Consider the following 576,716-nt stretch of genomic DNA (forward strand, 5'->3'; position numbering starts at 1 on the left):
TCATTAAGAAGATCAAAGTCTCCACAAATGATCAGTGAGAAGGGTGCTACCACAGTAAATGAGATAAGCCTGTTTTCACACTGCATAGCTATCTCACTAGCTTCTCCAATCTGTGGTTGAAATTTCTATTAAAAGTTTCCAACAAAACAGAGACAGAATGCACACAAGCCTTTCCAAATGGACTCTCCTCAGGAAGGAGAAACACTCAAGTAGTTATAATTTTATTTTCGGGTATCAGTCAGGGTACCAGCCATAATTTATAGCCTTATATTTTAAGGCACTCAGCTGAGTTGTCCATAAAGCACTCCCATTCCCCTCCTGATGCCACTATGCCCTGCTTATGGCCCACAAAAATCAATACTTAAATTTGAATTTGAGATGCTGGAAATCCAAAAAAGCCACTGCAAAACACAAACAAAACAAAACCCCAAGGCAAGCTTCATGCCATGAATATGTATCCAAATTACTTTGATTGGTGCAAACTATTATTCTATTATTTGTTTCTATAATCCATCCAATATTTTAGGTACATAAACTTCAAGTGCAGAGCGTAAGTTTGACTTGGATGTAAAATATATTCTGCTTATCTTTGAATTCAAGATTGTATATGTTTATTGTAAAGCATTTTATATATACATATTCACATATCTTATACAACTCTATGGGCCAAACACTGGTCCCACCAACTTCATTGGGACCAAGAATCAGCCCCCATATGTGCGTATATATGCCATATGCATCATTCTGAAAGGAAGCACTAGATTGAGTGAAAATGCTGTGACTGCTATGCAGTGATGCCAAGAGACTTAACTGTATCTTTTTTAACATACTGCTGTAAGTATTCATCATGTCAAAGAATGACAACTAATAAAAAAAAAAAAAGAATGAAGTGTCCAAAGTTCTTTGGTACAGCCCGTTGATTGAAAGCATCTCCTTAGTTTGCAGAAGACATTCTGGTTTGACAAGGCAGCAAAAGTCCTGCTGCATCCATCCTCCCACTGCCTCTCCTTCCTAACAACAGAATAATCACTTTCCTAGTGCATTGTTTCTGAGAAGAACTTTTCTTTAAATTTACCCTTAGCCTTGCTGTAGAAATTCAAATGGAGTTACCAGCAATGAAAGTCTTTCCATATATTTCTCCTAAACATATAGTAGAAATATTTTCAAACCCTAGGGAAAATGTTTCCCTGTTTAAGTATTTAAAGAAGAGGGAGTTGTCTTTTACTATTGTTTCAGTTCCAGTAATTAGTTCTTCTCAACATCATTGGTCAGTTTTAATCTCTGTTTTCTCACTTCTCAGTTGCAGACCACGTTATATATGATATGTGCAACTTGATAGAGGCTTGTGAAGTTTAACTGAAAATATGGGAAGTATTGACATTCTACACTGATAAGTATTTCTAAGTGAGAAATACTTGTCATCACTGATGGATGTTTGTTACTGCAGGGACTCTTCTTGACTTTGATACATTTCTAAAGACAAAGTATATGTATACCTCAAAGTCTTCAGTAACAACATTCACATAGTTTGTGCACTGCAAATGCTACAGTTAACTGAATATAGGAGCTGGAAATATATTTGGTTTCAGTGTTACTTAGCCAACATTTTAAATTTACTTTCTTTAAAAAAAAAAAAAAAACCAACACACAAAACAACAAACCACCCTTCAGAATCAAAAAGTGTTTTCATGTGTCCCCCAGATGCAAGCTGAATTGCAGAATGGATTCTAGAATGAAGCCCCTTAGAGATCTATCCTATGTATGGATGAAATTGTGATGGTTTCTCTAGAAGAAGTTTTACATAGCATTGGAAAAACACAATTTTCCACAACAGATTTAGCAGTGTTATTTTCAAGTACAGCGAAGTCAATACATCTTTCTACCCTCCACAGGTACTGTCTGTATGGATACTGATGTTTAATGGTTCAAAATAAATAATGTAGACTAGCAAGTTGAAATGAATCACTGAACTGAACAGCAAAAGAAAAATTAATACAGTGGCAATGTTTTTGTCCTGGCCAAATATATTGTACTAGATTAGGAAGGGGACCTGGGTGTCATAAGAAGTTGTAACTAAAACAGAGTACTAGAATTCATACAAACAGGGATAAAGAGGAGTTGTATTAGTTCCACCTCTTCTATCACCCAGAGATAAATTCTATGCCATCATTTTCATACTAATCACCTCTCTCTAGAAAGTGCAAGTACAAGAGTGGGAAGTGCAGAGAAGGGTGGCCAAAAACAATCTGAATCACAAAAAAACCTCCAGAAAGGAGAGACGGGGGTGGGGGCGGGGACGACGACTGTAGCTTCATTAGTACCACCTATTAAAAAAAAAAAAAAAGAAAAGAACATTTGCGCAGATTGAGAGCTTCTGTTTTCCCCGAATCAAAACACAGGTAAAACAAAGTAAAGAAATACATGTGGAAGTTGCTGCCACAAGAATACATTAACCACATACCAAAACTTAAAAGAAGATTAAACATTTATATGAACAAAAAGAAAATTCATGGTTACATATAAATACTACTAAAATCATAATATTGGAGAAAACATACTTTAAGACTTAATTTTGTTTAGAATGACACTTTAATGACCTACTCATGCAGGTCAGCAGGTGTTTATTCCAAATCCAGAGTTCTCATTCGTATGTGCAGAGGATTCCTATGAGCTTAGCTCATACATAAGCATATTTATGAAAGAAATATAGTTACCAAAAAGAAAAATCGAGAGCTACGCCTATACATGTATTTGATGTCCAGCCTCATTTCTATAACAGGACCTACTAACATCTGGAGACAAACTCGGGGCTAGTCACTTCAGGCAATCAAACTCCAAAGAAAATAGGAAGTACTGAAACATATGGTAGATTCAGAGACAGATTCAACAAGGAAGATAAAATATTGTCCCAAAGATCAGTCTTTTGTAACTTTCATGTTTTGTAGTGGATAAATATATTTCAATTCAATCTTTAGACGGAGGAGAAAAAAAGAAAAAAATATATATTTTAGTATCATCAACTGAGAGACCAAAACACAAGTGGAATTACTTTGTTTAAAATGTACTGTTTTGCTGGGATGAGGTTCCATGTGCGTGACAAGTAATTTGAGACACTGGCACTGCTCTCTATGGTATCTGTGCACAACACATTTCCCCTCAATGTAGCAAAAAAGTCAACACCACCAGTTCTACCATTACTGCAAGAAACACTGAGGAGTGGCCATTTGCACCATGTGCTTTGAAGTACCTTTTATCAGCACTAAGGCCTAATTAAGATGCACATATGTCTGTATGCTAAGTGCCCGACTCTTTCATTAAAGGCAAACCTTCCTCAACAATGCTGCTACCTGAAGACTGCCTATGTAAAGACAGACATTAAACAAACTAAGAAACATAAATAAGTCAGTGGTGACGTTGGATGGGTACTTCAGCTACTCAAAACAGCTAAGTGACATTGGCACACTGCATGCTTTAGGTGCATAAAGGTGTATCCAAAAGTTTTAGCATAGCAATACACTTCCTACATTTATATTCATTGTAGCTACAAAGATAATACACACAAATTCTATTACCTGAAGGTATTAGTGAACTAAAGTGAAGAAACCTGTATAAGCTGTGTAGTCGACTTCCTTCTGCGCTCGACCCTCAGAGTTCTTCTGTGCTCGCTCTATCAGAAGTCCTGTCTGGAGTTGACTAAAACTGATTATCAAGCCCCCATTTTTACCTTCTTAGATCTCTTGTCCCCCATGCACACCTAATTACAGTCACCTTCTTGAAGATACCAACTAGTTGCAAGCAAGACAAAAAAAAATTTTGCTTTGGGAAAGTATGGTATTTATTACGTTCCCAATCATATGTTATGTTCTTTTAAAGAGTGGAGTGACTTCCCCCTCACCACCAAAAGAGAGAGGGAATTCTTCCTTCTCTGAGATGCTCTGGATTGGGCTGGAAGAGAGAAAGGTCAGACTGCAGGGTATTTCATGTAAGAAAGCCATAGCAAGAAGCTCACAGCTCACTTGGAGAACGCAGGAAGTAAATAAAATTCTTGCGAGTCTTTGCTGTCACCTAGACATGAGAGGGGCCTAAGAGACTTCACTGCAACTCAGGAAAATACTGAGTTAAGGGGAAGCAAGGACTCGCATGCAAGGGCACAATAAGCAGAGGAAGAGTTACTTCCAACCACCTTTTTATTTTCTGTCTTCCTTGGTCATTTCCGAGTTCTCCCTACTTAAAATTGTGGAAATTTTAATGTAATAAAACCTGCCTTTTTGATTTTGAGAGAAACATTTTCCTGAGGATCAGGTCAGCTTCAATTCCTGTCACACTTCTTATTAAGCACATTTTACAACAGTATGAAACCTGATTTTTTTTTAGACATTATTGTATACATTTCAGTTTCCCAGTTTTAAGGATGCATAGTTAAAAATATTATTATTAATGTTTGCTTAGGAAGCAGTGTAGGAAAAGTGTCTGGACTTCAGCTGTCTTTTGCCAAATCCTCCATCTGCCCAAGACCTAAACATATCACAATATAACCTTGCATTACCAACAGCCTGCATTTTCTTCTGAACAGTTCCACTACTTAGGCCTACGTGGTTGCAGGCTTTGAAATATAAACCGCTAACAAAATGATCTGGCATTTTGACTATTACAGCTCAACAGTCACATTGTATGTGAAATGCTAGATAAAGGTGGAATTTATTTATTTGCACTGTGGTTACACTTTGGAGTGCTCTAGTTATAGATCAGGACCCCACAAGGGACACCAACACTGCTCCTACCACAAGTCTTCATAACAGAAATAATTTAATAACAGATTCATGTTACTTCAAAGCTCAAGAAAACCACCACCACAGATCCCGTAAGAGAGCTAGATGTGAAAGGACAGCAGTGACTTTAATGATTAAGTAGCTAAACTTCTATGGTTTTGTGGAAAAAGTGAATTGATCACCTCTAAGTACCTTAAAAAAACCTGTACATTTTGCTGGGGTTTTTGATGAAGGAGTTTACTCCTTCACCAATACAACCGCAGTTCGTTCTTTCTGGTACCTCAGTGTCATTAATTTAAAGGGAGAGCTTACATCATCACTCTTGAGTTACTTGACAGCTTCAAGTTTTGCCTGTGGGTGTTATACTGCTCCCAGGGACATCTTATATAATAATGCAGATGTCATTTTTCAGCTGGCACAGCACATCTACTAACTTAAATTTCAGAGATCCATGACAGTACAGAGTCTTCTTAAAGCTCTGAATATCAGCAAGGAGTTTGCATCTTCAAGAGTAGCACAGGCTCCTCCCTCTGTGAAACTAAAAATACTTTTGAAATGTAAAACAAATACCTTCAGTAAGAGCTGATCTCTTTGTAAGACAACCTATGATGAATAAGTTAGAAAATAAACATACTTCAAAACTTTTCTGCAGAAATTAGTGTAAGGGGGAAAGAAAGAAGGCACCATTGTCAAAAGGCGACTCAGCCAAGAAAAATGTCTTGGAAAGCTCACCTGATTCATGTATCTGAGACCTGAGCTTTTACATCTAATAAGCCTTGATAACCTAGATATCAGAAGCCATAGGGGGTTTTTGTTGGTTTTGTTTGTTTGTTTCACTCCGTAGTTGGCTCACTGTAGAACTAGCTTTGGGTTCTACTAGAGAGAATAAATAAGGAAGAGTCACCACTTCCCACTCTGGATGTCATGCTCATTATTGAAACGCACTCTTATTTAAATTATTATAGTTTTCACTTCCTGCTACTTAGTATTATGTTTCTCTCTGTCAGAGAAAGAGGCTTTTAGTACCTTTTTTTGTCCTCTTCATGCATTCACAGACAAATCAGGTCACTGCAAACAGATTTTCTGTTTCTGAACAAATACAGTAGCAAAACCTATACATTTGAACAAAACTCCTTTATAGTTTTCCAACTGACTTTACTAGAACATACACTCTTTCTGAAGACCTAACCTACTATGGCATGGTAATTATGGCTTTGTGCCATCATTCCCATCTTCATTATTTCTCTCAATGTAATTTCTGTTTTTAATTATCCACAAATTTTATCACTTATTTCATTACTAAAAATATGAAAACTGCATTAACCTAGAACCATTCTCTATAGCCCTAGAAGAAATACTTCCTTTCAGTGATTACTGTTATCTGCTAATTAATCAGTTCTACATCCATTTAACATCCACTTTGTGGATAATATGATTGCTATATTTTAATTTACACTATTACATCTATTTTTGTCAAAAATGATTTAAAAGACCTATTTTCCAATAGTCACATGAGATCACTCCTGTTATCTAAGTATTTCCAAATCTGCAATAGGATCCCATCATACAGATTTTTTACCTAGAACTGATAAATGCTAATTGAGCTAGTCACCTAGTTTACCCCACTTTTCTTAAAAAGAAAACGTAGAAACCACCATTTCTGAATTTCTGTATTACTCCAAGGTTTATTCAAAGTGAACATAAAAGGCCAGATATGTCCTTCAGCCAGCTTCTTTAGAATCTGCAGATTCAAATTGCTTAACCATCCTAGGCTTTTTTCCTAGCAAGCAGAGTTTAACTTATTCCTCCATTAGAGAATTATTATAGTAGTAATTAGTGATCCTGCTTTTTTTGAAGTAAATACTTTTCACTTTTCCTAAAATCTATGCAATTCATGAAACTTTGATTCTTGTTCAAGCAACAGGACAGCAACAACTTCCCAATGAAAGTGCCAGTGACCATTACCAGGTGTGATGTTCATGATCCTCAACCTGTATCAGGTCAACTATTCACAATTATTGTGCTCCGTCAAGGTCTGGCCACATGCCATTTTCTTCAAAGCTACTGGGTCTTTACTTGTAAGGGAGACCTGTATGCTGGAGAATGAGAAAGAACTTAGTCCTATGATCAAGATGCAACAACTTTTCTCCATGGCTTTTATTATGCTAGAGAGGAGGAAAAGGGGAGCACAGGGAAGAAAAAGATTGTCTGTGATTTTGTACAGATGTGTAGAAATAGCACAAGTTTCTGTGGGTTCCCCAGGCAACTGCTAGCTTAGAGAACTGTTAACATGCTCTTCTCCTAGCAACAGCATCAAGAGCTTAACAAAGCATGAAGCAGGATCTCCTGAATTCTGTTTATTTTGCTTACCTTATGTTAATATTTCTTTCATTTGTGACCTCAAAATGCTAACTCAACATCAAAAATCATGATATCGGTGCCAAACTAGGTTATATAGAGCAGATTATTTGGTAGAGATCAGTCTCACTAGCAGCCTTATTGTTCTAACATGCTAAATACAAAGTATACTCTTCAAATCTTAAAGAAAAGACTATGCCACTACTGAGAAATAATAAAGGCCTGAAGATTTGCTAGAAGTTTTGAAAAAAAAGACCCTGCAGAAACATAACAAGTAAAACCTTAATATAATTCATATACATGTAGAGAGTGCCTATGAGAGGAATAGAAGACATAAGAAGCAAACATAACCAGATGAAAAACATTTGAGTGGTCAAATGGGCAGATAAGGAAGAAGAGTTGTTGATAAAGTGCACATTTCAGCTGAGTGAAATCAAAGTACAACTTCAAACTAGCTATTTTTATGATCAAAAAATACTGACTTTCAGATTACTTTCCCACTGTACATGCTGGTAAGGCAGCTCCTAACTTAACAAAATTAAACACAAGAACATTGAGCTTGACCTCTATTCAGAAACACTTCCTCACAAGCAAGGAAAGAGCATAACAAAAACAGCCTGGCTTATCAAGCCTGCCCCAGTAGATGACAGTCAAACGTGGTATATAAGTCAAGCAATACACAATACACCTACTAGAAAAAGGTAATGGAAAAAGATGACTAAATACCAGCCAGACAAAATTAAGTAAGAAACAACAGAATACACATACAAAAAAGCAGTATTCTAAAGGAAAAATAACCTCACTTCAGTAGTAGGACACACAACCAGCCTCACTGATCCATAGTGCTATTTCAGAACTTTTAACGCAGATTCCTACAGCTCTCACTATCAAAAACCAAGACAAATACTCACAGGCTGTAAACTATAAGGTGACAATGCATCAAACAACTGTAAGGCAACAATAACATGTGAAGAAACTAAAACTAAGCTTACTTTGAATTTCTTCCTACTCCTTCTTTATACCAGCAGCTGTTGCTCAGTGGCAACTGCCTCCCAGCAAATACAGCTGCTGTGTTACAGCATAAGAACTAAAAAGTAAAACAGAGAAGTGGGAACAATCAATCTAGTTTAACTTTTTCCATGAAGTAAAATGCAGAGTACTAAAGAGGAAGCACAGATGGCAGGAAAAGAGGTCTTAAACATACAAGTTCTCCACAGTTCAAAGTGATATGATGGGTAAGATACTCCTTATTTTAAAATAGGTAGCTAAATACTGCCTTTAGTTCCACGCTAGCAACTCTAATGAAGTCGGTAGCGATGCAGAAGCATTACTGAAGGTTGAACTTTGCCGAACCCTGCAAACATACACTTACTTAGCTTTATGAATGCACCTAAACTCCTTCAAATCATTGTTTACATGTGACAAGCAAAGAACGTGTATGCTTACAGGAGCAGAGTACAGTCTTTCATCTGAAAGAAAAATGTGAATTTTTATGCCAGATGGTCACTTTGACTTTTAAACAGTAAGCAGCAGCATATTTTCACTTGTATAACCTAAAAGTTATTTACACAAATCCCTGCAATTCTGTGGCAATGCTCATTATGTGTGTACTGCACCACAAACAGAAATTTTCTCCAATAGCCATTTTACATGGGATATGAGAGGATATTTCTTCAGGAGAAGACTACTGCCAGATGAAGCTCTTCTCTAACTCACCACATAAAATCTTCTGTCTGTTCTCCTAGAAAAGGAAGTAGCAGATTTATTTTGTGAGTAAGAGAATAAACTAGCCTGATGGTGACTTGTTGCTTTAAATACAGTTCACCATAACACTACTAAGTTAGAAGCATGTACAATTTACTAAATACCACTAAAAAGATAAAAATATAAAGGGATTAAAATTTTGCTGTTAGACCTATTACTGAATAGATATTAGGGAACAGAATTCCTTTTAAATTTAAGACTTGCAACATAGATCTGGTATAACACTGCTCTCTTGTGGTTAAATACATGCAGTTCATCTGCAGAATATCAACTATTTACATCAATTATTTTCAAAATTTTCAAATATATTTTATTCTAAGACTTCTTTGCTCTTTAGGGGTTTATCACAACCAGTGCCAACTCCACCCCTGCACACTGTGCTGCTACCTCTGTTACTTAAACAGGGAATTTAGGCTCCTGCTTTTGGTTCTCTGACCCATTGAATTTAAATGCCTAAATTAGCCTGAAACAAAAGGTATGAATACTTCCATCCCAATAATAATCAAAATGAAAGTCTGAACAGTCCTGCTCACATACAGAAATAATCTGCTTTTAAAGCCTCCTTCAGCCTTCCAGACAAATAGCCTGAATGAAAATGTAAGCAGAAATTAAAAGGTAAAGAGGACTAGAAACATAGCTGGAGCAAAAGCACCACATTGTTTTCCTTTCAACATGAAAAAAAAATATCAAATTCCTATTGCAGAAGGAGATATCCTGCTGACAGGATTATTGGGGAAAATAATGAATATCAAAAGAAAGGCCTTTTGATTATTATAATCAGTTATTAGAACTAATTCTCTAAATAAGGAATACCGTGGAAACTAATGTCTAGCACAATCAAAAATGCCTCTCAGCTAAATAGCTAAATTATAGCTAGATAAAACACAGTAAAATTATGATATTGCAAATGAAACTACTATTTCAATCTCCTAGTACAAAACATGACATTTGAATTTAGAGATTCCTTTAGCAACACAGAAGGTTTTAGAATCTTCATTTTTTGCTAGGATGGCAAGTTCAAATACCTTTTGTAGGTGCTTCCATATACATCTGAATGAATTAGGATTCATACTCACAATGAAGTGATTTTCAGTCTTTTCTTTCTAGTTCTGTTAAACACAGGCCAAGATCATTTATTTGTAACTTAATTTTGAGATGTCCTAATATAAATTAAATAACAGATATTTGGGTTAATATCAGTTATCTTATAGAAGATAGCAATTTTATTAACACACACCCACAGATTGACAGGCAAAACATTTCTTTGCCAAAAAATTAGAGATACAAAAAGTACATTGAAAACTGATGATAAATACAATTATTTCTGTCAGTGACTGGTATTAAAAAGAGAGAAAATATTTCTGAAGCACAAGAATTTGTAAGTAATCTGGGTAAATAATACTGAAGTGGACAAAGTATTTCCCAAGTTGAAGGACAGCTGTCTTCTTTAGCCTTTACCCACAATATAATTTTAGATTTTGTTAAAACTATCACAGCAGTTAGACACTGGGCTCCTAAACAAAATGTTTCAAGGTATAACTACGGAGCATGACATGCATTGTTATAAACCACTGAAACATTTACAAACAGCAAGAGAGGAAAAAGCTTGTCAAAGACGTTTCCAGATTGTGCCTTTCACATTTGTCAAACTGCAAGAAACAAAAGCAGATTTATACAGATACAAGCATTAATCCACGTCTTTTTTCTTTTTACATAACTCAGGTTATTCTTTCTCACAACACATGCATTGTTTTTGATGGCTTTATAAGATTCGTTTCTTACAAAATCCCTTCTATACTTGCTATCCAATACCTGTCCCTTTTTTGCTATACTGTTTATAGTACCTTCAGCTTCATACTTCAACAAAGTATTTTGAAAAGTAATGAAAAAATTCCCTCTTTATACCTTGGTGATTTACAACAGGTATCCTATTCCTTCTAGGTAAGCTACATGCTTCCCATCCAAATCTTTGAAATTAAATTGGATAATTTAAAGTACACTGAGTTTCTCTGAGGGAAGCTCCCATACATACCATTACGGAATTTACCTACTTCCAATTTCTCAGAGGCAGAACTACATTTGTTAAGGCCGGCACACTTGCTGATGAACCAGATGGTTCAAATGTGCTTTCTTGTAACAACTTCTCTCCTTTTTAACCTATTTCTTTTATCCCCTGAGGATTAATATTCTTTCTTAATAATCCTTATACCTTGAAAAGTGAAAATCTTGAAGGGCATAGTGACCAAGAGAGTCTGACTATGCCAATACAGGAAGAAGTATTGAGACAAGAGAAGTTGGTGAAATAATTGAATGGAATAGAACTGTTATATATATAGTACAAAATATATGATGCTGCATACAAGCAGTAAGGCAAGAAAGGAAAAAAAATCAGTACATTTATTGAAGAAACACTACAATAGCTTCACTATTAAGTTATACTAAATTATATAAATACTGCAAAGATATAACAAAATAAATAGGACATATCCACCTTTTGTAGATTTTATCCACGAACAAAGATTTTCAAAACAGTTTTGCAAGGAAAAAGAAAAAAGTATAAGCTGTAAAATGAAACTGAGAAAGGACAGTATGTCTTTCAAAACACCTCCAGAAACAGAAATCAGTTCAGCATTTTAAAACCTCAAACAAAATCACAAAAGCAAGCATTTTAGCAGGAGTTAGTGCCCTAATAGTTATTAATTGCATTATTAATCTTTTAACTACCATTTAGACTCTACAAAGTCAATTACGGAAGTTTACTTCACAGGCACTTTGAAAGAATTTGGTAATTAATCCTAGACTTACACTTCAAAGAAGTTTCAAGAATCATTTTCCGTATCTAGCAATAATTCTCCCAAACAAGATAAAAGCTAAATGAATGGCCTGTGGGCTGACACGTGAGCAGAATTTTGTAAGATGGCAAGCACTAGCACTGAAAAACAAAGAATATAAAGAAAATAAAATAAATACATATATATAAAAACCTGCTTGGGTCTACAGTTTTGGTCACCATCAGTTTTCAAATTCTAGAGGTTTGTCATTAAAACTTCAAGAGAAGCAGCGAGCCTTTAAAGCCGCATCAAATTTCTAAAGGAACTACTGCTGCTTACATCAGTTCTCTTCAAAAAACGTAGCACAAACACCAAGACATTCCACCTGAAGCTAGCTGCCTCTGTATATTGGGTAACTTATTCTAATTGTGATTTTAAAAATAAGTTATTAACAAATGTATGCTTTTCTTCAACATAATGTATTTATATTTATAAAAGAAATGAGATTACATAATCTCAATGTCTAAACGAACAAATAAAAGAATTATCAAGTTATTCTTCACAAATGCCAGTGAAACTATACATAAGATGGACCTTTTACATAGCAGTACATTCTCAATGCCAAACGTGTTAAGTATGATGAATATACATGCCTGAGAAAGAAAAAAATATTCATACTGATATTGAGGACAATGCTGTTCAGAAAAAAGCTGCATTTTCTCACTTAGACTTGTAATAATAAGGACTTGTATCTCAAAATAAGTGAAAGTTATTAAATCAAATCATGCCATTGACTGAGGGCAATATGAATGTCAAATTTTCAACTGTTTCTCTCGTTACAGTGGGCTGATACTGCCCATTTTGACCATGGGAAAACTTCAGGAAGCCTTCATTTTTTCTATGTGTCTTTCAGCCAAGTCACAGCAGTATGTTAAACATTGGAATAGAATCTGCAAACTATTCAAATTTCACACAGACATGCAACAACAATGCTCTAAAGTATCATACACAATTAATTCATAGATTATTCAGATAAACTTGGAAGGTAATACAGATGTAGCCGAAGTCAGTGTCAGTATGAAAAACATATTGCTAGACCACATGGGGATCTTTTCTGAGAACCTGGTACAGGAATCAGGATCACAATTGTCTCCCAGATACCTACAATCACTGGCAAACAGATTTCAGATAAAGCAGAAGTGAAATCTGCCTGCAGACCTTACCAACATGGGGACACCAGTTGCTTCAGTAGTCTTGCCTGCAGGACTTTCTTTTCCCAAGGCTTCTGATCAGTAACTCAAGGCTAACTTGTTTAGCAGGATCCCTTTGTCAGTTAGGCTTTTGCAAGAGCCCCATATATGATTTTACTATTTAGGTAGGACTAAAGAACAATGTAATTAATTCCTGAAAAGAGGAATAGACTGAGGGCAGAGAATACTTTTACATATTCTCTGCTGTGCCCTTCCCCAAAACCTGTACCTTCACATACAGAGAGATGGCAAATTATATATTAATTGTCCCTCACAAGCAGCGAGTATTTGGACAGGTCTGGTATATTATAGGAGTTTGTCAGCAAACAGTGATATTCTGACAGTTCAAGTAATTGTATTTATTAGTCTCCTTGTAATGGGAATCTTACTGATAGAGAACTCAAATTACTTTGGATCTCCTAGGGAAAAAATCCTGAAGAGTGCTTTTAAGCAACCACGTTGTACTTCTCCTTCTAGCCCTATTTATTCAAAATATTTGAAACATTTATTCTTGCTTCGATTTTATCAGTTGAAAAACTGGATATACTGTACACATTTCTTAGTCTTTCTAGTGGAAAAAGAAAAGCAGCTTTCATTCCAGAGACCTCCCCAGCAACTCCTGAAGGAAGACATCCTGCCCAAAAATTCATCAGGTGGTAGGAGAACAGATTTTCCAGAATTCTTCAGTGACAAGAATAAGGCAGCACAACATTTCACAAGATTGTTCCAGCAGACCAATAGAGTGCCCATGTTCCCGAGTCTCTTCCTCCTCCCCCACATTACTACTACATCTCTAAGAGTTGCATTGTCACTGAGCAATTCAGTCAGGGACCTTATGTAAACAAGATTTGTAGGTACAGAGCATGGATTCTAGGTAGGCGCAGATAACCTCAGGTTGCTTCCAAATTGTTGATATAGATGTCTTAGTCGAAGAAAATAAGATGACAAAGCCACGTTTCCTTTAGTTCTGAAAGGGAGAAAAATCTCTGCAAAGGGTGCTAATCTTTTCATTACTAAACATCACTGTCTGAGTTTTGCAACTTCTTAGTACTGAAAACTGTCAGATGTTACCAGATGCCACCCACAGACTTCTCAAGGTATACCAGGGCTCAATGCCTAATCTAATTTACATCTAGAACTACATAAAACAAAGAATCTGTTCTTGTAACACGTGTAGGTGGTACATAGTTGAAAAAAGTCACATGGCCCATAACTTACTCTTCCCTAAGGAAGCCAATCAGCTATACAAACTGCGTTACTGCACAATTCACATCAGATCGACACAAAAATCAGAGATAGTGCTGTATTGGGTTTGCGTGGCAAGGTTTTGGTAGTGGGGGCATTACAGTGGTGGCTTCTGTGAGAAGCTGCTGGAAGGTTCCCCCATGTCCAACAGAGCCAATGCCAGCCGGCTCCAAGACAGACCTGCCGCTGGCCGAGGCTGAGCCCATCAGCGACGGCAGTTGCGCCTCTGGGATAGCGTATTTAAGAAGGAAAAAAAGTTGCAGGGGGCACAGGAACGGCAGCTGGAAAGAGGAGTGAGAACATGTGAGAGAAACAACTCTGCAGACCCCCAGGTCAGTAAAGAAGGAGGGGGAGGAGGTGCTCCAGGTGCCAGAGCAGGGATTCCCCCACAGCCCATGGGGAAGACCATGGTGAGGCAGGCTGTCCCCCTGCAGCCCACTGAGGTCCATGGTGGAGCAGATATCCACCTGCAGCCCAGGGAGGACCCCACACTGGAGCAGGGGGATGCCTGAAGTAGGCTGTGACCCTGTGGGAAGCCTGTGCTGGAGCAGGCTCCTCGCAGGACCTGTGGCCCCATGGGGGACCCACACTGGAGCAGTTTGTGCCTGAAGGACTGCAGCCCATGGAAGTGATCCACGCTGGAGCAGTTCATGAAGGACTGCAGCCTGTGGGAACGACCCACATTGGAGAATTTCATGGAGAACTGTCTCCCACGGGAGGGACCCCACACTAGAGCAGGGGATGAGTGAGGAATCCTCCCTTTGAGGAGGAAGGAACGGCAGAAACAACGTGTGATGAACTGACCGCAACCCCCATTCCCCATCCCCCTGCACTGCTGGGGTAGAAGGAGGGAGAGAATCCGGGAGGTGAAGTTGTGCCCGGGAAGAGCGGGAGGTTGGGGGAAGGTGTTTTGAGATTTGGTTTTATTTCTCATTACCCTACTCTGGTTGACTGGCAATAAATTGAGTTAGTTTTCCCCAAGTTGAGTCTGTTTTGCCCGTGACAGTAATTGGTTGAGTGATTCTCCCTGTCCTTATCTTGACCCACGAGCCTTTTGTTATATTTTCTCTCTCCTGTCCAGCTGCACGGGGGGGGGGGGGGGTGATAGAATGGCTTTGGTGGGCACCTGGCATCCAGCCAGGGTCAACCCACCACAAGTGCCCAAGAACCGGAAGGGACACACAGCTCACTAACATTTGCAGATGCTTCTGAAGTCTGACACTAGATCCTTGGTTTAAGAGGTACTAAGAAATTTCTGAGAGAGTTCCCTTCCAAAATGAAAAGACACTTTCAAATTCAAAATTCCCACAGCAAAATGCTCCTGTAGGCCAAACTTGTAGTTAAATGATGAACTTGGGAGAGAACAGAAAAAACATACAAAAGGAGTCCAAAACAATAGTTCTGAAGAGAAGAAACTGCTGGTCGCATAAAGCAATTGAAGTAGGAGAGAGAGACTACTGTATTCAGGGCTTTGCAGATTGGTTCAGTCTCTCACAGCAAGAATTCCACCTTCACGTTTGTCAGTCACAACAGAATGGCCGCAAACCCTAACCCCCCTGGATCTATGAATGCTCAGATAACACAGGAGATAACTTGCTCCACCTCATCACACTGCAGATACTGAGCAAAAGGGAGCTGATTCATAGGCTGTATGCTCACCAAGACTCAACTCCCTTCATATCCTCTTCTGCAGGCACTGCATGGACTTCCCTCACCATTGCTCCCTGCTGCCCCTATAAATACCAGAGACCACAGCAGCAGACAAAAAACAATGGGGAGCTTTGATAGAAGAGGGCAAGACAGCTAAGCACAAGGCCAAGCTGGCTATTCTGTATGGATTTCATAGCAGTTGTCAAGTTTAGATAGAGAATGAGGCAAATGTGTTATTTTGAAAGTGGAGCAAAAGAGAAGGTCAGACTGTTATGGACCAAGGGAGGAATGGGAGAATGTGATAAAGTTCAGTAATCACTAAATTCAGAAAAAAACATCTAGAAGACATAACTTTAGAAGCATAAAATCGCAAGCCACTTAAGCTCCAGTTTTAGACAAAAGACAACTTTTAAAACAGAAGTATGGGATTTGCACAGTAATTTCTTACAATTGTGCAAATAAGACTCAGCAGTAAGAGGGAATCCATCTGCCAGTCTACTCTTGTAAGTGAGCAGGGAAATATGGGGGACACAGGACATACAAGGGACATATTCAACAGTCTAATTGATAGGATTTTCGTTTTATACATCAGGATCATTAGACAAAAGATGAAGTGAAGGCAGCTATTGTAAGCAGGGGATCATAATAAATTTGCAAAGAAGGGACTCTTAAGTACCCTGGCAGGAAAAATGTAAGCTCTATTTTAATTCATTTCATATCATACAATTTATTTAAGAAGTTGTCTAATATGGTCAGTTCTTAACAAAAAAGTTAGTCTGCAACACAAAATGCCACTACCACAGACATCTATGATATAACAGAAATTTTATTTTATAAACTCTTGTGAGCAAAACAGACTTCATATGGAGAAGCTAAGGAGGGATTTAATGTTTAACATATGGAATTTTAGATTATGTGCTAGCAGATCTCTCTACAAGGTCTTTTTTATCTCAGAACACAACTCCCCCATATTACGGGCTTTAACAGACAGCCTATAGTTTACTTACAGCACAACAAGGTTTCACAAACATAAAAGTTCATCTACTGACCCAAAATAAATTAGAATACTGTTTGCACATGGAATACAGAGTTGCATCAGCAAACTGCAAGGAAAACTGAGGCAACTATACTATTCTAATAAAACAGTATTAGCTACCATTATATACAGTCAGTTATATATAAACACACTTTCAAGAAGTTTACCCTTCCTCATTATTTACACTGGAGTGCAAACAGACCACACACCTCAGCTGCCACACCAATAATTATTTTTCTTTCACACACACTTCTTTCCTGCATTGCCCAGGTTTCAAACACACTGCTCCATAGCAATAAAAGCCTTCTTTTGGTTCTGTGCTTCTCATAAAAGCATTACATCCACAAGTTTGGCTGCTGGGAAACTAGGGAGAAGGAAGAGGCAATTTTACAAAGCCTGCAACACCTGAACTTCAATAGCATAGGAGAGACATGTTCTAGAACACATTACAGCACCTTACAGCAGTTTCAAAGTAGACCTGCCACTTGTACACACTATGAAGTTTCCTCAGAAGTCTCCATCAGTTAAATAAGAGCTCTCACTTTCCACGTTGGTACCTGTTTAACTTCATCAGTTCTTATAAGGCTAGATTTTGCATTTGGCTTCAGACTGCAACGTCCAACCTGGGAAGCAGGGACACAGTTAAAACAAAATTATACCCAAGACAATTGAATGAGAAGACATTTACAATAAAGACAGTTTGGAAAAGTTCTTGCACTTCTCTTAATATAGGAAGAATAAAATGGTAAGCCTGTGCAATTGCTTTAAGTACATTTATTCTTCAAAACACTCAAGGGTAAACTAGAGGCTTGACTACAAGCTCTTAAGATTATTCTGCTTTAACCAGAAAAAAACCATCTTTCTGTATCTACTTCTGAATATGCTGGCCCTAAGCAGTCTCTCTTCCAGCACTTTATAATGCAGCTGTTAGATCCTGGAACGAAAGCTCTTCTATAGACAAGCTGTTTCAGGATCTGACTTTGATCTTTGTGTCTAGAATCAGGTATGTCAGCTATGCAATGCAATGGTCTGCAGCATTCAAAATACAAGCCTGGCTGTTTTTAACAAGTTCCTTATTTTTCCTTTGGGAAAAAAAAAAGTCAACAGGGAAATTTATTAAGACTGCAACAGAGCTGTTGACTCATTATGGTCTGTAAAATATATGCTACATTTCACTTGCAGAATCATTGTGGCAACTGAAATTAAAAAAAATTTAAAAATCATTATAGCTGGAAATAGAAACACACACCTTGGCTTTCCTTATGTTTTCAGCCAAGCAGCTAGCCACGCATATAAGCGGCTGACTTCAAAGAATGTCTGGATTGCCATTATATGTTTTGCATTATTATTTCCCTCCATTAGGCTAACAAATACCACAGTCCAAATCTTTATCTCACTCTTAAGATACAAAGACAGAATTGCTAAGCAGAGACACAGTTTAAATTACTGCCACCTATTTCTATCCATCTTATCTAAGCAGTTCTGAGGTTTGCGGAGGTCTTTAACAAATAACCAACAGTACTACTGGACTGTTGAAGTAGCTTGCACAGGCTGCTCTACAGAAACCAGCGCTCAGAACTACCTTAGTCTGATTGTTCTGTCTACCACGCTTTTCTTGTTCATAGCAAAACCTGTATTTTTCATGGGCTTTGCAACAGCATTCAGAATCACAACTCATTCTGGTTAAAAATGCAAACTGTGTGAAAATGATGCTACCTCAAAGAAAACTATTACAGCCAGTGCTTTCATTTTCATTTCTGAACACATAGCACGTGTTAGTCAGACTTCTCTGTACCTTCCCAGCATCTTTATTTGTAAAATTAGTCAATAAGTAGTTAGTATTACCAACTAGAAACACAGTTTCTAGTCATGGATACTTGCCAGTTACCATCAAGCAGATGTCCATAGTTCAATCAACTATGAGCTGAATTTTTAAAGTCTGTCTTCTAAGTTTTTCCTCTTGGCACATCTAGAAGTGTATTTACCAGTCTAAATCCACCCAAAATAATTAATCTTTGAGATTCTCTGCCTTGATTATACTTGAAAAAAGAAACTGCCTAGGCTGATGGCTTAAAAACATTGTAGAGAAGTTGTAGACTCATGAAAACCCTGCAACTATCCACGAAAACAGCAGTCACTTCAAGAACATAAAACCAAATTCTTATATAAAAACATACCAGTGGGATCTCTGGACTAGAAAATGGGGAGCTATCAAAAGATCGGTTTTCTTTGTCCACGGAATCATCTTCTTCACCATTTTTATATGCAAATTTCTGCTTTAGTGCATGAGTTAGTAGAGCAACTGGATCCCAATCTGAACTTTGCCTCTTTTGGGGTCTAGAAAGAGGAGTACCCCCAGGTGACCTACAAAAAAAAAAGAAAATTATTGTCTCCTGCCCCTAATCCTGTACTGAGTGATCCACAATCTAGAGACACAACTTCTGTATACACCCTATAAATCCCTGATTACACAAATAATGCTGCTAATGTTATTTGACAGCAATTCACCAGATCAGACTAATACAAGTACACCCAACAACTTGTCAGACAGATTCTTAACTTGAAGCTGTTCAATAAAGAAAAATGGCAGTAAATCAACACAAAGTATTAAAGCATTGCAAATAAATAATGAGCTAAAAAAAGACAAAATGTGCAGTTTTCATAGCAGGTCTCATTTATAAGTTATATTAAGGTGTGTTAGTGGGAGATTCCCATTAACATATTTCATAACCATTGTGAACATAATTGGATTTAAACTTCATTAATTTTAAGTTCAGAACAGCATGCCTTTCTATGGTCTCAAGAGAAAGAACAAACTTAAAAAATTCCTCAGAGCAATTATATTCAAAGAAAACAGCCACTTTGTTCAAGTCAAATATGCAGCCAGGTGACCATAAAGCACCATTTATAAACCACACTTAAGTTTCATTATAAAAAAAAAAAATTATCATCAGATTGGGCACAAAGGCTTCAAAGACAGTTTTTCCCTCCAAGTGAGCACCTGAGCATCCAAATATGAAAATTTCATAGGTAAAAATTACAAAGCAGAGTTTGTATTTTAATTTAGAAAAACTGTTATCAAATTAAAAATCAAAAGATAGCAAAGAGATGTAAGATCAAAACAGCACCTGCACCCCAAAACCTAACATAAATGTGGAAGTTAGTAACTAGCCCAAGAAAAGAAATCATAAGAAAGACTTCCTAACCATCAAGATATTGGGGAAAAAAAAAATTCTAGAGGTATTCCAACTTCTGTTAGTAAAGTGCTATCTCCAGGCCAATGAATTGTACCTATTAATGCACACTGACAGCACTGAGTTCAAAGTCTGGCAGTTACAGTTGATGTCATTTAACACGAAACCTGAAAGGACTGAGTTCACCCTTCCTATAAAAGCAAGCTGTTAGAGCACTTCCCCTACGTGCAAGCTAGTGTTTGGGTGGTAGAAACTGGGATCTTCAGGCTCTCAACTTCTGAGAACAGAGGTCTTCCCTTTACAGTGCACACATTAACCACTGTCAGACTGCTGCCTGAAAGATTATAGCAATTTTGATCATTACTACCTCCAACAATATAAATTCATTATTCACTTAAGTTCTACCTTCAGAAGACAAGTAGATGCCTAAATCCAGAAAGGCATTTCGGATGCACGGCTACCACTTCCTACTAATTATGCCTCTGCTCAACATGATGGTTGCTAAAACTGTCAACCCGAACATTTCACTGTCTTCACTCGCTGTACATGGAATTATATGGAAGAAAACATATATAAGGAAACACACAGGTTTATCTAAGTGCACTTTATATTTGCTTTATTTACTGTGAAAATGTCATCAAAAGTGTAAAGATATGCTTTAGAGTTGCATATAGATAATTTGCCCAACACTTGTGCTAGTTATTTTCAGGGATAAAGCTCACAGTTAAGAAAATGCTGAAATAAGAATGCATTAAGTTTTGGTAAGTGACATTCTTCCCACATCGAGAACTCCAAATATTCATTACAGACTCAGTTGTTCTTATATACTTTTTCAACTCAAGAAGTTCAGAAAAGACATCTGACAACCTCTATTACACCTAGCGTAGCAAAGCAACACTGACCTGAAGAGGTATTGCAGTCTTTAGTAATGCATTTTTGTAACATGTCAACTGTGCTTACCATCAAACCAGTATACCATTAAAAATACTTATAATCCAACTGCAATATTGAATCAAATTTATGAAACATTTTCAATAAAAGATACAGCATGTATTTTCTTTAACGCTACAAAGCCAGGACCAGGATACCTTGGGTATGCTAACAGTAGTTTTCCAATGTTTCCCCAAGGATTTGTCTTTTCACAGTGAATCCAAAAACTTAATTTGTTCAGATCAGTCTTCTGTGACTGTGTAGGCAACTTTGTAAGAAATCTCCAAATAGCAATACAGACACCAACCTGAGATTTGTATACTAAAGCAAGAGACTAGTTTTAAATGCTGTGATACTCAGCATGTTTTAAATGCATCCAAAAGCCATGTCACAAGTATCTTACATTCCAAGCTGTGAACTTAGAAGTTGCCAGCTTAAGTTTGTCAGCAGCTGTTCATTCAATGATGTTTCACATTGGTGTTCTTTGGTGCTACTTAAGTGCTGTGATGCTTATGTAGTCTTGGCTTACTCAGATACACATTCAATTCAACCTACCTCTCAACAGCTCGCAACTGAACTTTGTTTAGGTCTTTCAAAACATCCATCATACTAGGAATGTTCTTTGTGCTCTGGTGATCAGCACTATCAGCTGCAGTTGAACCACTGTTTCTTGCTGCACGACGTTGTTTTATAAGTTCAATTGCTGAATTACTAGCATCAACACCAGATGGTAGACCAGAAGGAAGTGGAGGAGGCGAGGGAATTACAAAGTGATTGTGAGAGACGGACAATGGCGTAGAAGTCATGGCTGGCACTGGGTAAAACCCATCCGGAGTGCTGAATGTTTTAAAGGCTTCTGGATCCAGTTATAAAAGAAAAATAGTGATTTTATTTTTAGTCAGTATACTTTCAATTAATATTAAGCAACATATAGGATGACTCAGCTTTAAGTCAAGAAAACACAGCCCTCTTAAAGCACTTTCTTACATACCTCATGCATTATACCACAGAAGAATTATATTTAAAACAAAGAACATTTTTTTATTTCAAAGCCACAGATTCAGAACTCATGGAATAATGAATCTGAGGTGTCTTATGCTGCTCTGATTTTCCCCATTTGTGTCTTCAATCTAAGCACTAGATAAATCAGCAAAGCAGCACTCCAACAGCAAAGCAGCATGCTACTACATACAGTTCATTCTCAATGGTCTGAAGGTTAGAATAACCCACATGAAGCAAAAGCAAAGGTAACCACAAAACACGTAAAATGCACTACAATACAGAGCACAATGGAGAAGAGACAAAAGAAGAGCCAACAGAACAGCTAACTGTATCACAGAGGTGCCTCACAATAGCACACAAAGGTAACTACCTCGCACCAGCCCAAGTATTTCAACAACCACAGTGGAGTTAGTCTGCAAGTAAGATAATCAAGACCTCAAAACTTTTAAAGGGGAAGAAAAAGTCACAAGATAGTTGGTCTCCAATATGAACTTCTACCTTTGATACTCTAGTGACACACCTATTTGCTGCATTTGTTTTTGTTAAAGCCTGAATCTGACTGACTTAGAATACTTTTTCTATCCATTATTTTGATAACTTGTCAGAAACAGCACAAAACCCCAACAGGATAATTAATAGTCTATAACTTTTTTAAACAGTAACTGGTAGCCTATAGATAGTGTTGTTAGTAAGCTCCTTCACAAACATGGAAACAAGTATAAAGATCACTTAGAATCAACTGCATTCGAAATTGGTAAACAGGCCACAAAATAGAACGGGGGGGCGGGGGCAGGGAGAGGAGAGGTGCCAAATACTAAAAAGAGAAACAAAATACTATATTCTATACGTTTAGTGGGTGCAACTTCAGTTAGAGAAGTTCTCTATTAATATCAGACATGGCAAGCCGTGAACAGGAACTCTACAGCAAAAAAAGGAAAACTGGTTTGCTTCAAACCAGAAGGGCTTACGTGATGGTATGCTTCCCAATGTCTGCGCTGAAACAATTGCAGCAATCTGAGCACGAAGAAAGGTTAGCTCATCTTCAAGCGCAGAAATTTTCTGGAGTGCTGCTTGATCAAAATGACTGTCTTTTTGTGTACTGTGTTTTGGAACACCTTGCATTGAATCTGTAGATGGATGTAGGTCACGATAAGCTGTACTTTTTTCTTTTATCCATAATTCAGTCCTAGAAAGCAACAAAACATAGTTTCAAAAGGCTGAGCCAACATTGGAAATCTCAAAACTTACTCACTCTCTGCTCAAGCAAGTTATCATCATTTAGCAAGACATAAATTTGCAAACTATTTAAAAAAACTTTAAACTTTTAACTACTCATAACGTTAAAAATATTTTAAGTCTCCCTTTGCTCAAGTACAATGCAGATCCTTAAAAAGGCATCATAAAAAATAGTCAGATAATTTACTCCAGGACAGATTATACATCATAAGGTCATAATGTAGGATTGAGCTGTTATTATTCAAAAAATATTAGACTGACACCATAAAGGTGTATCTCCCTCCTCCCTACGTGAAACAGTAGATATGAAAGGCAGGGAGTCAAATAATAGTGATCTCCTAATTAGGCTTCACACATTTTAGTCATTTATCAAACTCTACAAGATAAATGCTGCAAGCAGCAAAGAAATTACAATCTTTCAGAACATATATTGGAGAATAATCATAAATTTTAATAGACACTTAGAGTAAGAACTTCATCTTCTGTAAGCTACATATGAACACAGACTGCATTAGAAAATTGTGCTACAAGTCTCAGGTTTTAATTTTAAAAATTGTTTCAAGTCTGTGCCTGCAGAAATAACCTTAAAATATAAAATAAGTACAAACAAATTATTAAACAAAGAAAGAGATTAAATTTACTTTCTTTATTTATTCAAGATGTACTAAGTTTTGACTGAAACAAACCCAAACCTTTTCCCTTATATTAATCATCCTTTTACTTCAAATCAGACCTGCAGCATTGCTTTCTGATTTGCCAAAAACCCTTGCTCTTCACACTGGCTCAGAAGAAAAAGATACTAATTAAAATACTTGTTCTTGAAAAACATCCCACAGAGCCAGGAGAGAAGGAGGAGGTAGAAGAAAGAATGAAAACAACAAAAGAATGAACTTTTATGGCTCTGTGAGTCAGACTGACTGAAGAACAGTACAAGCAAAACAAAACAGGCCACAGTTCCTTTTAACAATATTCTTACTCTTCCAGTATTTTACAGCTGCTGCAAAAAAACGTTCCATAATTCAGCAGTAACAACTCAGGAATCACAAGATGAAGCACAGCTTTATCAAAACTTCTCTAATAAAAAGTGTGTTATTTCACCAGATTCTTGCAGTTTTGTTACCAGCAAACAGCACAAAGATCACAGACAAACAGGTGCTAATATGAAGTAGAATTACATTGTCTGATACAGATGTAGCGCAAGACAATATGAGTGTCCAAATTTTAATCTTGGTTCTGGCTGAGTCATGCTCTGATATTGAACAGATCCTTTAGAGAAACAGTAAGCCAACTTTCTATTTCTTCTCTAGTCGGGGGCAGAAAAGACTTGTATACTATTTGTGTCTGCAAATTCCTGGATAATTTGTCATTTCACAGTACTACTTTATAATTGTAAAAATATTTTCCTTTAGCACTCTATAAAAGCTAGAAAGAATTATAAAAACTATATTCAAGGTAACTTTTTTTAAATAAAGAAATTATATTTTTCTTTCCATCAAAGCAACCATCAAGGTTTACACACATAGCACTGCAGTAATCAATGTCAAAAAGAGACATTTAAGTTTTTTTTCTTGTTCTCACCTTTATAACATTTAACAAAATGCTTGTAAACTAAAATGATAAGAATAATCTTATTGTATGTTGCAATACGCAAGTTCTCCTTAAACTCCCTCTCTCACAAAGTACTTTGTGAATGAAAACAAACTACCAGTAATGCATCTGATACACTATTACGTGGAAAAACGAGGGTACTTGATTTCAGAAATCTTTCAGCTAAGAATACTATACGTAGTAAGAATTCCCAGGTAAGCAGGAACTGCTTCCCTAAAAAAACCAAAATGTTTCCAGGGTTGGTTTAGCTGGAACCCTGAAAGGGCTAGGAAAACAAAAAAAAACCCAAACACAAAACCACACAACACAAAGAAGAGAAGACATAAGTTACTTTTATTACTCCTTTTTATGCATATATTCTACTTTTACGTACCGAAGCCTAGTAAATGCTTGTCCCTCATCATTTGCCACCCACAGGACATCAGCAAGTGATGGAGCTACAGGCATTGGAGTGGTGCTTTGCTCATTATTACCCAACAGACCTGGGTCTTGAACAAGCTAAAAACAAACAAACAAACAAAAAGTATGAAGAGAAAGCAGATTCAGCACATACTAAAGGTTCTGCCTTGGCAAAAGGAACTTTTAAACAGTGCTGTAAGCAAGTTGAAAACAGTGAGCATAAGGGATGCAACACAAGAGTTACACAAGCTAAGAAGAACAGGAAAGGTATTACAACATTAAGAAACTAGAAAACTTAAATAGTTGAAGCATACGTATAACAATATATCACTTACTTTAAAATAAGGTCTGGGGTAGGGCTCTAAGGAAAGAATTGTCCCAAGTCTACGGACAACACTTCGAGTAGATCCATATTCCTTTTTTTGGCAAACAGATACGACCTAAAAATCAGAATACCTTTTAATCTGAGAAGTAAAATCAAAGCCCTCTGTTCTTACAATCAAAGTTATTAAATAATTTAAAGTTATATGTTATTAAATATAACGCAGTTAGGTTAACCTAATTTTACAATGCTCTTCTCAAGCTGAAAGTCCAAAGAGGCCTGCACTGTTTTAACAGACTGTTTCCAAAACACTGCCAAGGTACAGCCTGTACCCAGTATATTTTAGAGCAGCACAAAGGCCAACAAGGAATGTAGCAGCTACATCATGTAGCTAGCAATATTCTAGAGATACTGACAAAAGAAAAAGCACGTATTTGAGTAAACATCTGCATCTATATAAGTCTTGGGGAAAAAATCAGTAAAGAATTGAAATAAGTTTAATGTACCTTGACCTGATACTTCCTTATGACTGCATATAACTGCTGGAAACGCCTTCTCGATGAGACTGCTGAAGGAAGACACGTTCTGATTGTATGACTGATACTGCTGCCAAATACACGAGTTTCCAAAAATATGGCCTGTCAAAAAAAAAAAAACCACAAACAAACAAACCCACGAAACCAGGAACTTCCTTCAGTGAAACCAGAAAATAACCAGGATAACTCAAACTACTACTCCTAGAGATAATTTAGCAGTTTCACATAAACAAACCAAGAACTTCCTCAGAACTAAAGCTGCAGCAGTACCTTGCTATTGACACCCATCACTGAAGAGCTGCCCAGAAACTCACACTCTAGCACCGGATCCTGACACTGCACTAGTTAACCTTTTCAGTTTCCCATACAACACCTTTCCCAGGTCTCTGAAAACACAGGATTAACTGCAACTTGGGAATCGTTATCTAGCCTTTCATTTAAAACAGCAAAACAGCTGAAGTTGCTGATTTTTTTTTTTTCCCCCCTGTTCAGAGAAAAAAGAACCACTTGAATGGCTGTATCAGAACAGTGACCCCACCAAATCCCATATGCGGGCAGCGTGTCTCATTATACCAATCGAGCTTTCCCATACCGACAAACCCAACCGTACCCAAGGAGCAAAGCCCGTCCTACCGCAAGCGTGCGGCGGCTCCGCGGTGACGACCCTTCCTCCCCTTCACCGCAACGGCTGCAGACAGGACGCCCCGCACTAGCAGGTCTCCAGGCGCCGCCCGGCAGGAGACAGCCCCCGCCCCGGCCCCGGGTCTCACCTGGTCGGGCGGCCAGCCAAAGTACTCCAGCACTCGCCTGAGGAGAGCCAGCACCAGCGCCATGGCTGCCGCGCCCGCTGCAGGGCGGAACGGAGAGGTCGCCGCCCCCCGCGCAGGCAGGGACACCGCGCCGAGCGACGGCCGGCCTCCCCGGCGCTCCCCCCTCACCGGCAGGCAGCCAGCCGGTGCCCCCTCTCTTCCTCGGGAGCCCGCACAGCTCCTCTTATCCGCCGCCGGCGCCCCGAGCCCCCGGCCTCAGACAGCGGCCGACGGGCGCACAAGCCGCCCCGAAGCCCGGCTAGGCCGCCCGGGCTGGCAGCACCAATCAGGAGTAGGGGCGTGACAGAAAGGCTACCGCGCCAATAGGAAGTAGCCAGTGCTTAGCGCGGAGCCAGTAAGGGAGGGAGGGCGGAGCGCGCTGGCGGGGGCTGTCGGGAGGGGGGCACGTTCGAATGCTGCCGTCCGGCCAGCCGGGCGCTGTGCGGTGCTCGCCGCCCGCCAGAGCGCCGCCGGGCCGGGCCGCTGCCTGCTGGTGGTCCCAGCCCGCCCCCTCCTCCGTGGCAGACTGACGAGCGTCGTCGGGCTGTGCTGCGTGGGGAGAGGGCAGCTTCACATGCCAGAATGATGCGAGTTATCCTGCTCGTAAGAAAACGTAACTTCAGGGTGTGCGACAGCAGAAGAGGGTACACATCAACGGACGAGACGCACTAGGGCAGCAAGGCGTAACTGAATTGACGTTGAGGAGCTAAACGGAAATGAGGTGGTTTAGGTCCTCTCTGCAGTAAATGTCTAACTAGTTCGTTCGGAGAACTCAAAAACAAGATAGTAGCAGCGTTTCAATACACAGAGTATCCTCAAAACACCAACTACTTGATACCATCTGACCAAACTGAGCTCACTTCAAAATAAGAAATCTGGCTTTGGAGACTGTACTTGCTCTTCTATCTTGCTTGTCAAGATTTCTGCTGTTTTGCTTAAGAAACTTTGAAAACTTCAAGAAAGCCTGTAGTGTAACAAAGTAAGACAGTGCTTCTACTCAGAGGAGAAATTCCTCCAGCTATGCAGTTAGTGTTACCTCCTCCTAAGTACAAATTCGTTCAATCACCTAATTGTACTGTTCCCAGTAACACTGATTTCACCAAAGCTCTCAAGAAATTAAGATAAATTGGATTATTAGACATTTTCTTTATTCACATTTACAGGTGTGTCCCAGCAGCAGTTCCTAAACAAACAAAATCCTAGAACTGCAACACTTAGTTGCAATGCAAGTGTTACTGCCTTTTCTTATAGTTACTGGTATCCATAACTTGTCATGTGGATTGATTCTCTAAGACCAAACACGAAGAATAGTACTAGCAACACAAGCTGTAGTAACAGCATAAAGCTGGTTTAGGGGCCTAGGAGGGTTTAAGCTTGAGGAGAGGAAGGGTAGGACTTCTTAATGGGTATTTTTAAACACTGTACTACAGTACTTGCCTTAACAAAATGTACTTCTCACTCAACACCTTCGGGAAACGTCAGCAGGATCAGATGGGAACAACTGCATGCAGTTCTACCACAAAGCTAGGAAGAGGCAGAGTCTCAAAAGCAACAGCAAAACTGAAGCAATTTAGTCTGACTGCACCACCAACAACAACAACCTGCTTCAGAACTGGAGGCGCCTGTTGGGAACTCATACAGAAATGCTTCAAGTCAGCAAGTACAACTCTGAGCAATACAGATGGGACCTGCAGGACCTCCTTAAACAAAAGGATTTCCTGAAAGGCCAGCTTAAGAAACAAGGATAAGTGACATGGGGCTTAAGACTAAATGCTGCAGCCTTTACCTCCGGAGGTAAATCAAAGCTAGGTAACAGCTCTTCTTCTGAAGCACCAGCACAGCAAAACTAATGCAGGAAAGCTTTAATCCCATGTGGCTGCCCACTGTTACAGTAATGCTACTGATTGTTCCTGGGAAGTAAAAGGATGCGAGATTTAATTCCAAACCAAGAAACTGAATGAGTGCAGAGTCTAGACTAACACTGTAGCTATTGGATTCTGGGTTTTGGTTTGGGGTATTTTTTGTCTAGTAAAATGAATGTCCAGTTTTCTCTGAACTGCAGTGATAACTTCAAACTTCATAAGCACACTACACAGAGATGAAGCGGATTTCAAAACTGCTTCATTGCTGGAGAGCGATGAGTCAGAAGGAATTACTGAACTCAAAATGTAGTTAATTCTACACCAGTAGAATGCTTGGATTTTTTTCCCCTGCAGATCCATCAGTGATGGTCTTTACCTTCTAAGAAAGAAATGCAAAATGCACTGAACTTCCATTCACAACAGTCATAAAACTACTTCAGTAGTACCAAATGAAAACCTCAAAACATTTTTTCTTATCCCGACAGTGAAAATTCACTATTCATGTTGAATGACTAGTAAGAGCTGAAACATTAGTTTTGGATTAAAAAAAGAAAAAAAAAATTTCAATTCCCACTTTGTTTCTTATAGATCTCTGATAGACTGCAACTTGCACCTTCAGCTAGATTATCTTAATTCAAGCACGTTTTTTAAATAAATAAATTTATGGCTGTCACCTTGTGTTCTATAATCAACAAATGACATTTTTAATAAACTGCACTGAAATTAAGGATAGCAAAAAAAGGATTTTTATGATCTAACCTACAGACAGGTCTGTACGATCAAATGCCATTATCAAATCAATCTCTACCATATTTCCTTGGACATTCAACTGAAGCAGAAAACTTAAATCTGCCTCATCATGCAGGAACTATTTTGCCTTAGGACACACAAGACCACAACAATCCACTTTCAACTTGACCTAGATGATACAGGTTATCTGTTCTAAGGTTATGACAGTTCAAGTATATCTTGGTCCTATTCATTAGTTTCAGACTGATGTTAAATTTCACTTCATTAGGACAGACTTTGACACTGCTGCCAAGTTTGTTTTGTTTCTTTTCTTGCTTATTCTGATTAAGTATACACAAAGTCTGTGTGAGCTTTGCTAAAAGTCCAAGGAATAATCAGTTTTACATTTCAAACAGCTATTAAAAGATGCACTGTGCATGTAAAAGCAGATCTTGCAACAACAGTATAGTTTACCTGAACTTCCTAAAACTTAAGGCAGGAATGACCCTTTAGTAGCTACTACTGGAAGGCAAGTATTATTCCTATTCCCCTTTCTACACAGACGCTGGCAAACAGTACAATCTGAAATACAGTTTCCTCAACTACAGTTAGGATTAGTGACAGTACTACGTTTTTCTGCCTTCTACTGTTTAATGTGGATAGGGCAGATGGTTAACTACTCCCTAACAGTAAAGCCAGTAAGAGAGCATAACATCATATATGTATTTAATACAAACACCTCTACCAAAGCATCTTCCCCCCCCCCTATTTTTTTAAAGGCAGTATGCCGTTCCAAGGGGCAAACTAAGAACAACTACACTTTTAACTCCATATAACATTAAGATTTACTGTATCTATAGCTGGCTGAGAAAGAAAACCTAAGTAGTCTTGTTGTATCAGAATGTCCTTGTTCTGTTAATTCAAGTATATTACCGTCATCCTTAACGTTCTGTAGGTTAAAAGCCTACCTACCACTAAACTAAGTTTGTGGGTTTGTTGGTTTTGTTTAAATAAAACCCCAAACAATTGTAGACCAACTTCTGCACTTTGGCTAGAAGAATACTAGAAGCACAACTATTTAGAAATCGGTGGCAAAGAAAGTAAGACTCATTTCTCACACCTTTTGCTAACTTAATTTTTACCATTGAGTTCTAACCTCAAATTTACACATTCTATAAAGTGGAATACTAAAGAAAGGTGCTTCCAGGGCACTGCAATGGAATTCAGATTTTATAGAAACATTTAGTATATCTGAAGTATCTTTACTGATTCAGGTTTTAACATATCTTGCTTTACTTTTTCAGGGATTTTTGTCATGGTTTTGTTGGGTGTCGTGTGTGTGTGTCCCCCATTTCACTTAAGGCTGCAAATGTGATAGAAGATGCAAAGACTCTTGTCAGATTACACACCTGGAGGGGGAAGTCCACATAAAGAAATTAAAGAGGCAGTTTTAACAAACTGGAATAAAAATTGATAAAGAAGCAGCTAGATTTATACTGCCACCAATTTCTTAACTGAAGTCTTCCGTTGATGGTTAAGCTATCAACAGAAATCTGAAACTATAATCGCTAGTGGCCCTGAAAATGCCACTTGTACTTCAATACTTTATGGACAGCACACTTTTCCTGCAATGAGTTTAAACCCTAGGTTTATAAAAACTTAAAAATTACACTAAGTTACCCTTGACAAAAGAAGCATCTTTTAATAACAAAGCAAATCACTAGGTATCCATAATACATGACTGGTCTGTTCTAGACACAAGCTACAGGAATTAAGCTAGTTGTAGGTAGTTCTGCCCTAACTACAGAGACGGGGGAGGGAACTCCAGTTTTCAGATCTGTTTAAAAGTTTCTAGCAGCAGTGACTTGAAATAGGTTTCTAAAACTCACATTCCAGAAGGGAAATAATACACTTCAAACTCAGCTTAGTATTTATATACATATGTATTTCTTAGGCTACTAAAAAAGAGTGACAGTTTCACTCTCAAAGATAAAATTCTTGCAGCACTCTCTAGCAGGGTGGAGTAAGAATCCAGGTTTATCACTGACACACTATGTTAATGTGATTCTTGTGAACTAATGTATAATCAGCATTTTGCACAACTCATTTGTACTTACACTATGACTGGATAACTATCCTTAAATACAATTCTTATAAAAAGGCAACACAGAAATAATCAGTTTATAAAAAATGCTGCTCGAAGATTTCAGGTGTGCAGAGCTGTAAGTTTACTTCAGAATAAAACACAGACATAGGGGAGAATCAAAACTTTTAGAGTTGTACTTGACCATATATTTGGACAAAGCAGAATTACACTGCATATAACAAACAGTAAAATTTCTTAAAAGTTGTTACAAATATTTTACTTTCTACCTGTACGATCATTAACATAGTTTACTATATCAAGATTTTTTTCTAAAGGCTTAAAACAAAAACAATCCCTCTAAACTACTTTCCAACAGTAAAATTTAAGTAAAATGCTTACATTCATTTGACAACAAAAAAAACATATTAAAAATGTTGTGTGGGTGGTGCAAGAGCTGCTCTTTCAGCTACAACTTTCTTCCAGGGTTATTCCTGTGGAAAGAAAGAAAAGTCTTCTTGTAAACTGTTAATAACCAAACTTCAAAATCTTTTAAAGTGATCCACCCACACACCCACACAATTACTTGAGATACTGCAAGATGAACTGTCTAATCTGCGATTCACTAAACTGCTTACCTTTTCCTCTTTGCGTCTGTCCTTGTCTTCATTATTCTCAATCGTTTCTTCTTCATCTTCCACAATCCCATCCCCTTGGTATTTGTCATGTGTCCACTTTGGACTGCTACCTGACTTTTTGAAGTTAAAACGCCCTCTGCCACGCTGGAAAGTACCACGGCCTCTTCCTCTTTTGGCCCAATAATCCACACCATCGTCTCTGTCATCATGCTACAATAATACCAGACAAAGAATAAGGTTAGGACACCTCTTAAATATACCCATTAAATGTCAGTACTCTATATCAAATTTATACTATACATAGGAAAAAAAAAAAATTAAGATAACTTTTTAACAGTTCAGATCATAATTTATAGAATGCATTATGAAATATATCCTTACAATTCATGATGCTATAAAACCACAACAATAAAATTGTTTTAAGAGCCCCCATTAGCTGTGGGTCTACTCAAATGTTTGTGAGTAGCAAATCTGTTATCTGTCACTTATCTTCAGTCAGAAGAAAGAATTACTCACTAGTTTTGAGAAAAAAAAAAAATCTGTGATTTTAAAGGAGGAAGCTCTAGGAATGTGCTAGGATTTTTTTTTTTTACTTTTTACTTTAATGCAGAGATAAAGTTATTAAGGAAAGGTAATTGAAGGCAGTTTTCAGACACCTTGCTTTACCTGTGCAACGCAGGGCAAATGAAGTTTAAACTGTTTAAATCTGACATTAACAGCAGCTGAGTTTCTCTGGTTAATAAGCTTAAAATTTGCTATCTTGCTACAAAATATAGCCTAACATAGTTTGGTAAGTCTTCTGACAACCATTCTGTGCACTGCATGAACACTACAGACAATTATTTAATATAAAAAAGTTTATCTTTAGAAGAGTGAGGTACACTTGCTTCAATATCTGCTTTTTTTACTTGTGATTTGGAAAGAAATCTGAACTATTAAACACATACCACATGTATATAAAGCAGTTTATTAACAATTATATATTATAAGAACAGTTAAAGGGTGGCTTTTTTTTTAAATTAAAAAATGGGGTTTTTAGAGATGAAAAAAAGTTTAATAGCTACAATTATTTGTTCTAGCGATCATAGCATTTCTTAATGAATAGATTATCACATATCTTTCTATGTTTATTGATCAGAAAAGTTTATATATGTGTGGGGAGATGGAGGAGAGCTCCTTGTACAAACATCCAAATCGCGGCTGCATTATTTCTCGGATTACCTGTTAGCATATTTGTGACAAACTATAATGCTATAGAAGAAGCTCTAATCTTCACTACTTAACATTTTTCAGTGGTGAAACAATATCCTTAGAAGTTAGCATTGTTAAGGAAATCAACTGGAACAGAGGCTATGTATTCAGTAGACTACACTACTTACTGGGTGGTTACATCAACAGTCCTCCTTTCATAATCCAGATGGGAAAAAGGCATCAAAACTAATGTGATTTTCTTATGACTATCACACTATTGAACTAAGAACAGAAGGACTGCTAATAACAGAGTCAGCCCACATAGATCCACAAATACTGTCAACTTTTCCTGATCTTCCACTTTTGCAGACTTCCAGACAAATCTAAGACAAAGCTCAAATGCCAGACAGACATAAATTCAGGAAAACACAGCACAAGTCTTTTTGGTTTAAAATTTGTTTTTAATAATTTTAGTCTGAGTCTGCCTTCTTCCCCATGCACTGATGCAAGTTTTGGAGATTAATTCCCCGTCAGGCCGCAGTTATTGCCAGCCTGTTGCGGACAGACGCAAGAGAAGCAGAACCGGGCACTAAATCCACCCTGGTATTCTCACAGTTACGTAACTGAAGTCCCTGTCTGTACATGCATGCTACTTCTACGCTTGTAGAAAGTTTGAAAAAACAAAAGCATGCATAAGATATCGAGTTCTCCACACCCACCAAGAAGTATTTCTTGCTTTTTGGGGTATATTCAGGATCCCACTCCTCTTCCTTCGGTCTCTTCTGAAAAGTAGTATTTGAGTTGCTGGGACCAGTATTTGTTCCAGCAAAGACTCCTCTGGCTCTTCCTCTGCCCCTAATTCGAAACTGATTAACCAAGATGTCATTTAATCCATTTACATAAAACCACAAAGAAGAGTTCAAGTTCTCTATTACTGAAAACGCTGTTTCTGTGCTTAATTACAGTATCTGCAAGTGTAAAACCATTTTCTCATTCACATATTACCTTAAGTAATATAGTCAAGCATTCACTTTGAAATAATGATAAACTTAATTCAAACACATTTGAGTTCTTGGCATAAATTCACCCAGAACCACCAAAGAAATTTCCTTTGCTGGTAAACCAGTGTGTTGCGACAAAAGGTCAGCAGAAGCTTCTGAAGCTGTTCATAGACAAAAAACAAACAGAAAAACTAGATTGAAAGAAGAAAACTATCGGGGGGGAAAGAAAGGTCATTTATGGTGTCAGTCCTATCAGTTACAAGAAACTGATTCTAGAATACATACAAACAATGCAGTTTTCAAATAAGTATGTCCACTTTGTGTTACTCAGTTTCAACTGCAATTCAGAAATGTACTTTAGGCCAAATTAAATTTCAAATGAGTAAACTCTTTACTCTGAAAAATGAACAATATATATTGTACAGAGTAACAATGCTTGAAGTAAAAAGTAGCGTCTTAAATATTCTTTATAATGAATTAACAGGATTTTAAAATGTTAGGCTAAAAAGTCTCACATCAATAAAGAAAATACTTAACCTAGAATAGAATACGCTAAGTAGTAATACATACAGTTCCCTCAGCATCTAAATTTTTAGCTTGTAGAAGACGTTAAACAGGAGTTCATACCCTCCATTCAAGCAGAGAAGAAAGGTTAGGTTGGGAAGATAGACTGCTAAAACCTGCAGTTACTACAGAACACCATTTCCATAAACATCCTAGTTAAAAATACAGAACTGGGTCTTCAGAGTATCTGTACAAAAACGTGACTGAAAATTAATTCCCTTTGTTAAAAATAAGTATGTTCCATAAACATAGACCAAAAAAAGATATAATTAACTAACTTCAAAGAGGAGTATTATGCACACTTAGTTCCACAAAGCTCTAACACTGCTAATGCAGAATTTATGCTGGACAGTTTTAAAACTACTCTGAAATCAAACATACTGAAAAACAGTCTGTAAAAGGCTCATAAGGCCTGTCCAATACACTGTAGGCAAATGAAAAAAAAAAATGCTTAGAGAATCACTTGGGAAGTGACAGACTATCACCTGAAAAAAACTGTACGAGAGAGGAAATACTACATGCTTTATTTCCAATAGCTTTGAAACCTTTACAAATTTAGGGCACAAAAAGCAGTATCACAGTGAGGGGGCCAAAAGGATATAGAGACAAAATTATGACAGGATTAAAAAAAGAGAGATCAGCATTTCCTGATATTAGGTCCTATGATCAGATTCCCTTTAAGAAAAATATCTCGAGCTTTCCTTGGCACTGTATTAACACTACCCCACCACCACATCATCTTTCAGGCAAAGAAATACAGCAGATGAAATCCACTATGGTATTATCTTTATGGGCTTGCTTACTGCAAAGACCATCACAAAAAAGACAAGAGTACACTTTCTATAGAAAGAGAAAACTGCTTTTAAACAGAACTGTTACACACAGAATTCTTTAGGAGCTGGATACTAATGACAGTGTCATTAAAACATTCTATTTATCCTTATTTCTGTGCTCCTACTTCAAAACTATTCATGATGTTCATGTACAAGAAGCCTAGAACTAAGTACTATAGTCTATCAGCAAGTGTTAGTGAAGAATCATTGTTGATTTAACATGTAAGCCAAGCTGTCAATTTCATTAAAGTCTCCCTTATCCTATCCCCTATTCCTGCTTTGGGGAGCATTCACAACCAAAACATTTTATTACTCCAAAAGCAGAGCAGTATTTACTGGAATGCAGCCACTATTAGCCTGAATTACACAGACGTTCCTACACTAGCCAGCCTGTATGTTTCAATACTATCCAAGCTGTATCCCTGAAGAGATTTGAGTCAACAGGTTGGTCTATTTAAATTCTCCTGTTCAGACACAGTTTGTTCAGTAAGCCTTTGTGTGACCGTGTATGTCATGAGGGAACGTTAACCAGCTATTATTGCACGGTCACCAGTAGTTAGATTAGTAGAAGTCTATTACATTTCCAATTCACATCTACTTAAATTTCATCTAAAGTAGCACCTCTTTCATGACATGTACAATCTGGTTTTATAAAGCAGTAAGGCTTCCATCAATTATGAGTTTTCTTCAACTGATTCTCTTTGAGATGAGAGGGTGTTTTAAGCTCTACTTTTGTTAAACTCAGTGCCACTACCTTATACAGCTAGAAATTGTGCTGATATTGTCATATTTGATGCCTACACCATCCAAGGATTTATACATTTATGCCACATGAGTGTTCCTTAGTATAATTACATAAAAAAAAGCAACAAGAAAGGAGGAAATGATGCATTTTTAGTGTTAGAAGTTTTGAACTTTGAATTTTCTAAGTAGCTACAGTTTTTCAGATGGAAGATTCAAACGTTAACTCGAGTACTGCACACCCTACATACATTTCAGGCACCCTTGTGTCTAGTTCCAAACTTTTTACACTACTACAAAACAATTTAATGTGCATTTATACCAAACAATGCCTTTTAGTGTTATTTAGTCTTAATTACAGGCTACATAAAGGAATTATTGTGGAAGTATGAAATTACTCCTACCCATTATGTAAGTCTATCTGACAGTTTTTCCCCACCAAAACACAGAACTTGCTTTTTTGTGTGTTTTGTTTGGGGTTTTTTTGTTGTGGTTTGCTTGGGGGGGGGGAGTTGTTTGTTTGTTTAAAGTGTTCCTTCTCTTTTCAAGGCCTCCTTTATTGATTCCTAGTCTTTCCTAATGGTTCTACATTTCCCATTTAAGTATCAGTAATTACATTAACATGGAATTTTTAACTTTAAAATTTTTCTGAAGGCTATAGTGGTCAATGTGTCACTTTCCAAATCACAATGCTGAAACATATTCCAGAGCTAAATTAATGAGCTTTCATGCTCACTGTGGCTAGTCCAGGCCAAAGAAACACTGAAAAACAACAAGTATACCATCTCCTCTCCTCAATAGAGCTGTTTCAAGGTTGAGGTATATTTTTTAGTTATGCGCCATTCTCTATTTAACAAGTTGCAGGCATCACAAAGGAGGGCAAAACCAAACTGAAAATGACAGGGAAAAACAGAAACTGCAAGGAGTTGAGAGGTAACAGATCACAAGATTTAATCTCTATAGAAAGGTAAATTTTCAGATCCTGTTAGTAAACAACATAATTATAAAAGAGCAAGGAATAAGCAAGAAATCATTTTTCCTACCCTTCCACTAGGGTCTTTAGTGGTATGCTAATGCATTTTTACACACCAATTAGCTGCTATTGGGCAGTGCTGGGGAAAAAACCCAACTTTTCAGGTTTGGTACATCACATAAAAGAATTCAAGAATCACTGCTATGAAAGAAGTCTAGCCTAACATTAATCACTGCAACACTTCCTCATTTTATTTGTTATACTATTACTATTGGTGAAGTGTTCATAATTTGGGGGAAGAGTAAGAGAGCAACTTACAAAGGTGCCTCTTGGCCTGTTGACTCCTGCAAAACCAGAGTATTCTTTCTGTTCATGGTGGGTTTTGAACTCTTCATCTCTTTCTTTCTTGCAATCCTTTTCTTCTCGAGAACTGGATGAGGAAGAAGATGGGGAGGAAGATGGGGAGGACCGAGCACGGTCTTGATCTCTTTTTTGTTTACTGAAAAATAAAAACATACACTGTGTGCTATTTTAAAAGTACTAGATAGTCTGTAACATGCTATACTAAAAGGGGTCTCTTTATATTTTGTGAAAAACTATCCCCCTTCTGATGATAAAGTCACATACATGTTACATATTTCAGACGTTAAGGTGAAGTATAGTTCCACTTTCCAGCCTCCTCTTACACATTTAAATGCACTAAATGTATATTATTGCTAGTGAGTTGGAAAGCAGCAGTCTGCAAACTGCAAATACAGTTTTTCTAGGTTTTGATGCCATGAAGAGATCTTACTTTTAAGATCTGCCTTTCTTCCGAGGCAGAAAAACAGAAATTTAAGGGAAGAATACCCTCAAGGCAAAGTTTTACAGTAACTTTACATAGATCAGTTTGCACACTGTTGAGAAGATACCGTGTGGGCTTCCCTATGCAGATGGCTGTATGGAATTAGCCAGTGGAAGATAATGTGGATACCAAAGTCAGAAAGTAAATGGGAAACAGGAAGCGTAAGTAAAAATTCATTGTATATCCAGTACAAAGCAGGGAAAAAAAACTGCTACAGCAAGACTTTTAGTAACCCCATAGTGGTACTAATTTGGCCCGATTTACAAGATTTTAATATTCTATTCAAAGGAAGGTCATACCTGAAGTAACTCTTACCACTGCTACACAGTATCCACTGAGATATGCTAATTTTTTTTTCTTAAAAACAGCCCACTGGCTTTAGACAAAAATAAAAATTCCCCTTCTCACCCATGTTAAAACCTAAGTATCAGTAAGGTTCTCATAATCTGGGTGTTATGAGTTGAAAAAGTGCGGAATCAAGCATAACGAACCAAAGTTCTTACACAAACTGTTTATAGAAATGTACTGCATTGAAGTCCAACCTCCTGATGTAGCCTGGATAATAGGACAGATTAATTTGTCATTTTTTTTTTCAGTGTTAGCTTGCTATTCCAAAGTTTTTGTCCTCATCCACCATAAGCCGTGTAAAAGACAGATAATACATATTTGCTGTAAAACAAATAATTTTAATTGTTTAAATTTAAATGTTCCATTATACATTGAAGATTGAAAGCAATTAAGCTTACAATTACAAAAGGCTAATTAGAAGCTAAAAACCTACATAGGGACTTCAAATATTTACCTGTCATCTTTGTAAGATTTGTAATCCTTGTAATCTTTTGGAGTTTTCTCATGCTTTCTTGACCCACTGGATTCCCTGGAACCCTTTGAGTCTCCTCGTTCTTTACTTCGCTCTTTTCTACGTCGGTCAATGTCATGCCGAAGATCAGCAGAATCGCACCTTAATTTTTTATCTCCCTGTAAACAAATATATATTTTGGAACAAAATTTTGAAATAAAACATCCAGAAGAGAATCTGAATGAAAAGGTAAGCTGTGCATCAATTTTCAAAAAAGCAAGACAGAATTTACCTATTTTTTCAACACTCTTCAGCACACAAATTGACATTAAGTGAACGCCCTTTACATGCAGTGGCTAGATCTAAAAAAAGAACAGCTAAGAATTTCAGTTTCAAACAAGCATTCCCATCAAGCCAATGGGATATCTACTTTTTGATACAGACAGACCATAATACATGGTTTGGGAGGATGTTTACATACTCATTTCTTCTGGCAAATTGTTTTTAACAGAGCACAAGCACCTTTGCAATTCAACCATACTACTCACTGACCACCTCGGTATTTCCCCCCCCCACCTTCTAATCTTTGTATTCTTTGTCCTTGGGCAGCTTAGTGCCACAAAATTGGTCAAGAAATGTCCAAGAAGAAAGGAAGGGTGGGAGAAGACTTGACCTTATATGCCACGTTATCAATACAGCAAAATCATGCAACATAAACTGGCTTCTTGTTAACATGTTTTACTCAGAAAAAAAAAAATTCTAAATGCAAGTACTCCAGATACAATAAATACAATTTTTTTTTTTTTTATTTTCATACACAAACACAAAGTTGAAGTTCAGATTTAAAGGGAAACACATTAAATTAAGTTCGGAAATACAGATAGGATATTTACTTAGAACCTACTTTTTGACTTTCTTCTTTAAAGACTCTCTCTTCACCTGCTAAACGGGTATGCTTCCTCAGGGTACTTGGAGAGATGTCAATCCTCCTAAATGTAAAATAAAAGCAGTGTCTTGCCATACATGTATGTGACTGTTAATGGCCTCAGACATTTCTTTTCAACAGAAAACTGAGAAACAAGGCATTTTCACAGTAGAACAAAATTTTTTACATATAAAGCCCCACCAGAATACAAAAGCAGACTGAAAATTAAAAACCTTGGTTCTGTTTTGTGTGAAGTATGCTAGAAACACAAATATAGAAAATAGGCAGTTTGGTTTTTCACATTTTAAGTACAGCTTTGAAGATGCAAAATATGTCTAATGAGTTATTTCAAAAGATCAGTATATGTAGCCAGCTGAAAATCCACCCCCCAAAGAAATCATCAACACCGTGATAGTTTGCTGTAAAGTCAAAAATACTGAACAGTTAAGAAAACTTGTAAGTTGGATACTGAATATGGAGATAATATATCCTCACATGCAACACAAATATAGTACACTGCATCATAAATAGCACATGATCAGAAACTACATCTGCATGCCTACCTTCTTACCTTTCAGGCTCTCAGATTTTTCAAAAAAAAGACTGCTGTAAATTAACACACACAAAAACTAAAGTAGTATGAGATGGAGCATTTCATACTGAAGAATAAAGATGCATGTACAGGGCTTCTTTTCATCTTCAAGACATATGCCCCTCAATATTTGAGCACTGCATGTGAGAAAAGTAAATATATCCCAAATGAGATACAGAGGTAGAGAAGACATCTGCTACAACACCACAGATGAAGGCAGACTTGGCTCAGATGAGTTTTTACAGAAGGGGGTTTTGGTGGGGGTTTTGGGTGTTTTGTAATTTACAAAGAAATTGACAAATTGCTCCATACAGATTAGGAAAAATATTTTTGGTTCTCAAAAGAAATAGTAGCAGACATTATTTGAAACACAAAGCATCTACATATGCAGTTAACATGTACCTATGTATTTCTGGGCTCTTTTGCCGGGTGCAGTGTTCTTCAGTAGCTTTTTGATATGCAGTGAACCTCTCATTTAGGGTCATTCCAGCTGACTTGAAGTATTGCTCTGTTGGTTACAATAGAAAAAACACTGTTTCATTAGTTTAATTCAACTGATAGGTATTTTACTCCTGACAGAAAGGCAAGTAGCAAGCAAAAAACATAGTATTTTCAATAAATCTATCAGGACAAGCAAATGTGGTGTTTTCCCTATTTTTACACATTCTGTAACCCAAACAAAGTAACAGTGCACAGCATCACTGCAAGTCTACTTATAACTATGCCATGACTGTATTACATCTAATTCAAGCATCATTTACTGATTGAACTTGCTCATTTCAATGACCTTTTCCTCTAATGAAAGAGAAGGGAGCAATTTCTTAACAGTTATTTTATACTTTGCCCGTAAGAGAAAATGAAGTTACTTTGAGTCATGAATACTTGCAATAAGTACATTTTACTATTCATCTCATCTTTAACTTAAAGTAAGAGTTAATTCAGTGAAAACACTTAAGTGTATGCTTCAATAACTACACGAATGACCTAACAAGTCATTTCTTAAAGGAGTACAATTTCTTGATTTGAGGTTGTGATGATAAACGATCCAAGACAATTAACACACCTATATGTAAATAAATTCATTTAAGCATCTGGCATCTTGGCAAACTTGACAACTTCTCTGACAAATTTTCTCTTTCCTTTAGAGACAGTTAAATTAGCAACAGCAAAACTCAGTTTTTAAACCAGCTCAACAAATGTGTTTAAATGTAATATAGAAATACATAAAGTCATGAGCTATGAAATGTTACATATGAAGCAAGCTATCTGCTTAACAGGTCAACATACATCTGTATCAACTTACCGCCCGGCATCCAGTATTTGTCTCATAACCAACCATTAAAACTTGAAACGGCCACTACAAGGGTAGTGCCTCAATCATAATTCCATCAAACACAGGAATTTGAGCTAGCAACTCTGTTTTTATGCCATTTTTGCCAGGAAGACAGAAGGTTCAACTTTGCCTGTTTGGCATCTGTATCTTTCAACAGCTATTTTACTTTTGTAACATGGATTTTGCCATTTCAAAACACATTCCAGGACCTAGTTACAATGAAAAAGAAAACATCACTGGGCATTTTCAGCTCTACATTAATAAAGAGCTGTTCAGACTGGTCGCATCACACCAATAATGAACATAACTGCAATTTGTCAAGAGAGTTACTAAAATCGGATTACAGACTACAGTAGATTTCAAACTTAAAGAGAGGTTCTGCTTTCAAAAACAACCATAACTGTACATATTCTAATAACTTGACCAGATAGGCTGTTAAGCTGTTACATTTAACAGTTATTTGTTTAACATACAAAGTTTACAGAAAAACAGTCTATTCTGTGATCAACATGTGAGAGTTTCAGGAATATTATTTCACCTACAGCCTACATATGTACCACATAAGCAAAAACTTACAGAAGCTCTCACTGGACTGAGCCTTAAATCTCTTTACATATCAATAAAATAGATACTTTCACAACAAATCATTATACTCTATACAGCTGTCCCAATAAGAATTTTTTAAAATCTAATACATTATCATAATCTATTATTGCTGACCATTAGTTCCTCCTTTATAAGTAATTCAAAATGCAGGGAATCATTTCGCCTTAGTAATCTGAATTTTGCCAACAAAATGAGACTTTTAACAGAACCTTAGCACGTATTTCTAACACACAAATCTTTGCAATTCTAGAAGCTAAAGCATCTTAAAAAACAATGCTTACAGGTAGATATGCTGAAACTGGTCACCTAATTAAGCATTTCCCCCTTTGTATGACGATACGTCAAAATTATTTTCACCAGCAAATTCTTCCATACTATCTCAGTACATTAAACACAAGAACAAGACAACAGCCCAGTGAAATAAAGTAAATGCTATGGAAGTAAAGCATTTAAAGAATTCTCCAGATATCCTCACTGGATTTTAAGGAATTACCTATTTTTCCATCACAAAACTTTGACAGGATATGTGACCTAAATGAAACACCATCTACTTTGATGGTCTGGGTTTGGGTTTTGGTAGGTTTTTTGGTGGGTTTTTTTGTTGTTCTTGTTTGGTTGGGGTTTTTTTGCATGTTTATAGTAAGCAACAGCTACTACTGTTAAATCAGAAAATAACTGGTGTATAATTCCTTTGATGGAGGTTTATTTAGCCACTGCCAAGTTCCTATAAGTGAAATTCCTGGCTCCAGTACTGCAATACTGTCAAATAGGAATAAAATGAAATATCACAGTTTATTTTAGTATCATCTAGAGCACAATTTTTCTTAAATCTTATTATTTTGAGACAAAAACGCCTTCTAGTAAGGACCTGGAAATGAGCTCTAGGGTGCTCCAAAAGGAATGCCATTTTATTTATTTACAGTGCAAAAGACACCTGTCAACCCACATTGCACCACTTAATATAAAATTCTACGTTAGAGCCATTAAAAGAAAACTAAGTAAGAAAAGATTGACCAATGTAGTATGTTTAAAACTACACTGCAAAAATTCAAACTTTATATGCTACTGATGCTCAAGAATTTATCCAGAAACATAGTATAACTGCTATTATGCTCTACACTGCTTGGGTTTTTTTATACTAGCTTCTGTAGCTATTATCTTTCTAATTATTTTTATATGTACCTCAAAAGGAAGAAAGTCTGACTAAATCAACATTGAAAGAGGGCTGAAACCTTCCTCTACTAGAGACAGCAAACAGGCTGAAATGAAATTGTCAGACATATATTCAGTATGATAAACTGAATACATACCTTTGACATGATGAACCAACGACACAATGTGCTGAATAAATGACTCTGACGTGCTTTTGCTGGCCTGTGGCAACTTAATGTGGTCAAAGATGGATCGGAACTCTTGCTCCTTCTTGACGGAATGGACAAGTGTGCTAGCAAGCAGCCTGTCTTTAGTCAAGGAAGCAGGTCTAAAAAGCATCAAAAACAAAAGAGACACACAAAAAGAAACCACTAGTTTAAATAAAGAGGAATGACACTGCAGGCAGGTGGAGAACCACACTGTAAAGTGGAATAATTTACCTATTGGAATCATCAAGAGGTACCGGTGCCATTTTGAGTTTAACTTCAGGACGATGGGAGTCACTGGCTATCATTTTGATCCTAAGTGGGCTCTCCTCTCTGAAGGTGGATTTTTCTCTCGCATCCAGATTCTTGTGTAGAGGGGGACTGTAATCAAAGAGTTCTTTGAGCTTTTCAGACTTTACCTGCTCAGGTGACTGAGTTTCTTTCTTCATCATTAGTCTCTCAGAACTCTTGTCTTCTTCCTTGTGCTTATCTTTTGTTGCACTAGGCCTTTCCACTACATAGCCAGTCTCTTTAAGCTTATAACTTTTCTCATCTCTAAATCCATCGCTCTCTCTATTGCCCTTGACTGATATTTTAGATTTGTATTTGGCTCCTTCCTCCTCAGCATTCCGGTGAGATGCAGTAGGAAAATTTTTACCCTGATCTGCCAGGACAGACTTTCTGAACTGTCTGTAATCCTCTGTCTCCTCTGTGTCCTCCCCTTCAGAGTCATTAAACTTTTCTTTCCCAGTCTCTTTATCAACGAAAAAATCTAAAGTTTCCTGTTCCTCCCATTCCCTTTCTCCCTCTGTCCTCCCTTTTTCTGATCCTCTCTCCTTCTGGGCCTCCTTCTCCCTGGTATTACCCCTATCAAGCAGGTATACTCTAGACTCTTCATCTGTGTACCTGTGGATAGCAAAGAAGAGACTGGTAACTCTGGAGTGCATTCATTCCAGTTCACTTGCATTCCTCTTTTGTGTCAATCCCACACCAAAAAGAAAATACATTCCTCTGAGCAATTTAACTTCAGCATGCAACACTTCACACACCATTAACACTGTACCCACTGTCATTTATGTACTACTGGAGGCATCTGAAGAATATAATGCCTTTCTGTAGAACACCTAGAAACTCTCTGCTTGAGTTTATAAAAAAGCTAGTGGTTTGTTTTCTTTCTTAATCAGTACCCAGTTTCACATTCTCTTACACCAGTTATTTTTTCCATCAAATTCACATGAAATTTGATAATTCAGACTGCAATTCATTTTTGTACTTCTTTTAGTGAAAAATTTAAAGGAGTACCATAGGAAAAAAGTGAATGATATTCAAGATTCTGCACATTTCTAAGAATTCCAAAATCCGACACAGGCTTAATGCATTCACTATGTTGTGTACAAGCAGGGAACCTTTAGAAGGCAGCTCTCCTAAACACAGAAACACACTTACCAATTAATTATTTCAGCCACTGCCTTATCTATGCACTATTTTCACATAGGTTGTAACACGTTCACCAACTCCAATACATCTACCACAGGGGAAGTTGTATTTTTGATCTTCTAAGCAGTGTATGTTTACATAATAAATCACTGACTGGACAAATTCATTTAAAAGCCTTCAATCAAGCCTACATAGCATAGTCACAGCTTTCCTCTACAATTCATTTTGTAAGAAATCCACTGAAGTACAAGTCACTTTAGAAAGGAACAGTCTAATGTCAGATTTTTACAACCTTTAAAAATTACTACTATATCAAACATTTTAAGAGCACATCAAAGAATTTTATGTTAATTGGAAAATATACATTGAACTTTAAATATGTCATCCTTCACATCACTAGAATTATGTTCCAAGAATACCAAGACCTACCCTCTTTCCTAAGTAATGAAAGTCAAGGCATCAGTTGTGATACTACACCACACAATTAGCAATCGATGCTGTTCATGTTAACAAAGAAATCATTGTGCAACATCTGCATTTTTAGACTTCCAAAAGATTTGCGTTTCAAACTACATGAAGCATTAAAATTTTAAAATACTTGAACAGAATTCCCTATCAAACAAGCAAGTCTGATGCACTATTCCAGTTAAGATTTTTCTTAACAGTAAACGGAGTATAAGAAAATACACTGTAAAGGAAAAGCACAAACCAATTTTTCCTCAACAATACATGTCCCTATCTCCACTAGCCAACAGCCAAGAACTTGAAGCATCTTAGGAGGAAAAGGCATATGTTTCAAGCTCAACTCCAACCAGACTAAAATTAGTAATATTTATTCCACATTGTGTTTTCCAAGGCAGAGTGATGATCTTGTCAAAACTCTATAACAGACAGCATTTTAAGAGGCAACATTAGGTTTGTAATTTAATTCTTACCTTTTCATAAACTTTCCAGCTTTCGCAGTTTCCTGTTCACCACCCTCAGGATAAAATGACCGCACTCGAGCCTCCTCACGGGGAGCACTCTGTGATGGGATTGTCTTTGCAGGGCTTCTCCTCGAAGGGATATGATGCAATGGGCTATTCTGAGAAGGACTATAACGGCTAGAACCATTTCCAAGAGAACCAGAGCCAGACCTCTCAGGACTATGCTGAATGGAATGGGAATGTTGAGGTGTGTCCTTTGCTGAGTGGGCTGTGCTAAGCAAAGGGGCATCAGAGCAAGATGAACTCTGACTAGGTGGGGTGGCAATAGAAGGACTATGGGGTGACCTTGGACTGTTATCATATGCTGAAAGGCCAGGCCAAATGTCGCCAGAAGCTGCTGATGATTTGTTAAAATCGTCAAGAGACTCTGATGGGTCGTGTTCAAATGTATCTTTCTGTTCATCTTGTGATTTATTTTTCAAGGGGCTATCTTGCAGAGGAGCCCCTTCAGTTTTCTTTGCCTGCTTTTCCAGAGACGCACGTCTTTTGGAAGAGACAGGTGATTTGCTGTATGGGGATGAAGAACGAGATGAAGAGGACCTTGGGGACCTGGAAGATCTGTAAGATCGACGAGATCTGCTCCGGGACCTCTGGGAAGACACAGACCTTCGTTTTGGACTTCTGGAACGTGACCGACCACGCCTAGGGCTTCGGGAGTGTCTTCGGTTCCAGACAGGCCTATAACCTCCACGATGGTATCTACCACCTCCTCCTTGATAATACCCTCTACCTCTTCCTCTGTAACCATAGGGACGTCTCATTCCTCTATTATTTCTGTAATCTCTGCGATAATCTCTAGAATAAACACGATCCCTGCTGCGAGATCGTGAGTATGTCCTTGACCGAGACCTAGAACTAAAATTAAAAAGCAAACATTAACATTTGACAAATGGAGAACAAAAACAAAAAAAAAAGTGCCTTGCCACTAAATGCTAGATTTCTCAAATGCAATCAGAATGGTAAAGGAAGCAGACTAACAGTCTTAAAGTAACTTCTACAATCTATCTATTATTTCTGTCTCAAAAGATTGTAATAAACATGCCTACACTCCTAAGGACTGTGAAACTTAGACTTCAGCATCACATGATTAAGACATTACCAGCCTCAGTGGCCTGCCCTGCCATTAGAGATTATCACCATTCTGGAGCATGGCATTCAGTTCCTCAGCCACCATGCTTCACAGCCTCGAACATGAAGTTACATGACCCCCAGTTTAATATGCCAGCCTGTGGACAGCAGCTGATGAGGCAGTAAACATTCAATTCGGCCATTTCTTTTATGGGAGATGGTAATGTCCACTAGTAAGAAAGATGAGGCAAAGGCTGGAGGCAACTGAGAAGACAAGATACAGCAAAGCTTATCTGCTGAAGCCTTAAGTTACTCCAGATCTGAAAAGCTGCATGAGAAATACAGAACAAATCACAGGGAAAGAGACTGGACAAAGAAAACATTATGTGAAGGGGGAGGGGAGAATCAAACAAGCCACAAATCATGAAGAACCATTAGCATTCTGAAATTATCTTGAGATACAGGAAAAGAGAAAAAACAGCCAAGTATTAGACAATTGAAGTAACAGAAATTACATTCAAAGCAGAATTTACCTACAGCCTAAAATGAAGTAAGACCCCAGGCTCACTTTTGCCACAGCATCATGCAAGTGAAAAATAACTTCCAGACAAAAAAACTCATATACTAAACCAACTTTTCATGCAGTAAGACATCAATTTACCTGTATCTCTTTTTTCTAGAATGTGATCTGGATCTTGACCTAGAGCTGGACTGAGATCTGGACTTTGATCTTGAAGAATGTGATCTAGAGTTAGATCGACCCATTTTTCCCAGTAGATATACTCCTTCCCAAAAGGAAAAGCAGTGAAGGGAGGGGAGGAAAAAAAAAAAAAAAAAAAGGAAGCAACTATTTAGAGACCATGTAAATCATATAGATGAACAAAATTTTTATATGCTAAAATAAGAATATTAGAAAGAGGTATAGTATTTCCTAAACCAAAGAACTTTGAAGACAATATGAGTACATTTATTAGTAAATTAAAAGCTCAACCACATTTTAAAGAATTTAACGTAGCTACAGCGCACGCAGTTTGTCTGAAAAGATAAAGTATAACAGTAAAAGGTTTTCCAGGTTTAATTGCAAACTGATCCTGTAGAAGGAGAGAGGAAGCAACAACAACAACAACAAAGTTTCTGCAAATTAAGGCAAGAAATAACGTTAAGACTAGACAATTACAAATTTTAATATATTTGAAACAAAATTCTTGCTATTTGTGTGGTTTATAGTTTCCTTGCATTTCCAATGCACTAATCTTTCCCTGGAAGGACTTTACAGTCCCCTACAATGTACCTTTTACATAAGCAAAGAAAAAGCCCTCAAGTACTCTGTCCAGCAGTTGCTGGTTTGAGCCAGGGGTATTATTTCTCTTAACCACATGTACTAAAGCTAATCACTCTGATCCGATTTTCCACCGGTCAATATGCCCACCCTGCACCTTTTTAAGTTAACTTTGCTTTTTAAACTACATGTAAAACACATGGCCAACTTAACTAGTTAAATAATATGGCTTGTAACAGAATTCAACATTTTTCAGCTCAAACTAAGATATGAAAATTACAATTTATTATAAAGTAATACGTCCTAAAAGAAAATAAATTCATAATAAACCAGCATTTCTTCTTATGTACAGTCATAATAAATATTGAGAATTAATTAGTGCTAGCCATAAAAAAAAAATACACACCTTTTCTTTTCAGATCAGTGGCTAAAAATCCCCAATTTAATTAATAAAAAACTTTGACCCATTACCATTTTCTTTTGAAATTGCCCAGCTTAAAAAAAAAAAAAGTCACATTAGACAACCTGAATATAAACTGTGAACAAGTAACTACACATTTTCAGGCCTTTGTATGCTCAATACCTATGATCCTCACTGTTTAATAGCAATTAAAACAAAAATAGAAAACCCAAACATTTAGCTTTTGTATTGCAAACATGCAACGAAAGCCTAGAATTATTGTATTGAAAATACAAGCTCAACACAACAAGCACTTTCTGTCACAAGGTACTTTATATAATCTTTCTTGTTACCTGGGTGATATTTCAATTATGTAAAGACAAATAAACAGCGTTAGAGCTTAATGTAAAGTTAACAGAATTTCAGAGATTTGACACATATAAGAGAACCCAAAAGAAAGAAGCAGCCCAACCTTTCCCCTATCAACTGGTCCCTCCTGCCCCATATGACTTTCCCCACCACAGTAGCACAAGACTTTGCATGGCCCCAAAGAAATGTAACCTCATCTGAAACTAACCCAGCAAAAAATTAATTTTAACCTAAACTAGCTTTCCATTTAACTAAGAAAAAATTATTTACCTTGGAGAAGAATAATGTTGAATGCTGTCTTTTAGTGGCTCCTTCCATTAAAAAGCAAATTTGCATAACCTATACTCAGATGATGGCTTCTAATTCATTGTGTTCAATTAAACTCACAGAAAATGGCTTATAAACTCTTATGCTCATTTACTCACAGGCAACATAAATTTAGAGGTTTTAAACTGTTGTAAGAGATGAAGCATACCCATTTTCCAAGAGTGATAGAAAAAAAAAAAACCCAGAGGTTTTTTGCTATTACAAGTAGTTTTCAGACCAACTTCAGATGCACATAAATTTATAATACAACCCAATCTCAGCTTTAAAGGAAATTTGATTTTCCCTGTATTCAACAATAACATTTATACATTTGCATTCTATGTACAAGTACGTATATACTGTATGATAGTTGACCTTTACAAGAGATAGACTAATTTCAGAAAGTTCTATATATTGTAGTGTCTTATTGCAAGCATAAATTTTAGGAAAACAAAATCAATTCTCCTCTTAAATGGTTGGGTTCAATCAGAACATTTAAAAATAGAATTAAGTTAATCTTACCTCAAACTGTTAGTTGGTGCCAATGAAGCAATTATTTCAAAACCCTCTATTTGTGCTTTCAGCAATACTGATCCCTATATAGAACAGAAAAAGAGACTGTCAAAAGACATCAACTTTTACTAAAGTGCAGGTAATACCTTTTGCTTAAATGGGTTCAAACATTAATCTGTTTATCATGAAAAGACAACACATAAGAAATGGCAAATTTACTCTTGGACTCAGTGAAGCAGCATGTTAAGACTGGAGCAGCTCAAGAGCTAGCCACTGTCGAGGGGCAAATCCTATTCCCCTTTCATACACGATCACTCCTCCTTCAGCCTTGCTTACAGGGCTGTGTAACACATTATCCTCACCTTCCCAACAGCCCTAACACCTTTTGGGTCCTTCAGTGAGCAGGCTCTTGATACCTAGAAATCATTTTCTTATGGCTAGGTTATCAAACTGGCTTAATGAAGGGCCAAACAAGTGCCAGAGCTGGATTATGGGGGAAAGAACAGCATGCAGGCAGGAGAAGGGGGCAAAAAGGACAGTGGCAAATTGTTAGCCCAGTTCGAACTCTAACATACAGCGTTGCACTTAACTGGAGCTATCTTTTAAAAAAAAAAAAAAAAAAATTTGGGATGAGGACTTCGAACAACAGTAAAAGCTTTACATTTAGGTTTCTTTTGCAACATTTATACAAGCATTACTCTGTTATACCTTATTGTTTAAAATGCATACGTATATGAGTTTACCTAAATAACCATCATCTTCAAAAATAAGCTTTTTTACAGGTATGCAGAAACAAAGCATAACTGCAATAATGAAACCATTCTCAAATGTACAAACTTTTCACTGGCCTCAGCTTTTAATTACCTCAAAGCCTTACAACTATGTATACATTCATAGTCTGATTCAACATTAAGCAAACTTTCCAATTCCACTCAAGTAACTCAGAATTTTGTCCCAATTCAATACAGACGGCATGGATCTCCCAGAAATTCTGCATCTCAACCATTTATTCATTAAAGCCAAAGCCATAAGACACCCACTGCTCCTCAATGACACTTTCACACTTGTTCACGGATGTTTTCAATGTTTTCTTCATCTAAAAGAAGAAATGTAGCACTTGTGTCCATAAACACTGCTTTCAAAAGTCCACTTACCATTCACTAGTAGTGACCAAGATATTTCCAATTTCTACAAAATATATGCTTTAATAAGATTAACTTTTTACTTCTCATCATCAGCAAGCATGAGTCTCTGAAGGAGCACAGTAGTGTATCGGACCATTTCAGATCTTGTCTAGACAAAAGGCGAGATGGTATTAGCTAGCAAAGGTTAATTAAGGCATTCAGAAGTCTAGTACAGAAAAAGTAATACAAACTGCAGCTAAATGGTTGAAGTTCAGTCCGAGATTTTAAATTAATATTTAAATCACCTCTACTTCTGACTTTTAAGAACAGTCTGTTGGTGTTAGCTGAAATCCAAAATCCTAATTTAGACAAGTCTTTGAATCCCAGGAATATAGAACAAGATAGTTACTTCACCTTTAAAACCTCTAGGCAGAAGGTAGGATCTTAAATTACTATAGCTCAAACTCTGGCAGTTATTTCCATACAGTTCTAGGAATCTTTTCTAACAACTGGCAAAGGTGAGAAGTAGCCACAATTTTTTTTTTTTTTTTTTAAACAGCCATTGGAAATACCACGCCCAACCCTGGCAGATAAAATATATTTGCTACCCTTCTCCCTAATTTTTTTTTTTTTTAAGAAGGATACGGATATAACATTTTAAAAGAAAAAGAGTTTTGAATAGAAAACCTTAAATATTGAATAAAAAAACCCTCAACTATTCGCAGCTTTTGTTTCCATTTCATTATAATAGGTAAAAGCTTGACACGTAAACCCCGTTTTCCAAACAATGTTCATACTTGGGAACAAAAGTGAAAAGACTACATAGCTGTTTTTTTGAATAAAGGTTTGTCTGTGTAAATATTCTCACAATATACAAAAAACTAAAATGTTATTAACCTCTATTAAAGCTAATTTAGAAAATAATAGTGGTAGATATAGAAATATATAGGAAAACAGCTCCTTTATAACAGTAAGCTTCTACAAGCTTCACACTTTCACAGAAAAAGTACACATTCCTCTGAAAGCATCACAACTACAAAATATTGTTTCACAGTATCAAATAAAATCACTGACAGCCTCCTCCTGCAGACTCTCATGCTCATTGTCAGTCTGTAGTAGCTACACCATGTCAAGTACGGGCACAAGTGGTAAAGGGCAATGAAAAAGAGGTGCTAAGCATCATATGTTGCTACACAACATCATCAATCACTAAATCAAAAGACTAGTTGCCCCTCTCACTTCAGTGCACGAAGCTTATCTCTGGACTAGTCTCAGAACAGACTCAGAGTCTGCCAAAGGCACGTATTAAGATGTGACACAAGATGTCATCACTAACGCGGAGCATTTTTAAGAGAGGGCCGTGACTGCTAGGAACATGGTCTATGCCTGAAACAACAGGGCTGTAATGCACATGCTTTTTGCAACTCAAGCTTCTTTTTCCCTTGCTTTCCACCCTAAATATGCGAAAGGAGATGCCTGGCTCTCAACCATTTCACTCCTGTGTTAGAAAATCTGGATATTACAAAGGAAGTTGCTGTAGCTCCACAGTACTTTAAACCAGAATAAGATGGCACTGCTAGTTTAAAGAAACAGTCCCATCTCTCCTATCCTTTGTTTCCTCACATTCCTGATGATCTTCTCCCTTATGCTAGCACAAGTATTTCTGCAACCACACAGTGAGTTAGATCAGAAAAACGTATGGACCACCAGGATCAGTTTCAATACAAATTATTTTCCTATATGGTTCATGACACAGCCCCACAAACATTTGGGCCAAAACAGGGAAGCTGCAGTAGTAGCAGCCAGACAGGACTGCTTCTTTTGGCAGCACTGCAATCTTAAAGCTTCCCTGAAACCAGCTTGGCAAAGCCATCAGCAGCAACAAACTTCAAATTTAAGGTTTTTAACAGAACTTGCAAGCAGCTTTAAAAAAAAATAAAATAAAATTTAAAAAAAAAAACACACACACCCCAACAAAAAAAACCCAATCCATCCCCAAACAACCAAACCTTAACACAGAAACCTAGACGTTTTTAAAAAACGGTTAGTCCACTACCTGTCAGATACTGTATCATATTCACAACCGAAGAGGGAGTCAAGAAAAGTTTCTTAACAACATAACAGCAGGATCTTTGGGTGTCTTAAATCAGCCTTGGCCAGCAAGTGTGACCATCAAGCAAAACCAAGATACACAACAGAATCAGGCTCATCCCAATACAAGCAACACAATAACGAGGAAGTAAATGTCACTGTTAGCATTTGCTGTGTTTAAAATAAAAATGAAGGACAAAGAAAACTGTTTCCAGTTCCTGGTAAACATTATTTTTAAGAGTCTTTTCTATACCACTGATGTTAAAGTTTTCTCAGGGTACACAGGCTGCAGATGCAACTTTATCTGTTAAGCCATTTCAAAAGTTTTACACCATGTGGAAATTTTTGAAGACATTTTAGGACAGTTATACCCACTTACACTAGCAAAACACTGCTTCCTCTTAGCTTCATTATTTTAGCTATCCTTCAGTTATAGTTATTTAGTAGTCTACATTTCTCTTGCTTAAGCATTACTTTAAAGCTGTCAGGAAGATTTAAGTCAAAATCTTGTTAAAGTCGTTCACAAGCTGTTGTCAAAATCCATTTTCATTCAGAGATTCAGGCTTCAAAAGAAATCAGGATTATACAATCAGACAAAACAAAAGGGGATAGGACAGTCTTCAAGAAATCCCACAGAATTTGTAATATTCTCTCATAATACACATACCGAAAGTCAGTCTTATTGAGACAGCAGTGCATCTATTCAGTGCTTGTACATCTGTCCTGCTTTCTTATCCACCCTTTACCTTCCACTCCCTCTTTTTTAAATGCCCACAAACTTAACAGCAGCACATCACAAATAAGAATAGAATGCATTTCATTAGTGACTGTCAACCCATACTACTCAGATCATCAATGACTAGAATCCTCCAAATACTAAAATGCCATAGCAAATTTGCCCAAGCAATCCTGGACTGTAAAATTAAGAGCTGGGAAGCATATTTTCCCCCTATTTTATATTCTTGCTGTATAACATCATCTTCATAATATCCACACAATTACAAAACCAAAACAGACCCATGTAAGAATTACAACATGAAAAGTCAGCTGCAACAGTAAAACATACAAAGGCCTTTTTTCCTAATTCATTCATTTCTATAAAGACAACAATATAAAATATTTGCAAATTAAGTCAAAAACCAGCATCCTAGTAACAGTAAAATCAGCTCTGCAAAACCATCATATGATTGGTAGCAGTTCTTTTATGTAAAACTATTGGCAAACAAAACAATGTTTCTCCTCTAACTAAAAACACAGACATCAAAGTGACTCGTTCTAAGAATTTTGTCAATACACAAAATGGAATTAGCATGTTTTTGGATAAACATTGTTTTGGATAGCCGTTCTTGTTATTTTTTTTGTGTTTTAAACACTGTGTTTTCATATGCCCTTACACAGCGGCTTCCACAATCTCTTTGCAATAAACTATAAACAGGCTGCCGCAGAAAAGGCTATCTTCCCTCTCTCATTTGTTCCAAGACCAATATTCATATAAGTGCTTGGTGAGCTGGAGCAGTGAACTGATCCAGAAGAAAACTACTCTGGACAAAAAGACAAAGCTGACTTTTCAGCCGCATCACCTCCCAGATCCCATTTACTACAAGGCTGCATGGAGGCCAGTGCCAGCACAATGAACAAGACAGCGATGCACTTTTTCAGAATACCTTTGGGAGAAACTCTCACACAGATAAACTGAATACAGTTGTAACTCAAAGGCTTACTTTCTTCAGTAGTTTCCTTCACCCATCTCCACTATTTGTGAACAAACCCCAAATATTCTCTGGCATTCCTCAAATCCCTACACCACAATCTCTCCTTGACAACCAGCCCGAATCTAATCCATCCAAATACCTGCAGCCTAGTTCCAAACAACAGCTCCCTGCTGACCCTTTCTAAATTCCTACCACCACTCCAAGTTTTCTGCATCCCCAATGGCAACAGACCCTTCCCCATGGCACATGCTCACCCCTACTTCCCCCTTCCCCTCAAGAAAGATTCCCTCAGCCACAACCTTCACCTGGGGAATTGCTCCACACAGCCAGGCCCACTAAAGCCTTTCTCAAGCCATGGAGCCAGTGCTCAGGAGAGAGGCAGTCACACCCCAAGTACCGATCTATGTAACACATTAAACCTCTTCCTGCCATTCAGCACAGCCTGTCACTCAACATCAAAAGGGACAAGTGGGAGGAAGCAATTCCTACCCTACCTCCCACAAGAAGCTGCATGTTTGGAGTGCACCTTGGAGCCAGAGCCTTTACCCCTTCTTATTTTACCCACTTTTGTCTAAAGCGATGAGGTTATCAGAGAGGAGAAAGAAGAGGAAAGAGAAAGACACCAGCTAGACAGCATTTTCCTGGAACCCCACGCTCTTTAATCAATCCTTCCCACACTGAGAACAACTATTCTAAGGGATGCTTTTATTTATTTATAATAAACCAACCATTACTCAAGCAGTGACTGCTTGCAGTGTCAAGAACTCCTTTGTTTTGCATGTCCCCGGGTCTTTCTGTAGTAAAATTTAACTGCTACTGTTAAGGTAAAACTTTGATCTCAGAGATAAACAAGTGACAAGCTGTACTGACTCGGTAAAAGATCACCATGACACACAAAACAAGAATCTGATTTACATATGAAAATTAAAGGCAAAAAGTAGGGGGTTTACAAAGCAAATGAGAAATAAAGGACAAAATCCCGCAAAGGTTGTATTCATTATGATCAACACCAGGAATGTAACAGCTCCTTTCAGCAAGGCGCATAAAACCCACCCCAGTCCCTCGCCGGCTTTTGCAGGCATTTCTAAACAGAGCAGTTAAGGCGCAGGGAGGCAAGCAGGAGCATAGCATTTAAGGCACAAGCACTGGAACCGCAGTCATGCCCGAGGGGAAGTTCCTGCAACGAGCGTAAAGGCTGATCCAATACCGGGAAGCATCCTTTCACCCCAGCACCGTTTCCCTCCTTAAGAGTCACACCCGCGAGGATAACGGGGAGATTTTATATTCCTGTAACCAGTGCTGCACGGCCAACTCCGCGGGCCTATCTCCCACAGGGATGGCGGAAAGGCTGCAAACCCAGGTCGGCCGGGGTGGAGGCCCAACGGGGCAGGCCGCCCATTCCGCACCCCCCCTGCCCCGCGGCGGGCTTCCCGAAGCCGCGCACCAGCTCAAGGCGGCTCGGCGGCCGCCTCCCGCCGTCGCTTCCCTCCCTACCTTCGCTCCCAGGGGCGCCGTCCAGGCCCAGGGAGGAGCGACCCCGGCTCGACTCGACTCCCGCAGGAAGCGGCGGCAGCAGCCCGCGGCAGGGTGGTGACGACGGCGGCCGCCCGGCCCCTCCCCGGGGGAGCGGTTGGGCCCGTGGCCCCGGGGGCTGGCGCGGCTGGCGCGGGGAGGGGGGGCGCGCGGAGGATAATGGCTGCGGAGCGCCGAGGTCACGCGGCGGGGAGGGGCGGGACGGCGCGGCGCGCGGGCACCGCGCGGCGGCGGGGGGGGGGAAGGCGGGAGATGCGGCCGCGCGCGGGGGGCGCGAGCGGCGCGGGGGGGGGGGGGGGCGAGCTGCTCCCCCTCAGGCTCCCCCCGCCATCTCCCCCCGCTCCCCGGGGCCGGCTCGGCCGCGGCTACGCACGCCACCGTCCCGCAAAGCCTCCCCGCGGCCCCTTCCCCTCCGCCCCTTCCTCACCTGGCGGGCGGAACTCCCGGCGGCCCCGCTCCCTTATGGCAGCTCGGCGGCCATTTCCCGTCTCGCCGGAGGAAGAGACGCGGGGCCCAAAGGGAAAAAGAAAAAACCACCATAGAGAGCGGGGGGCGGCGGCCGCCGCCGCGGGTGCGTCACTTCCGCCCTGGGCGGGGAAACACCGGCACCGCTCACTGCCCGGGCGCCATCTTGGTTTTGGGTAGCCGTCCGCAAGGAAGATGGCGGCCCGCGGCGCTGGTGGGCGACCGCAGGCCGCCCCCGGGCCTGTGCCCCGGCAGAGCGGCGTGGCCCTGCCCTACACCCCCCCCCACACACACACACACACACACACTCTGTCCCACGGCCGGGGGCACCACGCCCCGCCGGCTGCAGCTCCTCCTTACTCCTCCCGCACCGCCGCGACTAAAAGCTGTCGCCTTTTACCCTCTCCTTCCCCAAAGAGCGACCCGAGGGATCGGGGCCCCCCGGCCGCAGCCTGGTTACCTGTTGGACGGGGCGCGCATCCATCCACAAGAGTTGCTGGGAAGGGCTTGTCTGTAAAGCGGAGCCCGGGCAGCGGATCACCGACAAGCGGCATTTGCACCCGATGCTGCCCTGCACCAGGAAGGAGATCGCGTAGCAGCGGTGCTTTACTGCAGCAGCTTTTGCAGCAGATGTGTGCCTATCGCTTGGTTGCAATAACAGCAGCGCAGCGTTTGGTTAAAGTGTGCCCGACGAAACTGCCCGCAGGGTTTCTGTACCACCAAAAAAGTGCAGCGAAGGGCCGTGGGTGGACGGTATTGACTGATGCACAAAGATGTGCGTCGGCTGAGTAAGTCCTAAAACTTACGCTACTCAAATATTACACAGACGATTTATATTTTTAAAAGGCTAATGCATATTATTTCTAAGGCGAGGAAAAAAACTATAAATAAAAAAGAGCAGGAAAGGATGTGTATGCACAATTTTAACTGAGTTTTTAAATTCGGGGGAGGGTGACTGGGAGGCAGCCAAAACCAACTGATGGAGGAAAAGGGCACGGAAGATGGGAAGCAGACGTAATCCCCAAATGCTGGTTTGCTGTTTCCTGCCTAGGGAAAGTAATGCACTGCTTAGATCTATTTCTTTTGGCCACTAAGTTCTTTAAGCATGGCTTTCTATGGAGACTGCAACTAATGAGAGGCTGGTGCTGAAGCAAACACAGTGAAAGTTTTTAGTTCTGAGCAGTTGTGGTTAACTGATGAAGAGCCTGGCCTAGAGAGACACACAATTCCCTTTCTCCTTTTAAGCTTTTTCCTTTATGTAGGGGTAGGGGTAACTAACTTGTACCTCAAGTGTAGTGCATGTGCTACAGCTTTCGTTGTAACCAACAATAAGGCACTGTTAATGTGGAGGCTGCTTGATAATGGACTTGTGGGAGGAAGCCAGTTTGCTAAGGCAAAGTTTCCAGAACTGTTGTCGGGTTGGCTGCACACAGCCTCCACACACATAGTTCTCAATGGTTCTGAAGACCTGTGGGATGCTCATGTCATTTCCCTTCAGTGACAGAGAGCCCTCCTCTGTTTTCTGAGATATGCAGGCTATATCTTATTGGGACAAAAAGGGTAGTCACTTCCACTCTTTCAGTTCTCCATTTTATCTAAGACAACATACTATGGGCCCAGAAGAAAAAGCAAAACAAAACAAACTGTAATGTGTAACTTTTTGAAAATACATTTTAATTATTTCAAATACATTTGCCTAATGACAAATAGCGCAAGTTGTTTCAAGTTTTGTTCATTCCTTGTTTTATCAAAAATTTGACATTTGAGCTATGGGCTGTATGATTCTTCAGTGCAGCCCCTTGTGAGCAAAAACATCAGGATGTGCACCTGTGTTTTGAAACACATCAAGACAAGTGGTTTTCTAAGGGTAATGATATGAAACACAACTTGACAGGTCTTCCTTCACCTCTGTCCTGCACGCTGATATACTTCTTCACATACTTGATGCCCTGCCTTTGGGTGGTAATTTACTTTGTAAAATTTAAGATTTTTTTTTTTTATACAGTTTGTTCAAACTTCTAAGGTATGTACGCACCCCTGACCTACCTTTGATGTTTTAGAGGCTCTATCTTATGCTACAAAGCAAAAAAATTCTCCAAAAATTTTTTAATTTATGTGTTTATTATCATAGGAGATAGTAGCTCTGGCCATGACACAAAGTGCCACTTTATTTGAATACAGCAACAGTCCAGAAAATTTCCAATAAAGTACAAAGTTCAAGGCAACGGGAAGATACATGAAGACAAAGCAGCACGATAATACTGTGTCGTCACTGGCCCAAGCGAAACTCTCACTGACTGTTAGCGGATGTCCTCACTATTCAGTGAGTCTGCTGAGTACTTGCACGTCTTCTGAGCACTAACGTAAAAAGGGGAAATGAGTAAGAAAGTCCATGGTTAATAGTCAGCAGTGAAATCAGATTGTCCCATCAGGGAATGCTGCTTTTAAGTGTTACAAAATGATAATGTAACGTTATTTCCAAAGATTTACTAAGAATGAAGAAACCCAGAGTGAGATTGTTTTTAATCCCTTAATAAAACTGGAGCATAGGCTTGCACAAGTCAGTGGTGTTACTTACCATCTTGGCCTGGTCCTTTACATGCAGCTGTTAGTTTACAACAGAGATTCCCACCTAAAGCAGCTTCTTTTCCTGTTAAACCTTGTACAGTTTTACAACCCTCTTGGGTAGACTTTGTCAATCCATGAGTGGGACGAGGCTCAAGGGAGCTGTGTAGAGGGGATGCTTCAGTAGATGGCACTCTCCCTCTGAGTGAAGATGAGCAAATACCTCAGCCAAGGAATTTGATGCAGTGAGAGCAACTTCCTATACTCTACAGAAATTGCAATGAATGCAAACAAAGCTCTGCCTAGCTATACAATGAAGTAACCCCTGGCAGTTTTTCACAAATCTGGATCTATCAAGTCCTCACATCTGGCTTCCTCCCTGCTTAAATGACTATAGTCTGTTTCTGTTCAGCCTGAATACCTTCTGAAATCTTAATGGTGAATACATGCATACATACATAAACACACACATATATATTTTAAAATATATATTTATTTTATATATGTATGATATATATGTATATTTAAAAGAGCTCAGTGGTAATGTAAGTTACACACATCAGACTCCAGGTTTAGAACTGTTCTGCTTCCTCAACTATTTTTTTCTAATTCATTATTTTATTTTACTGTTCTGTCAATGGTAGATCCAGTTTAAGAACTTAAGACCTTTGGTTTGTTTATTGTTTTTTGTTGTTCTTTTGAAGCCACAAAATTTCATACATTCAATGTAAAGAGCAGTTGCACTGAATTAGTACAAGTGAGGAGGCCTTAATTAGAGGTATAGGGACAATAAATACCTCCTAGGCATTAGGAGAGCTATCACCTTTTAAATCTAATCTGTGACTAACCAAGCAGTAACGTACAGCCATCATCTTACAGCTTTCTAAACCGCACAGTGTTTTCCTCACCCCTGAACAGAAGGGTGAGAGAAGAGAGTGAAAGAAACGTGTATAAGACAAAGGTTGCAATAAAAAAATTGCATGGGACAAATTAGTAACATGCAAATTTAATTAGTTCATTTTTTTTAAGTTTTGGATTCTTGAGTAATTACGTTCTTTCAATTACTTTAAGTATCTCTTTTCTTATTTGACTGGCACACAAGTCAAATAAGACTCCATATGTTCTCAATCCCTGCCTCTCTCCTATACTCCCCAAAAATCCTTTTCCACTGATTAAAATCACAGTGATAACACTATTTCTAAAATCCAGAACCTGGAGCGATCATTTTCTTCCTTTAAGAGGGAAGCATTTGCTACCATAGCCCAAATAAAGCTGTTGACCCATTTTTTCCAATATTCATGTCAAACCCTGAGGGTTTTTTGGGCCTGTTAGAATGAAAAGGCCCTAGGTAACGTATGAAAGAGGAATATAAAGAGTATTTGTGCCCATCTCTCCAGGGCCAGTCAATTTTTGAGCAATCAAAAGTTATGCACTATTGCGAACTAGATAAAGGAATTTCTATTACAAGAAGTGGTTCAAGCAGTGGCATGCTGCATGAGTGAAATGGCAGATTTAGTGGTGAATAAATACATTTTTAGATTTTCTGTTCTTAATTAAAAAAAAAACAAACCTACTGTGAGTGTTGGATGCTTAACAGACTGTGCCCAAAAGCAGTATTTTCTGTCCTTTGCAGAGAAGCTACACAGCAGATAAAATGCTGGACCAGTGGAAGCTCTCTGTTGAAAGTGCCATTTAGCTACAGCATTCATCTATTATTTAGCTAGTAGATTTAAACTTCCAAATACATTTTGTACAGAATTCCAAGTAGTCTTCATACAGTAAGGTTACTACTCAAAAGTCTCTTTTGCACACAACTGAATGGAAATGGTTTGGAGAGGCTTTTTTAACACTTTACAAAGGAACTGATTTTTTTTCCTTTGAAAGAAATCAGGATGTGGGGTGTAAGGCTCTATGATTTGGAACATGTTCTTTAGACGAATAAAAGCAAAATGGTTTAACACTATTACAGTACTACTAATTTCTTCCCCTTCTATTTCTGCAGTCCTGAGCTGACATTTTGTTCAATCACATAAGAAAACATATCTAGGTCATGAAACTAATCAAAAACATTAGACTTATGGTTGTAACCTTTACCTTTACAGAAGCTATTGTGAATTTAGAGGACATTTGAAGATCCACAAACCAGCCTTCTACACTGGTGTTCAAGTAGTGGTTTCAAATCAAAGAAAAACAATTTCCTGACTGAATCGTCAAACTAGGTATTGGGACACCTGAGTTTTATGCCTTCAGGCAAATTACAGCCTAATTTTCAGGTGTGGTGCATTTCTTTAACTCCCATTTATTTCAAATGGAGTTACAAGAGCTCAGCACCTCTGAAACTTGTTTTTAAACCATTTTGGGAATACCTTCCTTACAGACACATTGGAAAGCTGTTTTAATGTTTGTAATGCATTTTGAAATGCTTAGTAAGAATACGTTGCAGAAATGCAGTCATTACTAACAAGTGTCTCATTGAAACAGTCCTGTTTTTTTCTCATCTCAGTGCAGTACAGTTCAAATTACCTTAAAAAAAAATCTCACAACAATTAAACCTTACAGTTCTGTAGACAGGACAGAGCAAGAGACAGAAGGTGCATGCAATGGGTTCCCAGGGATCTGCCACCTCACTGCTTTTAGGATGGAAGCTGAAGGGTGGAAGATCATGAGCAAAAGGTGAAGAGCAAGCAGTGGCAGGTCCTGCTTCAGACCTGACAATCACATGGGTTCCCTATACTTTAGAAGATTCCTACTGAAAGGATCCAGAAGATATGGTGAGAGAATATTAGCCTCACTTTTGATAATATTAAGAAGCCAGACAGAGATCAGAACTCAGTGGGCTTGCAGAGCTGGTCAAGGAAGTAGCCAGAAAAATCAAACTCTTGATTCTTTGTAAGGGATTGCATTGTGTAATAGAGGTCTCATACCTTTTGTTTTACCGGTGTGGGTGGGTTTATTTGTGCCGCATGGTATTTGTGTTCAGGAAAATTACATCGAGTAAGTAAGAGAAGAAATAGCAGTAGCTGGATGGACCAGAGAGAGTTGGGTGCCCCTGTTCATCAGTGTTTGGAGATGGGTGCAGAACAAAGGGTTGATTTTCAAACATGATTTGTTTAGAAACTTAAGATCTATTAAAGGACAATGAGGCTAAAACTAACCAATAAATGTATCAAATGCAATAGTTAGAATGAATCCATCAAATCCATGGATAAAGAGAAGTTAATAGAAGTGATCAACACTCAGCAGACCAGTACCTACTGGTTCCCTAATGAAGCTGATCTTGAATCAAACCAGATTTTACTGGAAATCTCAAGAATATTACAAATGTCACTTCATGCGACGTTAATTAGACCAAGGTCATCTGTAAAACTGTTCAACCAAGGGTGGGCACGTGCACCAGACTGGTGAGTTAAGCAAAAGGACAGGGCAAAAGAAGAAATGCTCTTTTTCCTTTTGCTACCTTTTTCTGCGTGAAAACTGCAGATGATTTTTGCATCCTCCCATTGCTAGCTTATCCAGCCCACTCTGCAGGATTTGCTTGACAGGAGAAAAACATAGTTCTAAATTCATTTGGCCACTGTATTTTTTTTCAGTTCTATTCTTGCTGATTTGCAAAGTCTCAGTTGACTGGGTTATAAGCTGTTTGCCCAACAGGGCCTTTGTTCTGGTCTGTGCTTCAGCAAAAACTGGAAAAACCTGTTCGTGTGCTCCTTTTTTTTTTTTTTGATCTTCCTCTCCCATTGGCAGCTGCAGCTTGTACACATGCAGACAAGGTGGTGCCTACCTTTCATGTGGAAAGCTGCCTTACAAAAACTGAGGTTGCTTTTTCCATTATCCCAGAGCTTTTCTAGCCTCATGAAGGCTTTGGTGGATGCTCCAGGAGTTAAAGTCTGTTTGTTCTTCACGAAATGTGTTTAGGTCATCATTTTATTTTTCTTCAAGCAAAGGGAGGGTGTTTGAGTGTGGCTCCCGTCCAGCCTTTTAAATAATATTTTGTAGACTAGGAGATCTGCAGAAACCAGCCTTGTTGTGCAATGTAGCTTTTTGGATGCAGAAACTTGTGTGCTTTACAGCAGCTGCACAGGGTGCAGTGTTAACATCTGCAAGACAGGGCAAACACTGAGGCAGCAAGTTAGTGCGAAAAGTGGACAAGCTGAGAAGAAACTTTGTTTTCTATCTACCTCCTTCCTTTTCCTCTTGCTTTGTGCTGCTTTTGGAACAAGAATGGGTCAACTTTGTGGACGGTGCATACAGCTGCTGCGGGACTTCATGGCCTTTGTTCAGAGGATGTCCTCCAACTTGGTGCAAGGCATCAAGGAATGCTTAACTCTGATAAGCAAATGCTCCTGCTTAAAACAAAACAGCTCGAAAGCCAGACAGCTGTACAAGCCCATCCTGCAGCCTCATGAGAGAGTGACAGCACAGGAGTTTCTGCAGCATATTGAAACAGGTAAGAGGGCTTGTTTCTTTCTAAAGGTTGTGAAAGAACAAGGAGATTCATTTTGTGGGTTGAAAACAGATTGCTGGCTGAACTGCTCTGGCATGGCATGAAGCAGCTTGGTGATGATGTAGGAAATGCCAGAGCTACAGAGCATTTTCTTTGTGTATGGGACACCAAGGGCTCAAGTGGCTTAACAGTTTTATCTAGGTAGAAATGGTCAGGCACTTTCTTGCTCTGCCACCACTGTTAATACATAACCCTTGTAAATATGTTTCATAGAAGTGAGTCCTAGAAATTGAAGTCAATTTTTTAAAGTCAGTCACTGAAGTCACAAAGCCAGTAACAGGCAGTACTAACACTGGATGCTACGTGGGTGCTGAGCTGTGAGCAGGCAAATCACAGTGTGGTCCTGGCTGAGTTGTGCACACGCATGTTGGCTGGCTGCAGAACACCTGGACTTGCACAGGGGGTGTCTGTGCTATAGATGGGGAAGGTCAAAGTCACCCTGGGACAAGCGCCATTGGGCTCCCAGGATTCCAAGCAACTGGTCTGCCTAAGTGCTTTTGTGCAAACATTTTAGACACAAGGCTTGAACACAATCATGGGATTCTGCTTCAATCAAACTAGATCCATAACTCTTCATGTATCTCCTCTGCTTTACAGGCTACCTGCCTAATTCCCCTGTATATATCTACTTGTGATGTCTTCTCTATCCTGTCCTAGGATACAACAATATCAATAGGAAAACTTTTTTATTTCACTCCTGCAGTCACAGAATATCATCTTAGATGAGTGTATTTTGTCAGTTGTCCAACCTAAAAACATTCCTTGTCTCAAGCTTAGGCAGGGGCCATCGCTTGTTTGGTTTTGCTTTGTCCCAAAGCTAATTGGGTATATTGGTTTAACTTTAACAACCTCGGGCTAAAGCTACTACACAAAATTGCATAGCCTTCTACTTTCATTTGTGTGAAGGGTGTGGAACACAAACTACTATTTCTTTACTTGCCTTTTGGGGGACATAAAACCATCTTGTGAGGGGGAGCAGGAGAGACATTTTTCCTTGATGTGACACAGTTAACGCTGTTTGAAATGATCTGTCATGGAACAACCTTTGGAATAATTGCTGTGACGCTGGTTGTTTGGAACATGTGTGAATTAGCCTCAGCTGGTATTAGCTGGTGTCATTATCCTATGAATGTGGGGGGTCCTGTGCTGCTGATACAGTTCACTAACTGTTGCACAGTGGGAATCTTCCAGGGCTGAACGTTTTCTTCCAAAGGCTAGCGTGCTCCTGACTGTATAAGAGACTGTCTTGGCAGTATCCCAGCTCAGTTGATGGATCAGGTGCAATGAAGGGGTGGTCTGGAAAAAATGGTGAGGCTGGGGCGGCCCTTTGCAGCACCCACTGGTGCTTCTTGAAAAGACTAAGTGTAGGTTTTCTTGAGAAGTCCTTTCCACTCTGAGATGGGTCTTCAAAAGGCTGGTCTGTCTTGGATCCTCAGGAACTGGGGTACAGCAGCAGAGAACTTAGAGCTTCTGTGACAGCAGTACACGCATGGCAATATGTGCTCTCAGGGAGGTCCCAATGTCCATGATAGGACATATGCAGCACCCAGGAAGAAGAACCAGGGTTAATTCTCTGAGTGGCCAAATCCTGCTGCCAAGACAGATGGAGGCAGGGAAGCCTCACAAAGAGAACCAAGACACATCCCTCTTGCTTTAGCACTCGCCTGTGTATTTTATTCCAAGGTGGAGCAAGCCCATCCTCAGTTCTGGACAAATTATAATAAGCAGGGAGCCAACACTTGGACAATTTGGGTGCAAGGAGAGACTTCATGGTTGATTATCATACTCAGCTATTAGCTAGGGCAGCAAATGCTTGATACTATAACCAGGTGAAGATTTTTAGCCCCTTCTGCTTTATCACTGCCCCAAACAAAAATGCACAGATACGTGGGAGATTCAGATAGTCAGTGTGTAAGGAACAAAATCAAACCACATGAAGAGATTTTGGGTGTTTGTTTAAAACCTTGCACACAGTGGCTAGTCCTTCCCTTTGTGTGTATTGTTAATGATTAAACAAAATTGATCTTTATATGAAGCTGTTCTGTGAAGCCCACTTACCTAATCCTGAAGGTAGGAGGCTGCTGCTCTTGACATGTCAGCAGCTTCTAATGGCTTATTAGCTGAGTTTTGCACTGAGGCATGAAAGCTTATACCCCTCACATCCCTCACGTCTCTTTATCCCATGGGAGGTAAAGTAGCTAGATCTTGTTCATAGAGATATTTCAATCTTTAATGCACTGCTTTAATCCATTGTCTGAAAATATATCTCATAATTGTGTGCTCCACCAGTCAATTTATACTATATTACCTTTTCAACGGTTTATACTATTGAGCAGTGGTTCAATCGCCCCTTTTTTTTTTTCCTCTCTGCTGCTCCATTCCACACATTATAAGTACATTATACAGTGACTTACAGAAGTCATGCATGACTGCTATTGCTTGTTGGCTCTTGCTGAACATCTGGTTTATTCATAGGGGAACTATCATACTTGAGAACAGGTAGACTCATGCTAGAAATTTGAGCCTGAGGCAAGCCCATTTGCAATCCATGTTGCTGTTCCCTGAAATCCTGTATTGTAATACCCAGGACAGGAAACACAGCGAACCTAAAATGTAGTAAATTAAAAATATATACTCTTTCTATAACTCCTAATAAGAATACCACGTTCAGTAGATATATTTTAACAAAGATCTTCTATGATTCAGGAAAAAAAAAGATTTTTATGGAGAACAAGAACACCTGCATTTATATTGGATAGCATAAAAGTGTCTAAAGGTTATAATTTATCTTGCTTCCAATCACTAGCTTTGTGAGCTTCACAAGAGGCATTGCCAAGGACAGGTTATTCCAGATTCGTTTATTGCTTCTGCTCATGGAAATATGAATAAGGATAGATGGGCTCTATGGGTTTGTGGCAGTACAAAAATCCTTATGTGTTTGGTTGGCTGTAAATTTTAATTTCTTTTTGTAAACTAATGCTTTTCAGGTAGAATTGAGTCTGTGCTGTCATTGTACATCTTCAGGTTTTGAAATGTCACCACTTGGAAAGGACCCTCTGGAAGCCTTGAGGACCTTAGCCTTTTCAGAAAACCCAGGTTTACAGCAGTCTGCTGCCCTCTATTACTTGCATATGAGTCAGCACAGTAAGTTATCTCAATGCATTAGAAAATTTTCACATAATTATAAATAAAAAGTTTTTTTCCAACTATGAAACTCCCTTTCATTCATTAATCAAAGTTGGGTTTTTTTTTTTTCTTTCATGCCATGTTGTTTGCTAAGAAAAATGGAAATGCTGTCATTGCCATGTGGGCAGAGTTATTCTGGGTTTTGCTATGAGGAGATATCTGTCATGAGACTGTCATTTATGTAATTGTAATACTTCTGGAAAAACTCAGCAGAACTCAAAGTAGTTAGAGTCAATGTATACTGAATCTCCTGAGAGCAACACAGTCAAAACTATGGTGGCAGGAAATGGACATAGTGATGGTTTCAGGTTTTATATTATGTAATTTTTGGAAGAGGAAAAAGCCCTAGAGGCCAGATTGTAGTGGCAACTTATGCAGGAAGCATTCTTCTTTGCCCCAGCTATTCTGTGGGAGCACAAGGCTCTTGGGGTAATTTGTAAATGGTTAGAAGTCAGCCTAGATATGCCAAATAAGATTCCAGCAAGAGTGTGGGTCCTACAAAAAGGTAGAAATACCAGCAAGAAGCAGGCTGTGATTTATTTATTTCTTTTAAATTTACTTCAAGGAGAATATTCTGCCACTTGGCTTGATAGCTTTATCCCATGTATTTTTTCTCGCTAAAAAGGGCAGACAGCCACAACTTGAGGACCTGCTATGAGGTGGAATGACTTGTTTGGTAGCAAGGCATATTGCGTACCTTCCCATGATGTTTTTGAAGTACTTGATTATTCAAAACCTTTTCAGGCAACTTGCCCTGTTTTGCTAGTACCAGTGGAATTTAAATGAAGGGGAATACCACTCAGCCTATGTATGATAGCACTTGAGGCCCAAGACCAACAAGAGAAAAATGTGAGCAACTGCCATGAATAATGAGACTCCTGAATGTTTCGTCTCATTCCTGCAGTAAATGTGCCCCTACCTGTGGAGCATCTGGAACCCTTCTATGCCTTACTGCGATCTGCTGACCTGGAGGTGCAACAGATGTCTTCCTTGTCCCTTGTCAACTTCTTGCTGGAAGGAAATAGTGAGTAATTAACAACACATCTCTCTTCGGTCGAAAAAGTATCTCTTCAGCCAGACAGTACAGAAGGAGGGCACATCTACATAGCCAGGGCTACACAAATCCAAATTCCATTTTTTGTGTTCCAGATAGGACAGGGTCTGTCTCTGTCGGCAAGCCACATAGATTCTGATGTCACCAGGGTCTATCAGATCCCTCCAACTACATTATATCATGTGGTAAGAGATCTGCAGGAACAGCTGTACCATTCTCATTCTTGGATTGAGAGCCTGCCACTTACCGTTTCAGGCAACAGATAACAGCTCTCAGAAACAAACTCTGCCTATGAGACACTGCTCATTTTCCTGTTATTTATTAACTGGACCTTGGTCTTAAATTTCTTGCAGATTGAAAAAAAAAAAAAAGATGTTTAAAAGAATTCACTTTCTTCTATAGCTAATAGGGCAAATTTAATTGAGATAGGGAGCTGCAGGTGACAGTTTATGTAGATAGACATGAACACCCCAAACCTCCACAATGGAGTACTTGTTGCATCTGCTACTGCACTCCCTGGCACCTGGGCCACAACAGGTATTCTGTCACGCTATCCCATAACAGCAGAAGACGGGATCAGTCTTCAGTGAAGCTATCCATTTTATTTTCTTTTTTTAAGGATCTTGCTGCAAATACTATCTTGTAACTATTTATAAGTAAAAAATAATCTTTAAAAGGTAGACTTCAGAATAAAAAGGTGGGGGGCTGAGTAAATTGTGAACCCGTTGGAAAGTTGCAGTTGCAGTTTCCAAAATGAACCTCATGTTTAAAAACAGAATTGCTAGCAGAAATATTTGGGAGCTTCTGAACTAGAACCTCTGAACATCTCTTACACTCTATCATGAATCTGAAGAGGAATCAAGCAAACCAAGCACTCACTCATCAAGTGAGTGCCTTTCAGGCTGTTTACATCTTGGGTCTATTTTGCATAATCATAATACAGACCCCAAAGCAGTCAAAGGACAATATATTCTTTTCACAAAGGCATTAACTGTTTATTTTTCTGTTTGTCCTTTTTTTTTTTTTTGTATTTATGAATAGTTGACAAGGAATTAGTTGTCCAAATGGGTTTACTTGAGCCAATTCTGGATCTGCTCGAGTCGGAGGATCCCACTGTCCAGTGTAATTCTTGTGCCTGCACCATGATTTTGGCTGTTTCAGGTGAGTGCGTTGTTCTTTCCCATTATCCTCTGCAGTGAATTCATTCAACTCTTACCTTATATTTCAAGGTGAAACAACCTATTTGCACTTAGTTTAAGAGTCATAAGATGCAGCAACAAGTTTTGGTATTCCCACATCATAAATTCAACCTCTTGAGATTCCAGTTAAAATCTTTTTCTCAGTGTTTCTGACCTTCATTCTCTTGTGATTACAAACCTTCTTCTGATTTCCAACCTAAATATATTCATGACCAGCTTATCTTAGTTAGTGTCTACATTGGCTTTTGCTTCAGTAGTTCTGCCTCTCTGATGTCTATGCTGATGAGGCTCCTTCATTTTACTAGACTGAAAAAGCCAAGCTCATTTAAGACTCCTCTTGTAAGTGAGGCTCTCCATTAATCTTCATAGCCCTTCTGGGTGTAAATGATATGTTCCAGACATGGAACATAGCAATTGCATCTGCTGTTTTGTGATACCACAGACCTCAGACATTGTTACGGTCCCAAGATGTACATAAATGCTGCAAGAATTCCATTTTGAATTAATCTCTTCTGAAAGAGACGTCACCAGAAATGTGCAGTATTTCAGCCGGAGTCTCACCTGTGTCTTTTATTGTGGCATCCAGGGAAATATGTTTTGTGGTACATCTCATGATAACACTTGGGTTTTTTGTGATTGTATCATGGTGATGTTGTCATCCTGCAGCTTTAATCACTTAGTCTTTCTCCTCTGCTGCTATTTCCAGCAGACACCAATTAATTAAGGGTCTGCAACAAATGTTTCCAAGTGCATGGCCCTGCATTTTGTAGTATAAGGTTTCCTTCTGTTTCTGTTGCTTCAGTCTTCTAAACTGTCCGTTATTTGTAAAATATTCCAGTCCTCCACCACATTGACAGTGCTGCACTTGCACCTTTGTATTAACTTTCTGGTTCAAAACCAACTACAGACCAGTCCATGTGGAATTCCACTTGTAGCCTCCTTCCAGGTGGTCATTCCCATTCAGCAAAACTTGCTGCTAGCTTACTTTAAGTCAGTTCCTTATCCAACTGTACTACTTGCATTTGTCACCAACTTCTGTTGCTTAACTATGCATATTTCATATCATGATATAGATATTTTCCCGGCATCCAGACATAACCTTTCTTTTGGTAACTGTGGTTGAGCTTATCAGGTTAGTCAGGCTTATTCTGCCTTTTGCAAACTGTGTAATTCTACTGTATAAATTGTGTAAAGGCCTGTATAAAAGCCATGAGTAACATTTATTTCCTCTCCTGTAGTGTTTATTCCATCAGCTTCCCTCTCTAGCGTGGGAAGTTGCAATCAGATCTCCCAGAAGGCTGACAGAAGCATGGTGAAAGTGTTACTTTCTCATTTAAGTATTTATGTTGCAGAGGGAGAGTGGATAAGCAGGATCCAACTACATGAAAGTGCATTTTATCCCATCTTTTTTTTTTTTTTTTTATTTGCAGGTTTTTAAACACTTTTCCCCTTGAAACTTATTTTTAAGTGTTGCATATTATTATGGTCAAGTTAAGAACTCTGTATACTGCATTACTTTGTGTGGAATGCAAATTGCCCCATTTAAATGTCTAAATCAGGCAAGGCATTGCTAGAATTTTAGGTACCTGGCACTAGAAGGACTTACTTTATGTATGCTCAGTGAAGTTATGCCCCTGAAGATCTACAGAGATATCTCCCTTCACCTGTTTTAAGCAGCCCACAGAGAAAGCGACTTGTCTGGGGACCTAAGGATGTTCCTTGGTCCTGAAGGCACTCTGGCCCTTCTAGATGGCTCTGTCTTTAACCCAGAGTATAGGGAACCCTCAGCCACTCCAGATCCAATCCACCTTCATTCTCTGTTGAGGGTGGTCACCTAATACCTTTGCACACTCCCTTAAATGACAGTCTACTTCTGAGCACAAGTAGTTCAAATTAAGCACTCAAGGAGCTTTCAAACTACATAGGAAGGCATCTGCTGAACACGGAGGTAGGCAGTGCTGCAAGTGCATAGGCTGGGCTGCTGCCTGGGATTTGATCAGTGTTGAGGATCTCTGTCCCAGTTTAACTAGGATTTGGATGGTCTGGATCCATTTATTTCTTTTTCAGACTATATTTAGCTATTACAGCAATGAAACTAAAGCAAGAGGCAATTCTCTTGAGTTTATTTTGATTTTAACTCACAGACTCTGATGATATCTTAAAGGATCTGCTTGAGAAAAGAATTCTGTTCAGTCATGTCCTTCAAGTAAGCCATTCATGCTTCAGAGTGGTTTAAAAAAAGATAAATATGGAAGCACAACCAAATTAGGAAGATCCTTAGATAGCTTTAAGGTGACTAAAATTCTAAATCCAAGAATGGTAATGTGTCTTAATTCTGCTGCAGTGAGCATGACAGACTGTGTACAGAGTGAAGCTGTTTAGCAATGTGACTGCAAGTTATATGTGAACTGGGTTGCCTGGTACTTACCTGCTGCAATAGGTAGCCAAAAATAAAAACAGCAAACAAACCCATTCAGATGAAAATGAGTTGAAGGTCAGTTTGTTCCAACACCAGCATTTGTCCACCTAGCAAAAGGACACATGCACATTTGCAGTAATGTGCAGCTTCTCAATCTGTGGGTGAAAGTAATCAGTTTTGGGATAAGAACTCTTCTCAGAGTACATAAGAACAGAACTAAACATTCACAGCAAGGGTTTAGGGAGGCCTGAACATCTGCATTAAGCTAAACAAGGAGGATACACTGACTATAGAGCACATTCAGAGTTGTACTGACAGGAGAATTTTCAAGCACACAATAGCAGAGAATGGAAGGAAAGAATTTATAAATGCAGGTTTCAAGGTGAGTTATTCAAACCCAGCTTGAGTAGATGTTATTGATTTCCCCACCTTAGAGTAGCATCTAAACCACCAGTAGCATCTAACCACCAGCATATGTGGTTCCCTTCTAAAAGCACTCTTAAGGTTGCATCAGTGGAGGGACTGCATTACTTAGATAAACAGGTGGTCCAGGAGAGAAACATAGTCTAGCCTGCCACATCTCTTATGGAGATGATAGTACAGTTACACATCTTGGGGAGATAGATATCTCCATTCATTCTGTCATAAGTTGACAAAACAGATAGTGTTCAGCCACACTATCTACCCAAACTAGAATGAGAATGGAGAAGAGAATAAGGGAAAATGACATATGTAAAAATAAATCCAGCAAACTCACAATAATGGGCACTAACAAAGACTGCAGAGAACTTGTCAGCTAGTGAATGACCCAAGGGAAAAGAAAGAAAAAAAATATTTTTTTTTATTTTGGTCACAGAGGTTTCCATCATGTGGGTACCTGTTGTGGTCTCTCCACTCGCCCATGATGAATGCGGGTGCTCCAGTCCTTCCCAGGCCGGAGTGGGGTGCCAGCATTTCCACGTGCCACCTCCCTCCAAAGCAGGCTGTAAAACCTCATCCTGCCACTGTAGGCTTCCAGTGTTGACCACCACCTCTGAGCCCTCAGGCAGAAAAATTGTTTGAGCTGTCATGGATGTGAAGCCTTTCCAAATCATGCCAGTTATGTTTCTTTAAGGAAGAAAAACCTTTGAAGCACCCAATGGGTCATTTTCTGTCACAGCCAGTGCTTCATTCCAAAGATCTTCAGACAGGAAACACACGCCTGAGAAGCTCTCTCTCGAGAGGATATAGGATTCCCCTTCCCTGCCCTAGAAGGGAAAGTGGAAGAAAGAATTTGCCCAAGTTTTGTCCAAATGTTTGTAATCCCTTTGCCCAAATGTGAGGTTCTCTTCCACATTCAGAAACATTCATGGAGTGTATTGTGTGGAAGAATGAAGGAAGCAGCAATATCTGAATTCTCAATCTTTTTACCTCTCTTTTTTACTAAACTAATCAGAGTTTACATCACACCAGAATGGTTTCCATCAGTTGGAGCCACACAAAAGAATTTCTGCTTCCGCTGAGGGAAACAAAAGAACAATATGCAGGCAAACTAGATTGGAGAAAGGCTTGTCTACAGAATTGTCCAGAATATTTAACCAGAATAATATCTTCCCACATGGAAAAGCTATTTTTAAATACATGACTCTTCCCTGAACAATTATTTTGCTCAAAAATTAAAGTATTTTTTTCCAAAATAAAAGGTATTTCCTTGAGTATAAAATATTCATATTAAGGCAGAAAAGGACTTGTTCTGGAATACTAAACTGATACTGGCTGAACTATACTTGAATAAATATCCTGGATTATCTGTGTATGTCAGTTCCCCACTATAGATAAGCTCCAGCTATAGAAATAATGGCTTTGTTCTCTTAACTCTCTAAGTTAGTTGGCACCTGAATAGTTGATCTCCTCCAAATACCTTCATATTTCTTGCTTTCTTCTGCTTCATATTTTTCTCTGCAAACTTCCAGAGACAGGCCATTGTTTAAACTGTCTAGAAATGCACATAAATGAAGCAATACTCAGCTAAAACTCCTGTGGCCTTCAGTGGTAGTTTGGCTCATATAAACAGTGGAAGATGTAGACTATGGACTTTGCTTTTTCCTTTTATAAAATAATCTGCAGAATACTATGATATTAAAAGAATTGTTCATTGGTCTAATTCCCATTTAAATTTCATCAACTTCAAAGAACACCACTGCCAACACCTTATTTTTTCAAAATTATGCCACTAGAATACTTATAAGATACAAATACAGATAACGTATAGATATAAATAAGACAGTAAAAGGGAGAGGGCCATAGCTGTCTCAGTGTGGCAGCAGGTTATTTGTTGCAAATGTTTTGATGGCCTCATGGTAGAGGGGTGGGGAAGAGCATAATGGAAGGATTCTCTTCTGTACAGCGCAGCTGAGATTACCTTCAGTAAGTCCAAACCAAAAAGAGTAGAACTAAAAACAGATATTTTTTTTCTAAATTGTATTATATTTCATAGCATAGTATAACTTTAGCATATGTAGTATACTTACATACACAGTCTATAAATATGTTGTATAGTATTTTATAGTATATAGTTAATTTTATAGAATTATTTAAGTATTATAGTTTTTTTTCCCTAGTTTTTCATCCAAGAGTCTCAAGGGACTCTGCAGATCTTTCTTGAATTCTCCTTGTACTCCAGGATGTTGAATACAACTGTACAACTTAATACACTGCCATGCAGGAAGCATAACCACTTCAGAGAAGAAGCATCTTTTCAAATTCCAGTGGTTAAGTCAAATCCTGTCTTTAGAAACCTTCTGTGTTGTTTGTAGCTGTCAAAGGAGTGACGCAGGCACATTCAAAGAGAGAAATCGGCCCTGAATATACCCTGCTAAATTAATTCAGTCTTACCTGCAATTAATTATGTAGTTTTTGGTTGGCACACTGTGAATAGTTTGATCAGACATACCAGGGGTACAAGGCAAGTATGACACCTTGCTAACCTGTTTAAGGGGACTTACAGTCTTTTTATTTTAATCATCCCAGTCACAAAACAAAAGCATTGAACCAGCTGTGATCTGTGGCTAATCCAGAAGTCATGAGTTAGTTCTTTCCCATTGAGCTCTTGGAATTGTTAAGTTTCCTTTGAGCATGCAGAGAAATTTTGATATATATATCAAAGAATCAGAGAAGCGAACGCCAAAGAAGTCTAGTCCTGCTAGTTGTCCTGCTCGTGGCTCACAGTAAGATGGCAATGTCTTCTTTCTTTCTTTTTCTGATTCTTTTCTCCAGAGTCCAACCGAGAGGCGATTGGCGCTGCTCGAGGAGTTACACCCCTACTGTCTCTTGCCAATTCCTACGATCCTAGAGTCCAACAAAATGCAGTTGGTGCTATTCTCAACCTCACACAATCAGGTACTTTCTGACTAATGGTTTATCTAAAATTGCTGAAATAAAATTTCTCACTGATAGAAAAATAATACAAAAGGGTTAAGGCAAGAATAAAAGCATATCTGAGCAACAAATTATTTTCTTTGCATATGGCATTCAAGTCGATAACATAGGCTGATGATTTAAGTTTGGCCTCTCTTTAGTTAATACAGACCCTTTTTTGCCTAGTACTGAAATAGAAAGTCTTGATTTTCAACCCCAAGTGGCTAATGTACAAGCACTTAAATCATCAATCAAAGAAATAGAAAAAAAATAATCATTTGCTGAAGAAATCACTTGGTCTAAAAAGTTAGCAGCACATTTGGTGGTACTTTGAAGCAATCTCAGAAGCTTATCCAACAAGGTCAAGCTCTAGGAACATTTGACTTGTATCCCTAACTTGATACTGAAAGACACAAAATATAACTATTATGGGCCAGACATTAAAGGCTCCTGGGATATCTGCCAACAGCTTTAGCAAAAGCAGTATTTGGTCCTCTGTAATAATATCTGCACTCCCATACATTAACTCTGAAACAAACTAGCATTAAATCTCATCTAACTGGATGATACCTTTATCCCACACAGCTAAATTACACAGTCACGAGTAACATCTCTTATCTCTACATGGTGGAAGGGAATGGTTGGCAGGAACTTCTACAGTTGGCTATTACACTTATGTTATTATTCAAAATTTTTAAGAGAACTTGTTTTTTAAACACAGAAATCATGGTGAATATTACACCTGAGGTTTTTCAGCTTCTCCAGCAATTCAGATTCTCAGAACAGTCTTTAGCATAAAACCAGCAAAGGCTTAGTCAATCAAACAGCTAGTCATTTTGCTAAAATGTCTGCATACTGCTATATTGCACAAGGTCTAAATTATATTCTCTCCAGTCACACTGATTGGCATATATTTGCACAACATCACCACTCTCTAGAATCCAATGATTGTGCATATCCCTTTTGAATGGTGCCTCCAAATGAGAGGGAGGGAAGGGGAAAGACACACCAACAGCTTTTTTTTTTTTTTTTTTTCCAAATGGCAGAGAAAATCCAACATGTCCTATGCAAGGAAGGAGCCCTACCAGTTCTTACCTTGCTGCTGGAATCTCCTGACTCAGAAGTGCAGGTATGGCTCAAACAGGTCAGATTTTTCAAACAGTCACAGTGTGACTGTAAGGAGAGCATGAACCACAGTGTGTGGAAATGAAAAGGTGGAGAGGAGGGAAAGTCTCTCTAGAGAAGTGGGGAAACATGTGAGAACATCTCGGTGAAACCCAGCTCAGTCAAATAATGTATATTCAAAACACTCAATTTGTCTAGCTCCACGGGAGGAAGTTTATGACACAGAAGTGCATCTGCCAGCACACGCTAACGCATGCACACAGTTGTTACGCGGTTACCTTCTGTGTCTTTCAGAGCATCAGACAAGTTGCAGATAGGCCTCTTCCTCTGTTGGTTTTTTTTTGCATCCTAACTTTAATCTTCCACTCTAAGCAATCTTACTAAGTGTTCTGAGAAGGCATAACTTGCAAATATTTTTTTCTTCTTATTGTAAATGTCTGGGAAATCTTCCTATTTTATGCCTACCACAGACACTTCTTTGTGATTCTGCACACTTAACAGAGAGCTGGTCTTGGTTCAAAAGTATGCTGATGAAAAACCATGAATCAGCATTGTAAACCTTAAAATCCGCTAGTTCATTCATTCAGTCCTCTGAGTAGTACAAGATTGTTTCCTCCATCAGTTTTTTTTATCTCTGTTCAGATTTCTTTTAAATGTCTGAAGGGATGGAGCCTCTGGAATTGCTTTTTGCAAACTGTTTCAGCATTATCATCTTTCTCTGAGATTCATCTCAAAATTTCCTTCTCTGCAGTTCAACCTGTTTCTTCTAATTATACCTCCCTAGTAATACATACTCTTACATGTATGATCCTCTGTAGCGTTTATGTTTAAATCCTTTGAAAATGATCTCTTGGCATGCTAGGGCAATGACTACATCCAGCTTGAGTAACTCAATGTAAACATGTAATACAGTAGATGCAGATGACCTAACTTAGGTGCCAGCAGCAGTATCGTTGCAGCAGCACAGCACATTCCCAAATACCCAGGGTCCTAATGGGTTTGTACAACATGCAGTGCCACAGCATGATTGCCGTTGTAGCTATAGCAGATTGCATCGCTTTTCCTGGAGGAAGCCCACTTAGGCTGTTATCACGTCAACCCAATAAAACACCCTTAAGATGAAAAAGGACTTTATTTTCATCAGCTCTAAATCTGAGCATATATCCGATTTATTTTTATTCTCTTCAACATGTCACCACTGTGGCCTCCTCTGTCTACTTTTTTCTCGGTTCTCTGCAGTATTACAGCTGTGCTACCTTAAGCAACGTGGCAGCCAACGTTCAGCACCACGAAGCCATGCTGAGACCGGGCAACAGATTCCTGCTGCGGACACTCATATCTCTCCTATCCTCTTCTGTGGACAAGGTGAAGTTGTAACTTTCTCTTTGTGTAAAAACTTAGCATCAGAGTAGAGCTATAAACTTAGGCTTCCAGTTTCAGTCTTGCACAATTACGCCCATCTACTGTACAGGGGCCTATGCAGCATCTTTCCCATGAGAAAAGACGCATATATTAGAAGATACGTAGGTTCTACAAGGTTAATGTATGGAGAGAGAGAGAAGGGAAATCATTAAAGTTGTTCCACAGCCCTGGACGCTTCCTTTAGACTAGGATGGCCTGTATTCTTTAAACTTAAAACTATATGTGTGAAGTGCTCTGTCCAGGCTCTCAACTACCTTTGATCATTGTGTCTGGGACAGAAGGTAGCTGGAGCATCTATTATGCTACTTTTTTTTTTCTTTTTGGTATCCGTATCTTTGACTGTATGGCGTCAGAGAATAACATCTTGAAAATTTTGCTTTGTTGGGAGCCACACCAAAGAAACTTCAATAAGCCACAGTTCAGGATTTAAAGGGTGAACCTTAAATTCTGTGTAGGAGGGAGGCAAAAAAAAGGCAAAGCAAATGAGACAAATTTCACTCCTTTTTCCTATAACTTATCTGACATTCTAAAATAAACCAACATCTGAACTCATTGGCTCTTCCTCATCAACAACAGGATGACTGATACTAGAGGAGGATGAAAAAAAACTCATCAAAAGTTTGGGAAAAAAAAAAATTTTCCCAAAATTTATTCTCTGAAGATAATGTAATAGCTTGTTAGTGTTGTCACATTTATTTTGCATACAATAGGCAAGAACATGCATTACTGAAACCGCTCTTTTTTCCCCTCTCTCTTTCTATTTTTTTTTTCCCTCTTTGGCACAAGCAGGTTTCAAGCCAGGCATGTGTTTGCCTAAGAAATTTGGCTACCAGTGGTAAGCAAAATCTTGGAGATAAACAAACCACACTATTTCTTTTTCTTTCTCTCTCTGCCTTTCAGATTGAGTAGAGTGGGCTGGGAATCTTTCATATTAAAAGCACAGAGATACCCTCTCTTCTACATTTTAATTGAATGTTAAGGGAAGAGGGAGGTGCAGTGCATACACTAACTAAATCTGTCTCGGAGCTCCCAGGTAGCAAGGGGAAGTATCTGGACAAAGTGAGAGAGACAGCAGGGGTCTTCTTATGCACAGAGCCTTTGCAACTTACTAAGCTTTTCTCCCTTCTCTGTTTCCTAAGCGTTAAACCCGATTAGGACAGAATGTCTCCTGAAATTGCTGCTTGAGTGGGGACCTGCCTTCTCCCAAGGCATGAATCTGTCTATCATTAAATATCATTTTCTCCCAAGCATTTGTCATCCTCTTAAAAAAATCCTGTGCTATTAAATGCCCAAGATCCGTTTCTATGGCACACTTGGGAGATGAAAGCAGAGGACTGGCACGCTCAATGCTAGAGCCCTAGGGTCCAGGGTAGAGTTGTTCATCTAGAAAATGTAAAGGTGCTTAATTTTCAAGTACTCACAATTATAGTGGAGCTGGGAGTGAAGGAACTGCTGCGCTGCTCCTTGGCGTGGTTGAAAACCCCTGGTCTGCTTGGCCTTTTAGGACTGCCGCTCCATCTGCTGGCTGCTTTGGCATTGCCTTTTAGTGCCCAAAAGCACTCGCTGGGGTTGCAGGGACAAGTGAGATGTAAGGATTCAGCCAGGATGGCTGATCTCTCCCCTGGCTAACCATAACTGTGAGATAGGTGGTGCTTGGAGAGGTCTTTCTGTCTGTGCAGCAGAATCTGCCACCTTCTTACCGGGCCTTATGCCAATGAAGGACTCTGGAAATTCCCCTCATTTCTTCTTGCTGAGGTTCAGACACAAACTGAAGGGTGCCCAAACCTCTCAAGCCTGTATTAATCCTTTGGCAAAAGGAGCCGGAACAAATGAGGGTTTATTTTTATAACTAAACATCCAGCATTGTCCCATCCCACAGAGATGGGGAGGTCGCCTCTAATTTCATCACTGAGGCACAGTCAAATGTTTGAGTTGGGGCCCAAATACCTCCTCATGGTGCTCTGAAGCTCCTTGACCTCAGTCATTTTCCCAAACCAGCGGACATCCAGGCTGAGATGGTTGCTGAGGACGTCCTGCCCAAGCTGTGCTCTCTCCTGGCATCTGGCAGCGAGGACGTGCGTCATGCCTCCATTGCTCTGCTCTGGATACTGTCCCAGCACCCGCACAACCAGGTAGGGGAGGTCATTTTCCAAGACCAGAGGGGAAAGATTAGTTCTGGCCACCACCTGGGGTAATGCCCTGTTATGGCAAAATTACATACAAAATGCATTTTGAGAATGACCAATAGGCTCTGTGTGACTTCCCAACCCTTCTCTCTCCCACCCAGAATAACAAGGTTTTGTCTGCACTGTCACTAACTACCCGAGGAGCCTCTTTGTTGTGGTGAGGTGGGATCCAAAGGATCCTGCAGTTAATCAGATTGCCTGCAAGGTGACCAAGGGGAGGGTAGAGGGGGTGATGGATGTCAGATTCTTGGATGTGTGGACACTGCCCTGCACACCCTGCAACTCCCTATGGTCCCCTCAGTCCCTAGACTGTAGGTGTCCAGATGGGTGTACAAGGTAGGGGACATGCATAGCACCATGAGAGACTACAACCGTGGGTGCAGCTGAGGAAGCTATTACTTGGTTACAGAGCTTCCACACACACTGAAAAGCAGAGAAACTAATTTAGAGCGTGCATTTAAAGTGCATCAGTGCAAAAATACATTATTTCCCTATATGGACAGTTATTCAAAAGTACATTTGCATAAATTTAACATCTTTTGAATTAGGATCAAGACAGCAAGGGGGACTAATACAGTTTGAAATCCTATCTATCTTTAGCTAATTCACTAGGACTTTTCCTGTGTATCCTCAAGTCCTTAGTTACAGAACGGTTCTTTTGCCCACGTTCAGGGTAAACACCACCATTAACAGTGCAACACTATGCAAATACATGAAGAAGTCTGAAATAGAAATAAACTACAGCAAATAAACAAAACAGACACTCCTGCTGCACTTTCATCCTCCACATAAAACAGCAAAACCAGTAAGTAGCAACTGACAAATCATTATTATGATTAAATGTGCTTTTCCATTACAGTAATTAAAGATATCCTTAGGAACATGGATATGAAAGGTTTTTGATAGGTGTCTTAAGCTAACAATAACCTTTTAAGAGAGTCAGAGTTTGGGTAGATAAAGCAAAAAAATGTGAAAACCTTTTCTGCCACATTACTTTAAGCAGTAGTGACAGTCTGAGTAACCACAGCTAGGCTTAGATGCTTCTTGTGGCTGAAATACACGCAGTCTGATTTGAAATTTGCTCTGGGTATTGGAAGCCTGGTGCCTTATACCTCAGTTGCACATACACAGCACAATACAAACCAAATTGCACCTCCTCTTAACTGTGGGACATGATGGAAAAAATGGGTAAGCTCAATGCCTGGGAAGCAGCAACTAGAGCACAGAGCTTTTCAAAGGCACTGTGGCTTCAGAGGTTTTGTGCTGGCTGCATTAGCACCGAACGTCCTCATTGCTTGTCAAACTGCCTCATGCAATCAAAACACAATTTGCTCTCAACAAGCTTACAACTGAAATGCATTAAGTTAGTCGGAGGCTATTTGCACAGTAAAAATGTTACTCAGTATGAGACATTATGGTGGAACATTGTCCTCACTCGCATTTGCTTTTCTTGCCCCCAAACACCATTTGCGCTTTTTGTTCTCCCAGCAAAGAGAACCCGCAACTCTTTTCCTCCCTGATCCTGAAACGTGTCTTTAGCAGTGCTTCAAACCCGCAGCTACAAAGGGCACGCGCAGTGTCAGCGGGAACAAAGGCACAGGGAGCTGAGCCTTGTTACACCAGCAGTGAAACAGCCTGTCCTTCACGGGGGAAAAGGGTCAGCAGCAGGAGGCTGGAAAGCAAAGCATCACCCTTGAGGGTTTATTCTCCAGTGAGAAGTATCTACGTCTCAGAATTTGTTTTAGTGAGCAAACATGGCTGTCCCTGACTACTCAAAGTTGCTGCTTTGTGTGAGTGAGCCCTGGGCACTCTGAGAAGAGACTGACCTCTCCTTACTCATATCCTGCCTCCCCACCTCCATGCCTTTTCTGGCCTGTTTTTCACATCTTTTCAAGGTTTCTTTAACTCAGGCTGAATTCTCCATGAGTGAAAGAGGGAATTCTCCATGGGAACAGCTGTTGCAAAACAAACCACCAAACAAAGCTAACCTTTACAACCAAGTCAAGTGATGCTTGAATTATTACAAATACTACCCAGGATACAATAGGGCAGAATTCATCTGCCCTTTCGTTACCATGAAGCAAACCCCCAGGAATGCTTCACAGGAGCTCCTCTCCCTGCTTAAACCCCTTTTTTGCGATCCCCTGGCCAGGCTGTTGACAGCGATTCCCAGCAAGCGCTGGAAAACTTCCTTCTTGCAGGGCGAATTTCATTCAGTTCTCCCAAGGACAGTCCAACCCTGAAACACTAAAGAAAGAGTAAGGCTTTGTGAAAAAACAGCCTTTTAAATCATATTCCTTTGAGCAAAGACATGGAAGTCAGGGTGGGAGGAGTCTGTCTACTCCAGATGATGCCACTGACTTTCCACTCCAGGTACAAAATAACTTTGCCTTCCCATCTTGCTACCTAGTAAACAGGGGATAATATTTGTCTTGGCAAGAAATCCCTGGCTAAAGGGTACGAGTTGTGACTGTAAGCACAGTTGCTGCTGGAATGATTTTCCTTGCCTTTTTTTTTTTTTTTTTTTTTTTTTTTATCTTGGGAGAAGTTAGATCAGCATCCACCTGAACCACCCAATCCATTTTCACTCAGAGTTTTCTCATGTTTCTCTTGTGCTGTGCAGGATTGAGCCAAAAACCAAAATCTGGATCCCAGCCATATGCCAGCCAAAAAAGAGGTTCAGCAAAATTTAAAGTACTGTCACTTGCTAATGTAGATCCTAAACAAACAGCAGAGCTTGGCAGGGAAGTCATTGTATATTAGAAAGTTCATTTACAGTCCATAAAAAATTTCGTCCTCCCAGGCTGTAGCAAATCAAATAAGGGCACTGTAGTTGATGGGATTACAGAGAAAAGAGGACACTTGGTCCAAAAGCACAGAAAACAGTCATTAATGGTAATTTAATTAGATTATCTAAAATTATATTATTTCTGCCTTAGAAGAGAAGGAAAAATAAAACCAGTGAAAATTTACAGCCATATCTGCATATAGGATTTTTTTAATGCCCTGAGTTTAGGCATAGCACTGCCCTCTCCATCTATTTTCATGTTTTATTTTAGGATTGCTGGCTGTGACAGTGCTTAAAATGAACATAAGTGAAGATGTCAGCTGATATTAAATAAGATACACTTTTGCAATTTAACCTAAGTAAAAGAAAGATGTAAGTTAAACTATTTTTAAAAGACATCTGCCTTTCAACACTGCTTCAGTGATCCTGCCATTTTACAGGTTTCAGAATTATGCAATTTTTCTCAACTTGATGTAGGACCAATGATTTTTTTTATATTGAACACTCTTGCTAATGTGTCTCAATTTCTAAGTAGCACAAATAATATAGTTCATTGCAAAGAAACATAAGAACTGCATAAAGAACTCAAATTCATAAGGGAAAGAGACTGAAAGAAAAAATGCTCCCAAGAGAAAATCTCTTGCTTTTAACTGGAGACCTAACCCAAAGCCTGCTGAGATCAGGTTTCTCTTATAAACAGCAGTGCCCCCTTAATCCATACTGTTATTGAAGAAATTACCTGGGCAGTAATCCAAACTCAGAAGATCTGATTCAATTAATATTAGTGGTAATTGGAGGAAGACTACATTCAGAGAGAGATGTATTCAGTAAAGTCCCTCTAAAATATCCATCAGGCAGCAGAGAAACGTACGTATAAACTCAGAAGATGCTGTTCAGAGCATGTTACTAAAGTGGTGCCTGATCACGAACTGATCTAAACATACAGTCCATTATTGTAGGCGAGGTAAATTGCTGAGGTACTGCAGGACACACTGCTGTTGCTACTTCACCATGTACTTTTGCCTTTCACACCTACCCTGACCACTTCTCCTTCCAGTCAGGATCACGTGTCCTTCCCCTGACTACCGACAACCTCTGGGAAGCATTTGATGCAAACAAAAATAACCTACCAGACCTTAAAGACTCCAGCTTTCCATAGCAAGTGTTCTGTAGATCAGTGCCAGTCAGTAAATCATATTTTGAGAGAAAAAAAACACTGGACCCAGTCACTACACCATTGGTTTAAATGAGCTAAGTAATGCTCTTCTTTCAGAGCTAAGATCTATCTATCTATAGTTTGCTGCAAAGTTGCATTGTGTTGTCCATACTGGATGTAATTGAGATACCGGTTGCTATTCTCAGGACACTCTGGCATGTGTCAAGCTGCTACAGAGCCTGGGAATGCTACTGTCAGCGCATAAAACAGACCCTGTGATGGTTGGCCATACTGCTTGTATCATCAAAAACCTGAGCCTTTCCAAAAACAGACAGGTAGGTACCCAATATTTTTCACTGAACTATACCCTGGGAGGTTGCAGTTTTATTTACATCAAATCAGCATTACCCACAGAAAGATTTTTTTTTTTAAATGAAACACATGCCAAGGATACTCTGCACAAAATGTGTATGAATAAAAGGACCTGATGTGCCATAATGAAAGGGGGTTTTATTCATATTTTTCCAATACAATACAAAAATGCTAATGAAAATAAGAAATGTCTAATTTTTGCTACGTGTGATGTGGTTACCTAATTTGAATTACTGCATCATAGGTATAAAGTACTTCTAGCAAAGACATTTCATACTAATTAAAGGAACCATCCAGGAAAATCTGAAGTTTGTTAGAAACTGAATCCTTATTTCCTAACTCTCACTCTTTGGCTGTCCTTAGTTATCCACTTATGATGTTCAACACTGCTCTATTTTCACTCCCAGTTTGTTAAATATAACCCCAGCTATTGATGTACATTTTGCCTGTTTGGCAAGGTACTAGTTGTGCCAAGATGCTATAAAGATCTCTGTTGCTGACTTTGCTTCTAATGAGATCCATATCCACAGGTGCACTTCCTTTCTCCTTGCCTTTTAAGAGTACCTTGTTCAAACAGTGCCACTAGTAACAATCAATATTGGGGAAAAAAACCCACCTAAATCCTTGTCGCTGCTTTGCCCCACTTTCTAGCACACACTTTTTGAGACTCAGTTCCTTTTTTTTTTCCCTGTGTTCATGATCCAATTACCACTAGTTCTAGAGGTTTAAACTAGCCGAAAGGAAAACCTTTTCCAATTTTTTTTTCACTTGTACTAAGATAAGAATTTCTGATAGTTGTGAAATCAATTTTTGCAGGGAAATAGATTCCCTCAAACTCAAAGCCCACAGTAAGAGTAAAAATGGACCATCCTTTCAAAGTTTGCTTTAAAAAGATTACCATGTTTTTTGCTTAAATTCTGTGACTTTATTCCGTTATCAGCAGGGAGCTGGTTCACCTTCCTAAAGCTTTATATCGTATAGAGTATTTAGCACTCACTGCACAAGTGAATCCATAGACATGAGTGGGAGTGCCAGGTTTCCAGGGTCAGTTCTAAGGAACTGTCCCTAAAAGACATAAGAGTCCTTGGCACAAGAGGAAAAAAAGTGTTGGTTTTGTGCCAGCAGGACATGAACAGAGTGTGGGAGCTTGAAAGGCAGCAGTCTTGAATCCAGCTTCAACCTCTAAGCAGCAAGTTAAAAACCTGCAACATAAAAGGAGCACACAAAAAAAGATAACTCCCTTTTGTTGATAGACACCTGAGCTCCCTTATGGAGGTGTGAGCAGCTTCCATTACTAGGACCTCCCAGAGAGCTGATGACTTTGTGATTCAACTTCACTAGTAACCAGTCACCTTCAGGTGACTCATTCAGGACTCATGCCTTGGTCTCATGTGCTATTAATCCAGGTCAGCACAGGCTGAGTCTCCTATCTGTTTTCAACTCGGTCTGTAAAATATATATCCCAGCACAGAGACATGCTGTCCAACACTACTTTTGGCATAGCAGATTCAACCTAGAAGGTAAGGGATGCACAGAAAAGCTTAATTCATAACATTTCTCTCCAGAAACAGAACTCACCTTTGCTAGTGAGAGGTCATCTCATATTTCTGCAGATTAGAGCATTTCAACACCAGAAAGTTTTCAAAGCCCTGGCAGCAAAGAAGAGAAACTGAAAACCTTGCACATTTCCCAGTGCTTTGCCCTGTAGCACTCAGCTTAATCACCTCTGCAGCAAGACTTGAGCAAATGACAGCTTAATACTAACATACAGCCTGGTACAGCAGCAATAGGTCAGGAAATTCTTTGAGCTCAGAGTGATCTGTGATCATAAGAACATCCCACAAACAGAGCAATCCCTAGGAAATGCCTAAAATCAGATGATCTCTGAACAATCCAAGGTGTTTGTCACCTGGTTGTGCTAAATCTGGGAGAAGACATTTCCATTATTGATGTTTTAGCCCTCAGTATTGCTGAGAGTTATTCAGTACTTCTCAAGTCCTCACACAACACTAAAACATAACGAAAATGCTAAACATGAATCTCTCTCTTGTTGCAGAGAATCATTGAGAGCCCATGTGTTGAAGGTCTCCTCCAGACCCTGCTTTCTACCGACACTCAAGAAGACTCTCTTCATTATGTGACATCTTGCCTTGCTGAACTAGCAAAGCAAGGTAGGGAAGCAACCCCACCATAAATGGCTTAATCTGAGAACTGTACCTATCCTTTATTAATCCTAATAGGAGATGAAGCGCAGGTGGACATACAGCCCAGGTCTTTCCCTTTAAATTCACTGGGAGTTTTGCTGTAAGCTTCAAGAAGAGCAAGATCCAACTTGCTGGCAGGACACATGGGCTCCATTGTTTGCACTTTTTTCTGTTGAACTGCTTAGAATTTTTATTGAAAATTCTTTGTCCTGAATTTTACTGCCATACAGGGCCTGTCTACTTTTCTTTGTAACGTCGCCCAGTTTCTCTGGCTAAATTAATTTCACAATAGCAGAAACTAATATAAGAAGAGAAAAAGGCTAAAATACAAAGTGGCTCTTTCTCTTTAAAATTTTTGCACATAGATTTTATAAGAGATCCCAAATTAGCACCAGTGGAAGGTACAGCACTCCTCATGGCAGAAAGGATCAGTGTAAATTTTCCCAGCCTGCCCCAGCATTGGCTATTGTCTGTCAAACATTTCATCTTATGTATCTGGTGTAACTGCCATGCAACTGGTGACATGTCACATTTAATTTTGCAAGAGGTGCCCAGCAGCTGCTGGACAGACTGAGCCCACTAGGCAATAGCAGATCTCATACATAAAGTGATTCATTCTTTCAGAACACAAACCCAACAAAATAAAAATCCACCAGCCTTTCTGTGAATCAAATCCATGGCCCTACCTTACTGAGAGCATAACCTCAGAACGTGGTCCTTTTTTACAACCTAAACATACTTATTGCACAAGTTCAGCACGCACTTAGCTTCTCCAGATGCATGAAGGATTTCCTATTTAGGCAGTATTGTTTCTGCTAGACCTCTCACCTTTATTTCTTCAACACCGGAGTTTCTGTTTACAGACTACTCTCTTGTCTTTCTGTCTTCCAGAAGGAGCCACGTTATGCATGGTCCAACGGATGGATGAACCCTTGACAAAGTGCTTGGTGAGACTGGCTAGCCAAGTGGAACATACTGAGCCATCCTTTCAAGCTGCCTCCATCATCCAGCACTTGATAGGTCATGGTAACTGTCACACAGCATTAACTGTGCTTTCAAAGAGATTTATGGCTGTCTGGAATGAAATGAGCCTTTTCCCAAAGGAGTGAACTGTCAGGCACCGAACAACCTTTAACATTCCTATAGCATCCTCCATCTGGTCTCTACAAATTTATTAGCCTAAAAGCACCTACAGTCACCCTTGAAATACACATAAAACAGTGCTTGAGTGCACGAGAAAGCCCAGGGATGAAAACGGACCATAAAGATCTGATTCAGGTGTTTGTTGCCTGCTTCAAGCACTACCATTCTGCAGGGCTAGTCTGCAGCCAGTGCTGTGGTCCTTAAAAAACAACTTAAGCAGGGAGGTGGGAGACCATAAAGTACTCCTTACCAAGGGAAAGATGAGAACGTGTTTCAGACGAGTCATTGTTGAATCTTTCTGTTTGAGTCTCCTTCTCAGCATATACAATGTGATGGCATTCCCCACAGATAGGAGCAGAGGTTGGTAGAGACAATTTCAATGGGGTGGTTGTGTTCCAGAATTTTAGATCACCTCTGCTCCCTGACAAGCAAGAGGAAAGCATCTTGCTGAACCAAACGCTGCTGTTGTAATTCTAGACTAGATTAGCAGGAGTGGTGAAGCAAAGTGACTTTTAAGAATGTAGCCTATATTTTTTTAAATTTCAGTGAGAAAGAATTAGAAGAGCATTATTTTTACCTGCAGAAAACAAACAGCTTTATGCTTAATATATTTGTCCCATGCAGCTGAGAACCTTTAAGACTCACAAGGAAAAAGGTGTTCAGATGATTCTTGCCACATTCTCTAGAAAAGCATGGTTAGATTTTAATCCTTAGATGTGAGAGAAACTGAAGTCGATCATGAGTCTCCAATAAGGAAAAATGCAAACCTGTTTCAATTCTACCATCAAGGATTTGCAACAGAGCAGACTCTTAAGTAGTGAATAGAGTCCAACAGCATAATCGCTTCATGGATCGGTTAGCATGACCAGCTGATCAGTCCGTAAATCAGCATGCACCTTGCACAAGGACCAGCTCCCTAGCACAGCAGCCCACTCAGCATTTTATTTACCTCAAGATTCAGCGATACCGTCAGAGGCTGTAGTACATGGAAGTCCTTTGCCATTCTTTGCAGTAGCGTTGCTTGTAGGTGAAGTCGGACGAGTCATTAATGACCTTAAATGTTGTTACAAGAATCAGTTTTCAAAGTGTTTTAAAGGCTCCTATTGATCTCCAGTGGTTCTCCCATTTATGCAGAAAAAATGATGCTTTTGTTGAAGAGTCACACCAGAGAAATTCAGGCCTACCTCAAGAATTTTCTTACTCACCAAGAGATTCGCTTTCAGCAGCTGGGCATCTCTACGTTCTGCAGACTGCGAGAAGGTATGTCCTTCCTGCTGGGCTGAGGCCCCGGGGTGCTGCCAGACACTGCCTGCTCCTATCAGCAGCGAACAGGCACTGCTCTGTCAGAGAAATGACAATGCCAGGCAACTTCCTCTGGGGACTAGCTCCGCTCACTTAAAAGGAATGGAATAATCTCAAGGGTAGCTGTTACCTCACGTGTTTTTAAATAATTAAGGATATTTTATGATAAAGGCAGGGGGTTTCTTTGTTTGTTTGCTTGTTTTAAAACTAAAGGCTTTCTGACCAGCGGGGAAACAGGACTTCAGGTACAGATGGTTTTATCTAATATAAGAATGTTTGGCACTAGATGCAGCCTAAAGGCTTTTCAAATATGATTTTAGTTTATTTTGATAGAGCAAGCAAACAAGCAAATCGCATGATGAGCTAGTATTAAAGCTGGGAAGTCTCATGTCTTTTTAATATTTTAAATTCTGTTGATTTTTTTCTATTTTTGATAAGGGTTTTTTTGTTTTAGGTAGAAGTTGAGTACAGATGAGAGTTATAATATGGTAATAAATGTATATAGTGTGTATCTTCACATATATAGAGCCAGAGCCAAGACCCTGCTACATCCTGATATGCACCTATTGCAGAAGGCTGAATATGGCAACTGAGCTTTAGACACCTGGATCAGGAGAATTTAGCAGCAGACAATATTGTATGGTCATAGGGATGAAAACTGAATTAGTATCTGCTTTGCATGGTAGTAGAATATTGTTCTAACTTCTCTATACTTTACACTGTAGTAAGAACCATCAACAGTATCTAACCTGAAATAGAAGCTTTCTAAGCATCTACATTAAAATACAGGGAAAAAACAGCAGGTTGCCTAACACTTGTTTTTCCTCTTCAGATCCAGAATTTTCATTAGCATTCAGAAAAAGCCAAATGGCCAAACTCCTTGAACAAGTTCGTCAACAAACAGAAGAAACTCAAGAGCTCCTTAGGGCAGCTATTTGCCACGAAGACAGTTAATATTTAAGCTGCATGGTTTATGAAAACTTACCAGATCCAAGAGCCTGAACTTTCAGAGAAGCCAATTCTTTTCATTGGTTCCTGTAGTTAAAGTTTTCCTGCTAGTTACAGTTTCATCATACAAAAGAGATGTTCCGATAACAAGAATCGGAGCAGGTCAAAAAACAATCCCTTGAACACTTTGGCTGGCTGCTTAAGTGTACTGGAGGACTACAGCTACCTTCCTCCCAACTGTTTGGAAAACATCTGTTATGCTTGGGTAATCTTTCATGGTTTGTTTTTAGTTTCCTCACCTCCCCCTCCAAAAAACTAGGGCTGTATTCATAAGGTTTTATTCACATAACAGGCTGATTCTACTGAAGAGGCATCTCTCAAGAACACAGGTTCCTCTGCATTCATCTTTATTTTATTTCTCTTCCATGTCCCTTATTTCAGAGCACACTCCAGGAACTTGACTTTAGAAAATAACTGAATTAACACATACTGTAAAGGTAGCAAACTACTAACAGGTTACTACAGGAAGTAACTGCTGAGGGACAACTCAGAGAAAATGCAAGAAATTTGTAAGAAACAAGAGTAGGGCAAGCCTTAAGGCTGATCCTTGCATACACTGTAGGCACTACTCACCAGCAGAAAAGCAAAGACACACTGAGGCAGGTAAATGTTGGATAGAGCGTGTTCAGAATATAGCAGCTACCATGAAAGATTTGGGTGAGATGTGTTTGAATACAGAAATCTGTGTTCTGCAAAGGGTAAATTATTTCCAAAGGTACTTGCAACAGGGGGAAAGTGAACAAAGCTGGCAAAATTAGGAATTGATTTTAAATTTTGATATTGATATTTCATTTTAAAAGGACTTAAAGAACAAAAAAAAGTAGTTGTATGTTTAAATTCAACTAATTTTCTTGCATGTATACATGATACCGAACAACCTCCCCTCCCCTCCAGAGGCAGAGTCTGTCTCACAGACCTTTTAGCAAATCAAAACAGTATTTTTCAGGAAAAAATTGTAGCACAGAGCCTTGAAAGTATGGGGCACTAGTTTTTTAATGTAGGTTTTAATTTGTAAGAGAATAGTAATCTAATAATAATAATCATCATCATCATCTATTATAATCCAATTCCACCTTTGATCGATACACTTGTTTTTAAATACAAGAATCTGGCTGGAGCTTCATGTTGAACTGGCTGGAATACTGAAATTTTGGAACCACTCTTCTGGGAAACATCTGCTCCCAGGTAGCAGAGTTTCTTATAAAAACATGTCAGAAGAGTTTCCTGTGTTTTGAGGTACTTCTGACCATGGTATAACTCGTACATGCATGTAGAGCTTTAGAGAAATTAAAAAAAAAAAAAATTATTCTGTTATAACTAAGAGTTCAACATTGCATTTTACTGTGGCCCAAATCTCTAAGGTTAGTTTTGGTGCTTGGGAGCGGCATTTCTGCTAATGATTCCTTTTAATAACTGCAAGTTCTCTCCAATAGTACTGTTTAAAAAAAGTCCAACTAAAAACACACTCAAAAGCCTCTCTGCAGTGCAGTAAAAAGGCCTGTTAAAGAACAGGGCAGACAGAGATTTCAGATAAAGCAGTTCTAAAGCATTTTCAATATTCATGTGTGACAGAAATTTTCTTTTGAAATCTCATGTGAAAGACCCATGTGCTTAGCTGTGGGCAGTTGGGCTTATTAAAACAGAGGACTACAAAGAGCTGAATGACACAGCTAGGAACAAAACCAGAAAATCTCAAACTTCAGGCCACCTCCTTGGGTGACTTTAGATCGTTTCCCAAAAAGAAAATCAGTGCAATATTAAGCAATGGCATTAGAATCTGTCTGTTTTTCTTAGGTATTTAATTGCAAACAATACTTTAAGGTCCTAGCAAGAAGGAAAACAACAAAGCGTTCTTCATCAGGAATGAGGAGATGAGACAAGCAAAGCTAATGGTGAACAGCCCAGTAGTTGTGAATGTACTGAACTAAACTCACTGAACGTCATCCCTGTAAGCATTTATGTTGTGCTGTTAAGACATAAGCAAGGAGCTGAGTCTTTCCAAAGCACACTCTAGCTGCTGCGAAAGGTTACTACTCCTTAACTTCAGAGTAGCCATCTGTGGCTTCTACAGTTGCTAGCTCTACCTCACCAAGTAGTTAAGTGTTGCCTCTGACAGGACAAACAAAAACCATTGCAATAGCAGGCAAAGGAGCTGGCCTTCACTCGATACCGTATTTTATTATCAAGAACATTCAACAGAAAAACTATTTTTCCATGCATTTAAAGTTGCTTAACCCAAAACTTAAAATTTCAATTCATTTTTTTTAGTGGAGGTTTTTTTTTTGATTCATACACCTAATTCTACTGCCAGTTCCTCAGCTTTTAGTTTGTATGTGGGGCCCTTGAAATGGAGGAAAATTTCTCTCTCATTTGAAGCAAACCTGTAATGAATACAGTTATAAATTTTTACTGCAGTCTGGTTAGGAAAAAAAAAAAAAAAAAACCAAACCACCACACATGAGAAATGAAGCAGGCTCTTTATCTCTGTGCTGCAAACAGTGAAACAAGTGTTCTGAAGTCTCACAAAACCTGATCAGCATAATTTAAACCTGAGCCTAAATGAATCCTCAAACTTAAAACTGAAGCTAAATCTTACTGGCTATTTCTTTGCTCTGTTTCTAGCTGTAAGTGACCCTGTACTGATTTTCTAGTAAAGAGATTAAAGGAAACCTGAAGAAAAGTTTTAAGCAGACCAGCAGTAGCAAGAAGAGTTTTCCATCACAGATTGACTCCTGTTTCAAGTATGCAAGAAAAATGAAAATATAAATAGAAGTAAATATTTCAAACAAGTTTTATTTGGTACTTACATGCTATATATAGGTTTAAAGAAAAACTACATATTTTGGACACTATTGTGGCTGTGTACATGGAAAACTAAAGAAAGCAAGAAAAGGAACCCAATTTATTTTACTGTGTCGCAAGCTGCTATTGAAAACATTCTCACTGAATGGCTGTTTTTTCCCTTCCATATACATTCTGGCAGATGAAGTCTCTTTTCCATTGCATTTCCATTGCTTTTATCCCATCTCCTGTACAAGATGAACACTTGGCAGCAGCAGAAAGTCACTTCTTCAAAAACGCTTCAGCTTTTGTCTCAGAGGATTTCTTCTGCTAGCAGACTTTCTGCACAGCTTCCTAGAGGCCTAGCTCAGCGCTCACTAAAGGCAAGTGCAGGAATCTTAATGGTACATTCTCTGGTAGCATGAAGTGAAACCCCATAAGCCTCCATTTCCACTAGCCAAGGATCTCCTTACCGACTTCAGTGAGCAATGCATCAAGCCCTGGTTGGTGCTTCAAACTCAAATACCTAGAGTGAGCCCTGCCTGTAACAGCATTGTTTATCAAAGCACAAAAAGGTGCAAGATTTTACAGTTCTGTCCAATAGCAACCAAAAGTGAGGGATGGAACAATGACAGTAGAAATCAGCATCAAACTAAAGAGAAAGCAGCCTGCATTGCTCCTCTTATCACTCAAACTGCACTGCTTTATAAAAACCACACACTACATAAAAAAGACAATGACCGTTTTCCATTTGCTCTGAAACGAGCAAAACCAAGAAATCCCTAGACCTGCTTCATCATCCAAAAATCAAATATCTCAGGTTTCACACAGTCTTCAATAGTCTGATAAGGCAAAGTCTTCCATCACTGGGAAAAGCAGCAATTTACAGGACTCAGAACAAGGTACTTCCTTGCGTGTGTGCGCACGTGTGTGTGCGCATATGCGTACACATCTTTTATAGTATTGTGAACATGGATGTAACTAAAAAAAAAATCAAGTTTGCAGTATCATTTTACCACATTTTTCTAATTTATTCAATTAAACGATTAATTTCTGTACTGAACAAAATTCATAAATACATCATCTAGGAGAACATTAGGTTTTCCTCTTGTCCATGAAAAAATAATGCTTTCAAATTTTCACATTTTAAAACCTGCCTTATTTTGTGTTTTTAGAGAAAATGCAAGATCATAGTGACATCTCAATTTACAGAATGTCCCTGTAGGAATTACATTTACAAGAACCTGATACAGAAGCCTATACTTTGCCCCCATAATTAGAGTTCTCTGCAATAATATTTAAACCAACAGGTTTAAATAAAACACCCCATTAACTCTACTTGTAGAGCAATGAGGTATTTATTTTTCAAGTATTAGAACCGCAAAGTGTAGAAGATTCTTTGCCAATTTTACAATTATGCCTTTTAAACCAACACCCACCTTTTCAGAAAAAGAATCAGTCCCACCACCCATATCAGCCCATTGCTTTCAGATTCCAGTGTCTTGTGTCTTAAGGAATGCAGAAATATCCATTTACTAACAGAAAAAGCTTGTTGGAAAAAGCCATATTAAGTAATGCATGTGAAGCATGATTTTTCTAGTGATGAAAGCTATTAGAAAGGTGATCCAAGTCTATTCCCATCATTTCTTCTGCTGGTTTTACTAAAGTCCTTCCAAAAAAGATATTCAATAAATCTTTAAAAAACTGGAGAGAAAAAATAAAACACTCCTTCATAGCATGGAAGAAACTCCACTGACTGCAGAGATGCTCATATCACCTTTGGTTCTTCAGAAGAAACAATCAGATCACTTCTACAACAGAAGGCATCAAAAATGACAGGTCAGCAAAGAGTGACAATGCTTACTTCAAAATGCTATGTATTTATGCAATTATTTTATTGTAAGATTATTTTCCTTACATTTTCTAGCCACAGAAAAAGAAAATGGTAGTCCAATTTAATTTGCTAAATTAGTATTTGTTTACCTACCATCCTTTAAAAGTTGTGATGCAATTCAGAAAGATCTAGTGTGCTGCAAACCACTTGATGAGGGAAAGACATCCAGAATTTTACAGAAAAGGTAGGTACCAGCTCCCCTTCTGCATGTGCGTATCAGATATTGCACTTGCAGAACTGGAACGTGGTTGCTGATCATAAGCTAGGAACAGCAGTTGTCACTTATCATTTCTGTTTGAAAGCACAGGGCAAACATTTTCAAGCAACTTCAAATGGCAGAAAGTGCAGTGTAACTGAGAAGCCCCCCCTCAAAGAAAAGATAAGGCCTCACCATAATTTGCACAGCATCTGTATGTACTTGGCATGCATAGCTTTACAAAGTGGAGATATGCTCCTTTCCCCAAATAATATGGGGTTTAAAAATGCTTAAATTAATCAACTTATAGCAATTAAAAGCTCTAGGTCCTCTGTCAATTACAACACATTACAAATGTCAATGAACCAAGGTGAACCTACCTGCTGTTTGATGTGTTTGAACACTATCTACCTGAGGCAAGAGGGTCCCCTTATCTTCAAAGGCTAGAATTGGATTCAAAGGAATTTCAGGACTATTGCTTCCATCATTGTTCATGGCATCCAGCCGGGATGGCTTAGAACCAATAGGCAGGTTTATGATCTCTTCAAAGTTATCATTCTGCATAGATGTTCCATTTTCGTTTGCATTTTTCTCTGGATTGAGATTGCTGAAAGAGAAACATAAGTATTTCCTCATATGCCTCACCTAGAACAGAAATTTAGTCCTCCTCAAAGCAGTATTACAAATGGAAGAAGAGTCTGCATTAATTCTGAGCATTCTTTTAGCCAGTAAAAACAGAACTATGCTTCTACCACAGTAGAAAACCTGTTTTTGCAGCCAAGTACTAGACATGCCTTCCCTCAATCACATGGGATAGTTGTTACGTGTGGCTACACAACACGCAGAACTATAGAGAGCTTTATGGACACTGCAGTTCTGAGAAGCGACTGCAATGGGAAGCAGAAAGAAACCCCCTGCAGCAGCACCACTGCTATCTTGAGCCACCCACCTAATGCAATTTGCAGCCTCTTAACATTTTTTTCACCTCTCATAACCTTTGCCATACCCTTCCTCTTATTGCAAATCAATGTAATTGCCCTTAGGTAAGATCACTGGCATTTTTGTTATTTCTTGGATCACCTCCTGCCTCCAGTTTTGGAGCAGCCTCTTCTACCTGCCACCGATCCAGAGAAAAAACTCCCTTACTAAAGCAGTTCTCCTTTCAGTCCCTCCTCCCCTACAAGTTCTTAGGGCTTATTCCCAAGGCACAACCCAGCTCTGCACCCCTCCCATTGATCATGCCCAAGCCAAAGGGAACCCCTCCCAGCATCCCTCATGGCAAGGAGCTCATTCTTCTTCCATCTCCCACTTGACAGAGATGCCTTATGAGCAAGCTCCTGTACTTCTCCCCCAGTGAGAAGCAGTACAAGGACAGACACTCTCCAGTTACACATACTCTCCTGAGAAGACACATGATCATGTCTCAGAGTCCTGCCCCTCCCCTCCCAACCCTTTTATTAGGCACCCTATCATCAAATCCTGCTGTCTTTGCAGACAGCATGCACTATCTTGCCAGAGGGGAGAAACTAAGGTGCTACTTAAGTGAACAGGATGACAGTAATGGGACCATAAGCTTCTCAAGAAAGAGCAAGTACTCAACTGACACTCAAAAATCATGTGAACTTTCACAGGTGCTTTTTAAGGCCCTCAACAGTTAGATCCTGGCTATCTTGGGTACCTACTCCCTATTCAGACCACATCACGACTGTTCAAGCTTGTTTGGAAATGCTTCAGCCACAAAGGCTCAGATGCAATTTTCCTAGACTGAAACTAGGCTATCAATTTCCTCAGGCCATTTCTGAGCAGGTGGCTTGGTTTCACAGGCTAATTTTCTCCTGACAGGACATTTACTAGTCTTAAAAAAACTGCTTGTAATTGGCATATGGTTTCATTCGCTGGCTTCTATGGTTGTCCAACTCTTCACAAACAATTACAGAATTGTTTTACAGTACTTCCCAAGAGAAAGAAAATAATTATTGCTCTTTTGAAAGTGGCAATGTTTTATCCAAAGCCCAGATTTCCTGTGAGAACGATGTGCTGGTTTCCATATCAAGTCTTTCCCAGTTTTTCAGACCATCACCAGTTCTTTTTCAGAAAGGCACCCCCCTTTTTTCATCTGTGGATATGCTGAGCAAATTTCAGAGTGAAAAATACGTTTTGCTGCACTAAGTTTGAGAGCAGACACAGAAACCCTGCTGGCTGCCTGGGAGAGGTCACAAGTCACATCACCCTTTCGTGCTAGAGGTCCGCATCTGTAAGATGAGGAGCAGAATCTGTGAGATGCTTTGGGACTAATAAAACCTGCTTTGTAATGTACAGTTATTAGGTTATTATTCACTATAATATCCTATTACTTATTTCATCCCCATCTACTGCCAATAACCTTACCAGAGCTAGGATAACATGGCAAGTTTGATGGATGGGGTAAGAAACAGGCAGGAAGAGAGCAACTGCCTATTCATATAAATTAAAACAGCATAGTACGTCAAGTGTTCATACAATGAAGAAGCCTCCTGCTTCTGCAAACATATTAATTTTTCTATCCAATTGATCAGGTGACTTCAAAGATAAAGAGGTCTTCATATTTATTTGTCATTGCACTGTCAGTATTACACACCGAGTGTGATGGGTTAACCCTGGCTGGACGCCAGGTGCCCACCAAAGCCGTTCTATCACTCCCCCTCCTTCTCAGCTGGACAGGGGAGAGAAAATATAACAAAGAGCTTGTGGGTTGAGATAAGGACAGGAGAGATCACTCACCAATTACCGTCACGGGCAAAACAGACTCAGTTTGGGGAAAAATTAACTCGATTTATTACAAATCAACCGGAGTAGGGTAATGAGAAATAAAACCAAATCTCAGAACACCTTCCCTCCACCCCTCCCTTCTTCCCGGGCACAACTTCACTCCCGGATTCTCTACCACCCCCCCAGCGGCAGAGGGGGACGGGGATGGGGTTTACGGTCAGTTCATCACACGTTATTTTCTGCCGCTTCATCCTCCTCAGGGGGAGGACTCATCACACTCTTCCCCTGCTCCAGCGTGGGGTCCCACCCATGGGAGACAGTCCTCCACAAACTTCTCCAACGTGGGTCCTTCCCACGGGCTGCAGTTCTTCACGAACTGCTCCAGCATGGGTCCTTTCCACAGTGTGCAGTCCTTCAGGCACAGACTGCTCCAGCGTGGGTCCCCCACGGGGTCACAAGTCCTGCCAGAAAACCTGCTCCGTGGGCTCCTCTCTCCACAGATCCACAGGTCCTGCCAGGAGCCTGCTCCAGTGCAGGGTTCCCACGGGGTCACAGCCTCCTTCGGGCACCCACCTGCTCCGGCGTGGGGTCCTCCCTGGGCTGCAGGTGGATATCTGCTATACTGTGGACCTCCATGGACTGCAGGGGGACAGCCTGCCTCACCATGGTCTTCACCACGGGCTGCAGGGGAATCTCTGCTCCGGCACCTGGAGCATCTCCTCCCCCTCCTTCTTCACTGACCTTGGTGTCTGCAGGGTTGTTTCTCTCACATGTTCTCACTCCTCTCTCCGGCTGCCGTTTTTCCTCCGTCCCAACTTTTTTCCTTCTTAAAAATGTTATCACAGAGGCGTTACCACTATCGCTGATTGGCTCGGCCTTGGCCGGCGGCGGGTCCATCTTAGAGCCGGCTGGTATGGGCTCTCTCGAACACAGGGGAAGCTTCCAGCAGCTTCTTACAGAAGCCACCCCTGTAACCCCCCCCCCGCTACCAAAACCTTGCCACACAAAGCCAATACACTGAGTTAGACCAGGATTCACAGACTTGAACAATGTCTTCTGAGACACAGGAGTCTATACAATCACAAAGGGGGTACAGAAGAGGAAACCACAACTATGAATCTTCTAAATTTTATGCTATAAAATCTTCTCTATTTCCTGCTATTTGCTCCACCAAATTACTAGGGGAGCAAATTTAGAAGAAACAAAGGGAAAAATGGAACTGTGGAATTAATTTCCACTGGACATCTTGGAGGCCATAAGCTCAAAAGGAGATTAGACAAATTCCTAGGAGATTGGTATACCCTCCAGCTTCTGGTAATTAGCAGCTTAGGGACTACTTGAGCTTGTGGTTGCATTTGGACCACAATGCTTAGTAACCCTTCATTGACCAGAGGATTTCCTGGTACTTACCTTTTTTCCTTTGCACTCTCTCCCCAGGTGACTGCTACAGGCCATTAAAGCAAAGAACACACAAAAGTAATGGATTTTTGACCTGCTACAGCTGCTCTTACTGTCTTATGTTACATTCTTAGCGATGTCTCAGTGTCCAATGCAACACCGGAGATAGCCTTTTCAGACATACTATATTGCAGAAAGAACTGGATAATTTTGGCATTCTAAGATATGCTTAAGTGTGCTTGTAGCAAGACACCTACGTAATAAATAAAAAAAAAAAAGAAAAAAAGTTGCCCGAGTTGTTCAGAGTGCATTTCCAAATGTAACAGTCTTGCAAGCATCTGAAGGACAGCTTCATGGCAGCTAAAAAGCATCTGTGCAGCTTCACATTTTGATCTGGACACATCAATATTGACAAGACAGACTGGAGGAAGTTGAGAGAAGAGCAGCTAATTTAATTAAAGGAACTGGAACATCCAAAAAGTGAAAAACTACTGAAAATTACATCTGATTTAGATAATTTTAGTCAAAGCTCTGCGTAAACATAATCTATATTTAAAGAGAGTAAAGAAGAAAGAAAGAAGGCCAGAACTTAGTATGTCTGTTTCTGATCATCCATGGGAAATCAACACCAAATAAGAAAAAAATAAAATAAAATACTGATCTGTACACCTTTGGAAAGTGCCAAAATATTTCCACAGCTGCTATTCCTGATCTGAAGGACAATGTCAGTTGCCTCATTTATTTACATGATTTTAGCAGAGGTGTCACAGGGAGACATTAACAGCAAAACAGACCCCAGACTTCTGGATGATTTAAATAAAGCAGTGTTTATTTTTAATCTGCTGAGACAGCAGCACTGAAGTCAGCCAGCAATGAGGAGCTGGAGGCCTACAGATGAAGAGCTGGAGGCCTAAAAATGAGGAGCTGGAGGTCTAAAAAAGGAAAGGTAGTGCTGTCCTGGTTTCAGCTGGGACAGTTAATTGTCTTCCTAGTAGCTGGTACAGTGCAATGTTTTGAGTTCGGTATAAGAAGAATGTTGATAACACACTGATGTTTTCAGTTGTTGCTAAGTAATGTTTAGTCTAAAGTCAAGGATTTTTCAGCTTCTCATGCCCAGCCAGGAAGAAGGCTGGAGGGGCACAAGAAGTTGGCACAGGACACAGCCAGGGCACCTGACCCAAACTGGCCAACGGGCTATTCCATACCATGGGACGTCCCATCTAGTATAGGAACTGGGGAGCGGGGCGGGGGGGAATTGCCGCTGGGGGACTAACTGGCCCGTGGTGAGCAATTGCATTGTGCATCATTTGTATATTCCAGTCCTTTTATTATTACTGTTGTCATTAGTGTTATCATTATCATTAGTAGTTTCTTCTTTTCTGTTCTATTAAAGCGTTCTTATGTCAACCCACGAGTTTTACTTCTTTTCCCGATTTTCTCCCCCATCCCACTGGGTGGGGGGGAGTGAGTGAGCGGCTGCGTGGTGTTTAGTTGCTGGCTGGGGTTAAACCACGACATGCTACAGCAAATTTCAAGTGGGCTATCCCACAGACTGAGCAATGAACACTGCGTAAGAATTTGAACCCAGTAACATTCTTTTCCAGGACAAGATATTGAGGCAGCACCGCATCTGTGTATTTCTAAAGACTGGTTATTTAATCTACCCAGACCCAGGTCCCTTTATACAGGACAGAGACACACAGATGAGGTGAACTGCTCCCACTGAGGCCCATTGCAAGCATTTATAGAAAGCAGCACAGAAAAAAAATGGAATTACAGGATAAGTATCATAAGGAAAATACTTACAACATAAACCACTGCACTGAAATAACTTTCTGAGAGGTAGCAGACAGGATCTAATTTAGGCAAAGAATTAGAAAGTGGAAAACAAACAAAAATCTGCAAGTGGGAGATGGATTAGGCAGCTGTACTGGTTATCCACCTCCAACTTCTATCATTGTGCCTCTTCCAGGACTCTACTGCTCAGTAAAGGAAGAAAAAATTAGAATCTTGAAAAAAACATGTTGGAATCTTTTATAATTTACAAAAAATTTGAAAATACTTCAACATTATATCTTATTTTCACATGACTGTTTAAAATTCATTTTTCCATTTATTGGAAAAAAAAAAAACCAAACCAAACCCCAGAATCTAGCCAGAAGTTAAAATGCCATTAATAATATTGTAGTATCTGTGAACTACCAGTTTTCTTGGTAATTCTAGATACTTTACTATCTAACTGGAAAAATTTCCATGGTATGCTCCATTTAAAAAAAATATTTAGTGTTGTCCTTTCTATTGTACTACACCTGGATGAGAAATGTCTTCATTTAAGTTCAATTGTGAGTCTTCTCACCACAGACTTACAGGTCAGATAAGGTCATTCCCTGCCCCACCCCCCAATAATAATTCACTGTTCTTTATTAACATTCGAGCATTAAGTTGCTTAACCAAATTTACTTGTGGAAAAGACACTCGGGGCAAGCATAGGTGGCAAAATAGAACCGTTGCAGCACCACTTAAAACTACATACCACAAAAATCATGTTCATGTTCAGACACGTCATTTTAACTCGGACAACTATGTAAAAAGAAATTGTTTCTATGAACTGAGAATTCACGTAAGATCTGTTTGAAAAAACTTGAGTGCTGACATGGTAAACCAGCTCAATTCCCAAGCAAATATATCTGGGTTTTTTTTTCATGATGCAAAGTGAAGAAGCTTTAAGCCTAAGGAAAATTGATTAACGTTCATTTGCTTAAACACACAGGAGTAAGCATACCAATAAAAATTTTGAGAAACTATTAGGTGGGGTAGGTGATGGCACCAATCTATCACCTGCAATAAACGTTTATTAATAAAACTAAGAATTGTTGACAATAGATATACAGCAAACAATGCAGCAGATCACAGCATTTTCATTAGGGTTTATGAAGATCAATTGTCTTGAAAAGCTAATGAAGTTCCAGTACAAGATCTGCACTGCTGATCAAAAGCAGCAACAGAGAATGGTGAAGTATTGAAATCAATTGCCTTCACTCTGCCAGAATTCTTTTAATTTTTCTCAGTTGCGCTATACTCACGACCATGGAAGCAAGCATGCTATTTCCAACTGAATCCCAGCCACAGAGCTGACACAGGGTGGACGACATGATGGGGAGGAATAGGGATGAAGGTTCAGCACAGTAAGCAGTCAGGCAACTTCCTATTATGCCTCAGAGTAGAACACCTTATCTTCACACAAACCTGTAGTAGCTTTCCAAGTCAGCCTCCTTCAACACTACTGGTGCAAGGGACAGAGCACCTGCATTGTCTGGGGAGTGACCTCAGCTACAGGTATTCTGACCCCAAATACAGCCATTCTGGGTTTGGTCACTGAACACTGACCGCCAGTTCTGTTCAAAGACACGCACACATTCAGGCTAGACCCCAGTGCTGTACAAAATAGACCCACCAACACTTAAACTTCTGTCCTAGACCCAGTGAAACTTCCCACACTTCCTACACTGTAGTAGGAGAATGAGACTGACTTTTGCTCTAGGCCTGAAGAAGACTTCTCTCTTTCACTCTCTTCTCTTGCCCATACAAGAACATGCCACAAGTCTGCCAGGCAAAGTCTTTTTAAGTTCTGGTCAGAAATCTGAGCTATCTTGCCCTTAAAACACGCTCAAGCCTTTTCCAGACAAAAGCCAAATCTTTCTTGGGGCTGGAGTGAGGTGCTCACACAAGAGACCATCTCCACCCTGTTACCCTGTTGCTGTTGTGTGTGCTATACTATCAGGTGTACCCAGATGCCAGACAACCACAGCACATGAGATGCAGTAGCAGTGGTGTTGGCACCTGTGGTTCTACCACGTGATAAAAATCTGTGCTGCTATCTATTCCTTACAACAGTTTTTCAGGCTGCCTGGGCTAAGCTTACACCAGGATGCTACCAAGAGCTTCAGCCTTTGCCCTCCCAGTGAGTGTGGATGTACCTCTGAAGTAGAGGGTCCCTCCACATCCCAACCTGGCATACCAGTTTCCCCTTCCACAGCCTTATACACACTTCCTACTTTTGTTGCTATTCTTCAGTCTCATTTATTCATTCTTCACCTCAGCCGTTCGGAGGTTCCTTCCACATAATGCTACAGGACAGCATTCATTAGCATGGCACATTTTATATTACAAACATCAAGGTGCATATAAGGCTGGGAGTGATTAACATTTAATAGCTGCCCGAGACAATTATGAGGCAGCTCTGTGCAGCTCATCCAATGCAGTTCAGTGCTCAGTGTCACTGACAGAACTTCTCTCAGCAGGAGCATCCTTGTCAGCATGACAGCAGGCTAAGATCCCCCAGGCATATGGAAGGACCAAGTGAGGGCAAATTCCCCCTTCAATTAGTGCCAATCACTCCCTGAAGCATACCGCCCATTACAGGCTGCGTGATGGCTTCCCACATCCAAGTTTTCCATGCATATTCTGGCACTAACTGCATAAAATATGAAAGGACTAAGGGATTATTTGGCTTTCTGCATTACTAAAATTGAAATAACTGACAGCTCATGCTTATGTAACAGATTTCACTTGGCTCAACACTGAGGTTTCAAGCATTTCAGTGATTTCTCAAAGTCTGAGTGAGACTTGCTTCATGGCTACAGAGTGCTCCCAATGTTAAATATCTGCCTCCCCAAATTCTCCTTACAGATGACAGAGGGTTTTTGTTAAAATGCAAAGCCAAATGAGTAGTTTTGTATTTCACATTAGGGACTTTTGCTTAGTAAGCAAAACTTGCTAATACTTCAAGCAGTTCAGAAATCAAAACATCTAGGCTGAAAGCACTGTGTTCATTATTCCAATCACAAAACTAGCACTGCATATCCAGAGTGGTTTTTATGAAGCTTAATTTATGAAAAGGAACAGAAAAAATTGGCCCTTTCCACTAAGTTTCAATTTATGTAATAATTGCTAGCAAACAACACGTTCCAAACACTGCAAAGAATGTGCTGTATTTTTACAAAATTGGTCCCTATCAGTTGGCAAAAATGGGCTACTGCTAAGTGAAAGATGATAATGTTATTTTCTGAACACAGGAAAATATAAACAGAACACAAGGCGGATTGAACAGCTGTCTCTTATTTAGTTTATGAACACATGGATCTGAAAATAATTTATTACTCTAGTAACCCTCATCCTCTAAACACCCTCCAATACTTAGCAGTGTTGTTACCTGTCCATATTTACTGGGGGTTGATGTGAAACAATCACGCGCGAGCAGGTGACGGGTTTCCCGTTGTGCGGAGATTGCATTGCATGCTGAAGCTGAGGTCCTCCTGCAGGTTCCAAGGGAGATGCAGGACTGGTTATGACTAGAGAGAGAAAACAGGTTTTCATAAAACCAAACAACATCATCTACCTGCAGATTAGGATGAAACGTTTCCTACAAAAGACAGCACAGCCAAGGCAAGCTACAGTTTTAAAAAATGGAGTTCCCAACACCCCTCCTTTCCCCACCCCACCTCCTTTGTCAAGTTTTTGGGCACACAAGCCTTGTTTCAGGTCCAAAGTAAATGCCAGAGATTTCAAAGCTATAGCTTTACGGACAAGAATAAACGTTTTACAATGATATACACAATTCCAACACATAAGCCAGTGGTCAAAATAGGCTGATATCTGACAGAATATTATGCTGGCACTTTTCAAGCAGCAATAGAAAATGGAATAGGAGAGCACTGGGATATCATCAGTTCCATACACTGCTATTTCTTGGTTCCTGTTTTGATTTCTGACTGTAACCCAAAAGGAAATCAAGAGGAAAAAATCTCCATGGGAAGGATACTTCTTTCAACAAGTACCAAATCCTACTATAAAATGCTGTAGAGAGCAACATAAAATTAGAATATCCTTGTGTCTCATCCAAAAACAATATGATAGATGTTACTGGCCTGCTTCAGGATGTTCTTTTAAAGTACAACTACAGCCTTCTGCATTGTGTTTGCAGTCACACTAATTCACATAGAGCTCAGTAAAAGGAAGCAATTGTACCCCACCCATACTAGCATCTGTTATGATAATCACAAGGACAATTTAGTATTTGTTTCTTTTCACTGTATAAATAATTAAACTTGGTAAGCAACTCCCTCTCATTAAACACCAATGTGACTAAGTTGCTAAACCAGCTAACTCATTTAGTAATGGCTAGCTAACTACCTATATGGAAACACTAAATAATGTTTGCTAAGACTTCAGTTATACTCCTCTCATAGTTTTCTTTACTGCAATTAGTGTACCAAGTTTCAGAATTTTATCTCATTGTGCTTAGCAGGCATTTATTCACCTGTTTTGCTCAGGGCACAGTTAAACACAATACCTGCTTCTCCAGTAATATCTGCCTTTGATATATGTCCATTTTGCTGGTCATTGGGTTTCTACAAAGGAAGCACAGTTTTGTAAATTAAAAATGTCACTGAAGAAATGAAGCATGCCCAATATTTACATATTAAGTAGCAGCACTGACCTTATCTACCGCTTCTACACGCCTAGTTCTCTTCATGATCTCCTCAAGCCTCTACAATGAAATGTAAAGGGGTTAAATAATGTTTGCTGGCATTAATTTAAAAATATCTCTCCCAAACCACAACTGCTTGTCATTTATCAGTTGCATCTGTTTATTGTAAAAAGATGAATTATTTATTACTGTTGGCAATAGTCCTTTCACTTTCACGTCAGGCTACACAGATGAGGACCACAGCTTTTCTGAGGGCATATTTATATCATAGATAACTTTCTACAGCTGAGGTGGAAGCAAAGTGCTAAGGCAAAACAAATTACGGTTTCTCTGCATGTACTGAGTTACCTTCTTCCTTTCCAAGCGCTCTTGCTCTTCTCTTTGGAAATGCTTTTCACGTTCTAATCGAATCCGCTCTGCCTCTTCCCGCAGGCGAGCTTCCTCTTCTTTCTGCATTGATGGTAAAAGAAAAAGAAGTGAGAAATAATTTACTGTTTAAGGACAGATTTACACCGATATCTGCTTAACTATGCATATCTACAACACCCTGAAAAGACACTTTTGGGGTTTACAAGTCACCAACAATATTTTCAGACCGAATTGCACATTTCTTGATTAATCTCCATGTTTTGCATAGCATTAAGAGATGCGTAACTAAACAATAGACATCATATTTGGTTCTGTGCCTCTTCTGGGGCATGTGCATGAAAGCACACCAGATGACAAATAAGAAATACATTTCCTAACCTTCAGCATTAAAACAGCAGCCAGGAAAGTATTAAAGAGATTCACGTTTTGAGTGGTGGATGTTTTTGAGAGTCAAACAAAAGCAGTAGAACGTTTTATTTGGCCAACAGAGTCATCACTTAATGAGACCAAGGACAAACAGCCACAGGTACATTTGTACAAGCTTTCCATTCCTGCTCTTTTAATTAAATATAAGATTTGTTTGGAATATACTGTAGAGAGGCCTTGCTCCCCAACAGAGACAGTGCTGTATGACGGAACTGCTACAACAGTTCATTCGTTACACCTGTAACATCAAAAAAAAAAACTTGGCCATGTGCTATCTCTGAGTGCTAAACTGGGGATGTACCTCAGTTTAGCATTTCAAAGAAAGCAGCGTACATCTTCTGAAAAAGAAAATTGCAATTTCTAAGCTGTATTCACTAATACAATTCTTGAAACATTTATTTCGGAAGCATACATTTAATTATATACCAGAAGAAAAAAACCTAACATCTATAAGGCAGATTGAAGTGCTGAATTTTGGGGGCAAGAAAGCGCATGCAAAAAGTAAAAGCACATGTGAGAAGAGAAGAATCCTATCCAGAATGCTTACCACAGCCTCTCCTGAAGTTGGTAAACCAACATTATGCCCATCAAAAATGACAGCACTTGAAAAATTGTATTTTGATTTATTTACTGTTATGTCTTTTGAGTAGCTGCTCTGATTTCAGGAGGACTGCACCAGGTGAAGGTTCTCCTTGGCTTGATTAAAGTGATCAAAACATACCCCTTCCCACTAGCCCCACAAAAAAGTAATATTGGTCATAGGATTAGAACTCAGCAGTGCTGTCTCCAACACTCTAAATAGTTATTTTGGCATCTAGACTTTCTATAACTGTGACGACAAAGAGCTCTCTGGTATAATACCATTCATTAAAACCCCCCAATACAACTCTTATTGATTTTTTCATCTTGATTTATCAGGAACAGGAAAAGATTTGTTCTAAATAAATAAATTCTACAGGGAAAAAACCAGAACAAAACTCAACTCCCTCCCACATGTTTTTGTCAAGAAGATATATCCTTACTCTTTGAACCACTCTATGGTATGAACTCTGCCCCAACCATATTCACTTTATATATAGCACTTAAATTTTAGATATCCCTCTAATCTAGGTGCTGCATAAGAGTGTTGCTTCATCCACTTCATTGCCAACTCAACTGGCACAGAAATTCCAGGAGGGGAGCATACTTGTTTCTGAACGCGCTCCAGCTCTTCTTTCTCTTTCTGTTCTCTCTCTTCTGCCTGTCGGCGCAGCCGTTCTTCCTTTTCCTGCTCCTCCTCTGCTTCCTTTCGTTTTTTTTCTGCTTCCTGTCTGCGAGCTTCTTCCTCTTCTCGGCGAGCTCTTTCTTCAGCTATCCTCTGTGACAGCTCCTCCTTCTTTTGCCTGCAATCATGAAACAAGCATAAGAAAAATAAGAAAAAAAAAAAGGAGGGGAAAAACCCAAATCACCAGATTCCTGACCCAAAACACCAGCACTGCAGAACAGCTGGATAATGGTTGCACTGCTGTCTCATTCAGAAGTTGCCTGTTCTGCTTCCAGCAGGGGCCAAAGGTGAAGCTCTATGGAACATAAAAATCTTTGCAAGGTAATACCAGTAATTCTCCAGCATATGCCTGGCTTTCACTGATCTATGACTCGTGTACTTTCTGAATCAGAAACAGTATCATTGACTTTAATACATCTTGCAAAACACTTCTTTCTGTAATTTCATTTAATCATACTTTGAAATAGTATACATTTTTGGCACCCATCGTATCTTGTGGCAATGACTCCTGAATTTAAAAAAAGTATCTAATTCTGCTGATCTTTGAACGTTATCTCCTAACCTCACTTAATGCCCCCTCATCCTTGTATTATGGGAGTGAATAACTTTCCCCCTTCACCTTTGATGTTACCCAAATTATTCAGGACTTTGTAGCTTATCATATCCCCACTCAGAAGTAGAGGGCAGATGGTCTTCCCAGCTGAAGAATCCTCACCTGTTTAGTAGATTTTCATATGGGAGCTGTTCTATACTTGTGATCATCCTTGATGTCTGTCTGCACTTATTTTCCTAGTTTTACTGATTTTACTGTCTCAAAAATGTAAAACTCAACATTCAAGACATGGATTCACCTTGGATAGTTCAGAATGACATTTTCATTTTGTTCTCCTTTTCTAGTAACTCGAAACAGTTCATTTATTTCATTGACCATGACTCACCTGATACTTTCATATACTCAACTCCAAACAAGATCTCTTCCCTCAGAAATAATTAGCGCAGAGACCACCACCACCACATGAGTTAAGTTAGGGTTATTTCCTTATACGCATTCCTTCATGCTTAGCAGTATTGCAATTCAGCTTCCATTTTTTATCTCAGCAATATAAGATATGTCTGAAACTCTTCACAACTGCTTTATCTCACTGAATACCAGCATTATCTCACTGGCCACAATGCCTTTCAAGTTCATTTATGAAGGCACTGCACAGAGACTGAAAACTCCTTTCACTGTGAAAGCTGATTATTCTTTACCTTTTGTTTTCAATCTTTCAGTCTTAGTATTTATTCACCATATTAGTCTTACGCCACAGAGGCTTCTTTTCTTTACAACCCTTTTTGAGAGGCACCATCTCGTGAGCCTTTTAGAAAGCCAGGCTATTTTAACTGGCTCTGCCTTGTTCCTATGTTCAGCAATGTTGTTGAAGAACTCCAACAAATTCCAGAGGCATGGCATCCCTCTAAAAAGGTGCTCAACTTGTGTTATAGCCACAGTCATAAGTATCCAGATGGGCTACTCATTTGCTAGTAGGAAAATGAGACACAACATCAATTACCTTCCAAAACCGTTGAGAGTCTTGATTTTAAATGAAAAAACAAAGAGTTTTGTCACAGCTGTTGGACACCTAAACACCACCCATAGTAGAGATCTTGCAATTCAAAGTAAGACATTGTGCCAGTCACAAAGTTGAAAGCTGTGCAGTTCTCTAGCTGGAATAAACAAGTATAGCTTTGTAAATCTCTGAGGAAGCAATGAACCACTACAGCAAGGATCTGCTCTCTCCTCCTGTCCTATTTTAAAGCACTATTTGGGATAAGTTTTAACCTTACAGATCTGCTTAGGTATATATTGCACCTACGAAAAACCCCAACAGGAAAATTCGTTTTTCAGGGAGGAACTCGTGCCTCCTGCACTTCAGTACTGTGCTTCATATATCACAATATAACAACAGAATATACACAAGAAGCTGCTAGGAGGCTATCACCTTTCAAGCTCTTCTCTCTCCTTCCTTTCTTGCTCCTCCCGTTCCCGCTGCTCACGGGCAAGGCGCCTCTTCTCAGTCAGCAGCCTTGTTGCTTCTTCAGGGTCAGTCGTACCCGCAGAGGTCTTTGTGGGGGCTGGGGGCGGAGAAAGAGCTGGTGGAGCAGTAGGTAGGGATGGGCTGGCTACTGAAACAGATGGGAAGGAAAACTAGTTTGTACAGACACAGTAAGCCAAGATGGCACTCTCTTGAAAGGAACAGAAACTAGTTTCAAATACTCTGGAAAATATTTTCAAGCTTACGTAGTTTTAGAAATGATTCAGAGGAGGAGGAAATTTCTAGATGCTAGGGGTTCATATTCCTTAAGGGAAGTTTTGTTTTTACAGGATATGTGAAAGCAGCTGCAGTTGAAAGGTTAAGCCAACTTTTCTGTCAGAAGAATAAATAGTGACAGGTGCTCAACAGGAGTTATGCTGACTCAGCAAGTCCCTACCATCACATTTCTTAAGTTTGCCCAGTGCCATTCAGAAAGCAGAAATGAAACATTGCGATACTATATTTTCTTCTGTCTGATAGTCTACATCTGAAGAGCAGAGCCAGACTTTTTGGTGATAGGCCAGTCACTTCTGGTGAGTTGGTGATCTCAAACATCAACTGACTGAAGTGATCTGCAATAAGGGTAGGACACAAACTATCATCAAGTTTGCAGTTACTCCAAACCTGAGGCAACTCGTGGGACCAGAACGCAGCTTCTGAACAAGCTTTGCCACTATTGGTGAACTATGGCTTGTGTTCAAATCTTAATAGTGTCTTCATATAAATTCTTTATCCAGGACCAGCTTTGGCCACTTGGTAGGGAAGGTGTTACAGGTTTTTCTCAAGTAAAACACTTGTTCACATTTCTTTAAGTTTGCCTGGCATTCTCTAGCATAGGTACAGAGCACCTCAACTGTGCTTTTCCTCTAGAGGCCAGGGACCGTGACCAACACACAAGCTAACTGAAGGAAGCATTCCCAGGGCAATCACATCCAGTAACACAGACAAACACGGGTAGGGAAGACTTTGAACTGTCAGTGGAATCAGATTCTGATCCTGGGAAGATACATGTAAAATAAATCATCAGAAACAGCCAGGAGATGATTTTAAATCTACATTTCTAACTACCCTTTGGGATGTTACAGCATTTTCCTCACCTCACTAACAACTTCCAAGAGGGGTTTCCTCCCCAATTCCCCCCTCCTACACCTCATCATGTATACAAACACAAATTCAGCTGCTTTCTTTGTGCTGAATGCTCACATCTGCTGACACCTCTGCTCTTTTCCTCTGTCAAGTAAAAACTATGCAAGTGTTTCTATAACTGCCTCAGGGCTTTCACCTTGAATTCAAGTAATACATGTACACCAGTAATTTAAAGAGTGCCAGGGCCTGTTCTCTAGTCCTGAGGTGAGCTGGCACAGTTTAGCCTCAGCCAGAGCACTATTCTCTCACGTTACCAAAACAGGTATTCAGTCCACCCCTAGGAAACAGTCCAGGCCTGGGCTAACCTCCAAGATGTAGCTGTGAACTCAGAAAATTCTGGGATGATCAAATATAAAAAGCTAAGTAATTTGATCACTCTAAAGCTTGGGAGCCCTTTAGAGCTATGCTCTTAGTAGCCTTGGGGACAGAAGGTTTGAAAATGTGGGGCTGCAATTACAACCTAGACCAGAAACATAACCGAAAGCCTCTAGTAATAGTTAAACAGTATAAATGACAGAGCTCCTGCACCTCAGCCCTTTTTAATTTACTAACATGGACCAAGGCAGGGCTGTCACTCCTGAAGAGAGCACAGCTTTGTGCTGCTTGGGGCTCACTTCTTGCCTCAGGTGCTGAAGCTGGCAGCATAACAAGTAGCCTGTTTGATGCGCACCTGCCCTGCTGTCAGAAAAGATGACAACAGATTGCACAGGCACACCCAAAATACCTTTAAAACTTCATTGGTATTAGTAAAGTCATGTGAGTTTTGCCTGCAAAAGCTCGAACAGCTCCATCAGTGACCATTACCTGTTGACCTCCTGGCTCCTGTGACTACAGAGCTAGCAGGTAGCTGAGCCAGACAGGTTAAAGGCCAGTGCAGTTAACTGGCAGAAATCGGCTATGTTCGCCTGCAACACAGACCTAGGAGAATCAGCAATGTCCCTCTAGCCCCAAATGCTGCACTTGCCCCTCTCTAGATTCCTGCATTCAACCAGTGGCCCTGTTTTGGCCACTGGTCTTCCATCTGCAGTACAAAGCCTGTCCTCTAACCTCACATGTAAAATGCTTAGCCTAAGGTCTCAATCTTTGGTCCCAACTACCACTTCCTCTGGCTTTGGCAAAAGACATCCAATTTGAAGTGCTGCTCACCACTTGGACTATAGTATCCTTCTCTTTGGCCCCTCTCCGCTACCTGTTTCTTTGCTGTGAATACAAACTACTTCACTTTTGAATATCTTTATCACACATAACCTGTTTCGATACTAAGTGACCTTGTCACATACTCAATATTGACTGACTCTGCAAAGAAGTCGAGCCTCTCTTCCTCCTGAGCTAAACAGCCAAACAAGCCTGACGATGTTTCTCTGGTCTGCACCTTGTACCTCGGAACTACAACTTGTAAACATTTGTAAAGTCTTCTCAGTGGTGTCCCTGAAATTCTTTTAAAAGGAAGCTTTCTCCTTAAAAGGAAGCAGGCAAAAGGTTATCAGAAGAGTAGTGAAAACCCATGCTAACATGGCAATTATCTCATATCTTCTTTACATGCCCATGGCCAACAGATGCGTCCATTTATTGCTGTAAATCTCTAGCTTTTCATGGGGTTGCACCTTGTGTGGTAGGACCTGGGTATCAGACTGGAACTACTGTAACAAAACTTAATAGAACAAAAGAAATCAATTCACATCAGCTTGTCTCGCAGAAGAACAACCCCCAACTAAACATCTTGCAGTTAAAAGCAAGATTATTAATACTTAAAACTGTTTTCTGAAGGACAATCACAGGGGAATCTATGAATTTTAAGTTCAGAATCCTAAGCAGCCTATCCTGGTAATCCCAGTGGTCACAATGGCCATTCTATCCCATCTGCGAAACAGACAGTTTATGCCATATTTACAATAGACTAAAGCGTCTGCTAGAACAAACCTACATTTTTCATTTTCAGATTTACCTTTTGCCCTTCCTACATTTTATGATCATTATCTTATTTTGCATGTACATCCTTTTCTGCCTTGCTGCTTTTCAGGGTTGGTGTGGTTTGGTGCGAGGGTTTTTTGTTTGTTTGTTGGGTAATTTTTTTTTTTTTTTAAATAACTCATTTTGCCTGAAAAATTCTGCCTTTACTCTTCTCCTTGGTTCTCCTCTGCATTCCACTTTATCCTGCTAATATCTCCCATGATGTGGTACTCTTGCAATATTATAGGTAAGATGGTAGTGTTATCAGCACAACTGTACTGAGTGTCTAGCAGAGCTGGACATTCGCACTGCTCACACTACCTTATGTGGTAGCTTACTGTACCATTAGTCTTCAGATCATTATTATTCTACTTCAACAGTTTGAAAAGAAGCTGTGAGAAGAGGGCTGTGAAGCCACACTGTGCAAGACAGGTCTGCATGTTGCTTTGACTGTTACAGACAGGAGGGCTTCAACCTGTTTACACTTTCCTCATAACGAACATACATCTGCAAAAACATTTTAAGAATTTAGATTAACATTTGATAGAAAACTACTGAAAGCTATGTTGTTTCAGAGAAAGGGAGGGAAGAACATAAGAGACTCTCAGACATTCCTTAACCTAAAGGAGGGTCTCTCCTTACCTTGAGTGAGATCTGCCTGGACAGCAAGCTCTTCCCGACTTGCAGATTCTCCAGCACCTACTGAAGTTCCTTTACTCTCTTCTGTCCTCTCCTCATTGGCCTTTTCAGCCTCCTTTTCTGGTCTTTTCTTCTCACTCTCTGGTTTGACCTCTTTTTTGACTGGCCGGATGTTGCCAGGAGAAGGAGGACGTGCCTGAGTAGAGGGAACTTTGGAGGAACCAGGTGGGGAAGTTATCTGCTTGGGTGTGCCAGGCAAAAAAGGCAAAGACTTTGATGCATGCCTGTGTAACCAAAGAGTGACAATCACTATCAAACATGCTCTGCTAGACACCACTTACATATCACTTCTACAACTACAATAGCTAAAATTAAAACAACTTCTCTATTTCTCTGCTATCAAGCAGGACTGCTGGAGCAACTGATTAGCTTTCATGCAAAATGCTTGTCTTCGCAGCTCTCCAGATATGTGAGCATTGAGCCCAGCCAAGAGGGAAGAAACTGGGTATCTTCCTCCTCCTTCCCCTTCCTCAAAGCAGTAGTAATATTTTTCTAAGAGCAGGACTGTCTTTCCTTTGTTGCAGAGAGAAAACATCTACATCACGAAATAAGTTTGCACTTTTTCACATTTAATAGAACAATCAGAGCTGCCTATAGCTTAACCTCCGGCTAAGCATGTACTTGGCTTACCAAACTGGAGAGGGAGCTGGTGATCTAGCTTTGGGGTTGGAAGAAAAATGACCTCCTTTAAAGCTAGCTGAGAAGCTGGATGACAAATGGTCTCTCTCCTTTTCTTTTTTGTCAGTCTACGATTCAGCAAACAAAAAGACAAAGTCAAGCCAAAGTTCACACGGCTAAAGAAAGCAAAGCAAGCTCAGTTAAGGATGAGGGGTTGGGGGGCTTAGAAAAAGCAGTGCTGAGTCAGTAGTTTCTACAGCCTGTTTAACAAGTTCATTAATATAGCCCCTGTAATCTGACACCATCTTTGTCCGTAAATATGCATATGACAACAAGAATCCTTATTCATGTTCTCTACTATCCTAAGCCGTAGTAGTGGGCTAATTTGCAGAGGCTCATTTTTACACAGGCAAAAAATTACCTTTTAAGGTTTGATCTTTGCCAATTGCCACAGAGTACCTTCCACTACTCCCCATAAACCCAGGATTTCATTTGAAGAAAGAGCAAAACACTCCCCCCAACTCCCCTAGGCTCACACTTAGACACAGTTCCTACATAGCACAAGCTTTTTGCTTTCATGCTTGTACGTGAACGCCACAGATGTCCTCAAAGCCCTCACACACAGTACAACAGTTACCCTATTCTTTTTTTCTTGGATGCTTTCACAGCACATACTTTTTTTGCCATTGATTCTTATACATCATAGCAATTTCCTCTTTTTCCTTCTTTATTTCTCATGCTAGGATTTTATTTTAAAAAATATTTCTGTTATAGCTCCGGTTTGTATTAATAGAACTATTGGTTTAAAGAAATAAATCAGAATTTAGACACTTATATACTTCATTTAACTATAGATGAAAAACTTCAGGGTTTTGGAATAATGAGCTCAGACTCTGGGAGTCTGAAGAAAGGCAATAACGGAGAGTACACTGAGCTGCAACTCAGCGAACGTGGTGCAGAGGGGCTGCTACTCATCACCTTGGCTGGGGCTTAAGCACAATCCCTGCAGCATGTGTACCACACTGCTTTAGAACCACACTAGCTGAGAGCTCTGCAATGCTCATCTCCTGAACTGAAAACCAGGTTAACAACTGGAAAAGAAAGACTGAAAACAACTTCATGAATGCATAAATCCTTGGTTTATCTTCATAAATCCAAGAGGGTTTTTTTAGTAATTATGGTTAATATTTGTTGTTTTAAATTGTCCAAAACATAACTTAATATGTAGCAACAGGTGGTCTCAGTCCTGAAGTCATTACTCAAGCCAGCTCTTTGGCAGTTTAATTTATCAGATATCTACTGATTAATATGATAATCAGCTGAGTTATTAAAGCATACAGATCCAGAGTAAATGCATTCCAATGAACAAGAATTTTGGCTCACTAAGCAATAATCTATATTGGATCTACTTTATTAGTCTTGAAAACAGAACATCAGAAAATTTTTCTTAATGAAGTAAAAACTCAATTCCTACAAAAGTTTACAGAAGAATAAAAGATTCTCCACACCATACAGGCTACTGAAAACAGGTCTTAACTCAGTCATTTTGTATTAACAACATTTTAAAATTGCCTCCTCTACCAAAATGTACCAACGTTTCTTCTTTTTAATTAAAAAAAAAACCCAAACCCCCAAACAAACCAAACAAACCAAAACCCAAACCACTTGCAATGAGAAAGACCCAAGAGGTGTTAAACTGATAGCCCCTGAGATTGCAACACACTATGCGCACACTATGAGATTTTTCTGCAGATAGATCCCGGTGCTGTACCTTAACTTAAACTTCAGTATACTACCATCTGCCTGAAAGATTAAGTATGAGCTATGATGCACGAGACTTTCATTAACACTGCTTCCAACAAGGATGTCAGTAGCAGCACTGCCTCTTGACATTTTGCCCATCAAGCCAAATGAAAATGCAAACACCTCTGACACAATCATTTGCAGAGATGACTCCACTCTTCTCACACTCTAAACAAACTCAGGCTGTAGAGTACAAGGAAAAATATAACTGCTCTAATTCAGCAAATGATACCTGAACTGGAGCCGACTGTATCCCGTTGGCTTGGAGCACAGTCAACATGAATTCAGTCTGCCTGTATCATACTGTTCTGATTTTCCCTGAAAGCTCAGATCAGTCACAGTAGTGCTACCAAATCATTCAGAATGAACAGGTGATCTGTGGGAAGCCTCGCTTACAAACCATGCTCCTAAACCAACCCTTTCCTTCTCAACAAGGAAGAGTTTACTAGCATGGTCTCCTAAGAAAGTAAAGCTGAAGTGACAGTGCTCTGTATGCTTATGTATATAGACATGTGTGAGTGCATGCCTTCCCCCCTCTTTATCCCAGATACCCAGCTGAATTTGCTAGAGGCCTCAGAAGATACAAAATTCTACAGGCTTTGTGAAAACAGGTTGCTGGGAAAAACAGATTCACCACTGAGGGAAAAGCTGCAACACCAGCTTGGGCCTTAAAATTCAGCAAAGAATCCACATGAGAAAAGGGCACACACACTGTGACTGCCTCTTTACCTCATGAGAGCAAAAGCATCCACTCTGCAAACATGGGTGTTTGGAAAACGGGTGTTTTTCCGCATGGATTCTTAGGTGCGTAATCAGGCCAGGTCACCACATTACGTGGTATGTTTCACTTAAAATCCAGCCAACTATGAAACAAATTGGAGGGGGTGGGGACAGCGCAAAGGGGAGGATCAGACTTAGTCAGGCATTCTTGCAACTGTTCCTGTCCTAACAAGCAATGCAATCAGGTGGTCATGGCATGAGACACTAGTTTACATACAACTGGCATGCTTACCCCTGCAAGATGCGTTGCTCTCCTACGTCCAACAGCATCAGTAGAGGCATAAAGTTTTGCTTGGTCTCCTGGATTCCTACAGTTCATGGCCTTGTAGGACAGAGGACTGATGGGGCTGCAAGATGCTGAACGGGGACAAATGGGGATAACTACGGTGTTGGTTGGTTTTGTTATTTATTAATTTTAATTACAGAGCAGCATTGGAGAATTGACAGAGGAAAGCCAGCAGGAACAGAAACAACCGAGAAAGACAGAAGAGAAAGAAGGTATTAATACACAGAGGAATGACTAATTCTCAAGTCAGAACCATCATTTGATACATTAGCTTGGCCACATGTATAGTAATGATACAATTTCAATACGCATTCATGTACTTTTCCATTTGTAAACTAATAATTTCTTTTACATAAATTAAGAAATATGCCACATAACTGGGTAATAGAAAGTAACAATATTTTTCTCTTAAGTTTTTATACAACTGGTGGTTCTGAAAAAGCAGTGGACGCAATGACTAGTCTGACTGATTAGCTTAGTACATGCATTGACGTGAGTTTCGATTACATTTGGAATAGAAAACAATCAAACTAAAATCAGAATGCCTATTAATTGGTCTTAGAAGTGGAGGAAAATAAAAGGAGACATACACACAAAGATCAAAACACATTAACAATACAAAACTGTTTCACCTAGGAAATCAATGAAATTTCTGTCTACAATTTTTAGCAAGTATTGTGTTTTTAAAAGTCCCTCTTCAGGAATATTTGAAGCCCATCCATTTAAGAACTTTTAATATTTCTTGATAATGGTAGAATAACAGCTGACTCAAACACATTCTCGACAGCAAACTATTTTACACATTACAAAAAGCAGGCTAACAACAACAAATCAACTTGGAAATTAATATTTGTTTGAGTAACCAGGATGGCAGTTTTTGTTGGTTTGCACACAAAGACTGTTACCAAAAGATCTCCTGCCAAAGGCAGATTGTCAGATATATGGTGTTCTGATTACACATTCAAAAAGAATTTTAACACTGCAAAACTTATCATGGAGAACTTCTTGCAGCAAAGTATTCCTGGACTTTCTCTTGATTTAACTGAAGGAGAAGACTGGGGAAAACTATGTTATTACTGCGGAGTTTTATTTGTCTGCTCCTATTTGTCTTTCCTGGTCATTTAATATAATCTTAGCATAATTATTATTCAGGATGTTACCTGATGGAAAAGTAGAGCTTCTATATGGTATCTTCCCTATCTTTTCTTTTCTTTTCTTTTTTTAAAGTAAAAGAGAATTACATCCTCAGTTTCCTTGGTAAAAAACCCCAACATTTCTTGCCTGTAGATCCCTCTCTGAGCACACTTGAAAGAATGCAGTTCCACATACAATTAATTCTTCCAGTCTTACAACAGTACAGCTGCTGTTACAGGAAAAGCTCATAGACATAACAGTACTAACGCTGCAAATTCTCCTGCACTGAGAGATTAACATTATGAATAAAGAGAGTCTCATGTAAGTGTTACAGCAACAGCACTCATGCTTACATTATCATTTATAGGGATTTATGCTTAATGAGGTATTATGACTGACTTAAAAAATAAACAAATAAAAATTGAGAAACAAGAAAACAGGGGCTGTTTTTGTTTTTGTTTGGTTGAGTGTATCCAAACCAGATAGGAAGCCATGGCACAACTTATGTTTTAAACAGCTTACAATTTGTGTGGTTCCCACCCTCTATGAATCAATTCTCTTGCTGCATGGCAATTATCTGAAGTTACCATCAAGGATGACATCATAAGTATTAAAAGACAAGCAGTTCATTTTCATTTGCAAAGTTGCCAAACAATGCTTTAGGAAGCACTCCCAGTGAATCCTGTACCAACAGGATTACATCTATTCAGAGGAGCTTTTGGAGAGTTATTTAAAAAACATTTTGGTTTTGGAGGGTTATTTAAAAAGATCCAGACATACTCTTATGCTGGATGTCCCTAATAGCTCACTTAAAATTTAAGGGCATGAATCCATATTTAATTCGATTTTGATTTTTTACATTGTAATTTATATTTACAGCCAAAGGGCAGGGTAATTTTCTAGGGAATAATGACAGGCTGGGATGAGCTGAATGCTCAGAGCACAGCTGTGAGCCATTACCACCACCTGATCATTAATCTCCAGGAAGTGTCCTGCATGAAGGGACTGCAGTTATCGCTCCTAGAGAATAATACCTGGAAAACAATGAGCAGATGGATTATTCTTCTGGGTGGTACAGTTCCAGTTAACATAGGGAAAGCATTTCAGGGAATTACCTCAGACTGATGACTGATAAATCAGTCATTCCTGCTATTTGCAATCCTTCTCAATATTCCACTCAGTTTAGAGCTTATTGTGCAGTACAAACAATAGCAGTCACAAAAAAATCTTCACGCCTGCTCCAGTAGAGTAACCACTTACAAAATTAAGACACTGCTTTCTCAACTATTCCCTAACGACAAGCTGAATTTCCAATATCATGCCTGGTAGATGACACTAAGTATTCATTTTACAAACTGTTGTTTGTGAAGAGTGAAAAAGGATTCTGTACTTGTTAATTCCACTGTTTGTAAAATATCATCCACATTTTCGCTCCTACAGCACTACCCCTGTGGAAATGCACTGCAGCCTAATTAGTTATAAGAGTTCTTAAGTGAAAGCTTTTTAAAATCTTTTAATCTTAGCAGATCTCTATTCCTTCTTACCTTGTACGTCCTTTTATTAGAATTAAAATCCTGTCCATATCAGACAGGAAAAGACCTGCCTAGACTTAAACATTCAGCATGTGCAGCAATATACTATTGCAATGGTAAAGTCCGCAGTGCATGATCATAAAGCATCCCATGATAAAAGAAGAGGCAGCTGTCACCTGCCTAAAATACATGATAAGCAAATATGTCCTGGTTGTCCTTAGACTACAGTTTTGCCTGAGCTTTAAGTTACGACCTAGCAATATTTTCACATTTCTGCAGGTTAATTTTCCCCTCAGTAAGTACATCAGAGAGTTGTTCTGGGGTTGGCAGAGAACTTTACTATTATCATAACCTCACTAAACCTGCACATTTAACTTTATATGTATTAAATCCACTGCAACCAGGGCCCATCTTTCTACAAGTCTAACTTCTTCCACGTGGGAAGTGCCCCGGTAGAGAGTGAAACTGTTCTTTGCAGCAAGCAGCTCACAGCCTTAGCAGTGGGTGTGCTGAATCAGCTTTCTACAACATTGTGCGCATTTCCTTAAACGGCCACAGACAGCGTGACATTGTTGTCCTGCGTGCGTTGTATTCATTTATTGCACCAATAAAGAGGCAAAAGAAATTAAGAAAGAGGTCGTGGGAGAAAGAGAAAGAGGCATAGCAAACAACTGTACAAACAAGCTTTCATGCGGTCACACGATGTAATTGTGGACATTCAAGCTCATTCTGGGATGCTACCGTACACTCGTAATTAGATCAATAACTTCACAACATCCCACAGGGAATCTGGAAAAATAAGTGGCTGAGACACAAAGCCTCTGTTCTTATAGGTTTACCTGCATCTCCAGACAATGCAGCTGTGCTTTTACTTCGGGCCAGGAATGAGTGAGTGGGCGTCAGGAGCCTGCTAACGATGCTGCTCTCCCATGGACTAAGCTGTAGACGCCGAGCTGAATGTACACCATACAAGCAAGATGTTAGATCAAACGCTTCACAAATAACTACATGTTGCAGAAGTATTAGTATTATCTCCTCACTACTACCATGAAAATCTTGAAACTGTTCTTCAGAGATCAAAAGCATACAATCATTCAGTGTTTCTTACTCCATTTTAGTAGAGGAATTCGTAAAGGAACACATATATCTGAACATTTAATTTGTGTTACTGCCTGTGGCATTATGGCAAATTTATCAAACTAATACTGATATTTTACACATATGCCACATTCTCTATTAGGGATGACAGGGTAACTTCTGTACTAGGAGAGCCATTGCCACTCCTAAATATAGACTTTGACAGAGACGTTTGTGTCCCAAACTCTTTCTACACATAAGGTATATAGTCTTCTAGTTACAAAAAAGAGCAATTACTACAACACCTTCCAAAGTCTGCCAGCCTCAATAGAAGAAACAAAGAAGGTTGCTTACTGCTATACAGAGAATTGTGGCACAGAGAGGTTTTATCAAAGCATCGCAAAAGGATACAATGCACCTCAAATGCAGATACCAAGCTCAGCAGCTACAGTTGTCTCAGTAGTATGTGAAGTCACAGAATACGGTAAATACATTTGACTATTAATTCTGTCAAAAAATCCTGCTAATGGCAATTTTCAATTTAGAACAGTAACAAGAGCCAACGTTTTGCATTGTTAGTCTATTTTGAAAACACACCTGGCTGCAATCACTTCCCTGCCTTGCTTTTCCCAATATTGCCTAATGCAAATTTAGCTTGTCAATATATTCATTTTGCCTTGTAAAATTTCTTTACTTTTTTTAAAAATACTATTTAAACATTGATCATGGTGAAGCAGTAACCAATAGAGCCCTACAAGTTATTTTTTATATTGAACTAGATCTTTGATACTCTGATGCAACAGATTGTATTATAATGAGCATCACAAAACAAAACATTCAACTAGTTCCCATAGTAGTTCATTATAATAAGCTTACACCATAGCAATAATCTTGATGTTGCAAGTGAAATCAGGTCTTCTTACATCTCAGCATTCATTGGCCTTAGTTTGGTGTTTACGACAACAAGACTGCAGCTTGAATTTATGAGGCTTAGTCTCTAAAACATTCATTGAAGTGACTGGCTGTAATAAACTTGAGAGTAATTTGCATTTTTAAAGGTAGAGATCCATCACTTTTAATAGCCATAAACTCTGAATCTGTCTTTAATCTACTCCATGCTGAGCCCCATGAAAAGAGGGGCTGATCTCAATCTCATCCTATGAAAATATAATTGCCTAATCCGCCCTCAGTGCTGTTTTTCACTTCTCAAATTGCTCCCCTAAATTCTGCTAACTCAATAAGGGGCATTACTATAGAAATATAGGACTCTCAAACACAGCAGGCTCTGTGGATAAGTATCCTTACACAATATGCTACTGCCAGAGCTCTTTGTGATTAATGGTTCCATTCAGCATTGGTACATATTATACCGAGACACAAAATACCCTACAGAGACCTCCATTACAGCAGACACATTATCATTAAGCTTGTAATTTAACAATGAAGAAAAATCACAGAACTACCATTAAGCTGGATGCAATAATGGTAAAATCTTTGCTTCCTTTTTTCTTCAGGCACCATGCTCAGTATGATCACTGTTTAAAGCTACTGTTGCAAGACAACATTCTGCTTTGTGGTCTCAGGTTTTACTAGGTGAGGCTCACAGGCATGAGTATGGACGAGTCTAGAGAAACTCTTCTACTGTAGTTTAACACAAAGATCATGCAACTTCAGAAAGCAGTCCCTGAAATTTTAGGCAAATAAATCAGCACTGTGTATACTATCAATTTCTTGGTGTTTATCTGTACAACTACATAAGTAGTAGTAAAGTAAATGTCACAATGTAATATGGCCCTGTGAGCCAGCCACAGACCTTACATGTGAGGCCCCAGACATGAAGTAGTCTAAAGAGGACACAGCTAAGAGACTGATGACTTAGAACACTAAATTGTGATGTCACACCTATCCCATGTCACTTGCTCTAAGGGTGAGCATGATTTAATTCTCTTTTCTCTTTGCCCCTAACACAGGGGAGCTTATATCCACATCACCTACTGGAAGCAATCGTGTGCCCACAGCATCTAACTAACAGCACTGAGCCAGCAGATATGCACCAACAGTGAGCTTAGAGAGACCAACAAAAACTCTCTTCTCCGTATAAGCAACAGGCCTGATTCAGAGGTGTCAAAATAGTTTTAGCCAGGAGCTTCAAGTGAAGTCTCCCTAAATCTCCAAAATGGGTTTAGATCAGAGTTCTTAAATACACTTTGGCTTTGTGGGTCAAGGTCATCACATACTGAATTTTCCAAATGCACATCTCCCTGAAAGCATGATATCTTACACTTCCAATACATATTCAAACCGTTATTAGCATCACCATTAAGCTAGAACAGCTAAATAAACTTTTGCCCACTGAGTTCCAAGTACAAGAGTATTAACACCTATATACATCAAACAACTTATCTTTGGTGTCCAATTCACACTGAAGCAAACTGAATACAAAACAAAGAGCATCCCAAAATAATATCAACTTTAAGACAATGAGGTCAGGTTTTTTTCTTGCTCTTTTTGTTTTTAATGCCTTAGGGTGATGTTTTCAAGATTTAGTCCTTCAAACCATCTGACAGACAAGGCGAAACATTATTTTTTGTTCTCATGCTGTGTTAGGCTATCACCTGTAGGGCTGTTTGCTCCTTGTTTCCACACAGGAAGCAGTTACTGGTGCAAGCAAGTACCCCTACCTCCAGCTACAAGCAGGTTAGTTTAAACAGATTAAAAGGTCTTTATAGCCTAACTTGCAACTGAACAACACACAAAGTCCCAGGGAGCTGGCAACAGTGCATTGATTACAATCATCTGTATTTGTCTTCAGGATATACAAACTGAGCATTGGAAAGCTGTCTTAGCAGCAGCAGAATAAATTGTAAGTAAGCAAACAGCAGCATCTGATTAGTTCTAGGAACAGATGGAAGGCAGGGATTTAACAGGCCTCCTGATGAGCACCACAAAGGAAACTCTCACTAGTAACAGCAGTGGTTGCTCATACAGAGCCACAAACGTGGTGAGGAGTAGATGGGGAAAAACTACTCTATGCCTAGATTCTCTTTCAACAGGAAACAATACTGGAGTCCCTGAACTTCTATAAAGGTGGCAAACAAAGGTGATGCAGTGATCAAGACCGTCACCTGTTTGAAGAAAAAGCACTGCAGAGAGGAGAAGGAACACAACTATGGTGCAAGTTTTGCTTTTCAAAACTAAGGAAGTGTGTAACTCATACCTCATCTCAAGTATTATCCACTCGCTAAGCTTTCCGTAAAGAAAACGATTACCAAAGTTTATTGGTCAATGACAGCTTTCTCCACTTGAATATGTGTGTTCATGTTTTGTTATACTTTCAACTACTCAGACCTGTACCACTAACATAAAAGCATAATGAGAAGCCTGTTCTAGCTACCCAATTGTAAAATTGTGATAAAGGGCTATATAGCAATACTATACTTCAAAAGGAATTAACCAGTCTTTTAGGCAATTAGTTAATGAAAACTTTCATCTTTTGCTGGGCCAAAATCAAACAGTCTTGCCCTTCGAATGGTAAAAAGGGGCTGCTTAACAGAAGACACATTCTTGATGACAGCTATAAGCCACTTAGGGTAAGCTTATCATCTTCATCTCCAGCTCGCCGTTTTGCAGGTAGGAGTATGAATTACAGACAAAGTATGACTGGGTGCCTTCTGGAAGGTGAAATGGGGAGCAGGCAGTTAGAACCTTCCTTTAAGCATTTGCCTGAAGGTGTTGAGGCCACTGGAGAGACCAGCAGCACTTCTCCAGATACATGCTCAACTAGATTTAGGTCTATGACTTTGCACAAGAAAGAGGGCATTTATAGCGTTTGGATTTGCTTTCTGTCTTGGAGTGTGCGAAAGACATAAGAGACTTCTGAAGAGTTCTGTGCTGTTTTAATGAAAATGCCAAGCAAAGAATGCCTCAACATTTAAAGTTTTTGACATATGGCCATCACCTCCATATTCCTTCCCTTTCCCCACTGCTAGACTCCCTATTATTCAGTCTAACTTCTCCTGAATTTGAAATGGATGGCAGAAACTATAATACAATGAGTTACAGTCCATAAGAGACTATCCTTCATATTTAATGCCTGCTGCTGTTCCCTGAAAACAAAACTGACTGGATTTCAACATTTAGAGCAAAAAATTATTGCTGTTTTGGAATAAATTATTTCCTAATATAACGCTGTATTTTTCGCAAGTTACCAGACTCTACAACTAGGTTAACCCACTAGGATTAACATGGCTCATCAAATCAACCAGATACACACGTACAAGCATGCACATAAAACATGGCATTTCGTTAAGACACACAAATAATGACATGTACCAATCAGTTTTGCAACACAACCAAAATTCCATTCTAAAAATTGTTTTTGAAAACATGCAATTTCTAGATTTCTAGATTGAAATGGGACAGAACTTCTCATTCTCAGTAGAGGACAAAAAATCCCTACCAAGTACTTTGCTGTAAAGCTCTTTGCACAAGTTACACAAGAGATGTTCTTTTATAAAAATGCTTTAAGCTCAATGCTTCAATCTCATAAATCCTCAGAACAGAGGCAGCAATTCAGCTATGTTAATTTTTAAAAGCTTGATGGTTTATCATTTGTGCAGAGTTGTAAACATCAAAAACATACTGAAATGAAGCAATCTTTGAAAAGTAACTCAACACAAAAAGTCAATAAACAGACCATATAAAAAACACCCATGCCTCTTCAATAAAAATAATCAAAATTGGTAATAAAACAACTGCTTGAAAGCTTCATGCAACATGTTCTTAGATATTCAAGAACTACTACCAAAAAAGAAAGGAAAACAAAATAATGACAAAATGGCCTAATGCAAATAAAAGGTCACACATGATTGCATGCACTATGGAGCGATGTATTCTTTCAATAGTTGTACCTCATTTACTAAAAACCTGACAGAAGCACTGCTTTTATCATTTGCTAAAGTAAGATTGTTTAGGTAAGTTCTCTTGTTTTAAGAAACAAGAAATAAATATTTCTTCTCACAGGAAAAAATGTTCAACCATTTACTTTCCACATTTGAAGTCTTTTCACTCCCACTTAGATGAAGTACAGAAAATGACTTCAGAAGCTTGTTTTATGTGCAAAGTAATACATCAACATAGAACATTCTTCCTTTTTTTTTCTTTTTTTTTTTTTTCTTTGAAACTGTACCTCTGTCTGGAGAATTTAGTAATGTTGCAGATGAGGAGGAGAGCCGCTTGTTAATGACTGGATCAACATGTTTCGAAAGGTTCATTGTTGAAACAGACCGCCTGTCTGGATCTAAAACAAATGGAGATAATGCTAATTGACAGCCCGCATGCTGTAGTGCAAGTTCCTAGCTCACTAGTGGGAGGAGGAAAACATGACTAGGTCACTCCTGCTCTACCACAAGAACTTTCAAAATAGAATGGACTTCTCAGCAGATGTTGTACAGGTGACTCAAAGACTGGGCACAAAACCATTTGAGTTGTTTCAAATGTCTAAAATATTCTGTTCATTTATTACCATTCAATCAGGTTGCAATCCAAGGACTTAATGGAGGTTCTAAAGTGGATATTAGTAGACAAGACGATGTTTCCTCATTCCTTTCAATATTCTCTCAAAAACCTTGCTCATGACTTACAATAGAAAGCTTCAGTGAAGGACCAACATGCTTGGAAATGTGAGGTTATTCATTAAAAAAACCCTTAGCACTTGAATGAAAGGTGACATTTGACAGGGTACTGTTACTAGGCAGAAGGTCAATATCATGACAATAAAATGCTAAAAGATTAAGGGAAGACTAGTGCAGAAGGGAAGCAAGGGTAAGCACAAAAGGAATTAAAAGATTTAGTTAAAAATCCCATAGTTATGTATAAGTGCTAAACTTCCCGCCAGAGAGTCATTTTCTACCCGCTGTCAATGAAGTTGTAGTTAACCAATCCAAAAGAGCACACAGCTTAGCAGATAAAGAAAATGGATCTCTGTGGAAGGCTAGAGACTACCTCTAATGCACATGCTTGGTATATAATACTAAAGGGTTTTATTTTGCTTTTAGGTTCTGTACATTTTAGAGCAGTATTACATCATCTGCCCATGCAACTGCTGCAGCGTCAGCATCTACACCCTACTGAGGGGGTGATGGTTATTTCAAGAATACAGATTGCATGCACTTTGTGCACATGTGCGTGTGTCACATGAAGGTTGCTAGCAATGGCAGAAGAGGACGAATGAGCTGAACAGGCCAGCTATATGCTTTCTGTTCTCTCAAAAGAGAGCTATATGCATCAACTACATGTCCTCTATTGCAAATTTCTGTTTGGAAATCTGACATGTGGAAGATGCTGGGAGAGGCAATACTGCCTTTGCTTACATTTTAGCATGTATTAAACCTCAGCACTACTCAGCAAAGCATTCAACCATGCTGAAATGCAATGAGGCTTGAGAATATGCCTAAATGCACTGCTGATTCATATTCTGTGTGTGCAAAAATATGTCCACATACTGTTTTGGAAGCAGATACAAACTCAGGACACTAACAACATTAAGGAGGACGTTGCTGAAATATTATCTGCAATTGTTTATTTATGATATCAGTATTGAATTTACCTGTTCTGACCTAGTGGATTAAAGTATACTCACTGTGTACAAAAAATTCTCATAGAAATACAGTGCATGAAAAAAATATTTGCTCTCACCAGATCTATGAACTATATAGGATTCACTATAACTGGCTGGGGCGAAGAAAGATTCGCCCCTACCCCATGTGATTATTTGCTCACTTTGTCTGTTAGAATGACTCAGTGAGGGTATAGAACCAGTGAACTGAGTACTGGAAGGGGGATAAAACCCCATCAGAAATGGGTTTTAAAAGGAGAAACCTAAATGTTATAGCTAAGAACAAGACCTCTGGAGGCTGTCAAGTTTATCCCACATTGATCTATGGGGTATATTAAAGAGTGCTGTGTGCGAGTCAGTACTAGAGCCAGGATAATTGGGCTTCATGTGTCACAGATCTTTGTCAGAACAGTATTTGTGGGAATGGGATGGAGATTTTGATCTCTTATATCTAATCTATAGCTGAGAAAATGTATAGTATATTAGTACAGCCAAAAAGTTCCCACACTGAGCATAAAGGATGTACTGCATAAAACAGCTTTCTGAAGATGACAAATGACAATGTGAAAAATCATCTTGTATTTGGCATGCCAACATTTCTCTTGTGTTTATGAACATTATTTAAATGAATGAAATTCAGCATGAGGATTTGTAAGTGTTGGCAATATGAATCCTATAAATGTAGAATAGGCCAAATGCAATCCATCGCCTAGAAGATTGCTGGTTTCTTTGTTCTAAAAAAAGAATTAAAATATCCATGAACAACACATCAGCCAGTGCAACTGGTTATACATCTGTGCTCATGTGGAAAATAACTGTAAATCCTGTGTATATGTAGTATGCCAAAAAGATTTTAGAAAAGACCAAAATATTCAGAATGGGTCTTGAATTCCAGTAGACAGAATATTATGCTTCATTTCAGTGAATTGTGCCTAATCTTTAGAGTCAGCCAGTAGTAAGTCTCCATAGTAAAAATAAATAATAATGAAAAAATCTGGTACTAACAACAGTTCTAATCTATCAGCATGATGTTAAGCATGCATTGCAACTACATGAGGGTGGTTTAGTTACTGATGATCTCATTTCCTGAGAACTAGCTATGGGTAAAGGAATCAACAAACCACAGCAATTATGTACCAGGTTTTCTAGCACCACCCAGAGATCTGAAGTGGTGCTCCAGGCCTGCTAAATCGAGAAAGGTGAATGATGATTCAAAAAAATAACCTAGGGACAGAATGCAAGACAATGATTTTTCACAGTGAAGAAAATAAAAATCAAATAATTTATACAGAGTTAAGCAAAAAAGTAACCTTTTATGAAAAATAACTGTTTATTGAACTTATATATGACAATAATTTCAGAGCATTCTTTTCTCAACTTTTTTCCTCCTTGATGAAAGAAAGGTTGGACACATTGAAACTTATACATTAGAGTAGGAAGAAGAGAATTCTAAGTACCACCTTCTGATGAAAGAAATAAAGGACAAATTCTCTTTTTTGGGTTCGAGTAATATTTAACAGGGCATATACACATTAATGATTGGCAGATTAAGTTAGAGAGGGTGACTGGGGAAAAAAGCACATAGCTAAAATTCACTTAGGCTCAGTTTGCCCATCTTTAAGTTCTTCTACAGGAGAAAAAAGGGACTTCTATCTCCCAAAATATCTGTACAAGGTACAGACAGCTTATTACAAAGAATAATTTTTCTTCCTTGTGTCTGTTTTAATCTTCGTATTTGGTCACTTCTGCCAGACCTACTTTTTGAGCCATGATATTTAGCATTTGCACACAGTAGCTCATATCACAAGATTGACACAGCACAAGCACACCAACATACACACACAAACAACAGCAAAGCAGCAGAAGCGAGAAGCTGTAGCAAGATAGAGTTACACAATTAGTCAACTCCTGAAACAAGTTATAACTTTCGTTCAGATTTCTCCTTGTTTTTCGTTCAGATTTCTCCTTGTTATCTTTTTGCTACACAAGAATGTCAGAAGCATGCCATTGCTAGCAATAATAAGATCAAGAGCAAAGAATTTAAACCAGCATACACTGAATCATCCTTCCTTTTCACAGAAGCAAAGGAAATTCCAGTTAACTGGCAGGGCAGGGAAACTGGCTAGCAAAGCAAGCCTCCCTCTTTACCTGTGTTATTAATGCGGTTATGTAGTGCTCCTCCCCAGGACCACCTGTTTTGCTTTTGTTTTGGCTTCTGGCTTCTTTCAATTGTGCGACGTACAACAGCTTCATGTCGTTCCTTAAGTACAACAGGATAATACATTTGGATACTATTGGGTTTTTAACTTAATCTCATCAAGCCCTGCTACCCTCCACACAGACAAAACCTAGCAGGCATCTTGGAGTTGTGTTCAAGCTTATGTGCTGCCTACTAAGACAAACAGTAGAATAGGATTAAGTAGCAATTAAGCCATAAATAAGATAATATTTTAACTGTAAGTTTGAAAAGGTAAGATGTGTTTGAGATCTGCAGAGAAAAAAACAGTGACCCTGTTACGGCAGCCACTACACAAACACACCCTAGAGCTACTTCCCACCTTGTAACTCCCACCTACTAAATACTAGAAAAGTGGGAGAGGTAGGAAACAAAAAATACACAGGGATGAGCTGACTTATGTAGGATCACACTGCACGTAGCTCCCAGCTTAACCAAGACAAATCAGTCAAGAGCACATTTCATTACACACTCACTTTCTTAAAGGTTTTGTTAGGGTAACTAATATTTAGCTACCCTTACACTGAATGGCTAAGAATTAAGAGAACCATATGAAACGAACCCAATTTGTATTTTTCTGCATGAGTTTGTGCAGTGCCATACACTGTAACCCAGATATGCTCAGCTTAGCTGCATTTGATTCATAAAGGGCACTTTAAGAAGCAGTATCTGTGCAAGTAAGGCTTAAAATCCTCTTTCACATGCTCTCTCATACTGACCATGACTACGTTGCATTCTTTCCATCAACTCTTAAAGAAAAAGTTCGATAGTACCATATCTTATGGTAAAAGCAAGCTGAAAAGTGTTTTCATGACATTTATTCTTACCTTATCTTCTTCTATTCTCTGCCTTCGCTTTTCTTCTACAGCAGCTCGCCTCCTCTCTTCCTTTAATCTCTGCTCTTCTAGCTTCTTTCTGCGTTCCTCTAGGTGTTTTTCATAATGTTGCCGGGCTCTCTCTTCTCTTTCTAACCAGATGGATTCTCTTGCAGCTGTGAGAAAAATCAGAAGTAAAAGCATTAACATGCTATATGTGATGAAGTCTTTAATACAATTTGAATAACCAAGCTGAATGGAACAACTTTTAAACTCATCTTCTTAAGAAGACATACGTAATACCCTAATCTCTCCTCATATATTAAAACATCATGTACCCTGGTCACACATTCATTTCATTTCATTTAGTATGAATTACCACCAGAAATAGTTAAATTACTTGAGCATATAGTCTCTATGTGGAAGAAAGGATTTTTTTTTAGTTTAAAATACCTAAATACTTAAGTCAGATGTAAGTGAACACAATTCTGTTGCACAAACAACAAAATATTCTCTGTCATCTTTTACTGTAGAAAGAAAGATAATAAAAAGAAAGATAAAACTATCACTGCTATATACCTTTACTGGTCAATACAGATCTCTTAGGACAGAAGTGGGTGGGATGACAATTTTAGTACTTGGACTGTTAGCTGTACCAACAGGTGACCAGAAGGAAACAAGTTACCCACCAAACACTTCAGTCTAAAGGTGAACTTTAATCTGCCATATAACTCCACTGCTGCAGAGCTCTGAACAGCACATTTCAGAAGTACTAATTAACACAAATCAAGAAGCACTACGAGACAGATTTTGCTCCCCATCAGGGTCTGAATTTTCATGAAGGTACTATCTGGAACACGGGCTTAAACTGTAGTCCACATGAAACCATTTATATATGATACTCTGGACCTCTCCTCATTGCTGTCTTGAAAGCTTCAGGTCCCAGAAATTTTTCTATTCTAAAAAAAACCCCTGTTACTTGCTTTTAAAAAATCCTAGACATTTGATACCTCTGGATCTTCATGAACTGACAGATGGGAGTGCAGGAAGAGGTACATGTGGAGGTCACGAGACAAACATCACCAAGAACCACATTAGAAAACCATACACAGAAAGAACTCATTGATAACACAGCAGCAACAGGGAACCAGGACAGCAAAGTGTCAAAAAGACTTTCAATTTCCGAGGCCAGCAATGTAAGGACATTCTCTACCTAAGTCTGAGACAGTATTTTTAAAATTCCATTGGGGCGGGGGTGGGAGAGCCTACTGTTATAATCATGTACTCTAGAATGGCAGCGCCAGCCTTCAATTATCAGAAATATTTGTGTTGACACAACCACATACCAAAACCAAAAAAACCCAAATGCTTCTAGGTGTTCAGAGCAGACACCGCAACTGCTTCTTGTAACACTAGGACTCCTCTTCACCAAACTGCTCTTCTGCACTTTCGTGCCTAACTCAAATCCCACCTCACCTAATAAAGAACTTGGATTGCACTCTAAACCTTATGTACTTGCATACGCATTCATGAAAAACCTCTACCCTGAGTAGACCAGTTCATATGTAGAGTATCTCCCTTAAGAAAACAGCTCTCTACCATTTCAAATCTCAAATAATTTGCTGAGAAATGCAAACAGCATGTTCAGCTTTGCTGTGGTATGCAAACTAGCAGAGAGATGTTTGTTCAGCAGCTACGAGCAACCATAAGACACCCTCTTGGCAAGATGGGTGAAAGTTCAGCAAGATGTTTGCAGGAAATTTAACAATCATAGCTAGAATAACGTACAGTTGCTTAGATAATTGCTAACAATAGGTGTGAAAAGTGACACCTACAAATGTAAAATACTAATGCAGGAGCCACCAGAAGATTTACAGAAATACTTTTCTATGCTAATTTAGTTAAGTGACTTGAAGGAGAAATGCGAACTGTAGACTAAGGCAGAAAATAGCAAAACATGGCAGAAAAAGCAGCTTCCAGGCCAACTGAAATCTGCAAAGGCTCCTTCTTCTATATTAAAGCCTTACAACATAACAAAATAAACACAAAAATTGGTGTTCCAAATGCCAGACTAATTTGTAAACCAGAAACATGCATCTGCTGCCCCTTCCTGGGAGCCAATAGCTCACCAAGAGAATGGATGGACAGAGAGACGACTCTTACTATGGTCTGCTCTTCTCCTGGAGCTATATAACCCCTCATGATGCTGTCTTTCTATTGCCCAGGTCCAGAGAAGACTGAGCAAAGGGCTTACTCTGAGCCCTAAGACTCCAACAATTGCGTTACATCCTGAACAGCTGAAGTGTAAGGCATGTCCCCTCTGAGGTACTGGCCTCCTCTTTTTGTCTTTGCCTTCTGTTTAACAGTCTAACTTTGCTAACCAATGCCTTGGGCAGAACCACTGTCAGCGTGCCACCAGAAAGGTTGTGATTTTTGCAAAAGCTTGCTCTTCCTACTAGCTTCTGCACAGTTGGATTGCACAATAGGGTCAGCCCAAGAGTAGGCAGCCACATCAATGAACTGTACTGTTCTTTCCACTTACTCTATGTGCATTTATCTTGTTTTCGTCAGCAAACGAGGATAACTTTTTAAAAAAAAAAGGAAAAAAAAAAAGAGATACTTATTATATTTAATACCATCTAAAAACTGGCAGAAGACATTCCTAAAGTTCTTACACTTAAAGGGAAAAAGAATAAAGAGTATCATTAATCTTTGATTTCTGCACTGCAAACATTTCATGTTAATGCCTTCTTTCTCCTGAATCTTTGATGAAAATTTCAGAGAAAGTTAACACTTATTATTACAGGATAGGACCACTTCAGATATCCCTATTCAAAGCACACACATTTAAAAATTGTATTAACTTTTACCCATTTTGGTGAGGTTTCATGACCATTTTAAACAAAGAGCTGGCTGACACCAAGAGAAGCAGCATTTACCCTCCTCTAGGCCCTGAGTTTGTACTCCTCCCCATGCTGACAATGTTGCTCACGGGACTGAGATCAGATGGACCAAGGAAACAAACAATCTCGTTAAAACCAGGTTGCTTCCATGCCTTTTTTCTTCCAACACTCTTAGCTGCAGCTGCTCACAGTGGAAACTGGTCAGCCTGGGCAGATAGGTAAGCAGAGTGGGTTTAGGGGGTTCTGAAACCAGAAGAAGCCTTGGGGCAGAAACGGGACTGCTGAGGAGTGTAGCACAGCCTGCTTGAGCTCTCCTGAAGCGAGACAGGGCTCGATAGTTTGCTGAATTTGACAGCAGGTCAATGCAATACATGCAGAGAAGCTGATTTCACCTTGTTCGCACCAGACTAATTCAAACCCACCCTACACCTAAAAGGAAGGTTACAGAATATGGATTCTCTGTATTTCACAGATTTATGAAAGCCTCTGCCCCAAGCTTTCAGTCATTGCTTAATTCCACACACATTAAATGCAAAAGTTTTTGTCTCATCTTCAAAGACCTCTGCAGGTCTGTTCTGAGCAGTATCACGTTCCTGTTTCTCTGACAAGTCATACCCCCAGCTTAGGATATGTTTTCTCCAAAAATTAATTTTCTCCCCCATCAACAGAACCAATTACTATATACTGGACACCTGTCTGAAGACAGAAGTTTCACAAAAGGCACAGTGAGGCTGGGAAATCATGCCTATTACTCATGAAGACACAAAAGGAAGGGAAGATACATTCAGAGCCTGAGTTTACAGGCCTGAACAGGTAAAATATTTCACTTCATAAAACCAAATTTCAACAGAACTTAATTAATAATACACTGTGAACAACACAATACTTTTAATCATTTTTTCCCATTTCAAGTCTAAGTTTTTATCTTCATTTTTTTCCTCAAATAATTGTTCATTAGTGCTAGACTGCAGTAATGTTAAATAACTTAAATGCCATTCCTGGAGGATATGATATTACTCTCTTCCTTCTGTTCTTTCTGCATAATTACTTCCCATGAAGCTTCTCCTGCTAGTTTTCACCTTCTGAACTGTTTCCTATTTGAGCCTACTGTTATGTTTCATTTCTGATACAGAAATGTTTAGAGGATTTGTTTCAGTTCCAAGGATAGTATTGCACAGATACATGTAGATGCAGAGCTTGTAATATTTTAACTTTAAAAAGGTATATGATTTTATGGACTTACTTTATTCTAACATGCACAAACTATAATAATGAGTTTTAATTTCCAATCTTTATTATTTGTCTATCTGTATATATCACAGAAATGGATGGGGGGGGGGGGGGCGGAGACAATCATTCCCTATCCTCCTCTTAAACTGGAGTCCATTTCATTTATTGCATACAAAATTTGCAAAATTTGATCTTTGTTATAAGCTTTAGCTTCCCTAGCTAACCATTCAAGAGTGGAACTAGATTGTTCCCTTATGCAACATCATGTTTGCAATGTATGTTAGACCTACCTTCACATAGGAAATGTTCTAGGTAGAGTCTTACAGCATCCTATCACCATGGTGCTACACAAATGAATTAAAAAAAAAAAAAAAAAAAGGCACGCACACACCCCATTACATAGACTCTGAACACACTAAGTAACCCAAGCAATGTAGTTTTCAAAACTACAATTCAATCAAACCATTTTGCACAAGTTTTGAAACATCTGTTCTCTTTGAAAAAGCTAAGATCACCTAAGGAGCTTAGTAGCACATATCTCATGAAAGTCCATCTAGCTGCAGCATGTTGGCTTTTACTCAATAGTCACTTACGTACATACTCTAATGATCATATCAAGACAAGCCACTGCTGTGAGCCAAAAGACTTCCACAGATCCTGAGATCATCTGGATCTTTTGTGCCTGGAATCTGCTTACAGTGGCAACCCAGCATGAAAAGGCTCTTTAGTTTTCTACTGAAAATAAAGCACTTCCTGAAGGATACAAGAAATTAAGAAAAGCAAAGAATAAAAAAATCCCAACTTTCTTAACTGATGTCACTGGAATATTAATTTGCCTATAAAAGACATAGATATTGTTTGTTCTTTCTGTCATTGATGTAAATGGTTAGACCTTCTTGGGGCATTATTTGTGGTGGTTTCCATAGGCTTCAGCCTGTCATGTTGTTTAGAAAAAGTGATGAAAATAGTATATTTGAACTTTCAAGACTAAATTCAGGAAGAGAAAGGCTGAAAACATTTTTATGTTTTGGTATGTAAAAGAGTTAACTTTCACATACACTCTCACTATTGGGAAGACAATCAGAATGTTAAACCTCTGGAGAGAACACTAATCTTCAACTTTCTGCTCCTCAGAGAAGGGACAATAAAATCATACTTTTTGACAAGAAAAGACAACTCAATAACAGAAACGCACATTAATGATGGATTACCAAGGCAAATAGAAATGTTAGACTGGAATAAATTATAACAAAATAAATAGGTCTGATTTCAAACAAATATAAAAGCTATGTCTTTCCATCACCTTTAAGTTACAGGCAAAAGCAGCAGAAAATATACACCCATCTCAACATGAGGAAGCTACTAATTTTATGCTTGGACCAAGTATTTAATTAGTACATAAAAGCATGATTTATGATACATCTGTTTTCTGAGAAAAAGTGTAGTATCTCTTTTCATTAATTTAACTTTTTCCACAGATAGGGAAATAAAAAAAAAAAAATTAAAAGCAGGAAAGATTAAGTACTAATTCCTACATTTTCTCTTATTAGATAATCAAAGGAGACTATTTCCTTTGTTTTCACTGCTTCCTGTATGCACTACTGACATTCTTGCATGAACTTAAGGTCTCAGTTTTTGCCATCTACAAGGTAGGACATAAGTTAGTGTTCTTAGCTATCTGATGATATCTTCAGGAAAAATAAAAAGTTTAAAATAACATCTTTTTATTTCATTCTCATGTCCCTGTTTATGAATTTGCAGAAACTTCTTTCCTGCTACCCCAGACAGAAATTAACAAATTGTAGTCTAGGGTAAAAATTGAAGTTTACTAAAGGGTTAAAAAAAGCCTATTCTAGGGTAAAAATTAGGGATATTAAGCCCTATTCTGAATACATAAGTGTGCTTCTAGAAGCACAACAAGCTGTGTTTCATAGAGACACATACATCAAATGCCTTGCTGATAGAAGGAATCAGCAGAAGAGCCTACAGGAAATGGAAGATACCTCTAAAAGGTCCAATCAGCTTGGAAGAGCAGCCAATTTGCAGCATGTGGAAGGGGAAAATACCCACTTTTATGATGGTTCCTCCAGAAGCTATACTAAGAGCTATGCCTGGTCCTGAGCCAAGGCTGGACTCCAGTACAGGTACAGTCCAACGAAAATGCTTTTTCTTGGGGCTGAGCCTTAACAACTTCACAATACTTCTCTCCCTCATAATAACACATATTGTCTGACAACATGCAAGAATCATTCAAAGAAACCTTGGTTGTCATTCAAATAGTACCTGTATGCTGAAAGCTTAAATAGTGTAGGAACATTTACATTAAAACTAGAAAATATAAAGAAAAGTCACAACCTCGTCCTTGTTCTATCTCATTACTTAGTACAATCTATACATTTGAACACAGTCATGTGATACAAGGGCACTAAATTAGAGCATAAAAACAAGATTTAGAAATTGAGCCCTAGACATGCTGTTAATACCTTCTGCTTGTTTGCAAACTAGCCATGCTAGATTAGATTACAAAGCAACATAATTAAGGCTATACTTCTGGCACCTCTGAAGTGAATAACAGAACAAAAGAAAACAAGGTCAATCAAGAAAGAAACATTCCAATATTAAGAGACATGTAAGACTTGAAATCAATCAATTTTACGCTAGCATTAACTAATTTAATGTGGGAGATGTTAACTGCAAACCATGCACATGTCTTTTGTGGAAATCATTTTGTAGTTTCTTTCCCCAGTCATGCACAGAGCACCATTCTTTGCAGGGGTTTTAGGCTGTAAGGAAGGGGGAGCATGCATTAAGTGTCAAAGCCTCTATTTTCTGTTTATCCACGTGAAGCAAAGGGAGGTATCGCCAGCTCTTCCTTTGCTGCCCCTTCTGCTGTCTCTTCACTTTAGTCCTTTTCCTTCTGGTTTACCGCCTATATAAAGGCAGATCAGTCTCGCACCACCCTTTCTCAATCTGCCTTTTGCATCCACCTTGGATGGACAGCTTACCTGAGTAAAGATCCTATAGCCTTTGTCAGTCTTTCCAGCCTTTATCTTTTCTGACTTTATAGCACCGACCTCAGCAATAGCTTTCTCCTCTGACCGGTGTTTCACCTTTCCTCACTGCCAGCTCTGCACTGTGCAAGACTGTGATCGCCTCCTTGCTGCATTAGCAGAAAAATGGATCAGTGATGCTTTAACCATACCTAAAAATGGGGACGTTCCATCAGGCCACAGAAATGGCTGACTGAATGAATTAAAAGGTGAACTTCAGAGTTGTAATTAAAGCTGAAGTTAATGTTAGATTCTCTAAGCCAACCCTTCCCCAGTAACCATGCTCTGAGGGACATTCGGCACAGAAATTTTTAAACTAATCTTCCTTAAAAATTGTTTTCTTGTCTTATAAACCCTTCTGACACTCAAGTCCTCTGAGAACATCCCAAAATGATTCATATGCTGGGGTCACTGATTCCCAGTTTCTGTGGGGCTTCTGACTGTGGAAATGTCAGATAAAGTTCTGTCCCCAGCTGCCAGAGAACAGAATAAGCCAGAAGGAATTCACTGACAGAAAAAAAAGTACTTTTTATTAATGTGCTGTTTTGCCAATGATAATTTTCAAATGGGAGAGGAATTTGTATCATAGTGTGATCTTTAAAATACTATTTTAATGCTTATGCATTGTAAGTATTAAGAATTTAATGGTTTTAGCCAACCTGAAACTCAGACGTATTCTAAAAACTAAGATTAATAACACATTTCCTTAAAGGAAGAGTTAAGTCAGATGGCAGGATTACCATCTTTTGTTCCCAATGCCAGAAACTAAATGAGCCATATGTCCTTGTCAAGATGTTAGTTGTGATAAAAAAAGGTCAGTGTAGTATAGATAAAACATGCACAGATGTAAGACTTAAAATGGTTCTCTCAAGAATCAGGGACTGAGATACTGTGAAGTGAAAACAAGAAATCCCCAACTCTTCCTCTTTGCTAGGCCACTACCTAAGGCTATCAGAATGAAACCCATATTAAAATCCTAGTAACTTTCCCTGTTGAAAAAACACATTTTGATTTTTCTTTCCAGTCATGGAGAACCAGGTCTATGCTAATAAATGGAATGTGCCTAGAGACCAACTGCCATGGAACAACTTTCAACTGTACTACTAAACTTCTACCCTCCAAAATGGCGACAGTACTCAATCAACACATGAGGAAAAGCCCATGGGCCTCCCCCGCCAATTCCCAAACCTTGTTGCTGGGAATCAGCAACAAGACAGATAGTTGGCTGTAGCCAAAACCCTGCCAGGATCCATCATAACAGTTTAATAGCAAGAACAATTGAGTTTCGGCACCAGGGAATGCTCTTCAGTGCTGTTTAATTTGCCCGCACAGATACAATCAATGTGGCAGAGTTAAGGGTGACGCCCACCTACTGAAAATGCAGAAGGTTTTGTTAAACTTTTCCAGTGTGACTAGGCCACCTACCATGTTTGCCTTCACACACAACTCAGTTCTGACATGTGTCTCACACAGCCTACAGTGCCAAACACAGCCAGTCAGCCCAACACATGCGAAGGAGCCATAGTACTGAGCTGGAGCCAGAAGTGTGGCAGCTCCCTTCACTCTGTCCTCTAGGAGCAGCCCCATTTGACAGCTATCACCCTCACCTACCACCACCTCTCTTGGAATTCCCGTCTTGCATGACCCAAGAGGGTTGGTCTCACACAAAGAGATCTGGTATTCATATTTTAAAGGGCAGACATTAACTTCATGCATAGGCACTGTCGGAAAGAGTGCTAGCAGAAACGGCACAAAATGAAAACATGATTACTAAAGAGCAGGTGACACATCAGAAGCATTAGTTATAGAATCAAGTAAAGATTACCCTAATAATACTTTAAAGGTCTGAATGTGCGTATCAACGAGTAATATACACATTACCAAATGGTCAGGGGAATAAAACACTTGAAGCATGGCTCCTAAGCAATTCCTTTATTTCTGCTCACGTGAAAAGGCAAGTCTAAGAATAAAGCTAAAAAAACCAAAAATCAATACAACTTATTAGTCATGGCAAACATGAATTGCACAGAAAAAAGCCAAAGAATTAATCTTTCAGAAGTGTTGGGATGGCATTTCAAAAAACAATGCCTTTCGTACAGTGAAGGAACTAAAAAATCCTTCCTTCATGATGGGGTGATTAGCTGAAATAGCATACGTGTCCCTGTGTGCCTTCTACGTTTTCTAAAGAAAGTTTCAAAACTAGACATGAATACACTAAGGTGAAAGGGGCATTTTTGTAGAAGCCTTTTTATTGTTTTCAATTAGGTAGCATAACATGATCCTCAAGAAACAGCAGATACCGACAGTCCCACCACACATATGCTATACGTATCCAGACAACAAAAATGACAACACTCATCTTTCCTACTCTCTAAACTCTCATTAAAAAGAGAAAAGGTAGACACCAAAGTGTGGTAAGTAGAATAAGACTGCTAAAATACCACTGCTAGGTGCAAGCAAATCCTCAAGAGTGCAGAGCACACACTGACCCATTATACCACAATGAAAACCACATCTATCACAGCACCCTGAACTTGAAAAAAATTAAAGCTTGAGAGTAAACAAAAGGGGGAAAAAAAATAGGTCTTAAATCAACCCTTCTGTAACATCAGAATATTGCCCAATAAACAAACATAATAATTATTAAACTAGTATTCCACATGATCTCAACAGAAGGGTCAAACAGCTTAATTTTCATGAAAAGATGGATAATATGACCTGCTGTTCAAGTTGCTGAAAGTACCAGCTCTACACTTACAGAACTGAACACTGTCTTTTTTGGGGGGGGGCGGGGGAGAGAATAATTTCACTTGAGGTATTACTGAAATTCTCAACTTCTGCTTAAAAGGAAGCCTTTGCTAAACTTGACAGATCCCCTGAATCAAAAGGAGAGGAATTAAGTTTAAATCCAACTTAATTCTATAAAAAAAAAAAAAAAAAAAATCCTTCCTTCAGTTGCTTTACTGTTGCATGGCTGATGTCCCAGTATTAACAAAATCCAACTCTAATTTTCAGTGAGACACATTTATGTAACAACATTATACAACTTGATTTTTAAGACAGACAGCTTAGGCATTTCTTTGCTATGGTTCACATGACATGAGTGACTGATTATCTAGGTTCTGCACTAAAAAAACCTCCAAAGCTTGCATGCCATTGTAAAAATCATTGCTTTGCTGTAATGGAATAGAAATCTCAGGAGACAGCTCCTAAATCATAATGTTAGCAGACAAATACACAGAAGAAAGTACAATGCGACTTTCACTTTTTTTGTTAATTCAAAATAATTCTTCATGCGAGAACACACAATACACTCATATATCAAAGGGACATGCAGAACTCTCCCATTTAGGAATGAAGGATTCCATGTCAACTTAAAAAAACCCCTACAGTTTGATGTCACTTTTAAAATATGTCACACAGCCTGAAGAAGGATCACAGGCCAGCAGGAGAGCACCTGAAGAGCTGCACGAAGGAATTCCAGCCAGTAAGTCAGCTTCATCAGGGGCCCAACTTAAATGTCTCTGTGCAAACACACACAGCATGGGGAATAAACAAGAGGAGTTAGAGGCAGACGCACACCTGCAGGGCTATGATCTTACTGGCATCACGCAGATGTGGTGGGATGGTTCCTATGACTGGAGTGTTGGAATGGAAGGATACAGGCTTTTTAGGAAGAACAGGCAGGGGAGACGAGGAGGGCGTGTCACCCTCTATGTCAATGACCAGCTGGAGCACATGGACCTCTGCCTGGGGATGGATGAGGAGCCGACCAAGAGCTTATGGGTCAGGATTAAAGGGAGAGCAGGGACAGGTGACATTATACTGGGGGTCTGGTACAGGCCACCCAACCAGGAAGACTAAGCAGATGATACCCTCTATAGGCAGATAGGAGCAGCCTCACGTTCACAAGCCCTGGTCCTCATAGGGGACTTCAACCACCCCAATATCTGTTGGAAGGACAAGACAGCAGGGCATAAGCAATGCAGGAACCCCTGGAACACGCTGATGACAACTTCCTTCTCCAAGTGACAGAGGAGCCAACAAGGAAAGGTGCTACACTGGACCTTGTTCTCACCAATAAGGAGGGGCTGGTGGGGAATGTGAAGCTCACGGGCAGCCTTGGCTGCAGTGACTGTGAAATGGTGGAGTTCAAGATCCTTAGGGCAGCGAGGAGGGCACACAGCAAGCTCGCTACCCTGGACTTCAGGAGAACAGACTTTCGCCTCTTCAGGGATCTGCTTGGTAGAGTACCATGGGATACAGCCCCGGAGGGAACATGGGCCCAAGAAAGCTGGTTAATATTCAAGGATCACCTCCTCCAAGCTCAGGAGCAATGCATCCCAACAAAGAGGAAGTCAGGCAAAAAAGCCAGACAAAAAGGAAGCCTAAGAGAGGGTAGAAGCAGGGACAGGTAGCCTGGGAAGAATACAGAGAAATTGTCTGAGCAGCCAGGGATCAGGTCAGGAAAGCTAAAGCCCTGATAGAATTAAATCTGGCCAGGGATGTCAAGGGCAACAAGAAAAGCTTCTACAGGTTTGTTGGTGATAAAAGGAAAACCCTTTAAAGGTTAAAAAGGGTGGGCCCTCTCCGGAAGGAAACGGGAGACCTGGTTACCTGGGACATGGAGAAGGCTGAGGTACTCAATGACTTTTTTGCCTCAGTCTTCACCTGCAAGTGCTCCAGCCACACCACCCGAGTCGCAGAAACCAAAGGCAGGGACTGGGAGAATGAAGAACCACCCACCGTAGGAGAAGATCAGGTTCGAGACCATCTAAGGAACCTGAAGGTGCACAAGTCCATGGCAGCTGATGAGATGCATCTGCGGGTCCTGAGGGAACTGGCAGATGAAGTGGCTAAGCTACTATCCGTCATAAAGGGAAAGGATGCCATCTAAGGGGACCTTGACAGGCTTAAGAGGTGGGCCTATGAGAACCTCATGAAGTTCAACAAGGCCAAGTGCAAGGTCCTGCACATGGGTCAGGGCAATCCCAAGCACAAATACAGGCTGGGCGATGAGTGGGTTGAGAGCAGTCCTGAGGAAAAGGACTGGGGGGTATTAGTGGATGAAAGACTGAGTATGAGCTAGCAGTGTGTGTTTGTAGCCCAGAAAGCCAGTCTCGTTCTGGGCTGCATCAAGAGAAGCGTGACCAGCAGGTCGAGGGAGGTGATTCTGCCCCTCTACTCCGCTCTCATGAGACCCCACCTGGAGTACTGTGTTCAGCTCTGGCGCCCCAACATAAGACAGACATGGACCTCTTGGAGCGGGTCCAGAGGAGGACCACAGAGATGATTGGGGTCTGGAGCCCCTCCCCTATGAAGACAGGCTGAGAGAGTTGAGGTTGTTTAGCCTGGAGAAGAGAAGGCTCCGTGGAGACCTTATAGCAGCCTTCCAGTACCTAAAGGGGGCCTACAGGAAAGACGGGGAGGGACTCTTTATCAGGGAGTGTAATGATAGGGTGATAGGTAATGGTTTTAAACTGAAAGAGGGTAGATTTCGATTAGAGTTAAGGAAGAAATTCTTTACTGTGAGGGTGGTGAGGCACTGGAAGAGGTTGCCCAGAGAAGTTGTGGATGCCCCATCCCTGGCAGTGTTCAAGGCCAAGCTGGCTGGGGCTTTGAGCAACCTGGTCTAGTGGAAGGTGTCCCTGCCCATGGCAGGGGAGTTGGAACTAGGTATCTTTAAGGTACTGTTGGTTTAACCCCAGGCCAGCAATTAAGCTCCACACACATGCTCACTGTGTAAATAAACCCAAAACGTAACACTATACCAGCTACTAGAAAGAAAATTAACTCTATCCCAGCCAAAACCAGGGCAGGTCCCTTTCAACCCAAACCATTCTATGATAAAACGACACGTTTCTCAATGGAAGTCATGTCCTTCCAGTAACAAATATTCATTTATCAATAGCTAGAAAAATCAGAGTTCAGGAAAACTGAAAGCATCAGAGGAAAGCATCTCTCTCTGCACTTGAGTAAAGCACTGTTACTACACAAGGATCAAACTGCAAAAAGAATAAATTCAAGATATGGAAGTGTCATCTATGATGAATTAATTAAAATGGGCCAGTAACCTCCATTTGCTCTTGAACCTGAAGAAACTTAGCCTAGACATACCATCAACCTCAACTCCAGGGGCAGCTTTTTAGGGATTGGCAAACATCCGGTCATGTTTTCCCTTGAGCAAGCCAAACCAAAGCTTTCCTTTTCCCCTCCAAAACAACCCTAGTGATTCATGCATGGCTAGTACAATGTTATAAGGTGCTGAAAAGAAGGAAGGATATTAATGCTATTAAGACCCAGATGGCAATAAATCATGGCTCTATAGGTTAGAAAAAGCAGCATAACTCTGGCTGGAGTTATGATACAGTTTTATAAACTTAGAGAAGCTAGAAAGTGGAAATAAAGTACTTCTGTTTCTCAAGCCATAAGAACAATGTAGCATCCAAAGAAATCATGGTGAACATGTAAAAAAATAACAGGAAATACTTGTGCTCGCCAACCTCCCAATGGCCACAGAATGTTGTGGCGGCCAAACATATAGTTTTCAGAAAGCCATCAATTTGGCTTTACATAATTCTGTAATTTTCTCACCATGACACTCAGTATACTGCCCATCACTAGCTGCTTGTTAAGTAACTTTCACCTTCACTATTCACTTGAACAGTGCTATACATTCTCATGCACAGGTGACATTTTATAAGATATTGAGCACATCTATTTGACACCTACTAAAGGTTTTACCTGAAACAAATCCAAGTTTATATAGAAAAATTCAAACCATACATTGGCAACATGTTCTGCAATTCTGTTTTATGGCAATAAAGCATGCATTCAACATATTAAGTAGTCTAATCTTAATTGGTAAAATATTTTAAAACTTCAAAATTCCATTTACGCCAGTGAAGCTTCCTTGCATGATTTCAGAAATCAACCAATTTTTCATTCAGATTCACAAAAGTAATAGGTATGTGACAGGTATAGTAACGATGAATCCCAAGCTGTGCATGAATTAAAAGATCTAATTTAAAGATGTAATAGTGTATCTAGAATGACATTATTGCATATCTAGCACAATCAGTTTGCTGAATGCTCCTAAAAGCAAACTGGCAAAAACATTGCTTGCAGATGATAGTGCATTAAAAAAACCCCAAAGAATCAAAACCAATACAGAGTAAGCCTTACCTAGCTGTTTTTCTCGTTCTTCTCTCCGTTCTCTAGCAAGCCGTTGCCTGTCATCAACCTTTAGTATTGTTGGATGATCTACAAATGGAGGGAGGAGGAAAATTAGGCATATAGCATAAAATCAAATAGTACCATAAACAAGCTTTTAGGGGAATGACCATTAAACCACTCTAGTTATTCTACTTTCAAAACAGATCACTTTTCCAGAAATCCATCTTATGAAAAAAAAAATGGAACAATTAAAAAAATATGAATACATTCTAATTATCAAGATGTAAAACACTCCCAAAGAATTGACTAAGTTGTAACTCTGAATTCCAAGCAAGAGTACTGCCTGTGAAAACCCAGGAAGAAGTTTTGTTTTGTTTCCAAGCCTATAACAAATTGATTGCTTGAGAGCATTCTGACAAAATTTTGTCTATTATTCTATAACCTCTCTCCAAACTGCATCCACAGGAAATTCTATTACAATGCAGCACCCTCTTCCCACCAGTACTGCCTCAAAAAACCAATAATCCCTATTTCACGAGACTGAAGCAGCTCAGTACCCAAGCAAAACAGGCTGCATCAAAACACTGTAGCAGTTCTGGTTGAGCTTCTGAAGATAGCATGGTATTGATCTCCACTGATGTTTGTGTGTGCATGTGTTAAAAGCTCTGGCAAACGCATTAAGACAGTGCATCACATGCATGGACTGGTATAATACCAGAAAAGATGCTAGTTTCCTCAACTGTCCTGGTAGATTGAAAGTTAGCTACAAGATTTTAAAAATATCTGCAACTGGCCACTTGGATTACAGCAACGGGACTAAGGATAATATGAAAAATCTGTGTCAGAACCCAGGCTTGACTATAAAAATTCAGGCTGCTCAGTGAGTTCTCTGGAAGACAACAAAATGCTAAACAGCTAGCATCCTACTTCCAGCCTCAGCAGTGGAGCTGTTCCAGACAAAAAGGGAACAAAATCCAAGTTACCAATTCATCTCAGCATGCTGCAAAAACTAATTTCCTGCTCATCCTTAGCCTGTTCTGTTAAACCTGGAAAACCAGTAATTTTACACTTTTTTTCACTAGCACTGAAAAAGTCTCCTTTGAATAAAAACACAAGTAAAAAAAAACCACAGAAAAATCAAAAAGATTTCTGGGTATAGAGAAATGGTCTGATTTATTTTAGTATTGAGGGGAACTCAGTTTTTAAGTATTTTAAGATAAAGAACTACCTAGAGTACCGTCACCATGGAAGTGCACATAAAAACAAGACAACAGATCCTTTTCACTATTCAGTGCAAACACACAAGTAAGCAATTTGTACAAACATGTAAAGTCAGCCTATTTGTGTATAGACTGCATACCTATGAAAAAAGTTACCGGCAAAACAATACAATGGGTCATAAAAATGATGTTAAAGATATTTGCAAAAATAAATCCCTGAAGTGAGGATGTGCTAGACAGATTTTGAATAGTTATTTGAATTAGACGAAAAATCAGTAATGCGCATTTCATACTCTAACAGAAGTTTCTGCATCAGGATGACAGGATTTCTTGGATGAACGAGTTCACTGACGACTAGCTTCAGTTTATTCTTGAACTCTCATCAGTGAAAAACTATCATCTCAACAACCGTCAGAGACTACAGCCCCAATTAATGGCATTAATAGCAATGCAAAATAAGAGCTGCATGGAGAAAACCCATTGCATAATTGATAGGAAGAGGAACATTCAAACATGATAGCCCCAGTGAAAGGTGCAACAAGTGAACAAGTCACCAGCAAAGACAGAAGTAACCCATCACCCAGTTAGAGATCAAACCTTTAATGCTGGTTGAATAGCATACAGTGCTGCCATTTAAGAAACTATGCCTAGCCATGCCATTGCATAGATTTGACTGATATAAGGTATAGATTAACATTTGGCTGATGTTCAGAAGTGTGCTGACTTGCGTGCAGTCTCTTCAGCATGCATACACAGGTCAAAAGGGTAATAATATTCCTTCTCTCTTGTGGCTGGCACGCAAGATTCACAAAACATGAATTTCTGTAGCATGAGTAATTAGTGCTAGTGGAATAATGCACATCCAATATGATTCCCCTGGAAAACAAGGATTCCCTTCAAGGGCTGTCAGCAAAGTCAATGTAACATCGAGTTGACAGAGAATGATGAGACACTGGGGAATAACGTAAAATCCTGCTTCTTTCAGAATGTACTATTCTCCTTCCAGGCTTTTTTTTTTTTTTTTTCCTTTCTTGAGAGGATATTCCCTATCGGGGAGAAGCAGCAATTCTTCAAAGAGGTAGGAGTGTTACATGGACAAGCAAACTGAAAAGGTCTCCCTTAAGAATTCCTAATTATAAGCAATGGAAGGAATAAAATAAATTTTTAAAGCTGCCCTCTGCCATTCTGTTTGAAGATATCCAATTATTTTTTTTTATCACACACCTGATAGTGTTCACGCACACACACACAGCACCTCCTCCCAAGACCCCAGGATGCTAGAACAATCCTAAAGAATTCACATTAAGTTGCAGGCTATGCAGAGTGTAAGTATGTCTTCAGTAACAAGCTGGTTTGCATGCATTTGGGATCACAAAGAGCTAAATCAATATTGGCACAAAGATGGGGATAACACCTTTGTAGCAGACCGGTACTACCTTTGCTCTACTAGAAGCTGGAGCATACATTACTGGTGCAGATCTTACACTGTTAATTAAAACGTCTTTTCTAAGCCTTGAAAATGATCCTTCATAGTTTGGCTACAAGTCCAACCTCCAACAGTTGCATTCTGAATCCATCTGATCTGCTGACACCCCCAGTACAAAGCTTCAATAGCTTCAAATTGTGGCAAAACAAGAAAGTTCACTGGGCCTGCTCCCCATTTTATTTCTCATGTCTCTGCTCATTAACAACCCATCAGGCAAACACCTGGGGGACTGGCATTTCTTCTTGTTCAGTAGGAATACCAGGACAAACACACAAGGTACTTTGTACTCTCTCTTGCTTGTATTTGTCATCAGGCAATAATTTTAAGTCGCTGCACAGGGGGATGGAAACATGTCATTTGCAATAAATCCTGCAAGAATTCCTTAGTTCATACAGAAATAATTGATAACTGGGCATATGCAAAGCCTTACAGAGAACACTCCAGGAAGACCCACATGCTGCTGTAGAAGTTGCAGTCTGGTTATGATGTAAAGCATGTGAACTCACGCTCAGCAACCTATTTCACTACACTTACATAACATACAAATGCTTAATATTATGCCTGAGAGGGATGTTTGGAGATTAAATAAGCCATAGATCTATAAAGAGGAAATTAATTTTGTACCTATTGCTGGAAATTAAGCCTCTAAACTACATATGAAAACAGTATTTTTCCATAAACTTACAACACTTACTGTGAGTTCAAAATTATTTTTCAGAATTTACTACTTCATTTAAAAGAGCTTAGAAGCCATGAATGGTATTTCGCGGGAATTCAGCACTGAAATGTCAGTCGCTTCTGGCCCCTATTTACATTAACAAAAGGAAAACGCAAGCTTTTCAAATCTATATAATTAATCCTCACTGAACTCTTAAGCACAGTTGACGTTTGTAGACATTAGGTAGTAATTTTGCTAAATTAGTAATTGTCACACATACTACATATGGCCAGTTTCTGTGGCTCAGGTAACTATCAGCCACATTCGGTGTGACTTCAAAAGCCAGACCACTACCATTCTTCATTTCCATCTATAATCCTCTCAACCTCTTCTCACAAATGGCTGCTTCCCTTCTGCCCTTGACTGCTAGGGTGCTAATTTCTTATACTAAAGAAACTAAAAGGGATATCAAGTGGAAAACAACAGCCAGTTTGCATGTTAGTTCACAGGGGTGCTGTGGGGAGAAAGAAATGTAAGCCACAGCATTATTTGAAAAGATGCATTGCTTGGATCGCAAACTCTCTTTCCTTTGTCTAGCTCCCTTTGCACTGCCATGCACACATTCAGAGTTGCCTTGGACTCCTAATATTTGTTCAGCATGTGGACACCTTCAAGACAATAATGACATTGTTTATAGTGGCAGCTGTCACTCCTGCTGCAAACTCTCTGGTTTGGTTTTTAACCAAAACAGTTTGACACAAGTTTCATATGCAGTCTAAAGAAAAAAAACCAACAACAAACCCCAAACAAACAAAAAACAAGCCACCAGCTCTCAGGAACTCTCTCTTCAACATGGACTCTCACCAGCTGGGTGCAGAGCTAAACCCTGCACACGTGCCTGTGCCCTGCCTCTCTCCAGCCACAGGAATTTTGTCTTCCTTTCTACACACCAGCATAGATGAAGGGAACATAGGAGCAGCTAGGACGCCCTCCTGAGAAATGAAAATCTGGATTAAACTACTGCAGGATAAAGTGGATATTGAACACTGTCCAATGCCAAGAGTTCTGGTTTTGCCATGGAAGTGGGTAATGTTACCTCCATTCTCTCCTCTTTTTCCCATTGCCTTTTTGATTGAGAGCAGCCATGAATGCTGTGCTTTGTGCTGGATCCAGCACTGCCTGGCAGAACATGCAGGGTGTGATCTGAGCACAGACAGCACTGGGATTGCTTCCCTCTGGGGACATAGGCCAAAGGTACCCACTTTGGCGATAGAGAAGAATCTGTCAGTGCAGAACAGCCACTGAGCTGCCAAGCCTTCAAGGAGCTGAAAAAGGGGTGCTTACAGTCTGCCTAGACCTCAGCAACACAAGCACCTATGCTTTCTCAGGCATCTAAAAAAGATCATTATTAACTGCATATTTTAAGCTTGGGTACCTGAATTGCAATACAGGCAGAATTTAGATATTTAAGTGCTCTTCTGGATCATGGTCTAAGCACGCAAGTGGAACAGACTCATGGCATCAAGGACTACGTTAAGCATTTTAGTACATAGACTTTCAACTGTGTAAGTGAACAGTGAATTAAATCCACACAACGTACCAATCAGGTATGGTGAAGTAACGACAAACATCTGCCTGCTGCATAGAGTATATTACAGAATATGGCATGCTTCGTAATAAGTGAAGAAATGTCTGAACAGAAGCACATCTATTTAAAGCTGTGAATCTTTGCCTACAGCAGATAATTCTCATGCAAGCACAGATGCACGTATAGTGGCTTCTGTTGCCTTATCTCACTTCCCAACCCTCATTCCTAATCTGTACTAAAATAAAGGATTTTTTTTTCAGTTTTTCTTCTTTGCAAACAATCAGAGATTCCAGCCTAACTAAATATGATCAGTCACTGATACCAGTTTTGACTGAAACAGTAAGACAGATATAAGACCATCAAACATTTTAAAAGTTCCTAAGATGGCAGCTGTTTTTTCATACACCACTGAGGCAAACAGCCTTATGGCATGAAGCATGTGGAATGGTGTACCTGGTTTAGTTCCAGTGTTGCTTTGTCCTGAAGTGACTTTCTTGTCTTGTATTTTAGAACCTTCAGCTGCTAAAATAAGGAAGAAAAGGAAAGAGATTAATTAACCATATTACTAAACAACAGCTCAACCACTCTATTATAATGCAACTTAAACATAGCCAAATTCCCTTTAAAACCAGACCGTTCTGGAATACCACTTTAATACCATTCTATACCATTTTGCATAGAAAAAACCCTCAAGGTTATACAGAAAACATTGAAGCCACAATACAAGTTCCCCATTCAAGTTGAGGAAAGAGCCACAAAAAGATTTCATTTTAACAGTGTTGTTTTTAATAAGGTGTATTTTTTTTTTCCCCATGCTATGCTAATGCTATACATGCAGCTGATTTTTCCTCTTCCTTTTCAGTGATGCTTTGGAAACCACTACTTCCAAAGGAACAGCAGCCTTTTTTTTTTTTTTTTTTTTATTTAATTTCCCTTGGAGGAAGCTGAATTAATCACACTGATAAAAGCAAGTTAGTGGGAATAACAGAATGAAACTGCAGAGTGACTTTGAAGAAGCAAACATTCAAACATGTTGCAATGTTTGGATGCAATGAGGAAACTGTGTTGCTAAAGGTGACTTGCAGATCCTAGGTTTCTAAAGGTATGGTACAAGATACTGATAAAACTTCATTGACTCTTTGCAAATTACTAACGTATCCATTATGCAGAACTGAAAAGAGGACAATCTGTGACCTCAAAGAAATCTAATAGAGGAGATATTCCCATTATTTTCAATAGACTTTTGATCAGGCCCTGTCACTCTATAAAGAGATAGTTCTAGGGCTCTGAATGCCCTTTCAACAACCCTTTATAAAGAAAACCCAAAAGATTAATTATTATACTTCAAATCACAACCATACCCTTGGCTCAGCATCTATTTATAATTAAAAGCCAAGCCAGGAAATAAGATGCCATCATTTTCTCAGCTTACTACTCATCTTCATGTCCAGCAGCTCTACTATAGGAGCGTTTACGTCCAGAACACAGCAATCTGGGAAGAGTCTGAAGACAGACTGTAAGAATTCTAAGAATGCTTCCACAAACAGCTTGGAAGTATTTGCAAGCAAGGATAAAAAGACTGTTATATTAATAAAGCTTGGGGGAGGAAAAAAAACCCAAACTCATTTAAATTAAAATATCACTAGAAATTAAAGTTGGAAAAAACTGATTACTCCAGCTTTAAAAGCTAAACAGGTATTAACTGTATTAGAACCACTTTAGAAAACATAATTTTAAAAGTTTTTTCAGAACGCTCCAAGCAACTTCCTATGCTTGTCAGTTTTAGCAAAATACACTCAGGCCTTAGTGCCTCAGTGAATTCATTCCCTTCATGGCCTGACAAAAGTCTTTGTTTCCCCTTTAATTCCTTTCACGGGCATGTTCCAGGATGAACATAAAGGATAAAAAGGTTATCAGGAGGAACCTATATGACACTTAATGTACCTTTTTTGCCGGTGAGGGAAATAGAAAAAGTGTTTAGTGTTCAAGAGCAATGTTTTGCTGAGAGCAGTGTTCAAAAAATCACATCATCTCACAAAAAAAAAAAAAAAAATCATGTGTGAAATTTTAAATAATTGCCAAAAAAAGATACTCCCTACCCTGACAACTGTGTTAAGTCTCTTGTTATCAATAGAAATAACTACTGTTCAATATTTACTATTAAAACATCAATTCCGAATCACAGTAAGAATTGTCATACCTTAAAGGCAGCCCAACAAAAGATTTTAGTATTTTGCCATTTTAAAGGCCTCATGCAAAGGATTAGTTTGACCTATAGGTAGACGGACTGATTTTTGGCAAGATAATCTGAGCAACACTGAACACTTGCATCTCCAGGCTTTGTAGGATTATCAAAACCCATACTTTTTCCTCTCAGTGTTCCAAATGGGTGGTACCAAGCCTGAAAAAAAAGTGTTTTATTCACCAGAGTAAGTGCATTTAAATTCTTTATATCTTAGTATGACCTTAACTTTGGGGTGTGGGGAGAGAAAAAAACCCAGACTTTCCTCCTGCCTGAATCAGCCATTTAGAACATTCTCAGAAAAAGTCCCACTGTAATGCATGGGGAACCTACATCATGATTCCAATCAGCCTGGCCTACGGCATCACATAGAAGAGGAAACTGTTACAAAATAGTAAAAATATTGTTTCTGAGCATTAGCAAGAGCACTGATGTTCTAATAGCTTCAGCACAAGTTTCTTTGCATATCTCATACAGTGCACATGCATTATTTTCCTCAAGCATTGCACCACGGGATTATGCAATACTCCATTAACTTCAGAATAATGGTTTAAATGCCATACAGATAACACGGTTGTAACAGAGCCTAGGTACACAGAGTAATATTTTGTCCATATTTCTTCTTGTCTGACATTTCCTTGGAATATTTTGTGATACAATTTGAGTACACATTCATATGACCACTCATATGACAAGTGACGAAGAACAGATGGCACAGTCATGAATTTTAATGATGCTGGATATCAAATAAGAACTGGCACAAGTATTTAGTAACTAGTGTAGGTGTGCTCCCACATAAAATACCTCTTGCTCTAAGATACAAACATTAATCAGACAGCTAAACATCTAAAATACAAACTTAAATATTGACAACACTAGTTCCAGCAAGACTCAACGTAACACATGCCAGGAGAGACATCATTCAACTACCTAATACTAGTTCTGCTGCTTATCTTGAACCACTATGTTTACATGGAGGGAATAAAAGTTGCATAAAGAAGCGTTAGAAATAAGAGGATATTTTTCTGTGAAGCATTCTGGAAACTTAAAAGGCTGAAGACTGCCTGGGCAATAGCATAGATATATTGGGGAAGACAATCACAGAATCCAAGTTGCTGAGGCTGGAAGGGGATCTCCGGAGATCATCCAGTCCATCCCCTTGGCTCAAAGTGGGGTTGCCTTGAGCAGGCCATGCCCAGTTGGGTTTTGAATATCTCTAAGGATGGAGACTCCACAACTGCTCTGAGCAACCTGTGCCAGTCTTTGACCACTCTTCACAGTAGACAAGTTTTTCTCATGTCTGAATGGTATTTTCTGTATTTCAGTTTTGTGCCCATCATCTCCTGTCTTGTCACCATGTGCCACAAAGAAGAGCCTGGCTTTGTCTTTTATGCCACCCCATCAGGAATTTACTGATATGTAGTTCTTCTGATGTTTTTTTTTTTTTCTATTCTAGTATTTTTGATGTTGAACTGAAACGCTAAGTGATTTGCCCAGAGCCACACAAGAACCACACGGCCCACCCATCCCAGTTGAAGGAGAGCTTATATGGGTAAACACTCCACCTCAACCTTACACTGATGGGAAAAGCTGTAAAGAGCTGCACCACCCCACCTTCACTTTGCAAGGACCTGTTTCAGTGAACGGTCTTCCAACAGCCATCCACAAATGAACTCTCCAAACCAGGATGCTCTGGTCAGTTATTAACTTGCTCTTTGGCCTTCCTCCCCAGGTGAGATGCTATCTAACATCCATCCTCTTGGATAACACTTTCAGAAAAGAAAGCCTGATGAAAAGCTTTGTCTAAGTGGGACCTACAAGGGCTTAAAAATATGCGACTTTACCTACCTATCCAGTGTATGGATTTCAGAGACTGCATAGAAATCATGCACTAACTGAAGCACTGGCAGAATCAAAACCCTGTTTTCTTTCTAACACATCAATGCAACTATGTTATTGTGGTTGGAAGGCTCCCCCATTTTTTAAAGGTAAAAGTATACATTTTAAAGTTAAAAGTAATTTTTAAATTGAGCTGGATTATCCATCTTACTTCAGCTATTCTTAAGTGCAACTGATGGTGATAGAGCATTAGCCTGGTGTAAGGATTGGTCTGAACTTACTACTTCTATTGACTAAAGCAATATCCCTATTACTATATAACTACAACTTTATGCTCAACATTATCTAACGTGTCATCCAAAGTCACTGATGTAAAAAGCTGCAGCAGCTCACTACAGGTTAGTGAAACTCCAGTTTGACATGAGATGAGCTTTGACAAAGCTGCTTCAAACTTGTGGAATAATCTGCTTCAACTGCCAGAAATACAGATTCCTTAAAGAAGTCAAATACTTTCTCCCCTCAATTTTCAATGAGTTTTTCCTCACTCCTTTCATAAGACCCTGAGTGGGAATCAACCCACCTCTCTCCCTCAGCTCTGCCATTACTATATGGCCTACTATGAAATGGAAAACTAGACCTCAGTTTCTCTATCTGAAAGTGGGGGTGGTAGTGGGGGGCGGGGGAAGAGAGACACGTACTGCTACTAAATACATATGCATTTGTAAACACTGAGCTCTGAAATAAAAACAGTTGCAGCACAGAATCCAGTATTTAAACATTCCAGAGGCAAAGCTGAAAGGGACATGTAAGGCTGACCAGTGCTAGGGAAGATCTCTGTAGGTTCAGCTTTTTGTTTTACTGTGAACCAAGGCAAGTGCGAAACTGGCAGGTTATTCCTAAAAAAGAATTTTTGTGATGGAAATTAATCCTATTCACAAATCCATGATCAGTTCTGATCATGTTTATGTGTTCACATTCAGTCAGGTTTAATCAATGCTTCTATTATCAGGATGAGTACAAGCTCTAGAAGGACTGATAAGCAATTTCATATAGGATGTCAGTTTTACCCCATTTCTCATACAGCCATTATAATTACACTCAGTCACTTCCCACAGCAGCTAAGATTTCCTGTCCCGAGTATCGGTACCAAAGCCTACTTTCTAAAAGGGAAAAACCCCTGTATTTTATAACAGCAAGAAGTACTTTAAAAAAGCTGTTCCATGATCAGTTTCTGTCAGATACACTGTAAGGTTATTAAAGGCATTTTTTCTAAGGTGTTCCTCTTGGTGTAAAGAAATCAGCTATCCAGCTTCTCCAAAGAAGGTCTGTGTGAGCAGAAATAGGAATTACTAGCAGTGGGAAGCAAAACAAGTGCAAAGAGAAATCCTATCTTAACAGATGCAAAGCTGAAGAAAAGTCTCAGAGGAAACCTTGAAAAAGGAGGAAACTATAAGCTTTTAGTGCTTCTTTACCTGCCAAGTAAGCTCTGGTCAAAGACGACTGGCCTGAGAGACTAAGCAAGACAGCACATCCAATGGGAAAAGGCTGACTGAGAAGCAGAGCCCCTGGGAGGGTGCCCTAGAAAGCAGGAGGAACATTCGCCCAGACCCTGGAAAAGCTACAGAATACCAAGGAAATACTGAGCTGGGAAGTGTCACACCAGCATTTTGACAGGCTTTAAAAAAAAAAAACAAAACCAAAAAAAACCACAAGAGCTGTGCGGATTACAAGCATCTGCTGTTCCGACCATGGCAAATCAAGTGCATATTTACACAACATGAACCAGCTATCCCCAGTGAGGTGAGTGGCAAACCAGAGCCCCCACAGCAAGGCTGGAGACCTGAAAAGAAGATGTTAAAGCTCTGTTCAGTTGAGGAAGGACATCAGCCACAGAGCAGAGGCAGCTGTACTATCGGGTCTCTGCTTCCAGAAGTGGAATCTTCAACAGATGCAATGCAGTGGGAAGGAACATTTGGGGACCACAAGCAAAAGATGGTGCTTGGACCCATGTCAAGGTCAGGACATGCACAGCAGCCCCATAGAACTGCACCCTAGCAAAAAAAGGGTCTGAAAAGGGGAACTGTACAAGGGCTGCACAGCTGTGGATGAGAGCACAAACACAGGTAAGCCCCAGGCATGCAGACAGCTATGTGTGCCTGACAGTTCAGACATGCCTCTGGGCAATAGGTGCACTAAGCAGCAAAGAGGAGTTACCACCTTCCAGTTTCTTGCTCTAATTCCACAAAAGTGAGAGACACAAGTATTGAAAAACAGCCAGGAGAAAAAAAGTAGCAGCTGGAACGGAAGAGGAGGGACTAAAGGGAAAAAAAGAAATCTAGCTACTCTGTCCCTGCCACTTTTCACCTAATACCCCCGTTTGACTGAACAGCTACTTAACTGTCAAAGAGTGCTGGGGGTATGTGTTGGGAGATAGAGAAGGCATCAAAAGTGACAACTGGAACAAACCAGTACGTCAGTCAAAAACTGTTGCCAATACGTAGCAGAGGAAATCCAGCATTAAACTGGGAAATTTAGAACAGTGTTAACTGAGAACTGCTACATTCTTTACTCATTTACTCCAATTCTGCTACCTCCAATTACTTCCTTATGAACATTGCTCAAAAAAAAAACAACCCCCAAACAAAAAAACACTCTTTAGTTCACATGCTTATTTTATATAGCATTTTATGTCCAATATGCACAATGTAAAAATGCATAGTTTGAACTAGTCAGAATTAAGTAGAGAACAGAGCCTCCTAGGACTGCATAAGCAAGAATAAAGAAGTGGGGCTATCCTAGGCAGTTTTATCTAGCTACTGGGAATGGCGGCTGGCTAGCACATCAATCAAATCAGAGGTATTGCTGTGCTGGGTGGAGTGTGTTGAAAGTGCAGATACAGGTCAAAGCTGACAGTTTATTAGCTTAAATGCAGAACCACATTAAGACCAAAATCCTGAATACCTGATTTGGAAAAAGAATCTGAGCATTCAGCAACTGGCTGTTCAATTCTAAAGCAACAGCACTGAACTTTAAGACTAAAGAGTCTCTCTAATGGCTAAACTGGAGTGTTTATCCTACTAACAATTTCACGTAAGCCACGATCCAGGGGCTGGGTACAGGGAAACAAAGTTCAACATGAATAAAAGCCTTCCCACTGTTTGTGACTTTTGCCTCGTCTTACATCCACAGCTTACGAGTAAGACTTTGGTAATATGTACACATGTAAAAGCTACTCCGTATTTACCGTAAAATATATCTTGCAAGTCTTTAGCAGTTCTTACTCTTTGTATTATCAAGTGTCCATATATATACTTAGACAAACAATATACTAAATAATATTTTAGTGCCATTTATTGCTCTAGAGTTAAGTACTGCATTCATTCCATACTTCCACTCCATACTTACCTTTTACTTGTATTTTAAAACTGGAAGCTTGGGAACAAAGGACAGTGATCTCTCCAGAGATAAATAGGTCTGAAAGTCCTATGGCTGGCCAAAAATTACCAAGATGCGTGCAGCCCAGCTGATAGATAAAAATGTAAAAACCAAGCAGCTGGATGTTTAACATTAAAATCTTCAGAGTAAGTCAGGGCAAAGTTATGATCTGCTCCCCTCATCAGAAAAGTGGGAGGCAATAAGTCTTAAAAAATACACAACACCCCCCCCGCCCCCGCACACTTGTTAAAGACTATAATTTTCACAAAATCCACTTGTCAATAACAACTCTGAAACTACCCCTCAAGAAGAGCCTGGGGAGAAGCGGCCTGGCAATCTGTTCCAGCACAGCTGGAGATGTTTTCTGGAATTGCTGCACTGTACCTGAGGTTGGACTGACCTTGGATAGACCAACTTCCTTACGCTGCTGCTTCTACTAGCTGTGTCTGAGCTGAACACTGAGTCAAGGCTACTCCTTGCTTTCATTTATTCACTGTGTGAGCACACTTTGGAGCCCTAATCTTGTTCAGGACCTGATGTGCTTTTTCATGATATTACTATAAACCAGTGCTTTAAGTGTACCAAAATTACACAGTTACCAGTGCTATCTTTGCTTTTGTAAGCTCTCATACACACATACATACAAGTTACCAAAGTCCTTCAAAACAAGATAGCAAGAAACTTCTTACTTTCAACTAACACATGCTTCAATACGACCCTGCTGAGAAGCATGGAAATGGATCGAGCAGAGAGATCCAAACACAAAAGCTTGAACACAAAATCAAATCATTTCCTTCTCTTATAACTGAAATTCATTTGTATGTACTGCTCAGAACAGCTGTGTCCGAGATGTTTACTCTTGACACTTGAACGATGCAGTAACACAGGACCTAAGCATCAGCATTTTATTCATATAAAACACCTCCTCCTTTTCTCCTCTGCAACAACAACTTAAAACTTCCCTTCCCTCAGGAAGTAATAAGTGGTGGCTTGTGAGTTGCCGCTGGCCTCCAAAGAGCAAGTAGCCTGCCAGCAATCAGCTCCTATCCACAGACCATTCTGAAGCAAACTTCATCCTTTGAAAATTTTGCTGCAGAGCCCTTCCTATGCAGCAGATGTGCTGTCCTAGTAGCCAGCAGATGCTCCCTGAGCAGTTGCTGAGGACAGGAGCAAAACAGCACAGTAAGAAACCCCTACTCTCAGTCACTATGGACAAAGAGCTTCCTGGTGTCTCTGGGAAGGCTTGGAGACCGGTTCAATATGGAGTTCAGCTGGGAGGCCCAGAGCAGTGCTGGGGGTGAGCTCAGAAATCAAGATGTTTTAGCACAACAGGATGCAAAAACAAGGGAAATATCCAGGGATGGGCAGACTGTAGGACTGAGTGATAGGTTGCAGGAGGAACAAGAAGAGAATCAGAGGATTCCGATTGTAAGAGAGGCCTGCATGACATTAGCATGCATTTCGCAGCAGCTTAGTCACAAGATGTGAGCTTTTCAGGGAAGGGGGGAACAAAGACACTCATGGCGCACTGGCTTTCTTTCACGTTAATCCTTTGGGGAAGAGCATGCAGATAGGAACAGAACTGAAGCATCAGGATAGAAAATCTACACTCTGCACACTTACTCTCAAGTCCCCTCTACTCCACCCAAAAAACCCCAAGGCACCTTAAAAGCCCTGGTGTAGATGGTTCATAATGAGACACTAGAACGATTTCCCTAACAGAGCTACCACTTCAGAAGAAAAATAGAAACAGACCCAAACCAACATCCTCATGCTTCTTAATTTAATTGCTTCAGAAAACTGTTAGCAAAATCACAGAATGGTTTGCATTGGAACAGACCTTAAAGATCATCCAGTTCCAACTCCCCTGCCATGGGCAGGGACACCTTCCACTAGACCAGGTTGCTCAAAGCCCCAGCCAGCTTGGCCTTGAACACTGCCAGGGATGGGGCATCCACAACTTCTCTGGGCAACCTCTTCCAGTGCCTCACCACCCTCACAGTAAAGAATTTCTTCCTTAACTCTAATCGAAATCTACCCTCTTTCAGTTTAAAACCATTACCTATCACCCTATCATTACACTCCCTGATAAAGAGTCCCTCCCCGTCTTTCCTGTAGGCCCCCTTTAGGTACTGGAAGGCTGCTATAAGGTCTCCACGGAGCCTTCTCTTCTCCAGGCTAAACAACCTCAACTCTCTCAGCCTGTCTTCATAGGGGAGGGGCTCCAGACCCCAATCATCTCTGTGGTCCTCCTCTGGACCCGCTCCAAGAGGTCCATGTCTGTCTTATGTTGGGGCGCCAGAGCTGAACACAGTACTCCAGGTGGGGTCTCATGAGAGCGGAGTAGAGGGGCAGAATCACCTCCCTCGACCTGCTGGTCACGCTTCTCTTGATGCAGCCCAGAACGAGACTGGCTTTCTGGGCTGCAAACACACACTGCTGGCTCATACTCAGTCTTTCATCCACTAATACCCCCCAGTCCTTTTCCTCAGGACTGCTCTCAACCCACTCATCGCTCAGCCTGTATTTGTGCTTGGGATTGCCCTGACCCATGTGCAGGACCTTGCACTTGGCCTTGTTGAACTTCATGAGGTTCTCATAGGCCCACCTCTTAAGCCTGTCAAGGTCCCCTTAGATGGCATCCTTTCCCTTTATGACGGATAGTAGCTTAGCCACTTCATCTGCCAGTTCCCTCAGGACCCGCAGATGCATCTCATCAGCTGCCATGGACTTGTGCATGGCATTCCTTAGATGGTCTCGAACCTGATCTTCTCCTACGGTGGGTGGTTCTTCATTCTCCCAGTCCCTGCCTTTGGTTTCTGCGACTCGGGTGGTGTGGCTGGAGCACTTGCAGGTGAAGACTGAGGCAAAAAAGTCATTGAGTACCTCAGCCTTCTCCATGTCCCAGGTAACCAGGTCTCCCGTTTCCTTCCGGAGAGGGCCCACATTTTCCCTAGTTTTCCTTTTATCACCAACAAACCTGTAGAAGCTTTTCTTGTTGCCCTTGACATCCCTGGCCAGATTTAATTCTATCAGGGCTTTAGCTTTCCTGACCTGATCCCTGGCTGCTCAGACAATTTCTCTGTATTCTTCCCAGGCTACCTGTCCCTGCTTCCATCCTCTGTAGGTTTCCTTTTTGTATTTGACTTTCTCCAGGAGCTCCTTGTTCATCCACGCAGGCCTCCTGTCATTTTTGCCTGACTTCCTCTTTGTTGGGATGCATTGCTCCTGGGCTTGTAAGAGGTGATCCTTGAATATTAACCAGCTTTCTTGGGCCACCCTTCCCTCCAGGGCTTTATCCCTGGGTATGGTTATACCATTAGAGCTCCAATCGAAATCCTTTTGTAACAAAATGTTCTAATTAGCAACGCTGATAAAATTATTTTAAAAATATTTACAAGGTTCTGCCTATTACTACAGCAGTGAGGCAGTAACAACTGTGACGCATATGAATTCTCTAAAAGGCTTAGATCTAATGCATTCCAGTAAAACTAAGATCTACATTTCCGTTTTGAAAGAATACAGAGATGTGCCTAATTTTGGTTAGGTGTCTCCTGTTAAGGGAAGTAGGTCAAAGGAACTGTTGACAGAACTCGGGTGAAGCAAAGACTACTTCCAGACTATAGACCAGTTTGCTATTTTTAGTAGAGGTAATACAAGTCTTCACAATTTCGGATATAAGCGTTTTGAAATTTCCATCATTAGCAAATGGAAAATGCCTATTCTTTTAAAGTCTAAACAGTAGTACTTACACAATACATTTGCAAGTTAGAGGTTTGTCTCAGAACAGTGACAGAACATCTGTATTTCATTTCTACTCACTGAAACAGTAAAGCAAAGCAAAGTTCATGCCTTAAACACACCTATGAATAATTTTACATTAAAATATTTTCAATTCTTAGAAGTTAAAGCTGGAGTACATCTTTTCATACTTCCAAAGCTGTGGAACTCAAGGGTCTGGTTTGCGAATATAAATAAATAAAGAAGACACCAAGCTGCAGTGACCATCCCAGTTCTTTTTGCTCTGGCACTTATCACAGAAGTCTACCATCAGAGTTGCCATACAGAGCACTGTTGCTAATGTTCTTCATCTCTGGTGTCCTGGCTGAGCTAAGTAGAAATGAAAACTAATCAGCATTAGTGTTTACTACTCATGAAATAGTATAGAAGTTGCCATTGTTTTCATCATATTGTAGACTAGGAAGATAAACAGATGATTTAAAACTGTCACAGCTAATTCAGCACTGAATTGTGAAACACTAAAAACAGAAGCATAAGTAGATTTCTTTGGAAACAATCCACAGACGTAAAACTGGATTACAACAAATAACTACAGGGAAAGGGACAAATTTTTTAGATTAAAATTGTGTAACTGCTCTATTGGGAGATGCATATTTATAAAAGATTACTTTTGGCTGACTATGTTGGCTTTAAAAAGCATTGCATCCTAAAATATTAAATAAAGTAGGAGAACATACTAAACTGAGTGCCTTTGTAGGGAGAGCCCCTATGCCGCTAAGAGTCTCTTAAAGATGATAAAAGAAACACAATAACCGTAACAGCATTTACAAAAAAGCTGACATATTATTTCTTCTGGATAATTATATTGCATCATCTGACTGCAATATAAAACAATGATATCAACATAAAAGAACCACTGGATAAAAGGTCTCTGTTATCTGCTGAAAAAGCCTGTGCTGTGAAGCAGTGGTTCTGCAGCTGATCAGAAGGCTGGGAAGCCCAGCCAGATACAGATGAGATACACAAAAGGAAGTTTTTAATTACACATCATGAAAATAAAAGCTGAAATGCCACCACCTGAGGGCATGCAGGGCAACCTCAGTTCCAGATACCCAGCATTTCATGCTGTGCAGCCTGTCTTAGGCCATGTGCTCTTCAAACACCAAGACTGGGCAACATGCAACCTGCAGTGATTTATTTGCAACCCTGTTGCTCAAGGGCAAAACACTTTCAGCCAAGGTGCAAGAGTAGCCACTGCCTCTCCTTCTCAGACTTTTGACTGCTGCAGGTAGCATTTGCTACTAAGATGTCAGACAGATCCCCACATCCAGGACCTGTGTCAGTGTATTGTTGTAATAGTTGTATGTGGAAGGTCACCTCAGAGATTATGAAATGGAGCACCTTACATTTTTGTAGCTGAAAAACTTTTCTGGACTTCAACTAGAGAGCTTGCTCCAAACTATAAGGTAATGCCTGTGAGTATTTCCAAGTCATAATGAAGCTTGTACCTGCCACTGAGATCTGCAGAATTAGGCACAGACTAGCCTGCTTTCAATATCACACTGATACCAAGGTCAGATTGCTTGAGCTGGGGAAAGCAACTTGAGTATTCATTATTTGATATCCCTGTTCAGAGGGCACAATGATCAAAACATATTTCAGCCTTTGAGCTCTACAAAAACACAGATAGCAACCATAGTAAAGTGACTATGGGGATGGAAAGAAGGGGAAAATGGATACTTTGCTATACATTTCTCTATTAAAGCAATTTGATCTTGAGATCTAAACATTTTTAAAACCAAGGCAATCTCTTTGCTATCAGCTCTGCAATAAGAGAAGGTAATGATTTCCTTCCACCAAAAGTAAAAAGTAGAATAAAACAAAACATTCTTTTGATGCAATATGTATTTTTAACTAAAATGAATATGTAACAAAATGAACAATATCTACGGAATAATTTAGGAGACTCCCACAAGCTCCCAGACCAACACAGTGCTTTCTTCTTACCAGCCCACTGACATACACAAGCCATCGCATCCCTACTGAGCTCAGTGCATACCCATGCTTTCCTCTATGCTTTCAACTCTTCCCAAATTTATTCAGGCTGCACTAGTCTGACAGGACTTAATGCCATGTGCACTGAGGTTCATAGCTACGATCCCAGTGACTTCACATTTAAGATACAGAACAGGCCCGGAACAGTGGTACTTCTGCCATGGCAACATACTGATCATTCAAAACCAAGGCACAACAGTTTTTGTCTCACAGTAATTAATCCATTTCTACAGTAACAGAGTGATCCTGTTGCCATAGCAGGACATCCATATTCAGGTGCAGGCACAGGTGCCCTGTGTAAGAGCAAACACTTTTTGTCTTTACTGACATCTCAGACTGCTGAGCTTTGCTCTTGACAGGTGAGGTTTAGACCACAGAAGCAAGGTGAGGCCTTGGAACTGCTTTTTTGTATAGGGAGCAAGTTCAGATAGGTACTGGCTTTCTGGACATTATACAGAAGAGAGATTTCAGCAGCTTATTTTTCTGCTTTAATGATCTGTCTCCACTCTGTATGTGACCACAGGCATACTCTAAATTCTAGGGTGCTTCTAGCATTTCCACCCCCCCCAAGAAGGGCTGCAAGTGTTTTAGAGAGGCATAAAACACTGCAAAAGTGAAGTGATAGGAACTTTGTAAGCAGAAGAATGTTCAAGAATAGGACTATTCCCCTTCAAAATCTTCTTTCTAGTTAGGTTACTCTGCATTGTCACCTTACACAACTATGCAAGTGAGACCTACAACACAGCTGTCCCACTGCATTACTTTTAGGACACACTGACCAGCTCCCTTACCTTCTGGGTAGTGAGATCTCATCAAATCTTTTACCAAAGAATCAGTAAAAATAAGGATGTTCAAAACACAAGAAGGGAGGATGTAGGGAAAAAAAGAATTAGTAGCATTGTTTAACCCTCACAGTCTAAGGCATTTAGTGCTCAATGCAAAGAAACATGGAGCAAAATTGACTATAATTAGCTATAGAAGCCGCAGAGATTTCTGCAAGATACAGCTTCTTCAATAATGAAGTACCACGACCTTGTTTACTATGGAAGAAGTTCATTGCTATGTGTGTTTCATCTCCTTACTCAGCACCCTGAGCTAACTCAGGTACTGAAAGTAAGAGAGCCTTGTCAACACCAGACTCGAATGCAGGAGCTCATCTTGGCTGAAAAGCCAAGTTAAGCATTCCACTGAGATAGCTACACTGCTCCTGGTACTTAGTTATCTTCACACAACACCACATCAGACCACTTGGATTTATGCCTGGGACATCTGCTGGGATTTCTCTTCCAGAAAGGGGTAAATTCTAGACCACCTGCAAGTTAGTGGGACCAATACAAGTAACATAGGTAACTGTTTCACTGCTGCAGTTTCTTGGGCAAGCTCTGCAAAATTTCTGAGCTGCAGAGATGTTCAGAGTCCTCCTTCCAGCCTTAGAAAAATAAAACAGGAATAATGCCTGCCAGTCGCTATAGCAACAACAATCTCTCAACTAAAGACAGCAGGAAGATTCACAGAAGCCAGGCTATGTTCATATAACCTACTCTGTGCAGACAATTATTTCCGAAACAGTTAAACCTACAAAGACTGCATGCTGTTATTTAACAGTTAAGTACCTGGATGCACACATTAAGCCATTACTGTAATCAAGAGTACATTCACCTGAGGAAAACCAGTAGTTTTCTGCTAGCCTACCTCTACCTCACTAGAAGAGATGCTGTAAATACGAGAAGGGATGCTGTAACTACTTAGAGCAAGTGCAACACTCCATTTTCTAATTATTCTCCTATTCTTTATATAAAAGATATATCCTATTACTGTAAGCTAAATAAAACAAGCATTTAATGTGGTGCAAAATGCATATATTCAGAAACAGTGAAGCAAAAAAGAATGTTTCCTACCATTGCTGGGCAGGGAACAAAGCTGATACACTGACTTCAGAAAATATATTTCTGTTGCATGACTTATCCTTAACCACTTTAATCACTGTCAAAAATAAAAACTGTGCCCGGACTACCCTGTCATTTTCAAGGAGGCACAAGACAAATACAGTTACTACCAGTCAAGAGCTCAACTAAATTCTCAAGACACCATTTACTGGAAAACAGCTCTTTCAAAGTGAACATCATAGGAAACTGGAAAATTCTATTTTCAATTCAGGGATCAGTTCTTTACTGATATCCAGCTGCCAGGAAACAGGACTTCCTGAGGAGTAAGGTATTGCTTGGCATAAGGGCAGGAGACTAATAGCTAATTACAACACGGCATATGCAGAACTGAGGCTGCACAACCAACCTTAATTATTTCTAAGCTCCATGTCTTTGGGAAAACTATATAAATGAATACATGTTTAGAAAGGCCAAGTTATATATTTGAACAGGAAGGTACTCACATACAATCTTTAAATAACACTAACATTTACTTTTGAAGTCTCTTTAATATGAACACATCAAATGGTTACTAGAGAACTTTGGCCTTCGCGTTATAAGAATAATTAATCACTTCAGGTACGCTAGCAAAACCAAAGTATGTTTTTCCCCAGGTTCTTTCTGGGATATTAGGCTGAGTGTCACACCACTAAAAAGTGGAGCTTATCTTTATATGCTGCTGTGTGTCCCTCCCCCACCCACTCCCACCCCGAGTGATGTGCATAAGCTTTTTAAAAAAGCAAAACTTGTTTCTCTATAGAATCGCCACGGGCAGTTGATTTCTCTTAGACACAGCCTCAGGCTACTCTATTGGAAGCACATTTGCCCTAAGTCCAGTACTATGGCAGTTCTTTATACATCATAAAAGCATAAATCATTCCACATCCATGCAGGTTTTCTTTTAGTTCCTTAAGCATTGGTGTCATTGCTTGTTAGCTATCTCGGTGATTGCATTGCCTGACTACCATAATTTACAGCTCTTAGCCTTTGGACATATAAATTTCACTTTTTTTTTTCCCCTCCAGTCTTCAGGGAAACATTTTGTCTCTGACTGACTAGCTTTTATTTTAAGCACATTCCATGATTTCAAAACCAGTCTGAGAGGATCCAGCCATACTCAGGTTTTAACAACCACTGAAAATTAAGTCTCCTAGAGAAATAACATATAAGAATGGGTTGCTACAGAAATAAATCAAACCCAACATTTCTTAGTCTACTTTCGCAACAGGAGCAACAAAAATCTTACCTTACCTCATCCCATTGCTTTTAGTCCAATATACATAGGTAGTCTGTCTATCCACCAAATCAAAGACAGTGTTAAAAAAAAAAGTATTATCGTCATTGTGTTTGGTGCCTTAGTTACCCAGGGAAAATCCACCATGGTGCTTGTCCGATTGTGTCTAACAGACAGAACAAAGAATATGATAAATGTTAAACTTTTTGTTTTGTTCTTCAGATCTAGTTTTTTATTGTTTTCTAAGGATGACATGACAGAATATGTAATGTAAAACATCTGACTAAGCACTGCATCATGGTGTAATCAAAAGAAATCTATTTAATATGAAGTTTTAAGTATTCAGGAATAAAAAACAAACCCAGAAGTTATTTTAAACCAAAACCCTCAAGTGTTCAGTATTTTGCAACAAGTGCTTCTCAGTCTTGACACTAAGACTTGCACAAATCTTTGTATTTGTACTAATATTTCTAGTAACTAAACTACAAACTGTTTGAAATCCCAGAACATTTTTAGACACTGACCTAGAAAAAAGTTGCAATTAAATTCCCATTAAGCTCTATCTTCACCACTTTAGGTATGCAGTACTGCTGAGATAGATCAAAGCCTGACTTCATTCACAGTTGTTTAGCCTTACTGATGAGAGGGGCTGTTAACTTGCAAGAGCACAATCACATCCTTAATTATTTGATAGTATGTACATGCATAGGTACTATTTCATAGTATGTACATGCTTGGTATTAAACCAAGCTGCATGGGCAAGTTTCAATCTGAGATTTCCTAACTTTTCAGTGCTTAAAGTTAACAAGAAGCCTGCATTACCTACTGACATATATCAGTCACCTAAAATTAAAAACGTACAAGCATAAAAAATAGGTAACTTTAAATACCACCACCGCTCCCCCCCCCCTCCCCCCCAGTTATCAAATCAGTTCAGGAAATCTCGATGCTGTATTCTCTGGGATAACAGAAACTGATTTGGCAGACTTAGCCACTCTGCCACTAGATGGGGAGAACATGTTTTGCCAGTATTTCCCATTCCTTTCCACCAGCTGCACTCCCGCTCCCCTTTCCCCTATCGAACCTCATCCTTTGCTCCTTTCCTGATCTTACATCCCCCTCCATACCTCTTCAGGCACTGTCTCAACCTCCCTCTCTTGTTCCTGAACCTGCTACCCTGCAACTCTCTTCGTCTGCCTCTCTACTTTTTACCCTTGTAGTTTTCTGGCTAGCATTGCTCCAACCCAAACACCTCCTCCCCACCACCTCTCTCCAGTGGCATCAGATCACTTTTCCTGCACACCCAGCAGCAGGTACCTGGGCAGCACAGGAGGAGAGCAAGTCTCTATGCTTGTAGTTGGTGCGCCTGGTGCCAAAGCAGCCTGGGAAAGAAAGTCCCACTCAGTCCCAGGAGCTCTGGGGAAGAGTGTGCTCACTCATTCTGTGGGGACAGTGAATCATGTGAACACCGATGAGCCCAAAGCATGTGAGAGGAAAGGCTGCTGCCTCAGTTCAGCCAAAAAAACTGGACAGAAACATAGCACTCAAATGCTGAATGCATCCCTATCAGCCCTATGAGCTAACTGTGACTTTTTATGTGGATAATTTGGATGGTTTTTCACAGGGACAGGGGGAGGCATAGCTCTAAAATCAAATTCATACTGTTCCAGTTTCAAATCTTCCCTTTAAAGCATGGTGGCCTTAAGCCATCCCTACAAGACTGATAGTAAGATTTTTTCAAGAAGCATAAGTCCCCATTACTTTCCCATGCCTCATTCTTCAGCAGTTGGCCCATTTGCTGAAGATGAACAAAATAAAAAAATGAGGGAGAGAACCTGGCAAAAGAGAAACAGAGGCCAAATCATTTAAATGTAGTAAAGTTATAGAGACTGAAACAAGGCTCTTTTAATGGGAAATGTTATGCAACCTTAATTATTTGCCATCTGCCTTGTAAAATTCAAATAAAGCATGAGAAGGATAAAATTCTCACTTGGGGTTATTTTATTATGCAAAACATCTTGATTTCACAACAACATCACTGAAATGCTTCATGGAATTACAGCTCTTTAATTCACAGTGGTTTCCTCTTTATTGTGGATGGAGAAAACAAAGAATTTAGACCTCTAAGCCACAAACTTCATTGCACCGGCCTAACCATGACAGACTGGTACCAACAAAAATGAAACAAATACCACTCTCTGACAGCAGAACTAAACATTTAATTTCATGAAGGGTATTTGAATTTGCCCCCAGAAACAGTGAGAACATGTTAACCATATTTATGTAGTAGTTGGGTCCCTGCCTTGAAAGATTAAATGTTTTACAAGGATTGCTAGACTAAACGATAGTATACCATGTATATCTCTAGAACTTTTCATAGAACATGTTCTTGGTGCTGATTCTTTTGTTTGGTTGTCGTGGTTTAACCCCAGCCAGCAACTAAACACCACGCAGCCGCTCACTCACTCCCCCCCACCCAGTGGGATGGGGGAGAAAATCAGGAAAAGAAGCAAAACCCGTGGGTTGAGATAAGAACGGTTTAATAGAACAGAAAAGAAGGAACTAATAATAATAATGATAACACTAATAAAATGACAACAGCAATAATGAGAGGATTGGAATGTACAAATGATGCGCAGTGCAATTGCTCACCACCCGCCGACCGACACCCAGCCAGTCCCCGAGCGGCGAATCCCTGCCCCCCACTTCCCAGTTCCTATACTGGATGGGACGTCACATGGTATGGAATACACCGTTGGCCAGTTTGGGTCAGGTGCCCTGGCTCTGTCCTGTGCCAACTTCTTGTGCCCCTCCAGCTTTCTCACTGGCTGGGCATGAGAAGCTGAAAAATCCTTGACATTAGTCTAAACACTACTGAGCAACAACTGAAAACATCAGTGTTATCAACATTCTTCGCATACTGAACTCAAAACATAGCACTGTACCAGCTACTAGGAAGACAGTTAACTCTATCCCAGCTGAAACCAGGACATTGGTCAACCAAAATAGAGAAAACATGGACTGTCAAATAAGACTGTTTGTTGCAAGTGACTTAACTACATCACCGCAATACTTCAAAATCCAATCTATTGCTTGTAGTGTATATTAAATATTCCACTTCAGCACAGAAAAAAGAAGCATCATATCAAAATACATACATTACATAAATGGTGGGAAAAAAAAAAGAACAAAAAAAAAAAGAAAAGGGAAGAGCAACATAATGCTGAAATCATAGTATCTGACTCCACACAGCAATGCATCCTTCACCATGTTTGAGTCGTATTTCTGAAAGCCTAGGCAGGCTGTGCTAATGCCTGGTAGCCAGTGGTAACAGGTCCAGTAACTTCAGACAGGGTGATGAGGCTTCCCCTCTTTACCTTTAATAGGAGAGATGGGGATGGAAAAGTGCTTAAGACTGTTTCACCTTCAGGCAAGTCACTCAAGCACTGTCCAGCTCTCCCCTTTGCTCAGGGAAACAGCAGTTGAGAGGCTGGTTGCCAGAGCCATTAAGTTTTCTTGTGTGCAACCACTGAACAGAACTGGCTCCATACCATACCAACAATGCAACGGTTCTCACAAATTACCTTCAGTATCCCCACACAATTTGCTGGCTTGACTAAATACTATAAAGTTTTTGCTTATATGGGAGACAGACACCAGGTTTGGTTACACAACACTTGGAGTCACATAGATCAGTTACTGCTGGCATCAGGCCAGGTACTAACTGCTTCCCCAGCTCCCTGTATTGCATTGGTGGAAATTATTTTTAAGGATGCAAATGGACTTACCTACAAGGCTATTCTTTGAGCCTTGCCCTTTTGATTGTCATTCCACAGGGAGACAGAGACTCATCAAATCTGCTTCAATCCTTCATAAAAGTATTTTTCATCACAAAGGACTGTAATACAGACTCAAAATGACAAACTCGGTGAGATTACACACTAGCAGACTCCCACTAGAATCTCAAACAAGGCTTTTGTAATTAATGGAGTCTCACCAACTGCAAACAGCTACGGACCAGGGTATTAGTGCTTTCCATAATTCTGCCAGTCTTCCACAGCGAACCAAGGCTAGAATAATTTTCTTATGCTGAGTTTCATTTGAGAGCAGAGCATTAGTTCCTCACAACCATGCTCCATAAATCTATGTACACAGTCCTTGTCTTCCTGTCGATACAGATGACCATCAGGTTGTATTTGCTCATATCCTGTACCTGCCTATCTTTTAGTCAAACTCCTATTTCTGTATCCATACCTGTTGCACTATTGAACCAGACTTGGACAGTTGTGTTGTGAGTAGACAATTACTTCTGACAGAGCAGACATCATATGTTGCCACTTTATCTCAGGACATCCCTTCTTGGTAAACTCATGTCTCATCCATTTCACCTATGAGAGCGTAGTATTTTCCACAGGTCTGGGCACTCAGTAGCTCACCACTAATGAGGTTCCAGGCTACACAAGCTCTATGGAATGTGACTAAAATAACATAATGCACATCCACCTTACTGGTTTCTCTTCATTCACACAATGGATGTTTCAAAGCCGATCACTGTGAAACAGTTACACAGGGTGCTGCTGTGCAAGAGAGAGCACCTTGCTCCACAGCCCCTTAATCAGTACAGCCAGGCAACTCCAGAACATCGTCGTCCATGCTCTGAACAATTAGGATTCATATCACAACTATACAATAGAGGACACAATAACAAGATGCACTCTGTTTCTATCCAAGACACTTTAAATCATTAGTTCCAAAAACTGGAGTGCCAGCTAACTTACTTTCATTAGTGCTCACCTACTGCTGTGCCAGCTTTGCAATTAAAAAACCAAACACCAAACCAAACTCGTCAGCACTTTTTACTTCCAACAAGCATTCCTCTTGCTTTTAATAGAACATCAATGCCAGAAGCTGATGCAACTAGAGACAAACACTCTGCAAAACCAAGGTTTGCAAGACAGCAGTTTATAGGTGCCCTCAACCTTTGCATCATCCACCAGTTCTTGTCTGTGAGTAGCAAGTCCGGCAGAGCACGTCCCCTAGTCAGTTCATTGATCACCTGCATCAAGAATTGTTCTGGAATGTATTGAACTCATGTCCTGGTTTCTAGCACCCAGCTGCATTGCCCTTCCCAAAAAGTGGTTAAGAGACACCCATGAGTGAGCCATTCCTTTATATTAAACCACGACAAGAGCACAACCTTCCTCTTTACCTGTTCACCCTACTTTTTCTCTTTTCATCCAGTAAATTTAGGCCTGAAGTGCTTCTCAGGACCCTTCAGCTGACAAGCCCCACACTATGCATGGCCTAACAAGCCCAGGGGTGGATTCCCTTACATGCTGAGTGTTTACTCTGCTGTCCATACTCAGCTTCGCAAGCCCAAATCATGACAGATGAGTGGGAAAACTGGTATCATTCCTTTTAAATAGCTTTGGTTTGGAGCAGCTTAGGAAGGGATCAGGAACAGTTTTATTTCAGGGCCTAGAAAGCAGAAAAAATAGATTATGGGGGAAAAAAAAAGCAACACATATGCAAGGTCTTCTGACTTCTTGGTCTAAAATCACTGTAAAGCTGAATATGAATTGTTAACATTAAAAACAGGCTTGTGATCTTCAGTGAGGTCTCAGGAAACAGGTGACTGAGGAACTGGTTGTAGCCCTCACAGTAAGACGAAGTAGAGGCCTTCCTTGCTAAATTAGAATTCTTCTCAGTGCTCTCACACAATACAGACTATTTTAGACTGGGATTATGCTGCCTGTAAAGAGTATGAAACATCCTAACCACCACAGCCCTCCAGCAGACTACTTTTTAAATTATTTATCAAGAGAAACACAATCCTTTGCCAATTGTTGAACATTCACACAGCTTTAAAAACTGTCAGATCTTTGGACACGGAGATCTTGGCTTGGCACTTCTACACCACCTTGAACAGCACCTGATTCCAGATAGGGCCCCATCAGTGCCACCATGCTAAGCCAGAGAGAAAGAGCTGAATTACTCTCCATTTTTGAGGTTCCAAAAGTGATTAACAAAAACCAACCCCAAACCCATGTATTTTCAAACTTCATGTAATTAACAGTAATTAATGTCACAGTGAACTGATACTCATACCTGCATAATTAGCAGTAGGTAGTCCCAGCTGTCATCTCCTCCTAACCTCCTGCAAATTACAAGCAGTCTAAATTTAGCTATACCAGTTGAACCTCCTGCTATTGCTACATCTAGATTAGGTAGCAACTATAAATAAGTAATATTAATTTAAGTAATTTGAGATTGTAGGGAGAAAATAGATTATTTGCACCCTATGTAAAAATTTTATTTTGTCTACATTTGAATTTATTTTGATGACACTAACAGTCTCACAAACCAGTGAGATTTGATCCTGAGTTGGGAGTTAATTTTGAGACCTTTTTTCTGAATAAAGTCTCCCCGATTTCTGTTAATAAATAATGTGAAATAATAATAATACAAATTAAGGCAGTCCAGCTTTTTTTCCTGGCTTAACAGAAATTAATAAGATTATTTTAATTTTGGTAGAAGACTAGACCTATGCAATTAGACTTTGCTAAACTTAGGCAATTTGTTTCCACTTGCAGGATGTGCATCACTTCATTCTTCTCCCCATAGTTGTGCTTAGTGTATACTGGAATAAAGTAATATATTTTTAAGAGCAAAACAATATCATACCACCTCAAAAGAACAGAAGTTCTAGTGAAGAGGGCAGACCACTTGTCAATTCCCTGTTTGGAAGAAATTCTGGTAGTATGCTGAGTTACATGTGCCAGTGAATATGACTATTTGAGAAGATAACTCCGGTAATATTGTAAAAATAAAAAACATTCCAGGGTTTACATGACCTTCCCCTTGGAAGAATTAATGTTATATTTAGATGACATGAATTTTTCTGTGATGCTCTCAGATCTGTGCTAGAACAATATCTTCTATGGATGTTCCAAGGAAATCTCTTAAAGACATGCTAGTGAGTCATCTGGTCAGGAGCTAATGAACACTATGGCTGGCTTTGGAAACTGTTCTTCCTCAACAACTAATCTGGGATTAGATATTGTAATCATTAAGAGACTGTAGGCAACCTGGGAGAAGGACACTGTACTCCAAGTAGTCCACACATCACACGGTGCTACTGTGAGTCAGGCTATACGACATATTCAGTAGGAAGCTAAATAGCCTATATATTTGCGTATGTTAAAAGCTTCTCTGCATAGTAGCAGCAATCAGCGCTCCAACCCTGCAAGCCCTTCCTCCTACACATAAGCTTAGGTCTGTGGCCCTTCTTGAAGCCAAGAGACCATTATGCATGAACTCAAGCACATTCAGACTCTTCATCAGAGCTGGATCTGAACTGACGGGGGAATCTGTAACTGCTACAGAACAGACTCTCATTCTAGGTCTGTCTGACAAAACAGGAAAGTAAGGTCACAGGGATAGACAGAACAGGTAACAACTATAGCCTCCTCTGAGCTAGTTACAAATCAGAAGGAACTATAGTAGTTGAATGGAAACAAAATGCCTCTTCAATTTCAGTAATATCATGCAGAAGGTCTTAAATACATCCCAAATTCACTAGTGTAAGTGCTACTATAGGACCAGTTACCATTTTTCCGCAGAAAAATTTTTAAAACAAGTTTTACGATAGCTTAAGTTTTCTAAGCACATTAAATGCTGGACAAATAATTTACTATAGTATAACATGTACATTTTTCATATTTATTCATAAAACTACTTTCAAAAATATCCTGTATTGTTTTTAACAGATAATTTGCATGCTTGATGAGATCTGAAGCTCATTGAGTTCCATGAATCGTTAACTAGTAACAATTCCTACCACAAAACATTCTGGATACAAAGACATGCCCAAGATATTCCATCCCACCCCCTGCCTGAGGATGCCCTTAATCCTACCATGAAGATAGGACAGCCCCTTCCCCTACAGCTGCAGCAGCCAGAAGCAGTTCTGGCTCTTCCTGCTAAGAGGTGGCCAACCAGCCCACTGCATTTAATTCAACACCACCAAAAGGCAACACACCACCAAAACTCATTGTAACACAGCAGGCAGTCCAGGTTGTCATGCTCCCTCCTACCCTTAAAAGCAAATGGTTGAAAATATTTACATTTATATTCCTCTCCCTCCTTTTGTCTAAGCCATGCAAGTGACCTGAAGTAATAAGCATGGGCTGATTAATTGTTGTATGTGTTCCCTTCTGCAGAGCTGAAAGGTCAGTTGGGGTAAAAGCAAAGGGTGACGCGACACACAATACTAAACACTCCTGCTTTTAAGCAGCCACCTTGTTCAATGAACCACACACAAACCAAGAAAGAGTTCTTTTCACTTCATGCACTCAGGCTTAAATGGACCAGCTGAGAAACAGTTGCTGAACTACTAACTCTGAAGATAGAGAAAAAGCTTTATGTGGGCCTCCCTCCCCAAGGCTAAGTGCTTAATGGCATATTAAAAATGTAGACATCTTAGTGCAGATTTCTAAGGATTTCTCTAAATTTACATAACAGTTGGCAGCTCTCTCATCTGTGGTTGGGGTTTTTTTGTTTGTTTTGGTTGATTTTTTTCCTTGGGTCTTCATAAAACCATCTGCAATAGTGTACTTGCCTTTACAATTTTGTGGAGAAGAGATGTCCAACTGCATCTTCTCTTATTAACTGCCACAGACATTGTAAGTACACTGCTGGGTATGAGGCCAGAGATGTAACAAATAGCAGCAACCATCCCAAAGTGGTTTAATCTGAGATTACATTTTAGAAATAAGACTTCAATGCTTTCTATGACATGATTTTTTTACATTATTGCTGCGTTTGTTTAGTATTGAAGTGTAGGCAAACCTACAGCGTATGTTTTCCAGGAGCACTTCATGTTGATTGTGGACTAGCTGATTGTGGAAACCCAGTGAGAACAGAGTAAGGCAACACCGAGTTAAATCAGAAAATTTAAAAATTTCAACTAACAAACAAGAAATATTTCATTCTCCTACTTAGAAGTGATCCTCCTTGTTTCCACAATATACAGAAAATTTACTGCAAAGAGCTTTCAGTTCCAGCAATTTCTAACAGTCCCCAAAGTCCCAAAAGCTAGCACTGAATCCATTCCTAGTTTTGCCATCAATAATATCATATTCTGTCTTTCCACAAAGCTAACTAGAGAGCGAGTAAGACAGCTTTGAATCTAGCAAGATGATTATACAAATGAGTTTTTCAAGGTATATAATTATCAAATTCTTAAATCACTTATTTCAGGGGCTGTAACAAGAGAAGGCATGCAGGCAGGCAGAGCTGTGTAGATTAAGCAATGTAAATGTTAATTAAGAGAGCTGGAGAAAGGAAATAATGCAATCCCTCTGAATTAGCATGTGGAGCCCTGGGCACACTCATTGCATGGTGAGGGAAAGTCTTTCTATGAGAAAAACAAGTAGAAAGCAGAGCTCAGGCTTAGGGAAGGGAAAAGAAAGGGTCAAATTCTTTGTGCTGTTTCCTGTCCTCACCCTTTCCACATCCTTCTCCATGCCCAGGAGACCAGAGTAGCAGTCTAACAGAAAAAGGGCAGATATTGATGCTAATACACACTCTACACTACACCAAACCTGAGAGGCTCTGTGGCCATTGTATCAGCCAGCTGCAAGGCCGAAGCAGCAAGGAAAGATCCTGACAAATATAACCTCTATTTTCCTGTCTTGTTTTTATTTTACAGATGCCTCTATTATTGCAACTATACATATTTAACCATGACTAGACAGAATAGGTACAATGTTTTTTTTCCAGGACAGATGAACCAGCTTCATAAATCCCGGGTACACCACCCGCTCCAGGCTGACAAACTGAACAAGGTCACACTAGCACACAAAAGGCTCTACAACATGCACAAGTTTGCAAGCCCTTAGAGTCTGGGGGCACAGCTTCATTAAGTAAAACAAGCTTGCTAACACTGGCTGCGAGGCTTAGGGGACCAGGTCTCACTCAGCCACTGTGTGAAAGCTGCAGAAAATACAGGAAGGACCTAAGGCTTATTGACCACTTGGAGTGTCACAGCCTCATTTACAGGTTATGTTTAGGTATACCATTTTGGTCTGCTGTAGTCCTATGGAATATCATCTTTGCTTCCATGTATGCATTCAGGCTATTAAAGTCTGCAGGATTAAGAGCTACTTTTGCATTTCGTACAGCTGAGGGAAAGACTTGGTTATGATTTAATTAGGCAAAGTTGCTAGAGTGCCCCCTCCAAATCTGTCGTCGTAAGACTACCAGTACCCCTCTGCCTTTGTGTAAGTATAGATTAAAGCAGCAGAGATGTTGTATTTATCATGGCACAAAACAATAGCACACTTCAGCACAAATACACTGTATTTTCCTCAGCTAAGAGCACCCAAATAATCTGTGGCTGCAACAGTACCAAGTTATTTCACAATAACCTAGTTTCTGAACTACTCATCTGGCAGGCCCAGCAGCAATACTTCTTGTCCAGGACATTCCTAGTGGATGTAAGACATTCAAACCTCCTATTCCCTGTCCCAATATTCCTCTTAATGTGCTCTTTGCTTGCTCTGCAGTTCAATGCAGTAGTCTAGCTGAAGCAGCATTAAGAAATTGAGAATAGGAGCATGTCACCAAGCTGAAAAGCTCTCTCAGTAAAGTGAGTAGAGTGGGGTGAAAAATCTGACCGTGTCACATCACCAGCTTTTTAAAGATTAAATCTAGCATGTGCCAACATGCCTAACAGCAGCCTGTCACTGAAGACCAGAGAAACTCAGCTTCTTGAGTGACTGAATCTACAGGATCAGCTCTCACCTCCTACATGCCCTCTTAAGAATTGCCCAGAGTTATCCTAAATGTTATTAGGAAGCAGAAACAATCCCAGAATACTAAGACATATTTTCATGTGTATGGTCTTGCTACAAAGACGCCAAAGTCTAATGTGTCATCAATAAGCTAGTTATTTATATGCTTGCTCTTTTCCAAGCGCTATTTGCAGGTATTAGAACAATAAACTAAGAACACTAAAGTAGGCTTTGCAATAAGAGCCTTAGAAACACCAGGTACTGTGAGCTACCAGCTTGAAGGACTTCTTCAGCTTTCAGCGAAGAACCTCTCTAACATCTCTTGAAAATCTTCTGTATTCTAGTATACATTTTGTCCTTCAACCTGCTAGAAAGGACCTACACTAAGTTATGATAACTAGGGGAGCATAAGGAAGTTTGGAATGCGTCTCAAGACACCACATCAAAATTTTATGTCCAAAACCCAGGCTTCACCACCCCACAGTTTGGATCCTATTTTTACCTGCTACCAAGCTACTTAAGATTTCTCTATCTGTCAGTACTCACATAATTTCAGCCCCTTGAGTGCTGCAGTTGGTAACAAAATTGAGTGAGAAGGCAGGCGCAAACGCTTGAGTACTGCGGAGAACTGACGGCAGAGAACAACAGTGGCGCATGTGCATCCTCGGAGTAGTTGGGCACTACCCACTGAGGCTATACTTGGGCTGTGCTCTTCCTGTCACTGCTGAACACAATATATTCCCTTGAAATGTACGTATTTTATCAATAGATAGTAGAATAGTCAGAACAGGTTTTTGTATTTGCTAAGTTTAAATGCATTTTGGTGCAATTCAGATGCTAATCCAAGGAAAGACTGTTACTTCCGCATCTAGTTGGCTCAAATTAATCTCTGGTTAACTGCTGGAATGCACTGGGGATAAATTTTAGCTACTAAGTGACTTAACTGTAAAAACTTAAACATCTGTCAACACTTTAACCTTCCACTCATTTGCCTCCTTTTACGATCAAAACAGTACAGGAAACAAGCAACTGAAATAGTATGCCTTTCTTCCACTAATCACCAGCTATATTAAATTATTTCCAGTTATCTGGACAAGAAGACTAATGCTTTGTCTCTAGACACTACTATAGTTCTATAGATAAGAGAGCCAGCTGTCCTGCTAAAAAAAAAAAAAAAAAAAGAAAAAAAAAGAAAAAGCAAGCATGCTTTAGTTCTAGGTGAGACTAATACCAACATCTTCCTCCTCACCTCAACCCTGTCCCCCAAAGTGTTCCTGGGTTATCCCTACATAGAGTTAAAACAAAAACTTCAGTTTGAATCCTGCCTTCAGTTAGGCAGCTCAAGTATTTACAGGATTTGAAATTAAAGAATTTAGCTTCCTATCTTTCTTCCCTCACAGAAGAAAACTTTGGGAACAGTTAGTTAACACCGACTTCCACATTCCAATATAGCCTGGAAAAAGATATGATACAACACAAACTAAAAGAAATTAACAGATGACACAGCATCCAGAGGGACTCCACAGTTCCCTGCAGCCTTTTTTTTTTTTTTTTTTTTTTTAATAAAAAACCCACAGCTTTGAAATTGGTTTTCACCTCCAAATTCAGTGATACATCCCTGTGTCATGACATTGGTTTCAGCACCAGGTAAAAGCCCAAATCCTAGCATGGGATTCTAACTCACTGTAGCCATCTGTTTCAAGAGGATTACATGGATTTTTTTAAAGTGCTAGACACATTAAAAATAGCAGAGTCATTTCAAATGCTTTTTCAGCAACCTTGTGTTAAAAATATCACCTAAGCTTGAAAGTCAAAGCTACATAACCCTGTAAATTTGCTGTACCTATTGATGTCCTCTGACATCTTAAAAAAACCAAAAGCAATACGTAAAACTGGATGTACAAGTAGCAGCCATTTATGAAGATGTTTTTCATGACTAAAGGAAGCATGTATAGTCACAAGCTAAGTCTCAGCCATCCTCAGGCTTTCATTTAATAGCATAATTATAATTTCCAAAATAGTACAACTTAAAACACTGTGCTTTTTTTTTTTTTTGACATCTTAATGTTGAAGTTTTCCAAAGAACATTTGTTACCAAATCTAAAAGTCTCATTTTGCTTCATGCATTTACTGCACGCTTTCTAGAACAAGCTGCGTACTCATTTCATGCAGGTAAATAAATGCCTTTTTCCAAGATGTTTTGTTGCTGGGCAACATGAGTATTTCAAATTTTTTACTGCTTAGAAAAAAACCACAGTAGTTTTGGTTCTTTTGCTTCAGATACCTGAAACAGATCTGCTTTCTGTCCGAGCTGGGACTTGCTCTGCATACACGAGAAAAACTTGCTTCCATCCTACCTCCATAGGCAGAACAAGTAGCTGCGATTCAGTGACTACTCAGTCCGTATTCTGATCTATGGATTTTATATTTTTTTCTTCGTTTTGACCAAGGAATCTGTACACCTTTTTGTAGGCGAAAAAAGAGACCAAAGGAAAGAAGCATTATCACTCCTATTTGATCAAATACGTTGTTCAGTTACTGGAGATGTATGATGAGCCTCTCATCCTAGCAGTATCACATCTCCCTAACCACAAGCAGGAAGGGCACAAGTGAAGTTACACTTCATTACACGACCCCTAGTTTTGAAAAGTCATGACATACAGCCAACCCTTCTATTTCATAGGAATGGCATCTTCAGTTGCCCCTATTTTCAATGCCATCTTTCTGTTAATACAATCTGCTTTGCAACTAGGCCAGAGAAGCGGGGAAGACAAGTACTTAGGAGATGCATATAGAAATGTGCCTGTGAATGTAAAAGCTACTCCAAGCCTCCTCCTCCCCCTCCCCATGTATGATTTCACACAGCCTTGGCCTCTGCTTTTGTTTGCCATTAACAAATGTTGGTCACTGTACATACATTTTGAAAACTGTAGCAGCTCTGATTTTGTAATACCGCTTGCAAGTGCATGACAGCACTGGATAACAGCAACAGAAGTCTGAAAACCTCACTTTGTAATATTTTCTCATTATAAGTACTGAAGAATCCGATACCAGCTCTATATTTTTCTTTTATACTAAAACAGCCAAAAAAAAAAAGGAATTTCCTGCTTAATTTGGTAATTCTAGCATTACATTTATTTTTTAAAATAACCAGTTAAAGAAATTATATGAATGTAAGTTTTACCAGCCTAAAGGTTTGCCTTGTTTTCTATCAGTTCATTCAATCAAGGCCTTAGAACAAAATGCTGTCTCTGTTCACATCCTCCAATAATGTTTTTCTTATTATATTATACTTCCATTTCTACATTGCAACATTATCTGATAGCTGCAGAATTCCACTGCTTTTGCAACCAATATTAGTATTTCGGATGAATTCAATCTCCAAAGATTTTGGCAATGATACAACAGATTAAAGCAACAGCCTTTCACACCTGAAGTTTCCAATTATGTTTGAAATTAAAGTGAGGTAGGTGGTCTCAGCTTACTTCTACTCCTTGTTCCCCTCATGATTACACTACAGCTCAGCATCCCCTTCTTTCCCCTCCCTAAATCCTCCAGTCCCAAGACAAAAAGCCTGAAATCGAAGCTCAAGAATAAAAAAGGGAGAAATTTCTTGTAACCTAAGGGAAAATAGTTAAGTGTGCATGTACAGTAGTAAGGTATCAGATAGTGCTAGCAATCCTTTCTTTCCAGAAGCATAAAGTTTCACTTGCCCCACTTAATACATTCAACAAACCCCAGCTTATTCATTGTCTTAAGTTAACAACGTGATCTGGAGATTAAAGAACCTTCCACTCAATTCACTTTTGGAACAATCCCAGTATGACAGCCAAAGCAAATAAAGTTGCAGACATCAAATCAGGTAACATTTACTAGGATCTCTAACTGTGCAATGATCATGTGCGCATGCAACCTGTGCTGGGGCCGTGTTCTCTGGAATTGGACCGTATGATGGGCAAGCACTTATCGACAACTGCTGTGTGCCAGTGCAGGCACCACAACATAAGGCAATATCTGGAGGTGCTGACCCCCCAGTCTGCAGGATATATGTTGGCTTCCACCCCTCCACATTAGCTCTAGAGCCCGACGTGCCAGACACCAATTGTCAAAAAAAATACTGCTGCAGCTGGCACCCGGGATACAGAAGATGAAGAAAAGCCACGTCTCTGTACAGGGACTGTGAGCTGCCAACACCGTAAGGGGAAATAAGGGTCAGATGAGGGTGTTGCACATAGAAAGCACGATAGCATCAAGCTACTATTCAATGTCAAGCTACTTCCAGGTATGTTAAGTAGCACTTATAGCAAAGGAAAAAAGCAAATTATTTATTACTTCAGAGAGAGTTCATAGCAAACAAAAAGGACACCCAAATGGCATAACCCAAAGTCTACAGAGTAAACACAGCACACAGCTACTAAAGAGGAAAACAGAGATGCTGAATGACAACATGAGACAGCAAAAAAGCATCTTCAGAAAGCTTTGTTGGTGGTTGTTTTTGTTGGCTTTTTTAAATATTTTTTGCTGGGTTTAGTCACCAGAAAATAAACTAAGTGGAGGTAGAAGGGAAAACACAAAATAATACTCTTGTTTTCACGCTCTGCATGTACAAACTTGGAATAACTGAAGAGATTAAGAGTTACAAAAAGTTCCATTAATTCCCCACTCACGGAATAACTCCTCACACAGAACTTCGACGCCACAGAACATCTTTCTCCAGTTGTCTGGTCTAGAGGTGGATAAAGGAAAGGAAACATTCTGATATCAAAGTTGCTACTACTTTTGGAATTGGGATGTTGCGTTGTAGCTGTTTCAGCAATTGCAGTCCCTAGCTTATGCAAAAGATTTCATTACAAACAGGACCCTTCTTGTTCTGCATATTACTAACCTCTGTTTCCAGTCTTGCCAATTTGAAGTTAAAACTAATTAGACTGAATGATGTTGTGAGCAAGTAGGTAACTACACTATATATCAAGAGTATGGCTACTTATAACCAAGAAGGCAACTTAAATAAGAAATCTGGTGTTTTGGAAAACAATCGGTAGTGAATTAGTTATTAACAGCAGATACTGAAGAAAGATAAAACCTTCAATTTGATAATGTATCTTAAAAAAAATTAAAATCAAAATACTCTTCTGCAATTCCTTGCATCACGTTAGACTCCTTACAATTAATTAGAAAGTGAAAGTACAAAGGAAAAACACTACATGCATCCCACAGCTAGAGATAACGGTGTGTTCCATTTAGAAATTGTAACTGGGAAGCCTTTTAAAAGGATTATTTCTGGAAATATTAAGAGCGAGGTGCTTACCTATTTCATCCATTATACTCAGGACTGTATACTCATTTGCACTGCAGAGGTCTACTGTGAATCCATAGCATGATCCGTATCACCCCATACGCACGACTTCAGTCTCCCATCCTACATTTAAAAAATTCAGGCCAGCAATTATGCAAACCCAGAGTAGAAAGGAGGAGGTGTCACGGAAGGAAAAGGTGCAGCTTCAGAAAGCATCAAAAACACATGCCATCAAAATATCCTTTTGAGGTCAAATCTGACCCGCTCTCACCATTCCTGGCCCAACATCTGATCAAAATGGAGTTTGTCACATCCACAGCATCATGAGATTATATGCAAGGATAGGGAGGGGGGAGAAGTCTGCCGAGTACTTCCCCGTGCTCTGCGTCAATAGATTTGGGCTTAGCCTCTGTTAAGCAGCTCAAGCCACCGGTTACTGGTGCTGGCAGCTGTCTACCACACTGCCCCACTTCCTATTTCAAAACACACTGCCTGGGAGAGGGGCCTTGGTCCGTCAGCTCCAACCTGCCTCCAAATAAAACAGAGAAGTAGGACAGTGGAGCCTCCATGTTTGCCTTGGACAGCCCTTCAATAGTTTGAACTATTCCCCCCTTTTCAAACAGCTTAGTGCAAAGATCAGTTATAGCAATACTAAAAAAACCCAACAGGCATTTCAAGATAAAACACTAAATTGAGATGGGACCTTGGTTTTAGTGAAGGATTTCTGCACATGCACATAAGTATATTGTTTTCTTAGGTATGTCCAAATTTTTAGTATTGGGTATACTATTTGGCATTTTAGAATTTCTTGGACATCAGGTAATTCTTGACGTGTTTCTATTGGCTTGATAACAAATGAGCCTTTTCAACAAGCACAGTACAGTCATTAATGTCAACACTTTGCCCAATATTATGGCAAATCAGTTACTAGCAGCTTAACAGCAACTGCTATACTATTTCCCCCATCCTCAGAAAAAAAGCTAATAGTGCATTCAGTCCAGATTTTAAGAAATACCTGTGCTACAGTGTCATGCTTCCTGTCATGTTTTACCTGGCCCTGTAAGATATAAACCACATCTATATAACATGACCAAACATAACTCCCATCTGAAATTCCCTCATTATAAATTTTGTTACAAAATAATTAAAATTGGATTTGTCACACCAACAAGATCATGCCATCATTAGACCTCCTGTTTCAATACCAACAGCTTATACACACTCTGGTTCTACAGTAATCCACTTGTTAAGCCATAACAACTACTGTACTCATGTGCAGCACAAGGCCATCTCCCATCCCTCTGCATGCCAGCCAATCCACATGAGCTTAAAAAGGCCCACAGAAGACAAAGCTCTGTCCTGTCACCACTGTCAAACCTGGGCTGCAACATGAAAAGCAGCCTTGTGGCTATTATATGGCCAGGGAGCCTGGGAGAGTGGGATTGAGCATCTGGTCCTACCAGAGCCTTCCCATCTAACTGTAGCAATGATAACCCCAGGAGCGCTAACACCACTTAACCTCTCACAACTTGTATTTATAGATGAAAATGTTTCTATTCTCTACTCTTTTTAGCATCTCATTTATTAAAATTATTGGTTCTGATGCAAACATTCTCCTTCAGCCCCACAACTGGTACAACTGGGCCCAAATTTTTGCTGGGGGACCTGGCTACCCTGTGGTAGAAACAATAACTAAGGCTCTAGAGCTGTTCCTGTGAAATTGTGAGCCTGAAGCAACTAGGTTTCATGGAATATTGGGGAGCTAGATTGCTAAACACTGTGTAGTTTGAGTTGCAAACACAAAACAGAGTGTAAGCATTAATTATCTTTGATTATGAATACTAAAGATTAATTATCATTAACTTTGTCATCCTTGCTCAGATGATGAGCAGGTAACTTGCTCTGCAAGCGGTCCCCTTGAGGTACAGCACGAAGTATGGAAAACACACAAACGAAAACAAAATCAAGCTCATTCAGAACATGTCCTAAAACCAGTGATACTGACTGTAAAACAGAATTAAAAACCTAAGAAGAGAACAGGTTAAACTAACCCCCCCCCCACTACAATGGTTGTAAAAGTAAAAACCAGTGTTTGTGTATTCTGATACATTCACATTGCAGTTCAGATCACACAGCCCGAGGAGGTAAAAGCTATTCTATCACCAACATGTAGTGTAAATTAACTTGCTAATTCACTTTCTAATGCATAGTCCACTGAGCATACAATTACATAAAAAAGGAAAATGAAAACTCATGCAATCAAGTATATCAAGTTTGTATGCGTTGTAACATTATACAGAGCTTTTTTTTAAATACTGATAAATACATATACTTTTTTTTTTTTAAACCAAACCACATCATTCACCCTTAAACCAGTCACATGCACAGCACTGAGCATATGCCATCCTTCTCTAGCACTGCCAGACAAAAGCTACATTGCCAAAAATAGCTACACAGTGTGCTAGAGCTGCTGCAGAATGCCCTAGATACATTTAGGCCATGAAGATTGAGCAGCTCTGCCTCAAGGAAGGGTTAGGCACTAACCTTCACAATAGGCCAGGGCTGAAAAGAGGGAGGAAGATGAATTTCCATCCTTGAAGTTAATTTTTAATAAACATTATTTAGCTGAATTTGAAAGGGAGTCATCTGAATGCTATTTCCATGCAGAGCTGGAATGCACGTATATATACACAAAACATAATGGGAAAAGGGTGTATTAAAATACTTGATACAGGCTTTCTACTAAAAGGTCAGGTAAAGAAAAAGGTGCTTTAAAAAAACCCAAAACAATAAACATGAAATATTATACACAGTTGACTTTACAAAAGTACAGTCCCAAACTTTGATAGATGTTTCCCCTGTTCAGTTTCTCAATTGTTTTTTAAATGCGGTTTCTTCCTACTCTTCTCTTTCTGCAAAGATTAGGAAAAGCTAACAGTTGAAGTTTTTTTCTAGATCAGCTAAAATACTATAAGGTGGAAGAGCTAAACAAGTAAAAAAATCAGTGTGCTAAGTCTTTAGAGGGATCAAAGATTGATCACAGCTCAGCATGCCAGACAGGCCCCCTAAAATCCCTCATCAAATTTCAGGCTAATTCACAATTTATCTTTCTGCACCATCCCAAGACTCCATTCAGTACATTAGAAGGCAGCATCTTGAACCAAAGGAGATGAGTGTTACAGCACTGCAATAACAAACATAAAACACGCTTATCCATGATAAAGTAGTAGCAGTAGGTAATGTAAGGTGTTAAATAAACTAACGAGCTAATGACATCCTCATAAACTTCAGACATTTCCTTTCAACAGATTTTTTGCTGCACTGGACACTGACAAGCATATGTTTCTCAACAAAATACTGAGTGTGACCAGAGCTAATGCATTTTAATCTCTGCAGTGGAGAGGACAGCGGTCTGTCTTTCTAATGCTATCTCCTCCAAGTTACCTCTGAGGTAGAAAGCTCAGTGAGTGAAGAGATCGTTGCCTATATCAACTGACCAAGACAAAATGGATTTCCCCAGATTAGCAGAGGAGGACTGCCCTACACTGGCAGGCAAGGCTTCACCTTTAGCCAGATGAGCAGTAGAAAAAACAAAAGCAATCTCCACCCACACCCTGCACCCCTAACTGGCTTGACTGCAGGTGGGCCTTGTTACATTGCCTGTGAACCACCCAGTAGCATTTAAAAAAAAAAAAATAAAAAAAAGAAAATCACACATACTACCAGCTTGTTCTTATTACTGAAGACTACACCTTTCTTTTCTTCCCCTGAAATCAATGTGATGGGGACTTCTCTTTAGCTAAGACAGTCTTGCAGTCCCACGTTAAAAGTTCAGTCATCAACCTTTGAAGTGTAAACATTAGCCTACATCATCACAGTCCTTATAAAATGAGTATCATGATAGCACTACAGTATTGAGTGAGCAAGCTACTGTTACAGCTTGATGCTTAACTTTCTAGACCTATTTCAGTGAAGGTTTAGTACAGAAAGCATTGAACAGAAAAGAAAAAGAAAGGGAAATTATTAAAGCGGCAGACAAGACTTCGTGGTCCCATCATTCTGCGTTTCTGACAAGGCTATTGTAGTCCTAGGGGATCACATATATTAAAGTAGCTAGTTGTTTCTGCTATAACCTGTCTTCAGAAAAAGGAAGAGGGCTTGGGGAAAAAAACAAGTGCAAGAAAGCCAAAGAACCCCTGAAAAAAAATCAAGGCTATACTCTGCTGCCTATCTAAGGAGGAAAACTTAAGCAGGTTGGCACTTAATAATATTAAAATTGCCTGAAAAGAGTATAATTTGGTCAGTGATGTCAAACAGCAGTAGAAAAACAGTTTTGGGGGAGATTTCATCATCAGTTATATTCCTTGGACTACCTCTACTTCATTGTGGCTTTGATTAGATTGACCACTGTCAGGGAATGTGACCCTAGATTTGAATATTAAAAGTCAAACCCACTGCTACAACAGTTTTTCCAAGTCTTAAAGACTTTTACTCCATCTCCTTTTAAAGGAGTATAAAAGGATCTACGAACAATATCTTAAAAATGTTGTAAATGTAAGAAACTGTTTGTCCATGTGAAGTTTTCATCATATTTCAGTCTACTATACTAAATCAGAAGACACTGATATATACGTATATATATACACATACTATATATAGCTTAGTATTTAGGAACTTGGTCCCTCAGCCTCTGAGTCTATAACACATTTGTGAGAGCTGTATAATCCTGTGGAATTAACTGCAAATAGAAGTGTCACTCTTTCCTGTGCGTCTATAAATGTCTCCATAATAAATTAGCCCATCAGTTATTTAGCATGCATGTACAGATTTATTCAATTTTTTTCTCATTCTTTACATGTCAAAACATAAATGGATATTTTTCACTGCTTCCTTTTTGGTAACCAGGAGGCAATCACATTTATGGGACTGAAAGCTCTTCTGACAAGACACGTGCTTCCACTGTAGATTCAATGTCCTTATGAAATTCTTTTAGTACATTAACAGAAAAAGGTCTTGAAAATCTGAACAAGTAGTCACTTCCTTTTTTCCCCCCACCCACAGCAGTAATAACACAACCTAAATTTTTTTCTGTAGAAGTCAATATTCACTGTGGCATGAGAATAAGCAGAAGCCAGGGCTCCTTGACTATACTATCGGCTTTGCTCCTGGCCCACTGTGTGAGCTGTCCTTCCTTTACCCTATTCCCTAAAAAAAAAGTTTATTTGGTGTTTCTTACCAAAAAAACCCCCAAAACAAAAAAACAACAACAAAAAAAAAACCCAAAACTTTCTGAATCTTAATAGTGGGTTTTTTTGGTTGGCTGGTTTTTGGGTTTTTTTTAATGCTTTGGTAAAAGTCTCCTTTCCCTGTACCATGCAGGCCTGCAACTGCATGCACAGGGCAATGCCCTCACACTCAAGAGCAAAGTAGTATATAACCACCAAAGAGAACAATTAAATAACAGCATTGGTACTCTGAGAGCAGACTCTCATGTTGAAAACACTCCCCAAACTCCAAAGAGCATTTGCTGAAAACAGCCGAGTGCGATGGCTTAAGACCAAGAAGAACAATGTAAAGATCCCTTTTGCCCTTTTTGAAAGTTTAATCACTTCCATGGCTGTCCTGGAACAACCTGCGTAAGGCAAAGTATAGCCAGAAGAGAACAACAGGGTAATTGGCTGGCAGCTGACAGATACCAGAATTGGTCCATGGTTCCAGGAAGAGGAACAAACAACACATCTTTCTTCAAGTCCTCATAAGCCATTTGACAGGAACGAGGCCTGTACGTGACCCAGGTAGTCCAAGAAGTTTCATTAGATGCTGAAGAAAGGCCTCTGTGCCAAACAATGTGATCCAAATGTGCAGAATAATCTTTTTTTTTTAACCCATAATTACACATTTGATTACACAATTTTAGCAAAGGAACTTTCTTCAACTATGCTGTTATAAGCTTTACGATGCCAGTTTCGTTTCAAGAATTTCTACAGTAAAGTTTATATAATTGTACACATTTGGATTTCAGTTAGGCCTATATCCACAGAATCCATATTTTTTTTTAAAAACAGCTATTTTGATCAATAATATGGTTATGAGGGAATTCACTTGGGCCTGAGGTTTGCTTCCCTCCTACCCAGCATGCTAGAGGAAGAGAGAACTTAAGAGAGTTATTCCACTCATTTATGTACCTAAGCAATGATGCCTGATACACTCTTCAGTAGGGGGCTCTCAGGAAAGTCACAGCTTCCACTGTTGAGCAAAAATAGGCAAGTTTCAGTTACAAGAAGTTAACATTAAGCTGCAGTGTACATAGCCTTCATTAATAAGAATGAAAACGGGCAGAACCCAGAAGCTTCAAGTGCCATATTTTGCAGTTAAGTAGTGTTAAAAAAAGAAAAATATTTATGTTTATCACCATCATTTTGGAGTTCCTACAAATGCAGGCTACAGCAGCTCAAGTTGGTTTCACTAGGATGTTATCACTGGAAGGACATGGGAACTTCAGCTAACAGTTCAGGGGGTAGACCATTTTCCTTAAAAAATGCACACATTTTCCAAAATAATGTTTTAGTGTAGTGTCAAGGTGTTTATATGTGTAACTACTGTACAGTATCCTTGGTATGCATGTACCCTTTTGAAACCCTACCCATTCACTTCTGTTATAAGCACATCTGTATCTAGATGCGACTACACACCTACACATCTTTTCTGCAAGAACTGTCGGGATTTGTACCTTGCGTGCTGGTGCAGATTTCCTCCAAGCTTTCCCCTTTCTCCCAGCAAACAAAATGCTGTGGAAAGAACAGTCTCTTCTGCATTTAGCTAAGCTGTATGTTTGGCAACACTTTGAGGAAACAGCTCTGAACTGAGGGATTTGGTGAACAGATTTAAAAAACAGAGCCACACTATCAAACACAGCAATTACTAATCAGTGAATAGAGCCTGAACAACCATGCAGCAGTTAAGTGTTTGATTCAGTAGCAAGACTAGGTAGCCTCATTACTCCCGAAAGTGTTATTTTAGGCAGTTCATAAGCTGCAGCCAAAGCCTAGTCTTAAAGCAGCAGCCTCATTAGCACATATTAAAGTACTTGCCACAACCCCCCCCCCCCCCCAAAAAAAAACCCCAAAAAGCCTCCCAAGCCTCCAAAGCTAGCCAATAACTTTTGGGACCAGTTCACTATTAAATAATGCAGACTTCAGAGACTACACATGAAAGAATTGAGTGTACCACTTTTTTGTGATACTATCTCTAAGGCACAGGCTAACTGCATCAGTCACTTCTAGCTTTTGTGTTTGAAAGTGCTGACTTTATACATACTGGATGACATTCACAATCCATCATTTTAACACTTCTCTCTCTGACTCATGATGCATTGTTTGCAATAAAATAAATGCAGTAGAGTCAAATCCAGTGCCAGGTCCCCACAGCTTAAGCAGTGCAGCAAATTGCTAGTATGGCTGCAAAACAATCTAGACGTTTACTGCCAATAGCATAAGAACAAACCCAAGGAATCTGGACCTAGTCCAGCATGGTGTCTCTCCAGTTCTTGTAAATGCAGCTTTGATCTTTGGGAAACTCTGAAGCACAAGAAAAGTCAGAAGAGCTAGCAGCACACAAATAGACACTACTGCAAGTAAACAGACAGTGCAATCTTCTAGGAAGCCCAGGTAAGTAACCATTTCAACAAAGAAACTTGAAGTGTGAAAAAGCAAGATTTCAGGAATAAAAAAAATACAATTAAAGTAGAAATAACTCTTCTCCTTCACAATGCCTTTCTTCCCCGTGCTAGACACTCTTAACCTGTCTTCCCATTAAATCCTATGAAGCCCTGCTCTCTGATGAGGAGCAGGCTGGGTACTTCAGGACTGAAGCCCTTTGTTTTTCCATACAAGCGATACCAGGCTGTGCAGGGGCAGCATTGCCTGCAGTCCTGCCAGCATGCCTCAGCCCTGACTGAGGAAAGGGATGACTCAGACCATTTTACAAGTGCCCTGCTCCAAACTCCCTTTCTTCAAGTTGCCTAACAACATAATAATTCCCCATTTTCCAAGAAAGGATTTTTCAGAATTACTCCAGTGCAAAATTATAAAACTTTTTATAGTTCTCCTATTTTGAGATAGGACTGAATGTGACAACGGGATGTATAGTCCCATCATTAATTTGGAACATAAACAGATCTGGGATTCAAAGGCTTATGAGAAACTTGCAACAATTTCTTCAAGGCAGCTTCAGGTACTACAGCTATACCTGTCCTTGGAAGCTTTGTCATTCTTTGAAATGGATACTGTATGGTTATTTCTTTCAAGCAAGAATTACACCACTAATTGTTTGCTTGCAAAATGCAGTTCAGTTTAATAAAGCCAGAACAGAGCAATAAGTGCTTTCAGTCCATTACCAAGAGAAAAAGGTAAGTGCTCTAAGCCTGGAAACAGGAGGTCAAATTCACTACTTTTTCAATTTACTTTGCTTCAGAATAATTACAACAGGGACAAAGTTGGCCCAGCCTTTTTAATGGTTTTGCACAAGTCTTATGCATCTTGTTGCCAAACAGACTTCTTTAACAATCCCCCCACATAGCACCTCTTCTTATGACAGACTTAGTTCTGTACTACCCATGAGCTACAGCTACACAGGACAGGATTACAGTTGTGCAAAACATCTGCAGCTCTGAAAAGAGCAAACCATTCAGTTGCAACTATCCCATGCAATACTTTAAATACTTCAAGGTCAGTAAGACTTGTTTTTTTCCTCATACACCTTTCTAATTCTCAGTTTCAACTCCTATTCAGAGAAGGCTTTATTAAAAGACCTTTGGAAGAAGTTTTAAAGACTATGGGAAAGGAGCGCTTGTGAAGTCTAGGTTTTCAGTGCTCATAAACTGAAGTACTTCAGTCCTTCAGTACATGTGCTCCAACTGATACCATGGGACATCTTTCCAGTTGTGACAGCAGACTACAAAATTCAGTGTTCATCTATTTGTAGAGTTAGCTACAGCAGGCAACAGTTTAGCAGAGTTTTCCCCACTCTCTTAGAAGGAAAGTACTTGACTTAGAGCAAGAACAGGTTCTAAAATCACTGTCTGCAAGCCTTCTGTTTCATTCTGCCAAAGCTTGTGATGCAATCTATAGAGTAACCTCTTCCCACACTCCAGCTGGCATTAGTAATCTGCCTACATCTGTATTTGTTTAAAGACAATGGCCCTTTAAAGAAAAAAAAAAGACACCCCCATCTCCCCCATAGATAAGTGTTCCTTCTTTGTTTACCTGGGGGTGGGGGAATGCCTTAGCAATACTTATCTATTTTCTTTCTCAAATAATCAGATTTCAAGTACTGGAATATTTGTCAGTGATACCTTGCAATACACCTCTATTACAGTATGTGGGTGAAGGGTAGTACCCACCTTGCATAAGGGCAGATGCAGGTACAAAGGCTTCTCTTCATGTCAAAAAAAAGTCAGCTTTCACCCTAAGCACTTCACCATAGCACTGCTTTCTACTTTGCCACAGAGGCTGGGATTAGAAACACTGGTGCAGTAGCAATCCTTGCTTGCAGAAAACTTTGGGGATCAGCTGACATTAAGACATCCCCCAAAAGGTACCCACAGACAGTGGGAACACTTACACAAACACCACTGATAAAAAAAGTTTAGCCCTTATACTTCACCAAAATCACAAACCACACTATGTTGTAATGCCTTACCTGAGTGGGACAGGGAATGGAAATACTTTAAGATTTGTGATCTGTTATTTGTGATTTCCTATGCTGACTGGGCAGCACTGTATCTACAATATTTACCAGAAGAAATTTAAACAATTTAAAAGACTAACAACTGATGTATCTTTGTCTCATCAAGTCCACAAATAGGCAATCCAACCCAGTGGCAGCAGACCTGCTCAGCAAATCACCCTGGCAGGCAATCTCCACTGCCATCTGCTTGGCCACCAGCACCTCAACACACACAGCTTTTGGCTCTACTGGCACATGAAAGGCAGAGCCCAGTGGACCACAACAAACATGCTATGCAAGTGGCCCATTAAAACAGCCCTACTCTGCAAGCATCAGTGCCTGAGCGGCTCTGACAACCCATGCTAGCCCTGCCTAACCAGGTCACACAGTACAGCGCAGGGGAAACAGCAGAAAAGGCACCACTGCCGATTAACATAAGTCTCCATGCTCCACTTACTCAGCAGCAAGTTGTATTCAACATAAATTAACTTCTCTTTCAGCAGAAAGTCCCAATTAATCTTGAAGGCATGCAGGACACCAACATACACCTTCTTACTTTCCTCATTTTATTTCCCCCCCCTTTAAAAAGCAAAGCATAAAATATAATCCAGCATTGCACTACTTTACAGCAGCAGGAAATAAAGGTATTTGGAAGGTGGTTTCAGCATTTAGAATTGCACAGCACTGTGTTATATAACAGGAAAGCCAGATCTCATGGGATTTTCCCATTTAAAGATCCAAGAGCGCAACAGAGAGTGAAAGTTTAAGCATATGCAGACAGTGATTTCACATCTTTTAATACCTGGAAATAGCAAAGTCTTCTCAAACTGTTTACAGGCACAACATTTTGTTGTCATTTTGTAAAAAAGAATTGTGATCTATACATCACAAACATATATATGTGTTATACTACATATGAAACCCTTTTGGAGTATATAATTAATGCTGGTTTAATTTAAAGAACATTCAAGCAAAAGGTCAATCAAATAAGTTGTGACAAAAGAAAGGGAGAAAACACTGTGCAGAGAACGGGAAGTAGGTGCCCTGTTGCTCAGTCACAAGTAATTACAGCCTCACTGTCTGGCTGTTTTTCCACAGAGTAATATTCAATAATCTCTACACAACCTGAAATACTTGAGTCAGATGGGAAAGCTCTCATTATAACCACTATTGTCAGGATGTCCTGCAAAACCAAGTTTCCCCTCCCCAGAGGGGGAAACAGAGATTGTTCCTGTAAATGTTACTAGACATGATATTTATCACCAGTTATTCTCTATTCTCACAAGAATTTTCACGTGAAAAGGCAGTCTTTGCAACACAGGTCTTGGAAGGACTGTTAAATCAATAACTGGTTTTCCAATAACCAGTCTCAGAAGACAGTTGCTTTAAAACTAAGCAACAAGCTTTCCTCAAGTGAGGAACATGCCTCCATATTTATATTGTTCTGTCTTGTCTTGACTTTCATGACTCTCGCTCACTCCCAGCCTCCTATCTTGGTGTACTTTCACACTACTTCAGTCCACCAAAGTGAGCAGGCCAGGTTGCATATTCTGTGGCAGAGAATTGGTTGAGAATGAGGAAGCACAAAGGCTTTCAAAAATAAGTAAATGCCACCCCCCGACACACATTAGAAAAGGTTTTGTAACCAAGGAGAAAAATTCAAAATCTGACTTTGAATTACAGCTGTTGGATCCTGCTTACTCCATCGAACATCCCATCTATTAATATGCAGTAACTCTACCAACCCACTTAAATTATTCTACAGCATCATTATAAGAAATAACTTGGCTCTCTTTAAGGACTGATAAACCACATTTTACCAGTATCACAAATACAAAAGTAAACCTACTCATCAGGTTGCTCCCTACCTTGTTTCCTTCTGAAGCCACATTAGCTTACATTGTTTCAAGAGCAGGTGTTTGCTTATGTGATTCGCTGGTTGCAGTGTGTCAAATCACACTCCTAGGAGCCACCACAAGGACAAGCAAGAGAGGATAGTAACAAGCAGATGAGGGTAACCTCTCTCAATAACACAGACCCCTTTCTTAAAGCTTTTGCTAACTTACCAGGTCAAGTTTACAAGGCCATATTGTTGTTTCCCCTACCTTAAAAACAAACAAACAAAACCACAAACCACAAACAAAAGCAGTCAAAGACATCTTAAAGTACCTCTGCTTGAGAACTCCACTGAAAACTAGCCTGTAGACGTCCACATTTCATCAGCAGAACCTTCTTGCCTTGATTTATAGCAAAAAAAGCTACAGCCTCGCCATCTGGGACTCGATTAGTGATAAGAGCTTGCTACTGGCAATTATCTAGATCTTTTAGAAAATAAATCCTAGGACAAGTTTATGAAAACTCCATAATCAAAGCCTGGAGTATAACAAGAAAGACCAAAGAACAGCACTTCCTCAAAATTTAAGCTAAGTCTTCACTGAGTGTTAAAGGGAACTGCTAGTAGCAGCAAGACACACTGAACTCCTTTCTACAGCCAGGCAATAGCAGGGTCTGTTTGCAGAGCTAAGATGAGCATAAATCACCTCTGCAGACCCTGGGGTCAGGAGCCCATTCAGAACTCCCAGCACATTGTACTCATGGAGATGCTGTCTTCATTTCTCAGGAGAGGAAGATCAAACTGTCATACTATCACCTTAAATATCTCAGCCTTGGAATGTTGCTCACCACACAGATGCCAAACAAGTAAAATCTGTAAGGATGGAGATTAAACAAAAGTCTAACAGAAAAAGGAGGCATCCACAAGCATCACCATGGTGTGAGCATCACAGTCTTCACTATACTGCTTTCCTGTGCTCTGCATCAGTTATTGACTACAAAGATTTATGTTAAACATATTGCAGTGAAAAGCCAAGTGTCCTGGTTTCAGCTGGGATAGAGTTAATTGTCTTCCTAGTAGCTGGTATGCTAAAGAATGTTGGTAACACACTGATGTTTTCAGTTGTTGCTAAGTAGCGTTTAGTCTAAAGTCAAGGATTTTTCAGCTTCTCATGCCCAGCCAGTGAGAAAGCTGGAGGGGCACAAGAAGTTGGCACAGGACAGAGCCAGGGCAGCTGACCCAAACTGGCCAACGGGGTATTCTATACCATGTGATGCCACATCTAGTCTATAAACTGGGAGGACTGGGGGCAGGGGATCGCCGCTGGGGGACTAGCTGGGTGTTGATCAGCGGGTGGTGAGCAATTGCACTGCGCATCATTTGTACATTCCAACCCTTTTATTATTGCTGTTGTCATTTTATTAGTGTTATCATTATCACTATTAGTTTCTTATTTTCTGTTCTATTAAACTGTTCTTATCTCAACCCTCGAGTTTTACTTCTTTTACCGATTTTCTCCCCCATCCCCCTGGGTGGGGGAGGAGTGAGCGACTGTGTGGTGCTTAGTTGCTGGATGGGGTTAAACCACGACACCAAGCTACTCTGCATACAGTCTTCAGTGACACTGAGCATCTAAGATGTGGTTTACAGCAGCAATCCAGGTAACTCACAGGGACAGCAAAGCTCACAAACTCCCTGAACACAAACTAGTTGAAAGCTGTGTTTCTTAAACTTGAGAATAACCCAGTGAAGAAGAATCCTAGCACAAAAGTAAATAAATACATTATGGAGTATTTCAGAAAGGACAGATTGGAAGTGTAATAATGTACCAAAATGCTGTTAACCCAGGCACAATGACAAGCACAAGCTGCTTGGTCTGCAGCCTGGTTTTATTGCCAATACCTCACTCAGCAGCTGGTTGTTGCTGTCCTTTTCTGGTTTACAGATGGCGACTGCCATCTGCTTTTTCTTTACCCCTTTACCCTCTTATTTTGCAGTTCAGACTGCAACTAAACACAGCACTTTAACATAGCTAGATAGCTGGAGAAGATTGGTTAGGTTCTGGGTTTGGGTTTTTTTTGTTGTTTTGGGGGGGGTTGGTTTTTGTTTTGTTTTTTTTTTTTTTAAACAGACTACTTTTTATTCCTTTGCTGCAGGGAATAAGAAAGTGAGGTAAACAGGTAAACATGTTTTGATTTTTCTAGTGAAGGGGAATGCACACAAAATGTGAAAGTAGCACTGTCCAGAGTTTGCGTGGACTGCATGTCCAAGCTGGGGTGCACACTCCCCAGTGAGATAGCTGTTACAAATAAGAAGGAATGACCAGCAAGAAGGTTCAGCAGTTTGTTTTCCACCATACTGCCACTGCTGCACTCAGAAGCATAAACAAGTGTGAACTCCACTGACATGACACCTCTGTGTCTTCAAAAACAGCTCAGCCACATTTGATGTCATTCATGGTGTCCTAGCATAGAAGCCAAAATCTAGTATTGTAGTTTTCATCAGTGCATTAGTCAACAGGCAGACAATGAGGAAACTGACTCTGAAAAAGGAAAAAACCCAAAGCTAGAATGGGCTGTGTAAAAGGATGACTTCTCATGTCAAGGGCGGGTAACTGGATAAACCTGCATTTCCAAAAGAGCTTTCTGAAAAGCTTTCTGAAGCAGGATTGAGAAACAAGATAGCTCTGTACACCAAGATACAACAGTGTGAATAAAGTTCTGTCAGCACTTCTATAATAAACCTTGCCAGCGCAGGAGTTTAAAATGAAGCTGAAAGATCTGGAATTCAAGAATGGAAAAACCAAGCCTCTTCAGCACACTTAACAGTATGTTTTAGGATGTTATGAGATTATAGGTCCAGAATCTTTCACTGGACTTTCAACTAGTTCCAGCTAGTCAGATTGTCTCTGCCCAAGACATCAGCGCTACGATCATATTCCCATCAATTAAATTAGAATTCAGGCATCATGCAGAAATGTTATTTTTGAAAGTGTACGCTACTTCCTCAGTCCTTTTCCTCACTGTGTCCCAGCACAGACAATAAAAATTCTTAAGGTTTTCTGTGTCATCCACTATCCTCAGATCCTTCAGGAAGCATCCCCGTTCCTGATAAAGAAAGAGAGCATATTTCTAGCACAGCATATCACGCAATAGGAGGTGGTTATGGCACTAGGCTACAGCAAGGCTCTTCTGAAGACAAAACTCCCCCAGCTAGAGTATCTCCTGGCTGCAGGGGTGTGCAGTGGCACTAGCCTCATTCCACAACCCTCCAATGCTAAACAAAAAAATCAGCAGCAGATCGCAGAAGAGATCTGTGAGCAGTTGTACCTGACATGCCAGATTGTGAAAGGACAGTTGTCCCTACATCTGCTTCAGAGGTAAGAGGAAGACCCAAAAGAAAGCTGACTAGGGAGGGTGTCACGACCCAGACGGGACAGAGCAGGGAGTCGTGTTTGATTTGAAATTCCCTCGGGCTAAAGTAAGGTGAACCGACACCAAACAATCAGTTGAAGATTTTATTCATGACAGAAGCAAACTGAACTGGGAAGGCGTGGTAGTAGGTGGCAGGGTTTCTCACAACAGGAACTGGCATAAGACTACTTCTGTAAACCGTGTAACCCAGGGTAACCATATATGTCAATTCAGGGAATAAGGAGATCCCTCCCATCAAGTCATGAGGTTCAGAGCAGATCCCTTTGCTTTCTAGACTCCTCCTCAGAGAAGGTCCCAGGGGTAGCTGGATCTACTCTTAGTCTCAGACTTGGTCAACGGTTTATGTCTTGAAACAGATGAGGTGTAGGGATTGTGGAAGAGGAAAAGGAAAGAGAGAAGACAGAGAGAGAAAAAGGAAGAGAGAAAGATTTCACTGGTCCTGGGTCCAGCGTTGGTTCAGTCAGCCGAGGGGTCCAGTTCCAAGGGGCTTATGCTTACGGGGCTTCAGTTTGTGTCCTTTTATCATCCTTGCCCCTCCTTCGGGTGGGCAGCCGAACTCGTCAGGCTAATGAGCAGATTGTGAGCCTTTGGGCTTCAGGGGTCATTTGTAGAGTAACTTCTCCTTCCCTGCAGACCTGGCCATTGTTTGATCTTTGTATCAGAACAGCTTATCAGAACAGGGAGCTGCGCAGCCTCCAGCACACCCTCCCCCTCCTGTTGCTGATGTCTGAGCTGATGGGCTTTTCACCTTGGTTCCTTGCTGTGCAGCGTTTGTCTTTAAGCAGAACTTGCCCCACCACAATGTTTGAGACATTAACTCTTTCAGTCTCTCACGGGGGGGGGGTGGGGGGGAATCAACCTCCATGTGAAAGACTAGGCCAATTAGTAGGCATGATTGGATGTTCAGACTGTAGCAGTATTAAACAAGCGAAATAAAGACTGAAGAGCAGGTAGCCAGCAACCAAACTACAAATTCTGTTTCTAAGTACACTTAGTGCCTTCTGGGACTTCCAGTACCTTGAGTATTTCTCCCGGGTTGTTGAGGGTTTTGGGTAACTCTCAACTCCTAAGCAAACTGACACTTTGCCTCCTCTTCAAGTTGATTGTAAATCTGGCCTTCAACACACACTACTGAAAACCACTTGCTGAGATTAAGGACCAATTGTAAATCCACAACTATGACTTCTAACAGGAAACTCCGGCTTTCCCTGAAGCCAGCTGTACAGACACTAGTACCAGAAAAGGAAGAGTGCTTCAGCTAACTAAATTTTTATTCTTAAGTGAAGGACATCAACTGGAAGATTTCTATGATTTGGAATCTGTGCTACTTTCCACATTTTGCTTCCCACCAGTCTCAGCAGATACCTGTGCTGGATTTGCTCAAACTCTTGATTCCAAACCCAGTTTCCTCTTGTTGACATCTACACAGATAAACTCTATAAATCAGACATGAAGTCAAGTCTACAGAAGCATAGCTAATCCCTGAGAAAAACTGTTGCCTCTACAGAGCTAAAGAGCAAAACGAAGCTTCAACAGATCTGAAACAAATGGAAGATAATCTATTTGCCCAGCATTAATAAAAGGGAACAAAAACTTCAATGGATTTTTAATCTGGCAAACAATTAGAGAGAATCTTGTACCATTATCCCATTGAAACTACAGAAGGTATTACTCTAGTTCAAAACAACTCAACAGTTCCCAGCACAAACACACACACAGGGCAGCCTCAGGTCTCTGTCAGTACTGACATGGCAGTTCAGCTGTCCACTGGCATAGCCTGCCCCAAATCCCTTGTCTCCCCCTCTAGTACAGGGACAAATTCGGCTTTCTGGAGAAACCTGCATCCAAGTTAAGCTGCAGTGACCTGCCTACTGGAACTTTGTTTATTCTAACCATTATCAGCAAGTTAATCATTTAAAGGAGAAAATGAAGCCAACATTCAAGTGCTTCTCCTCTGAAACTGCTAGTGTAAAAAGAAAAATTTAAACAATCTGCATGCTATTCCTAGTCATTCCTGTCTTGAGCTTGACTAAGCAGTTACACTACATCTATACATACAGATCACTAAGGTGGGGTTTGGGACAATTTGGCTATTCAGTGGCTGTCATAGTCAAACTATAAATCAATGAGATGGGAGTTTTGTGTAGAATTTGGTAAACATGATTCCACTCCTCTGAAAGAGACAAATACTTTGCCTCAAGCAACAAGATGTAAAAGCCCAAGTTTTAGAGTAATCCCTAATTTGATTTCTGATGTTTCATCTGCATTTTTATTTGTTTATTAAACATTGCCTGTAGCCTCCCTCACCTTCATTATACAGATCTGACCCACAGACATCAGCATCTACTCATATCATGCTTCCACTCAATGCAGGTGAAACTCATATATATGAGTTTCAAGTAATGCTTGGCTAGAAAAATAGTGCACTGTGAGATGCACCTTCAGTGAGTGAAGGTAGTTAATTAAAATAGAGCAAATTGCATCAATCATTGTGGCATTTGTTCTCCTGGCACATTACTGTTGTTGTCTGAGGTTGGATAGACTGGGTTAAATAATTCCGTACCATGGCTTAAAAAACAAACAAACACCCCCCCCCCCCCAGTCACTTCCAAAGAGACTTCTGATACTAATACAAAACTCTTTTGAGATGCTTTCACTTAGAACTCTGAATTCTCAAATACCAGAAAAACAAGTTCTCCAGTTGTAGAGTACAGACTGAATTTAAAGAAAAAGAAAAAAAAAGAAGCACAGAAAGTACTCTGTGGGTATCTGAATAAGCAAAGAATGTACATGGGTGAGTTTGTGCAGGAAGAAAAAATTATGTACTCCCACTGATTCAGCTGAGCCCAGTAATGAGTAGAGTTCCATCATCACTTGCTCATGGCCAGAAGCAACACTCTGGGCCAGTGCTCATTAATTTCTCTGGAGTTCAATATGACAAGCAAAAGGTCTTCTCTTAAAAATAAAGCCAGACTTCTATGTACCTGGCTACAAAGACAATTTTGAAGGAGTGAATGGATACGGCAGTTTCTGAGCAAGCTTGCAAACAGCAGCAAGAGTGCCAAGACTCTTGACACCACCACAATCACAAAAACATCAGGGTATTTAACTGCAACATACTTCTTTTAAAAATATGTGCTTAGCTATTGCCTCATTTTTCCACTGTAAAATAAAAACATAGTACTACCCAGGCATGTGTGATGTGGTACAGATAGGGCATAGAGGTCCATTTCTTGCTGTCGTCTTATTCCAATGGCATGTTCTGTATAAAACCCTTGAAAGAGTATTATTTGCAATTTTCAGGGGGAAAAAAAGAAGAATGCAACAAGACCTCAAAGAATTTAAAGATCCTTGGACACATGTACTACTTTCCAGGTTTCTCTCTCTCCCATAAGAAATGGCCATAAACCTACATTGCTTTTGCAGCTATTTTCCCCACAGTTGGAATTGTATTCCCAATTCAAGCTTTTTAAAGCCACTGCTTTTACAATGGTAACAGTGAATAATGAAGAAACTCCACTGCTTGCTATCAATCCTTCATGAGCAGTGTTTCTTATTCTATAAAACTTTCTTGAGAGTTGTCTAAATTAAATTGAACTCCAATCTTTCTGCAACTTCAACAAGCATTCTATCCTGCAATTACAGTAACCAAATACTGCACCCTGTTCTCACATGGACAGCTCTGATAAATACTATGTCATCATTTATATCTTGGTTGAAATAACCCTATTTACGTACAAAAGTTACTTTGCAAAATTCAATCTTTCCCTAATTAGGATTATCCTCAGTTCACATACCAAGTTAACCTGAATTCCTTTTAACTAATATCTTAAACTTTAAAGACTATTAATATTGTACTTTTTTGGACGTTTACCATTCACATACTCCATGTCAAGTATGCTCCCTGAGCATACGAATACATCACAGGCTGTTTCGCCCCACACAATCACAATCCTCCAGAATCAGCAGTGAAAGCCTCTTCTCACGGAGCTGAGCTAGAAGTGTAAGATGATTCTTACCCAGCATAGATAAACTCTCAGTAATCCCAGCACACACTTTGATGAGCAGACTTTGTTACAACCAACACAAGCCAAGTCCTCAGACCCGGGACTTCCACTCTGAAAGCCAGAGGGACTGAACAAATCAGATTTGCTCCACTGGTCTGCAGACATATTCCCTGCTATCCCTGAGACTTCCAGCACGGTCTCTTTGCTTTACCGCAAATTATTTCATGTTAGGATCTCTTTGTCTTTATTACAAATAAGTTGTTTCATGCTACCCAGCACCTACAGCTATGAACAGTGAAATCCTACAAAGACGACAGCTTTGTAGTAGCTTCCTGAAAAAACACGACTTCCTTCTGCACCCCCAACAGCTGCAAATTAGGTAATGAAAAAAGGGTTTTTTTAAGAATGTACCTCCCAGATACTTTGAAAGCTGTTTTTAAACAAATGGCCAGAAAAAAAGTCACAGATACTTTTGAATCCCTCTTCTGGCCTTGGCTAGCAGAAAGAAAGAGGAAGTGTAGAGAAACATTAGCAGAACTCACTTGAAGATGCAGGACACAAACCACATTGTCCAGGTTCTCAGCCCTGCCCCTTTACACAACCAGCATTGTAATGAGAATTGGTACTTCTCCTTCCTTCCACCCACTCTTTCCCCTAACTTTGTCTCAAATGCAGATGAGCAAGATAAGGCTACCAACTGTCATGAAAATCTCCAATACTTGATTTTGGTGAGACAGTTCACCAGCCTTTTAACAGCTGCTCACTGTTCTGCTCAAAACAAACCAGAGGTCAGCCTACTGACTAGCATTAAGAGGGCCCATTGGGAGACCCACCATCCCAGGCAGTTTTGCTGGTTTAAAGCGTGGTGGAAGCCAGAGGCCAGGCTGTCATTCTAGATCCAGCCTGAGGCACAGACTCCGCAGCGTGGGTAAGATTACACTTCCACACCCCATGCAGTACCTGTTTTGTAGATATACGGTTTCAGTTTCCAGGACTATCAGTTTAGTGCCCTTGAAGATGCCAAATTCCCTTTTCTTTCAGGTATCTTAAGTTTGTGTTTGGGTATAGACATACAGCAACAAAACAACAACTGAATTAAAAGTTAGCCAAACTGAGTTTAACAAGGAATATTTATTTCCCCAATACATGCAGAACACAGACTAAGCACATAAACAGTCATGTCAAGAAATCTCCCTCATCTCTCTGGATGAGCAATGCCTACATCCAAAATGAGCATTACACAAAAACATCACCATCCACCCAACAGCGGCAAAATCTGCTGGTAATAACAGACATTGCTGCCATGCACCAAAAGACTGGAAAAAGCCCTTTTCTTGTTTTCAAGATGACAAAGAATCAGTGTTACTGTTCAGAAACCTAAAGCATATATGTCTAGCTTTTTATTAGCAGTGATACTCACTCAGCGGATTAGATGTACACTGCCTTGATCAGTTTTAAATAAGCAGGCAGGTGCAGGATTCCTTTGTTATGTTAGTTGAGACTTCTTTTCATTCATTTGCCATAAATCTCATAAGGTAGCTATTTCAGTTATTAATTATTCAAATTTATAATCCAGAAATATGAGCATTACTTTTCCACGCTCTTCAAATGATAGTTTTAGAAATACAGTATTATCAATAGTCTGAGAAAGTATTCCCCCCACCCCCAAGAGGAAGGAGAGGAGGCATCACTTTAAAATTTCATAAAATTGGATCAGAGTTATTAAGACTACATCCAAGGTGCACAAAATCAACAGGGCAGAGGGAAATGCTAAGGTGAATTGAATTGCTTGTGTCTGAATTCAAAGAATGGCTGAGGCCAAAGTTCACACATACAGGATGGATACCTTTAATTAAACACTAATCTACCTAGACATATCTTTGTGATTTACATAAAGAACGACATTCACACACTGTCTTCAGTCACAGAAACAGTATTTGTTTTACAACACAAACTTTAAGGGAACACTGAAGCTGTTAAGTGTGTGGTTCTGTGCCTCTTTTGTCTGGTTTCTTTGTGGATATAGTTGCAGAACTGCTGGAAAGCTGATGACTAAAACCAAAACTAATTCAAGTGCAAAATAAGCTTCTGTAAACCTGTACAAATTGTATTGAGGAGTGCACTATGTAGCACAATTCTTGTATGTTATAACAGGAGAGCAGAATAGAGGATGTTAATAAAAGTAAAAAAGGCAATTGAAAGTCATTTTTATTTGCACTGTTCTACTATGCAACAGCTGCACCTCAACACCCTGCAATAGTGGCCGCTATACAGACACGTAACAAAAATGCAGGCCTTGACCCAAAGACAAGAGGAGGAAAGGAAGTTAAAATATTTGGTAAAGAAGCAGTGTATACTATTCACATCAAAGGAAAGGAAGTATCAGGAGCACATTGCTACAAAGATCACTGCAGGCTTTTAATATCTCCAGATTAAAAAAACAACAACAACAACAAAACTTTGACAAACATTTTCATTATTTGTTTACACTAGAAGAACAAACTCATTGCCTACCAGACTTCTCAGATTACAATACAGGCAGCCAAAGACAAGAAAAGAAATGGCTGATATCAAAATCAATTTACAGAAAAATCTCACAAACGTTAGCCACTTGATGATCCACAAAAATATGTTTCCCAGATGACAAAAACAACTCTCATACAAATTCTAATAGAGTCTAAGTATTCTGAGAAGACTTGAACTACCAAAACGTCAATTATTTTAGAACTTATGATGATATTCAAATATCCTTAATGGAGGAATGAGCTGTTTTATTACTTTGGAGTATCAGATCCATTAAAGGCCTCTTAGGTTTTGAACTGCTGTACAAAGACAGGTCCAGCATGATTACAGAAACTGCAGATGAAGAAGACATGTAGCCCACCTCCCATTGAAGATGACACTGACTTAGTGTGTGCTAGCGTGGTGAAAATAACAAAGAAACATCTCAGCAGCTGAAGGTGCTTGCTGAGCAAACAGGACAGGTAAAGAACTAAGACAAAGCAAACACTGTAAAGTAACAACAGAACAGTCTCTTAAAGACTCAAGAAAGCCTCACATGGGTCCATCACACATCTTACGTTTCAGCTCAGAGCTGCACTAGAGTGACCTTGCTTGGAACTGGGAAGGGAAGGGAGAACACCACCCTGAATACATGCATTCTCCATGACCAGGCATTCCAGCTCTAACCCACCTAACCACTGATAACACATTCAGATGTACAGAAGGGTAAATAACTACATGTATCAGTGTGCAAATGGTGTTCTAGAGATAGTATGAGCCATTTTAAGTATTTAGTAAAAGAAAAACAAATGAGTATACTTTCGAAATATTTTGTACAGCCTCCTATATTATTTCTCACTAGGAGCATTCAAGGTAAGCCACCAAATTTTTATCTTATTAAAACCACATGCTCTTGTTAGTTTGCTGTCTGTGCTCCTGCGCACATTTGTCTACTTACATTTCACAGCAACAAGAGAAAAAAGAAATAATCAAAAATGGAATCTCAGGTATAACAAGAAAGGCAAAGGATAAGCACATCTGTATAACTGCTGCAAGTAGAAAACACTAGCTAAGTCAAAAAGAACTTTTACCCTGGGAAACTATCAGTGCCATTGAACAAAACCAGGAAAATTATTGATTCTTAGCTTTGTGGACTGCTGACCTTAGAAGTCATCCAGTGGCTGATAAAGGAAAGTAATATGCTTCTTAAAACATTAAAAACTCAATAACCTCACACTAGAGTTTGCATCTCAATGTTATATGGGCAGTTTCAAATATACAGAAGAGCAAGTTACTACGTACACAAGACCCTAACACATTAGGCACATTAACAATGACTAGCAATATATATTTTATGACAACACTCAAATCTGTCAGGTTCATTCCTATTCTGAGAAAAAAAAAGTGCAAGCTGCAAACTCAACCTTGAGTTCTAAATTTGTTTGTAACAGCTACCAAGCTACCTTCTTCCTTCAAGAAAAAGAAAATAACCAGTTAGCTGTAAGTGATTCAGCTCTAATAAATATACATACTATAAATTTGCTATTTAAATGCTTGCTAGCCTCTCCTGTTACATGGTAGAATGGCAACATCTGAAATTTGAAACACTGTCTTGAGGCTATAAACTAACATTTGTTTTGTAAACAAAAAAAAATCTGGTACAATCCCCCCCCCCAAATAAGACCACAAAAATGAGTGCTCACATAAATGGAATCACTTGATCACCAAAAAAAAAAAAAAAATCTAATTGTCAAACTTAAAATTCCAGTCACAGTTGTAAGGTGCAGGATCCCTCCTAGACCAACAGAATTTAAGCACTAGGATCCATGTGGAAAACATTAATTACATTATGTAAGTGTGTAAGATAGACAGTGGCTACACAGGCTTGAGAGACCTCTTTTATAAATCAGTGGCCATCAGCATCCCTCCACCACCACCACCACTCACCTACCTTAAACACCATGAATATTTTTCTTTAGCATTTACAATTTGTTGGGGCTTTTTTGTGGTTTGGGGTTTTTTTGTCAGACTTCTCAAAGTCAGTGTATTTGAACAATGTGTATTTTTCTATACTCTGCCAAAGGCACACTGCCCCTTATGCGCACGAACGGAAGTATTGCTAATTTTACATTGTCTTTGGCAAAGCTGTCTTCTATAACAGGCTGGTATTGCATTCTGTATTCTTCAAGCCTACAATCACTGTTTTTTACAGGTGTTTATCCGGACTGTATACAGAAATCAAAGAAGACACACAGAAATTCACGGATATATTTCTGATGCAGGACCCTCATCCCTACTAGAAAAAATGGGGTTAATAACTAAAAAGTATTTTTTCTTCATCTCCAAAGCAGATTATTGCATAACAATCCAGGGGATTTAAATACAGACACCTATCATGCATAGTGCATTTGTGGGTGCCAATATGCATTGCCAAACTGCACCAGTCACTTACAGACTCTCTATAGCACACAGAAGAGCTAATAAAATGTTGTGCCTCCTGTGCAGCGTACTCCACACACAGCCCTGATCGCGCTGCAGAACCGCAACATACCTTTCGGTCTTTTGGAATTCCCATTCTTGAGCTGCTCATCCTCTTCGTTAATGGTGAATAAACCCAGGGGATTTGGCCTGGCACTTTTCTTCAATCTCTCTTGTCGGAGGGCAGTAATTGAACCGGGCATGTTGCTGTTGCCTCTTGCTTATTAAAAAAAAAATGTAAGAAACTGCAGCCCCTGCTTAGCTGCTAGCTGCAACACTGCCTGTTCATTTGAGCACTTGTAATAGATCCCCTACGGATAAGCAGTATGCAAACAGCTGACAAATACCAACATCCAGTCGGAAGCAAAAGGCTTGCAGTCTTTCCCCAGCTTCAAGAAAAGCCCTAATTAAAGGCACATTGGTTTGGACGCTGCTCTTCACTGTCTTAACCTGTTCAATTGGATCCCAGCCCACAGCTCCAGGTTCCTTGCCGCAGCACCCTTTTCCCTGCAACCCTCTTCCAGCTACAGCATGCTAAAATATTCAGCACGCAACACAAGGAGAAAATATGATACGCCGCTGTTAACAGTTGCCCTGACAACACTGACACATCCTAATCAAAGGGGGTCTATGAGTGTTGTCTCCTCAGCTGCAGCAAGCCGGCCTCAGGAACGCTGTCTCCCACCCGCTCGCGGAAAGCTAGAAGCACCTCGGCAGCAGGGACTGACTGCTCCTTCCTCCGCGCAGGGCGGCGGGAGGACGGAGCTCTGCTTGCACAAGCAGATGAGCACCGAGTGAAAAGAAGCCTGGAAGGCTCCAGGCACCAACCTGCATTTTGCCAGCTGCTCTGTTTATTCATGTTTAGAAATTTTAGCCTAATCTAAACTAAAACAATGAGGGCGAGTCTTCTTCCATATACGCACGCGTGTGTTGGGTGTCCCCCCCCCACCCCTTAACTTAATCACCTTCCTATGCAGTGCATACCTTTTGCATTAGGAGTGCATACACCCACAATTACAGGCAGGTGTTGGAACATTCTTTTCCATGTGTGAAAACTCAAAAATCAGGATTTCTAGCCTGTACAGACAACATAGGACAACGATAGGACTTTTGGAGTCAATATTCTGTACCACACCATTAGTTTTACAGCACCAACCACTAATGTTCACTTTGCAAAATGACAAAATACAAACAGCCTGGGTGCTTTTAATTAGTTGGATTTCCTTCATATGCTGGCATTCTGGATCTTCTTTAGCCATTATGACAGAGCACTTGCTCACAAGTTTTGCAATCTGCATGTTCCATTCTTCACAGCTCCAAACACCACTATGCAACATGCTGGATGTTCTACCTGTGCAACCTTAATTTTTATCCACTTCCACCTCTCTAATTCAATGTGCACTCACCATTTAAAAATGCTACTGAAGAAGAACTGCAAGCTAGAACATCTCTATAACGTTAAAATTACAGGATTTTCCCCACTGCAGATTTTTTTTTTTTTACAGAGAAACTTGATGTAACATGATCACTTGCCACGAGATGGCACATACATTAGTTGACAAGTCTGCAGGTGGCTCATATTGAAAATGCAGGATTATACAGACATATGACAATGGGTAACCTCAATGACATGGGTAACAATACTGAAGAAGAAGGGTCAGAGTTTATGACAGTCAATATGATATGTATCACAGTGGCCTGGGATGCTCTTTACAGGGGATCATGCTCAGCTGGCAGGACAGCTCTGTTCTCACACACCTCAGGCTCATCAGCCAGGAACCCAGTGGATGGAGAACACAGCACCACCTGAAGGCTCAGCTGGACCATTCTTCCTTCTTCTCCAGAGTGGGCACAAAACATCCAGCCAAAACACAAGTATTCTGCAGGAGGGCACCAGTTCTGAACCAAGCCTGCAGCTCCCCTGCAGTACATATTTCCTACTGGCTCCGTCCTGCCACTTGGCTACACCTTGCACTGTCTGGGCGTACACGGAAGCTATACATGATGACATTTGTCTACATTTAAAGAAGCTTTGTACTAAAGGGCGTGGACAGAAAAAAAAAACGGAGTAAGAAAAAAGCTATAACACAAGCTGTTCTTTAGCTCAGCAATTTGCCTTCCAAGGTTTATACAGGCTACTACTTCATCCTGCAAGCGAAACAGCTCCATTCCTCAAATCCCACCCACTCAATGCCTACCACAAATACTACGTAACAGTACACACATAGCCACAAAAAGAGGATGGTAGGTAGTACCATGAATACTTTTCATACGTGCCCAAGACTGTTGCCGACAGAACAAAAGTAACAGAAAACAACACTTACATGGCACTTAGTTAAATAGCACTCTACTCCCTTTCACTGTTTTGAGTCACTAAGAAAGGATTCCTGCCCTTTTAAACATTCTGTTAATCAATCACCTTTAATTGCTAAACTACTTAAATAGGCATTTTAAAACATATAAAAGTATCTAACAAAAAAATACACCTAACTGGAGGGGCTTCCAAAGGGCCTTTGAAGCTTACAGGTATGATAACTGTTCCAGTGTCTCCATTTCCCTATTATCTGAGGAGTCATGGAGAACAGCTAGAAGACTGAGAATGCCTGCTTTGGTCCTTGTAGGATCCCCTGCACCCGTAAGAGTGACTTGCTCTCAGTACAAAACATAGTAATGACTAAGTTTAGTGCTTCAGAGGCTGGTGAAGATGGATTTGAGCTATGACACACAGGCAACTGAGGCGTTGGTGCATATTTCTTTCTGTTGACTTACTAATGGAGAGGCAAATTCTGACAGAGGAAAAGGATCAACAGCACATTCAGCTTATGTAGCATGATTTTATTTCAAGGCCTCTGTGGTTAAAAACTATGCCAGCCCAAAACATGTTTCCAAATGCCTACTGAAATATCACCCTAGCTACCTGCAACCTATTACAAATGAAAGGCACCTGTTACAATAGAAGATACCACATAACTTTAGGTACTTGTTTTTTTGTAAAAACATCTTCCTAATAAAACTATTAAACATGCATAAAAAGGTACCAATTCTGCATAAAACCAGACTGTACTGACAAATCCCCTCCCTCCATCCACTGGTTTAGGGCAGAAAAAGAAATTCCTGAGGTATCCCTAGCAGGAAAGCTTTATTTCAGCCTTGTCTCAGCTATGTGGGAGCTTCTATATGAAAACCGGGATGAAAGCAACATTCCCTTGAGGGAACAAAGTGGTGGATAATTTTAGTAGCAAAGCTGTTAAATTCTTTCAAAAAAAACCCCCAAACAAACCAACAAACCCCCAAACTATTTGCTTACACAGCCCCTATCAGTGATTCCTCCCCTCCCCATACCATTAGTCAGACTGTGTACTAATACAGTCACAGTTGAGCTCTTACTGATGGAGTGAGACTCTCAAAAGATGGAACGAGGTCAACTGTGTATCTTGAGGGCACTGGATAATTTTTGGTTTTTCCTTTTTACACCACTTTCAAACTCATTATCAGTTAAACCACTACACAAACACACCCACTTTCACCTACTGGATTCTACAGGCATAATTACCTGCACAATACATTATCTGATATGCAACACTCTTAAACAGCAGTTTGAACAAAGACTATTAGGGTAATTATATTATCTGGGAAATGTAAATATTTATAACATGCTAATAGATGTTTCTGCTTTAACATCAGGTATTAAGGCTTGATATCTCTGCCTATGAAATGAAAAGCAAGTTGAAGCCAGTGACCAGAAGAGTCACCAAGATACCTACATGTAGTCTACCATGGGTAATCTGATAATTTTCAATGGCTGAACTCTAGATTTGCCATCTTTTCATTCACAGGATTGCTTCAGTCCCTGTAAGCTATCCAGAAACTACATGAAGCTCATTACTGTGATTTAGAGTATAATGAATTGCACCTAAGTTCATGTTCTACAGCCACTGCCTGGTGAAGCACTCTTGCCAGTGTGAAGTTAGTAACTTATGCTCTTTCATGGAGGGGGAAGACAAAAGACAGTATTCAACAAAAGTTTGCTAACTAACAGAAAAGAAAAAACTTGTGAAGACAAGACAATTTGTACCTTTTCACAAGAATTGTCAGGCTGTGATAACTATACCAGTGTATGTTTTCAAGAAAAAAAAACCCACTTGGTGTAGCACTAACTGGAAGCCATCTTGTATCATTGGGCACACCAGGTTACATTACAGAAAATCAAGCCAACTGAATGCAGGATCATAATACTATTGCAAAAGGGGCAAAAGAAATTTATAGACAAATTGCCTATGAAAAGCTCTGCAAACAGAAGCACTCACAAGACATTGCTGAATCACAATGTACAGCTTTTTCCTCCCACTCCATGAGACACCCATTGTATGTTCATCAAGCTACATTTTACAGGAATTTCATGTCTTTCTCCTGCTATTTTCTTAGTGTAAGAGCAGTTAAAATACTATTTTAAAGGAACACCATACCCAAAGAGCAAGCAACCACACAAGTCTTAACACACACAAAAATCTACAGTCTGCCATTATTGCGAACCCCAGATATGACCACTAGCTTATCTCCAGCCTTCAAGCTCCTCTTCTTACCCACTGCCAGCCAGAGGGATTAAAAAAAAGTTTGAGGCACAGATGCATCAAGCCAGTTTCAGAAGCCAGAGTCACCTGCTCACCACTGCTGCTCTCTGACACTTAAGTTCTCCAAAGGCTGAGGTAAGTTACAACCTCCAGCCTCAGTTTCTCCACTTAGGTAATTCTTCTTCTGAAAGAACTCATTGATTCTTACAAAATACTTTTCTCTTTTAAAATACCTTGTATGACCTTACTGTTATGAGAGCTACTCAGTAACTATTCAACTACTGAAACAATAAAGGCAAGAAAAGCCTGGACTGTGAAAACCACAAGCTGAACAGAGAAGTCACACATGTGCTTTAGTACTTTTAGAGCATTACCCACAATCCTTTTCTTATCCTGTTCTTCAGTTTTATCCAAAACTGCTAACAGCTGAACATCATTTTCTTGTGGGGTACCAAACCAAAACCCCAACCAACCAAAAAAACCCCACAAACGTGAGACAGGTCTGGGTCACAGTATTTGTAAAGCAAAATAAACATTGTTCTAGTTCTGCTCTTGGATGCTGATTCAAGGCCTTTTAAAATAAAAGGAAAGCTTTCCCTCAACTTAAGTGCATTTTGTATCAAGAATTAGATCAAGTCAATACATTATTTTAACATATGCTCCTTTCCAGCCTGCCAATATTTCCCTATTATTTCTGATTTTCTTAGTACTGAGAGGTTCAGGGCAAGGCAGGTATCCAGCTTATATAGTAGCATCAAGAAAGGATACGGCATTTTGCATTTATAGACATGTTTTTCCAGCATGAAACAATAAGGTTCCATTGGGAACTAGGGTCCAAATGTTTCTTTCTTGGAAAGAAAGATCAGGAAAATCAAGGTACAATTAAAAGCTCCCATCCTGTTCTGCAAAAACAGTGCACCAAAAAAATTCAATGCACCTACCCATGAAAACACATAATCATATTTTGTATGGACATTTTCAACATTAATCACCTATGTCAAAAGCCTTTTTTAAGAAGTCATTTAAAAATATATAATGTAGACAGTGCTAGATCATAGAATATCTCGAGTTGGAAGGGACCTGTAAGGGTCATCAAGTCCAACTCCCTTCTCCTTGCAGGACAATGTTGGAATACGGAATATGGACACTAACTAAACTCCAAACTCAATCTCTCCCTAATTTCCTTCAGGAGACTCATCTTGTTGCATTTACTTTCTACTTCACTAGGTTTTAAATCAGGCCAAAAAAACTGAGAAAGTAGAGCCCTTCCCCTGCTTGTGTGAGAAAACAGCTATTTACTCAGCATCAAAGGACTGGAAGCCTTCTTTTCAATGCCATGTAAATCTAGGACAGAGCAAAATAGCCTTAAAAAGACAGACAGGATTCCCCCTGCCCCGGCTTAAAAAAAGAAAGAAAAAGAAAAGTTCAGTTGGAAATAGCAAAAATAGCCACCATATCAGAAAAAATACTTGCTTCCATTAAGCCAACCACTGTCTCAAACATCATGCACACCTAATCTTTTCCACTGTTGCTCTTGTATTCTCTTTTCCTTCTACCTCTTATTGTCAAAAAAGGACAGAGAATAACCTCGTCTTTACAGAGGTTTCCAAGTCTCTCTTCAAAGATATCTCTAAGGCCTCACTTTTATATACAAGATAATAAAGGACTGGCAGATTATTCTTACAGCAGTACATTAATTTTTTTTAAACAACTTCCGTATTTAGTGTATAAACATCTGATATAATCATTGATTTCTTCTTTCCACCTTCTTGGAAGCAAAAAAGGCCCCTTGCATTGATCAGTAAGATTGAATATAAAATGCTAGAGAATAAGAAGGGAAACCTTCATCTTTTTGACTAATGAGAATCCTGCTGTCAAGAGTATAGATGCACTCTGAATAGCTTTAAATAAGCAATGAGTCGACTCACTTCTTAAAGTCGAGGCCATAAAACCACAGTACTTTCATGAACTTATTCTTCATTCATCCATTGAATTAGGTGCTTCAACTCAAGAAAAAGCAGAACTGTTCAGGCTTTCTAAGCAAACATCCACTTAAATACGTGCTGAGGAAACAGACAGGAGCAGCAGTGGATTACTAAGATGCTTCAGAAAGCAAACTTAGAAAGGCAGGTTCAGCTCTTTTCCCCTTTCTCTCCTGGAGTTTGAACAAAAGCATCTTTATTCTGGTTTCACATATCAGTATCTCCCTTTCCAATAAATTGAAATCAGAATTATTAACCATATCTGCCTAAGGGATGATGAATTTTAAATCAGCTAGGTCTGGAAATGAAAAGCAGACACTAGGTCTTTATTTTCCCATCAACTATTCTGACTATTTGGCTCCTTTAGCTTGCCCATCTGTTTATGGGTCCCATCATATGTGCTGCAAAGACTCCGCACATTCTAGATTTTTTGATCAAAACAGTAAGACGACAGCATCTACAGTCCTGCGAGTGAAGAATATAAGAGCAGCCACGGCAATCATCTCACATGATGTGGGAGACTTGATTCTCCACTCCCCACCTCGTCCTTACCCACTGCAGTTCTGGTGAATCACAGGCAGGCAGCTGTGCCAGCAGGCAGCCGCACTGCCTACAAGACCCTGGAGCAGGAGGCAGCTCCACCGGGAAACATGCCTTGGCACATGTGCTCAGGCACTGAAGGCTTCTCTTGGAGGTGACCTCTTCCCAGTTTCAGCTGTCCCTCTGACATGCGCAGTGCCACACACTGGACCAAGGGATGCTGAGAGCTCCTCAGAAGTGACCAGACAGAAGGTAAGCGTTAACCATTTTCCCTTCTGTCAATTAAAACTGAACCTGTGTGCATTTCCATGTATAGGAAAATTGAGGAGAAGGCTGGGAGCCCTGCCCTATTCTGACTCAAACTCACTCATCAGAGCAAAAGACGTGAATACGGAGGCAAGAATCTCATCATCCACAAACGCCTTGAACACATACGCACCAATAAAACAATAAAATACAAGTTGTACATTAACAAGTCTTGTTACATTTAATTAAATGGATTTGCATAGTATGACTAATTATAAAAATTGCACAATGCGTACCACAATGAATAAAAACATATTAGATCATTCTTAGCCAACACTTTTTATTTATATATAACAATGATACTGGATCAGGCCCTATAGTAGAACATATCATGTAACTTCAGCCAATGCTCAATTAAATAAGGAAAGGCAGTGAGGAATGGGGACTTCACAGGGCAGTAGGAAACTGGAATTCAGTAGAAGACAGAAGTCATCAATGCTGATTACCCTACTAACTAACAGCCTGGGCAGTGTTTCCACTGCTTCCATTTGTAAAAAGAACTATTTTTCAAATACCTAGTTTGTATTCAGGTCAAGAGAACCAAGCACTTGTAAAGCACTCAAAATTAAGAGCACTTACGTATCTACTAAGCATTTTGGTAGAAATGTGAACATACTTGAAAGAAAAGGCACTAAGCTTTTTCATAGAAATGTGAACATACTTGAAAGAAAAGGCACTAAGCTTTTTCATAGAAATGTGAACATACTTGAAAGAAAAGGCAATGTGCCAAGACCAAATTAAAATTTTCTCCATTGTTGTATTACTGACCATATCCGATAGATGGAATCCTGTGAACTACTTTGTGCTGTGTTAATTAGCAGTGCTCTCCTGACGTCTTACTTCCCAACACATTTCTTAGAAGGTGACCAAGAAGTCTGGACTTTTAGATTCCATTAACTTTAAAGGAGAACACATTAGCGTATCAGACACAGACATAAAAAATATTCGGAGATATCAGTACTTTATTTCTCCCCTCCGTAATCTAGTCTCACACTGACTATCAGTGTGGAGCATAAATCGTGCCATCACTTACATCTCTGAAGAATCTCAAAGTCAACAGGACTCAGGGTTGCTAACTCCATCCATTCGAATAATGAGGCAGCCTACCCCCCATATGTCATCTTAACAGACAACTTAGGGTCATTTTCCTTGAACTCTGACAGATATCCTAGGATACATATTTTCAAGATTTTTCTCCAAACCCACAAAGGCTATGAATATACCTTCTACTTATTTTAATGAAAGCAAAGATTGATTTTAATGAAAGCAAATATGGCACGACTCCAGGATCAATACTTTGGAACAGCTGCAGAATTAAATCTGAACCAGTTTAACAAATGTACTGTCTTCTCATAGTCTTTTTCAGCTTAAACACGTGTAATATGCATGTAGCCTGTTCTGCCACAGTTCCTAGCAGGCCACTGCATTTGTTTAGCAGAAGTCACACACAGGGGATCCCCTTCCCGGAGGAAAGGTGGGTGTGCAAAGAGAGTTACCGCAACAACATCAGCAGCATGCTGTGGCTTGTACTGTGGGTCTAGACTTATGCACATTTTTTCAAGTGGAAAAGAAAATATGTTGTTGCAAGATTGTACAGTATTTACATAATTGAGGCAATTATTGCACTGATCATATTTAATTACCTTTAATACCACAAATAATTTTCAGCTGTAAAGTATTAAACTTGTTTATCTGTGATAGTAAAAAACCAGCCATCATACAAATAAAACAGTAGCCATCTCAGATTACTGTAAATTTACAATTTTTACAGTTTGAAATAGCACATACAAAAGAACATCTGTTTTCAAAATGAAGCCCAAGTAAAATGACAATGCATACAACTTTAGCTAGATTAGTAGAAGCTCTCTTCCTGTAGGGGAAGTAGCACTTAAGCCAACTGCTCCAACATCATTTAGCAGGCCTGATTTTTCATGAGTTCTGGAGGTTTTTTTGTAGTAGTGTTTCGTTTTGGGTTTTTTGTTTGCGTTTGTTTTTATTTTTGTGGGTGGGGTTGTGGGTTGGGTTTTTTTGGTTGATTTTGTGTTCGTTGGTTTGGGGGTGTTTTTTCCCTCCCCCGCCCCCCCCCCCCTTTTTTTTTTTACACTAGCAGTGCTAAGAGTAGATGGGTGGAGAAAGACAGCCTGACTCACATTACACAATATGCATATAAAAAGGCTTGTTCAAACTTTTCCACAGCATATAGTCCTTGCACAAACATTACTTGACCAATGAAAGATACCAAGAGACAGTACTTCAGCAGCTTTCTAAAGTGGAGGGATGGCTTCTGTAAGGATTTTAACCCTCATCCACACTTTTAATTTAGTTGTATCATTTTCATTCTACAAGCTACTGATAATTCAGTCTCATTCATTCAGAGCTGAAGTACTGACTCAGGAGATTGTTAATGTAGGACCAATTAAGTAATTGTAAGAACCGGTACAGAATTTCAAAGTTTGAATAGGTTTTATCAGCGGGGGGTGGCAACAGAAGAATTGCAGATCCTCGGCTTAATTTATATATTAAAAGATAGGAAATAATTACAATAGGGCTAACGTTTAAATAATTACGGATTGAAATCAGAGTACTCCAACAACATACACACTTTTAGCATTTGTAAGCATATACCACCACGGCAACGTAACATTTCGCTTCAAATCACCGTTACCTTCAGGACGCCTTGCGCCCTGATAACCGAGGTTTAAGTTACGACTCGGAGCCGACAGCAGCCGCCGGAGCACGGTAACCCTCGGCCGGCACAGCGCGCCCAGACCGCAGGGCCGGGCCGGCCACCCCCGCTGCCGGGGCGCGGGACGGACGGACGGACGGACACCGACCGCCCCCCCCCCCCGGCGGCTCCTCTCACCCACACCGACACGGGGACACCAGCGCCCTGTGCCCAGCGGGGCCGGCAGCTCCCCCCGGAGGGAACGGGAACCGGCAGGGCCGGGCAGAGATAAAATCCCTGTGCGAGAACGCCATGTAAACCCTCTCCAGCAAAATACTTTCTCACCGCTGGGAAGGAGCCGTGGGGAGCCAGACGGCGTTTTAAGCTCCCACCTACCATGTGCCTTCTGTACCTTTGTGTTCTCCCCTCTAATGCATCTATTTGTTAAAAAAAAAAAAAAATAATGATAACTCAATAAGCTAAAACTTGATTTATTCTCAGATGGAGAAAATGCCAGGATAAACAAGCGATAGATGAAAAGTCTCACCAGCTGTTACAGAGAGAACACCTCAGTGTTTGGCTTTAACAAGCTACCTGGCACTGACATCATTTAAAGCGCAGACTTGCTTTGCTGCACAAAGAACAGAATGATATTAAACTCACTTAGACAAGAACACTAAACTAGAAGAGTATGCAAAATCATTACAATAAAGTTTTTTGCAACGAACCCAGCATATTGCTCTCTCTGGTCTCCCAGCGCCTAAGTGGATTGTTACTTGTGCCCACGGCTGGCCAAGGCGGCTCAGAGCACGCGTGGGGAAGTCTCACAGGCAGAGGCACCACCGTGTTTACGGGTGGGCAGCCAGAAAATGAGGTGCCTTAGAAGCTTCTCTGGTATTCCCCACAAGAGGGCCCTGCTCATCTCGGGAATCACTGAAAAGCTTATTAGCACTATAAGATGGTCAAGTAGCTATGATTAAAAAATTCTGACTGGGATAAGTTAGTGTAACCCCTTAGCACTGTACTCATTTTGCCATCTGTGCATTTATGAATGGCACAGTAAAAAAACCCTCACCCTGGTAATTAAGCCATTCACCTGAAGAAAGCTAGTTAAGCGCAGCAGACCATCTGCCCAACAATAAAGGGATCCACTTGTAACATCTCTCTTCAAAATCCTCATGGTGCTGTTAAAGCTCTCCCCAGCACCAGCTCTGAAAGTCTGTATATCTAGCTAGCCACCGGAGGGGAAAAAAAAAAAAACCAACCCAAAACCCAAACCAAACACACACACAGCTATTTAGCTGGTTTGTTTTGTTTTTTTAAACAGGAGCAATAAATCAACCAGTAGGTAGTTTCACCAAACCAGGATGGGAGGTTGACCTTCCTGAGGAGCCGGATCCAGACCCGGGCGTTCTGCTTGCAGAGCAGACCACAGCTGAAGCTGTCCATACGGCCCTCCCTGGGCACACATCTCCTGGCTCACAGACGGATCAAACAGCCACGGAGCAGCTCCCTGACATGCTGCGAGGGTGTTGCTGTTTGTGAACACCTGGAAAGCGGCCCCTGTGATAACTCGGAGACCTAAAAGAACCTCAGCAGACAACAACAAACAGCTTCACAGAGGAAGTTTAACTCTGACATTTCACACACGAAGAAGTTTTGAATGAACTTTGACAGCACAAAGCAACTGGAACTCAAAATACCCAACAACTCATGCAAGCAGATCCACCTCCTGTCTACAAGTATGTCCTAATGAGTAAAAGTTCAACACAGTAACATGAAATGAAACTACAAAGCAAACTCAGAATAAATCTAGGCGCATAAGACCCTTTAAAACTACACATATGTAAAATGCATATCACCTGGCAGCTCGCCTCCGGTTTTGGTAAACGATTAAAAAGACTGATAATAAGTTAAAAAAAAAAAAATCACATCAACAATGTAAAGTAGAGAACTCGTAAACAGTTTGTTAAACGTGGCTTTAAAAATACATTGACAGCCAGTTCTTCCTGTGGAAAGTGAAGTTAATGTGACTGCAAACCTTGAAGTACATAGGATAACAGATGCACATCCTTTCTGAAGCTGAACTTAAGAGTGATGGCTGGGAGCAATTTGTAAAAAGGATTTCTGAGCAAAAGCACTATACTTCTGACTTTAATACAGAAAGACAACATTTGGATGGGTCTGCCCACAGTTGTTGCTTACGACTGCATGCCTATGTTATATAAAATATGTATTAAAAATATTATACTGTGGAAAAACAGTTAACCAACAGCCATATGGCCTATTCAGATGTTTTGATGAAAAACCTCACTCTGTGATTCAGAGATAAACTTGGACTCATGTTAAAGAAGTGAAGGACTGGCAAAGGGTGAGTGGAATTGTACTGTGGAAGGAGGGAAAAAAAGGAAAAAAGGAGAGGACTGAAAGCTGGAGTCAGACTTCACAGTCCAGCAAGCAGCCCTCCTAGTGAACATGCCAGAAAGGCAACCCCTCCACTGCCTGCAAAAGCAAACAGCATCTGTGCCTACAACAGTGATACAGCAGTCGATCCGCTTGCGTAAGCCAAAATCTCCTCCCTGCACCCTCCTCGCCCTCAGGACAAAATAAAAGGGTTTTTAAATGCTCTTGCAGCGTACGTCCCTCCTCAGCGAAGGTGTAAAGACACCTCCCTGCTTTCCCTATAGGAAGCATGGGCTTTAGAAGCCCGTGGCTTGCGCACTTTTAAGGCGCAGCCGAAACCCCGGGCTCCTGCAGACCGCCCCAGGCCTCGCTCGGAGAGGCGCCCGCCGCCGCCGCGGAGGCGCAGCTACCAGGTACCGTAACGCCACGGAGACATCCCTCCTCCCTTGCCGGGGCTTACCTCCTCCCCGTTAGCTGGATGCTGCAGGTATTCACCCTAACAACAGGAGCTCGCCGCTACCTCAAGCCCCGTTCAAAACCCGCTGCCCCGCACGCCCCGGGCTCCCGCGCCGCAGACCGGCGGCCCCTCCCCGGGCCCCTTCCCCTCCGGCCGGACCTCCCCCGCTCGGCTCGGCACCCTCGCGTTAGCCCCGTCGCGGGGCCGGCGCCCGGCAGCACACCGAGCCCCGAAAACGAAGGGTTTCAGAACAACAAACGGTGCCCCAGGCACGACGGCGCGCACCCGCCGACACCCCTCGGCGGGGCCGGGAGGGGGGGGGGGGCTGCTTCTCCTCGCCGTCACGGCGGGGCACGGGCTGGACGCGCCGCCCCCACCGGCTCGGCACGGCTCTGCCCGCCGGCCGGGCCGGGCCGCAGCGCCCCTGCGTGGGGCCGCCCCTCCGGCCGGCTCCGGGCCGGGTCCGCAGGAGGCGGTTCGCGGTGGGTGACACCCGGGGGAAGGGAGGAAAGCCCCCTCGCCGCCCGGCGGGCACGGGCAGCCGCGGGGCGGCCCCGCACCTGTTGCGAGAGAAGGCCGCCGCCGCCGCCGGGCCCCGCTGCGCTCCCTCTCCTCACGGCCGCCCGCAGCCGGCCGGGTGCGCAGGGGCGCCCGCAGCCGCCGATCCGCGCCGCTCCCCCCCGACCCCCACCGCCGGCAGCGCCTCACCTGCGGGACGCCGGCACCCGCCGCTCCTGCCCGCGGCCTCCGCCATGTCTCCTCCTCCTCGCCCAGCGCGGCTGCTCCGCCCCGCGGATCCGCGGCCCCGAGCAGGTGAAAGCGCCACGTCCCCCGCCGGCGGGATCTGCCCGGGAGCAGGTGAGGGCGGGCCCGGCGCCCGCGGGCGGGTAACGGCCGCCCCTCGCGGGCACAACACACCGCCGCCCTCCGCGGGGGTGATGAGGGGGCGGGCGGCGACCAGCCCGCCCGCAGAGCCGGCTCCCTCGGCAGCCCTGGCCTAGTCGGTGTACCGGTGTTTCCCCAGGTGTCTTTTTTTTTTTTTTTTTTTTTCCCTCGGAGGGGCTCCCGCCGCATCGGCACAGCTCGTGAGGTACTGGGGCGGAGAGTAAACCACGGGTTTGGGGATGATTACCAACTCCCCGCTGGTGTCTGGACAGGAGGCGGGAGGAGCAGCGGCCGCCTCACAAGCCCAGGCGGTGTGCCGCGTCCTTTGGGAAAGAACTGTACGGCTGTAGTCTCGTTATTACCGCACATGCTTTTGAACAGCTGGGTACCTATCCTAAGCTGCCTTCAAGGCCTGGCTTCCAAAAAATGGCTCTGTGAAGAGCTGTCAACACATCAGTCCTTTCTGTAAAGGTCATGGTCTCGTTACCTTTCCCGTGAGGTCGCCTCAACTTGCCCTAAGCTGCCTTCCAGGGTCATAAGAGCGTTTTTCCTTAAAAGTGTTCTAGGGCTAGATTAAAACATCAGTTCATTTTGCATCTGCTTGCAGGTCGTACCAATCATCAGAACTACAGTTGAAGAGAGGTGAATGAATCGGGGAACTCATGGTACGCAGCTGTGGCACGCATGCAGGCAAGCAGATGGAGAGGTGCAGCTCCCTCGGTCTGGCGCACTGGCCAAAACAAGTTTCTGCCACCGCGCAGAACGTCCTCCTTTCGCCAGGAGCTGAGTTCAGGGCACGAGGTCCTCTAAGGGAAGGGAAGGTGAATGTTTTATTGCACCAGGAGCCTTTTGTGCTCTAAAACAGAAGGAGCTGGGGCTTGGGTGATAAACGTGCCCTGTAGTTTGTGGGCAGGAGTGTGTGATACAAGAACAGGCTGGGCTCTACGCTGAAAGGTACAAGAGACTCCAAAATCAGCACTGCCTTGGTCAAGTTTTCACTTCTGCACTCTGGCTGGCTCTCTTAATGGAGGTGGAAAGGTGTGTCTCAGTCAAGCTGAGCCCTGGAATTACAACAGCACTAGTCAAGGACCAAAAGACTATCCAAGTTCAAAGGGAGTGATATGCCCTATAATCAAAAGGTTGCCCTCAGCAAAATTCAGCACTAAAACATAATGTGTCCTTACAACATAATCTCAAATCCTTCACTTGTGGTCCATGTAGGCATCTACCAGCATATTCAGAGAGCCAGGCTGAGGAGTCCCAGGCTGACCTGTCTGATGGACTCTGTCCCAAAATGTTTCTTCACATTCTGTCTGAGGATATAAAAAGTAATGTGTCTGGCACGACCTCTATGAAGTAGCCTGAAGTGGGAATATTACATGAGCTTTTGTGCACAGATCTAGTACATAGATGGATAAGCTGCACTGTTCAGGGAACCACATTCAGACCAGTTCATGATCTCTCAAGTAGCATAAGTGTACATGGCCCGGCCTAGACATGCATCGGACTTGATAAAGTCCTATAGCGGAGAATACAGAACTGATTGCTGAGCAGCTCTGCAGAAGCCACCTTGGGTCTGGCGAGGCTAGCAGTGAACAATAGGAAGTAATTCCCAGCTGGTGCCAGGCTAGGTCATGTGGAGACAGTAAACTGATTCCTCGATCACACTCCCTTCTCTTACACATAGAGCTGGCATTACTGAGCACCTTGAGTCACAGAGAACAGGCTGCATGCTTTCAAAGTGCCAACACACAAATAAAGCAATGCAATTACACTCTGGCCTATTGATGCGTCATGAAATGAGAGGTTTTCAGACTGTAGTCACAGTGTGATATAGGATCATGTTTCACACAAAAATCAAATTAGAGGAGTTCATTGTCCTAGGGTCACTTTTCCACATATAGAGTTTTTTAGTTGCTTTGGGTTTTGCAAGTCAGCCTCCACCACTGCTCTTTCCAGTGCTTAAAACTACCTTGAAATTGTACTGTTTTCTGCTGTAATGGCAGTAGAAACTGCTAAGCAGTAGCTACGTTTCTCCTGAAATGTAGTTATGGTTTTGGAATGAGTTCAATCCATCTGTGCTCAAACCTCAGTGGAACCATCTTCAGAGTAAAAAAAATCTGATTAAAATTATTTAATCTACTGTTCTTTGTTTAGTCCAATGTTTTTATACATAATTATTGGGTTTTAGTCAGCAAAAATTACTACATGCATGTTAGGACAACATGTTTATGTTTAGAAAAAATATTTAATTTTCTTTGAAAATACTTGCCAGACCTGAAAAATTCAGGGCATAAGCTGTTCACTGATTACCAAGGCTTATAAAGAAAGAAGCAGCTTCTTGTCCAGGCAAGTCTTACTCACAATGGAATTTTTTGCACCTGCCCCATAAGAATCTAATGATACCCAGTGCTAGAATGCTGGAGTGACAATGACAGTGGATAAACAAGGAAGATCCACCATCCTTTTTCATTCTATGTGAGAAAAGACATTGTGCATAAACAAAAGCAGAAGAAAACAACAGGCCACAATTCAGACTATTCAGCGGATGGAGGCAGGACATTCATTTCTCAAGTCAAGTCGAGTGCCCAGAGAAGAATTTTGTTTGGCCCTGGATTGTCAGTATGGGAATTAGACCGAACAGGAAAACTGAGAAAATATTCAATGCTATGATTATCAAACTCAAATCACAGTAACTTTAACATGTCAGAAACGTTCCCTTAATACTCGGTATGACTTTTTTCTTCTTTTTTATTCCAATATTTTCCAGTTCTACACCTTTATTATTTTAAAAGTCTAAAAATATAGGAAAAAGTCAGTCTTAGGTTCTTTTTATTTTCAACTGTGTATGTCAGAGATAGCTTTAGAACAAGCTAACATTACTGTGGTTCAGGTGTATGCAACTGGTACAGTTCAGTAGTACGTGAACAACTCTAAAACAAATGCACCATAGAACTTAAATTACCAAAAATAAACAATATTAAACTATGTAGGGCAGTAGGTAAAAACAATTACCTTTAGATCTTGCACACTAACAGAAAAATATCTAATTATGATTGAAATTATGAAGTTCTACTACAGATTATTGAGATATATTACAAAGAAAAAGAAACATGAGAAGTTGTTGTCACATTTGGGTTTTCTTCCAGTGATGTACAGTCACATGAAATCTTACATCAGTTTTTCATGAAATTAACATCTGGTTACTTTAACTACAATATTTCATGAGTTTATAATGGGGTTTTTTTGTGTTTTTTTTTTGTTTTGATTTTTTTTTTAAATTTTTGAAAAATTTGCATGTAAAAACAAAGTAAAATAATGTTGCAGATTGTTTACAGATTCCTTATGGATTATAGGAGTAAAAGCAGTCAGGAAGCTGCAGTGTTTTTAACATTGGTAAACAAATACTGGATTAAAGTGCAACAGTCCTTCTGACAGCACACCTGCTCTGTGCTGAAAGGAAATCTTTTCCTTTCTGCAGATAAGCGACGAAAAATTTCAGTGTCAGGCATGTTTCTCTCGAAAGTCAGTGATGGCCTTCCACAGCGTGCATAGCATTCCTCCTCTGTAAAGAAAAAATCATAAAGATGCTTAGGTACAAAGATACTCTCTAGCCTGAAAGCATTCCAATTTAGGTGCCTTCTGATTTCCTTGCTCTGGTTTTGACCAGTGAAATTCAGTGGGAAGGCTGATCAAAGGTGAAATTCAACACGCAATACTCAAATAGAGAACAGAGTCCTTTTCTGATTACAGTACTGGGCAATCTTTCCACTTTTCAGATGCCTGCTGTTTGGAATTCAGACTTCTGGTCCAAAGGACCTGCATAACCCACAGCAGGCTGTCAACATTATGAAAGTGTAGATTACGAAAAAAAATCTTAACACCTGCCTTTTTTTTTTTTTAATTTTTATTTAGTTATTTATTTTTAAACTGAATGGGCACACATACAGTGTTTGGTAACTTCTACTCTTTCTACTTAAACATGGTTCTGCAGTGACCCACACACCTGGCATGATTAGGTGAAATCCAGAGTTAGTTGCAGTCCATGAGTATTATTTTTGAAGTTTGATGATGATGATAAACTACAGAAAGTTTTGCTATCTCTACTTTTTTAAATAAAAGTAAGACTCTAATGCAATATCCAGTGTCTCCAGGTATAAGGTAAAACATTTACTTTAAAATTTTCCCTTTGCTTGCCTTTAATAGAAAAGCTTATTTTAAAATAATTTAAACAGTATCAGCTATTTATCAGGAATGCATCAGTATACAAAGACATATTGGAAAGTGTTACTTATTTTAAATTAACACTGCACAATCCAATAAATAGAGACTTAGTTCTCTTGTAACAAAACACAACTCCTGCTCAGCACAGTTAGTGTAACTGTGAAGAAGCATTACCTCAGTCTCAAACATTTCAGATCATCTCGTGTAACATAGCAGAGAACATCCATTAATGTATAGTCTTCAGCCAAGAACTACAAAAAGAAGTTAAAATGAACGTTTTGTTAGAAATATAGTCTAACTTTCTAAGCTTTATATACCATGTGCCCTTAAAAATACAGGTTTAGAAGAAACCTAAAATTGGGCCAAAACGTGATACATGTAACAGATTAATCCACATTGTTTCTAGAAATACAGTGAAACTACTTAATTTTTTTTTTTTTTTTTACTTTTGAGGAACCTTTGATGTGATCTGTAGGAGTGATAACTACATGCAGGTTTTCATAAGTCAGCTGAAATTCTGAGATGCTCAACACCTCTAAAATGATATAATTTGCTGCAGAGCAGACTAATCTACTTCAGGAGATTTCACTTCAACATAGCTAGCTAAGGGTGAACATGTACCCTGCATCCAGGGTATAATTGGCAGGAACTGCTGCAATGTGTAAAGACACTGAAAAATTATGAACCAAAGCAATACTGTCTATTTACCAGGACATTTTATTCCCTTATTCCTAATCAGATACAGGAATTATTAACAATACTGTATTTGTGTGAAGGCCTTCATATTCATGACTTTCTCCTATCTTCTGAAAACAAATTTCTCTCTTAAAATGTGCTAAAGTAATTAAAAAGCTTTGGTATCTTCTTGCATTGAGTCACAAAACCAGTACTGCAATTGTATCAAAGAGTGAACAGAATCATTGCTACCTTGTTTATTGTGGCCTCATCAGCTCCTTGAATGCTCAGCCAGTTTACCAGATCAGGATCTTCAGTTCCTGTGCCAGTGGAATGACGATGACAGACAGACAATCCAGGAATATCTAGAACAAGCATTTTTGAGAAAAGGTTTTGTGTTGCCAAAGCAACCTCTTGTTATTTTTGAATGCTGAAGAACTTTCTTCAGTGAACTTTCCCTTCAACCTTAGAATGCCAGTATCCCCATAAACAAAGTGTCAATTCCCAAAGCACACAATTACAGTTTATAGACAGTTATACACCAATTACTCTACTTGGTTAGGGGTACAGTTAGAATAGTGTGAACACTGATACAGATACATTTTCTGTCCTCTTTGGAAAATGACTTTACTAGTAGGAGGCACATCAACTTCACTGTAACTGTTTCTACACTGACATTGTTGCATCAATTTAAACTGTTCAGCATAACTCATAGGATTGGTGCATAGGCAATGCCTTAGACTGAGGATCAGCTGCATTTGGAAAGCAACACTTCTTTGAAGCACATTACATGGAAACATCAAACTGCATTAGCACTTCCATCTTCTTCAGGGCAGATATGTATCCAACTCAACTTCCCTCAGTAAGCTTTAAGTTGTATTTACATCTCACCAGTTAGATCCTTTTGAACTTTCAGGGTAACAGCTGGAACAGTCCATAATTCAAGGAACACATACCTAAACATACTAGATTATCCTCTTCAGAAATAATATTTATTCTGTAGGATATGAGCCTTGTACTCTTCCATATAATCACAATCAAAAATAATTAAATCATACCATTGCTTGTACTGTGATTAAGAAATTCAGTAATTTGTCTCCACAACATACGTTCTTACTTCAAAGCAAACCCTACCAGAAGCAGCATAATAAAGCTCCTTTGCTGAGACTGGCTCAATAAAAAGAACAGAAGTTTAGCTGCCACTGTCTTCATCTGTAGCCAATATAAAACTTTTCCTTGAAAATTATTCTCACTTACCTATTGGCTGTGACCTAAGCCGTAGGTTTCTGATCTCTTGATCTTTTTCTTCTATAGCTTGATGTAAGAGGACTTGAAATTCTCTCTCCTTTTGAACTAACTCCTCCAATAACCTGTGAAGTAACAGGAAGGAAGCACACATTTCCTTAAGTAGTTTCAAATTTTCAGGACAGCAAAGATCTTGGTACACTTAAACTGGAACCTTCTTGACAGAGACAAGGATAGCCGCCTTCAGCTTTCATAGGAATATCCTCTCAGTATAGATTTATTATGACCTATATCAAGATATAAACATTCACTGGTTCCTAAAGCTATAGCTCTTAAAAAAAAAAAAAAAAAGCCCCAAACACACCATCCTCCATATACACATCCACCCACTGAACAGGTGGTATGGTACAGAATTTCAGTGGAATTTCTACAGCCAGAATTCTGTTTTAAACAAAACTGTGTAACCGAGAACAAATATCAAAGCATTTCGTAAACCAAGGGCTAAACTTTGTGACATAATCCTTTGTAAGGAAAAAAGCCCCTTCACATCTCTCCAGCAGACATTTTCAAAGGTATGGCAAGGGTGGAGCTGTGATGAAAATGTGGTGAAAACTTATGGTTGCATTTCTTAAATGGGGAAAAATACATTCTCATGCACACAAGGGCTGTCCCTTCCTCACATACTAGGCACTTTGTGCCTACCCTTCTATGCTATATGAAGAGTGAGAAAAGAGGAGGCAAAATACCTTGTGTCCTCTCCTAAGCAATTACTTTTGAGAATGTCAAGCAGAAGCAAATTGGAACCTATGTTTGACTTCCTTCATAACACAAACACAGAGAGAAACCCAGAGAGATTCAGTGATCAGCACCTTTCAAACTGATCAAAGGAAAATAATCAGAATACAATGGAAAATTAGTATGTGAAAATGCTGCAATTTGTTATTTTAGAAAAGTGTTTTAGTAAAAAGGAGGACTTGTGAACAGTATGTATTCAGGAACTTGGTCAGAAAAAAATTGGACATGGAAAACACACTTAGAAACTTATCACTGACTTCTGAGTCTTAGGAAGTTCTGCCTTGAAAGAACTGCAGCACCTTCATCCGTTTCTTGAAGCCCTTGTCAGCCTGACAACTATGCAATAAATGTTCCATTTTAGTATGATTTTGTTTCCTTTTTTCTTTCTTTCTTTTTTTTTTTTTTAATTTTATTTATTTATTTATACCAGTTGAGCACTGCAACTTTTTTCTGGGACACAGAAAGATAGGGACATTCTGGAATTCAACTAGAGAACGTGCCACAAAAGCATCTTACCTGTCTTTGCACAGAAGTAAACTGCATCCCATATGATTGCTTTGTAAAAACAACCTAGCCCTACTTTTCGATTGCATGCAGGCCTACCAGCAGCATAGCTGCATTTGAGTGCTTCCACACCTAAGCTAACAATTCTTAACAAGTCCACCCTGCATGTGAACAGAGCTGCTTTGTGCCTCTACACACACCCACAGCTTGGTTAATCTCGGTGCAGATATATATTCTGTCCAGACAGGTGTGCAGTCACTTTTCAGTTAATTTATTCCTCCTCTAACCATTCTGGTTGAAAAAGGCCTTCAGGGCCAATAAAATAATCAACTATTTTCTCTTGATAACTGCTTGCTGCTTATGCCAATAAAGCCTTAATTAATACTTAAACAACTGTCCTTATTATTTACCTCAAAATTTCTGCATGAATGACAGGATGTGATTATTTGGCCAAAGGCTTTGCATTTGAGAAATTTACAAAAGCAAAGTGCTAGAAAACAGTATGTCTACAAATTGATCACTTCTGATACTACTCCCCGTCATAAACTTGGGAAGTGAGCCAATCTAAATTATTTATGTATTTATTTAAGTGTATGATAAGGCAATCAAAATATTTCTCAGTGGTCATCACAAGCAAAAAAATAAATTGTAACATAAGAACTCAAAAATACTGGTACTTTATTAAGAACAGTACAGTCTAATGAATTACTCTATGGCAAAATTCTTGGACACATTTAAAAGTAAAGCGCAATTTAACATTTTAATTTAAATTGGAACAATAACTACAAAGAATGTTCTGGCAGCATAACAGTTGTCTTACTGAAGACATTCTCCTTTCAAAGTCATATTCAAAATTTACTGAGGTCAGTAGGAAATCCAATGTCATAAATCAGATGCTGCAAAAGCTAAAATATCTACTTTAAACAGATTATCTGGTATATTTTAATGAAAAGAAAACAAAATATATAGAAGATTATTTGGATAAAATAATGGAGACAGATTTGTCTCTGACATTTCTTAAACAAAGAAAAAACCCAAAAGAACCACTTCTCAGGTTTAAAGTAGAATATGTATATTTCTGAAAAAAAATCCAATATCCAAATCTCTGGCTTATTTCTTCTTTTAAACAACACACCTATTTTTCCCATCCCATTCCTATCTTTCTCTGATGAACACAATTTATTTAATTAAAAGGTAGTGCATGCTGGTAAGCACAGATTCTGCTGCAGTGAATTCTGTGCACAAAACAAGTCTGAAGCAGTTTCCTTGTAGAGTTCACGTGTGGCTGTCGACTAGCTTGAGTTCATTCCCCAAGAAGAACTATAGAAAAGAACAGTAAGTTCTGCCTTAATGGAAACAAAACATAACACCATTCACCAGCCATACACAGCATATGAAGGAGAGAAAAAGCAGAAGCTTGGCAGAAAGCTCAACTTTTTCAGACCTTCCTTGAAAGGGCACCTGAAATCAAGACTGACCTTAACTTGCATCACTATTGTTTTGAAATGAATAAAACTAATAAAAGTGATCAGTCACAGTTAAACAATGACCATCATTTAAATGAACAGCTTGCAGTACTATGGAATTTTGATACTGTCACTAGTATTCTAGCACATGTATTTTAAAAGCAAAACAATACATACTGTCACAAGTAGGCTAGTGTCTCCTGATGTCCAGATTTACCTGTTTGTCTCTAATTTTAGCCGCCCCAGCTGGACACTCAGTGATCTGTGAGCAGCCTGGGAGTCATGAGATACCGTAGAGCTGAGTGTGCTTACACCTGAGGTAGCTACTGCATCTTCCATGACAATGCAAGGCTGTTGGATAGTTTGATTCTGAGGCTGTTCATCTTGATCTTCTTCAACTTCTATATCGTCCTGATCTGCTGTATCACTTTCAGATGCAAGACTAAAATGTGGCCTCAATTCTATCAGTAACATTAAAATACAAGCAAAAGAAAAAACATTAAAGATGTTAAAAATTAGTTAAACATTAAAACGAAAGCAGACCTAAGTGACTGTTTACAGATCATCCTACAGCTTTGGTTAAACCAGACCTGAAATTTCTGTAGCAGGAGAACAAATGATATTATCTAGGGGTTTAAGAACCCTCAGACCATAACAGCATCTTCATTTATGCTAATTATTATTCAGCCTATTGAATGTTCAAGAGCTCTAAAAAACAAAAATCTGGATGAATAGGATTCCAGATTTGGCTAGCATTTCATGTCAAATTGTGCTGAAGTACTACATGCAGCAGAAATACTTTCTTTTGCTTAATTCCATTCTCAATGGTTTGTAGTTTCTTATGTGTCTGACCTGAAATGTTTTATTAAACAAATAACCATTATTTCTTTTATATCCAGCTATTGTTGTCGTTGCTATTCTGGCATATTAAGCATTCTCTCATTATAAGAATACCGTGTTTACTAAAAAATTGTGTCCAAAGATATAGAGAGGAAATAACAAACAAACCCCTCTCCTGACAATTAAAAGTAGCACACTTCCCTTCCACTTATCAGAGAGAAGACTGCCTATTTTGTAATGATGTACATCCACAAAATTGCAGACACAAAGCTATACGTGTACTCTGGTTTCTGTTATTCCCTGTTTAAACTACCTACCAGAGCTTGCCAGGTATGCAAGATACATACCCAAGATCTTATACTCCTACACAACCTATTACTGCAACAACATCTGTTTGTTAATTCTAACCATTTAATATAAATTTTCCTTCCTTCCTTCCTTCCATTGTGGCTTCTTACTGCTGAGCACTCCCTTTAGTCTCCTCACCAAAACATCTTTTTTTCTGAATCACACTTGGGTTTTGTAGGTTTTTGTCCTTTCTGCTGAAGAACTAACAAGTCCCTTCTTTACAAAAGGGACGTTCATTCCTTGATCCATTACATCTCTTCATTTCAAGAGAAATACATACCTTTTTCAAGGCTGAACATACTAAGACCAACAGAGCTATGCTTCCTCTAAGTTCAAGAAAGCAGATTTATTATATAGCAGTTACCCAAATATTGCTAGGCAAATTAAGTCTGAATTTGCTTTGAACTTCTGCATCATAATAAGAACAGAAGTTCATTTTGCTGTTGTTCACCACTAGGCAGTGTAACTGTACATCATCTGCTTTGTACCACTCCTAAAACATCCCATAACTTTAAAAAGTGTTAAGGCCAGAGATAAATCTTCACATCATTCAGGGCCGGGGGGCACGGGGCGGGGGGAAGTCAGAGAAAGGCAAGGGGAAGCAATCAGAAGTAGGGTAAGGCAATTAGGGAAGAGGCAGATGATCAGTGCCCAAAAGCTACTAGGGCACAGAGGCTTTTGTTTAAGCTTGACCATGTACAATTGATGCTGATACTGAGCTGTATGGGGAAGAAGAGTCTATTAAGGAGGAATTCTACAGTACTCCTATTATACAGCAATAAAGTATATGCCTGTTAAAGGTGTTCGACATTCTAATCAAAAGACAGATTTTCCTTAGGACTCGAAAGTAACACAGAAACCTTATTTATGCCTTGCTGGTTGTGCTGGGGATATGGAAAATACCAAGGAGAACAGGAAGAGCTTTAACTGTTGGAATTTTCAGATCTCTTTGTTGATAATTTAAGACTTAACCCACCACAGAAAACAGGAACGTAAGCATTCTGACTTCAGACTTAAAGCATTAAATCATATATTTGAAAATTTCACCATTAATTCCAGTGTAGAGAATAGGGGAATCACAAGCTTAGAAGTTAAGAAGCAGCAGAGAAACTAACTCTGGAAATACAGAGTAATAACAGAATTGGCTACAGTTTCTCCTACAGAGACTCCTTCCCTCAGCTAAGCCATGCATTCTACTTCCACAACATTTAAAATACAATATTCAAACTGCAGACACTGCAGATTTTTTTTTTTCTTTTTGCTTTAGACAGCTTCTGACCAGGAGCCAGAGAAACTTTCAAGTGCTCCAAAAAGCACGTCTTTAATCTACACTTTGTCAAACACCTTCCAAAATCGGCATGTGTTGGCAAGTGGTCTGTCCTTTGAATTTCAAGAGGCAGCACTGTGCACCTCAAAAACTGCTCACTGTGCTGCAGAATTGTTTAGATTACACATCTTGGAAAGGTACTTTCCAAAATAACATGGACAATACACTGATTAGTTTTTGAGTTGCAAAACAGACAAGTGAACAGGAAAAAGGCCACTGCTGGTTTCAAAACCTTAAGTGAAGCATCATAATTACAGCTCTAAAGCACGTTTAAAGAGATCAGCTAATGAATATTTGCTGAGTATTAAGAAATGACTCACCTGGGACCAGAATAGTAATAGCAGTCTGCACAGCTTTTCGGATTATGCTGTCCAATGCAAACATCCAATGTGGCTTGATGTTATGATTTCGGAGAACTTTATTGACCTAGCAACACAGAATTCAGTTCAGATATTATATCCCGCGCCCAACTTTATAATATACGTCAGCATTATATAAAGTGTTTGAACTTATAGATGCTGTATCAAAGCAGGCGATTAAAACTATTTCATGTTGTCATTAAATGAAGAAAATAACAACATTGCCAACTTTCACTGTTTTATTACAAGTTGTGCAATATTTTGTATTTTTTATCAAGTTCCAGTTCCTGTGTTAGGTGATTTTTGATAATTGTGATACTGAAGTTCATTTAACCTTCACGGGTGTGGAGATAAACTTAAAAAGAATGTGAGCAAGACAAATACCAAGGACCGTATTATGAAAGGCTTGTAATTTAAGCTAATTAATCTTGGGGGTTTTTTGGCATCATTTTCACTGCTTGCTCTCAGAAATACTTATCTATTTTAAAGTACAATTGTGGGAAATATCGAAGAACTAATGTAACGCTGCTCCTTCTTGATTCAGAAAATAGTTAACATTAGTTTAAATAGTCAGGGATCTTCATTTGTATGCTGTACCATTTTCTCTTTCCTTCTACTTTTTACTTTGTACAATCAGATAGTTTCCTACATTGGGTTGCTCCTAATTGCCTACAGGGCTGCTTTTAGACTGCTTTAAACCATATTCCTAGGTGCCTCTATGGATGCTCCATGCCACTTGCAAGAATGTCTCTACCTTGGGGGAATTGTTTTCCAACTCCCAGATGACAGGGAAGAAGCAGGTGGGGTGACAGTGCTAGAACGAAATGCCTAGCCACAGTAACTGGCAACAGCACAAAACAGACTCGGTGCTGTTTTCCAGGCACAGAAGCAGCCCAAAGCAACAGATTCTGTAGGACTCGAGAAGTTGTAGGAAGAAACAAATATAACTGTATTTAGAAAATTATGAGGTTACTCAAAGCCTTATAAAAAAAGTAGCAACTAGTGCTTACTAAAAAATGTGTCAAGAAGATACTTCACTCTTAGGTCTTTCTAAAAAAGGGATTAGTTCAATTTTCTCACATTGTGATAACCTCACTGTAAAAAAATGACTGAAGTTACACAAATGATGCCTTCAGAAGATGTGTAAAAGTTAATAAATGTTACTAATCATTATTTTCACTGCCCCAAAGCAACAGCATTCAGTAATACAGTAATTTATGTAGGTACCTGTACTGGGTTTGGCTGGAATGGAGTTAATTTTCTTCACAGCAGCCCATATGGTGCTATGTTTCAGACTGGTGACTAAAACAGCCTTGATAACACACCCATGTTTTAGCTATTGCTGAGCAGAGCTTACACAGTGTCAAGGCCTTCTCTGTTTCTTATGCTGCCCCACCAGTGAGTAGCCTGGGGAGTGGACTAAAGGCTGGAAGGGACATGGCTGGCACAGCTGACTAGAACTGACCTAAGAGATATTCCCTTCCATATAATATCACGCTCACCAATAAAACTAGGGGGGTAGTTTTTCTAAAGAAGCTTTTGCTCAGGGACAGGCTGAGCATTAGTATACTAGTGATGAGTGATTGCTTTTGCATCAGTTGTGACGTTTGTTGTTGTTTCCCCCCCGCCCTTCACTTATTAAAGAGTCTTTACCTTGATCCACAAGTCTTCTCACTTTTTGCCCTTCCGATTCTCTCCCTCATCCTGCTGCAAGGGAGTGAACGAGCAACTGGGTAGGGGCTTTCCTGTACCTGCCAGCCACAGTCAACCCACCACAGTACCTGTCTCCTCAATTCTATTGCCAATGGCCACGAGGTGGCACAGGGACACTGCTTGGACTCGGGGAGCTGTCAGCAGCGCCAGGGGAGCCTGCCCTGTGCCTGGTACCTGGGCAGCAGCTGCCTAAGGGCCCCAAAGGCTTGCCCATGGCCCTCTGAGGCAGCACAACTCCTGTTTGCAAGCACTTCGCACCTTCCCATACTGACTCCTACCACGACACTGACATGTCTTTAGCTAAGTGCAGCCTATTTAAGAACTGAAGCAGCATGATGTAACTTTGTCAAGAACATGACAATGCACAGTAATGCGATTTAGCTATTTACATTACAGCACATTACTTTTTCTTGGTTGCTCCAATGAGGATATTGTGATTATTAAACCTTGTTACCTGAGATTACCTTATTAAGTCCTAAGAACAAGGGAACTACTTTGCCTCACTTTTAGCAATATCCCAATCTCTGCAGTATCGAGCTCTTGATACTGATCTGGATTTCAGTGTTCTACTTTAGAAATCTAATGCTTGACCAAAAGAAATAAGACTGGGTACATATAAAGCAGTGTTTTTCTTTGAACTTTCTGTGAGTTATGTTAGTTAAATAATAGAGAGATAGTAATGAGAGAAACACTTATCAGTTAAAAAACAGCAACTTGTAATGATATGAAGGTAGTAGACGATGGTAAAATTTTTACTGAAATAACATGAGTCATGCAATTACCACCAAACAACCGATGCCCAGCAACATCTCTATCAGAAAACCAACCCAGATATTTGTACTTTTCCCCCCTCAATTTTTTTCTTGACCTTGTATGTTTGGTTTTTTCTTCCAAGTGTCAAAACAGTATTAATATGTGGCTAAGCAGAATGGAAAGCTGAAGTGTACTCCAAAGTGAAGACTCAAATAAAAAACTTTGATTTTCATTTCACACATTAGGGTTTTTTTCGTAAACAGCATCTAATTCTTGTCAGTGTAGTCTATGCAACAAACAGTTTAACAACAACAAACAACAAACAAACAATCCTTCCTGACAGCTCTTTTACTTGTCAGAGTGCCCAGGTTTAAATGCTAACAGAATCATCCACCTCAAATGCCTACTTGGATTGTCTTTTCATTTTTACTACATGACATCAGTCTGGACAAGTGATGACCAGCACAGCTGTACCCTCCCATGTTGGTTATTCAACTTAATTATTAAGCCTAATTGCTTGTGAACTAACATTTAAATACATAGCTTAAGAAGAAAAAGCATTTGCTTTCAGTAAAGTAGCTATTTAAAGGTTATCCATGTGTGTGTTTGGTTGCTTACTGTAGGAAATCATAAATTTTGCACTAATTATTGACAGAAAAGTAACCTTTTTTCTTCCTTCTTATCCCACTGCTTATAAATTGAAATGAAAATGTCTAGTTTGACAAAAAACTGCTGCTAATCAAAAATACTAGAATAAGACCTCAATGCAATATTACAAGATAAACAGACTACTATTGGGGGCGTAAAGCAGTTTAATGTATTAGTTTATAAGAGAAGTTCAAGAGATCTGCATTTACGTAGGATAAGCCTGACATGCAGTGTTGGTCTTATTTACCAGAAAACCATCTAAACCGAAATTTTTTTTAAAAAGGCTTTCCTGCTTTAGTACTATGACATAACGTTTACACAACTATGCTGAACCTTCTAGATCTTTAATCAGCAACATCTCAAAAGTTGTGTTCAGGGTCTGTGTCCTGCCAAAGGATCACATGGCAACCATGGCTGTGGGCTGGGTTTTTGTTATTACAGGCTCAAAGCCCTCAAATATTATTGTTTCAGTAACTCTGGGTGGAAGTTAATGAAGTTCCGTCTGCTTCTGGCTTCTAGCTTTTAGCTTTTGGTTTTTTTGGCAGTTTTGGTGCACAAAGTTCTTAGTAAAAATGACAACTTACAGCATCTTGAAAACCAAACAGCACGAGCTGCACTTGACTGATACCATGGCTGTCAAAGTCTAACTCCAGTTTCAGTTTTGAAAGAGTGGTTGCTATGATTTTACGATCGGTGGACCGTACAAACTCTCTGAGGCTGGAAACGAGCGTTGTGATATGCTCCCATTTTAGCTTGGGTTCTTCGGCTCCCTGGTAGAAGAGAGAGGAAAAGAAATAGTTTTTGACAGCCATCTTTTGAAACATACAGCCAGAGGGACTTTAGCCAATAATGTCAGTTGGCAATATGGATTTCCAGAAATTCTACTGCTATAGTTAAGGAAAAGGCACAGTTGCAGGTCAGATAATGGTAGCAGCATAACTACAGCAGCAAAGACCTCTACCACTGAGCTCTCTGGTAATGCAGATTACTTGACAAGCAAGTAGCTGACTTCATTTTATATCAGTTGCTGAAATATACGTGCACACTATAGTCTGTATGTCTCATTGTACAGGAGTGAAAAGATATGAATAAATATACTGTGCACTGAACACTACAAATTACTCTTAATTGCAAACAAACATGTACTTTGCATTGCCTCTAATTTCAGAGTGCCTCTGACAGACAACATGCAAAGTCCCACAGTAGCATTTAAAAGAAGAGGTTAGTCAAAGTTACACAGAAGGCTCAGAAAGAGACTAATTCTTTCCTACATAATTTCCCTTGATACAGAACTTCTACACTTACCTATTCTTAGAGCAGGTCTACAAATCTCTCACCTTTCTATTATAAATATTCATATGCCTATTTTTAAAACCTTTTGTGTTTTTGCATGAGCTACCAAAGTAACAAAAGGCTCAAACACGTTCATCAGAATAATCAGTGCATGTACCTAGGAAGTAGAGGACTGTATTTACTCTCCAAAGTAAAGTTATGCCAACTGAATATAAATTTCAATTCTAAATCTTAAAATTAAACCAGAGATGGAAAACCATACTAGTTGTTCAACATGAAGTACTAGATGCTTATTCTGAAGGAAGCTAAATAATTATTTATATAGACTAAAGATACCTAACAGTGTTTTCCATAACAGAAGGACATATGGTGTTTGGTTCTGTTGCATTTGCCAGTTTTATGCCATGAATGTTATAGCTGGCCAGACATCAAGAACTCTGCCAATAAAGTTGAGATTTTAACTGTAGTTCATTAATTCTGATGAGGATCAAACAAAGATAATTTTATTATTTGAGAGAGAAACAAAAAAAAAAAAAAAAAAAAAAGAAAAAGCTCTAGAGCAGTCAAACATTCTACAGACTAAAGCACCCATCTCCAAGATAAAAGATCCTAGGGTCTGATCCTGATCCGCTTTGATTTGGAGAATTCACCTGATGATTGGCTATACTGAAGTGGATCCCTCACTCTGTCCTGCAGTAGCTGATCTTCTTTTTGTGTAAATAATTAAAAAGCCATTAGGGCAGATAGGTGGACACATAACACACTGTAGCCCTGGACTAGAAGATCCAAGCCCATCAAGGCATGCTGGGGACAGGGCAACCAGTATGGCTCCCTAATAAGAAAAAGTGACCTATTTCGGGAGGGTCATTCTCCTCCCCTAGCCCCCCCACACGACGACTTTGTTGAAATTGTTCTTATGAAAAGGTTTTGTGAAGGGAAAAGTGCTATCAAAGCCTAAATCCTGATGAGGCCTAACAAGCAAGTCAGACTTCCATCTATTGGTAACTTCTTGCATTTACGCAGGACATAACAAGAAGCTAACTCAACTTCCCTTAATTGCAGTTACTACCACTTTCTGGTGGTTTGAGTAAGTTTCCTACTCTTTGACCAGGGTCCCTCTCTCAAGGGAGAAAACAGTGTTTGGGAGTTAGAGTCCTGCATCCTCTTGAAGGGCAGACAGTTCCAGGCACATGTGCTTTAAACTCTTTGGCTTTACAACTCTGTGTCTCTCTGCTCCTCTCTTGCGCTGTTCCAGCCCCAGCTGAGGAAGGCATGAAACACCAAGCATCCTCTCTGGATTCTGTGCTTGAGTTTCAGCCCCTCACTATCACTGATTATTCCTTTCATACACATGCTAACAACTGTGTCTGTTATAGCAACACTCTAGCAAAGCGTAGATCACTGGCATCTCTCATTGCCTTCTATTTTAACACTTTCTATAGTTACCAGGACAACTGTGGGTTTCTCCCTCCCCCCACCAAGAGTTAGAAGCTCTTTTTATTGGTACAGTAGCAATTTCCAATTACATTAACTGTACTACATGCGTAAGAATCATATTTATTTGCATTAGTTTCTAAACAGTACTATCTTTAGAAGATGAGTTGTCACATTTTATACAAATATGTTTTAGACCAGCAATACTGAGCCTTGAGAACGAAGTGAGTCAATTAACTACTAACACACACATTACAAACAAGAACAAAAAGTCACGTTATCCAATTACAGTGTTGCAACATTTAGCAGTGTGGTCATGACCTGTAATTTATTCAGTGTCATCCTGAACTGATACATCATCATGAATCGTCCCCACAAAGGAAAGCCAAAAGGTCATTCTGCAATTATTTTATTGTTTGCTGTAGCTCCCACTGTCACTCCATCTTCCCTCCCCCTCCATATGTGCTCCCAACTGCTGCGAGGAATAGCTGCAATTTATTTTCTCCCTAGCTCCCTCTTTCCCCTTTTACAGCTGTTGGCTAGAAGGCAATGGTGTACCAGTCAGCCACATTTTTTCTATGCAATAACTTAACATAAGGCCAGAGCAGGCCAAAATACCTACACCTCCCTCCATCAAACTAGTCAGCCAGAAGATAGAACTCTAAAATAGGTCTGGGAATAATTGACCTGACAGTGTCAACCTGACCTGACAGCCTCAGTCCCATCTGAAAATCACTCGTAAAATATAATATAATGAAAACACATTTTTCTGTTGTCTGGCCAGCACTAATATCCAGGTATACATATAGTATTTACAAACAACAGAAAAAGCATATGTAATGCAGCATAAACAATTTCAAAGCTTATTTTTAATAGCCCAAATAAAACAATAAACTGTGAAAGCTTACATGATGTATGCCTTCTAGATTAATCAAACTTTATTTTTTAATTACTTTACTATGTGTAATTTCAAAAGTTCCAGGTAACTGCAGATAAGTCGTCGAATTCCATAAAAATTTGTTGCTTTCTGAAATTACTTTACCTGAGCCAAAGCTTCCATCAAGTTCCTCACCACCTTCTCTTGGTCCTCAGTTAATATCCTGTGAAGGGTGGCTCTCCTTTCACTATCCTTCTTCAGCATGAAAAACCCAGAATCTTTCTCTTCAGGTGAAGGAGGTGCACTGTGATCCTCAAAATTTTCATCTGGGATGCTGAATGAAAGACAGTCAGTGAAAAGAAACTTTATAAAAGCCACCCCAATGCACACATTCCTAATCTACTGTGTAACATAAATGCCAGATAGCTCTTTACCTCAGAAAAAGGGAACGGATTCCCTTTCCATCTTTTTCTCCACAGGATTTGGCTCTTGTTTTGAAAGAGAATGGATCAATTTTTAATTCTGTATCAGGCGAGACAGAACCATATTCACTGCTGCTACTTGTATCTTCCACCAGAACAGGGACAGGTAAGGATATACTCCGAAGATACTCTATTCATATAGGAATATTCAGAAATTAGAATTTAATAGTGCCATGACAGTTCTGAAGTGAAAAGGTTATTCTTTCAGAGAAAACAGAAAGACTCCAGTCTTCCCACACACCAATACAAAATATTAAAACAAAATTGACAAAAAACTCCTAAAACTTATTCTTCTGGAATAGCATTCTCTTTCAGTTATGTTTTTATTCAAAAGCTTCCTGAGATACAGAAATGCTGGGCTCTTTGCAAGTTCACTTACGGAACTTCACCACTGGAGTGAACACACATCTTGTATCACCAGTATGCACTTTCAGCAGTAGCAAAATGTTTCTACAGGTTAAGTCATCCCAGCACCTTCCAAGATCTTAATTTTATGTGTGTATATAAATATATATGTTTATATATACAATACATATAAGTATATATACTGTAACAAATATAAGATACCTTTATTTATCAGATTATTTTGTACAAGTTTAATTAGTTCATAGTCTTCGATTAATAACAAACATGCAGATCTTTTGTTTTTAAATCCAGAGCATACATTACTGCTGCAAGAAACTATTCATACCTCTTTTACATGTGCATATTTCAAGATGTACTTTGATAGCAACTCAGCATGAAGGTAACTCTGTTTGTTCAGTTCCCCCCTCCTCCCCCCAGTTCATTTCCTGAAAGACATGAGTATCCTGTACCGAGGCCTGACAAGGAGTGTCAAATGCATTCCGCTTTTTTCAATCATAGAATTTACCTTAATAAAAGTCTATGTTATCTTTCTCCACAAACCTTGGCTCTATTGCTACTATAAAACAGCCATTTAGTTTCCTGTTCAAATTTCCACTACATGACCCTATAAAAACAGAGCTCTTCGAGCCTGTATTACCCACCTGCCTAGATTATTAAGCCATAGTCTGGTAGGATTACAAATAGTGGTTTAAATTTGCACAATGAATTAGAGGTTCCTAACAGAGAAAGGTCACTTATTTTCATAATTGTGCCCACCTCTCTTTACAACATTTTAGTGTGACAAATTACACCAGAATAAGTGATAACCGCAGTAGCTACACTGTTATGATAGAGAAGTATGTTGAAACTCACCATTTGTATTAGCTGAAAGAACTGTGGGAGAAAAGCAAAGAAAGAAGAAAGTTAAATGTGCTGAAATTAACTGAGAAAATAAGCATAGTCTAAAAGATAAAACTCTCTTCTTATTTTTATGGACTATCTGAACTCTCCTGTCTGCAGTCTCTAAAAGTGTAGTCTATTGTGATTTAAAGCTAATCTGCAGGGGATGGAAACCATGTTAAAAGTGATCATCCAGTGCCATCTCCTTTACCTGGTATTTTTATTTCTTTTAGGTACCATGCTAAAAATATACAGAAGATATTTTCATACATATATATGCACACATAGAATATGTCATTCATACTCTCAAAACTTCTTTGTTATTTTCCATGATTTAGAACACTAAAGGAAATGAGTATGTGAAACAAAAATAATGCAGTGCATACACATTTGCTATGGGACAAAGATTATTTTGCTCATGTAGAAAACTCCCCTGAGGCTCGATAGCATGTTCTAACCTTACACAAAATGTACTTTATGCAAACATTCTTTGAACGAAAACATATGCAAATTTAAAAAACAAACAAACAACAGCCAACCACAAAAGCTGCACAAAACCATAAACAGACTTTTAGAAACCTTTTAAGAAATATTTAGATAAATCACCTCTGTGACCACATGATAACAGAATTCTGCTACAACAGTGTTTCTGCAGCAAGCTGCTAGAACAGAAGGTTACAACTGAATGTTCACCTGGGATGGAGATCTGTGTTCATCTTAAAGACTAAATCAGCAGTTTCAGGAAACAGTATCATCAACAAGAGAAAAATTCCAGATTGAGTTTAGCAATGCTTATTACCTGAGAGCTTTGATGGGGATTTTCTTTTTTTGCTTGAAACCTTCAAGAATTCATCTATAAGTAGCTCATGAGCAAAAGCTCGTTTATCAGGATCTGGTTCAAAGCAACGCAATATGAAAGCCTTGGCTTCTGCAGACATGGATTCAGGAATCTCTGGGTGTATTTTAAACATTCCCACCTGAGACAAATAAAGGGAAAAACAATGGCCTACGTTGTTCTTTTCCCAAACACTAAATAGCATCAAAAAAGTGTATAGATAGTAAAAGTGGTATATTGCTCTTAAGTTTTGATGTTATATTTCTGTAACTAGTTTATTAATTCAGAGAAAAAAAACCCTTATTATAAACTGTATAAACAATTACATTAAAAAAACCCACAACTGCAAGTAGAGGCTCTTGCAAAGCAAAAAACTGCTTCTTTTCTCAGGTGTTTTGTTTTTGGTTTTGTTTTTGTTTTTAAACACCCAGGCTGCTGAATAGCTGCTATTGCTCCATTACTCTCTTCAAAACTAAACAGCACTCCCACTCAATTGAATCAGCTCATTCTTCTTAACATCCTCACTAACCAAGTATTTTCTTTATCTTCTCTTCCTGCAATCTCTAATTCTAGCTTCTCCAAAACAGTCATAAGATTTCCTATGTTTACAAATACTGGCCTGAGTTGTACAAGGAAGATGTCTGACCTTAAACATAGCTGCTTGTGGTTCTCCCAGTTCATAAAACGGGGGCTTCCCTGTAGCCATCTCAATGATTGTGCATCCCAAAGACCAGATGTCTGCAGCCTTCCCATAGCCACGTGGCCCTTTGTCTATGATTTCTGGTGCCATATACTGAAGGGTACCTGTTTAAAACATACTCATTTTTTATTTACATGCACCAATGATACAAATACATAGCTAAAGGACAAGAGGAACAAAACAACTGAGGAGTGAGCAGTATCAGGAGAGTTTTTTAAAAAAACCACTCTATTATTCAAAATTCAAAAATTTCCATATGCATTCTACATAAAACTCAAAATACTATTCAAAATATGACTTATGCTAAAAGCATCTGATATCATCTACTGATCTGGTAATATAGCTTTTCAAAGTCAATGACAATTATTAAGAGGTTTCAATGAGCTCTGGACCAGACATAATTTTCATTTACTGTATTATAGTTTAAGATTAAAATAAGGAAGATGACCCTGAATTGCATCCAGAGACGAAAAGCAAGTGAAACCTGAAATCTGAATCTAAACCAGCAGGTGATATGAACCCTTTTTCTGAAGTAAGATAATCAGCCTGACACATCATTCTGCATTCTGTTTCATTTAAAGCAGAAGTGGAAGACCAGAGGATGGAATTAAAATAACAGTCACTTCTCATTTTGCATAATTATTTAATGCAGTGCCACTGCATGATTTAACATCCAAATGAAGATCAAGTTAATGACAGGCTCTGTAGATAAGCAATTCTGGAGATGAAGGCAGGACATCCAAGCCAGTCATGAAATTAAAAAAAAAAAAAGCCTTCAATCAGCAAGATGAAAAACCCATGCGCACAGAAAAGAGACTCAAATACAACATAGGAAAGACACAGCTCTTCTGTTGTAGAGGACTTTCATGCCTCAAGTAGAACTTGCAAAACAGCATTCTCTTTGAACAGTTCATACAAGTACAGTGTATAGCTTAAGATTAGGTATACAAAAAGTTATCCTTGCAGCAACCTTTTACATTGATTTGAAGTCAATGAAAGTTCAGCAGCTGTGGATTCTGACCCTACATGTGCAGCTCAAGTGAGGAAAGAGAGTCTCCTCTGGGAACATACCAGTGAAAGTTTCAGTACATGGGTTGATTCCTGCAAGTCTCTTTGAAGTTCCAAAGTCTGAAATCTTTAACACTCCACTGTATGTATTGATAAGCACGTTATCACCCTGAGGAACAGAACATTCAGAGCAATTATTTTTCTCTGCTGACTCTTCATCTAAGACTTCTTGCATAGCCTGTTTCTACAATGCACTCTTTAGTAACTAACAATTACCTCCTAAGGCTCTTAAGATGGGAGATGAAAGAAGAATCAATAGCGTTCCTGCCTTATGTAATCCCATTATCAGAAACTTCATCTCAAAGTGAACTTCCCCTAATACAGGAATACTACAGGAATTCAGTTAAAGAATCTTAAGAGAGGGGAAAAGACTTTTTTTTTTTTTTTTAAAGGGAACTTTTTCATCTGTAATCTCCTTGGAAGAGAACCTCCTAATATCCCATCCACAATCCTCTCCACTTCTAATAAGCTTTTATTAAAGTTCAATCATGTCATTGAAAACAGAAATAAAAATATCCACTTTATTACATCTTAAGTGGCTATATGTCAATTCTTCTAAAATAAGAAAAATATTTTGTTTGTGCAAATTCAAATCAACCATGGTTCATGTACCTAACCCACAGTTCAGAACAGCAGAGAGGGTATGTGAAAATAAAGAACTTTCAGAAAAAAAGCTTTTAAATTACAGGACAAATAGTGTTATGTAACTGCATAACCATTTTTAGGGCTTAATTCTCTGCAAATTCTTACCTTTATGTCTCGATGCACTATTTGATTATCATGGAGGTATTTTAATCCTTCAAGAATCTGCTTGGTGTAAAAGCCAATTGTCTGCTCATTGTTTTTTAATGGTCCCCATTTTGATCGTAGAAGAGCAGAAAGGCTGCCTATAATTTTGGAGAGCAAAAAAGTGAGAGTAAAAATCTAGTTAAGTTCTGCCTTCTCCCCCAAAGGAAAAAAAAAAGTAACAACAAACATGAATCCCAAACCAAGTGTAGGCACCTATTCTATAACCAAAGGCCTCTCCAGGCAAATGCTTACTTGCATCATCACTGGCCTGAGTAATTAAAAAGAGACTGTCAGTATCTCCACTGGCCTCAGCTGCAGCAGAGAAGCATATGCTTCCTCAAGCAGGCAGATCAGAACACATTTAATTAATTAATGTACTCACCTCTCTCCTATGCCTGGAGAGAAGTTGCCCCAAAGGAATGTTTTAAGAGTGAAAAAGGGTGGATGTGCATGTGTATGTCTTTGTACATACACCAACTCCACAGTTTCTCAAAAAACTAAGTTCAAGAAGTGGGATTTTTGTTCCGTCTGGCTGCTGGGAGTTCTTTGGTCTCAAACAGAAGCAACAATCACCAGTCACCTTTCTCTTGTGTTAGGTACCTGAGGAGGGCTCAGCCAACTGAGACTAGCTACAGTGTTTCTAGTAGGATGACCACAGATCATCTCTGATCTTGTACTGGGTTTGTGTGGCAAGGTTTTGGGAGCAGGGGGGGTTACAGGGGTGGCTTCTGTGAGAAGCTGCTAGAAGTTTTCCCCCATGTCTGACAGAGCCAATGCCAGCTGGCTCCACGACGGACCCGCTGCTGGCTAAGGCCGAGCCCATCAGCGACGGTGGTAGCACCTCTGGGACAACGTATTTAAGAAGGGGAAAAAGAACCTGCACGACAGCAACTGCAGCTGAAGAGAGGAGTGAGAATATGTGAGACAAACAACCCTGCAGACCCCCAGGTCAGTGCAGAAGGAGGGGGAGGAGGTGCTCCAGGCGCCGGAGCAGAGATTTCCCCCACAGCCCATGGGGAAGACGATGGTGAGGCAGGCTGTCCCCCTGCAGCCCAGGGAGGTCCACGCCGGAGCAGATATCCACCTGCAGCCTAGGGAGGACCCCACGCCCGAGCAGGTGGGTGCCCAAAGGAGGCTGTGACCCCATGGAAAGCCCGCGCTGGAGCAGGCTCCTGGCAGGACCTGCAGCCCCGTGGAGAGAGGAGCCCACGCTGGAGCAGGTTTTCTGGCAGGACTTGTGACCCCATGGGGGACCCACACTGGAGCAGTCTGTGCCTGAAGGACTGCAGCCTGTGGAAGGGACCCATGCTGGAGCAGTTAGTGAAGAACTGCAGCCCGCGGGAAGGTCTCACGTTGGAGAAGTTTGTGGAGGATTGTCTCCCATGGGAGGTACCCCATGCTGGAGCAGAGGAAGAGTGTTAGGAGTCCTCCCCCTGAGGAGGAAGGAGTGGCAGAGACAACGTGTGATGAACTGACTGCAAGCCCCATTTCCCATACCCCTGCATTACTAGGGTAGAAAAAGGGAGAAAATCCGGGAGTGAAGCCGTGCCCAGGAAGAAGGGAGGGGTGGGGGGAAGGTGGTTTTTAAGATTTGGTTTTATTTCTGATTATCCCACTCAGATTTGATTAGTAATAAATTAAATTAATTTTTCCCCAAGTTGAGTCTGTTTTGCCCATGACGGTACTTGGTGAGTGATCTCCCCCTATCCTTATCTTGACCCATGAGTCTTTCATTATATTTTCTCTGCCCTGTCCAGCTGAGGAAAAGAGTGATAGAGTGGCTTTGGGGGGCACCTGGCACCCAGCCAGGGGTCAACCCACCACAGATCTGTAGGTAAAAGGACGTAGCCTGCCACAGCAATGATCTGAGCTGTATCTGTAGCACATCCTATCTAAATACTGAATGAGAGGACTCAAGCACTTTGAAACACAGTTTTCCCCATTAATTTAGGAAAGAGATAGTAAAGAATATTACATTTGCATGAAATACATCTTGTTGCAGTACTATAGGTTTTTATAATTTTAAAATGTTAAAAAACAAACCAACCAACCACCAAACCAGTCTCCCCCACAACTTACCACCTGGCACCTGTTCCATGAATATCTTAATGAAGCCATTCTCACTAAGAGAACCTAAATACTGGACAATGTTCTTATGTTTGAGATGCTTATGCAAAGCTATTTCTTCATGCAGAGGTTGGGAGTACCTGGAAAGAAAAGAAGCAGTTGATGCGATATTAACCTTCGGGAAGAAAGTCTTGTGTTTACTGTAGTACCTAAAGTTCTATTTTAGGTCCCATGAAAGACATTTACACTGAAAACGACTATGTGTTAGATGCATTTAACAACAGTGGTTGTGACTACCACATACTAAAAAATTATGTAATCATATATGAATACACATAACATATATAAAATATATATAATACTATGTATACATACACACACAAAGTGTTATAAATGTACATAGACAGACCGAGCAAAACAAAATTTGTGGAAAATGAACTCCTCTCCAGCCTAACTCAAAGAGAATGAACAGTTGGGCAAGTGGTTGGATTCAGACTAGTCCCAAAGTGAACTAGTAAACCATAAAGTTAGCGTATAATTAAAATCACCTCAAGAATGAAAGCTAATTAATTAAAATTGAAATGGTGATTTACATAGGAGTCTTATCTGAAAGCAAGAGTGGATAGCTATCAGAGTAAGAAAATAGGAATCATTTCATGGGGAGATATTGAGAAGAACTGATCAAAACAATTTCACCAAATGTAGTCCAAGGTAAAAAATTTTTCAGAGATGTAAGCTTTTCAGCAGTCTTTTTGCCAAGAAGGTTTCTGGAGTCCAGATTCTTCTCCAGTGTGCAACACCACCAGAGCTCAGCAGCTGATGTGCTCCCTGGGCTAGTCCAACCACGGATGAGCTGGAAGCAGGTCAGCTGCCAGATTCTGTGCATTGTCTGGCAAAACGTAAGCAATATGCTTAGAGTCTGGTGGCTATTTTCACTAAAGCACTAACATCTGCAGTCAGACTTTCAGGGTAGCTGAAATAGATGAAGGACACAGACCTCCTTCTGTTAGTGCAGATGCGAGAAGGAGCTGCAAAGTCTTGAGCAAGTGGAAGACATTTTGATGCTTACACTGAGGGAGTACTAAACATAACTGCAAACTCAACCTTCCAGCAACTTGCCAACAAAAGGAATAGTTTTACTGCCACCTTTACCAGGTTGGTCTCAGCATAGACTTCACAATAACGCTGCTACGTTCTCGTCCCCTAATAAACTGGCAGAAAACTTTTGTTTTATTTATTTACTGGGAGGAAGGGTAGCTTCCTGCTGCCTCAGGTTCAGGAGTTAGCTCTCCCTGGACCCAGCGGAGAGCCAGTGCCAGGAATGCAATCAAAGCACAAATGCAATTGAAGTTGTTAGGGGAAAAGTGCCTGTAAGCTCCACTCCCTTTTGAGGCAGGTAGTTATCAGCTCACTGTAACAGCAGCTTTAAGCTACAAGTGGAGGCTGAACTCTTAAAAAAAACATGGAGGGAAAAGAAAAAAAAAAAAGTGGGCATCTGAAAATCCCTCTGGAAAACAACTGTTGCAGAAAACAAGGAAAGTATTTGGTTAATGAAAAGTGTGATTATGCAACTCTGAGTCTATTTAATAAAAACTAATTTGAGTTTTTGTTTGCCTCTCCACACATGACTATAAAGATTCTGACTACGCTGTTAGTCATTCAGAAATGCAAAATCATCAGAGATTATATTCCTGAGTTCTACTAATGGGATATTCATTCAGAGCAGCAACAGCAAGACCATTATAATTCTTCCCCCTGCACTTCTAAACTGCAGTTAATTGAGTCTTGAGCAACTAAAATAATTTAGCAAATAAAATAAAGCCATAAGAAAATTCTCCAGTGGGATGAAGCATTTATTATTTTAGAACTTGGTCATTAGGAAACTTTAAATGGTATGAAGAAAGACAAATTCTAAATCCTAGAAAGCTAGATCTTATTACCTACCTAACATGGTTTTACTTTAACTTGGAAAGTTGACATGGTCACTGGTACTATTTTGTAGTACTGGAAATGCATTTGAGGGCAACAGCATTGCAGGAATGTTTCCTTTTCTTTCAGAATGTGTGTCCATAGTCTAACATTTCCTGACAATTAAGTACATTATTCAGTAGCTTATATTTAACATATAGCTGTATCGAAGACTCATTTTTTTTGCACAGAAATCATTGCATTTCTGGCCATGCTCTGACTCGGAACTTAATTATTTCTCATGAATCCAAAAGATGGTCATTTTTACTTTGAAAGTGTTAAGAATTAACTTCAGAGATGAATCCTTTTATTTCTGTAGATTTCTTTCGAAGTGCTAAAAGATCAGGTTATAATTAATAAGAAATAAATTAATAAATTTTTCTTACTTTGCCATTAAAAAAAATAATACTTGAAATTTGTCCTGGAAGCCTTTAAATATTTTTGAAAGTCTAGATGAAAGACTAACAACTTCTTAATAATCTGTTTTCCAGTATGCTTTGCACATTGAACCTGAAACCTTTTCCATTGAAAATTCTTTTGAAATGTATATCGGAGAAGAAAAATCTGGAATTACCTTTTTTTCCTTTAAAGTAGTTCCTGCACTACTCAGGCTATCTTTCTATTAACCACAGTTGTTACAAACAACAAATTTCTTCTTAGCACATACAAAACTTGCAACTCTATTTTGAGTCAAGAGATTGTTTTATGTAATTGAGGCCATACTTTCTGAGAAATTATAACACATCTTCAAGTCAAATTTACAATAACAATATAGAGGATGAAAGGATTCCCCTAAATTCCCTTGGATTCCCCTTTCCATAATCTAAGTTCCAGTATCTTTAAAAGAGCACGAGTATGGAAAAATTATTAGATCACACACATATCCATATTTAACAGCCAATATATACATGGATTCAAAAAAATTTAGAAGGATTCATTTTTTAAACATCAAAGAAAAGAACAGCTAAGTGAGGACAGAAGAACCGAAGGAAGGCCCACAAGAGACCCACCAAAAAGAAACTGAGCTAGGACACCAGGTGGCATTACTGACCTCCCAGTCTGTAGATTACACAAAGAAAACTTTATAATCACACAGTGTCCTGTCAACATCTAGGCTCCAATACAATTTAAATAACAGTCCTTGATACTGGACAGCTTGTAGAGAATAATGCTCCTCTTCCACAAATGGTGGTTTTACCCCCAGGGACATACATTCTAGATAAAAGTGAGAGGAGTAACAGCCACTGTGGTGGGTTAGAATAGCTTCTTGCATTTACTGTTTTGAATACAAGCACTCTCTGAGGCGACTGCTATGTAGGGACAGGTAAAACCAACTTCCTTCCTGATATTAGTTGTAGATTGAACACTGCACAAACAAGGATACAGTTATTTCCTCCTACAGAGGAAATGCGGCATGCCAAAATATGGGAAATCCTGCTGAAGGACAAGCTATCCAGTAGATCACAGTAGTAAACCAAAAAAGCCAAATGGGCAAAAGAAGACATGAAACTTGGAAATATGGATTCCATTCCTGACTGAAATGATGGACAAAAATTTACCAGTTGGTACACTTGATATTTTCCCTACATTCATTTAGTATGCGATTCTTCCTGCTACCAAGCAGTGTTCTGTCTTTATCAGAAGAGCTTCCTTTATAAAAGTTATTTCTTCAACCATTGGGAAAGGAGTGATTTATCTTTCTGTTAGCAACCACGGCAATGTCTTTATTTCCTACTTTTCATAGCTTTCCTGAACTGAGTTATAGCCATTGATAATATTTTACAGTCTGCCTGAGAGGCACTTTGAAGATCCAGGCACTCAAGTCACCTGTTAAGCAGCAGCTTGTATAACACTCGACTACAAAAAACAAAGGCTAATGTAGAATTAAAGAATAACTTGACAGTTTAATACAGTCAGTTTCATTTGAAAAATCTTATCTTTAGACTTGCTATCACTTTTATCACAATATTTGTGGAAATCTATGTATTCCAAATAGGATACACTAGAAGCCTCCAGATACACAAGTACTCATGATATTAAGTGTCTGGTCTTTACATGGCAACCTTTATAAATGAGAGACGGCAATACATATATAAAGAGACTCTGCATTACAAAAAATGTGGACAAAAAGACTGTTCCACATGAATTATTCTAATGTTAAGAGGCTCCATAATAAATGATGCACAAAAAGGACAGGAAAATATCAGCAATTCAGGCTCAGAATTTTCAAGGACACCACAAATCATGAATTTCAATTGTTCTTTTATAAGGACATGCCTGAGCATGTCTAAGTAGATAAGGCTTGTCACTAGGTGTTTGAGTGGGATTAGGCACTTCAGCAATATTTCTTTTGGAAAGAAAGAGTATTATAAACTACTAGTACCAACCCCAGTAAACATCTAAATTCTCAGTTGTGATCACTCTATTTCGCAACTTGGAAACGTCTAGTTGCAAAGACAAGGAATACCATTAAATACCACAGAGAGGTAATTTATTGGCAGCTTTGTAGAAGAGGTACTCCTTGATCAGCAAACTGGTTGATGACATTACTGATGAAATTATGTAATGTACAACATTTGGAATCAGCCACAGTTACTATACCTGCTGTCTCTCTCTGGGATTTCTTTAATAGCAATTCTGACTTGATTGCTCAAATCTCGTCCTGCATATACAATGCCGTATGTTCCTTTCCCCAGAATGACTCGCTCGCCATTTTCATCATATTCATAATCATACTGCAAAGCAAACAACAACATGAAATGAAACAGAGGCATAAGATTTATTCCATCTGACCCTGTGCTCCTAACTAAGGCATCGAGGAAGCTAGTTGCTTTCTGCAGACCACGGAGAAGGAAAGAAAAACACTTCAAAATGACAAATCGGATACTGTGCCGACACTGACTCTCCACTGACTGTACAGGAAGCATTGGCTTCTAAGATAGCCATTTCAGGTAAGTGCATAAAGCTAAACTAGCCTTTACCTGTTGTGTGTAGTTACACTTGCATGTCTTGCTCAACAGCACCCGCAATTCTGCGGGCAGGTGCTGTAAAAACAAGAGAAGACGACAGAGGGCACTCGGTGCCAAGCTGAGAACTTTGGCTCCCACACAGACATAGAAAGCAAGGCAGGATGCACTTAATTTACTCCAGATGCTCTCCTGACCTGACCACATCTTCCAAAACCAGCACAACCTCAATTTTGCCAGCACCAGGTCAGCCAGCAGAGTGTGCCAATGGAGGTTAGTCAGGATTGCAGTGTATTAAGCATGGTTTTGGCTGAATTTGAATTTCAAAGAGTTTAAGGCCAGTCCAGAAACGTTCATTAGATAAGATTATCTGATCTGTCCTCTTGTATAACACAAACATGTAATTTCACATGCTCATGCCCATGCTAAACGCAGTAGTTTATGCCTAGATAAAGTATTTTTTATTTTCCTCCAAATAAAGACTGCTATCTTTTGAATAAGAGAGAGAATCCACTACTTCTTTTAGTACTTTGTTTCAACAATTAATTACTCTTATGGTGAAGTCATGCCTCGTAATTTGAATTTCTTTGGTGTCACTATTTAATTACATTTTTCCTCAACAGATTCAAGAGACCATAAGCACATTGTAATTTTCCCTGTAAAAATACTTACCCACTGTAATCAAGTCACCCACTGCTTTTCTTTTTGCTAAAATAAAAAAATTGGGCACCCTGGGGTTCTCATTATAGGGTATGCTTCTATCCCACAAGTCACTCTAGAGGTTTCTCTGTCCCATCTTCAATTTCAGATGTATTATAAAATGCCAACATCAAAAGTGGGACACAGGACTGTCAGTATTCATTATGCAGCACTGACTCTCTCAGTTTTGGATGTCTCTAGAGCTTCAGAACACCAGATTTTTATGTGCTAGGACGCGGGCTTAGATACTCTATCCTGTTCCCCGCCACCTAAAAGAAAGCCTAAGTACTGCCTTGCACCAAATGGCCCTGTACTCACTTTTCAACCATGTATACATTCAGATAGAAACCCAAAGTGAGAATACAGTGTGTAATGGCACACCCAGGCAAGCTATAACTTAGCTAACAGGGGTGGTAGCAGAAGTAGGGCATCCTAAGCTTCAGTGTGAGTTAGTGGGCTAAGGGTATAAACAGACTCCCAGCAGCACCAACATCATCATCTGATTTAAGTTTGCTGTTCATTGCTGTGCTTGCCCACAGATGGTAAGTAGCAAGGACAAGCCCTCCTCTACTACAATTATATCCTTACTTGTTGTGCAGACGACCTGCCAATAATGTAAAGTACACACAATTCTAGTGATGCATGAAACAGACAACAAACAGTCTTTAAAATTTAAACAGATGCTAATGCTGCCTGACTATGATTACACTCTGAAGTAACTGTTACAAGAGTCACTCTGTAATAAGCACGACTGGAGAATTCCAGAGTTGAGTACCTTCTCAAACGAGTATGCTAAGTGAAACACAAGAGATTTAGCTATGCTGGTTATAAAAATGCATGAGGACCTACATGAGGACCATTAAAAAGAATCATTAATTTATAAACAGAATAGGATAAAATTTTGTAAACAATAACTTGTCTAACTTCCTCCAGAGAAGGGATGAGTAATTTACTCCCTTCAGTGAAATGCTACACTAGAAGCCCCAAATTCTTAGTATGGTGGGGGAGGTGGGGGTGGGGTGGGTAAAAATACCTCTAGAGAGTCTCCATCACATTCCCCTTCCTCTGTAGCCTTCCCTATTTCTTCAGTGATACTGTTCACCATGTCAAAAAACCTGTTAAAAGGGGGGAAAAAAAAAAAGAGAGAGGAGAGAGGAGAGAGGAGAGAGGAGAGAGGAGAGAGGAGAGAGGAGAGAGGAGAGAGGAGAGAGGAGAGAGGAGAGAGGAGAGAGGAGAGAGGAGAGAGGAGAGAGGAGAGAGGAGAGAGGAGAGAGGAGAGAGGAGAGAGGAGAGAGGAGAGAAAATACACACTTGAGACAGTATGGGGACAAAGAGAACGCTTCTCTCTAAAGTAATGAATGAACCAAAAGAGGACTTACTATACTTAAGTATAAACCCAGTGTAAAAGTTTGCTTATCAGCAAAAAGAAAAAAAAAATTATTTACATGGAGAATTAACAGTCAAAAATCCGCAGTTTTCCTACTTCTTTTACATACTCCTTTTATATGTGCAAGACATCCATGATGTCTGAAATTATTAATCTAATTCATATTTCAAAATCTATGTATCAGGTGAAATTCTCATCCTATACCACCGTTTCTTTATGTCCAATGAAAGCACTGAAGCATCACAAGAAGTGCCTAGAAGTCCTGCCTACACGTTTGGAGAAGTTTTTGTAGTGCAGGAAGGCTAGCTTCAAGTTTTTGCTTGAATGAAAAGGGGGTCTATTTTACAACTTCCCATTTAAAAAATATACTCTTACATATGACTTCTACCCCTTCAAAATAATGCAAGTACAAATACCATGTCATGCTAAGGTATTGCTTACTTGTCTTCTAAGAAGTGCTCAGATATGAAGGTGAATGAACATGGTAAAAGAACCTATACGAACTAGAATGGATGAGAGAACAATCTAGGGACTGGGCTGGGAGGTGGCCACAGCCATTAATATGGAGTACTGCAGTGATTTTTGGTAATGTTGCAGCCTTTTTTAGCACAAAAAGACATGAAATTTCCTCTGGGAATGCCTTCTGGATCAATTCAAGACCACAGCCCTCAAGCTTATGGAGCAGAAACACAGCTTAGAGAAACTGAGACACCCCTGATTTTATGCAACAAACCCTTGCCAAGTTTTCTGTAGGGATACTGGTACAATCTTACTTATGTAAACATGATGCTAACGTAAAGGAAATCAAGTGTGCTTCTTCATAATCATAAACAAAATTTTATTTACAGTAAAGGAGAAATCTTGACCAGACCTTGTGTTACCCCAAATGTTCCCACTTCAGAAAGTCCGTTTTAAGTTTAGGATGCATTGTTGCATTGGAGGCAACAAACACTTGTAGTAAGCCTTAATATGGTAAGCATTAGAAAAATAATCCCACAAAGTATGTAAAAAAAAAAAATAAAATTTGTAATCATATTTGTTTCTAATGTTTGTCTGAGCTTGCACTTTGACCCTTCAAACCTCATACATCTCCAGGGTACTATAGTACTAAGCTTTCATTTGAAAGGTGGTGATCACTGAAAATGCTCAGATCAACTTTCACTACAGTTCTGAAACAGTCAGTCGCTGTTGTGCATGCAGATACCATCTACCCCATCACAAGCCGTGTTTTTTTCTAAAATAACAACAGTGACACACCTTCTGCAATGAAGTTCTGTGCAGAAATAGATTTGAAAGTCATCCGAGTTGTGCAGCACATATAGGAAACAGCATCGTTCTTCAAACTTCGAAATGCTGAAAGAACAGCCAAGCAGAACATGTTATTGGAAAGATGCATTTGGACTTCTACTGGCTATGCCAAGCCATACAGAACAACCCATTTAACATGGGAAAACACCAAGTTAAACCTAAGAAGCTATGTTTTTTTCCTTATTGTAAAATTACCTTCTTGTATCCTCTAAAGTTCACATTCTGCTGTTTGCTGTCATTCAGCTTGCCCCCCCAGTTCACACATTGCCCAAGAAAGAGCAGGAGCAAAGAAGTTAATAGGATTATTTCCATTGACCCGAGTAATTTTTGTCTTCAGTGCATTTAGGTAAGGCCCTTAATTTCCACTGCTGCAGCCAGGATGAAACATTCTTTCAGGATCACATTAGAAAGCTGGACTTTGAACTCAAATGATGAGTTCTTCCTGCTTTAGAAATCAGCCACAGCTCAACCTGAACACAAAAATTTCTGATCAGTTCCTTGTGAATTGGTACATTGACAGTAAGCTGGAAAAATATTTTAAATCTAAGTCAGCATCAAAAAAATGAGGTGAATGACTCTACCACCCTTATGCACCCACAGCTTTCTTCAGTTTTGGTTTTATCTGCTATAACAGGAGAACAAAAATAATGAAGAAGTACGTATGCCATTTTCTTATGGATGCATAGATGGCTCAACAGAAGAGCAGAAGAGGTGCAAACTCTGGTATAGTTGTCGGTTTTCTACCCCAAGTAGGCTGCAGCTCTTGCAAAGATATCCTTTCACCAGAACTGTTTTATATGCATGTCATTACTGTGCTCCTTAGAGAAAATATTAAACATTATTTGAAATAGCTCTGTCTGTAACTTTGTTGCATGTTGAGTGCCAGGTGTCAAGCTGATGCAGTATAATTGATTGTTACTATATTAGAAAAGGAAAGAAAAACATGGCTAGAGGTGTTATAAGGGAATATAATGCAGTATTTGAGAAACTAAGACAAATTAAGTCTCCTTATTAACATTCATAAGATACTGGACAAAATCCACAGTCCTAGTGAAATCAATCTATTTTAGCTGGATCAAGATAGCCATCATGTTTTTAGTTAATTTATAACACAATAAAGTAGAATGGTATTCTATGTTGTGCCAAAGGATTGATGATTTGATTACCAGAACAGTTTTTCTTTAAATATCAGGAAATACTTGTGATTTTCAACCTTTAAGAGGTGTCTAAGGTTGTCCGATCCTTGTTTCCTTTTATGATTCCTCTGTTGTAGAGCCCTGTAACTTTTGATAAACAAATGACTCTTTAGACAAGCTGGGGAGCCTGCCTTTGATAAAGCAATGTAAGAGAAGAGCGAGCTTCATTATAAGAATATTTGTCTTTGGGTGTGGTGACTTCTTTTTACATTAGGAAAAATTCGTAAGTGCTAAGTAATGTACAGATCTGTGAAGACAGTCACTGTCCCCAGTTTATAAACTAATTTTTAATTCAAGTTTTTCAAGTGTATAGGTAAACTCTCCAGATGTGGCGTAACTGATATTAACAGAATTACTCATTCATTTTAAGTTCCATGTGAGTTTAAACATTTTACTGAATAAACTGTCAGTTTAATCCTGACATGCACAGAAGCCACTGGCTAACACAGCAGTGAATAAAAGGGTAAGAATGTGGAGTGTACACAGAGGGCAGGCAAATTCATAAATATTTAAGGCCTTTAAGTGAGCGTTTACATTGCTTATATGTTGCTTTCCTCCCTGAAAAGAAGTTGTTAAAGTGAAAAAAGGAAGACTAAAAAATACCAAGTTATAAAAAAAGACAGGATAATTTACTCAGGAAATGCCTCCTTCTGACAGTTCCTGAGCACACGTAGTACCCACTGACTTATACGACAGCAGAATTGGGGATGAATTTGCAAAACTCCAAAGACAAACAGGAAAGCACAATGTAGCATGGCCTTGTACCCAGCTCGTCTTCATCCAAAACTCCCCTTAGTCAATGAGAAATACTGCAAATGCTGTAATTACTGCTTACTAATACTTCCAGATGAAGCTACAGATAAAACAGTTGAGCATTGGCAGCAACCACATAAAAGCAGCTTGGTGGAACTTTTGTCTGTTTTCTACAAGTGTAGCAGTATAGACACCTCCCACTGTCGTAATTAAGTAGTCTGACAAGAATCCAAGAACTTGGGATGGAAAACGAACATGTTGTCAATTCTTAAGCTATAAAGAAAACTGGATGCAGATCTAAATCCAATTTTTTCACTATTTCTAACACTACATTCATCAGCATGACCTCTGAGGCACTCTCCCATGGAAACACCACAAGTAGCAGTTATTTCATAATCCAGAGCTTGTCCCAAACACTGAGAAAAAGCCAATTTGTAGTTTAGCAACTTCAGTCTGCTATTTTTTTTTTTTAATTTTTAAATTGGAAAAATAAAGACAGTATCTTCTTGCTCATATGATGTCAGTTCTGCAGAACTCTAGGGACTATTCCGGATAACCTAAGATGCAAAGCACCTTGGGGTAGCAGCCATGCTCCAAAAGCTCTGATGAAGCCTTTAGGATTAACAGTACTTTTTGGCCCAATTCCATAACAAACATTTGTGTTTAAGACATCAAGAAGGCACATGACAAAAGCAGAGTTATTTACATCGGCGCACCAACTGCTAATCTATGAGTTTGTTAGGCTAAACCCAATTACTATGACTCCCTGCATACAGAGTATGATTTAGCACTCTGCTGCTCAGAGAGCTCTATTTACTTTCCAAGCCCCTTTGCAATTCTTGAGAGCTGAACTCTATTACTCATGAAATAAGATGCTGATTACACCAGCTGATACATAGCACACAGAAATAGTGACCCCTCAGTCACTTCCTTCAAGTATTTACCAAAAACATTAGCCATATCAATGCTAGATGTCTCTTCAGACCTGCTGTCTCCTTATGTAATGCAGTAAATATTTATGGACGCCTTTGTTGAAAAAGCCTCCAAGATCATGTACAAAGACCTGCCTTGTACATTAAGGCTGCACTTCTAAAGCTGGTTCTTACTAGTCTAGAAAGGCTGAGAATCCTCATAAAGCTGGAAACTCCCCCTTCCTATACCGCTTTAAGTCTAGGAGCTTCAAAGGAGCCAAAAATAGTCTTGATACAAAAATAGATTAGAAGCAGGCCTGGTTCCGAAGGCTGTCCCACTCTGAAGAATACCTGCCTTCATAAAACTTGGAAAAAAATGTGAAAAACTCTGAAAAATTAAGTGATCAGAAACATGCATATATTTGGAAGGTAGGGCAGGGGGGGAAGCAAGAGAGGCATATTCAGTTTCATACTTGCATAAGATAAAGATTTCCCCCTGCAGCTCCTCATGGAGGCAGCCAGAGAGTTTTCTAAGAATTCACAGTGACTCTTGGCTCACTGTAAAGTCTTCCAAGTTGTTCTGGACATCTGTCCAGATGAACAGATTGTGAATTTAATTGACAAGTTAAATGAAAATTGACAGCTTAAATAACAAATGCAGAAGGGTACACCAGAAACAGCAGTACTGACCACAGCATGGTTTAATAAGGGAGAGGGAAAGGAAAAAGATTACAATAAATAAATACTTTTTTTTTTCTTTTTTTTAGAAGCACACAAAAACATACTGTAACCAAAACCCAAACCAGACTGAACTAAGCGTATCATTGCAATTTTTGCCTAAAATAAGCTGAATCCCACAGGATTGAATTTCTGTGCCTATTGATAGTTTGTTTTTTTAAGTTACTTTTTGGAAGGAAAAAGAATAATCCATCTGTGTAAAGACGTCCTGTAGACATAGCAACAGTTTTGTGTATATGGAACAGTTATTATTAGAACAGAGCAATGACTATTTTAAAAAAATGTAAGATTCCTGACTTTTTTTTTTTTTTTTAAAGATTACACTAAAAGCAAACACCAAAGTGGAAAGTTGCAGGATGCCAAAGTACAGAGAAATCCTAGGGGAAAAAAAAAAAAAAAAAAAAAAAAAGAGAGAGAGAGTAAGACAAAGAATTGATCTCGGGAGGTCACAGCAGTGGTAGAACACTGCTTTCTTACTATCAGAAGATACAAACTGCAAGGCTGGACCCTGCCAAACAGGGTGCACACTATGTTCAACCTGGGCTAGCAGAGCAGACCCACTAGCTCAGATTTGGCTGTTCTCTACTGACAATATGGCACACAATCCAGTAAAGAATTCTCCCTAGAAGACGTCTCCCTAGTAGACAGAAAACATTTTGCTGAAATCAAGCAAATAGATGGCAAAGTTCCTCCTTTGTCATTATCTCACAAGCCCTGGCCCAAAGAGGGAAGTGTGCTGAAGGAAAGAAAGGTGGCATTGAACATATAACTCATTCTCTTCTGATCCAGTCAAGCCAGTCTTGCACATGTCGTTCCTGATCCTATGATTTATTAATCCACGTTAACCTACTCTACATGAATCTCTGGGAGGTTAGGGGTTGATTCCCTCCCCTCCCCCCATTTACTCCCTTTTCTGCTCTCTCAGTCTTCAAGTTTTCACTTTGTGGTCTAACTACCACTCTGTGTTGACAGGCTCCTCTCCTTATAGGCCTTTTCTAAAACAGTTTTGCTGCCATAAACAGACAGTCAGAACTTGTCAGTTCCTCATATCCTCCCGCTCTGCATCCACATGTTACTTCCTGGCTTACATATTCCATGCACCAGGCAGCTCCTGGCTGTGACAGAACTCAGGTAAAATGACATGAGACATTGGCAGTTATTTTAATTCAATCTTAATTAGCATAAAGTAAGTGACTGCCAACTTTTAGAAAATATTAGTTCTTTAATTCAAGGGGCTACGTTAGCTAAGTTTTACATAATGAACTCTGCAAGTGGTCATTTCTGAATCTGGAATAAGACTCCTGGGGCTTTACTTAGAGCAGGGCATCTGTGAAAGTACCTGCAATACTCTGCTCCAATTCTGTCTCTGTTACTCCACAAAGGTCCACAGCAGCAGCGTAATACAATACTCATTCAATTACTCTTTTAATTTCAAAACATGAAAGGGAAACAACTTACCTTACTCCTCTGATAGAAGCAGCACTGAAGTTCCACTCATGGATACCCTTCTGTAACACGCAGAAGAGAATAAATAAATAAAACATTCTTTTTTGTGAATGAAGTGCCAGTAGGCATATCTTCTAGACTGAAACTCAAAACATGAAAAGAGAAACACTTGAATTACAACACCCTATTACCTTTTAACAGTTATTTTTCAGGGCATTCCCCCCCCCCCCCAAAACCAAAGCAACAGCAGTTCTAGATACAAGTTTTGGTTGGTTTGTTTCTTCACTGTTTACTCTGCAAACACAATATACTATTTTAGAAAGCATGCAAGCAAATCAGAAGATCAGAAGGTCTGCCAGTATAGCCTGGTCTGGGTGCTGAACGTGGGGTCACATGCAACCCTCTGGAAAGTAGGGGAAAAAAATTCCACTTCTGAGAATAACAAGAGCTTGCTCTGCGTGTTCAATGCCCTAGGCGTGTGGGAGGAGGAGGTGGAGAGAGCTACAAGCAGGAAGTCTGACACTGGAGAGCGAAGTGGGAGATTCTTGAAAAGTAGGAGGAATTGCCTGGGGAAGGAGCAGATCCGAAGGCCAAGTGTCTAAAGAAGCAGAAAGGAGGCTATTTCCCGAGGAATCCAGAAGAAGGCAGTAAGAACGCACCCAAACCCCTAAGAGCTGCTGGAGTAATAAACAAGGCTACAAGAAAGAAGCCACCCTATGAACACACAAAGAGCCAGGACTCACTCATTTTCAGATCTTTTAAATTTACATGTGTCACATTCAGCACAATTGATTTCTCTCTGCAGACCGTCATATTGCTCTATGTTTATGTTCTAATAAAACTTTACTGTAGGAAATGGAAGCCTTTTGTATCTTCTAAAGAAAACATTCTCCTTTCAGGAAAAGGTGGAACTACACCACCTCAAAGTCCTGGCAACCTTGCAAGCCCACCACAATGAGCAACATATTTAAAGAACCTCCGCTTTCTAGAGCTGAACGTCATTTGGCATTTTAGCGACCTGAGCAATTAAAAGGCAGAGAGACATTTCTTGCTGAGAGGTAATTTACAGCATAAGAGCATAGTGTCAAACAATCAAATGTATTCTAAAAGAGGACATGAAAATGTGTAGCTTATAAAACATTTCATGAATAGTGAGATATGCAGAAGTCAGAACAGATACACTGCCAAAATAGTTGCACAATGTGCAGGAAATGACAGAGGAAGTTACTCTCCCAGCTATAACAGCTTTCTATAAGGCTTCCTACAACAATTTTCTCCTCCTCTGTAATTCCCTCCTTCCTGCTCAAATCACATTAAAGGTTGTGATGCTAATATAAAATGCCTAACACAATGTACCAAAAATACAAGCAAACATCTTCTTTGAAGCACAAGCTTCACACTATTATAATTGTAAAGGACAAAGCGGTTAACTCCAATATCTCTTCAATGTTAAATGGGGGGAAGGGTTTCTCCAGTGGTGTACAGGGACAGGAGAATAGCCTGATATTAAGAAAAGGTGGGATTGCATCTTGAAGTGGAGGTACTAACTGATGCTAGTATGAAGCGCTTGTGAAATTACTCTTCAAGTTGCCTGGTTCTCTTGCATGAAGAAAGATCACCAACTCAATCCCTCTGCTAAGGAGGGTGTATCTGAACTGTCTTTTAATCCTCCCTCCACATACAAACTCTGACACTCTCCAATTTTCCATGCTTGGAAACTCTCTTCAGAGCTTAGCTATTGATACTTGTCCAATTCCCACTATTAGGAATAATCTGAAATCTAAGTAAGTTAAAATATATGTCCTGACAGGCAGACATGCTCAAGAAGTTAAACAAGAAGCATTAAGTACTGTGGGTTTTACACATCATCTACGTGCAATTAATCTCTCAGATTCATACATCTTTTATTCACCACACAAAGTTCTCAGGCAATGAAATAATATAAAAGTTCTCTCCTTCATGATCTTGCCAAGTTTTGAGTACATTGGAGTAAATATATCAGGCGTGCTATCCAAATTCAGCATCTGTTCTTTGGTTAGGCAAAAAAACACCAACCACCCAAAACAAAACTCAAAACGGATTCAGAAGCCAATGCGAAACAGAGACAGGCTGTTCTATTTCAAACTTGCAAACAGCACTGCTGCATTCCTCTAAACCCATGCGGAAAGGGCTGCTAAAATTAGGGAACTGCAAGGCAAAGGTAATGTGCATTCTACAAAATAAAATGCTATCTGATTCTTATAGGCATTTGTTTATGTTAAACTTGGTATTATTAAAAGGCATAAATGTTAAGATATGCTGCTAAAAAAGCCATGGAAAAGGAAGAGGTCACATTATTTATCCTGGTATTGAGTGTCATTTGCCTACTGATTACAAAATTGCCAGATGCAGGCTCCACTGAGTTCCAGTTTGGATTTGAAACAGAAATTCAGTTTCTTTGTGCATGAAAGGAAGTTCATACACTTCGTAACTCACAATTATTATCCTCAGAGCACTGATTGAATTTTGGAAAATAAGTAGAACCATTAATTTATAAGACAAAATGAACTGACATCTGAAGCACAAGCTAGGAAAGCTCTGACAGACCTATGGCAGACAGACTGAAATTAGGTAGTTGAAGAAGTTTTCAAACCCAGCTGTCTAACTTACCTTGCAGTAGGAATAGGAGGTCTTTGCTTGTTAATCAGCCCCTGAAATACCTGTTTTCAGCCTAGTAAGGATCAAAGTAAGAATCTTCCTCTTTGCAGTGGGTTGACAGTTAATACATCCATTTCCTTCACAAAATCTCTTATCAAAGACAAATATTATACTGGTTATATTCAACTGAAAAGGAAGCTGGTGTCTCCAAATTTTTCTAGTCCCTTTCTCCCTGTAAGGTTTCTGATGGATTCTAAGGACTTTGACAAACTTACAACAACAGACTATAATTGTACAGCTGAAGGGATAACTACCAAATTGCCCATTGCATTCTTTTGATGGGTATTACAGCTCACAGGGCAAGGATGCCTCCACTGTGTATCAATCAGATCCCAGGCTACTGAATAAGCTCACAACAGTAAGGATTCTGGCCAGAGCAAAAGTACTAGGGAGTGCATTTAAAACTGACCTTGTCTAATGTTATTGATTAACTCTAGTATTTTCTTATTTTTGCTGCCCTAGTGTGCAGAAAATACAGAGACACTCACCAAATCAGGAAGGAGGGGAGAAAAGAGGAAAAAAAAGGTATAACATTCTATAAAGAAGCTTTAAAAATGGAATAACAGGTTACAAAGTCTGCAATGCCAAAATACCTATCTACTGAACACCAAACAGGTACAGACTAATACACCCAAATCCTTCTCCCAGTCACAGGATGACTGGGTGGTCAAGTGACACTGACTATGAAAAAGCTCTGAAAAAGGCCGTTGCTGAAAGTATCAAGCAAAATAGCCCAGTAGCTGAAAGATACGTGAATGCACCTTGAAATACCATTTTTAGAATATTAGTGCACATGCTCAAGCAAGGTTAACTCAAACTGGAACATAAGAAGTCGTGGCAATGAAATGCCATGTGTGGCCAGGACACCAAGCCTACTTGTTTTGCCTAAAAAAACCAAACAGCCCAAACCACTAAGAGATATTAGAAATCTCCTTAAAACTACTCTAAGGTAAACACCAGAGAGAGAAAGGAACCACTTAAACACTGTGTTAGCAAAAGAACAAATGAGAGTGAAACGGCAACAAATTCAGACTGAAAGCTAGAAGACTTAAAAGTAACGCTCTACTTCACCAGCAGTATTCCACTCTAGGCTCTTCTAGAGGTGCAGTGGCATTCCCAAAGCACTTTCCAGCACAAAAGGTCATCTGTGAAACCTACACTATTCAGATTCAGAGCTTGATCACTTTATGTGAAACATTATACGGCAAGAGTTTCTGCAACAGAGGTGAACAGGATTCAATAGTCCAGAAAATTCCTTCTAGCCCTATGTTCCTTCTTATGCTATAGATAAGCCACTTAACAGAATGGAAAGTATTTTTTGGAGGTAAACTACATACACACAAATAAAAGCCTACAAAACAAACAAAAAAACCCATATACAAGTAGTTTCTAAATAGACTAAATTCTGAATACAGAAATACTTTCAGAACAGATATTTTACAATAGAAAGGTTTACTCTGTAGTACTGACAAATCATTATTTACTGGATGGCAAATTTGGTTTTGTCCAAGAATTGCATAAATTTATTTTTTATATTATTCTCAGAGGCTGAGCCTACTTAGAAAAACATCAGTCAGAATAAACCACAAATAAACAGAAATTCATTGGTCTAGGCAAACATTTCAGTTTGTGCTCAAAATATGCTATTTCAGCCACTGTCCACTTACATTTTCTCATGTACTCACAACAAAAATTCTAAGCAGTATGGCCTCACATATTCTGCATGCAAAAATGTTTCTCCTTCAACAGACTAAAAGTACAAAAGCTGAAGGATGGATTTCCTGAAAAATAGGTCTTCACTGTCCTATCCTGCAGGCAAACAAAATGCTTTCATGGAAGAATGAATAGTGCTAGTTCTTACAAATCACACTATCTCCATTGTTGTGCCTCCAGCTGACTCAGCCTCCATTCACTCTTCATATACTCCCCCCGTGTTTCTGTGCTCCTGTCCTTCTCTGAGGTTCTACGATGTCCTCCCTGTCTTCACTCTTACCAACATTTTGCTTCCTAAGCATCCCAGAATGCAATAACCATTCTAGGTTTTCCTCTCCCCTTGCATCTCCAGATTTTCTAAGCTCCTTTCCAAACATGTCTGGCTATCTCACACCTTGACATATGGACTTCCCAGCTTTTTCAATTTCTAGACCTTCTGAGCATCTATCTATCCTTCTGCCAAATATTTCTTTGGCTTTTGATTGATTCTGCTCCCCTTTTAAGACACCAGTCTCTATTACTTTCATGTTAAAGGAGTATTTACCACAGCTGACAAGTAATACTGCAAGTACAGAAGAAGATTCTTCTGTTTGTATAAGTAATTTATGTGACATTATTTGTATGATGACAGTATATTGTAAATTACTTATGAAATCTTAAGCAACAGACTTGTTGTATATTATGCACTGATTTAAAACCTGAAAGAAGATGCAAGTTATTTTTAAAAATGTAGAGAAAAGATCCATTGAACAAGACAAGCTTAAAGAAAAAGTTAAGAATGCCATATTAAAACTAAAAAAAACCACGATGGCAACATATGTCCACAGCATCTTCCTGTGTGTTACTGAAACACTTTTCTCCTTTGCAGAATCCATCATTAGATGCAACTGTTTACATGTTATATGCCTTATGTACCATGCATACTTTTAAATTGTGAAAAAAGTTACAACTACAGACAACATCATAGTATACCTTGTCATCAGGCAGCACATGCCAGATAGATACAGTCTTCTCCTCGGCTTCACTGTTGATGGAGAGATATGAGGGCTGATAGATTTTTGTTGGTTCCAATATTAAAACCTTGTAGAAAAAAAAAATTTTTAAAGAGTTAGTACAAAACATGTAGAACTTTAAAAAGTATTAAAATCTGTTAAAACTATTTCTGTAGTCATACCATAGCAGGAAAAACAGGGGAAACATAATGAAAGGTAAAATTTGGGGTACTGGGCTAGTTTAGTAAGGCTGACAGTAACTTAGGTTTAAAAAAAAAAAAAGCCAATTTTAACTTAGTTTTTCTATAAGGTTATTACGTGTCAATTGGTAGCTCATATTAATTTTCCAAATTATTTCTCTGACAGCTATCACATTTTAAAATATTTCTGTCACAATTCATTCTCTTGCAATGCCATTCAATAACCTCCATCTCCCACATGGACAGGATTCATGGTATACCTTTATCATCTTTTGGTAGAAGCGCATTTGGGTGAATCAGAAAAACACATCAACCTAGAGCTAGCCTGAACTGCTTTTGATTTAGACCACCATGAAGTATAGCCACCAGATCAAATTATTTTCTCAAAAGCAACGAGCACCACTGCAAGAGGCTGACAGCTAAAGATTATAGACAATTTCCTGGAATAAGTGAAACAAAAACTAGAACCATCACGTAAAAGAGATGGCATGCAATGCAGCAAGATTTAGTCTAACATAACCACTTAGTAAATGAAGCCAGCCACTCTGCCACTTTAATTATGTTCCGCCAAAATTACTTCCAGATCTTTAAAGCTTCCAGCATGCTTTAAAGGAAAGTCAACAAAAATTTGGCTATTTGAAGAAGTGTGGTTTCTTATTAGAACTGTTTATTTATTTTAGATTTTCAGTGGTTAAAATCTGATGTCTAAAACACCAATTCTATATTGCCTGTGTTTAAGGTATTCTCATTCTTCAGAATGTAAAGTATTGGTATTAATTAAAGAAAAAGCTACTTTTCCACTGCAGCACACATAAGAAGATTTCTAGCCCTCAGTGTTTAGCTGAAAGACATTTATAAAGTAGGACTAAGTTAAAGATGGTTAACAAACTGATAACCTCCTTCCTTTCTTCTGCCCTTCCCTCTCCCATAAAAGCTCCAATCAAACATAATCTTCCAAATATCCAAGACACAGAATTTCTCACTTGAAAATTTTTGAAGTTCAAAGAATTGCTTTAGGAAATAATGCTTGACTAGGGCAACTTGGTCTACACCTATTTAAAAAAAACCAAACAAACAAACACCTAAGCAGAAAATCATTTAAAGAGCCATGGCTTAGAGTCACCTCCTACAGAGTCAATGAGCACACAGATACACTGGAAGAAATGCAAGGCCAAATTTTAAAAAGTATCTAGGCATTTAACTCTGTAAATGATGACCAGTGGGACTTCAAATGTGTTGCTTGGCATCTCCAGACACTTATAACTTCTAAAATCTGGTTTAAACCATTTCACAGATCAGGGTCTTTAGCCTATAGCAAGTTACCCACACGCTATGTCATTTCTTCCTCCAAAGGCCAAAAAGAGGATGATGACACCGATGCTACCAGATAAGAGAGTAACTGACAGCTAAGCTAGTACCGATGGATAGTGAATTCCTTAAGTTCAAGCTCTGAGAACAATTCACAATAAGGAAATCTGCAAAAAACTTTTTAGAATAAATTATTTATAAGAATCTGGGAGAAGGGAGGGAAAAGAAAGTTACTATGTTTCATTTTGTTGACTTGTTGAATGGTGTGATTTTCCTTCTGAATAGGCACAAATAGAATTTTTGTATTATGAGAGATCATGTACGTCTGTCCGCAACACCAGCATAGTTTCCTGTACAACACAAACTATATGGTCACTGGGTTTATCTTTTGGCTTATGCTATCACAATGTTCTGTTTTGGTTTGTCTCTTAATAAAAATCCAAACCATTTGACTTGGACAGTTTCATAAGTCAGAGCCTATATTAAATATCTAATCGCACCACTTCATCATCAAAAAAAAAATCTAAAAAGAATATGGCCTTGTCTTTTACAAAAACCAGAGGATTCAAAATATTTTTTGCTTCCCTGCAAAACTTTACATCCGATCTCCTCGGAGGAGAACCAGGCTCCCTAGAGAGTCTCATGTTGCTTTCACTTTACTGCCTCAAGCTGTTGCTGTTCAACACTAGAGTCTTCCTTATGGTTTATTATCTCATCTACACACGGAAGCCAAAAGAACTGTACAAAACAACCAGTATGCGCTTCAAGTATCTGGGAGACAATAGCAACTGCTATTTAAAACAAAAAGCTGTATTTGCTAATGGTTAGCTGAAAGGAATACCCAAGATATTATTTCCCATACACATATAGTTAATATGTACAGGGAACAACAATCTTTTTACAGTGTACTTTCAGAATGTTGTAGAACACCAGGGTATCTAATAAAAATTTTCAGCAAAATGTTTGTGTAAGAAATCAGAAAAGTGCATATATATGTATACTTATAGTGCAATGTTGTTGAAATACATTGTCTAGTAGCTGGAACAATAGACTTCTGACTGCTTGGGCTGATTTTTAACCTCTAAGAGCACAGGCTTAATTGGCAGTAGCATATGCAAAGCCTGCTGAGCTAGAAAGAGACTGAAATTAAATATCTTTTCTTCAAAACATAATATAGTTAATATAGTATCACCTGGAATGCACTGCAAAGGTTTGCTTTAGAAGTATACCCATTGGTAGCAAACACTAAATAGCAAAATTCTATCTTGACTTTTTTCCTCATTACTTTCATATGGAACACACTGTGCAATCCCATTGTAGCTACATGCAATCAATTAAAACCAATCTAATATGCAGGCCAAATACATTTCTTCTGGACAAGCAGTTTATTGTCTGGCAACCTAAAAACAAGCAGTGTTTTGTGTTCATTTCCTTCATGTCACAATTTATTAAAAAAACCCAAACTAACAATGAAACAACCACTTACTGGAAATCGAACTACAGACACATCTGTCTTGGTGGCTTCAACAAGGAAGTCCATCCAGAAGTCCACAAGTTCCTGTTTGGCCGTATGTTGTTCTGGAGTCAGTTTCTTAAAATGCTGATATATCAAAATAGTCTCTACAATAGACTTCAGGTACCTGCGATCATCCAAGCATACATAGATTATAAATTCAATACAGTTTGTAAATGATAATGTCTCTACCTTTAATCACAACTGAAACATTCACCACTGCAACACCAAGGCAGCCGGTAAGATTTTGGTTCCCTAGGATTGCTTTTAATAATAGCAATTCCCCATTTAGAACTGGAAATGTAGCTGCTACATTAGTAACCTGAAATACAAATGAGTTCTGGGACACTCCTTCCTGCATATATTCCTGATCCTGTCTGCTATCCTAAACCATGAAAGCTTCATGAAATATCTAAATCCTCTACCTATGGACCAAACTGAGCCCATGTCAAACTTGTTTCAGTAGTGACCAACCTCAAATAAAAACCCAGGTGACAAGTCCACTAGTTTAACTTTCTACACTGTTCTGTCTTCGTTATTGTATCTGCATTGTCAGTTAACACAGATTTCTAAAACACGACACTTCTGGAACTGACTATCCTATAAAGATGACAACAGCTATGCTAAGCAGCCTTTGGCATTGCTAGGGAAGGACAACAGCAGTGCTGAATGTCTCCCCTAAATGCAGCTCTCTCTGCTGTTCTACTTTCTGGGGCTGATTTATGGGGCTTCTCATAACATTGCTTTCTCTTGGCATTTTTGAAAAAAAGTTGTAAACATAATCTTATGCAATTTTTACGAATATTACAGCAATGAGATACACATGCTTAAAGAGGATTTACCACAGCTACACCTTATTGCAATTAGACTATTCATGGAAGCTTTGTTTCCAGGCTTATGATAAGAAGGTATAATGTAAAGTCAGAGATCCTTTTGGGAAAGTTCCATAGCTGTGCATTTTCCAGTCACCCTTCTTAGGCCATGGGGATGTCTGGCTTAAGGTACTGTATCTACTCCCCTTTGCACCAAGTGGGCTCTGCTGAACAGCCCGCAACAGACTGGGCAGGAATTGCTCACAGGAGAAATCCTTCCTGAAACACAAGTGAGTGTGCTGCATTCTCAGAGTTTAATTCACAGATTTAAACTCCAAAGGCAATGGTAACATAAAATCCTGACAACCAGGCATTCATAAACTCCGGAAAACTCTACCAGAAGGCTTCCAGAGAGTGCCATCCAGCTTCTCAGTAAAACATGCACATAATAAAAATGGAAAACCTTGCAGATAAATACACCGTAAACAGCATTTCTAAAATATTTGGTCAGAAAATCAGAGTTCTTAATTTTGACATAATTCCTATGTTATGTGAATACAGAAGTTTAGCATTTCCATATTTTAGCACACATACATACATTCCCCTCTGATCAGCTTTTGGAGACACTTTCTAGAACAAAAATACATAGGCTGTGATGTATGCACTCTTTCAAATGACAACTTTTTTTGGTCAGAAAAGAGTCTTGGTTCTCCCCAGCTAACAGGATCCCAGCCCTCGATGAACAGGTGACTGGTGCTTACTTGCTGCCTATATCCAAAGCAGAACAGGTGCCGGGAGCCTGCTGCCAGAGCAGACATCTCTGGGCCTTTGCAAAACAGATGTTGAATCTACAGGGTTGTCTTTAATGCTAGATTTACAACATTTCTGTTCATTGGAATTTAATCTGCATTCTTCTCAATCATAATGAGATGCAACTTGCACTGTACAGCTCATTCATGTTCAAGTTCCTAAACCAGCTGGTATAACCAATAACCACCACAGTATTCCAAGGTATATCCATGCCTATATAGCCAAGCTGTCTGCACTTCCAAAACCTTTCAGGCAGTTATGATTAAACCCACATGTTACTACCACTTCTCTTCAGCAATGTAACCACTGAAGCATGGTGCCTACAAGCAACTCCACCTTTCCCCTTTTGCCCTCAGAAGAGCCTCGAGCCAATGGTGAATCTGTCCTTCTCAGACATCAAATTAAAGACCCATATCAAATCTGTTCCTGAATAAGGGCAAAAGGGGAAGAGTCTCCCTTGTCTGGGTAAAAGTGCAGTGAAACAATACACAGACAGCAAAATCTGTTAAAAGAAAAAAACCAAAACACACCCCAAACCAATCTCCCATCAGATAAATACGATGCCAAATGTGAAAGCTGAAGGACTCCAATGTTTCAATACATATCAATGTACATGATCTTGTTTATCACCTTACCATGCTGGTGCCTTTAGCTTAAACAGCTTTTCTGAAGCCTGGATCACTCTTATATGGTCATTAGCCAACATACTGGCCCCCAAGAAAGATCCTACTTCCCAATAGCTCTGCAGTTTCTCCAAGCTCCCCTTTTTACCAAGCAGGCTGCTGATCTTTACTCCTGTAGTAAAAAGAATAATAGGTCACAGGAATTATTAATACAGTTTTAAAATATCAATTTCCCTGATTTGAAATCTATTAATTGCTTAAATTACCATAACCTCTCCATTTCAATGAAGTAAGATGGAAATCATACTTACCAGTTTGTGTTATATGCCTTCCAAACTCCCTAAGCGATAGTGGATTATTTTTTTTTCTCCCCTCCCCCTCTTCCTAAAGGCTTCTCAAGAAAGGAACTTTAAGACATCGCTGTCAGGACAAGGCCACAGTCAGATTACCTATGTTATTGCATGGACCTCATCTACAAAGGTAAATTGGGGCCTTAGGCTACACAACATAGCTGTAAAAACTTAACAGATGCTGAATAAGGCACCTATTATGTTTTTTTCTGCTTTGTTTTTTTGACTTACAAGTCCCAAGCCCCAAACTTACCTTTATAGACAAGGTCCCATGCAGAAGGAACAGATGATCCACTGGGCTTCTTCCAGCAGTGATGTTCTTTTAATTGCCGCAAATCCTACCCCAATGAAAGACATCTATTAATATTCATAAGTCCCTCAGCAACTCAAGGCTATGGAGAGCCCCAGGTTTTATTTTGACTTGCTAAGTTTTCTGAGAACTGCAAGTTTCCCTGTGGCCTTCAGGATGATTTTTAGTTCATATTAGCTGCTACATACTTGTAGCTAGCATGAGATACACTATCCCATCCCCCGCAAATAAAACAATTTGCAGCTTACAAGACAAGCCTCTTTACCACCATAGTCTTTTATTCACTTTTCCCACACTACTCCGCTATGACAGTTTCCCTCCCACATCACATTCCGTTGTCCTTGATATTAAGGCTGAGTATTCACAAGAAATTTCAATGCAATTGTTGACCTTTTTTTTCCCTTAACCTTCCTTCAGTAGCAAGCAGACTAAACTTTGTGCTGGAAGCAGCAATAAATCTTATCAAGATGGATAGACACTACATTAGCTACATTTCAGTCTACAAAATTCATCTTGTTTCCTCACATTGTTCACATTTTTATGTTATCAACATCAGACAATAAATGTTTTTAAAATGTAAAATTGTATCCAAGAGGTCTATAGCCTATTTCACATCTATATTTCACACTTTGTACTCTCTTGCTAACAAGAAATAGTCATGCTTGAGTAACATACAGAACAAAATAATACTTAAATCATACAAAAACATTATTTGTTTGCTTCTTGGGAAAGAAGTTTGTTTAGTTATTCCTGAAGGAAAAAAATGCAATAGATTTTACAAAATATCTCAGATGCGAGACATGATGCAATGTACATCACCGCCATCAACTCCACAACATACAGAGGTGACCATCCCTATGTCTATCAGCTTTGCAAGGCTTTAAGCCAGGGTGCTGTATGCATGCACACTGTCAAGAGACCGCTTGAGGATGTACACCTTGGGTGTACATTGTCAGTGTAGGATAGGAAGGGGGAATTTGTGATAAATGTGTTCAACTTCAGTTGGGTTCTAGAAAGCAAAACCTACACACTATGCACACAACACAGTAAATGGAAAAAACTAATCTCCTCCAGGACCCTAGAGTAACACTACTCAGCAATATCCTCAAAGGCTGAAGGGCTCTGCTAGAACATCTAAAACATTTGCATGCACATGACAGCAACATACAAGAGCTGATAGACACCTACTAACTTCCACAGGCTTTGAATGTGATCTCATCACAAGGGAAGTAAGGAATTGGTATCACAGGGATACATGAATCATTTCAGGTGGGTATACCTTTGCTGGTAGGAAGGGGAAAGGGAGCAATTTAGCTGTGCGGAGGGCCTTCGCTGAGTACTGGGCGATGGCACTCACAGTTGCAGTGACCGCTGACAAGCTATCACAAACTATTTGTCACAGCGAGCAACAGCACTGGTCGCTGGTTCACAGGCTTGCATACTCCGCTATGCTTCATTGCGTCTGCAGGAACTCACCCATCACAACCCTTCAGTGCTCCAGACGTGGTTAATGGAGCCAAAGCAAGGTACAAACTGAGTGTGTTGTTTTGATGAAAGGTACAACTCACATGGGAAGGGAGTGGGATTACTGGTGTGGCAGGGAGAAGTGTTTGTTAGGAGGGTAAGACTGGTGATAGCAAGGATTTTGAGTCCCAGCTCATGGAGTAAGGGAGAGCTATAGGAAGATGGTGGGAAAAAGGATGGATGTGTAGCAGCAATGATATCTGAGGACACCAAGTTTGGGAATCGTTACTGTTACGTAGTCTGAATGAACTGGAAGTTTTAGCCAAGTATTTTGTGAAGTGGATCCTATTACCATAGAGAAGACAACCTCAACCTTTCATCAAATTCTTCCAAGAAAGATGAGGTACTCGGTGCTGAAACTCACTCTAGTTTGCTGACCTTCCTCTACAAAGCTCATCTATAAACTTACTTACCCCTGAAAGGCAAGTTGGAAAAATGCAGTTGCAGCATGGAGACATTAGCAATAGGTTCAAAGGACTATAACTAATTTATAAAGGTGGGTGGGGCTTTTTTGTTTTGTTTTCCAGTGGGGTTGGTCTTTTCTGGGGGATGGGGGAACAAAAAAACCTTTCTGTGCAAACATGCAAAGTGAACACCTGCATGAATTTCACTCTGAGCTTGTGGTCTCCTTGTATAATTTCTCTTCTTTAGTTTATTTTGATTTCACCATCTTGAAAAGTTTTTTGAGTATATAAGAAAATCGAGGCAAAGTCAAGACATTCTCTCCTTCCATGATAAACTTGGCGTTCACGGGGGAGAAAAAAAACAGCAGCTGAATTCCAGTATATTTTATCAAAAATATTTTGCCTTAAAAATAAATGAGCCAAAATAGAGAAACCATTAATGCCAGAAAAGCCACTGTTTTTATAATGCCAAGAATATACCCACAGCTTGAAGAAAATAAGATACAGAAGTAGATATTACCAGTTAAATATTACTATGAAGGCTTTATAAATAAACTGCTTTCCTTGCTCAAATATTGACAGAGCAATTCATATTACAGGATCCTTTGTGTGTCAAAGCTGCACAGCCTGCAGAGATCATTACTGTCAATGCACTTACTGAGCACTGCATTTCTGTTTCAAAGTTCTGCAATTTTGTACAGTTAAGAAAGCAGTACTGTTCAGAAAATAGAAGGAGGATTTTCATTAATGCTTCACATGATTATTTAGTTGTGGACTATTATCTGACAAGTAGAGGTAGGAACTTTTAGAAGGCAAATTTTCTGATATGATGCAGATTGGTAGAAATTCTCTTGGATACTGGACTTAGTTTTACTGGAGTTATTACATCACTGCCAATGTAATCAGCTATGCATCTTCTAATTACAGCCCTCTGAAGTGCTGTTAGGGACCATATCCTTCCTTAGCCTTTCCCAACCTACCAATATAATTTCCATATAACCTGGCCTGAACTTTAACCAGCTTGCTCTCACCTCTCTCCCCATCTCCCACCAGAAGACAGACTTCCTTTAATTTCTGTGTGCTACAGATAATGCGGCAGGTGGACACCAAACTGAAAGCACTGCCAGGCAAATCTAACTACTGCTAACGAATGGTCTTGTATACACAGATCTAAACAAGAAGTGACATCAAAAGAATGACACATATTTAAGAGATTCTTGGGACAGGAAAAAAAGAAAAAATCAAAATGTTTTCCCACACAGCCTCTGTGGTTTTGTTTAAAACATTAACGTTAGCCCAAGACCAATAAAATAATACATTACCCTCAGAATCTAGCACAACTCAAGCCAGCTGACAAACGTCACTGTACAAAGACAAATGTACGGTCTTGCACCTGGAAAAACATGATCCAGGAGTGCAGCACAGGCTGGGATCTACCCTGCTGGGGAGCAGCTTTGTGGAAAGGGACCTGGGGGTCCTGGTGGACAACAAGCTCAATATGAGTGAACAGTGTGCTGCTGCAGCAGAGCAAGCCAACAGGATGCTGAGCTGGATCAACAAGGGCATCACCAGCAGAGATAAAGAAGTCGTTATCCCACTCTACTCAGCACTTGTCAGGCCATACCTGGAATACTGCGTTCAGCTTTAGTCCCCACTATACAAAAGAAGATATGGACAGACTGGAGAGGGTCCAGAGAAGGGCCACAAAGGTGAGCAAAGGACTGGCAAGCCTGCTGTATGAGGAAAGGCTGAGTGAACTGAGTTTGTTCAGCCTGGAGAAAAGAATTTAAGGGAGACCTTATCACTACGTTCCAGTATTTAAAGGGTGGCTACAAAGAAGATGGAGACTCTCTTTTTACAAGGAGTCATGTGAAAAAGACTAGGGGTAATGGGTACAAGTGACTCGTAGGGAGATTCCGATTGGACACAAGAGGAAAATTTTTCACAGTGGGAACAATCAGTCATTGGAATAATCTCCCCAGAGAAGTGGTGGATTCCCCAACATCAGACACTTTTAAGATTTGGCTGGACAGGGTGCTAGGCCACCTTGTCTAGACCGTGCTTTTGCCAACAAAGGTTGGACCATGTGATCCTTGAGGTCCCTTCCAACCTGGCGTTCTATGATTCTATGAACAGTGACCACAGCCTTATCAACAAGAAATCAATGACCAGTGACACACATAGGGTCTATATTATATATGTATTTGAAAACTTGTTTCAAAATAGCTAAGTCTGAGGCTTAAAGTATCTTGAAAATACTTCCCATAACAAAATAAGAAAGATAGACACTAGTAGATAACAGCAGGGGTTGCTATATCAAGGGTTTTCAGCAGACGCCAAGTAAATGTTTACGTAAGAGAGGGGCACAGCAACAGCTCAAAAAAAAAAAAAAATTTTCCACCAAATAGCCACCAGATATTTCTCCACTAAATCATTCATCAGCCATATATGAAACCTTAAGTAATAAGGAACCTTAATTTCTGTAATGTTCTCCGTACAACCGACAGGGAAAACAGCACTGGACAAACTCACAACAAGATGATACCAAACATCTGATCCCTACAAATAACAGCCAGATTTCATCAGTACAATTAATTTGTCCAAATCTAGTTGGCTGTAGCCTGCGTGCAATTGAGAAGTTTCTTTAAAATGGAGGGATTCAAATTAAACTACACAATAAATACAGCCCAGCTTTGCTAAACTATCTAATTTAAAATTAGGCCAGCTGAGTGAATATTTGCAAATGCTATGTAGGAAGAAAAACATGTATTTTTACCTCCTACACTGGCACAAGAATTCAAATTTCAGTGCAGGACATGAAAGTATTCTATCTGACCCAAAAAGCAAAATCTCACCCACTCACAGAAGGGCAAATACAGTAGCTGAGGCAACTCTATGCAGCCTATCACATCCAAGTGAATACCTTCATTCATACCAGAGAACTTTAATTTCACTTCCATTATCTATGTGAAAGTAACCATCTTACTCTGACCTTCACACTCAAAAAGACCTTCTCTATGTAGAAAATTACTTGCAGACATACAGTACACACCTAACTTCTAAACTAGAGCAGTGGCTGATTACAGATATATTCTGTGGAGCAAAGAACGTTGTTCCTTTCTCACTTGGCTACCTCTTCAGGAGACAGAAGGATAAAAAAGACTTTACAATAATTCAAGAATTATGGAAATTCATGGAGAAGAATGCCAGTTGAAAAGGATATGTTACTACACATTACAACTTTCAGTGCTTTCTCCCATACCTTCCCTGAAAGTATTACTGACTAATCTTGACTTTGCACTCTCCTCAAATCCAGCAAAATCACAAACAAAATGGACACTTTAATTCTTCCTTCTTAAGAAAGAAATTTTTTACGATGAGGGTGGTGAGATGTTGGACGAGGTTGCCCAGGGAATTTATGAATGCCCCGTCATTGGAAGTGTTCAAAGTCAGGCTGAGCAACCTGGTCTAGTGAAAGATGTCCCTGCCCATGGCAAGGGGGTTGGACTAGATGGTCTTTAAAAGATCCCTTCCAACCCAAACCAGTCTGTGATTCTATGAATACAGACATTCAGGAAACCTCAAAAAAAGTATTGGAAGAGAAACATTCTTCTCTCAGCCCATCCCAAGCTCAAGTGCATTTTCCCCACTCTTTGGATGGACTTTTTGTCCATATTCCCTACAGTTCTACAGGGGGTTTTGTTTGTTTATTTTTAAGAATGCTAGCTGGAACTGGATTGTCCCTTCAGGTGTTCCTGTTTCATGCAAATGATGCCATTGCAAAGAAGGGCTGTCATTTTTCACTAAGTTCGGGTAACCAGTTAAGACCTTGAAACTGGAACCAGGTCTTCATGACAGCGCTCACCCATGGTCAGGTGGGATCAGTGGTGGTGGGGCAGACCAGCTTAAATATTCACATGCTCACTATCAAAGCATTCATATGCAACCATCAGATTTTTCCCCTACAACAGTGGGTGGTGTCATACTTTCACTAGAATGCGATTTCACTGTGAATTTGCAAGCTATAATTACCAACTTTCCGCAGCTCAAAAGAGGTATCAAAGCAATGTCCAGCTGCCAGGAGGAGTACTGCATAATTAATTCCTGACTGTAATGTTGGCTCTGACTCAAACGCCTTTTTGAACCTAGAAAAAAACAAACATACAAGTTTACTTTCTAAATAATGCGATCTAATAGGGACATAATTATACTTTTAGGTACTTTAAGTGCTTATCTTCTGTTTACACAGCAAGAATCCATGGAAGCAAAAATATTTCTGTTTTCCACACATGCTTTGTGGTTATTTTGGGGAGTCCGTTATTTATACATCCTCCTCCCATTTCCTTTCCCCATACACAACAAGCACAGACCCTACTCATCCATCCCAGTAAAGTTATAGTATCTTACTAGATTTCCAATTTTATTTGAGATTAAAGAAAAAAATACTATGAGCTTCTAAGAGACCTGTTTCACAGTTATATTAATAAGCTCATAAATTTACTCTTAAGTATACAAATTTTCACTGACTTGAAACCTTAGATTCTATTGTGGATCTGCTACAGTGACATACAAGCATATCAAAATGTATAAGCACAAAAGCAAGTGATACATGAACATACTTCGCATTTAGCTATGATTTCAGCTACTCCAAATTTTATTCTTTACTGAGTGTCTCATTGACATCATCCTTATGAGTCTATTCACATAAAAAAGGACTGTATCAGATTTCATTCTCCTCAAGAGGAAGTGAGCGAGCCAGAGGAACGGCAGTGGTATTCACCTAGCCTAAATCTTGTCTTAAAAGAAGTTGAGGGTCTTCACACAAACACTGTCCTCATGCTAGCAAAGCACGTTGTGGTGACAACAGCAGACCTACAGTGCTTTAAACTTGTTCTACAGAGTGAGAACGTGTTTGGTTGCATATACATACACCCCCCCCCCCCCGCCCTGTAAGGAGGAGGCAAACAAGACTATCATATGTGAGTTAAGGAGCACAAGAGATTCAGTTAACACAACTCTGCTACAGTAAAAAGCAATGGAGTTTAAAATTACTTTCAAAAGAATGGGAAAAATCCAGACAAACAGATGGATTATATAAAAAAAATTAAGCAGGTTGTGAGATTAACAGAGAAGTAAGGAAAGAAAAATAATCTATGCAAAAACTAAGAATTTGGCTTCCAGACCACACTTTGACATGTAAGCAAATCTAAGGCATTTTGATCCTAGCAGGCCAAAAATATGGCTGGTTTGTAATTTTTTAATTTTATTTTGTTTGTTGTTTTTCCTGCTCTAATGATTCAGGACTTTGCATCCTCTAGCATAAGCTCTGCTTTCCAAAACTGCAAGACAGGCTTCTCTTCAATCTGTTACAGATACACTCTTTCTATACTCCAGCTGCCCACCTCCAAAGAACTTAATCATTAGACAAGAGTCTAGTCCTCTAAAAAAAAAAAAGCATGATGAGCAGAGTAGACTCAATTAATGCTTTTCCTTCATCATCTGCCCTTCCTTTTGTACTGTGAGTTACAACAAAACAATGAAGAAAGTACATACAAAATATTTTCGCTCACTTAAAAAAAATAAACCACAACCCACAACAAAACCCAAACCCCATAAAAACCCACCAAACAGGATGACACTTTCATTGATTTTAAGCATATATAGCTAGAAGAGACCCGTTGGCTGGCATAATCTGTTTGGAGAGACAGTGATGTTAGGAACTGGACTCCCTTTATTGCCCCAGAGATCTTTCATCCTGTACTCCTCATGCAGTATCAGGAAAAGGAAAGATTGACAGAAGAAGAAAAAACCTTGCAAGTATTTTTGTTCCAATACAGGAGACTGTACTTTCACTTTTTTTGTTTTGCCCCCAAATACCTAATTCCTGGCATGACAATCAAAATTTCTCTAGTTCTGGGACAGATACAGACAAAACTTCAAAATTTAAAGATAAAATAAGCATCTCTCATGCATTTCAACAGGTGGGCACATTTGTGCTGTAAACAATGTTAGTCATACAGGCAAAGGAGGTGGAGGTGAGCTTAAGTTTGCAATATAGTTACTGCTTGCAGAAGCACTGGTGAAACAGCCCCCCAAAAAACCTTTTCCCCTTTTCTTAAATATGTTACCACAGAGGTGCCACCAGAGTTACTGATGCGCTCAGTTTTGGCCAGTGATGAGTCCGTTGGAGCTGGCTGGAACTGGCTGTGTCTGACATACGGCAGCTCCTCATCTCTTGTCAGAGGCCACCCCTTCAGTCCCCTGCTGCCAGGAGCTTGCCACCTACCCCCAGCAGACCAGAAAGGACATCCTGGGAATTTTTGTACCGGGGTTCTGCCTTTTCTTTCCAAATTGCTTCCACATCTCCCTTCCCCACAGCAGAAATTAATTTTTCTAGCCATCTTTACATGCTACTCACACCAAGAAATACTGGTATCTTGGACCTCTGTAGTCCTATTTACCTCTCCTAAATTCTTATAACCAAAAGTGTAGTTTTGTATTTGGTGCGATCCTGTGCTGACATTCTTAAACCTGCCTTATATCCACATAGCCTGCACAGCAAAAATTTACAGACAAAAAATAAAACATAACCTGTAATAATTAATTTTGAACAGATAAAAATATTCACAGTGTCCCAAACAACTCACAAGCCACATCTGTTGACTGAACTGATTTAAATTCAACTGGTACAATTGCTGTACCTTGTCACGCCCCAAATATCACTGGAGGAGCCCGCGCAGTATCGTAGAAAGGCGGTAAGTTTTAAAAGTCTGCCTATAAAGTAGAGGCTGGCTTAGCTGATGCGATTATAAATGCCATCAAGAAATTGAAAGCTGACATTTGGGAAAATGTTGCAGTACAAATGCTGAATTAAGGAGATAGCAGTAAAGACATTTGAATAAAGACTTGATAGCTTTGGTAAGTCTGATTTACACTGTCAGTATGCAACAAGAAAGTGACAGTTAATAATTAATCTTTCATCTCTTGTCTCATATTTATATGAAAGATGTCTTTTATTCTGCTTTTTAATTATCAGGAAAGCACACTGCCTGCCTTTTTTTTTTTTTTTTTTTTTTTTGGAATAAAGTACCTTGACATCACCGGTTGTTGCAAAACCAGTGCTTTGGTTCTGCTACCAAATTCTCATTATCTTATGCAATTCACCATACTTCTGCATCCTCATTTCTCTAAGACTGAGATAATAACCCTTACCTCAAAATAAAGTTACACTACCATGGAGGTATTGTTCCTGCACACATCTTCCCTTGTTGTGGCCCGGTGTAGCACTGGAGTAGGTCTGCTCCTTCCCAGGAGCCTTCCACTGAGTTATGAGTCAACCCTTCAGCCATGTCAAGCCTCCTATATGACTAACACTAGAATTCAAATCAATGCCCAGCATAAAGTACAAACCAAAAGCAGCTGGCCCATCCGGTACATCTTCCAGCCAAACTCGAGCTTGACTCAATAGAGATCACCTTGTTCTATGGCAGCGGGCACAGGGAGCAGTCTGTACGGGGTCTGACTTGCCAGAGACTTCAGGGATTATTCATGGGCTGGCTGGTCAGCATCCTACCCTGCTGCAGGAGCTGCCAGCCTGCTGTCCTTTCCCAAACTAGTATGCCTGACTGCAATCACTTCCCCTCATCAAATGTCTGAATATCGTGACTGCTAAGATGCACCAACTAAAAGTGCATTCTACATGAAATATCCTAGAAGTAATTACCACTATTATACATATAATCGTTCTTAGTTCAATTGTGTTTGAAAATGTCAAAGTTTTATCTATTCATAAGGCGCTACTAATGAGGAAAAAGCAAGATGTACAATACCAAAAGTAATTTCTATTTATTCTATTTAGCTTGTGATAATGCGTAGCATTTGCATACAGGACTACAGTTTTCTTTTTACATTAGTTCATGACATGAGCAAAATATTTTTTTTTTTTTAAAGAGAATCTTGAAAGTTTGTTATGGGCTTTGCCTTAGAGGAAATAAAATTTTTCTTTAATTCAAAATTATGAAGAGGGGGACGACAACAATATGCTGCATTCCTGTTATTGCAACATCTTTAAAAAAAGTCCAATAAGCATTGCAAAACTGTGAAACATGACCAGCAATTCTAAACTGTACTCATATTCTGAGACCACAAATGGTAAACAATTATATCTTATCTTTTACCAAAGACAGTTCTAATCTGAAGTTTACTGAAAACAAGTGATAAATGACGAAGGGAGAAGAAAACTTTCCATTCTAAGCATTTACTTCAACAGGCAGCTGATGAGCACAAGACCAGAACTAGAATCTGATGTGCACGATACATAAACACAGATTGTCTGTTCCCTCATCTGAATCATAATGGAGAAAAGGAGCGCATCCTCACAGAAGTCTAGGATGGCATCCAGTGCCTCCATTTGTTAACTTATTCCACATAACAGCGTTTTAGTGCATTTCAAAAGCAATAAAAAACATGATACTTGCCTCTAAAATTAAGATAAGAATTTGTCTAGCCTATTGTGTGCTACTTTGACTATTGATGGGACTGTAGTCCACTGTAATATGCATATACTATATGGTGATGATGAGGTGATAAAACTTTTGCCAGCATGAGCTTGTAAGAGTCATATTACTTGTGAGCATGGAAGCAGAAAAAAAAAAAAAAGACGACAGAATGGTACATCCTAAGCATCAGTGCAGAGTTAAACCTCAGCACTTTTAAGCCTAGCTAGCTAGTATCTATCAGATTGCAGATATGCCAATTGATTCACAGCTGATTATTGTCTGGCTCAGATTCCTAAGAATAATATAGTAAACAGGAGACTTCATATTTGGGAAAAAGGAGGAAAATATACTCCGATGAGAGCTACCTAAACTTCCAAGTCTCTGAGGCACCTCAAGAACTTTGTGGAACCAGATCTGTGAACAACATAAATCTCTCATTCTTAACAAATAAGCAAAGAAGATTAGAAGATTCAGTGTATCCCTTAAGGATGCCAAATTTTTGGAATGAAAAACAGTTGAAATATATTCTTGTTTAAGGAATATTTTTCCAAAGCTAACAAAAGGACATAGACCAGGAAAACAGTACTCACCAGAACGTCCCTTTGTCCCTGCTTTCTGTATCTGTGAACCCAGATTCCAAAAACATGTCCTTGTAAATTCGACCAACCAGGCAGTACATATCTGAAGCTACTTGGTCTTCCTGTTCTACCAGGGGAATCATAATTTCTAGAGCTTTCTGTCTGTCTCCAGGCAGATTTCGCCTATTAAACAATAAAAATTTTGATTAAAAAACCCAATGAAGTTAACAAGAAAGTTTTTCATGACCATGTTTGAATATATATGTATGATTTTATCCATGTAAAATGTGTCTCTAGACACAATGGATTATATTATATATCCACACTTTTTTCTCCCTCTTTCTTTCTCTTTTTTTTCCCTTTTCTTAATATCACGGGACACGTTTATAAAAGCCCTGAAACATGTTTCCTCTCTCTCATGAAGCATCAGCTAGAGCAAAGCACTAACAGCAGCAACAAGAGCCTCAAAAGAAATTCTTAGAAAGATGACTTGTTACTTTCTTACAAAATAGAAAGATACGAACCTCAGGTTTCGTATCTAATATTTCTTTCATAGTAATTCATGCTTTAAAGGAAAGAAAGATTCCATCTTGTGTTTGTGGGGTTTTATATATCTATATATATATGTATGTATGTATGTATATACACACACATTTTGATCGTGAATGTGAAGCAAAAAACCCAAAATGTACAAACCAGACTGAATTCCCATAATAGGGAAGGTTAGGAAGTGAAGCTGATAATATTAACAGGAGTACTTAAGACAAATAAACCACATAATTGCAAGCATTAGACACTTCCTGGTGACTCACAGTTTAGATACATATATCGTTCAGTATCAAGAGTTTAGAATTTTTTACATATTTGTGTACTGAACAAGCAAATGACTCCTTTCTCAGCAAAAACTATTCTTCGGTGGTTTGGAAAGAGTATTATATTCTTTTGGAGAAATTGCTTGTAATATTTCAGTGGCTACAATTTGAATTGAGGAGAATATATAAAAGTGGTTTTGTATCTGTCTTGCAAGCTTTGCACTGAAGAAGTTTGCAAGAGAAAGCTACCTCAGAAAGAAAAAAAAACCAACACATCAAAAGCCACAGCCATCCTAAAGCAGATACTATTTGATCAGAAGTTCAGTAGTGGATTTTTTCTTCCCCCTCTACAAGAACATATCAAAGTTTTGATGCATCTGCACAGGTAGTGTCAATGTCAAACCTGAGAGATCAGAGCATGTGTACTCTACGTGATACCTGAACTTGCGAGCTCTGAGCTCATGTATGCAGCTCCAGAAGGGAGTGATGTGGAAGAAAAGGTTTAAATCAAGCAGAATAGGTAACAAAGGATGAATGAGTACTTACATCATAACAAAAATAATTAAGAAAACAGAGCAAAAGCACTTGCTTGAGCAGATAGTATAAAACGCTTTCCTGAGCAAAAAAACCCCAGAGTGTGCAAGTCTACGTGCTGGGCCAACCTCTATTGTTGTCTCAGCCTGATGAGAAAGACAAATGAAACCCAGTGCTGTCTCCACCCAACCTTCAGACCAGTCAGATTCTACCAAATTAGGAAAAGTCCCCTCAGACTACAGAGCTGCATTAGGCTCCCCAAGTACTTCTAGAGTGGCACAGCAAGGCTGGTGTACTCATTTGAGATGGACAATCCCAGGCCCCAGGGAGAGAAATCAAGTGCTCCTGGCTGAGCAAGTAACAGTCTCCTTCAGGTCTGTGTTACTTAGTTCCCCTGCCAACTGATCACTTGCCGGTTGTTGAAGGTTTGCTTCCTTTTGTTTTCTCTTCTCATATTGACCACTTCAGCAAAGGAACAAGGGTAAGTCTGCAGCTTCGTTTTTCGGCTGACACTCATTACAGAAGGGCAATTTTCAGAATGCAGTTTCAGGTGGATAACTCTTCCACATCTTGTATCAACTATCACTAATCCAGATCAAACCAATAGCTACCTGAACTTAATGAGAACAAAACCAGTAAGACACAACAGTGTTTTATAATATGAGCCATTTACACTTTGCTGGTCTCCAGAGACAGAGGTCCCCACTTTTCTTTCTGCTTACTCTTCCACCATCAGTGCCCTCACACACTTTCTTGATTTAGTTCAGACTAATCCTGACTAATTGAGCCGCTCCATCCTTCCGTACTCGTGACCTGGATTAGAAGCAAGAGGGACAGCTTCTTCCACAACAAACGTTCAGATGTGCAGAGTATTCCAGACCTGCCTTAGCTCAGGAAACATCCTCTATATTCCCAATAAGGAGAAAGCTACAATTAACCCAAATAATTCCTTCCTAGCATACAGCAAAGCATAAACATTTTCATGGCTGTCATGGATTCCAGTGGAATGTACAATCTGGAGAAGGGAGGGAGAGGAAAATCTGAACTCCTTTGGAGGTACTGTGTAGACCTTTTGTATGAAGATACCCTCAAAGGCTACATCTTAATAGTCACATCTATAAAAACAGACCTTTCAGTCTGCAAGAAGTCTCAACAGAACCAATGAAGTGTAAGAATCTGCTTGAAAAGATTGTATTGCAATTCTGCAGGTTTTTTAGTGCCCCAGTGAACTAGTCAAGTCCTGTTTTCAAAGGTGACTTTGTTTTAGAAAATGGTGGCCCTGAGGTCTAAATACCTTCTTAAAACTCCAAGGTACACCTAGTGACCTTTGTGAAGGCTACGTAGAAGTGGCAGACACATGCTGGACTATTTAATCTGCAAAGCTCCACATATTTATGGCAAAGCAGGAACAAAAAGGGCACAATATTTATACCTTCATATACTTGGTACAAAGGAACAAGAAAGGATCTGGACGTTTTATTCAGACAAAACAATGCCAGATAGCTGTTTTTTATTTTTGTTTTGTTTCAAAAACAGGTTTAGTTTTTCAGCTAATTACTTGTGACATATTTTGACATCACTTTGACATGACATGCAGTTTTGAGGCTCTTCAGCAAACCTGAATTACAATATTCAAATCTGCGAGAAGCAGAAAGATCTGTAGACATTTTCCATATTTGAGAATTTCAATGCTGACACCTGGTCTACTCCTCTAAATGTCAATAGCAAAATGTTTATTGTGATAACAGCAAGGAAGCAGAAAACCTCTGTAGTTTCCTCTAAAAAACTCCCCCTTTAGTGCCTTGCCCAATTGCCAGTATCCTAGAAAAAGAAAAATCTAGGCTTGGCTCTCATTTAACCCAAGAAAGTAGTGCATGCTGCTCCATGTGGCACATTTTGTGCATGTTATCAGAGAACATGAAAATTAGGGTATTATTATTATTATTATTATTATTATAAAATCTTCTGATGGCCACTTGATGAAAGTTCTCCTCCTGTCTCCTGACACTACCAGAACTCAGACTTGAATAAGATGATGTCTAAGTTAGCACAAATGCTGCAGCACTGCCACTCATACAGCAATGTTAGAAGTGTATTTTATAGAGGTAAAATACTGCTAGGTATTTATTTGCTCTGATTTAGGTACTGAAATGAGAAAATGATGCAAACCTATGGAAAGACAAATCAAACACATTTAAGGAAAAGGAATGGATTTTGACAGTACAAGAGAAAGAAAGCTTAGATTGATCACTAAGCTCAGAGTCCCCAGAGTTGCTTCACTGAAAAACCCTAGACGTGCGTATGAAGATTCCAGTAGGAAACTTCACCCGGGACTACCAAGCCTGTGAGAAGTCTGCAGTTCTGATTTACTGTTCAACAGCAGAAGAAAGGGAGGATTCTTACCTGTTCAGCGCAAACGCATAATGAAACCTCACATGGTGGTGGGAAGCCAAGTCAAAAGTAGGCAGTTTTTCTAAGGTTTTCACCAGTTTCACAATGGAATCATAATCCTTTCAAAAGAAGGGAATAATGAAGTTTTATGTAGCTCTACTGAGGTATGCCTATATAAACTCCTCTTTGAACTAAGCACCTCTTATTTCATACTAAGAAGTATTTTCAGTTCATTTTAAGTTTTATAGATTTTAGTTTCTTCAGTCTCAAACTGTAAACAGCCTGGCACTCATCAGAAATGTGAATATGCACAGTATTTAGCAGGGACACACAATTTGGTCTCCTGTACTGCTTCAACATGGACCTGTGGAAATTTTAGTACATCTATGTCATGATTAAAGTTAGCTTCAGGGGCTGAATGCATATCAGAGTTCATATTGTACAGACATTACAATGCTAACTGCTTCTGAATTAAGGCATCCCAAAACTCTGAAGTAGGCATGAGCCACAAAAACACAATAAAATAATCTTTCAATACCACAGTTTTTAAAGTAGCTTACTCTCTGACATATTTAAAAAACAAACAAACAAAACCAAAATTGAAACCAAACCACTTCAAAATGTTTAAGGAACAACAGTTGAAATTATGTCTAACAAAGTAAGCAATTACTTGCACCGTTCCAGAAGCCAAAATGCACATGAACATTTTATGTTTCCATGAGAAATGTCACAAGCATGGTGACAAAGAATACGTACACGTATCAATAGCAGAATGCTACCATAGCCTTTAAGTAGGACACGCTACAGGCTGTTTGTCACATAGTAATGCTGAGATGGAGAAGGGTTATTCTATGTTGTGTACTTTTTAGATGCTGTTATAAAATAACAGCACTTATCTGCTATGAACAGTCTAACTACAAAAAAAAAGTAAAAAGCATCAGTGAAGATACTGTAAAAGATTTTTACTAGTGTGCATTATTTGTATAGTTTGTTAGCAAATATGTGCAAAATATACTAAAAATCTCACTGAGAATGTAATTTAATTTACTATGTTTTAGCTGATCTTAGAGCATAGGATTCATACCTGGATGTCTCTGTAGGACAGCAGCAAGTTTATTACAATGTCAGCAGACAAGACTTCAACATTATCCACTCGCTGTCGAATCCTTGCCAGCTCTGCTGCAAGCTCTTTGCCTGTGTAGAGGTTACGGGCCTTCCTGATGTCGTTCAGAATGGATTCCCGGAAATACTGGCTGGAGATGAACAACTTCACGTCAGCAATTTGGGACAGGTCCCTTGCATTTGTTTTTCTGGCCTTGCAGCTCTCCCACAGTGTATATGTGGAACAATTATTGATAGAGCAGTGTCAATGGAGAGATTTCGTCAAGGTAAGTCATTCATTATTAATTTATCTTGACAGAAGGCAAAACATCACATCACCCTGAAGCTAGAGTCTGACATTTATATTGCCAGCCGGAATATATGAGTTTTACACAGGGGTACAAAAAGACAACTCACCTTGAACTGGCCTGTGCCACCTTCAAGAGCTGAATAAATCGATCCACCAGAGGTAAGCATATAGGCCCAAGCAGCGACTCAAAACTGGGCTGCATTAGTTCTGTTAGTCCCTTCATAAAACTGCTATCACAGCAGTACACCTTGTTATGTGGAGTTATCATATAAGGAACAAATATGTAGTTACCAGTGCACATCTGTAAGGAAACAAGGTGCAATATTTAGGGCAGTTATGGTTTGACAAGCCTAAGCATAAAAGAATTGCATATACTACCTGCAGAATTTCACCTGTTAAAGTCAAAGGGAGATCTGCTGCTTATTTCAGCAAAACCAAGATTTTACCTATGAAGCTCTAGGGTTACATAAATTCAGTATGAAATACACCTGAAATGTATTCTTTCAGATTTCTGAACTTCTTCCTCTAAGATGAGTCTTTTTAGAAGCATCATGTTGACCTTAAAATAGTCATTAGCTCAATGGCAAAACAATTCTGAGGGCACACCCTAGTCACCCCAAAGTGGCAGGCAGACTAAAGTGAAGCTGACGTACTCTTTTCAAGCTGACTGATGTTCAGAAAAGAGCAAGCACTCTGCAATTTAGTATAGTTAGGCTCACAAATGTTGAAAACAATAACACAAGCTAGTTGCCTCACAACAGGAAAACTGTAGAGAGAAACTAATCCTCATATGAACTGCAAAATTACTCAAATAGTTTAGCATAAAAAAGACAAATTAGATTCCCTGTTATGTAGCAAACTTTCTTGGCCAGTGGGACTTAAAACTGTACATAATTCAGAATAACCACTTATGGAAAATCTTAGCATTGCTAAACTGTATTGATTTCTATATATCAATGTATGACAGATACTTCACAAAAAAAAAAAAAATTCATTTAAGTTTGTCTTCCAGGAAAGAGGGAGGCAAGATGTCTGGTGCCTGTGGTATGCATGCGAGTACGGATTTATGCACATAGAAAGTTTGCTGAATATTTGTGGTTCTGAAGGGTCTTAACTATGAGACAGCACACCATCAAAATCAGGAGGAGTTCTGCCATTTGGCTCTCGAAGCTGACTCCACTACTGAAGTGGCCAGCAGCCCAGCAAGAAAAGCCTTAAGGAAGCAATTCTTGAGACCCATCATTTTGGTGCCCCTAAATTACTTCCAAGGTTAATTACTTTCTGGTCAGTTTCTTCTGCTTTCCCAGAAGTCAATACAGCAATGAGGACATCACTTCATAGTCTTCCCTGGCAAGCTGAGCTCCATGCATTGAGAGAGCAGCAACTGAATAGTTTTCAAAATGCACAATACCAGCTGTGTGCTTAAAACATGCATTTTAACATGCATTATTAGATTTTTAAAACATGGAAGGATTGAGGTACTCTAGTCTGTATGAATGTATGTGTACAATTATATCAGTAAACACATGTTTGGGTACAGATCAGAGATTGGCTATGAAGAGTGCAAGAATTATTTTTTTTTCTTAATTACACCTATTATGCTATGACACTATAAGACCTCACTATAAAGGCAATCCCACCCCCACTTCTGAGGGATATAGACAAACTGTAAAATTTAAAAGTAATTGATGCAGGCAATTACATTAAGTCCATTGAGCTCAACTAACCTAGAACTTGGTTGGAGATTATTGCATACACACACTTGCACAAGGATGAATTTAGTCTTCTGCCCCCAACAACTGCAAAACGTTACAGCTGAATAGCTAAGACATTTTTCTGTGCATGACTGTAGCAATTCCAAAGGAAACTTGAGAACTGGGAAGTGTATGACATTATTTTTAAGAAGCAATTAAGAAGTGTGATGCTAGAACCCAAACTGCTCATCTTTACGATGGAGAACTGAATGGACACTTCTGCTCAAAAATATGCTACCATGTAAGGTGATCACACACTTTTAAGAGTGAATGGATGAACCTTTGACCCTGCTAAAACCTAATAAGCTCCACAGTCAAAAGCAGAGAGGAAATTATGAATTTGCTGGAACTGGTTTCTGCAATTACAGGACAAGGGCAGTCAGTGACTGGCACAGGAACCACTATTAAGCATAGGCAGACTATTCTCCAACTTTCCTTTTTTAAATAAAGGAGAAAAAGTTTGGGAAGTCAGAGCCAAGAGAAAGGGTGAAATAGCTACAGATATCCTGGGGCAAGCATTTTACTTCCTAATGTTTATTCAGTGCATTAAAAATAAATTCAAGACTGCTTGCAGGAAGGCCTTCTCAGACCTCTGGCACACTGTTCCCAAAGCTCAAGTCTTAATTAAAAATCAGCTCTGAAAAAGGATGTTTCCAGCTTTTGAAATCCACAGAACCCAAAGTTTATCCTGGCATAATGGTCAGGCCACCTACAGAGACAGTACTGGAGTCTTCACAAATAATCCTACAAGCAAGAAAACTACTCTTCCTGCAGAGGCCAAGTGCCTGAGTCCATTACCAAGCAAGAGCTCTTATAAACTTATCCCAAGTGCACCTTCTGGAGGAAGTAGGTATCTATTTTGGTGGAACAAGAAAGCCAGCAAAAATTAGCTTACATGCATTTTTCCTGGTACCTGGGCAGGGCGGGGGGAAAGCTGGTTATATTTCAGAGCCTGCTATGGAAGACATGCAGACCCAGTAGCCTTTGAAAGCAGTGGACTAGGAAGAACTTAACAGTAAAAGACAGGAGAAACCACTGTGTGGGAAGAAAACAGAAGAAAGTAAGATCAACTTGCAGTTGTTCAGAGGGCCCCCAGGGTTCTCAGGGAATTGTCTCAAGGTAGAATCTCACCTTGATCCTTGGTGGCAAGTACCATGGGAATACAGTAGCCTTTCCCTCAGGCAGGGAGTTAATTTGGTTGTTAACTTAACCTAGACAGTTACATTTTGTGGGGAGCTCTGTATCTCTGAAACCTCTCAAATTTGGCTGAAATTCATCAGACAGACAAACAGGCAGATATGGAAAGAGGGTGGAGGATGAAAAAAAAAGTACAAGTTCCTAAGTTTCATTTCCTTAAGATATAGGCTTTAACAAAACCCCCCCCCAAAACCAACAAAAAACAACAACAAAAAAACCAAAACCCACAACCAAAAAAAACCTCACCAAAAAAACCCCACATGCAGCAAAGTTAAGAAATACAAGAAATATTGACCTCAGTTTCACTTTACTAGCTAAAGAATACATTAGATATTTAACAGCTGAACCTGACAAAGGCAGATATACGTAGCTCTGATGACAAAAAGAAAAAAAAAATCAAAAGATATATATTATTTATTAAAGGTGGTGGTGGAAGAACGATAACAGTGATGACAAGACTGCTCTTGTGTAATGAAGTCTATGGTTTCCCACTATCGAGAAACACATTTTGTCACCATCACAAATTCTAACTACAAAGAGTCCAACCCCAGCTGCATTTGGGAAATGATTGGGATGGGAGCCCAAGAGGACCAGGCTGTGGGGGCTGCAGCTGAGGAGCTGCTCCAGGGTCAGACAGCTCTAAACCTTCTTCCCCAAAACAGAGCGCATGACTTGCTGCTTTCCTCATTCCCAGGCTATGCAACCTCTGCCTCAGCCACTTTTACTTCCTTTCTCACCTTTCTTTGTCAAAATATAAGCTACACTAACTTAAGTCAGAAAGGATCAGGTGGTCTTTCTGACACACACTTCCTATCTGCTCACACATTGCTTTACATTTTGACTTAGTGCACATTATTCCACTTGGAAGTTTAAATATATTCCACTTATCCTATTAAAATCTGCCCTGTAAAACTCCATCCCAACTCTGATTTCACAAACTCTGATGTTCTTTCCTAACCCTAATTAACTTCACTCTATATTCGAAGTTTGTTGAGCACCCAAGACAAAATTGCTATTTTCCTTTGATCCATTCCTCTGACTTGCCATACCATGTACAATGAAAGTAACAGAATCAAGCCACTCAAGAAAAATGGGCAACTCTTGAAGAAGTAACACCTTAAATCCAATTGCAATATTCTCAGTTACGTCAACACCCTCTAAAAAAACGTAAGTAGCATAAAGGGTCTTCAAAAGTGGGTAGGAATAGACCCCCACCACCAATCAACAACAGGTGCTGGAAGTTTCATTTTCCAACCCTCTTTCTTTATAAATCCCTCATTATTTAAGGTTCAAAAGCTAACTACACTAGTGAAAGTTACAAAGTGACTGCAGGTGACCTGAGTTGTAAGCTGAAAGGCATTACTGAAAACATCAGGGGCTGGGACAGGCCATGAGTGTGCATGCAGATAGTTACTATGGTTCAGCCTGATGCACAAGAACTCAGGGCATTAGATAAGGTAAACTTGGCCTGAGCTCTCAGGTCAGCTGAACTAGTTATATCTAAGAGATAAGAACATACATAACTTCAAAGGCTTTGGGCCAGCACACTCAGTACCTGGCAACATAAGGCCACCTTCTGAAAGACTATCTGTGCCATAGCCCATTACGTCAAATCCATCAGACTAATCAGAAGGCAGAAGTACTGGCTGGAGCCAGCTACACATGCTTAAATGCTTACCACAAAGTGACAAAACCTGTAATTCATTTTTGCAAATGTTTTAATTGGTTTATATTTTTCTAATGTCCCTTCCTCACTTACTGTGCAAAATTAAGCAGTTCCAGAGTGTGTGTAATTTCAGTTTAAATACAGCCATAAGATTGTCTTGACGGCTCTACAGTTACAGAATTTAAGATTATGCTGCTCCTAGCTAGACCTACTGGTCACTGGAACATTAAGGACTTCTTTCTTGTTTGATATCCTTTCTCAGCTTCTTAAAAGAAATTAATATAGCACCTACTTGTATTTAAGTAGATAATAAAGATGCATTAAAGACATAATAAAAATGCACAGCATATAGTTATATTTTAATGATCACAGTAAGAATATAAAACAGCTCTTCTTTCAATATCCTCCTCTAATGCAGAACTGTTACTTGTAAAAGGGACATCTTTTTGGGACTTCAATTTGGAGACCATGTCTTCTTAGAAAGAACATCATGCAATAAGGTGAACACTATTCTCTCCCCCGCAAATACATCTGACATAGTACAGAAGATTTTTCTCTGAAAGTTGTACAGATTAAGACATGGTGCTATACAAATGAGCATTTGAGTTCTGCCCAATTAATTCTCAGATCTTGAATTTTACTTCAAAAGGAAGGAGAAAATCTGCAAAATCCCAGGGAGCCAATGGTGTGCAGTCCTCTTGATTCCCTGAGGCTCTTCACTAACACTGCTCTGTTGGAATCATTTAACAGTCAAATATCCACAAACAGAAGAAAGCTACCTTCAAAGACAAGAAGTGTCAAAGAAAACAAAAATCTCCCAAAACAAAACCATGATGTTTTGCTCTGGGTGGGAGAATCTAGCAGAATCCCATCTACTTGCCTAAGCTTCATGTCAGCATCCAATGTAACTTTTTTTTTAATAAATAAAATCAGCTGAGGTAATAAAAATAGCAGTATCACTCACAAGTAGGAACTGTTCTTCCTGCTGACTCTCCTTTAATTAAGATCAGCTTTTTTGCATTTCTCCTACTAGTTCTTTTGAGAAATATCTGCTCTTATTTCAATTCTTCTGATGAGATTTTTCTTAGAGGTAATTCTCTGACTGCACATGGTGTTACACGTAGCAGATGGCAAAATCCTAAACCAAGTTATGAAATCTATTCCCTCCATCCCCCAAACACACCGTAAATCAATATGTGCTGATGTTTTAATGAATACACACTCAGTTTGGGTTTACTTCAAGTCCCACTCACATGAATGACAGCCTTGCTACTGATTTGAGAAGGAACATAAGTAAGCCTCGCACCTCAAATGAACTGAAGCACAGAGACTGGGTCTACTCTTTTAAATACTTCATTTTCTTTGGAAATATATTCTTTCTTTATCTGCCCAGCAATAACATTCTATTGCAGCCATAACACCTCCTAAATGGTTGTTAAAAAAAAAAAAATAAAAGTCAGCACACACTCTATATGGTCCTTTCATCATATTCACATAGGAAAAAAAGTTCTAACTTTTTCCAAGGAAACTATGTGCCAAATATATTAGTCAAAGAATTAAAAAAATGAAAGAACGAGCAAGAGATAGTGAAGTATCATAAATAAATACCACAGTTGTCATCATAATGAAATATTTACTGAAGGTTACTACATAGCATTTTTACATACTTGGATACCAAAAATCAAACTGCCCCTGAATTATTTGTCAGCTGCGTGAGGAGTATCAAAAATATTTCCCCCTATTTCCACAGGGAAAGAGACAAATAGCTAAACATATCCTGTAGGATCTACAGTCTTCTAGCAGTACCTATATGGAGGCTCCAAGCTTGCCAACACCTCTGGCATGCCTCATCCAGGGTCACTCATTTTCCCGCATCTGCTGAAGGAGCACTACACCAAACTGCCTCCCAAGCTACACCTTAAACAGGAGGCAGTTAGGAAGGGCTGTGGAAAACCAGTAAAAATTACAATCTCTGATCTCTCCAAGTGTCAGAAAAGGAAAACACTGTTAAGAGTCCCCAGCCATACAACATTAACCCTGTTGCTTAATCACTGAAGCCTGCGAGTCAGCTGCCCAGCAGAACGGTTCCCATGGCCTTGCAATCCCTCTTCCGATCAGGCCAGCAGCTGTACCGTGGTCTCACACCCCCGGCAGCTCCCAAGGCTACCGATCACCCCAACCTGGTGCAAGCAAGCAGCCCGAACTGAAAGGTGAGCACTGTGTCGAGGTGTTACTGCAATTGCTTGTAAACCACATGTATAATGCATGCACATTAAACTTCCTCAGATTCAGCAAGAAGCGAAATTTTTAAAAAAATTGAATAAATGGCCATTTGGAACCTGACCTGCAGTTTTTCTCCAAAGCTGGTAAAACTCAAACCAGGGAGAATTAGGATGTAATAAAAACTGGTGAGCTAAACCAAGCAAAGTACAGCCACGAACTGTAACCTTTATACCAACATCTCCTTGTGACTGAAACTCTTTACTAGTAATTTCTAGAATGCCTCTGCTGCTTGGTTGACCTCAAAAATCAGATAAAAGCAAAAACTAAACTTAAGCTTTCAAATATCAAAGTAACTGCCTCCTGTCGAAGTGTCACTCCGTGTAAAAATGTATGGTTTTGGTATTACTGCAGCATTTAGAAGAGGTCCAACTAAATAGCTATAAAACCACATATAACAGGAAATGAGCCTATGTTATCTTGCACTGCTCTGCCCTGACAGGCTCCAGGCAGCTTATCCTAGCTATGCAACATTGTATTGACTATTATTAGGAAGCACAAAAATCCAATCAAAACAAAGAACAAAACAATTGGTAATGTTTTGCGTTTTTTTTCTCCCCACTAGTTTTAGGGATACAAGGTTCAGGAAAAGCAAGCACAAGGCATTTCAGTTAGACAGATATATATAGATACACACACGCATGCACTTGTTTTGCAGCCTTTTTAATCCCCTGGTGCCAGGGATACCATTGTCCTGTTACAGCTGATGTTTGCATGCTATTAAAAAACATGTTCTAGAACAGCAGGGCTAAACTCCTGGTTTATTCATATGTGAATTTCATTTTTGCATATTTGCAACCTCACATAATCATTCATATTACTATTTTGGTAAGGGTGGGCATCAGTCACGGACTCTCAAGAACAGCACCTTCGTCATACCCATTTATCCAAGAGTCTTACAATTTATGAAGAAATGATTTTCATGAAGCAGGAATTATATTCAATAGTTAGGCATGCACCAACATTGTGAAAAGTCTACTTCCAGGTAATTTGGCTAACATCATGCCAAAAAACGAGGAAAAAGGAGAAAAAAAAATAAATCAGCTGCGGAGTTGCTAAGCCAGTTTCACTGACTTCCCTGTTCTAATCCCTGGGAAAATACTTCCTCCCAGAAAAGATGTTATGTGGGTGTGCTTGAAAAAATCTAAGACTCTCAAGGAACACGTTCTTTTTGTGGCATACATTGAAACATTTCTAAAAGTGATAAAAGACAGTTTCACAGCCACCTATCCAAATTTAAATGGAAAACAGAACAATCCTTTCTCAAACAGGTGAAGGCCAAGTTATCACACCTCTTCTTGAGCTTCAGGGACTGCCATTTAAAAACAGGGCAAGACAACAACTCCCCTTTATTGTACTGTACCAGTCATCTCCTGCTGGTTTCCTGCTAACAGAGCTCTTCCCCATACCCTCCCACGGACATTACATTAGTCACACATCATTTTCCCTAGATCCTGGGTGACCAGAACAAAAATACAGAATGCAATACATTCATTTACACAAAAGGCCTTACTGTTCTCTTTCATTTTGTGTAAAGGCCTAACTGATCACTTACCCACTTTCATTAGAGAAAGGCAAGAGATTTTTAGTCTAGCACATAATTCACAGCATTCTGTGAGTCTCTGAAAAACACTTTTTGGTTAAGAGCTGTACAGAAACTCTAAATGGAACCCTCTGCTTTTTTTTTTTTAATTAAAAGAAAAAAAGTAACTTAAAATGCAGTATTAGGGCCAAAGCTTACACTGGTTTTGAAGCCATCTTTAGAAACTCTATCAGCTATAGTAGGTAACTGCATCCTTTTCAAAGAATCATGTTTCATACTGGCAGAAGTCAGTACTTAATCCATGAATTTCACTGTTAAATAAAAAAGTAAAACCAGGAATACTGCAGGTTTTATGGCAGTTTTAACACTGTGGGAAATAAAACCTGACCAATTTCTAAAATTAAATAATTCATATGACCCTTAGAAAACTTTATTCAAATATATTGAATTGTACAGCACATACATAGCACCTCAGGGTATCTGCACACCACTGACTAACCACTATAAAATTATATCTTAGCATATATGGCTACCAGTAAGTCCCAAAGCGAGGCCAAGAACAACTCAACATGTCAGATATATATTCTGACATGACTGGCCCTGCTGCTCCAGCACAAACCACATTGAGAAAGCAGTGTTCTCACAGTCAGAGGTCTGCCTCCCTTGAACTTGGGAGTGAAAAAGAGAAGAGGGATTTGCAAGGCCAACCTCAGAAACCAGAGGGATGCCAGGTGCAGAAACCTACAGTTTAATGACTGACAGTCATAGACAGACTACTGGGATCTGCACTGCACTAGGACTAACAGGATCCAGGACTCAACTTCCAGAAATAAATACACACACACACTCTTTCTTTATAAATATACATATTTTCATAGCTGTAGCTAAGGGTTTCTAAAATGGGCATCAGTTTCCAAATAACTCTCCTTTTCAAAAGAGTATTTTTCAAAAACACTGAAGAACACTGTACAGAAAAAGGCAACCGAAAAAAACCCCCACAAGATGACAGATGTAAATAGTGTGCGAAAAAATACAACAGACAAGTAAAGGCAGCAAGGAAAATACCAATGATAGATGGAGGCAAGGTAAGAAGTGAGCCTGGTACCTAGCAACAAAGTGATATACACAGATTTGCTGCTAGGATTTCCAGAATTCTGCATCTAACTCTGTAAAATACAGTAGGAGAGTGTTAAATGATTCAAGTGGAAAACATAAGATAAACAACATTAAATGGAAGAGAAGTTTGGAATGCCTGGAATTCAACTGGCACCCAGAAGTCATACTTACATTATTCTTCTGGCAAATAATTTCCTGGAATAAAAAAAAAGAAAAAAAATAATGTTGATAGCACTGAACAACTACTAGGAAAGATACCTGATCAGCATGACTTGCTAATATTAATGTTTACAGACGCATGACAGGAAAAGGCTAGTTGGTAGATATTTTCTATGCTTGTCAAATCAATATAAATCAGGTATTGTCTCAGGAGAGACAAAACAACTATGGAACCAAGTAGATACATACATCCTATATATACACTCAGGAGCATATGTAGTGTGTGCATCTGTATATACATATATATACAGGCATACATGTACATACCCCTCCCTATATAAATTTTCCTAGAGGGATGCTGTTCAAAAGTTGACTATTAATACACATGCATTCAAATTTGAGAAGTTAAATATTGTAAGTAACATTTTGCTGCCAGCAGAAGAAAATGTGAAGAATAGTAAAAGCAGTATTTCTATGAGGTTTTAAAATATTCTGAAACTGGTTGAAATTCACACTGCTCTAGTAAGCCTGATGCAAAGAATGTATCTTCACATTTTAGATGTAAAGTTTCAGAGAACAAGAAGCCAGAGCACACACAGATGAGAAGAGCTGGTGTTTGCACTCTAATCTGGGTGGTATAGCCCAAGTGCAAACCAGTTGTGGACAGTGACCTTGCTTTTAGGAAAATTTGTCAGCAAGTTCTGACCCCAGCAACTGATTACCCTGCCAGATTTATCAGACAGTGATGCTACCACTCTGCCACACTGGAACCGCTAAGCAGCTTCACCTACACCACAGCATTAAAAACAAACAGTGTCAAACCAAGGCACCTCAAACTTTACAGGTTGCGCAAGTCAGGCTTCCATAAAACTGCTCTTCACCCTCTTGAGGGGGCATGTTTCACCTGTGACTGTTGCTAGGTTTTGAAGTGTGGGACATAAATACGTTTATATACATAAGTATACAAACCTATACATGTACATATATATATAATCATAGAACAGTTTGGGGTGGAAGGGACCTTTAAAGATCATCTAGTTGAACTCCCTGGCATAAGCAGGGACACCTTTCACTAGATCAGGTTGCTCAAGCCGCGTCCACCCCGATCTGAATGTTCATTCAGAGGAATATTCCACCAGCAAACGTGGCTTTGTACCCCAGTTAAATCATGTGCTGCAGTTTTGTATTTCCTGCGTTTCCATGACCATTTTCAGTTTTTGAATCCACCACCTTCTATACAAGATTAAAATGGCCCACACACTCCCGCATTGCTTCTACTCTCTGTGGTGGTTGTAACAAATACAGAAACAAACATTGCCTCAGAAGATGCCCAGGCATGCCCACAACTACTTTTTTCAGGCAGTCACTAAATAATATGGAAGGGGTCTTGCGCTCTGAAGACTTTTCTGCAAACTATCACAAGCGGAAACATGGCCTCAGCTCAAAGCTAAAGGAAACTCAAGGGAGTTTTTCAGTGGGCACTGTACCAGTGGCAAATGGGACATCCAAGTCTCCCCATGCAGATTTGGGCTTCTACTGATGTCAGTGGGAACCCTGCACGTGACCCATTTGCAAAGTCCAGCTCCTAAACTAGTAAAAAGTTCTCCCAAGTGCCCAAAGAAGCCTGGTGTTTCACTCCAAGTGATTTTCAGTGGGAGTTGGGTATTTGGCTTCTTATCCTGTACAATGAAATTCTGCTCTGCTTATACTGTAGATCATTGTACTTGCAAAATTGAATTCAAGCCACAGATAGGTCTTTTGTCATTAGCAGTTTTATTTTTAGGGCTTTTATCTGTATACATTTTGTGTTGCAAAAAGAAAGGAAATAATGGGATTGCAACCAGTCCAGTTGGCCAAGAAAATCTGGAGGATTCTTATCCCTCAGGAAGAAACTGATTTACTCAAGGTATGTCCCTCCCAATAGAGGGCCAAGCTGCAAATAATGGGACAGAATCAAAACCAAATATCCTGCACTAGCCAGAAGCAGTGGAAGCAAACGCTTCATGAGAGGCAGCAGTGCCCAAATTGCAGTCTGACTCACCAAGCTGCTTACTTAAAATGCTTTTCATCAATGCCTAGAATGGAAGTGCAATAGCATAAAACACCTCCTCATCAGAGCCAATGAATCTGAGGGAGGGGAAGTAATTGAAAAGACTGCCATCCAAGTTGTCTGCCCTCCTCCACCCCCATGGAAGTTACTAAACCTTTAGTAGAGTTGCAGGAGGAAGCAAGTAGCAACTCCTTGGCTGACACAATTCACAGCCCCATAAATTATCTTAAACCACCATCCTGCCTTAAACCAACCTACCGTATCATGAACTGCAGCCCTGAGGACCAGGCACAAGTTTTATTTTTACTAACTCTGCTACATTGCTGGTAATCTCCAGCACAGCAATCCTGCAGGTACCTGATGTAAACAGCTGTAACTCAGCAAGACATACCAGAGGCCATCTGGGGCCCCATCAGATTTGGCAGAAAACTGCTACTTTACACAGGAGCTAAAAAACTTAAGGATTATTTCATTGCCCCCTACACACTACCATTCTCACCCGATTGTCATTACTGTAACAATTTACCCCAAACACCAGTAACTCCCTTGAATGACAAAACCATGTATTTAATTTCTCATGTCAAATGTGTCAGACTTCTGTTTCCGTAAAGAGCCATTTAACACCTAGGTATTTAACTGACTGTGATAGTCATCTAAATCTTTCTCCTGAGAAAACTAAACTGAGTTTTTCAGCATTTCACTGCAGACATGTTTTCCAGGCCTCAGAATATTTTTGCTATTCTTTTGTGAACCACAGGTGGCATCTGTATTTCCTATGGAAACAGAGAACCTATTTCAAGAGTTGGACCAACTGTGACTTGCCCTCACCCCCCATTTTTCCATTCAGAGCTACCTTGAGTGACTGCAGAGACTCCGCGTTTGTATCACAGTAGAGGATAATGTTGTTAGCCATGCTGAAGCTCTCCCTGACTCCCAGATGGTAGAACAGGGAAGGCTGACGGAAGGCATCACTCATCTCTACGACAGCAATATCTGCAGAGAGAAATGAAAAATTTATTGTCAATGCCACACATTTCTGACAGCCAAATACTTCTAGGCCATGCCTCTGCACACAATTTGCTTTGATAAGATGACCCAATTTTAAGTAGAAAATAAGAGATCTAGAGGGATTTCCCCATTTGAGCTGTTATGTCTGAAATTTGAATATAGTTGGCAGGATGTGGTTTAATTTTTTTCTCTTTTCTTTCTTCCTTCCTTCCTCCCCCTTTTTTTTCTTTAAATGAGACCTTTATTTCCTCAGGTAAAAACACCACTAATCAAGAAAAAGCAAGAAGTTCATTTAGTGCCTTGGAGGATAAAATCTGTTTGGTTAATCTCCACATGATGACTGATGACCTTATGAAAAAAAAAAGAAAAAATTACATTGGATATGTATTTTCACCCTCTGTGCAAGTTGCAATAAAAATTCATGCAATATATTTACATCACAGAAGAACATACTGTATAGATACTGTATTAGAAGTTTGGAAGAAAACAGCTGTAAACTGAAAGAAAAGCAAAAGTAAAGTTCCAATATAAATTACCATTCAGACCTATTTTGATTCACGTAGGACTAGAGAGAAAGAAAAAGGCAAGGTACAGCAGAAGAGAAGGAAAGTGGGAGTGAATATGTAAAGCCATAGAAACCCCCATATAAGTAAGAACTTTATTGTGCAGAGAATTCTGTTCACAATAATTTTTTCCTGCATGAATAAAATGAAGCATATGCACAAATGCTTACAGAACAAGGAATGTAGTCCACAATTTCTCTTAAAACGTGTGTTTCACTTGCCCAGATTCATACCAAAGTAAAACAAGAGGCAATTACAAAGTGGCAGCAGAAATAGTTAAGGCTTCTATTATAACAGGCAGCATATTTCTACTGCAAGAGGCTTGTGGGATCAAGAGAACAAAACAAGAAAACTGACTCATCTCCACCTCTCCTGCAAACACCCTTCTGTCTCTTCACCCAATTCAGTTTTTATCTTTCTTTCAGAATTTTTCTCCCCCCCCCCCGCCCCCCAAGAGAAATGTACTTCTGTTAAGAGTAGAACAAAAAAAGCAGCCTGGCTTCCAGTGTCTCTCCCTGCTTTCCCATTCCTACAGATGCTTTTATGACAGAAAAGACAGATAGCAAGACAAGCTCTGTATGCAAAAAGCTTATGTACCCTCAAGTTTCTCTACACTAATTGACCTAATAAGAGATTCTACCTCAAACCACAATTTTTCACCTTGCCTAACTACTTAGATCATCAAAACTGTAATGAAGATACTCAATAAAAGAAAAGCCTTGTGGACATGCTCTCAACTGGGAGGGCAGTAAGGGTGTCTCTCCAACTTGTTGAAAAGTAACGTCTTTGAGACATCTACTTTTCAGCCATACTTTACTGTAACTGGCCTACAGGCTTAGAAATTATTAAAAAGCTGAAAAAAGGATAGATACACACGGGGATGAACAGACAACATCTGCTTATACAAGCTTAGGCTCTTCAGGAAACAAGATTAAAAGAGGAGACTAACATGGTATAAAAAAAAGGGAATTTTTTTCCCCCTCAAAAAACTAATATTAAAGTATGTTTTCTAAAAGTTTCAAAATTTGTGTTCTAAGAATCTCCCTCTGTCCAATTTCACATAAATATCTGCAGTGTGGATTCCATCAAATACATTTTATTGAAGCAAAGAAGGCATTGCTAAGACCACACATAAACTGACTTCCATTAATTTTAGGAAACAGACATCACAAAAGCCAAACAAGAATGACACTATTGGTACTATATTTTGTTTGGGTGAGATTAGGGCTTGTTTATTTCCTTTAGGAAGTTGCCATAACACAAGCTCTATTTTTAACTACTCTTACTCATATAAAAGTCTAGTCTTGAGCAACTGTAAATCTATGGTACATTTCTGTTACACTGACCAGGAGGAAAACTTGCACAACTTGCCATGACTTAATTCTCAAATCTTGCAAGATAACGTGCTCTCGTTAGAGTTGCAAAACTAAGATTAAGAGAAATATTACTTTAAAAAGAAAAATAAAGTGATAGCACTAGATCGAAGTCAGAATACAGAAAATACTTTAGAATTCCTATGTTAAAATGGCAAGTTCCCAGGCCCATGAAGAAAGAAAGAATAACTCTTTAAAAAAATGATATGTGTGTGTGTATATATAATGCATGTATAAATATATTGTCAAGATCAGCTGGCCAAATCCATTTAACACAATCTGACTCAGGGCCACACTGCAAGAAATGTTCTTGGGTCCTGTCCTATCCCTATCATAGCAATACAAAAAAAACGCAAACAAAAGACTTGAGTGACTTAAACAGAGGAGGGAAGGACCAAAAGAATAAGGAAATATTTGTAAGAAAAACTACACTAAGACACTGATATAAACTCTGTTGTGATACTTGTATTCCTTATGTAACTAAAGACGATCTCTTTCCTTTACATGTTAAGACTTTGGTGAAATCCAAGTCTTCTGGAAAATCTCATTTGATAAAGCAATATCTTCCTTAGAATAGGTCCAACTTCTGTGAAGTTCTCCTTGCTCTAGCAGTTATGTATTTTAAGATGAAGATGTCGTTCATGACAGAGATCATATTTCTAAAGTCCAGGTTAGCACTCAGGGCTAGTATCACAGTTTCCAAGGGGAACAGCCCAATTCTTACCTGCAATTCCAAGAAGCCACAAAAAGTATGCATCCTTTTGGGATCCGGTGTCTATCCAGTAAAAAAAAAAAAAACCAACCCTATACCCTAAACCAGCTCTTCTGACAGACTCATTTCTGACTATCTTCTTTCACAACATCAGGAGAGAAACTCCTCTGACCAAAGGAGGGATAAGTGTATGGAGCACTGGTCAGAAGTTCAGAAGTCAAATACAAAGCAGCAAATGGAAGCTCCTAAAAAAAGGGTAGTGCTAATGATTCCTGTAAAGCACCTGAAATGTACTGTCAAGTACACTACAAAGCAGCTAAATACTATATTCAATTACATAAAGTATGATTAGAACTTTAGCAAAGCTGAGCAAGACTGATGGTTTTCAAGACAAATCTGAGTCAAGTAAACATACATTAAAATTCTCCCTAGTTCTGAAGAGCCCAGATTCAGCTAAACCCAAAAGAACTACTTGTTCATCAGTACATAAACTGCCAGAATCCCATTTATCAGGCTCTCAAACTCTTATTTCCCCCAGATGAAATTAATCTAATACCCTGCTGCAATGAAAGGTTGTATTTTCCAGTGAATGGAAAAATGTACCTCACAAGTGGCAAAATGGTATTTCACTAAAAGCGGAATTATCTCTACAGTTACACTGGAACAAAATCCACTTACCAAAGTATTTGCAGTTTCGGTTTCAAGTCAAGTAAAACAAAAATTGGCCAAGCACAGGAATCAGAGTAGAGCCCTCTCAACACCTAAGCCATTAGGATGAAGCACTCTGAAGACCGGAGACTGACAATTCACTCCAAATGCTCTTGCACATCATCTATGTCACAGCAAAGAAAGTCTGTTCAGGCTCCAGCAGACTAATGAGCAAGGTGGGTATGGAGGCACACTGTGCAAAACAGGAGCCAGAGACAGGGAAGTGGAACAACTGCAATTCTTGCAACCCCACAGGTTGCAGGAAAGAATAAATTTTATCCCTTACTTTGGTCTCAGGCACAAGATTAAATAAATTAAAATGGACCTGGTTACAGATCACCAATACTATTTAAAGAAAACAGGGATAGTATGGTCTTCGCCTTTGCTAGTCTTATACTAGTCTTATACAGCTAAAAAGTCTTATACTAAATCTTACAATAAATTATTGTGTCTTGCTAGTTTATGAACAATAAAGTAAGTCTAGCCATAACCTTCTCTCCCATCTCCTTAAACAACTGGCATGCCTACACAGATGTGACCAAAGTGTACCATAAGCATGAGACTAGAGCTTAGCTCTGGCCTAGGCAGCAGAAGCAGTATAAACGCAGCAGCAGGCAGTTCAGTAGGCTCTTGGTGCCCGTTTCCTAAACCACCCCGAGCTCTACCTGCCTGCTGACAGCAGGCAAGCTGCCTGTAATGAAGCTGCCTACCTACACATTAGCTGGTTAACCATACACTGAGCTGCATACAGCCACAGAACCGTCACACTCTATGTTATTAGGCTAACATCTATACCAACAATAGCTTGAAACACGCCGTCACATGTTCAAGAGAACAAAATATCACTACACTGGAAATCAGCTTCTTATTACCCTGGGAAAACAGATTCATGTGATGGAATTGGAGGCAGTCGACTTGACCCATCTTGCCTGAGAAGCACGGGAAGAGGACACATCTCTGTGAAGCTTGACATATATTACAACTGTGTTACCAACAATTCTTACCTGCAGTGTAAATCCACTTCACTCTTTTTAAGCTATCTGCACAAAGACTGAGACCTTCACATACAAAATCTCTACTAAAAAACTTAAGATTATACATGGTAACATGGTCAAGAAGGGTAAATATCCATTAGTGGATATAAAGCCCTTTGCTCTTGGCTATTAGCAATGCCTTTAGTCACCAAGAAAGCAATAAATGAAATGCAGTGGTCAAAGTTCATCCTACTCCTTGTTTAGAATAGGGCAAAGAACATTTAAACAAATGCTCTGAGATTTCATACACATACACCCTACATTTTGATACTACCTGCTTACTACAGTGCTGCCAGGAAAAATAATGAATACAAACAGAGAAGCTATAAAACTAATGAATGTTTATGTTTGCTATTATCTTCTGATTAATTGGTATTAAACAAGTGGCCATTGCCTTACATTCATCGTCCCACAATTAATCAGTGCAAAAGGAAAGCTGATAATGACAACTTCTGAGACAGACCAATATTTAGGGTTCTTTTCCACCTGGGGATTAAAAGACACAGTAAGATACTCTTCTAACAGAGATATAGGAAGAAAACAGCTTGCGACAAAATTTATTTCAGTACAAGTCTGAACACTGAGTGTTTTTCATACTGCAGTAGCAGGTCTCCATTCAGCATCAGAACAATGGTTTTGACAAGCCATGATGACATTTACTATTGGGTAACCTTTCAGAAACAAGCAAACATCATCCTTATCTACTTAAACTTCTTCATGGTTCTCTGTGCTTGGCACATCTTCCTCTTTACCTGGAGACTGCCTACAAGAGGTAGGAAACCTGCTTGGGAAATCCCAGCACCACGTCAGTACAGCTTGGTATTTCTGGTTCAACCATGCAAACCACAGCATCACTGACTTGTCAGCAGCACTGGAATCAGACATTTCCTGTCAAGAGCACCTCATACATTTCCAAGACCAGAAACAATTGATGGGAGCCACTGGGGTGAGAACACCTAAACACAGGGGAATGGCTGACCTCCGCAGGAAGCCCATCCGGCCAAGCCAGTCTGTTGGGAGAGGCTAGCCAGCCAAAGAACTTCATAAAGGTGCCTGAGGCTTGGATATGGGGAAGGAAAAGCGGGTAATGACCGTACAGGCAAGTTAAGTGTGCCATATACTAGAGGAAAAGCACAGTATTTGTAGAAGCTCCAACTGATGTGCAAAGTATGCTCAAGGGCACTAAGACAGAGACATGCAATGGACATGTGCTAGTTCTTATCTAGCGTAAAGCATTGCGGCTCAGGATTCTTACAGTAATCCTGGCTCAAGCAGTCTCATTTTTATGAAATGGAAGCAGAGATCCTGCATCACTGAAGTACAAACCAGAGCCAGTCCTGCAGTCTATCTAAAGTGAATTGTTGAGCACACATTCCCAGTAAATGCAACAGAAGCCCAGCAGTCTGGTGGGTGTCCCTTTCTGGATACTGTGTAGCACAAAGTAGAGCTCGAAATAATTATAGCACCTAATACTTACCCAAAAAACAACAAGTTACTTTTAAATACAACAATACCCTGTTGCCCTCACACTGGTATTAAGCCCTGCTCCCTGAAGAGCTAAACTGAGTTGAACTTCTCTTGAATTTCAAAGTGAACTACTGCACCTAGACTCATAAGCAAAAGGTATGATTTCACTTCAGATAAACTCTTTGAACAGCTAGCTGTTACCGTTAGGGGTGGTCCTGACCCTCCCCCACCTGTTTGTATCAGATCTAGTGTGGTTAATACCCAATGAGACAACTGAGTAAGTCTATCTTTTGGCTTGGAGGGGTGGGGTGAGTGCACAGATCAGTCACCTCGTGGATCAGTTATGTGATCTCACTTCCCACCCACACAATCACTAGGTCCTATACAAAGGAGGCACCAGACACCACAATATCTGCAGGGATGCAACTGAATACCTCCCTACTTCTGCTTAAGATTGAGAGTCACAGATTGTTCCAGTGGGTAAGGAAATCTTATCCTCCATAAGGACATGGATGCAACATCCACTTGTTCAGGAACCCCAGATACATCATCATAGGAGGAAGAGTTCCTTGAGGCACGATACAGCAAATAAATAAACAAACACACACACCCCATTCCACCTCATTACAGATACCAATTAGGCATCTATACCCATACTGACAGACTCTGTATGTGACTCATTTTAGCGCTCTGGAAATCTGCTCAATAACAAAAATAAATTAGCTAATCACTTAAAAAAGCAACCTTTCCTTTTTTTAAAATATTGATAGATACTGATTTCTTGATAGATAAGGTAAGAAAGAAGAACTAATGGTAGCTAATGGATGACAGTGTGGCACAAGAACAAATACAAGCTGTCCCTGTATAAATTTAAACCAGAAATCACAAGAAAGTTCATAACCCACAAATCACAATGTTCTGGAGCACCTCCCCAAATGTTTAACTGATCGGTGGTGTTTGCTCTGCTGTCACATAGCAGCATTGCAAAACTTGCACTCGCTCCCATAATACATTGAGGTGCTTCTTAGAAAAACCTATGTGAATCGATTCCTGCCAACTTTTGTAGCTAATTGGCTCAGATCATTCTCAGAAAATCAAGCGCAAGACTTCACCAAGCAGAACCATCCAGACAAGGAGGAGAGAAGAAACAACTTTTTGTTCATTTGTTTGTTTTAACAACAGTTATTGTAGACTGAGAGCCTCTGAGTGAAACCCTGGCCTTGTTGACTGCACTATGCTTCAAGGATGTGAAGGGAAAAGAACCTCTTGCTTTTGTAATCCAAGGCTGATGGGAGCAAAGCAGAGGGTACTTACCAAAATACAACAGCAGAAGCTGGCAACTAACTGGTAACACAAAGAAAGTTCATACAGATGTCAGAAAAGGAATGAGAGGGGGAGGAAAAAATGTAGATGACAAATATGAAAGGGGACTGTGTAGGAATTAACACAGCAAACTACATGGCAAAATCTAAACGGCTAAATCAATGATCTGAAAACAACTGGAATAATACAGAAAGGCTTTCTGCTGAAGAAAAAAATAAAAGAAAGCTTGAGATTCAAAAAATCCACTCTCTCTTGGCCCAAAACAAAGGACCGAGAAGTTAACACATGATTCCAACCCCCAACAATTGAAAAAACCCCACTCCCAGCTTGATGCATGTGGGAGGAACTCAGAATTAGGCAAGAATAAAAGATGACAAGCAAACAAAGAGCCATTTATTTAAAAATAACCTCAATATGCTCAGGCTCGCTGCATCTGTATCAATCCCAGTGAAGCAGGCTGCCTAGTGCCAAGAACACCAAATATTAAATATTATCTCAACTCCAAACTTCGCATTAGAAAAAATACTCTGAGTTCAAAGAGGTAACTAATGAGGCACAGCTGAAGGCTTGAGCACATTGCAGGGCTAGTAAGTGTTAGGACCTGTACCAAATCTTAATGTGTTTTTAAACGATCTACAAACACAACAGCAGAAAAACTCAAGGAAAACAAGGCAAGCTGTAGCAACTCAGTACTTCTAAATGTAGAAGTTTTGTCCAGAGGTTCTACATCACTGCAAATTTTTTTCAATGAAGACCAAGCACTCCTTTGGCCTGGACAAGATCTTAAGCAGACAAAAAAACCCAAACAAATAAATAACAGATAAGGTGGTATCTGCCTTACTATTTTGGTTTATGTTTTCAAGTTATGTGCCTTTAAGACATGAGATGAGTGAGTGATTATTCATTCTCTGGAGAAGAGACTGAGACTACCCAGGAAGAAAGTACTTGTGGGGCCACAGGTGTGCCAACAGAAGAGCTCAGAGAAGAAAGAGTCCTACAAAAAGCAAACAGCCAGGCCTCAGAGGTGATGGAAACATTTCCTGAAGTCTAAAGGGACTGTAGAGTTTGCTACAGCTCCAAAGGTGCAGAGTTCCTTAAAACCAAGGCAGGAAACAACAATTCACCTCAAGGACAGGATGGGCAGGTGGAAAGTTGATCAGAAGTTCTTTTTATCTCTATTTATTTGGTTTTATTTATTTCTGCCTTAGTGACCTGAAGTTTTCTCTACCTAAGAAGAGAAGTATTCTAATAAAATCTGACTATTTTCATTTATAACATGGTTATATATTTGGCTTCTCTGAGCAGCTCACTGTGACAAGAATGTCTTAAGCAGATCCACCTCCAAGCTTCAACACCCAACTCTGGATTCCATGGCAGCAGCTAGAGGGGTCAGATCAAAGCTCTGTTTAGCTCAGTATCTCCTCTCTGCCAGAAGCCAGCAGTCAGTGTTGCAGAGATTGTAAGAACGGGGCAAATAAAGACTGACCTTTCTCAGTCAGCAATCCAGAGACATTTTCAGAAAACTCTTGAGCTACCTAGAAAGCTGAATAGCAAGAACTAATTTAACACTTAATATTGTGTGAATAATTAGAGCTGCTTTTCTTCATATATTTTACTTTGCATTCACTATCACTGAACTTCAGCTGTCCTTTACCTGCCCATTTGCCTGGTACCATAAGACTTTCTGCAATTCTTTATAGTTTTGACCAGGCTGCACACCAGCAAACATTGCCATCATGTTGTTCACCAGTAGGAAGTTTCCAGATCAGCCACGAATCCTCTGAAAAGCCCAATACAAAAAGAAAGTACAGAGCAATCCTTTCACGAGCATATTTTTCTACTGGCAGCCTTGCTTCATTGCAAAACTGATCTTCTGTTCCATTCCTTTAAGAACCCATTCATCTGAAGGGAGTAAAGATATCACCTTCCGTCATTTTGTCTCTTAAAGAGTCTTTGGTAAGGTATCCCGTCAAAACCTTTTTGACATCCCAATATACTGTCTTAAATGGATCACCCTTAAATGGATCACAGGCTCACAAAAGCATGATCTCCCTCTACAAAAAAGCCATGTCAACTCTTCCCTACTGCCAGATTTTATCCATGTGTCTATGCAATGTATTCTTTATTTATATTTTCAGCCTATTTGTCCTATTGGCATTACATTATCATCTCCCTTTCCTATGCTGCCAACACCAACTAAAGTCGGAAGTCATGCACCATAATTAACAGCTCAGCTTCTTTCGGTTGGAGCTCCTTGAGAACTTTTGAGTCATCCTCACATAATTCCTATGAGTTGTTACTGTTCATTTTATCAGCTTATTTTAAAACCTCTTCTCCTGGCAATTTAAATCTGAGGCAGGTCCTCACCCTTGTCCTTTTAAAGAAAGTCTTTCTTAAGATCATAGCAGGAAAGCTACATCTTTCTCAAGTCCTCCTTTTCCATCTTGATTGTATAGGATCCCTATCTTGCTCCCTGTTGGTGAAGCATTCAAGAACACTTTTTTCTGTAGTCTGTCTTTAGCAAATATTGCTCAAACTCTTTTGGAAACTGTCTTACTAAGGCTTACATTTATTTTGCCATAGTTCATTGGTTTTTTTAACTTGTTCCCTCATCTGGACAAAAGTTCTCCTTTCAAAGGGCATCATTCCGTTCCTTCATCCTCTTGGCAATGCCACCTTCTGTGGGTTACTTCAAAATTTCTTTTAATAAGTAGCATGCATTTTGTGGAAGCAAACTTTCCTAAAATGTCTTCGTGCTATCTGAAAGCTTTTCCTCTTTTTAGTTACTCCTTTCAATTTCTTGTTAAGAAGCTTGCCCATTTTTACACAGGTTCTAGTAGAAATGTGATCTGCACCAAGCCAAACTAAAAGGCTAAGACAGACTGAGGCAGAGTGTGGAGACCCTTCTGAAGAAGGCCAGAGCCATGCCCATTAGGCTGTTGAAAAAACTCCAGAAGTGTTTCTAATCTGAAGATGTAGAATTATTTCTTACGACATTATTTTCAAGTCATAGGAGTTAACATTTCCCAACCCAGTGATACCAAAAATGGTTTAAACATAGAAGATTCATGAGCAGCAAGCACAGACTGAAAAATAAATACATGGTTTTTCAAGAATATGATGAACAGCAGCTGGAATGCCTATACAAAATGGAGATCTTCCCAGACTTCTGAAAATTTGGAAGCAGAGGATTCTAAGAGATGTAAACAAACACATTTGTTAAATGTCTTCACTTTGCCAAAAAAAAAAAAAAATTTCTACCCTAAGAAGAAAATATCTCTCATAAATAATATAGTATTTGAGAATTTTAGGCCCCAAGTCTCACCATAACCAAAGGTACAAAATACATCTGCCATCCCTGGTTCTCACCACCCTCTCCAAAAAATCTCTACATTGTAGCATTTTCACTGCTGTGTCTAATGTTTTCCCAGGAACAGAAAGACACTGAGAAAACTAAATGCCCAAGGCCTTAGGAGTGTCATGTGCCATGTTTTCTGATAGAAAACACTGTCACCTCTTAAAAAGCACACAAATCTTTATTCATTAGGCTTGATCCAGAAAATCGTACATTCTTAGTAGCTCTTCTCCAATGTAATCATAACAATTCATATTCTGTTAAAAAACTGATATGAGAAGTCTCATCTGAAGTATCTGATCATAACTGTTAAGCTAGCAACATACCGTGTTGCTTAAACTTAAGGCTGGATCCAGGACTCAGGAATTTAAACTGCTCACTCCTACTTTTTTGCAATTTGTTCTTGAACATTAAGATAAACTCCAAATTCTGTAAAAACCACACAATTTTTCCTCATAGGATGAGAGTCTTTACCCGTGATTCACTGTTAAACTGCAGCACAATGTCACAAGGAACTGTGCAAAGTCATACTTGCATTCCTGACTTGTATGTCAATACGGCTAGAATTTGTCTATGGAACCCATTTGGGAAGCACTGTGAAGGACAGGAGGGGAACTTGTTCTGAAGTGAGACTCTCAATATTCAGTAAATGTGAGTATTTATTATCCCCTATGCTTAGGGGTGCTGAAATAAAATGTAAAACTGTCTAGACAGCATAGAGTAAAGAAGAAAAAAAATATATATTTTGCACATACTAGTAGTCACAGAACGAATGAGCCAGCACTGTATGCTACTGCAAAAAACCTGCCACATTCTGTACTGTGTGAAGGGGAGTTTCGTATGAAAAACACAAGATGTCATTATCCTCCTCTACCTGGCACTCAAGAGATGTCAAATGAAATACTGTGCACACTCTGGTGCATAACTGAAGGAAGAAAGTCAAACTGGCAAAGTATCTAGAAGACAGGAACAAAACATGAGAGTGAGAAGAGATTTAAAGACACATGATTAAGGAGGAATGACTGAATACTAAAGTTGTTTCATCTATGAGAAAAAAAAAATTATTGCTGGACACATCATATGATAACATCTCACTGCATAAAAAGTTGCTGCCAAACAGAAGAGCAATTAAATTTTCCTGTGTTTGTGAACAGTAAAAGAAAAACAGGACTAAATAAAAATTTACTTTAAATTAAAGCATAGAATAACATTGTAGGTTTTGTTTAAACATCTCTTAGAATACGTTTGCTTCCAAAGTAAAGAAGACTTGGAAGAGATTTTGGGGAAAACCAGTCTATCTTTAAAGGCAACTGTGTCCTTGGGGGGGGTTGGAGGAGGTTGAAGACTCCTTGCTACTGGAAATTTCCAATAACAGATTGGATTCCTCATGGTGGGGTGGGGGCATCAATTAGCAACTCCATGGACTCCCTGCCAACCCTACATTCTTCTATGATTTGTATTGCCCTTTTTGTATTTACAAGCCACACTATTCTCATTTAACAAAAACCATACTGCACTGCTGCTTCTGACTTCATGCGATTAGGATGCTAACTTTGTCAGTTTTCTTCACATTTAAAATGCATTCGTGACAATTTAATGATGCTTAAATCAAATAAAATAGGAATGCTTTTATGTCAGTATCTACACTGCAGGTATTCCAAACAGTCTGCATATACAGGTCTGATTTAGTACATTTTGATTATATATCAGAGGAACTTTCATGAAATACAGAAATTAACATTTACAATAAAGAAGCAGACAAACACACACCTCCAGCAGCCTGAGACCTCATTTTATTTACTCTTTACAAGACAGTGCTCTTATCAGGATCGGATGGATGAAAATGGGCAGAGAACCCCCCTTTCAAATTTCTGTGAAATGAAAAGACAAAATGGAAGATTTGTTCAGACCATGCTCAACTGCACTCTAATTTGTTTCAGCACAGAAAGAAAAACGCACAAGAGTAAAACAAGATGTCCCATGGAAAATGCTCCTTTTACTCCAGCCTGTTCTAGATGTCTCTGATGTACTTTCAGTGTTTTTGCAGAAATGAACTGCACACACATCCCAACCAAAAGAAGTTCCTAGAGGCACCTTCTACAAAACCTTCCTCATATGTCTGAGTTACAGTAGGACAGTTACACTGTAGGAGGGGTAGTGAAGGATGTTGCCTTCAGAAGTACTCCAGATTAACCAAACTTTCTTCCACTTAAGTCAAAGACAGTTACTGAAGGACAAAGGAATTAAGTTACTGATAAGAACTTTTAAAAACAAAACAACCCCTTCCCACTGGCAGAAAATTGTCCCAGGGCAAAATATCCTGAGGTTTATTGCCATTTGAAGAGCCATCCTTAGTTTGTATCCTTTACTAACAACAGCTACATCAACAGAAATCCTTTTTACACTGCTTGTATCCACCTCCAACATATCTACAGGCACCGCTTTAACCACAACGAGAAAAACATAGTTGTCAGAAACTGGACTGTAAAAACGTGTGTGCTAAAGCATCCCTAGGGACATCCCCACTATTACAAAGCCTAGTCACCAAGAAGAAATCAAGCTAAGATGAGCTTCATTTCACTGGAACCCAGGTTGCCTCAAGTACCTATGAGGTCCCAGCACATCCTAGGGAGGTCCTCTCAGACACACTCATCAGTGGACCCTAGTCCCCCTCCTCCTGATTCTGCTTTACAGGTCAAAATTCCAGGTTGCTGGAATTCATACTTCAAAAAACATGAGCTTAAACACTGAATTCCCTGGCTTTACTTTGAAGGTGACCCAGAAATTAAAGATGCCAGAGAAAAGCATCCTGACAGGAGAGCTCCCAGAGCTCTGCTGTGATGAAGCTAAAGAGGCCATCCAGGCAGCCACACAACAGTGCACAGAAAACACATCCCAGAGCCAATCTGGCACTACACTTATGGACAGTCTTCCTGCTATTTCAGATGCCAGATCCTCACCCAGTGTAAACCAGTGCACTTCTGTGAATCAGGTTATATTAGCTGATAATCTGGCCCCACCTGGCATTAAATAGGTCAGCCTTGTCCCTCATCATCATTTGCATCTATTCTGGAAAACATTTACAATTTCATTTGTCTAGCAAATTAGTTAGAAAATTTACATCGTCTGTCAATGAACTGTGTCAGTTTGGTCTTAAGGGGAGCAGCATTATGTCAGATCAAAAAGTCCATCTAGTCCAGGATCTTATCTCTACCACTACCAACAGCAGTTATTAGGGAAAAGAAACAGAGCAACTGCAGAGCCAGCTGGTACCTCCTTAAAGCTTCTGGAAATTCAGTATCCTGAAAAGCACCCGAGTCATTTCGTGTGTCCACCACATATAGTAGGTCTCAGCAAACTCATCCCTCATGAATTTTAGTCCTTTTGAAGGCTGTTTAATTATGTGCTTGTATGAAAAAGTGCTTCCTTTATCTTCTTCTAAAGTTGCTTGCAGATAAGAGCTAGAAGGCCAAATATTAAAAACGAGTAAGTGTTCCTTAATTATTCTTTCCTTCCCATTCCTGATTTTAAATTATGTCACCTTTCCCTTTGTTTTCCTTCTGAAGAGACCATATCTGTTCAATCTCCATCTGCATGGAAACAATTCCATGAATGCTTCTGATAATCTTTTTTTTCCTTGTCTGTGTCTTCCACCAAGTTACAAATTCAGTTTTTGAAATGAGATGAGCAGAGATGCATGCAATAACAAAGCTATGGCACATCACAGATTTATACAGCAAGTGACTTTCTAGTTTTTCCTCTATTTCTTTCCTAGTAACTCCTGACATTTTTATTTATTTATTACTCCCATGAGGTTTTCAGAAATTTATTCACAATAGCTCTAACCTCTGTTAGGCATCCTAACAGATTAGAAAATAAGCACACTGGTGGTGGTGCATTTCCTCCCACGACACATGCTCAGCAGCATTTAGTACTTTTGTGTCTCTGTCTACTAATTTGCTTTTAAAATCAGTCTAGTGACCACAGCGACCAATATTTCTCAAAATAAACCCATATAAACACTAGTTTATCAATTGCTTCATTGCTCACAGGTTTCCAGGTAGTAAAGCATGTTCCTTCCCTACAGGCACAACAATAAATTCACCATCTCTAGCACATGAATTTATTACGATTTATTGCCTACGTGCAATGTCCTAAATATTCACTGTTTAAATTCAAAAGATGATTTCTCATTTTTTCCTATTCATCTGCACCTTACAAAGCCTATTTATGTCCCATTTCAAAGCAATCCTTGAAAAACAGAAAGATATACCAGTCTCTTCTCCCATATTTCATATACCTTATCCATTTCCAGCTCTTCCTTTTAAAAAGAAAAAATAAAAATTAAAAAAAAAAAAAAAGAGGGAAACCACCACCACTTTCTTTCATCAACAAAAGCAAGCTACAGAATTACAGTTAAGTTGCTTTTCCACTTAACACTAGTACTGAGGTTTCACCAGTCAAACATGATTTGAAAGCAGGTAGGACAATCTTCCCAGGGTTTGGTCAGACCTTACTGATCCATAAGTTGTAAGCACGAGTTTTGCATGCAGCCCTTGCAATTTAGCAGGGAAAAATCTGAATCCTTTGTACTACCTGCAGCACTCAGCCACACAAATCAATTTACTTCAGTCAACACTGGTAAAGTGCACAGTAAATACCACAGACCTGATTAAACTTAATTTAAAAGATCCCCTGGGCTCCACCAAAAACCCTGCATAGAAAGTATCTACTTCACACAGAAAATAAATTCTCAAATTTAAAGATGAGACTGTAATTTGAAGTATTCAGAAATTAAAAAAACAACCCTCCATCAGAACCTGACATATGTCACTAAAACAGCACACGGCACTATTACTTACTTCTATTGCAACAATTCACAAAAGATCTAGCCGGAATCAGTGTCTCACTTTGCAAAGCGCTCTCCACAGCATGGACTTAAATAATCTTGCCCTGTGACACAAAAGCCTCGAATCCTTTTAAAAATTTAAAGGGCCTTGTTAGAAGCTAACAAGGATGAAGAGTTTATCTCCAGCAGAAAGAAGCAAAGTTGCAGCCTTGTGTACAGTTGCAGACGTACAAGTTTGATTACAGTGCAAGTATTATTGCTAGCTACAAGAAAGTTTGTAATGGCTGTCCTTTTGTAAGTTTCATCTCTCACTGGTTCCTGAGGACAATGATTACAAAAGCTTTGGATAAAATAAAATAGAGCCCTCATCTAGCAAAAAAAATGGAAAACCTGAAATTTTGAGAATGTTAGGCTTATAAAATTTAAGTTAATTTAGAAGACATACTCAAAGCTGAAGCATACCAGTGAGACGGGGAACCAAAGGAACCTTAGTAGATATAGTAGATATATGAATGTAGATAGGAATTGTTTAATAATTATCTAGCTTATAATGAAATTAAAGAAGTTTCAATAGAGGTAGACATGGCCCAAGGGGATGAGAAGTGATGTTTAACGTTTCCATTGTTGAGGCTGACTGAGACAGGAGATAGTCCCTGATAAGAATCAGCAGTGACTCCAAGAACCAGCCAAGACCGACCTTGTGATTTGGACAAATGCCAAGGGACAACTGAGGCTGCGCAGGGACAGAAGGTTAAGAGTTCACTGTGAAGAAGACATACAGCCTTCATCTTCACGACCACCAGACGACCACCATAAGGAGGCACTGCGCAAGCGCAGTTGAAAGGAAACTATGGAAATGACTTCCTAGAGCTAATTATAATATGAAGCGGGGATAGGTAATGCCTATGTATAGGCGTATTGCGAAACTCTATGTATATGTAACACTTGACTGTATAAATTTAAAGTGAACTGCCAAAATCGGGCGCACACGACTTTGGTGGGACTACCCCCCGTGTTGCCCAGCGCTGAATGAACATACCTACTTTACAATCTCACCGATTGTGGAGTCTGTTTTCCGCACGTCACCAGTTTTTCCTGCAAGCTGTGATTCTAACCCAGCTTCTTAATTTAGGCACACAGTGCACGATCACTGAATGTTTGGAACTGCTGGCACAACAGCTTTATTAGAACCAGAACATCTTTTAAGTTCAGACAGACACAGATTCATCCAGGCTGCTTTATTCAGCTTAAGTTCATCTCCCTTTTACATACAAAAAGTTTGAAATTAATTTCAGAATTTAAGATCTGACTCTTTGCTTTAGCCAGTCAGAGCACAGATCACATAGCTACCCCTCATGTCTCATTCAAGCCTGTCAGGGTAAGAGTGAGAGTATCAGTAAAGGGGAGAGGAGATACATGCCTTGTTCTTATTGAGGAGGACAAAACTTTACACTAGTTGCTCTACCAAAATAACTGCGTGTGTGCACACAAGAAGTTACTTAGTATTTAAGTTCCTGGGTTTTCACACTCAAATTTCCTGAGAAGCAACTATTAATTTGCAAACCAATACAGAAAATACTACAAACCTAAAGTTACTACTGCTCACACTACCACACTATCTGCCACTAAGGCAGCACCGACTGCCCAGCCTCTCAAGTTAACTGCAATATGCATCCCACAACAGAAAACGGATATGACTCATCTGAGTTAAATTCTTAACGCTTGACATGATGGCTGCTAATTGCTGCAAAACGAGATTAAACAGGTCTGATAAGCAGGTCCACATTTGGCTTTGTCAATGGTAACTCCAGGTGGCCTGCGATAGCTATGATTTCATTCTCATTCAATTCAGTTTTACAGCAAAAAGAATAGCCTTGACTTACTGTTACCTGTCACTCTTTATACGACTACAGGAATACTCAAACTTTACTTCCAAAGGCAAACCATCTTTGCATACAATTCCAGTACCAAAAGCTGCTCTTGTTTTGTTACAGCACTGATTTAGAGTTACTGCAGTAGATTCTAATATCCAACCACCATGTAAGAGTTTTTAAAACTTCTCTTCTGATTTGATGTTAAGGATCATTCATAGGTGTTCTTGTCTTCTTAACAGAAATGAGTCATATCTAAATCACCAATGATCACAGCAGCAGCCCACCTGATCTAGCCAGCAGCTCACAAACTCAGGAAACCTGAGTTCTCTCCTCAGCTCTCGCTACAGCCTACTGCCACATCTCAGAGGCAAGTCACTTGACTCTCTATCCTGGTTTCACACTATCCTTAAAATGATGAGCTTGCTATTTGTTCACTTGATAAAGTGCTTTAGGATCTACAGATGAAATCCACAAGTAGACATATTACCCACAAACAGGAATGGCCAGCATCATAGCTGGTAGAAACAACTTCAAGATAAAACACCTGGAGCACTGTTGAATTTGAGTCTGAAGTATTTATATATGGACATTCACCAAGCTAGCATAGCACCTAACTCCATGTTTAGAAAAAAAAAAATTATTTTTCCAGTAGCAGTTTTTGAAACAGAACTAGCACCATAACTAAGTGTCTTGCATAGTGTCATATTTTTCAGTAAGAACAAGGACCAAAACAATAGGAATACAGTCAAACATTTAATTTGAGAAAATAAACTACAAACTAATCCATCACCTAGATCTCTTGAATCACAGCAGACAGCAAAAAGTCACGCTAACTAGTCCACAACTGAACCAAGGAAATGATACTAGAAGCAGCTTATGAATTCATCAATTCCAACTGGCTAAATCAGTGGTCCAAGAGAAAGTTTGATGACTGGCATAGGTTAATAGAGCCAAAATGGTAGGCAGGACCATTTACATATTTAACAGGCGATTTATTTAAACTTATATTTCTATTCCTTCTCTATGCTATGTACAGGTAAAAATGTTCTCATTCCAAATAATTTCTGGAATTCAATTAGTATTCCAAGTGGCCTGGTACCAAGTACCTAAAATAACTCAGTATGCAAGATCTAACTGCAAGATTCAACATAGACTTCAAGCTCCATTCAGGCTGAAGTGATGAAATGGTAAGATAACAGTCATTTATGCTAAAAACAGAATTCTTTTTTTCCTACAACAATTACTGATGTGAATAGGAAAGCTACACAGATGCAAGTCTTTAAATAATTGCCAGCAAAATAGATATTCAGCTTTACACAAACTAAATAACAGACACAGCTGGTAAGAAATGCATCTCAGTTTGCATTTCTACAGTATTAACACTTGAATTCTCATGCTTCAGCCTCTTCTTCAACTTCTAAAGAGGAGAAAGAGAATCATTTAGGATCAAGAAACACTTGATACACTGCAAAAAAAAAAAAAGTGACAACAGCTACCACCTTCTCACACATTCATTTTGAGCAGATTAACCACTCTTTCACTGAGGAATACCGAGATTTGTCCAAAAAATACCTGGATACAAAGACCAGCACATTAAACCACAAAACCTAGGAACCAATTTTGCCAGCATTGAACAAATCATTTACAATAGCATGAGTCCAAATTAAGCTCCTGAAAGTTCGTTTGTTTCTTTCTCAGTCAACCTTCTTCATTTTCTACACTGAAGGTTTTTCAGTATAACTACAATAATGCAGAACAGTTATATTATGCTGAATTAATCACTGAAAAATATTATATCTTTTATCAAAACAGGAATTGAGTCGTGCTCTCTCAGTTATGCCTTACAGTTGGACTGACAGTCCAAATGTACTAAAATGGAAAATTAAATTTTTACATCATATACAGTCATGACTTTTTGCATGTTACATGCAGATACAAAGGAACTGATGATCCATGCTGGAAAAGATGCACAAATGCTATACTTGCAACCTAGTTCTATAAGGTGTTTTTTGGAAAGATTCCTTTTCAACAGGCAGCACATATTAGCAGACTATTTGCTTGATGATTGTTGAGGCCTAAGACTTGCAATAGCTACCCGCTGCCCTTGATTCAGCTTAAGGGCTCCAAGAAAGACCGAATTTGGAAGCTAAGATAGCTGCTGGAATTGTGCCTTCGCAGATGCAGTATCTTTAACCCACCTCCCTGAATAGATATGGCACTGCAACTCTGCACATCCTCAGCTGTCAACACAAGCTTCAGATCTCTTCAAAGAAGCACGCTTGTTACACCTAAACTAGGAAACCAGTAAAGCAATGGCGATTGATCAAACATCCCCCAGGCCCCACTTGTGCATGAGGACCAAGTGGCCTGGAATGGCTTATACCCACCTTAAGTTCTCCTAGCATCAGGTTGCTGCCTTCAGACTGGCCACTGGAAATGCTACTGAGACTGTACTAGTTGGCCCAGGCCAAAACCATTAACAGCACAGGCAACTGAACTCTGGTATCCATGAATGCTCTCATTTGCTGGCAGAGGTGTAGCCACAAAATTTCAATTTGAGTGGCAAAAATCTTTGAACTTTCAGCTGATGAGATGTCCTGAAGTTTTTGTTCCAATGCAGAGCAAAACCCAAACAATGTTTTCAAACCTTCCCATAAACTGAAAGTTTCTGAAAAACATCAGGCTGAGAGCACAAACAGCTGGCACAGCCAACACAAAACACACTCCTTAGCCACCCTTACCGGAAGAGGAAAGGATATGAGGCAACCCACAACGAGACAGGATCAAGAATAACATGAAACCACACCTTTAGGCAATCTCAACTCAGGTTGCTGACGTCCTGCTTTTGGTCTGTCCTCTGGAACGTGTGCTCAGCTCAGAGAACTTACTCAACAGAAAGCTAACCAAAAAGAAATAAAGGGGTGAGTTAGCAAACAGGTTGGCTCCCTGACCTGCCTCATCACGTAACTCTCTGAACACTGAAAGCAGCACCAGGGAGAAGTGTGTTGGTCCTGTTTTTCATCCACTTAAGCTGCCATGGGACTGCACCTCAAAGGGATACAATATACTCGACTCTTCCAGCAGTACTACCTTTTGAGAGTAAGTGCATACAAAAATGGATTTTATGATCTTCTTATCCTACTTAGCACTACAGCTAGAGGTAGGCAGCAATATACTCTTAGCAGGAGGACAATTCTCTTTTCTGATATTGACAAGCATATTGCAGTAACTGTCACCTTACTTGTATTTATTTATTTATCAGCATTAAAGATTATGTGAAAATTTGCCATGCCAACTAGGCCTTTTAGTGTTGGAAGTCTGAGACAGTTCTACTGCAAAAGTACAGCTAGAAATTACTATGGCAGTAGCTCTAAATCAATAGCTTCAAATCATAATGGATAAGGAATAAATAATTTCTTATGAACTGAATTAAATCCTGAAGACAGGCAACTGCCAGTTTGCAACCAGTCACAGCATAAACTGAAATCCACTAAGGCTTGGAAAGTCTGCCTACCAGGAAATTTTTCCACTGGAGCTACTATTAAAGTACTTGAACAGCGAAGAAATAAATAGAGACAAAATATCAGGTTGTCAACACACTGATCATTCAAAGCAGAGACACTTCTGGGACACTGCAGAAAACAGACCAAAATGCAAGCAATTAAGCAAAAAAAGGGACTGGAAGTTTTCCAGCTACACACCCATCTGGCAGGATTTGCTACAGAAGCTCTTGCTTTAGTTTAGTCCATTTTCCTAGCACTTTTATTGCTTTTTGGCCTTCTTGCATCAGCTGGAAAAGGGAGATCATGGGTTCTGGTAACACAATTACTGGCAAGAATCCTTATTTTCTTGCTTCTTTTGTGGAGCACTTCTAGAATGCATACTTTTAACACTTTCTCCAATTTGCTCAAAATTATGAAATACACCCAAGTGTGTTGAGGTATTTAAACCAAGTTAAAACCACTTCACACTTAATGACCTCCACAAACTTCTGTTGTTATTAAGCCTCAAAGAAATAAGTGCATCCGAGTAAAGCTTCAATACAAGCTCATTGAGTGGCAGCTAAATCTGGCCCACGAGACACTTGAAAACTCATCTGCAAACAGAGAGTTCTGGTCAGAAACCAGAGACTGGTCCAGCAAAAAGCCACTAGCACAGCCAGGCTGGGCTGCATTGCGCATTCTTGACCCTGGACAGTGCTGCCCACGTTGTGCCCAGCCGAGGAGAAGGCTCGTCCAGAACCCAGCATACAGCATTTGTCCTCACCTCTAGCCCAGGCCAGAGGGCTTCCTCCCTCACGCTGAGGGGCTGAGGAAGTACTTTCACACCAGCTACAGACCTGGACTCAGCAATGCCATGTGAAGTTCAGACTTCACCACTGGAGATGGCCTTCTATGGCTGTAGTAAGTCAGGGTACCCATGTGCTGCCCTCAGTCTGTGAGAGCAAGTAGAAGGCGGGGAGGTAGAGGGAGTGGGAAAGAGTCCTCTGCTCACTCTTGATCTAGGGGTAGGAAAGAACATAATCCCTCAAGAACAGACCAGAAGCAGGCAGTGCTGCAAGATCCCAGCACTCCCTCAAAGGTAATGGCACTGGCCACATCAGTCTGCTCTCACGACAAGGGTAATGTCTTGTCTCCCCTCCTCCCTTTCGAGCTGCAGCACTAGGGAACATGCTCTTTCCCACCCGCTACCAGCACTCTTTCAAAAAAATAATAAATCCTCCTTTGTACAGCAATGCTATGACTGTACAGGATATTTTGGAAGTGCCACTTTCTTTCTTGTTTGCCCTGCAACCTCTCCTATGCCTCATATGCGCAACACTCACTATACCCAGAGTTGTTATTCCTGGTTAATAAATCAGGAAAATTCCCAAATTCAGTGACAACCCTGAAAGACATAAAAGGAATAAAAATCTCCAGCAGAAATAAAATGAAACTAGAACCACCAAGGTTTTGAGTTATACAGTCTCAAAATAAAATAAAAAAAATCCAAATCTTTAAGAAGTTCTGTTCCTCTCCTAATTAACATACACTCATAAAAACCAGTTGTGGAAGGTAGAGTCACATGGGCTTAACAGTCTTGAAATGTAAATAAGATACAAATACTGAATTAATTAATCAGGGAAGTTTACCTCCTGAAATAAGTTCCATCATCATAAGCAAAAAAAAAAAGTTTCTGCACAGCAGTTTGCACGATTTGCAAGGTCACTGAAAACCCCCATAAGAGACTACACATTAAAAGGACTCCAAGTATCATATGAAGTGTATTTATTATTATATGAAGTACCAGTGGAGTTCAGCTCTGCAGAAAACAAAAATTGAAACTGACCTCAAGGAAACAGAAGTGTAAATAAACTGAAGTCCTGTTTACATACACAGGTAACAACAACTTCTTTTTTAGTGAAGGTGATTGGGACAGTGTCACTGAGCCTTTTGCAATTGCACTTGACCCAGGAATGGTGACAGAGTTTGGAACTGACCAAACTCTGCTCCCAAGGAGACTTGGAAGGATTCTCAGTTCTTCACACCAACTGGCAAAAACTTCTAATTTCCAACTGCGATCTGGAAGACAACATTACGTTTGGGAGGCAAGTAGCTTCTGCCCTTCTCCACAGATGCTGCACGTCACTTCCACTGATGGCATGAGCTGCAAGGAGCAAGTGAAGACAGGATGCAGCACACAACCAAAAACCTGGCTTTCACCATCATGCCACGTTATTGCTGGCACATGGAAGCAGAACCGGTGGAGGGCATACATACATTCAAAAGCATGCATAGCTGTAAAAATCATACTGAAGGTGGAGCAGCGGAAGTAGGAGCTTTTAATCTTATGGGTGTGCCGCTATGGTGGAGTTAAATGAAGCACTCTGTTACCGTATCAACATAACTGAATAAATTTATCCAAAGCAGGAGAGGCCCCACTTCAGAACCATAAGTGAATACCGACAGCAGTACAAGCATTCCTTTCTTCTTGGTACATCACTGAGTCTTCCTTGTTCACACCCAGGGCTTTCTGTGCTATGGTCAGATGACTGACTTAGGCACTCCTGCACATCGCAGCACACACTTCTGTTGGAAGCACGAAGTCCATGGGAAGGCGCTGGAGGACTTTCAGCTCTTGATAATTACTTAACCTGCACCTTCACGCTTCAGAGACTGCAGGTTTCAGTCTATATTCCCTAGTAAGCCAGAAAAACTGTACTGAAAGCACTATTATACCTGTACCAGACAGGTATTGTGTAAAGGGGAAGATGAGATAAAACTCTCTGCAAGAGTTATGGACAACTCTTGCATGAAAACATCACTGAAAAGCTGTCTTCACCACTGAAAGCACCAGCTGGTTACTCACCCAGAGTGCACACTCTGCAAGAGACATCCACTGATGCCATCAGCAAGCAAGTCCCAGAGCAACTCATTTACTTTATTACAGTAAGGGAGAAATGCAAAGCTGAATTTTTACAAGGGTATCTAGTTCCTAAATCAAAACGTATGTTTCTTGTGGGATTTGAAAGAGTGCAGATTCCCACTGACTTCAAATGAGTCAGTCTGTGGGAAATCTTTAAACCCCATGCTGCAACTGAATGCATCCCAAAGGTTATGAATAAAGGCAGACATGATTTAGAAGAGAATTCAACATGCCGTTGTTAGTAGCTGATCAGCAGCTCTTCATAACTGAAAGAAGGATTGTATCTGCTCCAGTCAAGGAATAAATTTGGTCTCAGGGAAAAAAAAGTAATATACTGTTGTGGTTTAACCCCAGCCAGCAACTAAACACCACGCAGCCGCTCACTCACTCCCCCCCACCCAGTGGGATGGGGGAGAAAATCAGGAAAAGAAGCAAAACCCGTGGGTTGAGATAAGAACGGTTTAATAGAACAGAAGAAACTAATAATGATAACACTAATAAAATGACAACAGTAATAATGAAAGGATTGGAATGTACAAATGATGCACAGTGCAATTGCTCACCACCCGCCGACCAACACCCAGCCAGTCCCCTGAGCGGCGATTCCCTGCCCCCCACTTCCCAGTTCCTATACTAGATGGGACGTCACATGGTATGGAATACACCGTTGGCCAGTTTGGGTCAGGTGCCCTGGCTGTGTCCTGTGCCAACTTCTTGTGCCCCTCCAGCTTTCTCACTGGCTGGGCATGAGAAGCTGAAAAATCCTTGACTTTAGTCTAAACACTACTGAGCAACAACTGAAAACATCAGTGTTATCAACATTCTTCGCATACTGAACTCAAAACATAGCACTGTACCAGCTACTAGGAAGACAGTTAACTCTATCCCAGCTGAAACCAGGACATATACACTAAAAAGAAGCAGCCTGTGCTTGTGTGTCAAGCTCAGCCTGAGGTTCATTCTCACTTGGAATACAAACAATTACAAACTTCTTACAGAAATCTACCCATCAGTGATTACCAGAAAATTCCCCCAGTTGTCAAAACAGATTCTGCTGTCATCTGCCACACACACATTCTGCTGTAGAAGACTGACTGCTTCATATGTTTATCTCATTCTAACAAATGCTGTACTTCTAAGTACATCTGTATCGCTGAATATAAACCCCCAGAGAAGCCATACAAAATAAGCAGCAGGAGACAACCGTGGACAGTGGATGTTCGGCGACAATCTAAAGCAAGGAGCCTATGATGAAAGGTGGCAGTCCCAGCAATAACTTCCATTTTATTAATCACAAATGTGCAAAATCCATATCATTGTTGAGCCACTGAGTTTGAGTTTCTTTGGGTATAACTTACAACTTGCAGGTTCTGTATGCATACAAATACAACAGTTCTAAGTAGTGACTGCTCCAAAGGGCTGGGGAAAAAAAAAAGGAACAAGTTTTAAATGACCAGCATCACAGAATACACTTAAAACTCAGCTTTTCTCTACTGAGAGATGAAAGAAAATGAACTGCCATAGAACTGAAACTTGCACTTGCTTAACTTAGTTTTATTTAAGACCATAACAGACTGGAAAATTTACTAAGGATAATGGTGCTAAACGATGTATTAAGGCCTCTTCTACTTTTCACTTAACCCTTTAGGCTTTAACATAATTTGTTTCACTCTGTTGTCACTTGCTACATTTACAGCTTTTTGTATCCTCCTTCTTTACTTTAGAAAATGACTAAAAAGAGAAGTCAAATTCTTATCACAGCTGCGGTAAATTCAGGAGTCATTTCTGTATGACACATCCTGTTCAGAGCTACAGAAGTACAAACTGCAGAAAAATCAGTCACAGGCTTTCTTCTGCATTACTCTCAAAAAGCATTTATCTAGCTCCATTCAGTGCTTTCTCCACTGGGGAATATACTTTCATGATGTCTGCTCTTACAGATGCCTCACAATGAGTTTTACATCTCTACTGTATTTTAAGAGACCTTAATAATTTCATAATCTGCATTTCTCCCACCACTTCAAACACTATGCAGCACACAATATTTGAAAACTAGCTCTAACACCCTGATGCACTTAACAGAGAAAGTAGCATTTCAAAAGCCTGTAACTTCTAATAATCCAACAAAAGCCTCGATGTGGACTGTCTATCCAGGTGTCTCACTGATATCACTGGGAGATCTAGTAAATAAGCACTGTTAAGAGCATACCCTTAATATTATTTACATTATAGCAATAGCTGGAAATTCACTCTAGGATCATGCTTCTGAGCCCAGAACACCCATGCTAGATGCTGTGCAAGCCTTTCAGCTGGGGGAGAGGCCCCAGGAAGCCCTTGCTGCACAGCAGAGCTACAAACTGCTAGGACAGGCCAGTGACTAAGTTTGAAAGAGAAGCCAGGTCTCACAGCCCACATACCTCCACTCCATATATGCCCTCCATGCATCTGCTGCGCTCTTCCTCCTTCATACAGAAACTGATGGGATACTAGTCTTCCAGTCACCTATTGACAGGTAGCCTGATGGAAGTTATGCATACAGTACCAATATTGGAATCTGGTTATAAAATTTACAGCTGGTCCAGCAACGGAAGTATTTGTGAATATGTTGTTTCAAATCCAATAATTTCTTCATAAATTCAGAAGTTCTTCACTAGCACTAACTATGAACAGACAAAAGAAACTTTATATCAGGATTATATTTTTTTTTCCAGACTCATCATCATCATTTTTGTTGTAGATATAGATCACATTCAGGTGCTTCAGAATGAAATATTGTTTTACGTTGACAACATGCCGTGCATTTGTTTTAGGTTTCTAATGCTGCCTTCTAACAGAGTCCAGAATCAATATCCAGAGTCAAAAGGAGCTTTATAACGCACCCCATTTAAATGTTACAATATACACTAAGCAGACACAAAGATTCTGTACTCATAACACCTCGCATCCCTGACACATCTATCTTGAGAGTATGGCTATAATGATCAACTCTATTCTGCACACCATCTGCATTATTAAATTACTTAGCATTTCTTGCTCCAACTCATCACTTGCAACATAGTGCTGCTGAAATGCAAAGCTCTTTCAACATGAGTTCCACTGACAGTAGGACTAAACTTTTTTTTTTCTTAGTAGTTTCCCTTGACTCTGAAGTTGGACAAGAATAATGCATCAGGATAATTTCTTCTGCTATGTTAATGAGAACTATCATTTGGAACAGGGATTCTCCAGTCATGATGCTATAGAAACAATAGTGATGATTCAGCAGCACCTGGGGAAATGGCAGGGGACAGGGGGGTGGTTGTCAAAAAAGTAAAATAAGTCATGTGTGCAAGTGCTCCATAATCATGGAAAGCATGTGCAGTATTTCAAGTGTCTGACAAAACTCCATTAGTGAAATGAAAAAAAAAAAAATCAGGAAGTACAGAGAAAAAGGTGGTGAAAACCTCCTAATCATTCTGAGGGACAATATGGAATAAAGCTTGCAGTTACTCTCTCTCTGGTAGTGGGTTTTTCCTGCTACAAATGGCTAATATGGTAGGAAGTATGCCACTTCTTACCATGGAAAACATTCACGTCAACTGCTAGGGTCAAGAACATCAGTTTTGAAAAGAACATCACCTCTTTTGGGTTTAAGAGAAGAGTCTTCATTAGTGTGTCACAATCACAGAAAGTCCAGGAAACTTATATAAAGGCATAAATCACTTAAAAAAAATTTAGCATCATAGAATTTAGCATATTTAGAGAAAAATAGGAAGAAACTGCAAGAATACAGTTGAGCCCTGGTACTGCTTTACTGCATTTCTGTGCCTCTAAATGTTTATAAATGCACAATCCATAAATGTTCTGTAAAGTCTGCAGAAACAATTTAGGTGTAGACCATCTTCCAAACAAAGTTCACTTTCCACACAAATGACTGTACTGGCTCTCTGAAGATTTTGTCACTTTGTATGCCAAGATTCTCCCCAAGTACATTGCACAATATGTTTCTAAGCCCAGTAAGCCGACACTGACAATTTCTAGCCCAAGCCTGCATGAATTCTAAAAGCAATGATGCTGAATTCTAGAAACTATGATAAGAGGCTAAACCCATTTTATTATCTGTTATTCGATGAACTCTATTTTAGTCAATCATAGCTGTTATGGGCAATTCCCTCAATAGCCCCACACAACAGTGTTAGTACAAAATAATATCGTAAGGGCCATTCATTCATAAAACTTGAGCATAAGAAGCTGAAGAAAAGCAGCTTCCCTAGTATAACACAGCTTTGAAGTTACAAGGAAGATTTGTACGACAAGCACATCAATCAAGCTGTTTAGCTTCAAAACCACCCTAAAACAAGTGACTGGACAGATTAGAGAACCCAGAGCCTCCTCAGTCACGGACCGTGGGATCTTTCTTATCTTCTATTGGTCCCTCTGAGCTTGTACACAAAAGTCAGAATGCTTGATACTGTGCTTCTGACAAGTTACCATTCTTTCAAAAAATTAATTTTGTTCTGTATCTTAATCTTGCAAGGCAGGCAAGCAGGAGGAACACACACCTGAAAATACTAATACAAGTGATCCCTCTATCCATGCATTTAAGTCAACAGAAGTTTCTCCAAAAGACAGTGCAAGGTACTCCAGAATAAGACAGATTTCTGATAAGGTGTATCTCTCCTCAAATATGAGATTACTAACTTCTTCAAGAAGAAAGAGCACAACTTTCACCTTTACAGTACTGTACTCTACAGGTTGTTCAAAAAACCTCTCTTTATTAGTTATCCTGGTTTTGACACTTGTACACCACTTGTCTTGCTAGTCAACTGAACACTCACCCCTAACTTACCCTGCCCTTTAAAATCAATACAATTTAAAAGTAAATGCCAGATTACAAGCCAAATGAGGTATTTCTTTAATCGACAAAAATCTGCCTAATCCTAAAAGCCTGTGTGAAGAAATTAGCTTGACTTAGAGCACCTCCTTCCCATGAAGAGCTGACCCAGATTACTGATTCATGGTATTTTCTTCTTTTACAGTACTTCTACCTTTTTTCTTTTTCTAAAACACTCACTTCAGATAGTCCTTAATGCATTTGTGTAATACAAAATGACCATGTAAAGATCTGCACAGAAAGCAAATCATCCTAATTTCAATTGCCTAAAAAAAGATGGGAAAGAAAAAATATGAATGCTTACCTAAGACAGACACACTCTTGTGTGCCTATTCTCATTTATGGCTCAGTTTTCAAAAGGAACTGAACAATTAAAGAAAAAAAAAATCAACAGGATATGCAGATCTGGTCATTATAATGTAGAGAAAATACCATTTAATTACAAATATCAATGGTTACAGTAACTTCTAAAACACCATGAGTATCTACTGCATTGTAGAAAGGTTTCCCTGCTACATTTTGGCATATCTCTAATTGCCTGACTCTTTAAACATTCCTGAACTGTTTAGAAATTAAGCTGAATTTGAGACCTGCAAATCACCTGCAGCAGCTTAATACAACTGGAGGAAAAAAAAAAAAAAAAAAGAAAAACTCTAAGTACCCTCTTCATGAAGGAAAAAAGCCTTGAGACAGCTGATCAAACTCAGATACATCGAGTTTTGCAAGAAGTCGGACTAGATTTTCCTCTCCTCACCTTACTATCTCTTTAGATGGAGGAAAGTGTGATAAATGTCGAAACCTCTATTTCTGTCAGACACAATTCCAAGAGTTTCTAGGGCTGATTTGACAATTGCTTCTCAAGATGCTTTTTTTTTTTTTTTGCTGAAATCAAGCAGAATTTAAACGATGCAAGCAGAACTGCTAGAATAGGCTCATTCTTAGTATTTGGTGCTTGAATGGTTCAATTATACATAGCTGAGACCTACTCACTACTCATAAGCATTGCTAATTATGCCTCAGCATTTAAGGACCATCAGTTGACTGAAGCTGGCAGAAGAAGATTATTAGGAGGCTAATCCACATTTAGAGTGGATGATGAGTATTTACATCTGCGATTAGATTTAATACTCCTTGAAGTTCTCTTTGAAGCAGTGAAAGGCATGGAGTGAACCTACATCAGAGATCAGCAAGAGTTCAGACTGTTATACAAAGCAAAAATAAGATATTAAAAAGGGAAGACTTGATAATAGACAGATACATTATACTGTAGCTCTTCCCCGCCGTCAAATCACTGTTGATTTATATGCATTACAAGAGTTTAGAGGTTTATTATTTCATTCAAACAGTTATAAGCTTGATTTTCCAAACCTTCATGAAATCACATCACTCATTATTCTTGTAACTTAGTTGGCCTTTACACAGAGTCCAGTGAGACTTGGTAACTTGAATAAGACCAATTAACCATTAGTTAATTTGAAAGTACTTTTACTGCTAAATTCTTATTTGACATTCGGTCATGCTGTACGATGTTCATACACTATATTTAAATCATGTAGTGTGCAGACATTCTTTATCAAAATTACTAATACCATCTTTGATCACTAAAAGCATACAGCAAGAGAGAAGACAAGAAGGGGAATAGGGAAGGAGTGTAGGTCACCTATAAAAGCCTCCCTCCCCACCCCATTCAAGCAGTTAAAAAAAAAAAAAAATCTATGCAATAGTTACACCCTCCATAACCATCTTGGTTTTGTTCCCTACGCTGCTCCCCATTTGCATTCTTCAGCTTACACAGTTTCTACTCTTTAATGCTGTTCTGTTCCTAACCTGAAAGCCATTGTTTTGCTAGCTTGAAGTTTCTGGAGAACAGCTAGTTCTTGAAAATATAGAAAGAGAGTGTAAAAAATGCAACAGGAACAAACAAACAAGTATGAAAACTCACAGATCCTTCTAGACCTAAGTTCAGCCTCAGAGTCAGCAGCACAACACAGTTTTGGGATCACAGCTGGTTTATGACTCGTCAGCTCGGACAGTACAGCATATATGTGGAACAGACACAAACTTCTACATCCAACTCTCTTTAGTCCAAGAGCTGGATGCGATGAACTCTCCTACTTCTTTACATGTTTACAGGCTTTGCTACTAAAAACCAGCAAAGTATTTTTTCCTGTTTTGCAATACTTTGATTAAATTCCCACAGCCAAATAGTACTGAAAGAAAAAGTAATGTTTTCACATTTACACAGTTTGCTCAAAAGCCATTAAAATAAGAAAACTATATTACATAAGTGTGCAGTTATGTAGCACTATATGCCAGACGCCTACTGCCAGAATTAAAAGGGGCCCACTTCAAGTCAAGTCTCCCATTACAAGAAAAGCCTCTGTGAACCACCGAGACCCCGCCTATTGCACAGCTCAGAGTCTAAAAATTAACCAACATAAGAAGCACAAAAACATCACGGCTAATTCAACTCCGTGAGCCTCACTACGTGACAGCTTCCACAACAGAACCAAAAGTGACTCAGGTTTCACCTGCCCTGGAATGAAGAGGGTGCTTGAAATTTCAAATCTCTCTTATCTTTATGTGGAGAGTATAGGATCTATAATGAAGCTCTGTGGCCTTCCTGTTTCCACCCGTGAGGACAGCTCCTCTGACTTTTGAGAATGTTACCTCTAACGACACAGCTCTGCAAGAGGCACAAGGAATAAGCTGCGACTGCATGCTTCAGAATCGCCCACCTCACTGAACTGAAAGCAGCAGTCCATGAGGCAAAGCTTGCAGAGTTTCAGAGATGACACACATATGCATGTCCATGCCAAAGAGTCTTCTGTGGAAACTGGCTACAATACCACCAGGTTGGTTTGTTTTGGGGTGGGTTTTTTTTTTTCCCTTTCTCTTCCCCCCCCCTCCCCAGGAGAGGTGGAAACTACAATATCAGCCAAAACTTTTTAAATGCTTATTTTTGCATGTATTCGCATATGCAAAAACCATACCACACAATAAGCTTAAAATTGTAGGTCAGGTCAATCTCCTGCTTCTGATTTTTTTAAGACAAAAAGACATTAATGCAGAACTATAATTTTAGTTGTATGAAGCCTTTACAAATCTAGTAAGCAGGCTTTTTTTATTCTATGTTCACGCCATATATCTGTCAATAACATAAAAAAGGCGGGGCAGTTTTTGTTATTATTAAAAATGGGGCCGAGTAAATCGTAACACACAGCCTCGGGTCACCACACCTTCAAATAAAGGTGTTACAATTTTATCGCTGATAAAGCTGGCAAACCGGGGTGAGAGGATGCTGCACAGGCTATTCTCGCCAACTAACCGGATCGGTGCGCGTAGCTCTTTGTTCAAGCCCATCCACCACCAATATTTTATGCAACCAATATCAGAAGCACAAACTTCCAAGCACACACGGCACGTCCCAGATACTGTGTCTGCACAAAGAAATTGTTGAGCTACACGGCTGGTGCCAAATATGCTTCTCAAAGCTCCCGGGGCCTCGCAGCTCCTGCCTGCTTCAGCCAGAGCTCAGCGTGTTAGTAAAAACGTGCACCCCTGCACTCTGTTGGGAGACTGGAAGACAACAGCCAGGTCACGTTTAACCCACAGGTAAAAATCACAAGTGCTGATTCACAGCACGCTTGCTGACAGAGAGTTTCTTCTCTAAAACACATCAGTGCGGGGGGGACGGGACGGGACACGACAAAAACAGGCTCTGACGCACTTTTGTCTCTCCACGTAACCGCCGTGGCCGCCCGAAGGGTGTCACCGAAGCCCGGGGGCACCGCGGGGCTCAGCCCCCGGCGGGCTCCGCGGCCGGAGCTGACCCCGCAGCGGGGGAGGGCCACGCCTGCTCCCGCCGCCCCGCGGTGAACCCAGGGCAGCCCGGGCCAGGGAGGTGACGGCGGGCCCGGGCCGAGCCGCTGCCGCGGCGGCTCTCAGCCCCGGCGGGCCGCTCTCACCTGCGTTGTAGAAGCGGTCCAGCACCGCCGTCTCGCCGAAGTCCAGCTTGCCGAAGTGCAGGGTCTCCAGCGCGGCCCCCACCACCTCGCACGCCTCCCGCAGGCTCTGCAGGGCGCCGCTCTCCGCCGCCAGCAGCGGCCCCTGGCTCGCCTCGTTGATCACGTAGGTGACGGCGGTCCGCCTGCCGCCACTCTTGGCCCGCGCCGCGATGCCCGGGGCGGCGGCGGCGCCGTCCTCAGCCCAGAGGGTGCCGGGCGGCGGCGCGGCCAAGTCGGGCAGGAGGCTGCGGGCGCCGGCGTCGGCCCCTTGCGCCCGCCTGCCGAGCGCCTCCTCGCAGGGGGGGCCGCCGCCGGGAGGGCTGGGCACCGGCAAGCTGATGATCCCCTCGCTGCAGTCACTCATCCCGACGGAGGAGCAGCCGCCGCTGCGCCGCGTCCCCGGCTCTGCTGCGCTGGCCGGGGTTAGGCGGATGCCATGCCGCACCGCCTGCCCCGGAACGGTCCCGCCGAGCTGCTGGAGGGAAGAGGCGGCCGGGCTGAAGCGAGGGGCTCCCCCGCGGGCGCTAGCGAAGGCTGCCGGAGGCGGGCAGACGAGCACAGCCTCCTTCGGTGTCTGCCGCCAGCACCATGACGCGCCGCTCCCTTCTCCCCCGCACCTGCAGGGACTACCCGGCGAGCCGACCCCCGGCAGCCCGACCTCCTTCTCCTGCCGCCCGCAGGACCTCGCTCTTCCTCCGGGCGAAATTACTCGGTCGCGGGGGGAGGAACCACTTGTAGGATCGCTCTTCGCCTCCCCTGCTTTCGCCGAGCGACAGCTGCCAACCTACTGGCGGCACGGGCTGAGGCGGCCCCAGCGCCGGGCGCCTCCCTCCGACCCCGCCTCCGGGCAGGAATAACCTCCCCCCGCCCCTTCCCGCCTCTTCCCGCCTTAGCGCTCAGGTCGCCCCGCGTCCCGAGTGGGAGTTCTGGGGGCCGGTGAGCCACGTCGCGTCCCTACGGGGCTCTTCAGCCTGGCGGGGGCTGCCGGGGGGGGGGTGTCCCCGTGGGGAGGGACCCCCCCCCCCGGCAGCCCTCGCCCCGTGGGGTGCCCTGTGAGGAGATGGCCCTCCCGCCACAGGATTTGGTAACGATTAGCCCTTGTCTTCCGCTATTATTCCCACCTAAACCTCCTTCTCTCTGTGTTCCCAAAATGCTTCAAGTTCAGCAGCATCAGCCTCGTGCTTGTCAAACTGGAAAACCACCCCCCTGCGTTTATTACATGTGTCGGTTTCTTACACTCACCTGGGAGAACACTTGAACGCTTGGCAGTTAGCAAAAATATTTCTTCATGGAGAAGGAAATCAGTTGGAATAACTAGCATATAGCCAAAAGCTGCACTGACTTTGCATGGTAGGGCCACCCAGTCGAGGAAAAGATCCTTTGACATTTGAAATAATATATAATATGAAGAGAGAACACCCCAAACTTTCAGATTATTTGCAGGCCAAGAGTGAATCTCTGAGGAATTCAAAATGGATTTGAAAAGGAAATGACATTGAGACTTCTGCAGTCTGTTTTTGAACAGAAATACTGTGAAATTGGATGGTTTATTCTATTATTATTATTATCAGTTTTTTCTATTAAATAGGTACATAAGAAGGAGAAATAGTACTCTACGTATTTATAGTTATGTTTATATGTCATATCGATAGACCCATCCTGTTAAAATTGATCTTGTTAAGATTAATCAATTTGTTGGCATGAAGCCAAACAATGTCATTGTTTTCCATTGCTTCTGTAGACAGAAGATCAATTCTGGAGTAATTAGAAAAATTAGCCACTGCAGTACCTTCAGTACCTCTGTTTGCTTTTGCATTGAGCAGTCCCCTTTTTTGATGAGATATGCCTGGCATTTGCTTCTGCTGATAGGAAATAGGTAAATGGGGTGGGAAGATGACGAGCAAACTAAAGACTAATTTACAGGGAAAAGTTAATATTTGCTAATCTGCCAGATACAGCAGGTTATTATTTCTTGCTACAGTCTGAATGGCAATCAGTGATTTTCTAAATAATGACGTTTTCCAGAAAATGCAGAATCAGTGCTAATCCATTCAGCATTGCAGTTACATCACCTTACAGGAAGCAAGAACAATATGTCTCTGTTGTTCTCGAGAACAGCCCGTGTTTGTCAAATGCAGAAGGAAGTCATGGACTGAAAGGAGACGGAAGAAGCATGCTATTCCACTTACCATTACTGACTTGTGAGGCTTGCTTCTTTATTAGCACCACGTCTGTTCCAAATTCAAGCTAGTTTTTCTATTGATTTGGCTGGGAGTGAGGTTGGGCCCTAAACAGGAAAAAAAATAATCAAAATGCTCTTGAATCTGGAATAAAAACCACAAATTGCCCACATTTTTATAAAGTGAAAACATATCTTTTAATCCATTAACTCTGAAGTGAGCAATCAGACATTTAGGAAGTCTTGACTTTTAATGTTTGATTAGGAGAGAATAATTCAAAGGATTCTTTTAAAACCAAAATAACACCCCATTTGTTATCAGAAGCAGGTTTACCTTGTTCACTTGTTTCTCAAGTGCTGTAAGATTAACATCTTTAGCACCAGATGGTTTGCATATAATCACGATTCAGTATTGCCCTGTTCCGGCTCTGTTTTTTCTGACAACAAAAACTTGTAATAAGTGGTTAGCTGTAAATTTGTTGAAATAACGACCCTCTCTTCATTATATGTTTTTACAGCTATACATCATTGGCCTCTAGGTTTAACCATAATTATAATGTTAACATCCAAGAATTTGCCAACTTTATTAGTTGCAAATATAAATGCAATTTTTGATGAGTGAGAAACAGCATATGACAGATGCCATAGGCTTGATTTAGCTACTCAAACTAGTGTAAACAAGATCCAAGACCAAAAAAGGTAGTTCCAATGTATTCTGATTTGTACAGAAGAAATTTAAAACATATGTGCATTTAACATAACTCTGTCCAAATTATATTTTTCATGTTTTATGGCCATCAGTGTCCAGTAGAGGGAGAAAAATTATTCTAGACTAATCTGCATATTGAACTTTGTTTATGGCAGTGCTGATGGAATTGATAGAATGGACTAAAATACATCGCTACAGATACTGGGTTTAAAATGAATGCTAAATTTCATCCATATTTTAAGGCCCTCTTATGTAACTACAGGATAATATATAGGAATGAGAGATTGGAGATACACTGTAAACTCTTCACTGATAAGCAGGACAAAGAGGTTTGGAGGAGTAAAGTCCAGTTTGCTTCAATTATGGGTTTAAAAAAAAAAAGTAAAGAAATTTGCAGATACAAAAATCTGAACAAGATATTTAAAGTACATAATCTAATTCAATTTCTGTAAGCTTTAGACCAGAACTCTCACACACAGTAGAAATTATTTAACTGAAATAAAAAACTTGTTTCTAAAAACTATCCTAAAAAGTTAGACTAAGTATATCACTGCAGACAATCAGAAGTAGCCTTTATGCTCAATAGAGAGAGGTCAATGTTTTGTTACAAGGCAGCCAGCTGCCAGTCTTTCAGAAGAGGTAAATCTATGATTACATTGAACATTTAAAGCAATATTTAGGTACAAAGGGGCAAGTAAATAGACTGGTGGCCATTGTGTAGGGATGCAGCTGATCATGGAACAGTATTAACATGAGAAACCGCTTACCAAATTATGGCATGGTGCATATAAATGGCAGTCAGCAAAAAGTGATAAAGCAACATGGATACATCTTTGCGGACAGATATTTCATCAGTCAGGACTGTCCTTGGAGCCCTTGTCTTGCGAGCATGGTGAAGAATGTGCACTGTTCTTGCTTCATACCCTTTTCCCCCACAACTCTCACATTTCTTGCTAAATCTCCTTGTCTAAATCTTCCCCTGCTCCAGCATCTTTCCCTCCTCTTGCTTCTTTTGTTCTTTTAAACTTCCAGAAAAGTCTGTGCTAACTGCCTCTTCGTTCCAACCTCCACAACCCTCACTTCCCCATATGAGGGGAGCCTGTTCCCTTTACACTCATTCCTGCACACCCCTCCTTGGTTACTTTAATTTGTTTATTTTCACTGTTGCCAGTTTTGAAATCTTATCACAAACCTTCGGATACTAAATGCTTTTCTTAAAGCTTCAACTCATACAGCTTTATGACTGTATGGGAATTTCAGCTGGGAACATCTCTAAGTTTCTATTAGTCAATAAGCATTCACTGATGTAGAAGAAAATCTTGATGGCATGAAACTTAATGAATGGTTCAATAACTAAAAGACAGAAAAAACTTTACTGCAGTCCCTGAGTATTTTCAGTGTTTTAAGCTACCTGTCCTCACACATGAGGGAATGGTTTACAATCTACTTTCTCTGGTAGAAAAGCTCTTTTTATAACTTCTTTAAATACTTGGATTTAAAGTATTTAAATAATTGTAAGCTAAACTGAGAGAAGTGACTGCAGCATAAATATAGCCTAAAAGTTACATACTAAGCAACTTTCATTTTTTTGATTCATTGAAGTGATGTTGGATTAGGAAAAAAATAACCTGTGTAGCTGAGGGCTCTAGGTTTTGACGTGGACCATGGCTGCCATCTACCGCTGCAGGCGGGATACAGCTGTTTGCTGTGTTGGACTGTTCGGTTTCAATAGCTGCATATAAAATGTTACTGTGATTGGTGGTCCTTCATGTTTCTTCAATTTACTTAGCTGCCCAGAGGCTGAGGAGGAAATACAGTCATGTTTAGCAGCTTTGTTTGTCGGGCCCTTCTCTCTGCTTGTAAAATAGCTTTCCTTTCTTTAGTTGTTATTCTCTCTACCTTGGAATCTTCCTATGCAAATACTTTCACTTTTATTTTTTATTTTATTTTATTTTTTTACTTATTATTTGGCTTCCTACTTCTAAGGATCTTCAAAACCTGAATTCACAAGCTTGCCTGTGAAAAAAATTGTTTTGGGAACTAGGGCTTCTTTCAGGACTTCCTTGTAACCTTTTATCCACTTCTTGGTCTTTATGTCTACAAAAATTCTTTTAATCTCTCTTTAAAACAAAACTGAGCCACTGATAAGAACTGCTTCCTGTTTGCATAACCTCTTGTGGAATTTCACTCATTAGAAAAGATCAACTAGATTTGAAAATGCACTTCATGAAACCTTTCCCATACTCAGATATATCAGTGATAAATTGTCCATAGAGTAACTGGACTTTACACCGTCAAGCACTTAACTCTCAAACACCACCTCACAAATGGCCGTGTCCAAATTTACTTACTGAACCACTGCAGTGGCTATGTATCTTTTCAAATGTCGTTATGGACATCCCAGTCACAAAGGGCAATTACCTTAAAAAAACTTGCTCAGAATTGTCTTGTAACTTGTATTTTGAAAAGATACATTGATTTAAGAAGATACCAGAGGCTAAAATTGGTGGAATTTGGCCTGGAGCAGCCAATACAGTAAGGCATTCCTTTGCCCCAGGGTTAAAAAATCTGATCTGTCAATAAATTAAGCCTATATATTGCCAGTTGTGAGGCTTTGGGAGCTGCTGTAATAATCCAAAGGATACACTAAATTAAGTTTCACTTCCACTGAATTTGAATTGATTTTATTCTAAAATCCTGGTGGCTGTTTGATAAACATATTTGTCTTCATTTTTACCACGAGATCAAAGAATTAGTAGAACTGCTGAATTCAGTGATCTGCATTTGACTGCTAGTTTAAGCAATTAGACATTTGTGTGGCTTTACAATAGATTTTGTAGTCAAGGTTTAGTTTTAAATATAAGGCTGAGTAGCAGGAGTATGCAACTACCCTCCAAGCTCTGTGATGTAACCTTGATTAAATAATCTAATTCACCTTTGCTGTACCTTCCTAATGTGTAAGGTAATACTTTTGCATTTTTACCTCTACACACATAGATGAGTCATTACAACTAATTGGGGTAGTCTGTGTCCAATTGGAATAATCTCTGCATCTGTATTTTACGTGTGTGTGTATATCACACACAGGATAGAATGTAACAAAAGCTGCAGCTCCTGCCCTGCCAAAATATTTATTTCCTAAGCCTGAACCTCCTCTCGCCCTTTCCTTTCAAAGGCAAAATTCCCACTGACTTGAACAGAAGTTGTCATGGGTGTAAGAAAACTTGAGTTTGTTTATAAAAGCATTTCCACAAAGCATAATTGCATCACAAGATGATAAAATATGCAGATCTATTCCAGAAATTAGAGAATGAAGTAGCTTAGAAGGGATTTTTAAAAGGAACATACATACTTAGATTGAAACATCTCATGTATGCAAGCTGATGCACACACAATGAGCTGATAGATGTCTGACATAGCATATAAAAGAACAGATTGTCTTTAAAGTTTGGAAGTGATCTCCTTCTCACCGGAAGGTGATTTAGCAGAATTGTTTACCATGAGAAAGAGGCAGTGAGTGGTCTCAGGGCTGCTCTGGGCCTCTGGCCTTTTAATTACGAATTACACTGGGGTATGTGTGAAAGCCTATCGAGTATGAAGTGATAAATTTCTCAGTAGGCCCTCCTAAGCCTACAGCTTTCCTCTGAACAGGTCAGAGGGCAAGGCCGCACCGCAGGGGTAAGCCCCAGCGGCCTACGGCTGCAGCTACCACCTCTGCGGACTCGGTCAGAGCGGGACCCGGCAGCCGCTGAGGGCAGCTGGCGCAGCGAGGCAGAGCGGGACGGCCACCCACGGCCGGCAGCAGTTCCACTGGAGCCCAGGGGCCCCTCGGAGGTCGGCGGCGCTACCCTCTCCAGCCGGGCCCACCGGTACAGCCCAGGGGCCCGGGGCCGGCGCAGTCAGCCAGTCTGACAGCGTCTCGGGCCGCCCTCTGCCATCGCCAAAGATGGCGGCGGCGGCGGCGCAGCTTCGGTACCGCCCGGCGGGCGGGGCACTTCCGGCGGGGCCGTGCGCGAGGCGGGGGCGCGGCGGGTTCTCCGCGCCTCGGCCGAGGCCCCGGCGGGGGCCATGGGCACGGCGGGGGGCGGCGGTGCCGCCGGTGCCCTGCGGCTGCCGGGGCTGCACGGCTACGCGGCGGAGTTCTCGCCCTACTGGCCGGGGCGCGTGGCCTGCGCCGCCGCGCAGTACTACGGCATCGCAGGTGCGGGCGGGGCCTGCGCGGCGGGGAGGAGGGGGGGTAGCCGTTAACGTACGTTCCCGGTGGCGGCTCCTCACGGGTGCTCGCGCGCGGCTGGAAATCTGGGTGTCTGGAACCACAGTCGGTGTCCGTAAAAGCGTTTGGGGATTTCCCTTTCCGTTGCTTTTGTTTTGCTTTGGTACAAGGTGTATTTTGTGTGACGTGCACGACGTGAATGAAATGCCCGAAAATATCTTCTCCTTGAAATTTTAACTGTTCCAGTCTCAGTCACTGGGTGTCCAGGCAGGCCCGGGCAGCTCCGGCGTCCCGCTAAAGAGGCAAGCTGAGCTTTTCTCAGCATCGGGGCCTCTTTCATTTCCAGTGGGAGTATTGCTCTTGAAAGCATTCATTTTGAATAAAGTTTCTCAATGTGGAATTACTCTGACGATATCCGAGTCATATGGGAAAGCACTACGCATGTGTGTTTTCTCAGAACTGAATTACTTGCTTCATTTCTGGTGAGCCGTGTTTGTGTTACTACATTCAAGGGGCGGAAAAAAAGTGTTATGTCTGCTGTGTTATCAAAAGGAGAAAAAGGAACCTCGTGCTGGTATGTCTGTAACATGAGGCTGATGGGGAAAATGCACTTTTGTGCTTCATAAGGTGTTTCTCTTCCAACCTCACCTACAGGTATACTGGAGTAAAAAAAAAAAAAAAACACCAAAACCCCCAAACCAATCTGATGTAAATGAATTACTGTTTTAGAGAACATGAGACAACAAGATGTTTATTTATGCTACTAATTGTTTGGCCTCTTAAAGTTTAGGTGCCCTTTGTATTTCCACACTGGAGCTACCTCAGAACCACAGTAGTTTCCTTTGGCGTGGGGGAACTAGTTGTGATGTTTTGTTTTATTTTGCTGGTTTAGGTTGTGGAACTCTGGCAGTGCTGGAACAAAATGAAGCTGGCATTGTTCTGCTCAGGAGGTAACATAGCTTTATGTTTTATTTTTGCAAGAGAAAAACTTATTATGTACTTGTGAGTACAAGACACAACCCAAATATTTTGGGTTATTGTTAGCATAAAAAGTATTGTATCTATGCTGTGGGATCTACTGAATTGTACATGTCTTTGTATTTACGTACAAATGAATGTACTTGTATTAATTAAATTTAATTAAATTAATTAAAACATTGCATAGATTTAGTTATAGGAAGTAATCTGGACTGCACCCTTTCCGTAGTGTAAACAGTTTTATAGAAAACTGACAGTGTAAATTAAAAGCAGCCTCTCTGCCCTAGCTTGAGATTAAAAGTTTTAGCTTTTTAGGGACAGTGCATTGCCACCTAAATTTATGCCCTTATGATTGACTTATACTGAAAATAGAGCAGGAAGCTATGTAAAATTATAGAGGTCCTTCTTAGGAGATCCAATATTCTAAGGGTCTGAAAGGAGTGTGATTTGTGTTTTGGATGGGAGGAGGAAAAAGGTTGGGAAGGAGGGGGTTTAATTGACCTAAACTTTTTTTTAAAGAAAGTTTTGAAACAGCAGTTGTTTAGATTAAGAGGGCTGAAGCAGAAATGCTTAACAAATAGTTAATCATATTCAGAGAAACTGTTTTTAATTTATAAGTATAAAGCAAGACTCTTTGAAGCTGTTAAACACTCTCTTAGTTCTGCTAAGTGCTCTGGTTTAGTACTGTTCATTTCTGTGTTTCCAGTGACTCCACTTATTTTGTGGTAGAAAGTCCTGTAAGTTCCTGAGCCATAAGCTGTGTCATTTTCTCTATGGAAATGTTCTGTGTGCATGCCTTTCCCTCATCATTCCTGCAGGGTGCCATGAAGTTTAACCTGAGCTTAGCTGAACCTTCAGTGAAAAGGGTGTAAATAAATTCATATTTACCACCAGACAACAGTGTGGTCATTGATAGTTGTTGCAGAGCAACTAATATATGGTATCAGATCCCATATGATGAATTGTTGGTGTGTTGAAAGCCCTTTTAAGGGAGTGTAGCCATCTTTAATATGTTCATGACTGTCTTTCTGTTGGTTTTTCACTGTGACTCAACTTCCTAATAGTGGTTTGAATTGGATAGAGCTCTCCCAACACAAAGTTTTATTTCTTTGTTTACCACAGTTGTTACCGATAGAGAGCTCCTACCTCTGTAGCAACATCCTGTAGAAACTGTAGATCAGACTGAGATGTGGTACCTCTGTCTCTGTTTGCCTGGCAAGTTTAAGATTGAAACCAGATTTCTTTCTCTGTGTGTGGAAGGTCTTTGGCTCATTTATGCTTTAACTTAATCAACCTATTCTGGCATCCAGTTGTAAAAATTGACATTATAACAAGTAAGTTACTTGTAAGGAGATGTACTGGAAACTCAGATGTATAAAAATGCTGTTTAGCATAGTAAAGTGATTTAAAGAAATACTGTCTTTGCATGTAACTAGTCCAGACTTCTTATGTCATACTTTCTCATGGACAAATATCTTAATTGTTCTGATTTAGTTTTGACTGGAATGATGGCCTGTTTGATGTGACCTGGAGTGAGAATAATGAACATGTGTTGATCACTTCTAGCGGAGATGGATCTCTGCAAATCTGGGATACAGCTAAAACCAAAGGTCCGCTGCAAGTCTATAAAGAGCACACTCAGGAGGTAAACTTGAAAAATTTAATGGGCGATCTAACGTTTGAATTATTAAAAGACTTCTTTGTGGACTTATCAAAAGTAGGTTTTGTTGTCTGTTTTTTTAACTTTGTTTGGGTCCATGGTTTGAATTTATAACTTAACGTTATTTTGAATATAAAGTGAATTACCTATTATACATATTCGTATGTACATTCATACACTGTAGTAGGTACCGCTTAATTACGTGAATCTAATATATTCAGAAATAGCATTTGTGGCTTCTTGTAGGCTAAGTAATCATTGTGTTGTATGAAAGTACTGCAGTCATTCTGTGATTTTTAGAGAGCATTATTGGATAGGTCTAAGTCAGACAGCTGATATATATAGCATTGTTATCCTTGAAGATATAGAGTGATACACATTCTGCAGATCCTTAGGACTTCTGTTGTAATCGGGAACTGCTTGTCCTTTTCCATCCTAACATCTGTGAGATCCTACTCAAATAACAGTAGTCAAATACTGGGACAGCATGTATTTTTTTAGCCTTGATTTGATACCGTTGCATTTGATTTTCTTAAAATCTCAGTTTCTTTCTGCAGTGCAATATGGGTAGATAAAAATTTTATGTGCGTGTTCATAAATGTATTTGCATATTTTTAAGGGTGTTTATGCTTTAGTATGTTTATCTTCACCCAAGTGATTTTCTACCTTTTTTTTTTTTTTTTTTTTTTTGCTTTCCTTCTAACTCTCCACTCACTTCTGTCAAGTCTTTGAACTGTAGATGCAATCAGTTTTAGCCTGGATTACTGATGCTTTATCTGAATGACATAAATCTGAATAAAATAACCTAGTTGATATGTAGTCAATAAAAAAACGATGGAGGAAATCCAGTTTTGTATTCACAAAGACCTCAAGATTTTTTCATATGAAGCACAAAGCTAAAAGCTGAGCGACTGCAGTTACATGACAGTCAGTCTCCTGTACCTTATTTCTTTGTAATTTTGCTACTTTGGTTTAATACATATACTATGTAAATAAAGAATTTTGAGAGATGAGTTTATAGTTGTGATCGGGATTTTATGATAGCGTTCAAAGGCTGATGGTAGTAACAGAAAGATGTAGGCAAAGCATAATGCCAATTAATTTTTTTTTTCCCTCTGTCATTTTCTCATTGAAATACTGTCCATAAGTTTATTTTGGTTCTGCTACACCATCTGTTGTTTGTGTAGTAAACACTTCAGTGTCCAAGTCTTAGTTTAGCAGGTAGCATGGGGAGGTGGATGCACTCAACCATGAGTTAAAAAGACAGTATAGGACACATGGGCCGAGTGTTTATTGTGAGATATGAAAGGTTTGTATTGATTCTTTACAAATGTGCATTAAGAGGGTAGCTCTCAGAGGGAATATACAGAATAGTTTGTGGTAAATGCTGGCAGACAGTGCTCTTTAAAATGATTGACTACCTTCCTAATCCTTAATCGCTGTCTGACATTTCTAATGACAATTTTGTCACTGTGTTTTACAGTATTTCTAATGCAAGATTGACAGGGATCTGTTTCTTGTTTTCTAAATGAGATTATTGTCCATCTTCAAAAAGAGTATGCATTTTTAATTTGAAAGTGCATCTCTATTATCGAGGGACAATGAGTTTTATTCCAGCACTAACCAACTGCTGAATCTCATGAATAGTCTAATTTACTTTGGTTTTGATGAAGTCTCACTGGAATGTGAGACAATAGAATGCTTGAATTAAATTTGTCTTGTAAAGTGAGCCTGAACACTTATTTTGAACTATTTTTATGTTTTTACATCTTTTTTTTCATCACCTTTTCATCTTGCCTGAGGCATTTCTTGCTGCTGTTTAGGCATAAACTAGTATTAATGTACTTTATGATTGAAGATAAAGTACTAAAAGATTAACAACTAAGGTTTATGCTGTGTTATTAGTCTTTCCCAGTTGCTCAACACAGCTTCTATTGAAGCATCTGTAAATTTATGTTGGATGATAGCATGAAAAGGAAAGAAAAATAAAAGTGAACCTCACTTGGTTTTCCACACCTTCTTCTTGTCGTAATCTTCCCATTACCTGGACCTGTCACATGCCAGATGGAAAATAGCTCTTTTTTTTTTCTGAGCCTGTTGTCTGTTCTGTTTGTAACTCTTGCCCAAAGGAGAATTTGCCCAGGTCCCATTGCCTCCAATGCAGCTGCAGAGTGCTGGGCAGTCCCAACCATGCCTGCCTTATGTACACAGATCTGTGTCACAACACGTCTTCAACAGATCTATGTGCTGATAGCTTGAGTGAGCTGTAAGCCATATGTGTGCTTTGCCTTATCTGTGCAGTAGATCTGATACATCCCAAATATGTGGGGCTAGGTGAATTGTGTGACACAGGTGCGTATTTCTCAGAGACTTATTTCTTTCTGGAAAATCTTGGATGTGAATATGAGCGCCAAACACTTCAACTGAGCTGACTTCATAGGGCTGTTGTATGTAAGCGGTATACTATATAGCGATATGTTTAGGGGCATTTCCAAACAGCAACAGCTTAGCAGTTGAACAAAGGCCATCAGACAGATTCAGGGTGAAGGAGAGAGGCTAATGTTTGTGAGGAGCTTGGGAGCCATTTCGGAGAACCACAATGTCTTCCATTCTTAAAATATGAGCAGGTACTTGTGTGTCTCCTTTGTTATCATTTTAATAGGAGGAGTCAGGTTGAAAGGGAGGATATTTTAATGAGCTGTAGTACTGGTAGTTAGCTAACAGAAAAGTCAAGAGGTAAAGGCATGGTTTGGAAAAACAGAAGAATTACCTCTCAGTTTGTTATTTGGCTTTTGTCAAGTACTGTCTTGAGTGTCTTGTCCATTTGGATAATAAGCTCTTCAAGAAAAGGAGCTAGCACAAAATGGTGCCAGAGCAGTATGCCTTTCAGTATAAGGGAAGCAGGACATTGTAAAATAAAAAAGGAAAGTTGCAGATAGTGCACTTTGTTTTTTTTTCTCTGGGCAGTGGTTGCCTTCCACTTACAGGAAATAAGCAAATAGATGAAAAACAGTTCATTTAAGATGGATCTAGCATAGACTGAAATATTTCTTAGGAAGGAAAATGCTCAGGAGTAGCTAATGATACCTTGATTTCCCTTCTCATCCAGGACACTTTCCATAGAAGGCTTTGTCTTTTGCTGGATTTTTTTCTAGTCTAGCATCTCTGCTTTTTTATCTGGTGACACAGATCCAAACATTTTCACTTCAAAACAGGGTTGCTGTCATTTAATGCACAATTCCGTCTATCCAAGACAAACACAGCATCTAGTATGTTGACTTGCAGATTAGATCCAGTGCTGTGCTAGAACTAGATTGTCCCAGCTGGAGTACCAATCTTCAGTGGTTAGTGGCCCAACTGTTGGGAGCAGTGCCACCTACTACTGGTAGGTAGTGGCCATGTTTCTGAGAAGTGTCAGGAAAGGTCTGATTGGGTCAGGAGGTGAAGCAAATAAACTGTTTCAGCTAATATTTATCCACCTTAGCATTGAAATGGTTGATGTCCCACTGCAGCTTGTTGAGCCATTTTGGTGTGAGGTAAAACTAGGCAGAAGAGAATGCACCTTCCATCATGTAGATAAAGATATGGTGCATTTAAAGATGGAAGTTGTACGTGTTCTTGAGACTCAGATTTGAAGTATTTTGAAGAACTACCTTAGAGTGTTTGTTTCCGCTGAGGCAGCAGAGCTGAAAAATCAGCAGTGAAGGATGGAGTTAAGGTATCCTCTGTCAAGACGGGGACCAACGTTAGAATAAACTGTCAGAGAAGAGGGAGCTTATTTCAACTGCACAATGAAAAGCAATTTCTTAATAGCTGAAATGATTAGTCATGAGGGAAGTTGAGTTTTTAATTTTATTTTATTTGTTTGGTGATATGAATGGTAAAAAAAGAGTGTCACAGAACCTGGAAAAGATGAAAATCAGGAGTATTTTATGGCATGTATTTCTTATGAGAATTAGATATCATAAAAAAGCATTTATTATTGGTCAGATAAAACCTCAAAGTCAACTCCGTAGTCAGCTCTGAAGAGAGATGGCATTTATACTGCTAGCAATTAGAAACTGTAGATATTTGAATAAAATTGGATCAGAGATAAGAAATCAGTCTGAATTATGGCTTTTTACAGTGGTAGAAACTTCTACTGATGGTGGGTCTATGTTGATTTTGTTATAATATTTTTTTTTCCCTCCATTTTGGTCCATCTTTACTTTTTTTGGTACTTTTCTGAGCATATATGTACCTTTAATGCCAGACTGAGATATTAAATTTAATTTTTGTTCAGGTAAATGGCATTGTTGGCAGCTTTATGGTGCTTGACTGATGTGGTTTTTTAGCTGATTATGATACAGTCTGCAAACCCAAGTCTATTTTGTGAAACTTTGGCTAACTAGAGTCTCAAACTTGTATTCTAATACTCTTTCTAAACTAGGCTGTTATATCATTTATAGGCATATAGTGTTGACTGGAGCCAAACTAGAGGAGAGCAGCTGGTGGTGTCTGGTTCATGGGATCGAACAGCCAAGCTGGTATGTTTGTTTTCTGTTGAAGGTGAAAAATGTAATTTGTTTTGGATCTGATAGTTCTTTGTGTTAAGAAACAGCATTGATTCACTTTTCCTCTTTATTTTTACACTGAAGCTGAAATTCTGTTTTAACTGAGATGTTGCTTTATCCCTCAGTTGGTATCAGTTTAAGTATACAAGTACTTTTCATGATATGTGGTAAAAAGTTCATTTAGTCCTTTCTGTATGCATAAAGAAGTTCATTTAGTCCTTTCTGTATGCATAAAGCTTTTTTTATGTATGAAGCCCTTTATTACTGAATGTGTACCTCAACAGTTTTCTTTTTCCTTTATTCAGTGGGATCCAGCTGTGGGGAAGTCATTATGCACTTTTAAAGGCCACGAAGGGGTCATTTACAGCACTATATGGTCTCCACACATCCCAAGTTGTTTTGCATCTGCCTCAGGTAAACATGATGGTAAAGGGGTTCTCAGAACAAAAAAAACCTTTTATGTTATTGGATTAGCTCAGCACTTTGTCCAGCAGATGGTAGTGTGTGTCATACATAAAAATGGAAGAAGGAAAGAGAAACGTATTGCTGCAGCTAGATTTGTAGGTTCTGTTATGATCTGTAGATCATCCTCTTGGCCATTTAAACAGGGATCAGCAGTTTTCTAGCAGTCACTTCAGTGACCTTGTGGCAATTTTTTCTGTTATTTTATGTAGCTCTCTTTCATTCACCTCACTCTTGTTATTGACCACTAAATCATGTTATATGCTTTATTTTGTGTTCTGGCTTATATTTTTGTTCAAATTATCTCACGTGTCAGTAGACTGTTAGCTCTGTGAGAAACATAGTCAGTTCCCGTTGAACTGTTTCAAGTACTGCTGGAGATCTCTGTGCCCTGTTCTTTGGGAAAGGTAATTGTCAATTTTACTTTTCTGCTTTGGCCAGTGCTATGAATCTTGCTGGTCAATACAATCATAACTGAGTTAGGTGTACCTAGAGGCAAAGAGACTGTATGGTGAGGCGGAAAACACTGCTCCTGCTCCAGAGGCACAAGGAACCTGGAGTGAGACCTAGAGCCTAACTGCTTACTAACTGGGCAAGAGGTACTGTGAGCCATGGAGTTTGTTTGGGAAATAGAGGGGCAGTAAGACACTGCCTTAATACAAATATTGGTAGATTAACTCCAGTGGCTTAAATTTCTCCGAGTTCAAGTCTGTTGGACTTCTGTACTGATTTAAATAGAAATGGTTTAGCTTTTATATCAAGAGGGTAAGCAAGTATAAATATGTTTTCCTGTTACTGAAGTTAGAGAGACAGTGAGTACACACAAATACTGGTGTTCCCTATTCCGTTGGAAGTTTGATGAAAAAGTGCACATGGCTTTCATAAAATTTCAGTCTGGCTATTTCCGTCTGACTCTGCTTGCAGAGTTGAACTAGAATGACTTACACGTACTTGTTGTAACATAGTAATGCTTGGAAGCCAGATGCTGGTGCAGAGATATTTCCAACTTATTTGAAGATTCATTGAGGTAACACTTAGTGAGGTACCTATCTAATAGGATGTGCAGAAACTTACAGGATTGAGCCCTGTACACTCTGTGAACCGTTCTACAGAAATGCAGCTATATGCTAGAAAGTACTAGCTAAGTACCATTTGGTCAAAGGTAAGTGGAGAAAACACTGCTTAGTGTTTTTTGCAAATTCTAAGGTATATTATGATCTCTCTAAACTCCTGCTCAGAAGCCTCCCCTCCATGGTAGTCTTACTCATACAAATTTCTCATATTCTAGATGAACAAAAGGGCTTTACTGATCCAGCTAGTTACTTCAAATTTGATTCTCTAGGCTATGAAGCCAAACTCTCTTCTAATACATTGCCACTTGAACAATTTTGGGAAACATTGATTGTTAGATGCTGTATGTGGTGGTAATTAAATTGGGTACAGCAACATAAAATTGATCTGTTCTTTGAGTGACTCAGTGGGTGCAGCTGTTGGAAGTTTTGACTGAAACACTAGAGGGTTCCAATTCTTTTGTGAATTTTACTTTGACTCTTGAAAGGGACTAACACATACTGCTGGAGCCTGAAGCTAATCACAGTCAGTTTTCACCAATTGATGACTCCATAGTATTTTATAGGAAAAACAACACGCACAAAAGACACAATATTTTTCTTCTGTAAGTACTACTCAGGTGTGAAATAAAAATCTTATAGTGTAATGCTAGGTGTAAAATCATTAGGTAAGAGAAAACGAAGTCTTCAACATGATGGTGAACTTTCTTGCAGTTTCTGAAGTAAAACATCTGGTGTTCCTTTAAATGAAATAACTTCGTACTAAAGATCTTGCATAGAAATCATGACATGCTGATGTGGAAAAGTTTTCTTTGTTTGCTTTTGGGTTTAGTTTACATTGGAATTTTCCTGTGGTTTGATTAGATTATTTCACTACAGAAAATACATATTGGGAGTTTTTTCTTTGGTCAGCGGGACTGTGGGTAGTAGTAGTCACAACCCTCTAGCTCTGGGTATAAATGCCATTTCCTTATTGCAAGAAGGGCATATTAGACAGTTTATGTTCAGAGAGTTTACTTCACTGTTTAGTGTTTAATGGCATTCTACTCTGTCAGTCAAGGTATGTGATGAAAGTCAAGTGGAACTGTTCAGGAGACTGGACCTCCTCATTTGAAACTTGCCATGATCCACATACTTTGTAAGGATGACAGAAAATTATGGGACAGAAAGCTTAATTTCACTGATGACTGATCTTCTATTGAGCTGAAGTTGGAGCTGGAGAAGAACTGCAATCTCAATGTGATAGTACTGTGTGGAACAGTACAGCTGTTCCTTTTGATACACTTGCTGGAAGGGTTGGCCTGAAGTTTTGTGGTCTCTTCTTTTGCAACTTTGTGTTGTATTGAAAATTAGTAACTGAAAATGTGTCTGGAGGGAAACTTTTTGTACTTATTTCATCTCCCTTGGTTTTGTAAACTTTTTAAAACGATAGCTTTTTGAAGCGTATTGTTGAAGGGTATTGAAACATTCGCTTTTTGAAGCGTATTGTTGAAGGGTATTGAAACATTCCCTTTTTGAAGGAGGCTGCACTGCTTTAGGATTGTAATGTGTGTGTGTGTTCTTTCTCTCTCTTGCTTCTCTTGCCTCTCCTGTTCCCTTTCTCTCATCCCACCTCACACATACCTACTCACAACCACGTACTTACTCATATCTTAATAGTATAAAGTCTTAGCACTTCAGATGAGAAATGAACTGTTTCATGTTGCAGCATCTTCAATTTTGCATGTGTTAGTAAAATAAGTTAGGTACGTTGTTAACCATAGATAGGAAAAATGTTGGATTTTAAATGCTTCCAGTTTAACTAAATTTAAGTAAAGCAATGCACTTTTAAAAAAATATTATTATTTTAATTTTAAAGACAATAAGCAAGAGGGAAGGAGATTTAGGAACCTTTTGCATGCCTCACCCCCTGCCCTTTTTCTGCCTCTATTTGAATCCACATAGATACCAGCAGAAGTTTAATTTCCACTTAACTAATTAGTTTGTGAACACTGAAAACAGAAAAATAAACATAACTGCAAGCTACAGTAAAATAGCTGCTCAGAAGGACCATTGTGTGCCTAGACAACTTTTGCCTGAAGCTAATAAGGTTGAATCTTTGCTTTTGGAATATGACTCTTTCTCAAACTATTATGATACTAGAAAAAGAATACAAATGAAGAAAATGAGAAATCTAAGACTGCAATATAAAGCAGCTGAAAGAATTTGATACTAAGTGTGGTTATTTTGCTTCATTAAGTCTCAGATCTGAATACATGTAGGAAAACTAAGTTTGTCTGCAGTGGACAATTAAATGCAATTGAATTACATAAGATAAATATGTCTGATGCTTCAGTTAAATTAGCTTTTATTCAGCATCTAATACACTCCCATGCAACATTTACAGGGATGTGTGAGGTACTTTACAATGCTGTTGTCTTCATGTACAATCATTTGTACTCTCAAGAAGCAAGTAAATGGCTTATCTTTTTTTTGTTTGAAATTGGGAGTTAATAGTAACAGAACAAACTGTTAATTTTGTATATGTAAATAACTGCTGTTATGATGTCAGTAACAATTTCTGAGCTGATAAGATAAGCAGGATGTTCAGGTGTATGTGTGGTACCAAACCAGAGCCCTGGTAAATGTCTGCCTTACTCTGAAAAAAGAGCGATGTGGAAAATGTCATTAAAGAAGTGACATAAATATTTAACAGCATCTTCGTGGCTAAAAGGGTTTAATGAGTCATTGCATCATTTGCCCAGAAGGTCTTTTTCATTATTTTTTTTTTATTTTTAACCCAGAGAGAAATTGGTGAAAAGCACATACAGGAAGTGCCAAATGCACACAACATTAGTATATAGTCAAATGTAAATCAGTTCTACTAAATTATTGTCCATAACTGCAGAGCAATAGGCCTTGCTCAGTCCTGTGGTTTATAAAGAAGCATTCTTTATAATATCAGCCGGTTTTATTGCCCTTTAAATTTAACAGTGGGAAGTAATTAATGAGTACCATTTTACCCTTATCTGCATGACTGTAGTATTCTTTGATACAGCTATGACACTGGCAAATGAAAATATGAATGTTTTGGATTCGACAAAGCCCAGGTTTAGAATGACTGCTAGCTTTTGTCGTAGTTACTGGGACCTCTGGTTTAATGCTGCATTCATTTTTAAATCTATTAGAGTCCTTAAGTTTACTGATCAGGGCAGATACATAGTTTTCATAACATCTTAAATAATGAAAAAGGGAAGGAAGTGTTTCTTAAATCTGCAAGATAATGTCTATATTCATCACTATTTAGATCAATTAATTGTATCTTTGCTCAAAGACTTATTTTTCAAACTGAAAGCCCAGGGCGAGAAATTTTCTCATACCACAAGGAACGATCATTTCTGAGAAATTTTTATTATGTTGACAGAACTGTTGGGGAACTGTAGCTTTGCTGGTTTACAAATGAACTTGTAAATCCAGCCTCCACTCTTTGTATGCTCTTGCATTCAGTGCTAGACTTTAAGGTTAAAATTAAAAAACATTGTTTATCTCTTATTCTGTTTTATTGCCAGCCCTGACATAGTGATTTGCCTTTTAAAAAGTTTGTCTTCTTGCGTACTGGTCCCTTAGTGACCAATGTGTGTAGTTAAGGGGTTGTCAAGCTGTAGTTTCATAAATCAGGCTGGCATGTAGTCTTGGCAGACCTTTCTGTGTTTGAGATCCAAATTGTGAAAGAAAAGTAAAAATGAACAAATTATTTTGTATGAAAAAATGAGCTGGGGGAGGTGTACATCTACTAAGAGGATGGTTACTGAATTATTTGGAAGGTAATAACCTTGAGTGCACTCCTCAGTAAAGAGGTGTAAGTTCCATGTGTAAGTTCATGGACCAAATTTGGGGTTGTCAGGTCTGAAGCTTCAGCTTGCATTCCTGCTTCAGAAGTAGCACAGGGCAAAACAAGGAGCTGTTGGGGAGTGGGGCTTGCAGACAAGTAATTCCAAAGATGTTTGTGTTTGTTCAGGTTCCTAAAAAACTGAAGGAAATAATCTTCTGTTCTGCTATGGCAGTGGTTTGTGATGAGGTCCAAAACGCTATAGTTAGAGGTTTATATTCCAATAGTTGTGTGTGGTGCAGGTCCACTTGTTGCTTCTTATGAGTTCTTTGCTGGTTATTTGCTTGTTGAATGTGCTAAAAGAAATGCCATCATGAACAAGGTTCAAGGCTTTGCAAAACTTGATCATTTTTGGAATCCAAATCCTAGAAGGATAAAAGAGTAAGAGGCTTCAATTTACTGCATAGTACCTTGTACAAATCAAGCATCTAGAGAGCAAACCGACTGTGGAGTTACTGTGTTTTGTTGCACTTTAGCTAAACTGCTGTTTATGCTAGAAGCTCTTAAAATGGAATTTACTTGCTTATTTTGCTGTGTCAAAACTATGTAATGAAGTGATGTGGGTGTTTTCATTTGCAGTCTATTGCTTCAAGACATACCAGCACAGTATTGTATTCATCCGAGTCTTGTGCTTGATAAGCTTTACTGAATCAACCTCTAATGGACAAGCTGAAATATTTTTCAGGAAATTAATTTGGCCCTCAATTTATAGTATGTGCTAACCATAGTAAAGTATTGTGTGAAGCACATGCTAGAATATAAAGCATTTTCAGGTTACAATATCTTGTATTAGAATCTTGTATTGTAAAATAACAGTTTAGTGTTGAGAAGAAAAATGCAGTAACAGTTTTTTTACGATGAATTAATATGTTTTGGGTCATTTGGGTTAGAGCTAGGGATCTAGCCAATATTGCCATTTCCTGAAGAATGGCTTAATAGTAAGTCATAAGTTAGGTCAATTTAGAAATAAAAATTTTGTCCGAAGATTTATGTTTAATGATCTTGGAAAACACTGAAATAAAAGTTTTCACTTTTTTTTTTTTTTAAACAATTTATACTTTTCAGGAAAAGACTCCGTTGAGGTCTTCTCTGAAATAACTTAAAGCTCTTTTGATTTTTAGCTTTACAGCATTTTGTATCAGACCAAAAAATTACCAGTTGGAAAGTACATTTCCACTGGTAAATATGTTTACTTGATATCTAGGTTGTGCTACATGGAAATAGATTTTGTGCATTCAGTAGAGTCCTGTTGGATGATTTAAATAAAGCTGCTATTTGTAGCACTATTTCTGTGTCTGTGTCTGGAATCTCATGGGCTTTATTAATCCTGTTCTAGGTTCACTTATACTGTCTATGATAGAAATGGACAGCATGATAATTTTAACATGCCTAAAAAGGTTGGTTTTGAGAGTCATGAGATTTTGGTTCTGCTCTTTATTGTCCCACAGATTTTCCATTTGATTCTGGCTAAATAATTTAATCTGGTTTAGTATTTAAAAAAATATATACAAGTAAGCAAGTAATGTTAATTTGTAATCATTAAATGGTACTGCAGAAGTACTTACTTTAATCGAGATTTCTTTGATGTTATACCATATATGCCAATACTTGTCTTTTACGCTGAATTCTTTTCCTCCAGTACATTAAAGATATGTTATTTGGGTTTTTTTCCTCTTGATGAGACAACAGTGTCAGAAGATCAGATTTCTTGCTTTAGAACTTAAAAAAAAGTCAGATTCATTTTTCTAAGTAAAACTTTAAGCTAACAGTACTTTAGTTCTTGAAAAACTTTGTATCTGCCCTGGTTAGAATCCTTTTTGCCTTCAGATAGTGTTTAAGGTTTCTTGGGTTTTTATTAATCTCCCAAATACCTAGCTATTTTTTATAGTTAATGTTGTACCTCTGCACTGTCTGGCAATGATTGCTTAGCTGGTTGTTGTCACAGGACTTAGGAGATTATGATTTATGGATTTGAGTAAAATACATCTGTGAGTAAAAAGCCAGTATTAAACCTACATGAAATTTAAATCTTAAATAATCTTTTCACTATCATACATTGTCATTCACATTAGCAGTCTTTATCCCATGTACCGGGATGATGTACTTGTAGATTAGCATCTCTTTCAAAAATTTTGAATAGATGAGTATATATTGTGTAGTTTCACTGATTCGTCCAAGATTTCACAAATATTCATTAAAATGAAAGAAAGCAATTACAATATACAAACAAATCTGGAATCATAATTATCTAACAGACCAGCAAAATCTGTTGCCATAGAGAAATTGCTTCTTACAAAAATAGAAATATTTTGTGGGGGAAATGTTGGCCACTTTTGTGGTTGTTTACTTTGGGATGCCAACTGGAAGTGGCTGTTAGTGAATATGATTGTACTAGGTGTGCTTTACTGGTACTTTCTATTATTATTATCCTACTACTGCTTTACCATACGGAAGAAATGAATCCTTTGTAATGCAGATTTGAAGGAGTCATGGAAATGTGGAAATTCCAAAATTTTTAACAGCAATTTTTGTTGAAATGAAATGTAAAAAAAAAAAAAAAATTATTGTGAGGTCATGGAAAGATGTTTGAGGTAAAAAAAAAAAAGTTTGCTAAAATGTGTAATGTGTCAGGATTACACTGTTTATCAGCCCTTTTTTTTTTTTTTTTTTTTTTAATTAAGCTGATTCTTCCACTTACTTAAATGGACAAATTGAATTTGCCTTTGGCTTTAATTCAGTCTGTTCTATTCACAGAAATGTTCACTTGCATGTTATGTTACTCCATTAAAGACATTTCACAAATAGTGCCAGCCAGAATTAATAACAGCTAAGTCTAGCATTTTCAAAGAAATTAAAAAAAAAAAGGGAAAATAACTCTTTCTTGTGCATCAGCATTTTCTATTAAAAAAGAAATAATTGGGGCAATTGTATATTTAGTGTCAAAATTGTTATTGGCTGAGTAACTTACTTTTCTAAATGTTTTTGGCCCTCATAGTGCTACCGTGGCCCATCTCTGTAGCAGTTCATTCTAGTTCACCTGGATTTATATATTTATTTGCTTGGCAAAAATGATCCTGTCTGTAGTGAAATATGTGTTTCCCCTTCAAATCTATGTTATCTGATGAAATTAAAATAAAAGCTTTTTAAGAAGTCCATTATAATATCTCAGAAAGATTTAAGACTCAAACTGAAATCTGTCCTCTGCAGGCAAGCAGATTAGCAAGACTAATGGTGGGTGGATGGGCATACTACCTTTTTTTTTTTTTGCCAAGACCCTGCTGGTCATGTTTCTTCCTCTCCATATGCTGCCCTGTTTTTATAAGCACTGTAGTGATGTTTAGGGCTTCAGCTGACTGCAGGGTGTCATTGTCAGCAGTGCTATACATATACTGAGCATGTCTTGCTCTTGACAGTACTAAAATAGGCGAGGAGAGTGAAAACTGTGGAAAAATCATGTATTGTTCCTACCTTACAGGTAGGGAATTTATCCACCAAGAGTACAGTATCTCTCACAACCATGGAGTCTGGGGAAGAGCCAACCAACCATCAGAGCAAAGCTTCCCTTGATCTGTGTAGTACCACAGTCATAAGGCTATTCTTGTGTCATGTAGTGGAACCAAGCTCTGTCTAGCTTCATTTTTGTATTCAAACTTTCCAAGCATTTTATGTCTTTTTTGCAAAGTCTACAGAGCCTGGTCGTTCGTGCAATAAGAATGTTGTTCTGGCTCTAGGGATGGTTTTGTTTGAACTGTAGCCAGTTTCTTGAAAAAAGCTATGATTTTGTGTCCCCAGCTGTGTATTTTAAAGCCACTGACCTACTGGGCACTAAAACCATCAAAATGCTTATATCTAAACAACATAAAAATCGTAATTATTCATGATAACCAATTTGAGGATTTCTAGAAGAGTTTCTGGTAAAGAAACATTAGTAATTTCTTCAGTAGCAAGGTAAAACAGTGTTTTTTTAATTTAGGTAGTATTGATCCATGCTTTCTGTAGGAATCACGGGTGTTTGGATACAGCTTCTAGTGATTTTATTTGTCTCTTGAAAGAACACAGGCCTAATAATGAATTCTAATTAATTTTCTCTCTCTGTAAACAAATGAGCTGGATAATCCATTTTTGCTGATACAAAGCTAAATATTCAGGGTTAATGAGAGAATCGTGATTTAAAAAATTGAAAAGCATGGTTGTCTTGTCAGCTGATGCAGTTTTCCCTGTCTTTGTAAGCCATTAGGAACTGAATTTTTAAGAATGGTATACACAAATGCTAAGGATCTTTAGGGATAGAAGGCAATTTATGGCTGGAGGTGAAGAGAGAGGCTCAGGTGAGTCACAGCTCTTAAGTTAAGCTGGACTCCGTTGCTCTCTGAAAACCTCTGTCTGTGTGTGCATGCACATGTGCAGGTGTGTGTATGTGCTCTGAGGTTAAAGCAGATGTTGCCTTTAATATGTATAACAGTTACAGCAGAATGACTTTATCTTCTGATATTTCAATAAATGAGAGTAACTGTGCAGGTTTTGCACATGATGAGTACAAGTAATGCGTCTTAAATTTTCCTTTCATTGAAAGAATCTGGAGAGAAGTTGCATTTTAAATAACTGCTCACTTTACTGCACACCAAAAGCATGTGTCTGGGTACTTTTTCTCAAGTGGCTTGCAGGGAAAGTTTTTTCATGATTCTGGTCTTCTAAGTCCATTTTTAAATGGACCTTAAGCTCCTACTTTAATTAAATGTTATTTAAGTATTTTACCCCATCTCCTTTTAATCAAATCAGAGTTTAAAAAATAATGAAAGTGTTAGTAAAAAAATGAAGTTGTATTTTTTTCTTTTTCTAATGAAAGAGCAATAGAATTTCTGATTTCTTTTGTGCATCAATCTGACCTCTGTGTCCATAATGTGCTTGCTTTATTTGGCATAAGACTCTTCATATAATGGTTTGTATTTCATACAGCTAAGAAACAGTTGTCTGCTAAGTACTAGTGGATTAACTCTATTCCATAACTGATTAAAAAATGTTGAATCAATTTCTTTTTGTTTCAGGTGACCAGACTTTAAGAGTTTGGGATGTGAAAGCCCCAGGAGTCAAACTTGTGATACCAGCCCACCAGGCTGAGATCTTGAGCTGTGACTGGTGCAAATATGATGAGGTATAAAACTGTTCAACCACCTGTTTTCCTAACTGAACCACTCTCATTAAATAGCAGGGGTTTTTACTGCAACATTAATGCATCTTCTCTTTATAAAAATATGTCTAGTTGCTTTGTTGCTCTCATTCACTACTACATCTTCAGAAGAGCATTTTTCCAACAGATAGATGGCCCAGGTAGATCAGAGGTTTTGCTTTTTCTTTTGTATAGTGGACAGAATAGTGCATAGTGGAGAAACAGTTTGTATTTCTCTGTTCTCTTTAATTTATACACTGGAGACCTCATTTATTATTTATTCATCTGTATTGTTTGATTTATCTAACTGTTGTAGCCAACATACACATGACTGCAATTTAATAACTAAATTGTCCTGATATATCTGTGCTTTATCAAATCATCAGAACTTGCTGGTAACTGGTGCAGTTGACTGTAGCTTGAAAGGCTGGGATTTGCGGAACATCCGGCAACCAGTGTTCATCTTGCTTGGTCATACCTATGCTATCAGAAGAGTAAAAGTAAGTTGTATTTTATTCCCATTGACCACCACTGAATTGTTACACAATTTTTTCTGGAAAGCAGTAATATTTTATATTGGCTAATAACTAGGGAAAAACCAACAGATGTTGAAGATTTTAGGTGCTACAGGAACTGTTCTTGGAAACCTTCAGTTTAGCACTGTGAAACATTTTGATATTTAGCAGACTGCTGGGATTTCAAAGTAAATGACACCTTCAAAGTCAATATATTTCCATGAGGCGTGTTTGAGAGCTTGAGAGAGGATTGGGAGGTTTACTTCAGCTAAGTTATATGGGAAATTTGAGATAGAGGAAATACCTTCCCTTGTTTGTTTTTTAAATGGTGCTGTGCCTTTTTCTTTCGATACAAAGGGTCAATATCCACGTAAAGCAAGGTATAGAACTCATTGTGAATATGTGGTTTTGTATATACAAAGAAAATGATAATATGTTCCAGAGATTTTGAAACTTTATGCATGAAAGGCTACAGATGATTATACTGGATCTGTGTACTACTAGATCACCCACCAATAGGAATTTGTTCTAATGCACAATGACATTTTTTTCATATTAGTGCTTATTATTTTTTTATATTAGTCAGATAATACCTTTTAAAGCCTTTCAGGAACAGCTATGTTTATTAATATTTTCTAGGAAGTCTGAACTGGTAGAAAATAATGATCCTGGGTCAGTATTTTGCTTCACATGCCCTTGGAATTTTTGATGTGTTTCTAACGACTTTAAAAGTTGCTGTGCTTAGGTTGTAGTCTGTCAGAAAAGCGCGTGTTTCAGGGAGTGAATCCTGTTTGTGGCCAGACAGCCTGAGAAGCTGCTGCTCCTCCTTATCCCAGCTACCTTTGCCTGCTATCCTCACTGGTGGTGGCTGTCCAGTCTTTTTTTCTAACTTAATTCCTACATGACCATGCTCTGATCTGGCTCTGTGAAATGTTTTCCATAGCAGAAGAACATTTAGCAGTGGTGTTTGAGTTTGTTTTTTCTTGGTTTTTAAGAAGGTCATTTTGCAACTCCAATTTGACAGCCATTAAGATGGATGAATCAATACAGTATCAATCAATACAGACTGTAATATTCTTACTCACTGACAGTGGGATCTTTTAAAAACAGCTCTGCCACTAAGGGATTCATAGCACATTGTCTTCATGATAAAATGGAGAAAGTGAATGCAGAATTGTTATTCACCATAACCTGTGATAATAGAACTAAAGGACACTTCATGAAACTAGTAGAAGATGGATTTACGAGCAGATGGAAATCCTTCTTTTACACATCACATGGTAGACTTCTTGTATTAGCTCTCTGCACAAGGGGTTGCGTAGGCACGCAGTGTCATCAGGTTCATGGATAGCAGCTGGTTGATAAACAGATACTAGAAGAGCTAGACAGGGATAGCATCTCTAATTTTCCTACTCTCTATCATCCTGGGCTGCATTAGAAAGAGTGTTGCCAGCGGGTTGAGGGTAGTGATCCTTCCCCACTACTCACTGCACTAGTGAGACCACATGTGGAGTGCTGGGTCCAGTTCTGGGCTTCCCAGTACAAGGGAGATGTGGACATACTACAGTAAATCCAGCAAAGGGCCACAAAGATTAAGAGACTGGAGCCTCTGTCCTACCAGGAGAGGCTGAGAGAGCTGGGACTTGTTTAGTGTGAAGAGAAGGCTTAGGGGAGGATCTTATCACTGTGTATGAATGATTGGGGGAAGTAGAGAAGACAAAGCTTGACTATTCTCAGTGGTATCCAGTGAGAGGACCAGAGGTGATTGGTACAAACTAAAATACAGAAGATGCCATGTAAACATACAGCACTGGGCTTGAAGACTGTTGGCCTGACCAGGTAGGGTATCTTTTATATTCTTATACCGTCTCATCTGAGTTTCCATTTAATGGCCCATCATGCTCCCTGTTTTCTTAAAATGCTTTGAAATGATTATTAGGAGTGGGCCAGCAGTAGAACTTTCTTTGCACCAACTTCTGAGATCAGTTCACTAAGTGGCTTTAAGGAGATGGTGGGGAGGCTATATATGCGTACACATGCAAAGGAGAGGTATGTGAGAGTACATGACTTCTGTTCCGTCTTAACAGGCTTTTATAGTTTCCATTTCAAGATAGACGTGGTCCCTGTGGACATAAGATATGAGAGTGTGGGCCAGCAGATAGAGGTGGTGTGGCATATCTACACTTGTGTGGTATAACTCACCAGTCACACTAGAGAGAGAGACCAGGATGCTACCTAAATACAGGCAGCTGTCCCTACCAACTTCCCTTCCTCTACATTGTGCTGACACTAGCAGTTATAAAGCTGTGCAGCAAGCTGGCTCAGCTGATTGCTCTGACTGAAAATCCTGTCCCTAAAAGTGACTAGTTTCTGTCTGGATCACTAAGCTGTCTCAATTTGTCGCTTAACTGCACAATTGCAGGCCCTGACACAAAGGAGGGGGGCAGGAGCACACAGCCTGAAGTGGAAAGGAAAGGGCAAAAGGGAAGGCCACAAGTCTTGGCAGCAGTGCACTCTTAAATTAGCTTAAACCAACCATGAAATCACACTCTTCAGTTGTCTGTCTTTTGTATTCTGTTCATTTGTTCAGGGTTGTGTTGACTGTCAGATCTGAGGCTGGCAAGGAATTCTACCCAACATGATACTGTCAGGATTCCTGCAGATTTCTTGTGGTCTTTTATTGCAGTACAGGGTATTATCAGCACACTGAGGTCATCTGGAGCCCTTTACAGGAGATTTTGACATTGGTGCATTTGGCGCTTTCATATTCTTGGCTGGCTTCAATCTCATACTGAAATGTTGTTATGGTTTTGGAGTTTACCTAAAAAGATATTTGGATGAATGATCTGTGAAATATTGGAGGTCAGGCTAGATGGTATGTTGGTGTCTTCTGTCATAGAATCATAGAATCATTTCGGTTGGAAAAGACCTTCAAGATCATCAAGTCCAACCATTAACCATGCCCCCTAAACCATGCCCTGGAGTACCCTATCCACTCGCTTTTTGAATACCTCCAGGGATGGTGACTCAACCACTTCCCTGGGCAGCCCATTCCAATGTTTGACAACCCTCTCAGTAAAAAAATTTTTCCTAATATCTAACCTAAATCTCCCTTGCCTCAACTTGAGGCCATTTCTTCTTGTCCTATCTCCAGACACCTGACAGAAGAGACCAACACCCTCCTCACTACAACCCCCTTTCAGGTAGTTGTAGAGAGCGATAAGGTCTCCCCTCAGCCTCCTCTTTTCTAGACTGAACAACCCCAGATCCCTCAGCCGCTCCTCATAAGACTTGTCGATATGTAACTGTTCAGATGGTAAAATTGTAGTATCTTATAGTTAAGTGGAACAGAATTTTAAAATACTCTCTTCTCTTTGTAGCAGAAAGACATTATGCAAATTCTTTCACCGTACGTGTGTAGTACTCTGCTAAGTATTTTGATAAGAGTTTGCTTAGGTAAGTTTCTAGGATACTTAAGGTTAATGGCAAAGCTTTTCAGCTTTGACAAGTTGTTTTTGCTTCAATCTGAAACTATGTGGACAAAGATGCAAAGAGGGCATGTGGGAAATGTGCCATTGGTTTTTACTGCCCATCAGACTTCTTCCCCTTTTATTATTCATATTCCTGAGATGCAGAAGAAAAAGATGTTTTGTTGTGATTCCCCCCCCCCCCCCCCCCCCCCCCCGAAAAATTGTAGGAAATCTGGAGAGGTTAATGTTCAAGCATGCACATCGCTCAATTCTGCTATAGTAAAGAGAACTCTCAGCAGAGTTCAGCAGGCAACAACATACACTGCTCTTTTGGCAACTTGGACAGTTGTGGCAATAGCCCAGGATTAACTTTTGACTTTGTAGTAGCTGTGAATAATATTGGAAGTCTTGCAGGAAGAATCTTGCCTGTGAACCATGATGTGAGGGACCTGCATTTCAAACTGAAGTTATGTCAATGACTTTTCTATTTCCTGTTGAGAAACACAGACCTTAAAATAGTTGGAAAACTGAGAATTGCCAAAAAGCTGGAGCCAAGGTGAACGATTTTTGCCGAAGTGCATCCTTATTGCTGCAGTTAGAGTCTGTAGAAGAGTGTGTCCTGAAAAATACCATGCAGGAGAGGGAAGAAATCATGAAGTGACATTATACTGCCTTCAGTTTTTCAAGTTATCTCCAATTTTACGATTTCTGTAAATAATGTCAAAATTTTAGGGCATGGAATTGATGACAGTAATCTATCTTGCGTTCTGTGCAGTATGGCACAAATTTTCTCTCTGAAAATAATGAACTGGTAACATAGCTTTTGTGAAACTCGCTTTATATGAGATGATACTGTTCATATGTATGTTCTAAAACTTCTTAACTTTACAGCAGGGTTGTTTGGCACTGCTGTAATGAAATCAAACCAAACCAGGATACCATAGAGCATTCCTTGTAACTAGAAGCATGGCGGGGCAATTTGCTGATGTCGTCTGATTTGTTGCAGCATGATGTGGTACATACCAAGACAGTTTTAACTGTTAAACTTTGGTAGCTTTCTACTTACAGTAAGTCTATATATATTCACAATGTTTTTACTTTAAAAGTTGTTCTGTTTTGTTTTCTTGCAGTTTTCACCATTCCATGCAACTTTGTTGGCATCTTGCTCCTATGATTTTACTGTGAGGTACAGTATTTTTTTTTTTTATTTGGATAAAAATGGAAAGATAATCTATTTTAATATGGCTTGCAATAGAAGAGTTCTAGAGGGGCCATACTGAAGTTGCTAGTGGATGTTTTCTCTCTTCATGAGCTATGTTGAAAATGCATGGGTTCTTCACTTACAGGCTAGCTCAGTCACTCTTCTGAGTATCTGCTCTGACAGATGCTTTCTGTAATTCTTTTCACATCATTCTGCTGAACGTAGTTGCATCTGGCTGTGATAGTGTCTGATAAGAAGGTAATAACCTGTTAAATGAATGTAGGTGGGTGACTTTGTATGTTTCTGTGACATATTTTTATTTAAGCTTTTTATGAACAATGTTTCTGTCCTACCAGGATTTGAGGAAGCTTTATTATTGTTTCACAGCGTATATGCTGAAGTTCTTTAGACAAGACTTGTGCAAGTTCCCCTGGCTGCCCAATATATCTGATACTGCTGAGGATTTTATAGTACAGCTGATTTAAAGCTGATTAAAATTCCTAAAGGAGTTTGACTTCGTATTAGGACTTCTCTAAGATACACAGTGTCATAAGTCAGTATACTATGAAGTGCATTCCTGAATATTTCAATCACATTCTTTGATCTACCTTTTAATTTTATAACATGGACTGAATATAGTAGGTAGTATGTTTACAAATAGGAGAAGCCCTCTTGTCTCCACAAGTGACTGCAAACTTATCCCACTCACTCAAATCATCCCAATTGATGTCACTTCTGGTTGTGTCCTAAGTGGTCTGACACCAGACACAGAAAGGTTCTGTTTCCTAAGGAAAACTTTGTTAACTCTCAGTGCCTGTATATGTTTCTAAATCATAAATATATATAGTCCTGTGCCATAACATCATATAAAGTTGCGTCATGAAGTTAGTGTGTTAAGCATTGTAGGAATTTTGTATATTTTCAAAAATCTTACTGGAAGAGTGGTATAGCTGGAATAGTCTGTTTTCATCTGAGCTCTTGGTCGCAGCTCCCAGAACACAGCTAACAAACATGCAGGAGTGCAAAGGGGCTCTGAAGCTCTGCTATAGATGGTGTGGGACTGCTTGAGACTGTACAGTGACAATGGTAATGTTCCACAGGGAGACAGCTGCTGAAGCAGTTGCCCTTGGCACATGTGAGTCCTCAACCTCCATAGCACTAGAGAGGATGTTGCCTTCCAGGTCTTAGGCTGTAGGGAGTGCCTCGTGACTCTTCTTGGGGCTAGGGTGATGGTGGCCTCACCTGTGGGAGGTGTGTTCTCTCTGAGGTACTGAGGTAAAGGAGCTGCAGGACGTGAGCAGGCTGTGTACACTCAAGGACAGTGAATGCAAGATCGACAGGGTCTTCACAGGTACCCTTCAAAGGTGAGAGCACAAATCCCCCAGTGCAAGGAAGGAGGGACAGTTAGAGACTATGCTTCAAGCAGTAGAGGATAAAGGTAAAGATTCCCATGATGGGGGAGACTGGAAACTTGTGACTTCTGACAACACAGATTGGAGCTAGAGAACAGATGTAGTGCCCTGGAAATGGGTGAGCGGGAACAAGCTCAGTCTGGGGAGATGTCAGAGTCAGCTGAGCCTGAATCAAGCGTCTGCACCAAAAGAAAAATGTGCATCATCACTGGAGACTGCCTCCTGTTGCCCTCTCCTCTTGAAGTATATGTCTGCCAACCCAACTTGATGTCTTGGAAGGTTTTGTTGCCTCCCTTGGGTTGAGGTCCAGGAGGTTGTGCAGAGACTGCTAGGGTTTGTCCAGATTCAGAACACTGCCTTTTCCCACTTCCCTGTATGGGTTCTCATGTTACTGAAGGAGGTGACCATGAATGTACCAAGAGTGGCTACATGGCACTGACAGCCCTGGTGGTGTTTTCCTTGATCCTGACAGTGAAGGAGAAGAAAGGTCCAGGTAGGAAAAGACACCTCCAGCAAATAAACACTTGGCTGTGTAGATGGTGTGACAAGCAGGGCTTTGTCTTTTACAACCACAAGGTCCTCTTACAAGTGATTGGGTACTGTGAGGCAGGGATAAGATCCATCTGACAAAGTAGGGCAAGAGGCCAACAGGCTTGCTAAGCCAGTGAGGAGTGTTTTAAACTACAGATAACAGGGCAGAGTGACCATAACCTGAAGAGAAGCAAAGCATGAGGATCAGAGAAGAGTGTGGGGACTAGCATAATGCCAGAGGCTTTTGCACTTTCTGTGTAGAAGCAGCCTGACACCTGTGTACAGCAGAGGAGACAAATGGGGAATTAGAAGTCCATGTGTGACGGCAGAGCTGTGGCCTCTTGGGCATTATAGAGAAATGGTGGGACCACTCACAAGACTTGAGTGCTGCAATGGATAAAGGCTCCTCAGGAAAGAGAGGCCAGGAAGGCGAGGTGGTGATAACAGTAAATCTGTGAGTTTAGCTGTCCAGTCACTCCCTTAAATTTTCAGTCTCTACACGGGCTGGTTCCTTTCAAAAAATCGTGCCTTTCTCTTGTAGATTAGAACTGGATGGTGAGCTTGTGTAATACTCCTGTCCCCCATAGGCATGTCATTATTTCAGTAAAGGACTTAAGTGCTTGAGAACCTTTCCTAAGTTTATGTTAATTGTTACTCATTTGCTTACTGTAATAATGGGTAGTGCCTTGCCAGTGGTATGCACTGTCATGTGGTTGGTGCCAGGAGCCTGACCGTGTAAGTGCTGTGATGTCCATATGTATGTAACTTTTTAGACTGCTGTACCAGCATTCTGTCTTATATAAAGTGCTTAATTTTATTTATGTTTAAAATGCACTTCTCATAGAATACTGCACAGTGGTCTGTGGAAGGTTATTTATGGGATCTTACTTAACATCCTTTACTGATGCAGTGCCAGCTGGTTTGCAGTGTATCGTTTCTCAAAAGGCTTCTAGGTCTAAAATAAAAAGTGGTAATTGGCTTCTTCCAGTGGTCTTGTCTGAGCAATAAGACTAATAATCAGCATGCTGATGCATTGAAGTGACTTGATTGTGTGTTGTGCTCTTCCCATTTTTGACACCAACTATATATCCTTCAGGTTTGGCACTAATACAGCTTATGCGGTACTGAAATCTAGTGCAATTTCAACTCTGACATTTTCATATGTGGAAACTGTCAGTAAAGATGAGGAGGGCTCCTAGCTCATATACCAGGGTGTCTGTAAATGCAGAGCTTGGGGATCTTTTCACAAAATGCCACTCTAGGCATTTTTTTTCTGTCCAAACAATTACTTGTTGTGACTACGGACAGAGGGCAGGGTTGAAGAGGTGAAATACAGATTTTTAGCAGTTTTCTAAAACTATGAGTTTCTGAGTTTGGTTATGAGGGAACAAACCACAGAGAAGGCCAGGTGAAAGTCTTTGGAAAAGGTGGTGCAAGCAAAACATTCTGTATAATGGAGGAAACTTGTTACCGCAACACTGGGTAACATCTCTCTTAAAGAATATATGATGAATATGTTGTACCTCTACCACATATCCTGTACTGTCATTTACATGAAGAAATGTAGCTCACAGTAAGAAGTAGAGTTCACTTAGAAATGTTCAGAGTTTGACTGGATGCACCATACACTCCACATATGCTGTCATGTATGCACATGCATATACACACACGTGTGTACATGTGGGCATGACTGTATAAACACATACATACATTTCAATTTAAGAACAAAAATACTTGATAAATATATAAAAGGTGGAAGAGAAGTAGGGATTCCAGTACATGGTATTAATTTTGGATCTTGTTGAATCTACTCAAGGCTTGTGACTTTTTAGCCACATTTGATAGTAATTCATACAACAGTATGCTATGGCAGTCCTTTAAAAACAGATTCATTGATACAAACAGCGTTATTTTAATAGCAGCTTAGTTATGATATTGTGCTTTTATTTTCTTTAACGTTTCTGTTTAAAGCTCAGAATTGTCTGTAAGCATTAACACATAGTACATAACTGGATACAGCATAGCTTACTGTTTAAACTCTGTAATCTTAAATGTTACTGAAACTTTGTAGCTTGACCAAACAAACACAAATCTTGGATAATGTTACCAAACTGCCATGTAAGGGGCAGGGGTTTTGTTTGTTTCGGGTAGAACAGCTAGTTTGGCGCAACTGGCTATCTAAAAGCAAAAAATAGTAGGTTGAAGGCAAAGTTAACAATACTTAGCTTCATCCTTTGCAAATAATAGAATGATTGCATGTGTGCACTATAGTCAAGCTACTGAAAAGAGAACTAGTTCACGTGCCAACTTCATACTGGGGGCTAAGAAAAAGAGAGTGTAGACTTGAACTTGGGTTTTTACATACTTGGGTATAATGATTTGGATTTAACCCCTGTCTACTAAATGCCTCATTGAGACACCATTTCCTTACTCTTTGGAACAGTTCAGGAAAACTTAGGTTAATTAAAGAGCAGTTTTAACACAAATTAATCATTAAAATGCCAGGAAATGCACAAAGTACTGTAACGTTTCCAGGACTTATTTAGGTCTGCATGCATGTTCTTAAACCTTATCTCTATCAAAATACAGTTTGAAAGAACATCAGTGTCATCTCTTACTGGAATCAGTGTTTTATATTTCTGGACTCTCTTCAGTATAAAAAAAAAATAAAAATATCTTGATGCATTAGGCACAGACAGTGCTCACCAAAATCTAAACAGATCTGATAAATTACAGAACTTCATTAAGCTGGTATCAGGCCAGATCTTGAAATGTATTCACAGAAGCTTGCCTCTGAGGCAAAAAGGCGATTTTTTTGAAAGTTGTACTATACTGGACATCATCTCTGCAAGATGCTTTAAGGTAAACCACTATCTCCCGCTCTCCATCGCTATGTACAAGTTCAGTAACTTGGATCACAAAGAAATCTTGAGAACTTCTGGAATAATGCTGCTCGTAAAAGAAACTGGTTTTCACTTCAGTTAATTATCCTTGTTGTCTTTTTTTTTTCTCTTTTTTTTTTCTTCAACATGAAAAGGTGGGTGTTCACTTATTTGCTGTCTTTTTTTCTTTTTTTTTTTTTTCCAAATGGAAAATGTCTTCCTGCTGATCAAAATGCTTGTCACTAGTGGTTTCCAGTGTGAAGCTGAAAACTCTGCAGTAGAAGAACCTGTTAATTTGAATGTCTCAGTTGATGATAGCTCCTGCATCATTACAAAAAATCGCCTTGATAGCAGAGTTGCTAGTGGTAGTCAGAGCTTTGGGCATTACATCTGACGAAACTAACAAAATTCAAAACCGACTGTACTGTGCAATTATGATTTAACTGTTTGTTGCAACTATAGAGTTAGTCAAAATCGCTCGTGCACCAGTGTAAAGCATATCTGTTTTCTTACATGTTTCCTTTTTGGATTAAAACAAGAATTACAATTTCATGGTAAATATTTTGACATACAAATGAATGCCCGTGTTCTTGTATTTTGCAGGCATTTTCCTGCCTGCACATGCTAATTTTCTTTGAAATAAGTATTATGAGATGGAATTTCTCTTAAAACTAGGAAAGTGTTGGTCGCAGGAGCTACTCATCAAACGACTCAACCTCATAAATAGATTAATATCTTTCATCTATGGAAACAAATTTTCTGGTGCTATGAATAGCACTATAATATTGTTGAAGAATACAGCAAAGAGCTGTGTGGGGTTTTTTTCTTTTTAATTTCTTTTAATAAATAGGTCTGTATAAGTGTTAAATATTTGTAATTAAAACTTTCAAGTATTTATACTTGAATATTTAACTATGGCAGCATCTGAATATTTTTTTTTTCTTATGAAAAGTGTGTCTTTTTTCTTCTAAAAAACCCCTTTTAAATTTTTGGTTGTGAAGCTATCTATTATTTCTCAGTTTGTCATACAAATATATTTAAATCTTTCTCTACACAATGTATCCTCCCTGTCTAAAAGGCAAAGTTAGGGTTTTCCTGTGGACCGATGAGGAAACAGAAGTATTGAGAGAAACCACACATACCTACAGTATTATCTGTATGTTAGTGACAACCACTTCTGTATTTCTCAGGCATCTGACTTACACATTTTTAGCCAAGTGACCTTTCCCTGTGCTTGATGAAGAGTGGGGCATGTGTCAAAGTGAACTGAAGCTCCAGTCTAGAATCATGATACGAAAGGACAGGGAATATTTAGAAGCTCTGATGAGACCATAGATGTCCCTAAGTTAGGGGTTTGCATCCCCTTCTAGTTAATTTGTGTTTTGGCAAGAAATTGGGAAATAAAGAGTAAGCTGGATAACTTCACTCTCTAACTACACTTAAATTACTGTGTATCAGCAGCAATGAAGTTGTTACTGTTGTACACCAACCAGCCCATATAGGCTCATGACTTCATCCTGCACCATGTATTGATTTAAGCTAAAAGTAGTAGAGAAGACTTGTACTTGCCTAAATGGAGTTTCTCACTTGCATTTCTTAGATCAGATTGAACTTTATAGTGACAAGAAATACCTTCAATTTGTGAGCACGCCTTGTTTTTCAGGGCGCTCTCTTTCTGGTTTAGGATCTTTGGTTGATACCTCAATAGAATGATGATGCGCATACGTTCCAAGGTTGGCTTTAAGCCCATGATGATGATGAGAGTGAAATCATTGTTTGGAGGAAAGTATTAAAATTGCTTGTAAGTGTTGCTAATTCAAAGATCTTCAAAAGCAGAAGGGATATTATGAAGGCTAGTCACTAGTTGTTCTTAAAAGTTATTCTGTTACATTGTGGCAGAAGAACTGAAATAAACATAATTTGCAATCTGCCATTTTACCTTATAGGAAGAATGTTTGTATGGGATTTCATTGTCAGGACATCAACTCACATGTGTAATAAGAAAAAACAGTGGTGCATATGCAGTTCTATTAGAGTAGGGTCATAAATGTGAAAGTGGTGTGCTTTGTTTTCCCATACAGTACATAGGAAGTATACCAAGAAGTTAGCATTTCAGCAAGAATTACTTTGAAATAAAGCATGTAAGTTGAGTCCTTGGAGAAGAACTATGCTACTGGAGCAAACTCAAAAGTGAAACCTATTTCAGAATTACTTTTTTGGATCCTATTCCATTTGATTTGGCTCTCAAGCAATTCTTCCTCTTTTCTTTGATGCTTGTGGAATATAATACTTTGAATAAAGGCTTTCTTCTATACCTGAGCTGCTTCATAATGATGATACTTTACTGGAACTGTGATGAAATAATCTCATAAGGATATTATTGTGGAAATAGTTAGATGTCCCCAGTTAATGCCTGAAGTAACAATGTTGCCTTGATAGGCCTGTATCCAACAGTAGCTTCACAGTAAGTTCTGCTCTGACAGCAGTTTTTCTAGTTTGCAGGAAGAACTTTTGCAGGTAGCTATCTTTGCACAGGGATTAGAGAATGGGAGCAGGAGAATGAATTGCGTGATACACATGTAGTAAACTAACACTGAGTTCTGGGTTTCTCTTGGAAGCTTCTTGGTTATATACATCCATATGCTACTGTGACCTCTGCCTGATGTGGTTGTGTGTGGATGGCGGCATTAGTCATTGAGTAGGCTTTTATGGAAAGCAGCTTCTAAATAGCTGATTCACACCCACCTAAAAATACAATGTATGAAGACATCTTTATTTGAAACCTAAGAGTAGTAGTAAAGCTTTCATGCATAAATATTTATCACTTTTTGTTGTTGTTCCCCAGAAGGAAATGGGCTTGAGGAGTTGTGTTCTTTGTGCTCCCATCTGTGCATTTTCCCTGAATCATATCCTGAAGTAACTTTAGAACCTATTGGAAACTTAATTAGATTTGACAGGAAGGTTGTAGTCTAAATTTACTAAGCTTGTACAATTTTAATGGAAACTCATGAGCATATAAGAGAGGGAAGTCCAAAGTGTTACCTTAAGGAAGGCAAAAGATGTAGCATGAATTCACCACCTGTCTAATCTGCTTGCTGATCCTAGCTAGCTCCTTGGTGTGCAGAAACAGGATGCCACATTACATGCATTGTACTACCTTGTACAGACACTGGAACCTGAAATGATACTTGCTGCCTTTTTTTTCCCAGCCAGTGGTGAAAGTGCAGGGGCAGGAGGTAAGGGTAGAGTGGGGATAAGGACATGGTAGGAGATAGGTAGGAGAAACGATATTGGGCATTGGTGAAAGTGTTTTGGTGGAGGAGCACAGGAGATGTATGTAGCAAGATAGATCTCTGTGATATTGCTATGGATGGTATAAAGTGCAAAATCCATAGGATGACAGGCTTTTTCTTTTCACATAATGGCCTGTTTAGAATAAGCAGTCCAGTTGCAATGTACGTGCAGCTTATGAATTGCAAGTGAAGTACATGTAAAACAAATATGAAACTATCAAGAAATGAGGGAAAAGTTATACCTTCAACAGTTCTAGTGAAAAAAGTTTAAGAAAATGCACTCGTATGGGTTGCAAGGTGTCTACGGTCAGTGCAGATGTGACTGCAGTTGTGAGTGCTAGCTTTAAAGTACATAATATGGGTAAAAAATGCTAGTTCCGTCTAAGTGGCACACCTCTGATTGTACAGGCTGTACAAACTTGCAGTGGACCCTAAAAGCGTATGCGGTTGTTTGGTCCACTGTTGGAAGTTCTTGCTGCCAACTGTGTAGATACACCTACAATTAAAGTAATGCAAGCACACCTATTTGTGCTGTGAATGCATCTTCATTTTGCTGTACAGCTATGATGCTGGGGTAAACACTGTCTTAGAAAACCTGCATTGCACTTGAAGTGTTCAGAATATGATGGAGGTTCACTCTGAGCAAAATATTGTTGCTAGTCTTGGAAGCTGGGCTATAGATAGTGCTTTTCACTTTGGACTGCAGAGTTGTTATGAGAGACATTATTAACTTAACATCAATGGTTCTCGGTCCTGCGACAGTACATTTTTTTGGACTTTCCCTAGTAATTATTTTTATATCAAAAAACCAAAGGTCCCAGATGGTCTGTGGAACTTGAACTAAGTTGCAGTACTCTTAAACTCTATACTGCTTCTGACTTTTTGCAAACATGACTCCATATAACAAACACCAAATTGTCCTACTATTTTTAAAATTGATCAGAAAGTCTCTTCTAAGTTTTTGTTCATGTAGACCTAAAGTTGTCTCGCTTAATCTTAGTTTTCAGTTATGAGCATCTGTCTTTCAAGAGTTAGTAGAGAGCTAATGTGGTAAGGAAGGCTACCAATATTACTTACAAACAACAAGATTTGTTTCTTTACCTTCTTAGGAACAAAGGTGGGAGGATGAAAATGCTGAGATGGTCTTTTGCTCCTCTCTCCTGCAAAATAAGTTGTTTATGTTAGATCTCAGGTACTAGGAAAAAGTTAAGAGGGTTGTTGCTATGGCATAGCCATTGTGCTGATACCACTCTGCTTGTTTATGAAGGAAATAACATCTACATGTTAAACAAACTGACCCTGCTGGCTCCAGTGTTTGCTATTTTACCTGAATTTGTTTTGAACATGCAGTGCTTTCAGTGTAGTTGGTCTATTGGGGAAAGAAACAATACTTAGTAAGAACAGTTCAGTATCAGAAGCAAGGCAGAGACACCTTGGTGATTCTTACAGAAGTAGTAAAGCATATGATTGACCCCTGTGAGAAAATTCAAGCTGTAGAAAATTTGATTACAGCTTCCAGCCCACAAAATGCACTGTGCTTTGCAGCCTATGGAATTTTCTAAGCAGTATATACAATCCAAAAAAGAAAAACAGATCTTTCTTTTGTGCCCTCATATGATGTCTTGTCAGTGTGTTATTATCTGAAAGTTCTATTCCTGAATCCTTTTTTCATGACTGAGATTTCTTGTGCCTATACTTTCATCCCATCTTCTCTTATACTTCTTTTATCCTTGCTGTTAACTGCATTGATGGACATTGCATCTAACAGGGGAGTAGCTGGGAGAAGTAGAGCACTTCAGAAATCTATTGTCTAAGCATTTATATCAACCAAGTCTGGAAAGAAAAATTTCTTTTTGAAATATGAATTAGTGGAATTAACTCTATAATGCAACTGATATTTGTAATACAAATTTATTATTAAATTATAATATTAAATTCTGTTTTACAGGAACACAGTCTCAGATTTGAGACTGGGAATGGCCAATATCTCTAAATGAACATGTAATTTTCAGTAAATAAGGACCCCATAGTGAACAATATGAAAAACTGAGAAAAATCATAAATCATGCTAGTGTCTTTCATAGATAAAATTCTGCAGCCATCAAAAAATATAACAAGAGTATTCTAGCCTACATTTTGTTCTGTTTTAATAATGTCCCAATGGCTGCTCTTTGCTGCCAACTTTTGATCTCAGTTTCTGCAACAGGAGACAAAGGAGGTTTTGCCCAGTGGGGTTTAACTTATGCAAATCAGCAGATGGCTTTGCAGGAATATGATTTGTTATGTTTCCTAAGTGGATGAGTTTGCTTTTTTAAATACCCTGGCAGCAACAGATTTGTCAATATCTTCCATTATATTTTTGAAATGGCCTTTCAATTACTTTAATTGTGGTTTGTTTGATTCCCACCCACCCCCCCTGCCCCACTCTGTAGATTCTGGGACTTTTCCAAGCCTAACCCTTTGCTGGAAACAGTCGAGCATCATACTGAATTTACATGTGGACTGGATTTAAGTCTTCACAACCGTGGTCAGGTAAGAGCTGGGATGAATTTACTTTTCGCTTGCTTATTATAGCCAGTGTGGTCATGGCTGGACTGCAGGACTCGGATGCTGAATGAGAGCCACCAGATTGCAGAACGTTTCTGGAAGTGAGTCTGGCTTAATGCTTATTAAATAAACATCACTTCAGGTCCATTTTTATTTATAAAGCTGTTACTCGTGTTGGGCAGGAGAGATGGGCAGGACAGACAGAATTGCAAAATCAGATAGCTGAAAGCTACAGTGAGCTCAGGGAAGATGAGGTAGTTCTTTTTCAGAAGGAAGAGTAATAGAGAAGGGCCTAGAATGCCAAGCTGAGATACAGCGCTTCCTTCCATCTGCTTAGAATGTAAAGTTAAACATTGGTAGTGTCACACATGATACCTAGACCTGGTTTGTCATAGTATTTGGAGTACTAGAAGAGGCTTGATATGTAGTTAGAATTCTAAAACCCTCAGCTATTGACATGAATGAGTGGAACCCATTTTATCAGGGGCACTTATTTGTGTATGGGTTGTGGTAGGATTCTTCTCTGCTTCTGTTGCTACAATTGTTTCTATTCTGTAAACAGAGGATTGTTTGTAGTATGAACTGTTTTTTCAGGCAAGAAAGGCAGAAAAACTAAAGTTAATTATTTGCTTTAAAACAAGAAAGCCTATAGTTTTCACACAGAAATTACTCTCACTGAGTTAACTGTAACTAATGCACTATTTAATGTGCCACAGATACCATTTGCATCTAGATTCCGTTCTAATTCACAGTGAAATTAATTTTTTCACACCAGATAAAAATGACTTTTAACATCTGCAATGAAATTCTGAATGGACAAAGCAAATGAAACCATCATAATTTCTGCTACTGATAAAAAGACACAGGAGGAAGGTGTAAGTTTGGCAAAATACTTTGCTTAATGTATGTGGAACCATTCTAGCCAAATGCTAGCTTGAAGAGTTTCCTGCCTGGTTGCTTGTTACCTTAATTCTGTTGCCTCACAGGTGCTGCAGGAACTGTTCATGAGGCTGTGCTGTGAACCACATGAGGGAATTTGTAAGGCTGAAAAAAAAATTCTCAAGGTTCAGGTTATTTTTCATTGGGGCAGGGCAAGAATAACTTAAAGGCCAGTCGCTGGGAATTAAGACTTCATCCCAAGTGAGTGCATAGGTACAATTCTGGCTGAATTTGGTCCAGAGGAAGCAGCAAGCATAGCATAGTATGTTAGAGCCTTACAGTGTTACATCACTGCATGCTCTGAGCCCAGTTCAGCTTTCCATGAGGTTGGTGTGGGTTTTCCATGGATCTGAATGAGGCGGGAAGATTTTTCTTCGTTTTGTATTGAAGATGTGATTACATCTTGATTACAAGCCAGTTGCAGAGAGCCCTGCGTGTTACAGAATGGATCTCAGTGGATGGTATTTCTGACTGTCTGGCTAGATATGACTTCTTTTTGTAGGATTTATCTGTCAAACTTGCAGTTGCTGCTATGTGGATATTCCTTCTTTTGTAACTGCAATGTATGGAATAGCCTTCTTGGCACAAGGTCAAGTTAATGTTCCTTGATGATAGGTAATGCATTGAAAGAAAACAGCTGCACATGCACTTGTATGTTGGAAAAAGGAAAATGATGGTGTGCATACCCATCTACGTTAGGGCATTCATGCATCCAGGTATTTTTTTCCATGCAGAAATTATACAAGTCCTTTGTTGGACTTAATGCACAAACACTGTAAATCTGGGGTACATATCCATATAGACTGCATGCCAGTGTGCCTTCCAGACAGAAGTTTGGCATCTGCAACAGCTTTATTATTCCTCTGTTTTTTCTGTTGAGTTGATTTAATGTGTTGTGAGGGTTGGATATCACAGCAATGCAAAATGTAAACATTCTGTTTTTAAAAGAAATTTAAAAACCTGTGATAGAATTAAACTGTAACTACAAGATAAAGAATGAACACTTACTGAATACTTGCTTCCAGTATGAGTGTTGCAGCCTTTCCCTGGCTTCTACATTGATCCAGTGAAGATTATTTGCTTAAATTTTATGCTGCTGTTCCCAATATGTAGGTTGCCTTCATGTCTGCTCTCTATCAAGACCTGATAATGAGCCCCACTCATTGTTCATGCATTTGTATGACTTGTGATTTTCACTGTATGCTTGGAGGAGTTACGATCTGAGATTTTAAGTCCTTCTCTCCTCCATGCATGCAGGTTATTTTATTCATTTATAGTCAATTAAGTACCATTCTGGTCATTAACCTTTGCTTTCATTCTTAATGATATTTTTGTTGTCTAGACAGACTATATTTTCTTTGGCTGTGCCCAATGAGCTTCAGTATTTTTGAAGCACCTTTACATGTCAAGAAAAAAACAGTCTGTACTTTTGAAAAAGGGTTCAAAATAGAAACTGTGATTAAGTATCTGATCTAGGAATTACGAGACATTCCTGTGGAACTGATTGAGCTTTGAACAGAATCCACAGGCAAGAGTAGGTACATGCAGGCAAGCTGGTTCTTGTACAGTATCCTTGCTAAGGGGAGGCAACACGTGGGGGAGAGATCTGGCCATAAGAATGGGTCCCAGGTTGTGAAGGTAAGTATTAGCTAGGTGAAACAGAAAACTCCTTTGTCCTTAATTAAGATTCTGATATCTATTTTGGTGTATCTGCCTCTATGTAAAGTAAGCGTTTGTTGAAAGCTTTGCATTTTAATAAAATCAACTGTTGTTTGGTTTGGGTTTTTTTCCACCATAATGTTGGTGTCAGGTTCATAACAATTTCAGACAACTGACAAACAAACTTTCAGGTGCATAGAAAAATGTGCATTTTACAGTGCAAAGCGTTAACAGAAATGGTACTCATGGTATTCAGGGTATTTCTCTGTTAAACTGTAAGTGATGTGAGAGCTTGCAAGGCAGGGTGTCTAGGAGAAAATACTCCCAACTCCAGCTTTCAGCCAAAGTAGCTTTATCATGTACAAGAACAGCGACAAGACCCTAAGCACCAAAAATCCTTTAAATTTGTAATGGTGTACAGTATTAAGAACTGAACAAATCCATTTACCTTGTCAGCAGTATTAAGAGTATGCAGTTTTTTAAACCAGACATGATAGTTCTTTCCAATGTTTGGGGAAAAGAAAAACAATTAAAGCTTGCTCCTTTCTATATACACTAGATAGGCATAGGATGTATACAGAGAATATGAAAATGGTAATCAGCTATATACTATTCCTCACTGGGGCCTGATAATGCTAGACCATATATTGGAATTGTAGTCTGTAGCTCATCGGATTTCTCATTTCTCTCCTGGTACTTACTTTCCCTGCATGTGATCTGTGAATGTTCTGATGACTTATAAATTATAATACTCCTTTAAGCCTACCTCTTACTGAGATTTTGCTGTGCTTACCTACAGCGTGTAAGTATGAACCTAACTTATTTTGGTATTATTTGTGCAGATTTATTTAAAAGCAGCCTTTTTCTTCTGTTGTAGGTTGAGTGTGACATGGCAGTCATGAATTAATTTTAACTGTCTTGTAGGCAATCCATCAATAACACAGATAGAAAGTACAGATATTGTGAACATTCACCTTTTTTTGTCTTCATTCTGAAATGATTTCAATAAGTATATAAAGAATAGAAAGTACAGATGTACCATAGATTTCTTTAAATCATGGACAAAAAATACCCAACCCTTTCTGTTGTAGTTCTAAAGCTGTGTTTTGCTTAAGACAAATGTAAGAAAAACTGAAGCTCTGAGTTTTGTCTGGAAACCTTTCTCAGCCTACATCTCATGTCTGTTCTGAACTCTGTAAAGCAGCCAGTGGAAAGTACAAATTAATGCTTTCCGTTGAGCCAGGCTTTCTATCTTGCTGCTGAGAACAGGATTACGTGTTAATGGGAACAGGAGAGGAATCTTTCCATTTCTCTGTACAATGAACAAGGACATTCCTAAATGGCAAGGATACGTGATTTTCAACGGAAGTGATAGCAAGTGGTGTAGCGGCTTAGAACGCTTGATATATGAAGAGCACATTATAGATCTGTGACATGCCAAATCAGAACAGGACTTCAATGATATACAATACTGAGGTGCTCCCTTTGGAAATTAAAATTGTTCTGCAGCAAATGAGAATAAACCAAATGTCAGTTCTCTAGTCTAAAATCATAGAATAGAATCATAGAATAGTTTGGGTTGAAAGAGACCTGTAAAGGTCATCTGTTATCTGAATGCATGTTAAAGCCTAGGTTTTAGAATAACTTATGTACAACACAAATAGCGATCGCTTAACGATTTTCTTTTACTATGCTTGTGTGTGTTTGGATGGTAATTATAATACAAATGGGCAGCTAGCTGTCTAAATAGCTGTTTGTGTCAACATGGTTTGGGAGGCAAACTTGTTTTCTCTAGTCTTCTCTGTGGCTGCACCTCCTTGTGTAAATATTCCCCCCAGAGTAGATCAGTTCACATAAAACTGGTTTCTCTTACTTCTTTGAAGCACCTGGAGCTCTGGGATGTATCAGTGCAAGAAAGGGCCTGGCCACAATTCTTCCATATTGCATTTGGAAATGGTGATGGGTGATACGGCAGTACACACATATCATACCAAATAATGAGGAGACAGTGATAATACTAGTGCAGTAACCGTAAAACTAGTCTTGTGCTCTGTGTTACGCTGTCCTTGTGATCCAGCTTCCCTGAACATCCATTTTCTTCTCCCTAAAGCTGCGGGGTATCACCAGCATGTTGCGCCATACCACAGTCTGCTCCTTCCTTCCACCTGGCCAGAGGCAGTTAGAACTGAGCAGAAATGTGTGCTTTGTAGCATCGGTCCGTTGATCCCGTGAAATGTTGCTGTACTGATGGTATCATGACTTTTCTTATGGCATCAGTATCACTAAAATTTTAAAAGCTGTAATTTCTTACTAGTTGGAGGGAGGTTATAGCCAAACTGTATACACTTGAGCTTCATCCCCTGAAAGTAACTGAAATCTAGTTCTAAATTCTTCCAGCTTTATGGAGAAATTTTTTATCATCTGTCAAGTTTTGGTGTACAAGTTTGTTCTGCTACCTGTTTTCTATGTGTTGCATTAGCTATGCCATCTCAGCAAGCAGGAGAATGGACAGGATAGTGGGTGCTGAAGTTGGCTTAACCAGTAGAGCCAAATATAAATGCCGAAGATGTCTTTATTGAGGCTGTTGTGCTATGTGTTTTGCTGTTCATTTGAATTAATTGTACGCCCTCAACAGGCCCAGAAATGACTGTTTCATGTAAAAGTGGAGTTACATCTAGTGGAAATGTACAGAAAAGCAGAGACTTTTTCTTTTGATCACTTGCTCTTATCTTTTACACTTAATTGCCAAGGAACTGATAGCTTCCACCCAGCTGTTGTGGCTATCACACTGCTATAATTATATCACTATCTGTACTTCTTTTTAATCTCTCCTTATGGTCTTTCTCCAGGATGCTACTAAAGTTATGTAGTTAGTGATCCTTTGAGATAAAAAGATCCTACAGCATCTGTTCTTTTACTTCATTTCATAGTGGATTTTTGCATGGAAAGATCAGATTTAACCAGCTGCAAATGTTAAACCAACTTGAACTCCTTTACAGAGTTGGAGGGGCAAAAGGGAGGTGACTTTTCTTACTGGTGCTTATTATGTGTCTTTCCCAAACTGTTAAAGTTAAACTTTCACTGCATAAGTCAAAGCTAGCCATTCATGAATAATGGTCACCCTTTGCCATTATCAGCAGAAGTCTTATCCTAAGGTGTTTGGAAAGGTTGTTGTCAGGCATTGCAATTCTGTAAAAGCTGCAATGTCAGCATACTGAGAGTACAATGTACTTTAATTTTGATTCTGAAGTACTGGGAAGAAGTGGGAGGCAGCAGTTTCGTAATAAATGTGTTGCTTGTGCATTGTATTTGATTAGGTGGCTTACAAATATTTTCTACTTCTGTAAGCCTTGTCTTTTAGTCAGTGTAGTGGATTTTGTTTCTTTTCTGCATGGTCAATAACTCTGTTTGAGAAGTCCCAGTGAATTGCACTAGTGAAACTCAATGGAAGACAACAGGATTTTGCAGCTGTTACCAAAAACATTGTTTGGCTTATGATTATCTGTGATGATATCCCAAAAGGAAGGAACTTACCTTAATTCTGAGCTGAAGGATGAGTTTGAAGATTGGATAGGGTCATTAGAAAACACAGTTTCACTGCATGTAAATTGACTGTATTTGGGGTCACCAAAGCTAGTATCAGCACAGAAAGGCCTTTTGCAGTTCCAATGTATCTTCTACAGAACTTATGATTGACTTTACCGATTAAAAACAGTTCTTGAAAGACTAGGGAGGTGTCTTTCCCCTGATCTGTAGAGTACAGAGGAATTGCTACAAATTCTGTGGAGATGCCAAGGATTTCTCTCTAACCTGCAACCTGCATCTCAATTTCCTTTACGTCTTACTGATGAAATGCACACTCAGAAGACTTGCATTTAGAAATGCGTAGCATGACTACCAAGTCATCTTCCTGTTGCCCGTGTCAGAGCAACGAAACAGGTGTTGAGACAGCTCCCTGTTTTTTAGATCAGTTCTTTGTGACATATCTTTGCAATCTGAAAAATAATGCCCCTCAAGTCTTTTATCTCTTCTCTCCTCAATGAAGAAATAGCTTCTTAACAGTGTTTGGAACATCTGTTTCTGATAATCATAGTTTGAACCTAGATCTTTATAAGAACTTCTGGTCCAGGGTTTGTTTTATTTTGTCTTTACTGGAAATAATAATTAAATCAATGTGTGGGTTTTTTCAAAAGTAAATTAAAAAATGATTGGTGTTATTGCACATTGAAAATAAAAAGTTTTAATTTACAAACTCCCATCACTTTTACTCTCGTGTGAAGGTAGGCATCATGTGCAGTTCACCCTGGCAACTGTTGACCAAGCAAAAGGCCACAGTAGTGGTTTGGATTTTCTAGTACAAAATAGGTACTGAATGCATTTAAACTCATGCGTGATCCATTATGCACTTAACCAACCAGTTTTAATGCTCACCTGTGAAAGTAATTTTGATGAGTAGCAAACTTAATAGCTTGCTTTATCTCCACGTAATCTCCATCCCACATGCTTACAGAGGATGCTCAGGACCCTTCAAAAATACATAATAGTGATATAAATAGACCATTAAATTCTGTATGAAAAGACACAGAAGGTAAGATACTAAAAGAGGATAGGAAACACAACACTAATGGAAGCAAAGAACGGAATACTTTTTCCACTGTCTCTTCTACAGAAAAAAGACAGGTCCTATTAGTTTTATTTGAAAATGGGATGGGATGGAGAAAAGCTGAGAAGAGAAGTGGGTCACTCAGACACATTTGCGTATTATCCTATGATTTATTATGAGCACTCTGGAAGCTGAGTGGCACCAAGATAATTCCAGAAATACTAATCTAGAGAGGGCTGTCCTTTCTTCTTATTAAACCCTTTCATAAAGGGGATACCGAACTCAAAGTTTTTAGTTTGTTCTTTTGGATGTATTTAATCTTGGTTAGGACTTGGGCATTTATTGCACCTTCAAATATTGAAAAAAAAGTTAGCCACTAACTTGGGAGATTTCTCTTGTTTTCTTGCTTCTGAACAGTAAAGAGGCAGAATGTCATGCAGGTAATTGCACTAGACTGAATGGATTGCCCTCGGGTGCTGGAAAAGGTCTAAGTCTATTGCAAAGCAAGATGATTGTGATGAATAGGAAACAGAGGGCCTGTCAGAGGAGTAAATCAGTGAGTCAATGGAATTGGCTTTGATAAATGAATGGATGTCAATATTAAATCAATTGGTGGGAAACATTGTTATACTCTGGGACAAGGATAAACACTTCAATAAAATACAGGACAGCTGTTTCATTTGAGTTAAACTATGATTTTCTAGTCAAGCAATCAGCTTCCTGTGATGACTGCAGTTTTTCATTTGCTTGCTTGCTTTTTGGCGTTATTTGAAGGGAAATAGAGTGATCCCCATTTTATGTGCTTCAAATAGACTTGCTTAAATATCTACTGGCAAATAACTTGGCATGATGTTTATTCTGCAGTAATAACAGTACTGTACCCCTAGCATATATACTAGTACTGCAACTTTGCTACTGAAATAAAAGTATTGGAGACAAGTAGTAAATGTCATTTTGTTAGACTGCCTTTGTCCCATATAGCTTTAGTTATAATTAAAATTACCAGGTTTAGAATGCTTTTTCTATTTATGCTATTTCTTGATGTAATTTACCAGTCAGTGTAAGGTAGAATGTTCTTTTTTTACAATTAAGCTCTAGTTATTCTCCTTTTCCCCGCAATTTCTGATAGTTAAAAGTTGCTACAGTAGAATTTTATGCTTTAGTTACAAGAGCAATTTAGTATTCATAAATGATAATGAAAATTCCATGGCATACAGGTGTCCAAAATATTCAATAGTATAAGGATATTATAATTTATACAGTTCTTTGCAACTGAAATAAACTGTCTTCTACTCTGTTTGCATGTCAGCTTAAACAGAAAAAGATGTAAATCATGCACGCTCTAAATACTGAAAGCGGTGAGATTTGTTTCAATCCGAGAGTAAAATTTGTCCACGAGACAGTGGGCATTTTCACAGAAAGCCTTGCTGTTCCTAAAGGCGAGGACTTTTATCAGGTATGCAAATAATGTGTGAGTCCATTTTCAGTTTTCCTTTGTCCTTCATCCTACCACAAGAGGATTTTCTCTGCCTATTAGTAACATCATCTTATTGATCAAAATATAAACTCTAGGAACTTGCAGCTTTTTTTATGCTGTATTTATTTACTGTGGTGTTCTGGATCATTCCAATGGAATTGCTGCTGCTATTTTAATATTTAAATTAAGTAGCATTTAGTTTATTTTAAAAAAATAAATAGCTAAAGTGCTTTAAAGTATGTAGTAAAAATGTTCATATGTCACATGAGAACTCACAGTTCTAAATACTTTTAAAGCACTTATATTTAATATCCTGTGTTCCCCTCTTCTGGGGAAAGGCATAATGGTCATAAGACCATTGTATAAGATGGGTCATAAGGAAAAAGGCAAAATGAAAGAAGACATTTTGTAAACTGATGGCAGTAGCTGCATGAACAGGCACTTCTCTCTATCCCAGGGCTCATTTTAGTCATTTGTTTTTGAGGCAGTGCTAATCTATGAGATACTGCGAAGGGGCCTGTAGCAGCTGTCCATCAGTTAACGCTGGCTGCTGCACTGTTAGCTTACAGTTGTCCCCTTTCTCTTACAGTCTTGGCTGTATTTTGGAGAAAGTGTTATAGAGAAATGGAAATGCTCTTGCATTTTGTAATGTTGTTCCATGCTGTAGTGTCCCAGTTTCCTGTACATACCTGTTTGCTGTTCTTCGCATGTGTATTTTCATCAAGGTTTCTGATATCAGTATTCCATTATAGACTTCCTGCTGCACAGAAGAACTTGATACACTGTTATCTGCTGTAGCTTTATTTTTCTTCTGTTTGCTGGTTATGTTTTCATCTTTCATGGGCTATCATTAAGTCAATGAGTTGGGCAAATTACTGCAAGTGATCCTTTTCAAACTCCCTTTTAATATCCCCTGTTTATTTTTAGTGTTGGTAGATTAAATGGTTCTGTAACTATATTTGTTCAGAGGCTACTTCATGGATACTAATTACATTGATAACAGGTGGGAATTCCCATGGGATTTTTTCCAGATGTTATCTCTCTTTCTTTATGAAAGTAGAAAGTGTTGCCTATAGAAATACAGATACTGATCCAGAGCTGTGGAGAATATTAAAAAACCTGTGTTTTATGTGACTGCCAGTTTCTACATAGCATTTAGTAGAGGACTCAAATTTTCTTTTTGGTATGATTTGGGGGACTGCAATGCAGCAGAACATTATATTACACAAAGCTCTATTATGTCGGATGAATAGACCGACACATTGTCAAGAGATTTTTTTTGATCCATTTAGATGTATATGGAAAGCACTTCAAATAACTAAGTAGAACCAGCTAAGGAAGCAATAAAAATGAATAATAGTGCAGTATAGTAAACACAAAATGGGCTAATTATAATCTGAAATCAAATATTGAAGTTGGATTTCCAAATTTTTAGTGTGCAGCTGTTCATTCTGGCTCTAGAAGAGAACAGGAATTGCAGTCTGCAGCAGAAGGAAGCTTGTTGTGCAGAGGATCCAATACTGACTGTATCCTTTGTGATCCCAACTGGAAAGGACATTGTAAAAATAATGCAAGATGGATTCAGCTAGATTTACTGGCATATATTTGTGGTGCTCATCAGCTTTTTCTCTTTAGCCCTACTCTTTCTTCTTCCCTTTGCCTTAGTTTTTGTCTCCCACAGTATTTTGTGAATATGTATTATAGGTCATCTACTTTGAGTAATTGTCAGTGTGGTTAACCCTTTCACTTTGTTACACTCTAAAGTGCATTATCAAATCATTTTCAAATCTAAAGCATTCTATAGTCATCTTCTGTGGAATCTTGTTATTTATTAAAATTTTTTAATGCTATACAATTAGGTTAACCTTCTGGTTTTGTGATTTTAGGTTCATGCCTGCATCTAGAATAGACCTTGAGACTTGCAATTCAGAAAAGTTTCAGTTATATTGGAATCAGTCACTGTGTTTCTAAGATGCCATTGGCACATGTGGCATCGCTTTCCATCAGACTAATGGGGTCTAGGTAGTGCTTGGAGCAACATCACCACCCCCAATTCTCAATGCTCAGCAAACAGATATCTCTCTTCTCAACAAAAGACAATACAGTGATCTTGTAGCTTATCAATGTGAGACTGAAGTTCTGGCTTAATTCTTCAAGAAACTTCCTGTGTCATTTTGGTCAACTTCTTTGTTTTTCCATTCCTCAGGTCTCTATTAGAAAAATGTCTGTAACAATTTTCCATATCTGCAAGTATAAGAAAGTTGTTCACATTTGATCATGAAGTGTTTAGATATCATGGTAAAAGGGTACTGAGACCCTGTAAAGAGAAGAAACACCACAAGGACTCCATTTATGTGTGTCCTTCCTTAATTTCTTTCTCAGTTACATTCTTTAGCCTGTTTAGAACAATCAGTTGAAACCCAAAGATTTCCCTGCTTTCCTCATGGGGACCATGAAAAATATGAGATTGTTAATTTTCATGCATCTTAGTAAAGTTAAGACAACATTTTAAAAAACAAAACAAAACTAACCGCATTATTAGATAATTTTGAAGAATTGTAAAGTAGAGTACCAACCAGCATTAACTCCACAGTATGCGTTATTTTCTTCTAAGTTCCATCTGGTTTTTGTAAAAATAACACTTATGAAGGATCTAAATAGATTTTGTTTGCTTTGTAGGTGGTGGACTGTGCTTGGGACGAACTAGTCAAGATCTATACTCCGTCATGTCTAGCAGTTCCTGTTAGAGAAAAAGTGAAGATCTGACACACCAGGAACCTCTCTCTCTTCCTCTGCAACCAGACTTGTGCTGAAGTGTCAGCTGTGTCACTAATCTTAGTGTCTCTTTAAGTAAAACTCTGCTTGAACAGAGTGTTGTGTGCTTAAGCATGTGGAGATTTTAGGGCTTGGTTTACAGTACAGGTAGTACTTGAGCCAGCAAAACGTTCAACAGCTACTGAGTGGCCGTAGCAGATACAAGCTGGTGTCTTTAGAGTAGAATCACCAACACAATATTGTGACCTGTCTGGCTGATGATGAGAGCAGAGGCCTGAATCTTCTTGATCCTTACAAAGAGTAAAAGTAACTGGCAGTGTATTTTGAGAGATTGTCACTGTAGAAAAGACAAGACAAAAGCGGCTTTTCACTGTAATGTCAACTGAGGTTTATACCACTTGAATGCATTTATATTTATATGTTTTGCTGTGACTCGCATTGCATTATTTTCTTGTGCAATATGACGAATACTCCTGATAGACAGTAAATGTCATAGTTTATAGCCAGCTGATTCATTTGACCTTTTTGATAGCCGCTTCACAAAGATGGTAAAGATTATTTTCATACATTTTTTCTGTTAGATCTCCTTGAGTAAAACAGTTGATGAAGTCATGCAGAAAGATACTCTGATGATAGAGAAAACGCTTAGGAAAAAATGAAATACATACAACACTAATTGGATCACAGTCCTCAAGATTTAGAGATAGGACAACCATCTCCTCTATTAGACTTGTCTTCTATTTTCACTTAAAGTTTTTCCAAGAGATAGAAGAGGAATGTGGCCGTCTATTCAGTGTTTCTGGACCTCTGACAGCCTGGCCAAAGTGAGAACTGATGTCCAGACCACTTGAACCTGCATACATGCAGATTAACTGCATGACATAAGCATAGCAGATCCAGTGTGGCCAAGCTATTATACTTAAAAAAATATGCACAACGTTTTATAGTTACGTTGAGTACTTCACATGCCCGCTTTCACTCCTCAGCCCACATGCTGGTATTTTCATCTGAGTTTTTCTGGGGCAAGTAGAGATGTTCAGGTTTTGTGCTTCTCTAGTCTCCTTTAAATACTCTTTCAGGATCCAACTGTGATACTCCTGCAGTTCTCATTGGTATGTGTTAGGCTTCTCCCCTGGTTTCCTGCTTGCCTTTTTTTTTTTTTTTTTTAACCTTCTTAAAGCTGTCTCCCTTCTGCTGTTACCCCATATCAACAATCTTTATCATAAAAAGACTCTTTGCAAGTCAGGGTCTTTGCAGATCTTCGGTCGGGTTTTCATAGTCTCCTGCTAATGAATGCTGTACACTTTGGGGTTACACCACTCATATCAAGCAATAGCAGACACTGCCAGATCTGTTGGATGCTTTGAAGAAATGAAAGAAAGAATTCAGCAGACCTAAGAGCTGCAAGTTGCAAGGAAAGAATGATTGTGCTACCTTGGAGAAAGAGCCAGGGAACTAGCAGGTAGCCACAGAGAGATAAGCATATATTGATTTGGTGTTAGGGCAAGACAGAAAGAAACCGTCTTCTCCAACATGAGAATTTGGATCCTGATAGGATCTTATCTTTTTCTGAGTCAGTGCAAACTGACCCAGAATGCCATCTTCTCAAGCTGAATTAATAACAAAAAGTAGATTTTCTTTTTTTGTGATAGTGTGTTGCACCAAATTCCACATGTTTACTGCACTTCAATTCTGTGTGCTGAGGAATGATGCAACGATAAAACTGTGCTGCATACAGCTTTCAGCAGTACCATGGGCCATGAAATCTAATTTTAGGCATTAAAATTGATTATTTCAACTTTAATAGTTACTCTACTCTTCTGCTTTATCACTGTTTTCTGCTTAGACTACAAGTTACTTGTCTGACTGAGTGGAACATTTTGGTGGTGGGTATGTATTTTATATGTGTATTTCTGGGGGGAGGGAGAGGGGAGGATATTCCAGAATGCTGCCATAGCCTAACAGTTGGAAGGGGAAATTTAGAAAATGTAGCACGGGGGGGGAAGGAATTCTGAACATGCACACTCAACACGTGCATTAAACCTTTTAACTGCCTTCTCTCCCTTCATGTCCTGGTTAGCTTCAGTGCTGAGGGTTGCTGCATCTGGATTTAATGCTCTTGAAAAATGAGCGCATCCGGAAGATGCACATAGTAAATAAAAACTGTGGCCTTTAATCTTCCTGCATGATCTTTGAATGGAGAGAACGTGCTGTAACATTTCTGCACTGTAACAGAAAAACCAGTCTGGCAATAGTTGTTGCTGATTCTTAAGTCTCAGGGAATGTTTGCTGTAATTGTTTTAAAGAAATACTTTTTATTTTATGACCATAAAACTAGCTTCTGATCTTTTTTTTTGTTTACTGAAACAGACCTTTAATGACAATAATCTTAAAGATGTGATGTGTTCTACTTTTAAACTTGTTCCTGTGGAAGATTTTGGTTTATGGGAGCCCATAGGTTTCTCCTTGATTCAAGAAACATATTGATTAATCATATTCTAAAGGAGTGGATTTGCTGTTCTATAATGCTATTAAATTAATTGCACACAGTATCTTTGGCTACACTCTTGTATTTGCTTCCCCAATTAAGAAACGTTGATCAAAAAGTAAATGCAGTGAAAGATACTGTGAGTATCTTTTAAGTAGAGTATCATAATCATGGTTTATGTCTTGTATGAATACTGGGTGACAGTCACGTTTTTCCTCCGTACTTTTAGAGACCACACTTTGCCTAGCTGTATGTCCCATCAGCTCTGCATTTTGATAAAGGAAAGTTATTTTAAATGATTCTTTGTGTCTGCTTGTGCAGACTACATGTCAGTGATTAAGTGATCTCTTTCTTCTAGCCAAGTACAGTGCTGGCCTCAAATTTTGCTGCATAGGCATGAGTGTGTTAAGCCTTTCAGTAGTACTGCTCAGTTTTGAATGTGCTCAGGGCCATGTGATGGGGAATGGATACAACTCTGCACAACACTTCCCCTATATACCTCATGGTTGCATGAGACCCTAATTAAAGCAAATTGTGCATTAAACATTTTATATAGATCTTTACCATTTTCATCCAAGAAACCATTTTTAAAAAATTATGCCCTTAGGAATTGGACACCAATTTGTTCCACGTTTTTTTGGTTGGTTTTTTTTTTTTTCTCTCACCCATGTCATTGTACCTAGGTGAAATGCAGAACTGAGAATAATTTCTATCAAAGTATTAGAGTTAAGTCATCATAATCATCTCATTACTGTAAGGAACCACAGAGCTATTCATTACTATGATCTGTGCCCTACTGCTAGGACAAAAATCTGTAAGAGTCAACTTAGGAACTGAGCACCTACTGCTGTCTCTGGACACAAGAACAGCTAGTGTGAGGGAAGTACCTTCACTGCAGTGTTACCTCATATGATGTCTCTCTGTTGCTTTATCCAGTTCCTTCCCAGTGAAGTGCAGGAGAGCTCATCTTTTCTGAGTGTGGAGTGGTGGTGAGGCAGTGGGAGACTAGTACTGGGCCTGGCCTGAATACATGTTGAGAAAAGGGGTTGGCAAGGGACAGCACCTTCCGCCCCCCTCTCCCTTGCTGTGTATAGACAAGACTAAGGAGCGCCATGAGAGATGTTGCAAGAGAAGCTGGCCTTGCAACACAGTTGAGTTCCAAGAGATAGGGTATGGTACCTGGGACACGGACGCTCGAGTTCCCAAATTCAGTGTCACCTTGAGTACAGTGTGCATTCCTGGGCCTCACAATTTAAGAAGGATGTGAAGGTCCTTGAATGTGTCCAGAGGAGGGCAACCACCAAAGCTGGTGAGAGGGCTGGAGGGAATGTCCTATGAGGAGGGGTTGAGGTCCCTGGGTTTGTCTAGTTTGGAGAAAAGGAGGCTGAGGGGTGACCTTGTTGCTCCCTACAGCGTCCTGAGGAGGGGAAGGGGAAAGGGAGGTGTTGATCTCTTCTCCCTGGGATCCAGTGATAGGACACATGGGAATGGCTCAAAGCTGCACCAGGGGAGGTTTAGACTGGGCATCAGGAAGCATTTCTTTACTGCTGGGACAGGCTTCCTAGAGAGGTGGTTGGTGCCCCAGGCCTGTCAGTGTTTAAGAGGCGTTTGGACAATGCCCTTAATTAACATGCTTTAACTTTTAGTCCGCCCTGAAGTGGCCCAGCAATTGGACTAGATGATCATTGTAGGTCCTTTCCAACTGAACTATTCTATAATTTTTATCCTTCTGATACACTTGTTTTTCTGTTTCAGTCAGGGAAGCATTTAGCCCCCAATGCAGACTTGCAGCCTGATCCTCTGCAGTGTCAGAGACTCACTTTTCTAGTGATAATTTCACTGGTGAGGGGACAAAATTGTTTCTTCCAGAGGTTACACTTAGGTGTAGTCCCAATTACTACAGTATTTCCAGAAAGCACGATTAGATTTTTTTCTATCTGCACTTACTTGGCAGAAGGTGGGTTGTTTTTTTTTTCTCCCATGTGCAAATACTGTCGCAGTGATCCACACATTCCTTTAAATTGTGCTGTGTGGGGGCTTGGGATGAGTCCAAATGGAGGCTGGTGTAAATGCATTGGCACCAGTTCTTTAGTGGGTTTTGAAGCCAGACCTGGTCTCTAGTAAGTGTAAATGCGAGTTTCAACCTTTATATGCCTTAATATTTCATGTCACTTAACTGCGAGTTTACATTTTATGCTGCAGTGCAGCTGCTGAAGTGGGTGAAGGCCCCCGAGGTGGAGCACCCCATGACACCAGGGAGGTGACCACAACTGACATGTCATTTTGCCTGAAGACTTCTGGGTATCGGTCTGTGCTTTCCTCCCACCCTGAGTTAGCAAAGATTAAACTTCCAAGTGTCCTGATTGCATCCATGGCTTTTGTGACTGAGATAACCTGGGAAATTCAGATTGGTATTACTCTCACCTTTTAAAAGGAGGCATACACACAGAGTCCTGGGTTGTTTGGTTTTTTTCAGTGTTTTAATATTTCAATCAGTGGAGTTTTTAATCAATAGAAATGTAAGTACTCAAATATTATTAAAACTAAAGATTTGCATGTAAAAAGAAGATGAAAATACAACTGCCTTGGTAAGAACCAGAGAGAGAACAAAACGGAAAATAAACTGTTGTGGAAGTCAATTAGGGAACACTTAAAGTCAAAAGGGAAAAAGCCAATTTAAAATGATAGATAATCAGGAGAATCCTCCCATCGATTATGTAAAGATGAAGAAGAGGTGAAGGAGGAAAAGAGAGGCTGCAGTTCTGAGTCTGGTGAGTATACAGTGGTCTTCACAAAGTCAAGTCTTGTTCTTGCATTAATATCAGGCTCTGTAATGGGAATGGGGAAAGGAAGGAAGGTGAGAAAATGCCAGGCAAGAAAGAGGGAGTGAGAACAGTAGCTTGATAAAAAAATAAATAAATTGAAGATTGAAAAATAAAAGGCAGGCAAGCTGGAGACAGCCTCTGGTAAGAAAGAATATTTATCCAGGAACACGTGAAAAAGTAGAAGGAAGCACTGCTCTGTCTGCATTAGTCACAGGCAGACTCTACAGCGGCCGCTACCCCCCTGCACAAGCACAGCTGATGGCACTGAAGTACAAGGTGGGCTTGCACTCAGCTCCCGGCTTCTGGAAGCAGACTGCAGGTTAGATTTCCAAAAGTCACTTCTGTCTCCATCCATGTGTTTACCCCACAGGCTGAAAAAAAGAAGTTCCTTTAGTTTTTGCTTAGAGAATATTATTTCTCTTGTGGTTTACCTCTGTTGTTTATTTTCAACGGTACCCATGGTTTCCTTTCCCTCATTACTAATTTACGTTTTCACTTGTACCTTAATGCGTACCTCTGTTGTTTCATTTTATAAGCGTTTGCCCTGCCTCTTTTCCCTGCCTGTACCAGCTCCACTGCTAGTTGTAACCCAAGAAATTTGTAACACGTCCTTTGGTGCGACTGATACCCATGACCACCAAGAGCCCCTTGCTGCACCCAGCAATAATCCTGGGCATACACGGCTTCTCTTGATTCAGACCAAGAGCCCAGCGCTGTGGGTCCAGTGTGTTTTCCCTGCCGCTCCTCCATACTAGCGTGGTCATTTCATGCATACTTGCTTGCCTGGCAGCCCTAACGCCTGACCTGCTCTTGTTGAGAGCTGCTGGCATCAGCACCTCTTTCCTGTGATCCTACAGGTCTCACCCAAACACCGAGCTGTGCAAGAGTTTCCAGTGTAATGGTTGGGAAGAAGTATAGCTGGCTTTGGAAGCTGGGTATGTCTAGTGAGGTCTATGAACTGAACTGAGACTGAAATGTATTTTTGTGCAGAAATCTCACAGAAAATAGTTGTGCCTTTTTCATACTGCTGAAATGCATGCTGTGCTTGTGCTAAATTCCATGTGAGCCCACCAGAACTGGCAATCCTTGTCAGGATCTGGTCCACTTTTTTTATGGTAAGTCTTCCAAAAACAAGCTTCGGGTGTCAAGCGTGCTGTTTTCCCCCAAGCTGGTTGTTTCTAATGCTGTTCCTGTGGAGAGGGGCGAGGCTGGTTTTGTTTAAAATAAAGAATAACGTTGCTAATCTCATATCGATGGGTGAAAGGTAGTCTTAGTGCTGATGAGAGAGACCTAACATGTATGATGTTAAAAGAAGGCTCAAGATTATAAGGCAGCTCCGAAAAAAACTATACTTTTAAATTCCCTTATGTTGCCTGGCACTGCAGGAGCCTGGTAGAGGACTGGCTGTCCGGGAGAACTGCTTTTGCTTTTCCCTTAGAGTCGAGGTGATCTATTGCAGTCTCCTGCTAAAACCTTCATCTGGCAAGTCGAGAGAAGGGATTAGTTTAAATAAACTTTACCAGGCTTTAAAACATCACTTTCGAAGGCTCTGTGCGGTTACCAATTTTTAGTGACTTTTCCTTGAAAAGTCCCCCTGCTCGAAACAGGTTCTCCCTGCTTTCTTAGCAGAGGCTCCCGTCTCTCCGCTGTTCCCCGCCAGGGACGGGGCTCCCTTCGGCGAGCGGGAGGGCGAGCCGGGGGGGCGGTCGGAACCCCAACACGAGGAAGCGGGGGGGGGGGGGGGGGTGGCTGCAGGAGGGATGCCGCCGGTAGGCTTGATGGATGCTTTTTCCCGGGGGGACTCATGTTTTCGGGGAGAGAAAAGCGGTACCGCCCCGCTTGTGCACGCGTGGGGGGGGGGACTTGCGCTGACCTCCCCGCTCCGGGAGACGTGAGGTTTCCCGCGGGGCTCCCACGTTATCTTCGTGGCGGCCGTGGTTCTGCGGCCGCCCCGCGCTTATCGCCCTGCCTGAAAGCACAGCGGGGCGCGCTGCCGCCGCCCGCCAGCCCTCCTGCGCCCGGACGGGCTGGGGAGGGCTGGCTGGCGGGCGGCGGCGGGGGGGACACACGGGACTTCCCGCCGCCGCTGAGGCGGGGGGTGCTGCGGGGGACACGGCGGGGCGAAGCTGGGGGGACATCGGGGGCGGCGCACCGCAAGCGGCGGCGGAGACGCGTTGGGGATGGCGGGGGGACACGCGGCGGGGAGGGGACGGGAGGGGCGGGGGCGCGGGGAGGGGGGGACACGCGTCGGGGGAGGCGGCGGCCGCCCCGCCGGGAGCGCGTCCTGCCTCCGCCCGCCCCCTGCCACCGCCCGTCCCCGTTCCCCCCCGCAGCCGCCGCCGCCGCCGCCGCGGCGGGTGGCCGGGCGGGCGGCAGTGCCGCGGGCCCCGTCGGCGGGTCGGTGCGCGGGGAGGATGGGCCGGTGGCGGGGCCGGGCGCGGGGCGTCGCGGTGGCGGTGGCGCACGGGCTGTGCTCGGGCTCGCTGAACATCCTGCTGAAGTTCCTGCTGGCCCGCTACCACTTCGCCTTCCTGACGCTGCTGCAGTGCCTCAGCAGCGCGGCGGCGGCGCTGGGACTGGAGGCGCTGCGGCGGCGGGGGCTGGCGGCGCTGCCGCCCTTCGGGCCCCGCCTGGCGCGCCCCTTCGCCGCCGTGGCCGCCCTGGCCACGCTGCAGTCCACCCTCACCCTCTGGTCGCTGCGCGGCCTCAGCCTCCCCATGTACGTCGTCTTCAAGCGCTGCCTGCCCCTCGTCACCCTCCTCACCGGCGCCCTGGTGCTCCGCGACGGCATGCCCTCGCCTGGCGTCCTCGTCGCCGTCCTCATCACCACCTGCGGCGCCGCGCTGGCCGGTGAGTGCGACCGCCGCCGCACCGGAGGGACGGGACGGGACGGGACGCGACGCGACGCGATGCGACGGGGCGGGCGGCCGCGCCGCCTCCGCCCCGGCAGCCCCCGCCGCTCCGCCTGGGCTTCGGGGCGGTACGGGGCGGGCAGCGGCACCCCGGGGGAAAGGTGCGAGGATACGGCGGGGGGCCGGTGTGCAACCCCGGGCGGGGAGGCAGCTGCAACCCCGCTGTGGCAGGCGCAACCTTACGGGGACAGGTGCGACCTCGCGGGGTGGCTGCAGCCCCTCTGTGACAGGTGCGACCTCACAGGGCTGAGCGCAACCTGACGGAGATAGCTGCGGCCTTACGGGAGGCGGTGCAGCCCGTAAACCCTGCAAACCTGTGGGAGTCGGTTACGGATAGAGGTGCAACCTTACTGCAACCCTGTTAGGGAAGGTGCAACCCTATAGAGGGAGATGTGGTCTTATGGGGGGTGGGTGCAACCTTACAGGGGTAGATGGAGTCTTCTGGGGGCAACCGCAGCCCTACTGGGTTAAGTGCAATCCTACAGGCGTAGGCGCAACCTTTGGGGTCAGCTGCAACCCCACGGGGCCAGGGGCCCTACCTGTGTTGATTTCCAGCCGAGGTGTAGGCGGGGTGGGAGGCAAAGCTGGCTCTGTGTGGCCCGGCAACACTCCTGGGTTGGGGGCTGTCCCGGGGGATGGAGCACACACACATGGCGAGTACCTTAAGCTGCAAAGAAGCTGATGGGGCTCGGCAGGGAGGCTCTCAGGGCTTGGCATTGCTCTGGGGAGCAGAAGGAGGGCCGGGGGGCTGGAGGGCAGGCAGCCCCGCCAGCCGGAGCTGACGTGTGCCCACACTCGCAAGAGGATGCCCAGCGTTGCTGTGTGTATGTGCGATTTCAGCTGCAAGTCTCCCGTAGCGTCTTCACAAAAGAGAGAACGCAATCTGATTTTGGCTGTGGGATTTAGGGGCAGAGTGGGTAATGTTCAACAGGTTTGCAGCACACACACACACACACACAGAGACAAAAAAAAGATATGTCTGTTGAGAGGTAAGTGTGTCCAGCCTTGGGAAAAGCATGACGAATCTTAGGAGTTACAGAAAGGGCACAGGTGCCTATTTCCTAAATATCCCCCTAGCCCCAAACAGGGCTCTCTTTCTGTCTCACATGCAAAAACCATGCTGGTTTCTTTCTGTGACTCTCCTGACAGGAGCTGGTGACCTGACCGGTGATGCTATGGGCTATGTGACAGGCGTGCTGGCCGTGCTGATACACGCTGCCTACCTGGTGCTCATTCAGAAGACCAGTGTAGACAGTGAATATGGACCGCTGACGGCTCAGTATGCCATCGCTGTTTCAGCCACCCCTTTTCTCATCATCTGCTCCTTTGCCAGCATGGATTCCATCAACGTCTGGTCCTTCCCGGGGTGGAAGGACCCTGCCATGGTATGCATCTTTATCGCTTGCGTCCTGATTAGCTGTGCCATGAACTTTACCACCCTTCACTGCACTTACATTAACTCAGCTGTGACCACCAGCTTCGTAGGGGTGGTGAAGAGCATAGCAACCATCACAGTGGGCATGGTGGCATTCAATGATGTGGAGCCCACAAAGTTATTTATAGCCGGTGTTGTGGTCAACACCTTGGGGTCTATCATTTACTGCGTGGCCAAGTACATTGAGACCAGGCGGCAGGGCAATTACGAGGACCTGGAGAAAGAAGCTGGAGAAGAGGAGGGGAAAAGGCAGGCTGGGGACCAACCACTGTTTGCGATGGAGGCAATTACCCAGGAGAAGGGGGCTGAGGAAGCAGCAGTGGAAGCATCAGCCACGGGGGACAGCCAGGTCAGAGAGGAAGAGAAGGACGGTGCTGAGAAACCTGCCAAGGGACCGGCGGTCCAGGGAAAAGCCACTGGCTCACAAGAAGTGAACAGGAGCTCGCTGAAGGATGCCTATCTTGGAGTATGGAGGTTGGTGAGGGGTGCTAATTATATAAAGAAGGATTATTTGATAGAGAATGAAGAGCTACCAAACCCTTAAAAAGCAGGTTTGAAAACTGCTTGCTTGAGGACAGACACGTGGTTCTCTGTACAGGGGGAAAGGCAGAGCATACATTTCCACATCAGTGCTGACAAATCCAAATCATGTAGGATGACTTTACCTCATTGTCAAAAAGCAAAAGGTCCGAGTCTGCTCATGCTTTGGGCTTGCTTTCAGCTGCTTTCAGTACATCCATTTAGACCCACCACAGGTAAAGGTGCCGAGTCCTCTGCTGTGGACACAGAGAGAGTTGGGTAATGGCAGGTCACGGGGTGCTTGCCCAGCAGCCTGGGCTATGAGGGACATCAGTACCACTGAGTCAGTCGGCAGTGCCAGTGACACGGTGGTGGCCTGTAACTTAGCTTGTGTCTGGAGCCTTGTGACTTTAACACCATTCGGAGGCTCTGTTGATGCACTGCCGTATCTGTATCCGTCCAATTATAGGTACGCTATATAAATATATTCCTACAATATATAAGCTCCTATTAACTGTACTTTTATGTGCTCCTCTGTGTCAGTACAACTGCAACGGGGCTAGAGGTTGTGCCACTTCAATTATATTGGTGTAAAATCACCCTCTTAACTGAAGAATTGAAACTCTCCCTGATTCTGTGGCCAGGCTGGGCCTTGGACCTGGTTTACATTGGGTAGTTTGTGTCTTCAGCACAAGTACTTTTGTCTTGCAGTGGTGCACATGAGAGCAGAACCAGATCTGAACCTTTGAGAAGCTTTGGTTAGCAAAAGGAGGATGTTTTTCTATGAGCTTTAACTACATGTAGCATTGGGAATATTAGCTTGACCCAAATAAAAGAGTTTGGAAATGTTGGTATGTATGGATTTGGGAGGGCTATAAAAAAATTAGGGAGAAAGTGTGTGCCTTGTGCTATCCCCTCCTTGTACCCTAAAGCTGCGTGAATCAGAGCCTGGGCTGGAACCTAGGTGTCCTCTCCATCTCCCTCTCTCAGAAGTACAGGCTGATAGCAGAACTGGGGACACCATCTTGCCAGGGTTCCCAGGGGTGCTTTTGCAGGACAGGTTTGCTATATCCTGGCAACGTGTTAGGACATGGCTTTGTGCCTATCAGCCCTCGCTGGCCCCCCGCTGGGATGTCCAGTGGAAGAAAGCACAGGCAGGCAGGCAGGCAGGGAGCTGCAGTGTGCTCCGGCAGATCCCACGGCCGAGCGCTCCCGGGCTGGGATGCTCGGTGCGCTCGGCACCGAGACGTCCGGCTTTGGTGGAAGCTGCTCCCCTGTGCCCAGGCTGTCCCCGTGGGCTGTGAGGGTCAGAGCTGCCTTGCCACCCCGGCCGCTCCAGCGCTCCTGTGGGAAGTGGGAAGCATGTCCTCCGGCAGGGCCTCTACTAAACATGCTAATATTTTGTACCACATACGTTTAACAGGAAAGACTGGGAAAACAAATGTTTGAGTATTTCTTTGCCTGCAGATACCCTTTCGGTAGGTGGGGGTCCTCGGGTCAAACCTTTGCTGAGAGCTAGGCAGTGAAGAGATTTGGCTCTGAGTCTTCCTCATCCCAAAAGGGTGCCCCAGCCATCAGGCCATCTTGACCACAGGCTGAAACAAGTTGTTATCATCTCCTGAAAAAATGAACCAAGTTGTTTATTGTTGTTGTTGTTATTATTATTAGTTATTAAGCCACCAAACTGAAAATCAGTTATTCCCACAGCCCTCATTAAGCCTAGCCCAATGCCTTCTCAAGCCAAGGAGGCAGCATTAGCCTCGCAGCGCGTTCGGCACTGCAATCCGAAACGAGCAATTTACCCAGCGGGGAATATTGGCAAAACTGATCTCTGAGGGAGCTTTAGAGTTATGTCAATAAATGCAGGCAGAGGTGTCAGGGGCGACAGTATGTTTTCTGAGTGAGTGCAGAAGTTGGGTGACCTGGCATCACCCAGGAATTTTGAAAGAGACAGCTATAAAGACATTGAGGCTAAAAGCCTGGAGCTGCTGAGCTGGGGCACGGGGCATTGAAATCTGTACATCACACGTTATGTATAGCTCGTAAGTATCAAGAGATTCTGGCTATATGCCAAATACAATGTTTACTTTCTGCTCAAGGTCCATACAGCATCTTTTGCAAAAAAAGCACTATTTATTGTTTGTAGGCTAATATAATAGGGTTTTTTTTAGTTTTTCAAATGCATCCTAAAGCTGTTTGTGCCTATGACTTACAGTTCCTGTATTACTGAACTTGTTACGATATTGAACTGCATTGTAATCGTACAGATGGCTGAAGAGAAACCCACATTTCTGATCTGTCCTCACTGTGCTCAGTGTTTTCTGTCCACAAGAAATGTGGATCTTTTTACCACCTGGATGCCAGTCTTAGATCCCATAGTGTACACTCCGTGTTTGGCACGTGCTGTAGAAAGCTCTCCCCCTGGACTCTTGTTGCAGGACTTCTTCCTGGGAGAGTTCAATGTTTTGCCGCTTACTGTTGTTGAAGTATTAGTAGAAACTTGCGGAAATTCAAACAGTTTTGACTGTTAAAAAAGCTGCTGTTACAATGTTGTACATTTGCATGTATAGTTGAAATGTGATTATATTGTATTCTGTTTATACCTGTAAATTCCCCTAAATTAAAATGGGAGTTTGGCAAACGCAATCCACTTTTTCAGTAAAAGAGACTGTCGCACAATAAAATAAAAATATTGCCTCGTGCGGAGGTATTTTAATAGCATCAGCGGAAGACTGCAGAACGAGGAGTGGGAATAAAATGCACTGCTTTCCAAAAGCCTTCTGGTTTTCTTATTGTTGCTGCTCCAGGGTGCTCATTTTTCGTTCATTTATAGTTATTCTTGTGCCTTTATACCATCCAAGTTTCCTCAGCATGTGACTGCACACTATAAATACTGTCATGGACAGAGGGACTGAGGACAGACAAAGGAACACAAGAATCCGAAGTGGCCAAGTCCTCTGTACCCCTTGAAGTATCTGTGGTTCTCAGCAGTGATTTCTTTGCTTACATATTTAAGATGGTTTAATGTCGCTAGTGTAACTGCTGTAACTTCAGAATACATACAAATAAGATGATGCTTGTTATTAATATTTATAAAATCATTGCATTATTAAAGGACTTAATATTGATTTTATTTTATAATGTTAAGTATTTGTATTACCAGCTGTCTCACATGGCAGTCCTAGGAGATGACTTAAGCATTAATTTTTACCTGTTTGCTTTGGATGAAAGGTATATAACATGCCCGTGGCTGAAACTGGGTTGGTGATTATTGCAGAATTCATCTTAGAGCTCTGCACAAATGTGCCTGCAGGATGGTTTAGAGAAAGAAACTGTCCTTCTTCCAGGATAATGAATGAACCTGATGCACAATGACTGCTTTGAGAATAAACATTAATTTCAGTGTCAACACATCATTGAGCAACACCTGCTCTAGCACTACTATATCGCACGCACATGCACACACACGCATACAAATACACACGCAACAGGAAAATGACAGCCACACTGGCTATCTTTTCTAAAACATATTCTTTTCTCAAAGAAATTAAAGAGAGGCCAGAGTATTTGGAGGCAGGGACAGTTAACATTTCTAAGGATAAGTAAAAAATTTGCATACATCACTGACAAACTGATCCTGCATTTACTATCACTTCCTACCAAAAAACAGGTGAGAGTGAAAGATATTTTACAGTTTATTAAGCAATACTCCACAGCCCTGTGTATGTCAGGGGACAGTTTACTGTCAGTGCTTAACAGCCTCCTGTAATTTGATTATGTCTGTTTGCTGCAGGCAAAGGCTTCAGAAAACAGAAAGGTGCAAGCCCATCAGCTCTGGGCTCTAAATTAACACTTGAACATTTTGCTGCTTGTCATGGTTAAGGTTTAACACCACAGATTCCCGTCTCCTTGCCCTCTCTGCCTGTGTCCTGCATAATTTCACATATTGCTTTGATGTTTCTTCTGTGTTTTTTTAACCTGAAGCCTTTAAGTGCAGTGCAGGCAATCAACTCTGCCTCTCAATTAGCTGCTATATTCATGCTTCAGTAGCTTGTTGGAGGTCATCAGGAAGCTTTTCACTTCAACCTCACTCCTGTCGGGAATTGATGAGCGTCCACATGCGCTCCTTTCTCTTCCCTTGTTCCCGCTGTATTTCCCAAATCTTGTTTCCAGTGTCCAGCCTGAAAGCCCGTGCCAGTGGCGGAGGACTTGCCACAGAGGCTTCTGCCATGTTCGTATTTTTTTCTTGTTTTCTAGAAGGGCAGGGAGGGGATGGACTAGTGGGATCTTGTATGTCCAGATTGCTTCTTGCTACCTTCGTGCACATTTCTGCACACCAGCTCCCTGCTTACCAGCTCCCTATATAGCTCAGCCGTGGCTGCATACCAGCTTCTTGAGGAGCTGGGCCAGGGCTGCGTACCAGTTTCCTGCGGAGCTGGGATGTGCGCAGGGTGGACGCAGGAGAGAAGGCCCTTGCTGCCAGCCAGCCAGTACCGAAATCTCCCGGTCGTGCCCGCCTGTGTGGATATTTATTATACACGTAAAACCAGAAGGAGATTTTTTCACAGTAAGAGCATTTTGAGTAATAAACCTATAAACCTGAGAAGAGGTTGCCATCATTATTGCTGATGAGCCAGGCTCATTTTTATTATAGGTGGAGACTAGGAAAGCCAGCCACACTTTAGGGCTAGACATTGTGTTTGAATAGGAGAAATGAAAGCCTGGGAAGAGAGCATGAAAACACTGGTCGAAGAGGTACATGGAATTCGGATTAGGATGGATGGGGAAAATATGAGAGTTTGCAGAAAAGCAAAATGCTTCAGTTCGTATCCCTCTCCCACACCCACATCCCTGGGGAGCTGGAAGCCAGCCCCTCCACCAAATTTCAGCTTGTCACCGTTCTTACAAGGAAAGCAATAGTGACAGCGTCAGAAACCCAGGGCCAAACAGTGTGGTGAATTTGCAGTGAATGCACTTGAATTTGGGGCCCTGGAATAGTGATACACATGAGGAGAGAGGCAGAGTGAATGACCTGGCTGGGGGCAGGCAGGTAGATCTACTGTTTCTATTTTCTTACTGGACATAGGTAAAAAATTCCGCTCTGGGCACGTTAATTTTGTTGATAAGTTTGTCCTTTATCAAATCAAAGCACTGGCAGTACTGTTCTCAAAATTACACCTTTTTTTTTTATTAGGTGCTATTGATTTTGTTCCTGACAAAACGAGACAGATTTCAACAATTCTTTAACAGAATTCAGGATTTCTCTGAAAAAAAGCACTAACTGCTAAGGTCACAGCCTGTTTTTTACCTGACATGGGAGGGGGTCAAATGAGAGAGAGTAAAGAGCTGGAACTGGTCATGGTAGTAAACCAGTCAGGTTTACCGGCTGCTGTAAATACTGAGTATCATCAGTAAAAAAAAACAGCTACAGGCTGCTGTCTATATCACCATTACTCCTTGCATCTTGATTTGGCTTAATTCTATTAGGTGAATTTTTGGTTTTCAGAGTATCTCTGCAGATCTGTCCTTGTAGTCTATCCAATTCCAAACTGTGTATGCTTGATTAAAAGGTAAAATGCAGATTTTCTCTTCTGATGACCACACCATGAGCCCACCCCGGCTCTGAAGGGGAAAGAGGTTTCCTGTGTCATTGCGCCTTCTCGGGTGAGTTCAGTGGCACAGAAAATGTCCAACAATGTATGTTACGACAAGCATACAAAAATCAGCTAAATATGTCCTTATCACAATTTTGCAGGGAAAAAAAATTGCATTTCCCTCAAGCATAGAGGCTGACAGGCCGCTGGGTCTGAACATCTGTTGAACACTAGAAGGCTGATACACATAACACAGCCAACAGTGCACAGTCACACGATTTTGGCCCTGGGAGTTAAAATATTTTCTAAAACAAAAGAGACCAGGATGCATTTGCATGGTGTCATGGAAGAAATTGCTTACCTTAGGAAATTTGGGGTGCAGGTCTCTGTGAAGAGCTCCTCTCTAAAGAGGAATCTCTGCTAGGTCAGCAGCACATTTCAAGGATTCCTGAGACAGGGTTGGACTTTCAAAATTGCTCAACTTTTTTTTTTTTTTTTTTTAAATTAATAACAGTTAAGCATGAGCAGAATGGTCTGTAATATCTGGTCATGTCCTCGGGTGCCTTCTGGGTGCCGAACTCTTCTGAATCACTTAAATGTTGCAGTGGCTTGATCAAAACAGGGCTAATCATGCTGTATCCAGCTCTGTCTTCCAATACAACCGGTGCTGTTTCCTTTTCCATTTAGAGGATCTACTTAACCATGATTAAGTATACTTATATACTCATAAAGGTCTTTTATAGAATCAACTGCTCCAAGTATTCAACACTACAGTTCATGAGAGATACTAAGCAATAGCTAGCTACCGAAGAGTAGTCGTGGTTTCATGTGCATGTGTCACATGAAATTTGTTCTCTCTGGTTTATCTTGTTTTCCCTTAAGACATGCAAGATGAGAATGACAGCCAGAACTGGCTTTTTGACAGAGGATTTTGCAGGAAGAGTTCTAGTTATTTGTTTTCCAAGCTTTAGAGTTTCCCCAGTTTTACCTACTTCAGTGCCTTTCCTCAAAACTTGCAAATTTGGGTCTTGACTGAGCTTTGGTGTCAGTTTGGCACCGCTCTTTTCTTATTCTCTTTCTGCAAACTTCACCTCTGCCTGTCCACCGGTTGCTGGTCAGGTAGGGCACAACACGGTCCTGGGCCTGGCACGCACCCTGTGAGCCCTCTTCAGGGAAATCAAAGCTGCAGCCAGCAGACAAAAGGTGTCAGATCCCACACGCCTTGACAAAGACACGGACATGCTGTTCTGTGGTTGAGCTTCATTACTGATTTATATTCATCATGAACAAGCACAGTGAGTAAGGCCTTCAGCATCAAGGAGGCTTCACTGCAGCCCTGCATTTAAAGTAGGGGTTGAAAGTGGAGATTATTTTTTGGTGGGGCTCCTCTAGGTGCATTGCATAGATCCAACGTGCTGGCCCATAAATTGGTGAACCTTGAAGACCTGGGCTGCTGTGTGAACGCAGATTCCTAGGTGGCAATATAGAGCAATCACTGCAACACCTTCCCGATTGCCATTGCGGTTGCTCACATGTGGTAGTCTTTGCTTTTGTACCAAAACATTTAAGCATAGGTTTATTTCGTGCCTTGACCAAGCCTTCATTCAGTAGGACATGAATGTAAATGAAAGCATTTTGCTGCATTAGGGGCTCAGTAGTGGCTGGTGTTTCACCTCCCCAGCCCAAGGAGAGGGTTAGAAGCGGGGTTTGGGATTACTTCTCTATCCCACCGAGCAGAGGTCTGTGCTTGAGGAGCTAACGCTCACAATTCCAGCAAAGCAACGTCAGGGAAACCCCCCCACCCCCAAATCTATTTACTCACATTGCTGCAGCAGGACAACCGATGATAAACTCACCTGCTGCAGGAGAAGGGAGTTTTTGCCAGCTCAGCATGTGCCATTGGGGTGGGTGGCACAGCCGTGCCACCGGGGAAGGGCCACCAGCCGCCGGGGCTGTGGCCTCGACCAAGCACAGCTGTAACTGCAGAGGCTTCGGAGAGCAGCTCTTGCCACTAATGCTGCATGGGTGAGCGGCCTCCTGGGGGTTCAGGGGGCTTGCCCCTTTCCTAAAGCACCTTGGAGGGAGCTGGCACACCGCAGCTTATTCGGCCCCCTCCCTGCGAAGGGTAACAGGTCAGCTCAGGCGTTCGGTGGCATCGCGGCGAGGCAGGGGAATGGTACAAATTTTACCTGTGCAATCCAGGCAGGCTATTACCAGAGCAGAAATGGTTCCTTTTTTACTTTTTTTTCCTCAGTCACAGCTCCCTCTATATTTCTGAAAGGAAAAATTCAAATCTGCTAACAGTTTTTTTTAGAACAGAAGATTTATTTAAGAAGCAAGTTCCTGCAGGCAATACAGCGCTGAGCTTGCAAAATAATTCAGTGTATGGAATGGATTAGGTTGGTGGCTGCCTTATTTTCATTGCCTCCAAAGTGGCTGGGAAAACGAAGATGTAAAGGTAAGGACTGTAACAAAGAATGAACTCTGTAAAGCGGCTCTGCTACAGCGAACCTTCAAACCTGTTTGAGAATGTCAAGGATTTAGCATTATTCTTGAGCTGACTTGACAAACAAATCTGGCATCTTTACAGTTGAGCCTTCGAATAAAAAATGCCATAAATTCAATGTCCTGCAAGATAAGGAGTAGCCAGCTGATTCCCAGGGTGCAGGCGGCACTGATATGCCCTTGCTATCGGTGCACTCTGCTGCGATGAGATATCTAATTTAGGTAAGTGCATTTCCAGCATTAGGGCACATGAAGTCTGACTGTGGGTGGCTGCCAGTAGAGACACACAAGATCAATTTTTTTTTGCAGATGCACACAGAAAACTGCTCTCATTTTAACTAAAATGCTAAGCTTGAGTAATAATATAAAAGTATTATAAGCTATCAAGAAAGAAGGAAAGCCAAAGGAAGCAAAAAAACTAGAGTCCCACGGACACATTTCCAAAGATTTGCAGTGCTGTTGCTCTGCATTTTTCAGTCAGAATAATGAGTAAACATCTGAGTACTAACGAGATGGACATAGCTAATTTGGATTATTTTAAATCCAGTGTCACTATCTGATCCAGATGTAGGTGCAGGGAACCCATGAGGTGCTTCAGCAGGAGCTACCTGGCTCTGAGTCATCCCCATCCACATATTTTATGTGACAATGCCTAAACTGGCATTCACATTGCAGTATTGCCAGATAAAAAAGAAAGCCAGAAGTGTTGATTTTTTTTGGACCACAGCCTTCAGGCTAATTTAGTAATCTTTGTTTCTGCTAACTTGCGTTCTTAAAGACTGGTGAGGATTTGGGTGAACTGCTCTATTCGCTTTTGGTCCGTCTGATATGTGAGCTAAAGATTAGATGATCCACCAAAGCTGACATTTTTGTTACACCAGTTGTGACAGGAGTTGCTGTGTTCCAGGACTAGTGCGTACGTTTAAATAAAGTCCATTAGACTTGGACTATAGCTGAGTCTTTCCTTGCTGGCCTCTTTTCAACTGTAAACAGAATTGCACTCCCTCTGAAATTGTGCTGTCACTTGCTTTTGCAAGAGGAGGCATGAGTATTTGGGAGTTTCATCCATTGATTTGTTCTGTGGGTTAATTCTGTAGATTTGGTGAGGTCAATGTGCTTCAGAAAAAGTAAAGAGCCTGTTCTCTTCTGCTACACTGGCACAGTCCCATAATGCCAATGAAATTGATTGGGAAGAAGTTGGTTCAGGACAAATAGGTCCACCATGAGCTGTAAGCTTCTCTCCCGGCCGGGAAACCATGCACGTAAAGCTGCAGAGTTCTCTGCTGTGGCAGTAGAGAGAAGCATAAAAAACCTCCTGTGAGGGGAATGTGATTTGGTGTACCTGCCACAGGGGCTGCTGAGGTATTGCTCAGGATTTTTGCCTTGTTACAATTTCCCATGTTGTACAGCAGTTCCCTGCGGGCATCGTCTACCTGCATTTAGGGATATTTGAAGCCTTTTTACTGACTATTTTTTCTCTTGGTGCTACACAGTTTTCTGTCATTTTGTCATTAGTTAAGGTTTTCGCCCTACTCCCTGTGTCCAACCATGAACTCTATGCTGGGAGATACCTGCCTCTTGAGTTCAGATGCAATCTACAAGCTGTGGATCTGTTACTTGGCAAAATTCAGGGGAAGAATGTCTGATGCAGGAAATGGGGAGGAGATGAACTCAGTGGGGGCTAAAAACTTCCTCCATCAATGGCAGATCCACTTGAGGAGATAACTGCCCTTCTCCTCCTTCCAACCGCCCATTGACAGGCTCCCCATCTCAGTTGCAGGCTTCCTTGTAGCAGGTCCTGCATAAACAGTGTATGAGGCTGGAGGACCAAAACCTTCACTGCGTGGTGGGGAGAGAAAAACTGTAACTTTAAAAAAAATTCTTAATTTTTAATTTTTTTTTATTAAATATTTACTAAAATGAGCAATTGCTTATGCACTAGAATTAGCTTCCCTATTTGTACTGCAGCTATGCCTAGACATCCCGATGTGTCTCTACCATGCCAGATATACTCTGTGAATTCCTGGACAGTGTTAGACACTGGTAGAAGCAATGTGAGCATTAGACCCTGAGCTGCAACCAACCCTGAACTGCTCAGCTTTCCACATTATCTGACACACCACCTAGCTACACATTTAACTGTTCTGTCTGTTACCACTCCTGCATGGTGATCAACAACAAATAAAACACACATGGGTAAAAGGATGCAGAAAGGAGTTGTCCTGCATTGGCAGGAGGAAGATGATGATCACATTTCTGTACTTCTAGAAATGTTTGTGATTACAGAAACTACAGAAATCTATGATTCCCATTAGACCTTAGATCAGTAAAGCTGTTCTGCATTAGCAACAAGCCAAGTTCAGCAGACCATGGGTAGTGTGGTTTTGTACAATAGCATTTGCTTCAGTTATCCAAATGGTCCTTTGGGTGACTGCGTGTAGCTGTTAACTCCATCTGAAACAGCGAGGGGATAAAACCACTAAATAATGCAATCCATGGACTGACTTTAAGGGCTTCTTCTTTTACTTGTCTGATCCCTGCTAAGAAAGTCCAGTGGTACAGAACTGTTCATTGGTTGAATTAATTTTGACTTGGTGGTTTGCAACCTTCAAAGTGAAGAATAAGACATGGGAAGGCTAACAGACTAAAGGCAGTGTTAATATTGGCATTAATTGGAATTAATTTGCTTTAAGTAGGAGCATCTCAAATTAAAATGACTTAGTTGAAGATCTGAAATGGTTAATCTTTAGTTTAGCTAATAGTTATATTCTTCTATTCTTTACTGTTCTGCTGCATTTCACACTGTCAAATCTTGGGCCTGTCTTGCACCATTGGCCCTTCTGGCCATATCTACATTGCAAGCGGTACAGAGAGATTGTGTCCATGTTACGTGACTAGTCAGCGCCATCAAGGGCAGGCTGGCCTCGTCCACATTTGGCTCTGAGTTTTCTTTGCGTCTAATTGCCCTCAGGTATAACTATCATTTTCATTGTGGCTTTTTTTCAGGTAGAATTAGCTGATATAATGTGAGGACTGTGCTGTAGCTCTGGGCTAAAAACAAATAGAAATGGTTAATAAATATAGAAAACCACACATAGGTCAGGAAGTCCTTTGAGATGGAAATGTGTTGAATCTGGGAGAGTATTCAGAGGATGTACCATGCGCAGCCTCCTGTTCTCATCCTGGGCACCTGCTTACGGTGCTGCTGAGGATGGAATACCAGGGAAGCTGTACCTTTGGTTTGACCCAGTATGGCCATTTATACATTTTCTCTAACACCTTCTCTAGGAAGAAAACCTGCAAAGGTTTCCTCAAGATACCCTCCATCTTCAAGGATCTTAGAAAACCTGTCCTTCAGCAATGTACTTACTCCCTTCTGCCCCCAATCCTTATTTTAACAACTGTGCTTACCTGCTGTTAATTTATTTGTTGCACTCTCTGGCTTGGTTTTTATCCTCTGCTGTGCCAAAATAGTGACTCAGCACAGTTAGAAGTAAAGAAAGATCCTTGCAAAGGGCATTGAGTTACGATGAAAAAGTTCACCAGCACTGACTTGCCTTCGAGTGTATGCCCTGCTGGAATCCCCCACCTCCTCAGCTACTAAACACCACAGTAATCACAGACAGACATATAATATTTATAATTATGGTGGGCAGTGCCTGCTTATACTGTGTTCCTAAGAGAATACCCTGTAAGTGAATGATGTACCTGCTCCAACCCCCTCAAGGAGCTACTAGACAATCCCCAGTTTACAAGCACAACACGCAGCTGTGTCAATAGATAGTCATCAAAACCTCCATTTTACTACTCCCACCCATCATGTCTACAAAACACTTAACTGGAATCGGGCTGGTGACTTGTTGTGCAACACTGAGCAGTGGCGTGCAGCTGTAGGAGGTAATGGTCTTGTATGCTTCCCGTTCGTTGTGTTGTCCTGGTTTCGGCTAGAATAAAGTTAATTTTCTTCTTAGTAGCTGATACAGTGCTGTGTTTTGGATTTAGGATGAGAATAATGTTGATAACACACTGATGTTGTAGTTGTTGCTAAGCAGTGTTTATACTTAATCAAGGACTTTTCAGCTTCTCCTGCTGCCCTGCCAGCGGAGGCTGGGAGTGTACAAGAAGCTGGGAGGGGACACAGGCAGGACAGCTGGCCCAAACGAGCCAGAGGGGTATTCTATGTCATATCATCTCATGCCCAGTATATAAACTGGGAGGAGCTGGCCAGGGGACACCACGGCTCAGGGATTGGCTGGGCATCAGTCAGTGGGTGCTGGGCAATTGTACTGTGTATCACAATTGTATTGTTTTGTGTATTCTATTATTATTATTTTCCCATTATTTCCCCTTCCTCTGTATTAAACTGTCTTTATCTCAACTCACAAGCTTTGCTTTTTTCTCCCAGTTGTCTCCCCCATCCCACTGGGCAGGGGAGAGTGAGAAAGCGGCTACATGGTGCTTAATTGTCGGCTGGGGTTAAACCATGACATGTATCCACCATTTGTTTTCTGCTCCCACATCCTTTGCAGGCACCAGCACTTTGCATTGCAGGATGGAAGAAATGTACTAGGGCTTCAGGGTACTTTGTGACACAAAGAATACTCAAAAGTTGCTCAAAATCATGACCTGGATGATAGATGTAGCTGGATCTTATGTGTGGCAGCAGAGGACAGTTTTAAAACAGCAAAATCCTATAGCAAATTTTATATACATGAGCTTTTAATGACAGTACAGCCCAGAGCCAGATGCCTCCAATACTCTGTAAGTCCTGATGCCCAGACTTGTGAAGACCTAGTCAACAGAGAAGAACCTTGATCTAGCCAGGCTTAAGGCTGTACTAAATCAAAACTTCTCTCATTGTCATTCTGCTCTGGTTTTCCCTAGTGAGGAGCCTGCACTTGTTGACTCAAGGATAGTTTGGTCTCCAGTAAGACACACATAGGCCAGTACCAATCTTACAAGTACTTCGTTCTCAGAAATTTCCCAGCTAGTGAGGCCTGTCTGCTGACCAAGTAGCAGAAAACATGTATGTGCCATGGGCTGCAGATGAATGTTCAGGCATCAAATTTATGCTGTGTGTGCTCAGCCCAGGAGTATGTTATCCAGACGAGCAACGGCCGTGTGTGTGTGTGTGTATGCAGAAGGTAAGCGGAGGCATGGCTCTAGATTGAAAGATATTCCTGGGCTCTGCAGTCAACCACGGCTGACTGAAATCTGTAACTGCATCTCTAAAATAATCCCAGGAGTGCAATAGTAAAATGCTTCCATTGATTTTTATATTTAACATTTTAATTTGAAGACTAACACTTGATCTGATTCGAAATGACTGAATTCAATGACAATTTGATTCACATGGCTGGAAGATCGGTTAAAGCACTAAAAGCTGAACACATGCAAGGCTGAACTTTCCAAAGGCACAAAACAAAGAGTGGTACAAAGACATGCAGCCACAGATTGCAAAACCTGATTTTAATTGCTCTTCCCCCTCCCAGGGGCCAAAGGTGTGTGTGTATATATATATATATATATACTGAGCAGACGAGCTGCAGGCTTTCCTGAACTCTGTGTAGTCAACAGGGCTGCAAAAAAGCAGGATGGGGGCAGCCATGTGTTGCACCTAAGGTTTGATCTCAGGAGCTGAACCCTGCACCCTCTGGCTGTGCCGGCCAGCTCTGAGCTCAACAGTTGTCTCCTGTGCCTTGGAGAGAGCTGAGACAGTCACAGTCACCATGGTAATTTTCTAACTGCTGCAGCAAGGAGACCAGAGCCCACCCAAGAAAGTGCCAGCACATGCTACTTTGGTGCAGCATTGTAGGGTGTTTCAGCAGCTGAGTAGGTACCTGTTCCCACTGGGACTCTTTATTCTGGTCCCTTTCCTGGAGTCAAGGATCTCAGCTGGTTCAGCTCCTCATCTCTCCGTGTCTGCCCAAATTAAATATGCTACTACAGTGCTCACTAAACAGTGAGGTGATGGGGAGGACCTGGTCTGGGTCTTACTAGCAGTGATTGGATGTACAGGTGGAAACTGGTAGTAGGACTGAAGTGCTGTAGGTGGTTGGTGGTCTGACTGAAGTGGTTTTGTGTTTGGCCAGTGGCAGAAGATTCAATGACTATGGACTTCAGAGACAGGCAGCAGCTGAGGAGTATTTCTGTAAACACCTGGACATATGTGTGTGTGTGTTTCTCTTTGGGCATGTAGCTTTCATTTTTTCCTTGTGCTTTTGCAGTAAATGCGCACAGGTTTAATTTTGTAAAGTAATTGACACAACACCAAGTGGATTATACCAACTTCATGCAGTGGAAGGACTCAGGAATAATTCAATCTTGTGGACTGATAATATTTAGAATTTGCTCCCCAGAAGCATCTGGAGGACACAGACAAAATCAGGTCCCTATTGTGTTAGGCTCTGCTTATACAAGGGATGGTCTCTGCCCAAAGACTTTGCAATCAAAATAAAATGTTGAGTGATCCTCTGCAATTGTGTGTGCTACTGGAAGATAAAACTGCATCAAGAGCATAATAAAATTGCTCACAGTTCACAAACCTGTCAGGGCAGATAGATAGCATTGCCTCATCTAATATGGGTTTCCATCTGTGGGTAATCTCTTATTAGTAAAATACATTATGCAATATTCCTTAACAATTCATAATAGCTTGTATATGAAGAGAGGAAGATGAAGCAATGAAGAAAGCTCACAGGTGTAGAAGTGAGATAAAGAAGGTGCAGCAAGTCCTCCTGTAGAGCAGCTGCCCAGAGGCTCTTTTCCTCTTTACAGAAAAGTCCTCTGAGCCCATGGTGTATTGTTCGCAGTGAAAGGCTCAGCCGAGCTGTCATTTGGGATCATACTGTCTGGCGTTCTGTAGCAGTGAGCTGAGCTTATATAATGCAGACGGAAAATGTTGCTGCTACCTCTGACAACACTTTTCACTCTTCAGTAGAAGAAAAAAAATCTGCCTCTGACTGTAAACCTAAGTGTGAGAGACTGAAGGAGTTGTTAATGCCTCAAACATTGTGGTGGGGCAAGTTCTGCTTAAGGACTAACTCTGCATAATGACGAATTCTGCCTAGCAAGGAACCCCAGGTGAGAAGCAGCCCAACAGGAAGGGGAGGGCGTGCAGGAGGGTGCACAGCTCCCTGTTCTGGTGTGCTGTTCTGATGTGCTGAGCTGGGCAGCTCACCATGCGTGGCTAAAGATCACATCTGCAGGGAAGGGGAAGTTATTCCCCAAACGACCCCCCAGGCCCATGGCCCAAAGGCTACCTAATTAGCCTAATGAGTTTGAGTGCCCGCCCAAAGGAGGGGCAAGGATGATAAAAGGACACAAACTGAAGCCCTATATGTATAAGCCCCTTGGAACTGGACCCCTCAGCTGACTGGACCAAAGGTGGACCCAGGACTGGTGAAATCTTTCTCCTCTTCCCCCCCCCCCCTTCTCTCTTGATTCTCTCTCTCTTTTCCCTTTTCTGTAATCCCTACACCTCATCCCTTTAGATGTAAACTGCTGACCAAGTCTAGGACTAGGAGCGGATCCAGCCCCCCCCCCCCCCCCCCCGGGCTCCTCTCTGAGAAGGAGTCTAGAAAGCAAGGGGGTCTGCTCTGAACCTCCTGACCCAGCAGGAGGGCTCTCCTTATTGTCTTCCCTGAACTAATTCCCATATAAGCAAGGCCTGTAGTATATGTTTGGTGATGCATGGTTAGCACATACTACATCATTTACTGACATAGTTTCATGCCAATTTTTGTTGTTGAGCATACCAATTTTGGTGGTGAGCATGCCAATTCTTGTTGTGAGCAAATAAAAATTGAGTTTTGTGAGTTAAAGGATCCCTGGTGTTGTTTCACCTTAATTTTGACCTGGGAATCAGCAAACCTGAGTCATCGTCCTAAGAAATTGGGATGTGATACCAAGTAAGACAGAGTAAAGTGTGGGGTTTTTTAACAGTTTCTTGCTTCAGAGAAACACTCCTGCCTGTTGGGTTACTGCTCACATAGACTTGGGCATGTACGAGCATCACTCTAGAAGATAAATGGAGTGTGAGTGGTAAACAACTTTTCTTATGTGCTTCTTGTTTAGTTAATGGGAGTTTCACAGATGACTGCAATGAGACCAAACAGACCAATAATGAGCGGTCATTTGAAAAAAATCCTGCTGAATTTCGTACTGTGATAAAAGATGTTTAATGCATTTCAGTAGTATTAGTCTATGCTATACTTCTGTACTATGAATCTCATGTTTTGGAGGCTCTCTACTAACTACATTTTGAAGATGGTATTTCTGTGGTAACATAACAAAGAAAGAGCAGTTACAGGATTAGTCCTCATTAGCTATGCAATAATTACCAAATGGCAAACTTCAATCTTTAGACAAATCACCACGGGCACCGAGCAAACAAAAGAACTGAAACACCTTGCCAACAGTCATCTCCAGAGGCACTGCCTTGTGTAGCATTTCCTATGTTAGCAGGTCCCGGTTGGCAGCGTCATGTCTGACACGGGTTGGCACCCATGCCTGCCCTGAGCCACTTGCAGGCCTGCGTCCCTTCGCGGGGGGCAGAGGACTCCACCAGGGGAGGCAACAGGGAGCCTTGAAACCAGGCACTGCTGTTCCCCAAGCCTTCTGCAGGGCTCTGAAGTTCTCGTTCCTCCTCTGTAAAACGGGTTGTGACGCTCCTGGCTTGGTCCACTCTGGTGATTAGCGTACGAGTTACTCTCAATAACTCCTTATTCTTCCTGGGAAGATTATCTAAGGTATGGATTGCCTCAGGTGCAGAGACATCTGAGGTCGCTCTGTGTGACAGCATGGGATTACTTGGACTGATTTATATGGGTGTAGCACCATGTGAACAGAGCTGCACTGTTCCTGAGCTGCCCAACTCACACACGTCTGGCGCCGAAAGCCCTGGTGAGGAGGCTTTCTGTGCCTCCGTAATGTGGGTTTTTTTTTTTTTTTTTTTTTTTTTTTTAAAATGAGGCTATCTACTATTCCTGGTAACAGAGAGCATGCTATGGGACCTATAGAAGTAGCTACCCAGACATCTGTGACGGTGTACCTGCTGTCCTTGTCAGAGACAACTGCTTCTACGGTGGGGAACAACGTAGCCTCCAGAAGCAAGTGAAAATGGATGAGAGCACCACATGCTGTAGATAGAGAATGATGGGGTAGTGATTATCAGAAAGTTGCAAAAGCATAGGGAAAAACAAGTTTGTCTTCCCCGGAGACTCCCTATGTAGCCCTCAGTTTGGGGCTGTCCATGAGAGAGGAAAAAACCCTCAGTGGGGTCAGGCTTCAGCCTACTACTTCCCTGTCCTTAGAGCCAGAGGGTTTGGGGATTTGAAGTTTGGAGCTGGAGCCCTCACGGGCGGACTTGCATTTTGTGAGAGGCAGCAGATGGTTGCCCTGCGCCCGGGAAAGAAGCAGCATTGCCCCGCCACAGCTGAGCATAGCAAATTCTTTTCTTCGGATCATGCTGTCACTTCTGTGTTGTGCAGCAAATGCAGCGCCTGGCTCCCCCATCCCTTCCCAAAGTAACAAGTGTGACAAAGGCTTGAAATATGTTGAACAGCAAGTAGCTCTTCCACTTAATCTGATATTTGCTGCAATACATTGCATTGCATTACAGTGCTGTGCTTCAGCCTCAGATTTTCCTACGGCCTCTGCAGCTTTTCCAGTCTCTGATCCTTCCTGAGTGTTTATGTGAAGCCACTTGTGATTTCTTGAACAATGTGTGTCTGCAAAAGAATAGGCTCCAACAAATCAAAAAAAGTTCTGCATTCTAAAAATAAAATGAAATTTTAAAAGGGCTATAAAAAACTGAGTCATTGACTGGATCTGGATGATCTACATGAGAGAGAGAACAATATTCAATTTGTCTAAAAACCCAAGTTCTTCTCAAAAGGCGCTATAGAAAACTGTTCAGAGGCATAATGTAAATTAGAAAGCCACCAACATAGTTCATACTTGAATGAAACTAATTCACACAGGATGCAGCAAATACGGCATAACTACAGCACCACTATTATTTTTTTATACCGCCAAAGCCTTTCTTTCCTTTGAAGATGGGTAATTGTAAGGAATACAGTACTTTTGACTTCCTATGTAGAATTATTCTCCCCAGTCTCTCTATGTTGCACAGTGTATTAGCTACAAATGATTAAAGCTGGCCTCCTGCCCCTTTGGTTGTTTTTCAGAGACTGTCAGTGTTTCCAATGGGCTTAAGTTATGTTGCCGAAGAGTCTGTAAACGAACATAAGAGCATGCTATTTATCTTCAAAGGGAAAACCAATTGAGAAGTCGACAGATGTCGATTATTTTGGTTTCTCTGAAAAAGGGATTGCTTTTATTTAAATAAATTCCAAAAAGTAAGTGAATTCAAAGCAAAACAGAAATTACTGGTATTATCTCTACAGGATTGCTACCAGGTCCATATCCTCATTCTACCTGTGGTGCTCATACCTTCTGAAAATCTGTGAATCTTAAGCCATTGATTCAAAGTAAGATCAGGTTGTTTACAGTGATCTGAAAGTGTTCCAGGGAGCCTGGGCAGTATCGATTTTATCTTCCAGGGCAGCTGTCCTTCCAGGAACAGAGCCCCCATTTTCTAGCAGCTCCATGAGGAAAAAGATGCAAGCAGCATAATTCGCTTTTTCTGATCTCTGGCACAGAAGCTAAGAGGACTGTACTGTGGCTACATGCCCAAGTGCTAGTGCAAGGTGAACACTGTTTCCAGGCCTCAAATGCACTTTTGTGGCATTGGTCTAGCAGAAGGGGGAAGCACTTGTTGTAGAAGAGGCATCCTTCCCATCACTGCATGCGAGGCATTACTGCTTCCCTGGCTTCACAGCCTCATGGTCTGGTACTATGGTCTCCTCATTTTAAGAGTGGCAGGGCATGGAGGGTTGCTGTCAGCACCTATTTTTGAGTATGATGGTAACAAAATGTTCCCACTCATTTTGAGGACTCGTGCCTGCATGTGACCATGCAGGAAACAAGGAGATGGTCCAGAATTTGCTTGAAACATATTCATTATAGACCACAGCCAAGAATGGGAACTTCACCCATATGTAATGTAAAAACTGAAGAACTGGAAGCAAAATTTGGCTTTGTCTGCACTATTATTTGATCTGGCTGAAATTTTGTTCTATTCTAGCAGTATTTTTGATCCCACAGAAGGGCGATTGTGATTAGCCTCTCAGTGACTTTGTTGAGTCTCTGTTCCCTGGTTTATAAATATGAACCTATAACTGCTAAGGATATCTAGGGTCATTTTGGTCCAGTCTTTAATATAATACCCTTCACTAATTTATGAAGCTCTTAAAAATGGCCAGGTTTGGGCCCTTTGCTGCTATTGAAAGGCCTTTCCAGAGCTTTAACTCTCCAATAATGAGAAACTTTGTTCTTATTTCTAGCCTATTTTTTCTCTCTGTGATTACATGCTCCATTTCCAAATCACGGATAGCAATTTACAGTTTAGCATATCCATCCCCCTGAATGATTTTGGCTATGTCCCCCTACTCATCATGTTCTACATCATCTTCACTGGTAACAGCTGAAGCAAAGGTTTGCTACCATCCTTGAATTATCCCTGAGTTTATGCCTGGTTGTTCAAGTCCTTCTGCTCTCTCAAACTGTAATAGTATGGGGTTTTTTTCTTACATGGTTGCTATGAATCCTGCTCTTCTTTGAGACAACTTTTGCTGTGGAATGTCTCTGTCTTCTGTGGTTCCTATTAGTTTGTTGAAAGAAAAAAATAATCTGTTGAAAATATTTCTTCAATGGCTGGAGATATGGGGTGTGTGGAACTGGAGTATTTAAGTGGTGAAAAAGATAAATAGGTTCAGATTTGGCAACATCTGAGTCTTGGCAGGAGATATACTTCAATTATGTGTGAGCCTGACTGGGATCCAGAAATCTACACCACCCCCACCCCCCCCCAAATCTCCCTAACAGCTTTATCAATTTGTCTGTTCTGAGAATATCTCATACACACTGACAAGTCTGGTCTCCCCACAAATTGTGTGCTGGCTGCTGTGTTCTCCTACAGGACATCCAGAGGAGTCACCATTCTTTCCATTGTAGGTAGCATTTACATTAATGAATAAAATAGATAACCAGTACTGAGAGCAGAGATGAGAGTAGATGACTTCCCATTGCTAAGAAGAAATGACACAGTTGCTTCCTCTTGTATTCTTCAAGAGAGGTGGAAACTTTTCCTCCTTGAAAATGGTGTGCAGAGTGTTCAAATTGGTACAAATTTGTATCCCTCCTTGGGCAGAGGAAGGGGTTAAATTCTGCGACTCAGTTCCTGGGTGAATGATCCAACCTTTCAAATATACTGGTGATACCATTACCACCTAGTGATCCTTTTTAAGAGATGACTGAGCCCTTCTTGCTTTGAACACCTGTTTTCAGAAGGTGTTTCAGGGCTCAGGATACCAAGTGTAGGAGCTACCTTTATACCTAGCACAAGGTGCTGACATCCCAGAAAGGCCTGATATTTCCCCTTGCACATTCCTGTTTTGTGACTTGGCTTAGTGCCTTAAGATGGGTTCTCTGCCTTGAGCACTGATTGCTCTGGTGCCTCGTGAGACACCTAACTGCCTCTGTTCCTTAAATAGCAACTTTGGGCTCCAAATCAGAGTTTGGAGTCCAGTCTGGTGCGGGTTCCTACACTTAAGATCTTTGTTGGATTTTGCTTTGCTCTCACTTTTTCTTAGGAAACTGAGAAATACAAATCTAAGAAATAATGAGAAAATAGTGAGAACTTACTGCATATGGAATTATTAAAAATTTCAGGCTACATCTCTGCTATCTGGAAAGAGGAAGACTGTGACAGCCCTCGAAATGGAGAGGAACCTGGCAGGGAGCTTATAGACACACAGATAAAAAGGGCTTCGATATGTGTTCCCTTCTGGGAACCGCTCTCCCAGACCTGTGCACAAACACGTCAGGGGCTTCTCCTGAGAGAGGCTGAGAGAATCAGGGTTGTTCAGCCTGGAGAAGTGAAGGCTCTGGGGAGACCTTATTGCAGCCTTTCAGTACTTAAAGGGGCTTATAAGAAAGATGGGGACAGACTTTTTAGCAGGGCCTGTTGCGATAGGACAAGGGGTAATGGTTTTAAACGAAAAGAGGGTAGATTTAGATGAGATATAGGGAAGAAATTTTTTACAGTGAGGGTGGTGAACCACTGGCACAGGTTGCCCAGAGAGGTGGTAGCTGCCCCATCCCTGGAAACATTCAGGGCCAGGTTGGACAGGGCTCTGAGCAACCTGATCTAGTTGAAGATGTCCCTGCTCATTGCAGGGCAGTTGGACTAGATGACCTTTGAAGGTCCCTTCCAGCCCAAACTGGTTTATGATTCTGTGATTCTATGATTTCTGTCTTTCCATGTGTTCTTCAGACAGCCTGTTGGTGACAGTTTTGTGTGATTTAGGGCAGAGATGGTGGCGGGTAAAGGATGAGCGGCGTTTCACCTACTTCCCTTTCAAAAACCCTGCTGATGCAAGGACATTTGTCACAGATTCCTCTCTCTGAAAAGAATAAAGAGAAAAACAACCACGCTAAGGCTATTTCTAGCCTAGGCATGCTCACGCAATTAGAACACCCGCCAAGGGGAGACTGTGCTTTGTTTTGCTTGGAGGATACACAGCAGAGCTGGCTTGAGCCGTACACTTGCCGAGCAGATACCCGAGCTGCTTTCACCGTTGGAGTGGGGAAGACCTAAGCGATGTGTGTGTTTCTCTAAGGAGGTGTAAGTCCTAACTACAGACAGTCTGTAGAGAGAGGTCCAGAGGTTAAGGAGTGTTAATCCCGGAGGATTAGCCCCAAACCAGGCCCGGTAACATGCAGGAGGACGGTTACTGCCCCTGGCCCTGCTGTCACTGCCAGGGCCCCGCCCCCTGGGGCGGGGCAGGTGATAAAGGGAGGAGCTCCGGGGGCATTGGAGGAAATCTGTGTTTTGGGGTGAAATGCTCTTTTTTCTTTTTCTTCAAAATCCTTGTGTCTTCAAAAAGTAAAGGAATAAGGAAGCTTATGGGTTTAAGTTCAAGGAAAAAGACTGACCTGTGGCAGAGTTGTCAATGGCAAACGTTTTAGACAGGTGCTGGAGGCTGTGGTTGTCTCTGCCAAGGCATCCTAAGCAAGCTAAATAGAAATAAATTTGGGGTACGTGCTAAAATATCACCATAACTTTTCCAAATTTGATCAAGGATAACATTCTCCAAGTAGGCACCAAGTACTGGAGCAGAAAATATATTGAAACTTTTGCAGGTGTCTTTAAAAAAAAGATACAAAGGAAAGTCCTGATAATTTCCCACCTTCTGCACAGGAGCTCTGCAAGCCCAGGATGGCAGGAGCCACCCCACAGGCATTTCTGAGTGCCGCGGCTGAGGCATGGAGGGGACAAATGGGCTTCAGGAGCCCAATGGGTTTCGGTGTGCTAAACCACTCCAAAATAACTGGCACACACAAAGTGCTGCAATGGAAAAAGCTGCCACCCCACCTAAAAGCTTGTTAACAGCCTGGCTTGCAGGGGTGTGGATCCCAAGGACAGTTTATTTACCTGTGGGTTTAGACAGGCAAGTCCAGCTGCCGCTTGCACTGGTTTAAAACTTCCCTTGAAGGGGGGGGAAGTGCTGACAAGCCTGGAGGCAGCTTCTCACCTAGGGACCAAAAATGAGAGGGGAAAAAGGTTTGCAAGGAGTTTGCGTGGTCATGTATGCCAAGTCTTGAAGGTGTTTGAGTCCAGGTGTGCATTAGACGTGTGTTCTGAGGTTTTCAGGCTTTCTTATAAAACTGCTAATACGGCAGTAACCGAGTCCTGAAACTTTACAGAACCCTCAATCTGCACCTCTCCGTGTGCTGTGTCACACAGCAGACTTCATAAAAAAACTCTTCAAGAAGTCCTGGGTGACATGATTTACCTTTACACCATGGGCAAGGTTTGTGGCTGAGTCTTTACTAGACTGACTAGCAGAATAGGGAAAAGTATAAAAGCTTGTGTGCAGAGAGTTCCCTTCTTTCAGTCCCTTGGTGCTACTTGTTCTGCAAGTGCACATATAGTCCTGCTAGTTCTGAATTTATAGATACAAAGCAAAATGCATTTCAGAGATACTGGTGCCAAAGACATGTCTGTTTGGTGACTAGGACCATTAAAAGTACTGTTGTAGCAAGATGCTGGGCTAGCTAGTCTTGCAGAAAGGGTGTAGGTAGGAAAGGTGAGCTGTCTGTCCTGGGTCCGCAATCATGCGTCGAGCTGTGTTGTTTGGTGTGTGTCCCTGGAAGAGTTTCTAGCAGGTCTGTACTGCTTTTGGCTGGGATGGGGTTAATTTTCTTCACAGCAGCTGGTGTGGTGGTGTGTTTTGGATTTGTGGCCAAAACAATGTTGATAACACAGGGATGTTTTAGTTCTTGCTGAACAGTGTCAAGGCCTTCTCTGTTTCATACCACACCCCCAGCAATTAGGCTGGGGGTACACAAGAGATTGGGAGGGGACACAGCCAGGACAGCTTACCCTAACTGACCAAAGAGATATCCCATACCAGATGACATCGTGCTCAGCAATAAGAGATCGGGGAACGGAGCAGGAAGGGTGGACGTTTGTAGTTATGGTGTTTGTCTTCCCAAGTAACCATTACACATGATGGAGCCCTGCTTTCCTAGAGATGGCTGAACACCTGCCAGCTGATGGGAACTAGTGAGTGAATTCCTTATTTTGCTTTGCTTGTGTGCACAGCTTTGCTTTCCCTATTAAACTTTCTTTATCTTGGCTCACAAGTTTTCTCACTTTTACCATTCTCGCTGCTCAGCAGCTGTCACATGGGAAGACTCAAGCATCCTTGGTTTCTTTAACATAAAAAGCACTTGGATGTCCTCCCTCCCTCTGACAAAGTGAGAGCTTTGGGAAGGTGGGGATCTCTCCTCATCTCGGGGCATTCACGGACCTGGAGCCAGGCTCTCAGGCACTGCCCTGGCCTCCCCACTCAGTAGCATGACACATCTGTGCCAAGCAGCTTTCGTGGTTTAGAGAATGAATCAAAGGATTTCCCCTGCAGCTCCTGGTGTTTGTTATAAGAAGTTACAATGTGTCTTGGCAGCCAAAATGCTCCTGTTTCCTTCAGTTCTGCTCCAGCTCAATGAAAACTGCCCAAGGCAGAAACTGAGTCCCTGCATGTATTGCACTAGGCAGACCAAAGCTGAGAGAGGTTTGGGGAGCTTTCTAAATGATAAACACAGAGTAATAGAGGCAGAAATAGAAAACAGGAAGAAATAATTTGGTTTGCCTGAAGTCCTAGTGAAGTGTGTTGCAAGCCTGAGGATTAAATGCTAAATCCCTGTGCTGGATCTGAACTGCTAACAGTTTTCCACCCCTAACTGAAGCTGTTTGTCCATGTTGGTATTTCTACTGTGCTTGTTGCTATGAGATTTCTATTTTTAATAGATAAAATTCAGACTACCTAGTTCAGGTGCTTGGTTTAACTGAATTTCAACTGTGTACACTGGCTTTTGATGTTTCTTTACTACTAGGAGCACTGGAGAGGGCACTGGATTGTGGAGTAACAAGATTACCTTGGTGAGACTGCTAGGACGAGGTCCTTCCCAGCTAACTCAGTGTGGAGTCTCTTGTGCTCTCTTGCAGAAGAGACAAAAACAAGTAGTAATCAAATCAGACTGAAGGAAATCTAGCCATCTGCCCTGTGTCATGGTGACCAGAAGTTAGAAGATAAGCAAATTTACAAACCTGGTCTCAATGAGGTTGCTTGTTTTGGTCTTTATATATATTTCGTGGAAACTCTGATGGCCTCACTATAGCAGATAGATAGCTTTCTGATAAATGCTAATGAAGTTATGAGGAACAGATCTGCCTTCTTACTAATGAAAAACATAACAGTAAAAAGCTAGGGGAAAAAAGCACAACTGGCCCATCCACTTAATGGATTTTGATTATTGCCATTTACTGGAATATTTGGCTTTGGATCAGTCAGGAGCCTTGAAGACACATGTTTCACCTCTGTCAGGCACTTAAAACACTAATTTTTAAGGGAGCCAGTAGTAACCTGACCTGATCGCTGCACAAACTACAGATAATAGGTGGGATGGTTTTGCTTTTACAGGATGGACTTCAAAACAATCACAGGTATTAAGAACACACCTAGTAATGGGAGATTCGGCATTGCTGAATGTCACAGAAACGTCAGGAAATTAGCTGGTGTTAGAGAGTGCTCCAGGCATTCAGAACAAAATCTTCAGTTCCCATTTTCTATCTTCATTGCGTCTTCCATCAAACATAGGACTGAGCCCCCTTTCATGGAAGAAGCTGGAGTTTCTCTTCCAAACACTCCAATCCTTGGTAGGAGAGACCAGCTCTCGATGCAATCACTGAGGATCTCAGGTGCTGATCACGCTGCTTTTCAGACTCTCCAGCCCTGACAGAAGCAATGGTTTTCTCTCTCTCTCTCATTTTCATGTGGTGTTGAGAGGGAAGCTAGCAATTTGGCAATGGCTTCTACATGTCCTGCTTGCGTGGTTGGCCAGGATGCATGCTGGGTCTGAGAGAAGCACTAAAATGTCACGATTTTGCTGAGATTTCCTTGGAGGTTAACTAGGAAAGGAAAATGGGTGTTAACCTTAACAGACTTGAGGAAACATGGCATGGCACAAACAACAGGGTAAAACTTCTACTGCTATAATAATGTACCACTGCCAGGAGAATGGAAAAAATAGAGCATATAATATTCAGACCTAAGGCCAGCTGCAACGTAATGTCATACAGCCATTCTACTCTGGAGGGAGGTTGTGGGTTGGCTGCTCTGTGTCACTTAATCTTGGGTCAGCTTTTTTTTATTAATGGTATTGATACAATCTTGGAAAACAGGAGTATTTTCTACTCCATAAGCATAATGTGCATTTTGAAAAATAAAAGGTTTTGAGAAGCTTGCTTAGATTGAACTTGGGTTGATTATGGAGAGGTTTCTATTAAAGATAATGTTGTAAGTGGGGTAGAACTGCTTCTTCCTGAGAGACCCGTTTATGAGAAATTTATTAGTTGGCATAATGGAAGAAAGAGTCTTTTCTCTTTGCCACACAAATTGATTGTGTTTACTAATTGGGTAAAAGGTGATAGTCTTGCCGCACCTTAGTGTGTTGGACTGGAATGTGTTTACAGAGACCTGGGACTGTTTTGACAAGGGCTGCGAGGTTGGGTAGTTCTGACACCTGTGTTTTTGGTAAACTAGAAGTACAATTGTCCCAGAGGATTGTGATGAAATATTTGTGATGGCAATGAGAAATCAAGGATGTTGCAAATACAGAAAGGACACAAATAGAAGTAAATTAATGTCTAACTAGTGGTGTAAGGTGATGAATAAAGCAGATGGTTTGGAGGTTTTTTTAGGTTCATGCTCACATTCATGTTTTAAAAGCCTTGGGATCAGCTTGCTGAGAAACTTCTGCTTCCTTAGTAGTAGAGGAGCACACAGACCAGCTCACTGCTGGTTGCAGAGGCTCAGCAGAGCAGGTGACATCATTGCTTCAGGCCCTTTCTCAAGCAGCTGCAATAAAGTCCCTCAGCGAGCAGGAGACTGAGAGAAAGGAGCAGAAGTCAGATTTCCTATCACTACCCCTATTGTTCCTTAGAAGTATCTTTGCTTGTAATCCTTACAGAAACAGTTTGAATGCCAGCTTCAGGCAGAGGCTAAACTTGTAGCTATAATTAATTTGGAGCACTTTTTGCCAAATGCTTTCATTACCGCATGTTGAGAATCCTAGCAGATCAGCGCTGGGATGTAGGCACTCCTATTTCCAGGTAGCAACAAGTTCCTGCCAAAAAGGAGAGGGTAGAAAGCTCCTGCCATTGCCCTGGGGCAGGCACAGGGCTTCTCTGCTCATCTACGGCATGATTAAATTCCTGATTCAGTAGAACAGAAAACAACCCTTAAACAGCTTTTACTGTTTTCCTTTGCTCTTTGGCAACGCACACCATCTTTACCGCAACGAGCTGCACTGCCTGACATTAATTTTGCTGGCTATCCCTTTCTGACTGATAACTGCTGCCCTACTGTCAGGCTGCTTTTTGCCTACAGCTTAAAAATGTGAGGCCCAGGGAGACAGGGTGTAGGAGGAAAAGAGAGAATAGTGCTGAGCAGCAGAACAGACTGCTACCCATGTTTTTCCACAGCTAAAAAATATGGGGGGCTGTTTAAAATTTCTGATTGACCATGAAAGCTCTATGAAGTTTAATAAAATTTGTATTATGTTCTTACGGAGCTGGGTAAACAATAAACATTTGTTTCCATCAGTCTGTGAGCTATGAAAGATCAATCTTGCATATCAGGGAAAAGGTCACCCCAAGAGTTTTTAAGATTTATCTTTAAAACCTATTTAATTGTAGAAATTAAATACTTTTTGTTTTCTGTTAGGATGCATATAATCAGTGGTAACTGCTTAAAGAGTAAAATGCCTCTGTGACCACAGGAAAACATAAGCACATTCAGTTTAGAAGAAGAATTATTTTGGGGTGTTTGTGTAAGTCCATTTAGCAGGAGACAAACACAGCACACTGTGTTTTTAAGTCCAGTGGGAGAAGAGTAAACAGTCTCTAAATTACATTGCACAACTGAGTCCCTGTGATCTTTTTGTAGAGGTAATGGTGCTTACATTACAAGGAGAAAGAGGTAGTCTAAGGAACATCATTTTCCCAGAGACAGGGCGAGAAACATGTACAGAAATATTATAACAACTGTCTATTTTGCACAGAGAATAATTAAGCAGACTTAGAAACACATAAAAGCATTTTGCAACAGTTAGAGTATTGATGAAAGAAGATTTATCTTTGAGCACTTGCAGAGCAGAGCTCATCCAGGAGGACCACTGGGCTAAGTGTGAAATGGCTATTCAGAGCTTAAAAGACCAGAAGCGTGGAAGCTGGCATACGTAGTGAAGGGCATGACTGAGAAACCTGAACACTGGTGGAGAGGGCCCCACCTCAGCCCAGAACAGGGGGTTGCAAGAGCAGAACCACTTCCCTCAATCCATGCCTCTTCTGAGGCCAAGAGCAAAGGAGAGGTGTAGGAGCAGTCCCACTGACAGCTTGACTGCATAGTGGCATTTTTCTTCACTGTTTGGGTTGATGCAGCTTGCTGCAGAGTAGCATTGGCTGGCAACACTCACGGATATAAAACAGAAGCACTTCATTCGATTCTTACCCTGCTCCCTGGCAAGCTCAACCATATCTAAACCACCCCTGACTGATGTTTCTCTATTATTTAATTCTTAAGGACTGTCTGCTTTTCCCAGGCTATCTACTCCACTGGTCTACTTGGAAGAAAGCAGTGCTACAAAATAAACAAGCAAACAAACCACATCCAGCAAGACACCATTAATGTCAGCGTTAATGAGGTGGTGGGACAGAATGGGCCAGCATGGGGACAATGGGGAGCTCGCCCCACTCGGCACAGCAGAGATTAATGTCACGTTAAGATGGCTGCATGGCATGGCTTGCTATCTTGTCTTCCCTAGAAAGCAGTTCTCCTAGATCGGTTTGGCTGACTTTGCCCTGGGGGTCACATTTGCCAGACCTCTGATCTTCTTGTTGGTCATCTCTGGACTCTGCAGCTGGTTCACATACTAAATTTTCACCTTAAAATTTCACTTTTTTAATTCAAGGCAAACTGTGTATGTGTATAGCCCTTATACTTCCACAACTCAGAGTAACCTGCACTGTGGTGACATACTGGTGAGGGGAATTGTGACCTTAGCAGTTAATGCATGGCACTGGGGAAGGGGGACCTGTGTTTTGTCCTCCCCTGTCCTGTACCCCACACTTACTGTATGACGGTTTTCAAGCCATTTTAGCCTTTACATGTATCAGTTTCCCTGTCTGTAAAACTGGAATAGCAACTCCTCTTTCTTTGTATTTAATGACTGTAAAATTCTTGGAGGGCCTGAAATATGAACAGAAATAAAAATCAAGGCCAAAATTAAAATACATAACTGATGTATTGAAGTGCTAACTTTCCTAATCTGTAACAGTCATAAATGCTTAAATCTTTTGATTTCTGTCACACTGAAGGTGTCTGGGTATTTTTTGAGAGTTCCCTGTTGATTTCAGTACAGGGTCCTGGCGAACACTTCCCTCCACTCCCAGCTGCCTGCAATGATATAATCACTGAGAATTTAGAAACCCAAAGCAATTTTCTGCCCTGATGCTGAGCCATGCTGCTGTCAGCATGCCGACTTACTTTGGACAGCTGGAGGATGTTGTTTCTTAATGCCAATTTTTGGAAGGCAGAGCTGGCAATGAAAGTTTACCTACCTGGGTGAGTTTCTGTGACATGAGAATGGTTTCTGGCACCATGGGAGTCACTGCAGCAATTTTGGATGCTAGCGGGCATTTGCACTTGCTGAAGCTGCTGTCAAAGATGAGGAGCAGTGCTAGCTTTCTACTTGGATGAACAACTCCTTGTAACTTTGACAAGGTAACGAGTAAGGCAGAGTGAGATCTAAAAGGCTATCTTGCAAGTGATCCAGAATTAGGACTGTTCCCTTTCTGCAGGTTTCTCAGCCTGCAGAGACCTTACAGTGTTGTAAAGAGCAGTGGCAAGCAACACGCATTCGGAGCAGGAAGTGTGATTGAAAAACATTGCTGTAATGCAGGATATTGTTTCCCCAGCAGAATGGATGCAAAAACCCAAGAGCTGAAGAAGCCCTACTGGAATGTGTATCTTCTCTCAATGAGCGAGGATTTTCATAGCTATGTGGTGCTAAGGAGCAAGTCCTCTTAAAACCTAACTTAGTCCAGGAAAATCTGTCTCAGCTATACTGATTCTGGAGTTTTTAGAAAACTGAGGTCTGTACATTTTGTTCTCTTTTTTTTTCTGTACCAGAAAGGGAAAAGACAGTGAGAAATTAGAGACCAGCTTAGCATTATTGCCGGTACAAATTACCAAAAATCTTTATGGTTTCTAGGTGACACTAAACATGAAAATGACTTCCTACACTTCCTGCTACATGATCCTGGGCTGATGAAGCTTGAAACCTACATGCAAAATGAAAGCGGAAGAATCTTGACTTGTTGTTGTGTCTTCCTTTTATGGAGAACACTGGTATTTTGAATGGACAATGGGAGATAGCTGAACAGGTTTTAACCTTTGACTTTGCAAGAATTAATCATGTCAGACATAGAAGCTGCAATTGTTCAAAAATATGGTGCTTGGAATAACTGTTTTTTAACTCCACTGTATAGATGAGCCAACATGTCTTATTTAAAGAGGAAAAAAAGGATTAATCAGTTTGAAGACTTGACAGCGTATGAGCACCATTATACCATTCAGCATATTCCAGGCAAGAAATGTCACCCATCTGTTAGCATTATTGTTGAAGAAAGACAGGCTTGTTTGAAAGACCTACAGGCATTGGAGAACTTTCACAGCCCTTGGTAAATAGTCAATTGTCTTTGTTTTAAAATGTTCAAACCACGCTGCCGTTCTATTTTAGGTTTCGCTTGCTTCACATTCCAATCATTTCGTCTGGCTAAGCCTGTATTTGCAAGTTAGACCTTATGGAAGTCATAACTTAACTCTCTTCTGATAAACTTTGATAGATTTTGTCTATGAATTCAGAAATTCATTCCTCTTCAGGGAATTGCTAAAGCATAAGCCTAACTTAAAATTTAATTTGAAATCAGTAGAAACCGAGCATGTTTCTGTGCAGTCATTTATTAATAATGTAATTTGAAGTATTTCCTTGCTCAGAATGTTTTCATATTGTGTGTTTTCTAGACCCCGAGATTGTTTTTCAGAGCTCTTGCTAGACCTACCTTAATATCCATAGATACAAGAGCTGTACGATCTGATTAACAGCGTTAGCCACTCTTTCCAGAGCCCACCTCTCCTTCCAACCACTGCATTACCAGCATGCTGCAAATTACTGGTCCATCACAGATGCTAATATACTGCTGGTATCTCCAAAATGCACCTGCTTACCGGCTGCCCACAGTGGGCCACTCCAAGAACTCTTTTTGATCCCACTTTTGCAGAGAACGTCCTCAGCTCAGCCTTGTCCAGCCACCCATGCTCCTTTAGTGGTCCTCTGGTGAGGTGATCAGACTGCCCTGTGAAGTCCAGGCAATCCAGCTGCTCGCATCCAACGGCTGTGCAGTTTGGTTTTCCTTCTAACAATTTGATCATTTCCCTGTGCTTCACATTACAGGTTATCCTGCATCATGTATTCCTCACCCGGCTAACTTCATGCACTGGGCGGGCACCCCAGCTGCAGTCCTTATCGTGCCAGGCACACAGCTCGTACTGCATTTTTGCCTGCCGTATTTGGACTTTTCCATCTGCTCGTTCTCATTGTGCAGTAGTTTTTCCAGGGCTGCTGTAAGTGAGACCACAGGTGTCCTGCACTCAGCTGCCTGTTTCAGTCTCTCCTTCAAGAACCCTGTCACTCTCTCTAAGTTGTAGGCAGCAAAACCACACTTACAAATTATAGTTCCTTTTCCAAAACTGTGTGTGCCCGCACCTAGCTATCAGTTTCATCACCATTAGATAGCATTTTGATAGCTAGGTTTCCTGTTTTTCAAGCTCGAAAGAGCATTGCTTAGTCCTTTTATAGTAGTATTTGCCTTCTATCTTCACGGCTAGGCTTATTGTGTAAACTGGATGCAGTTTTTCCAGTAGCGGTCACAGCAGCCCTGCAAACACAGGTAAAGTTCTATTTTCATTGCCACAGTAGTCAAGAAATATACATCCTTTTGTCCTCAATGTACTTCTACTTAGTTCTATTCATCTCCCACATCATTTTCAAAATAATTGATTTCAAGGCTACAAAGAGCCTTATGTTAGCATAGTGTGTAGTCTTTGCTTTTGGCTGCATTAAGTCTGCTAAAGTGGCTAACCAAAGTTTAATGAAGTGTAATAAAGACTAGCGACATGTCAGCTCTCTTACTGCTTGGATCTTCCATGTAATTAATAGTTGCCTCTTGTCTGAAATCTTGTAGGTAGAACTACAATTTTACATGGAAGTATTTTGCTCCTTGCTGACTGTTTGGCTTGCTGAAGGTACCATGTCTGATCAGTTTCATTTGTTTCATATAATTAGAAGATTTTAAGGAAAAATACGAGTAACTTTGAGGATATTAAAAAAGCCATCGAAAATTTACAGGTATTGATGGAAATTGGCACCATTTTTTCTGCCTCATCAATTCCAGAACTTGACTAGCTAACCCGAAAAATTCTTTTGCATATAAAAGAAAGTTCTTAGCTTTGTTTACTATTTTCTTTCCCCAGCTTTGTTTGCTGTGATTATCCTGAGAACACTTTGAAAGCATATCTTATAAATATGAAGGACTGTTTGAATAATCTAGTATCAGTTCTGAATTTAATGCAAACTCTGATCAAAAGGAAGCAACACTGAAAGTGCTGCACACTTCCATTACAAATATTTTGGTCCAAAATTTAACTATTATTTCAAAGCATAAATTTATCGTGAAAATGCATCTGTGATTGCAAGCATCTCAGTACCTCGTGCCCTGATCACGAGTAATGTTAACTAGGAAGGCAATGTTTTTCAAGTACAAGAGAGGAAATAAATGCCTTATAATTAAAAGGTAAAAAAAAAGGGGGTAAGATACAGAGAACGGAGATTACAATGACCAGAGAACTGAATGAAGTGAGATTCTATGGTTTAGTTACCAAGTTTTCAAATTTTTATCAGCAATGACTTGATTACCATATGTTAAATGTCCTTCTATGTAGTAACCGTCGGTGCAAGGCTTGTTCATCTAACAAAAAAAGGAGCAGACACCAGCAGCTGGCAAAGAAGGCCAGGGGAAATAATACAAACCAAAAATAAGCGATACCTTCCCCTTCAAGGAAGGTTGGTTGGCAGCTGCACCAAACTGTTTAGGGAGCTGGAGCATCCTCATCCTTCCATGTGGAAGATAGACACTAAACACAAGTGATTGGTCTTTGGTCTTAGAACAGCAGCAACTGGGTAAAATTCAATGGACTACAGAGAAAAGTAAATAATTGTTTCCTACCTATGCATTAGAGGCCCCACATTGCAGAAGACAATCAGGAGATTATGCACAAGGAGGTTAGTTAAGAAATCTTTAGGATATATTGAGAAATATTTTGGATGACTTAAATGAGGCTGGTAGTAGTAGAAATTTTGACTTTTTCACATCTCCAACTATTTTCTTCTTTCATACTGAGCTATAACCCTCCTCTGTAACCTCCCAATGCACAAAGGCATTGATATTAGTAATTAGGTATAACATTGCTGCATGACCTGTATCTTTACTATAAAAGCAGTTGAGGGCATTGTTTACATCAGATCAGGAGACATCAGCATGAAATATTTTACTGTCATTTCTGGTTTTAAAGTCTATGACTACAATTGAAATATGTCAGAGGATGAATAGTCACAGAAAATGCCAAGGTCATGCAACCAAAACATTACCCAAGAGAAAAGATACTGGTAAAGGTCTTCCTTCAAAAATACACCTAACCATGTACCTAGTTTGGAGGGTACAAGTTTTAAACATCTCAGGTTTTTTTTCCCTGGATTTTGCTTCTCCTCTTCAAAACCAAACAAATCATTACTATGATTTTTTTTGGTATACAAAAAAAAGTCCATTAAGTGGAAAAGTGACAGATAGGCTTTGAAAAGAAAAATATCATTTGCCCTAGTAATTAATTTCTAGAATATCCTGTAATTTTACTATCCTCAATAAATATCACATGACATGGAGAAAAAGTAAACTTGTATCAAAAGCCCTGGTCAGGACACAAGATAATAAAAGAAAGCCCACAGGGACACTCTCTGGGTCTGCCATGGCAAGAGGGATGTGTCTGAAGAAGCAGCAGTGTGTCTGGGGCAGAATTCTGTCTGAGCTAGTCACACCAGCCTGCCGTGAAAGTCATCGGAGAGGAACAGACACTTGCAGGACATGAGTCATACAGATGCTGTACTGCGAGTGTCTAAGGCTGGGTGAGACATGCTCCATCCAGTAAGATTACAGGCATTTCACTGAATCCCTCTGTGCCACATTTCCCCCCCAGTTTAAAGTACCACTTAATGCTTGCTTTCTTCTCCCTTACATCTGTTGAGCTTGTAGGCACGCCTGCTAAAAGAATTGTTGCTGGTTGCATATCTGCATGGCACAGTATGGAAGGGACCCTGCACCTCAGACAAGTCTTTCAACAGAAATAAATAAGAACTTCACTAAGTAGAAGAATATTTATAAAATGGAAACAAAAATATATACTGGAATGCCCTTAACTTCCACAAAAGTCAGCTCAAACCATTACAAGTAGCAGGAGTGAAACCTAGGAAAGACTGCATTGTGTCAAGATACATGAAATAGCTCAGCAAAATGTCATATTGTTGCTTTTTATTTGCTAAAAATAACTGTCTTCAAATGCTGATAATTTGTTTTGGTAGGATTACAATGTGAAAATCCTAACAGCACCCTGTGTAAAAATATATCTTTTTTTAAAAAGAAGATAATCTCATAACCATCATATTTTACCTGAGACGTTTACGATGGAGGTAAAAATCACTTACATCATGTCTGGAAACTGTTATAAATAACATATGAATAAGTTGTTCAACTGTTATGTTCCCAAAAACTTCAATACATTAAGATGTGTTTGCTCCACTGAGTCCATCACTCTCTTTGGCAAAGTAAACAAGATTTTGCATTTTAGAATATTTTAGAAAATTATTGTTCAGTCTTCCATTTCTACATGCAGTCCCCATTGTTCCTTGAACTGCAGGAGATATGTTTCTTGGTCCTCTGATGATTCGTCAGATACCTTTTTCTCATACAGTCTGGACAAAATTCCCTCTTTGTCAGGATCATCACACTTGAATACTCCTTCACACACCTGATTTTCAACACTGGACAAGGTAGGAATATACAGTCTTCCAGTATGGGGATCCCAATCTACTACTATGGTCTGTTCACCCTCTTTCTCCGTGAAACCCTGTGCTATTTTTTCCAGCTGAGGATAGGATGTCTGCCCAGATTTTTCAATGTATAAGTCCACCAAGTTGATATGGGTCTCACCTGGCAATTCATCTGCTGCATCAACGATCTTCAAATTAAGTTCCTCTATTTTCTGTCCCAAACAAGGGTCTGCTGCCCTCACCAGTAGTCGGGGGCAATACGGCTGTCCTGTTTTCTTACTACCCAAGTCCCCCAAAGCAATCTGTGGCTCACCTGGTAGTCCCCTGGGGGCAGAAGTTTTCTCTTCTAGTTTCTGACTGGGAGTGAAGTCGTCAGCCCTTACATCATGTTCATACTCTACAGTCCCTGCATTTTTCTGTCTGAAGGTATTCTTTGTTCTAGGCTGGCCATAAGATGGCCAGTTCCCAGTTTTGTCCCCTTCCTCTTTGTGTGGAATATCTTGATGTGAAATATCAAGCAAGTGTTTTGTTTCCGGCACTTCTTTTGAAGGCAAATCCTTCCCTTCGGTGCCATTGTAAATGGTGTAGTAACAGGGACTTTTCCCTCCTGATAGACGATTGGATTCCTGAGATGGCTTGTACTCGTCCACGTTAACAGCCATAAGGTTGACCACTATTTTTTCACATGGTATGAAAACCCTTTCTTTGCATCTGTCAGTGTAGTGCCATACCTGGAAAACAAAAAATAGTTTCGTTTGAGTGAAGTATAATAAAAATACCATCTTGCTACTTCTTATACTGTCATATATTTTTAAAATATAAGGCTAGGCTAGACCTTACTAGGAGGTTATTTCAATTTAGGGAAAAAGGAAATTCATCACATAAACCTCCAGCAGTGTTAATATGCTCCACTTTTTTTATGCTATCGGAAGTAAAACTGTATTATGACCAGCTCTAATATCCCTTCTCTCATCTTTCGCATGTCAAAATAATGGTTAGAACAATTTTTGTCAAGTTCTGTTTTTGCTTCCACCAGCATAAACTCAAGTGACTTTGGAGAAAACATCAGAGTTGTCCTTGGGTCACAGATTACGGAATCTATTCCACTCTCTTTAACCAGTGAAGAGAATTGCAGTCAAAACCACATCCCAGAAGCACAGTCAAGTACCATGTTAAGGTATAGCTTACAGAAAATTAAATAGTATCAGGTTTCCTTTCAGAGAAGAAGCTATACATCAGGTTGAAGTACAGCATATGGAGCCTGCATTGTGCAGTCTGTCACAGGCTGCTTTTGTGACCCTGTGATAGATCATCTAGTTAAACAATAGGAATCTTTCTGAAACAAGTAATGTTTCTAACAGTAGTAAATACTGTATGAGCAGTCACTAAAGGAAAGTGCAACAGAAAAACAACAGCCAGAAGCTGCACTTCAGTGCTTTCAAGCTTGAATGGAAGACTAAGACCACTAATCAATGTACCATGTAGTCTGAAAGCTCCCCCAGGGCAGAAGTGCTGGACCAAAACAAACTGCTTATTCCACCTCCCTCTGACCACATGCGGTGCCCATGTGGAATCGTCTGTAGGTTGGGAAAGCCAGAGAGCATCATTAAAATACCAGGTGTATATTCATTTGTTACCTTAACATTAACTGAATCCAGAGGTGGAGAAATAAAATTGAAGCTTCAAGGTGGTCATAAAAAAGTGCAATGGACATTAAACACCCACCCACCCCCAACATACAAATTTTACATTTATTAGAGAAAAAACTCCTGGAGTTGGAGTTTGGTCTGCTATTGAGTGGGAATTTTTCACTAATTGGCCCTTTATGTTCTTGGACTGTAAACAGCTCTGTCCTGCTAGCTCTCCAAGGGAGACCAAGCTATCTCCCCCTACCATGCCTGCATCCCAGGATAAAGAATAAAGAATAAGAAAGATGGTGAAAGACTTTTTACCAGGGCCTGTAGTGAAAGGGGCAACCGTTTTAAACTGAAAGAAGGTAGATTTAGACTGGATAGAAGGAAAAAATTCTTTACTATGAGGGTGGTGAGGCACTGGAAGAGGTTGCCCAGAGAGGTTGTGGATGCCCCATCCCTAGCAGTGTTCAAGGCCAGGTTGGATGGGGCTTTAAGCCACCTGGTCTAGTGACAGATGTCCCTGCCCCTGGCAGGGGGGGTTGGACTAGATGATTTTTGAAGGTCCCTTCCAATCCAAACCACCCTGTGATTCCATGATTCGGTGATAAAGCTGGTGCCTCAACAAGTGCAGGAGGTGTCTCTGTGCACATCTGAACACGCTGCTCTACTCCTTCTGAACGCACAGCCCCTCTGTGAACATTTCTCCTGTCACCTCTGTGCTGCTCTAGATTTCTTCAGAAAGATCAGCATGTTGAAACCAACTCCCTTATACCTCCCATCCCACAACGTCATGCAGATGGGATTAACATCAAAGTGTTCATTCATTATTGTAATTGCATGTTTATGGTTAAGCAACTTGTTTAGAGATAGCTGTGAGAAAGCTCTGCTGGGCTCCTGAGCTGGAAACCAGTAACATTTCTTAGACTTTATGTGTTCTTTCTAAAAATTAACAAGCTTTGCAGGTCTAAGAAACTTGCAAACATTTTACGTAGAAAGTGTATTTGGGCTGTCTAACAGAATGTGTTTGCTCAGACATTTTTGGGTGTTAGGAAATGGTGCAATATTTGAAAGTATTCTTGAAATGCAGATTAAATTATCTGTGTGATGCACATGTGCTAAATCCTTCACAATCACAATTAAGTGGAAGAATCTGGTAATACCCAGTAATAGTCCAAAAGAACATCATGGGATTTCAGTACTGCTTAATTATCTTCCCTTCTTGTTTCTGAATTCAACCAATTAATAACCTTTGTTCACTGAATCTCTTCTAGGTAAAGCTTCTTCCTAGATACATTTAGGGAGTGCTGACTTCCTAACAGAGCTTGCCTCAGTGCACCTTAGACCTTGCTTATGACAATGACTCTTCCCAAACTAACAGTTCTGTTCTGATCCTCATTAGCTCTGGTCATCTTTTTAGATACAGTTGCTAACTTGAGTTATTACTCTGTTTTTCTCACATTTAATAACCCTCAATGAGATGTTCTTTTCTTAATCTGAGTGACAACTAGAGCTTTTATTTGTAGCTAGCCACGGTTTCATCCCAGCTGACTTGGAGCCACGGAAAATGCACAGCTCTGCTGTGAGTGCCAAGGTTGGCAGTGACCTCCTGCAACACAGAACACTTACCAGGTTTGTTGGATGTTTCTGTTTGCTGACGTGAATATACCTGTGCACACAATAGCATGTCATTGAAATAAAAAGGACAGCCAGCATGACAGGCAGAACACATCCAAATGTGACTGTTATAGTCTCATCTGCTGTTTTATCTGTTAACAAAACAAAAGTTTTCATTGCACTGAGCAACTTTTTAATGTATTCAGATAGTAATGTGTGCATTCACAACATTGCTTTTTGGTTATGGGATGCAAACGTTTTAGATAAACAAGGAATTCGCAGGAAATTTAAAAAAAAATGACACTTGAGCTACAGGACAAATTTTTATTATTATCTAAATTATAAAATAAATTCTAAAAAGAAGTAACAACTCCTCCCTCAGGTTCTCCTGTTGCTAAATTCAGACTGACCCATCTCTGCTACTCTCAAACCTCATTCAAGGAGAAAAAATGTTACCTATTCACTTAGACTCAAAGAATGCAGATCCTTCTCCTCAGAGGTACTGACATACTTTCCAGTCAGTAGATCCCAGCTATGTTTTATTAAAGGCAAAGATTTTTTCATTGGTACAAATGCACAGAGAGGGGAGAAACAATGCTAGCTTTCACTCTCAGAATGGATACATAAAAAACTTAGAAATGCAATCACCATGATTTTTTCTAACCTGCATCTTCTCTTTGTAATTTGCCAGCTTACACATACCTTTCAATGTAGCAATGCAATATTCTTTGGAGAACCCACTGTGCAAAAGTGGTGTGGTGACACGTATCTGTGCACTGACACAGTAAGTTGTTCCAGGTTCTAACCAGGGCACAACCAAGGTGCTGTTGCTGATGGAGAAGAACCACTGAAAGACATAAAAAAAAATAAAAATTTTTTTCTCCCCCTTTAACAACTCCTCAGTTATGGAAAGGTAAATATCTTCCATACAAAATGTGTCACAAGCACACAAATTTTCTGGAAAGAATAATGATACTATAAGAACTGCCAGCTGCATCCTTTTTTTTCCAAATACAATCAAAACTCAAGTTATTTATTAGGTCACGTCCTCTCTGAATATTTCACCTTCCATTCAATCATTCTTCTACCACTACTGAACAACTTCATGCTTTATATGAAGTAGAAGCATGTGCCACCATTAGCCCACATTCTCATGCTGATGTTGCAGTAGAGCTAAAGTATCATTCCAGCCCTGTCCTGACACATAGGCCAATAAAAGGCACACAGTACAGTTTCACAAAATCTTTCAAATTGGGATGTTCTGGTAAAGATAGGAGCCTTAGAATAATGGGTGTTATGTAAACCTTGGAGTCCAAAGTAAAGTAACTGCTATATGTCAAGCATCTTTATGGACCCCGCCCCCCCCCCAAAACCAAACAACCCAACTTTTGTCTTCCTCTAATTGTTAATCTTGGCATTTTAATATCTCTCTTGATAGGAGGTGACCTTTTTGGTGCAAAGTTTCTGTCTCAGTTCAGGAAATTCAGAGATTTGCCAGATAGAGATTATGCCTGGAGGACGGGAACAGAAGAATGAATGGGTTTTTTTAACTGATCACTGAACTCTTCCTCATCTACTGTGTTTGTGCTGGGAAATACTACTTGCTAATGAAATGTCAATCTGCAGAGACAGGCAAATGAAGATGTTCAGATGTAGTGACAAAGGATGCACTTTGTCACGATGTATTGTGAGTATTGCCAGTGGACTGACTGGCTGGGGAGTGGCCCTGCCAAAGAGGACTGGGGACAGGCAGCGAGCTGAATGTGAGCCAGCAACGTGCCCTCACAGCAGAAGAGGCCAGCAGCATCCTGGGCTGTGTTAACAGGAGAAGAGGGGGCAGACGGAGGAAAGCATTATTGCCCTCCACTCAGTGCTCATCAGACCACATCCAGAATACCGTGACCAGTTTTGTTCCCCCCAATACAGAAAAGACTGGCAAACCGGAGTGGGTTTGTAGAGGATCACCAAGATGGCTGGGGCTGGAGCACTTGCCCTGTGAGGGGAGGCTGAAGGACTGGAGTTTGTCCCACCTAGGTGTCCTGGTTTCAGCTGGGATAGAGTTAACTGTCTTCCTAGTAGCTGGTACAGTGCTATGTTTTGAGTTCAGAGCGAAGAATGCTGATAACACTGATGTTTTCAGTTGTTGCTCAGTAGTGTTTAGACTAATGTCAAGGATTTTGCAGCTTCTCATGCCCAGCCAGTGAGAAAGCTGGAGGGGCACAAGAAGTTGGCACAGGACACAGCCAGGGCACCTGACCCAAACTGGCCAACGGTGTATTCCATACCATGTGACGTCCCATCCAGTATAAGAACGGGGAAGTGGGGGGCAGGGATTCGCCGCTCGGGGACTGGCTGGGTGTCGGTTGGCGGGTGGTGAGCAATTGCACTGCGCACCATTTGTACATTCCAATCCTTTCATTATTGCTGTTGTCATTTTATTAGTGTTATCATTATTAGTTTCTTCTTTTCTGTTCTATTAAACCGTTCTTATCTCAACCCACGGGTTTTGCTTCTTTTCCCGATTTTCTCCCCCATCCCACTGGGTGGGGGGGGAGTGAGTGAGCGGCTGCGTGGTGTTTAGTTGCTGGCTGGGGTTAAACCACGACACTAGGGAAGAAGGGATGGCTTCAGGGGGACCTAAGAGCAGCCCCCAGGATGACCCAGGGAGGTCATCAAGAAGGCAGAGCCAGGCTCTTCACAGTGCTGAATGGTGGGAGGATGAGAGACAATGGACGTAAGTTCAAAAAGAGAGGTTCAGATTGGATATAACGAAATATTCTTTCCCTAAGCAGAAAATCAAGCAGTGGAACAGATTGTGCAGTCTCCGTCTTTGGAGGTTTTCAGGATGCAACTGGACAAACCCTGAGCGACCTGGTCTGAGCTCATGGCTGATCCTGCTTCGAACAGGACTTCAGACTAGAGATCTCCTGAGCTTCCCTCCAACCCGAATGATCCTACAATTCCTATGAGGTTATGAATCCTACTATTTTGATCCTTGCTGTTGCGGACAAAGTGCATTTTAAGAAGCACAGAGCACAGATTTAATAGGTCCAGTTCTACGGCCTTGACAAAGCTTACCCGCTTCTTTGTTTTTTTGTTGAGGACAGACACGTTGTATTGCAGGCCAGGATACACCTGAAGCAGAGATACGGATTCTTCCTCAGGACTTCTCTTCCACTTCTCAGGGGCAGTCAGAATGATTGAAATAGATTTCTCAGTAGAAGATACACTTACCATGGGTGGATCAATTTTAGCTGGAAAAACGAACATGTACAAAAACCAGTCAAATGCAGCAGAGGCACACTGATTTGTCCATGCAGTTTCTTGAAGTAGATGATATTAAATTTTTGTAATGTTTTGAGGTGTCTAGGACTTCGAACAATTCATTTATATTGCTAGAAAATTATTTTATCAGATAACTAAGAGGATCTTTATAGTGAGAAGGTGAACACTGACTTAGAATTTTGCCTAGGAATTCCTGTGACTTCGCAGGAGTTTACAACCTTGAAACTCCATTTGCTAAAACAAGCTAAATTACCAGTATGTTCTCAGATTATCTGGCACAGATAAGAGATATTGTGATCTAGAGTACGATTACTGATTGGTTTAATAGAGCCTTTTTAAAATCAGAGCTCTTTATACTGTGGATGTGCCACAGATTTTATTTGCCTTGAGTGAAGCTTTACCATAGCACAAAAGAGTATTCGGTATATACAAGACCATATATCTAACACACATATATCCAAATTCTAACATTATTATTTTAATTACTTGTGCCAAAAGCATAAATGTGAAACAACTGCAAAAAACCCCTAACCTCATGTTAAAATAACACATGCTATGAAGGTACATGCAGTCTGAGCACACAGTATTAATCAAGGCCATTGAACATCTGGCTGCGTGATTAGCTTTCCTTACTGTCTGTAAGAGGGTTGAATCGTGTGGTCTCCATCCAGTCAGAGCACATCCCATTTAGGAAGGCTTTAACGCTCGCGTAGTATTGTTCTTCATAGTCAGAGGTCTCACTGGAGAGGTCACACCATGTGCTGTTAATATTCCTGCATTCTGGCTTTCTAATCCATTTGCCAACACCGTATCTATATTGAAAAAGAAAGAGAATGGAGCTGTACAAAAGATATTGCCGTGATATTAGTCACCTCGTAACATAGCACAGAAACTGATATTATGGCTGATAAAACAGTTTGCTTGTTTTGCAGAAAACTGCAATTTCAAGGAATTCCCAATTTCAGCTAAGATAAACCACAAGATTTTCAAAAGTTTTTCATGAAAAATAAATCAGAGAAGGCCCTATCCAGAAGAGGCCATGTGGAACTAACTGGGATCTTACTGATAACAATCTAAGTCCAGTTTTGCTTGCACAGACCAGAGATCTCTCAGCTTCAGTCTCTACCACTTTAGTTTAAACTCTAAACACAAGATAACAGAGTCAGGATAACTATTTATATAGAGACAAAGGGTTCTGACAGAATGGTCAGTGGCTCATCCTCGTGTACGGAGACAGATGATGCTCAGGGCGTCCAAGATGAGTGGACAGGAGACTACTCATTGCTGACTGTCAATTCTTTTTCTAGTTTAAAAGAAAGACTCCATTGGAATACAATGAACTTCAAAACCCTTCTAGTTGAAAAAGGGGCATATACCTGCTACCAACAATGCCTCGGTACTGACCAGCTCTTATACACTATCAGAAGAAATCAAGATTTCCTTGGAAAATTCCTGCCTGGATTTGCTCAGAAGCTCCTGCTCCTTAAATTCACATTATTAAGAATTCCCCTTTGGCTGCTAATTAGTAAGGGTGTGTGGCAGCTTCTACATGACTGCAGGACAGTATCACTCACCAGCATTTTCCACCCAGCTCAAGGCCTTGCTCTCCTAGGTAGGTAGAGGCACATATGAATATTTTTATATTCAGTGTGAAAGATGACCATATCTATGACTACAGACTCTTCCGTGGACCACCTGACCCTGCAGAGTCAGTGTAGCTAGTGCTCTCTGAGCTCTCACCTTCTACACAATTATCTTTCATTCCATAATTACTGAGCACTCTCCCCTTTTCTAGGAGGTGAACTGTGACTCCTCTGTTAGCATAGAGGGCAAGATCTGAGCAAAAGAGATTGCAGCCTCTGTAGTAGCCAGTTCAAGTTACAGGAAACTTCTGAAGATCTACATTTGGTTTAGTGTCATGAAAACATTACTAGATCAAGGGAAGTGTAAATATTAGAGATAAAGATTGGGAGCATGACATCATCCATGACAACACTACTACACCTATTTGTAAGATAAACTTCCAGCACCATCCTTCAGAATGACCCAGTGCTCTCTCAGTGGGAATAAAGGAAATGGATTCCGGTCCTCACTCAAATTCCTTGATATCCTACTGTTGTTGTTTGGGTCCCTATCTCAAGCGTGGTGTCCTCAGATGCAGTTTGGGTCCCTCCCTCAACCACAGTCCTCCGAGAGTGCTGAACTATGGCTTGATAGGTATAGGCCAGGCCCCAGTACAGTGTGAGGAGCTGCTGGTTTTCATTGGGGTAGACAAGGCACCCCTCTATCAGGTGGCGTGTCAGTTTGCCAGTGTTGCTTGCCTGTTCGGGTGTAAAGTCCCAGGTTATGGGAGGTGATACCCGTCCTAGGAATCTGCCCAAATCCTTCCATACACTCTGCCAGCCAGGGACCGGTCGCTTGAGGGCACATTTCAGTATTGCCTCACCCAAAACTTGTCTTCTCTTATACCAGGATGAGACCAGATTCCACAAAACCCATAATATACCACCAGTATTAATTATTAGTATTGAACAGCTCACATAAGGGTGAACAAGGACCTCGGGAGCCTGCATAACAAACCCATTTATATCAATGCCAGGTAGGGAGAGGGAGATGTATTCCCTCATCGCCTCCACAAGATAGCTCCCACAGCACAGCAAAGCCATCAGTGCCAGGACAAAGCACATAGCCATTGTTTGTATTAGCATGTTCCCAAGTTCCTTCATCCTCCCCTCGAAATAGCTCCCCCAGCACAGTAAGGCCATCAGTGCCAGCGCAAAGCACATAGCCATTATTTGTGCTATTATCATGTTCCCACGCTCAGCAAAATAGAGATAAGCAAGCAGCCAACAAACTCCATGACAGGCACAGGAGCTTGCTGCTTAATAACTAGCTGTAGCACGCTTAATGCAAAACTGCCATTGTCGTGCCCCATGTTAGGCACCAAAAAGGACTGTGGTGGGTTGACCCTGGCTGGGCGCCAGGTGCCCAGCAAAGCCGCTCTATCACTCCCCCTCCTCAGCTGGACCAGGGAGAGAAAACATAACAAAAGGCTTGTGGGTCAAGATAAGGACAGTTTAATAAAGTGAAAGCAAAGGGTGTGCGCGCAAAAGCAAAGGAAACCAAATGATGTTATTCTCTACTTCCCATCAGCAGGTGATGTCTGGCCACTTCCTGGGAAGCAGGGCTTCAGTAAGTGTAGCGGTTGCTCCGGAAGACAAAAATGCCCCCCCTTCCATTTCCCTTTACTTAGTTTTTATATCTGAGCTGACGTCATATGGTATGGAATATCTGTTTGGTTAGTTTAGGTCAGCTGTCCTGGTTATGTCCCCTCCCAAGATCTTGCCCAGCCCCAGCCTGCCATTGAGGGGGGTGAAAATGTTGGAAAGCCAGCCTTGATGCTGTGCCAGCACTGCTCAGCAGTAGCCAAAACACTGGTGTGTTATCAACACCTTTCTAGCTAACAATGCAGAGCACAGCACTACGAGGGCTGCTATGGGCAGAATTAACTTCATCTCAGCCAGACGCAACACACCCAGAAAGGTGCAGACCTTGAAAATATAAGGGCCTGATTCCAATCACATTACTTGGTTTTCTACAATACTTGATAACTTCAGTGGATTTTCTCCTAGACTAGAGAGGCTTGCGGGATCAGAAGAAAACTGTGGAGGTGGGGTCTGTTAGAAAAGACCAACGAAACATGGGGCGCTATTAACATTCTATTAAATACTGCATCTCCAGATCCATTTAAATGTGTACAGATGTCAATCCACAGCATGGTCCTTCTTCATGCTTCTGTCTCATTTCTCAGGAATGCCCCTGAAAGCTTTCATGTTGCATCCCAAACTTCTTTCATAGGAAGAAAGTCTCCTTACAAATTTTTTTTAACTGGACCTGAAGTAAGCAGTACCAGAAGTAAAAGTTAAAAACTGTACTGCTTAAGTCTAACTGCTTAAGTCATTTTAGTTTGTTCTTTACTTTTTCGCAGCCCTATCTGGCATAAAGATTTTTTAAATTATTATTTAAAATGCTAAAATAAAAGTCAGTGGGGATAAAATAAACAAGCCAACTTACACTGAATACTTCACCTTGTAGAGTACTCCATCTCCTGTGCCTTCTGGTGCTGACCAGTGAAGGACATTCTTCATGTTTATAGATTCAAAATGGACATTCCTAGGGTTGGGCAAAGAACAATACAACTCTCCTGAGAAAGAAAATAAGAAAGGAACAACATACGCTAAGAATCTGCAAATACATACGCTTCCAAGTTAACCAAAAAAGACACTTATTTTCAAGTAAGCCATAAAATGATTTTTTAAGTAAGCCACAAAATTCTACATACTGCCTTTCTTATAATTAAAAGCACAAGGTTGTTGGCCATGGAAATTCAGTTTTTTCAAAAGTGTCCCTAGCTAGTGCAGTCCCAAATTCCATCTGTACCAGTGTGGTTTTTCTCTAGCAAAAATGGCTTTGCCATTTATGACAGACATTGGCATGGAAATATTCAGAGACTGGAAACTAAAGCTAGAAAAGCTTGGCCTAGAAGAGACATGCATTTTTTTAAATTGGAAAGGTATTTGAACATCAGTTTGAATACTGAATAACAATTTAACTCTGGAAATTATAAAAATATCCTTGATGCTACAGTAGAATCTTGTAGCTGAGTGGACTTCTAAAAAATCAAAACAGTTATTTTTAAAAAGACACGTGGAGTCTACTGCAAACACAGCTTTACAACCAGAAGTATGACTTCACACTGGAGAATCAGAGTGAAAGATCACAATAGCCCCGACATCATTTGATCATCCATGTTGATTCTCCAGAAAGTCAAAAGTGAACACCTACTGTTAGGTCACTCATCTAAGTTGCTGTTTGTTGCACCAGCATTTGAAATGAATAAACAAGCAAGTCTGGGGCTCTTAAGAACCCCATTTCACGGCTTTCTAATACACACTCCTAATCTAATAAACTTAATGGAGATGCTCCCATTGCTAAACTGCTTGCAAAACCGAGGCCCATGGGCCAAGGGGCAGAATCCCAAGCTCCAAGTTGTGACTCAATCCCCAGCACCTCCTGCCACAAGAGCTGTGCCCATGGGAGCAACCCTGAGACCAGCCCTGAAGCTGCACGGCTGGGAAGGAGCTTCTCATTATGAGTGGCCACGAGAGTATAATGGGGAAGAGAAAAAGTGAACCTGTGGTTCTTCAGGGCTTCTCAAAAGCCTTTAAGCTCTTCTTCCAGGGATGCAATTCTAGTTCTTGAGGTAACAAAAACAGACAAAAAAAGGGGGAAATAAAGCATATTAACACTAACAGTGGGAACCTGTCTGAAATAATAGTCCTTGACATTTGTTACTTCCTTAAGCAGACCTTAAGGGTTTTTCTGTAGTATATTTCACTATTACTAGAGTAATAGTGTTCATCCTCCAGTATGTGCAACATCTAGTTGCTTTTGTAAGTAAAAGTCACCACCATTTTCCTGGTTAACTTGCTGACTTGTAGCTGTCTTTCAGCCAAACAGTAAAAGCTTTTCTCTTCAATACATTTATTAAAACAATCTGCTTGCAGTTCTGTAGAGACCAATTACTTTAAACTGTCTCGGCGGAAACTCTGGGTTTTCCAAGCCTCTAGCTGTATGTTAACGTTCAAAACAAACTCCGGTATATGCCTGCCTCTGTATCTTCAGATCATAAAGCTGTTTACGGAGGGTATTTCTAAAGTTGCTCTCTTTTTATCTTCAGCACTTAGCTAGTGTTCTGTGGCTTTAAAAATTTTTCTAGTCGGAGAACAAGTTTCAACAGGTATAGTTCTTAGGGTAAGCTTATTTATTTACAAGAAGTATATAGAAAGTCTCATTTCCTTGAACACTTGGACACAGAAATGCCCAGTGACAGTCATCTTGAAGAGCTCCAACTATAGACTCAGTCATAATGAAATAAAAAAAGTTTCAGGATGCCAGGGGATGCAAAAGCAGCAGAAAGAGACCTCCACTAATCTGCTTTACTCTAACATTTGCTTCCAAGTGGGAGATACAGAACCTAGAAAATAAAAGGTTTTGATTTCCCCCAAATAAATGTCCTCTGCAACTCCTTTAGGTGAAACTAATCCAAATGTGAAGATGAAGCTGTCCAAGACAGCCAAGAGAACAGCCTAAAATGGGCAACATCTGTTCAGTAAAATAGAAAAGCTCCTAAACCACTGATGTGCATGCTACCAAGAAGAACAAACCAAAACCAGCATTACATGGACTACAACAAATCATCAATGCATCAAACTTCACTCTTTGTACCACATCCCAGCACTAAAGCGTATGGAGACTTCAGGAAACCCATCAACTGCATAATCAACAACCAGGAATAAGAGATTACAAAAAAAAAAGAGTATCAGAAGCACACAATACTGCCCAAGCCCTGAGAAAGGCAACCACGCAATCTGCGTAGAAAGGGAGGGAGGGACTGAGGCACAAACAAACTTTCTGCTGCAATTCCCAAGTAGGAGGAAATACAAAGTAGGTATTTTCTTAGATTGCTGGGAATCAAAGCCATAAAAGGCTTCTCATTAAAAAAACAATGAGGACAAACTAAAAAGCCCAACAAGGAGAGATTTAAGAATAAAACAGAGTCTGGAGGAGAATACAGTATTTACTGCATGGTCCAAAAAACTTCAAAGGAAAGACTAAGAAAATTCAAGCCCTTAAACAGCAACAGATGAGAAGAATATTTGTCTCTGGTAACTTGGGCTCTGAGCAAGGCATCTGTTCTGCAGTGGTCATAAAAAGCAGAGGAAGATAAACTCTTCCATAGGTTGGTTCATCTCTCTATTTAGGATGGACCAGACTGGGTGCATCTCTCTCCCTCCAGTGGAGATGGTGGTCAAGCCCATCAGCCTTGATCTCCACTTCCTCGGCAGTTAAACTTATCAGAGATGCACCTTGTCCAGGGAGAAGTGGCAGGAAACACTGTAAGTCTTTACGCGAGAAGGATAATCTCTCCTCCATGTCCACCACAAACAAGGAGAAAAAGGAACAGAGCTCAGTTTCAGCGAGAAAGGAGGTATTGGGAGTAATCCCTTGTGGGAAGAGGAGCGACACATGGGGATGGGTCACCTGGGAGGGCTGCTGGATCTTTCAAAGGGCAGATTGGAGAAACATCTGCCAGAAATGACATTAATTTAGCTGATTCTGCCTAGGGGTAGTGGGACGGACTGGGTGATCTCTTAAGGTGACTGCCAGCCCCATTTTGATAGGCCTTCTTATACTATCTGATAAATCTGGCTTTGCACTGTGCAGTAATAAATTTGGCTGGGGTACTGCTGAATCAAGTGCAGGACAGCTAAACACATCCCTAACAGCTCACTTTTCACACCTTTTTTCTTTAAAAGTTTTTAAAATGTGTACTTCTTATCAGGCTAATCCATAGTCACCGAACTGAACTGGCCGGAGGCAGCCAGCTCATCACAGACGAGTGAAATTACTTCCATTGGTTTTCTGAATAGTTTTTTGTTCGCCTTACCTTTTGACATTTGTCCATCCTTGCATAAAAACATTTATATTCCTCGAGCACATTTTGAAGTAGCAAGAGTCATGCATTTGTCTGTTACAGTAAAATATTTTTAAACTAGTAACATGCAAAGGTGTTTTTTTGTCGATTTTTTTTTGTTGTTTTTTTTTTTTTACATTTGCCTCCTCCCAGTGTGGTTTCTGTTGTGGTAAACGAAGTTTCAAAACAGAAACACTGACTGCAGTAGACGAGCCAATCTCCACATGCAGAACCCACAGACTGTATCTTTACAAGATCTAAAGTATTACAACACTGTTGGCGTGCTCCCACCTGCTCCCAGCTCAGTGTGATTTGGAAGGCAGAGAGACCGAGACCGTTAACTTTCCATTTGCTGCAAAAGCAGAGATTTGGTTTCCATTTCTGGTCTTGCCCCTTCAGTAAAGACTTCTGTTTACCCTTACAACAAATCATGCAAGTTTTTTTATTCACCAATTCTGCATCTGTGAAACAAGAATAAAACTACCATACTGCCCTATTTCTCTGGGAAGCGTTAAGAATAAACTCCTTCGTGTCTACTCAATAGTATCAGGAGGTATGCGTAGAAAATAGATTATATATACAGCTTGTATGTTCCATGGTTATCAGTCAGAAAAGGACTCAAGTATGTGCATCAGCTGCTTATTTCAGTATCTTGTCTTTAAACACAATATATCCAGTTATATTCTGATTTTATTTCCATTAACCAGGATTAATGGCATGGGTGTCACATGGAGTATTTTCAGTTCTTACTGGCCTACATGAGCGCAGAAATCACTCATACCTGTTGCTTTGCTAGGTTTAGTCTGTCTCATCAGTAGTCTGCAATGGCTGTCATGACTTCCCAGTATAACAAAGTAACTTTATTCCTTGCGTGGAAAAACCTGGAGCCCTTATTACTGTCTTTGGAAATGCTGTAAATCAAACCTTGAGTAATACCATTCCTTACAACTTCATGACCCTGCACACCTGAACTGGAAAGAAAGTAGTAATATAGTCTTGCAAACTTCACCACCACAACAGAGGCAAGTCCTGATCTTAGAATAAGCTATTGCAAGACTCTCCAAAATAGGTATGACTTAGCCTGAAAACACCTTCACGTGTGAGCCAAAAAACCCACTGACGTCAGTGAGATTATTCACATGAGTAAAAGACTGCACGGCAGGTGCCTCATCTTCTCTTTATGAAAGTGTCTGCTGCGTTTAAAAACCTGGTCACTTTTAATCACGTACAGCTCCCTAGCAGGTACGTGCCTGGCTCCAGTCGGTACTGTTCAGAGCTCGGTTTTGGTTATAGCCGTATCTATCTACACACGTGCATACGCACACGCAGACATATATATATACAAGTATAAGCACAGATAATTTCCATGTTACAACTATTATCCGTTCAGTGTATCTGCTTTTTATCTGCGAGGAGGCACTGCTGCCTATCTCAGTGACAAACAGCTGCATTTAATGTCAATGCTGCAAAACAAATACAGCTGCAACTACCTGTGCCCTCTCGCTACGAACAGATTTAACTTTTCACTTGAGTTGGGTAACCTAGCAGCTGCAAAGCATAAAAATACATAAACACATAAAAACGTAGATGTTTTTTCTGTACACTGGCTAAAGTTCTGGGGTGGGGAGAAGGCAGAGGACCCACTGAAAGCTGACCTGTTGACACAGAAATGCCTCCTGTCTAAGTACTGTTGTTGACCGTACCGCTCTGAAGCGGAGCGATCATCTGCTGTATTTTACTGTGGCATGGCTACAAGGGTGCAAACACTAAATTATCCAACAAAATAAACCAACAAAGATCACAAGGCTTCTCTAGACATCTGTAAGATATAATTTAAGACAGTGAGTGATGTGGAAAGCATTAAGACAGAGAGGTGAGCCTTACTGCAACAGAGCTTTTCCCAATAGCCACAGGAGTAAAACCCAGGGACTCCTCCCCTACAGTCATCTCAGAATTTAAAAGAGGAACTCCTCTTCTGACAACAACAGAGAGTTTGGCTTCAATTGCTGTTGTATTTTCTGATACGAGAGTAGCCCTTGAGAGCACCTCTGATGGAAGTGGCTCCTTTGTGCTGGACACCAAATTTATGGGCAACGCTGCAGGCACTCCCCGTGCCTCACCATTTGCAGCTGCCACTCGAAGGCCATGGATCTAACCCACACTTACACACCTTGGGGGGAGGACAGCCTTTCAAACAGGCCGAGGCCCTGATTTACCTTTTCCCACCAGTGAAGCATCAAGCAATTTAGGAGTAATCTAGGACACCGAACATTCACTTCTGGCGATGCTGTAAGCCACTGCCCTTGCTTTAGTCTTTCTGCTCAGCTTTGGGTGACTTCCACCAAACTCCTGCAAAATCTTGCTTGCTCCTTCTATGCTGCTGCTCTTCATTTTTTAAGGAATTTTTGCTCTCTTTTCTTCCTCCAGCTCATCTGTTTCAATGGTTATGTTGTTCTCAGTGAAAAATATTCCCTCAAACACAGGCCTAAGCATAATATAAAAATGGTCACACTCCGTCAGAACAAATGTCCATTGGTGGCACTCACTAGCAGAGCGTTGGGGCTGTCTTTTCTGGCACATCTGCAGCCTCAAGCAAGCCAGCACTGGCCACGTAGGAATGTGAGGGAGTATGCTAAGTGGTAAACAGGGGAACCGAGCCAAAATTGGAGATCAGGAGTTACAGAGAAGAAGGGAAACCCATCGAAGCCAGGAATACACGTTAGCAAATGTCATTACCTGCTATTAGTCACCTTAGCAACAATTTAAACAAATGAGTTAGCTTTTTTTAAATTAAGTGAGCCTGAAAGTTTTTCTCTGTGCCCATTCTTTTAGACTCGAACTCATCAGTCTGGATAATGAGGAAGAAGAGGAGGAGGAGAGGCACATAGGAGTCATTGCAGCTTAGCTGCCTTTCTCCTAGTGGGTTGCTGGAGCTCTGGGACCGCCAGGTATGAAGTTGGGCTAGTGAAAGCCTTTGACTTGAGCAGCGCTGATGGGAATGTGGGGAGGAGCACGGAGGTGATTTCCTGTTCAAGTCATAACAGAGCTCGAGAGCTAACCACAAAGCACACTCTTGCCCTGCCAGAACTGGAGCCCGTCACTCCCATCACAGCCTGTTCAGAGGGGGCACAGGGGAGAGGGAGACGGGGGCAGAAACGGAGATGTAGGACTACATGAAAACCAGGTGGTGGAGCAGATGGAAAAGCATGAGAGAAGAGGTGGGGAAACGTGGGAGAAGGATGAGACTGGGGCACATGGAGTTTGTTTTTGAAGAAATAGGTAGGCTGCCATTGGAAACAGGTGAACCCAAGGAGGTCATCTGGGGAAAGAGCGCGAGTGGAAATACAGCCTGAGGAATGGGAGAGATGCAGAAGAGGGACTGAAGCTGCAGCTTGCCCTGACATGCTCTCCTCCTCCGTGTGAAGCCTTGCATTTATTTATCCAAACCATGTCCTAACTTACAAAAACACCTCTACAGAGAATATTGGTCAAAGAACACTCAGACTCAGTCCAGAAAGACCCAACTTCAGAAAGGAGGAGAAAGTTTTCCCAGTCCCTTGAAGGCTTGCTAGGAGACAGCTGGAGAGGGCCATGGCAGCTGACAACCATTCCTTTTTGCTAACTTGTATGACAGAAATGAAATAAACTGAATTTTCTTCCCACTGTGCTGAAGGTTTGCAAGTGCAAGAGTAGAGCTCACACTACCTAACCATGCCCTGCTGCAAAAACCTTTCCTTGATGCGCTCCAGCAGGAGAAAGTTATTGTAGGTATGTTTTCTAATTCTGAGTGATCAATACTGGCCTGAAACAAGGTGAATGAAATTCAAGGTGTGCTTGCCTAAAATTACTCACAATGCCTTTAAGGCTTTCAGAGTCATGTCCATCAGAGGTGTTTTGTGTTTGTTGGGTTTTGTTGGTTTTTTTTTAAATTATCAAATTCAATGAGTTTTTGTTAAGTTTGGAATGCAAAAACGTTTTTTGTCAAAAAGAACTAAATTCATTTTAAAAGCCCACTGTTGACACAATTCCATGACACAATAGCTGTTTTTTAAAACAGATGTTTTGAAGTTATATAAAATATTAAAAATAGCCCAACTGTCCAGCGTTTAATTTTGAGGATTTTCTTTTCTCCCTAGAACACATTTAGCATTACCAATTTATTACTACTTAGATCAACCACAACCCAACAGCCAAGAAAATGAAAGCTTAATTAGAATAACTCTGACATCTCACATTTGTTTTTCAAAATACCCAAGGGTTAAATAAGCTTTCTGTTTGAAATATTGTTAAAATTATGCTGTGTGACAGTTATCAGCCGAATCCTGATAGACCACATTTTGGAACACTCCCAATCCATCCTTACATAAAATACCTATTTTTTACACATAAACTGAGCAAAAATTAGTTTTGGCTTTCATCATTTAGTGCTGGCTAATATCAGCTGGGCAACAACAGTCCATTTTGAACTGACGGCATTATATTCCTTGCCTAACAGGTGTTGCTCCTTGCTCTCTGACCTACTGAAGGCTTGTCTAGAGAAGGGATTTTGCTTTTCTTGGAGTCCAAACTAATTTAGTTAGTAAAATCCCCCATTCTGAATCCACATTTTCTCTTGGGCAGGACATTGAGTGTGATGTCAATGGAGGATGAGCACTTGCTTGCATTTCTGAGGGAAAAGCAATCCTCAAAAGATGCGAGTCAAACACCTTCTCCTGCATCCAAGACCCGAGAGGAAGGACCAACACTCCTAGCAAGCAATCGGGCTGCCGAGGTCACACAGCCACCCCTGTCCAAATGATCATAAATGGCCTATTTCCAGTCCCCAGCCAGTGCCTGCAAATGGCAAGAGGCAATTTCAAGTTCGCCCCGTGGGAGAGCCAGCACAGTTGTAGGTTTTATCTCTTGCAGGGTGCTGGAGACTGTCCGACGATACCCCGGCAGGCGTGAGGCAGCCTGCTGAGCATCTCTGCTACTCGAAGCACTCACAGAATTGTTTTTCCCTCTTGTGCCCCACGTTTATGCTTCTCCCCACAGATGATCAAGGACACAAGCTCCTCTGGGAAGCAACTGCTTGTAGAGAACTCACAAGAAATGAAGGTTTCCTGGGCTACCCACCCATTTCTGTTGGTCTCCTGTGAGGTACAGGCTGGTGTGTTTTGAGGCACCGTATGACTGTTCAGAGTGCCCCACAGTAATTTCAGATGTGAACAAGTCAGTATCTAATTATAGGTATAGTAGTATTTTTAATATCTTTCCTGTACTCAACAAGCATTTTTTTGTTAAAACCACCAGTCGTGATTTCTAGACTCATTTACTTGCCTACAGATTTAAACGGATTTTGCTGAACAGAGGAAGTCATTCAGCATAATCATCTACGTCTTTCACACATAAGTTACAAAAAACTGCCTCAGAAATGGCGTTAAAGTCAGTAACATGCACAGCTGGATCCAAGGGACAGTGCGGTGTCGCTGACGTTCAAGGGAATGGCCAGCACACTTTGATGAGATCAGGAGGAGCCTGACCATCGCCTGGGCTGGAGGAGAAGCTAGCTCTCGGTCTTGTTTGAGCTACTGCCAGTTGATTTAGACTCAGAGAGCTGAACAGGTCTACTTCTGTGCCTGTCTGCTACCTTCTTACAGCGGGAAAAAGCCCTGTCAGCAATTACACATGCCTCAGCCTTCTCAAGGCACAGTTTTCAGTGCTTCTGAGCCACATCCTGTACATTACTATTTTGACTACAGTACCCCTGAAGAGCAGGATATTGATGTACTTTCAGAAAAGACAAGGAAAGCTGAGAGAAGTGAAGTCTTTTGCAAACCAGCTGCAATAATAAATACTAGCTCACCTGCTCCCTCCAGCCTTTAAGAAACTAGTAGGAAATAGATTAACCCCTTTCATCTAAGAGCTGTAATACCCACTCGTGTGTGTTCTTACGCACAGAGTGTGATTAAGCTCAAACACATAAATCTTGGTAGCAGAATGTAAGATCCTTTCACCTCCTGAAGCAGCATTCTTCTCTTACTTCTCTTTGGACAGATCCTTGTCTCATCACAGAAAAGGGAGTGGGAAATAGAAGGCTGAAAAATAGCTAAGCTATCAGGTGAGATTTAACTCAAGGTTCTGGGGTATAAAGAAGGGAAGAAGAGACTACAGTCTTCCTCCTGTCCCTTCATTGACCTTAAAATACTCTTGCAGTAGCCAGGCAGACAGGAGAAGTCACATATTTTCCACGAGAAAGAGATATAGTTTATTTAATCTCTTCATATGTAAACTATCCCATACCTCCAGTCCTACAACTTGTTTCCTTTTCTGTCTGATTTAACTAGTTTTACTGTACTGTTTTCAAGATAGGATGAGCAGTGGATAAAAACCTGCAAGTTACTGGTACACCAAGTATAAAGCACAGATCCGTACATCATTTAAACACAGCTCTCCAGTAAAACCTCATTTTTATCTAGAGATGGGCCTGGCTTCCAGAATTCAGGCTCTTATAAAGCTAAGCTTCTTAAAATACAGGAGCTCTTGTTTGGCTCATAAAGGGTGATTTTTCGCTCTCTTAGCTATTAATCCTATGGTTGTAAATATTTAACACCACTTCTTGGAGAAAAATCAGTCAGCAGAAATCAATCTGTACAAGCCACAGCTATAAAACCAAAGATAAACTGGAACCACACATGCACAAATGACTTGAGTAATCCTAACCACTTGCTTCTCTTGGAATTAAGACTATAAAGGCCACTAGAGAACACCAGCCATGGAAGGGTAAGGTTATCATCTACAGTGGTGAACCTGAACGTTCACATGGGGAACTGCAACGCACATCTAAGTTTTGGACTTTAATCACAAATCCCAACCGCGTTCAAAGTTTCTCTATAGAATGAACTACTTCCTTTAACCATTTCCATTCCTAATTAACAGGCAATAAGAATTTGTCAAGTTGTGGAAATCATAAGCAAAGCCAAGCACTAGGGCACAGATCTGAAACAGCCTGGTATGAGACTGGAAATTGGAGATGAAAAGATAAGGATGAGCCTTTAGACTACATGAACGTGACACTCCTTCTTCATATACTGTAGTTCTCCTTATGCCAATATCCCTTTTTATTTATTTCTATGTTAGATTTACTCTCCTCTCCTTCACAATGGCAGAGAGCCAGGAAATACCACGTAAAACCACCAAGCTCAGCCCTCCCATATACTTCCACTCTTATTACTGAAGCTTAATGCCCTCTCTGGTAAACACACAGATTATCGCCACCAAAATGCAGTTCGATCCTGCTGAGTATATAGACATATACTAGATAATACAAAACACTACATGCACAAAATTGTCAAGTTTTCAGAGGGTTCAAAAATCATTGTATTTTACAATATTTTTCCCCACTGTTTTTCTCATCTCTACCGTTGCATGAACACATTTTTTCTTCTTTGAATCATTTAGCTAACCAAAGAAGACAATTGTCTGTGAGTTCTTACTGCATTTGGGTAACATACAGCCATCACTTCAAGTGCAATCTGTAAACTTCCCAGGACACAGACATCATGGAGTATATCCACAGGGCGATTAGCCTATTTATTATGTGCACACTGCATGCCTTACACATGAAATAATCTGATGCCTCAGTACGCTATTTAACACTTCAGCTAATACTTACCGGCTGTGTCTGTGCAATAGATCAGCCTCTTCCCAGATCCAAAATGTACCTTAAATCACCTTGTGTCAATACCAAAACAGCTCAGCGCTGATCAACTTGAAGCCATGCAATTCACTTCTGTCCTTCACAAATTATGACTGGTGCTCAAACACTATGTATTCATGCAGGAATAAAAGTGGTTGTTCAGGCTTTGTTTCTATCAAAATAAGCTGAGCAAGTTGCTTCTGCTGTCCCAGTTTTCAGGGGGAGTGAATTGCAGACAGCACTCTCCCGCTTCCCCTCGAATCCAGGAGGAGCATCCACACACGGACCTCAAGTTTTAAAGCCCTGGGTGTACGCCGACCTCAGGACGCCTTCTCAAGGATTCACTGTGGGTATGTGAGGAGGAAAGGAAGTGGATTATTAGTGCTGGAATATTGCCTGCCTTCTGGATGGTTTTAACATGATAAAATATGTCTGGGCATCAATGTGGTCCCTGAACTCCAGCTCAATGGCTTAACTGCAAAGCCTATACTGTGACCCCTTTTATCCTTTTATTCTGTATTTCCCAGAACATCTTGATCACACGGGATGTTTCGTACATTTCAGTGGTCTAGTAACTGTGAAAGAAAACATACTGAAATTTGCTTAAAGGGAGGCCTGAAGCTACTTCTTAAAATGTAGATCTATTTATTAGTAAAAATATGATCAAATGGAAGATGAAAGTAAATTAAATCAGGTGTGTCAACACAGACCAAGCAACTTATGCAACTATTAGAAAACATGAAAAGGGGGAAGCTTGCAAGGTCCCATCATAAGAAATGTAGTTGCTATAGCCATATACCAACTCCAGTAGGATCTAAGGCTATGTCTACATTAGCAAGTAATGCAACCCACTACGAGCAGGTCTGTTACATGAAAATGTCGGTATTGAGAAAATCTTTTCTACGCTATACACGTTTCAGGTTTTTTCTTTTTAATGTTGGATTAGCTTTACTTGCATTAGATATTCTGATGAAGCACATCTTCCAGGGCAGCTTCATCCAGAAGAAATCCAGTTCCAACACTGTGTCACAATACAGACAAAAGCACAGTAAGAGAAATGATTGAGAGATTTGTTTCAAAATCACATGCCTTACCTGAACAAACACAGTAAACATGCCTTAAATATATCAGAATGCTTCTATTTTTGCAGTACAGCATTCAGGCTCATTTCCCTTTCCTCAGAGTAAGTATATATTGCAGTATCCATTGCATTCTTTCTTCTGTATAGATCTATAAGACAGAGACTGGACTCTATGGGCCAGAAATTTAAAGGTTTCTCTAACTGCAGAAGAATGTGGTTAGGGAAACCTCCACTAAGAACATGGGGCAGGATTTAAGATGGAGATTCGTAAATTAACGTTTTACTACTTCCAAAATTCAGGATGTTCCTTCCTATCCTGATGGGTTTCTTGCAAAAATTGCTAAATTCTCCCACGTGGTAAAGAGGAACATGCTACATTTCTTGATCCTGTTGATTAAACGATGAATTTTCCATTTTTTTCCATTTGCTTTTCCATTTTGCATTTTGCATTTTTGCGTGTTAGGTGGGCACAGATCATTAGACAGCAGTGCCCTAGAACAGAATGCAGTCAGAGACTGCTGAAACAGTAGATGTAATCCACTAAGGATAAAATTGTACCCACTAACACACCACAGTGAAAACAAAAGGCATTTTGCTTGATGTTTTGCAAAGGTCCAACTATGAGTTAGCCTTTAAATGCTGCTGCCACAGAGTTCAGAAAGGAACTAAACAAGAGATCCCAAAGGGACGGGCACAGCACAGATCCTGTAAGATGCTAGAATTTGAGTCTGTGAAGTCCTGCTGTAAGACTGCTTTCCATGGCACTTGGGTCCCAGTATAATCCATTCCTATTCCAGCACCAGATCAAGCACTCAGAGCAACCACAGTATTTTCAGGACTGCATCAGCTCCCGACCAGCAACCCAGGCTTCTTCTGTTAGAAGAAAGTACCCCAAAGGGACTCCTCTACTTATCACTTCACTTTGGAGAAAGAGCAGGAGCAGTGCTATGACAGTTCTGCACCTCATATATTTTTTTCCATTGTTAGCAAAATACTGCTAGGCTGAATTAACCAACTTTTACTGTCTCACACTGAAAGAGGTGAAGATGGAAGCTCTAAGCCTTCGGTGAAAGGCACAGCTCTCCCTTCCATGCTGGTATTGCTGACTGTCAACAAAAACCTGAAATTATGTCCAGCTAAAACCTCAGGAATGTGCAAACAGATTCCCTTCTCCTTGAACAACCATTAGACAAAACCAACATATGCCCCTTGACACTTTTCTAAACCTTCTTTGGAATCAAAACCAGTAGTAGTCAGATTTTAATTTTTTTAAAAGGGCAACTGAATACCAGTTATACAGATTTTCCAAAACACTTGCATCAGCGAACTTAAATAAGATGAAAACGACATGGACAGTTACCTAAAGAGAAGCTAGCATTGGTACCTCTGAAAGTCACGCAAAATCACTGATGCATAACAGAGTAGTTTGTCAAAAGAGTTAACTGAGACACAGTACTTTGTGCTACTCAAGAACATTCAGGGTATGAAGAACACTCCTTACCACCGGCCAGCTCCCACAGGATCTGGGAGTTTTGCTGTGGATTTAAATGGGAGCAGACTCTGTCCTTACATACTTGGTTTTGGAGGCAACATTTGCAGCAGAGAACAAGAGCACGAAGATGGCGTAGGTTCCTCAGAAGATCTGCTGAACTCTGCAATGCCTTGCTCGGTTTTATACTCGAGCGATATAAAAAAAGAAATCGTGCACGATGCTTTTAACAGCAGCAGGGGACCCACCACGCACACCCATTCAACAGCTACGGTTTACAAGCTCATTCCCACTGGGTACCACCCTTGCCTGTGCCGGAGGCAGTCTGCCATTTGAGCTGCTCCCACAGCCCACTCCAGCTGCCACCTTCCCTGCTCCCTCTGCCTCCTTGTGCTTGGATATGTGGCTGTCACCGCAGGAGTGCTCCAGTCTACAGGTGGGAAAAGGGAATGGGAGCCACTCCGGATACTGGCACACGAGCTGAGCATCTCTGCCAAAAACCCCATCCTGCCTTTTGTGTTAATCGGTCCCTCGACTGCTCAGGTAGGACTCTGGCGCATGGCGGCTGTCAAGCACAAAGGAAGATACAAACACCAAAGACACTTGGAGAATTACCCCGATGAGTATAGCAAGGACTGTCTCAAGAGCACGCTATCAACTTAGAGCTGAAAGTAAATTAACATGCGGCTTTGTAAAACCTAATTCCAGCGTTAACTACGGAGAAAAGAAAAAGAGGAAGCAACATTACAGAAATACCCAGTCCTCTCCCTCCAGTTCAGCACCGGAGGCCAGAAACACGAACGTTAAATGAAGGCACCGCTGTCTAACACGAACGGCACACCGCACCCCAGCCCCGGCCCGACCAGCAGCGGCGGCGGCAGAAGCCGCCTCCCGCCCGGGCCGCCTGCGCGGGCTCCGGCCGCACGCAGGCAGAGGGAGCACGGCACGGCACGGCACGGCACGGCACGGCACGGGGGGCCGGGCCAGCTCTGCCTGCCCCGGCCGGCCGCCGTGCCAGGACAACCGAACGCGGAGACGACCCCCAGGGACCCGCGGCGCGGGGGGGCCGGCTCCCAACTCCCGGCCCGGGGAGGGACGCGCATCCCCCGCGGGGCCGGGACAGAGACCGCGGCCGTGACCCGCGGCGGGCAGCGCCGCCACCTACCTGCGTGCGCCGCGGGGGGCGGCGGCAGGAGCGGCAGGAGCAGCGGGAGCACCGGCAGCCAGGCCGCCCCCCGCCGCAGCCAGCCGGCGCCCATGGGGGCTCACATCCCCCGGCCCGGGCTCGCCCCGCTCGCCAGCGCCGCCGCCGCGCAGGTGGAAGGAACCGACGGGCGGCGGGCGGGGCGCGCAGGGGAGGGGAGGGGAGGAGGAGCCGGGCGGGCGGGTGGGGGGTGGTGGTGTGTGTGTGGGTGGCTACATCTTGGGGAGGGGAGGAGGAGCCGGGCGAGTTCAGATGCCTGACTTTTCCCATTACTTTGCGTTAAATAGTGCGTTTGAACGTGGGAAGAGGCTATGGAGTCTCCATCCCTTGGAGAGACTCAAAATCCAGCTGGGCAGGGAGCTGAGCACCCTGCTTCACCTGACTAGAGGGTCTGCAGAGGTGCGTTCCCACCTCAGCAACTCTGGGATTGTGAGAAATAACACGTTTCTGTTGCGAACAGAGCTCTCGCTGAGTTTGTGCGCAGCTGCTCAGTGCAACTGTCAGTGAGAGCAGAAGGAGGTGAGCGAACCTGAGAGGGAGCGTGCTGTGCTCGTGGGGTGCTACAGACTGAATACTCGGGGAGGCTCTAGCAGTTACAAGTGCTGGGGCATGAGCCCTTCTCCTTCCCTCCGATGGACCCCTGCCAGCTCCTCTCCTGCCAGCTGACCTGATTCACTGTCCTCCCAGTTGATTTGTTCCCTTCCAGCTTATCTCCTCCACCCTGGCACCCTTTTGCCGGTTTTTGGTTTCTCAGTCCTTTCATTGCCATTTCCCTCCCTGCCATTTCCCTCTCAGGCTTTTCTGTGTAAAAGGAAGATCACGCAAGCAAGAGCTGATACCTGACTGCTGCGTATCAATCCGCTTTGAAGTGATGGTCAGTATGGGTTGTGTTGACTAGTAAAATGAGAGGCTGTGTCTGGAAATTAATGTCTTGCTTGTTTATCTAATTCCACTTTGCAGAGGAAGATTAGAAACTAAAAAACTGCATACATTAAATATATGACACCTGTTACTATAGTGGAGATCCTGATGGACCTCTCTCCCCAGTTGCCGTTTCCATGTGTTCCACACTAGTTTCTGTCCCAATTAGCTGTCTCTGTTGCTCCGTGTCTCCTCCCTCCAGCTCCTGTGGGTTTGCCCCCTGTGCCATCTGCATTAGAAATGAGGCACTTGGTGCCCTTGTCCAGATACAAAGGCCCACTCTGTGGGTGTGGTGAGAAAATGAGGTTGCTAGCCTCAATTCTGGCTCCACGGACAAAAAATAGCTTCCCAAACTTCAAAGCCATGGTCACAAGGCAAGTAATCCTGCTCGCTCATGGGCTTAAATATACATGCAGTGATGAGAGGACCTGTAGCAAGTTCAGGTACTCAAATGGGCAATGTCTGTCCTGTCAATGAATTTTGGCCAGATTTTTCACAGAGATCGAAAAGGTACTTTGATGAAAGATCACACTGCTTTCTCTAACTGGAAATTTTTCTGCATTCAGTTGAAACTTCTTGAACTCCTGTGGATAAACATTGTTGGCACTTTAAGCAGAAGTGGGGGGACAAGGCCTTCTGGTGTTTTTTCATTCCCCCACCCTTGTTCTTGGAAATGTCCCAGCTGACTTGGCTTAAAGCCTGAGGAAGACTTAAGCCTGGCTTCTAGACCGGAAACCTTGTCACAAGTGGTTAAAGTATGTCAATGTTATAAAGAGTGAAACTAGCCCCTCAATTTCAGTGTCTCCTTTTCCATTTTCTTTTTTTTCTTGAAGACAAAAAACCCGAACACATTTGCATATCTTTGCTTGCTGCCAGAATTTGGCACTGCCCATATGCTTTGCTATCACCTCTAATCTAATCTCTAAGAATCTAATTTTAGCGGGACAGGGCCTCTCTCATTTACATGACAGCAAATTTGCATTAGCCCTTAACTTCCGTAGATTTACTCCAGATTGATTCTACAAGAGAGTGGTTAAGAGCAGAATTTAACTGCTATCCAACGTGGCTAAAAGACTGATTTGGTTGAATAATTTTGTCTTTATTATAAAACATAGTTCAAGAAGTGAAGTTATATATACAATGGAAAAAGTCAGAATACCATTTACGATTATGTTAATTTTGCAAAAAAATCCAATCCTTGATAAGTTGATTTATACTCCTTTTTAGCTGTTGGGGCTATGAGATGGTGTCGGGATTAGCTCCTGCCTTTGTCAAACAAACAAGCCTGGGAAAGAGATGATAATCTTTCCTGGTAAGATGCTGTGTGGCAAGTGTTAAGGAGCAACTTGCTTCTCCAAGGAACTTGCTGGCAGGCTTGGAGTGTTTCTTTGCTTCTTCACCCGACCTCCTTAGCCCCAGAAGCCCAGTAGAAGGGAGGGGATGCTAAGCGTGACAGGGTTGGGGCTGTTAACTGGCTCAGATGCATCAGTTTGGGACTGCAAACTGGTCCTTTTTTATTTTTTACCTTTCCCTGACCACAAGAGATGCAATTGAAATCAAGTCATAGTCATGCTTTTCAGCCATCTCCCTCTCAGTCTGAGTACTGCTCATGTTTCTAAGAAATATGTTTATTTTATGGAACAGTCCACATGTATGCATGTGTCCATGAATGCACACAGCTTTTGGCTTCAACACTATCTGTAATCCTATGCTCCTTTCTCAGTCTAAGTTGCTGTTGACTTCCGCTGGAAATTCTCCTGAGTGAGGCACGCAGTGTTTATGCCCGACGATGGTGGTACATTGACTACACTTGGGTGGTGACTATTATTGGGTGTGTTAACGGGCGAAAAGTGAGTTAGGTGGACTGCATAGATATTACTACAGATCATGTTTATTGTCCACAAGCAATAAAAAACCCCGTTTGGACAAAACGGAATTTGATTTTAGTTTAGAACATCAGGCTGCTGACACGTCTCCCCTGAATCTGTGCCTGCTATTAGTGAAGACAAAAACTTTTCTGATACTTTTACTCCCACCAATAAAGAGAGCAATTGCCTCAGAAAATGATAGCCCATGCTTTACTCTGTAAATAGTTTAAATCAGGAGTGTAAATAAAAGACTCATTTCAATGCAGATAGTATCAGACATTGCCGAATGTATTCCTAAAGAACAACGTGAACATGAGGAGGGAACTGGGAAGTTCAGAGATGTGGCCATGATCCAATACAGCTTTGCAAAACTGATCTTTCTATGGAAATACTTAAATGGTTGTAATTAAACATGCAGGGAGCCTGCCCTGGGCAATTTTTAAATTATAGATGGAAAAGACAAACTTACACTGTTACTCAGAAAACATTTCAGGAAATTTTTGCCTTTGCATTAATTCAATAAAACAGTAGCGGCTTAATATTCTTCAGTGGAACTTCAACAAAAAGTGCTTGAAAATATTAAAAGATGCTATCAGACTTACGTTTTGAAATCCAGATGTAGAATGAGAAAGGCGTTGTTTGTGTTTTGTGTTCACTATAGGAACAGACCTGTGTGCCTTGTGTATCCTGAATGCCAGCCACCTTGCAGTCATGAGTAAGAATTTTTTTGGTTTAACCAATTGATTTAGGGTTAGATCGGGATGCTTTTGTTCAGGTAATGTACAGCCTTCTGCCTTTCATGTTTGCAACCTCCTTTGCATACTCATCAGTTCCATGCTGTTGAATCTTTATTCTGCCAGACAGGTTAAAACTCAGGCGCAGGCTGCTAGGTTTTGCCGGTGCAATCAAGAGGCAATGGTCTTGCTGTTCAGCTCAGTAGAAGATAGATGGGAAATAAGTGCATACTGTCCACATCAATGGGAAGACTGCCCGACTTTGCTACCCTCCATGCTGTTATTTAAAAAATTGTAACACGACAGTATCCAAAGGAAAATACAAACAGAACTCATTCATTTGTGATTCTTCCTTTCTGGTTATGAAATTCAGTCACATTTTGAAAACAAAAGAAGTATAGCAATAAGTTAAATAGCATTTTTTCCTTATCTGATATGTGAATCTGTCCAAGCTTTCAAAGAGAAAGCTGAGGAGGGCAAAATAAAATTGTTCTGAGTAGTAGTGAAGAGAGTTTTGATTAATGACTCATGTTCCTCCAGACAGAGTTTATAGGTTATTCCTCATGCTACTAGTTTCCATGTAACAACAGTTACTCATCTTCCCCCATAAAGTACCTCCTGTGAAAGAGCTTCTTCATCACCTTATTTCCTAAGATATTTTTGTCATTTACTATAACAGACTGTATAAATGTTCATGATTTCCAAGGTATGCAAAACGGCAGTTATTTTCAGTCATAAGCTGAAAACAAAGGATCGGATGTTTGTATTTCACTAAGAGCTTGGGTAAGAGATCAACAGATCTCGTTTAAACGGTGGTCTTCTCCAGAACTTTAGAAAAAGAAACATCTCAGAAAGTCCTGCTATTGCTCACAGTGAACTGAAACACCTTAAAAATTGCTTGTTGCATCTTCCTTTGCTCTTTGTAGATTGATTGACTGAACAAAACAAGTAATCTTAAACTCATAAGTAAAACAAATCAGCATCAATCAAAAACCATTCATATACACAGCCGTAATTAGAAGTACACCTTTACAGAGCATTCCCTAAAACACAAGTTCAAGTGAATAAGTACGTATTCTAAACCCTGAAGGTCATTAAACTGTGGATCTTTTGCAAATGCTTTGCCTCTTGCCTCTTACAAGCTGTTGCTAAAAAATGCAAAATTGACCAAGGACAAAGTTCTGATATCCAAGCTCCAGCGTGTGTGTGGATCCTTTGCATATAGGTTCTCTTCAGTGAAAAGGGTGGAAATGGAGATAGACCTCCTTGTCCACCCCACCCTCTTCCACAGCAGCCAGAGTGGCAGTACTATCTGTGCCAGATACATGTGCCAGATCTCTGTGCCAAATCCCTGTGCCACTATCTGTCCCACCTGCAGCTGACCCTCATCTCCCCCACGTCATGGTTGAGTTGAAGCAAGTCTTCCTCAGAAGACTCTCTTCACCGTTGCAGGCCAGTGCATAGATAGCTATACACACACTCTGCTCTGGATTTTATCAATAAGGAAATTCCAAAGTAAGTGGTCTTCTCCCAGCAAAATGCCTCAGACTGCTGAATCTACCATGCTGCCAATAATCACTCTAAAAATAAACTGCTTATTTTAAGGACTAAGAGCAGGAAAGCATGGTAAGCCTCCCAGTGACCACTCTTGTTAGTACCTTTACCAGAGTTGTTCCCTGTCTCTAATTCAACTAAGACGACTAATTATGATTCACCATCATATTACATCAGGTGTTATATGTAGGAGAATATGGCATGTGGTCTTGATTTGACTCCATCTACGGATATTACCAAAACCCGTAAAGTTAAACATTGCAATAAGGGAAATGAAAATCATTCTTCCACCCTCAAAAGTCACAGCTGCAGAGCTATTTTGAATGGTGTATTTACAAATCCTGATTTGCATAGTCCAGACAGCAGGCCCAAGCACTGACTACAGCCAAGAGCACTCCTCCTGTTTTGTAAAACCAAATCCAAGGTGAGTTCACCGAGACGGAAAAATCTAACCTAGACAGAGAAGTAATAATCATAACAACACTATCCCCAGCTGAGCGTGACCCAGGGCACTCACTGAAGCACAAAGAGCTCTGAGAAATGTTTGAGGCCAACAGTGTGCAATATGAAGTGTGCCTCTGCATGAAGATCCTCTGCTGGTGGAAATCAGTTAATGCCTCCTCAAGAGGAAAACAACTGACATCCTTCCTGAAGAGACTTAATTTATCCTGTCCTCAGAAAACAACACCCAGAATATCAGAAGGTTGCACCCAAGGATTAAGTGGGATCAAGAGCAGCCTGAATGGATTGACCAGGAATTGTCTATCACTCTGTTGTCTTTTGGGGGAGGGTTAGCAGAGGAAAATAATGATTCAGTAAGTCATTTGTATGCGTAGGTCTCACTGAGCTGGTTAAGCCATTTTCTGTCTTTCATCCCCTTCTCTTTATTAATTTATTTGATAGCTAAGCAGTACGGTGAGACATAGCAAGAGAAATCCTGCTGTGCAAAGGAGAAAGGATCTGACAAGACTCCCAGGAGGTCTCTCATGAACCTTCAGAAAACCAGGATCATGGTATGCTAAAAAAATGTGCCTGTCCTGCAAACCAGACTTGTTAACTTGTTTATCAGAAACATTTATAACCTTAAGATACAGCCCTGTAGAACAGAAATGTGTCTAGGAAACACCTGAAACAGGAGGGAAACATATTCCTGCCTGGGTCCCCAGAGTAAAACCTGCCCTTCATACTACGGCACCTGGCCTAGAAACTGCGGTCAGGTGTCTCAGTTATGTCCCCTGCTGCTATATGTATCATTCCTGGCCTGAGAAGTAGTATAATGATGCAATCTCAGCTGGGTTTAGGTCAGACATCTGTATTTGTGTGTGTGTTCACAAATGATTTTTGAGCAGCTGCAGGTTTTTTAAGGCTGGTTGGTGGAGGCACTACCATATTTGGATGGCTAACATGCCTTTAAAAAGTCTGATCTTAAGTCACCTGTTCAAGTGTTCATGTTTTGACACCACCACCTATTTTAGGTGTCTTCCTAAAATGGAGGCCTCCAATTCACTTTGGAAGATCTTGTTGTTATTAGTGCCCTTGCTCAGGTGGCTAGAAAACCACACATAATTATTAATGTAGGTGTCCAGAGTCAGTCATATCTTAATAATCGGAGAAGCCTGAATCTGGATAACTTATATTGTCAGGGCTCTTCATCGCATGTGCAATAAGGCTGGAGCCACCACACACAGGGCAGAGTTCACTGCAGACACGTAGATTGAATGGCCATCGCACAGGTAGGCATGGCACGTCCAGAATTGTACTTAAAGTGTGCTTGCTGTGGGGATCACCTTTCAGACCGTGGCCTAACTTGGCCTGGTTAGCACAGGGAGCACTGCCATCTAGAAATTACATGTGCAAAAATATGGGCATACGCAAGAAACCATGAATAAAGAAGCCATGCATTTAAAGGTTTTGCCATAACGTAATCAATGCAGATGTTATATTGCTCTGTTACATCCCCATAGGAATTGATATGTTATGGTAATGTAACAAAGAAAAAGAAAAACTTTGCAAATACTTACTAAATCATAAGAGACAGTTGAAACAGTCATTCAAATGAATGGAGAAGGCTTAGTTCCATATAAATAATGAATGGCTTCTCTTGTCTTGAACTCCTGAAAGAGATGGCAAGTATGTAAGAGGGAGTGGTGACACTGTAGCAGAGTTTTGTTAAGGAAGGAGAGATGCCTGAAGGCAGGGTTTTTGTCCTAATGGTGGGAAAAAGTGCTTCCAAGTGGAGCAGGAGCACGCACGGCTGATGGGACATGGTACTTCCCATCAGCTGCTTTGAGCTGCAGCACGCACCTGAAATGCAGTTGTTGGCATTAAAGGGTAGCTGGATGCTGTTTGATAGAGGAGGTGCCACGGCTGGCCGCTGCACGGCACCTGACTTGAGTCAGTGGGGTTTGCTGGTTTGTGGTAAAAGTCTGAGGGTGCCTGAGACTCAGTAGAGGCAGAAGACCTTTGGCACTGCAATACTGAGGGCTGCTGTACCACAGCGAGCAGCTCAGGAGGGTGGAAGTCCCCCCGGGTCCCTTCGTCCCCTTTGAGTGAGCGGCAGTGTGGCGAGTACCCAAACTGAGGTTCACAGCAGCTGGAGAGGGCCCTAGGAGGTGGGCTGATGGGTTTGCCATGGATCCTGAGTGCCTCTGCACCACAAGTCTGGTCTCTCTCAGGGTTAGGGGTGAGCTGTGCATCTCCACTCTACAGGTACAGGGAGGCCAGACCCTCCGGGGTAATGGTCAATAAAACATTGACCATTGAAACATACACATCCTGCTAAGAGCCTTTGGCACCTGCACAGACATTCGTTCCTGGATAAAGGAATTTAAGTCCCTCATGTCTTAAGTGGATACGGTCCTTCCAGGATCAAGTGGTAAAGGTGGTTATTGCCACCATTTCCATGTTTAATTGAACTCGGCACGGAGTGTCACAGAATCAGAAGTGTTGGTTAAAAGAGTTAGATCATAGAATCATAGGATCATTTAGGTTGGAAAAGACCCTTGAGACCATTGAGTCCAACTGTAAACCTAACACAGCTAAGTCCACCACTAAACCATGTAATCAAACCGCCTGCCTTGGCATGGTCCAACCTCCCAGGTTTGGCATGGTTTGAACACCCTTTGTTGCCTGGGCTGCTCCTGAGCACACCTTCCCAATAGTCTTGGGTAAGAAACGTGCACTTGGGCGTCACCTGTCAGCAAAGGCAGGGACAGAACTGGACAGCTTCAAATGTCTTGTCATCCTGTGCAAGTCAGGCTGACTTGTTTTTCTGATTTGTTTTCCTGAATCTATGCTGCTCCTTGGACACCAGGTGGGAGGTTTGGCTGGCCCGTGGACAGCTGTAGTTGGAAGTAAGTACTAATGAACATCTGCAGAGGAAATGGGAGTAGGTCATTCATGAGGAGCAGCAGTAAAAAGGAAAGATTAAAAAGTATGTTGGAATACAGTCCTTGGCTGGAACAGGGTTACCAGGAGAAGGGTTTCCTGCATTGCTGCAGCAAAAAGGAACCAGGGAGACTCTGAAGTGTCTCAGCATCATCTGGAGGATGTAAAAGAACAGGTAACAATGTGTTTTGTGCTGGTTCCTGCAGAGTGTGATACAAAGCCAAGTACCCTGATGGCTACCTCTCCTGCAATGTAGACTTTCTGAGATTACTAAGTGCAGCCTGTATTTGCTGTGTCTGGAGGTAACGGGAGGGTAGGGCATTCGAAGTAACTGGATCAGTGCTGATTGGCCTAGAGTTTTAATAAAATAATTCCTTGGATTTTTCTTTCATTATTTTTTTTCTTTCCTGTCAAACTCCCCGACTGCGATAAGGCTTTGCTTCCAATATTCCAGTAATGCTTTGGATCCCGTTTAAGGAGATGATTTGCTCTTTCATCTGGTGAAATCCCTCGTGAAGCCTGCAGGTGGATGTCTCAGGCCATGTCTCACCTATGACTATGTATCTCAGGAACAGGACATGACACACTACTTCTTGAAGACAGCTGCTAATTTGCAAAGATATTGGCCATGATCATAGGCATCTTACTGTGGACAAACAAGGGAATTAGAATAAATTAATAGATTAATTAATAGTCTGTATTCTACTGCCCCTGCATGCAATAATTTTTACTATGATGCAAGCAAGTCCCTTGAAACCCGTGGAAGTGGAGAGTGATTTTAAAGCTCACAGAAGCTGCAGCACAGTGAATGTATGCATATGGAGAAGTTTAACACTGCAAGAGTTTAATGAGGCTACCCATTAGAAATTAGGTATATGAATCACAGCCTTGTTTTTCAGAGGCTAGAGGATAAGTTTGCATCTGTAGTAGTAACAGCAATAACCTAAACAGAATTTTAGCTTCCATCAGAGTTGTTCAGAAAATGAGCAGTTATCATAGCTTCTTATTAAAGGTTCTCTTGATTTTATCCTGTCTGCTAACTGCAGTATCAGACTGCTAACCCTTGAAATCAAGTTTTTACAAGTATTTTGTTGCTGTAGGAAATTAAAAAAAATGAATAGCCTATGAAGAAGCCATAATGGTGTAATTTTGAAAGCATTAGCTGTAACTCAGACTGTTAACTTCTGCAGGAAACAAGCATAATTGCTACTCTATTTCCATACAATGGTAAAGAAATCAATATGACCACACAAATGCCTGATAGCATGAATCCTTTGTCATTATAAATTCTATTAAATCTGATTTTTAAAATGTCAACAATTCACTCTCTGCAGGAAACTGCAACTTCTGCATTACATTTATCAGCATCAGTGTCATATAAAACACATTAGAGCATCTTAGCTTTAGAAAAATAAGTGCTGAATTTTTATTTGCTACAAAAATCTCAAAGACTTTAAAGATAAATTTTATTTGTGTTTGCTCACTATACCAGCTATATTTAAAAAAATGAATAGAAGAATATCTGTGTTCATTGCCCTAGAGCGGTGTTATTTAGGGAAGTTGTACTCAAAAGGCATCATCTTACATTTAAAATGAAATACTAAGCAAAGAGGAAGTACACAGCCAAAGTTGAAGTTGCAACTCTGAGTAAGATTAGTCTCAAAATCAATGTCCAGTTAGCCAACTGATGAGGATGTGCAAGCCCTTTGCAGGCCTCAGTAGTGTCCTGACAAATAGACAGCAACGTTCATCTCACTGAAAAGCAAGAATTACCTAAATGTAGAAAATGGATTTGTGGTCTAAGTTGGCTTCTCTTCTTTGCTGTTATGATGTGAAGAACTATCCTTTCATTTGTTTATTTCTTTTTTCTTTTCCACATAAAGGGTCCTTTGGTTTGTGAGTAATAAGCCTCCTGCTCTTAAGAGCTTACACCCCAATTTGAGAGGTATTCCTGATTTCTGCTGGACTTGCCGAAAGCCAGTTAATATTGTTGAGTTCACATCTGCCTTAATGTGTGCATTTGACTTTATAACGAAGTGGGTTTTACCTGTTACCCACTCTGCCACCATAGGCAATTTCTATGCTTCTGCAGCTGTTTGGTGCTCAGTTCATGTAGAGTTCATTCATGTGGCTCTTTAGTCTGTGAAGAGGTGTTGAAACTCCTCCTGATGATCCCCCATTATGCTGTTTTATCCGTTACTTTCATCCCATAAAATATTTATTCAGCTGAAAGTGGAAATGTAGTTAAAAATCTTTTATAAGGACACAGCAGGACTCCATCATTTGCTTTTTCTTTAGGAGGCTCGTGCCATGACATTTCCTCCACATGTACTTTTTTCTGGGATGGAATAACTTTCTCAGCCAGAAGGAGTCTTAGAGTAAAGGTTAGAGTCTCTTACCTCGCTTAGATAGATATGTCTTCTCAGGATGGGCTTCTAGTATACAAAGCTTTTTCTCTATCAGTACCCTTGCTTCTTTCCCTCTCTTTCTGAAATGTCCAAATGAACTAAAAAATTTACCTAACTAGCAACTGGATGTCACCGTTTTTTCTCACAATATCTACTACACCTTTTGACTGCAATGTTGTAACTCTTGTGAATGGCCAACAAACCCATAATGTGAGCTTCAAGTCAAGGCAGACTGAGATACTGCATCCCCAGCAATGAGGTCCTTGGGGACTCACTTTGAAATTAAACTAAAGTCATTTTCAATATGGAATTGTTTTATTGTGTGGGTGCATCTGCACATAAACTTTACATTGGGTTCTGAGCAGCATATAAAGGCTTGCAAGAGATAAATTAGTCTAAGTAAAGCACTCATCATTAATCAGGGTACTAAACAAGCATGAGCGCTAGAGAATGAACACAGCTGCCACTTCATTTATCTTGCTGTCAGAAGGTAACTCTCCTACAGAGAGAAGCTCAGAAGTGGTGGCTTAGGGTCTTTTGTGTCTCTCAGCTTGCAAAGAATAGATATGCTTATACATAATAAATACATATCTACATTACACGCGTATATGTTTTTCTATACACAGACAAATACACCATATATAAGCACATTTTTGTACTAGTGTGTGTATACTGAGGTATGTGTTCTCAATAGTCCTAAACTCTAGTTTTGAGCTGAAAAGTGAGAGGTATGGCTGTTTATTTCAAAGGAAAAAATTTACTACTTATTTCTGTTCACACTGAGTATTCTGACTCAATAACAGAAATCTTGGCTACAGTCTTACTGTAGAGTTATCTTCTGTGATAACTTTCATCAATACCCCCCCCATGAAGATGTGATCTATGTGTAGCTCATATGGTAAATCAGAAAGTCTTAGCTTTCATTTCAGAGTGAATATGTGATGCTGGAATGTAATAAAACCTATTTCATCATTTGCTCTGGGGAAAAAACAGATAAGCAAAGTACAAGTTACTGAAAGTCTCCAAGTGTTATTTTTATAGTAACTTCTCCATGTCAAAGGATATTTTGAAGACAAGCTAACCAATGGCTTGTCAGATACTAAGTTTATAGGGGAACAGACTCCAGTGGCTGGTCTTCCTTAATCTGACCTCTTGCATGAAAGCAATAAATCAGCTAGCCTTCCATGCCTCGTATTGTCCCGAGCTCTTGGGAAAAGGATGATTGAATAGGAAGAATTAGTGCTGCTGCATAGGATTTAGCATAATGGATAGATCATTAAGCTTTTAAGTCTGGTATCCTGGCTTCTGCACTGGCCTACCATGGCTTCTTCAAGTAAGCAAAAATCTCCATACATAGCAGGGATGGTTTGTGCAGGGAAGGGGAAAATGTTCCTGGACCAGAATCATGAGAACGGGTTGTCTGTGAGGCTGGGTGGCACTGCAGCCGCAGCGGGACAGCAGTATAAAGTACACAGGCCTCAGGAACAGAGACAGGGGCATGACACATGGAAGTCCTCAGTGCAGTGGCTTACTCCACACTGCATAACCAGAGCTATGCACTCACCGTGACCAGGGTTATGCTATCCCATGGTGGCATCTAGACCTATATCCGAGGTATCTGAGATACCTATAGCAATGTGCCTCTGGGAATATGGAGCTCTGTATGAGCTGCAATACTCAGGTGGTTAGGTTTTTGGGGCATTTTCATGACTACCCTACTAACAGCATCCAAACTAACTAGTTTGAAGTCAGCGTAAGAGTGGACACCTAAACACTGATGCAGAACCTGCACCCATTTTGATGGCAGTGTTGACTGCGGTCTCCAGTTGATTTGAACAAGGATGTGTGCTTCAGGTGTGTAATTTGCTGTACCTCAGCCAAGAACCTGCAGGAGAAAAATACATCACCACTTAAGAGGACAGAGGTATTAATATGCAACACTCTGGTAGCTGATAACATTAGATACTCAGGTTATCATGCCCTTGAGTATCCAGGTACAGGTAGATACACGTGTTATAGGAAGACGTGAAGTCTCTTTTGCAGTGGCGGCTGGAGGCCAGGCAGGGTACCCTCAGTGCCTAAAATGTACTTGCTGCCCTGATTTAGGTAACTACATCCTGCCCCAGATGTATGTTTTCAGTGGAGTCCTATTAAAATTGGAATGAAATGTCAGAATTAAATGAAACTTGTAGTCTCCTGTGTGATGTTTGGTCTGGAAGAGGCTGCTCAATGGTATAGCTTCAACTCCAGCTCCATTTGATTTGAACTTACCTCATAGGATGTGTTTCAACACTTGAAAACCTATGTCAGAGGACTCAGCTTGACAGGACTTCCCACAAGAGAAAAGAGCTAGAGGTAGACAAAGCTAGATGGGTGACACATAATCAGATCAACCCCAAAAGTACCCATTAGCTAAGCATAATCTTCATTTCTGGTAATTTTGATGAACCCACACTGAAAGCATGTGTCCATAATGTAGTTCATCTCTATAAAATCTTAGGCGTTATGGTCCAGGAGCTTTAATTCATGTTTAGCAACCCCCCACACTGACCATTACAATGCTTTGTATGTCATCTTGCCATCTGCCTACAGAGAGAAATTACAGTCCCATTGCATTATACTGTTGGGACCATGCTAAAATGTAAGAAAATACCTGAGGATTTTCCTGCTTGATTGATGCTGTGATGTCTTGTCAAATAACAATAAAGGTAGCGAGCATGTCAGTTTGAGCTGACTTACTCCTCACATTCACAATCTCAAGGAAATCTGTGGAAATACTGTGCTAGGTAACAGTGAATAACAAAGCTAGAATCGCTTCAACATAAAGTCCAGCAGAGTAAAAACTGCTGCTGCTTCATGCAATTCATTTACTATATAATAGTGCCATTGGTAGGAATCTGTTTTTAATTACAACAGAGGTTAAAAGGTCAGGACATAGTGGTTAAAACATCTCAAGCTGTAGATTGAGAATCCACATTTTTGCTGACCTGAGAAGCAAATGAGTGGGCATTATCTGCTGAAGCAGAAAACACACTTTTTTGTTCAGTGAAAATGTTTTGCTGCTTGTTTAATATTTTCTTCCAAGTAGCAAAAAAAAGGGATGCATCTTCAGTCATTCAGGGTGGACTCAGAGAAGGGAGCATCATTGCTGCTGCTGAGCCAGCCATTCTGTAGTTTTCTGCTTCTGAAATGCAGCATGCCAGAATGGGTATTTCCCCTTAAAATGACTTCACACTTACAATTCAGGCTGACCTTTAACCACTGAGTCTGTTGACTCAGTCATTATCTATAAACTCCGTCATTATCTTTATTGCAAATGAAGACTTTTTTTTCAAATCCGGCATTCATATATTACTTTTTGATAATTATTTTTGAGTGATAGGCAGTGTCACTAGACTAGCAGTCTAGTATTTGAGATCCTCAGACCAGAGAAAACAAGGTCCAGTTCCTTGCACTGCCCATAATCTTTCCATGTAATCTTAGCAAATCCCTTCGTTCAAAGGTGGTTGGGTGCCTGTGTATCTTTACAAACACCTCTGAATCTCTTTATAGATCAGATTAGAGCCCTTCCCTATTTCACTGGTATACTGCAAAGATAAATACATTAAAGGCTTTAAGGTACTTTGAAACTAGGGGTATTTACATAATTCCTGTTGAAGTCAATGGTCTGTGAGTAGTGTTCTTCATGGCAACATGTTTCCTTTTACCTAGGATATGTGAGCTCTGCTAGCTGGCTTGCTGTTTAAATGGCTGTGGTCCCTGTGGTCATACAAAGAGGCTCCATGTTTGAAACTTTTCTCATAACCCAGAAAGAAAGTTACAACTGTTACTGTGCACCAAGTAACTGCAGAAGTCTTCCAGGTTGTGCAACTGATGGCACAACCAAGTGGTAGAACTGTGGTTGGTCAGCCTTGGTTCACATCACACTTTACCTGCCCCACCACAACTGTTCTCTGGTTAGGATGAGTTGTAGCTCTCTGGCACTAAGTCTGATTCTCCTAACTCCATGGATTGAAAGGCTTCCTAAGCCCATGCTAGAGGAAAAAATTAGTACCAGAAGTCATTAGTGGGAGGTGACAGTATTTTATTATGAATGGCCTAGGGCATTTGCTGGGAAGACAAAGGGGGAGGTCCACCCAGTGATGAAATTACATTGGGAAAGAGAGGTACACAGTGACCATGCTCACAATATGTTTTCTTATTTGAAAAGGCTAAAAGTGTTAAAACTGCGATTCTGCGCTCTGCAGGCTGGGGAGGTCCTGCCTGACTGCCTGTCACCATGGCCAAGAGGACTTTCAGTCCAGCTGGCTTATTCATTGCCACAGTTCTGGGAATTATTTTGTCTGTGTACTCTTTTTCCCCCCAAAATGTCATGGCTCAGGGCACAGCTTGTGCCTGAACTTTTTTCCCAAAGCACCAATGATATGGGAAAGATTATTCAACTGAGTCATTCAGGGATAATTTTTTTTTTAAAACAAAGAGCTTCCTGGCTGGCTGAAAGCTCAGAGGTTGGAAGCCTCCAAATGCACAGCTGCAGCTGTGAGGGGTGTAGGGTTTTCTGCTGTGTGTTCAAAGACAGGGGGGCAATCTGCTCTGCCTCTCTGTAACTGGACAAGACTTTTCACTATGCAAAGATGTGGAAACGACTCAGTTGTTCCAGACACCATGGTTGGAAGCATTGGAAGGATCCAGTCACAAGGTCTTGCTTATATATTTTCTCAGGTTCCCTGTCCCTGTCCTCAGTCTGGGACTGAGGACCCCGGACTTCTCTTTGCTCGTCAACCAAGAGGGAGGGGAGTAGCAGAGTAGCTTATGGTCACAGAAGTGATTAAGGCATTGCATTACTTGTGTCTTGCCACAATATGTCAGTATAATCCCATGTATGGTTCAGCCAGACTGTTTATAGTTCCCTGGTTTATTTAGAAAATGTTGCCTTGGGATTTGGGATTTTGCTGTTCTTTTCAGCTTTGTTTTTTTCCATCTGTGGAGAAATAGCTGTGTGCACTGAGTAGAAATGTACATCTTCTGAGACAATAAAAGCAGATCTGTTTCAGGAACAAAAACCCTACTTGAATTTGTTTCATTCTCAGGTTTTTTTATGCTTTTCTTTAAACAAATAAAGGGAGTGCAAACATTCATTAAAGCCTCAGTTCTGAAATGCACTTTTCCAGGCACAGCTCATGCCATGCTATATAAGCTTCGCAAATACAAAGAAATTATACCTATGACTGTGGTTTGATTTTTTTTTTTTTTCCTTGTATTTTTGCAATTGGGATTCTCTTTATCAAGAAATTCTGATTTTTCTATGGCAGTGAAACATTCACATCTGGTGTTTTTATGCAGACCATGGCTAAGATGCTGTCTCTAAGCAAGCGAATGCAGATGGCCTGTGTCACGGTGTGAAGTTAGCCATCGGGTTGTGAAAGCTGGTTCAGATTTTGGCGCAGCCTATAGCAAGCGAAGAGTCTGTCCCCAGTTGTGCTCCACAGTCTCTCTGCAATAGCTGCAATACCACCCCACACTTACAGTCATCCACACCCATTACATCCAGTACCACTGACTAGTACCTGCTCAGTCCTTACCTAGAAGCTCTTCTTGCCACATGAGTAAATTGCTCACGAGAGTTAAGTACGCAGCCCCCTGAGTAATGACAGCGAATGCAAGATGGCCAAGAGGGAAGAGTGAACCTCTCACTCCTTTTTTGCTACTTGGCCATTAAGAAACTGTAAATAGCTCCAGGGAATTCTGTGTTCTCCATACCCCAAGGATGGCCTAGGACTTGCACTCACTGGGCTGGCTGACCCTCTGTCAGTGAGCTTGTCCATGTTGTTCTCCAGCTAATTGAAATGCTTCAAGGCTGGTAGGAACATAATCTGCAGAAGGCCTTGATAAGTGTCTCAAAACCCTTTTCTACTTAAGAACTATCACTATTAATATAGTATATTCATTAATACAAGCAGCTAGTTTCTATGTTCTGTTGTGCCTGCTTGTAGGTTGCCCTAGGGATATGGATTTAACGACTTCCAGTCCCTTCGTTTGGCCCACTGCCTGGTCTTTCACTCTTCATCTTGGTCAAGTCTTGAAATTCATTAGAAATACTAGCAGTGGCATTTGGATTGTAAATACTAAAAAGATGATTTTAATCTTGCTTGTTTATGGAGGTACACCCTGTTCTGCATTATTCACCAGCTAAAATGAAATGCAGAATGGTGAGTTAATACTCAGTTTGCTACATGTAAACCTCAGTAAGCTGCCTGGACCCCTGTGATTACACAGCAGAAGTTTCCTGGGCATTGTTTATGCTGTTTTCTTCTTTTCTAGCCAGTGCAGCAAGGAAATGAGGTGTTGCGAGGTGTAATTTGTGAAACTTGCATGAAGTGAGCAGGAGCAGAGCCCCTGCAGCAGAGAAGAGGCCTGACCCGAGGTGGGGGAGATTCTTTGGTTTTATGTCAATGTAATGCTGATAGGCCAGTCTCTATTAGTGAAATCACAGGGGTGTCATTAATAAGAAGCAGAGGGTGATTGGAGCAACCTCAACTTCTGATGTGAGCGTTCCTCTTAGGATTGAAGGCTGTGCAGAGCAATGTCCTTTTTCCTTTCCCCTGCCTCAGGTCACGGGTGTATTCTGTATTCCAGGAAGGGTTATTGAATCGTTCTGCTTTCAAAGAAATAGCACCTCTCTGAAACCATTCCCAAAGGTTACTGATTGCAGTATGAGCTCTGACTTGATGTGTTACATAAAGACTGATCAGAGCTGTCAAGGAAGAATTTCCATTCCTCTCTGTCGTGGTTTAACCCCAGCCAGCAACTAAGCACCACAAAGCCACTCACTCATTCCCCCCAGTGGGATGGGGGAGAGAACTGGAAGAGTAAAAGTGAGGAAACTCGTGAGCTGAGATAAAGACAGTTTAATAGGTAAAGCAAAAGTCATGTGTGCAAGCAAAGCAAAACAAGGGATTCATTCAGCACTTTCCATGGGCAGGCAGGTGTTCCGCCATCTCCAGGAAAGCAGGGCTCCATCACACATAACGGTGACTTTGGAAAACAAACGCCATCACTCCGAACGTCCCCCCTTCCTTCTTCTTCCCCCAGCTTTATATGCTGAGCATGACCTCATATGGTGTGGAATATCCCTTTGGTCAGTTGGGGTCAGCTGTCCCAGCTGTGTCCCCTCCCAGCTTCTTGTGCCCCCCCAGCTTCCTTGCTGGTGGGGTGAGGTGAGAGGCAGAAAAGCCCTTGGCTCTGTGTAAGCGCTGCTCAGCAGAACCGAAAACATCTCGGCATTACCAACACTGTTTCCAGCACAAATCCAAAGCATAGCCCTATACTAGCTACTGTGAAGAAAATTGACTGTATCCCAGCCAAAACCAGCACACTGTCCTACTCCAGGAAATTTAGGCTTGGGATTAGAAATCCTACAGCCTAGAAAATGAAGGACATGGGGTTTTTGCCACAAAGGCATTTTTTTTTTTCACTTGAAAAACATAATGTTATGAAAGATATTTCAGTAAGTGTTTTTTTCTTTCAGTAAAATTCCATTTTTTCATTAGAAACATTTGTCTGGAAGTGTTTTCACTGATTCTATTCACATGCAGTGCGGGGTCTTATGGAAAACCAGCTGAAGCTTCTCTGCTGTTCAGTTCGCCGTCCCTTGTTTGGTTCATTTCCCCACCTTACCCCGTAACATGACTGACTATCATTGGACCTTGAGAGGTCATGTTTCCGGACACAGCTCACCAGGTCTTGGGTTCACTGATGCACAGCTCTTTCCTTTGATCATGTTGATGGCCTAGCTCTAAAATGTTACATTCGCCACTTCATCTGGAAGTAGCAGGATGGGTTTTGCTGTACTGGTCAGTCATGGTAAAATGAACAACATAATATTCCATTAGATGGCTGCTGGTAATATGAGTTGGGGCTTTCATCTGTCTTTAATATACAGCTGGTATAAAAATTAGGAAAAAAATACCTTTCCCAATCTAAGCCATTTTTGCCAGCTTTACTCCAGCGTACCACAGGTACTGTGTCTGCACACGCTAAAGGTTTACACAGGTGCAGTAGCTCTCCCTTGTTTGTGGCTCTTTGCTTCTTTTTCATGGTGGTAGCACAGCCTGCAGAGCAAGGAGTTGCGTGCGTGGAACATATACAATAATATACGATATGCAATAATAGATCTCCCTATGTCTCCGAGTTGGAATTCCTAGTTTTGGGGACATCCTGCTCAGCCCTTCCTATTGTTTCTGTTTGATCCCAGCCTCTTTTGTTTCAAAATTTGAGGACTCAAAGTACATTATGCTTTATGTCACTGTGTCTCCTGTTCTTTCTAGAAATATACCTTTTTGTGGCCAACACCATTAAGGAACAACTTGGCAAGAGATGGTGGCCTTGTGCTCTCAGGGATGGCATTACACAAATACATCTTGTTGTGCAGCTGAAAAGTTTTAACTTATTTAATCCTTTTCTGTACTTTTGGCATGATTTTTGGGGGTATTTATTGGAGTGGAGCAATATTTCAGCAAGTGAGAGAATCAGCTTCAAGAAGGTATTCAGAATGAACCTGCAATAAAGCAGTACCAAACTGGGATCTCATTCAATTTCTGCAGTCTCTTCACATTCACTTTTCAGAGTTTCATTCTTCATAGTCCATTTTCCACAAGATCATTCAAATGTAAAAGTAATCATTCAAATGCAAAGGGAAGGCCTTTGGCATTATTGCAAAGGTGAAAGCACCCAAGGCACCCTGCAACTCCAATGTACACACCAAGATTTTCTCATCTGTGTTCCATCCCCATAACCAGATTTTCTCTTCAGATTTCTTAGTGCAACCCTATGAATCATATAAACATGTCTTCAGGGTCCAGTTTATAGCTGGTAACTATCCCATTAGTATGTTACTGTAGCATTTCAGTGACTGGGGTAGAGCTTCAGTCACCCAAGCATAAATGTCTAGTGCATGTCTGTGAGATGTCCCCTCATGGCTTCAGCTGCCACCCCGGGGAGGTGTAGGTCTCCTGCAGATCTCTTGCTGCTCCTGCCAACCATGTGCAAATATTCTGGAAACTCAGAGGTATATTAAATGGCACTACGCACCTGTGTTGAGGTGATTGAGTCCCACTGTGTGTCTATGCTTGTTTCTTGAACAGTTGCAATGAATAAACCTTTCCAGTAATTGGTGCTGCTTCTTCCACTGATAAAGTTCTCTGTCCAGCTTTTGAAATTCTCTTGGTAGTGGCTGTTGGCTTCTAAGATTGCTGCTGAAATAGTTGAAATGGCCTCTCTGAGCAGAATATATAAACATTGTGCCCTTATAGGTATATCCTCTCCTTGGCTATGGACATGTATAAAATAGTTGTGCTCCATATATGTTTAGCAGTCCTTTTCCAAGGCAGAAACTACTTAATGTCTCTGCCAGCAGCTATACTGTGTTGCTGGCCGAATCACTTTGCTCCTATTTTGTAAGATTGTTGAAATATACATTTCTGCTCTGATGCTGCAGGCTCTTTGCTTCCCAGCCCCTCTCTGTGCATACTTTGTCTTCTATCCTTGTATTGGTCACCCTGCTGCTCTGCAGACCCCTTCTAATTCTTCACAGCTTATATCAGCCTTTTCCAGCTGTTTTTTCCACAGGTTTGTCTCCCTGATTCTCATTCCACTTGGGGCACAATTAGTGACTTCATGGACTCTGAAAGCGTTTAAGTTTCATTTAATGGAATCAACTCTATTGTTTTTGTTCTTACTGATATCTCTAGGAGCTTTATTCTTTCCAATATAAAAAATTATAAGAAGAATTTAGCTCAGAAATAAGAGCTTAGCCCAATCCTATAACAATCATGCGCTTGCCAGCTCTTAAAAAAACCCAGTGTCCCATAACAAGCAATGTTAAAAAATACTTGCTCATCTGTCATTACAAAATGAAAAGCAAGAACTTATGGCTGTTTCTTGGAAATCAGTATGATTTATATGATTTTTTTTTACCAGAAAAAAAAAAAAAAGGCTGTGCTGTGTTAGAATGACATTGCCTGAAAGAAATTAATTTAATGACAAATTTCCAATTGCTCTTTTGCAGGTACAGCAATTAGCACAATGGCTTTTCATTGTCACCCTATTCTTGTGTTCAAAAGTAAGGACATCTCTGAAGAGCCTGGTCCTCAGAATGTGATACTATTGGGCTGCATTTTGTCAGTATTGAAGGTATTTTAGGTATCAGTGTTGAGTCCCCACTGCCTTAGAAAAGAGCACAACATTAAAAAAATTAAAGTTGTTAGTGGTCTTCAGTACTTACCTCAGATGATGGAGCCTTTTGAGGAATTACCTTTTTGAACTTTCCTTGTAAGCGTCAGAGCTTCCCATTTTTCCCCATCTCAAGCCAAAATTCTGGCAGCAATGACTGCTTGAGCTGGGCCTTCGGTGGACTCAACATGTAAGACTTGCAGTAACACAGCCAGTGATTTCATTGTTTGGGGAACTAAATTTTCAAGCGTTTTTTTTTTCCTTGGAAGCACTTCATAAACTTTATAAAAGATTCTGAAAGCAAGTTGCAAAGGAAACCATAACTTCCTTGACGATGAACACTGGTGTAATTTCTTTCCCTCTGCTTCTCTGAAGAAGTACCCTGGTTTTGTGTCTTGTGTCCTTTGTGGCAAACTAACTCTCAGGAGTTTGGGTTTTATTTTCTTCTTTCTTCTTTTTTTTCTTATCAGACAGATTTTGCAGACTAATGTCTTTGATCATTGTAGCAACCACTGGAATCCATAGAAAATCCACAGAAAAAGCACCTATTTATGATTAATTCCCTGCAGTTAGGAATACTTGAGAACATCTGATAGATCTGTGGCAAAAGCCAAAGTCATTTCACAACAGCACCCCACCCCTGGGCCACAAGAGCTGTTCTTAGCTGAGATCAAGTAAATAAACCCCAAGACCATATCTGATTAGAACAGATATATGGGAGGTATGAACAGGACTGGCCAGATGCTAGACCATATGATAAACACTGAGGATCATGGCATCATATAAAACTGGGCATTTATATGGTACAGCTGGCCATGCATAATCTTCTCCTAATTTATAAGGCTGAAGCATCTGGTCCATTGCTGTTGCTCTATCAGCTTTTCCGGAGCCCTGTTCTTGAATTTCTGGTAGTTGGGTACTGCCCTTCTGAGTGCTGGTGAAACAGAAAGTTAAAGCCATTTATAGTGGGAGATAAGCTCTTACTCCATCCCACAGATAAGATAATGTTCAGCCACCATCATGAAAGAAAGAAGGGTAGGCCCTTGTGGGATGGGCTCCACTTCACACGAAGATCAGTAACTGCAAACTCTAAAACACATAATATCTCTTTCTCATTGGCAGGACCCTCAGCTGCGACACAGGGACTTGGCCAGACGAGGCCACTGTGACAGGCTGTGCTCATGACTGCAGCCATCCCCCAGTGACACGGCAGGCGACGGCTTATGGAATAGCTTGCACAAGTCCTGCTTTTGTTACACTGCTTAGTCTTCCCCACCCAATGTCATAGCCCTAGAAACCAGCATTTTTTTCTCTTTCCCAAAACAGAAGCTGGCATTTGGCACATTGTTAGAAAATGCTCTGTAAGTAACTAAAAAACCAAGACAAGGGTGTTTTCAGCTGGGCCTTGCAAACTTACGGCCGGAAAGAGTCAAACTGACAATGTAAAGGCGTCCTGCAGTGAGTGGTGTGCACACGTGCTAACCACCATGGAGCCATGTGCCACCCCAGGCAGCTCTGGAGAGGTGGACCCACAGCAGATGCTGTCCCAGCTTTGGCTGGGATAGAGTTAATTGTCTCCTTAGTAGCTGATACAGTGCTATGTTTTGAGTTCGGTATGAGAAGAATGTTGATAACACACTGATGTTTTCATTGTTGCTAAGTAACATTTAGTCTAAAGTCAAGGATTTTTCAGCTTCTCATGCCCAGCCAGCAAGAAGGCTGGAGGGGCACAAGAACTTGGGAGGGGACGCAGCCAGGACAGCTGACCCAAACTGGCCAAAGGGGTATTCCATACCATGTGATGTCATGTCCAGTATATAAACTGGGGGGAGTGGGGCTGGGGGGATCACCACTCGGGAACTAACTGGGCATCGGTCGGCAGGTGGTGAGCAATTGCATTGTGTATCACTTGTATATTCCAATCCTTCTATTATTATTATTGTCATTTTATTATTGTTATCGTTATCATTATTAGTTTCTTCTTTTCTGTTTTATTAAATTGTTCTTATCTCAACCCATGAGTTTTACTTTTCCAATTCTCTCCCCCATCCCTCTGGGGGGGTGGAGCAAGCAAGCGTCTGTGTGGTGCTTAGTTGCTGGTTGGGGTTAAACCACAGCAGATGGTCTCTTTGTGTCCACAAGGAGGAAGGGGAAGGAGGGCCAGAGCTCACTTTTCCAGGTATTTCCAAACTGCAAGGAAGCCCCAGCTGTAGTTTAGAGCCTGGCAGAGCTGTTCCTCCATTCCCCCCCTCCCTCATGGAGATCTAAACAGCAGTGCAGCATACAGGCTAAGGCACCAGCAAAGTTGTTTTTAAAAACTACAACATTACCAACACTATCTAGAAGCTGTGGTTGCAGATCACCCAACTGGTATGCGCTACACCAAAGTACCTCTCCCTGCAGGAGCCCCATCCTGCGAGCCCAGTGGAGCATGTCTCGGGAACATGCCACTACCACTGATTGCGGAGAAAAAATACAGCACCAGTCATTTTACCAAACCCTTCCCCAGTAAAATTACATGTCAGAGCAGAGCTGAAAGGAAATTTGCATTTCAAATGGAAAGAGAAAATTAGCTTTTGCAGAACATCATGAGGTTGGCAATAATAAATCCTGGTACCATCAGAATGGAAGTGGGTTGTTTCCTGCAACTCTTGCACTGCTTTCTGTAAGCCTGCATGGTTGCTGAGGAAGTGAAACCTGGTTAGCAAACCTAACAGTGCAAGACTTCTTCAGACCTTTTATTGTTTTTCCCAGTATAAGTGCTGCACATTTTGTATAATTTTATATATTGAAAAACTTCCAGGTTTCCAATGTTTCCATAGATCCATAGCATGGCTGTATTTCTAGCCAGGTCTGCACACTTCAGGCACCCCTGTGGCTCTGCTGCTTCTTTTTTTTAATGTCTTCTTTAAGATTTGAGAGCCCTAAACAGTTTCATCCACTGCATCTGACATAGGTACAGTATCCAGCATTTTTGGAGTCTGTTTCCTGACTAGGGTTAGTAGCTGTTACCTTAATAAAGCTTTATCTTTGTGTAACAATGGCAACGTGAGTTGTCCTAAGGAAAGAAGTAAATTTGAGAAAGAGCTTGAATTACTGCAGATACTGTTTTCAGGCTGCAGATGAAGTCACCACTGCTGAACTATAAGACAAGGCTATTTCTTAATTGTTTGCCTGGATGGTTTTATTGGGGTTCTGCCCAGCGCAAGAGGGGTGGTGGGGCAATGCTGATCTGAGACTTGTCGTGGCACTAGGTACTATACAGAGATTTAATAAGTCCCAAAGAAACTCACCTAAATTAAGAAACTGTGCGATAGGGGTGGGGGAAAACAAGTGGAAGAAATGGAAGAGGAGCAAAAAGGAAAGTGTGGTTTTATGGACTAGATATGTGGACGCAGCTAGATGCCTGCAAATCTAGTCATTCAAATATACCATGTGTTAGAATCAGATAGCGAAAATCTTTATTATGCAATGCTCTTTTTCATTTTGGTGAAGGCGAGAGAGACAAGCATTCACTTAAGCACAGCCTCCTCCCAGATGCCTACTGCCAGCATCCTGATGCTGCGCTCAGCCGTGCTGCCTCCAGGTCAGGTGTTAGTGACAGACTGTGAAAAATGCTTTGGATGTGGCTTAAGTGAACTCAAGGTCTGTTACTTAAACTGAACCAATCCACCTTTGTGTATGTGAATTAAGGGAAAAACGGATAGTGATTATGTAGCAGGGAGCTTCATTTTTTCCCAGGGCTTGCTTTGCCCTCTTGTGTCTGGCCCACTCTTACCTCCTCTCATTTAAGTTGCAATAACAGAATGCAGTTAAGTATTAAGATTCTCATTAGTTACAGACCTTGCAGATGTGGAAAAGCCACTTCATCTCTCCATCCTGGGGTGGCTTAGTGGATGTCTACCCAGACCTCACCCAGGAAATCTTTTCACTTATGAGATGAAGACTTGTAGGAGTAAAATCATTAGAAGTCACAGGTTAGAGTCAGCATCCATTCATCATTTACTGTGAAATGGTTGAAATAGAAGTCTTTTTCATTTAACTGTCTGTCACTGACTGAAAGCAAGCATCTTTTCGTTTCAGTTTAAATGAGTTCCTGCCTAATCACATACTTGTTTCACTATCAGAAACGTTATGTTGAGGACACTATGAAGACATTGTGAGTGTGGGGTATGCTCCTGGACTACACAGTTCTTATTTTAAAGAAAGGACACTTTTTTCATCTTCTGTTGCAACTTTTGTTGTAGAAGAAATAAAATATCTCAAACTTCTATTTTATAAATTGTATTTTAATTCCAAGGTTTAAAATAGAACACCCCTAGAAACAATCTTAAGGATAGTTTCACAAGTGCTTTTGCCTTCTTTTTTTTATTACAGTACATGACTATTTCCTTTCTAAATGCAAATATATACCATTTAAAATTGTAACATAGGACATACAAAGCATCCCTGGCCTTTGTGTAGCATAAAATGATTATGATGAACCAAATCATTGAATGCAGCAAAGGTTAATTTAAAAAGTATCCAAGTATGTATTCCAGACAAAGACCACAGATGTTGATTTACAGCTGGATCTGTGATGGGAGGCATCTTCCACCATTATTCCTGTAACTGGGAAGAGAAAGAGAATTGCCGCTGGACTGCGTGTTTAAGGTGGATGGTATTCAATTTAACTGAAAATGCAACACATGCCATTTGCCTGCATCCCTCCTGTACCTCTGCAGGTTGTTTAGCAGTCCAGCTCCGACCTGAGCTTCCAGCCTTTCACAGTACTGGGAAAGCAAGCAAAAATGCAGGAAAATCACCTAGAAACTGACTCCTTCCTTAGCCTAAACCTGCTGACCAAGTTTCATGAGAGACCAGTGTTATGCATCATATTATGAAGCAGAAGAAAGAAAATCTTTCGTAGCTAGGGTACCAAGCTGAGAACAGATGCACAGGTTCAAACAATGATGCTTTTCCAGTTTTCCCCTGCTACCCCTAGAAAGGACCCAAATCTGAGCTTGCTAAGGCCAACAACACAGAAATCAGCTTTGGCGTAGGTCTTTGTACACTCTGTGCCTTGGTAACTGCAAGGCAGGATTGATAGTAAATCTCCCTGCTGGGCATATGATATGTGAAGATAGTCTAATGATTGAGGTAAGTAAACAAACAAATTTTTCAGACTAGCTAATTGAGCTAACTCTTGCATTTTGGCCCATGGAAACTCATGAAATTTGATAACTGATTTATTTCTAAACACATTACACCTGAAGAATGGCCATGAAAAGGACAGGCCCATTTGAATTAAATACATCACATAAATCCCTGAACAGAATTGTAGATCTTGCAGCAGAATTGCATGTTAATAATGTTGGAGTTCACTCATTTTCCTAGTTAATTATTACTTGACAGTGATAAAAACTGATGAAAGCAATACTATGTATAACTGCTTAAAGAAAGGGAAGATGGAGATGTTTCTGAGGACCGTGCCAGCATACAAATAACTATCCACACCATTCCTCTAATATCCTTAGCCATATCATTCCTACCTGGTGTGAAACTAGCTGAGATGATATAAGAACTCTGGCTAATATTGTCATAAGGGATGGCAGGTTTTATGCCACTTTTTTTCTCTTTTTGGAGAGTATCTGCCTTTGGTGAGGGGATAGTTCTTGACTTCCAGAGTCATCTCCAATTTCAGCTGGTGACTTACCTGTCTCAGAGGCGCCAGCCCTGTCACTGCAGCACAGTGCATTGCCTGCTGCTGTAGGCACTGCTGCGGTCCAGCATTGGCACATATGTTTTAGCCACGACGCAGTAGCTGACTCCGGGCCTCAAATTTTCTATTTTAATAACCTTGTCTTTTCCTTCATACACCAGGACTCTGTGTTGCTTCAGACAGAGCGGAATAAAAACAGCCAGTCAAGCACATTGCCCTAGCAAGTGTGTCTGTGACTAAAGTTTGATAAGAACAGAGGATGCAGAGCAGTGCATGGACTTGCACAAAGTCAACAACATCAATAATTTATTTATGATTTTAAAAGAAAATTCCCTCCAAAATTCCCCTCCTGTCCTTTTTTTCTTTTATCTAGGCCTTAGTGTATGAAATACTAAGTTGATGGGAAAGAATAAAGGGAGGAATTACAACTCAATTCAAATTTGATTCCTGAAAAATAGGCCTACTTTGTTTTCAAATACTTACCCAGTCATTGACACCCTCACAATCCCAGAAGACAACTTCAACTGTAAAACAAGAATAGTGTGCCCATACTTTCCTGGCCTTTCAATGGTAAATGTTCATCTTTGAATATGCACTTACCTCGTCTAGCAAGTTGTTAATTATGAAGACTTGGTATAGCAGATCATAATAATTTGTCATTGGTATCTTGCTGCCTCTCTTCCTTTTATAAGGAGAACGTGGAGCCTGGAGCTTTAGTATTATGGATTTGTTGCTATGAATCACAATTACCGTCGGAGGTCCTATCATAGCTAAGGAAAAAAACCAAAGCTGTAAACACAATTGTAGTTTATTAATAATGTTTCACAGAATGCAGTTTGAATCCATTCAACAATTTAATGTTCTTGTTACCAACAATATATTACGCTGTATTTACTTTTAAAGTGCCACTTTGTAAATCCTTACTTCTTGGTGTTATTACTTGGGTCATTTTGGGGGTGACATTTCCTGTGTTTGTAAATCTGTTTTTGAGCCAAACTTTTTGAAATCTCGCAGAGCTGCATGTTTCTGACTGCAGGCTAATCAAGCAAAATGCTTTGGATTCTTTGCCCTAATTTTTTTTCCGCCCCCATATGTTTGGACTGCATAAAACAGCTATTTGAACCATTTCTGTTATGCCAAGGACACAGCTTCAATCATTACTTTCAAATTTTTTGCGATCTGCTTGGTTAAACACAGCTAAGGGTTCAAGACAGTGCCTGCATGTCTGTGTGTGCAGCCCCCGAGATGTGGGGAGACAGGACAGCAGCTGCCCCATGCGTCTCTCCAGGAGGAGGAGGTGGCACGTGGCAAGATGGGCTGTTGCTGCTGCAAGGTACTGCTTTATGTCAAAGCTTGTGGTTTCATCTGTACAAGAGGCTCAAGGTAGTTTGCACTTCAGGGCTGTGAAGTGACCTGCATTGACATTCACAATTCAATTTTGCATTGACCAGTGAGCGAAAACTGATTAATTCATGGGAAACTTACTGGTAGGTACACTGGTACTGTTCAGTGTTTTGACAGTCCTCCAATTTCTAACATACTATGGCATTATGATGACTGTACTAACTAAAAGCTTTGCTCCTGTCCTTTCTAAATACACTGCAGCCAGGAAAACACATAAAAGTGAGAAGAATGGTGGCCACACAGTTCTCAGCTCTCTTCTCCCTTTTCCCCCCAAGCAGAGAACATTTCCTTCTTTTCCACCTTGTGTTCAGTCCTTCCAGCAGCTCCAAAAACAGCTGAAAATAATTTGTGTAGTTCCATGCCTTGAGGAAGAGGTTGAGTTAGAGGGAGCCAGGAACTTCTGATCTCCTAATTATTGATAAGTGGCTACTTATCCATAATTGGTTGGCTTTCAAGCGTGGGGAAAATTATTTTATCACAACCCTTCACCTGAGAGCTATTGACTCGCAACTTCTTTTGGTACAGCTTTGTGGCTAGAAAAGGATTACTCATGTTTGCACATTGTGAGCAGAAATGATGTATTCCATGCCACAGAAAATCCAATTCCTTTCTCAGAGACCCATATGTTTGCACTTACTTTCTCGCCAGGGAGTGAATCTGCAGCTGAGGCTCCAGTCGGAATAGACGCCAGCTGACACGGCTTTCACTCTGCCGTAGTAAGGCTCTTGGATGTCAGAGGTCTCAGTCGTTAGGTCACAGACATGGTTTTGAATCCCCCAGCAGTCGTCTTTGTTTTGCCACGTGCTCTGCCCATACCTATGAAGAAAGAGGAGGAAGGATGTAAGCTTTAGCTATCGGCAGCTGCGTCTGTACAGATTTTTAATCTGTCTGTTTTAACTTGGCAGTAGTGACAAGTGTTCTGCCGTGGAATTTAACTCTCTTCAATTTGATGACAGGGAAGATTGATTTCATGGGCATTTGGGAGCTACAGGTTTCTGTCTTTTCTGAAAGAAGCCTAAAGCAGAGAAATGGGTCACCAGCCCTGTAGGAAGCCACCACATACTTGCCCCTTGGGAGAGGCAGGAGAGCTTTGGCTTAGCCAGTGTGTTCAATGACAGGCAGAATGCTGGCTTCTACCAGCTAATTTCTCAAAGGCAATAGTGATTTCAGGTGCTCACCAGGTGTGCCAGGGTCAGGAGCGTACCTCCTCTGAGGACCAGCCCCTAGTGCTGCCTCCAGTTTGCCATGTGAGGCACCCTATGGCACTGTCGTGGGGAAGGTGGGCCACCAAAATACATTAAATGTCCTATTGCAGAAGTACCTGACCTAGGTAGACCTGCTTCAGGCAGGCAGTTGGACCCGGTGACCTCCAGAGGTCCCCTGCAAAGTACATTTTTCTGCAACTCTATGGTGCAATGAGGGTGCAGAGCGCATTGCTGGAAGTGCTTGTTCCCTGCCTGTCTCGGGCTGTTCAGCTGCACCTTATGGGCTATTGCTAAGTGCAGCAACAATGGAGAGCTGGCAGCTGAGCAGGACATGGCTGTTCCCCAGCTATGGGGAGAATATTCCGTGTCACCCAAGAAATCCCTTTGATGTGCCAAGCAGATAGGAGGCTGGAGTTCCCCTGGTACTTACACTTTATACTGCACAAAGTAGACCGTGTCTCTTGCCTCTCTGGCCCTCCCAGGCTGCCAACGCAAAGTGCTGTTGAAGTTTAATGAATGAAACTCTACCTTCTGCGGCTTAATTGAATCTTGCAGGTCTTGGTTTTCCAAAACTAAAATCGCTGCAAATAATAAAGAATGGTAACATAACGTGTTTGTCAGAGACACTCCTCCGTATTGAAATGGGGGAGTATTGCTACAGCTCATTTGGTTTCACGACTAGCAGACTGCAGGCAAATTAACTTTCATGGATCTCATGTTCAAAACTTTCCAAGTCACAGTGACTAGAATTAGCAGTTACAGAATAAACACATTTAGTATTATGAAAGGAACACTTTTATGTGGTTTGGTTGTGGTTTGTTTTTTTTTTCCTTAGTGAGTTTACTGCTGTGAAAGATGCCTGATGAACACCGCAGGAAACAAACCCTTCAGATCAATTCACAAAGCCTGCAGTAAGCAGCCCCATCGGTAGTTAAAGTTGAGTGCTCTTTCCTCCACATCTCAGCTTTAACATGCAGAGATTATAGCTGTTTTAACTGTTGTCCCAGCTGTGTTTATCAGATCTTGCCTAATAAAAAATAACGTGACATTCACTGCTTTTCTGATCTGCACTACTGGAAAAAGCTGACTGACAATTTTCAAGATAATCTGTTTTCAAACTGTGATAGTTATTGATGGCAGAATCAGTTAATAACCTCTCTGAAGCACACAAATCCTAACATTTTTCTGGGTTTCGTGACCCAGATGACTGCAGCTTTATCCCTGGCATAGCAGAGAGTCAGGTTAAGACTTGCACTAGTTGAACTGAAACTGGTAATACAGCCATGAATAAATTCAATGGGCAACATGATTGTTTTATCTGCGTTTCAGAATCTTGAAAGACAAAACAACGGACTAATCTGGAATTGACTGGACTTTTGAAACCTACCAAAAGATCCAGAGATTTCTTGACTCATCCAGAGATTCAATAACAGACCCAGTGCCCCCCCCCCCCCCCCCGAAAAGAGCAGAATGCCTTTACTTACTAGTTATCTCATCCTGAAGCAGGTGCATCAGTAAGCAGAGGGAGGAAAGCATGATCCCCCTCATGCTTAGGAGAGCAGCTCCATGACTGAAGAGCATTTCTCTTCCTCTTGGGCATGTCTTATGAGGAAGTAATTGTTAAACACTCCAGAGTTCCCCTTACTTTCAGCAGCTTCCAAAATCCCCGGTTTGGCTTTGGTTTAATTTAGCTGAAAACATATGAGTTGCTCTAAATTAATCATAAGCAATTGTTCTTACTTGGCAGCTGTGGTCACTCTGAAGTTTGGAAGTAATTATGAAGCAAACCAGCATGAAAAAGGTTCTTTTTTTTAAGGCACTAATTCCCAAATGGTGTCTGGCAGTACTGCTTTATCCCATGAATTTGTCACACAAGCTTGCTTGCTTGCCATGCTAAGATTTTTATTTGTTTGTTTGTTTTTCAGCTCACTAGTCACTTAGAACTGAAGAACACAAGAAATTTTGCTGCAAACATGTAAAAGACCTACCCATGGAATGTCATCTGATTTGGTGGCCTGTCTTCAGGTCGAATGCAAGCTGACAGAGTTTGCAGGTGTGTTTGTGGCAGGATGTCATCTAGGAATACATCATCAGAGGAACAAGGGGCCGTGAAATCACTGCCAGCCATGCTGCTGGGCAGCGCATCCACATCATGCTGGCTGCTGGAGAGATGCTGGGAGGCTGGGGCAGCTGCAGCACTGCCAGCCTCTGGGCAGGGAACAGGGAGGTGAGCCCAGCCCATCAGGCCAAAGTGCCACTCTGCGGTGGACTTTCAGACCGCCAGGAGTCATATGCCCCGACCAGTGCGGGTGTGCCACGATGCTGTATGCACAAACATTGGCGTTTGTCGCTGCTGTCTTCCAAATCCTGCCTTTCCAATAAGTGCATCCCTGCGAGCCTGACCCCAGTGCTAGGGATGCTTGGGGTCCCCGGCGAAAGCGATCTCTCTGCATGTTTGTAAATACTTTAACGCCATGTGTGCGCCTGCCTGGTGGGAGCCAGGTTTTGTGCTCCTGGGATGTATGTGAAGCTCAGCTGAGTCGGTCGCTGGTGGCGAATGTGGTGCCACTGGAGGCAGCTGGGAGCCTGCTGGCCCTCCTGCCCAGCCTTGCCCCTCACTCTTCCCTCCCCGAAAGCTCCCCGGTGCTGACGTCCACATGTACTTCACCACTCATGCACCAGCGCAGCTGGGCAAAAGTTAGGATGCATTCTCCTTTTGCAAGCTCACATTGACAAGCTGGAAGAGAAAATGCAAATTTTGTATGACAGCACAGCACTCCATAACAACGCCCACCAAAGAAATAATGGATGTGAAAACTACCTGTCTCCAGAAACAAAAATTTGCCTAACAATCTTTACTTTGGGAAAAGGTGGAAGCAAAACACCTGTCAGATCAAAAAAGTGCAAGTTCTGGTTCAAATGAAGGTATTTTTTAATTTAAAGGCAACCAGTCACACTCAGCAAACTGGACAACATCTACTCAAGAAGGTGGCCTCGGTCAGATTCATGGGCACAGGCTATCAGTTCAGCTGATCACCTCTACCTCATTATCCAAGCACTGAACCTGCAGCAGATATATTAAAATGCTAGATGTGTAGCTTTGAATAATTAACTAGTTAATCCAGTTAAGGGAATTAAAGAAATGAGAAGAAATGCAGAAAAAAAACCCCCAAACGAAATGGAGATAGAAAGCAGAAAGGCCACCCTGCCATCGCCGGCTGGGAATTTGTTATCTATCCATTTCCCAAACACATTTTCAAAATCCAATGACCTTTAAGTAGTTCCCCACACCAAATGCAATTAGTATTTCATCATGTTATATGAGCTCAAGTGCAGGAATAGGGAACTTCTATAAACCAGACTGAAATGTCATCAAAGTTTAGTCACAGGTTGTGTATTTGCTTACTTGAATTGTACCAACGCACCTTCCCATACCCTGCGGAACGGCTCATTGCCGGGAGCTGAAGCGTGGAGCTTTGCCAAAATTGCTTTTGATGGCGGTTCCTCCTACAAATGCAGAGCTGAGGGCCAGCCCGCCCAGCGCCCATGGGTTTCGCTCAGAAAAGGCTGCTATGCCACACCTAGCCCATGGAAAAACTCAGGGTTTACCTGCGTGCTGCACCCTGATAGCGCTTTATCTGCAATTGGGCTTGGCACTCTGAAGTAATCGGTAACTCTTCACATAATTTTTGTGATTACTGAAACAGCCGCTGGTAATCCCCAGGTTATCAGTATCCATAAAGTTGTCCAACTTACCAACTTCAGTCATGCTTCTTCAGTGCTTTGTGTGATAAAAATAGCTACAGTCAAACAAGTACCAGCTACACACACAGAGACATGTACATACATACACATCTTGAGTTTCATAGAATACATGTATAGTATGCTTAAAAGTGTAAACAATTGAGGAACACTATAGGATGATGTGCACTGCAGTGCTATTTAAAATACAAATGAGAACTTCTAAAAAACAATATTGTTTAAGAATACTCTGAGCCATACCTTATGAAGAAATGGAAAATGAAAATATATTACTTTTCCCCAGCAGAGTTCACATAGGTAGTTACACTACTAGCTGATCCTAGCTTACACTGAAGCATCTTTTTAATCCAAACCTTTGTGAAGCAGCAGTACTGACATTTCTGTGAACCAACATAGAACCATGGTCATGAGGATTTTTTCCATTCCTGGAATAAAAACCTATCTGAATGCTGGGTAAACAGGTTTCTTTCTCTTGAGGACTGGATATTGCTACACAGAGGTGAAAGTCAAGTATATGCTTGCTGGAAGCTACCTGACTTATCCAATCTGACTTGTTGGGTTTGGTTCTTTCTTTTTCCCTTGAATGAGTTGTTTCCCATCCATAAGAGGAGAAAATTTAACCCTGGAACTGCTTCTGCACCACTACCTTTGGCTTTTCAGATGTGAGTCTCTGATATTTCTAGTGGATGTGAGGGTGGGTTTCGTTTACATGCCTGGGTGAGGGTGCGGGAAGATGAAGGAAGGGGAGAAACTCCCAAAGCATACAGAGAATACTTCCAGTAACTGGCAGAGGCCAGGCGAGTCTCTCTCACATGCAGCATTTCACACGAACTGACTATAAAAAATGAGTGGTTCAGATTATTCTGGACCTGAAGACTATTCTCAATTGGAGCTGTAATTTTCAGTCTTGTAAGCAGTCAGCATGGACTCACAGAAAAACCTGTCTTGGGAGGGGGCTCTGGAGGTCATCCAGTCCACCCTAACACTCAGAGCAGGGCTAATGGCAGTTTTAACCCACACTTAACCACTTTCAGTGCACGTTTTTCCCCCATATATCTAAGTGGGATTTCCCCGCTGCAACTTATGACAGCTGCTTTTTGTGTTTTGACTGGGGGCCTTGGAGAGAAGTCTGACTTTTCTGCAAATACTTATATAGTTGGCAACTGCAGTTAGATCCCCCCCCCAAGCCATTGCCTCTCCCAGCTGAAGGGACCCGGCTCGCTCAGCCCCCTCTGGTGTGCCATGTGCGGCAGGGCAGCCCTTCACCAGCTCAGTGGGGACTGGAAAAATGAATCACTACACACACACACACACACACACACAAAAGAGAAAAAAGAAAAGAAAGAAACCCCCCTTAGTCAGGCAGGAGGGACTTTTTGGACTTTTTTTTCCCCTGCCCTTCAGGGAAGAGGCATTGCATCACACAGGTTCTTACAGATAAGTTTCTGAGGAAGCAAGGCTGACTTTCACTGCACAGTGCATGCCTTCGCTGCTTCCTGCCCATAGGTATGAACTGTTCAACACTCACTGTTAAAGGGCTCGGGTCAACATTTTAAAGATTACGGTTAGCAATTTCCAATGCTGTAGCTGCACCTCGATAGTGAGACATTTGAACATATTAAAGATGAAGATCTGCTGAAGGCTCACTGTGTAGCAAGTGATTATTTGCACATACAATATTTATTTAACGATGTGCAAGACACACATTGAATTGCACCAGAAAGTTAGTAACCAACACTAATGTTCTTTAGGAACTGTAGATAATACGAAACCTCAAAACAGCTCAAAGCCTTTTATTTAAATGACAAGTTTCCTCAAAATTGTCAGGTTTTCTCATTTGCAAAGCTGTAGGATTTTTTTTTTTCTACTGCTAAGGAGTGCTGTAGCTTGTTTAAGCCCACTGAGAAAAGGCTTGCTTTTCTTTAGGTTGTGGGTGCCTCACCAAATCATCTACAGACAAAAACCCACCAGCTTACAGACACGTGGAATTAATACTCCATAGTTCATTGGTTTTGCTTAGGTAATCTTAATAGTATAGAAAAGGTGCCAGGTGATCACTTAGACAACAGAAACCACAGATAAGCCTGGAGAGGTACAACACAAACATTGCTCATGCTTTCTTGGTCCACCTACTAAAGCAAAGAAAGGAAGGCTCGAAGCCTGGCAGTGCCGATGCTTGCTCTCTCCGACACACTGCCACCAGAAGCAGCTGAGGCAATGCCTGAAATACTACCAATGTGGGTAGGATATGACCCTGCATTCATTTTATCGTAGGTGGTGGTTGGAAGTCTCTGTGACTGATCACCGAAGCCCTGTCCAGACCACAGACTGTGCTGGGCTGACTTACCACGCTGCACGAGAAAGGCGAGAGTTTGGCAGCCACGCACTGGGGGGAAGAGATGGAAGGAACTGGGATGCCTGCCTCCACAGTTGTAATCAAGGCTTGGGCTGCTGAACGAGCAAACGCTTCTGGTAGCTACTTGGGGCAATAAAACCCGGAAAGATACAAGCTCCAAGGGTTGCCCTGGCCAAGGGAAAAAAGAAACAAAAAAGAGAAACTGCCTTTCACTCACCTCTTCTGCAAGTGGAAGTTTGTGGCTCAGTTCTGTGGTTGTCTTTCAAATTCTCAAGATCATCTCTGTATCATCCAATGAGTGCAAACTCTAGAACAGGAATCTGTTCTAACAACAATCTTCACCACCACCATCTCCAAGTTACTATTGAATCTGTAAACATACTGTAATTTTATGAGCTTTTTTTTTTAAATACAATGCCTCAGATATGTGTGGATACAGTCTCCTGGCGTTCAGGAATCAGCGTGCTGAGCTTTTCAGGACAGAATGCTCCACACTCAGCATAACTGGTTTTCACACTTCTCAGAGGTGTTAGTTTCGAGTTTACTGCAACATGACCATTTAACCAGAAAATTTAGATCACCGTGTGATACTTAATTTGCCAAAAAGCTTTGTTCCATATTCTTTTTGTTACAGGAAATGAAATTTGGTGTATCTCAAATAAAATTGCTAGTTTTGCTGCACAACCTGGAAGCAGTTGATAAAGTAATTCTTAGTAATTGATCACCCAGTGTTTTGTTCCAATTTCTATTCAGATTTGGCAGGGGGGGGAAGCAGGTACTATACTAATGCCTGATATAAGGCCAGACCGATTCCTGGGATGAACCCACATGGAAGAAGGGACTGAGGAATGGCAAAGGTGCTCCCTGCCTCTTTGCCTCCCGGCACCACCCTCTAGCCATTCAGGCAAGCTTTTGCAACCCTTCCTTACCTGTTATAATTTATCTCACATTTAACCACATCTGCAGCAGGTTGAAATTGTGGCTGTTGTTGTCACAGGCCTCAGCTCTACCAAATCTGGTAGCAGAACGCACATACTGCTACATACAGTTCCTGTCTTCCACGGTGGGACTGTGCATGCCCTCCACCCTTCCTACAATTAACCAAGCTGCTATTAACTTGCAAAGAACCCTCCCAAAACACTCAACCCCCCAAAATGTTAACACAAAACAGTCATACCCAGAAAGAATATACAGTGTATTAGATTTTTATTCTTTTCACTCTGTATTTTCAGTCTGAAAGGATTCTATATACTCTTTGTGGAAAGGTATTTTTGAAGGGGCATAAGTTGTTTAAGCAACCTTTCTGAGACTGTGCTACTCAAGAGATGTCAGCGCAGGAAAAAGCTGGATCGGACTTGACATTGCTCACTGCCCTGCTGCACACATTGCAAATATTTGACAATTGCAGGATTAATTTTGCAGAACACAGTGAGCTGGCTGGCAGAACCACCTTGTTTGCCTGCTCATCATTTCCTCTGCATGTAATATTTCCTCTTTTAAGCTGTGGCTGGACAGCAGAAAATAAAACTTTTTTCCCCCAAATAAATGAAAAATTAGGTTTCAGTCTGATCAGCTACCCTGCCGTTATCCAATTACACAAATGGGCAAGTTAGAAAATGTGGGGGTGAGAGGTGTGTTCAAATGAGATAAACAACCCCAAAAATTCAGGAAAGAAAATTGGTTTGACTGTAAGTAATTCATAATGGGTTAATCAAAAACCTAATCTATTACTAAAACTCACAGAGTCTCTGTTACAAATTTAAATATAGTAATTAAAGCAGACATGTTATAAATTCAAGTTTTCCCATTTGTTCTGACTCTGCTCAATCTGCACAGCCATTTCTAAGAGAATCTGAACTCTTAAGGTATGACTGCTCTTACTGGAATCAGCCCTACTCATAATCTTAAGAAGTTACTTGGAAGGAGTAAACTTATTGATCAGGAGTAGAAAATGTTTTTAAATTTCACATTCTAGATTTGACAGACAAGTGAAACCAAAATTCTTCTAACAGTAGCCTACATTCTTTTGGGTAAACTAGCATGACACTTGAAGACAAATAGTTGATTTCCAAGATACATATAAGAATGCACATGCTCATTATTAAGAAGTAAACATCACATAAATAAGACTTCTGTGATCATTTAAACTTCAAATAACGTAATCAGTAGGAGTTTCAGGGAAGCTCAGCTTTCCTTGCCAGATTTAGTCTTCAGAACAAAAGCTAACAGTAAGAAAAGGCAATCACACACATTTGTCTTCTGAGATTTTTTTAAATTCAATATAAAAACATTTAAAATTTACAGTATCTACAAGTAGTTTAGTTACAAATTTCAGACAAGAACCAAACTATGTTCAGCAGGCTCATTGTTGATAATTAAGTTTCTAAAGTCAGGAAGACTTGCATTAAATGTTAGAAAATACTTTCTAGGGGTAAAGAACTCCTAGAATAAATTGCCTGATGGGGTCATGGAGTCTTTAAACAAATGCATAGGAGAAATGATGCAGTTCCGGGTGTCCTGGTTTCAGCTGGGATAGAATTAATTTTCTTCCTAGTAGCTGGTACAGTGCTATGTTTTGGATTTAGTGTGAGAATAATGTTGGTAACACACTGATTTTTTTAGTTGCACTAAGTAGCGCTTATCCCAAGTTACAAATTTTTCAGTTTCCCATGCTCTGCCAGCAAGCAGGTGCACAAGAAGCTGGGAGGGAGCATGGCCAGGACAGCTGACCCAAACTAGCCAAAGGGATGTTCAATACCATAGAACATCATGCTCAGTATATAAACTGAAGGGGAGTTGGCCGAGAGGGGCAGATCGCTGCTTGGGAACTGGCTGAGCATCAGTCAGCAGGTCGTGAGCAATTGCATTGTGCATCACTTGCCTTTTCTTGGATTTTACTTCTCCCTCTTTTTGCTATCTTCCTTTTCATTACAATTATTATTATATTTTATTTTAGTTACTAAACTGTTCTTATCTGAACCCACAAGTTTTACTTTTTTTTCCAATTCTCCTTCCCATCCTACCAGGGGAGGGGGAAGGAGTGAGTGAGCGGCTGTGTGTTGCTTAGTTGCCAGCTGGGGTTAAAGCACGAGACTGGGGAGAAGAATGAACCATAAACCCCTGAAGGTCCCACCTAGCCCAAGGATTGCATCCTTTTAGAGAAAAGAGAAAGTGTATTAATAAACAAGGACTTCATAGTTAAAGGACTGAATTTTTAAAAACCACACTAAAGAAATCTATGCAGGTCCCTTATAATATGAAAGGTGCTTTGTGCTTGGTTTGTTGATTTGGGTTTTTTTAAGACATGCTGAAAATATTAATTTGAACCAAGTAACATTCTAACTTTTTATTATCAGATCTGCAATTAGCAATGAAATATTGTGGTAATACCGCAAATGTTCTGCTTTTACGCTTTTTCCACATAAATCAATAATGTAGCTTAAAAAAAAAAAATCATTCTTGTCAAAGCTACTGACATCTGTAGAAACAAGACATCTTGTTAGTGTCTCAGTTGCTTAGAACAGACATGCATATTTGTCTGTAGTCCTTCACTAGTTAAGATTGCAGGAAAAGAAACTTGCAAGAGAAGAGCTGTTTCTCAAGGCTAGAAATAACCAGGTGCTCTGAAGCGGTGCCATGTAAACAGTTTAGTATTACTAAGTAAGAGCTATTAAATAATTTTGAACCTGTAAATGTTAGGTACTTTGATATCCTGTGTCAAGGTGCTATGCATGAATATCCAGAAGCTTAAGCAACGTACTAGTTCATCACAAGAGTATTACTTTATTAATTTAAACTCATTCAGTAGTTAAGTGAAAATGCATAGATAAATACTACCTGGCAGCTTCCAAACCACAGGGCTCAGATATTTGGTACTACAGAACTGCAAAAGCAAGGCTAACCAGCTGTAGCTGGAAAGGCATTTCTATGTTCCCTATCACAAGAAGTCATCACACTGCAGGCTGCTGGATTGTATCCTAGTAGAAATACCATCATGCACTTGCCGTGGTTTTAGGCTCTCTCAATACCACTACTAGCAACTGCTGGAAACAAGACTGGGGAAAATAGAGCTTATTGACCCAGGGAACACATTCTTGTCTCACTGTGGCCTCACGATTTCAGCTAGTCACAGCTAATAAAAGAATCTGGTGCTTTGCGCACCCTTAAACTTTATTTCACAATTATAAAACCTGCAAGTTGGCCTGAGTAATTTAAACATCTAAACTATCCCTGTGCTATTGCCTACTTGTTAAGTACACAGCACATAGAAGACATACCTGCAGGGAGGGTGATAATTCAGTGGCTGTTGCAATTACAGTTCAGAAATTTTCATTAAAAAAAATACATTTAACGTTGTAAATGTTACAAGAAGAGGTCAGTTGTGCACATATATATGTTGTATAGCACAAAGCACTCATACTCCTATGCTTGATTTTCAGCTTACAGAGTAACAGTGCCTTTCCATTACATGTAACTACCCGCCATGCCAAATTTTTCCCATATGCTCGTGATATATTTCTGATCGATCTTAACATCCTTGTGCTTAATTATATCCTAGCACCTGGCTGGTCCCTTTTACTCACATAGGGTTCTATGTGACTTGAAAGATTCAGGACAATGTACAATGCAGTAGTATTGCAGGGGGAAGACAAAAGAATCTGAGACAGTCACTTGGTTTTAAAATGCATCTATCTGCCCACACACAGGCAAAAAATAACATTCCTCTTCCAGTGTGGCAGCAAAGGAAAACCTTCCAGAACAGAAAACACTTAGTGATCTCTTAGGTTCACACAAATCTAAGAGGCTGAATCTTAATAATTTTCCTAAAAGTGCCAGGGTTTCAACATGCACTGTTAATAATGTAAATATAACACTTCCAAGAAATTACATACTTCTGACAGAATAGTTTTGAGGCAGATATACTGAATAGAATGACTACTATGGCTAATTCCTCATCTTCTTGGAGAACAGCAACATTTTTTTTTTTTGGACAAAACTGACAGAAGGAAAACAACCTACCAATTGCAAGAAGATGAAATACTCTGAGCAGTAGCAAAGAAGATACTCAGCAAATTGTCTGATCAGAAACTTCTTCCCCCAAAACAAGGTAATCTCAGTTTCCAACGCCCTACTTCTCCCTTCTGAGCCAAGTTTAACTTAAACACTTGCCTGACGTTTATGAAGTCCAGAGGTATTTACTGCAGTTCATATTTATCAACAAACCTACAAAACCTGAAAGAAATTACATTAACTTCACGCTCTGCCCAAGTTGCAGCTGCTCATCTCCTTAGTAGACAGACTGCTAAAAACACAATTCAGCGGTGAACCTATTATTAACTGAAAAGTCAGCTTAGTTGAAGTTTCAAAGTGTAAGCTAATTCTGATTTTCAGAAGCTTCTTGTAACACCAAAAGAGTTTTCTGCACTTCCACAATGGAGATATCTACACACTAGTGGATCCTAAGCAAAAAGTCACCAGCACTGCCTTCTAGGAACGCAACCCAGAACACAACATTGAAAAAGTTACTAGGGGGTCTCGCTACATTTGAACATAATGCAGAAACAAATCAAAACCAGCTAACGCATACCAAAATCTTTCTAGTTGGGCTTTCCATTACACCATAACTACAAAATTCACCTCTTTGACTGGGCTCTTCCTAACATTATCAAAACCCTGCTAACAAATCTGTTATCTTCCCAGGAGTAAAGAAGGGAAAAATAGCTATTGTCTTTAAATCTTTGGGAATTGAGAATGTACCACTGGGGTTAATGTCTGACATCTGCAGGAATGGAAGTGGTCCAGAAACTATTGTATAAACTAACTTTATCTTAGGATTACTCATGCCACTGAGAAGCGTAAGGACAGAAGTACTATGATACTGGTTTTCCTTTAAAACCACCTGCTATAACATGCAAACATTTCTGATAATCCTATAAAATGTATCTATAAAAACAAAGTATTTGTTTTGTATAAACACTGTATACAGACAACCTTGTGTCTGTAAAACAACTTTTTTCTGAACTAAGCTTCATTAGGAACTATTGTAAACGTTTCCTACAAACAGAAAATACCCATCAAATCTTGACTAAAGGGAAATAACTGGATTGCAGGCATTAGAGTCAAAAGTTTTTAAATATAAAGAATAAAATCCTCATCCTTCAGTTTTCAAAACTACCATCTCATGCTACAAAATTCAAAGGGCTGTCAGATGAGAATAACTTATGAACTACAACTTACCACACTACTTCTCTGTTGTCTTGAGATGTATTTTTAGAGGGAGGTAATTTGGTGTAGTTCCCGAGCTATGCCATAAAAAGGGGAAAAATGGTAGTCATTTTCAACCTGCTAGAAAACACGTTTGAACGAAGTCCTGTTGATTTCTATTGTTCTAAGAATTAGGATAAAAATGCTCTGGAGGAAAGCAGGCTTTTGAATTTTGAAAATATTTTTTAAAGAATTTATGCAACCACCCATTATACACTTTTTTTTTCCAATGACGATCAGCCAGCATGCTAATACAGGAGTTATCCAGAATGTGACATGGTTACACAACATATCTAGGTGATCCAAACAGATGTAGCTACACAAAAATAACAGCACTTTTAAAAACAGCTTTTTTAGTCACAGCACTTATGTTACAAAGGAAAAAGTCTATAATTTTCCCACCGAAATGTACAAAGTAACCATCCTGAAAGTACATACTTCTATTGCAGAAAAGACTCTAAATAACTGGTTCTTGGCCATGGAGTCAAATTCTTAAGATATACAGGAAAACGTTATAGGCATATTCTTACTTAAAAGAAATAGTAGCATTTCGTTTAATACAAAAATACTCTTCAAAAGAAAAAGACAAGCAAGATAATACCTCCAATAAAGGCAAAAACTCTCCAAATATTTCTCGCACATCTCTATTGTAACCAAGTGAAGGACTTAAGCATTATGTTCATCGAATTAATTTTAAAAAGGATTTGAAACAGAAGGGAATAATGATACAGCTGCTGTTTTATACTCCTTCATGAAGTCTGTTCTCCATAGAGTACTGTTAAAAAAGAGCTCTATTTCAAATAGGAAATAGTAAGTTATGTCATATACACAAACACTTCTAAAGTGGTTATTATGAAATTTCCCCCCACTTTTTATGCTGTTCTCAGGCACTACTTTCAGTTCCATTTCAAGATCCTACTGTACTAAGTTGTGTACTAGTTACTTTGGTTGGATCAGAAAAGTACAACTTATAGATGTTCGTAATACAACACAGACTTTCCATAATCTTCAGTAATGCTGTTCTTCCTCAGTTCTGGTTAAACACTTCAGCTATCCTGGTTAGTCAGTTGGCCTGTAAGCAATCACAGGCTGTTCTTCACCAACATCTATCAACATATCTAATGGAACATGAGGCTTGTCATAGCCAGAAAACTTGAGACAGCTGCTTGGCACGACTGTTTGTTTTATTTCTGTGGCAGAAACCTCTGGACCTGAAGAGTTACTGCATATATCCATTTGGCTACTGTCAGAAATGAAATAACTCTCTTTTACTTTGCGATTCTGTTCGTCATCAGAAGATACCTCCTCTGTGCTTTCCTGCACAGACACCTCTTCTGCTTTGGCTGGTGCCTCTGGGGGAAGAACAGAAGATGCTTCTTCACTGGAATTCTCAGGACTAACAATGTCTTCTTTTGGCTCTACCGCCAGTGAGGTTACTTCATCATTCGCTGGCAACTCTGACTGGCTTGGCGCGAAGCTCATTACAGATACGTATTTTGCCTCCGATTTTGATTCTAGAATGCTGTCTGTATTCAGGTTTCTTATCACACTGACCTTAAATGGAAAAAAAAAAAATTTAAAAAATCACTTTTTGTTCCATATAATCTACTAATTTATTGGCTTTATCTTCTGCCAAAGTTCAGAGGTTAAAAAAAAAAAAGATACAAGTTCATAATGCAAATTTAATGTCATTACAACCAATCCCAACAGAAATTAGCAAAATTAGAATCTGGCAAGGTCATTAGCCTATATCTATGACTTCAACTGTTTTATTAATGCTTTTATGCAAGCTTTCAAAAATGCTTTCTATGTGCAAACATATTTACAAGGACCAAATCCATTTCATGTCACCCACTGTATTTAAGTCATTTGAAGTTTGCAATGTAGAGGAAAACAGTGAAAGAAGAAAAAGCTGTAATACTCTTCAACTAGCTGGGGAAACCTTTCATACTCTATAGCTAATGAGTGTAATTTGCAAGGACTGTAATATTTTGTGGCAACTGTCTCAACTGGAAGTGAAGTGAACTTTGGAAAGATCTTTAAAATGACAAGAAAACCTTTACGCTTACCCAGCAGTCATATCTATGCTAAAGTCTTCCTAGTTATTTCTCCTGTGTCACTAAGCAAACCCTCCATGCTGCGACAAACATTGAAGTTTCCCTTTGAAATCCCTCCACAGGAAGAACATATTAATTTCTTCAATGGCCAGGCTCCAGCTTGTTTTAAATGATTATGACACGTCTTCAGGCTGTTTAGATTCTTCTGATTTGTTTTTTTTGGGGGGGGTTGTTTGGGTTTTTTTGTTTGTTTTTTGTTTTTAAAGGTGTTTTCAAGAAACGTATGAAAAAGTACGGTAAATTTTCAGCTGTACGATGGTGTTCCCTAAAGCTAACAGAAAGCATAGGTAGAAAGGGTTACTCAGTTAACAGTGTCCTTGTCCAAATTTCATAGTTCACTACATATGTGTATCACAGACTATCAAGTACTATAGAGAAGCTAATTTCTTAATAAAATGTAGACACAATCAGTTTTTTGAGATACTTTGAAAAAAAAATCTGACTGAAAATACAGGTTGAGGCAAATTTGGAAGGAAGTGATATAGGTAGGAGGAGGAAAGGGGGAGAAAAATAATGTTTAAGAAAAAGCAACAAATAGGCAAAAAGAACCTCCCAGTCTGTATTAGTGTAAGAACTGAGACAACCATCCAAACCAGATGATCAAATCTGACTGCTTTTCAAGAATCTTCCTTGATCAGAAGGTTGTGAGGCTGTATCTTTATATTCATACCTTCAAAGTGTGCTGACTTCATTAGAACTTGCCTTCATCTCTCACTTCAGCCCCACACCTTTCCCCTCAGTTGCCCTGATATCTGTTGATACTACTGTGGTTTATGGTGGATCAATGAAACTACTGGAGTTTAAAAAAAACAAAACAAAACCCCAAACAAACAAAAAACCCCAAACAACAAACACCACCACAAAGCAAACAAACACTCCCTGGAAAGCAGTTATTTGTAATCTAAGCGAGTTCTACAAACTCTTAGCACCACTAAGGTGAGCTGATCCCCTTGGGAATCAAGGACTGTCACTGCAAAACTAGTAAAAAGAACATTAAGGTGGCTCCTGACACTGAGAATATACCACACTACAACCTAGCTGCCATTCAGCCATCATTCTCTCTGGATGTTCATCTTCTGCTATGTGGAAAAAGTCAGAACACTATATAAAGAATATTCAGAGTGATTTCCGTGAGTATATATGGAAACCACCTGTTCATAAGAAGCAGATGCTTGAAAGACAGTTGCAGAAACCTGAATACAATCAGTAATGTGTAGATAATGAAAGTGTTATGAACAGCTGGTAGGATTAATGTACCTTTTGAAAACGTGTTTATACAGATATACGAAAAAATATTGGATACTTATGCTAGACCGACACTGACCTTGAAGGGACCAGCATCTGTTGTTTTTCTGGGGGTAGCAAAAATGTGACTCCAATAGTCACACAATAAGTGACAAGAGAAGACAATTCTCTGTGTAAGCTGGAATACTTGAGGATTGTGAATTAAAACAAAATGCTATAGAAACTAGGGCTAAAAGCTCCATTTTTAACTTCCCATCTCTCTCCATACCCGCACATGCTGTACTAAAGTTAAAATAAAAAACCAATGAGTTCTTCTTTCTGTCCTTTCAGGATTTTCACATGGCTCTAAAAATCATAGTCCTAAAACGTGTTAAGGGAACGCCTTGTACTCTACACAGGTTCTGCATTTCATAGCACCAGGTGGCAATGCTTAGAGATAGACCCAGAGGATAAAATAAGTGCTCTCTATACAACTACATCCAAGACTTCTGTTCTCAAAAAGGAAACTGGTTTTTCTCTTGGTGAGTTTCTGACCAAAGCAAGATGGTGCAAAGACACTCCTATTCCCATCCATGAAAGAAGGAAGCCATCAGAAGAAAGAACAACTCTCATGGGTTTCCTTATACCAAAGGTTCTTTAAGAGTCACTGAGTCATGACTACAAGACAATTTAGCAATTCATGCAGTTATTTCTAGCTTCAAAGAGAAGAATTACAGCTTACTACACTAACTGGAATGCCATTCAAAGCATCTCAAGTAACAAGGGTAATTAAGATACGGTTGCTATTTAAAGAGAAGTATTTACCATAGTTAAGTTAATATTTTTCTTTGGTGCACATTATCTAATACCAGCAAACTGACAGCCAGTGTGCTTAAGCTGGATGTCAGCAGTATTTCCTGGCATGTGTAGGTACTCAGATATCTTCCTGTCTACAGCGACAGCACCTGAACTTTTAGGTCTTTCACTGTCTCAACAGACTAGGGAGATACACCAGTGGAAACCAGGCTCAAGTATACATACAAATAACATATCCCAAGGAATCCGTAACAGTTAGGGTAATCAACAGTTTCTTTAACTTTCTTTTCTAAGGGCTTGTCCACCTACGAATTCCCAGTAATTTTCATGCGCACATTTTCTGGAGGAGAGTTTGAGAAGTCCATTTCGAACCTTATTAGGACCTTGACAAAACCTGCATGGTTCCATGACAAATTAATGCTGTGTAAACGTATAAATAGGAGACTATGTTACTGCCCTATAGACACTCGCAGGAAAAAAAAAAATCTTCACAAAAGCTAATGAATCAGCTTCTCTCTTGTAAGATGACAATTATTTGTGGCAAATATCAGTCAAAATTTACAGGAACAATTACAATCTCTCCAAATTGAAAATATATGCTGTATAAAGAAAAAAGCCAGTCACAAAGAAAATCCTGAAGTGTTTTGTGAATATTGTCCTGGTTTCAGCTGGGATAGAGTTAACTGTCTTCCTAGTATCCGTAAGTGTTCTACAAATACACTGAGAGAACTGAGCCTTGTCATTCCTGTCAGGCTCAGAAAAAGCACCAGCAGTTAGCAGAAAAGTTGACTTAAGTATGAGCTAAAAAATGGAAGTTGATGCTTTTCAATGAGTCTTTCTCTTACAGAGTGGGTGTTTTCTACCCACTAAAATATTTGCCACCATTTAAAGGTAAGAGGCACTGAAAAAAAAGACAGTGAAGTTAAAGCAGAGGAAGATGCTCACAGCATACCAGTTAATTAAGGCCAGGGTCCTTTTAAAGTGGATAAGCCCTTATCACAAATCTTACGACAAAAATCTAGTACAGGACAAATCACACACAGGACAAATTGGAATGACTGAAGATGGTGCGTGGACGCAGACAGCCTCTTGAAATACTTTTTGTGAGGTAAATGAAAGAAAATGAACAGCTCTCTACAGCTAAGCTGCTGAAACATGAGATTCCTGTGATGCAGCAGAAGACTAGCACGATGAAGTCTTGTAAAGGAATCTGTCCCGTTTCACTAGATGCACATTCCTGGTAGGATCCTACTATGAATAAGGATGTTTAAAACATTTAAATGAACATTTTCTCTAATGAAGGCAATCATTCAATGCCCATACTGAAAGACAGTTGCACTGTGGAAGTAGGACCTGTACACGACTGACATGTTTTCTTGGGAGTCACAAACAGCATAGAAAAGACAATGTAAAAGTTCTTGAGATCTAAATGGCAATGGATATTTTTTTTTCCTTCTCTTTGGGTATATGAGACTCAGCAAAGGCAGCTGCTTGATGGTTACTGTTTCTTATTTTTCCTTCTGTTGGAGAATTCCAACTTGCCAAAAGTCACCCAAATGATGTTTTAGCATCTACTTAAAGCCACCAGGAAGCAGATCACTGGAAGGCAGCAGTCCTAAGGCAGGACACCTTGCCTAGCCTTTCAACAGATGAAAAAAAAAACCCCTAGATATTTCATTTTCAGACAAGCTCAAGTAAAGTACAACGGTCATAATCTGTTGTCGTGGTTTAACCCCAGCCAGCAACTAAGCACCATGCAGCCGCTTACTCGCTCCCCCGCCACCCAGTGGGATGGGGGAGAAAATTGGGAAGAGGAGTAAAACTCATGGGTTGAGATAAGAACAGTTTAATAGAACAGAAAAGAAGAAACTAATAATGATAATGATAACACTAATAAAATGACAACAGCAATAATAAAAGGACTGGAATGTACAAATGATGCGCAGTGCAATTGCTCACCACCTGCCAACTGACACCCAGCTAGTCCCCCAGCGGCAATTCCCCGCCCCCACTCTCTCCAGTTCCTATACTGGATGGGACATCACATGGTATGGAATACCCCTTTGGCCAGTTTGGGTCAGCTGCCCTGGCTGTGTCCTGTACCAACTTCTTGTGCCCCTCCAGCTTTCTCGCTGGCTGGGCATAACAAGCTGAAAAATCCTTGGCTTTAGACTAAACACTACTCAGCAACAACTGAAAAAATCAGTGTTATCAACATTCTTCACATACTGAACTCAAAACATAGCACCCTGCCAGCTACTAGGAAGACAGTTAACTCTATCCCAGCTGAAACCAGGACACCTGTGCGGAGAGAAATATCTAGTACACATTCAAAGGTCAGTGACAGGCTCTCAGCTCCAAGAAGTCTACAGAGATAACTTCATATCATTAAATTTATTATTCATATTAATCATTTGCATTATTTATTCATTACTTTAAATGATTAGTCATAAAAATAATTAATCATAACTTATTAATTATTCATTTTAAATTCCCACATTATTCATATCACCTGTACTGAAACTACCCTTATGAGCTCTGCAATTTTTATTTTTCACTAGAGACTTCAATGGAAATGGACAGAATCACAGAATATCCTGAATTGGAAGGGACCCATGAGGATCATAAGAGTCCAACTCCTGACTCCACTCAGGGCAACCCTGAAGTTAAACCATGCAGCTGAGAGCATGGTCCAAATGCTTCTTGAACACTGACAGGCTCAGGGCTGTGACCACTTCCCTGGGGAACTTGTCTCAGTGCTTGACCACCCAGGTAACAATCTTTCTAAGAAGTTACAGGTTTCATTCAGCTCCTGAGCAACAAAGCATGATGTGGCATGTGAACCAGACTGTGGAACACTGGAACCTAGGAATCACAAGATAACATATAACCCAGTAAATTGAGAATATGGGCACACAAATGAGTTTCTACAAGGTGAGCTAAAGTGTGAACTTGGATCATGCATCAGGAAGCTCACAGGAGTTAAGCAGCACACATTCTATTTGTGCAACATTCTTTTTCCTGATCCCTTAGATGCGATACCACAGTGGTACTGGGAAGCCAGAATAACTATGGATCCATTGAGCATAGCACTGTCATTCTGGATAAGCTGTCTTCTGCTATAATGAACGGTCTTCACAAGAATTACTGTGTGTACGTAGGACATAATGTTACATATTCAGACAGTTACATACTGGTGTGAAGATGAAAAAATCTCCAGTGTCTCACTTTTTCTACAGGCCTGTGTGTTTTGATATTGGGGTCTAGCTGCAGATTCCGTCAGACAGGTTTCTCCCATCTGATTTTTTAAAGTCTACAGTGTGCATGGCTATCTCTGAACTAGTCTCATGGCTCTTTCACAGTCCATGGCAAGAAACAAGCATTTTAGAGAGTGTTTTGTCTGACCAGAAGTACATACTATTTTAGAATGAGATGAATCATCTTGTTCTGCACAAGTTGACGGACTAGATTGCTGCTTACTACAAAGGGACCTTGCTAGCATCACTGGCTTGGATATCTCCATTTAGTCAGTGCAATCTCACCTCCTAATATTCTATTCTAAAGAAAGCAAGCTCCAGGGGATCTTAGGCATTGAGCTACCCCTGCACTATGGAGTCACTTCAAAGGGTCTTGAAGTTGCAGAACATGGAATTGAAGATCATTGCCTCTTCTTTCTAGAAGTCTTATGAGACTTCCTGCATCCGCTGCGAAGATACACTCTTGATATGATTACCATCTACTACTGCCTCACATGGCAGTTCTTGAAAGCTGTTTCAACTGCTGCTGATTGTTCAGTTGCTGTGACTAATGACACACCAGGAGAACATTACAACAGTACTTGTCAGATACTCCGCTCTTGCCTGATGTGAAAGCAAGGAGTGCTGCTGCTCTATGGAACATCCACTCTGTTTCCTAAGGACAGCTACAAGGAGTTTTTAAGGTAGTGCAGCTGCTGACCTCTCCCCCCTGTGACTGCACAGTGTGAGTACAGATTTCCCCTAGCTGTTCTTCCCTCTTCCTACAGCACTATTACTCCCCCTCTCCCCTTACTCTGCACATCACTTCAAGAACATTGTAGCACTTAGCAGTACCACAATATTACCACCTAATGCAGGAATCTCACAGGTGTCCAGCAACAGGACAAGAGGAAATGGGCACAAACTGAAACACGTGGAATTTTATCTGAATGTAAGAAAATGATTGGTACTGTGAGGGTGGTTAAACACTGGAATAGGTTGCCCAGAGCAGCTGTGGAGTCTCCTTCCTTTGAGGTATTCAAAACCCGACTGGACAAAGTCCTGGGCAACCTGCTCTCACTGACCCTGTTTGAGCAAAAGGGTTGAACTAGACGATCTCAAAAAGTCTCTTCTAACCTCAGCAGTTCTGTGGTTCTGTGTCTCTGCTGCTAGAATGAATACAAACCTGTCTATGTACACACACATGGAGCTTTTAAGAACTAAGTTCTCAAGCTAGACCAACTACTGCTACTTCAGTTAAAAAGAGACTGAAGTCTAGCCCTAAAACAAACACAAGGCATCTGGTTGCAGAGGCTGTCACAATATTAGACTGGTATAAATCCTAAACATCTATGAGACCATGGTAAAAGAAAATGAGAAAGGCATAGAGATGTTCTAGTTATAAAAGTTACCTAGTTGGATATTAAAAAACTGACGCAGATAAGAAGTCTGAACTTACCAAAGACTTAGGCAGCTTTATGTTCTTCTTCCTTAGTTTCTTGCAGCCACAACATACTGTCAACATTAGACTCAGGCTCAGAGTAACACCACACAGAATGATGATATATTGTGTGCCTAAGAAGTCAGAGCAAAAACTGTTAGGAAGTTTGGAAAAATAAACAACTGCTGTATCAGTTAGAGTAACTTCAGAAACCGTAATAGAATCATAGAATGGTTTGGGTTGGAAGGGACCCTAAAGATCATTTAGTCACAACCCCCCTGCCATGGGCAGGGCCACCTTCCACTAGACCAGGTTGCTCAAAGTCCCATCCAACCTGGCCTTGAACACTCCCAGGGATGGGGCATCCACAGCTTCTCTGGGCAACCTCTTCCAGTGCCTCACCAGCCTCATAGTGAAGAATTTCTTCCTTGCATCTAATCTAAATCTACTCTCTTTCAGTTTAAAGCCATTATCCCTTGTCCCATCACTACACGCCCTTGTAAAAAGTCTCTCTCCAGCTTTCTTGTAGGCCCCCTTTAGGTACTGGAAGGCTGCTGTAAGGTCTCCCTGGTGCCTTCTCTTCCCCAGGCTGAACAACCCCAACTCCCTCAGCCTGTCTTCATAGGAGAGGTGCTCCAGCCCTCTGATCATCTTCATGGCCCTCCTCTGGACTCCATCCAACAGGTCCATGTCCTTCTTATGCTGGGGGCCCCAGAGCTGAACGCAGTACTCCAGGTGGGGTCTCACGAGAGCACAGTAGAGGGGCAGAATCACCTCCCTCAACTTGCTGGACACGCTTCTCTTGATGCAGCCCAGAATGAGACTGGCTTTCTGGGCTGCAAACGTGCATTGCTGGGTCATGTTGAGCTTCTTGTTGACCAATGCCCCCAAGTCCTTCTCCACAGGGCTGCTCTCAATTCACTCATCACCCAGCCTGTATTTGTGCTTGGGATTGCCCTGACCCATGTGCAGGACCTTGCACTTGGCCTTGTTGAACTTCATGAGGTTCGCATGGGCCCACCTCTCAAACCTGTCAAGGTCCCTCTGGATGGCATCCCTTCCCTCCAGCATGTTGACCGCACCACACAGCTTGGTGTCATCGGCAAACTTGCCGAGGGTGTGGTCAGTCCCACTGTCCATGTTGCCAATAAAGATGTTAAACAGCGCTGGTCCCAATACCGACCCCTGAGGAATGCACTCATCACTGGTCTCTACTTGGTCATCGAGCTGTTTATAGCAACTCTTTGAGTGTGACCATCCAGCCAATTCCTTATCCACCCACTGGTCCATCCATCAAATCCATGTCTCTCCAATTTAGAGACAAGGATGTCGTGCAGGACAGCATCAAATGCTTTGCACAAGTCCAGGTAGATAGTGTCGGTTGCTCTTCCCTTATCCACCAATGCTGTAACCCCATTGTAAAAGGCCACCAAATTTGTCAGGCATGATTTGGCCTTAGTGAAGCCATGTTGGCTGTCACCAATCACCTCCTCATAGCTCAGAATGCTTAGCTGTCATGTGTGAATCTGTCAATTTACTACCACCTTTTTTCACTCAAGAAAACTTAATTTATAGAGCATTATATCAAGTAAATAAAAATTAGAATAACAGAAGATTTTCAATTTATATAAACACAATCATGTTTTTATAGAGGTAAAAGAATTTCATAACTAATTTTTTGTTTATTAGAGATGACAGATGGGGATGAACAGATTTGTACATTTTCCATGTGGTAGCATATTAACTGACATAATAATTACACATAGTCTATGTCCAATAAAATTAAAATGTGAAATCTTCCAAAACATAGAATTGTTAACTATTACTAGCAAGATTCTACTAGTCTGACTCTCCTTAATGTCCTCCCCCTCAACCATACCACTGCTCTTGTGCATAAAAGAATGAACACAACTGCTTCTATCAATTTTATCTCTTTTCTCTAGTGAAGTTCTGGGCCATAGTGAAGTAACATTAAAAAGTCTGTAAGAGGTTATCAGAGATCTGAAGTTGGGTCGCTAGTTGCCTTTGTTCTCTTTAATTAAGAAAAAGACATCAATACCTCAATTTTATGACCACACGTTTATAGTTGCTTGAAACTTAAGAAAGTCTAAGTACATTTTCCTCAGTGATGAGACTGAGCAAAACATCATTTGTTAGAAAAGAGAGACAATGCTTCTGAAAACCATGTAACTCAGTGAATGATCCATTTGTCAGTTGTTAATTACACCAATGATCAGATGCAATGGAAACAGGTTTTGTAATACCAATGAAGCAGGAAAAGCACGCAAAAAGAAGTCAGGGTTACTTGAAAATAATACATGATCTTTAAAGGCCTTTAGAACTGGGACAGTGCATTTGGAAAAGAATGACCATGCTTTCCCTTTTTTCATATTCTCCCATAGGCATCCAAGTCATCCCATGGCTATATCAGCAGTCAAATACTTAGCTAGAACAGATCGCTGGTCAGACTCAGTATGTTTTTTACTAAAGTTTTAGAATCCTCTTACTCAATGTCTGCTTGAAAGGAACATGAATGCAGCTTTCTTCTGATGGGATGCCAACCATCAGACTGCCATAGAAACTTCCCTTTGCTGAAACACAGTAAGTGGAACCTTCAGCAGGAACTGGGATGTTGAGGCTACATTTATATATTGTACAATTGTCTTCAGTGAACTCTTCTTTACTCTGCAAAAAATGAAAGTCACATTATATCATTTGACTCAATACAACAATATAAATGCTCCAGTATCTTCCAACACTTCCAAAAATGTTAAAACAGTATTAGATGTGGCTCCTACATCATCTGTATGCCTTGCAAAAGCTGTGTGATCTTCAGCTATAAGCTTATGAGCTACCTTAAGATGGTATATTTGATCAGACCATGGTGCTTTCAGCTAAAAATACATGCTGTTCGTAGTCTAGATTCGCATTCCTAATTCACTTATAAAACTTCTACCTAGACGCATATGAAAAAGTAACTGTAAATAAACATACATACTATTATTTTCCTCAAGTTCACCCTCCATGATTGCTAAACAAAGTGGTATCAATATCTTGAAAGGTTATCTTGAAAGGTAACCTTCTTAAATGAAAGGTCTATCCAGACAAGTGAAAGGGGCACAAGTAAAGTTACCAACGTTTTAGCATGTATGCAGAAACAATAGCATGGGATCAAGTAACTCCATCTTGTGTACAGCTAATGCAATAATCTCATTTTTGTTACAGGGTGCCCATTTGGACAACTAAAATCCAGACCTGCCAGTCACATATCTCACTGTGACACACTTGACATTTTAGGGCTTCAGTGGTCCTATGTTACATTCAACTGTTTTCTTAGTATCTGTTGGTTGTGTGCGTCACAGGAGCGAACTCCTTGTTTATGCACTTAAGGTAAACAAGTATTTTTAATTTGGAGTTTTCGTTTTGGAACTTACCTGATTTTTACTATCCCAAAAAGTCACCAAGTACATGGGCTCTGAATAAATCTCTTCCATCCAAGGAACAAGCTCCACAGATGGGAATGCAGGATGGTAAATATCAACCACGATTTTATCACCATGCCTTGAGAGATTCAGTTTTGGTGGTCCTATTTTTCCTGCAACACATTGTACCTTTGCTATTAGGCCAAAGCTTTTAACATAAAATATGCTATTTATAGTTAGCTTTCCAAAATTCGTCAGAGATTTGAGAAGAATTGCATGTTTATTTCAATGCAGTTAATATTGCACAGCTGTGACACTTAAAAGTAATGGAGGCATTTGGATACATTCATGAATCTGCTTCTAAAATGGAAACAGAGATTCTCTGTGCAGAATTTCACTGTTAAGCAATCCAACTCTTCCATACACACAAGGCCATAAAAATTCAGCTGACAATAGAAAAAACTTACAAAGCAATTAAACATATAGACGTGAACGAGAACAGAACACAAAATACTGCTGACTAGATCCCACGATAAATCACAATTAGCTAAAAACAATACTGTACCGAAACAAAGGCTATCTGAAAATCTGAACAAATCTCATTGCGAGCAACCGTACTTAGGAAGCCTGATTTCCCATGGCAATGGCCTATGTGAATTTTTGGCGTCTAATGATGTGACTAAACATATGAGTTTCTTGTTCAATGGGAAAACCATTTTGTCTGTCTCCTCCATACATGGCTACCAATTTTCTGCAAATTGTCAAACTCGACATTATTACCGTGACTTCTGTCCCTTTGTCAAACACTAGAAACCAGCCACTGATTCCAAGTCATGGAATTATTGGGTGGGGAGGGAATCATAGCAGAAAAAGAAGGACTCCACTTCTTCAGCTGCAGCAATGCAGAAATCCAGCTCTATCTAAAGCACAACCCAAGTCAGGTAGAATCTCATGGGCAATGTCCTGCTGGAAAGCTATATGTTGAGAATGAAGCAAGTATGAGAGGAAGTCTCTCAGTCTTTCCTCCCTCTGTTGTGTCTGCTTTGCACTGCCCATGAAATGCTGAGGCCTGCCCCACTGTTTTAAACAGGTTGGCCTGGAGTCTAGACACACAATTTACTTTTACATATTGATATGATGTGAAAAACTGTGACTTCTCCTGAAGCAGCCCAGAGGATTTCCATGAAGAACGAGTGTTAGTTATCCAGCTACAGTGGACTCCCATAGCTGACAGATAGTATCTAGACATCCAAAGCTGTCAGTACATGGGATTATAGTGTCAAGCAAGGCATCACCAACCACCTGAATACTACTTCGGTGATGCCTAAAGGTCCACAGCTTCCAGTGGCAGTTTCCTACCCTAAACTGGTGTCTGGGATACCAGGCAAGAATATGGGAAGGATGTACAGAGTGCACCATCAGCATCACTTTCTTGCCTTTAGAATTTCTGAAGAAACTACTTAGATACCACAGTGACAGGGCTAACAAGTTCCTACAGAGACAGAACTACAGAAGTTCCTACTGAACAAGCATCATGCTTCATTTCATCCTGGACTCCTGACTTGACAATATTCCCGAATGAGACACAATAATACAACAGAAAGGGTAATTACTAGCTTTTTTAATTTTGGGAAAAAACTACAAGGTTTAGTTTATGATGGAACTTACCATGCTTTTGCAAAATAAACTCATTTGTCTCAACAGACTCAGACTGTTGTGACCCAACAACAGCTTTCACTCGAACCCAGTGAGAGGCAAAAGGGTCATGTATTTCCCTTGAGACATCACAAAAACGAGCTGAAATGTTCACACAAGTTGAGACGATGTTATAGTAACCTAAGCTGTAAAACAGATCAAGTAACAGTTAATACAATTTCAACTGCACAAGATTCTACAATACACTGCCTGTGACAAAACATCTGTGAGGGTGACTGAGCACTGGCACAGGTTGCTCAAGGAGGTTGCAGAATCTCCATCCCCGGAGATATTCAAAAGCCATCTGGACATGGTCCTGGGCAACCTGCTCTAGGTGATCCTGTTTGAGCAGGGGGGTTGGACCAGATGACCTCCAGAGGTCCGCACCAATCTCAACCATTCTGTTATTTGACAAATTTTGCCTTAATTTACACTTAGCAACCTTCACCCTACATGACTTCACCACATAGAAACAAAAGAATTTACCATGGACCGAATGCTTTTATATGCTTGTAGAGAATATCAGGTATGGGAAATGACAAAAGAGTAAGAACTTACTTGTAAGGTTTGATTTCCACAATAAAACGAGGAGTTTCAGACATAGGTGGGTACTGCCAATGCAAGATAGTTTTGAAATTTTCAGATGTTATGGCAATCTGCGTTGGTGAAGGCACTAGAAGAAATAGAACAAGTGCACTTTGATTAACAGACCTAGTAAAAAATAAGAACAGCCAAATACATTTCTAAATTATTTGGAAAAGGCAACATGCTAGACATTACTGGAAAAATTACACATAAAAATTGCAAATACTTCCCCCCAAATGGACTAGTTTGTCACCAGTATGAGCACATGAGCCCTGCAAACTGATTTATTATTCTTCTCTCCTACAGAGACAGCTTTCTTCCTGTTTGCAACCCAGAACCTCAGATAGCCTATGCCCATTGAAAGCAAGTCCATCAGATAGCCCGTATCAGGTTATAAGCTGTGATGATTATACTCCTATGTTGGTACTATACAGATATACCAGCAAGACAGATAGTATGAATTTACTGAAGTTCAAGATTAGCCCAGCTCCTGTAGTTTTCTCTTGCTTCTCAGAAACTAAACTGGGGGGATGTGGGGTGGAGAAAATACCAAAGCTGCAGTATCATAGAATCATAAAATCGTTTAGGTTGGAAAAGACCTTTAAGATCATTGAGTGCAACCATCAACCCAACGCCACCACGCCCACTAAACCATGTCCTCTACACATCTTGTAAATACCTCCAGGGATGGTGACTCAACCACTTCCCTGGGCAGCTTGTTCCAACGCCTGACAACCCCTTCAGTAAAGAAATTTTTCCTAGTAGCCAACCTAAACCTCCCCTGCCACAACTTGAGGCCATTTCCTCTCGTCCTATCTCCAACCACCTGACAGAAGAGACCAGCACCCACCTCACTACAACCTCCTTTCAGGTAGTTGTAGAGAGCGATAAGGTCTCCCCTCAGCCTCCTCTTTTCTAGACTGAACAGCCCCAGCTCCCTCAGCCGCTCCTCATAAGACTTGTGCTCCAGGCCCCTCACCAACTTGGTTGCCCTTCTCTGGACATGCTCCAGCTCCTCAACGTCTTTCCTGTCGTGAGGGGCCCAAAACTGAACACAGCATTCAAGGTGCGGTCTAACCAGTGCCAAATACAGGGGAACGATCACCTCCCTGCTCCTGCTGGCCACACTATTTCTGATGCAGGCCAGGATGCAGTTGGCCTTCTTGGCCACCTGGGCACACTGCTGGCTCATATTCAGCCGGCTGTCAACCAGCACCCCCAGGTCTTTTTCTGCCGGGCAGCTTTCCAGCCACTCTTCCCCAAGCCTGTAGCACTGCATGGGGTTGCTGTGACCCAAGTGCAGGACCCGGCACTTGGCCTTGTTGAACCTCATACAATTGGCCTTGGCCCATCGATCCAGCCTGTCCAGATCCCTCTGTAGAGCCTTCCTACCCCCGAGGAGATCAACCCTCCCTCCCAACTTGGTGTCATCTGCAAACTTGCTGAGAGTGCACTCAATCCCCTCATCCAAATAATTGATAAAGAAGTTGAACAGAACCGGCCCCAATACTGAGCCCTGGGGAACACCACTTGTGACCCGCCGCCAACTGGATTTAACTCCATTCACCACAACCCTCTGGGCTCATCCATCCAGCCAGTTTTTCACCCAGCAAAGAGTACACTTGTCTAAGTCATGAGACACCAGCTTCTCAAGGAGTATGCCATGAGAGACAGTGTCAAAGGCCTTACTGAAGTCCAGGCAGACAACACCCAGAGCCTTCCCCTCATCCACTAGGCGGGTCACCTGGTCATAGAAGGAGATCATGTTGGTCAAGCAGGACCTGCCTTTCATGAACCCACGCTGCCTGGGCCTGATTCCCTGGTTGTCCTGCACATGCCGTGTGAGCGCATCTCAAGATGAACCGCTTCATTATCTTCCTCAGTACCGAGGTCAGACTCACAGGCCTATAGCTCCCTGGATCCTCCTTCTGACCCTTCTTGTAAATGGGCATCACATTGGCAAGCCTCCAGTCATCTGGGACCTCCCCTGTTGACCAGGACTGCTGATAAATGATGGAGAGTGGCTTGGCAAGCTATTCCACCAGCTCCCTCAGTACTCTTGGATGGGTCCCATCTGGTCCCACGGACTTGTGAGTCTCCAGGTGGTGTAGATGGTCATTAACTTGCTTCCTCCTGGATTATGGGGGGTATATTCTGCTCTCCATCCCTGTCTTCCAGCTCAGGGGGCCGAGTACCCTGAGGATAACTGGTCTCACTACGAAAGACTGAGGCAAAGAAGGCATTAAGTACCTCAGCCTTTTCCTCATCTTTGGTGGCAATGTTCCCCTCTGCATCCAGTAAAGGATGGATATTCTCCTTGACTCTCTTTTTGTTGTTAACGTATTTGTAAAAACATTTTTTGTTGTCCCTTACGACAGTGGCCAGATTTAGTTCTAGCTGAGCTTTTGCCTTTCTAATTTCCTCTCTGCATGACCTAACAAGATCCCTGTACTCCTCCCAAGTTGCCCACCCTTTCTTCCAGAGATGATAAACTCTCCTTTTTTTCTTGACTCCTAGCAAAAGCTTCCTGTTCAGCCAGGCCGGTCGTTTTCCTTGGCAGTTCGACTTGCAGCACATGAGAACAGCCTGGTCCTGAGCCATTAAGATTTCCTTCTCAAAGAATGTCCATCCTTCCTGGACCCCTTTGCCCTTCAGGACCGTCTCCCAAGGGACTCTCTCAACCAGTGTCCTGAAAAGGCCAAAGTTTGCCCTCCGGAAGTCCATAGCAGTGGTTTTGCTGACCCCCTTCCTTGCCTCACCAAGAATTGAGAATTCTATCATTTCATAGTCACTAAGCCCAAGACGGCCTCCGACCATCACACCTCCCACCAGTCCTTCCCTGTTTGTAAACAGTAGATCTAGCAAGGCCCCTCCCCTGGTTGGCTCACCTACCAGCGGTGTCAGAAAGTTATCTTCCACACACTCCAGGAACCTCCTAGACTGTTTGCTCTCTGCTGTGTTGTATTTCCAGCAGACGTCCGGAAAGTTGAAGTCCCCCACGAGAACAACGGCACACGATTGTGAGACTACTGCCAGCCACTTGCAGAATGTTTAATCTGCCTCTTCAACCTGGCTGGGCGGTCTATAACAGACTCCCATGATATCTGCCTTGTTAGCCTTCCCCCTCATCCTTACCCATAAGCACTCAACCTTACCATCACAATAGTGTAGCTCTGTACAATCAAAACACTCTCTAACGTAGAGAGCCACCCCACCACCTCTCCTTCCTTGCCTATCCCTTCTGAAGAGCTTATAGCCCTCCACTGCAGCACTCCAGTCATGGGAGTCATGCCACCATATTTCTGTGATAGCGACCAAGTCATAGCTATCCTGCTGCACAATGGCTGTTTGGTAGCCATTGTTCTGCTCCTGTTTATTGCCCATGCCACGTGCATTGGCATAGATGCACTTGAGCTGGGCTATCAATTCCACCCCCAACACTGGCATGCTGCCCCCAGGCTCATCTCTGGTGAGCCGAGTTTTATCCCCTTCCCCCTTCAAACCTAGTTTAAAGCCCTCTCTGTGAGGCCCGCCATCTCATGAGCAAGAATCCTTTTCCCCCTTTGAGATAGCTGGACTCCATCTGTTGCCAGCAAGCCCAGCGCCATGTAAACTTCCCCATGATCAAAAACCCCCAAATTCCATGGATGGCACCAGCCTCTGAGCCACATATTAATCAGGGGTGTTTTCCTGTTCCTTTCAGTATATTTCCCTGCCACTGAAGGGATTGAGGAAAACACTACCTGTGCTCCTGATCGCCCCAGTGCCCTGAAGTCCCTTTTGATTGCCTTTGGATTTCTCCCTGCAATCTCATCACTGCCAACCTGCACAACTAATAGCAGGTAATAATCAGAGGGCCTAACCAGACCAGGGAGTTTCCTAGTAATGTCTTTTACCCAGGCCCCAGGGAGGCAGCAGACTTCCCTGTGGGATGGGTCAGGTCTGCATATTGGGCCCTCCATCCCCCTCAGAAGGGAATCGCTTACAACAATTACCCTCCTTTTTCTCTTAACAGAGGCTGTCGGAACGCATGGGGCTGACTGACTCAGCCTAGGCACCCCCCTGGACAGGCCTTCATCTACATCCTGATCTTCTGATCTGGGTCTGTGCTCCAGGGGAGCCCTACTGAATCCTACTGTCTCCTGACTCAGCCTTGCCAAAAGACAACAGGCCTGCTGGGGAAAGCCTGGATTCAACGTGAATTTCTGACAATGCCATTTTTACCTCTCCAGCAGTATTTTTAGAAAGCTGTGATAATAATAATAAACTACTAACATTTGTAAGGAATTTGAACACTGAAGCTGTAATGTAGTTCCATATACAGGAAAGCATTTGAAGTACATTTAAGTAAATACCATCAGAGGTAACATAGTAAGCAATACAAAAATAAAAAGCAGCACTGATAATTTCCTCATACAGCATGCTTCTGTTCTAAGCACCAACAGTGACAAGGATATTGGGGGAGCAGCTGCAAGGGAAGGAAAATTACATGATCCTGTAACTATTGAAGGCTGTCACAAGGCATTCAGAAGGAGAAAGAAAATGAAGGTCACTCAACTGATTTTAATTGTTACTTCTTAGCTTCTCAATGTCTGGTTTAGCATCCTTAATATTGTCTTAATATAGCTTTTGTGAAAAGTTGACAGGTAACTCATAATTGACCTGTTCTAGACTGCTGCTTGTTCACAGAGCAAGCGCTTCAACTTCACTCTGTGATACATTGAGGGAAAGTCAACAATTTTCACATCTTGAGAACAAGACCACAAAGACAACACTCTACAGAAAGTAATACACAGAGGCTGAGATAAGCTATTAACCACGAAGATTTGACAGACGTAACATACATCACTCTGCAAATGGTGCTGTGGTTTAGTTATGTTTTAATATGTACAGAAGTGGTATTTCAGTTATTGGAAAAAAGGAACACAATCATCAAATTCTCAACCACAAGAAAAAAAGGTGACAAGTTGGCAGAGGAGGTGTCAAAGAACACAAATGTTACTTCAAATACTTAGTTTTAAGGCACAGTGTAGCAAGTCTTAACATTTTACTTGTGTACTATTATACAAATAAAACTATGCTTAACAAAAGAGCAGAAAATTAAATCCCAGAATGTATTTGAACTGCCAGTAGAAGCTACATGGCTTTTACTTATGCAGTTACATACCACTTTGCTTTGTCCTCCCGCATTCTTCCTCCCATCCCCACATTTTTATTTTGTACAGAGACAGAGTTGCTACCCTTGATTTCAAGGGAGCAAACTTTAAGCTACTCAGCGAGCTCCTTAGTGTTCCCCAGGAATCTGCTCCTGAGGGCTTAGGGGTCCATGAGTGCTGGTCAGCTTTTAAGAACCACCTTTAGAAGCATAGGAGCAGGCAATCCTGTGGTTTTGTAAGTCAAGCAAGAGGGGCAGACCAGCTTGGCTGAACAAGGAACTCCCTGTGGAGCTCAGAAGGAAAAAGAAATTGAATGATGTCTGGAACCAAGGTCAGGCTTTGTGGGAGGATTAGAGTCATGGTTCACAGGGAGAAGGCACAAAAGGCCAAAGCTGAAGTAGAGTTGAAAGCGGCCAGTGTTGTTTCAGATAACAGGAAGGGCTTTTTTAAGTACGTTAATAGCAAGTGGAGGTCTAAGGAAAACATTGGACCAATACTTGCTGAAGATGGTCACCTGACTAATAGGGATGAAGAAAAAGCAGAATCATTCAATGTGGGGGGGTTTTTTTGTTTGGTTGGGGTTTATTTGCCTCAGTCTTTAATAATACTGATAGACCTTGGGATGCCTGGTCCTCTGAGTCAGAGGACCCCAAGTGCAGGAACAGTGACTTACCACGTGTGGACACTGAAACTGTAAGCGGCCAGCTGTATCAGCTGAATGTTCACAAGTCCATGCAGCCTGATGGGATTCACCCCAGAGCACTGAAGGAGCCAGCAGATGTGACAGTAGGACCCCTCTTGATCACCTACCAAAGGTCTGGGAAGGTCCCTGCTGACTGGAAAGGACTATTCCAATTTACAAAAAGGGTGTGAGGGAAGACCCAGGAGACTACAGACCTGTTAGTCTAACCTCAGCACCTGGAAAAATTACGGAGATCATACTGGGTGTTACTGAAAGACATTTAAAGAACAATATGATCATCACACATAGTCATCATGGGTTTACAAAGGCAAAGTCCTGTTTAATCAATTTAATATCCTTTTATGATAAGGTCACCTGCCTAGTGGATGAAGAGAAGGCAGTGGATGCAGTTTTGCTGGATTTTTCTAAGGCTTTTGATACTGTCCCTCACAGCATTCTTCTGGACAAATTGTCCAGCTGTGAGATGAGCAGGTACCTGGTGATCTGGGTGAAGAACTGGCTGAACAGCAGGGCTCAAAGAGTTGTAGTGAATGAGGCTACATCTGGGTGGTGACCGGTCGGTCATCAGCAGTGTTCCTCAGGGCTCAATTCTAGGACCTGTTCTGTTCAGTATTTTTACCAATGATCTGGATGCAGGAGTTGAACACACCATTAGCAAATTTGCTGATGATACTAAACTGGGAGGTGCTGTTGACTCTCTCAAGGTATGAGAGGCCTTGCAGAGGGATCTAGATAGATTGGAGTATTGGGCAGTAATTAACGGGATAAAATTTAACAAGTCCAAATGCTCGATTCTGCACCTGGGACAGAGTAACACTGGGCACAAGTATAAATCAGGAGAGGAGTGGCACAGGAATGTAATACTCTGAAGTATTTGTGAGTGCTGAGCTATCAACTAGAACTAAAAAGAATCTGCCAAGTCACTCCTCCACAGCTCCATAAAAGACTACTCAACCTAATTCTCTGCTCTTCCATCTAGAGATGATTTTTAACATGCTCCAGGTCTGAGACTACAAAGTACCTAGCAGAAAACAAGCTTTCCTCATGAAAAGACAATTTCTTCACAAATTATAGCACCATATAAATCACCTTACCAGCCACCAAGAACGTCACCACCACCATGTCAAGATCTCCAACAGCACTGCAAGTTGGCCTTGATCACTTACAGGAATGAGTTTACACATACCATCAGCTCATTGTTTTCATCCTCACTTTTAACAACTTTGCTTTCAGTGATCAAGTTAGTCAAGCACTATCTCCCTCTCTGATCTTTCACTCCATATCCTCAAGACAAACCTAAAGGACACCTTTCAGCATGAGCTCAGAAGCTAAAAGTCATAACTCTACTTAGAAACAAAAGCCAGTAAAGAAACAGGTTTACAGCACACCTCCTCTCACCTCATTAACCTCTCCATGTTTCACAGAGGAAGAATTATCTCCCTCTCTTTTTCTAAGGGATGACACCTTACTACTCCTTCTACCACTTCCCTTACTCTCTACAGGCACCAGTCATCTTGTCTCTCAAGTGCTCTAATGGATATGTAGTAAAGTCAAATGTAAATTGTTCTCAGCTTGTATTTATTTTTGAGGTTTGCTGGTTCTACTTTAAAGCCAAAGAAAGCCTGAAAGCTCATCCCCTTCCCCTAATTACACTGGTTATTTTCATGGAAGACTATCTCTGCCTGCAAATCTTGCCTAACCAATTTGAGTGGCCGAGGACCTTGCTCTTCAGGTCATTTAGCAATAGTACACAGAACCTTAGCGCAAGTGACAGCAGCTGAAGATGCAGAAATGAGTGCTCAGCACTGCAACAGTTCAGACCAAAGGACCTCAAAACAGGCACGGAAAATGGATCAGCTTGTGATCACCCATGGAAAGTCTACTTTTAACACTTGGTCAGACAAGTGCCTTTCTTCAGGTTTGTTATCTCCCTTGCATGCCCCTCCTCAATCAATCAAATGGTCTTCCTTGTCCAGCTCACAGCCCCTTTACTCGGGCTGTCTATCTGACTTCTAATGATTTCTCCTCCAGCCAGTGCAGAGGCAGAGCCTTGGGACACCCCAGACTCATTTCACTCCAGCATCAATATTACAGACCATAAAGAACACTGCAGATTTTCAGTGTGATAACATCTAATCTTCATAGATGCTATTTCTGCATATTGCCAGTTAATATGCCATAATACTTTATGTGAATACTGTTTACCTAACCCATAATGAAGCATTAATTTTTTAAACATGTACACCCTGTTCTATGTTGTTCAGCAGGCACAACTGGAGGAAGATGACAGTGGCTAGTGCCGCAATGGTACTCTTTAAACATAAAACTCCTTCTAATTTATAATAAACACACATGTAGAAACACTCAAAGTGTAAATTCAAACAGTGAGAAACTAAGTGTGGAAAAAGTGAAAACAAAATTGATCAGCAAATGATGTCGTGATGCATGATACAGGACACTCAAGTTCTGGTTTGCCTCCAGTTCAAATGCAGCGATTTCCATCTGCAGTTAGCTCTGTTCACCTTGCCTTGTAAGACAGCAATACTGACAGAAAGGTCAGCAAGAACAATTTTTTCACAGAAATACAGAAATTGAATTGTGTATGTGCACTGTAGAACATAAGAGGAACTTCAGACAGCAGCTCTATGTCCAGAGAATAAAGCGTTAAAAGGCAAAGGTAGTCCAGCCAGATTTACATTTTTTTAAGAGTACTAGAAGAAACCAAGTGTGCCTGGATTTTGAGGATAAAGAACTGCAACACTGGAAAGCAAAGCTAGGAGTAAGGGAGGGGTAAAAGCAAACACAAGCATGATCACAGGGTGACACAGAAGTTGAGCACTTAATAGAGAACAGACACGGGAAAGCAACCACACAGTTTATCTGAGCAAACTCACACTTGCATCAGTTTATAACCAACATACATAATAACTCAGAGAGAAATGTGAATATTTATTTGTTCATATACAAACAATGCAGACTAACTACTGCTGCCATACTGGTGGCAAAGACCTCAGCAGGTATGACCACTGTGGTGTGTGTTTATATATATATATATAATCAAATATCTTCTCAATGTGCAATTATCTTAACTAATGTATTTAAGTTTTGGAGACATTTACATCTTCAGCAAACCTGCATAGCGAACAGGAAGGAAATACATGTGGGAGGAAATTGAAAACCAAATGCTACCAGAAGACTTTTGCTTTACTGCAAATATCTGGTGCTTGGTTTCAGGCGGCTAAGTAATAAGGGGTTTTTTTTGTTTTTTTCAAAGTAACAGGAACAAGTGTACCTAGTTGTATCTTCTAAGACTAAGGAAGATAACTCATAGAACTAATCCACTAGTTGCACACAATATACGATAATAGTTCTGCTTCAAAAACATCCATCAAACCAGAAAATGTTAGTTTGTATCTACAAGTCTAACTTGTTTTGTACATTTACTTCCCCAAATCCAAACCACCACACTACACATCTTTCACAAATCTCAGCAGACACATGCACACCAAGAAAGATTTCTGTACTAGTCTGGTTTCAAGCTATCTTGTTCACTATATAAATGCTCCTGAACAATACTACCTATGGAACGTACTCGTGAAATACAAGTTTGAAGCAGCCATATATTCAATAAAATCTATTTTTAAAGCATATACAGAAGGACTTAATATTTTTTTATAGGAGTAGATGTCCCACCTGTTCACTGAGCCTCAGCAACGCATCACCCAAGAGCAAAAATTAAATCAATGAACTGGAGAATGGGACACTTCAGAGATGTAAAAACGAGACAGCCTTTAAACTGATGTTTGTATCTTGTGCAACACCAAAGTTCCTTCCCTCATTCTGGCAGAGGGCACGAGGCATTACTGTACACACAGAGGCATTTGTCACCCCTGTTCACAGAAGTGGAATTTAACTGCAAGTGCAATAATGCATGTAACAGAACAGGGCCAGATGAGTCCACAATGCAGACTCTATGGTACAGCTATCTGAGACAACAGTGACTTAAAGAACCAGAGTTCATTCAAGTTGCACGTGCCTATTAAACATTATTTGGGCACTGAAATACAGATTAAAAGCACAAATTGAAAGCTTAAAAAGAAACTGTGACAAAACAAGTAAAAACATCTTTTGAAAGTCTGCTCCTTTTTTGGATTTCCATGAAAAACAAAGAAATCCTTATATCCCCAAGTGATACATCATAGGAAAACAGTTTTAAGCCATTTCAACAGGCCAAGAGGGACAACAGTTTGAACTTTGCTTTGGATTCATGCCAAGTGGGTAACTCATCATTTAGCCTGTTAAAAACCAGTCAAATACAATGCTAACAAATCAGTCCCTTCCGGGTCCCTGACTGGGAAAGTGGTGCACCTTCCTTATGCCAGCCCCATGGTCCATCTGAGCTCATATATCCACTTCAACTACACCCAGAAAGAGTAGCAGCTTTGGTGACTTCACAAGTGTAACAAAGTGATTCTCCTTAGCTTTCACCACCACTGAAAGAAAAGACAAGGGAATAAAGATCAGATAAATCTGCACTACCTGAGAATGTGTATTGCTGCAGAGTCCTGCAGAAGCAATGAAAAAAAAAAACAAACAACCCAAACAGAAAAAAAGAAAAAAACCCAAACAGGAAAAAAGGAAAAAAGGAAAAAAGGAAAAAAGGAAAAAAGGAAAAAAGGAAAAAAGGAAAAAAGGAAAAAAGGAAAAAAAGGAAAAAAGGAAAAAAGGAAAGAAAAAAGGAAAAAAGGAAAAAAGGAAAAAAGGAAAAAAGGAAAAAAGGAAAAAAAGGAAAAAAGGAAAAAAAGGAAAAAAGGAAAAAAGGAAAAAAGGAAAAAAGGAAAAAAGGAAGTGGCAAAAAGGCAGCCAGTAGCCTGAAAAATGGATTCAGAGAGTAGCAAGTCTGTGCTAACAGTGAAAAATAGCACATAAAAATAATTGAATCTGTTTCTGAATGCGGCAACTGAATCAAGCGCTCAAGCTCTCTGTGCAAGATTCCCTTTATTTCACAAAAGAATCAAACTTATATATGTTTCAACAAAGACCTAGAAAGAACTAATGGCATACAGCCAATACTACTAACACAGGAGGGCATATCTGGCTCAGCTGGGATGTTTGCTAGTCCTCAGAACAGTTAAAGATAAAAACATTCCATACACATACTCATGACTGTCTTCAGCCACATCTTACCAGGCCTACACAAGGCCATCCTCCAACCTGACCTTGTAAAACTAGTTCTTCAAAAGCTTGGCAAACATGCAGCACAACAAATTCTAATGGTCACTCTTGAAAAATGCCAGGTGTTCCGAGCTGCTCCCACACTGAACACTGCATTTCCTTCTAGAATGGTCCTCTTTAATCATTTAGAGTCTTACTTCGATCTGTTCTGAATCAAACCAAATTGGCCTGTATTAAAGCAGAGTACAGCCATCTGGGGGCTAGAAGAGAGCTAGGAGCACTGCCCAAAACTGCAGGATGGAATTTCAGCAGGAAGGGGTCAGCGCTTAGGGCAGGCTGCAAGAGCACCAAGCTTGTGCCATGGGGAGAAATGGGAAATGACGGTCAGAGGGGGGGGCTCTGTCCACTGCTGCATTCCCCTTCAGGGGAGCACACCTGGGTTAGCATGCATCCATCTCTACTGTGCACTTCTCGCAGGCCAGGCACTAAAGATCAACAGCCCAGTTCCTGGTCTTGTCAGCCTGCTGGAGGGGAGACTGCCTGTAGGCTGGTTTTGGCCAGGAGCTTGACAGACCAGCAAACACCAAGCAGCAAGGTGATGAAGAATTTTGTTCCTGCTACCCACCCAGCCTTCCTCCAAGTGGCACCAGCCACATAGCATATGTGGAAAGATTTGCATGTGCTTGCCTTCACCCACTTACATTTAACCCTCCAAAACAAACACAGGACATACACTTCTCTTGTAATGTTGCTCTTATACCTTGATGGTACTTCCTTAAAGTTATTAAAAACAAGCTTAAATTAGTGCAAGTAACAGCAATTCTATGCACAAAGTTCTACCAGAAGTTCTCAAAAGATCTTAAATTCAAAAAGGAAACCACATTCAATTTACAAACGAAGGGAGTATGAAAACCTAAGGTAAAATTTAAAGCTTTTTTTTTTAAAATATTTAGTAAAATGAACTTAAATGATTTCACAGGAATCAGGAATAAACACTATACACAGTATTTAGTGCATTTTTACAGCTTCTGTTTACAACAGGTTTTTATCTTCTCAGGGCTCAGAGGTTTGACACTTCCACAGAGCTTTTAAAATCAGTGTTTACGATAAAAATCTCCGCAAGGTGGTATGCTGTACCGAGAGGAGCAGAAGACCTGGATCACCATCTTAAAAAAAACTACAGTAACTTGCACAACATGGACATTTTAAAAACTGCTGTAACAGTAGAAGCTAAATATTGTTTTATCTATTTTATGACTATTCTTCCCTGTTGTTGTAGCTGAGAAGTCATTATAACAGATGATATCTAAATACAACACTTTCTATCATCTGGTTTTTTTGCAGCTGGACAGACAACTGCTATGACTGCCAATAATCTGAACCATAAAAGAACAAATCAAGACCACCAAGATCATCACACGCAACAGGAAGACAGCTGCAAAAATGAAGTACATATATCACCTTGGAAATCTTGCTTTCAATGTGCAATAAGCACCTGAACTATCACAGTCTCCAAATCTTCTGCTACTATAATCTTGACCAGGGACCTCCTCTTCCAGATACTTAAATGCAGACTGAGAGTTCCCATCAACAAGGCCCAGCTCCACTGATGAGTCACAGGCCTACCAATGCAGACATGTTTAAGCACCCAGCTTTAGGAAACGCTGGGGGCGTTTAGCTATTCGGTTGTCTGGCTTTTCTAAGGAAAATTGTGTCCTACAACAGAAGACGAAGATGAGTGGGCATTTCCTCATTACACACTCAGCCTCGAGATACGTATTACATGCTTGGCACACTGAAAGACCTACTAAGACTTAAGAAAAAAAAAAAATCACTATCATTGCAAAGGAAAGCATCATAAACATGTTTCAGAATTCCCCTTCTACATTCATCCTTCCACTGTAAGCCACCATGTCTGCTTGCATCAATGTAATAATGAAGTAAGGACATGGTATTAGTTCATCATTACAGATATAACCAGCATATTCATTCAGCTAATACACAGCAATATCTATTAGAATTCCCTTCATCATGTTTTTGTTCACTAAAAACCTAAGTTTTTGCTTAAATTATGAAGTCTCTGAAGGGTATGGTTATACAGGCCGTGGCCAACCTGAGCACAAATCAGCAGAAAAACTCTGCCTGTGTTTCCAAAACCTCAGAAGTATATTCTGCTCCTTTCATCTGAGGGTTTGCTGCACTCACATGCAGAAAAATGAGCTTTTTGCTTCTAGGCAGCCTGCCACATCAACTACACCACAGCACCGTTCTGTAGTCTTACACGGAGGTAACTGTTGTGCTGGACTAGGCTGGATTATGGCAGGTTTGTTTTACGCTAAGTGATTTACTGGTATTGTGTTTTTACCTTAAAATTGCTTAATGCCATGTAGAAGTAGCACATTCTATCGGCAATAAAAGCATGCACTTAAAAGAGGTGAAGTCAGATCTCAAGAGACAGTATTTAACACATCCAGCCTCCTTACTGCTGAAATGTGAAAAAGGGAGTTTCCCTGCAAGGTTTACTGGTTAACAATCAGCCACCAAGTCGAACAAACTGGACTCAAGATGTAAACTACCAAGGGACAAGTCAGCAGACAGATCACCATTTTTACTGCTCCTAGTCCACATCAGGTAAACCGAAGTAGTCTTCCAAAGTCCCATACGGTGTGGCCCATCCCCAAGGGCAATCAAGTTCGGTCACTCCACCTGGCCATGGATCTAAACGGCAAGAAGTCCTAGTGAATCTGCATTACGCATTTGCAGAATCCGAGGTGCCTGGGCACATCATCAGTGTTTCTGCAACCAGCTGCAAGCAGCATTTTAGGTAAATGGATCTTGCTTTGTTGGTAAAGCTCAGGAGAGTACTGCTGGGTAAAGCTCAAGAGAGTGCTGCTGCATTTATCTAATGTGTGGACATGCTTCCTATCTCAAGCCCTTTCATAAAGGGCGTAACATGCAACACCCTGTATACTGCTCACAATATTGTTAAAAATTAAATCCGCATTCTCTTTTGACCTGAGCTATTAGAGAGCAATCTCTGGTTTTAATGAGCTGTTCCAGTTTGAAGTGAAACTTGTAAACCAGACTGAGTATTTCTTTCATGATTTACTTGCACCGACTCTTCCCAAAGAGAGACAAGACTGTTCTTTGCTGGCAGGCCACCCTCCTCCCTACCAGTGCTTGGCTGAAATGTGTCCCCACACCTGTGGTCAAGGCCATGATCCTGACACCTTGTTTGGACTCCCCCGTCTTGCACTCCCCCATCTTTGCATTGCAATTCCCTGTTTCTCTGCTTTTTTGAACATATGCGTTTATAAAGTACAGTGGAATAGGCCTGTTTGATGCACACCCTGCTCTTGCTTTATGTGACGAAATGTACAAACACCTAAAATAACGGCTGCTATCAGCCACTCTTACCGTAAATGACTGTAACCATTTATTACAGCTGTGATAAAGTCAGGGGTTATGCCCATAACAGTAACCGGACAGCAGAGATAGGTCTCCAAATGCGCTGACAGTGCGGTGCTACCAGAACTAATTAGTATGCCACCAGATCACTTCCACGGCAAAGTTTAATCTCGCAACCCAAGAGAGAGCTCAACCGGTACCGGGTCACCTCGGCGGGACAACACAGCACAGGCCCGGGGGCTGGGGGGATTGGGGTACGAAGCTGAACGAAGCCAGACTCGGTTCCCTCGCCGGCACCCGGCTGCTCGCCCTCCAGGGGGCAAGGCGGGTCCCGCCGCTTCCCCTCCGGCTCCCTGTGCCTACGGAGGGCGGCGGCAGGGACGCGAGGCCGGGGGACCCACCGCGGCCCCGGCGGCGCTCGGTCACGAACGACTCCGGGAGAGGGCGAAGCACCGGCGGCGGCGCCGCCAGCTCCGGGCCCACCGCCCCGCTCCGCGCTCCTCAGGGGACCCGGGCGGGGGGGTGGGCGGCCTGCCTGCCCGTCCCGTCCCGGCCCCCGTCCCGGCCCCCCGTCCCGGCCCCGCCCGTTACCTGCGGGCGGCTGGTCCCCGCGGGAGGCCACGCTCCGGCGGGGTGCCAGCAGCGCCGCGAGCGCCAGGAGAGCCAGCAGCACCCGCATGGCGCCCGGCGGCTGTTGGGGACGCGCACGCGGGGACCACCCAAGCTCCGGCCCGCTCTCCGCTCGGCTCGGCTCGACTGCGCTCCGCTCCGGCGCCTGCGCGCCGCGCTCCCCGCGGGCACGGCCGGGAAGGGGCGGGCGGCCCCGCCCCCGGCGGGAAGGAGGGCGGGCGGGGCGGGGGCGGGCGGCGGCGCGGCGGGTCACTGCCGGGCAGCGGCGGGCTTGCCGGGCGGACAGCCGCGCAGGGGCGGGGCCGCCTGAGGGGCGCCGCGGGAGGGGAGGGGGGAGCGGCGCCCGGGCAGGGGAGGAGGCCGGAGCCAGGAAGGCGGCGGGGGCCGCGGCGGTGGCGGTGGGGACGTTCGCCTCCGCCATGCCCTGGCCTTGTTAATTTTGTGGGTTTTGTTTTAAGTGCCGGTACTGTGTCATCCCTGTCAGCCCCAGCCGCTGAAAAAGCATCCCCCTCCTCCTCCTTGTCATGTTGGGAGTTCTGCTCTCTCCCCATTTCTCAAAAAACGCAAAGCGTTCATCCTGTGGAGTTTTTCAGAAATGGTGCTTTGAATTCATACGCGGAAAGGAATCCTAATTTATGCTGAGAGATTTTATTCCTTCGTGCAAGCAACCTAAATTTATATCCACTTCAAAGAATCAAATGAAATGCTGCCAAGCAAGATGGAGATCGCAGCTCGTTCCACCCTCCTGTTCCTATGCCTCCCACCCAGTGTCCCAGTGCCAGATGGTTCTGCACCTTAACCATTCAACCTCAAGGCCACCCTGGGCCAGATGAGGAGAAGGACACAGAAGAAACCTCTTCTGCTACACACTTCCCCAGCTGTAAGGCGGATGTAGCAGCTTTTTAAGCTCCTGTCCAAGGTTCTACAAATCACACTTTATCTAGACCTAAAATGGAGGCAGCTTGAGGGTTCCTTGACACACATGCTTCTTCCCAGGCTTTCAAAGAGACAGAAAGGAGGAAACAGAGCTGCTTGCTAGAGCCATTATTCTTCCCCTTTCTCACGCCTCTCCTGGAAAATGTAACTTCAGCTGCTCCCTCGCTGTTTATTTCCTATCCCACTTCCTGGAGAAAGGTGTGGAGGAGGAATTGCTTTTCTTGCGATCTGCATTTGCAAAACTGAGGAGACAGCACGATTTTCTGCGCAAGAGGGAATGAGTAGCGAGGAGAGGGGAGATATTGCAATTCAGCACTGGATGCTGAAGAAAACACCTCACTGGTACGGTCTCAGAAATTATGGTGTCCCCACAGGTGATGAAGTGGTGCTGTGGGGTATAGGGTCAGTGCGGGTTAGAGAGCCAACATCTGCTCCCAGCTGCGCTAAGGCTGAAGAAAATGGATTGTGAAACTACACTCACATTATGTAGCAACACTATACTCACAGACTGACCTTTGTGATTAATACGAGTGCAGTAACGAGCTTCACAACCAACAAGTGCTTAACTGTCTTGTTTGAAATATTGGCCACTCACTGGCATGTGGATTTTAACTTCCTGAATGGCAGCATGCTTGCATGGTATTTTCTGACACATAACACATTTTCTAGCACATGACAATAGGACGAGAGGAAACGACCTCAGGCTGCACCAGGGAAGGTTTAGACTGGATATTAGGAAAAAATTCTTCACCAAAAGGGTTGTCAAGCATTGGAACAGGCTGCCCTGGGAAGTGGTTGAGTCACATTCCCTGGAGGTATTTAAAAGACATGTAGATGTGGCACTTAAGGGCATGGTTTAGTGGTGGGCTTGGCAGTGTTACATTAATGGTTGGACTTGATCTTAAGGGTCTTTTCCAACGTAAATAATTCTATGATTCTACAACTGAAATGGTATTTTACACAAAAGTAAGTGAGAACAAGGAATCACCAGCCCTGGATAGATGTTAGGTATTCTGACAGTCCTATCAAGGGCTGACAGTGTGCCTAAGGTAAGTGTCACATCAGCAGAGCTTAATAAGGTTGTTTTTTGTAACGACAATACTGCAGAGACTTAACAGAACATTATGAAAGGTGAAAACAGTGAATAAAAATTAAGTCAGCTCTCCACAGAGAAATTAAGGAAATGTAATTCCGGTTATGAGAGCTGTCCCCAGCATACCTTCTGCCTGTGCCACCAGAACCCCTGTACACACCTCCCAGCAGGAGCTGCTCTCACTGTGCAGCCAGTGAAGTCCATCCCCACCAAAACATTACAAACTTGCTAAATTTTTTCCTTGTCTTGAATTGTTACACACTGGAAAAGAAAAAGAAAAAAATTGGCCATTATCATGTAAAGCATCTTGTAACTTCCTCCTTTGCACCCCTTTTCATGCTCAGCCCAAGTGGTAGTCACATGCCTCTCTGTGAGAAAGGTCTTGACAAGATAAACAACTTCTCAGATTGTGGGACAAGTTTCCGCAGCCTTTTGCTTGCTTGTTTGCTTGTTTGTTTTTTAACTATCACTTAGTGATAGCTATCTTTAGTGTCACAGAGTTGTGCCTTCGAGTGCATGTGCAGTAGCGCTCTTTGGGGTTTTGCTGTCATTGCAGAAGTAGGTACAGGACCATCACCTCACATGGTCTGAAATGCCTACTCCTCTGATTCATCATGACGGTCATTGCAGTTCGCTACGTGCTTTCTCACAAGGCAGGCTACCTTCCAGACTTTCAGGGTTTTGGCTTTAAAATACTGCCCGAGGTCCTTTGAAAAACTAAGGTAGATAAGTGTCGGAACAAGTTTGGAGTCTGTATGAGGCTGTATAAGAATACTCTTAGGAAAGGCTTGTTTCAAAGGTAGCACCACCTTTTCTTTAAATGCTATCACAAAGAGAAATCCAGACACAAAGAAGTTATCTCTAACCAGAGCTTTTCCCCAGTGATTAAAAGCACTAGCTGTCTTCACCTTCAAAAGGTACAAATAATCAGACACCACTCCCCCCCCCCCCCCCCCCCAAAAAAAAGGTGCTCATTAGTGATCATTTAGTTTCTATACATCCCGTGAATCTGTCAGGAAGTTCAGTGATCTTCTCATTCAGACCTGTGGTAAAAATACAAATTTTGATCTTCAGGAGTGTCACTCCTAACTCTCTAGCAGTCATTTCAAATTTCTGCCCATTTTGATTCTCCTCAGCTACCCATTCTTTCCAAATTCACAGTTCCAGGAGCCAGAGAACTGAAGCAATGAGACGTGAAGCAGTCTAAGCTGTGCTTTTATCAGAGACTTCTATCACTTGTTCCAGAAGAGAAACAAAATGTCCCACTACCTAGTAAATTATCTATATCCTAGGATTAAAGCTCTTTTAAATGCTTGTGCTACATAACCAGTAATTACCCTTGCACTGAATCCTGAAGGAAGTAGATAAATAATGCACCATGGAAATCATGGTAGCACCAGATGCTGTTATTGGTCTATGAGCAGCTGATTAGGGTGGTCACCTCTCCACTAGAGCAGCAGCAATGAGCACTACTTAGAAGTCAACCACCAAATCAAAGACAACAGGTTTAGTTGAGGCCGAAGAAGGTACCTGCCTGAATCATAAGGTAAAAGAAAATAAAGGGAGAAAGGTAGCAAGGACAGATTAGGAAGATGGGGTTGTGAGCTGATGAGCAGGTCTCAAAAGTTGCAGTGTTTTCAGTGTAACAGCTGCTCTGCTGTAGCTGCTGCATTGGCAGATGACCTCTCATGCTCTCTTACTTGCGTTTGTCTAATGCATATGTGATCTGATATGCACCCTGAGAAAACTAGCCTAATGGACAGGAATGCAGACCAGCTTCTGCATGACAGCCGGTCGGCTCTCAGGCTGGGAGAGGTACCCTGATAGTTTGGGATGGAAAGGAGAGTCATTAACCTTCATCAGTAAAAGGAGAGGGCCTAAGTTTAGGTGGAGCTCTGAATGAGGTAAAAGAAGAAAAACCATGAGCTTCTCACTTTCTTAAATATATTTGAACATTCTGAGACCCTTAAGAAAAGAGAAAGCTAGAGACAGTTACTGCATTTGCGAGGTAAGTTGTTTGTTTTAGGTTTTTTTCTCCTAATACTGTAGTCTCTCATGCTTTGTACATGAAGTTATAGTACAAAACTTACTGTGTGCTAGTGTAGTTGCTGGTCCCATCCCCAGATACAGGTCTGAGTAAAAGGCTAACCACCTTGCTTGGCAAAAATAGTACTGTTACAGAAAACTACTCTTTTGGTTAAGAGGTGTATTGGGTTTGCATGGCAAGGTTTTGGTAGTGGGTGGGGCTACAGAGGTGGCTTCTGTGAGAAGCTGCTAGAAGCTTTCCCCCATGTCTGACAGAGCCAATGCCAGCCGGCTCCAAGACAGACCCACCACTGGCCGAGGCCGAGCCCATCAGTGATGATGGTAGCACATCTGGGATAACGTATTTAAGAAGGGGGAAAGAAGAACCCGCGCAACAGCAACTGCAGCCGAAGAGGGGAGTGAGAATATGTGAGAGAAGCCACCCTGCAGACACCAAGGTCAGAGAAGAAGGAGGGGGCGGAGGTGCTCCAGGCACTGGAGCAGAGATTTCCCCCCAGCCCATGGGGAAGACCATGGTGAGGCAGGCTGTCCCCCTGCAGCCCAGGGAGGTCCACAGTATAGCAGATATCCACCTGCAGCCCAGGGAGGACCCCACACCGGAGCAGGGGGATGCCCAAAGGAGGCTGTGACCCCGTGGGAAGCCCACGCTGGAGCAGGCTCCTGGCAGGACCTGTGGCCCTGTGGAGAGAGGAGCCCACGCTGGAGCAGGTTTTCTGGCAGGACTTGTGACCCCACGGGGGACCCACGCTGGAGCAGTCTGTGCCTGAAGGACTGCAGCCCATGGAAGGGACCCGCACTTTGTACATGAAGTTATAGTACAAACCTTACTGTGTGTTAGTGTAGTTGCTGGTCCTACTTGAGCAGTTTGTGAAGAACTGCAGCCCGTGGGAAGGACCCACATTGGAGAAGTTCGTGGAGGCCTGTCTCCCATGGGAGGTACCCCATGCTGGAGCAGGGGAAGAGTGTGAGGAGTCCTCCCCCTGAGGAGGAAGGAGTGGCAGAGCCAACATGTGATGAACTGATCACAACCCCCATTCCCCGTAACCCTGCACTACTGGGGGCGAAGGAGGGAGAGAATTCAGGAGTAAAGTTAAGCCTGGGAAGAAGGGAGGGGTGGGGGGAAGGTGTTTTAATATTTAGTTTTTATTTTTGATTACCCTCCTCTGATTTGATTGATAATAAATTAAACTAATATACCCAAGTTGAGTCTGTTTTGCCCGTGACAGTAATTGGTGAACGATCTCTCCCTGTCCTTATACTGACCCAGGAGCCTTTCATTATATTTTCTCTGCCCTGTCCAGCCGAGGAGGGGAGTAATAGAGTGGCTTTGGGGGGCAACTGGCACCCAGCCAGGATCAACCCACCACAAGGGGTAAGGAAGGGATATCTAAGCATGTCCTTCCCTGAGCATGGGAAGGACAAGCATGATAAACAAAATCATGGTGCAGTCAAGAGCTCTGTGCAATGCCATTGTGAACTTCTGTATATTTACATCTGACCTAGACCTCATAAGAGTTGAAGTGTAAACCAGAAAGATCGTATCTTCTACAACTTTCTGGAAAAGGATGCCATTAATCTAGGTGCAAAAATGTCTTCTGATAAAGAGTCCCGCCTCATAAACCAGGCTAGCACCATAATCAGTCTCAGAAGAAAAAAATGTTGGGTCCTTTGTTCTCTTGCACTAATCCAATGTCTCTGTCTTATGTGGAAAGTCCCATGCAAAATAATTGCCAAATATTAGCTGTGTTTTAGAGATACTGCATATAGTGCCTTTAAAGACCCATAATTATTCTATTACGCAAATCGATCTTATACAGACCACACTGTTGTTTGATAGACTACTAGGGACAGACGAAAGAATGGAAATTGGCTGTTTTGTTGAATGTTATGAATTTCTAAAAAGCATTTTCATGGCGTGAACAAAGTATCACAATGGGAGATACTGCAATTCTGCATGGTACCCAGTGATTAAAAATTCATAGCAGAACCATCATGTGTAATCAGGATATGCATTAATCAATTCAATCCAAATTAAGTATCATTTCTTGTAAAGCTATGTAGGGACTATTCAAAAGCAGAAAGGAATTATAAATAATGAGGTGGTCCGACAATGGGTACAGATACTTTCAACAGTACATGTAATACAGAATAAGATATTTTATGAAAAAAAAAAAGTAGGAACCTGACTTTAAGGTATTTTTTAATCCTCATGATTGGGTAGATTCTAACTGAAATTTGTGTATGCTTATAATAGTTGTGATCATACTGATACTCTTATTTCATTGGAGACCCTCTTATTTTCATTTTAAAGTAATCTGAGAAACATTTCCCACTGAGAGAAAGGTATGTAATATATTCATTTTGGCAACAACCACAAGAACATGATACCTGACTGGTTGTGTCATGTATGTGGACTGCTGAGACAAGCAGCCCACGTGTAATTCAAATTGGCCACCTAAAGTGCTGGTTTTGCCTGGTGAAGGTGTCATAGGGGACATAATGTGAGGATGGGACTTGGGAATCAGCAGCATAAATCCATAGGAAACTAGGCTTCATTAATTCTGCTGGTCACAGAAAATTTTGTTACATGAATATGTGTTTCCTGATGCAAGTTCTATTACCTGGAAAGGTCGGAGGCCAAAGAAACTGTAATTTAAATGAGTACCAGAAAAAGAAGGTGGAATCAAATAGAAAAAAATATGGACTCAAATAGAAATCAACATATTAAAAAGCCGGTATGTGTACTGATACCAGCCAAGCTTTCATTTCTTTTTCACAAACATCTGAAGAGAATTAAACAGCTATGGCAATAGGTCTCCTAGAGTTCATTAGCAACAGGAAGAGGAAGCTGAGGATTTCCAGATACTGGTTTGTACACAATGTTATGCTTTTACCCTTAGATAGAGTTGAGATGGGGTAGGGCTCAGTTCAGAATCCCACAGGGAAAGTGAGTATTCCTGAGCCGGGGTACTGTTGGGCTTGTCCATGGACATGTGTTGCTGAGACATGTCTTGGAGAAATCTCAGAGACTAGTTTTCAAATAATTTTTTTAACTTCTTTTACATTTGCACCCACCCTGCCAAATTTATCAACAATCCTTTGTTACCTTAACCCTTTTTTAGATATAATTTCTTTGTTTTATGGTTCTGTCGTTTAAAAAGAACTACGGCACATTTGTAAATTTGTGGTGGGTCAGGAAACTGGCACATCAGCTGAAGCCAGAACAAACACTTTGTCTTTATTCTATACAATAATTTATTGTGTTGGGAAACTTGCTGTTATTGAGCTGTATGCTAATTAACAAGACTGTGGACAGTGGTATCAGATTTCTTTTTTATCAGTTACCAGGCTAATCAATTTTAAGTGTGTTAAATCTAGCAGAGAGAGGGAAATATCAATTCCAGCATTTGAGGAAGCAGAAAGATGCCTTCTGCAGCATTGCACTGGCCTGCTTACCTCTGTCTCAAGAGGACAAATACAGTCAGGAACAGGTGCTGAAAGGAGCTATTCCCATCAACAGTTGAAAGTGGGTATCCTCTCTTCCGAGAAGAGGCTAAAAATGCTTGTCTTGTCTAGTCTGGTAAAAGAAAAGGCTGAAAGGGGAACGTCTCTCTGTAAATATGTTCACAGTTTAAGCAGTCTCAGGTTTTTAAACCAAAAGATAAAGTTTACACAAAATCACAAAGTAGATAATGTTCCTGCCTGAATTGAGGCTCAAAATTAGAAGAAGGTTTCTAATTTTCACAAGGTTAGAGCTTGGAATGGTTTTCTGGTAAGATTAATGGGAATAAAAATGTGCTTAGTTTTAATAAAAGATGTGGTCATTTAAGAAAGAAATTACATAACAAGACTACCTGCTATAGCAGTGAAAAGTACTCTGGTAATCTATCTGGATTACTAGTGAACTGAAGAATGTATATAAATATTAGGTGCTGAGAATATTTTATTTTAGAGTGTATTTTTCTTATGAAGCATGTTATTGATATCCTCTCAACCTTTTTTTTTAAGGTTTTGTAGGACAAAAATCAAACCATACGCCCATAAGAGAAAAAAATCTTCTGACAATACTTTAAAATAGTACTGCCAAAAGGGGAATAAAACCTGGTGAAAAGAGGAAAAAAAAAAAAAGTGCTTGATTTCATAAGGAATCTTTCTGATTTCTATTGGCCATGGGTTTCATTTGTAGCAGAGCTACTGACAGACTAGGCAGTTCAAAGATCTGGCACAATTCTGACCACAGTAAGATTAATAAATGAATGCATACATCCACTGTATTAACTTCAGTCTCTGAAATTAGTTGTTAAAAAGAAAAATGTCAAGAATGTTTTAGATTTTGTAAGACAAAATTAATTCACTTTCATAGTACACAAGGCTGATCCGTAACAAACTTCATAGCATACTGTAGAACATAAGTAAAGCATAATGATATGCAGCAAACAGGCAGCTAACCAACCAATTAGTAGTTTGTGTGATTCTATTTTCCTGAATTTTTGCTGAAAATAAACTTTTCTACAGTTCTTCATGTTTTCCGTGAAAAACAGCATAAAACGTGTGGTGGTTTTCTGTTACTGGGGGGAGAGCCAAGGAGTTCAAAATCACCCATATGTCAGGAAACAGGGAGGATCTCTGAAATTATGTGTAAAGATAAAATCAGATAAAATCACTCCACTGAAATGTGTAAAGCTGTGAGGAACATATGGGTATGGTTTGTCCAGTATACAGGTACAGTTTTTTATTGTTTTTTCTCTAAACTACTGATGTTCAGCTGCAGAGCTAATAATCAGTTTCCCAGGTAAGACAGCAGGAGACAGAGATCACAGAGGGCTGTATGTGTACTGCAGATTTAAAAGCACCAGGGTGTGATAGGCAAAACCACGACTTTTGCATTCCAGTGCATTTTATTTGGTAGAACAAACTTCTGTAGATAGAACAACGGACTTGAAAACCACGTTGGAGAGCAGCTGACCACACACATGGACTATTTCACAATTTGGTTCCCTAACCACCCTGTTCACAAAGCAAAACAGGACGCTGTCATTTGGGCAAATCTTTGAACCTACACAGTGAATACGTGTGAGACAAAACTACCGACAATCGCATCAGAAAATCATGTACCGCTCTTTGTTCTCATCCAAGGTATTTATTTTTATGGAAGTCAACCAGGAAAAAAAATCTTTCAGATATCTTAGATAAGAAATGCACCTTTGAGCTTGTTGTTTCAGTACAAGTATTCAGTATATGGGTACATGTTTCTGTAAAGACACGTGTAGGTCCACAAGCATACAGAACGGGTTGTAGAAAAGCAATCATTCTTGGCCTGATGATCCTAATTAGGGTCATTTACTTTCTCTATAACTGTCTGCTGAATAAAAAGGGAAGATGAACATGGAAAAACTGCAAGTCACATGCACAAATCGCCGATTCCTCCTGCTGTCTGGAAGGGAAGCAAGTTGTTAAGGAATGTTAAGGGAGTGGCCACCTCCTCCAGATAAGACGCTGCCTTCAACAGCACCCACATGTAGGGCTCATGTAAAATACAGACAGCCAAGTTCCCCCCTCTTGGGCTGGCAGAGGCTGAAGGTCACTAGTGCAGGCACACACATCACACTCTTTGGGTTCATAAGCACACGTGCATTCGCGGATCCCTCGAGCACCAGCACAACCCCTCTGCCCACCCAGCACCTCTGCCTGCATCCCAGCCCCATACCCACCCCATAGATCTCCCACTCGCCAGCTGGTCCAGCTTGAGTCTCACTGCAAACACCCCCACACTCATCCCACAGACACCCCATGTTCACAAGTGCCCCCAGGCTTAACAGCACTGATCCTCTCCCCACCTGATACCCCAGACCCAAGGCCCCCTTACTCGCCAGCTGGTCCAGCTTAAAGTTTGTTGGAGAGCACACAGACACACCCCACGCACACCCGTTTTGGGGGAGATACAGACGCTCGCCCCCAGCAGCCGGCACCAGGCACTCAGGCTGTGACCCACATCCCTTCTCCAGCCACTGGCGCAGAGCCCCTCATTCACCTCCCTCACCCCTGTGAAGGACGGACTGTGGTGATCATGTGCAGGGCTCAGCCAGACAAATGCACTGACCAGAGCCGTTTTACATCTGACTGGTGCCCTTTGTACCCTTTTTTGCTTACTCGCCTCTTTGTTCCTCCCTGCACCCCTTCTCTGTGTCCCCCAGGGGTTTGTACAGCTGTGCCCATTCCCGCACACATCCTGGCCCAGGTGTCCCCTGGCTTACAGTCCCAGCCGTTGCAAAGTCCAGGTTGATCTTCCTGGAAGATGTGCCCGTGGTTTCCTGGAAGTGATGGCAGTAGTTTCTTGATAGCCCATCAATTAGTGTGGTTGGGTTTTGTCATTGTTTTGCCAGATCTGTGTCTCTATCTGTTTCTGGTTCCCCCCTTTTCCCCTTGGTTTCCCAATTGACAAGGTCCCCAATCAGATATGCTCGCTGGAATAAACCTTGCCACACTCTCACTCACCCTCACCAATTAGTGTGGCTGACCAGGTTTGGTTCCCATCACTGCCTTCCTTACCATTTGTTGGTCAGGTTTGTGTCCCCATAGGTGGTGTTTATGGCTTCATCCTTTTCTTATTATCCCTTTTCTTCATTGAAGAAGGTCCTTGACCAGATACCCTTAAAGGAGCAGACACTCTCCTCCCACTTACCCTTACACAAAGATCAGAGCATACATTGGCAGATATCCAGGAGACAGAAAATAATTATATTTTCCATTTCTAAACTAAACTTTATTGTTGTTATATCTGGAGTGATCTTCACATTTACTATTTTCTGAGTACAAACTGAAGGAAAACCAGTATGGCCTGCTGAGTCAAGTGCTGTCATAGAAAAACTTCAGGTCCAGCTGGGTGAAAGGGAACAATGTCCCAGCTTGCTTTTGTTTCTTTCCCATCAATTGTCTTAGATTGCAAACATGTGGTAGAAATGTATATTTTTTGTGTCATAACTTTGGCCCACCCTTTAGGATAATTCCATGTGTGCTGGAGCCTACACAGGAAAGGCAAGGTCCTTGCATCTTTTTAACAATTTGGGTTGGTGACTGCTTGCTCTAGCAAGGACGTACAGAGGTGGAAAGTGGAGAAAAAGATCAGAGAATGAAAAACCACCACAGATGCCACCTGTATTTACAGGAAATTGAGCCAGCCAACATTAGTTAAGACTGTCCAACAGAAAATTTGATCAGTTTCTCATGAACTCTTGCTTGCAAACACCCTGTTTCCCAGCAAAGGTGGGCCAGTTTGCCCACACTTAATTAATACAAAAGTTTGTTAACACAGAGAGAATTCCTCTGATTCCTCTGTGAGGTTTGTTCAGCTCAATTCAACTTCATGGTGCAGATAAACAGCAGTGAAAACAAAGAGGAAGATTCAAGCTGTCAGCTGGGGAGATCCAGGAGAATTTAACCTCAGAAAAGTATCTGACTTATCCAGTCTGGGACAAGACTTTAATAGGAACCAGAAATTAATCAAAAATAAGAAAAAGAAAAGGCATAACCTGGAAGTGTGGTTGATCTGTAGAGAATTTTGCTTTTCTGATACACCATATGCAAATGAAGACATCCAGATGGGACTGGCAATAAATGAAAATATGTAGGCACACAGCTACAGGTCAGGTGCATTTTGGTCTGTTGAAGGAGGCTGACGATGTTCAGGCAGGCTCTGGAATTTGTAGCAAACACAGTAGAGAACAAGAAAGTTTAAAGAGCATCCTTGGGGATGTGCTGTTTCCAGATATTTAGAAGATATAAGGCGTAGCACTGATCATTGCTGGCTGAAAGGGGTGGCCGACTAGGTTGCTACCACACTGCCACCTGTTCAGCGAATAACTGGATAATAAGCATAACACTGCTACCAGTAAGAACGAGAGCCCAGGAGTCCCTTTTTCCTGAAGGAGCCTCATCATTGCCTTTCACAGCCAGGCTGCCTCTCTCCCTGGCCAGATGTAGCTTCAGCATGGGGAATGGGGATGGGGAATGGGGAGTGCCACCCTCCTGAATCCTTCTGGGTAGATGCCCTGTTTCTGTCTGGATTGGAGCCCCTCAGTCAACAACAAAAGTTTTGCTCAGAAAAATGTATAATGAAAGGCTAGGTGTGGCAGGATCTCCACGTGTGAATGCTCTTTTGGGTTTTGGCCTCTCTACATAGCTGCATTTGTGCTATTTGCAATCTCTCATTATTTCTTTTCCCTTCACTTTTTTGGTCCATACAGAATGTCACACTTTTGTACTTCAGTGGGAAGAGGGGCAGAACTGAGAGAGAAGGTATTTTAATTACTGAAACTGTGAAACTTCACTGCAGCTGGTGGACATGACTGCAGTCCTGCACTGAGGGTATGCATGCTTTTTATAGCTGATACAGCAGGAGCTACTGCTCAAACACAGGCCATCATGCAAGTCAAAAGCTGAGCTTTGCGAACGTGGTAGCAAGGAACATGTGGCTATGAGCAGATATCCCTGCAGAAACAATACTCAGAAGTACGTGGAGAACAGGAAGGAAAAGTAGAAAAAACCCCAAACTATGAACAGAGGAAAGAATTAGCAGGGAATAAAACAAAGAACAGGAATATTTTAGGAAGAACGCTGCTTTGGAAAAAGCTTGAAGATAGTAGAAAAGACATTTCTCCTCCTTGTTTGTTTCTTACAATGTTCAGGTTCTAGTAGAAAAGAAACCATGACTCAGTCTCAATTTTTGCTCATAAAGGAAAACAAAATCACTGCAAGTTTCTGCAAGTTAGAATCAAAAGGAGTAATAGTATGTTCAGTAAATAACAGCAGATATGAGATAAACAATGAAGACCCAAGATAGCCCTTCATACACAATGGATCTTGTTAATAATAAGTAAATATGAACTTCCCCTTTACCTTACAGATCAAGGATGAAGTCTTTATTTTCATATTGGTGTCAAAACATCCATAATATGGTAATAAGAAAAAAAATGCTCTTTTAAAATTTTCTTCCTTTTTCTCCTAATGCTATGCATTTTGAGCAAAATTTAATAAATGTTAAGACAAGTAATGAAAACCCACTCAGATGTTAAACCATGACATAAAAGTGCCCAAGAAGAGAATCCCTTTATAAGGACCTTCTTTGTCAATGCAGACACATTGGGCCAAGGCTGAAGTTTATCAGCAGTTTTGGGCTGCAAAATGGTTCTTGTACTTTCTGTTAACTTTTGTAGCTTCTGGATGGAGGCCAAAAATGTGTCAGTCTTTTTTGATTTTTTTTTTTTTTTTTTTGTGGCCTACCAAGTGCTGAGATGCTTCACTATGTTCTGCAAGCCTAGCCTTGATACACTGTCAATGCAGTGTATACACCAGAGTTTTGAAGAAGGGAGCATGAGGCATTTGTGTTGTGCCTGCTGTGGCTGGAGGGGATTGTCTTTGGCTGACAACACATGAATAAAGTTGTAGGTTACAAAAATGTGGAGTGGGTCTAAAAGGGAGCCAGAAATAATTACTTAGTTTTTAAAGGCAGGGATGTAGTCCCAGAGAACTGTGTTCATTGCCAAGTCTTTGAATGATTTCGACCAAAGAGGAAGTGGATATTTTTTCCTCAAGACATGGAAATGATAGAGAAGCACTGCCTATCCGGTTGCTGCTGTTCTGGAAGATCAGTGACTTGGCTGGCAAAATGGAGTCAGGAAGCTGAATGTTATTCTTTGTGCTGATGCTTTAAGGTATTAAGCAACTATTATGTTTCAAAGCATAAAAAGTAGATGATTAAAGCAGATGATTAACTTGCTCCTGTATTTAAATGAGTGGTTGTGATTGATGCCCCAAGAGCTGTGGTCTTGACATTCGTTGTTGGAAAGGGAGGGAAATAAGTAGAATTTAATGATTAAAAACAGCATACAGACTAACATGTATTTGCAGAGGAAAATGAACATAAGGATACTAACTGCTTTTCTTTTTCCGTCTGAACATGACTGAGTGATCTTGTTTGCAGCCAAAATGTTCCTCACAACCTGACCATAACAAAGGCTTTGCTACGTGAGTGTATCTTGGGGGATAAACAGAAGTGGGTAGATGGGGAGAGGGGGCCTCTGCATTTTCCTATGTGTCTCTGTATGGCTGTTGTGATGATTGGGCAAAATGTCTGCATTCTTTTCCTTATGAGCTTGACGAATCAGTCAGATTTCCTGTTAATTTTTATAATCAGTGGCTGCCAGGCTTATGTACAATCTTCAGTACCAATGGAATTAAATTAGAGGAAGCTGTAAAGAGACTGCTAGAAAACCAACAAGGAGTACAATAATAAATAATGCCCAAGCCAGCGTCAGGTGCACAGTTTCAGAAGAATTAAGATAAAAACAGCTGGCAGTGTATTGACTAAAACACTTCAACCTTTTAGAGGCAAGAGTGCAGAATAGGAACTTTTATGGGATTTCAAGAGCTGCCCAAGCGTGTCAGTAAAAAAGCTAACTTGCTGGTATGACCTGTAAAAAGAGAGATAGTATTGCAGGCCGTAAGGTGGGTTTGGGTTGATTGGTTGGTTGGTTGGTTGGTTGGGGTTTTGTGCTTTGGTTCTGGTTTTTTTCTCCAGAGATGAGGAATGTCAGCCACAGTGTGGCAAGAAAATGTAAGGGAGAAGCCCTGTAGTTCTGTTTGTTGGTTTCATGCATTAGCCTTGCATGCTTTGTAACTTTAGGTGAAAGTGTAAGTAATACTTTAATCTGGTGAAGTGGATAGCAAGTCCCTCTGTCATGGTTTAACCCCAGCCAGCAACTAAGCACCACGCAGCCACTCACTCACTCCCCCCTGGTGGGATGGGGGAGAGAATCAGAAGAGTAAAAGTGAGGAAATTCGGGGGCTGAGATAAAGACAGTTTAATAAGTAAAGCAAAAGCCATGTGTGCAAGCGAAGCAAAACAAGGGATTCATTCAGCACTTCCCATGGGCAGGCAGGTGTTCAGCCATCTCCAGGAAAGCAGGGCTCCACCACACATAACGGTGACTTGGGAAGAAAAACACCATCACTTCGAACGTCCCCCCCTTCCTTCTTCTTCCCCCAGCTTTATATGCTGAGCATGACCTCATATGGTGTGGAATATCCCTTTGGTCAGTTGGGGTCAGCTGTCCCAGCTGTGTCCCCTCCCAGCTTCTTGTGCCCCCCCAGCCTCCTCGCTGGTGGGGTGGGGTGAGAGCCAGAAAAGCCCTTGGCTCTGTGTAAGCACTGCTCAGCAGTACTGAAAACATCCCTGAGTTATCAACACTGTTTCCAGCACAAATCCAGAACACAGCCCCATACTAGCTACTGTGAAGAAAATTAACTCTGTCCCAGCCAAAACCAGTGCACCGTCTGAACAGCTGTGTCAAAGGCTTATGTGGAAATCCCTAGGTGAGTCTGACTGCAAAGTGAAGGGGTGGCTGGTGACTCTGGGACCTTCAAAGTCAGAGACTTTGAGATCATGTCCCAGGGCAGGCACAGATTTATCAAGGATTACAAGGGCTTTTGCTCATCAGCTGTCATTTCATCTGACTTGATCTCCTCCTCCCCGTTGTGGTACAGGCAACTCATCTGCACAGCACTGCTCTGCAACCCCTCCAGCTTCCCTCCTGCTCCTCCACAGCTACCAGCCTGCACTGCAGCTTCTGCCACATCCAGTCCCCACGGTTTCTCCCTTCTGCTCCTAAAGCCCATTGCTATGACATGGTGTGTCTTGCAGGAAGGGAAAGGGGGATTTAAGACCCTCTTTTATCATTCATTAGTGGCTACAGTAAGCCTGTGGGAGATGCCCGAGGCCTGACTGCTGTGAAGGTACACTTGGGAAGGCTTTCAGGAGCGAGACTGGAGCAGCTAGCTCAGCAATCATGACGAACACAGTACTCCCATTTTTATTTCCTCATATCCAAGGGGCTCGGGTGGTGACATCTGGAGCATGTTTGTTTTTAATCTCCTGCTGTAGTTGTTTAGAGGTACCTGTGCTAAGGAATGTCAAGGTTGGGGAAACATAGCTGGTGTGCGAAACTGTACAGCTGAAGCATCTTTCCCTCGCCCATGACTCTTCCACTGGGGCTGCTTTGCTGCTACAGCCATTTGTTCGAGATCATTCTGCTAACCAGCCGCACACAACTAGATACAAGTGCACAGGGAAGTCAAAACTGTCTCCCTTCTCAGAACTCAGACCCTGCGAATTAATGCATTACCATGAAAGATTGTGAGTGTTACAGCAGTCTGTTCCCTTTAGTCTTAGAAGGACTCGTAAGCCCTGCTGTGAAATCTGCTGCTGCTGAGCGTGACTGTGTGCTGAGCACATCATTACGTGGCTTTCTGCATTATCATCCTGTGCCTCCAGAGGCATCTGTCAGATCGAACTGGAGAACTATTTGTATGAGATACGATACTTTGTGTGGGATTGAGGGAGTATGAAGAGCTGGAGTTGTAGTGTTGTAGCATTGGTAATATGTCTAAGCAGAAAAGAAATACCCTGATTTGGAGAGTAAAGGAGGTAGCAAAAAGAAGGAAAAAAGGAAAGCACTGGCCTAAGACTTAGGAGCTAGGGATCCACTGCTGGTCCTGCTGCTGACCTTGTCAAATGACTTTTTACAGGTGACATCTTCCAGCAGTACTTCAGTTTTCCCTCTTTCTAATGAGAGGAACTAATAGGTGCTATTGTCAGCCCATACGTCATACAAAATAACTGTGGAAGAAAACACATCTGTGTTTGGAAGGCAGTGAAAAAAACCACTGAATTACATTTCTGTCTACAGCTAGGTGCCCTTGAAGTTTGCATTAAAAGCACATGTGCTGGGAAAAATGGATGTAGCTACTTCATTAATGTGCATTTTTAACTTTGTAAATTCTGCAAGTTAAGCACTGAAGGGCTGCTAAATCTAACACAAAGGGCTTTAGATCACATTTAAGTTGACTGTGTCATTACTTTAATGACATATAAACATTCTCAAGAAATAGTTTCTATTCTCAAAACAGGGACTGGAAGACTAATAAGATCCCATCTATATGGTCTTCTGAAGGTAAATGTATGTTTGGCTGAGATTACAGCAAGCCTATTTTATTTTTACTTCATATCACTTGCTTTCTGTTTTGTGTAATTCAGAATATTATTAACATACATAAAGATAATTCGATAGGAGAGCAGTAAACAGTCAGTGGGTAAATTCATAGGTCTTCCATCCTGCCAGTGAGCACTCACAGATCAAAATGAGCTTTGCAGGTCTGACCTTTTGCCTTGCTAGCTTCTCCTTAAATTTAGTTACACTAGTTCCATCCAAAGTCAAAATGAAACTTTGTATGGGAAGAGACTGAGGCCGTCAGCTGGATGCAGTTTGCATTTAGGAAAATCTAGAAGTGTTATCATTGAACTTATTGTTTGGGGCATATGCTCGTGGTGAGCATTTTTATTTAATTGAGGCCTTGGTAGTACTTCTACCAAAATTGTACCCAAATGTCTTTATACTTTTATTTTATAGGGAGGAAGAAAAAAAAAAGTTTTCAAATTTAGGAAAAAAAATTATCAAAAAAGCACTTCCTCTCTGTCAAACCATGACTTCAGAAGGACAGCATGTTTGTGAGGAAGATGTCCAGCATGCTGTTTAAAGTAACAATATAAAATATTTTCTTGCTTTTCCTTCAAATCAAGTACAGTTGGCAATGTGTATATCAAATTGTTTGTGGGGAAAAAAAAAGTGTTGCTGTTGCACATGCTACCCGTTTAGCATCACATGGTGCTGGTAATGGATCGATGTGGAAAGATTTGCTGAGTTTCTGGTGAGGTACTTTGCCAGATACAAGGTTGTGTCATCAAGGAGAGGGTCTCTCTGTATGTGCCATGTATGTAAATGAGTGCACGTACCCTATTCTGAGCATCTACATACCCTATCCTAAGTGCCACTGTGAGGATAAGGACTGAATGGACATTTGGTTTTACTTAGGATGCTACTTCCCAATAGGAAGCTGTATGTCAGAGGGCTAATATAACTCTGGAATGCGTAAGCAGAAGAACATCAGACAAGTGTAGAAGGGATAATATGTTATAACCATTGATAAAATAATTGGGGTAGATACTTCAATGTTGTGACTATTTATGGTGCCTGAATTGCTTAAAAATTGCAGAGCGTCCTGAAAAGAATAATTTGAGATTTGGAAATTCTTCCTGGTAAAAAGAAACCAAACCAAGTCAGTTAGTACAGTTTATCTGACAGAAGGCAAATTGTGGTCTCGCTAGATGTGGAAGAGGTTTCTGGTAGAAGATAGATCTTCAGTCTAGGGGAAATGTTGTAAACAGATGCAATGCAAAAAAGGTATCTGTACATTTTTAACAATATGTCCTGTCAGAACAAATTATGCAGGGAACTGATAGGATCTTTAGCACTTGATATTAAATCAAGAGAAAACATCCTTCTAGAAAATATGCCATAGCTTAACAGAAGTTCTAGGATTAATGGAGAAACTAAGAAGTGTAATGCAGAAACTAAGAAGTGTAATGCAGAAATTAAGAAGTGCTTACACTGTACACAAAGATGGACTAGGTGATCATGATGGTCTCTTTGGATATTCAATTGTACAAGAGTACATAAGAGTCTGCAAAAATTACCAACTGTGGCTGGTAAGAGAATGCAAAAGGCTCTTGTTGTGCAAGAGTTCTTCATGATACAGAACATTTCAACTACCACTTCCCTGAAAGAGTTTTGAAATCCTTTTTCTATGTTATCTGCGGAACTGTAAAAATAGAAGAGACCCTCTGTTCCTAAATAAGCTGACATTACACACTACAGGACATGCAAAAGACAAAAGAACCCTCAGAGATTTCATAAAATCCATTTCTTGCCCCTGGTAGTGCTGACTGTGTTGTGCTGCCTCTTTTTGACCCAAGATGCTGAACTTTGAATGCCAGGGGCTTCTAGTAGGAAAGAAAACTGATCACAGAGCAAGTTATTTTCCGGACAAGATCATGTTTATTTGCAATAATGTATCATAACTTGTTTGTTTTGGTTTGTTTTGTTTTTAACTTGGGATATAAAGAGCTGGAGATAACCTTCCTGTTTGTTGCTGGGGTTTTGTGTGTGTGTGTGTGTGGTTCCATTTCTTGTTAGAGAAATTGCAGTTGCCTCTTGAGACAAGGAGGGGTGCTATGGCAATGAAGAGATGTTTGATGATGCTAGTCAAATAGTCCCAGGTGATTTAGGTTGCTTGCTTTCAGGCCGTGTCAAGTACACCTTTTGTACTCTTTTTCTGCTGGGAGCGGCGCCTCATTGCCCAGGACTGTGGGAAGGTAGCTTGGGAGACCTTGTCCTCATGCTAGCTCTGCAGAAACAGTGGACAACGCTAGCGACATTTGAAATGCTAGTATCACAGCTGTCCCTCAGGATGCTGTTTTGCTATTAGCAGACCAAACTTATGCTGTGTCACTGCCTAACACGAGTTCAACATCTGACTGACTTGGCTATGTGGCCCAGAGTTGTTTAGGCAGGTCCGAATGACTCAGGCAGCAGATTATGGGGGTGTTTGTCTATGGCAGAGACTGGTACCCTGAGGCTGCTGACATGCCTGTCTGCAGAAGATGACACTAGCTCTTTCCCTACTCAGGTGCCCTGGAACCACAGCACAAGCAGGCACTGTGTACTTGCTCACAGCCGTTGATAGTAAGTCCATAAACTGGACCTGGTGTTCAGTGAAAGCTGGCTAGAGATCCCTTTTTCTGCTAGCACAGTTATCTTGGGTGCTGTGAATGCCCTTTGCAGCCCTTGCGCAGCTGGGGGAACCATGTTGAAGGGATATTGATGGTCCAGCTTGCTCCTGACACAGCTGCCATGACAGGATTTTGCACTCCAAATCTTTTCTCACGGAGTGAGAGGAGCTGGGTGTGATCAGCCTCTGGAGGGGGTGACTGTCCGGGGGGCCACAGCTCTAAAGGAGGTGTCCTGTCACTGCAGGTGGGGCACTTGCTGCTGGTGCCGGGTGCCAAAAGTGCCTCTCATCTCCTGTACATGGCTGTTAATCTATCATACATGACAAAATGTTCTGGTCCCACCAAAGCGTGCTGAGCCCCCTTGTTATGCACAACATCTTGTTTACGGGCAAAGGGGAAACTCACCTTGCGCATAAAGCCAATAATCTGTTGTTAGTGTAAATCAAATCTCAGCAGTCTAATCCAAGAATTATTAGTAACTATTACAGAAAGGGAAAGAATATGTTCTTGCAGAAAAATTATCGATAATGATAACACAGTTAAAACCGTTATACACACACTTCTTAGTTTCCACCCCTTTTCCCGATGTTTTGCTCACCCTTCCCCTGCTCCTCCGGCTCCTATGGTTGGTGGTTTGACTCGGGTGGTAGTGAAGCGGGTGTTAAGGAAAGTTGTCAGTGTCTGGTGTCCTTTGCTGGAGGAATATGATGTTCATGATGATGGTTCTGCTTCCTCACTCGAGGATCCACTTTAGGTCCTTTTTATATGCTTGCTAACATGCTTTTAAACCTTGCTTTTTCTCCCTGGCCTGCAAATCCATGTTACATCAGAATGAGCTGTATCATGTGCCTTTTATGTATGTTAGGTACTATTTCTTTGTTCTCTTTGTTGCCCTACACCCAGTTTTGTCCAGATCTGCATTTCTTTAACTGGCTGTTGGTAAATTGTTTGTACCTCTGGGGTGTCCAGTGCCAGGCCTGTGCCCGGTCTCCAATAATCCCACGGCTGTACTCCTCGACACTGCATCCTGTGTTTCCACTTCTCAAGGCCTCTGTTACCATACTAAGCCGGTATTTCTCTACACCACACATTATGTTAGATTTGTAAAACCACAGCAGTACCAGAGAAAGATAAATAAAAATTAAAAATATCAGCTATAGACAGATGGTGACTTAGAAAATTTAGAAAAATGCCCTTTTACTAGCAATGGCGATACAGGCAATGCAGGCTACATGGTTACAGTCTTATCCAAAATTAGGTGGGGGTGACCCTCTAGAGGCCCATGGAGCAGAGGGTTCCTGGGCTGGAGTGGCTCCCTGGTGCTGCGTGGGCTGGGCGAGGAAGCAAAGGGTTGCTTTGCCCGTCCTTTCCAAGGACCCGGGTCTCTGCCCGAGGGTTCGGAGGAGGCAGCTTGCTGCCCAGGCTCCCTGCCAGTCCAGCGCAGGCTCTGAGAGGATTGTGGCCTCCAACGTTCTGCCCCACGGACAGGGGAGTTACAACCTGGCGATGGTGCTAAATAGTGTTGATTAGGAAAGATCTGATGCAATGAGGTGCAAAGCACCACAGGTAGCTGCACAGCCTAGGCGTGCTGCTGCTGAAGTGTAGCAGCATTTACAACTGGTTTGTAGCACCTGGGTCATGAAACTTAACCTGCTTTCCAGTGTTGCTACCAAATACAGAACAGGCATAGTCAGTGAGGTGTGATTCAACACACAGCTGTGTATTTTTTCTTGCATGTAGTGTTTGAATAGTTGATTTGTAAACATGCATGCTTTGAAATTATCTACATCGGTATCTGGAGCTAATGAGTGAGGCCATGTGTTCAGAAACATGAACTTTCCCTGTATTCTAACTGTACAAAGTAATTTGCTGTTCAATTGCTTAGCCAGTTGTCATTTTCTAGTACCTCATTTCATGTGACTATTTCAGATAGTATTTTCTAATATTTAGAAATTGAGAAATAACACTCACTCGTGATCTTATTTTCCTGATGCTGACTGCACTCTGCAGTGCACTTGTTTAGCCATACTAACCTACTATATCCGCAACAAAAAGATTTCAAAAGTGATTATTGTAGCCAAACTTGACTGTGTAGTAATGTATGCACAGTGACTTACAGTCCTGGTGGCATTAAAGATTTTCAGCTAGATTCATGAACTTAGTCAGTTTCTCATTCTGCCTTAAACCACTTCAGTCAGCATTATGTGCTTTAAGTATGCAGTTTAAATAGAAGAGCTGAGCAAGAGTCAGAGGAAATTTGGAAAATACTTGGGCAGGAGCAAGGCCTGGATAACAAAGAAGAGGTGGCAGCCAGGAGGCAAGATCTTGTTTTGGAGATGGAATCCAGCGTGAGAAAAACTCGGAGAGGACATCAGAAACAGTAGTATCTGTGCACACTCCCCTTTCCTTGCGAAACCTCAGCTGGAGTCTTGAGCTTCTCAGCAAAGCCAGGGTCAGAGCCAGGAGTAGGAACGTTTCACCAGTCTTCAGCCCAGTGGCCTCTGTTCAAGGTCCATTTAAGTCAATTGGTCCAGTGAAACTCTTCGGCATTTTACAGCTTGTCTCAAAAATTATCTTCTCAGGTGTTGTTTATCTCTAAGTTGATCAATTTTGAAGCAACAGCTGTAATTATTTATTTGAATAACCCATATCATTATAGAGATAGGGCAGGGAAGAGCCTGGGATCAGATAAACCAGGAGGATGAGGGGTCTGTGAGAGACAAGGAGGAACAGGAGGTATCTTTATCCACAGCCCACTGAAAACTCCCTGACTCCTCCTGACCTACAAGCCCAGTCCTCCAAAGTCCATACTGGTTCCCATCAGCTTCCCAAAACCTGCCTGACCTCTCCCATCCCTCCCTTTCCTTACCCCAGGTGAGTTCCTACCCCACAGAACTGAAAGTGGAGTTCTGCCCACCCAGGACTAAGAGGGCATGAGCTGGTGCTGGAGTCTGGTCAGAAATTACTTCGAAAAGCAGGTCTGCCATGAATGGACTGTGGATATGGTGCTCATCACAGCCACGCACAATGGCTTTACTGCTCACTGCGCAGTCTTCGCCTCAGTTGACTCAAGTGTCTGGTGATGCAAAACTATGTCCAATAGAGAGGGAATGGCATCACAGCCACAGACAGGTAATTTCATCTCTGCATACCTCTTCCCCATGTATCTTTATCCTCTGTCTTTTTTCCTCTCCAAGGCTGACCATGCTGTCTTGAAGTTCTTTTCTCTACTTCCAAATGGCAAGAGCATTTCCAATGAGCATTCTGCCTGGATGTCCACCTGTCTGAAATAGTTTATCACTCTGGATTAAACATTCAATATACGTTCATGGAAACACCTTCAAACCAGGATTTCTCTGGTTTTAGAAACTAGTTTCTACTCCACCATTTCTTATTAAAAGTGTCTGCATTTACTAGGATAAAATACAAATCTTTTCCCCCTTCTTCATGATCAGGATCACACCACACATCCTTCCTTAGGAAATCCTAGCACAGCCCCTCACAACAGCACAACTCCTTTTCTGTGGCTTAAGTGCCATTCTGGCACCAGCTATCCATGGTAACAAGCAGTTTGGTCTGCCTATAGAGGTCTTGTTTTTTGAATTAAAAAAAGATACAACTGTTGCTTAAAGCTTTTCCTGTGACCTATGTTTCTCCTTCTGGCTCTAGGAAATGAAAATATGAATGTACTGGTCACTCTTCTAAAATTGTTCTTCCTCAACCTCACAAACATATGATAGCCCTTTGAGAATAAGTATCTTTTTTTTGAGGAAGAACAGAAAAATTAACATTAGCAGAATAAGTATGGTTCAATATCAGGAAAATATGGAAATGAAATTGATACAGGCACCCAACACATTTAACATCAGAGTAGCTTCACTAAAAGGCGTAGGCTGCCAAGTTCCTGTGGTCTGGCAACCGTGATTCATTTCTTATCGTTCCAGCACAAATGTGGCATTTCCAGAAAGCAACATACCCTTTGTTTAGAACTATAACATGATTCATGCTGAGCAGTGCCCGTTTTCCATCCTCTCTCCTGTGAAAGCAGCAGATTACTGTTCTTGCAGGGACGTTGTTACAAAATCGTTTGAGAGCCAGCTGAAGCATTTGACAAAATTGCCAGCTGTTTGTTACAACTTCTCATCTGGATGTTGCTCCCCACCCATCCGAGCTGCTGGAACAGATCTGACAGGTGTTCCCTACACCATAGAACTGGACATATTAGCGCCAGCTCCACCAGTGGTTTCAGTTAAGTAAGCCGAATTTCTCCAGGACCAGATTGGGGGTGCTCATACAGCCCAGTTTGTTCAGCTTCTCAAATTGGGGATTACATCTGAGTGAGGCGCAGTCAAACAACTTTTCTTTAAAGTTTCACTTAAAGCCTGGGTGTTGGGATCAGCTTTTGCAATCTTTGACATGAATGGGGAAATTTTGTTTAAAGGCCATTTGGTTCTGGCTCTTCTGTTGTTGAGAACAGCCAGAGATTTCATTAACAAATACAAAACCTGAGAGTGTAGAGAACAACTGAGATTTCTGCATAAGCTTTGGCCTCTGCCTGGTCCTTCTATTCTACATCCAGATTTCACATGTCCATGCTCTGAGAAACAGCACAGTAGGGCCACTGTAGTCTGGCTGGCCCTGAGTCTGCATCTTCTCTGGTGTCTAATAAGGCTTTTCCTGCAACTGGAATAGTCAGAATGTGTACGTGTGTGTGTGTGCATGCCTCTCCCTTTTCTCCAATTTCTGTTGGGTAGCAAGGGTGGAGCCTGCACTGCAACTTTCCTTTCAGTAGGAGCTAGAATCTTTCTCTTTCTTCCAGCTCTGGCTTTTTATTTTCATGATATTTGTAAGAATTCAGATGGTATTTAATTGAAATTGTCCAATTAATTTGAAAGTTATTGGAAGGGAGGATGGCCAATCATGCAGAAGTACACATGGGAGCCACTCATGCATGCACATACATACCCCCCCCCCGAATGGAAATGAGGCTATAAATAATTTTTTTTAATCTGTAAACTGTGTTTGCAGCTATCACAACAATTTCAAGACAAAAAAATAAACACACATGCAAGCGTATGGGCAAAAATACAGCTGTTTTTCTTTGCTGATCCTGAGTGAAGCAGCAAACCCAGAAATCAGTGCTAATACAAAAAAAAAACATCCATTTAACCTTTTTTGTTGTTGTTTTTGTTCTGCTCATCTGGCATAAATTTAAAAAAAATAATAAATCTTTTGGGGGCTGTGATTGTTTTAACCTGCCAGTAACCCCCTTGAGTTCATCAGAGCAAAAGACAGCGAAAGCCTGTTTATTGTCCAGCAGGCACCTACACATGTTGTAAGCGGAGTTCCATCTGGTCACAACATCGTGGATCATCTGGGTAACAGCCAGGCTTCATTTGCTTCATGTCCTGGACAGCATGGAGGCAGCCGAATAGGAATATTTAAATGACTGACCAACCGCAACCAAGTTTGCCCCTGAGAATTCGTCTAATAATGGCTCCTTGCTATGGAGCAGTAGTGGCTCTGTGAGTTGTTTTCTTTTTTAAGTGACTCAAGCTGGGCTCCGTGGAATGATTTAGCCTTTTTATTAGGTGCTGACAGTTTACTGGAGACATCGTCTGGCTCTTACCTTGGGAGATCTGGGGGTGGATGTTGACCATGCCTGCAATTCTTCCTGAAACATGTTTGCAAGAAAAACTTGAAGAAACCTGGACTGGATAGCACAGCTGTTATTCTCGGCCTGACAGGGTGCTTGTACGGGGTGTATTTCACAGCTATGCGGACTGCACGTAAAGCACTACTATATCAGAATTTTCCAGGCATTTGAAATCATTTGCACCTGTTTTGCATGAGGGCAAAAGACAGAGAAAGCGGATGTACCCCTTAGTTTTCCTTAACCCATGACCTGAGCACCTCGGAGAGATTTTTGGCAGCTGGCACTGCTGTCGTGATGGCAGCGGTGGATGTGCAGGGACCCCCAGGGAAGCACTGCCTCGGCTGCCAGAGCTTCCCCAGCTCCCCAGGCTGGACCGGAGCAGCTCACTGCTGGCGGTGCTGCCTGCAGTCCCAGTGGGATGTCCTGCTGCCAGATGTGTGTTCCCCTTAGAAAACTCTGTCCTGCAGACCTAGAGGTGGGTGCTGGGCTATGAAAGGCTGGAGCGCAGCTGTCTAACACAAAGACGTGTGGTTTCAGTAACAAATGTTGACAGAGGCAGTGCTTGCTAGGTGAGTAATACCCTTCTTCTGGGGCTAGGAGGATATGCAAATCCCGACATGCTGCATGAACGGTAATAAGTGCTTCCAAAAATTCAGCCTGCCTATAATTACTTTACTGGTGGTGCCCAAAGAAGCCTTTTTAAGCACAGCAAAGCTTTTGAAGTTCTGTAGGTGGCTCACTGCTTGTTTAAGATGATGAACGTATTCAATGAGTGATATGGAGAAGTACCTGAATTTACCTTCAGAGGTGATAGCGAGAGGTATTCCTTTCTGCTTTAAGATGTGGGCATCTTCTATAAAGATGTCATTCAGGTAAGATCCTGGAGTAAAAATTTTCCAGGAAAAATGGCTGAGATACCACAGTAACATCTGCAGGGATGGTGCATGGGCCACTCCTTTCAGAAAATCCCTGGAAGAAAGTATCCAGGTGAATTACAGGAGTAAGTTCTCACACAATTTGCTGTTAGTTGCTGCAGAGGCCATAGAGTATTTGGGGGATTTCACTCATCCCGCAGCTGGACATACCTGTGCTTACCTCCTCCCGTGGCCAGTCCCGGTGCGGCCAGGAGGGCAACAGAGCAAGGTGTGCTTAAAAGTTCACGAGGCTAGATTTGAGACCTTTTTATGTCTCTGTCTGCATATACCTATGTATATATCCTGTATGTAAAGGTTCTGAGGCAGGCATGCACGCGAACATCTTTCTTCAGCGAAGTAAGGTCAGTCAAAGCGGCGTCATTACTCGCCGGATAAAGTTGTGCCCCAGCCTAAGGAGGCGGGGGATGCTGAGGTTTCGGTCGGTCTCGACAAACCGCCCCGAAGCCACGCTTCCTTTCCCGGCCGCGGCAATAGCTGCACAAATCCGCTTGGAGTCACTGTAAGACAGCGGCCGGGCGGGCGGCGGGGCCGGGGCCGGCGGGGGGCGGCGGGGGGGCGGGAGGGAGCGGCGGGGGGGCGGGAGGGAGCGGCAGGCCCGGCCCGGCGGGGGCTGCCCGGCCCCGGGCTGCGTCCCCGGCATCACGCAAGGTCGCTTTTGTGCGCCGTCGGACTGACGGCCCAGGGCTGCCTTGTCCCAGTTACGGGTCGGTCACCGACCCTTCTTTTTACATTTTCGCGAGGCGATGCGCTCGAGTTAGGAGAAACGCGGTTACGAGCGCGGATACTAACATCGTGCATTTTGCCGGGTGTTTGAGGAGTATCTCTACGCGCTGCAAAGCGGCGTCAAAGCAAAGTGCTTATTTGCTGGAAAACCCAGAAAATTGTTTCCCATCGGCTTGTGCGCTGCGGTACGTGCTGGTGTGAGGTGCGCGGTCCCGCTGAAGGGAGGGGGTTGCTCCCACGCCCACATGTGCCTGTAGACATGTGCTTCCGCAGGGCTGGAAGCTTTGGGAGAAAAGGAAACGCGAGTGGGAAAAAAGCAGTTCTCCCAGTGGCAAATGAAGATTGCAAAAATGGACAGAGGTTGGCAGAGCACGGCTATTGAGAAAAGTATTGGCCTCAGGTCGTTAAGCTATAAACAGCGAATGGTGTATTTTATTTGAAGAATTTTATTTTAAAACTTCCATCTCTTTTTCCACTACTGTTACACAGAAAGTCTCACGAATGCTGCAATGGTTAAGAGAGATTAAAACACGAAGTATCTTATACACAAGCCTCAATTAATACAAAGTATTTTTAGCATGCTATTTAACAAGATGACATGCTATATAACAAGCCACCATTAAACTAAGTAATTTACAACGGTACAGTTGGCAGAGAGGTAGAAAAGCATTCTAGCTGTAAGCAACAGTATTAAAAGTCTACTAAATTATCACCTCACAGTTTCAGTGACTAATAATGGCTTGAATGGACATGAACCCGTTTCAATTTTGTAAAGAAATCTCATGTATATTTCAGAGACGGGATGATTTTCCCTGGGCAGGAACAGCATAGTCATGTCTGTGACAAAATATTCTGCTATCCCCTGTCCCTTCTCTACATTATCATTTACAATCCAGATATTTAGACTATGCCAAAGTATCGAATGAGATGTTTACGGTACCACCGCTGCCCTAGTTGCTACGTCTCTTTTTGTCTCAAGCATTCTTATTTCAAGGGTGATGTATTTGCTTCTGAACAATATCCTAAGCCACCAGACAAATGCATATTGAGTTTGTTTAGCAAAGGATCGAACCAGAATGCAGAACTGATGCTGAGCAGGCTGTGGTCATAGCCTGCAATTCTTTGGGCAATTCCAGAGAGGCTGTGGCAATTGGTATTTAATAGCATTTGTTGGAAGGGTAAACATGGTGTAAAATGCTGAATAGGAAGGAAGCTACTGCCATTAGCCTATTAATGGCAAAACATATTTTGAAACTGACTTGAAAAATACACATCAGCCCTTGTCATTCTAAATAGACCATATATTGTAATTCTACATAAGACTGATGAAAGTATAAAATAATAATAATAGAAAAAATTTAACTTACCAAACCCCAAAATACTTTTAAACAATAATAATTACATAATTATATCCTCGCATATATTTACTTTTCAGATTAACATTTTTTTATGTTTAGGAGTGATTCATTTATTTGAAATTGTTTTCAACACTGAAGTTTTAATGATTGTCATAACACTGATCTTGTCAGCAGAATATGCTGAAAGAAACCAGAGTATTCTATCTTGAATATTTCTATAAATGTGCTTACTTACCACAGAATAGGACACCGGTATTTTGCAGTGCTCCAGGTGTAAAAGAGCCTGTGGTGCTGTGCAGGAGGACATCAGAATGGAGACTTCCACAGCTTCTGGAGGAATCTGAAAACCTTCCCCACATAACTATTCAGGAAAAACGCTGTGTTTTGCTCCTGCCTGGGAAGGATCTCAATCCAGCTCCCATAGACCTGAGTTTTAAGAATGCAAATGGCAATATTTAATTATATCAGTTTTTTTCTTCAGCTACTTACTTGACCTGAATTATGCCTTCCATCTGAAGCCTAATTTGTCTCTGCTGAATGGCATAATTTCCACTAGCTGTATAATTAAAAATTAACAAATGCACACTTAGAGTTTCCACTGTGGCAAATGACACAGTGGTTTGGTTTAATTTGGTTTATTTACCTTCATTCTGTCTGCTCGATCCAGCCCCAGTTTACATGCTATCTCTTTCTACAGCAAGCCCTCTTCTGATGTATTACATATATGGAGGTGGTATATAGTATTTGTGACTTGCTTTAGACTTTTGTGGATTTCATAAAGAGCCTGAATGCAGAGTAGTTGAAGAATCTCAATATTCCCAAGAAATACAGGTCCAAGCGAATGTGGACATTTTCAATTTGAGCATTTTTACAATGAAGATAAACCCTTCAATATACTTCCATAAACATGCAGTCACTTTTCTGAGAAGTGCTGTTGCAGAAACTATATTAACTGTAATTTAGGATTGTTTATACTATAAATGTGGTCATTTGGCTCTTTTTAGCAAGTGGTGACAGCTTAAAATTATCCAAATGAACTGTATCACAGCATTTTTCAAGGCAGTTGTTGCACTAATCTTTTTATTTGCTAGATAGGAAGTACTCGATGTTCAATAAAACACAACTTTAAGGAATTAATGAATTGATGAGTACTGTAAATATGTAAAAACTTCTCTTTAACATCACCAGAAGCACTCACTGACCTGGAAGGCAAAGAGCTAGGTCAGGTAATCTTTACTGTATGCTGCCGATACCTATTGCACCATGAAGGAGTCTTCAGCTCAAAGCCTGGAGTCTAGTAGCTGGCAATGAAACCGCTCCAAATCCCAGGTAATGATGTTTTGCTCTTGTTTCTATGATATTTCCTGGGTTAAATCACTGACATTAATCTGACCTGAAAATTACTACTAGATTTTAGGGGACATTTGAGCTGTTAATAATTTAATAAATGGCAACCAACCCCTCGTGTTACACCCCCTAGCAGAAACTTTCGGTAGCTTTTAAAGCGAAGTATGCAACAACTGCCCAGGACATTCCCCCCGGGCACCTCTGGGGTGATCACTGAGCTGCTCTGCAGCAATGGGGCTGCTCCCTACTCTTCTAAAGGAGAAGAGCACCTCAGGTGACCCCTCCCTGGAAGCAGAAGGAGGATTAATTAATTAAGAATTGGGAAGTGTCCCAAAAAGGGTGAGGACACTGCTTTTGGCTTTTCACGGCCATATGAGAATGGAGGAGACTGAAACACAGCCCAGGGAGCCCCAGGAGAGGGCAAGTCTGTGGGTGCTCGTGGACATGTGCCACCGGCTCCCAGCTGGTTCTCCGTGCCCACTTTTGGCCTGCTTGGCATTGCCATGGAGAGAGGACACCTGAGCCTGGAGTGGGGTGCAGGGACCAGTGGCCGTCCAATGTGGCCTCTTGACAGGGACCCCCCAGCCGGAGCACCTTTGTGGGACTTGGATGAGCAAGCGTGTCTTGAATTCGGCAGAGGATGGATGTGTCCTGAGGAGGCCAACATTGTCACGGCATTGCTAGAACATCTGCTCTGGCTATTGCTTCGTGGTGTATGACACATGAAGCAGGAATTACATTGCTCCCCTCTACACAGCTTTGTAAAATGTTGTGGATAGTTCCGTTTGATATAATCTACTAAAGAAATCAAACATATTCCTATTTCCTAAAATATTAGCTAAATCTACACCCCATCTCCTCATAGTTCATGCTGCAGGTTAACAATAAAATGTGACCTGATTCAGCTCTCCTAGTGATTCATGTAGATGTGTAGATGTGGCACTGAGGGACATAGTTTAGTGGTGGACTTGGCAGTGTTAGGTTTATGGTTGGACTCGATGATCCTAAAGATCTTGTCCAACCTAAATGATTCTATGATTATATGATTTGCCTGTGAAATCTCATGGTGCTTCTCCAGTTGAGCTGCTCAGAAAGGACAGGCTGGGCTTTAGAACAGTGGAATGAAAGTTGCCTGAGCCCATTGAGGCACAGGGCAAACCCCCGTTTTGCTAGGGAATGTGTCCTTGTGCCTTAGCCCCTCAGCGTTGTTATTATTATACTTGCATTGGACCAAGAGTCCAGTTTTACACCACCTAGCAGCAGGGCTGCACTTTGCCAAAGGCCATTCAGAAAGCAGACTGGCTTGCCAAGAAAGACAGACACCTCTTCCTGAGACTTCAGTAAGGTAAAGACTGAGTCTAAGGATGTAATCCTGCACCGAATGGAACCAGGGACAAAAATCCCATTTGCCCCAGTAGCACTGGATTAAGCTCACCAAGTGAAGATCTGGAGATTGGTCTCCCAGGGGCTAAGCAACTACTGTAGCCTGTGACTGCAGAGACAACAGCCCTGGCAACGGTGGGAATAGTCACACTTCTGACAGAGCAACATCAGGGAGATTTTCTCCCCCAAAACATGCATTTTGCTTTGATTGCCTTAACTTTTAAAATATTTCCTCACCTATTTGGGGGCTCTTGTGGAAAAAAAATGAAAGAAAATGAGAAAAAATGAGAAAATTGAAAATTACCTCTAACAGACAAATTGAAATTTTTAACTGGTAGGAAAGTATTTACAGTTTTCAGATGAAAACTAACCTGTTGCATGTCAGGTTTTTTTTCATGTCTGCTTTATTTGCTTTCCAGGTTTTGAAAATGATAGTAATGACAATGATCTTGATAATCTTATCTGAAAAAGATGACTCCTGCAGAGATTTTCAGTTAAACAAAACCAGCAAAATTTATTTTCTACTCAACTATCTTAAGGAATTGAAGTGACAATATAGATAGTTTATCTTTGGTAGCTCAAATTGTTAAAAGTGCTAAAAACCCTGGACTTGTTATCTCTACATAAAAATAATTTAAGAGACAAAAATGTCATTTATATTGCCATGTGACAAAACCAAAGCTCTTCAGACCAAGGCTCACTCTTGCCAGCTCTAGCATGAGATTGCTTCTTCTACCTTATATATGTGTGTATTGGCATGTATTACAAATACTAGGCTGCCATACAGATGCGCAAACTCGCAGGATGATCATAAAGTCTGTGTCCCTCTTCAGTCTCTGACAGCCTTTCCCCGTGCCCTTCCCCACCCGGCTGCCGCTCACTCGCTCCGCAGTCCTCTTTCCCAGTGCTGCCAGTTCTGTGATGTTAATGCTCCTCTTCAAAACCCTCACTCTGCGACTGTGTGAGCACAGCAAAGCCTCAGCTGCCCCTTCAAAATGAGACGGGATTTTCTTGTCTCCAGAGGTGGTGAAAAGAAGCTGGAAAAGTTGACCCCTAAGTTCTGCCCACCAAAAAACCTCCCAGAGTTTTCATGGACTTTAAATGAAGCTCATAATGTTGCTCATTTTTAAGCATTTTGAAACACCCATTATGGTTTGTTTTATTTTTTTTTTAAACAGTTAATGGCCCAGGGTTCTTCTTTATTATTTCTCTAAGACACTGAGGACTCAAATGTTTGCTAATGAGCTACTGTCTTTGCTTGGGATCAGTCCAACAGCTTTGTTCACATCTGCCTGGTACCATAAACTCTTTCATTGCTTTCTGTTATTCACCAGTGTGAGAGGTGAGGCAGATATTTTGCAGTTCTCCCTGTTTATTCATAAATATCTGACAGGTTAGCCCCTGCCTTTTCACCTGAAGATCCCAAAATCGTCTTATGGAGTCCAAACCATAACTTATCATAGATAGTAATAAATAGAAATCTCTATAATTGGGGGTGGGGGAAGACAAGAAAAACAGTGAAAACACCAGAGAAGGGAGGTTAAAAGCTCTGCAGATAACCTTTTTTGTTAACTCTGTGAGTATGAACACTACAGTAACTTGCTGACCTTGTTTTATACACCTTCCTGTAAGCCTCTGCAGTCAAATCTGGCAGAGACCAACAGCCAAAGCAATTGGTTTCAGCCTGGTCTTTTGAGCAGGCTGGGCAGAGGTGGCTGGCTGGGAGAGCACTCCTGGGAAGTTTTTTTAATCGGACAGTAACTGCATAAAGAGAAAGCACATTCCCAGTAGTGCCAACAAATTGTAGCACCACTAAACAGTGATAAAACTGACTTCAGCAGTACTGATGTTGAATGGCTCTGAAGGCATGGAAAGAGAGTTTTCAGTATCTCACCCTTCCCTATTGATCTGAAGAGGCAGAGGAAAGAGAAGAGGGGAGCATTAGGATGGGCATTTATCCTGCAGGGAAAGGAAAAGCCTCGGCTTCCTGTCAAAAGCCCCAGAAAGCTTGTGTGTTTTGCTTAATGCCATTTCATACATTTTTGCTGCAGGGTAGGCTGAGCACTATTCCCATTTCATTGCCTGGGATAGGAGTTGATAAGTATCATGTCCCACAGACGCTGTGCACTGAGTGAGTCCTCACGCTGAGCTGGGAGCAGATCCCATGGCCGGGGGACGACATCGCCAGGGGCTGGGAGAAAGCGGGGGCAGGCTGAGTCATTCCCTGTCTCCTCATCCTCCCGGGTTGTGTCTCCTGCTCGGGTTCCTTTCAGCCTTATTCATGAGCAGATCACTGAGGGAAGGGGACAGGGAAAGTTATTTGCATTCCATTTAAAAGCTATAAATTACTGGCAACTATAAACAATCTCCCTGCTGATGGCACCGCTCATAAAAATCTGGGTTTGCGTATGTGTTGCGTTCGCATGTGTGTGCGCATATTCAGCCTCGTGGGATTTTTCTCCTGGTTATGACAACAGTATTAATTATTCTGGGCTCTGAATGCAATGCCCGACGCAATGAAGATTTTTGCTGCTTTTTCTGGTTTGACATAGGTCTAGCTGAAAAGTAGAGTCATTCTCACTGCTTTGAGTTAAGTTTCAGCTTTAAACTGGGAGAAAAGATTGTGGAGGCCTTGGCTAAAAGCCAGGCAAATGGCAAAAATGCTGTTGAACCAATGATATTTACTGTAGCCAGAAGGTTGCACACTCCAAATTACTGCTGAAGAGGAAAAAGCATTAGGCAGAGGGAAAAAGGAGGAGGAGGGCAAAACCACAATGTTTGCTACGGGTCCACAATCTGACTACTGAGTGCTTGGGAGTGGGGTTTGTAAACGAAGGGAAAACTGCTCCATTTCTGTCACTGCTCTGCCCCAGCCTAAAGATGTGAATGTGAGAGTAAACTGAGAGTGGTGAAGACGAGAGGTCTGTATCTCTGCTCTGCAAAAATCTGTCAGGTACGTATGAGGGGGTCACAGTAATGCAGTGATCCTTTAGCCTGGTGGGTTTCTGGGATCTAGTGTGCTGTTCAAAGCTTGCTCAGGTCCTCAGTCTGATGCATAATGGGAAGAATGAAATTGTGCTGGAAAAAATCAGTCTGAGTGTTTCATGTGTATTTTATATATATTCTCTTAGGTAAATGTACAATAATGAACTGTCAGATCTTTCCCTCATGGGATTTAATTCCTGACATTGTTTCATCTTGTAGATACATGTAATGTCCCCAGGACGGCAGAGTCCTCAGTCCTTGTGCTTGGGAGGTTTGAAGGCTTTGACTGTCACACTCTGTTTCTGCAGCAAGTGGAAAAAAAAAAAAAAAAAGAAGATAAATCTATTGCTGTTGCAACAGACTGAGCGTCATCTGTGTACTTCCAGAGTGGGCTGCGTATGCTGGGGTGGCCTGACTGACGACCAGGGAAGGAAAAGTGTTGCAGCCCACCATTTCATAATTGGATAGGGAAAGGCAAGAGTGCTGCGACTGTGCTGGAGGCATTCATGGAAAGAACCACAGTCTAGAATAGAGTTCGTGGCTCAGGAATAGCTGTGGTCTAGGATGTTTTCTCCTGCGGTTTTAGCTAAGTGTGGTTAAAACTATATCTCTAGAAAAACCACACATAAAACCCTCTCAGGCCAAGGTCACGGAATAAGGACAGAATTCTGCTATGAATAACACAATCTTCAAGCAGAGTTAGTATTTTCAGCCTTCAAATAAGAAGACCCTTTCTGTCTCCAGCTGACATTAGGTACAGTGCTGTGGCTCCTCTGCTTCAGTGGCACGTCCCACATGGGAAGACCGAGCATGCATGGCAGGTCCTAGCACTCATCTCCCAGCTAACAGGCAAGTTGCTAGTGAAGAGCCACCTGGGAGTTAGTACCAATGCTGGACTGAGAATGAGTGTCCCCATCGCACCTTTGGAGCACCTCAGAGAGAAGAAGGGCCCAAGCACAGAGACGGGAAAAATGAAAAGGTGGGGAGAAAGGGTGATGGAGACGGGGAGAGCATGTGCTGCCAGCAAAGTGCCAGAGAAAAGGGTTTCCTTTGCAGAGGTCACTCTCTAAATGCAGGGCATCACCCTTCCCCTGTGTCCTGGTCCCCTCTAAGGAGAGGATGGGCAGGAATTGCATGTGTTGTCTCACAGGCTATTTGGAGATGTGTTTTTTTCCCTGGATCTTGCACTCGTGGCCCACTAGCAACATTTGTCGGGTCATTTTCCACGCTTGCATTGGGCAACTAAACCTAGCACGGGAGGCATGGTGAGATCGTGGCTGCCCTTTGCAGGGCTGATGCCATGTGCTGGACACCCATCAGTTCCTCTCCAAAGAAGGAGGTATCTGCCTGGGCCACCTCCCCAGGAAAGGCCAGGCTTTCCTTACGACACAGGCTACACTGAGACCCAGGTAATTCATCTCATCGCAAGCCAAAATTTGGCCTGTATCACCTCAGGGCTGTTTCAGGGCTAATTTCACTGGCACCCCCCCCCCCCCCCATTTGAATTTCTGATGGTTTGAGGTAGCAGCATGACAGGAGCATGAGCTTGGACGCTGGGAATCTCCAGGTGGAAGCTACAGTTCATAGAGGATTTCCTCTCCCTATCCCTTCAGCCCTACAGGCCATTACTGGAGGAATGCAGCAAAGTGAGAGTCAAATGAGCAAAAGTGAGCCAGGCCTTTACTCAGGTGTCTGCCTGTGACATGGGTCTGCGACCTTTTCCTGAGATCACCCATTGCTGTGCTGCTGCTCTTCACATCTACCCACCACATCAGACCAAGTCTCCAGCGGGGTTATCAAGATCTGATATCCCACACTATGGATGAAAAAATGCAATGCTGTGTGCACAGGCAGATAAATGTCCCTACACAGATCTGCGTCCGAAGGAAATGCTGGCGAGGAGTGTACGATGCTGTGGTGGCTCCCATGCCAGGTGGAAGGGGCTGGTTAAAAACCTGAAAAATCAGAAGCGGGTCCTGGCCAGCCCTTTGCGGGCGGTGAGGGGGAGAGAGCAGGCCCTATAGATCTCCATGAGAAGCGCCACTCGCTCGGCAGGGAGAGCAGAGCAGGCTACGCCTGCGGTTCACATCTCTGTCAATGGCATCCAGCCCCTGGCCTTGGGAACTGACTGGCGGCAGTTTGCAAATGTATGTGCTTGGCTGGGAGCCTGCAGTTCCCTTTGTCCCGGCGGCGCAGGGGGGCTAATAGGGAAGCCGGAGCGTGTCATCCCCGACTGCCAGAGCTTCCAAGCAGTAACATGACGGGCAACTTTTCAGACAATATCCAACATGAACATTCAAGGCTGAGCCTATTCTTCTTCTAGACACTGGTACTGACTGATTCCACATGCTGTTTTCCAGACTCTGTTGCCGTAACAAGCTCCAGTCCTGAATATGGACCATCCTCCCAGGGAAAAGTCCTATCGAATTCAAAAGTGTCAAAACCGATTGGGATCATTAAAAGCTGAATGTCTTGGAACATCATGTATAATGCTGTAGACATAAAGAAATAAAGTATTTGTACAGAGTTTCGTATAAAATACACAAAATTAATTGTGTTTACTCCTCTCTGCTTTGCACGTCCCTCTCCTGGTGCTTACATGCAACTTGCATGGATGTGTATGCAATTAAACTGTGCTGTGCTGCACCATGTTTTAAGGCCAAATAATTACAAGTTTGAGAGTGTTTGAGATGGGGATGATAATGGGAGAGGAAACATGCACCTTCTCTTCACTCACAGGAAAATCTGAATCAGGTGGCTGTAGTGAAAAATCTTTTGGAGCTTCCAAGAAACTTCAAGCTTAAGGTGAGAAATTTTGTTTTTCTGGAAGGCTAATTCTTCTGAGATTTGCTAACAAGCAAAGGCAATTAGTAGAGAGACCTTGTGTTTCCCAGATTTGATGCTGGATTCCACTGCTTACAGGTAGTCAAGCTTCAATATCACCCCTGCCTGCCCCTGTCATTGCTCCTCTTCCAAACTGCGTGCAGGTGGATTGCATGTCATGAAAGCAAGGCAAATGAAAACATTCATTAAGACACAGGTGGGTTGGAGACTTACAGATGAGCTGTATTTAGACTTACATCTAGACTTCTGGTAAGTGCACAACTGCCACGGCTGACCTGATCCAGTGCTGGTGATGGTCCTGCTTTGAGTGGGGGAGTGGACAACATGACCTCCAGGGATCCCTTCCAAGCAGCATTGCTTTACTCCATCAGTCCATGATACTTGACCTGGTAGAAGTACGCACTGCCTACATTTGCATTAAGGTGCAATTCCCTTAAACCATCAGATAGTACTTGTAAATAGCTTGGAAGTTCTGCTGAATTCTGTGCTTTCTTACCACTTCTTTCTTTATTGCCAGAAGCTAAACATAAAAGCATCCCAGGACAATTTAGAGCTAAAAAGGCTCAGTGAGCTGGGAGTGCTTTCTCCAGCTCTGCCCCTCGGCCTCCTGAAATGGCTCCAGTGGAGACTAGCCTGAATTTCACCATTGCTTCTCTGGAAAAAAGCTGCAATCTCATAACCCTGTCTGCAAATGCTGTCAGGTGACTGTGAAAGACAGACGTTTTTCAGTACTGCAGTTACAGCTCTGATTTCTTCTGCCAGAAACACAGTAGTGGTAACATTTGATTTGCAAATCTGGCATACAGGCATCAGCCTGGTTGAAAACAATCAACAGAAGCCATTTCCTCAGTGCAAGTAAATATATTGACATGTGTTGACAATAAACTGATTTTGTGCACTTTTGGAAAGGCAAACGGCAGCTCACATGTTTTAACTGCTTAGCTCCTCTAAAGCAGTATGCAGAAAAATATCTTTCATAGGCTATATAAGGCCGTTCGTCTTTCATATCTCTGGAGCAGTCATCATGTCCTCTAATTACAAGAATGTGATTTCTACAGAGTATTCACGCTGCATTGAGCATGACAATAATATGTAAAAAAGTATGTATAAAGCATATGTTTTAGGATATGTGATGGAGTTAGGGTTGTTAAATAATAATTTTTGTCTTGTTACTTCAAGTTAAAATATATAAAAGTATTAGTAAAGGCTTAGAAACCATTTGCTGTCTTTGACTCTAATGCATTTGTTCCTTGCTGAATGATTAAACGGCACAAACATCCTTCCACTATTGTTAGCAATCAAGAAATACGTGACTTTGTAATAACTGAGGCCCTGATCCAGTGAGGCCCTAAATCTTGTGTTTAATTATAGTGCTCTTGTGTTGAGACAGGCTGGCGGGCAGGCAGTCGCCGCAGCACGGCACTGTATTCGGCTGGCAGCCCAAGCTGGTGGGAAGCGCCTGCTGTGCCCGGTCCTGCCAGCAAGCCCTGGCTGGGTAGCCCTGGCAGCAGGGCTGAGCCACTTGCCCTCAGGAGCCAGACCCCCAAGCCCTGACTCCTGGGGTGGTGTCACTGCCCGAACTGCGGTACGGGGCCATGTACCCCCCAGGCCAGCAGACCCTGGTGCGAGCGCAGGCGCAGCCCCAGGGGAGATGCCAGCATTGCCCAGAGTGTCCATTGAGCCACTGGGGGGATGAGCAAGGCTGGGCACCAAAACAGCCCCCCCTTTTCTCAGGGATGTTTTCAGACTGCAACCTGGCAGCAGCTTGCTGAAGGGAGAGCTGCCTCATTACAATCACAGAAAGACCAGCAAATAATAATAATAATAATAAGAGTAATCTGGTGTAGTACTTCTCATCACTAGATCTCAAACTGAGTCTGCCTGCCCAAATGCCCACCTCCCTGAAGGACTGTCTTGCTGCCCTGAGAAATTGAAGAAAGAGGTACCGACCTAGAGCTACCGACCTGTCTGGCAGATTTAGGAAGCAGACCCTGAGAGAGTGGCTTGTGCTTGGTGGGTTTTCTGGTAGAGAGCCAAATAAGAAAAGGCTGCTGGATCCTGCCCAGGTCTCTGCTGGAGATTCAGGGGCCGCTGTGGCCCTCCCAGGGGAAGCAGAGCTCCCCTGCTCTAATTGCAGGCTCTTCCACCAGCATTCACCTGTCAGCACAAGGTTGTGCCAGCACATCTATATTAAGTGGGAATTGGAACAAATCGCTAAAATAGCTCTTCTCTGTTGTAGGGACACTGTGTCCATGTGCCTTCGGGTTCCCAATTGCTGAGCTGGAGGGAGCATAACAGTGATTTTTATAGTGACAATTCTATTCAAAGAATTATTTTTGAAACCAGCCGAAGCCTGGGAGAAACTTCTCTAGAAGGAGTCTTGATGACCTGCCACAACAATGGAGAGAAGTCCTGGATCTGAACCTTAGACTTCAACTGGCCCAAAATCTGGCTGCAACTCTGAGGCTCTGTGGACATGAACATGTAGTAAACTGATGGGAAGAACTCTAACCTTGCAATGAAAGTGCCCCACCTCTGGTTTTGGGAAGTGTTTGAAGATGAGGGAAGCAGACTGAGCATGCAGTCATGTGTTAACTGAGAGAGGGAGTCCCTCTGCAAAGAGGGAGTGATCTGTTCTCCATAATGATCATAGCACTGCTTGCTTATAAGCGGATTTTCCAGTAAGTCCCATTTTCTCACTCCAGCTCTCATCAGGGTTCACAGCTTTGGATCTGCAAGAGACTTTTTTTATGGCAGCGTGGTAGTTTCTTCCCTCTGCTCCAAAGAATGCAAAAATTTAGTCACTAGAGTAAGACAGATTGGTTTTATCCACTTTCACTTCTCTGTTTTAAAATTTTCTTTATAACATGGACATTATAAACCTCTCAGTGAAATTCTCACTTGCAAAAAGATGCTATCCTACAACAGTCCTCTGCTGCAGCTGTTCCTGCACAGGCAAAGAGCTCCCCATGCAGTGGCTGCTGCACTTGAATGCACTTGCCAAGACAAAGACCCAACGTCAGCCTCCGCTTTGGAAGTAAGGGATTTGGTGGCCACTATATCAGAGACGTGTTTAAATATAAACAGTACCTTAAACACAAGATCTTCACTCCTTCATAAGACCATTGTAATGGCAGCTTATGACACTACTGCACAGAAGGGTAGCATTAACTCGTGGACATCTTTAGAAGATTTTTACCTCATCACCTAAATCCGTACTGACAAAGGCAGTCAAATCTGCACCCATTGTAATTGTATTTACTCCTCTAGCTGCTAATATGGCCTGGAGAGATCTGTGGAGGAAACAGACACTGAGTGTGCAGACAGGCTATTTGCTAAAGGCATTAATTTACTAATTAATGAAGTGTCAATGCAGCTATTTAGCATTACATTTAGGCTGTATTTAACTTTAAGCATGGGCTTCAGCCATTTGATGTCAAGGATGCTGCTAATGCTGAGTTGCCACCTGAAATAGTAGCGAGCAATTCTGCATTGCTTTCTCAGAGTACTGGCTTCGCACAGGCTACTGCCCTTTGAAGACCAAGAAGCGTTTTCTGTAACACCAGGATAAAAAAAGTCATCACATTTTTGAAAATTTGGACCCATATTGTCTTGGGCTGTATTTTACAAATGAGTTAAGAGAGGTATGGTTCAGCACAGCTGAGTGGAAAATGTCCATTATTTTTCCTTGTTTTTTTTCTTGTTCTTTCTCATTTCTGTCAAAATTTACAGTATTTTGTGTTTTTGTTGTCACTACAGAACTAAAACTGAAACAGTAAATGCCTCGGTTTTCAAAAAAAAAAGCAGTTACAGCTAAACATTTTGACTGTGGATTAAAAAAAAATCAGTTGACCAAAAAAAGGGAAAATCTTACAGAAGTTATTTCCATTTTAACAGTTTGCATTTTCTTCCATTAAAAAAAAATACTGAAAAGGGTATTTTATGTTTAAGAATCAGTTCTCATTTGAATTACTTTTTGAAAAAGGAAAAATTCAGCCAGCTCTCATTTCAAGCTGCCTGAGAACAAGATCCTCACAGAAGGGAAAAAAGAAAAAAAAAAGTGCCTTTGAAGCACCAAGCTGAGGGGAATAATGGCACTTCCAGTCATCTCTAGAGGTCTTCCCCAGAGATTATGCTTTAATTTAGGAGAATTTCACAGGGAGTATTCCCTCTCATCTTCTTGGGCATGTCCTTAAAACTACCCAGTTTATCTCATCTAACTGCACTCTGAAAATCATAATGTACTCACTGATGGCATCTTTTCCTTAGTACAACCCTGACCTGCCCTGGTATACAAGAGATGTGCATGGCAGCCTGTTTAAAGACAGAGCTGGGCTGTAGCAAACAGTTAAAAAATTGTGAACAGCACACTTTCTGCTCACATTTTAATGGAAAATAATTGTTGAAATGCTTCATTTGCCCAGACATATCCAAAGCATTTATGCATTATTTTGGCTTATATCTGCCATTAAAATAATTGGCTTAAATGCTGTATAACTCACTAAAAAAAACCCCAAACAGAAACATTTAAAATACTTCACTGTGACTCTGCTTTGCTGTGGAAATAGGGGACAAAAGTCTCCCCCAGGTGTATGAACTTGGTGTGATAAACCCAGAGCTCAACAGCCATTGCAGTCAAGTGGAAATCATGGTATTTTTATAAAAAGGACCACAGCTTTTAACACAAATTCAGTTCTGTTATCATTTCCTCAGAGCTCATATTAAACAAAGAAACATGCTAATAACATTAGGCTGAGTTGGAATTTAGCATGGACTTGCTTTTATAAACAAAATGGAGAAAAAAGTCCTGAATTTTTATTTTTTATAAGCACTTAACTTTCCTAAATTACAGTGGTGGCTGTTTTGTTTCAGTCCCATTGGCAGACACATTTAGTGTTACCCACACTCCGTCTCAAACGATGCAAACGACTTTCCCAAGGTATTTGCAAAGTGCATGCAACATTGCAAGCGATGGGGTTTTACTATCGGTATGATTGAATTCATTGCAGCACAAGAAAGCAACTAGTTATTTTACCGTGCCAGAAGATTGGTAACTATTTATTTACACATTTATTATCTGCTCCACTCTGAGAATAAAGAATGAGCCTGAACTACAAAAGCTGAGCCTGCATGAAGGCCCATCAGTCTCTCCACACTTCTGCTGTCAACCCTATTATGGAGGAAACATTATTCAAACTGCAGGCTCCAAACTCCCAGGTAACTAGAGACAGCAGGAAGCTCTGTTTGATATCAAGTATATTCTTTATCAACCTTTTTGTTGCGATGGGAAGAAATGATCGAACTTTACTTTCATCTTGCTCTGTCCTCACATCACCCAGTAGGTGAATTGCTTTATTGGTGAGCCTTGGCCAAAAGCTCTTTGATATGGGCTGCCCTTTGCAGCCATAAATTTTCCATCTTTCAGACAAGGTTTGAGACTTTCCCTGTCCTGCTATTCTGCCCCTAAGTGATTAGATGCTCTTTTCAAAATGAAAGATGAGCTTTCAGGGAAACTCTTGGCCCTCTCCTAGGTACCATAAAATAGCCATAATTTGATTTTCCTAGCACTGAGAAAAGTTGCGGATTTCAGACCAAGGCCCATCACGTGGAAACAGGTTGGTGCTGAGCCTCATGCTAGCACAGCTGCTCCTCCTCAGAGGCACGGCCGAGCAGAGAAACCGGGGCGTGCTGGGCGGGGCGTGCTGGGCACGGCGTGCCAGCGGCCCCGCGCTCACGGCCGAGCGGGGAGCGGAAAGCACAGCATCCCCTGGCCGGGACCTGCCCGCGCTCCCAGCTCTTGCCCCTGCCTCTGCCCCATGCTGCCCTCACGCCCCGGGCCCGGCTCTCCTGCCCTGCCCCTCGTCCAGAGCCAACGGGGACACCTCGATGAACAGCTGCGCTACGTGGTGTTCGGTTGCTTTTGAAATGTCCCGAGGCGGGGGTCTGCACCCAGCCCTCGCTGCCGACCTGTGGGAAGCAGACGGAGATGGCCCGGTGGTGCCTGCCACCGGGAACGGCCACCAGCCAACAACCATCATGCGCTGCACACAAGGCTTCGAGGAGAAGGTCCCCAGTCCTGGCACAGAAACTTGCCACGTGGCCTTGAGCAAGTCTTTTAAAACCCCTCTCGCTCCAGCAGCAATGTCCAGGCCTTCAAAGGTGCCAGCTGGAGCCCTGTGAGCCTGGACACTTCACCCTCTGCTCCAATCTACCTCTGTGACATGGGGAATATGGCAACTAACCTCTTCCTCTTCTGCTGTCTGGAGGGGTCAACTACGTGGGCAGTGTCAGTAGGGGAGCAGTCCCTGCTCATTCAAGGATTTGGACGTACGAACGCTGGGGATTGCTGAGGGTGATTTTCCAGGGACATCAAGGGAAGAACCAGTGAAGAGCTGATGGCATCCTGCCTTCACACTTAGATGCCTGCGATTTAATAAGGACAGCTGGGGAATTCTTTATTTATTTCCCTCCTGGAAAAGACCAATGAAAATGATTTTTCTCTGCCTTGCCAAAATATTTCTTTGACAGCTTTTGAGTTTTCGTTAAAAATGAAAACATAAAATGTTTTTGCCTGAAAACTAAGCATAAAAGCCTTTCAGATGACAATAATAATAATGTATGAACATTTCTGCTCAAACAGGAGTTTTGAAAAAAAGGGGTAGGCCAAGCACCAACTGTGTTATGCCCCAGACTCTCATGAGCTGGAGAAGCCAACGCTGTGGCCTGACATCCAGGCTGCCATGTTATTTCTCTGTGGTTTCACCCTCGCTGTGACTCAGATGCTTGGTGGTGGCTGGGGACTATAAGCACTGGTAAGCAAGTGGGGAGGTCCTGAGTTAGGCTGCGTACTCCTCTGCTCCAGCGCTGGCTGTGCACTGTGCTGATCCCACCTAGAGCAGCCCAAAGTCTGCTTCCAATTATGGTGCCTGCCAGTCCTCCTGGAGGCCGTAAAGATGGGCAGGGATCAGTGAGCCAGAAATAAATATGTTCACACGGTCTTTCAGCGATGACACTGAAGAACTAGATGAGGGATGACAGAGGAGTTGACCCTCTGCCTCTGTGTTGCTGAAAGGTCCTCCTGGCACAGGGATCATGGAGCTGATTAATCAGGTTTTACCTGGTGGTGGTGAGGATGCTAGACCTTTACAGCTGAGTACATCTTTAAGCAGTAGAACTCAAACAGTGGTTTGAAATGGTGTAAATTCGCTGAAATATAAACCCCTCATGCTCAGGGAAGGTCAGTTATTTGAAAAAAACTGAACTAAATGTGCCCTGACTGCTTTACGCTTGGGATGGCTACTGCTTTTAAAAAGAGGACCAGATTTTTTCCCTGCTCAGACCCCGTCAGCCGACAACTGAAATGCCTGCACAAGTTGCTTAGCTAACACCCGGACTCTCACACCATGCCACTTGAGCCCCTTCTTCCCCCAGCTCCTGAGCACTGTTTCAGCTTCCCTGAAAGTGCGGATCGTGCCCTCTGTCCCCATGAGATGCCAGTGTCCTGTCAAAATTAACCTATTAGTTGATTATTCGCTTTTGAATGGGAAACGAATAGGAATGTCATTCAGTCTTTCCAAGTCGGAGCGGCAGAAAGGATGCTTTCCGGATGAATGGAGGTCATTGTGCGCTCTCTCTGGCATGGGGCTGAGCATACACATAGGGGACTTTAAAGTAATGTCCTTTGCTGTAAGAATAAGGGCCAGCCCCTTTGCTCAGGAGTGATGATGGAGACCATCGTTCTTATAACATCTGTTTTTCCTAGAGGATGTTCTGATCTTGGTTTTGGCAATTCGATGTCGAGACTAGTTCCAGTTAACTCGGATGCTGGTGCTGGAGCAGAGTGGGGATGGAGGGGATCAGAGCAAGCCCACCAACTGCCCGCTCAAAACCCCGGCTTTTTCAGCAGATAAGCTGCTGCTCAGAGGGGGCTGGCTGTCAGCTGGCCATGCTCGGCCGGGCCAGCCGGGCTGACCCCAGGCGCGCTGCGAGGACCGGGGCCAACAGGCTGCCTGGTGCCAGCAGCACCCGGGAGAAGTGGCTCTGGCCAGAGCCCTCAAGAATGGAGTGGGTCCTTCAAAAGGAGACCAACCTTCGACCCGCAGTCATCATTTTGGCCATCAGGTCAACAGTTGTTCCACAGAACATCAGCAATTGTCTTTCTCCTTGTGTCAGGAGGCTCTTGAAACATTATACGAGGATAATTAAGTGGTGAATAAGGGTCAGCGTGGACAAATAAATCAAACTGATAGTTTGAACACAGACCGATTGAGCAAAAACAAGGAATTGTGCCATGCCTGTTAGCGCTGCTCTTGATGTTAACTGACTTTGTTAACATTACATCCAAAGGCAGCAAGTGGGAAAGCTTTGTGAGGAATCAAAAGCTGAGCAAAGAGACATGGGCTTTAATTGTTCAGCTTTATTTTTGAAATAAAGACATGCAGTGCATCAATTTAGCTGACTTTAATGGACCACAAAACTGAACCTATTCTTTAAAATGCTAATTGAGTTTGAAGATTCTCGCCTCTTGCAGAAGAGGGATGCAAGAAATGCCAGTGCCACATTCAGACGTGTCGGGAGCTGTCGTACAGTTTCATTCAAAGCAAGTGGGTGAAGCACATACCATCGGGCAAGAGGAATGTGTGCGTATAACAGGATAATCTATCCACAGAGAAGGTAGCATCCAGGCAAATAACATGTCTTTATATACAGCCTCATACAGAGGAATATGTCTTTATATGTACGATAATATAAAATCGATGTGTGGGTCTTTAATACAAACACTGTATTGCAAACCTGCAAGGTACATGAAAGCTTTCACTCTCAAACTCACAAAAATAAAGGTCATTAACTTATTTTAAGGAGCCAAAAAGGGGCAGTCAGTCCTTAAAACAGTTTTTTTAAGGGAACAAATGTGTCCACAAGTTCATGTGTTTCTAAGGAAAAAATGCAGTTGCACATGGGGATATAGAATATACATTTTACTCTGCCAGCACTAAAAAGAGCGCTGGGTACAAATCATACTAGTTCTGACTTCCAGGATCAAGGTGATACATTTAAAGAAGGACACTCATCTTTCCACATGTGCTAGTAATGTTCTATGAAAAATTAATCAGTGTCTTTCCACACTGCTATCTTTCCTTATCTACACACACAGCAATTGTTTAAGTAAACTATTGAAACTGGCAAAAATCAATTCTGAAGTTAAAAATGAAGATTGAAGGAACACAATTTTATTCTCTTTTGTTTATGTAACATTGATCCCCTCTAAAGTAGTGTTTGCAGCCAACATTATTAATGACATTATTATTTTCTTTCTTACTTAAAAGGTACTGTGCATGGTACATCAGACACATAAAACATGTCTGCCCGAAATACTTTACAGTCTAGTTCAGACAAATTTAAAATATGGACCTAGTGTAATAAAGTTCACAGCTTTCATGCAACTGCGGTCTGTTATTTTTCCACTGCAGGTCATTATATAATATCTTTGCATGTATTTATTTCTGTGCTGCAGAAACTTTCCTTCTGACTGAGTTCCTACAAATTTATTATTGCTGGGCTTTCACACTGCAAGGTGCAGAATTACTTCTTAGGCAGGATGCTGTGAATGCTTCAACATAGGGAGCTGACACTTCACGTCGCAACTGGACCATACAAAGGCAAGTAAGTTATAAGAGATAAATTTAATGATAAGCATGTAAAAAAATTCTATGGGAAATGTATCTGCGCGGCTACATGAATTACGAGGGTTTGCCAAGAAAGGTGTAATGGATTATGGTGGAAGATGAAGGGGAGCTCCCACCATATCCAATCAGCCTTTTACTTAAAGGTCAGGACATTCTGTCTGGGTCCACTTGAGTTTTTGATTCTGCCGTTTCACTATTCAGTGGCACAATGTAACTGTCAGTCTCAACAACGGTTCCTCGAGCCACTGGCTCCACTGCTCACAGGGCAACACACAATATTTCACAGCCACAAAACAATTCACTGTCTGCATAGGCAAACCATATGATTTCCATGGGGAGCAATATTGACACACCCTACTGGGCGCTCTTAAGGGGACTCTTAAAAGAGTTACATCTTTAAAAAAAAAAAAGAAAAAAGGCCTATGGCTTTACTATTCTTCTCTATGACTAAGTTACCAAATAGCATGAGATGAAGTTAAATGCAAATATTCTCTATGCCTTCTACCCCTTTTCTCATTTTACCAGAGGGAGACAGTTTTACTGCTATGCAAAGTCTTTCTGGCCAGTAAGTAGTAGCGTGATAGATACTAGGAAAATATTTAGCACATGAATGATGGTAAGTTTGGATTTTCCCCAGTGAGTATTTACCGTGTTATATTATTCATTTCCAGCTCTAAGATAAATCCAGAGACCGGTACAAATTTATAAACACTGAGGACCTTGCTGACGGCGTGTGAAATGCTACAGCACTGGGGCTCTGGTCTGCTTCTCACCTCCTTTGAAGGGAGTTACCTGTAGAAAGATTGCTGAGCACCGGAGGGATTTGCTGTGACACAGCAGAAGGGCTGCCCTGGAAGTCGAGAGGGAGGAACCAAAACATGGAAGTAAAGAGCAGAGGTACCAAAAGACGAAGAGTCACTGCAGAAACCTGGGGGCCCAGCAGCCCTTCAGAAGACCTTTAACTGGACTTTAAGTTTTAAAGTCCTGTACCTTGCTTACGACAGGCTTAATGTATTAGGTAGCAGGGAGTGCCACGTGCTCCCGCCTGCAAGCAGACCACTACCCAGGCAGGTTTTCTACCCTACGCTCCTGACACTGCCGTACCTTTTCAGAAATGAATTTTCTCTCATTGTCCCCACAGTGCTCCCAGCTCTATTCAGATTATGCAGCCAACTGCAAAATGAAAACGGCGTCAGACCATTGTCAGTGCCTCACTCTGGCCCCCGATTTCGGGGTAAGCAACATCCCAATGCCACAGAGAAAGGAGAGGGGTGAGGGCTGCCTCACGGAGACGCGGGCGCAGAGGGCTGTGTCGTCGCTGGGTGAGATCCTGGGTGCCGCGCAGGCTGCGGCCACACTGCTGCCAAAGCAGTTCAAGGGTTGCGGGCTCGGCCCGATGCCAGGTCTGCTGCCCTGGGTGGGCCACCTTTGCGGTGCCTCTGTGGGCTACGGTGCTTGTAAGTGGTACAGAGAGACATTTCTTGCAAGAATTTCACTTGGGTGCTAACCATGACTCGGCAGGCACCTTTCCAACGTTTGCACACAGGGTCTCTGTGCTAGCGTGGAGCATGGTGCAGCAGAGGCTGGCTGCCGTGCTGAGCAGTGCGGATGGAGTGGAGCGATGGCTGGGGCTGGCCGTGCCCATGCTAGCCGAGCACATTCCTGGGGCCTTTGAGATGCCTCCACCAGGTTGCTCCACTCTCAAGGCTGGGAAGCCACCTTGCCTAAAGGGCAGGTAACCCAGAGGACATGGGACTGCTTTGGCCCCCAGTCCGGGGTGATTTCCCCCTGCCAGCTGCCACCCTGCTAGCTTAAACATCGTCTCTGCTACCTGGAGAGGGCACATTGTGCCACACAGCTCCATGAGCGGTGGCAATCCACAGCTCCTCTAAGGACATTCGGCTTTGCAGCAGCGTGGCCTGAGCCTTCAGCAAAGTCCTGACCCACTCGAATACCCCCAGCTGCCAGCACTACACTATCCTATGGCTGAAAACCTTCCCACTGTTAAAAGGGGGGATGAAACAGTCTGGCAGCTGCTAAGAGCCCAAGGGAGCCTGATCTGTTTTAAAAACATCATGTTCTGATGCTTCCAGAACAAAATACTGCAGGGTTGGGGTTTTTATTTCCCTCACTGTTAAAGCTCTACATGGAGTTTTAGGATTTCCTGGGTTTGGGTTGCTTTATTTTTTTTTTCTGGAAAATTATTATAAAGCAGAAATTTTTTCTCCTGATGAGCTTTGCTTGCATTTCAGCCATCTGTTGCCCGGGCAGCCCCAGCCAGGGCTGGTGACGGCATGATATAATGGTCCCTTCTGGCCTTCAAAGCTCTGAAACCAATGCTGCAGGATTCTGCTCAGCAGCAAGAGCAGGACAAACATATGGACCAAGCTCCACTGCTGCTTCTTTGGTCATGCTGGACTGTTGCTGGCCAGCACATGCTGGCCTTCCTTGGCGTCTCAATTCAAGCTATATATCGTGATAATTTTGCTTTGTCAAGCAGCAATTTGATCCCTAATGTTTGCAGCAAAAATGGGGTTGCAGACACTAGGGCAACAAATCTGGTTTAATCATCTGCAGACATTTTTTTCCCATGTTCCCTCACATGCAGCGTACACTGAGGCACACCTTGGTACCTCCTTTCCTTCCCATCAGAAAGGCCTTGGCATGAAGGAAGAGAGTTCTGCACGTGTTTTGCATTGGCTTCCAGGTGAGATGCACTTAGTTTATAAGAAAAAAAACATGTTCATTTTCCTTTGCAAGCTATGAAGGAATGTGAAAGTCAGGCTGACTTCACAGTTGCTGACAGATTTCTACCAGTACCACAGAAAAAAGTCCCTCCAAGCCACCTTTGCTCAGCACCTCTCTTGGATGCACAGAATCCCACCTCCTTTCCCTGGGCTGTGCTAGTTCTGAACCACGAGTGGGGGTAAAGTATTAGGACATCTTTCTGCTCAGTAAAATCAAGACTATTTGCTATTTAATACTCATGTGCTACTGTCACGTGGGGAACATACAGTGTGTGGCTGGATATAGTCCATGATTTCATCTCACCCAGCCCATCATCAACTGACAGAAGCCCCTCCAGTGACCACTGCCAGAACAGTGTAAGTTAGATTAGCCCACAGGCTGCTCTAAATTTAGCCCAGAGCTGGGACTTGGCAAGTCTTGGGGATGAGCAAGAGCATCTGAGATCTGTCAGTAACTCCCTAACACCTGCCTTTTTCCACTGTGTATAATTTGATCAGAGCAAAAAAATCTCGCTTTACCGTGCAGCCACCCAGGATTATAGTGTTCGTTACTGAGCAATCAAACACCGCTGTTGGCAGAGAATAGATGAGGTCAAACAGACCTTGAGGTCTGAGTCTTTGTAAAACTCCTTACACCAATTATAATAAACCTGGGAATTCCCTGAGCTGCTTCTGCAATGGGAGGAAAAGAAAGAAAAGAAAAAAAAAATAGCATAATAAATAACACTAGAAGCTAAATACACATGTGTGTGCAGTGTAGTAAGGGCTGGGTTATTTATGAAAAGAAGCTAGCCGAAAATAGACTTGTTTCTTGTCAGGAAGGATATGGTCAAAATATCTCCGACAAGATGGGAAAACTTGCATGTGCAGCAGTCCATGACAAGCACATGTTGCGCCAGACAGCC

At 40.8% G+C, this 576,716-nt stretch overlaps 10 protein-coding genes and 1 long non-coding RNA gene across 35 annotated transcripts; 4 read left to right on the plus strand and 7 right to left on the minus strand.

Annotated features, from left to right (window-relative positions):
• Window positions 1-16,615: 16,615 nt before the first annotated feature.
• MTFR2 (mitochondrial fission regulator 2) lies at window positions 16,616-27,101 on the minus strand. Its single transcript, XM_052784443.1, has 8 exons — window positions 26,841-27,101; window positions 26,041-26,172; window positions 25,548-25,652; window positions 25,187-25,311; window positions 22,938-23,155; window positions 21,523-21,823; window positions 19,021-19,207; window positions 16,616-17,466 (listed from the first exon to the last, which is right to left on the minus strand). The coding sequence occupies exons 1-8, from the start codon at window positions 26,901-26,903 to the stop codon at window positions 17,368-17,370; spliced, it is 1,230 nt and encodes a 409-aa protein (XP_052640403.1). The 5' UTR covers window positions 26,904-27,101; the 3' UTR covers window positions 16,616-17,367.
• Window positions 27,102-31,674: 4,573 nt separating this feature from the next.
• Window positions 31,675-57,846, minus strand: BCLAF1 (BCL2 associated transcription factor 1). 11 transcript variants are annotated; one of them, XM_052784451.1, is made up of 15 exons: window positions 57,197-57,382; window positions 51,464-51,602; window positions 50,319-50,392; window positions 49,128-49,215; window positions 48,104-48,227; window positions 46,324-47,229; window positions 44,186-44,857; window positions 43,904-44,073; window positions 41,057-41,162; window positions 40,042-40,126; window positions 39,141-39,316; window positions 37,813-37,993; window positions 34,102-34,248; window positions 32,192-32,401; window positions 31,675-32,047 (listed from the first exon to the last, which is right to left on the minus strand). In XM_052784451.1, exons 5-15 carry the CDS (start codon window positions 48,205-48,207, stop codon window positions 32,042-32,044), a joined length of 2,763 nt encoding a protein of 920 aa, XP_052640411.1. In that variant the 5' UTR covers window positions 48,208-48,227; window positions 49,128-49,215; window positions 50,319-50,392; window positions 51,464-51,602; window positions 57,197-57,382; the 3' UTR covers window positions 31,675-32,041. The 11 variants fall into 11 exon arrangements, 10 of the variants coding, with proteins under 10 accessions (XP_052640411.1, XP_052640410.1, XP_052640409.1 ...); XM_052784450.1 differs by lacking the exons at window positions 51,464-51,602; window positions 57,197-57,382 and adding an exon at window positions 57,695-57,842; XM_052784449.1 differs by lacking the exon at window positions 51,464-51,602.
• Window positions 57,847-63,578: 5,732 nt separating this feature from the next.
• Window positions 63,579-94,279, plus strand: LOC128140533 (uncharacterized). 2 transcript variants are annotated; one of them, XM_052784468.1, is made up of 14 exons: window positions 63,579-64,246; window positions 67,328-67,447; window positions 68,394-68,513; window positions 69,585-69,704; window positions 75,417-75,539; window positions 76,604-76,686; window positions 77,922-78,047; window positions 78,894-78,939; window positions 80,103-80,236; window positions 84,441-84,569; window positions 86,663-86,777; window positions 87,702-87,836; window positions 89,088-89,213; window positions 90,088-94,279. In XM_052784468.1, exons 1-14 carry the CDS (start codon window positions 64,021-64,023, stop codon window positions 90,207-90,209), a joined length of 1,725 nt encoding a protein of 574 aa, XP_052640428.1. In that variant the 5' UTR covers window positions 63,579-64,020; the 3' UTR covers window positions 90,210-94,279. The 2 variants fall into 2 exon arrangements, with proteins under 2 accessions (XP_052640428.1, XP_052640429.1); XM_052784469.1 differs by lacking the exons at window positions 76,604-76,686; window positions 78,894-78,939.
• MAP7 (microtubule associated protein 7) lies at window positions 93,037-220,209 on the minus strand. 9 transcript variants are annotated; one of them, XM_052784461.1, is made up of 19 exons: window positions 220,084-220,209; window positions 150,361-150,429; window positions 144,965-145,042; window positions 130,609-130,772; window positions 129,694-129,805; window positions 128,683-128,769; window positions 126,118-126,228; window positions 120,692-120,805; window positions 117,133-117,281; window positions 114,330-114,445; window positions 113,643-113,923; window positions 109,812-109,995; window positions 107,752-107,947; window positions 106,119-106,220; window positions 105,780-105,830; window positions 105,633-105,690; window positions 104,493-104,631; window positions 95,515-95,741; window positions 93,037-94,855 (listed from the first exon to the last, which is right to left on the minus strand). In XM_052784461.1, exons 1-19 carry the CDS (start codon window positions 220,127-220,129, stop codon window positions 94,845-94,847), a joined length of 2,295 nt encoding a protein of 764 aa, XP_052640421.1. In that variant the 5' UTR covers window positions 220,130-220,209; the 3' UTR covers window positions 93,037-94,844. The 9 variants fall into 9 exon arrangements, with proteins under 9 accessions (XP_052640421.1, XP_052640419.1, XP_052640418.1 ...); XM_052784459.1 differs by lacking the exon at window positions 220,084-220,209 and adding an exon at window positions 206,525-207,146 and having other exon boundaries at window positions 117,133-117,257; XM_052784458.1 differs by lacking the exon at window positions 220,084-220,209 and adding an exon at window positions 206,525-207,146 and having other exon boundaries at window positions 109,812-109,992.
• LOC128140534 (uncharacterized) lies at window positions 219,019-222,403 on the plus strand. Its single transcript, XR_008234769.1, has 2 exons — window positions 219,019-219,331; window positions 220,868-222,403. It is a non-coding gene; the product is annotated as an uncharacterized LOC128140534 (long non-coding RNA).
• Window positions 222,404-223,075: 672 nt separating this feature from the next.
• MAP3K5 (mitogen-activated protein kinase kinase kinase 5) lies at window positions 223,076-332,497 on the minus strand. The gene is made up of 30 exons (XM_052784456.1): window positions 332,077-332,497; window positions 299,418-299,557; window positions 296,527-296,550; window positions 286,907-287,100; window positions 286,473-286,641; window positions 285,401-285,507; window positions 281,664-281,834; window positions 276,608-276,720; window positions 270,000-270,159; window positions 267,716-267,869; window positions 264,702-264,809; window positions 259,332-259,381; window positions 254,225-254,320; window positions 252,614-252,695; window positions 250,517-250,650; window positions 245,960-246,087; window positions 243,842-243,978; window positions 243,095-243,200; window positions 241,970-242,127; window positions 241,288-241,465; window positions 240,462-240,482; window positions 239,196-239,373; window positions 238,927-239,095; window positions 235,742-235,927; window positions 232,005-232,110; window positions 229,387-229,630; window positions 226,417-226,529; window positions 225,412-225,524; window positions 224,659-224,735; window positions 223,076-223,825 (listed from the first exon to the last, which is right to left on the minus strand). The coding sequence occupies exons 1-30, from the start codon at window positions 332,477-332,479 to the stop codon at window positions 223,765-223,767; spliced, it is 4,080 nt and encodes a 1,359-aa protein (XP_052640416.1). The 5' UTR covers window positions 332,480-332,497; the 3' UTR covers window positions 223,076-223,764.
• Window positions 332,498-338,948: 6,451 nt separating this feature from the next.
• On the plus strand, window positions 338,949-386,830 carry PEX7 (peroxisomal biogenesis factor 7). Of its 2 annotated transcripts, XM_052784471.1 has the most exons (11): window positions 338,949-339,204; window positions 340,109-340,166; window positions 341,689-341,839; window positions 346,303-346,380; window positions 346,713-346,821; window positions 356,853-356,959; window positions 357,361-357,474; window positions 362,090-362,145; window positions 372,711-372,810; window positions 373,601-373,700; window positions 384,183-386,830. In XM_052784471.1, exons 1-10 carry the CDS (start codon window positions 339,072-339,074, stop codon window positions 373,652-373,654), a joined length of 960 nt encoding a protein of 319 aa, XP_052640431.1. In that variant the 5' UTR covers window positions 338,949-339,071; the 3' UTR covers window positions 373,655-373,700; window positions 384,183-386,830. The 2 variants fall into 2 exon arrangements, with proteins under 2 accessions (XP_052640431.1, XP_052640430.1); XM_052784470.1 differs by lacking the exon at window positions 373,601-373,700 and having other exon boundaries at window positions 339,023-339,204.
• A 5,116-nt stretch (window positions 386,831-391,946) lies between these two features.
• On the plus strand, window positions 391,947-397,232 carry SLC35D3 (solute carrier family 35 member D3). Its single transcript, XM_052784472.1, has 2 exons — window positions 391,947-392,441; window positions 393,653-397,232. Exons 1-2 carry the CDS (start codon window positions 392,006-392,008, stop codon window positions 394,480-394,482), a joined length of 1,266 nt encoding a protein of 421 aa, XP_052640432.1. The 5' UTR covers window positions 391,947-392,005; the 3' UTR covers window positions 394,483-397,232.
• A 31,701-nt stretch (window positions 397,233-428,933) lies between these two features.
• IL20RA (interleukin 20 receptor subunit alpha) lies at window positions 428,934-455,122 on the minus strand. Of its 4 annotated transcripts, none has more exons than XM_052784473.1 (7): window positions 454,950-455,122; window positions 440,074-440,203; window positions 436,633-436,811; window positions 435,793-435,968; window positions 433,417-433,561; window positions 432,727-432,866; window positions 428,934-430,197 (listed from the first exon to the last, which is right to left on the minus strand). In XM_052784473.1, the coding sequence occupies exons 1-7, from the start codon at window positions 455,041-455,043 to the stop codon at window positions 429,286-429,288; spliced, it is 1,776 nt and encodes a 591-aa protein (XP_052640433.1). In that variant the 5' UTR covers window positions 455,044-455,122; the 3' UTR covers window positions 428,934-429,285. The 4 variants fall into 4 exon arrangements, with proteins under 4 accessions (XP_052640433.1, XP_052640436.1, XP_052640435.1 ...); XM_052784476.1 differs by having other exon boundaries at window positions 440,088-440,172; window positions 454,950-455,073; XM_052784475.1 differs by having other exon boundaries at window positions 440,088-440,203; window positions 454,950-455,068.
• A 25,250-nt stretch (window positions 455,123-480,372) lies between these two features.
• On the minus strand, window positions 480,373-486,897 carry IL22RA2 (interleukin 22 receptor subunit alpha 2). Of its 2 annotated transcripts, XM_052784478.1 has the most exons (6): window positions 485,885-486,897; window positions 484,831-484,981; window positions 483,833-484,011; window positions 482,392-482,561; window positions 481,786-481,964; window positions 480,373-480,701 (listed from the first exon to the last, which is right to left on the minus strand). In XM_052784478.1, exons 1-5 carry the CDS (start codon window positions 485,979-485,981, stop codon window positions 481,809-481,811), a joined length of 753 nt encoding a protein of 250 aa, XP_052640438.1. In that variant the 5' UTR covers window positions 485,982-486,897; the 3' UTR covers window positions 480,373-480,701; window positions 481,786-481,808. The 2 variants fall into 2 exon arrangements, with proteins under 2 accessions (XP_052640438.1, XP_052640437.1); XM_052784477.1 differs by having other exon boundaries at window positions 480,373-481,964.
• A 7,381-nt stretch (window positions 486,898-494,278) lies between these two features.
• Window positions 494,279-526,534, minus strand: IFNGR1 (interferon gamma receptor 1). The gene is made up of 7 exons (XM_052784480.1): window positions 526,352-526,534; window positions 511,292-511,406; window positions 510,707-510,879; window positions 509,051-509,211; window positions 508,124-508,301; window positions 505,635-505,750; window positions 494,279-498,336 (listed from the first exon to the last, which is right to left on the minus strand). The coding sequence occupies exons 1-7, from the start codon at window positions 526,437-526,439 to the stop codon at window positions 497,842-497,844; spliced, it is 1,326 nt and encodes a 441-aa protein (XP_052640440.1). The 5' UTR covers window positions 526,440-526,534; the 3' UTR covers window positions 494,279-497,841.
• Window positions 526,535-576,716: the final 50,182 nt, after the last annotated feature.

The sequence above is a fragment of the Harpia harpyja genome, chromosome 4 (assembly GCF_026419915.1).
Source record: "Harpia harpyja isolate bHarHar1 chromosome 4, bHarHar1 primary haplotype, whole genome shotgun sequence".
Lineage (NCBI taxonomy): Eukaryota > Metazoa > Chordata > Aves > Accipitriformes > Accipitridae > Harpia > Harpia harpyja.

Bases quoted from the DNA above. Each gene is read 5' to 3' on its own strand.
- LOC128140533 (XM_052784468.1), top strand. From the start codon at position 64,021: ATGGGTCAACTTTGTGGACGGTGCATACAGCTGCTGCGGGACTTCATG. The intron at 75,540-76,603 runs GTACTTTCTGAC...TCCAAATGGCAG, and splicing joins TCTCAACCTCACACAATCAG to AGAAAATCCAACATGTCCTA. The intron at 76,687-77,921 runs GTATGGCTCAAA...GGTTCTCTGCAG, and splicing joins CTCCTGACTCAGAAGTGCAG to TATTACAGCTGTGCTACCTT.
- MTFR2 (XM_052784443.1), bottom strand. From the start codon at position 26,903: ATGGCGCTGGTGCTGGCTCTCCTCAGGCGAGTGCTGGAGTACTTTGGC. The intron at 26,173-26,840 runs GTGAGACCCGGG...TTTTTTTGACAG, and splicing joins TTGGCTGGCCGCCCGACCAG to GCCATATTTTTGGAAACTCG. The intron at 19,208-21,522 runs GTAGGTTGAATT...TTTTTTTTGTAG, and splicing joins CAGTTGCGAGCTGTTGAGAG to GTCACCTGGGGGTACTCCTC.
- IL20RA (XM_052784473.1), bottom strand. From the start codon at position 455,043: ATGGGCGCCGGCTGGCTGCGGCGGGGGGCGGCCTGGCTGCCGGTGCTC. The intron at 433,562-435,792 runs GTAAGCTTTGTC...TATGTCTTTCAG, and splicing joins ACAAAAAAACAAAGAAGCGG to TGGTTCTTCTCCATCAGCAA. The intron at 432,867-433,416 runs GTATGTGTAAGC...TTTTGTTAACAG, and splicing joins TTGCATTGCTACATTGAAAG to ATAAAACAGCAGATGAGACT.
- MAP7 (XM_052784457.1), bottom strand. From the start codon at position 206,654: ATGCCCGGTTCAATTACTGCCCTCCGACAAGAGAGATTGAAGAAAAGT. The intron at 150,430-206,524 runs GTATGTTGCGGT...TCCTTATTTTAG, and splicing joins GAATTCCAAAAGACCGAAAG to CAGCTGAAGGTTCTAAAATA. The intron at 106,221-107,751 runs GTATGCTCCCCT...CCATCAATGCAG, and splicing joins TGGAGCGCGTTCAGAAACAA to AAAGAAGAGGAAGCTCGCCT.
- IFNGR1 (XM_052784480.1), bottom strand. From the start codon at position 526,439: ATGCGGGTGCTGCTGGCTCTCCTGGCGCTCGCGGCGCTGCTGGCACCC. The intron at 511,407-526,351 runs GTAACGGGCGGG...TATTTCTTCTAG, and splicing joins CGGGGACCAGCCGCCCGCAG to TGCCTTCACCAACGCAGATT. The intron at 509,212-510,706 runs GTAAGTTCCATC...AATGTGTTGCAG, and splicing joins GTTTATTTTGCAAAAGCATG to GAAAAATAGGACCACCAAAA.
- BCLAF1 (XM_052784446.1), bottom strand. From the start codon at position 48,207: ATGGGTCGATCTAACTCTAGATCACATTCTTCAAGATCAAAGTCCAGA. The intron at 47,230-48,103 runs GTAAATTGATGT...TTTTAATTTTAG, and splicing joins TCTAGAAAAAAGAGATACAG to TTCTAGGTCTCGGTCAAGGA. The intron at 44,858-46,323 runs GTAAGAATTAAA...TGCTATCCACAG, and splicing joins GCTGGAAAGTTTATGAAAAG to GTACACAGATGAAGAGTCTA.
- PEX7 (XM_052784470.1), top strand. From the start codon at position 339,072: ATGGGCACGGCGGGGGGCGGCGGTGCCGCCGGTGCCCTGCGGCTGCCG. The intron at 341,840-346,302 runs GTAAACTTGAAA...TATCATTTATAG, and splicing joins ATAAAGAGCACACTCAGGAG to GCATATAGTGTTGACTGGAG. The intron at 362,146-372,710 runs GTACAGTATTTT...CCCACTCTGTAG, and splicing joins TCCTATGATTTTACTGTGAG to ATTCTGGGACTTTTCCAAGC.
- SLC35D3 (XM_052784472.1), top strand. From the start codon at position 392,006: ATGGGCCGGTGGCGGGGCCGGGCGCGGGGCGTCGCGGTGGCGGTGGCG. The intron at 392,442-393,652 runs GTGAGTGCGACC...CTCTCCTGACAG, and splicing joins CTGCGGCGCCGCGCTGGCCG to GAGCTGGTGACCTGACCGGT.
- MAP3K5 (XM_052784456.1), bottom strand. From the start codon at position 332,479: ATGAGTGACTGCAGCGAGGGGATCATCAGCTTGCCGGTGCCCAGCCCT. The intron at 287,101-296,526 runs GTAAGTATGACT...GTTTCCTTACAG, and splicing joins TTATTTGCCAGAAGAATAAT to ATGTGCACTGGTAACTACAT. The intron at 241,466-241,969 runs GTCAGACATCTT...TATTTGTCTCAG, and splicing joins CACAAGCAGCTATGTTTAAG to GTGGGAATGTTTAAAATACA.
- IL22RA2 (XM_052784478.1), bottom strand. From the start codon at position 485,981: ATGCTCTTCAGTCATGGAGCTGCTCTCCTAAGCATGAGGGGGATCATG. The intron at 484,982-485,884 runs GTAAGTAAAGGC...TATTATTTGCAG, and splicing joins GCTTCAGGATGAGATAACTA to CGATTTTAGTTTTGGAAAAC. The intron at 481,965-482,391 runs GTAAGTGCATAT...CTCTGTCTGAAG, and splicing joins TTAACAACTTGCTAGACGAG to CAACACAGAGTCCTGGTGTA.